Source organism: Eretmochelys imbricata, chromosome 2 (assembly GCF_965152235.1).
Source record: "Eretmochelys imbricata isolate rEreImb1 chromosome 2, rEreImb1.hap1, whole genome shotgun sequence".
In the NCBI taxonomy this organism is placed as follows: Eukaryota; Metazoa; Chordata; order Testudines; family Cheloniidae; genus Eretmochelys; species Eretmochelys imbricata.
Window position 1 is genome coordinate 40,705,249 of NC_135573.1, and position 576,716 is coordinate 41,281,964.

A 576,716-nucleotide genomic window follows, 5' to 3' on the forward strand; every position below is an offset into this window, starting at 1 on the left:
CCAGGGGAAGGTGATCAGGACATTTGGGGCTGGTTGATTGGCATGTGTGTGTGTCCGGGTCCAAGCTGATTCTAAAGCTCAGTGCTGAGGGCACTCACCTGGGATGTGGGTGACCCAGGCTTAAACCCAGGACTGGATTTAAGGACAGGCTACCTGGGCAACTGCCTGGGATGCCAAGCTTTGGGGGGGCAGGGGCCAGGCTCGGGGTGCTGTTTTTGTTGTTAGCGACAAAAGAGACTAGAATGTTTGAAGTAAAATGTTTCAGGTATTCCATATGAGGAGTCATTTTTCACTAACAGCCTAGAACGTTCTAGATCTTTGTAGGGTATTCAAAAGTTTAATGAATGGAGGTGGGGTGGGCACCAAAGATGCAGCACACCTGGGGCATCATTTGATGTAGAGATGGCCCTACTTAAAGCCTCCCTCTGCCTAATTTGGAGCAGGGACATAAAGTCAGGTGCCCCAGAGCCACGTGAGTGCCTGAATTACCAGGCTGCAGGCTCTCCTGTGTACCTGTGGTGGTGGCGGCAGCGGGCAAGGACCATTTCAATCTCTCCAGCTGGAGCTGTGCCACTTCAAATAGATAATTAAATAGTCATTGGAGCAGTGACTTGTGGATCTGGGCCCTAAACCCTATCTCTTTCCTCTGCATTTTACACCTGGCTAGCTTAGGTCTCTCCCCACTTAGCTTGCTGCCTTCTGAGAATCCCTTTCTTAGGCACATAAGTCTCCCCATACAATGCACCAGGAGCTGGGGTGCTTAATTCAGGCAGAGAGTTTCACTGGGTGGCAGGGTGCCTAAGAGTTAGATGTTGCCACTCTCAGCAATGCTAAGTTCCCTTTGTGAATCTAGCTCCTGGTCTTATAACGGAAAGTGTTGAGCAACCTTAACCAATAGGCAGGGCTACATAATTGCCTATAATTGGCTTATTCACTCATTTGAAATATTGTATGTAAAGGGAAAAGATAAGCAGTGAAATCTGGTAGAGGCTTTGTCTCTGATTAACTGGGTTCTGTGTGGCATTTGACTCTATTATTAGCATCCAGCAAATACCTGCAGTATTTGCCATATTCATTAGTGTATGACATGTCACACCACTAACTGCTGGAATAACTGCTTTTCTTTTCTTTTTGGTAGACAGCTGTGCAACATGCACAAATACTATTAATAGTGGACACAACATTTATTCAGCATGCAGGAATAATACTTCCAACATAAAAGAAATAGCTTAAAAAGTTGTCAACACAAATCATTGGCCAAACCGTAAATCTTGTTAATTGGCTTTTGATATGCTACTTAATGCCTTTAAACACACCAACCCGTTAACGAGGCAGATTGCAGTAGTGTTATATGGAGCAATGTTTCTTAACGACCAGTCCTTGGACTGGCGCTGGTCCCTGAGATCTCCCTGACACAGTTTAGGAAGGCAGCAAGCCAGTCCTTGGTATTGAAAAGGTAGAGAAACACTGATATAGAGGGTAGAGTAACCCTTGTCTGAAACTCCTACAATAGCATACTGCCATTTAAAATGGGATCAGATGATCTAAACAAAGAACTAACACAGAGTCGAAATAAAGCACTGCAGAAAGGGTTATAAAATGTAAGATACTGTAATCATAGTTCAACAAATTGTGAGGTTAGCAAATCACAGACACCAGAAGAAAGAACATAGTTCTGATGTTTTCTGCTGGCTGCATTGTAACAATCAAAAGGCTGGAGCCTTTCAGCCATGTGCCTTTAGAACAAGTGAGGGTTAGCTTCTAACAGACAGCCTGGTGCCATAGCACAGAGAACGGACAGAGCCTACAGAAGTCCTGCAAGATACTTACTGTGTTTTAGGTATTGCACTGTGTGTTTGTGCTGTGGTCACTTCCCCTTGGGTGAACCCATGTAAAGTGGATGCACATCAGCCATAAACCCTGCCCTCTGTCCCTCCTGCCAGCTGCCCTGCATAGAGGGCCTCTTTGGCTTTATGACAGCCCCTCTAGGGGCCCTGGCTAGAGGATGCTGGATGAGGCATGGCTGGGGCAAGCCTATAGCCTGGCTATTCTCTAGTACTGCAAACACCCACAGGGGCTGTAGTAGCCAAGGTGCATGGTCATCTCAGTGTTACCCTGTGCTTCCCCTGACTCTCTTTTATACACCTGTTGTCTCTCATCTTAGATTTGGATTGCTGGCTTTTTGGGGCAGGTGCCATCTTTTTGGTGGGTGTCTGTACAACGCCTAGTACAATAGGGTCCTGATCGGGGCTCCTAAGCACTACTTCAATATGCATAATTAATATAGTAAGCTTGGGCAGCCCCAGGGTAGGGGAGAGACAAACCTCCATTCCCTCCATTGATACACTGGGCTCAGTGCAAGTGCAAAGGTGAATTTCCTTCCTGGAATGCTTTCACTTAGAAGCTACCGCTGTCTCGTTATGATCCCATAATCCAATTTATTTTGTTACATGCAGTCTTGATTTACAGTAGATTCAAAGCTGTAATGCAAACATCTCTATACTCATCAGAAATCACACTAGCTTAATGTAGTTGGACTGTGAGGAGGGGAGGAGACGCGGGTCTGGGCTGAAGTGGTATATCAACCTTGGCATTCCACAAGCAGCATTTATACGGAAAAAATCAACTCAGCCTGAGGTGTGCTTCTGCTGGAACAGGCGTAATAAAGACTCAGGCACCATTTTAGCAGTGGCAGGGAGACACAAGTAATGGAGCAGCGATAGTACATAGGTACAAGTGGTTTTATGAGTACCACTACCACCACTAGACCATATAATCAACATTAGTATTTGGTAGAAGGCAAAAGTGAATAGCTAAGAGAGAGAAGCCAGATAGACCATTATGTCATGGCTCTGTCCAAGTGTTACGTAGCACTCACAAGGTACATTTTCCCCTCTACAACTGACAAAGATAATGATAGTATTTCTCCTGCAGGACACCTGCACAAAAGCCAAACTCATAGTGAAATTGTCAGCTAGCCACACACATCCCAGTGCAGTAGGGGTGCATGGAAAAGTACTGTGATCCTAGGCACCCCTGTATCCACACCCTCCATACTACTGCAATAATATTTGTACAAAATATGCTCAGTTCGGCATCATAGGAAAACTAATAACACTAGTTATTGATCTCATTGCCAAATGCATGTGTTAACTTTTTAATGGTAAGTTATAAATTCCCTCTGTATGCTGTCACTAGAACATGTGTCTGACCAGACTGCCTCGCCTAGACAAAGGAGATAAACAGGCCTGCCCTAGACACAGAAATCTGGCTTTACTTCTGTTTATGTATTAGCAGGGAACAAAGCCATCAAGCTAACCCTGAGAGACAGAGAATTAACATGACTCCTGCACCCCGGAGTGACATAGGAGACTGGTTCCCCAAGACACCTTCCCAACTTGTAAGCCAAAGGCAATCCCATGGGGATATAAAGAAGAGAGAGAAACTATCTTTATCCTTAACCTTAGGAGACAAAGAACCCAGGTGATTTGATTTCTGTGATGGATCCTGGCCAGCAAATGCTAGAAAGGAGACTGTGGGTGAGAGAAACCACCTTGAACAAAGACTGGATATTGCTAGATTAAGTTTTTGACTTTTAGATGAATGTGCTCACTTCTATTTGTGTGGCCATCTCTACCTTTATCATTTTGACTTGTCATCACTTAATCCCTGCTCTTTTGCTAATCAACCAATTTTACTTTTACTATAAACCAACTCAGGGCTGTGTTTGAAGGGAAGGGAGCACTTATCCCAATTAAATTAATAAGCTGTGAGGTACTGACTCTTTAATAGAGCAGTGAATTTAATATCTTCTGTGAATGGACAGCTATAGGGGCTACGCAGTGCAAAGAAACACCTCTGAGGAGCTTGGGGGCTGGAGTTCACTGGTTGTTACCTGCAAGGCGAGGTCTGGGCCGGGAGAGCCTTGAGGAGTTTGCTGGTGAGGAAGACAGAGTGGTGTGGCAGGGAACTGACACACAGTCTAATCACCAGCAAAACTCACTCTTGCAGAGGCAGAGGGGTAACACAGTGGCTCACAGCTCTAAGTGTCCCCTGCAGCGTGTGAAAACTACCCAGTACCCTTCTCACTTCTTCTTCAGGTTCAGCTCCCATTCAAAAGTGAGAGCTCATCCCCATCTCCAGAAGTTTGGAGGACCCCAGAAGATGCACAAACTAAGATGCTAAGAGTGTTTAGTGCCTCAGAAAATGCTGTAAAACGAGAATCCGAGTAGAGCTAACAGATGCACAGCCTCTTCTTTTCAAGTTTAGTTATGCCTGGTACTAGACTGTAGATGTCAAGGATTCCATTTGCAATAGGCACAAAGGCTTTGCTTTTCTGTTCCTTCTGAGGAGCACTTCAGCTTGTAAAGACAGACAAAGATACTCTCTTTTTTCCTTGTTGGCTGCAGGATAGCAACACAATGACTGGCATCCCAAAATTACTGGCATTAAGCAGAGGTGTAAGAAAGGAAAACAGAAAGACAGACCAACAGAAAGAAAAAAAGCAAGTGAAAATTTAAACTTTTCTTTCAGAAAAAGATTTGCAGTTATAATCGGTCCAGGTATCTGAATTCCTCTGAAGGCTCTGCACATTTATCATCATGAATGTCAAAATTTCCATTGGCAACCTTCATTAAGTTTCTCAAAGTCAACCATCAACACCCACACATGTTAGCAGACAGCACAGCATAACCAATAATATAGTCAGTAGGTGTAGTAATCATGCTGTAATCTCACTCTTCCCATCACTTTCTATATATATTTGTGAAACAGATATAAAATACATCTAGGAAAGAGTTGGTCTTGCTTCTCTCTGCACATATCATACGAAGATGACTTGTCTCCAAAAGGATCATTCTGAAACAGACAAGTGCACCACCTCTGCTATGTTAGCACTGCTACATCCTCCCTATCATTGCAAGGGTTCCTCCACCCACCCAAACCAACACTTATGAAACTATTAAGTACAATAGTTTGCCACGCAGAACAAGAACACACCTTATTATGGAGCATTTTTCTATAGGTGACTGTGTGAGCACGTACAGACGTGGTCAGTCATGACAATTACGCACAAATGTCAAACCATTCCACAAACTGATGTCCTACTCTGCTGCTAGCTGTCCCTGCGCTCCACCTCTCTCAAAGACCTGGCTTCAGTAGTAACGATGTGTTTCAAAGGAGTAGAAGCACAAGGAGACTAAACACTGAACAGAGTGGCCTAAACAAAGCCTGCATGTTTGTAAGGGGATCCTCTGGAGGTTTTATTTCCATTGGCTTTGGAAGCCTGCACAACGAGATAGAACTACAGAGCTTTCAAACACTCAGACTGATTTTCAGAAGTGGCGAGTGGCCCCCATCCCCTGTTGATTTCAGTGGGAACTGGGAGTTTTCAGCATTCTGCGAGTAATGACTGCTCCTTGCCCACCTTCTGTGCATCTTGAGTAAATGTGTGGCTTCATCTCAACTGCCTCCAGCTAAATGTTATTAAGGCAGAAGTGTTCCTCTGCCCATCCTCAGACACAGCTCAGTTGCCTCGCACTCCCTCCTCAGCTCAGGCTTTCCATTAACTCCATGGTCTGATCCTTGCTCTTGTCTTTAGGCCTGAACTTGCTTCTCCTTCCATATCTGCCAATCAGCACATTGTGTACGCTGCTGCCTCCATTCCACCTCTGCTGAAATTCTCAGCCACACCCAAATCTCTACTCTCAATTCATTACAGTATTCAGCTTAAAACTGTCCTCTCACAGTGTCCCACCTGTTTTCTAGCAGCATGCCTGTCTCACAGAGCTCCCACGTCCCTCCGCGTCTAGCACTGGCCTCCACTCTGCCCCACCATATATTCTTTTCATTCATGTTGCAAGAACCTTCTCCTTTGCAGCTCCTTAACTAGACTAGATGTTCTGTATTGCTCTGCTTTCTCAGTTCACATTTCATCTGAAGATCCCTCTTTTCTTCTTAGGTTATAGATAGTAATTTCTCCCTGCAGCTATTTTTTTTAAATGTAACCTTGTAACTACTACTTACTTGGGAAATAGTTTGTATGAAAAGCTATAATGGGCACAGAAGCAAAGGTTGGAAAGAGGTTTCCATTATAACCTCATTTTCATTCATCATAATTTTATGAAACTGTCACCTTTTGAGCTCAGATTTTCCAGGCCTGGAAGCTGCTTGAAGCTGTATGTTTTTTTTTTGTTTTCTCAGAAAGTTTGAGCAACAGAATTTCAGCCATTATTGGGTGAGAGGAGAGTGGAAAATAAATACTTTCCCCAGTAAAAAAAAAAATCTTTGTAATTCACACCCCAATCAACCCTTCAGCCTAAATTGTAAAGATTTGGACATTGCCATTTGCCATGGAAACAGCCCTCCCTGAGTAACAGTGGGGCCTTGTCTTGGAGGGAAAATGTTGAGATTTGACAGAGTTATGAGCATTTGGAAATCAACTAATGAGCATGTGCAGTAGAATGTTATTGTTTTACTAAATTAATTATGTGCGCAGCTGGTGACTGCATGTGCAACCAATTCAGTTGTGCGCTGAGTCACACAGGCTCCAGAATGGCTGCAAACCGGCCATAGGAAACAAAGATCTAGAGCAAGAGTTATGTCCCATAGCTGGAGTAAGCTCCTGCAGCTTTCTTAGATGTGCAGGACTGTGCTCATCTATAGCTCCGCTCCTGTGGAGTTTAGCATCAATTCCACAGAGCGGAAGGGTTCCATGGCGTGGTTGAAACATTCAGATAAACTGCTGCCCACAGAGTAAGTTCATGTATAGCGATGCTCTGTTGCAGTGTAGGAGCTCCGCCGGAGCTTAGTTTAGCTTCAGGCATAGTGGAGTCTGCTCACATGGAAAATGCTAACTAGTTATACTTCTATATAAGTAATATAGTCAACCAAGGAATCATACAAAATACTACTCTGTATGTGTATTTCTGTGAGACAAAGAGAGAGAGAGAGAGAGAGAGAGAGAGAGAACAATAAATATTGACAGAGGTATGCACATGCAAGAATAATGTCCTCGGGGCAGAGAATGTCTCTTACTATGTAACTGTACAGTGCCGAGCACAATGGGGTCATGATCTTGGCTGGGCCCAGTAGGTGCCAACATCACACAAATAATACATATTAATAATAATATCCTGCTAGATGTGTAGTACCTTGGCATGGGGGAAACATTCAGACACATTCCTCAGGGAGAAGAGAAATTATCTAACAAAACCCACCAAAACTTCCAAATCCATCAATGGGAGTTGCATGGGCTTATGACCATTCAGGACTTGGTGCTGAGTCAATAAAGAGATATTGAATCAATATAGGAATTGCCATATGAGATAAGACCCAGGATCTAGCCAGACCATTCGTCTGTCGCTGATACTGGCTAGAACCAGACCCTTCACAGGAAGGTATAAGAAATGCTGTAGCTGGCTACTATGGAATAATCCGCACCTAGGGAGAAGTCATTTCTAGCCCCCACCAGTTAGAAGTTGACTTATGCACTAAAATGTGAGGGTTTATAATTACCGTAGGGCCTAATGGTTCTGATCGAGGCTAATTTACACACACATAATAAAAAGACAGTCCTGGACCCAACCGCAGAGATTTTACAGTCTACACAAGTGAAGAGATATTATCAGGTGAGTAAAACAGAGAAACGACCCTGTTTATTTTAATAAGTGGAAGTGTCAGATCCCTTCTACATGTTCAATGTTATCTAATGTAACCATGGATGTTCTCATTATCTGTATAAATGTCTCATTATGACAATGAGCTTAGTGTAACTATACAAGAAGAAAATACAAGATACTACACAAGGATCTTAGCCTGTTGGGGAAAAATGTCTGATACAATACCTTCAGATTTGCGAAATAGGATGAGAATGTCTAATAGAGGGAGCATCATCCAAGCTGAAATTTTGACATTTGCTGACTTGATTGCTTACTGATACAAGCTAAACAGACTATTAATGTGGGATTTTGCCATGGAATACAAAAGAAGTATTTAAACCCTGCAGAGACTTACACACGAGTAACTCTATCCATGCATAAAGTTATGCACCTGCGTAATTACTTGCTGGATCAGCAACTAAAACTTGGATTGTATTACTCGGGAATAAAACAGTCCTGGCAAGACTACTAGCATGGGCATATACATCAAATATGCAATACCAAAGTGAACAATATAAGAAATGTATAAAAGACCTGGTGACATAGGAAAGAGAGAAAAATGATGTGGCAAATACAGGGGGAAAGGTCATGAGAAAAACCAAGAAAAGTAAATTGCATTAGCAGAATAATAGAGCATGACCTTACCATTTGGCAAAGAGGTAGAAATCTTAACCCTAGGAGTCCTATTGGTTTGTGGTTGCTGGAAAGTTGGCTAAAAGTGGAGCATTCAGGATTGACTCAGCTCTAGGGTTTCTGCTATAAGCAAACGAACACATGAATACACCTCCCAGCTCACAGTCACTCTCATAATGAACAGTTATAATAAATATTATGTTATTCCTAATATTTTGCTACCCTAGGCAACCACTTATTTCTGTCCTGTGTGATACAGCCCGGAAGAACTACATATTGTAGAATCTCTTTGCTGTTCCAGTTTAGTCAGATTTTATGATCTCAAAAATTGTCATTTGTTTGGGAACAAAATATTCATTGCTCCCTGATGGGGAGCCATAAATTGTCATTAACCAAGCTGAGTATATTTCTTTACTTCCTTGATGAAGAGACAGTGCTTGTACATACTATTGCCGTTGGCTTTTCCAGTTTTATTTGCACTGCCAGTCCCTCGATTAAATAGGAAAAGCCCAGAAGGCTTGATGGTTTTTATTTCCAGGTGATTGATTTTATAGTGTGAGTTTTGATCCAGTTTCCTTGGATCATGAATAGATCCATGTGAGTTCTTCAGCTGGGTGAGCTGGCGTTCGGAGTTACTGCTGGTTCCTATTCCAAGCTCTGCCAGTCAGGTTTTTTTTTCTTCTTTCAGCATTAGGCTTGATTTGAATTGCCAAGAAACAGAAATTGAGGTTGGTTGTTTTTTTTTTTTTTAAGAGGAGAGTAATCGGTTTAGAATGTGTGTTTGTGCCCAACACATTGGATTTTGAAGGAGCAAGCACCTTAGATGTAAAGCCAGAGATACTAGAGGGTAATTCTTGCTTTGAAAGTAGTATTGAGTTAGATTTCATTGTCATGAAAAGCTTTATGCAAATAGGAAGCATTTTTAATTTATTAGGGAACCATAATCCTACTGAGTTTTCTAGGAGATGTTTTTGCTTGAGATTTGAAGAAAATGTTTGCCAGATGCCGAAGGGATAATAAAATGCCTGTGTCAATCATTTTCCTAAATATTCTCTGCATGAAGAAATATCACATGGGAGAAAATTGTATTTACAGTCATGATGAGGGCCTATGAATCAAAGAAATAAATAGAGGGAGGAATGGATACTGACATAAAGATTTGAAATATCTGCCAATTTCAGAACACATCCTGAAAAAAATATCTTTTGATGCTACCAATCAAAACTCAAGGGAGAAACCCTAAATAATTACATGATTTTGGGTTCTGTGCTTTGAGATACAATGAGATTCCATTTCTGAGCAGAAGGGAGATGGGAAATTGTGTTGGGCAACTTGCAATTTGCTCACATGTCTTTAGAAGTAGTTTAACTCCAGTGAACAAGATTGGTTGGGGCTTCAGTCAAACCATGTTGACTTTGGGGGGAGAGTGGGGTTTAAACATGCACTGGTCTCAACATTTCAGAGACTGGGAAGGCTGAATGAGATGGGGCTATGTGTTTTTATCCTATTCTAGATCTCTGTAAGCTAGTTAATATTTCTTAAAGTATGAAAGTTAATTTTATAACCTGACATTCATTTACTAGTTTAGAAATAACCTTGACATAAAGGAAGGTGCCTTTCTTGCTTCCAAATAATCCCTAAGAACTAGTTGACAAGACCCTGCTATGTTCAGTACTAAAAAGTATGCTTCATCAGGTGAGTGTTTGATGTTCTTCCCTCTCCTTTGAAGGCAAAGGTGAAACCTGGCCACCTGAATTGAGATCTATGGCTTAGTTTGATGCTTTTGCAGTTTTTGGGTTGACTCTAAGAGAAAAACATCAGCTTGGTCTCTTGTTTTGCAGAAAAAAATTGAAGAAAATTGAATTAACATCTAATTTCATGAGGATTTTTGGCAGCTATTTGGCCATATAAGTGGAATTCTTCATGGTACTGTTGGACAGTATTCCTGTTCTCTCACTTTTGTGTCAATCATGGCAAAGGCATGTAAAATCAAAACCATAAATAAGCACATTTGAGAGATATTGCAAAATTCAGGTCAAGATTTGCTGTTAGCCAAACTGTCTAAACCCAGACATAAGGGAAATGAACTAAACTGCAGTTAAAAACACACGTATCAGAGGCCTTCCCTTTCACTTTGTCCACATCTTGTGATTACTTTTTAATGAGACTCTTCCCCACAGAACCAAAGATAGCAAGAGCACTGAGCACACGTGAATAAAAGAGAGGCCATCAAAGCATTCAGAGGAACATCTCATCATAACCATGGTAAACCATGGGGAGAGAAACCTTCAGTATTTTAACTTCCATTTTCTAGTCATGGAGTGAACCACATGAATGTTTTGAAAAAGTTAACTGTTTCAAAACAAGGGTAGAAACAGCAAGATAGGTCAATAAATTGAGAGACCTAATCATGCCTAGTACATATTTTATTATAGCTATTTCAGTGGAGACTCCACATTATTATATTTATTTTTAAGCCCTGATCAGGTGCTTGGCACTGTACAAGATAGTCCCGCATCCAGAGAGCTTACCACTTTAAAGGTATAAGGTACCTTAACATCACAAAAGGGACTACACTAGAAGAATCAAAACACAACACAAATTGATCACTGCCCCTATTTATCCACATCGGTCCAAGGGGCAGATTTACTACAAATCCAAAGAATAGTCTGAAGGTCCTGTCACTAGTGTTCCAATGGGTTACAGTTCTTGAAGCTCCCCTCCAAATCCTTGGAAAGTATATGTTGCCTAATATGAGTTCTGATTGAAAGAATTCCAGGCAGTGGTCCTAATACCTCGTGTGCACTGCAATCTAATCATTAACATTGGAAGAGGCATACGACCCATCTTAGCCTGGCCAGAAAACAATGCTAGCTGCATCTGACTGCCTTGAGAGAGAGACAGAGAGTGAGCCAGTGTGTGTTTTCATATGCCTCCCTTCAGACTCATGTGGTACAACCAACATCTGGGGTAAACAAGTATTTTAATGTTTTTATAATCTGTAGTGTAGTGAGGCATTTCCTGGCTCCTTTGAGTAATGGCCACATCTCTGAGGTGATCTATTTTACTGTGTACTGCACGTGCACTGTTATTTCAACAATGCACTCACGGGCTGTAGTGCTGCATAAAAAGGAACTGAGCTGAGGCATTTTTACAACATAAAATATGGCATACTATTAAAATTCCCCTTCTAAATAAAACAGTTTTCAAGCTACATTAAAAATTTTACTGACCTTTGGAGATTTAAAATGTAAATCTACTGGAAAGTCTTTCTGAACCCTTATGAAGCTATAAATAAAGCAAATTATTTGCATATTATTTGCATATTCCCCTACAACGGAGGAGGCCAATTTAACCACTCACGCATTAGGAAGCCATGTCTCTTTTAGCATGTTCATTGCTTGTGGTGCCAAGAGGCAACCATCTATGTATTGACACCTTTCAGTGATGACTAGTTCCAGTTTTATAGTAAACTGACATCTAATGGAAAGGGTTCAATCCTATGAGAAGTGAGGATCAAGCCCCAGGCTGGGATCTATTACTTCTTCAGTACTTTCAGTTTTATTGTGTAACTCAAATGGGACCAAAGCAAGGCTATGTACCACACATTTACTAACCTAACCAATTATTGCAGATGTATCTTAAAAACAAAACCAGGTCAGGATTGCTGAGCCTTTTCTCAGACTATGCCTTCCTCCCACAACATCCAACAACTCAAAACTTACTCATCTGCACCACAGTATTCTTTGGGATGGGTACTCACAGGGCATTTTAAAGGAAATGCTGCTTCCCCCTTGCTCCAGAAGGGATGCAGTGCAAATCTGTGCAAAGGTTTATTAGATATGCTCCTGTCATCTAAGGTTCACCAGTTGTGGCAGGTTACTAAGCACATCTGCTTCCAATACAGGTTGGACACAGCCTTGTAAATCTGTCATGTTCAAAGACAGCTGCTGGTGACTCTTTTGTGGGTTGCCATAATCTACAGGTTGGGAGTCACAGTTTTGGAGGGTGTTTGACTAATATGCTTCCTAAAGAATAAAAGTAGACTCTAAGGCCTGGTCTATGCTACACAGTTAGGTTGATGCAAGGCAGCTTATGTCGACCTAATGATGTCAGTGTACTCACCTACATAATAACTCCTCCTCCACAAGAGGCATAGGGCTTATGTTGGTGTAGTTAGGGCAACAAAGTGTCTGTGTAGACACTGCATTGCTTACATTGGCTGTTGGCTCCCCACTCAGGGAGCCGAGAAATCCAGACAGCTGCCTCCTCCATTCCCCCCACCCCTGCTCGAGTGGGGAGCCAAAAGCCTGGGGACAGCTGGGCTCCTGGTGGGGAGCTGTGTGGAGCTGAGAGCCCTGGCTCTGAGCCCTGGCTCTGAGCCCCGGCTCTGAGCCCCCCACACTGCCCCTCTTCAGTCGGTGGAAGCACTCCTTCCATGTGAGGACGTGCAACACCAACAGAAGGAGGTTAGTGTGGACATCAGCCACCGCAGTAATTACCTAACATAGATTGACTTAGGGACATAGTATAGACATGCCCTAAAACTAGAACTGATTGCAGATTCTATTTTTTCCTCTTTTTTTGAAAACTTTCCTGGACTTTCTTCTTGCTGCACTAATGCCTATTTTCATCTGCTCTCCTTTGGAAAGATTTAGAGACCCTTGATATATTTGCCAACTAATTTACAAGAATTATTGCATTGTAAAAATATTCAGAAAACCTGGATACAATTGATTTTTCTAAGATGACTTACTGGAAAATATATATTTGGTTAACCCTTTAATCCCTTGGGGCACTGTACCCAAAACACTTCCAAATGAGCCCTTTAAAATCACCATATTAGTTTAATAAGAATCACACATTAGGGAGGAGTTTTCTCAGTTTAAGAATACTGATCAATACTTACCCCTGAATAGTAAAGCATGTATATTAGGCCCATAAGGGGGTAAATGAGGAGTTATGGACTACGTTGCTTTCACTATGCAAATAACACAGCTCTCTTTGGTCTTTCTGTCTCACCATCTAGTGCTGTTGAACAGCTGGCCTAATGTTTGGCTGAGGCTGACACACGGATGAGAACTAAAATAAATAAAATAAGACTGAGGTAAGCTTTGTAGGTTGAGGAAGCAACTATAAAATCTGGACAGGGTAACCTCTGCTCCATTTACCGAGGGTGCCTGCCTGCCATTTGTTACCATAGTGCACAAACTGAAGGTGTTGCTGGATCCCTAGCTGCTGTTAAATGATCGTTGCCAGCAGTGCCTAGGAAGGGCCTCCCTCCGCCCCACTCTTGGTTTGACTAAGAGATTGCAGCTGATGCAGATGTTGCTATTATTATTATTAATATTACCGTCGCACTTAGGAGTCCTACTCATGGACTAGGATCCCATTGTGCTAGGCACCATACAAACACAGAACAAAAAGATAGCCCCTCCCCCAAAGAGCTTATAGTCTAAGTGTAAGTATACTACTGTAAATATATTGTGTATACACACCTAATTATTGCAGCATGCTCTGCATGGCACCACCCCTACGGCAGTCTAGAAATTAGATCTAGTACAGAACACATTAACCTGATTATTAAAAATAAGACAATTACCTGCTTTGTAACTGGTGTTCTTCGAGGTGTGTTGCTCATGTCCATTCCATATTAGGTGTGTGTGCTCGCCATATGCACCAGTGCCGGAAATTTTTCCCTCAGTGGTATCCATAGGGGACTGGCTCTGGCGCTCCCTGGAGCGGCGCACACATGCCGTGGTATAAGGGGCGCCGCCAGCTGCCCCCACCCTCAGTTCCCTCTTGCCGGAAACTCCGACGGTGGGGAAGGAGGGCAGGTCATGGAACGGACATGAGCAACACATTTTGAAGAACACCAGTTACGAAACAGGTAACTGTCTTTTCTTCGTCGAGTGCTTGCTCATGTCTATTCCATGTTAGGTGACTCCCAAGCAGTAGCAACGGAGGCAGGTAGAAGTTCATGGATGTGTAGCTTGTAACACAGCTCTGCCAAATCCAGTGTCGTCTCTGGCCTCCCATGAATGTGTGAACGTGTGAACTGAAGACCATGTTGCAGCTCTGTAAATGTCCTGGATGGGGACGTGCATCAGGAATGCCAACTGCACTGTCGTCGAGTGGGCCTTCACCAGAGGTGGCAGTTGGAACTGCGCTAACTCATAACAGGTCCAGATGGAGGAGGTAATCCAGTTGGAGATCCTTTGAGAGGACACCGGAAGGCCCTTCATCCTGTCTGCGTCAACCTGCGAAAGGGCTTGGTACACTCAGTTAAAATGTCAAGGCACGTTGGACATCCAGGGCGTGCAGCTGCCTCTCCTCATTGGTCTTGTGCGGGTTAGGACAGAACACTGGGAGGAAGATGTCCTGGTTGATATGGAAGGAAGACACCACCTTCAGCAGGAAGGCTGGATGGGGTCGCAACTGTACCTTGTCTTTGTAGAAGACCGTGTAAGGTGGTTCTGAGGTCAGGGCTTTAATCTCTTTAATCTCTTTATTTTATTCGTCTAGCTGACGGCACAGGCACAAGGAAGGTGACTTTCCAAGATATGTGGGAAAGGGAACGAGAGCCCAAGAGTTCAAAGGGTGGACCCGTGAGTTTGGAGAGAACCAGACTGAGGTCCCATTGTGGGACAGGATCCCTAACAGGAGGGAAGAGCCTTTCGAGGCCTTTCAGGAACCTGATGGACATCTTGTGCAAGAATACCGATCTACCCTGGATCAGCAGATGAAACACCGAGATGGCAGCTAGATAAACCTTGATAGAAGAGCGGACTAGGCCCTGATTCTTCAGGAGGAGCAGGTATTCCAAGATTGACAGCACAGAGGAGTGTGTCAGGGAGATGCTACGCTCAGATGCCCAGTGGGAGAACCTCGTCCACTTCGCCAGGTAAGTCGCTCTAGTGGAGGGTTTTCTACTTCCCAAAAGGACCTGCTGCACCTCCCTGGAAAAGACTTGCTCCTCTGGGTTCAACCATGCAGCATCCACACTGTGAGGTGGAGGGAGGCGAGGTTGGGATGCAGGAGGCGACCATGGTCCTGTGAGAAAAGGTCCGGGCAGTCAGGCAGCGGCTAGATCCAACAGCATGCCAAACCAATGCTGGTGCAGCCACGCCGGGGTGATCATAATGGCTCGGGCCTTGTCCCTCTTGATTTTTGACAGGACTCTGCTGAAGAGCGGGGGATGGGCGGGAATGAGTACATCAGGTCTCCCGACCAGGACAGGAGAAAGGCGTGCGAGATAGCGCCCTTGCCAAGGCCCTGCAGGGAGCAAAACTGATGACATTTCTTATTCAGGGTGGTGGCATACCAGTCTCTTGAATCCACGGAGGGATGATAGAGGCCAGGGAGACCATGTGGAACCTCAGCTTCTTGAGATACTTGTTGAGGTCTCACAGGTCCAGGATGGGCCTTAGGCCCCCTTTGCCCTTTGGAATCAGAAAGTGATGGGAGTAGAACCTCTTGCCCCTGAGATGTAGAGGGACTTCTTCCATGGTCCCCACCTGCCGCAGGCCTTGTACCTCCTGATGCAGTAGACTCTCATAAGAAGGGTCCCTGAAGAGGGACAGGGAGGGAGGGTAGGATGCGGGGAGCATAGAAAGAAATTGGAGGGTATAGCCCTGCGCCACAGTATTGAGGACCCAACAGTCCAAAGTTATAGATGCCCAGGCTGGGAGGAAAAAAGAAAGGTGGTTGGAGAACCGGAGAGGGGCAGGACCCAGGACAGTGGCTGGAATGTTACCAGGCGCACCCTTAAAACGCCCACTTCAACCCCTGCTGATAGCGGGAAGAGCCAGCCTGTGCTGAGGTAGAGGGCTGCTTGCCCTGATGACGTTTGTAGCCCTTGCCCTTCTTCTGGAAAGGCTCTTGCCTAGGCTGTCTGCACTGCTGATGGGGAGGCTGTGGCTTAAACTGCTTCCTTTGCTGTGCATAGGCCCAGGGTCTTGAGTGTAGTGTGCAAATCCTTCAGCCCGTGTAGCTTATCATCTGTTTTCTCTGCAAACAGAGTTTAGCCATTGAAGGGGAGGTCCTGGATGGACTGTTGAACCTCCACCGACAAACCCGAGGACTGCAGCCACACTGCCCTCCTCGTTGTTATGGCTGAAGCCTTGGTCCGAGCCACAGAATCAGTCGCATCCGAGGCCACCAGCAGTGCCGCCCTCGCCACTCCCTGCCCCTCTTCCAGGATGGCCTGGAACTCTTTTCTCAGGTCCTCTGGGAGGGAATCAACAAATTTGGCCATAAATTGCCAAATATTAAAATCATAGCGGCCCAATAGGGCCTGATGATTCGCCACTCTCAGCTGTAGGCTTGATGACCAATAAACCTTTCTCACAAAAAGGTCCCATTTCTTTGCCTCTTTATTTTTGGGAGTAGCCTCTGGTTGTCCCACCTTTCCTGATCATTGACTGCAGACACCACTAATGAGTTTGGGATAGGGTGGGTATAAAAATATTTATACCCTCTTGCGGGCACATAGTACTTGCGCTCCACACACTTGGAGATTGGGGGTAGCGATGAAGGGGTCTGCCAGAGGGCTTTGATAAACTTTGCCACCCCTTCATGCATTGGCAGTGTGACTCTAGCCAGGGCTGCTGAGCTGAGGATGTTGAAGAGAGTGTCCAAGGGCTCCTCTAGCTCCTCGGTTTCTAGTCCCAAGTTTGAGGCTACCCTCCTCAAAAGCTCTGGATGAGCTTTGTCATCGTCCTGGGGCACTATAGGTGGGGGCCCCATGATGGCCTCATCAGGGGACGAGAAGGACGATGCAGGTCCAGCAGGTGTCACCACCTCTGTGACCTGCTTGGCGGGGCTTTCTTCCCCCATCTGTTGCATCTGGGGGGCTCCAGGCATGGTGGCCTGTCTCAGACGGGCAGGAGACCGTGGGTGAAGACTTGTTGGAGCCTCCCGACACCGATTTATGCCCTTGGGATGGCTGCGGGAACCCCCACGGGTTCCAGGAGTGCCATGGCACAGGTCATGGGCCCTGGGGCCACGATAATCCTGGCAAAAAGAAAAGGAGTACTTGTGGCACTTTAGAGACTAACCAATTTATTTGAGCATAAGCTTTTGTGAGCTACAGCGAGGAAGTGAGCTGTAGCCCATGAAAGCTTATGCTCAAATAAATTGGTTAGTCTCTAAGGTGCCACAAGTACACCTTTTCTTTTTGTGAATACAGACTAACACAGCTGCTACTCTGAAACCTGTCAAGATAATCCTGGCAGTGCTGCAGGGAGGACTGGTGCCCTCAACAGAGGACCTTGACTTGCCTGTAAGGGTTCTTGGTCCAACTCTGAGCCCTGAGATGGAAGGCCGTGTTCCAGAGACCGGAACTGCACCAATGCCGATCAGGCATCCCGGTCCTAACTGTGTCCACCACCATGCTCCAAGTGGGATCCGTACGCGAGCGACAACACACCGCATTGAAATCTTGGTGATGGGCGTTGGCGTCTGGCAGATCTGTGACGGTACCCCTGCGATCTACACCAAACGCTTCCTGACCGGTGCCAAATAGTAGAGCGGGAGCACGACCGACATGCGATGTTGAGCGTCAGCGCTGGTGCGGTGACCTATATCTGTAGGCCAGTGACTGGTACCAAGAGTCCCGATGGAGGTTTTTGCAGGATCAGTGTCGTACTGAAGGGGAGCGGCTACAACACTGCTGGGACTGGGGTCTCAGGGTCGTGCGTGCCTCGCTAAGTCCACACCACACTGCCGACAACTTACGCTTCGAGCCCACAGAGCGATGGCTGGAATCCGGAGACCGGCACTGAGGGCTCCAACTAGTAGGCAGCCCAACGTCCAAGGCGTGTTGGCTCTGAGCGGGCGAGCGCTGATGGGACACTCCTGGAGGTGGCGAGCAGAGCTGCACCGATGGGGACTGAGGGGACGATCCAAGGGCAGGCTTACCCCTTGATTTTGGAGCTGCCATCACCGTTATGGGCGGCACTAGGAAGGACAAGATATCCTGCACCACCTGCAGGGCCTCCGGGATCGACAGCATCTCCAGGTGTCGGATTCCTGTGCCGCTGTCCGGGGTAGCGGGCTCATCCTGGGATGGGCTAACCCGCTTAAACGAAGCTGGGTTACTGATCAGCATAGGCATTTTGCACCAGGTCACAGTTCTTAAACCCCAGGGAGTGGGGCATGCCCCGTCCCAAAGCTAAGTCCCATCTGGTACGTTATAACTAACTAACAACACACTAAGGGAACTAATACTAACTGATATAACGATTTACAACAGAAAGTTTGCAATGGACAGATCTGGAGAAGAAAAGGTTTGCCAAAGCAAAGGAACGTTCCAGCACCGTCACTGAAGGTAAGAAGGAACTGAGGGTGGGGGTAGCTGGTGGTGCCCCTTATACTGCACCATATGGGTGCCACTCCAGGGGGAACCAGAGCTGGTTCCCTAAGGATACCACTGAAGGAAAAACTTCCGGCACCGGTGCATGGGGCAAGCACACACACCTAAGATGGAATGGATGTGAGCAAGCACTTGAAGAAGAATTTATCTTATTGTGAGTGCTTGAAATCAGTGCTCTTGGGTATATATTGGCTTCCTGTTGGTTCTCAGGTGATATCTAGAGTGTTGGTTTTGAGCTACAAAGCCTAAATGGTTTGGGATCTGCCTACTTTGAATTTTCTCTCTCTGCCCTGTCATGCTGCTGTAGCTGAGATCAGCAGAATCATGGAGGCTGGAACAGTCTCAATTTAGAAGTATTCTCCTTGAGGACCCCTCAGACTTTAACACCCACCCCTTCTATCCCCAGATTCAAAATAGCAGATTGCTGAGACTCAGACATCCTGCAAGACCTAGTTACTTGGGCTTTTAGGGAGGATGGGGCTTGATTATGCTAATGATGATGCAGGAGGCATTTTGTTGGGGCCAAGTCTTACTGGTGGGGTAAACTGCAGGTTTTATTTTGATTATATTATTAATATATAATAACTACACTTAGAGAGTGGAATCTGTAGGCTTCTGCACAGATTGGATTTCTAGCCAATAAATGAAGTAGAATAGAGGGCTATTGTTTGAATGCTACTTAAAATAAAAACCGTTTTTGGAATCTTAACATTTCAAAGCACACACACATACACACACACACCCCACCCCACCCCACCCCACCCCTTTGGTAGTTTACTCCCCTCTTAAGATTTTCTTATTGACCTTCTCACTTGTAAATGTTAATAAATCACACACATTATATTGCTATTCAAACCATCACCATCACACATGGGCTATGGATTTCCCACCTCCAAACCAGAGCACAATTGACCATTAACTATGCAGGGTCAGAGGCTTCCACAGGGCAATCACCACATTCTCATCCATGGTGAGTTGTGCACTCGACCTCATTGTCTAGTGTTGCAATGGCTGGGCTTGCTCTGCACAGAGGTACAAAAAAGTCTCCTATATGGAAATTCTGCAGCCACTGAGGTGTGTCCAAAGTAGCGAACAACTTAGTCCCACTAGTCTGTGATCATGGCCGGGATCCAGGAGAGATGTGCCACCTGGTGAACATTATCTTCAAGTATTGCAGTCATCTAGCTACTCCAGAGATTGTGAGTGGGCATAATCATTGCAGCAGACATGGCTGGTCTCCATTTCTTACTCTCTGCTGGTACTACCAGAATATCCTCTGCTGCCTCACAATTGTTTTTCAAACATTCCAGCCAAAAGTTTCTTGCTAAACAAGGAATAAGAACTGTGCATTCATCTTGGCTTCCATTTTGAGAAAGTTACCAAGAAATGGCATGGAAACCCAAGGATTTTAGGGTGCTTCCAAAGGGAATTATGGGAACTTCTCAAAATTTCCTACAAGTCACTGCTTCAGGGAGCTGATCCAGAAACTGTGGGACATTTGCCCAACGGACAGTAACTGCAGTGGAGTAGAACAGGATAAGCATGGACATGTGACAAAACTGCCCCTGAGTCAACTTGGCTAGTGTGGACATAACGTAAAATTGGTATTATATATATATCATTGATTTAATTATCCAGTGTTGACACAGTCTTTATGACTAAGTCACCCTCATGGCGCTGAGGATCTGGAAATCCCAACCACAGCTAATAAAAAAAATTTCTTGGAACTACATAGTATGACAGTATTTTTTTATTTATTTATTTGTTTATTTCACTAACTTTGGCTCAGAGCTTCAAGCACTTTTAACTGATCAGGCTTAAACTACATTTTTTACAGGGAGGCTGAAGTCCTGAAGCATAAATCATAGGCTTAAAGAAAAACAACTGTGTAACAGTGTGAAACCAACTGTATAACAGTATTACAAGATATACAGAACAGGATGCACTTGGACACTACTTTTCTGCTCATTGGCTCACCAGTAACAAGGAATCATAAATCAGAGATAGAGTATGAAAATCAAAGAAAAGCAAGAGGAAGTGTCAAAATGAAAACCTGGCAAGAATTACCAGTATGAAAGAAAGGAAAAAACTCCAGATTTTTAAAAAAAAACGTAGGGGAGATTCAGTGAACCTAAGATCCACTAGCAGAAAAACAAGCAGGAGAAAAGATGAAAAGACCCCCACAAAACAGGTCTATCCAGGCAGGAAAACATACATAGAAGAAACAAATAGGAAGAAATATTCAGCCCTCTAAAAAACAAAGGCCTGGAAACTCTTATCCTAGAAATATTCCACTTGAGGTCTCAAGGTGAAAGTTCATTCAATCCAGCATTACCATGGGTATACCTGATCACCACAGCCACACAGACTGTAATATTTACAGATTTCTTTTATTTATACATTCCCAAATGCTGTAGTAGAGTTCAAAATGACATGGTGAGCACATGAGCCTAGGATTGAAGAATAAAGTTTTTTCCTATGGGGCCATCTAGTGCACAGTTTCTATATAACAGTAAATCTTCAAAATGTCCTGCATGAAACTGTAGTTTTTCAATTTATTCTCATAATGAAGATTGCTTGATCAGATGTCTATAACGCACATGACGTAGAAACAGTTGTAAACAATTTATGACGGAATTCTATGTCACCCTATTGTTCCTCTTAACCCAATATATACCACACAATGTCAGAATTGTAGCTGGGGTGACAAAGTGATGCAGTGTTCTTTAATAAATTACACAAGTGGTGCATACAATACTCAGGTGAACCACCTAAAAAGATACTTTCACCTAACGGGCTACTCAGTGCAGCTGGGTGTATGATTCTTGTCAGTACCAAAAGTAAAATTCTAACAAATCCAAATCTAACCAGTGCTAGAAATGAACTGGTTGGATCTCTGATTAGTCTTATGAAAAATAAACTTCTTTCTACCATCTGAGACTTCCAATAAAATGCAAAGCATTATTGTCTTTAAGTTTAATTCAGTAATGGCTAAATAACTAATGCAATATAATGTTCAGCAGGAACCCTTTAATGTTTGTGAACATAAAATATTTTAAGGCTTCCGAAATTTGTTTTAAATTCCTGCATTTCCATTTTTGACTTAAAATGTAAATGTGTGAATTCATTTCCAAATATAGTCTGTAAAGAGAGGATAGCAGTCACTAAAACATCTCTGTTTGGATTTTCAGTTTTAATCTAAGAATCAACCTCAATAAATGTAATCCAGTATTAGGAGCAGGTACAACTTTACTTCATATGTGAATTAGGGAAAACTCCCACCAGTTGGTAAGTGTGTTTTGTTATGCTGTACATAGGCTACAGTACATTGACTCATAGACTTTAAGGGCAGAAGGAACCACCAGGATCACCTAGTCCAGCTTTCTGCACATTCCAAGCCACAGAACCTTGCTCACCCACTCCTATAATAGGCCCATAACTCTGCTGAGTTACTGACGTCCTTCAAGTTACAGAGAATCCATCATTTACTCTAGTTCAAACCAGCAAGTGACCCTGCTCCACATTGCAGAGAAAGGCAAAAAAACCCTCCAATGTCTCTGTCAATGTGACCTGGGGGAAAATTTCTTCCTGACCCCAAATACGGTGATCAGTTAGACCTTAGTATGTGGTGGAGACCTACCAGCCAGATACCTGGGAAAGAATTCACTGTAGTAATTCGGAGCCATCCCCCTCTAGTGTCCTATCTCTGGGCATTGGAGATATTTGCTATTAGCAGTCATGGATGGACCACATGGCATTGTAGGCAATCTCATCATACCATCACCTCCATAAAGAAATGGTTACTGCAACAGTGGCTCTTCAAGAGGTGATGCAGTGTGTATTCCACTTAGGTGTGTGCATGCCCAGTGCGACGGAGCCAAAGAGTTTGCATAAGAGTATCCGCAGAACTCGCATCTTGTGGCCATGGCCCTGCCCATGGCTATAGGAGACAGCACTGGCATGACCCACCCCTTAATTCCTTTGCACCGAATGCCCATGAGAGGAGACTCCAATGCAGAGGGGATGGAGGAGGGTCTATTTGAAGAAGAAGAAGAAGAAGAAGAAATGGTTATATACAGTAACTATGGTTCTTCGAGATGTGAAGTGGACGTATGTTCCACTTAGGTGATTCCCAAGCAGTGCCCCTTCCAGGAGATCGGGCTTGGAGTCTACCTACATAAGGATCCCAGATCTACTCTTCCAAAGTTTTCATCCTCTCTGGAAGATGCAGTAATGGCGATAATGGCCAAGAAGGTGAAGGCCAAGACTATAACAGGGTTCAAAAAGAATTAGATAAATCATGGAGGATAGGTCCATCAATGACTATTAACCAGGATGGGAAGGGATGGTGTGTCCCTAGTTTCTGTTTGCCAGAAGCTGGGAATGGGCGACTGGGGATGGATCACTTGATGATTACCTGTTCTGTTCATTCCCTCTGGGGCACCTGGCATTGGCCACTGTCAGAAGACAGTATACTGAGCTAGCTGGACCTTTGGTCTGATCCAGAATGGCTGTTCTTGTGTTCATAATGATTCATACATGTATGTATAGATGACCACGTGGCAGCCTTGCAAATATCCAATATGGAAATGGCATGAGGAATGCTATTGGCATTGCTTACACTCTTGTTCAATGAGCTCATATCCACTGAGGAGGCATAGCCAAAGCTTCTCATGTGCAGTCTTAATACAGGATGTTATCCATCTAGAGATGGTCCGTGAACAGACCAATTGACCCATCATGTGGTGTGCATATGACACAAACTGGCAAGGCGAAGTATGAAACGATTCAGTTCTATCCAAATAGAATTCTCGACATCGCTTGACATCCAAAGTATGTAGATGCTGCTCCTTGGAAGATGAATGCGACTTAAGAAAAAATATAGGCAAATATACTGCCTGATTCAAATGAAACTGAGAGACCACTTTAGACAAAAATTGTGGGTATGGTCGTAAAGTTACCCGGCCATCAGCAATTTTGGAGAATTGTGTGTAAGGCGGCCCAGCCATCAGCACCTGCAACTTATGCACTCTCCTTGCAGACGTAATTGCTACCAAGAACGTGGTTCTCTGACACAAGAAGCAGTACTGAGTTTATAATGGCACCAGTGGCACCATGGTGCTGGGCCCACACCCAAAAGAGGTCCCAGACCAGCCCACTCCATTTGTCCTGTGCCCCGAGCCGCCGGGCTCCTCTCTGCCCACCGCCCCTCCTGTGCTTGCTTGCTCCTCTTGGCCAGCTGGCCCAGGGCTTCTCTCCACCCCCTGGCTCCGCTTTCTGGCTCCTTTCCACCCCCTGACGCCTCCCCCCTGCCCACTGCTTGCTCCTCTCAGCCGGCCCGGCCAGCTAAAGGCTCCTCTCCACCCCCATCACCGGCAGGCAGCCGCCAGTTGTCTGCCAGTGACGGGGGGCAGAGAGGAGCCCTCAGCTGCTGCCGGCCACTCCACTCCAGGCCACTGGTGACCGTCAGTTTCGGGTCCCCCGGAGGTGGGGCCCGCCTCTCCCTACCACTCTGCAGAAGCGGCAGGCTGGGTAAGGCGGCAGTTGCCTCCTCCCCGCACAGATGGCCACAAGACCTAGTGCCTGCCTGAGGATGCCCTGCCCAGTCCAGTCTCTAGTCCTGCAAATAAGCACTTGTGGGTTTCCCAGCCAGGCTCCATTAGTGGCTCCCTGACCAACCACAGCTGCTCCCCTACAAACTCCTGCAGAGCTGTGATGTCCGGCAGGTGCAGCCTGTTCAATGTGTGGCTCTGCCCAAGCTTGCCAGGGCTCCCACCCCCAATAGAGGTTGGCCACTCCTTGGCTCAGAACCTTTCCTCTTACCTGGGCAGGGAAGGGGGGCATGCACTGGGGAGGGGCTGAAGGGAGATGTAGTCCCTCGCTTTGCAGGTCCATCACCTTGGGAAGCAAGGGATTGGGCAATGGGGTTTCTGAGCAGTGGAGTGGCTTTGTGGGGAGCTGAGCAGACTTGGAGGAGAGAGATGTTCAGCTGGCAAGGGTCAATGGATGGGACTCCCAGGCTCCCCTGCTGTAACCACTAGACCCCACTCCCCTCCCAGAGCTGGTGAGAGAACCCAGGACTCCTGACTCTGAGTCTCTCCCATCTGTTAAGACTAGATTGCACTGCCTCCCAAAAGATGCAAGTGCCCAAGCGTGCTCCTAAATCACAGAAAATAAGCGTGCAAGGGGAAGGAGCAATGACACTGGTGTGGCTGATCTGTGACCCTAACGCAGGGATTCATTAATTCAGTCCGTCACATGTACAGAGCAGGTCTCATTCTCTTGAACAGGGGCCAGACACACATGCACACACTCTCCAGAACTGGTTGGCCCATCTCTGCACAAAGATCTTTGTCTCGCCCTATCCCCTGATTCACAATGAAATAGCCACCCTACTCCGAGTCAGAGCAACTGGGCCCTCTGCTTCTTCCACCTGCACGGTCGTGAACCACTATTACTTGGTGTGTTACAAACCTGGATTGGCTGGGGTCATGGCTGCGGAGCAAGCGGCACCCATTATGGCCCCTCTCCAGTGCACTCCTTGGACGAGCCAGGTGAAAACACCTGGCCCAGCCACTTTCTGGCTGGATCTTGAAGCTTCGAACCAGGGGGCTGCAATTATGTTAATGACACAGGCCCAGGTGGGTTTAGAGTGTCCCCCTGCCGGAGCCCATGACAGCACATGCTTGCAGAGACACACAGCCATCATCTTCCAAACAAAGCACAATTTATTTTCCCCCAGGGGTATGAAGCACTCAGGAGGGTGGATTAACACAGGGGCTGGAAGAAATGATCCAGCCCTAACTTTTTTCTGCTGAAAAATACTGATTTGGGTTCAAGGTTGGCTTGGGCCTGATTTTTAAGTCTGTGTATTATAGGGGCCCACAAATATGTTTGGAGCCAGGCCCACAAAAAGTTAATCCAGCCCTGACAAGAAGGGCAGGAGACAGGAGGCTAAGGGCTTGAACGGAGGGCCCATTGGACCCATGAGAACTGTGTTTAGGTCCCACCAGGGGACTGAACCTTGGACAAGATGATGTAGATAGAGAAGCCCTTTCAGGAATCTTGTCACCATGGCACTGGAGAAAACGGATTTTTCCTGAACAGGGGGGATGGAATGCGGATACCACTACCAGATGTGCTCTCAATGAACTAAGAGTAAGCCTTGACTTCTGAAGGTGTATCAGATACTCCAAGATGTCCTGGATAAAAGTCTGTGCCATCTGGAGCCCACAGGCCAAGGACCACACTGAAACCTCCTTCACTTTGCTAAGTAAGCCATCCTGGTAGAGGACAGCTGCTGAGCACCTCTCTTCATCTTCATTCAGCCATGCAGCAGCCGCGCTGTGAGGTGCAGGGAGCAGAACATGGGATGCAAAGTGCAGCTGTGATTCAGAGTGAGCAGTTCCGAATGAAGAGAAAGTGGCACAGGAGGTCAAATCGACAGTGTGAGAAGGTCGGAGAATCAGCACTGTCTTGGCCACATCAAGGCAAAGCGAATGAGCTTGGCCCGATGTGCTTTGAGCTTGAGAGGGACCTGAGGAATGATGAGGATAGGGGAAAAGGTGTACAGGAGAGCTGACTGCCAACTGCAGTGGAAGATGTCAGAGAGGGAGCCCAGACTGAGCCTCTCTCCTCCCTCCCACAGAGAGCGGAGCAGGCAACATGTCTGGTTTTCTCTTGTAGCAAACAGGTCAATGGTGGGAATGTCCCACACTGCAAAGGCGATCCAGAGGACACTCATCTTCAGGGGTCACTTGTGACTCAGGGAAAAATAATGGTCTGTGAAATGATTCTGTACCCTGGGCAAGTGGATGGCTATTGGAGTAATATTCTCTTTAATGCAGAAGTGCCACGGATTGATTGCCTCTAGTCAGAGCACGCTGGAGTGTGCTTCCCCCTTGTTCGTTCCCATAGTACCAATATTGTGGTGGTATCATCAGTAAGTATGTGAATCACTGAGTGTCTGATACTGTCTTGAAAGGCGCAACATGCTTTGTAGATGGCCCGAAGCTCCAGTACAGGGTTATAGGGTGAGGCCTCCTGCTCTGACCACAGCTGTACTTTCAGCGACCCCAGTGTACCCCCTCCCCCCCGCCAACCTATCAGGGAGGTGTCAATAACAACTGACTTGGTTGGTGAGGGCCAGGCAAAGGGCAAACTGGCAAACATTCTGTGGACATCCACCATTGCAAGGAGTCTAGGACCAGCAGAGGGAGCTGAACCAATCTGTCCAGAGGATGTAGAGGAGGACAGTACACCATCCTGAGTCACATTTGAAGGGAGCGAAGGTACAACCTTGCAAACTAGACCGCTTACATGCAAGCGGACAGTTCTCCTGGGGGAGTTTTGCACCACTGTGCTTTTGCAGAATTCATGTCCCCCTCCAATTTCTTTGCTTCCCTGCAGAAAAATGATTTTCTGATGGTGAGACAAAGGAAAGCTGCAAGAATGGTCATGCTCCTTACCTCAGCAGCATGGGCACGTCATTTGGGGCACCCAGAGCAGCTGGTGGAAAGGTAAATCACCACAGGGCTGGAGACAGCCCCCACCAGTGGCTCCTACCCTGCACCGGGCTCAGCTGTTAGTCCTGGCTGGGCTGGGGATGACAGGACTTCCTTTTCCCCTTCAAGGAGCAGCTGGGGCTGGGTCAGACCCACCCCCATAAATCTCCTCTGGCCGCAGGAAGCGCCCCACCTGCCCTCCCCTTTTCCTGCCCAAATTGCTCGTCAGCTGCAGGGGAGGGAGGGATCATTGTGCAGGGAGCTGTTCCCCCAACCTCCCAACTCCCGTGCATCCAGACCTCCCATAACCAGGTCCCTCCTTCCAAGACTCACCCCTGCAGCTGAACCCATCCCACTAACCTCCACCCCTGCACCCAGACCACCCCCACTCAACTGCCTGCACTTGAACCCCCATCCTGATGAGTTCCCCCAAACCTCGACCACCCAATGAGCTCTCCACATGTGGACACCCACCCCAATAAGCCCAAACCAGCTGCACCCAGATCCCACCCTACCAAGCCCCATCCCCCACACCCAGACCGCTTTCACTGGACCTCCATTGTCCCTGCACCCGGAACCTCTGCCCCGCCATGAGCCCCTGTGCATCCAGATCCCCACCTCCACCCAGACCCTCCACTGACCTGCTCGCACCCAGATTGCCCCACATGGAACCCTCTCATCCGACACCTGGATCCCTCCACACTTGGATCCCGCCATGCTGAGCCTGCTTGCCCAAACCTGGTGCACCTGGCAGAGAGGGGGATGGCCCCAGGGTGTTTCTGGGGCAGGCCCAGCCCTTGCACTGTGTCAGGGTTGGGTGCAGCCTCATGATCAAGTCCACGTCTTGGGGTGGAGAGTTGCAGGGTGATCTCCCACCACCATACAGCCTGTGGCCTGAGCTCCCCACTGCCATACTGGAGCCTCCCCATCTATTTATTGACAAATAAAATGTGGAGAATTTTAAAAATATTGTGCACAGAATTTTTATATTTTTTGGTGCAGAATTTTTAATTTTCTGGTGTAGAATTCCCTCAGGAATAGGACCTGTGGCCCAACAGTCTCAAACACATTTGAATTGTCATGGACGGCTGAGAGTGCAGACTGAGGCAAAGATGTCAAATTGTCTGAAAACAGTTGGGCAGCAGGAACACTCTTGATGTCATAGAATCTAACAGGGCCCCAATCCACTTGGTTTTTTGGATGGGAGTCACAGTTGATTTTCTGTTGTTTAGAATGAGACCCAGACAGTCAAGCAAGCAAAATATGGTACCGACATGGACAAGAAATTCCTCTCTGGATCTTCCCCTCAGTAACTAGTTGTCAAGGTACTTGGGAACCATAACAGTCCATTAGCAGCCCTCAGTGCTCTCATGGACTGATGGGGAATAGAAGGATGACAACCCCAACTCAGTTACACAAGAGCCTTGGGATCCTGGTGATAAAGGTAGAGCAAGAGCAGAAGGAACAGGTAGGTGGTTTGACTCATCTGTCGCCCAGAATAAGGCAGGAAGCAGCGCTGCAGGTGGAGGCAGTACCATCGGTACTGAGAAAGCCAATGTTGGAAGTGGTGTGACATTACCCAGGGTATAAATGTGGATAGATGGACAGCTGTGTCCCCTCCAACTTGGGATGCCTTCTGCACTTCTTCACTGTGAGAGCAACCACTCCTGGTTCTGCTTACACACAGTCTCTAGCATGTAAATTACTCCCAGTTATAGTGTAGGAGTGTTATAGCTAACCACTCACGAATTACATTACAGAACGACACCAGCAAATTCCCAATCCCAGACCCTCCCTCAGAAATGTGCAACTTGTACTGCCTAGCTCTCTCCTTCTGAACAATGCAAGAAAGTCCATCGTTTCATTAATAAAAAATGATATGCATAAACCCTGTTATCTCAACTGAGGATTCCCAACCACTCTAATCCAAACACACCAGTTTAGATACAGCAGTAAAACAGGTTTATTAATAAAAGAAATAAAACTTAAGTGATTACAAGTAATGAGGCATAAAAGAGTTGGTTACAAAGAAAAAAAATGCAAACTAATACCCAATTTAGCAAGCTAAATAAATTCAGAGCAAAACATTTTCTCACCACATGCTTTTTGCAGTGCTTACAGGATGAAAGCCTCCCAGCCAGGACCCCTCCCCCAGTTCAGTGTTTCTTCAGGTGTTGCGGCTGCTGTGAGCAGAGAGGAATGGAGGAGAGATGTTTTGTGTTGTGTGCTCTGTTTTTATACCTGTCTCTCCTCTTTGAGGATTATCTTTAGCTGGGGTTCAGGTGACAAAGTCTGGGGAACGGGAACTCCCACCTGTTTCTTTGCCAATATGTACATTCTCACTCACACACTTCTTCCTGCCAAAAAATGGCCACTTAACCAAGTCATAGTTCATCTGATTATGTTGACACCTGGCTGAGGCATCAGTTTACTTTTTTGTCTCTGAGGAACTGGTTTGGGCTGCTTCCCCAGAGTTGGAATATGCCTTTGTAACACCACACAGCAGAATCTTAACTTTACATACAATGTTGCCACACACATTTTACCAGAACAACAATGATCAGAGAATTAGGAGTTTTCAAATGATACCTCACAAGGCATACTTTGAACAAAATTTATCATAAAAATGGTAAGCATAGGGGTACAGTCTATCACAAACAGTGCTGGTCCCGACATGAACAACAGTACCGGAGTGACCGACTGTACCAAAGTCAAGGGGAGTGAAAAGCCTCAAAGGAAGCACTGCTGTGCCAAACTTCATTCCTCTGATGCTCAGAAGCTTTCCATCTGATTTCAAGCCTCTACTTATTGATGGCCAGTTTATATCCACTTGTTCCTATGCCAACAACAGACCCTTAACTTATCTTTTCTCCCTCCCTGGTGTTCATCCCTCTGATAAATTTAGAGAGATCAATCAGCCCTCCCCTCAACCTTATTTTTGTTAGGATAAACAAGCCAAGCTCCTTAAGTCTCCTCTTGTAAGGCAGGTTCTCCATTCCTCTGATCATCCTACTAGCCCTTCTCTGCACCTGTTCCAGTTTGAATTAATCCTTCTGAAACATGGGAGACCAGACTTGCACAATATTCCAGATGAGGCCTCACAAGGGCCTTGTATAATGGTAAAACCACTTTCCTATCTCTACTTGAAATACCTCTCCTGATGCATTCTAGGATTCCCTTAGCCTTTTTCACAGCTGTGTCACACTGGCAGCTTATAGTCATACTGTGATCAATCAATACATTCAGGTCTCTCTTTCTTCTGTTGTTCCCAAGTGATACATACCCAGCTTATAGCAAAAAATTCTTGTTAGTCCCTAAATGCATGACCTTGCACTTTGCACTATTCCACCCCGGCCCCACTCCCTCCTAGGGATGGCCCTACATATCGGCAGTACCTCTCATCTTTGTGTCATCTACAAATTTTATTAGCACGCTCCCACATGATTGTCTATCTTACAATTATCAGAACTCCTTAACTCAAGAATGGCTGTCATTTTTAAAGGTGAACTGTAATACCTTAAAAATTCTCTCTCTGTATAAAAATGCTGAAGGGTGTAGTGATGCTCATACTACAAACTTCCCATGCACAACTGCAAGTTCCAGCACATTGCACAAAGACTAACTTCACATTAAAAGGAACCATCAGAAATCCCAAACTAGCAAAAGAAAACAGGTATAAGATACAATTATTTGTCATCGGGGCTAAAGATAAACTGAAGACTAACTTCCAAGAGTCGAGTTCAGGGTTCTATTTCTCTCCTGCAACAGCTGATACCCCCTACACTTACAGCAGCTCTTCAACTATTTAAGGTGTTAATAAAGTTAAATGAAAAAACACAACTCTTTTCTAGGCAGGTGAGTAAAAACTGATTTTCAGCTCTTGTGTTTGAAAGTATATTTACTTATTTTTAAGTGTAACCCATGTATTCTCTTTATAGTGAGCATACTAAGTCAGACCACTGGTCCATCTAGCCTAGTGTTCTGTCTTCCAAGAGTGTCCAGATGCTTCAGAGTGAGTGATCCATCGCATCATGCAGTCCCAGCTTCTCACAGTCAGAGATTTAGACACCGGAGACCATGAGGTTGTGTCCCTGAGCATCTTGGTTACTGGTCATAGATTGATCTATCCTCAATTAACTTCTTTAATTCTTTTTTAACTCAGTTATGCTTCTGGCCTTCACAATATCTCCTGGCACAGAGTGCTACATGTTGACTGTGTGTTGTATGAAGAAACACTTCCTTACGTTTCTTTTAAACCTGCTGTCTATTAATTTCATTGGGTGACCCCTGGTTCTTGTGTGGTGACTGCTAATTTGCATTACTTCACACTAAGTGTAGGATCCTAACTGTCTCATTTCAAGCATTTCAGCACACCTTTAAATGATGTAGTTCAGATTCCTATTTTTAAGGAGTTCTCTTCACACAGTAGGCCAAGTCCACTTTTCTTGATAATAATGAAAAATGTTTATTCTGAAAATGCCTTTTTAATAAGTTTACACTGACCCTGAAAGAAAAAAATTGGAACCTGTATCATCCAAAGCGCTAACACATGCTGCAGTCAGTGTTTCACAGCCTTTAACGTAGAAAGTCATTATTTATGTTCCAATTAAGTACTGAATTCTTTCAATGAAAACAAGTCATCTACACTGTCTATGCTAGAGGTGGTTACAGAACTTTACTCTGCAGCAGCCAGACCTGTTCAGCAGCAAGATTGAATGGGCCTTGAAAAGCTGACTGCTGTATACATAGGCCCAGATGGCATGCATTTACCAGAAGCATGAACTGTAATCAGAGTCCAGCAGCCATATGACCAAAGCTGTTTGAAGTGGAAACACTGTAAAAGTAAAAGATCTTTGATATCATTGGCTTCAACTACATTGGAGCAACAACAAAAAAAATAGTATGCCCTTTAGAAAAACAATCTCAGCATAATGGAAGTATTTCTGGATGCAAAAGCCAACGTATGTTTTAAAACAGAAACTGATATAGACATTCAGAAGAAAAGAAAACATTTGAACTATACAAACATCATAAATGATCAACAGCTTAGTTCATTAACAGGTTAGTTTGATGGAAAATAAACTGCCCATTACAGACATGGGGTACACAGGCATTTCTTGAGACTCGAAGGAATAATTTCTTTGGTAATATCTGTACATTATTTCATTACAAATATGGTGCTTATACCTCAATATTAAGTCTAGCAAATCTGTACTGTAGAGATGCTGGAGTTCTTAACAAAACAAGCCCTTTTTTATCGGCTGGTTGACTGGATAACATATGCAGTAATCCTGTCAAATTAACAAATCCCAGTGCTTCTCCACAGCCAGCAGCTAATGAAAAATCCCCTTGAGTGACAAAACCTAAAAGAACTCTAGAGCAGTGTGAAGTAACATCTGGTAGAGGGTCAGGCCATAAGCCAAGTATTAGTTCTTTCGGCTCCTCAACTGCCTTTGTCTCAAGGGCATCAGAAGCACCACTTTCTAGAGCCTTCTCGTTGTTCTTTTTCTTTTTTCTCTCTTTGAGTTTCAGTATCTTGTGTTTGAATATGTCACTGTGTTTGGGCTCTTGAGGACCACAGAAGAGCTGGTCTTTGTTAAGCTGTAGAAAATCCTCCTGTGTTGGAATGCATATCATGGTATGTAATTCAGGGCTACCTTTTCTTACCAGAGACAAGCTGACCCACACCAGCACCCTTGGGTAGCACTTAAAGAGTGATAAAAGGGCATCTTCAGTCATTTCCTTCTGTCCAAGTTTTGAAACAGGGCGTACCCTCTGACCTTTTCCACAAGTAGGCCGGCACCTGGCTGACAACTGCTTTAATAGCTTTCTGCTCCTGTTTGAAGTTTAAAAGATGCATTAGGGATGCTCAAGTACAATAAAAAAAACCTCAGAAGTATCATTGTAAATTAATTTAAAAAAAACCCCACCATCTTGGACAGCCTTTGTAAAGCTCTCAAAATCTAAAAAACCCACAAAAACACAGGTATAGAACTATTTGCTGAAAACGGCACAATACATTTTAAAAATCAGTTATTTTATCAGCACTTTTGGCTTCAAATTTATTTGAAGCCAGATTTGCTTTTCTTCAGTTTTATCACTATTTTCAAATGCTGCTATGCAAAATTAAACACCCACACCCAAGCACTTCTCTTCATGTGCGTTAGCATGGCTTTATCAGTGTTCTAGAAGTCATGTGAGATCTTCATTCACTCTGTTAGAAACATGAGTAGTGAGAGGAACTGTCCATATCCATGCATTAGAGATGGGAATACAAGTAAATGTATCAAGAGTGATAGAGTTTTTAAACTGGAGCTTTTAAAAAATTAAATTAAAAATTAAATTTAAATGCTTTTTAAATAGTAGCTTTTTTAGGTGCATGTTTCCTTTTCTTTTTAACCATTTACACATTTCTTTAATAAAATATGCCACTTTCTCCCTACCAATGGCTCTCTGGGCCCTCCAAATATCCTTCCCACTGGTGTGGCCCTGTATTGCCTGCCTCCAAAGCAAGTACCAACCCAAACTGTTTACTAAAAGAGGCTCCCCACTACAGTCAGTGACTCCCCATTCAGGAAGGGTAGGAGAATAGCTTACTTCCAATCACAGAAGGTTTTCTCTCTGTCCCCCCTAAGGCAGCTTTTTATCTCACCCTCCCACCTGGATAGAGATCCACCAGGTCAGAATTCACTTCCCATCCCCTCCGGGAGCCGGGGGACTCAATTAGATGGTGGGTCCCCATGGCTTGCCAGTAAGCCATCCCCTCTTTTAACAAGCATGCAGGACAGTAGTTACTGATAAGTCACTCCTACATACCTGAGAACAAAGAAGCCACTACTTGTTGCAGCTCCATCTTCTTTGCATAAATTTTGAATCTCTGTCATTTCTTCCATCATGCCACTCTGAGGATCCTCTATAATCAGTCCAGGTTTGGGCTCACAAGGAACCTGCCTTTGAGTTGCACAGCTCTTACTGTCTGCAGATGAAGTAACCACAGATTCTTCCTGAGCTTTGTTTCTTACTTCCCAGTCCCTGTTTAGTTGCCCCCACGGACAGAGGAAAGGTGCCAGGGTGCCAAGTTTGACATAGTTTGCCCTTTTTGCAGGTGGGCGTCTGAAAGAAAGAAGGAAAGAGAAAAATGTCCCATAACTTGGAAGCAATGAAACAATGTTCATTATAGTGTAGCTCAAGAATAAAGAAAAATTATGATGTTGAAATACCAGATAAAGGAGAATAATCTATTCAGCTAACTTGCAAATTAGAAAAAAATTACGTGCCAGGGCCCCCGTTTACCAAATAACTAAGCATCTCTTTCCTTGTATTTTAAAGATGGGCAGTTAACTCTTTAATCTTCTTAAGCAGGAATTCTGAATCTCTGGAAATTTGACTTCCATACAAAACTGCCATGTATCTGTACTTCTGGAGTGCAAGGGTTCTGCACTGTAACAGGTCTACTTCGTTGGCACTCTTGTGCCTGATGTTACTCAATCTTCTCCCTAGCCTCTCGCCCCCGGCAGCAGGCAAAACATCTGACACTTATTTGCCCAGAGAGTACTTCCGCTTGTATCACATTTCAAGACAGAGAATTAGAATATAAGCATTCATTTACTTGGGAAAATAACTATAATCAAGTGCTTTAATTAAATTGTTGTACTCTCTATAGTTTCTTGCACCCTCTTTAATAGATGATACCAAAATGTCTTGTCACCAATTGTATCCTTCTCCATTTGGCGGACACTGGTTTTCCCCTACAAGTTGCTAATGGAACTTGAAATGTATGGCTTTATTTACTTTGTTGTATTATGCACAATTATATTACAGCTTTTTTCTGAACAGAACTCTGGGAATAGGGTGCATAAAACTAACTAAAACAAACATTTAGGGGAGAGCACTTAGTCTACATCACATGGATTTTTGTTTCTTATTATAGTGGGATTTAAAATACTAAACACCACCCCACCACAAATCACAAGTCTAGAAACTGAACTGAGCAACAGATAATTTTACGGCATATCAAGTTTTGATTAAAGTGGCAAATCAATCAATCATGGAGAAATTAACTTCACCTCTTGAATTTTTCAAGAAGAATGTTTTCTAGTTCTTTGGCAAACTGGATTCCAGCAGGACAGTCTGGGAAATCATTTGGAATGTGAGGTGTTCTTTTATATTCGGAATGTTTCAAACCCTCTTGCAAGCCACCTACTCGTGCGCCTCTATATACCTGTAAGGTAATAACATTAGTATTTTTCTAATGCTCCTAACTGAAGTATCTTGGAGAATCCCTTAGGCGCTACTCTCAGAGTACTGAGCTTCTATCACCTTAGTTTTGAAGATGTGATTAAAGTATGGATATCACATTCTAAAGACTCATTTGAACAAAATGCTAATTTATGCTTTAGTTTAATTCTCAAAAACCATCAACAAATCTAGAGAATGACTTCAAAAATTCTTACTACAAGTATTGGCACAAGTGTTATAATATCTCCGCAAAGCTGTTGTTCAATTACCTTTTATTATACAAAATATCACAATTGTTCCATCCATATGCACAGAACTATATAGCGAACTGCAGATAAGCATAATAAACCATCCTCTTTAAATTATAAGAGCAGAACGTTCCGAACAGCAAGGTAAGAGCATTCAGCACAATTTAAACTTTGCTCTCCTGTTTCAGGTCCCATGAAATCAGAGATCGCCAACCTGTGTTCAGTAAGACCCTCAGCTGGCAGAATGCTGGTGAGGTCAACCTAGGGCTAGGCTATATGGATGGCAGAACCTTTGCAGACTCTCAGAATTTACCTTTTTAAAATTTTGGATTTATTTTATCTTTTAAAGAAATAAATATACACTTAGAAACATGATAGCTGAAAAACTATAAAGCAGCACTGGCCTGCTCACTCTGTTCCCATATAAAGCCTCATTTCATGCTCTGTCAAACATCCATTATTGGTGCAATAACCGAAGTGGACACAATGGTAGGTTATTTTAAATATTTTTAAACACACACCAACTCACTTTCATGACAATATTCATCTGCTCTCTTTAAACTGACATTTTGACCCAGTAGTTGTAAGTGGGTTGCACAAGGACAAGTTTTCCCCAATATGTACATATCAGAGTAAATGAACTTATAACCCATCATATTTGCCTGCAATTTGTAATGAAAGCCACTTACAAAAGGAATCCAGAAAGCCATGCCCCAGCCCTTTGGCAGATAGATATCCCAGCCACTTCCCCATCCTGGTCGATCTTCACCAGCCACTTTCCCTGGCTGTTGAACCAAGAGAATGGGAATCTTGGATTCACGAGGACCCAAGTCAAGCTGTGAGCCAGGTACCAATAGTTCACCTCTCATATGGTTTAAATCCTGAGATGGGATAAAAGCAGTTGGGAAAATGCTCAATAATTTAGTACCCATTTTTCTTTTTTCAAAAAGTTGTTACACACACACACACACAGAGTGATTTCCTTATTATAGGCAGTGAAAGTAGGTAATCTGAATTCCGCACAGGTTATTCTATGTACATTTGAATCTGTCTTCACCTATTGATAAAAACAGTTCATAAACAAATTTAGGATGCTCCTGGGAGCAAGTGTTAATCTCAGCATCCAAACAAAACAAAACAAACAGAATTTACACATCAATGCTTCACACTATTGTATTGCAGAGCAGGTACTGAAACTGAAGGTAATAAAGTAGAAATGCCGACTTCTGAAAAAACCCCATTAGTAAACAAGTTGTGAAAATCTGACTACCAGACAGCTTGCATGAGGGAGAGAAATATTGTACCATAATTTAATATTTAAGGGCTCTTCCCATGAGTGTTTAAATTTTTGCTGTGTAACAGACTAGCTGCTTTCAGACAATTTCTCACTCACTATACCGAGCAACAGCTGAGTTGTATCATTTTTAGGATTCAATAGCTACAAGAAAAAGAAAAGGAGTACTTTTCAATAGCTACAAGAAAAAGGAATCTTTGGTTCCAAGCATTGCTTTATAACCAATTTCACAACCAGTGGCATAAATGTAAATCAAAATGGCACCCAGGAATTCTCAATCATCTCATGCTATAACCTCTTGTTTCTAAAGGTCAAGGACCTAAAGGTATACTTAAGCTCTTTTCAAAAACATGTAAGGCTACAATCTGTAGAGCTATTAAAGCAGAAAGGAAATGTCAACAGAGTAGTTAGCACTCGAGTTTATGACAGCATGCAGAATGTCACTAGGTTCATAATGGTTATCATTCTGTTTTGCCTGTACACAGTTATTTCTATTTGGCTACACAGGTCATGCTTTAGAAGAGCTTTGATTATTTACACAAAGGTAGTCATCTGAAGGAATATGTTGCTGACTTATACAGAAATTAGTCACAAATATTTTCCCATTTCAAAAAGGAGGAGGAGTCCAGAACTTGCAGCCCAGAGGGAGTCGGAGCTAATGTGACTTTAAGCCACCTTTTTGCCCTCCAGATCCTAGGCTGTTCTACAGTCCCCTAGAGTGAGAGCCTAAGTTATGGCAGCCTATCCCCAGCTGCCTGCAGGTTACAGCACTGCCCAGAATCTCCACAGCACTGTGTGCTGCAACCCTGCTTCAGGCACGACCCTCCAGTCTCCAGAATGCCCCTACACCAGGATTTGTGAGGCAAAGCCTTGAAAGGCAGCCATAGAGCTATCTTCCTTAGTTCCTGCACCCTAGGAATCCTTGCCCAACCAGATGTAAGGCTTTTAGAACCTCTGGCCCTTTTACCTGATGTAAAGGCATCAGAGCAAGAGTAAGGCTTCTCACCCAAAATTTTTAGAAAAACCAAGATATTGAATTATTTTATTCTAAACACAAGTCAGCAAAACTATATTTCAAAGCATAAATTAAGTAATGAAAATGCATTACTGTAATGGTTGTGCAAGAAAATTGGATAGGACGACTCCAGTGAACTGAAGAACCAACTCTTCATCTCAGTAACAAATCACTATTAAATTAGGAAGTTGTTGCTTTGTGAATTTCAGGAGAGTTGATTTTTAAACTTCACTATATGGATTGTAGGGGAGGATAAGAAGATGTTTCTTTAGAGTAATCCATGCTGTTAGTTACCTGCTCTGGGATTTTATTTTCAGTAACGTTCTTACAGATAGTCTGGTCCCAGATAAAGCTGTGAGCACATTCCACAGGCACACCGTCCAGAAGCAGCTGCCTAACTTTCTCATTATCTGTAAGAGAGAGAACCTTCATACAAAACCTACATTTCTCAACTTAAGCTACATAAAAGGGAATAGACAATGTGAGCAAAATAATTGGACAGACTATAGCTATGGAAATGGACATAGTACTATGAAAAATCAAATCTTCCAGAAGAACTCAGGTACCTTTTAGTTTGTGCCAACAGCATCCACATGGGGCAGTTACAGCACAGCACTTTGGTGTGTGTGGCATTTCACAGCCCCACAGTCAAGTCCTAAGGCCACTTTAATTCTGAATGCATCCACACAGAGGTTTAATGCAGTTTAACTAATCTGTTTTAAAGTCACACCTTTAGTTAATGGGAATGAGCTTTCATCCCTTTGCAAACAAACCCTTAAGTATTTTAGCTATATTGTCGATTTTTAAATTGGTTTGTAGTTTGTCTGAGAAACCATTTTAGAGAATTGAACAAGTGGTCTCATCAAAAGCAGTTTCATAGCATGAATTAGTAAGTATATGTTGCAAGTTTGGCAAAATGAATCCCACAGATCTGTAGTATATAACCTGTGGCTCTTTATAATTGGTTTGTAGAATCATCCATTAAGTGAAAAAGGCTGAAATTTACTGGGTTTGGGAAATCAGCAGAAGCAACGTTACCATGATGCCTACAAGCTGCTAGGCGTCCCACGTCAGCAAACTTGTATGATAACTGGAGATAATCTTGATAATATTCTAATAACGCATTTTAAAGTTATCAGTACCAAGTCTACCACCACCTGAACACTTAATTTGTTGTTCCCATGCGCCCCTCAGTCTCTCTTTTTAGAGCTCATAGTGGCAAGGACCGTGCCTTTCCAGGTTTGTAGTGTCTAAATAGTTATGGGTGCCACCAGAAACAAATGTAGTATTTTTAGTCTGCCATTGACTTACTGTGACACCTTGGGCAACTCACTCAACTTCCAGAGTAGCAGCCGTGTTAGTCTGTATTCGCAAAGAGAAAAGGAGGACTTGTGGCACCTTAGAGACTAACCAATCTATTTGAGCATAAGCATCCGATGAAGTGAGCTGTAGCTCACGAAAGCTTATGCTCAAATAAATTGGTTAGTCTCTAAGGTGCCACAAGTCCTCCTTCTCTTTTCACTCAACCTTATGTTTCAGTTACTCCCATCTGCAAAATGGGGATAACAATGTTTATGCACCTTTCTAAAGCACCAGATAAAGCAATGTACAAGTGCTGCTATTATTGTTAAATACATAATACATTGCAACCTGTGCACCAGTATTATCCTACAAAAACAAGATGGTCTCAATACCGTAAGGCTATCAATTGTTCTCTGACAAACAAAGCGGACCACTGCTCTAGGTTTTCTATCTACGGCACCAGATCTTAAGATGAAGATCAGTTAAAGGAGCATTCAACATGAACCTTTTTAAATTGCTTAGTTTAAAAAATTCTGATAGAATACACTCAATTTTTGAAGAAATACTTCAAATGTTAATGATTTCCTGCTATTCATACTTATAAGCGTCTTTTCAGTAAAGGAGAAACTGACTATTTAGAAGAAAACTGTAGCACAGCCTATACACAAAATGCTGTCAAATGCACACAATTAAAAACCTTTACTTTTCAGCTATAGTCATTTTAAGGTACTACTTGTAACTATAGGAGTTAAAAAATTCTCAGACAAATGTGATTTTTTTTTTCCAACTTGAGTGTCCCTTGAATACCTATAGAGTTATCAAGAGGATACCCCCAAAGCACCCCTGAAGTTAGGTTTTCATATAATCTTCAGAAGGCAGACGAAAAATAATGATTAGATCTTCCAGAAGTTAGGATTCCTTAAACTTGAGAGCATAAATCTAGAGGATTCTGTTCTAGATGTAAAAAGCTAATATCCACAGGGATTTGAGAAAATGCTTTTACAAATAATTTTAGTAACAGATTCATTTATTTCTTCCATCTGTGCTGATGCTGAAATAGGAATGGTATTCAACTATGATCACATAAGAATGACACAAAGATAAGCAGCTAAATACAAGATTGAACAGATGGTTGAGAACCACTGTGCTAAACTAGGGGTCCAGGGCCCCATGGGGGGGCTGCAAGCAGGTTTCAGGGGGTCCGCCAAACAGGACCAGTGTTAGACCCACTGGAGCCCAGGACAGAAAGCCTAAGCCCTGCTGTGCACAGCTGAATCCCGTGGCTCTGAGCCCTGCTGCCCGTGGCCGAAGCAAAAGCCTGAGCAACTTAGCTTCGCGTGGGCTCCTGTGGCATGGAGCCCCAGGCAACTGCCCTGCTTGCTACCCCTTAACACCAGCCCTGACTTTTATATGCGGAAAACAATTGTTGTGGCACAGGTAGGGCCAGGGAGTTTTTAAAATAGTATATTGGGGAGCCTCAGAAAGAAAAAGGTTGCAAGCCCCTGGTTTAGCATATAGAATTAGTGCACAAAGGACTATTCAAGTGAAGTGGCCCTGTAGTCAGAGGCCAAAAAGGGTATTTAGTGAATTACACTGTTGTAATAAGCCATAAATCCTGTCTCTCTTACCAACAGAAATTGGTCCAATAAAAGATATTACCTCACCCTTGTCTCTCTAATATCCTGGAACTGACATGGCTATAACACTGCATACAAGAATAAGCAGACTGTCTCCCTCCACATCCAGTCTCTCCATTATCTGCCTCTCTCTATATTATCCAAATGTGTCCTAGTTCACCCCTTTGCTCCATTACTGTAACTTTCTCTTCTTTGGCCTCTCCTCTTCAATTGCACAGAGGCAATCTGGCATCAGAGCTCAAGCAGTTACATCCATGCCCTACCCTTGACACTCTTCACAACTTTCTATATTCTACAAGAAGTTAAAGTTTCTCATGTCATTTTCAGGGAGCTATCACTGCTTCTGCCTATGTCTAGAGTTTTAATTCCCTCTACTCCCTCCCTACACGCCTTCCAATCTTCTCCTCACTGTCCCATACCTCTTTCTGCTCCTGGCTTTGTGCAGACTCTCTCATTGTTCCCTATGTTTCGAAGAATCCCATTTGTCTGTCAAATATCCCAAACCCAAATCTCTTCAGCAATGACCTCTTTATAACACTGTCTCCTGAAGGGCTCTCCTTGCAGTTTTGTCTAGAGTTTGTAAGGTCACAGAGGAAAGGACCATGTCTTAATCTATGTTCTTGTAAAGCACTGTGCACACTCAATTCAATGGCACCTGGGCCCTTATGAAAATCCCATCTTAAGTCTTCAGCAATGTGCTCAACATTATATAAGAGCACAAGACATTGTCCTTGTCCCAAGAAAGTCAGTAGACAGGAGATACAGGAAAAAATGATTTCCTTTAATATATTAGCTTTTTTACAGGTGTGTGTGGGTGTATTAAACTTAATTTAGTTTTATAACAAAAAGAGTTGTGGTGCTAGCCAAAGTCAGTCAGCAAAGGAAACAACTGAAGGGAGAAAAGATTTCACATTTACTAGGGACCAACAGTTCAAAAGCTAGGTTCTTCTGGTAAAATGTATGTGCAGAATACAACACGTTTCAGTCAAATCAAAACCTTTACAATGGTCTTAAATTGATGTATTTCACAGGAAGCCAAGTTTCAAGAACAATCTGGCCAGCAGTTGTGCTTCTTGGGCAAGCACAGATGGTAAACCAGGAGCTTTGGGGTTGGCCAAGGGGAAAGGTATTACATTCTGTGGCTCTCTTCAATATCTACTACAGGGCAAAGACTGCTGCTGGAAGAAACAGAATTTTAAAAGGAAACATGGAATCCACTTAATGAGATACAGGATAGCACTCACTCAACAAACCTAGACTTCCCTGGAGTCCATCCCTTTGGGGATCACCCCTTGGGTCCTCTCCTTTTATTGGAATGGTGGCAGAAGTCACCTCTACAGGAAGGAAAGTATCTAAACACAAGTAGTTTTGAAAGGATCAAGTTATTCTTAGTGCATTCACACACATAACTTACAGGGAAGAACAAGTCAAGAGCTATTCAAAACACATTTTGTTGACAAATAAATGGACAGACATGCACCAGACTCGCTTCATAACACAAACACATTCATCCACAAATAAAGGCTAACACAAGAAATGCTACTTATTTACACAATTTACCTTGCAGATACTGCAGAGTCTTTATGAATTCAAAGACTTGCTAAACATGTGAATAAGATCTTCATACGAAGTTAGAGGATCAAAGACTAAAAACAAACATGACTTCTGTCAGGATATCATTTCAAACACTTACAAATATCTCCTCCATTGGGGCTGGAGTTTCCAAGAGAAGACAAAAACACATGTGACAAGTAAAGCAAGTGTTTCCTTACTGTTCAGGTGACACCAGGTGCCATCATAGGCACAAATCAATACCACCATAATATTCCCTAAACAAGGAAGGGTTTGTCAAATCCAAAAAGTTAAAAATATCTGGTAGTAATATAAAGATCAGGACTGAGACACAGATTTGCTCTTACCTATGTGGTTCTAGGACTTGTATTAGACAATTACGGTTTACTTAGGATGCTAAGTTATAGAATGAGAAAATGCATATGCGTGTGGGGCATTCATAACTTTGACCTATATTAAAAGGTCACAGCTTTATTCTCAGCATTGCAAAGTCCTGGAAGGAAAAAAAAGTGTTAAAAAGGTACTACATGCTCCAAATTGTGAATGTTGCTTTGGGAACACTCAAAACACCTTTAGCACAGGATGTTCCACAGTGGGTTTAGCTGAAAAGGGCTCACTGCTTCACCAGTAATAAAATTATAATAGAATTGGGGCTTTTCATGGGTTGCTTCTGTTGAGATGGGCAGAAGAACATTTCTGTTGCCCACTGGTGTTGAGGTACGTATGGGCATGCAGCACTTCTCCATAAAAGGGCCATATTTTTGGAATTTAATGTACTCACCCTGCGCCCATCTACATCATATATCATTTGAAAGCTTATTTTATGTACATTTAGATGAGTTATGACACGGAGCTAACCAGCGAGGCTATAAGCCTGTAGGCGAGGTGAAACGATGGTACCCAAAATAAGAAAGATTCATTTCTTGCAGTTTTAGAAACATTGCAAACATGACTAACTACAGTTTTTACTGTTTAAGTTAATTTCAAACACCTTAATGTGGTGTTTACTGGTCAAAGTTATAAAACAACCATATACTAAAAGATTTTTTAATCTGTTTTCACGGGTAAGTTTTTTTTTCCAGAAATGATGAAGCTCTTTAGCATGTGGCAAAAATGGAAATCAACATTTTTCAGTATACTAACATGAAACGTTTAACAAGTCAGAATATGCAATGTGAAAAAGTACCTCACAAGTTTTAGTTATAGTTTTCAATTGAAATTTGCTGACTAGATCAGTCTCTCACTGAAAGGTTTGCACAATAGTAGATTGCATGTGCACAGTTGTACTGTATAGTGAAGAGATAAGGTACATGAATTCCTAAGGTAGAGTTTCTCCATGTGCAAGCTTCCGTACATACAATGTTGCATCTAGTTTTTGTGGAAAAAGGTTTTAAATTGGTAATTGCCTATAAATGCAGTATGAGCCTTTGAAATATTCTAGAAACTAGCTTTTTAATTCAGTGACATGTATGCACAGGTCAGTATTAGTGACAGAGATGACAATACACAGCTTCACATTATGAATATGCAAAAGCTACGAGGAGAAAAGTGGCCTAACAAAAAGTAGTGAAGACAGAGTCCACAAACAAGTTCTTGCCTCTGAAATGAAGAGGAATGAAGAGCATGTTACAGCTCTTACCAACCAACTCATCAACAACAGGACAAACACATATGACCCTGAAGCACAGCCAGAGGTCCTGTAGGAACATACCTCTGACATACCCATAGTGGTCGTCAACAAGAGTCTCTACTGAAAATAGCAGATGTTGAAGAACAAATGGAGAGATTTGTGAGAGGTATGCTTGATTCTGGTGACATAATTCTTCAGCCCAGTCAAGAAATCTAGCATCAAAACATTTGCTGATATGGCCAAGACCATCAAATTTAACTCTGGCAAGAGAGGGACAATCAGAGCAGCTATCAGTCCAGAAACTGTTTTCTGCAGAGCCCTATTCTTAGGGAGAGGCAGACATGATGTTCTTAGCCACCAAATAGGACCTGTGCCTATGTCCCTCTTCCATGATGATGGAACAATGAGAAGAACAGAGAAAGGTGAATTAGGGCATCCGCTGGAAGCTCAAGCAGAAAGAATTCATGACCTAAGAGCATACAACAAAGACACGACAGCGTACATCAGAAATACCAGGGCTGTCATACAAATGATGGCTGGAGACAAATTCCACACATTTGATGAACTGGCTGCTGAATAGTTGAGGCAGGTCCTAAAAGGATTTGACCAAGCTAATTCTGTAATCCAAGTGATTGACAGATATAACAGTACCTCCATGAAAACCACCGAAAGACAGCACTGGACAGGATTGAATGTTGGATGCAAGAAATACCAGAGGATTGGTGCATGCACTGTGCATCCATGAAAAATGTTTCTAAATGTGGCATCCAACAGGCAGTCACTTATAAATATATGGTTCAAAATGCACCCGAGTGCAGGAGCACACCCAGCACAAACATTCCATCTTGCTTGAGGTTTTTCCAAGGATGAAGGAACAAAGTCCATCACCAGCAGAGGTGTTGCAGAAGCCCAAGACTTGGACAGTACTCAAGAGAAAGTGGACACAAGGATGCTTCTACGTGCTGTATGTGCCAGTATGACTTTTGGGTAATTTGGAATATATCTACACAACAAAGAAAAACCCACAGTTGCCAGTCAACTTGGGCTCATAGGGCTCGGGCTACAGGACTGTTTTACGGCTGTATAGACTTCCAGGCTCGGGCTAGAGCCCAAACTCTGGGACCCTCCCACACTACAGGTCCCACAGCTCTGAAGTCTACACAGCAATGAAACAGCTCTGCGGCCCAAGCTTGAGTCAGTTAGCATAGACCAGCCAGTCTATGCTAGTAGGTGTCTAGTTGCGGTGTAGACATACCCCTAGTGTCAAAGGAACCCTAATACACCTCTACCCCAATATAGCATGACCCTATATGAATTAATTTGGATATAATGTGGTAAAACAGTGCTCCGGTGGATCAAAGCAAGTTTGCTATAATGCCGTTTCATCTATAACACAGTAAGATTTTTTAAAAAGAAAAGGAGTATTTGTGGCACCTTAGAGACTAACCAATTTATTTGAGCATAAGCTTTTGTGAGCTACAGCTCACTTCATTGGATGCATACTTTGGAAAATACAGAAGATGTTTTTATACACACAATCCATGAAAAAATGGGTGTTTGATCACTTAAGATAAGCTATTACCAGCAGGAGAGTAGGGTGGGGGGAGAGAAAACCTTTTGTAGTGATAAACACCCATTTTAAAAACATCTTCTGTATTTTCCACAGTATGCATCCGATGAAGTGAGCTGTAGCTCACGAAAGCTTATGCTCAAATAAATTGGTTAGTCTCTAAGGTGCCACAAGTACTCCTTTTCTTTTTGCGAATACAGACTAACATGGCTGGTACTCTGAAACCTAAGATTTTTTTTGGCTCCCAAGAACAGCGTTATATTGGGATAGAGGTGTAATTAGGTCACCTGATACAAATGTTTTGGTCCTTGCTGTTCACTACTTTCCAAAAATGGAACACAGATAACATGTGGATTGAAACAGGCACCATTATCAGCATAACTGACAAGCATTGCTTCAGATCTGTGCATGCAGTTTGTGACACATTCACTCCTGACTTCTGCAACATACTTCCTGCTGTACACACTAACAGGAGGTGACTATCATCCCTATTTGGTATTGGGGGGAAAATGTGTTAAATGCTGTCAAAACGAAGGGAGTTTACTTCTTCAGAGATCTTCCCAAACTGGAAGAACGCACCAGACAAGCTGCAATTTCTGAAGCAAGGAAGTTGGTACCAATCCTGTATGATCAGAGCATGAAAAAAATAGACCCACAGAGACCTAAACTGCTTGCCCCTTAATTTAGCCATCAAAAAAGGATAAATCACTGGCCAAACTCCCACCATGTGAGGGCAGTTTTGAAGAGCATGTTAAAGCAGCATCTTAGCAAACATTTGGATGTCTCTGCATGCAGGTAAACCAGATCTTCTATCACCATGGATAGAAAAAAAAAAAAAGTGAATGCTGAACTGCTTTCTGTATGCAAGAGCTCAATGATATGTGAGCATCTACAAGATCTTCTTAGTGCCTATACCTGTACAGGCTGCTGCATAATCAGCTGTGTCTGTAGTCAAAACAATCTCCCCTGCACAGAACTGGGTGCATGCCAAGGCAACGAAGATTGTGGTAGCCCACACACTTGCCAGATCAGAAGGATGAACTAGAGGATAATGATGTTACCTGTGCTGCACCATTTCAACAATACCTGTAATAATTTATTAGATTTTGTTTTACCCTTTAGATTGTTTTGGGGTCAAAGAAATCCAATTTTAGGTCTTGAAATAGAGTAATTACGTTAACAGAATTGATTGCAAATATTCAAAGTAGTCATTTTAACATGGCGTTGTTTATCCCTGTTTCCGTGGTGATAGCACCTCTTAACAGCTACACATTATACTTCATCTTAAAGAGGTCACAAGTTTTCAAATGATGTATGACATGCATGTGTGGAGAGAGGGTACATTAAGTCAACTTAATTGGTGTCTGCTGCTCACCTGATATGCACAAAGAATTCTCCACTGAAGGAAACTTCAGATGTGGCAGCAATCATAGGACCACTGTAGATTGTCACTGGTGTGCCCCTACCTGCAAAAGCTTCTGTACAATTAATAGGGTGGGAAAGGGACAGTAATTCTTTCACATTTTTGGCACATGCTTCTGTTTTCAGTGGGCTAAGGGGAATCTAAACGTTAATAAATGTGTTTTGCGACAAGCCAATTAGAGGCAGTGATGTTTTGCCTCCAACTCAAGTTGGTGGCAGAAAAGAGGTTCCAATGTTCACAGCTGGGGAGCTGGTAGAAAAAAAACAAACCTGCTGCATTAAAGATGCTGTGAGTCACCTTCTTTTGCCCTTGCTCCTCAGAAAGGCATTAAAGACAGCCACTTAAACTTCAAAGGTGCTGCTTTCGTTGGTTTGCCATTATTTCTTTAAGTGTATCTTTTGGAATTGCATTTTACCTATACATAATCCTAAATAATCCTAAATACCTTTCAAAAATGGTGGCAAAACCCTTTGTTGGGGAACAAGTATGGAGCCAGTTATGTAGGGTAATTTAAATGCACAAATCAGACATTCGAGACCTGTTAGCAAATGCACTTTTTAGTGTTTGTATTTATCCACACCAATATGGCCTACCAGGTAAAAATATATTAAGGACTTTAAAAAAAAAAAACAACCAAAAACTTCAGTTTATGGTTCATTAGATCAAAAAAACCTCTTTTAAAGTGCCATTGAGTTATATTTCTTACACAGATGCATTCAGAAATTTTCTTGTAGGGTTTCTATTAAAATTAAATTGGAGTTACATATGCAGTCACATTTATACAGCATTAAAGATGTGCATGAAGTCTGGAAGGCAATAAAATAACTGGTCAAGTGAAACACGGCCTAACAGCTAGATGGCATCTCTCTGCCTGTAGCACAATAAGCTTTTCAGAATCCATGCTATCAATTCCAAAGTTTCAGGGAATCCTGTAGGTATCAACAGGAAGAACCCTACTGATTTTGGTGATAACTGGAAAACTCTGATTTACAATAAAACCAGGTGATTGGCCTTTGATATCACAGTCCCACTAGGTGCTTCTGGATGCTGAGGAGAGGAATTAGGGGACCACAGAGTCTCTGGCCTAGGTGGGGTGGAGGATTGAGGACCTTAGAACGGGGGGAGAAGGGAATGGATTCATGGCCCCGGCCTGAGGGGAAGAGGGCATGGGGGCTCAGAAGGTTAGATGTAGAGCTGGTTGTAAGTTTCTGAGGGAATGTTTTTCTGTTGGAAAATGCTGATTTGTCAACGTGGAGATGGTCCATGGGAAGGTGTCTATTTTGACAAATTTTGGACACCAAATTGGCTGGCCTGGCTTCCTGCAAGCCTGCTAGCAAGCTAGCCAGCCAGCCAACCCGGAGCCCCTAGCGCATGCTGCAATGAGCTCAGCCTATAGAAGCAACGAAACATGCCCCTTTCTAATGGTAGCAGTAGTAATAAATAGAAAGGCAAGATCCAAGCCCCAAGGAGAGCATAAACTAACTTAAGTAGAACACAATTGACAATATATGTTGTTTGTGTGCAAACAGAACATATAAGATGCTGTATTTTGATAGGACTGGATTATGTTCTGTATTCTTTTTCATCACACACACATAACATTCTTATTTTGAAGAATTATTAAAGACTTCCCTGAAAGAGGTGGGGAGTCCAGCAACTATAACCCCAAACATGTATTTTCTAAAAAAGAGTGAGTGAGTTCGTGGGAGGATTTGGATTGTCCACAGCAGATACCTCTATTTCAGTAAGAAGCCCAGTTCTTGATAAGGGAGGCCCACCATGGCCCAAAAAAAGGTAGCAAGGAGTACCCATAGGTGCTGCAGAGAAAAGCTCTTCAGCATCTACAGGGTAGGGTTGGCATAGTAGCAATGGCCCCTACAGCTATTTTGGGGTAAGGATCAGCAGCTCCCTCCCTAACCCAATCATAAAATATCAGGGTTAGAAGGGACCTCAGGAGGTCATCTAGTCCAACCCCCTGCTCAGAGCAGGACCAATCCCCAATTTTTGCCCCAGATCCCTAAATGGCCTCCTCAAGGATTGAACTCACAACCCTGGGTTTAGCAGGCCAATGCTCAAACCACTGAGCTATCCCTCCCCCCACGTCTAGCCAACAACTGGTGGAGGAGGCAGGAGGGATACGAGTGACTATTACTTCAGTCTTCAGTTACCCAGACAGAGGAACAGGAATCTCTGGGGTGTCCCTTTCATAGGCACAAAAGGCAAGCAAACAGAGGCTGCAAACAGCCCCTCATATCTGCCTGTCTATGGAGTGTGCTTGTCCCAGTCATTCAGAATGGGGAGCAGGAAAGCAACCACCATTTTCACTGCCTAGCATTGAATATTCCCCATTCCCTCCTTACTGCTACTGGCAGGGCTGCCACTGGTCTCTTCGTCCCTTGCTGGGATGACCTTTCTGTCTTCTCCCAAGAAAAGATGGCTGTATCTGACCACTTTCTCTGTTCCCCAGCCTACTCCCCTTTATTGGCATGAAATTGTTTGTGTGGCTATAGGGCAGGTAGTGAAATCTTTTGAGCATGGTCGGAGAGGGGGAGGGGAGGGAGGAATCAAAAGGGCTTACCAGATACAGCCTACCTTCTCAGCAGATCAAGGACAATCCCCAACAGGGGACAGAGGCCAACTGCATTAAAAAATGGGTGGGAAAAATAAAGCTTGGAGCAAGGAAAGCAGCATCTGTTTTCCTGACTTCCTACGTGACAGTGGCTTTTTTGGGAAGGAGCTGGCTCCCCTACCAGCGAGGTGAAGAGGACTAGGGGCCTTTCTTCTGTCTCCTTTCCAATTTGTGGGTGCTCCTTAATGCTTCACATTATTGCTGGTCCCTGACTCTCCTTCCTGGGCAGGGGTGGGCTCTAGTTCTAGTCTCCCTTACCTTGTAACTGATGAACTTCTCTTCAGAAGTAGGACTGTGTCCCACTGCTCCTGCCATCTGGAGAGCACCCTCTCAGACATTATCAGCAAGATGCAAGACTTATTCCTGGTGACAGGCATGATGGTTGAGTGGCCACTCAGAACAACTAAATCCCTTGCTCTTCCAAACCAATTTTTTGTTAATTGATCCATATTGGGTTATAGCAGACCTGGTTTCACTTTTTAAAATACAGTAAGGGTCAGGGATACAGCAACATATCAAAAAGGGTCGTGAATGAAAAGAAGGTGGACAAAATGGTGCATGAGGTAGACTGTTCCAGGCACACGAGGTAGAAAGGAAGACCAATACAAAGGGGAGGCTTGTGGAATGAAGACAGCAGACACATAGGTAGGAAGGAGTTTTGTACAGCACTGACAGGAGCCAGATGAAGATTGAATTTTCCATGGAAGGTTTGTGGATGGAACAGGTAACAGTCTAAGTGACAGGAAGGGAAGATTGTTTTAGCAATATTCTGGAGGAAGTCCATCAAAGAAAAGATTTCCAAGTCTCTGGGGCCTTATAGGTTTTCCTATTCTCTGCTATTAGCTATAATACTGCTATGTTCCCCTAAGTGGGCAGAACAACCATGGGAATATTTTATTATTCCTTAACTCAAAATGCCTACATATTACTAAACTTATATAGTTCCCATTGTATGCAACTGCATGCACTTTGAGATACTCAGATTAGTCTATTCTGGACTACTGTGTCATCATTTTAATAATCTAATGTATCTGTCTTCACAAATTTATCAAGTTTGCTTTTCCTGTCTGCCTTCACTAACTCCCCTTTCTCAAGTAATAAGCTTTTGCAGTTGAGTTTTAACCTCCAGCATACAGGGAGTTTAAAGTGGAAACACTAGATCTTTTCCTGTACAGATACAAGCAGTGCCACTATGATCAAAGCAGAACAGAAACTGACAGCATTGCATCTTAACTTTTAGCACCTGGTTGGCCTTGCCAGGATTCGAACCTGGATCATCTGTATGGTTAGACAGAGGCTTCCCTTGAGCACAAGACCAGCTTTGGTGCAAATTCCTTCCTTACAACTGCTATCCTTAAAGCTACAAAGTTTTCAAGCAGTTTCTGTTCTTACATGCAGCTAAAAAAGCAAAGGAAGTGTTTGGAATTTGAGTGTCATCAGGAAAGAATGACAACATGCAACACACAGAAGGGTAGACTAAGTGGAAATAACGAAGTGCAGGGGAGAAATTGGATCTCTTACCTTATCCTGTTTTATTATAGTCACAATATTAAGCACTTTACCTTGATATTTTTCTGGATTTGGCATTGCTTTTGACCTCTTTTTTGGCAAATTCACGCGAGGATCCCCAACAGTCAGGCCCAGTATTGTACCTGCTGCAATTTCTGATGGAGAGCTTATCCCTTTAAAACACACAAATGCACATCACTGTGAAACAGACATTACCAACAGGAAAAAACAATGGACTGAAACAGTCTTCTCTGTATTCTTTACTGGATACATTTTTCCCTTGGGATCGGATGCCTTTGCAAGCCTGAGAGGCACCATACAGTTTTATATATATTTTTGAAGAATCACTAATAGTCACCCAGTATTGTGGAGACAACAGTAGCAGTGTTAATTAAAGGTTACATCAAGATTTGTACTTAGTGCAGAAATGAAGTCACTGTTTCACACTTTAATGACTAAATTTATTCTCCAGTTTTGGCATAGTAACTGGAGGACAACTGAATTTTCCATGTGCTGCTTTTTTTTTTTTTTTTTTTTAAATATACAAAAGGCCAATCAACTTTTTCAGAGGAAATAAAAGTCACAAGACTCTTTTCTACAGCAATTAGAAGTATTAGTTGTGTACTGTATCAGTTATTAAATTGTATCATAGTTTGAAGAGTTTCATAGAATATCAGGGTTGGAGGAGACCTCAGGAGGTCATCTAGTCCAACCCCCTGCTCAAAGCAGAACCAATCCCAAATTTTTGCCCCAGATCCCTAAATGGCCCCCTCAAGGATTGAACTCACAACCCTGGGTTTAGCAGGCCAATGCTCAAACCACTGAGCTATCCCTCCCCCTATGTTCTATGTTTCCTTCCTCAAATCCCCTACTATATACCTTGCAACAACTTGAAGATGGCTTCTTGACGTTGATGAAGAGACACCTTCTCAGAATTCTTGCAGTTTTCTACCCACCAATTGTTAAGTTCTGTTTCTGCATCTGCCATCACCTGGAAAACAATGATTTCCTGTGAGGGAGACTAAGTGGCCCTTGAAGTGTTTTGTAGATCCAAATTCAGACTTAATGTATATGTACATCAGATATGGTCACAAAACATACTTTTCCCCCTCCTTAAATTTTGAATGGAAACTCCATTTTTACTGACATCTAAACTGGAAATTGTCATTTAATTCCTATAATACTGCATTTTTCCAGTCTTCCTTCAGCAAAAAAATGGCCAGCTTAATTCTTCGACCCAAAACTGAAGAACTAACAGCCTACAGTGTTTCTCAGCCTTTTTAGGTTAGCAAACCTTTATTCGTGTCAGATTTATGACCCCCTTATGTTTACTATAAAAAAAATGTATGTTAAAAATATGAGAAAAACAGTAAGCCTGTGTGTATGTTTCAAGAAACTACTTGACCTTAAAAGGGTAAGGGTGTGCATGAAAAACAGATTTTTTGCTTTAGATTGTAACACAAATTTTCAATGACTTGCACACCCTTTGATTACCTTTCATGACCTCCTCTAGGGGTGGTAACCTGCTGGTTAAGAAACATTAGTCTACAGTATGCTAGAGTGAACCTCGAATCTGCCTGCCATCTCATGTCAAGGTTCCTTCCCCACTCTGAACTCTAGGGTACAGATGTGGGGACCTGCATGAAAGACCCCCTAAGCTTATTCTTACCAGCTTAGTTAAAAACTTCCTCAAGGTACAAACTTTGCCTTGTCCTTGAACCTTATGCTGCCACCATCAAGCATGTTAAACAAAGAACAGGGAAAAAGAGCCCACTTGGAGACCTCTTCCCCCCGAAAAAATATCCCCCCACGCCCTACACCCCCTTTCCTGGGGAAGGCTTGATAAAAATCCTCACCAATTTGCATAGGTGAACACAGACCCAAACCCTTGGATCTTAAGAACAATGAAAAAGCAATCAGGTTCTTAACTATTCTGAAAATTTGAGTGCTTACTCCAAAGCAATGCAGTTTTGTTGACTTTATTTTTTTTAACTCTTGATTTCTTCAGGAACCCCCAAATCAGACACCTTAATGGAAAGTATACTTTAGTCAAATACAAGTTATTGGGCTCAATACAGGGGTAGTAACTGGATGAAATGTAATGACCTGTGATAGGAGGGAGGTCAGACTAGATAATTTAACAGTCCCTTCTGGTCTTAAAAAGTCTGTAAGTATGAATTATTGGTATTACTATTCTAGTAGTATAGCTTGTGCATCACAAGACAAGTAAATTGCTGATTCCTTACAGTTTGGATAGGAGCAGTTTTCAGTGCTTCTGTAAGGACACAGTGCGAGAGTGGGCCAATCAACCGATATCTGAGAATCTCCATGGTCAAATCACTGAAAAACATAAAAATACAAAAGTGAAACTAAGTGTTCATTCATGCAGTTTGTATGAATGGCACATCAGTCAATAGGATTTTAAATCAGAGATTCTAGCTAATTTCAAGTTCTAAAGTTAATAATTTCTGCTACTACGAACGTACCTGATCACAATGCCAGTAGTTTGTGATGTCCAGCAGTATGACTGAAGTGGAACTCTGGTTCCATCGCCAATGATTTTTTCCACTGGCACAGCTTTTTCTCCTTCATTGTCTTCCCTCTTCCTTTTCTTGCCAACACACATAGCTACATCTGTTTGTTTTTCTTCTTGAAGCAGTGTGACAATTGGTTCAGGAGAACAGGTTTCTACAGGCTCTGAACACTGACAGACTGCTTTTAGCTCAGTCAGTATTTCCTAAGGGGAAAAAAAAATTGATATTGAGTTTGCATTCGCAAAATTAGAGATTTATTTGTAAGATACAGATCTAAGATACAATTTTAGAATTATGTTGTGCTGCTTTACCTTTCCTATACAGGCTAGATTCACAAGAGGTACCTCGCGGCCATTTTACATGTCCAAATCCCAGAATCAGGCCCCACTGGAATTCATAAAGCCCCTGCTCAGCTGCCCTCAAACCCTGTAGGCTCTTAAACCTCACCTGGTGCTGCCTACATTTTTTCAGTGAAAGTTCCCTGGGGACCTACGGTTCTGCCTCTCAGCAAGTGCACTGCAGAGCCACACCAGGCGTCCAGATACCTAAGCTTCATAGCAATACACAAACCGAGAGAAGACAGGTGTTCTTCCACCTAACTTGCCTGCGGGGCCGATCTGGAAGCATGTTCTCTACAACAGCCTGATCCAGTAGGCGAGGTGTGAAGCATACATAAAATGCTGGGTTGGGGGCAAGAAAGACGACAACCACCATCATAATGTTTAGCCCAGTGGTTAGGGTACCGATGTGGGAGACCCCTGGTTCAAGTCTCCTCTCCACCAGAGGGGGAAAAAGGGGATATGAACTGGGATCGGCCACCAAGGTAAGCACCTTAGCCACTGGGCTGTGAGATAGTCTGATGTGGGACTCCCTGTCTCTCTTGTTGAAACTGTTCCAGTCTGGATAAATAAAACCGCTCTTTTTTTCCCTCCGCAGTAAGCATGAGAGCGACTCGACAGACTGGTGGCTAGAACACTCCTTTGAGAGGTGAAAGATCCAGGATCCAGTCCCTCTGCTCCAATGACTTTTTGGACAAAGAATGTGCGCTAATTACAGAATTTTAAGTTATGTAGTTAAATATCAGACCACAAAAAAAATCTACAATAAAGATGTTCCAAGCTCAACTTGTTACAGAGGCGGGGAAAAACAACCACTACTTCAAGCATACAATTAACCACTACATTACGAGATGCTGCAACAAGACAGAGGGAATAGAGAAAATAATTCTAGTAAGAACTTAGTTTTTGTGCAAGATCAGCAACATTTATAATTCGTAATAATAGGGTAGTAATTATAGGGTTTTCAGGACCTGAGTCAAATGTTTAATTAAGAAAGTCAATTTAATTAAGGTTGTTTTTAAACCTCACACTTCAAACAAACAAAAAAACCGAATTTAGTTTGTTTTTATGGCTTCTGTTCAACAGCAAACACATCTATAAGATTAATGTATTATACTTCCCTCAAGTACTACACAATACGAAAATTGAGATTAGAATGTAAATTAAGTCAAACCAAGGAGTTAAAATACAAATTACAATTGATTAACTAAAAAGAAAACAACTTGAGATCAACAATTGGTAAAATCATTGCATGAGCACAGTCAGCAATCAAATCACAAGTTAACATAACACCAATGATTAGACTGACTTAGCCATTTACCTCTATGTAGTTTACTTAGCCGTTTACATTCTCCTTTCTGGAAACAACGGGGTTAAGTTTAGAATATTTATGAACCCAAGATACCACAGATCATTAGAGGTTAAGATTTGCATTGAACCTATACTATGGGCTCACACACACGCAGGTTATTACTATGGCTCATCCACCTCCTCCCCCCCCCCCCCCCGCCACACACACACACTCTACAAACGCTAGGACAAGTCTTTCCTGGCAGGTGTCTCGGAACAGATATTCAAATATCCTGTTGAGGAAATAAAGAATGAAGTTACTTAGAAAAAGGATCTGCTGTCTGGTTTGTTTGCTGTCTGGAGCTTTAAAGTCAGTCAGGAACTGCAGTTTGGGGAACCAGATGATGTCTTCTAGCTCAGGTACCATATTGCTAATGGGCTTTCTCCTCCAGTCAACTGGCTGGTCTGTGATGTTTGCCTACTTCCCTTGGGAGGGAAACTAGAAGTATCAGTCATCTGGTTTTTGTCATGGTGATCTTGGAAGGAACACATTCCTTCCACATTTACCTGGTCCTTTAAGGGTGAAATGCAGGCTTATCCACAGGACCTCCCCAGCAATCTTCTGATTTGAAACACAAAAGTTTCACACCCCAACTGCATTGTCCAATCCTGGTCAAGTGAGGTCAATCTGACCTTTGATCCATTCTTGCAGCCCTTCTGCCTTGGGTACTGGTTCTTTGTCACAGCCACAAGTTCAGATGCTCTCTCAACAGGAAATTACTACACCACCAAAAAGATCCTGACTCCCTTTATTTGAGTCAAGAGCTAGGGCTCCCAAATGGCTTCTTGGCCATTTCCCTGCTCATGACTTATGATCCATTGTTCTTTTGACTTAGAAAAATTGTTCCCTACCTATTCACACATCTCATGCTTACACTTTCTCAAGGCCCAAGACCTCATGACCACAGAAAGAAAGTATAGAACTGTCATCCTGTCCAGGAAACAGTGTGAAAGTTTATTTCACTATCAAAGCTCAAAGCCCAAGCTGCTTCAAAAGCTACTTATTAAATCCCATTAATGTAAACTTACTAAAAAACATAGCAAATGAAAATTTATACGTAATGTCTACATTACTAGAGGCCTCTGTGTCTTACAGGATGCAAGAAGAAACTGGAAATTGTTTTACTTTTTCTGTAGGCCCATGTACCACACTCAGCTTTCCCAAATCCATCAGAAAATTATTGCATTTCAGATTTCCTGAAGAGAAAATTTGAGAGATATAAGAAGCTTAAAGTTCAAACTATGAAGGGGAAAAAAAAAAAAAAAAAAAAAAATCAGATATACCTGCTTAAGGGATGGATGTGTCCAGATCCACAGCTGTCTAGTTTCAGAAGTAATACAAGACCCATCCTGGGGTTTCCAAATGAAAGTAATAGGACCAAGCACCTCCTCAGGGTAGCGATCTGCACGGTAAAGGACCAGAGAGCCCTGGAGCCTTCCAGACAGACAAGGCACGGCTGCAAAAGTTGGTCCTGGGGGGAAAAAGGAAAAAAAAAAAAAAAATACACATAAAAAGATACAGAAACATCTTCCGTTTCAAAACCTTTCTACAAATGGACCACCAGTAAGAAGCTTCAGAGTAACAGCCGTGTTAGTTTGTCTTCGCAAAAAGAAAATGAGTACTTGTGGCACCTTAGAGACTAACCAATTTATTTGAGCATGAGCTTTCGTGAGCTACAGCTCACTTCATCGGATGCATACCGTGGAAACTGCAGAAGACATTATATACACACAGAGACCATGAAACAATACCTCCTCCCACCCCACTGTCCTGCTGGTAATAGCTTATCTAAAGTGATCATCAAGTTGGGCCATTTCCAGCACAAATCCAAGTTTTCTCACCCTCCGCCCCCCCCCCACACACAAAACTCACTCTCCTGCTGGTAATAGCTTATCCAAAGTGACCACTCTCCCTACAATGTGCATGGTAATCAAGGTGGGCCATTTCCAGCACAAATCCAGGCTCTCTCACCCCCCCACCCCCCCCGGAAACACACACACACACACACACTCACTCTCCCACTGGCAATAGCTCATCCAAACTGTCCACTCTCCAAGTTTAAATCCAAGTTTAACCAGACCGTCGGGGGGGGGGGGGGTAGGAAAAAAACAAGGGGAAATAGGCTACCTTGCATAATGACTTAGCCACTCCCAGTCTCTATTTAAGCCTAAATTAATAGTATCCAACCTACTACAGGACAGGCCTAACAAAGAAAATAACAGAACGCCACTAGCTGTCACCTTCAGCCCCCAACTAAAACCCCTCCAACGTATTATTAAGGATCTATAACCTATCCTGAAGGATGACCCAACACTCTCACAAATCTTGGGAGACAGGCCAGTCCTTGCCTACAGACAGCCCCGCAACCTGAAGCAAATACTCACCAACAACCACACACCACACAACAGAACCACTAACCCACGAACCTATCCTTGCAACAAAGCCCGTTGCCAACTGTGCCCACATATCTATTCAGGGGACACCATCACAGGGCCTAATAACATCAGCCACACTATCAGAGGTTCGTTCACCTGCACATCCACCAATGTGATATATGCCATCATGTGCCAGCAATGCCCCTCTGCCATTTACATTGGTCAAACTGGACAGTCTCTACGTAAAAGAATAAATGGACACAAATCAGATGTCAAGAATTATAACATTCATAAACCAGTCGGAGAACACTTCAATCTCTCTGGTCACGCAATCACAGACATGAAGGTCGCTATCTTACAACAAAAAAAAACTTCAAATCCAGACTCCAGCGAGAAACTGCTGAATTGGAATTCATTTGCAAATTGGATACTATTAATTTAGGCTTAAATAGAGACTGGGAGTGGCTAAGTCATTATGCAAGGTAGCCTATTTCCCCTTGTTTTTTCCTACCCCCCCCCCCCCCCCCCCCCAGACGGTCTGGTTAAACTTGGATTTAAACTTGGAGAGTGGTCAGTTTGGATGAGCTATTGCCAGCAGGAGAGTGAGTTTGTGTGTGTGTGTTTCCGGGGTGGGGGGGTGAGAGAGTCTGGATTTGTGCTGGAAATGGCCCACCTTGATTACCATGCACATTGTAGGGAGAGTGGTCACTTTGGATGGGCTATTACCAGCAGGAGAGTGAGTTTGTGTGTGTGGTTTTTTTGGAGGGGGGGCGAGGGAGTGAGAGAACCTGGATTTGTGCAGGAAATGGCCCACCTTGATTATTATACACATTGTGAAGAGAGTGGTCACTTTGGATGGGCTATTACCAGCAGGAGAGAGAGTTTGTGTGTGGGGGGGGGGCGAAGGGTGAGAAAACTTGGATTTGTGCTGGAAGTGGCCCAACTTGATGATCACTTTAGATAAGCTATTACCAGCAGGACAGTGGGGTGGGAGGAGGTATTGTTTCATGGTCTTTGTGTGTATATAATGTCTTCTGCAGTTTCCACGGTATGCATCCGATGAAGTGAGCTGTAGCTCACGAAAGCTCATGCTCAAATAAATTGGTTAGTCTCTAAGGTGCCACAAGTACTCCTTTTCTTTTTTCAGTAAGAAGCTGTAACCCAGAAGACCTGATCCTGGTGAAAAAAAGACATTAAAACTCTCCCCCAACTGACACCTGAGATTCTAACAAAAATCTTGTAAGCTATCCCAGCTCTAGTACCCACTACTTTCCACCAATCATCTCCTCAGAAAGATTTTTCAAGTACTTAATATAACCAGAGCTCTGTAGTAGCTTTGTTATAAGTATTCAGTTTATTCAGACTGTACTGTATTTTTATTGTACTGCATTTTTCTGCACCATGAGTCCAATTTTAGTCTCTATTTTGAAGCCTAGTTTCATTTTAAAATATTTATGGAAGTTTTACCTGTATCTATACTACACATCCGAGCAAGCACCTTCAGAAGCTCTCTCTCTTTTCCATTCAGCTCCAGGCAACAGTAATATGATAAATCCTGAAACAACAGAAGATACTGAAGTTAGAATAGGTTTAAAAACAAACTCTGATAAGGAGATGCTAAATAGATAACTTTCCAAGACTTTGATCAGACACGAGAGCTTAAATAACTTTAATATTAAAGTCAAAGACACATAGTAATTTGAATTTTGCTTGCTCTGTATTGTTTATTTAAAAGTAAAGGTTTGACCTCCTTTGCTAATTGCCAGTTTTGATTCGGCAAGCATTTCTTATGTAAGGCACAGATTGTTGGTCTGAGGTTAGACAGAGGAAACAAATTCAGTAACAATGTTTGCCATTGAGAACACCCTGTTTGAGATGCTGTCTTGGGGATTAGAGTTTCCTAGCTTACATATAGGGAAAAGTATTTGAATACAAAACCTTTTAAGTATAAAGAAAAGGAGTACTTGTGGCACCTTAGAGACTAACAAATTTATTTGAGCATAAGCTTTTATGAGCTACAGCTCACTTCATCGGATGCATGCAGTGGAAAATACAAGGGGGAGATTTTATATACACAACATGAAACAATGGGTGTTACCATACACACTATAAGGAGAGTGATCACGTAAGGTGAGCTATTCCCAGCAGGAGAGAAAAAAAAACCAAAACACCTTTTGTAGTGATAATCAAGGTGGGCCATTTCCAGCAGTTTACAAGAATGTCTGAGGAACAGTGGGGGCGTGGGGAGAAACAAGCATGGGGAAATAGTTTTACTTTGTGTAATGACACATTCATTCCCAGTCTTTATTCAAGCCTAATTTAATGGTGTCCAGCTTGCAAATTAATTCCAATTCAGCAGTCTCTCGTTGGAGTCTGTTTTTGAAGTTTTTTGTTGAAGAATTGCCACTTTTAGGTCTGTAAATCGAGTGACCAGAGATTGATGTGTTCTCCAGCTGGTTTTTGAATGTTATAATTCTTGACGTCTGATTTGTGTCCATTTATTCTTTTACGTAGAGACTGTCCGGTTTGGCCAACGTACATGGCAGAGGGGCATTGCTGGCACATGATGGCATACATCACATTGGTAGATGTGCAGGTGAATGAGCCTCTGATAGTGTGGCTGATGTTATTAGGCCTTATGATGGTGTCTTCAATCTCTCTGGTCACTCGATTAGACCTAAAAGTGGCAATTCTTCAACAAAGAACTTCAAAAACAGACTCCAACAAGAGACTGCTGAATTGGAATTAATTTGCAAACTGGACACCATTAAATTAGGCTTGAATAAAGACTGGGAATGAATGTGTCATTACACAAAGTAAAACTATTTCCCCATGCTTGTTTCTCCCCACCCCGCTACTGTTCCTCACATGTTCTTGTCAACTGCTGGAAATGGCCCACCTTGAGCACCACTACAAAAGGTTTTTTCCTCTCCTGCTGGGAATAGCTCACCTTAACTGATCACTCTCATTATAGTGTGTATGGTAACACCCATTTTCGCATGTTCTGTGTCTATAAAATCTCCCCCCTGTATTTTCCACTGCATGCATCCGATGAAGCGAGCTGTAGCTCAAGAAAGCTTATGCTCAAATAAATTTGTTAGTCTAAGGTGCCACAAATACTCCTTTTCTTTTTGTGGATACAGATTAACACAGTTGCTACTCTGAAACCTTTCAAGTATAGTTAAACATTCCCTGCAAAGGTTTGTTTGCCTCAGTCTCTTTCCACCCAATCATTCTCTACCTCAGACATTTCATAACATCAAAAATTAATAGCTAGTAAATCATTATACATGCTTCCCTTCAAGAGCGCTCTAATGAGACATCTATTATAATTTAAAGGTAAACTGCTTAATTATCTAGGCAAGGTAAGTGAAACTGTTGCAAGCATAATACCTGAAGAAGGCAGTGTTTTGTCATGGCTCGGTAGCAAGCCCTATAGCTCTTAGTTGTGGGTCTGTCTCCTAAGCAGTATCCCCATTTCTTCACCATATGAAATCTCTTTGCATGCCAAATATGTGTTTCCAACCAAATATTCTTCTTCTGCCTGCGATTAAACTCCACCACCAAGTTTACGTGACGCCTTCGAGCTTTTCGACACTTGTTCTTTGAATGCTCTTTTTTCTGATGCACAGCTTTCTCTGCCTGTGTTTTCAGAATGGAAGATATTTTCAGTGGCAAGCTTGAAAGCACAAGTAAGTTTCTATAGAAGAGAATGGCTGTTCTGGATTAGAAGACACTGAACACTGCTAAAACATTTATAGCTTAAACATATGGTATAATTTATTGTTCATAATTAAGATTTTTTTTTAATTTTGGGGAGAGAAATCTCAAATTTACACACTTACAAAAAACCCAAAGCCTGTTATTCTTCACCTAAGAACACTGAGGTTAAAATTTTACAATTTTATCAGCAAAAAATGAGTTTGTTTGCCTGTTGTCCAAATTTCTGCACAAAAATCAAAATATACTACATATTGATAATATAAAGGCTGGAAAGACAGAGGGTGTTGAGAATCAGTCCTCAAGTGCACCAGCAGAGTTGAATAGAGAGTCCTGCACTATTCATGACTGCTGCCAGTGTTTATTACAGCTCACTCTCAGGAAAACCTGCAGACAGGTGAATTTTAGCCTTTGCAAGTAGACACTGGTCTCTTCAGACAAGTGGCTGACAGCTGTTAGCACCCATAATTAATTTTACTGTATATCAGACTACATGAGATGGCAGAGGTAGATTTAAGGATACTGCGTGCCCTCGTCCTTTTCCTAAAGATTTATGACTAGCAGTATACCAATAAGTCATTATCTTTAAGGATAAACTGAAGAGAACCTGAATTGCCAGAGGGGTATCACTGAAGTTTGATACCCAAGTCACTTCATTTGATTAAAAAGACCTGGAACTGAGTTTTTTTCTTTTTGACTCCAGTAGGAGTAAGTCTTAAAGTTTAAGTATCCTAATATATAGGTTAAAGGCATAAGTCACATTAGAGGACACTAAAGGCCACACCATACAGAATAATACAAAATAATAAATTAGTATAAGCATTTGTATTTTGGGAAAAAATTACTTGAAATTATATTCAGAATCTTTGCAGTGACGAGATCTTTTGATTTCAGAACCAGTCATTTTATCAAATACAGATTTGTTTAAGGAAATAATTGATTGCTGTAAAGCAATGGCTGAGGGCTACTATGAGTAAGTATTTCGCTGCCATTTAGTCAGTCACCCTTAAATTACTCAGAATACACATTAGGAATGCTAGGCTCAGCAATAGAAGTAACAACAAATTTAAGGAACCATGCACACACTAAAAGCAGGAAGGGAAAACAGACATAAAACATACTTCAAAAATAACTGAACGATGCAGTTTAGAGACCAGTCATATTTAGATACCAAATGCTATAAGTGAATTGTACCTCTTTTCTGGCAATCTCACGGAGCCGTCTAGGTAGGCGTTTAATATTGTGACTCATGGCTCGTCTTCGCATGTGCCTAGGCAGAGTCTGAAAGACTAATGAATTGGAAGACTTCTGTGTAACTGCCTTCAACATAACACTGATTTCAGCAGCACGGGCTTGAGCAAAGGTAGATGCTGAAATGAAAAAAACATGCAGAGGTGATATAATGGAAACAGAATTAAATAAGAGGCTTGCCTTTTGCTTACTTTGTTTTATAATACAAGCCAATACAAAAGTTTTGCAGCAATAAAGTTTGCAATTTTAAAATTGTGTAACTATGGAATTATAGTATATTGCTGCTATAACTCCCTAATGACTCTTACAATATTAACTTTTGTTTTGTTTAGTAAACTACTCAAATAGTTGTACCCTATTACTGAAATAATTTAAGTTATTTAGGTATTTTGATGCTCTCAGCAGAAACCACACAGTCATGCAGCACATGATTCTAAAAGCCTTGCTGAATATTCTCCTTAGACCACATTTAATTTAACTGAAAATAGAATTTATATAATTTGTTTTGAGTGTTCAAAGCTGAAAAAAAAAACCTATTGGTGGAGATACCATAATTGCTTCCCTTTTGGCCATTGCAGAATGTTTACAAATACATTGACAACAATCATGCCTGGATAACTGACAGAACTGATTTTAAAGTTTACCAATTGATACAGTATTGCCAAATCATGTAAATTAGTACGTTTTATTTGCCCCTTTGATTCCACATAGGAGGGCTTTTCTCCAACTAAAATAGCATTTAATTTATGTGAACATAAGAATGGCCACACTGGGTCAGACCAAAGGTCCACCTAGCCCAGTATCCTGTCTTCCGACAGTGGCCAGTGCCAGGTGCCCCAGAAGGAATGCACAGAGCAGGTAATCATGCACAAAGCCTTGGAAACAAGCAGGGAGAACTGGAGGCCCTGGTGATGTCAAGGAATTATGACGTGATTGGAATAACAGAGACTTGGTGGGATAACTCACATGACTGGAGTACTGTCATGGATGGTTATAAACTGTTCAGGAAAGACAGGCAGGGCAGAAAAGGTGGGGGAGTAGCACTGTATGTAAGGGAGCAGTATGACTGCTCAGAGCTCTGGTACGAAACTGCAGAAAAACCTGAGTGTCTCTGGATTAAGTTTAGAAGTGTGAACAACAGGAGTGATGTAGTGGTGGGAGTCTGCTATAGACCACCGGACCAGGGGGATGAGGTGGATGAGGCTTTCTTCCGGCAGCTCGCGGAAGCTACTAGATCGCATGCCCTGGTTCTCATGGGTGACTTTAATTTTCCTGATATCTGCTGGGAGAGCAATACAGCGGTGCATAGACAATCCAGGAAGTTTTTGGAAAGCATAGGGGACAATTTCCTGGTGCAAGTGCTAGAGGAGCCAACTAGGGGGGGAGCTTTTCTTGAACTGCTGCTCACAAACCGGGAAGAATTAGTAGGGGAAGCGAAAGTGGATGGGAATCTGGGAGGCAGTGACCATGAGTTGGTTGAGTTCAGGATCCTGACACAGGGAAGAAAGGTAAGCAGCAGGATACGGACCCTGGACTTCAGGAAAGCAGACTTCGACTCCCTCAGGGAACGGATGGGTAGGATCCCCTGGGGGACTAACATGAAGGGGAAAGGAGTCCAGGAGAGCTGGCTGTATTTCAAGGAATCCCTGCTGAGATTACAGGGACAAACCATCCCAATGTGACGAAAGAATAGTAAATATGGCAGGCGACCAGCTTGGCTTAACGGTGAAATCCTAGCGGATCTTAAGCATAAAAAAGAAGCTTACAAGAAGTGGAAGGTTTCAGAGTAACAGCCATGTTAGTCTGTCTTCGCAAAAAGAAAAGGAGTACTTGTGGCACCTTAGAGACTAACCAATTTATTTGAGCATGAGCTTTCGTGAGCTACAGCTCACTTCATCGGATGCATACCGTGGAAACTGCAGCAGACTTTATATACACACAGAGAATATGAAACAATACCTCCTCCCACCCCGCTGTCCTGCTGGTAATAGCTTATCTAAAGTGATCATCAAGTTGGGCCATTTCCAGCACAAATCCAGGTTTTCTCACCCTCCACCCCCACCACACAAATTCACTCTCCTGCTGGTGATAGCCCATCCAAAGTGACAACTCTCTACACAATGTGCATGATAATCAAGTTGGGCCATTTCCTGCACAAATCCAGGTTCTCTCACTCCCTCACCCCCCCTCCCAAAAACCACACACACAAACTCACTATCCTGCTGGTAATAGCTAATCCAAAGTGACCACTCTCCCTACAATGTGCATGATAATCAAGGTGGGCCATTTCCAGCACAAATCCAGGTTTTCTCACCCCCCCACCCCCATACACACACAAACTCACTCTCCTGCTGGTAATAGCTCATCCAAACTGACCACTCTCCAAGTTTAAATCCAAGTTAAACCAGAACATCTGGGGGGGGGGGGGGGAGGAAAAAACAAGGGGAAATAGGCTACCTTGCATAATGACTTAGCCACTCCCAGTCTCTATTTAAGCCTAAATTAATAGTATCCAATTTGCAAATGAATTCCAATTCAGCAGTTTCTCGCTGGAGTCTGGATTTGAAGTTTTTTTTTGTTGTAAGATAGCGACCTTCATGTCTGTGATTGCGTGACCAGAGAGATTGAAGTGTTCTCCGACTGGTTTATGAATGTTATAATTCTTGACATCTGATTTGTGTCCATTTATTCTTTTACGTAGAGACTGTCCAGTTTGACCAATGTAAATGGCAGAGGGGCATTGCTGGCACATGATGGCATATATCACATTGGTGGATGTGCAGGTGAACGAACCTCTGATAGTGTGGCTGATGTTATTAGGCCCTGTGATGGTGTCCCCTGAATAGATATGTGGGCACAGTTGGCAACGGGCTTTGTTGCAAGGATAAGTTCCTGGGTTAGTGGTTCTGTTGCGTGGTATGTGGTTGTTGGTGAGTATTTGCTTCAGGTTGCGGGGCTGTCTGTAGGCAAGGACTGGCCTGTCTCCCAAGATTTGTGAGAGTGTTGGGTCATCCTTTAGGATAGGTTGTAGATCCTTAATAATGCGTTGGAGGGGTTTTAGTTGGGGGCTGAAGGTGACGGCTAGTGGCGTTCTGTTATTTTCTTTGTTAGGCCTGTCCTGTAATAGGTAACTTCTGGGAACTCTTCTGGCTCTATCAATCTGTTTCTTTATTTCCGCAGGTGGGTATTGTAGTTGTAAGAAAGCTTGACAGAGATCTTGTAGGTGTTTGTCTCTCTCTGAGGGGTTGGAGCAAATGCGGTTGTATCGCAGAGCTTGGCTGTAGACGATGGATCGTGTGGTATGGTCAGGGTGAAAGCTGGAGGCATGCAGGTAGGAAGAGAGGTCAGTAGGTTTCCAGTATAGGGTGGTGTTTATGTGACCATTGTTTATTAATACTGTAGTGTCCAGGAAGTGGATCTCTTGTGTGGACTGGACCAGGCTGAGGTTGATGGTGGGATGGAAATTGTGGAAATCATGGTAGAATTCCTCAAGGGCTTCTTTTCCATGGGTCCAGATGATGAAGATGTCATCGATATAGCGCAAGTAGAGTAGGGGCGTTAGGGGACGAGAGCTGAGGAAGCGTTGTTCTAAATCAGCCATAAAAATGTTGGCATACTGTGGGGCCATGCGGGTACCCATAGCAGTGCCACTGATCTGAAGGTATACATTGTCCCCAAATGTAAAATAGTTATGGGTAAGGACAAAGTCACAAAGTTCAGCCACCAGGTTAGCCGTGACATTATCGGGGATAGTGTTCTTGACGGCTTGTAGTCCATCTGTGTGTGGAATGTTGGTGTAGAGGGCTTCTACATCCAGAGTGGCCAGGATGGTGTTATCAGGAAGATCACAGATGGATTGAAGTTTCCTCAGGAAGTCAGTGGTGTCTCAAAGGTAGCTGGGAGTGCTGGTAGCGTAGGGCCTGAGGAGGGAGTCTACATAGCCAGACAATCCTGCTGTCAGGGTGCCAATGCCTGAGATGATGGGGTGCCCAGGATTTCCAGGTTTATGGATCTTGGGTAGTAGATAGAATATCCCAGGTCGGGGTTCCAGGGGTGTGTCTGTGCGGATTTGATCTTGTGCTTTTTCAGGAAGTTTCTTGAGCAAATGCTGTAGTTGCTTTTGGTAACTCTCAGTGGGATCATAGGGTAATGGCTTGTAGAAACTCGTGTTGGAGTTTCTACATTGTGTAGAGAGTTGTCACTTTGGATGGGCTATCACCAGCAGGAGAGTGAATTTGCGTGGGGGGGTGGAGGGTGAGAAAACCTGGATTTGTGCTGGAAATGGCCCAACTTGATGATCACTTTAGATAAGCTATTACCAGCAGGACAGTGGGGTGGGAGGAGGTATTGTTTCATGGTCTTTGTGTGTATATAATGTCTTCTGCAGTTTCCACGGTATGCATCCGATGAAGTGAGCTGTAGCTCACGAAAGCTCATGCTCAAATAAATTGGTTAGTCTCTAAGGTGCCACAAGTACTCCTTTTCTTTTTAAGAAGTGGAAGGTTGGACATATGACCAGGGAAGAGTATAAAAATATTGCTCGGGCATGTAGGAATGAAATTAGGAGGGCCAAATCGCACCTGGAGCTGCAGCTAGCGAGAGATGTTAAGAGTAACAAGAAGGGTTTCTTCAGGTATGTTGGCAACAAGAAGAAAGCCAAGGAAAGTGTGGGCCCCTTCATGAATGAGGGAGGCAACCTAGTGACAGAGGATGTGGAAAAAGCTAATGTACTCAATGCTTTTTTTGCCTCTGTCTTCACTAACAAGGTCAGCTCCCAGACTGCTGTGCTGGGCATCACAACATGTGGAATAGATGGCCAGCCCTCTGTGGAGAAAGAGCTGGTTAGGGACTATTTAGAAAAGCTGGACGTGCACAAGTCCATGGGGCCGGACGAGTTGCATCCAAGAGTGCTAAAAGAACTGGCAGCTGTGATTGCAGAGCCATTGGCCTTTATCTTTGAAAACTCGTGGCGAACGGGGGAAGTCCCGGATGACTGGAAAAAGGCTAATGTAGTGCCAATCTTTAAAAAAGGGAAGAAGGAGGATCCTGGGAACTACAGGTCAGTCAGCCTCACCTCAGTCCCTGGAAAAATCATGGAGCAGGTCCTCAAGAAATCAATCCTGAAGCACTTACATGAGAGGAAAGTGATCAGGAACAGTCAGCATGGATTCACCAAGGGAAGGTCATGCCTGACTAATCTAATCGCCTTCTATGATGAGATTACTAGTTCTGTGGATGAAGGGAAAGCAATGGATGTATTGTATCTTGACTTTAGCAAAGCTTTTGACACGGTCTCCCACAGTATTCTTGTCAGCAAGTTAAAGTAGTATGGGCTGGATGAATGCACTATAAGGTGGGTAGAAAGTTGGCTAGATTGTCGGGCTCAACAGGTAGCGATCAATGGCTCCATGTCTAGTTGGCAGCCGGTGTCAAGTGGAGTGCCCCAGTGGTCGGTCCTGGGGCCGGTTTTGTTCAATATCTTCATAAATGATCTGGAGGATGGTGTGGATTGCACTCTCAGCAAATTTGCGGATGATACTAAACTGGGAGGAGTGGTAGACACGCTGGAGGGCAGGGATAGGATACAGAGGGACCTAGACAAATTGGAGGATTGGGCCAAAAGAAATCTGATGAGGTTCACTAAGGATAAGCGCAGGGTCCTGCACTTAGGATGGAAGAACCCAATGTACAGCTACAGACTAGGGACCGAATGGCTAGGCAGCAGTTCTGCAGAAAAGGACCTAGGGATGACAGTGGACGAGAAGCTGGATATGAGTCAGCAGTGTGCCCTTGTTGCCAAGAAGGCCAATGGTATTTTGGGATGTATAAGTAGGGGCATAGCGAGCAGATCGAGGGACGTGATCATCCCCCTCTATTTGACATTGGTGAGGCGTCATCTGGAGTACTGTGTCCAGTTTTGGGCCCCACACTACAAGAAGGATGTGGATAAATTGGAAAGAGTCCAGCGAAGGGCAACAAAAATTATTAGTGGTCTGGAACACATGACTTATGAGGAGAGGCTGAGGGAACTGGGATTGTTTAGTCTGCGGAAGAGAAGAATGAGGGGGGATTTGATAGCTGCTTTCAACTACCTGAGAGGTGGTTCCAGAGAGGATGGTTCTAGACTATTCTCAGTGGTAGAAGAGGACAGGACAAGGAGTAATGGTTTCAAGTTGCAGTGGGGGAGGTTTAGGTTGGATATTAGGAAAAACTTTTTCACTAGGAGGGTGGTGAAACACTGGAATGCGTTGCCTAGGGAGGTGGTGGAATCTCCTTCCTTAGAAGTTTTTAAGGTCAGGCTTGACAAAGCCATGGCTGGGATGATTTTGCTGGGGGTTGGTCCTGCTTTGAGCAGGGGGTTGGACTAGATGACCTCCTGAGGTCCCTTCCAACCCTGATATTCTATGATTGCCCTTCCCATGTACCCCACCTCTGCAGAGTAGGGGAGGGGAGACAGGGCTCAGGACAGAGCAGGAGAGCTTTCAGTGAGTGCCTTAAAGAGACAGCACATGGCATCTCTCGGAAACTTCCCCAGCAGCCAGCACACCCTGTCTCTGTGTCATGCGCACAGACAGTCTTTCACACTCACCTCCCAACACATACTTGTATTATTGTTGTTGTTACTTCTTGGTACTTCCTGCAATTCACGTATATTCTCTGTAATATTATTCTTTCAAAGTGTGTTATTTTTAGTTTTTTGACTGGTCTATGCATATCATTTTTATTTCTCTCTTACTACTCAAAGAATTAAATTGAAGTACGAGTTCTAAAATATCTAACCTGTTTTGGCTGGAGTAATTATCCCTATGGTAACTTTTTAAAAACATATTCTAGCTAGGTTTTTTGTTTCTACTGGTGGTACACATCCGCGCATACCTCAGTGCGCATAACAAAAGTTATTCTGCACATGGATGGAGGAAATTAGAGGGAACACTGCATCATCCCTGCCAATCCTGGTTAATAGCCATTGATGGACCTATCCTCCAGGAATTTATCTAGTTCTTTTTTGAACCCTGTTATAGTCTTGGCCTTCATAACATCTTTTGGCAAAGAGTTCCACAGGTTGACTGTGCATTGCATGAAGAAATATTTATTTTGTTTTAAACCTGCTGCCTCTTAGTTCTTGTTTTATGAGAACTTCCTTATTTACTTCCTCCACGTCAGTCATGATTTTATAGAGCTCTATCATATCCCCTCTTGGACCTCTCTTTTCCATCTGAAAAGTCCCAATCTTATTAATCTCTCCTCATATGGAAGCCGTTCCATACCCCTAATCATTTTTGTTGCCCTTTTCTGAACCTTTTCCAATATATCTTTGAGACAAGGCAACCATATTTGCATGCAGTATTCACAATGTGGGCATAAGACCACCTGGAAACATCCTCAGTCCAAACACTGGCACCCACTTAAGTATGTTATAATCAGAGCCCAAGATTAGGACGACATCCGTATAACACAAGCCATGAGAGGTACAGATCACTGGTGGACAGACCTTAGATTAGTAAGATCAGTTGTGAGCCTTATGTGTAGCTATATGTCACAGTGAAAAATAGGCTACATGTGTAGCTACACGTGTCGGTAAAAGGCTCCTGCTACTGGGGCCTTTCCCTGCTGCTGTGGGGAAAGATTACAGCAGCAGGGAGGAAGCAGGACACTACACTACTAAAAAGAGCAACATAGGATGGGGAAGGTACTGCTTGGATAAGTAGGGTATGCACCCACAGGATTCAGGCATGTTCTTACTCTACGTGCCTAAGCAGTGCCTCGCAATCTACACTGGTTTATATCAGCACTAGAGGCCGTGATGCGTAGTGTATGTCCTCTACATACTGCCAAAAGTGTGCAGTGTAGACATATCTTAAAAATGTAGGTCCACTGACAACATTCATTTTTCTAACCTACAAAAATCCAGAATATGTATGTCTTTGTGACCAAGTACGTTTAAATCCACAATACTGAGGGGAAAAAAAAAAAAAAAAAAAAGTGTGGCTTAACAAAGATTTAGTGTTAGTTTCAATCCAGAAGGGTATTTCTACTGAGGGGAAAAATACCTGATAAAACAGAAGTCCACAAGTGCATACCAAATAAGGTCTCAGTTCTTCCAGATTTTACTATCTATTTTACTTTATAGATTTTTACTATTTAAAAACAAAAAAACATGGACCTGAACTATCAGTCCATGGTAACTTCTAGCAAAAATTTCTCTGGACACTTACCTGTTACGTATTTAGGCATTTCTTGAGAAACATTTTGGCGTCCTCCTCCCCAACCTCCTCTTCCTCTACCTCTCTCACCTCTATTTTGCCCCTTAGAAAAATGTTGTTCTTTCCTGTACGAAGGTCCAGGAGACTGATGTTGAGGTCTCTGCTGCTGATACTCCTGGGAACTATCAGGATGGAGATCTGCTAGCATGTTGAAAGAGAGAAACAGAGGACATGAAAATGCTATTAGACTAGCCTGAATAAACGAGCAAATAAAGTTTTTCTAGCATGTGACTACATTTTTGAAAACGAAAGAGAAAAAGTCATTTTTCTATTCAGATCCAGTTTCCGTAAGTTTATGTGATCCCTTTAAGAAGCAGTATGTTTAAAAAAATTAAGTGAGCTCTGATTATTTTTAAGTTGATTTTAAAGAAGTGCACAAAACCTTGAACAAAGGTGGCCCTAAAAACATAATGCTGTCAGTTCATCTGTTTACAAACACTTAATTTACCTAATTTAGGTGAAGAGAAGTACCACCATTGGTTCAAATGCACTAAACACTGACCGACATACAAAAAGATGACAGTTGGGAAAAATATTTGTATTCAATAAATATTGAATGAACTTCACACATTTCACACCTTGTTTTGTAGTTTGAAAAGAGCTACTTCCCCCATTATGGTGCTGTATTCCACCATGACATGGTCCACACTCAGAAGATAAAGTGACACTAGCAGGCTGATTTCTCATTTTCTTGGCTCGTTTCTTCTCTCTTGCATTAGACATTTCTGGCGAAAAAACAAACAAAAATTAAAAAGGAGACCATCAGCACATGTACTCTTCCACTTGGCATCACAAACCAATACCTCAGGCCTTATCTATGCACACAAATTGTACCACTTCACCTATACACCAGTACAGTTAAGTGGTACAACTTCCCCACATGTTGCTGCAATTCTGTTGTTATAAAGGTGCTTTACAGTAGAATAGCTAATTCTGTAGGTCAGGGGAAAAGCAACAGGCTACACTGGTTTAGCAGAATTCAATTTTTTAAAATATTTCAACAGATAATATCCATGTTAATTTTAAGCATTTTTAATTTTTACCAAGTTTTCAGTTAAACAAAATTATGGGGGGGGGGGGGGTGAGACAATAATGTAATAAAAGTAAATGATGAGATTAAAAAAGTTAAAGCTTTTTAGCTGTTAAAACACAAAACCACCACCATCACAAGTCAAAATAAGCATTCTTAAATCAAATTAATAAATGCTCAATCATTTTTCTAACTTTTGCTATCTATAAATTTCAGTTATCAATGGAAATATTTTTTCTCCATTTGTGTGTGTATGGTAAAATCAACACTTAGTGACATTTACAGATAGAAAACTAATCCTTCCAAGCTTAGCTATAACACACCTTTACACAGAGAAACACATCCACACCAGAAGTTGGACCAATTTAATTATCAAACCCTAGCAGAATAGTTTTGCTGGTACAAAATCAGTGGACACACAAGTCATAAAGGAAACAAATAAATTAAATGGAAAGCTGCAAGTAGATTCCTTAAAACAATCCAGCCACTGCACAAAATATTGACAGGTTTGACTGCATGCTATATAGAAACGGTTTTACAATCTATGCCAATCCGAATCCCAAACTGAACTTCATCTTCTGCTGAAATTGTTGGAGTAAGGCACGAGACGTTTAGCAGATGTGTTTCCCCTGGAGTGAACTTAGTGAAGGGGACGGGGGGGACCACATATAATGCACGTGTCTGACCTTCGCTTCCTGACTCAGCATGTCGGATGCTACAACGCACAGCCTGTGGGGAGGGGGGGGGGAGGAGGAGGAGGAATGACTGCTAGGGAGCCGGCTATTGCCGCATCCCGTCACAGGCTAGCGCTGCAATGCAGGGACAGGACAGCCAAGGCGACCTGAGTCCATACAGCCAGGGCTGGGGTGATGGGCACAGGGCCAGAGCAACCAGGCACCCCAACGAATAGCGGGAGCGCGCGCGCCCCGGGGGGGAGGAGAGCGCGGGGCACCGGCACCGGCCCCGGGGGGGGGGGGAGCGGGGCGGGGCACCGGCCCCCAGGGAGAGCGGGGCGGGGCACCGGCCCGGCGGGCGGGCGACCGGACACCCCCTGGGAGAGCAGGGCACAGCGCTGAGGCCCCCAGGCGGTACCTGGAAGCGGAAGAGTGTAGATGTCCCACGTAGGAGCAGCCTCTGTCCCACCAGGCTCTGCCCCTCTCCCCAGCAGCGGAGCAGCCTCCGGCTACTGCTCTCCCGCCAGCGCTCAGCTCCCCGGCCTTTCAGCCCGCGACAACCACGCCGAACCCGCCGCCGCCGTCGTGAGGACCGCGCAAGCGCATAAGAGCCCTTCAGAAAAGACTACATCCCCCAGCAAGCTCCGCGGGAGGAGGAACTGTCCCCCTCCGGAGACGCATGCGCGGTTCGGTGCCGTACCCCCACGTGGGATTGGGGGTGGAACCCTTATTCTTCGGTAAAAGAGCGAGGCTGTCCCAGCGGGTCCGCAGGGAGCGAAGTGCGGAGCTTCGCGGCGAGTGGCAAGGGGCAGCCATGGCCACCCTGATAAAGCGAATAATCAGCACTTCGAGGGCACCGGCTGTAATGGGCCCCTACAGGTAACGTGCCAGGCTCGTGCGCTCATCTAGCGGGACTCTGCCTCGTAGAGCGATGGCCTGGGTGCTGCAAAGAGAACCACACGGCTAGCCCCGTGACTGCGCTGGGGCGCCAAGTCCATGATCCGCATGGAGCCCGTTTTGGGAGTGGGGCCTGTAGACGAGACAAGGCAGAACGTAGCGGGAGGCCAAAAAAGGGAACAACTTGGAGGAACTTTAAATTTGAGCTGGCAGCTCGTGTGGGCATCGCAGAAGAAGCGAGACTAGGATGGACTTGAAGGAAAAGATGGTTGAGGCTTAGTGAACTGGGATAAAGTGAAAAGAAAAGGAGGACTTGTGGTACCTTAGAGACTAACCAATTTATTTGAGCATCAGCTTTCGTGAACTACAGTAGCTCACGAAAGCTTATGCTCAAATAAATTGGTTAGTCTCTAAGGTGCCACAAGTCCTCCTTTTCTTTTTGCGAATACAGACTAACACGGCTGTTACTCTGAAACCTGGGATAAAGTGAGAATCCCACACGTTGGGAGTTGTGGGGACAGACACGGAGAGGGGGAAATTACAGCGTCTGTGTATTGCAGATATTTTGCAATGAGGAAGTGTCCATAATATTCTTGAAAATTTTAAATGAAGAATTGTCATAGATGTTAGTTGTGTCTGTGGCTGGGTAATGGTGGGTTTGTCAGCCTGCATTATGAAATACTGTTTAAGTTTTCAATCTCTTTTTATTGCAGTGACTAGAAACATTATTATTGGGCAACTCTGTTTCAGTAAATCTTTTTGCGTTTACATAATGTTTTGCAATTGGCTTTGAAGTCTTTAATTGTGTGCTGTCCGAAATAACTGGGTGTTGTACCAGCAGCCCTATGTTCAGTGGCAATCAAAATATGCTGAATTTGCAGAGAATGGAACATAGAGGGCAATGTCTCTAAAGTTAGCCCATCAGCAGATTTCAGCAATACAGCCAGAGAGCAGGTGTGCAGATTTTTAACCTCGCAACTGTAACCAATTTGTAGCTGATTTGTCAAGCAATGGCCAACTGTGACTAAAAATGTGGATTTAATTGACTGTTTTAGATTTTTTTTCATTACTTACATTACTGTTGAATATTAAAGGCACTTCTTTTTAAAGCTCCTAGTCACCAACATTAGAAAACCCATGCACTCTTTAAATAAAGAAAAATAATCCAGGGAGTTCCTAAAAGTCTTCCATGGTCTATGTATTTTTGGAATGACCTATTGAATGCTGAATTCCATGTTGAAGTCCTGTGGCTTTAAATAATCAAAACACTTGATGTGTCCAGTAAAAATTAAAAAGATATCAGCTGTCTTAGTCTAATTTTTGTAAATCTTTAGCTTGGCATTTTATTTGTATCACTAATATCTATGGGATATTTGATCAGAATAGTTATATTTTAGTAACTGCATATTTTATTATAGCTTTTTATTTCTTACCTCATTTTGAATAGGAGGGAGGGAAACAAATTCCAGTTCAGACAATTACAATCCACCAGTCTCAATTCACCTTGATTGATCAATCCTTCAGCCTTCATATAGATTGTGCAGATCACAACACATCTTCCATTCTTCTCTTATCCTGGCCTTCCTTCTCCACGTGTGGCCATGTCTTTTCATGATGAAATCTGCCCATCTCTTTGGAGGTCGGCTGTGGTGCTAGTACCAGTTGGCGACAGCTGCAGTCCATTGTCAGTGAGCCTCACTATATGCCTGGCCCATCACATTTTACTGTACCTGCTTTAAACAACAATGTCCTGCACTCCGCTCTGCTGGTTGATCACTTCATTGGGGACTCGGTCGTGGATTGAAATCCCCAGAATTCTTCTTTCCATTGCCCTCTCCATGATAGACAGTTGCTGCTCCTCTGTCTTCATCAGCATCCAGGTTTCGCTGCCGTACAACATTGCCAGCAGTACTGTTGAGCTGAAGAAGTTGGTGCATATTGCCTTGTTGATTTTTTTTCTTCTTCTTGGAGGATATCCTTGATAGAATTAAATGCGTGCCAACCAGCTTTCTTTCTTTGTGAGAGTTCACCTTCCTGATCATGGCGCATGTTAATTTCTTGGTCCAAATAGACGAATTGTTCAACTTCTTCATTTGTTCTCCCTGGTCTGTTATTTGGGCTTTTGGCAAGGCATCAGACCACATAAATTTAGTTTTGGAGTGGTTCATTTTCAGTCTGACTTGGCTGCTTTTTGTGTTGCATTCTTGCCACATTGTCTGTAGTTTGATAGTATATTCAGCAATCAACATGATACTGTTCGCGAATCTGAGGTGTTTAACTGGTCTCTGTTGATTTCCACCCTTCCAATTCATCTTCCTTTATTACCATTTCGAGGCAGGCTGTGAAGAGTTTCAGTGAAACAGGGTCTCCTTGTTTCACACCTTTTTTTTAACTGGGATGTCAAACAGTTAAATCGTAGTGCAGTCAGAATTTGCTTCCTTTAGTAGTTTGATGTAGTTTGTGTCGATGCTCTGCTCTGCAAGAGCTTTCAACCCTGCATTGATCTCTATGCTGTCAAACGCTTTTTCATAATTGACGAAGGCAAAGCATAAAGGAAATTTGTATTCCCTTGAGCATTCCAGTATTTGGTTTATAGTGGAAAATATGGTCCATTGTGCTGAAATTCCTTTGAAAACTTACCTGCTCTCTCGGCTGCTGCTTGCCCAGACTCTCTGTGAGTCGGTTTGTTGTTTTGGTGAAGAACTTGTGAGAGGAGGCATATTGGACGTTAGTTCTTTAGAACTTCACAATCCCCCTTCTTGTACAGCAAAATGGTGTTGGCCTCCTTACAGCTAGACAGTATCGTCTGTGTTTCCAAGTAATGGCTAAACCTCTGAGCAAGGGTTTCTCAGAGGTCTTGGCCTCCAGGTCTTTTCGGTTGTCAGTCTGTCTCTTCCTGGGGCTTTTTCCTTCCTTCATTTGGTAAACTGCATGTCGAACTTCGCTGATGAGGACTGAGAGTCTAAACTACCCCTTTATTTTCAAAGGGATAAAGTATTCTTCATTTCCTGCCCTAAACTTTTCTGTACAGTGTTTGTGCACTATTAAAAAGCTCCTGTGTTTCACTTCAGTGACTGGTGAGGTGATCTCTATAATAACACTTATAGATCTCAAAACTTCTTAGAAAGGAAAGCATTATCTCCATTTTACAAATGGAAAAACTGAGACAGAGACATAACTTGCCCAAGGTCACAGTGCTAATAGTGGCAGAGAAGAAAATAGAATCCTGGTCTCTTGAGTCATAATTTAACATTATACCCGCTGGTCCAAGCTGCCAGTAACGTATCTCTTACCTAAATCTCGGTGGTGTTGAGACATAACAATGTTTGTAAAAGCGCTTAGGATGGAAAGCAACACTTTCATTATTACGCGCAAGACTTTCAAAAGTGAGTAGGGGGGTTGTTGACAGTAGAAATATATCTTTTAGAAGCTTGAAAGTGACATTCTCTTTGTTACCAAGTTAACTTTTCTCTTTTCAGTAAACACTGACTCTGCCTTTTCTACTACTAAAAATAACTGGTCCTATGATTCTTACACGGTACTTTACTTCCCAAAGAGGTGGTATAGTCTGTTGCCACCTTCCCAGACTGAGTTTTCTACCTCCATAAAATGTTATAAATTAATGGGGGGAAAGGTGAAATATTTCTTCAAGAGGTTTGCTCAAAATAGTTCTGAGTGGTTGGATGGAAACGAGATTTTTCTGGATGAGCTGTAAATATATGTATGACTTACAATTGCAGTCAAGCGGTGCTGATAGACCGGACCATGTATATCGCAGGACAGCTAGGCATGGATCCTTCTAGTGGCCAGCTTGTGCCTGGAGGGGCAAAAGAAGAAGCTAATCAGGTAAGGAGTTTATCCAAAGCCCCCTAGCAATAAACTTAATATTTGAGTGTCTTACTATTTGGCCTGTGTTTAGGCCCTGGAGCTATTCACAGAGAACAGAGGCCCAAACGTGGAGGCTGGAGTATTGAAGACCATCCCACACAGCAATCCAGGAAGCTGGGGGAGGGCTAAAGTAGGGGACAATGCCTCCTCTCTATCGTTGCTTTCTCCCACCCAAATAATGGGAGGGTGGGTAGGAAAATAGTGAGAAATCCTTATTTCCAGCAGGGGTGGAAATGGTGCTTTAAATTTAATTGGACAATTACTGACCGTTCGCAGTGCTGTAGCCCGAAGAAGAGCTCTGTGAAGCTCAAAAGCTTGTCCCTTCCACCAGCAGAAGTTGGTCCAGTAAAAGATATTACCTCACCTACCTTGTTACTCGTTCATTAGATACTTATAACAAAGATTGAGCTTCCAAGCAGACCCCAGGGAGGGGATCTAAGTTAGAATCCTAGTGGCTGGGAAGGGCCAGCTGGCCTACTTGTCAGGGCATTGTCTCTGGACATTGCTGTTGTGCAGTGGGGAGCCCCTCATCTTACATATGTGCCTTTTCCTGAGTTAAATCAAGGAATAAAAATGGAAGCCCTGCTGGAAGTGCAGTCGCTGTGGAAGATGATTCGTAACCTACCTTCCTTTTCACTTGTCTAATGAAAAGGTTGGCTACCATCTGAGGTTGTCTGTTAAAGTTACAGCTTCTCTACATACCAGCACCACAAGATGTAGCTATGAAAGTTTACTCCAATGTCGGTACCTCAAGGCTCTGTTTTTCTTCTCAATAGGCTCTAAAAAATATAGGGGAAATCCTGAAAGCTGCAGACTGCGACTACTGCAATGGTGAGTGCCTACATAAGAATAGTAGAGATGTCCAAGTATTTTATTTAGAGAAGAAAACAAAGTGACCTTTTTTAAGGGAATCTTTTTTTGTTGAATACATAATTGGTGCTTATAGCTGTGTGATACAAAAGAAAATATGATCCTAGACCCAAGGATTTTAAATTGAAAAAGACAAGCCCGTACACCTGGGAAACCCAGGGAAAGATTTTTTTTTATTTTAGGGGTGTGTACACTCAGCTGTCCTTGCCCCAAATTTCTGACTAGTGATGCTACTGTTTTCAGCCCCATCTGCAGGAACACTAGTGTAGAGAGGGCTCCAGATGGCGGCTGGCACTTTAAGCATGCTGTCCTCTAACCCAACTCAGAGCAGGTCTACAGGAACTGGGGTGAGATTCAGAAAGGTATTTAGGTGCCTATTTCCCATAGGCTTCAAGCTGCCTAAACACTTTTTTGTGAATCCGACCCCTGGGGCTTAAAATGCTGTCAACACTAGTGCACTAACCGTGGAGCTGAGCCAGCATTAGCAATGGGAAAGGGGGGAGATCAAAAGGGTAACAAAAAATCATAGTGTAGACAAAGCCTTGAAAAGGCAATGGCTGGAGGTACGGTAACACATTTGTGCTTCGTGGAAGAAATGAGCTTTGCAAAGGAATTTAAGGCTGTGATTTTCAAATCTGCTTTAGGGACACACAGTTCCCATTAATTTCCCTTACATGGCATTGAAAATCTCAGCCTGAAAGCATGAAGTGAGTCTAAACGTGTGTGCCCCTTTGAAAATTCCTGATATTGCACTTAATTAGGAAAAAATCTTATGAAAGCAGTAGTACATGCTGAGTTTCAGGGCACTTCACTGTTTCTAAAACGTCATGATACAGTGTAATAAGTTGGGGTGAGTGGATCTAACTTCATTTTTATGTTGACAATAGATGTCAGTGTTCAGAGTAGGTGAGGTTTATCACTTGAGGTAAAATGAAGTATATGAACTGAATATTAAAGAAATGCACTGGGATTTGCATGCTGCATACAACCCAGCGCTCCATAATATCTGCATTTGTGTAACTCTAGTTGTAAAGACTACTGTGTTGATGGCTGACATGAAGGACTTCAGTGATATTAATGAAATCTACAAGCAGTGTAAGTGGATGTTTTGTTTCCATTTTAGCAGTATCTTGTACAGTTTTATTGCTCACTAAGAGAAAAACTTAATGACAATCTGTTTTGACGTTATTTAAGGTATGGGTTGAAACTGGATAGTCAAAACAAAAAGGAAAGTCACTTATGCATGAACTATGCTTATTTCTAACTTTAATAGGAATATTAGTCATTCAAAAAAAGATGTCTGTTTCCCCGTGACTCAGATGTTCAGATTATTCCTGCTAGCTAAATCTCTGCCTTTCTCACTTTAATGTGCTTTTAATAATCCATATGTGAAAAGGACTATGGATAGGATTCAAATTCCATCCCTATGTTACACAAATCATAGTGCCAGGTGACAGTGTCAGTCATACTGTAGATCCACAAAACTTGGTGTATTAGAAGGGCAGCTTCAGCATTTAACTGACTCTTCTATATTACTTCATCCTTCATTGAGACAGATCTCCCAATTTACATGTCTTCCATGCTTTGAAGAGCCCCCCAGAGGGATTTGGCTTTACCAAAAGTGGGTGAAATTGGAACTGTATATTTACTTTCATATGACAGCCAAAACAGATGGATCAGAATGGAAACTTTCACTCTGGAACCCACTCACATATGTAGTTGATAGGGTGTCTGGTTTTACAGTTCTCTCAGATAAACTGGTAATCCAGAAACAAAATTTAGCACTCACTAACATTGTGGAATTCTAACACTCTGTGCATAATTGTTTTTATAGACTCAACAAGATTTAAAAAAAAATAGCCCTCACATAACACTTTAGACTTTAGCTAATTCTTCTTACAACACCACTCTGAGATGGGCAAATACAATATTGTCTGTGATATAAACTTGTAAAGAGGGGCTCCCTCAGAACAGAATGCTCAGTTCAATGTGGCTGAATAATGAGTATGAAAATTAATTTGGGATGTTCTTGGCTTTCTCTGTCTCAACAACTTAGAATCCATATGAGAGATTGTGTATCCAAAAGGAGGAGATGGGGACCATATATCTTGTACCAAATGAGAACTAGCAATGTTTGAGCATAGCCTAATGGTTTACCAGAGCCCCAAATGGTATGCCTCTTAAACACTGCAAAGCCTAGTAAAAATCAGGTCCTTTGTATTGCTGGACTTGCGGGGCCAAATATGAGCAGACTTTTTACAATTCTACATGCATATCATTGTATTTTCCCTAATATTATGCTGCTGTTGGCAGCCTTCAAATGATTAACTTGTCAGGTTGTCTGGGATTGTGTGTTTATCTGTTGCTATCTTGAAACAATCTGTTGAATTCTTTGGTGTGATGCTGGTTGTTTAGTACAAGTATTACAGATGAAACAGGAACATGGGATCCTGAGTACTTATCTATATAATCCAAATATATGTTGACTCAGTTTTTTAAATCCATGGCAGCTTCTGGCCTCAAGTAACTGTTTTTCTTTCATGGTAGATGTGGTTTCTGAATCTGAAGTAGTCTCTCTTTTGTATGTCAAAATAAAATTCCATGGGCATATGTACAGGATGCAGAATAGTTAAATATCTAGTTGCTCATTACCAGGCTCCCATGTAGCTGTAATTCATTAACACATTTGGTGTTCGCTTTTTCATTGTGACTTCTTAACCTGATTCAGTAATAAGATCTTGTTATCAGCTGCTGATCTTAGAATTAAAACTTACCAGTAAAAGCTGTCTACAACAGCTGAATTTGCATAGTATTATACCTTACTCAGATCTCTTACTCTGTTAGCTAGGTATCCTCAAAGTAGGAGCCTAATCATGACATTCAGTTAAACTGCATGGAGTGCAGGTTAGGGCATACTGTATAAAGGTGGCTGAAAACTTCCCTTTGCTCTCCATTGATCCTTGTGCTGCTCTCTGCAGGACTGGCTCCTATGCTGGGTGAGTTTGTGTGTAATGCAAGGTATCCTTGCAATGCCCCTCCTCCTTTGCTCAGGGCCCCTTTTCCTTGCTCATCTGGATGTAAGAGCCCCCACATCAACTATGTCTCCGGAAGATCACCCGTACACTGTGGTGACCTTTCCTGGGGCAATTAAGCTGGTGTTTAGGGCTATGCTTTGCCAGTGGTATAAACAGTGGCTGCATCGTACCAGAGAAGCTGATCTATATGTTTCTTCTTGATCATGGGGGAAAAAAGTAAATTACTGAGATTATATAACAGGCCAAAAAATCCAGCAATTTTTGTCTCATAGCTGTTAAACTGTAAACATTCTACTGTGTATATGTATCTCTATAGATAATTCTGAACTGTATCTTGTAGGGCAAAGTTAAAACTATTCATTCATTTATTTATCTTTTAAACTGTAGTTTTCAGGAGTAACTTCCCAGCCAGAGCAGCCTACCAGGTTGTTGCTTTGCCAAATGTGAGTGTCAATTGTTCTTCTATAAATATCTATTCTCTCTCTAACTTCTTGCAGCTGGAGGATTTTCATTCCTAGCTAACTTCTCTGAATAGTTTGCTTTTAATGGAGGATTTTTTTATATATAGTTAAAATATGTAATCTCCCTGACTCTCCCCCTGTCTGTAACATTAAAGGGGAGGAAACATCACTCCAGGAATAAGGGATTATTATATGTAGAATGATTAAAAGAAAGCTTTCAGTTTTCATTAACATTGCTGAAGAAATTACTAATAGGAAAAAAAAAAAAAACCTTGGAAAACTACAAGGTTTAATTCTACAAATCTTGATTCATTTTTTTTGTAATGGGTACTATGCTCAATTTAAAAATGTAGGTCTCTCTAAATTCCTATTCTGCTTCAATGTTTTCCCCACAGAATGCACGAGTTGAGATTGAAGCTGTAGCCATCCAGGGACCAATCCAAGAGGCATCAGCATGACTATAAATACAGTACTCTAATACACTACTAATTGTGTCTGAGGCTTAGGCCCTGTTCCTGCAATTGGCTGCCTGTGGGCTCACCCCCTTGGAAGCTCCATGGAAATGCACCTTTGCACAGTCAGTTGCAGGATCTTACATTCTCTAAAACCCCCATCATGTAATGAACTCTGTGCAGGCAGATCCCTGTGCCCATGTGTAGCCCCATTGTCATCAATGGGGCTCTGCGCTGGTTTCAGGGTTTGTCTATACTCATTGCAGGATTGGGGCCTTAGTCTGTAGTGGTGGCTGGGTATTGTCACCTTCCTAAAAGGTTGTTTCAGGTAAGGTTATCCAATAATGAACAAACTCTCAAAATATATGGAAACAGGGAATTGCATTGGTGGTAACATGATAGCATATGCTGTAACCTTTAGAAATCCTGCTAGCACTCTAGATATAAATCATAGACCTGGGTTTTTAATAAATCACTTAATATTTTTATAAATGAGCTGGAGTTCATGCATTTCTAACTATAGAAAACCTGATTCGCTGCAGCACAGAAGTGAAAATACATATTTGGGGATTTGCTGTATGAGCTTTGAACACCTGAAGTGTTTGATTAGATCAAGGGTCTCAAACTCAAATGAGGACAAGTACATTGGCCGGAGGGCTGCATCAGTAGACTCCCCCATTGCCCCTCCCCATCTCTTCCCAGCCCCCATTCCAACCTCTTCCCTGAAATTCCCACCCCAACTCTGCCCCCTCCCTGCCCCCAGGGGGTGCAGGAGGGGTGTGGGGTGTGGCAGGGGGTCCAGGTGCAGGAGGGGTGCGGCAGGGGGCTCAGGGCAGGGGGTCTGGGTGCAGGAGGGGTGTGGCAGGGGGTGGGCTCCAGCCCGGCACACACCAGGACAGGGCAGGCTCCCTGCCCTGACCCTGCGCTGCTCCAGGAAGCGGCTGGAACCTGGGGGAGGGGGGCACAGGGGTCTGCGTTTTGCCCTGGCTGTGCCTCCAGGCACTGACCCCCCCCCAGCTCCCATTGGCCACAGTTCCCTGTTCCCAGCCAATGGGAGCTTAGGGGGAGGTACCTGGAGGCACAGCCAGGGCAACACACAGACCCCTGTGCCCCCCTTCCCCAGGTCCTGGCCACTTCCCGGAGCAGCACAGGGGCGGGGCGGGGCGGGGCAGGGCAGGCAGGCGGGGAGCCTGTCCTTGCCCCTAGTGCACACCAGGCTGGACCGGGCCAGAGCTGCTGTAGGTAAACACTATGGGGGCCACGGGGAGCTGGTGGGCTGCAGAAAATAGCCTCACAGGCTGCATGTTTGAGACCCCTGGATTAGATCCTGGACCTATATCTCTAGATCTGATTTATCTTTGCTTTTGTTGAGTCACTTCTAACACACACGACTTCACGGAAGTGTGAGTAACTCATGTAAATCAGTTGAAAATTAATGTTTTATTTGAATGTTTAATGAAAATTAATGTTTTGTTTAGCACAGCATCAAGTACCTGATGGCCTACAAATATAACTTTGAATTACCTTGTTCATTTTAATTAAAGATAATTAGACACATTCTAGCTTTGGGGAAAATATGTACTATCTAATGGGAATAAACCATAATTGCATGTATTAAATATGGTAGTCTCTCATTTTTGGGAATAAACGTGCTTTTTTCATTTAAAAATAAATGCTTATGTTTCTTGGTATGACAACATGATGTCCTGGGAGGTGTGCTGCCTGCCTCCAATTGTTATGGAAAGGTTGCTGAAGCACATCTGTCCCTCTGACTACTACCCCATGCTGATCATCCACCTGGGCCCTAATGATATTGCCTGGTCTCACTCCAAGCAGATCAGCAGCGACTTCAGGGCTCTGAGAGCTAGGGTGAAGAAGTCAGGGGCACAGGTTCTGTTCTCCTCCATCTCCAAACTGAAGTTAAGTGTACAGGCAGGGACATATGCATCCTGGAGATGAATGCATGACTGCACACATGGTGTTAGTAGGAAGGCTTTTGCTTCATTGACCATGGAATGCTGTTTGAGAAGACAGTCTGCTGAGAAACGATATGGTCCACCTGACCAGGCAGAGGAAGAACATCTTCATGTACTGACTTGCCGACCTAGTGGGGGGGTATAAACTAGGTTGAAAGGGGGCAGGTAACAACAGCCCACAGGTAAGCATAAAAAAAACTACTTTAACATGTCTATAGGTTGGGAGGGATATGGAAAATTATAATAGGGTCATTGGCGCAACAAGAGGGAAATGTGGGGGAGGGGGGTCTGCACAACATCTAAGGTGTGTCTACACAAACGCAAGGAGTATGGGGAATAAATAGGAAGAACTGGCTGGATTAGTACAGAGTTACATTTTATTAAAGTTAATGTTAAAAATGATATAGTACACAGGTTAAGAAAAGAGTGTTTGTACATCTGGGTATAGTGCTTAGATTATCCACAATACAAAGTTTGTTTTTAAAAGTCATAAGATATATATAGTACATACTCAGCAATAACCCCAATTAAGGTGAATAAATTTAATACAGTTTAGCTATTAGAATCTGAATACAGGGGTACATCTCTCATGAAAAGTTATACAGAGCATTGGTTGTAGAAAGCAAATATAGGAATGAGTGTAGATTGTCCCTCAGTAATTGAGCATTTAGGGTAGATTGTCCATTTGGACAATACAATCCATGAGAAAAGTATTTCAGTTACTTTTATGACTTAATTGACAACAGAGAGAGAAATCTCATGAGTGGACTATTGGTATGAAAGGGTAGAGCTTGTTCAAGGGGAAAAAGGGAGGTACTGACTCCATGGGTGCTCCAGGGCTGGAGCACTCCTAGAAAAAATTAATGGGTGCTTAACACCTACTGGCAGCCAGCTCTCCTCTCCCAATGCCTCCCATCCACCAGCAGCCCTGTGATCAACACTCCCCCTCCCTCACAGCACCTCATACCTGCCATGACCAGCTGTTCTGCAGCATGCTGGAGGCAGGGGAAGGAGTGGGGATGGTGTGGCAACAGGTGGAGTGGGAGCTTGGGAAAAGGGGTGCAGGCAGGGTGGAAGCTAGGAGGAAGGGGTTGGGGTGGAATAGGGAGTTGAGCAGCCCCAGGCCTGGAGGAAGCTGGTGCCTGTGTGTTGTATTATACATCAAGAATATGTACACGTATTCAGAGATCCAGAAAGAGGTGAGTGGCAGACCAGTTTAAAGTTGCTGGGTAAAGAGGAAATAAAAGGGAGGTGGGGGGGAAATGGGATTGGTTGAGAGTGGTCATGGTAGGGTCTACTATAGACCACCAACTCTGGAAGAGGATGAGGCATTTCTAGAACATAAATATCCAAAAACACAAGACCTGGTACTAATGGGGGATTTTAACTACCCAGGTATCTGTTGGAAAAGCAATATGGCAAAACAACATTTCCCATAAGTTCTTGGAATGTACTAGGAACAATTTTGTTTCAAAAAGTGGAGAAAGTAGCCAAGGGGACAGCCATTTTGGACTGGATTCTGACCACTAGGAAAAATTGGTTGTAACTCTGAAAGCAGAAGATACTTTAGGTGAAAGTCACCATGAAATGATTTCATGATTCTAAGGAAAGAGTGAGAGCAGCAGAATAAGGACAGTAGACTCCAAAAAAGCAGACTTTAACAAATGCAGAGAACAGGTAAGTAAGGGTTCATGGGCAAAAGAAATCTAACAACTAAAGGAGTCCAAGAGAGCTGGCAGTTTCTCAAGGAGACAGTTTTCAGCTGTGCCTTTAATAATCTCAACGCAAATGAAAGGTAGGAAGAATAGTAAGAGGCCAGTATGGCTCTGGCAACAGCTCTTTAATGACCTGAACATCAGAATGAATCCCACAAGAAGTGGAAATAGACAACTTCCTAAGAGCATGAAAAACAGCACAAGTATGTAAGAAATCAGAAAGGCTTAGGCACAAAGTGAGTTACACCTAGCAAGGGATATAAAACACAGGAAGACTAGGGTCTATAAATACATTAAGAGCAAGAGAAAGATGAAAGAAAGCATAGTCCTCAACTTAATGGGAAGGAGAACTAACAATTGATTACATCAGGAAGGCTGAGGAGTTTAATGCTTGTTTTCTACCATCTTCACTAAAAGGGTTAATGGTGACTAGGTACTCAATACAATTAATATTAAACAACAAGGGGGGAGGAATGCAAGCCAAAAGAGGGAAAGAACCGGCAAAAGTATAAGTCAGATGTATTTAAGACAGCAGGACCTGATGAAACTTACCCTGTGGTATTTAAGGAACTAGTTAAAGCAATCTCAGAACCATTAGCAATTATCTTCAAGAACTCATTGAGAACAGGTGAGGTCCCAACAAAGAGTATTTATCTTTAAAGGGGGAACCAGGGGACCCAGGGAATTACAGACCAGTCAGCATAACTTCAATAAATGGAAAGATACTGGAACAAACAATACTATATCCCAGTGGTTCTCAAACAGAGGGTACATCAACTCATTCGGATGTTTGCCTAGTTTTACAACAGGCTACATAAAAACCACTAGTGAAGTCAGTCCAATCTAAAATTTCATACAGAATATGACTTGTTTATACTCCTCTATATACTATACACTGAAATGTAAGTACAATATTAATATTCCAATTGATTTATTTCATAATTATATGGTAATCCAATCCCAATCACTAGAGGTTTTAAAGAACAGGTTGGACAAACACCTGTCAGGGTTGGTCTAGGTTTACTTAGTCCTGCCTCAGTTCAGAGAGCTGGACTTAATGACCTCTTGAGTTCCCTTCCACCAGTCCTACATTTCTATGAGTCTACGAACATAAAGGCTTTCCAAAGGACAACTGAAAGGAATATGATAGTCCTGAGAAAATGGTAGGTGTAATCAATCTTGTGTAAACAAATGTTTGTCCCATACAATGCTTTGATGGCTATAGGCTCAGATTGAGAAAAAGCTTCCATTCTATCCCATAATGGGTGAAGATGAAAATAATCCTGTATGACAGCAGAGACAACAGGTTCCATGCCTATTTTACTATTATGGCATTACAGCTGTTGAAAGTGCTTTCAACTAAGATCAGCTCTTTAGGAGTGGTGGATTTTTTTTTAAACACCTTTAAATATCCTATTCAGACTGTAACTAGATACTGTCATTAATCCAGTTATGCTGTATCTCTGCACTTTATATCAGTAAAACAAATCATATTGGACTATTGCTTAAAATGTAACCTAGTGTTTGGCTACATTTGTGGTTCACTATGAAAAATGTGCAAGAGACAAAATAACCAAACTTAGCCAATTTTATTGCCTAAAGACAAAAGAGTACAGTACAAAAAGGAGACATACATACTCCTCCTTTCGGGAAGGAATTCTTATCTCATAGCATGTTCACCTTTCACAGTAGGTGTGCTTCCAAGCAACACCTCCAAAACTAGCTATGTTTATAGCAGACCTGTGTACAAGTTAAAAGCACTCTATACATCATCCAAGGCTAAAGTTCACTACTCTGCTTTTTGCCTTGTTTTCTTGGTGTGTCCATGGTGTGTCCCTTAGCTCTTATTTTTGAACACAGCATTCCAAACCAGTTGGACAGTCAAGGCACTACCTACCTTGTGCCAAGGTAGAACACCCATATATTTTGCTGCTGCAGTGAGGTACCTCCAGGTTGCATATAAATACATATAAATATATAAGGTTTAAATGCAAGATGTAGCTGCATGAAAGAATATGCACTTAGAGGCCAGTGATGATGCATGTCAAATCCTTTGTAAGAAATGTGTTAAGTATTTTTATGTATTTGGTGAATTACCATTTTTACAGGAAGTCTGGGAGAAAAAATCCAAATGTTGAAAATAACTTTTTTTTTTAACCCTCAAAAGAGGTTCTAGCTTTGCAGAGCATATTACAAATTTGGGCTCTGACTTTGTATCTCTATAGTAAGAGAAAACTAATTTAAAATAAAGATTTTGATTTACTATTAAAGTAGTTCTTCAAAAAAAGTCAGTCCTGAATGTGTTTAAACATTTTATTTTTAAAATTAAATTACAATATACTTAACATTACCTCATTTTATTTTTAAAGAAGGCAAAAAGAGCATGAACACTTCTATTATGTTTTAATCCAAACTTCTTCAATATGAAAAATGGGTATCATACGCATATGTCATTTTTAGGCATTAATCCAGCAAAGTACATAAACACAGGAGTAGTCATATTGATTTCAATGGGATTATTATTAATGTGCTTAAAGTTGAGCACTTACAGAAGGGCTTTGCTGGTATGGATGCCATAACATGCATAATATTAACAATTCAGTTTGAGATATGCAGTTATTACACATCATTTACCACTTTAACACTAGGTACATTTTTTTTTTTTTAAAGTGCTTAAATGTGATAGATCTGTAGGCTTGGGAGGATTCCATTTTTATTGGTGAATGTCAGTAAAGGTCAATTTCACTGTATACACAGAAACTGAAGGGAAAATATTTCCATCAATGATAATGAACATTTACAGATAGGGCAAAGTAAGAAAAAATGGTACTGGGAACTTCTTAAGAGTTTGATTTTAGGATATTTCCTGTGATGTTGACAATTTGTGTTTTAACAATTATAAAGCTTTAACTTTTTGAATCTCAACATCTACTGTCATTAAATAATTGTCTGAATTTCCTGCAACTGTGAAAATTTAAAAAATAAAAATATAAATGTCAAAATTATATTTAAAAAAAATTAAATTCTGCCAAGCCTACTTATCTAATAAATTAATTTGAAGGTAAAACAAATTTTAAGTAAATTTCTGCTACAATGTGTTCTTTAATATTTCCCCCAAATAGTTAACTTCCCTACAGATTGAACAAAGCAGAAATAAAAATCCGTACACATCATCTAACTTTAATAAAACTACCATCCTTGTCAAAATTACCAACTAATCCTCAACTGAGAGCACCTATATGCTTAGAGCAGTGGTTCTCAAACTGTGGGTTGAGACCCCAAAGTGGATCATTACCCTGTTTTAATGGGGTCGCCAGGGCTGGCGTAGACTTGCTGGGACCTGGGGCTGAAGCCTGAGCGCCACGGCCTGAGGCCCAAGCCTTAGGGCTTCAGCCCTGGGTGGCAGGGCTCAGGTTACAGGCCCCCTGCCTGGGGCTGAAGCCTTCAGGCTTTGGCTTTGCACCCGCTGCCCGGGGTGGTGGGGTTTGGGCTTTGGTCCCTTCACCCAGGCCAGTGGGCTCGGGCAGGCTCAGGCTTCAGTCCCCCGCTCCTGGGGTCGTGTAGTAATTTTTGTTGTCAGAAGTGGGTTGCGGTGCAATGAAGTTTGAGAACCCCTGGTTCAGAGCACCTCACCCTTCTTGATATCAACAGCAACTACCGTATTTATTTGAAAAGACATTATATGAAATATCTGAATCTGGCTAAGCAAACTGCAAAATAGTTGGGTAAGCAGGGGACATTGTCACTGTGTTCCTAACATGGTATGTGCACGCACGCACACAGTGGATAAGGTCCAAACTTAACAATAAAGGACACCCCGGAAGAGGCTAAATGAACAATCTTCCTACCAGATCTTGCTCATGAACATGGCTATTCCTAAGGTTATCCTTGGTGACCTGTCCCTGACTCTCATTCCCTCTGGCATGAAATGATACACAAACCCTTGGTTGGAGCTAGTAGGATCCATTAGATCCGTCTGCCAGCGTGAGTCAATTTTATGCCAATTCCTAGGACCTGACACTAGCTCTTTCTACAAATGTTTCTGAAAATGGCTTTTCAGACTGAATAGACAAAAAAATCTCCTTTAAGGTACACAGGCATTACGCTGTAGGTAGGCCTTGTTAACATACCACACCTGCAAATATGAATGTTAACCTTTAACATGGTGCAATTCCTATTTGATACAAGAACCAATTTCTGTCCTCAGCAACCCCCTTGATTTCACTGTGATTGCAGAGGCATATGTCAGGACATAATTTGGCCCTCTGGGTCTTAGTCGTGCAAAGATGCTTGTAAGGTAACAGAGTATACGTTGGTATCGTACAGAATATTGCATTACTAACACTGGAATGTTAGCGATTGTTTAATTCTGGAGGTAGCGATAGAGTAATTTAGACAGTAAAAATAGTTTTTGTGACAGTTTATTGTTTTCCACATCCAGTCAGAAAAGCTCTTCTGCTTTTAGGATGGCTGGGATGAAGTAATATCGATGCTAGCTGTACTCATGAGGTACACAAGGAAGTGCCTGTCTTTGAGGAAGGCAAGTATTGCTGAGAAAGTGGCAGGCTCAGAATCCTTTTTCTTCCAATTAAAAATTGCTAAATGATTTCAAAAAAGTTGTGTGGTGTGACGTACATGGATGTTTTCACTTGTTTCTTTGAAGCGGCCATTGAGATGCATTTTGTGCCATGGTAATGAGATTGTTTGTGCAGTCTCTAGGTTACCTTAATTAGTTATAAAGTTACATTTAAAAAACTAACGCAGCTCCACTGCTGCTGCTATTACTGCTGGTCTTGCTGATTGGAACGCCTACTGTTAACTACGATTAGTATATTTAAACCCTTTTAAATGTTTAATAATTCTGTGCCAGTATTGGAACTGGATATCAGAAAAAAGTAACGAGGGCCGTTGCTTTGATTTGATTTTAGTCCAACATTAGAGAACGAAGAGAAAGGCCCCAGCAATATCCAACCACAGAAATTTTACAGGGGGGGAAAAAAAAAAACCCACATCCTAGGAATTTTAGCTGTATTTTGTAAAAGCTGCACCATTTTTAAAACAGCAGCATATTCAGCAGAAAATGGAACTGATTACATTTGTTTCATCTACTGAATTGCAAAGAACATAGAACCCCATAAAATAACTGTGACTCGATACAACATGTAGGCTGCAAATAAGGATAATGGGTTCTTCCAACCTAAAATTGGTGTTGTTTCCTATCTTAAAACAGAGTAAATTTCAATAGTCTGAACAGGACGTTAAGAAATAGAAGACTAAGAAATAACACAGTAAACATGACCAATATTAGCTGAAGTGAGAAATTAAAAGGCAATGGATATAAATCTAAATATTAGCACAAACCAAAGCCAACTGGAGTCAGATGTGCACATATAATGCAGACTTTGTCTCTAAGTATTTTAGAAATTGTGTTTATCTTTATCACTTATGTGAAGACCTCCTAAATGGAGCCAATAAGTGCTCACCCATTCTGAAAAACTTCACCTTTCTTTCCTGACTGCAGTCCTCTGACCTCTTATGCCAAAGAGTTTTGCAAACACAATCCCAGCGATAATCAGTAGTGCCTTTCTTCCTGTTCAGTATCAGGACAGATTTATCCTCTATCACAGTGTTTCTCAAACTTGGGACGCCACTCGTTCAGGGAAAGCCCCTGGCAGGCCGGGCCAATTTGTTTACCTGCCACGTCCGCAGGTTCGGTCGATCACAGCTCCCACTGGCCGCGGTTCGCCGCTGCAGGCCAATGGGGGCTGCAGGAAGCGGCGGCTGGTACGTCCCTCGGCCCAAGTTTGGGAAACAGTGCTCTATCACATCCATGAAGTCAGCTGTTTCAAGGCTTGTTTCCACAGGAAGTTTATGTTGAAAGGCTTCATTATTCAGCTTCTGGAGAACTATTTAGCATGTTGTAAACCAAGTAAGAATCCACACAGTATACTTTTTCTTTTTCTTTTTTTTTTTTTTTTTTTTTTTTTTTAAGGTAACACTATCGGGAAAATGTGGCTAGAATGCACATACTTTGAGAGCAAGGAGTTTCCTCAGTTTATATTTTAGAAACTATACAGTGTCTAAATGTAATTTTATTAATAATTTGTATCCGTCTGAGTTTTAGCAATTGCTAAGTTCCTTTTGCGCTTCCATAGGTGTGCTTTCTTCCGCTGCAATAGTTACCAAGTGTATGTTCTACTGCTATCCTATCAGTAACCCCTTTTTTTTTTTTAAAGTCACCAAAAGACATTAGTCATCAGAGGGTGTCACATCCTATGTATTCTTTATCTTCTTGAAAAACTGATTGTTGCATCTAGCCATGTCCTGTTAAATGGGTGCTTTCAGGTCCTATTCCTGTATATATCTATGAACTTGAGCAACTTGATAAACATGAGTAGTCCATGCACTCATTGAAACTACTCACCTGTGTCAGGTTTGAGATCAGGACTGGACCTATGCTTCTGATCTCAACCTAGCACTAACATTGAAAAAATATGCAGTACTATATCTTTTGCATCCTGTATAATGTTAGTTGATACCAATTATAACAGTGTCCCTCAGATTGATTTTAAGTTACTCATTTTAACCTGTAAAACTCTTAAATGAAAATCGAGCAGTTATACTGTTTTATATGACAATTCCTTCCACTCTATTAGCAGTGGATAGAAGGCACTCTATGGCAGATAGGTAAAAAGTTCATACATTTCAATTACTTGTTGAAGTCTTGGCAACTTGACTTCAGGAAAAATACTTAATTTTTTGCTGGTGCCCCTTGTTAATGCTTGTAGTGAAGTCCATAAAAGCTTTTTTAAAATCCTGATATTCCCACCCAAAAGCCATTAGATTAAAGAACGTTCATTTGAACAGCTGATAGGACCAAGAAGAGGAAGTCCAAATAGACCTGACTCTCATTCCTCGTTATTCGTTGCCTCTGAAATAGATATATAAAAAAAAAAAGTTACCTTGTGATGCACTGAATATTAAGATATGTATTAAAGGGAGACTCTCAACTTGAGAACCCCTTTAAATAATACGTTCTGAATAGTTTGCCCCTCTGTTAGTATATTTGGAAGGATCTTTTGGGAGGGCCTGAGAAAACCACTATCCATCCTCAGCAATCCCCACTTCCTCCATCCCCCCTCCTCTTTGCACATGTACCTACTCCATACGTTTTTATGGAAATATGCTTAAAGCTGTGAATATGATGTAACTGAAATATGCTTTATGCAAAAGGTCTCTTGTAAGGTATCATTACAAAGCTTATAATCTACTGAATATATTCCTCCTATTTGTATGTATCATTCTTGTATCTGAAGCTAGAAATATGAAATATAACTCTGAGGTCCTATTGTAATCAGGCAAAGTGTGGGCCATTAATGGTGGTTTGGAAGCTTGATGGCTCCCATTGACTAGGACAATTGGTTGTAAACGATCTGTTTACTTGCAAACCTTCCTGGGTGCGTGCAGGCCAGCCCTGGAAGAATGGAGGCTGGGGTCTCACAGGACATGTGAACGTGTCACCTAATACTCATGTCAGAATCCAGACTCCAGCGAGAAACTGCTGAATTGGAATTCATTTGCAAATTGGATACTATTAATTTAGGCTTAAATAGAGACTGGGAGTGGCTAAGTCATTATGCAAGGTAGCCTATTTCCTCTTGTTTTTTCCTACCCCCCCCCTCCCCCCAGATGTTCTGGTTTAACTTGGATTTAAACTTGGAGAGTGGTCAGTTTGGACGAGCTATTACCAGCAGGAGAGTGAGTCTGTGTGTGTATGGGGGTGGTTTTTGGAGGGGGGTGAGGGAGTGAGAGAACCTGGATTTGTGCAGGAAATGGCCTAACTTCATTATCATGCACATTGTGTAAAGAGTTGTCACTTTGGATGGGCTATCACCAGCAGGAGAGTGAATTTGTGTGGGGGGGTGGAGGGTGAGAAAACCTGGATTTGTGCTGGAAATGGCCTAACCTGACGATTACTTTAGATAAGCTATTACCAGCAGGACAGTGGGGTGGGAGGAGGTATTGTTTCATATTCTCTGTGTATATATAAAGTCTGCTGCAGTTTCCACGGTATACATCTGATGAAGTGAGCTGTAGCTCACGAAAGCTCATGCTCAAATAAATTGGTTAGTCTCTAAGGTGCCACAAGTACTCCTTTTCTTTTTGCGAATACAGACTAACACGGCTGTTACTCTGAAACCTGTCACCCAATACTGGAATCCATCTTAAACCTGGTATTTTTCCCATTTAGAAGGAGAGATGGGGACCCAGAGAGACAAAAGATTCCTGCCTTGTGCGAAAGATATAAAAGGGAGTGGAACAGAACAAAGGTTGTGGCCAATCATGAGAACACCCCTGCTTTCCACCTAAGATGTCTGCTGGAACTAACAAGCACTGTACCAGGGGAAAGGATTAGGCCAAGACTAGGAAGGAGTCTAGTCTGTGAACCATCTCTGAGGGTAAGATTTTACCTGTAATCAGTTTCTTAATGTATTAGGCTTAGACTTGTGTGTTTTTGCTTTATTTTGCTTAGTAACTTACTTTGTTCTGTGTGTTACTACTTGAATCCACTTAAATCCTACTTTTTATACTTAATAAAACTACTTTTGTTTATTAATTAACCCAGAGTAAGTGATTAATACCTGGGGGAGCAAACAGCTGCCATATCTCTCTATCAGTGTTATAGAGGGCGGACAATTTATAAGTTTACCCTGTATAAACTTTATACAGAGTAAAACTGATTTATTTGGGGTTTGGATCCCATAGGAACTGGGTGTCTGGGTGCTGGAGATAGGTGACCTGCTGAGTAGTTTTTGGTTAAAAACTTTGGGGCGTGGACCAGACCTGGGCTGTGTTGCAGCAGGCTAGCGTGTCTGGCTCAACAAGGCATGGTTCTGGAGTCCCAAGCTGGCAGGGAAAATGGGCTCAGAGGTAATTCCAGCATGTCAGGTGACAGTCCCAAGGGGGTCTCTGTGACCGAACCCGTCACACCTACATTCTCAATTTTAGTTGCACTGCTGCTGTTACTAGCAAATACCCTCCTGCAAAGATTGGGAAAGACCATGTATGTGAAAGGTGCTTTCAGATCACTGCATGAGACAGACCATGCAGACCACCATAAACAAACCAATGACACTGGTTAAACACAAATGAGCAGCTCGAGGGAGAGTCGGTGTAGGTATGCTGTTGTGTACCACACCAACCACAATCTGAGTTTGCTATTTTAGATCTCAAAAAAAAAAATTATCCCTATCTTTCTAAAAAACAATTTATTTTTAAAGACATTATAACTATTCATGAAGTTGCTGTCACATATTGGGACTTCATGTTGCTAATGCCTTTGAGACAATGGGATTGGTCATGTACACTGGTGGCTACTCAGGCCAGAGAACTGAAGGCAATTATTAAAAATTAGCAGAGGAACATAGGAATTCACATACTGCATCAGACTCAATGGTCATCTAGTCCAGTATCCTGTCTCTGACATTAGACATTTATATGGCTATAATAAGCCAATCTCTTTTTGAATCTTGCCAAATTCTTGGCCTCAGTGACTTCCTGTGGCAGTGAATTCCACAGTTTAATTACACATTGTATGACAAAGTATTTCCTTTTAGCAGTTTTGAATTTCCCACCTTTTAATTTCATGGAATATTCCCTTGCTTTTGTGTTATGAGACAGGGATAACAGATGTTCTCACTCAAACTTTTCTAGACCATTCATTATTTTATAAACTTTCACCATGTCCCCTCTTATTTGTATCCTAAGCTAACAACCCCTAACTCTTCATACGAGATTTTTCAATGCCCCTGATCATTCCTGTCACCCTTCTCTGAATCCCCTCAGTTCTGCAATATGCTTGTTGAAATGAGGTGACCAGTGCCACACACAGTATTCCAGAGAATGCCACGCCATGCACTGATTCATATAACAGCATTATATTCTTTGTACCATTCACCATCACATTCCTTATGCATCCTAACATATTGTTTGCTTTTTTGACCGCAGCTGCACATTGAGCAGAGGTCTTCGTTGAACTGTCTCCAATGACAATGAGGCTTTGAAAAAGCTAAGAAATGCTATGCTGAAACGAACAGCATGAATGTCAACTTCTGGCCACTTTGTCCAAAAACTTATCCTTAGAGGTGAAATATTTGAAGTAGAAAACATTTCTGGATCTTTAGAGGCAAAGCTGTCATTGACCACAGATGCCATATTCACCAGACTACAGCAGTCACCACTCATATGGTTTCAATGCTTTGGTTTTACACAGTAGCCTAGCTATTAAAAAAAATGAATTGGCATGTTATGGCATTGTACAAACTGACAATGTACTAGATCACATTACACAGGTGTGAAGAGGAAGGGAATGCCCTATGCTGGAAGTTGCCTCCATAATAGCACTTATATATCAAATCTGCAACAAATGGCAATGTTTATGCACATTTACCAAACTTCTTAACCACTACGCTACGCGCCTTTCAGGATTTATCGCTCTTGGTGTAAAGCTCTTTTCATTATCCTGTAACACTGCAATGTACAAGATGAGTTTGTCACAGTAAACTTAACTGAAATAAATCCATGCACATAAATGCTTAAAGCATGATCCAGAACTTGCTGCAGATGTGAGTGACATCTTATTCAGCCCCCAGAGGCTACTCTCTATTGTTTTGAAGGGGGACCAGTAAACACCACATTCCTGGACATTATCACAATAAGTGCTCAACAATACCAGCAGGCAGCAATACGGGAGGACTGGATCAGTGCTATTCTGCATGATCAGATCTAGATTTTAAACCACACTGACATTAACCAGTTTATTATTTAAGGTGCTAGAATTTTCATGTGAATTTAAAATTAAATTATTACATGGTCTCAGTTCTATATAGTGGCAGTCAGACAAGGTAAAACCAGGAGAATAAAAAGGAGAAGCCCTGGCAAAATAGTCCAAACCAGGACATGCAGAATGAGAAAAAAACCTCTGGAAAAATCACAGTAGCAACAATATTACATTTTTAATTTAATTGAGAGAACGAGACCATAGCTCAAATTGAGGCAATCCCGTTTTCTTATCAAAACATCCAGATTTAAGATCTTAAACTGCATTCTGAGAAGTAAACAGAATTGTTTTCCTCCTCTGTGCCTGGAGGACCAAGTGACTTCAGCTTTATGGGAAAGATTAGGCCATGCTAATATTTGTACTTGGAAACGGAAGAAGCTAGGAACCTTGAAAATATAGGTTTTCTGCTCAGAGACAGGATGATCCAGTGGTTAGGGTGCTAACCTAGGAAGCAGGAGATCTGAGTCCAATTTCCTACTGCACTACCTAGTATGTGACCTTGGACAAGTCACTTAGTCTCTCTACTTCAGTTCCTCATCTGTAAAATAGAGATAATGGTATTTCCCTGCCTCACGGGGGTATTGCAAAGAGAGTGTGAGATGTTCAGGTAATACAGTACCAGGGGCATATAAGTACCTTAGATTGATATTGCTTGTACACAAGAGGAAGCTACACTCCCAAACTATCCAATACGCGTTCTTAATTTTGGACACCACCCACAATTTGAGTTTCTCTACACTATCTTACAGATGAACAGTCAATGACCTCATAATAAAGGCTTCAAGAATCACCCTCTTTAAAATAAGAATAATTTATTGTCTAGTGTGCATATGACCATTTTTTCCCCCCACAGTAGTGCAGACAGACTGAGCTATGCATAGAAATACAAACACCGCAAGGTATGCAGAAAAGTAGCAACAGCTCACTTTTTGTTGACAATAAGCTCACCTTTATACTGTGGTGCTAACTATAAAAAACAGCTATTGGAATTTTTCTTCTTTTATTTCACTGTTATACGGATTGGGGACATAAGATAATGGTAATTATACTCCTGAGTCCTCTGGCTCCTTTTGATCATATAGATTTCTGCTTTTAGAGATATTCACTAGCATATTCCTAAGGTCTTAGGGTTTGATCCATCAGCTCTTAAACAAGTAGCTCTTATTCATGTGAGCCCAATCAGAATGATCAGGACTATTCATGTGACTAATAGCTATTTGTGAGTGTAAGAATTTGCAGGAACAGGTCCTAAGAGCCAGATTTTTAAAGGTATTTAAGCACCTAAAGCAGAGGTGGGCAAACTACGGCCCATGGGCCACATCCAACCTGCGGGACCCTCCTGCCCGGCCCCTGAGCGCCTGGCCCGGGATGCTAGCCCCCGGCCCCTCCTCTGCTGTTCCCCCTTCCCCTCCGCGCACCGCGCCATGCTCTGAGCAGCTGGGCAGTGCAGTTGCAGAGCCGCAGCTTGACCCGGTGCTCTGGGTGTGCGGTAAGGGGGTGGGGGAGGGGTTGGATAGAGGGCAGGGGAGTTCGGGGGTTTGGATACGGGTTGGGGGGGTTGGATGGGGCAGGGGTCCTGGGGAGGCAGTCAGGAATGAGGCGTTCGGGGGTGCTCAGGGACAGGGAGCAGGGGGTGGTGGATGGGGCAGGAGTCCCGGGGGGCACCATCAGGGGGCGAGAAGCGGCGGCAGGGGGTAGGATAGGAGGCGGGGGCCAGGCCACACCTGGCTGTTTGGGGGGAGACAGCCTCCCCTAACCGGCCCTCCATACAATTTTGGAAACCCAATGTGGCCCTCAGGCCAAAAAGTTTGCCTGCCCCCGACCTAAAGATACAGACAGGCATGGCGTGGGATTTTCAAAAATCAGTGGGAGTTAGGCACTTAAGTGCTTTTGAAAATCCCATTAGGAACGTATCTGTGTCTTTAGGCACTAAATACCTCTAAAAAACTGGCCCTACGTGACCGGCTTCCATTAAAGTTAATATGGGACCCTCTGTTTAACAGTAAGGGGTAGGAAATACCTCCCATGAAATGCCTGCGCGATGACAGAAATTAAAGATGTATAATTTGAGTGTAAAGTTAAATTCTTCTGGAGTGATGTTCCTATTCCCCTACATTTATTATTTTTCATTTGTTTTTAAACATTCTCTCTTCAGCTCATGCTTTCTACTTACCTACATGATTGCACTGACTCTGGAATTTGCACTTATCCTAGTGTTAGGTTCCTGAATTCAGCTGCTAATAACAAAGAGCAGGCGGATCTAAAATGAAGGATCATCTTGGAAAGGAAATCTCAAGGTTGTGATAATAAACTATTCATAAGAACAAGTCTAGCAAACAGTAACTATGGGATTCATGCTCTTAATGAAACATCTAATTTTCCAGACCTGTGCATTAGAGAGAAAGTCTACCATTTTTGCCAAACAGGGAATGATTTACTGATTATAGGAACATTATACAAATGAGACCTGATAGAATGCACAACTTACGCCTGATTACTACCAAAAAACAAAACAAACAAAAAAACAATGTCTTTTAAGATAACTATGCCTCCTGTGTTAAAATCAGAAGGCAGCAGCTGCAAATTGAGAATGCAATGATAATGAAAGATATGTTCATTAACATTGTACAGCTTTTCTGTCTCTTAAATTATAATACAGATGGTTCTTCACTTCTCTGTCAACATACCTCTCTCTGTTGCTGCTGTAGCATCCACAGCTTCTCCTGTTTCTTTTTCTTCTTTTGTTTCAGTCCCCTCACTTACTAGCTCACTGTGCTTCTCAGTTTCCACTTTTTCTCCCGTCTCACCTGGAAACAGTAACCATGGATATCAAATTAGGATACCCTTAACCAGTATTAAATACCCCAGCTCTTTTCTGCATGGCTGATCTGGTTTTGTCACCCCTGCAATAGCTTTTATAGATACAGCAATAGGTCAACAACCAAATGAATCAATAGATAAGAGACATTCAAATGTAACTTACAATTGTGGAGGTACGTGCATGTTTCACATCCATAAAATGCTCCTGCTTCACTTGTCATTCATAGAACTCTGAGCTGAGGCTTGATTTCATATTTAAACTGATTTTGTTTTCTTATGTAACTGTGATTTTTACTGTAAACTTTTAATATAGATATTGTTATCAAGAGTCAACAACACAAACAGAAAAGAGTGGTAGCGTGCAGTTCCAGTTGAAATAGAAAACTAATGATTTCCCTCACTGTCATCCCTCTTAGTAGTATCAGTGAATTAAGGAAATAAAAAAATATGCTGTAAATAAATAGATGAGCCCAATCATCGCTAAATTCATGGAAAGAACCCTCCTCCCTGTGCGAGCACACACACAAATTAACTGTATGCAGAATAGCACCATTTTGAGACAGACATCAGCAAAACTGTACACAGAGTTTGTCCAAAAAGAAATCCTGCTGTGAGATGAAGGGGAACAACAATGACTAAATGGTCAAAATAACCCCCATATCTGTCCTTCAGACAAATAATCAGTTTCTTGATTGCAAAGATGTCCCAATACAGGGTCCATGCTACATGGATTACTAGACAGTGTTCTGCTTCCAATATCATGCTAGTAAGCTAATAAGGGCCAGTTAATGGAATAATCAAGAAATCAAACTCTTAGAATCATAGAATATCAGGGTTGGAAGGGACCTCAGGAGATCATCTTGTCCAAGCCCCTGCTCAAAGCAGGACCAATCCCCAATTTTTGCCCCAGATCCCTAAATGGCCCCCTCAAGGATTGAACTCACAACCCTGGGTTTAGCAGGCCAATGCTCAAACCACTGAGCTAAACTAACCAAGTCAGCCATATAGCTTTTATGTAACACAAGTATTTTATTTTAGTAATTTAACGGATATGGAGATAAATGACCATCTCATGAAGAAACAGACTCCAAATTCTCTTAAACAACTATATGTAAGAGTGGAGAGCAGCTCCTGTGCCTCAGATATCCCTATGTGAGGTGTACAGGTTCACAACACAGATTCAGGAGAGCCAATACATTTACGGACGGTGATGCTACATATCCAAGTGACTGCATGTGCCATTAAGTTCTGCTTGAAGAAGTGACCTTTCCTCCTCTTCAGCAGGAATGTGCAGTGGGAGAGGCTGTTGGTGGCATGCTCTCCTACAGAGCACATGCCTTATGTGCTTCACCCATCTGTGCTCCCCTAGGGAATGCCTCTCCATAAAGTGTCCAATTCTTTAATGAGTAATTGCCACTTATTGTGAGACACCTGATCCCTAATTTAAGCTACTCCCCTTAGACATGCACCTACTACATGTACACTCAGCCAGTGAGAAACCCAATCCATGCGTGGGATACTCTGCCCTCATGTGTAAACACTCCCTTGAATCTCTGACTCACTGAGCAGCCTTCTCCTGAGATAACTTACCGCATCTTGCACTCCCCCCTTCCATGAGGTCCCCAGGCCCTCAATGCATGTTCCACCTTTGTGATGCACTGCAAATACTCTCTGACATGATTTTCCTCCCCAGATATCTACTTTTCCTCTTCTTTGAGAAACCCTACCCCATGCTCCTCCTTTTCTTACACTCATATCTCCTGTACTTTTCTGCTTGTCCAGCAGCTAGCCCCATAAGATGGCCCTTCTGCCCATTTCCTCCCCCCACAGCTTGTTTCTGTTTTTTTTAATTGGTAGAACACCACCACAATAGAAAGCAGAACTCTGTATTATTAGGCCAAATGCATCCCTGGTGTAACTCCAATAGAATTAGACCAGGTAACGCCAACAGAATTACACCAGGGAGAAATATGCCCTACAGTATAATAACTGAGCATAGCAAAGACTACTTCTGCTACCCTCTCTCAAAGAGGCCCATTGACTCCCTGCAAGGTAAAAGGACTTTCTATGCAGTTAGCTTGATGCCTGTGTTACTTATGCTTCTAGAATAACTGCATCCAGCACTCTATAGGTGCTTTACAAATAAACTATACAGGGAATGACCCTTCCTTTCTATAGCTTGCCGAGATCCCACTCCCCCCACAAGGATAACACTACAATAATATTTACGTCAGCTATATACTAAAATGGATAATATGGCATTTGTGGATATTGAGCAATAATATTTTACAAAGAAACACCCCTCAGCACTTAAATGAGGAGTCTAAGGGATGTTTTATCTAACCAGAAAACACAGAGTATGAAATGAAGTAGCACAGTCAACAACGGATAGTGCTGAGAGGCTTTATTACAGTTATTACAATTTTGACTTCTGCGCATGAGACTTTCCCAACCACATTCTTTCATATAATACAGTGTAAGAACTCTGTGGACTAAATTCTGCCCTCACACACTCATGTGCAGTGTTGATTGAAGTCAACAGGACTTGTACACAAGTCTCTAAAGGCAGAATTTGGCCTCCTGAATCTGCAAAAACACAAATATTACCCTCAATGAGTTGGTCCTCTTCGTTACTTTGTACTTTCCTGATGATTTCTGTTACAGGGCTGACACTTCCCTCTGCCGGTCCCACAGGCAGCGGTATCCCAGTGCCCTCTGCCGGTCCCGCAGGCGGCGGTATCCCAGTGCCCTCTGCCGGTCCCGCAGGCGGCGGTATCCCAGTGCCCCCTGCCACTGGTCCAGCGTCCTCCAGTGGTTCTGCAGCCAGTGGTCGAGTGCCGTCCAGATCCATTCTTTTATAGTTAGAATTAACACATTCTGCTGGTGCTGGAATCAAAACTTCTGACTCCTCTGCTGGAAGATTCTCACTAGGGTTTATCTCCTCAGATGTGAGATCCACCTCCTCCATTGGGTCTAACTTTGTCTGGTCAGGTATAGTTTCATTTTCCTCTGTGGTTGGAAAGTTTTCATCTGAAGTAGCTTTTATTTATTGTAATTAAAAAGAAAAGAGAAAATATGACATTAATGAACAAGTGTTTAAAATAGATCAGTACTAAACCAGGACAGCACTTGTGCAATTACGTCACAACTAGAGTGGGGTGAAATGCTTATGGTGAATAGTAAATTCGCTGAAAAATGCACTTTTCAGGGCACCAAAACTATCTGCCAATTCCGGTCCAATTCAGCCAACAGTTTTGGCCAAAGAAGGAAAAAAATTAGAGCTGTTAATTAATCACAGTTAACACAAGTGATTAACTCAAAACAAATTAACTAGACTTAAAAAATAATTATGATTATATAAAACAAGGTAAAACTTTAGCCCCTACTAGTCCACTTAGTCCTACTTCTTGTTCAGCCAATCTATCAGACAACCAAGCTTGTTCACATTTATGGGAGATAATGCTGCCCGCTTCTTATTTACAATCTCACCTGAAAGTGAGAACAGGCATTGCACATGGCATTGTTGTAGCTGGCGTTGCAAGGTATTTACATGCCACATATGCTAAACATTTGTATTCCCCTTCATGCTTCGACTTGTAGTCTCTAAAGTTTTACATTGTTTTGTTTTTGAGTGCAATTATGTAAAATAAAAAATAATTCCACATTTGTAAATTGCACTTACACAATAAAAAGATTGCACTTGTATGAGGTGAACTGAAAAATACTGTTTTTTCTGTTCCTTTTTTACAGTGCAAATATTTGTAATAAAAATAAATATTAAGTGAGAGCTGTACGCTTTGTATTCTGTGTTATAACTGAAATCAATATATTTGAAAATGTAAAAAAAAATCCAAAAATATTTATAAAAAATTTAAATTGGTATTCTATTTTTTAACAGTGCAATTAAAACTGTGATTAATTGCGACTATTTTTTATAATCTCATGATTAATTGCGATTATTTTAATCATTTGATAGCCCTAAAAAATATATTTTGGAAAATTGGAAGTGTTGTGTCTTGGCCATTTTGAAAAATAATATTTGGACTTTTCATATCAAAAATGTATTTTTATTTTAATATTTAGCTAATTTAAAAACAAAACAAAAGAGAGTGAAAAATACCCAAAAATCTGGAAACAAATAATTTTGGTTTAAACAAACTATTTTATTTGACCCTAAATGATTTTTTTTCAGTTCTCTCATTTGCCTTGAACAAAATCAGGTTTTTTTAAATTTCAGCTCAACCCCTGAACAAATTATTCACTCAGCTCTAGTTACAACCTGTAAGACAGTTTACATTTGTGTATAAAACTTATTCTTTTAATAGATCTGTCATTACTATGAGTAAAGCATATTGAATATGTAAGTGTTGTCTGAGTTAGGCCCATATGATCAGATACTGACCAAGGAAACAATTTCTACAGCAAATATATGCATACAGCCAGTGTACTGAGTGTTAAATCCTACCCTGGGATACACATAGGGTTGCCAGGTGTCCAATTCCAGTTGAAAAAGGACCCTGGTGGCTCTGGTCAGCACAGTCGGCAGCGCAGCAGGGCTAAGGCAGGTGCCCTGCCTGCCCTGGCTCCACGCAGCTCCCGGGAGGAGCCAGCATGTCCAGCTCCTAGGCACAAGGGGACACCGAGTGCCAGCTCCACAATTCCCACTGGCCAGGAACCGCAGCCAATGGGAGCTGTGGGGGTGGCGCCTGCGGGCAGCACACAGAGCCCCCTCACCCCTCTGCCTAAGGAGCCGGACATGGCAGCCGCTTCTGGGAGCCACCTGAGGTAAGTGCCACCCAGAGCCCACACCCCGAACCCCCTCCTGCACCGCAACCCCTCACCCCAGCCCAGAGACCCTCCTGTACCCAAACTCTCTCCCAGAACCCGCACCCCTTCCCACACCCCAACCCCCTGCCTCAGCCCTGAGCCCCTTTCCATACTCTGAACCCCTTGGTCCCAGCCTGGAGCTCCCTCCTGCACCCCAAACCCCTCATCCCCAGCCCCCTGCCCCATTCTGGAGCTCCCTCTCATACCCTGAACCTCTCATTACTGGCCCCACCCCAGAGCCTGCACCCCAAGCCAGAGCCCTCACCCCTGCCCACACCCCAACCCCCAGCCCCAGCCCAGTGAGTGATGGTGGGGGAGAGCGAGCGATGGAGGGAGGGGGGATGGAGTGAGTTGTGGGCGGGGCAAGGGTGCTTGGTTTTGTGCGATAGAAAGTTGGCACACTAGATGCACATAGGTGGCTTCTAATGGTGCTTACAGATGAGGTGCCATGTCTTTCACTTGAAAACGCAAACCACTGAGCTAGATTTTCATATTCAATAGAATTAGCAGCCATTAGGTGGATTCTCCCCTTGATGCAGCTACACAGTTCCTGTTAATGATAGGTTATATGCACGGTAGCAGTAACATGCACACCAGACATATTGAGGCGAGAACATATACCTCAAAGAATGATGGGACACCTGCCTAAATGCTACCATCTAAGCACTGCTAACCTCAGTGAAGACCAGGGCATTGACAGCATACTGTACTTCACATACATGACAAGAAAAAGCGTTTTAATTTCTTAAAATACACAACATTTTTAACACTGAACTACTGTACATATTAGTCTATCTTATAACACAGGCTATACATTCAAATGTACTTCTCTACTAATGTGGAAGGAATCACTGAAATATGGTAAACATAAACTAAACAGTTCTGGCTCCTTCATCTGTGATTGGATTACAGGATAAATAAAGCTATGGGTCTGCTAGCCAGATGAAGTTTAGGAGAAGAAAACAGAACAAAATTGCTTTTATGCATCATATCTATGGGCATTTTATCATAAAGTTGAAAAAGTCACAGAATGAGCCATCAAATTAATACCAATCTACCAGGCCGATTTAATCATCACCTGATTAAATTTGCCAAGACATTGAATTTAACTATCTCACAAAAAGTATTATGATGAAAGAAGCCTTAGGGAGTTCATGGAGGAAATGCGTTAATATAGTAATTGCAAGATTATGACAAACTGCATTTTCTGGTGAAATGATTATTGCGGTGATGAGAGTTGTCAACAGAATTAAGCAATATTTTAAACATGTAGGGGAATGGCTGAAGAATGTAATAAATCTTGTTTTTAATCAGATTATTTGAGTCTGGTTGCTTTTGAGATAAATTCATTGTGGTATATCCTTGAAGGGAAAACAGTTCTCTGTGAGAGGCAGTCAGGGAGAAAACAGTACTTCTCCTGGGGCACTCAGGTGAGGCAGTCCCCTAAAAAGTGCCACCTGCATACTGGCTGAAGTGAGTAGGAGTACAAGGAAAGACAACTGAGGTAGATGAGTGGCAGGAATAAAGGATCGAAAGTGACAACATACATGGAAAAAACCTGCTAAACACAGGGTATCCAAAGGATGCTCTCTCTCATTTGCATAGGAAACTATAATCTGAACCAACGCACTGGGCTACCAATAATGCAATTTTTCTTTATATATGTTAAATGGATCTTGGCAAGGTTCGTAGTCACAAAGTTAGATTGCAGGTTTTAGCTAAATGTATTGAAAGGATTACTGAAGTGTTATCACCATTGATTACATTATGACTTTGTTATATTGCATGGGGTTTACTATTATGATTCACATAAGTTATTAATATTTCAAATGATTGAGAATATTATAAAATACATATTACTATACAGTTGGGCTTTAATAGAATAGCAAAAAGTTTTCTGCTTTATCTTCTCACTGGAAAATCTTCACAGTAATAAATAAAAATAATTTGTGAATTTAAAAAAGTGTGATTGTGAATTAAAAGAAAAACTGCAAATGTTTTAAACAGTATTGTATATTATAAAGAAATATATATACATAAAGCCACAACAGTTTCATGTTTTCATTCAAATGAGCATTGTCAAATATTGAGGTGCACAGTAGTTTGCAAAGTAATTCAAGGTATAGTGGGAAGGATGACATGAAATGAGGGGTTTTAGGTATCTGATTACAAAGAACTATAACAAGCCAAACTCAGTAAGAAGGCATGCACAGATTTCTTAAAGAGTTGTTTTTTTTCCCAGGAGAAGGGGTATTTTCTGGTCATGGCCCCTATTTTCAAAACAAGTGCAACTAATGATTTTCCCATGCCTTTGTGTGTTCAACTTGAGTCAGCTTAAAGGGGTGTAGTTTTCAAGAAGGGGGTGATCACCGCTTTCTGAAGATAAGGCCTTTTTAAAGGGGTCTCAAGTTGGACACCAAAGATGGAGGCATCCAAAATCACTAGTCTCTTTTCAAAATTTGGCTCTTCAGAGTCTGATCCTGCAAACATTAACACACGTGTTAACATGTTACTTATGGGAGTAAAATTACTGGCATGTGTGTTGACAGAATTGAACCCTTAGTTACATTACACTTCAACATAAAATTAGTTTTAACTTTCAAATAGGCAGAAGATTACATTAGGTTACAGAATAAAATCCTCACTAGAACTGTGTGCACTTGACATTTTACACTTACCAGGACACTGTCAGTTCCACATACTGCAGAACCAAAACATAAATTTTGAAAACCTTGATATTATAAAACCTAACATCAACAGAAATATTTCTAAATTTTAAATATTTCAATAGAAACAATTAAAAAATATTCCTAATACTTCCCTGCAAATATTGTAGCAACTTGGTGTTTTACTTGTACCACAAAGTGAAAATAAATGAAAATTAACTAGAAAAAAACATTACATGAAGTAATCTAGTCTCATTGTCAAAGCATAATACAGTGCAAAAGGTGAATAAGCAAATGAAGTGAAAAATACATTAAATTTATCTACCACCTTTCATCCAAGGATCTCAAAGCACTTTACAGACATTAATCCACATATTAATTAATAGAACTTAACCAGAACATGACCAGGAGGTAGCTAAGGACACTCTACATCAGGGATTGGCAACCTTTGGCACGTGGGCCATCAGGGAAAGCCAGTGGTGGGCCTGGACGGTTTGCTTACCTGCAGCGTCCACAGGTTCGGCCGATCGCAGCTCCCACTGGCCGCAGTTCGCCGTCCCTGGCCAATGTGGGCTGTGGGAAGCGGCAGCCAGGACATCCCTCAGCCCACGCCACTTCCCGCAGCCAGGGACGGCGAAGCGCAGCCAGTGGGAGCTGTGATCAGCCGAACCTGCAGACGCTGTAGGTAAACAAACTGTCCCGGCCCGCCAGCGGCTTTCCCTGACAGGCCGCGAGCCAAAGGTTGCCAATCCCTGCTCTACATTTTACAAGTGGAGGAGCTGAGGCACAGAGAAGCTAAGTGGCTTTACCAAGATCACACAATGAGTAATGACAGGTTTCAGAGTAACAGCCGTGTTAGTCTGTATTTGCAAAAAGAAAAGGAGTACTTGTGGCACCTTAGAGACTAACCAACTTATTTGAGCATAAGCTTTTGTGAGCTACAGCTCACTTCATCGGATGCATACTATGGAAAGTATAGAAGATACTATATGGTATGTGGTTGCTGGAGAGTATTTGCTTCAGGTTTGGGGGCTGTCTGTAGGCAAGGACTGGCCTGTCTCCCAAGATTTGTGAGAGTGTTGCGTCATCCTTCAGGATAGGTTGTAGATCCTTAATAATGCGTTGGGGGCAGAAGGTGACGGCTAGTGGCGTTCTGTTATTTTCTTTGTTAGGCAAATACTCTCCAGCAGCCACATACTACACAACAGAACCACTAACCCAGGAACCTATCCTTGCAACAAAGCCCGTTGCCAACTGTGCCCACATATCTGTTCAGGGGACACCATCACAGGGCCTAATAACATCAGCCACGCTATCAGAGGCTCGTTCACCTGCACATCCACCAATGTGATATGTGCCAGCAATGCCCCTCTGCCATGTACATTGGTCAAACTGGACAGTCTCTACGTAAAAGAATAAATGGACACAAATCAGATGTCAAGAATTATAACATTCATAAACCAGTCGGAGAACACTTCAATCTCTCCGGTCACGCGATTACAGACATGAAAGTTGCGATATTACAACAAAAAAACTTCAACAGTCTCTCGCTGGAGCCTGGTTTTGAATTGGAATTCATTTGCAAATTGGATATAATTAACTTAGGCTTGAATAGAGACTGGGAGTGGCTAAGTCATTATGCAAGGTAACCTATTTCCCCTTGTTTTTTCCTACCGCCCCTCCCCCCACCCCCCCCAGACGTTCTTGTTAAATCCTCGATTTGTGCTGGAAATGGCCCACCTTGATTATCATACACATTGTAAGGAGAGTGATCACTTTAGATAAGCTATTACCAGCAGGAGAGTGGGGTGGGGGGAGAGAAAACCTTTTGTAGTGGTAAACACCCATTTTTTCATGCTTTGTGTGTATAAAAAGATCTTCTATACTTTCCACAGTATGCATCCGATGAAGTGAGCTGTAGCCCACGAAAGCTTATGCTCAAATAAATTGGTTAGTCTCCAAGGTGCCACAAGTACTCCTTTTCTTTTTACAATGAGTAAGTGACTGCACAAGGAAAAAGATTCAAGCCTCAGCTCCAAGTCCTCTGCTCCAACCACTAACCCTTGCTTCCTTCTAGTGGCAAGATAAACACAGATCCTTTGCACACAAGGATGCAAAGCCTGTGCTGTAGGAGCCAACACAATTGCCTTCTGCTTGAACAACAGACCCTGTGCTAGTCTACAGCCCTTTACTCAAATTCCAGTTTGTACCTGTTTCCTCTTTTCATATCTAACTGATGACAGGTTTTATATAATGTCCTACGCAAGTGTGGATTTTAAATTAGTATTATGCCATTAAAGTCCATCTTGCTGGGAATTCAGAGGGCATTCCCCTGCTTTCATTCAAAATAGGGTGGACTCTCTAAAATGGAAGAAGTAGGGCCCCAAACATCAGCTTAATATATTCATTCCTTAGAAATATGAATATCTTGTGGCAATCAACACTTAAGATTCCTTATAGTGATAATATATTAAGCCTTTGAAAATATTTATTTTCATTGTTGGAAGAAGATAAAGTTGGAGCTAGAAATGGTAAAAATATTTTGAGTTTAGATAGGCAATTCCCACAAACTTCATACCTCTGTAATAGAGCCATCTGCCAGCAGTTGTATGTTTGTGTTCATTTAGATACTTATTTCAAATACAGTGAAATAGCCACAAACTTTTGCAATTACATTTCAGTTGAATGAAATAAGTTTTTCCATAAACAAATTAACAGAAATCTTTTTGTAAATGTCTTTTTCCTATTAAACTAATTCAGGAAGTAAATAACTTGCATCCTGACTGGTTGGTAAGAATTCCAACCCTGAGTAAGTATTTCAGCATATTTACACAAGTCCGAACTTACTAGCACCATAACATTAGTTTAAGAAGTTAATATGCCTTATAATATATGGTAACAAAACAACAACAACCATCTAAATTGAATGACTGAAATATCTCAGATTCAGTAATTTCAGTCTCCTCTTTTCTGCTCAGAAACAGGAATTTCTTCTATAGAAGCACTAGTATCAAGCCAGCTGCAGAATGAAACTGACAAGGAATTTGGCTTTAGCATATTGAGGAAGTAGGCCAAAACAGCAGGAACAATATAAAATTATTTCATCAAAATTTTCAGGAGGCTCCATTGTACAAAAGTGCGCCAAGTCTGCATTATTCCACCTAGCAATCTCTGTAGTACTATTCCCTTACAAACCTGCTATTAACACTGTACAACAAAACAAATGTTCTAAAATACAACAGCAAAGAATTAACACACATAGAAAACCTTTATTCTACAGCTAGTATTCCTCCAGTCAGGGGAATAACTGTATTCCCCTTATAAGTCCTTATAACAGCACCACGACTAGACCTACTAACACATAGTTGAAGAATGCAGGTAAGGATATCAGTAAAATTAAGTGCAAACAAGCAAGTTTTTAGGTTAACTATGTGCGTATTTTATCCAACCCTATTAGTGTTAGATTATGGCACTTATGCCAGAGGAGACTTATGTAGGGTTGACTTGGAGTCACAAGGCCCCACGAGAAGGACTGGGAAAATTATACTCTCAAGCAGGCACAATTTCTCCCAAACCTATTTCATGGGCATAAGAGAATGTTCATATCTCCTCCATCCATTAGGATGGATGGCTTGGTGATGGTGGTGGGGAAATAGTTCTTTGGCCTGATGGCTCCATTCTCTCTCCTGGCTGATGGCCCCATTTCCTGATTATATCTACCAGAGAGAGCATGGCTGTCTACCACAGCACTCATGTGACCACCATGAAGAGATTCTTCCATTCTTAAGGTACGTGCAGGGGTTCTGCAGCACAGAAACCAACTGGGCTCACAGTTGCATTTGAGTTCCACACTGCACGTGTGCCAAGGCCAGGATTTAGCACAACTGATTTTAAAATGTCTTTGAAATAACTTCTAAAATGAAATTATTAAAATTTTTGTGAGCTAAGTTTATGGAGATGCAATGTGTTAAATCTAGGAATATTTGTTAAAGCACTAAGAAAAGGAGGACTTTTGGCACCTTAGAGACTAACCAATTTATTTGAGCATAAGCTAAAGCACTGGCACTAGATGCAAAGAAATGAACCAATTCTGAAAACCCTTACTCATGGGAGTAGCCCTTGCTCATGTATGTAGTTCCAATGACCGCAAATGGAAGTACTCAGAATAGCAGATAGCTAATGTGAGTAAAGGTGGCAGGATCTGGCCCAGAAAACTAAATAATTTCAAATATGATATCAGAATAACCTCAAAGCTTCAAAAATTATTTGTTTTGAAAGAAAGCTTACATTTAAAATCTTAGAGAAATATTAGAAAATTAAGGATCAGATTCCGGGGTGCAGCTGAACTACAGAGAATGCCGATCAGGGGCACACCTGCTCAGGGCTGCTCTAACTTAACCTGGCTGTAGGCTAAATACTTGCTCCAACAAGTTGAAACTACAACAAGGGATTGGTGTCACACAAGATCTGTGTCACTGGATGATCACCTGCATAGTAGGCTGATCTTCCCCAATTCAGATTCCACCAGCAGTGCAATTCCAAAGGGCAGTACCATACTTGAGAGCCTCGTCCTAACACCTATAGGGTTAGCATTCAGGTTCTTTAAAAATGACAAGCATCCATTGGGACAAATAATACAGTGAAAAGATAAAGTAAGATTTGTATATTTTCTTTGCAGGTAGTGGGAAAGATAGTCTTAAGCAAGCTGAGGAGCCGATCCTACAAAACATTATTCATGTGGCTATTCCATATTCACACAATTAGTTCCTTAGGGCCTGATCCAGCTCAAATAAAGTCAGGGGGTTGCCATTGACTTAAATGGGATAGGAATGGCCCATCGATTTCATAAGGATAAGGATTGCAGGATCAAGTCCTAATATCAGACTATGTCCTGAAATTTATTTTTATGCCTAACTACCACTGGCTTCAAAAGACGTTGTACAAAAGGACTGATAGGATGACTTGTCTCTAACCTGGAAACAAATTAATTAAGAAAGAAAACTCATACCTTATTATCACAGACAAATCATATTTGAAAAACTGCATTCAACTGAAGGCAATGATAGGTGACCCAGGTACATCCATGGGCAGAATTAGGCTCAAAATCAGGTAAAAATTATTACTCAGAGTAAGTATTTTACTCAGTAATTCCCTTAAATACATGTAATGAAGCATATATTTCAAGATGCAAAAATTACCTCTATATTAGCTAATTCAAAAACTCTGAATACTGTTATAGTCATTCACAATTTTATTGATTCTCTACTTTAGAATCAGAAGAAAACACAAGGAAAAAGTATGAATATTTGTATATACTAAAATATACACATTATCTGTTCAACAAATAAAAAATATCAACAGTTTGTCTGTTCATGGTGGGATTTTAAAAAACACCAAGCCACTTAGGATCAAAAGGCCCATTGAAAGTCAGAAAAATACTCCTCATGAAATCAGTGGCCCATTTAAGTCAATGGCAAAACTCTCACTGACTTCATTCAAGAAGGATAAGGCCCAAAAGAATTGCGTAAGCACAGCATATCTGCATGAATGAGATTTTGTAGGCTTGGGTCCTTAACTTGCTTAAGGATATCCTTCCCACTACGTGCATAGGAAATAGAATAATTTCTTACTTCCACCTTTTCACTGTAATATTGGATTATTTGTTCTAGTAGACGCTTGTCATTTTTAAAGAACCTGAATGTTAAACCTGCAGATGTTAGCGACCAGATTCTGCACTACAGTATAGCCATTGGAATTGTACTGTCAGTGAAATCTGACGCAGTGTGGATCAGCCCAGGACATGGGTGATTCTTCAGTGGGGTTGAGCTGGTGGAGGGGCTTCTTAGATAATACCACAGTCAAGGGGATTTGTACCTCTTAGACACTTTTGAAAATCCAGTAATATTTATGCCTGATTCTTCAACCAGCACTCAATCAAAGTTTAAAGTTCTAGTGACATGAGCAGATTGCAGAATTGGGCTCAGATTTTGATGCAACTCTGCTCTCTTTTTGCCAGTGATTTCAGCGGGAGTACAAGGCCTGTTTTTATAAGACAAACTATTGTCAGATAACATTTATGAAAAAGCAGAACATAAGGTAGCATAAATATAAAATATCTGAATGACAAACATAATGATAGGCATTAAGATCAGTGACACTAAGCTGTTATAAAAGTAGTTTTTATAATGAGACAATCATTTCATCATCTAAGGCAATAACTGGTTGTGTTTTATCTAAAGTAATAAATATTCGTCATCTTTCAGAGTTGAGATATACAAACTGCTTGTGACAGTTTTGTTTTTTTTCCCAAAGTTGCTTACAAAATTCTAGGGCCAGTCTTAGTTGATGTGGAAGATGGCTGAAGCTGAAATTTAATTTAAAAAGCTTATCCGTTACATAAACCACACTAACCACCCAATAATAGACAAAGAATTGTGTCTAGACTTGAAGGAGGTCAGGAAATTCTGCCATGGGAATGTATCCCCAGCTTTTCTATGTTATGGAATAACTGCTGATGTGTTGGTTTACCAGCTGCTCCAAAGTAACTTTACTATTGCTTTTCACAAACTTGCAGGTAAGATTAGGTTGGGTTTTGGTTTTGGGGGTTTGTTTTATTTTGTGTTAATTCTCTAATGGAATCTGTTAAGATTTTATCTAATGACTCTTTTGGAGTCTTAAAATTTCTACCTAGAAATAGAAAAATGTCTATTTAAAAAAAAAGTTAATGGTTTTAGGCTAAGACTTTGGATACTAAGTTCCAGCACTTTTTATAATCAGTTTATAAATCTGTGAAAAAAAGAACACAAAACCAGAAATTATGCTGACAAATTTCTAGGGTGGCCAGTGCCTGTCTGAATGATTATTATAGGTGCGTCCTTCACAGTTAACTCTGGGAATGCAGGACAAGTAGTATAATCATTTGATACTAATATGCTTTCTAGTTTGATACTAATATGCTTTCTAGTTTAAAAAGAGATATTCTTCATTCAAGTGCTGGATTTACTTTTTAACTTGAAAGTAGGTTCGCTTAGACCACTGGTTCCTAAACTGGAGTTTGCAAAATATTACAGGGGTTTCTTGGGAAAAAATTCCCTAATGGCGGACAGAGCTGTCCCTAGAGACCCTAGGTAGCAAGGGGCCAGTGGCCCGGAGCCCCTAGACTTTCAAGAGCTAAGCAGATAAAAGCAAGCATATCTATCACACTGAGGAGCTTTAAACTTCAAGATTCCTTATAAGAAATGGAAAGGGAGGTGCATATTTTTTGCTGTTTTAAAAATTAAAGAGGCAACTAGTATTGTTTTTAAAATTATTATGAAGAACAAGTTTAAGCTTTGTTGTAACGTGTTGTTTGCCTGGACTACTCAAGACCTGAATGCTTGTGTAAGAGGAACTCTTTGAGTTGGCTTCTTAAATACCTTCATGCTGTTACACATCTGATACTACTTGATGAAACATACGAGTCTTGTCTTATAACAGGCTTATTCAAAGTGACACAATCTATGAAAGTGAGATCTTGGAAGAGTGTTTTCATTTTCATAATGTAATAAAAATACTGTAATGATAAATAATAATGTCTAATAAATAGGGTGTAATAAGCAAGTCATAAAAACAAATTTTATATTTCCAAGATCACTGCTTTTATAATTTATACTCCGGTAAAGGAGAAAATCCTGGGAAATATTCATTTTTAGGAGAGGGTTTGCGAGACTTGACATTTTAGTGAAAGGGGTTCACAGGTTGTGAAAATTTGGGAACCACTGACTTAGACTGATGTGTTCCTGCAATTCCCCCTTCCTTGTTTGTTGTCATCCTTTGACATGTTATGACTTATTTGGACCACAGTCTTAAAACACTTGTGTACATGACTTTATTCCCCTGAAGAGTCCCATCGAACTCAGCACAGCTTCTTGAGTAAAAGAATTCACATGCACATTTACAGGACCGGGCTACCTAAACTGCTCTGCTGGGCACCGACCATCAGCTTTTGACCTGTTCTGTAAATCACTAAGCCCATCTTTGGGTGCATAAACAGCATTTATTTCTGGATAACTAAGCAAAATGGCAGAATTCCCTCAGCTAGAGATGACACCTGAATCCACCTTTGTAAAGTGCTTGGGGGGGAGGGAGGGAGGGCTGGGATAGAGCAGCTAGCGAAGGACACGGTTTAATAAAATCACAACAGCGATCAAGAACAACAAATAACACCGGTTCCGAGAGAAGCTGACCCCCTTTAGGAGACGGGCAGCAGCGCAGGCCCTTGCAGGATGTCCGGGCTGCCCCTAGCCCGGCTTTGGGGGCCACAGGAAGAGAAGAGCCCCGCTTGGCCGACCCGTGCTCACCACATTTCTGCAGCCCGTTGGTGTCGCTGGGTTTCGCAGCCGGCCGGTTGCTGTCCTCGGTCTGGGTCTGGGTGCTGCTAGAACAGCCCATCGCGCCTCGTGCCCAGCGCCTGGCGAGGCCGCCAGAGGAACCCCGGGTCCGAGCCTGCCGCGTGCCTCCCCCCGCGCAGCCCGCGTGTTTACAGCTCGCGCTGCGTTGCCATACGAACCGCGCCACCAGCCGCCGCTCCGTTTTCCCAGCGCCAGGGCTCGCAGCGGTGCAGAGCGCAGGCGCAGGCCGCCCCGGGGCGTGGCTTGGAAATAGGAGGTGGGTCGGAAGAGACACGAGTGTTCCCGCCTTTTGTCAGCTCTGTGCAGCACCCCCTCTCCTCCCGCGCTGCTGCTGCTGCATCCCTGGCTTGAGGCGGTTTCCGTCCGGATTTACAGTCTGGTTCAATGGCTCTCAGAGCCCCCCACTCTACAGATTCTTCCAGGACCAGCTCTGCTGCTGAACTGTCCAGTGAGGCAGCAGAGAACAAGCGCATCTCGGACAGCAACAGGGAGGCAGGAGCTGGCAGCCCCAGGAAAGCAAAGCCCGTCTGGGAACCCGCTGCCCCACCCCCGCCCTAGGGCGCCCACAATGGTTTCAGCGTTAATAGCAACAGATCCAAGCGCTAGAGCCACAGTCTGGAAACCCAGCCCCACCAACACTGGCCTAGAGCAGGAGGGAAACTACGAGGAAGGGGGGGACCCCTTCTAGTTTCATTATCGGAGTGGTGGGAAATGCGGAAAGTCAAACTTGCCCAGAGCGAGAATGTGAAGAGTAAAGGTTTTTTAAGTGTTTCAGGTTTAATGATCTGATAAGGCCTCTAAGCATCGTTTAAATACAAATAAAATAAAATGATGCACAAAACTTAATTCATTTGGCTTTTGCAAATTTTTCTTTAAAATTTTTCTCAAAAATGTACCAACAGTAAGATGAAAACGTGTGAAATCTTGATTTAAGACAATTTATTCAAGTCTTTTCACTTGCCTTGTACAGTTTTCATTATACTACATGTGTATATATTTTACAATGTACCCGAAGAAGGCTGAGCCTGCAAGCCCTCCATTCACAGCAGTAGTCTTTACTAACCCAAATACTCCTATTCAAATCCCTTTTTGAAGGACTTTGTATGTAGTCTCATACAAAGTGCATCCCAAATCACTTTACTTTTAAATTTACATATAATCATTGACAGATGGTCAGGGAGACAAGATATGCTTTACAATGAGGTGGAAAAGAGCTGGAGAGTAGATTAACTAGACAGACAGAAATTTTGTTCCAGTTGGTTGGAGCTACAGATTACCATAGGGATGAGTGCCATGCTCTAGGAGGTTTCAGAGTAGCAGCCGTGTTAGTCTGTATTCGCAAAAAGAAAAGGAGTACTTGTGGCACCTTAGAGACTAACCAATTTATTTGAGCATAAGCTTTCTTGAGCTACAGCTCACTTCATCGGATACATACTGTGGAAAGGTTTTCTCACCCCCCCCCCCACACACAAACCCACTCTCCTGCTGGTAGTGGGTTTGTGTGTTGGGGGGGAGGGAGGTGTGAGAAAACCTGGATTTGTGCTGGAAATGGCCCAACTTGATTATCATACACATTGTAAGGAGAAAAGGAGTACTTGTGGCACCTTAGAGACTAACCAATTTATTTGAGCATGAGCTTTCGTGAGCTACAGCTCACTTCATCAGATGCATACCGTGGAAACTGCAGCAGACTTTATATATACACAGAGAATATGAAACAATACCTCCTCCCACCCCACTAACACGGCTGTTACTCTGAAACCTGTCATATTGTAAGGAGAGTGATCACTTTAGATAAGCTATTACCAGCAGGAGAGTGGGGTGGGAGGAGGTATTTTTTCATGCTTTGTGTGTATATAAAAAGATCTTCTACACTTTCCACAGTATGCATCCGATGAAGTGAGCTGTAGCTCATGAAAGCTTATGCTCAAATAAATTGGTTAGTTTCTAAGGTGCCACAAGTACTCCTTTTCTTTTTGTAACAATACAGACACACACAAAAATTCCCCCAGGAGTAGAGAGTTAAAGAAATCCCTACGACAACCCAGTTCCTTCTTATCTGCCCCTTCCCCCCAGATCCCAGCTGGAGAGCCAGACACTCACACCCTTTACCCCCCAGAGTCCAGCCATGGGGCCCCCCCGGCCCAGAAACTCCCCCGTCTTGTCCCAGACCCCAGCTGTGGGCCCCCCAGTCCTGACACTCAAGCCCTTTACCCACCAGAGGACAGCTGCGCCCTCCCCAGCCCAGACACACACACCCTGTAACCCCCAGAGACAGCTGGGGGGCCCCCCAGCCCAGACACTCACACCCACTACTGCTCAGAGGACAGCTGCAAACCCCCGGCCTAGACACTCGCAGACCCTACCCTCCTAGAGCCCAGGGATACAGAGGGAGAAACAAACTGATGCTGGGCCCAGGGCTTACATGGAGTTTCCTGTGTGCCACTGCTGCCTCCTTCCTCCGGGGTGTGCTGGGAATTGTAGCTGCTGGAAACCCTCCAGTTCCCTTCCCCTCCCCAGACTTGTCTTCTATTTGCAACCTGGGTTCTGCCGGGTCTAGCAGCCCCTGGTGGTGGCCAACAGCCTTGCAGCCCATTTCTGGGGTGGGTGTGGGGGGAAATTCTGCAAAAATTCTACATTGCGCAGTGGCACAGAATTCCCCCAGGAGTAACATAATAACTTACACTGACGAACAGAGGAGTAGGCTCTTGAACCAAGAGTGGCAAAATTGTATGACAGAATACTGAGGAGGCAGCCATTGTTAGGGGAGAGGACAAGAGGTAAAATTACACAAGAGGACAAGGTCCAGAGTCAATGGAGGGCTTCTCACCCTTTTTCTCACATCTTCTTTGTGAAGTAGGGAAGCACGATTCCCTTGATGCTGAGGCTGCCAGAACAGCACTAGGAGTGCTTAGGGGAACTCATGTTTGAGTGGTCATCGCTACACTCTTTGAGTGAATGCAGCAAAAGCTCCCCTCTCATCCAGCCTATATGGAGTTTCTTCTACAACACCGTTCATTGTGATACCCAAGTGCCCTGCCGTGACAGCTCAGAGGAAAGGGGGTTGGAGAGTAGGGCTCCACATTTGCCCTATCCAGCCCGTTCCCTTTGCACAGGCTAGAGGTCCTTTTGTTCCAGGTTCACAAAAATTAAGACTATGGCTGCCCCAGGTGTGGACCTGCAAAGGGAAAAAGTTGCATACACCCTCTTCACCCTTACTAGAATTTGGGCCTAAATCTATAAACACAAGTGTTAAATACTGCTCACATTTATGTGTGTATGCAACCTCATTGATGTAAAAGGAAGGTGATTTGGCCTAGAGACTATATTTAAGGCAGGATTTTTCCTTCCAATGTTTCAGAGTAACAGCCGTGTTAGTCTGTATTCGCAAAAAGAAAAGGAGGACTTGTGGCACCTTAGAGACTAACCAATTTATTTGAGCATGAGCTTTCGTGAGCTACAGCTCACTTCATCGGATGCATACTGTGGAAACTGAAGAAGTCTGCTGCAGTTTCCACAGTATGCATCCGATGAAGTGAGCTGTAGCTCACGAAAGCTCATGCTCAAATAAATTGGTTAGTCTCTAAGGTGCCACAAGTACTCCTTTTCCTTCCAATGTGAAATATGTATTGCCATATGTCTAGGATCTATAATGACAACTGGATTATCATGTGTCTTGAATATATGAGATGTAAAGTAACACATCAACCTAAACATTTTTACTTCCTCCTGTTCTGTAGCTCATATTCATTTTCACATCTTTTTTTAAATGATACACATACTTACAGTAGATATCTTTGTGACTGTTTCCTAAGCCTGTTAATATTAGGTAGTGGGCAATGTAATGCTAGTAATTCTTTAAGAAGCAATATTGATGTTTGCAGTACATTGTTGTGTAGACATGAAGTATCCAAGGAATTAACTAAAGCACAGGAGCTTGTGCAAACAATTGTTTTACAAAGGTGGGGGGGAACACTTCATTTTATCCCAAAGTGTAAGTCAGGAAATGAAAACAATGACAGAGAAAGGGGAAAAGGATGGGGAGAGCCAGGAGGTGTCAAACAGGAAGCATGAGCAATTGAAAAGGCAGTTTAGGCCGTAGACCCAGCAGGGGAGACCAAACACACCTAACTTAAAAGGAGAAATAAACTCAAAAATAAAAATGAAGATAAGGGGTTCAGAGAGAAGGGGAGGAGAGAAAGGACAACTGAGGAAAAGGATGTGTTGTTTGGAGTTAAAAATTGATAATGAACAATTAGTGCCTTCTGGAAAAATTTAAATCATTCCATTTAGTAAAATGCCATCTGACAAAGTAAAATACATGGTCTGGAGTTTTCATAGCCATTATTTCTAAAGGCTTTACATGGAAACAGATCTTTGCTTCCTTAGACTTCTATCCTGCCAGTATCTGATGATAGAGCAGATTCTTGTGGGGCAACTGGCAGGACTGGGGCCAAAGAGTTCACTGGCTCCAACTGATGCTTTCTTACTTGAGGTCACAATCTGCTGGTTGTGTCATTAATTACATTCACAGAAAAAAACAAATACAGGATTAGGACTTCAAAGGGGCAATAAGCAGCATGAACAGAATTCTTAAGAAGCAAAGACTGATAGTTTATGTGTACTTATGTCCCAATAATAAAGTAATTATATATAAAATATTACATAAGTGGAAGGGCTAGTCCATAAACTAATTTTTAAAGTTTTCCATAAGGTGTCAGCAATTTTTTAAGCTTCTTAGGCCAGAAACTACAGGACCTAACTTGTTTCACTCTTCCTGGAGCTCAGTAGCTAATTGTAATTTTGAACTTTTTGGGCAGTGAGCCTGCTGCAACTTGAGACTTCCTACATTTTGATCTCCTATCCAAGTGTTGTCCCACACTCCCAGGACTCACTAGTCTTTCAAATAAGTCTATGGAAGTAGAGTGATCTTTTCCTCAAGCCACAACTCCTTTTCCTAGATCCTTAGGCTATTCTGTACAGAAAGAACAGGATTGCATAGGCTGGACAGCAAATTGTTTGAGAAAGTGCAGGCCAGATTCTCAATTGGAGTAAATTGGGTGTAGCGCCACTGACATTAATTGGGTGATGCTGATTTACATCATCTGAGGATCTGGCTCCATGAAATCCAACTTTTTTAGGTTGCCTGGGACAGCAAAACCTACAAGCATGGTTGACAGAACATGCTTCTTCATTGCCAAGGAAGGTATCTGAAGAGCTTTTCACTAAGACTAACTACAATTTTTAGAAACCTGTAGATGTACACATTTCCTGATAGAATTTGACACTAGGAAAACGTAGATGTATTTTTTTGGTTGGAGAGCTTTTAACACCACTTCAAACTTGGCATTTATGTAGTACTCAATAAAGAAAAGCCTCCTCTGCAAACCTGGAAATAACTGGTCAAGAAGTAAAGTTCTAAATACTTGAAAACAGTACATGTGCAATATGCTACTTTCCTTGCCACTTTAAGCCTAGCTGCATTTAGTGTGCATATATCCAAATATCCACAAATAGGTATTTAACTTCCTGATTTTCCCTGTATCCTGGCCCTTTCCCTCATCTTTTTTTTTTTTAATCTTTGTAGTCATTGGATGGATGACAGACAAGAAATGTGAATGCTAATTCAGCAAATACGTACATTAGTAGGGTTCCAGACTCTAATGTTCTGAAACAATGAGATATATTTGTTTGCCTGACAATAAGGGGATAGCATAGTGCATGACGCGATGAAAATTGGATGAACATGTTTGCATTTGCTTTAAATGTGATCATTATCAGAAAACACAGCCTGTCACTTTTAATACTCTTAACAAGTGCAAAAGGAAAGTAATGAATGCAGGTGCCCACATGGAGTTCTTATGTAACTGTCTATTAATTCTGGTGGGGAAAATATTCAAAAACATTAACCTCATTCTTCTTGCGTATTTTTCCTTTATCAAAATAAGTCCAACAGCTTTTATAAGATGCTCTAAAAATCAGGCTGGTCACACTGGTAAAATAAAGATCATGGACCATATTTTTTAAAGAGCAGTTTCCATTTCTGAATGCAGAATCCTACCATTTGGGGCTAATTATAACTTCAGGCATAGCCCTGAGCAAGGAGTAGTGTATAAACGGAACAACCCCAGAAGTAGCCCTAGGAGATATTATGACTCAGAGATACACCTCTGAATCACAATGCCTCCCTACTTCAACCTTGCGCCCTGGGTCCTATACCAGATGTAAAACATTATACCTTCTCCTCACACTGGTTCTGCCACCCTGACAAGAAAATCAGCAGGCACATAGCCCCATTTACTCTGTGTGCCTGGACCCAAAGTCTGAATAAATCATGGTAGAGTGGCATTTGGATGTTGGTGTTAAATCCCAGCAGTGGTTCCAGAACAGGTTTTCCAAGTCCCATTTGCAAGTTCCTCCCTCAGCTCAAGGTGACTTGTGCACCACACAGTCTGCCAATCTACCTTCAGGTGAAAGCCAAGGTGGTAGTTACTATCTCCAATGCCCTGAATAGCCTGGCCCAATTTACCTGTGTGATCACCTCTTCCTCGCTGACCCATTGCTATTGGTCCAGTTTTCATGAGAACCCAGTTCACACAGAAATTTACAGAATGGTACATCTCTGATAACATATAGAACATATATATCATTTATATCAAGTATTTGTCACTACAGGTTTACAGTGTTCAATGTAATTCTTTTCTTTCTTCACTAGAGGGAGTTCTTTTCCATTTTTATTATTTTCTCTCTCAGTTGACCATATGCTACCTGTGACAGCACATATAACACTATTTCCATTGTATATGCCTCACATTACTGTTGTGGAATTACGTCATTATTAGGGCTCCGTGTCTGTCACTGAGGTCGTGGAAGTCACGGATTCCATGACTTTCTGCAATCTCCATTACTTCTGCAGCGGCCAGTGTGGCTGACCCCAAGGCCACCCAAGCTGCTTGTTCCAGGACCAGCTGCTCAGGAGGCCCCGGAGACAGCCACACCAGCCACTGCTTGGGCGGGCCCCCAGCAGCAGTCCCTGGGCAGCTGGCCAGAGCAGCCGTGGTCCACTGGCCCCTGACAGCTGGTGCCACTGGCCCAGGGCACCCACCCCTGCGCTCCCCCGGCAAGATTTAGTCATCGCTATTTTTAGTATAAGTCATGGACAGGTCACAGGCCATGAATTTTTGTTTATTCCCCATGACCTGTCCATGACTTTTACTAAAAATACCCATGACTAAATCGTAGCCTTAGTCATTATTACTTTTTAGGAAATATATACGGAGTACCATCTTTACCGTGATTTTCCTATATCACTTTATCATTATTAAAGTAGCATTTAGAAGCTCTGACCAAGATTCGGGGACCATTGTGCAAGATGCTGTACATAACCATTATAGAGAGGGAATAGTAAAAAAACAAACCCATTATTTAGAAGATCTTAATAGAGAAGACAAACGAAAGATGGGAGAAAAGAAACATCATTCCCTTTTACAGATGGGGAGCTGAGGCACTGAGAGTAATACAAGTTTAGATACTCATCCAACTACAATGAACTTCTACTCTTAGATTTCTCAATAAAGTGACATTGCTGTTCAATAAAAGCCTGTGATATCACACATTTTATCCACAGAATCTTCCCCCTCCCCGCTCATCACTCTATCCCCTATTTTAACCCAAAAAGATATATTTCAATTTAAAAAAAAATAAAGGTTATCCTCCCAGTGCATGACTGCACCATACCTACATGAAACTCTTGATTAACATTTCATTAAGATTAGGTAGCAATCATGCAAACATATAGCACATATGATACAGTTCCTTATTATAGTGTATTGCCTACTTTAGATATAAAAATAAAACATATATCCTATTGGTCAAGTAATATTAAATATTAAGACTCCCTTTGGACCCTCCAAATGCATCCCCCATCCCTGTTATAGGTAACTTAGAAATATGTTGACTCTGATATGGCGCCAAATTCAGCTCTTCCTTGACTGGGTTCAACTACCACTGACTTCATGGGGAATTGTGCCCATTTCCACAAACAAAGGCTAAACTTAGCCTCTCTTTTGCACTATAACAAATGAAACTATGATGAGAAAAAATATCAGATACAAAAATGTCAAAATGGGTGAGGAAACTGCTACATATGTATACATAATAAGACTGTAACTAAGGAACATTTATATGGAACTTTTATCTGAATGTATCCCAAAATGCTTCACAGATTGTAAAGATGAAATAGTTCTCCAGGATGATTTTGAGGCAGAGCAATACTCCATTAAATATTCTAAAGTTTCTGGCTGTCTGACTCTTCTCACAGGGCTCCCCAACCACTGATTTGTTAATGTAGCAGCTCTGACTAGTGCTTTCCTTCCCCATATGATTAGTAAAAGTGCATCAACATTTTTAACCACAGAAAAGTAGAAAGGCCTCCAGGTCATCCCTATCTTGATTGAGATCTGGATCAAATTCACTCTCTTCTCGTGGAACATTTTCTTTCCCCCTCCCTGTAGTACTCATTTCCCACTGCTTAATTCTGAGGACGCTTCAGTGCTAGTGCCTATCTACTAACTGTTTGCCACTGGACCCACAGAATCATAGAAACGTAGGGGTGGAATGGACCTTGACAAGTCATCAAATCCAGCCTCTGGCGCTGTGGCAGGACTCAGTAAACCTAGACCATCCCTGACAGGTGGTGTCCAACTTGTTTTTAAAAGCTTCCAATGATCAGGACTCCACAACCCCCTTAAAAGCCTATTCCAGAGCTTAACTACCCCTATAGGTTAGATATTAGGAAAGGCTTTCTAACTAAAAAGAAAAGGAGTACTTGTGGCACCTTAGAGACTAACCAATTTATTTGAGCATGAGCTTTCGTGCGCTACAGCTCACTTCATCGGATGCATACTGTGGAAACTGCAGAAGACGTTATATACACAGAGACCATGAAACAATACCCCCTCCCACCCCACTCTCCTTCTGGTAATAGCTTATCTAAAGTGATCACTCTCCTTACAACGTGTATGATAACCAAGTTGGGCCATTTCCAGCACAAATCCAGGTTTTCTCACCCTTTGCCCCCCCACCCCCCCAACTCACTCTCCTGCTGGTAATAGCTCATCCAAAGTGACCACTCTCCCTACAATGTGCATGAAAATCAAGGTGGGCCATTTCCAGCATAAATCCAAGTTTAACCAGAACGTCGGGGGGGTGAGGGGGTAGGAAACAACAAGGGGAAATAGGCTACCTTGCATAATGACTTAGCCACTCCCAGTCTCTATTCAAGCCTAAGTTAATTATATCCAATTTGCAAATGAATTCCAATTCAGCAGTTTCTCGCTGGAGTCTGGATTTGAAGTTTTTTTGTTTTAAGATAGCGACCTTCATGTCTGTAATTGCGTGACCAGAGAGATTGAAGTGTTCTCCGACTGGTTTATGAATGTTATAATTCTTGACATCTGATTTGTGTCCATTTATTCTTTTACGTAGAGACTGTCCATTGTAAAAAACCTGGATTTGTGCTGGAAATGGCCCACCTTGATTTTCATACACATTGTAAGGAGAGCGGTCACTTTAGATAAGCTATTACCAGTAGGAGAGTGGGGTGGGAGGAGGTATTGTTTCATGGTCTCTGTGTATATAATGTCTTCTGCAGTTTCCACAGTACGCATCCAATGAAATGAGCTGTAGCTCACGAAAGCTTATGCTCAAATAAATTGGTTAGTCTCTAAGGTGCCACAAGTACTCCTTTTCTTTTTGCAAATACAGACTAACACGGCTGTTACTCTGAAACCTTTCTAACTAAGTCACCCTTGCTGCAGATTCAGCCCATTACTTCTTGTCCTACCTTCAGTGGACCTGGAGAACAATTGATCACCGTCCTCTTTATAGAAGCCTGTAACATATTGGAAGCCTATCAGATCCCCCTCAGTCTTCTTTTCACAAGACTAAAAATGTTCAGTTAGTTTTCTTCATAGGTGAGGTTTTAAACCTTTTATTATTTGTGTTACTCTCCTCTGGACTCTTTTCAATTTGACATCTTTCCTAAGTTATGATGCCCAGAATTGGACACTGTACTTCAACTGGGGACTCACTAGAGCAGAGTAGAGTAGGACAATTACTTCCTGTCTTACACACAATACTCCTATTAATACACCCCAAAATCACATTAGCCTTTTTTGTAGCTGCACCACATTGTTGAGTCAAATGCAGTTTTTAGTCCACTATAACCCCTAGATACTTTTCAGCAGTACGACCAAGATAGTTATTCCCCATTTTTTAGCTGAGCATTTAATTTTTCCCTCCTAAATGAAGTACTTTGCATTTGTCTTTATTGAATTTCACCTTGTTGATTTCATGTCAATTCTCCAATTTTTAAGGTCATTTTGAATTTTAAACCTGTCCTCCAAAGTGCTTGAGGCCTACCAAACCCAGGACTGTATTATCTTACCCAGAGAAGCTCTGTGGGGCCAAAGCCTTCTCTTACCTATACCTCTGCCCTCAGCTGAGATGCACCTTTTCCTGGCCACCAAATCTCAACTTCCTCTATTGTGTGGACCCCAGATTTTCAAGAGAGGCCTTCATAGGGTACAAAAGGACAGTGTCTGGTCGGCAGAGACCTGCAGGGGCAGTTAAGCTCCCACTTTTACACAGTAGAGGGATTTTAGTGTTTTTGGGGCCTTCTACAACCTTAAAGTTGCCCTGGTTTAAAAGCTGTTTATATTAGCTTTCTAAAAAAGGGAAGGCTGTAGGGCACTATATATTGTGACTAATGAATTAAGCTTTAACGCTCCTTGGAGTATGGCCAGTATTGTTATTTTCTTCCTATTAAACAGATGGGGAAAATACAGCATGGAGAGAAGTAGTGATTTACCCAAAGTCACAGGATAGGTGACTAGCAGACCTATAACATAATCTAAGAGCCCTGACTCCTGATTCCCCTATTTTTCATAAAATGTTAGCTGGAAAACGTCTCTTTCTTAATTTCATTGCACATGCATTAATGGTCTCTGCAATGTGCTCACTGCTTGCATAAATTAACATAACTGTCTTTATGAATTTGAGGCCCTGATCCTGCAAACACAGGTGTTTAACTTAAACATGCAAAAAGTTCCACTGAAGTCATGTGGGACTACTTGTTTGCTTAAAGTTAAGCACAAAATGTTTGCAGGATTGTCTGGATTAGGAAAAGTGTTCAAGGTTAGGCTGGGTTTAGGACTTGTTAACACTAGAAGGTTTGGCCATTTTAAGAATACCATCACAGTTAAAAGTGGCACCAAAAACCCAGTGTGGTGCAGTTGTACCATTATAAAGTACTTGTACCACTCAATAATAAATAGCTTATTCTGATTTGGGAAGTGGACAGGTCCCACTTCTGGGAAGTGAGGTTGTGGTATGCATGGTTGTGGGGCACCTCACCACTACCTGCCCTAAATGTGATGCAATCTTGTCTGTGCCCACTGTGGACCAACAGTCTCTGGCAGCACAAGCATGGCCTTTCAGGCCTCACTCTCCCTGAACAGGTAGCTGTAGGCATACACCAACCCCCAAGTCCTCAGACTGGTCCCAGCAGCGTCCAGCCACTTATCCACTGAACACACTCAGAAATACCAGGCCTGCTTTTCCCAAAGGAAAAGCTTGCAAGATTCAATTCCCGATCACCTCTCTGCTTAACACCACAGCACTCAGATTGTATTTATAGTGAAAACAAGAATAAGCTTATCAAAGAACAGAGATTCAAGGGATAGTAAGCACATTGAAAACAAAGGGTTACACGTAAAACAAAATCATAACTTGCTTTCTAGAGACTAAACTTAACAGGTTAGCCTCCAGTCTAAAGAAGTTTCTCGCCCAAAGTTCTCACCATTATTTTCAACCAAACCTGACTGAGACCCCTCTTTCATGAAGTAAGCTCACTGTCCTTTTACTTCCTCATTGAAGAGTTCTTGGGTGTCTTCTTTATCCCCCACATATAGCAGAGCAAATATTTGATGTGCACTTCAAGATACGGTTCTCCTCCCCTTCCGTGATTCTTCTCTTACTGGTAGTTTTTTTCTTCAAAACTCTCAAAATCCTTCATTAACATTCAGTACAGACTAGTAATAGGGGACCCTTTGTGAACTATACAATACTTATTTTACATGTGAACAGTCAGCTAGATAAATATTTCTTGTCTGACAGGAAACCTTCACTTTGTCAGTCCTTAGACACAGACTTTATAATAGTGTATATACGTAACTCCTGATACAACATCTGTACATGTGTTTCACAATAATGTAGATGACCAATCTGACACTGGCTTTTATTTGGGAACTCACATGACATTCTTTGGTGAATTAGAATACACGCACCAGACTCAGGAAATTGCTGTAACTTCTATGCCCCTCCGCTGTACCCCCTGCCAGCTGACACCAGGAGATTCCTGGGTCATAGGGAGGTTGAGTTGGAGAGAGCCCACACTGCACAGCTTCCTGCTCCGGCCTGTTAGCTCTTGCTAATGTCATGTAAGGCGCAGCCACATGCAGGCAGGTCCCTCTCCCCTGGATGCCCCCTTCTCCAATCTGGGATGAAGCAAGCCAAATAAAGTGATCTAGCAGGCTGGAGGTAGTCCCCTGGGTTGCCAGTTGCTCATCCCCATTTTAACTGGTTTCTGTAAACAGGGATTTTACACAAAACTGTGCTTGAGAAATTGTTTAAACCATTTTCTAGAACAAAGGAAACTGTGATCACAGGATCCAGGGGAGAAGGGAATGGCAGTGCAAAAATCATCACTAAAGAGCAAGAAACAAAGACAAAAAACAGACAGTTAAAGGGGAGTAGAAATTTCCCTTCTTCATCCCTCTGATGTTGAGAGGGCCTTCCAACTAGGAAACTCTAATGAACTGTTTCAAAGTAGTGGTTCTGTTGTGTGGTTGCACTAACCCAGGAACCTATCCTTGCAACGAAGCCCGTTGCCAACTGTGTCCACATATCTATTCAGGGGACACCATCATAGGGCCTAATCACATCAGCCACACTAACAGAGGCTCGTTCACCTGCACATCTACCAATGTGATAGATGCCATCATGTGCCAGCAATGCCCCTCTGCCATGTACATTGGTCAAACTGGACAGCCTCTACATAAAAGAATAAATGGACACAAATCAGAAGTCAAGAATTATAACATTCAAAAACCAGTCGGAGAACACTTCAATCTCTTTGGTCACTCGATTACAGACCTAAAAGTTGCAATTCTTCAACAAAATGGTTCAGAAACAGACTCCAATAAGAGACAGCTGAATTGGAATTAATTTGCAAACTGGATACATTTAACTTAGGCTTGAATAGAGACTGGGAGTGGATGGGTCATTACACAAAGTAAAACTATTTCCCCTTGTTTATTCCACCCCCCACTGTTCCTCAGAAGTTCTTGTCAACTGCCAGAAATAGCCCACCTTGATTATCACTACAAAAGGTTCTCCTCCCCTCCCTCCCTCCCTCCCCCCTGTTCTTCTGCTGGTAATAGCTCACCTTAAGTGACAGGTTTCAGAGTAGCAGCCCTGTTAGTCTGTATTCGCAAAAAGAAAAGGAGTACTTGTGGCACCTTAGAGACTAACCAATTTATTAGTCTCTAAGGTGCCACAAGTACTCCTTTTCTTTTTGCAAATACAGACTAACACGGCTGGTACTCTGAAACCTTAGAGACTAACAAATTTATTGGAGCATAAGCTTTCATGGGTTACAGCCCACTTCATTGGATGCATAGAATGGAACATATAGTAAGAAGATATATATAGATGCCAACGAGAAACTACTGAGCTTGAATTAATATGCAAACTAGATACCATTAACTTAGGTTTGAACAGAGACTGGGAGTCGCTGTGTCATTACACATATTGACTCTATTTCCCCATGTTAAGTATCCTCACACCTTCTTGTCAACTGTCTAAATGGGCCATATTGATTACCACTACAAAAGTTTTTTTTCCTCCTGCTGATAATAGCTCCTCTTAATTAATTAGCCTCTTACAGTTTGTATGGCAACTTCCACCTTCTTCATATATATATATATATATCTTCTTACTATAAATTCCATTATCTGCATCCAATGAAGCAGGCCGTAACCCATGAAAGCTTATGCTCTAATAAATCTGTTAGTCTCCAAGGTGCCACAAGTACTCCTTTTCTTTTTTCTAATGAGCTCGGCCCCTGCCTCTCTGGGCAATCACAGAACAATCCCAGGTCTGGGCTGAGCCAAGCCAAAGGACCAGGTGTCCACAAAATTACTCCCTCTTTTCCCCCCAGCCAGAGAACAAGCCCCTCACCCTGAGCTACTCTGCCCCACGGAGCCAGCCCCCTTACAGGGAGCCAGCCCTGAAGAAGAAGGGGAAGAAGAAGCTGAAGCTGTTGCTGCTGCCCCCAGCCCCCTTACAGAGCCCTTCCGCCCCAACAGGCCCCGCCTCCCAAACTACTCCCTCCCTTCTCCCAACCAGAAAACCCCGCCGCCTAGTGCCCTCTGGAGTCTGGCGCAGGCGTATTTCAACCCAGAAGGGGCGGAGTTAACTAACGCCTCGCGAGATTTCACGCCGGGCACCAAGGGGAGAATGCGCTGCATTGTGGGAGGTTCTTCCTTTCTTGTTGCCCGGCCATCTTGGAGGCGCGCCTCGGGTGAGCGGGGCTCCGCGGGGTTGGGCAGGGGCGCTGCGGGCCGGCCGGCCGGCCGGCAGGCACTCGGGGCTAACCCTTCCTCCTTGTGTTTCAGCAACCGCCGGACCCGACACGAGGCAGCAACATGGTGGCTGCGAAGAAAACGGTGAGTGAGCGGGGCGGGCCTGGCGCTCACGTGGCGGCGGCAGGATGCTGCGGAGCGGCCCCGGGGCAGCTGCCTGGGGAGTGGTCTCCGGGCTGTCCCGGGGGTAGGGGCTTGGGGGAGGGACCCAAATGAATAAGGGGAGCGGAGCAGGGTGCCCCAAGTCGCTGTGGGAGGCCTCCCCCTGGGCTCCTTCAGCTCGCAGGAGGCGCTGGCGCAGGGCGGTATCGTCCCCTTAGCTGTGTTGGGCTGCCCCTCACCTCGCTCTCCCCTGTGTCTTCCGAGCCCGGGTCGCCTCACGCCCGGCTCTCGCTGTCCGCCCGAGGTTCCCTGGCGTGTCGATCTCCTCCCCCGGGGGCTTTGCTAGCTCTGTGCGGTCGGGATGGGTTATGGCCTCTTTATTTTAGAACAAAGCGTGGGTGAGGGTCAGTGCATTTCGGCGTCTGTTCTCGTATCTTGCTCTACCTTGTGATGAGCATTGCCTTTATTTTTGTACGCTCGAAAGTTCGGGAGTCATGCTGTAAGATGTCCTCTGTAATTACAAAATTCGCTACCTGGTTGCAATATGCATTACAGAAAAGCATTACAGAAAAATCACTTCAGCGCCCTGTTGATAGTGATCACTGTCCTAGTTATATTGCATGAAATGTATGTACGCAGGACAGGGTCTAATGGTCAGACTGCAATTTAAAATGGGGTAACTTGATGCTTCTTTCTAAACCTGGCTTAGCCTTGGTAAATTGAAAAAGGACCTTTAAATGTAGGATCCCACAAATATACTGACACTGAAAAGGGTAGGGTCAGGTTGGAAGTTCAGAACAATACAACATAATTTGTATAGTAGCTTTAAAAATTGTCAGTTAATTTCTCTTTGCATTTAAGAGGTATAAATAAGGGGACTACCTTGAAGTCTGAGGAATGTTGTCATATGATATACAAATTTCTTGTTTTGTTATTGATAAGCTCTTTCTTAACTTCTTGGATATTTAGATATGAGCTACTTCATCTTTTGAACTGTAAATAGTAAAAAGCTTAGTGAACCAAAAGACCTGTTCAGTTAAAGCTCTTTAAAATTGTTCATTCTCTGTGTTAATCTGCATTATTCCATGTATTTTAACTCTGTTACAGAAAAAGTCGCTAGAGTCCATAAACTCAAGGCTTCAACTGGTTATGAAAAGTGGTAAATATGTGCTTGGGTACAAACAGACTCTGAAAATGATTCGGCAGGGCAAAGCCAAGTTGGTCATCCTAGCCAACAACTGTCCTGCTTTGAGGTAGGTACTGTTCTGTTGGAAATTGGACTTCCTGAAAACTGCTTTTAGAAAGAGAGATACTTTATCCACATCTGCTTTATGCTGTGCACAGTGTGAACAGTTTTTAGTACAGTGCACTGAACTGTCCTGTTCTAGTTCTACAATGTTATATTTGCTGCAAAATGATGCTGGATCTCTGGTGCAAGTTGCTTGTGCAAACAATGCAGGACTGAGCCTGTAAAGTGCTTTTAAATTATGCTGCCCAGCTTCTGTACAGCAAAGGAAGCTTATATTAAAGAAAAACTTTCTACACCTGTTATGATTCAAATAATAAGGGTGTAGCAAAGTGGCTGTTATGCAGGTGGAGAAGGAATCCTAAATGGCTTCTGTGCCTCTTCCTCTCCCCTCCCTATTTTGAAACCTCATGCTGTGGGCTGGATCCTGTCTGTCATCAAATAGGGATTTGGTGGCTTTGAAAATAACTTTTTATGAGGAGTTTCAAGATGCAGAAAAGGGATCCAGACCCTGTAGTGGCTGGAGCTATTCGGGTTGCGGGAGGGGGACAGGTTGATGTGAATCTGCATGTAATTTGGATTGCTGGAGGGGACCAGTGGTGGTTGACAAGACCTGCAGCTCATAGAGGCCAAGTGGAAAAGGGGCAAGCTAGGAATGTGAAAGAACTGGACACAATTCACTTTAATGCCTCTGTCACTACCAGAAGCCCAGGTTTCTGGTTCTGTCTGCTTAGCATCTGGCCACCTGCCTTCCCCAGCCCTCATCAGTAAGGCTACATTTTAGTCATGGGCATTTTTAGTAAAAGTCATGGATAAGTCACGGGGAGTAAACAAAAATTCACATCTTCTGACCTGTCCGTGAGTTGTACTATATACCCCTGACCGGAGGAGAGTGACCTGGGGCTCTCTGGGGGGAGCAGCCCGTGACTACTGCTGGTGAGGGGTGGGGCTGGCAGGCTCCCTACCTGGTTCTGTGCAGCTCCCCAGAAGTGGCGATGTCCTTCCCTCAGCTCCTAAGTGGAGGTGTGGCCAGGCAACTCTGCTTCGCCCTGAGCACCAGCTCCGGAGTTCCCATTGGCTGGGAACCATGGCAGTGCCTGCAGGTGGATTAGGAGCTGGAGGAGGGACATGATGCTGTTTCTGTGGAGCCCCACCGAGGTAAGTGCTGCCCAGATTCCTCACCCCTCTTGTACACCAACCCCCAGTCCTGAGCCCCCTTCCACACCCAAACCCCTGCAGCTGCTGGGGGAGGGAGTGCGGTGGTGCGAAACTGCCCCTGCAGCGGCCAGGCCCTGGGCCAGTCGCTGCTGGGGCAGAAGTTAGAGGTCCTGGAAAGTCACGGAATCCATGATGTCTGTGACAAACTTGCAGCCTTACTCATCAGCTACAGGTTCCAGTGACCAACCCATCAACTAGTCCTGTTCACTCCCACTCCCTCTCAGCAGTCTACTTTTGCATCTCCTGTCAGTCCTTTTTCCCTGTACAAAGGAGCCTACCTGCTATTTGAGCAGCTCTTGAGGCCTTTCTTGGAAAAGACATCTGCACTAACCAGAGCTGCCAAACCCCGTTCCTGTCTGTCAGAATCAGACTCCTATATCCGAAAGCTGTGATTGGGAAGCCAGGCTCCCCTTGGGGGAAAGATGGTGACTGCCCCCCAACACACATCTCAAGTGGAAGAATAAAACTAACTTCACTGCTCAATAATCTAAAACTTTGGAAGTGTAGTTAGGATTCAAACTGGTCTAATAATGTCCCATTGAAGGATTCATTTGATGGGAATGAGTGAGTGTACCATTTTCTGATGCATAGTTCCTTAATTCTCAGAAAATCAGAGATTGAGTACTATGCTATGTTGGCAAAGACTGGTGTGCATCACTACAGCGGCAACAATATTGAATTGGGTACAGCATGTGGAAAATACTACAGAGTGTGCACGCTGGCTATCATTGATCCAGGTATGTGTTCTAGCATCTTTTGCTTCTATACGACTCCATCACCACAAAACATTAACTGGATTTACCATTCTGTTTAATACCAGGATACAGGGCCTGGACAGGACTTCCATGACACAGAACATTAAAAACAAAAATACAGCATATTTTCTTTATTGGGCTTGCTTCACCTCAGCAAGATATTTTTCCCACCAGCAATGGGGATCTTTAGAATACTTTGGCCAGTTGATAAGGCTTGGAAATATGATCTCTAATTCAGTTTTTCTTATTGGACATCCAAGCTTGAAAGTGAACAGGATTGCTAAATGCTCTAACCTGGGCTTCTCAAATGGGGAGGTGGGACCCCTTCGGGGGGTCGTGAGCTGTCAGCCTCCAGCCCAAATGCTGCTTTGCCTCCAGCATTTATAATGTTAAATATATAAAAACGTGTTTTTAATTTACCGGGGGGTGGAGGGGTGGGGTTTCACTCAAAGGCTTGCTGTGTGAAAGGGATCACCAGTTAAAAAAAAGTTTGCGAACCCCTGCTCTAACCTTTCTCATTTTAAATGTTTGGCGTCAGCAGTGAACAAAGATAATTACCATTGGCTGGTGGTATCTCTGGGCCTAAAGGCTGACTGTTATAACCTCTAAGATGAACACTCTTAATTAAGCAATTTCTTGTCTGTATTAACCCCAAAGTATCTTTAAACAGTCTAATCCTGCTCTATTTTAGATGGTGCCTTGTTTAGTTGCTGGTTTGTCAGCCACTTTGAATGGCTGCTTAAAGATGGATTTCACTATATTTCTAGATGTATCTCTACTGAGTTGTCCTTGAGTGACCATTTGAATTTTCACTGTAGTTATATCTGCTTATTGTGTGTATGATATGAATACAGTATGATATTTTACACTCAAACTAATTCCAGCAAAATCTAATTTATAACCTGCTGCTTCATGTTTGACTTGTGAATAACTATTTTAATATAGTTACATGCAACACAGCTCTTAAGTCTGTATAGTACCTCTGCTTTTGAGTTGGTATTTCATATACTGCAAATATTGTCACTATCCTGTATTTCAATGATCAGGCTAGTCACTTGCTATATTAAAATTCTGCAATGTATCCTCAGGACTTGCTTGTTTCTCTAGTTCTGTGTTTTTAATGGCTAGTGATGTGTATTTAATTGTCATTTTGTGTTGTACATTAGTATAATTTATATAGAAACAGCTTTGACTTTTTTTTAAAAAGGAAAACATTTCTGAGATTAATAGAGACCATACTCAGAAGTATACTATCCTTCAAAACTATTTGTTGGTGCCAACACTTGAGTTTTTAATTTAATGTGATAGAATTTTCAAAAGCCAAGTTATAACAGATTTCTAAGTGGAAGATATTGGTCATTGTGGAATGGCAAACTTAAAATAGCTTCCAAATAGTTGTCCTGTATTTGTAAATGGATTTTGCTGTAGCCCTTTTCCTGAGATTTGAATATGGCTTATTTTTCCATTTACAGGCGATTCTGACATCATTAGAAGCATGCCAGAGCAGACCACTGAGAAGTAAAAGCTGGAGAGCTGTCATCCTTTCTATAATAAAACTGGTTACAGACTTGTTTTAAAAAAAACCTGTATTTTGTATTAATTTATACTGTTACTAGTTTCGGGCACAAGTGTGCAAATAGAGACTGATTACCATGACTGTGCCTCTTTTTCTGTTAGAAAAGTGTTCTACAAAAAACAGTCTAAAACTTTCCAAAGGCTTTGGATTTGAATAGGGCAAGTAGAATAAGAATCCCTGAAAATCCTAATAGTTTGCTTTATTTTGTGTGGTTAATTCAAGAGGAGTAGGACATAAAACAGCCTAAAAACTTAATCTTAATTTCATTTGATGTAAGTCTGAGGTAGGTAAGCAAAGGGAGTGGTTGAGAGAATTTTGTTTAAACATATATAGAAGGAAGAGGCTTATTTGAACTAAAATTAATTCTTTTTTTAAGATCCAGGAAAGAGATGAGACGAGTTTTTTTTTTTTCCATTCCCAGGGGAGTGTTGGAATTAATTATGTAGGGTATAATTTAACCATAAATCCTTCATTAAATCCAAAGACTGAATGGTATTTATAAAATTGCTCTAAATGTGCCTAAAAAGCCTAAACAAGCAATTTACTACATTTCAGGAGTAACAAAACATAAGCATTTGATCAAGATACTTACAAATGGTCTAGGGAGACATCTCTGGCTTTAGCCCTGTATTGGTCAGCTCCAACTTGGTCAGGTAGGTATTAGCAGTGAATCCTTGAAGAGTTTACTTTTTTTATATATGCTTTTAATAAACGTGATATTACCAATTATCAGACCTTACCTAAGGCCAGATGAAGGAGTTTCTCCTATAGCCTGTTTATTGCACCTGGTACCCAATTAAGAGGTTTTTTTTTTTTGCTTTAGCCCAAACCTTAATGAGAACACTGGTATTTTGAAGGGTCACTGCAAGTTTGACACAACTCTTCTTATGGTTTCATTCTTTTTGGTTTCATTTTTGGGTCTATTCATGCTAATATCCCTACTCAATTGAAAACCCTAGTTCACCCAAATCTAATGTGGGCCTATATTTCTAAAGGGAGAATTCATTTCAGTGTATTAAAATAGCGCTTATAAAATCTAAGCGACAGTGAGATATAGATTTTTTTTTTTTTAAGTGACTTGGCTGAGTGCCGAACTTGAGACATCATAAAGGGACTTCTTTTTTTAGAAAGTACTATGCATCCCATCTGCAGATCCTTTTTTTTAAAGGAGATTTATTCAGATCACTAGTTATGCTTGAAAATGTTGGTCTCTGCTTATGGACAGGGACCATCTTTCTCTGAAGCCCTGATCACTGGTGCTATTTTAATACAAATAAGGAGTATTTAGAAGTGAGAGGTCAGCTCTCTGCAGGCATCTAGTAAAAAGAATACACAATAACAATACAATTTCTCTCATAGGTGGTTTCAGCTTTTCAGCAATGTATCTTTAACAGAGCCATACAAAATACACTTTACTACAATTCTGTGTATTTCCCCTTTTGATGTATGCTGAATCAGTCATTGATTATTAATAAATCTGTTCTGAACTGTAAGAATCTTTGCAAGTGGCATCCATTACAGTCACAATAAAACCTGAAGGAAGTTACTTAGCTAAATCCTGTGATACTGGAAGAATTAACCCCATTGATCTTTGAATCTCTGTATTAGGATCCTCTTTAAGAGGAAGTTTTATTTTAAAAATGATTTTGAAAGTAAAATTTGCCTGTTTAAATTTGCATTATTTAAATTGGACACTACTTAGTGTGTATGCTAGGTGTCACTTAATCCATTACCTGTACTTAAACATTCTGAGATTTAAAGTTCTGGGAAGGTGGGGGAGATTGTGTTCCAGGATCCATCAGCCACCATATTTGTTCAATTATAGGCATATTTGCATTTTTTGTGCATCTATAAACAACTCCCATGAGCACATACTACTATCAAACAACAAACTCTTCATGTATGCTAGGAAGCACGTAAGATGAAACTGCACTCAGTTCCCAGTTCTAGAAAGGGGTGTGTGTGAGCTAAAGGTCAGATTTGAAACCTCTTACTTAACTAAAGCTCTAACAGAAACTCTAAGTTTTCTTTGACCAGTCTGAAAAACTAATGGATCTTTAGCAAAAACCAATATTAGACTGCAAACAATTCTGCATCCAACAGCACGATTACAGAATCCCATCACTCACTGCTTTGGTCTAGTTTCAGAGACTACTGTTGTAACGCGGTCATGTTTTTCTTTACCAGTTAGCATGTTACAAGGGGAGACTTGTTTTAAGAATTTGAGTCCAAAACAGTAAATGCTTTTGAAAATCTATTCATTCTCAAAAATGAATTCTACTTAATTAGATATAAAATAGTTTATACTGCTTTGTAAAGCTGTATACATTCATGCAAGATTTATGTAATTGTTGAGTACCAAAAAAAAAGTTCAGTCTTCAAGCATCTTTTTGGTACTTTCAGCTGCTGTAAGTTGTAAACACGTGCAAAATTTGGAGGTACCAGGAACTGAAAACCTCACTCTTGAGTCTGCGTGGTGGGATGTCACTTAACCCTACAAACTTACTACTGTAATGTTTGCATCCTCACAATGGATGAACTGCTCTTTAACAAGAATGTGCAGAAAAGGCTACTGCCTTTTTTGGAAAGAGCTAGGAAATTACTATTTTGACAAGCTGAAATCAAAAGGGAACATGTATACTGCTTGTCTGTACTTTACCTTCAGAGCATGAAAAAAGGAATATAAAACACTGTCCAAGGAGAGAGGATGGCAGCAAAAACTAAAGGATTGTGGGAGGGAAAGAAAACACCCTTCAGGTTTCTTGGGGATAGAGCTGGTTTTCATCTGTAAAAGTCTCATGTTCTCTTGAGAGAACACTTGCTGTCACAGTTGTGGCCTAAGACATGTAAGATTCACTTGTGACAAAAAGGTGCCAACAGGTGGTAGATTTTTTCAGAGACTGGAAGAGAGGGTGAAATTGCAGTTCAGGAAAGCTATTGCTCAGTTTAAATGTGGGGTTTTGTTGTGGTAAGAAACAAATTCAGTGTCACTTTGAAACTAATCACATTTTTTTGGTTTGACCACAACATTAAATAATTAATTTGCTTAGCTCTGCTGTTGAATTATCCAACAAGAGTAGTATTGTCTAGCCTGAGAGAATCTGCTTCAACGAAAACAGTACCTTCTATATGGCTCTCAAAGTGGAATATTTGAATGTAAGATCACCCTAGGACATTTCTCCCTGAAACATTTAGTGCCCCGTATTCTGCCCTTTAACTGGAGGAAATTTGCTTGTCTCCCACTGTAGACTAGATAGCGTGTGCACACAAGAAAAGACCCTTGACCTGAAGCGTTTACAGTGTGATAGAGTAGAATATAGACTGGGACCAAATAATTGTGAATTCTGTCCACTGACTAGAGTGAGAGGAGATTGTGGGTGTTCTGGATGTAGTAGGCAAATGGCAAACTGTTACTTGAATGCTGCTCAAACACCTGGAATACTGCAAGGAAACTAGTTTGAGTTAGTGCATACATTTGTGATGCAAGTAAAAACCTATTAAGCTAGACTACACATTCCCTCATGTCTAGTTTTCTATAGATGATGTTTTATACTAGGCAAAGGAGAGTATATATGAAACAATTGTTTTATAATCACATTTATGCTGCACACTTAATATTTTTAATACGATGGAGGGGGTGAGAGATGGAGCACAACTAATAAAGCAAAAATGATTTACAGAGTATATTAGAGTCAGATTCCCAGGCCAGAAGAGGGCCATTGTGATCACTAGCCTGACCTGTGTAACACACCAGTAAGTAGTCTAAAAATACCCAAACACACCATGGAGGTTTCCATTTAAAAATAAAAGCATTTTATTAGATTGCATAGCTTATGAATTCAAGTGTTAAATTCTTAGAAATTTTTCTAGTTACTAAATTTTTTTATAAATTCCTTTCAACATTTGTCTTACTGCAATCAATGCAAGAGAACAATATGATGCTGTACCTCAGTATGTAAATATTGGGTCCAAAAATGTCCTTTTCCCTCAGACACAAAAAGATTTGTGCTACCTAGCTTTGTACTGCTTTAAGAAAATAGCTTTGTTGCAACTTGTATGTATAAATATACAGTACAGTGTATACATCTGTTAAGAACTCTTCATCAGTATCTTAGTCTGTTTTCCAGGGCTTCCATTCTCTTAGTTATTTCTTCCAGTATTAATAAGTTAAGGAAAAAGCTATCTGGAATACACAGTAGCATACAAAAACTTGCCAGAAAGTCCTTCAAATATTAATTTGATTCTCAACACACCGAAGGATGTGAAATCCTTTTTAAAATGACAGTAATTTGACAAGCATGTCATGGCAGCCTCTAAAATTGTACACACCTGTATTTGTAACAAATATTGTCTGTTGTATCCAGCACAACGCTGTGTATTTTTTTACTCAGCATTCTGGCATGTAATTGCTACATTTTTCTTTCATTATCATTTAAGTGCCTCCCCCGCCCCACCCTTCATGTCCCCAACGTATTATGGAGGGAAGAGAAAATATAACTGCAGCAGATGCTGCTGGTTGTAGGGGTTTGTAGTCTGTTACTGACGTGCTGTCACTATCCACTCCCCTCAGTCCTTGTATTTCACAGCTCAACCCTATTTCCTCCTTTTCAATGCAGGGCTAGGCAAAGGGAGCCCAATATGGAACTTTACAACTGGGTTTCTTTATCACCCCTAAACATTTTGTTCCCTTACATTTAAATGTACTGTCCACTAGTATTACCAAAAGGACCCATTAACAGGAGTTGCAGGTCACTGCTTATATCTGCTTTGCACTAGCAAGGAACAAAGTTTCACTTCACTTTAAAATGCCAATAGAAGCCCCCTCTTTTTCCAATCACTGTGCTATCTTTAAAAATGTTTCAGCTACTTACCGCTATGAAGCATATATATAAACATACTATTTACACTAGATTAAGATGGAAGACACATGAAGTCCCTAACCCACAAATAGATCTGGTACAGTACAGGAAAACAGGTAATTATGAGTACTGTAGTATTTGAGCACCTCATAATCTTTAGTGTGTGTATCCTCAACACTTATGAAATGCTTTATCCCCATTTTACAGATGGGGAACAGAGAAAATAAGGGCTGGATCCACAAAGGAGACTTTGGGCCCAGCGTGGATTGTTGGATGTTTTTAGGAATACATTGCACAAACACCTGCCAGGACCGGCCTCTGCAGGGGACTGGACTTGAGGACCTCTCAAGGTCCCTTTCAGCCCTCCATTTCTCATTCTTCGCAACACCTAACTAGGTTGTCTGCTGCCTAGTGGAATCCACAGAGGAAGAGTTGTGTGCGTAAGAATGGGATCCATAAAAGCCAGAAAGCTGATCTGGCTGCTGTTTAAGCTAATAAGCAGAAAATTTGTAGAATGGGTGTGGCTTAAGCAAGACTGACTTTCAAAGGGAGTTAGGCACCTAACTCCAGGCTGCAGGGAGTGGCTGTTGCTACTTGGGATTCATAGCTGTGAACCTTTCCCAGAGTTTGTTGCAGGAAAGGGCTGACCTGGCTGAGGCATCTAAGAGGAGACTAAAATAATTAAAATTGAAGCCAGAAGTGGTTTGTGTGTGTAAAATCAGTCATCATCACTGTTCTCTGTAGAATATCCTGACATTTTCATTTGGAAATTATTTTAAGTGACTTGCTGCATGTGGCTATTCCCTGAGCACAGCAGGAGACTTCTCTTCAGTATTCTGAGACAAGAATTTCCTGTTGCCAATAAACACTACTCAAAAATAGTATGATGGAGGACTAAAATTTCAGCAGAAGTAATAGCCAAATCCAGAGAATAGGATTATGGTCTCAAAATCAGTCTCCATTTTTTTTTGCCTCCTCTTATACTCCCTACTCACCTGATCTAAGATGTAGACTTCTCTTGCTATTCAGTGGTTATGAAACATTAGGATGTATATTTATGAATAAAAACTTTGGTCCTTTCATTGAAGGAGCTGTGGATTTGAAGTCATTGTAAGAGCTGTGTAAATAGTAGTAGAGTCTTTTGGGCCCAAGGAGACATCTGAGACTTTGAGTTTTAAGTGCTGGAAATGGCCCAACTTGATGATCACTTTAGATAAGCTATTACCAGCAGGAGAGTGGGGTGGGAGGGGGTATTGTTTCATGGTCTCTGTGTATATAATGTCTTCTGCAGTTTCCACAGTATGCATCCGATGAAGTGAGCTGTAGCTCACGAAAGCTCATGCTCAGATAAATTGGTTCGTCTCTTAAGGTGCCACAAGTCCTCCTTTTCTTTTTGCGAATACAGACTAACACGGCTGTTACTCTGAAACCAGTTTTAAGTGTGTGGCCCTAATTAGCATTTATTGTAACTGTCTTTCCCCCTCTTCCTTCCCCTTATAAATAACTTCCTTTCTACCTGTGATCCAGGAAATAATTATTCAGAAAGGATATATCGCTGGGTTAGTTTTTTTACTTCAGCATTGGCATGGTTCTGGTATGTTATGAGATTTTCACAGTTGCACTGCTCCTTCTTATCTTTTGAAGGGTTTGCTGGAAAAGCAGACAGAAGGCATTCAGAGAAACAGTGACATGTAATCTAAATATACTGAATCTGCAAGAGAATGTAGCTACTAAATGCAAAGTATGTTCAATATTTTCCTGGCACCAAAAAATAGTATAATCACTATCAAAAGATGCACATATCAAATCCCAGTTAAATACTTAGCTGTAATCACCACAGATGAGGATGCACTTAGAGAGGGTACTATGGAGAAACAGGTAGGCAAGGAATGCCACTCTGTGGTGGGCATTGTTTATGAATTTCCAGTCTTGACATGTCTTTCTAACCTGTATAATCAAAGGAGAAGGCTGGAATTGCCTAAAGATTACCTGAGCCATGGTAACTAATTACCTGATCTTGTTGTTGACTGTGAAACACTCTCCTCTTCAAAAAGATACTTGTGATGTACTGCAAAATTGGAACAGGCAAGGAGATCTGTGAGGGCTATGCTGGCTGGTTCAGATCCTGCAGGAAACCCCAAGACAGAACTGTGGTCGTGATTATGTAACACATCTATTGAATTTTGTATGTAACACCTTATTCATTTAAGGCCAGATTCTTCCACTCACCCACTGATCAGCACCTTAATCCAGTGGATTTTAGCGGGACTTCTAATGATGTAAGGTACTACTCAGAGTTTGCATTTTACACAAAGAAGCTGAGCTATTAGATTGTATACTGTAGATAGACTGCTTAAGTGTTGTATTCCAGGCCAGGAGAAGGACTTCAGCTCTGTATTGGTTACTGTTAAGCCTGAGCCTATTAAATAGTAAATGATCATGTAAATAAAAAAATGTGTTAAAGTACATCAACGTATAAGGCTGCTGTGGAAGTTGCAGCATCCTAATAAACTACTATGGGGGATAAGGTGGGAGCATGCAACCATAAGCTTGTTGCAGCAAAGCTCAGAAGACCAAAAAGGGTTTGTGAGGTTTTTTTTGGTATGGATATCCCTCTGGGTGAATGATGAACTTTCTGTAGAGGATGCCGTGAGAAGAATGCTGAGTGGGGAGCCAACTGAGGGGAAAATGGGACACACAGATTTAAAGCATCTAACCTGAAGAATGAGGACCAGTCTTGTGAGGCCTCCCTGTCAGTGGATCCTGATGGGGATCTGACTCTTCCAAAGCTGGCAGAAACAATTTCCAAAAGAGAAAGATATTAATAGAAAAAATGATTTTATTCTTTGCACAGAACAGTAGCTTCCAATGACAGGAAAATGATATTTCTTTCCTGACGATTTTCTGTGAGCAGCTTCCCTCCACATTCATAACACATTGGCAATGGCTCTCCTGAGTGGAATTCAGAGGGGGCTCAGCATTTTTGCTGGAGGCGCCAAGACTAAGCCCTGCCCTTCATCTTAGGCCATCAAAAGAGTTCTTCTAAAGCTAGAAACACTTCAGCAACTGACTACTAATAACTTACAATTATATCAACTAACCTTAAGTCAGTTATATGTCTGTCAACATTTACAGAAAAATTTCAGGTCAAACCCTCCATAGCAGAGTCCAAACTTTGGGCTGTGTGCGCGTGACCCTGGCTTGCCAGTTTGACTCAATCCCCTATGGCCTGCCAGAGTCAGCAATGGTGGCTTGCAGCAGCAGGGCATAACTTGACCTCTGAGGCTCCTGAAAAGCTGCCTATTGCACCTCTTAGATTTGTCTTGATGCTTGAAGGGCTTTCTGCTACTGTGCGGGGGGTACAGGGAGCCAGCTAGAGAGATGCTGCATGGGAGAAACGAGAGGGTTAGAGCCAGTGATTCCTCAATTGAGAGGAGGTTGAGAGGAACTTGCTGGAACAGTCGTTGCTGCACAACAACAATTACAAATTAAACTTATAAATAAAACAAAGTGGTTACGAGAAACTGAGCTGCCAATTTGTTCCATCACTTGGGGCGGAGTTAAAGAGTGGTGCTTAGTCCTGGAGCCTCCAGCAACAACCCTGGGCAGCCTCCCAGTTCCGCAGGTGAGAGGCATTACCTGTTTGTGATGAATGAAGAGAGAAGCTGTGCAGCAGAAAACCAGGAGGTAGATGGACCCAACACTGGAGACAGAGTTTCTAGTTTGGAAACTGCCTCAAAGGGGCAAGATTTACTTATTTTTTGGTTTACCAAATAATGCATTTCTGAAAAGTAAATGAAATTTATGGCGAACAGCACTGCAGCTATCTAAAGGATGTTTGATAGGGAGAGAGATTTATTAGAAGAGTTGCCCGAGAATTTTGGACTTGGAATCTCCCTATGCTTCTGAAATTGTCATCATGTGTTTGCCTACCTAGTACACCTCTACCCCGATATAATGCTGTCCTCGGGAGCCAAAAAATCTTACCGTGTTATAGGTGAAACCGCGTTATATCAAACTTGCTTTGATCCACTGGAGCGCGCAGCCCCACCCCCCTGGAGCGCTGCTTTACCGCGTTATATCTGAATTCGTGTTCTATCGGGTCATGTTATATCGGGGTAGAGGTGTATGCGGGTGGATGAACAGAACTGCTTTTCTACAATCTCAGTATTTTGCATATCAACGGGAGCTAGCAATACGATCCATAGGGGAGAGGCAGAGGATACACAGTCTGGAGGGCCCCCGGTCAGATTCTTTTCCCTGACTCCTCCCAAAGCCCTGCCTAAAAGGAAGAACGTGTTACTTCCTACCAGGCAATCTTGCACAGCAAAGAACGCTCGAGGGTTCCTGGGCTTCATTCTCCTGTTACAGGAAGTGACTTCAGCCATGTATATGAATGAGCACGTAATACTGAGTACCAGCTGTGTGCGAGTGGGTGCAGGGGTGTCATTAGGTCCCTGGTGAACAGGGGTCCATTCTAGCTCAGAATCCCCAGGCCTCTTGAATAGCTGCTATGGGAAGCAGGTCTAGAGTGTGGCTGTTAGTGCCACGGTGGGGGTGGGGGATGATTTTGCAAAGCCAGGTTCTGCGCTCATGGGTCAAAGGACTGGTTTGACGCACAAGCTGGTTGTTTTTCAGTTTCCTTCCTGGGTACATCGAACTATTTTGTTGCTGTTGTGAACGCTGCACAATAGCCATTAAGACTTTTCTTTCTTTCTTTTTTTTTTTTTCTTCTGCTGCTGAGCCCAACCATTGACTTACATAGCGAGACATTAGCAACATTCCCCTACACCGGAGGTTCTCAGACCGTGGCCCGCGGACGACCAGTGGTCCGCAAGCTCCATTCAGGTGGTCCGTGGGTAGTTCCCTCTAAGGTGCGCACCTGGGAAGCCGCACACAAGAGAATGAAGGGCCACCCACCTAATTAGTAGAGCTGCACAGACATGGCTCCACTAATTAGGTGCCTGGACCCTGCAGAAGACACACAAGTAAGGTGAGGTGGTGACCTTGGGGGGAATAGGGAGTAAGTGGGAGGGGGCAGTGGGGTGAGAAGAGGGGGTGGGGGAATTTGGGATGTGCAGGGCTGCAGCGGCCAGAGAAAGGTGACTTTCCCCAGATCCAGAGCTGCGGCTGCCGGGGAGAGACAGCCCTCCTTCCCAGCCCCAGATCAGGGGCTGCCGCAGCGGGGGAGACCTCCCCCCTTCCTAGCCCCAGCTCAGTGGCTGCCGCAGTGGGGGAGGGAGGGAGAGACCCCCCCCTCCTTCCCAGCCCCAGATCAGGGGCTGCTGCGGCTGGGGAGATACTCTGCTTCTTCCCAGCCCCAGCTTGGTGGCTGCCACAGTGGGGGAGAGAGGGAGAGACCCCACTCCTTCCCAGCCCCAGGTAGGGGGCTGCTGTGGTGGCAGGGAGAGAGGGCACATCCATCACATTAGAAAGGTAAGACTACTGATATTAAAATGTGAGTTTTGTCCTTCTATTTGTAGAACAAAAAAATGTTAATTATTAAGGTTTTTTATATAGCGCTTTTATCCAAAGCACTTTACAATAGCTAGCTAACGGTACAAACAACATTTGGAAAGATCATTAAGTGGTCCACTGAGAGCCTCAGCAATTTTCAAGTGGTCCATGAAAAAAAAAAGTTTGAGAACCATTGCCCTACACAATTTTAAACATGACTCATACAGACCAGAAGAGCAATTGTTCTCCCAATGAATCATCATTTGGATTTCCCTCCCCCCCACACCAATATTCCTAATGGAATAGCTCATGTTTAGCCTGGGTGGGATTCACTGATCTAACTGCAGCCTGAAGGAAGGTGGGGAACATTACCAATCCTCCTGGGGTTTAAGTATATATTTTATGCATCATTTATTAAAAACAGAAGAGAAATGGCTGTTCGCTTTTCTTATATCTCAACGGAAGAGGCATGTGGTACCTTCACAGATTTGTTTCTTTAGTTTTTCTCTTATCTCCCCCATGGTACTGAAGTCTTCAGCATAGAAAAGATGTCTGTCTGGTGGCTCAGAAGCAATTTCCAGTAATTCTTCCTCAATTGCTTTTCCTATTCCAACAGCGTAGATAGTTATACCTGGGTGCAAGAGAAATTGCACATTATTACTACTGCAAAATTTTTTAAAAATCCGGAGTTTAAGTGAAAGGAAGATGTATTATTGATTACTTATAGCACCATAAACGTGCATGCCACGTAACTCCAAAGATTGTGTTGGATGAATAATCCTAGTTACACTGAGTAATAGAACATCTGAAATGCTGTAGAAACTCACTGCTTTACTGTTAGTTTTATTAACAAACAATTCTTCAGCCAAAGAAACCATGGATATATGGTTATCACTGAAGATAAATGAATCCCAAAAGAGCGCTGCCTGCAACATACTGAGGGAGAGAGAGCACCTCTGATCAGTTTAGCAGTAACACTGAGAGACTCTGGAGGGACACAGAGCTGGAGGGACACAGGGTCTAGTTCCTTTTTTGCTGAAATGATAGATAGGGTTGATGTAGTAGCAAGGCAGGCAGGGGACAGAATCCTGAAAGAGATCAGTAGTTTGCTGAGAAATAGACTTAAATACATAGTCTTCTGATACAGTCAGTTAGGCAGATTAATCTGGAGCCTTGGAATCTAGGAGTTCTTGGTCATCTAAGAGAAATGCAGAATTTATGCTGGGAGAAGGGACTGAGAGAGAGGAGCCATTTATGGGGCTGGTGAGATTAATGAGTCCTGGGGAAGGGATCCTGGGTGTAAGAGTCTCTCCTGCATTGGGGGTCTGTTTTTTTTGTCAAGGGAGGGAGGGGAAAGGAAGAGAACTGAGAGTAGGAGATCAATTGTTTAAGGGGATTCATGCCGTAGTTAGTCTTAATACATCCTGGTAGCTGGGCTGGGGACAATGGCTCACATTCCTCTCAGACAGATTTTAAACTCACACCACACAAAGCAGAGCACACTTCATATTCCTGTTTTCCAACAGCTGGCAATAATTCTTTGCTTCTGGTTTACACATGATCTGAATATTCATTTCTAGTTACATCACTTCTGCCATTAGAAAATGCACTCATCTTGCACTGACCGCTTTGGAATTTAAAAAAGATTAAAAGTTGGTCCTTGTCCTGTCTGCAAAAGGTTATTGTGAAATGAGTGCAGAACATCTGTTTGGGATCCTAGTCATTTAAAAAAAACAAAACCCACAAAAATTATCCTTTTAAGGACTGAAGCAATTTTTAAGAGAGCTCCAGATGCCAATTACAAAAACTGATTTTTCAACTTCTTGGTTTCAGATAAAAAGTAGGGTGTGGGGTTAGTACATCTGCTTTCCTTTGCTGTTCAGTGATAACATCTATGTACTCACTATGAATAACCACTTTCAACCCTCCACTGGCAATGCAGGAGACTGGATGTGATGACATAGTAAATACACCTCTTCCATCTCCAGTGCCTACATTTTTATTAAGCAGGGTCCTGCTTTCTACCAAGACCTTGGGTGACATTGTGCTAGCCAGGAAAGTAAAACATCCACCATGTTACAGAGGTTGATTTAGTTTAACAAATGGACTGTTCATGCTGAGGTCTGCTGCTTTTTAAAGACTTGGCGTTAACATTCAGTGCCAAATTTCTGCTCAGCAAAACTACATTGCCCCCAGTGGGATTACACTGGGGATGTATTTGGCTCCTGGTGTCTCAGTGAAAGCAATCCACTGCTGAGGTTTCTCACTGAAAGTAAGTGGGGTTGGCTTGTACTTCTCTCCAAATCTTTTACTTGTCAAGGCCTGTAATTCTTCCATACACTGTCCCGAATCCTGCCTACTCACTCCCGTGCATGAAACCATAAGTTATTGGTTTAATTTTCAAAGCTTCAGAAAGAGGCATGGTGTTGACATTTCTTTGTGAATACAAGTTTATTAGCTCTGTTGCTTCCTACTCTGTATTTTTCCAGTTTCTTCCTCATCTCCTTGTACCATCACTTCTTCCCTTTTCTCCTTTGCAGAGTCATATCAGGACACACTCCAAACTGGTTGCACAAATGGGTGCCCCTGCCTGCATTCAGGTGTGCAACAAGGTATCATTGTGTGGATATGTCAAAAAACAAGGTGTGAAGCCTCTCTAAGGTCCTGACAGCTTTATTTGTGCCACAGTCCATCAGCCCAGGTTAGTAGTAGGACTCTTGCAAAACATTTTCTGTTTTACAGGTAAGTCCTTTTTTATTTTGAAAAATTTAGTAGATACTATGTGGGAAAAGTGATTTTTGCCAAGGGTGCCTTACAGAATTGATTTCTGCCACCTTGACCATAGGCTACAGTTTTATGAAAACCCTCCCCCCCCCCCCCAAAAAAAAAAAACAAACAACAACATATTGTAGACCATGTTTACTGTTCAAAATCACCAGTCTTCAATTAAATCTGAATGCGAGTTATCATCTTGCTAGGCCCACCTCTATAACAAACAATGGGTTTCTTTTTCAGCAAGACCAGTGGGATATGGACAATAAAGCAACTGTCACAGGGTCAGCTCACCTCTAGGGCACCTCCTCCCGACCGCTCTGGGGATTAGCTTCTTCCAGGTGCTGCACACACCTCTGACAGTCTCTCCATCCGTCATCCTCTCTCACCATGTGGCCCCTCTCATTGCAGGAGCTGCAGCTTCCTCTTTGTGACTTGGCCCTCTAGCCAGGTCACTATGGTCCTCCCCTTCCAGGGTATCAAAGTCTTTTGGGCCAAACTGTACCAGGCAGTCCACTCTCCCCTGCCTGGTCTGTGCCACTTCCCTGCTGGCTGGTAAGGGAACCCAGGCCCACCCTCTATTCTAGGTTCCAGCTCAGGGACCCTCTAGTCAGCAGCCAAGGACCTTACTGCCTTTTCCCTGGGCCTTTCTGTACCTGGTTTGTTTAGTCTGAAAAAGAGAAGACTAAGAAGGGACATGATAACAGTTTTCAAGTACATAAAAGGCATTACAAGGAGGAGGGAGAAAAATTGTTCTTAACCTCTGAGGATAGGACAAGAAGCAATGGGCTTAAATTGCAGCAAGGGAGGTTTAGGCTGGACATTAGGAAAAACTTCCTAACTGTCAGAGTTGTTAAGCATTGAAATAAATTGCCTAGGGAGGCTGTGGAATCTCCATCATTGGAGATTTTGAAGAGCAGGTTAGACAAACACCTGTCAAGAATGGTCTAGATAATACTTAGTCCTGCCATGAGGACAGGGCACTGGACCAAATGACCTCTTGAGATCCCTTCCAGTCCTATGATTCTGGCCTTTCCCCATCTCCGGGTCTGCCAGATGCACAACTCCCTCCTCTTCCCAGGGAATAACTGGAGACTACTTCCCTGCAGCCCCCAGTTGCTCTTAGCTCGTGGGTTTAATACTGGCCCTTCCTATCCCCATCCAGCTGAGCCTCAACTAACTAATCCTGTTCACTGGCTCCTTCCCCAGGTGAGCCTGGGCCCTTAACTGGATCACCTAGCCACCTTAATCCCTTCTGGTCTTGTGCAGCGTGGGCACCCAATCATAGCAACATATAATTGCTTCCAAGTCTATGCTGTATTTTTAAAAATTATAGCATAAAGCAAAGGCTCTGAAACAACATATTTCTGATATTTTGAGTGCGGTGTTTTATATTAATATTATGTGTTAAAAGGAATATTTAATAAAGCTCCTAATATCTGCGATTCTCCATTTAAATGAAGTACCTTTAGTGGAAACATGCAGGGCACAGTTCAGCATTCAAGCTATACAATGCAACTGCCTTGTGCTGATTTGGTTCTTCAGTACATAGACCCTCTCAGAGGTACTTACTCATTACTTCCTGGGAGTAGTTGCAATGTGGTGCTTTGTGGCAAAGCCCTAGACCAGTGGTTTTCAAACTTTTTTTCTGGCGACTCAGTTGAAGAAAATTGTTGATGCCTGTGACCCAACAGAGCTGGGGATGAGGGGTTTAGGGTGTGGGAGGGGCTCAGGGCTGGGGCAGAGTGTTGAGATGCGGAGGTGAGGGCTGTGGGGTGGGGCCGGGGTTGAGGGGTTCAGGGTGTTGGAGTGGGCTCTGGGCTGGGGCAGGGATATGGGAGGGGATCAGGGCTCTGGGCTGGGGGTGCAGGCTCTGGGGTGGTGCTGGGGATGAGGGGTTTGGGGTGCAGGAAGGGGCTCCAGGTTTGGAGGGGCTCAGACCTGGGGCAGAGGATTGTGGCACGGGGTTGGGGCATGGGCTTACCTCGGGTGTCTCCCGGTCAGCCTGGGGTGTCACCCGCAGCGGGGGTGCAGAGGCAGGCTTCCTGCCTGTTCTGGCATTGCGGACTGCAGTGCACCCCAGAAGCAGCCAGCAGCAGGTCCAGCTCCTAGGCATAGGCACACAAGCAGCTCCATGAGGTTCTTGCCTGCAGGCACCGCCCATTGATTACTGGCCAATGGGAATGCAGAGCCGGTGCTCAGGGCAGGGGCAGAGCACGGAGCCCTGTGGTTCCCCTGTCTAGGAGCTGGACCTGCTGTTGGCCGCTTCTGGGGCACAGTGCGGTGTCAGAACAGGTAGGGACTAGCCTGCCTTAGCTGGGCAGCACTGCTGACAAGACTTTTAATGGCCCGGTAGGTGGTGCTGACCAGTGCTGGGTCGCGACCCGCAGTTTGAAAACCACTGCCCTAGACAGCAAACCAAACGTTTTGGAAAATATAATTCCCTCCAGCAGAGGGCAGTGCTACATGCTCTGACCAGTACATTACAGCAATCTTGTCTCTTCATTAATATATGCTGAAATACTTTTAAAAATAAATAAATATAAACATCCTTAAAATAACAGTGACAAAGAAATACCAGATTACCATTCTGCTTTGCTTTGCTGGCCCACTCAGAGACTTCATCTTGGGCTCGTCCATCTGTAACCACTATAGACACCCTGGGCACTTCTGCTGAAAATGGCCTTGCCCCTTCTGCTTCAGTAAAGCTTCTCTCAAACATTTGTTTCAAGGCAAGTCCAGTCATGGAGCCTTTCCCCATGTAGTTCATTTGGGATACTGCTTTTTTCATGTCTTTGGCTGTGCTGAATTGTCTTAATGTGAACTCTGTGCGGACTTGAGTGGAATACTGCAGCAAACCAACTCGAGCAGCTTTGGGAGAAATCTCAAGAGAATCCAGGATTCCAGAGACAAATTCCTTTACAACTTCAAAATTATCCTCTCCGAGACTTTTTGATCCATCAATCACGAACACCAGATCAATTGGGCCTTCAGTGCATCCTGTATAAATAAAATAAAAGCAAAGATTTTAAAGAGAGGAAAGATTTCTCAGTGTTTAGGGAACTAGCCTGGGACTTGGGTTCAGTTCCCTCCTGAGCAAGTCACTCAATTTGTCTGTGCCTCAGTTCCCCATCTATAAAATGGGGATGATGATACTTCATTACCTCACGGAGCATTATGAGGATAAATACATTATGGATTATAAGGTGTTCAGACAACATGGTGACGAAGGCCATAAAAGTACCTAAGATAAAGGAAATATGATTTCATGGGAGCCCAATAAAGGAGCATGACAAGAACCAGAATAGATTGAAACAACCTCCCCTCACAATCAGATGCTCGTGTTAACAGCTTGAATTCTCATATCCTCTTTTCATCATTTTTTGAAATTCTACAGTGAAAAAATGTGTAAAAGAAAATGGTACAGAACATAGGCCACATTTGGATTTAGGCCTGAGTAACATTTGGATTTAGGCCTAATGAACGTTAGCGTTACTAGATGTCCGAAGCAGCTTTCCGGCTTGGAGGCAAACAGTTATTAGGGTAAGGTTATCCACTTGCCCTAGACTCTGCCCCCACCTTTCAGCATTACTTTCCCAGTGTCATTTCATTGTCCTGAGTACATGTGGAATGAGTAGATGTGTATATGCTGACAAGTCATTAATTATATTTAAATACTATGTTGTGGGCCTAAGCAGAAGTCTGCCTACCAGCTCCTTATCATATGGCTCTTCTTGTGTCCTATTTTCGAGAGACATCTGTTAGCAGTTACGAACGAACTGTAGCAAGACATGTACACTCTAACCTGGGCTCTTCAGTTTGACTTTGTCATAAATATAAAGGGAAGGGTAAACCCCTTTTAAATCCCTCCTGGCCAGGGGAAAGCTCCTCTCACCTGTAAAGGGGTAAGAAGCTAAAGGTAACCTCGCTGGCACCTGACCAAAATGACCAATGAGGAGACAAGATACTTTCAAAAGCTGGGAGGAGGGAGAGAAACAAAGGGTCTGTGTGTCTGTCTATATGCTGGTTTTCTGCTGGGGATAGACCAGGAATGGAGTCTTAGAACTTTTAGTAAGTAATCTAGCTAGGTATGTGTTAGATTATGATTTCTTTAAATGGCTGAGAAAAGAATTGTGCTGAATAGAATAACTATTTCTGTCTGTGTATCTTTTTTGTAACTTAAGGTTTTGCCTAGAGGGGTTTTCTATGTTTTTGAATCTAATTACCCTGTAAGCTATCTACCATCCTGATTTTACAGGGGGGATTTCTTTATTTCTATTTACTTCTATTTTTATTAAAAGTCTTCTTGAAAGAAAACTGAATGCTTTTTTCATTGTTCTCAGATCCAAGGGTTTGGGTCTGTGGTCACCTATGCAAATTGGTGAGGCTTTTTATCCAACATTTCCCAGGAAAGGGGGGGGTGCAAGTGTTGGGAGGATTGTTCATTGTTCTTAAGATCCAAGGGTCTGGGTCTGTAGTCACCTAGGCAAATTGGTGAGGCTTTTTACCAAACCTTGTCCAGGAAGTGGGGTGCAAGGTTTTGGGAAGTATTTTGGGGGGAAAGACGCATCCAAACAGCTCTTCCCCAGTAACTAGTATTAGTTTGGTGGTGGTAGCGGCCAATCCAAGGACAACGGGTGGAATATTTTGTACCTTGGGGAAGTTTTGACCTAAGCTGGTAAAGGTTAGGAGGTTTTTCATGCAGGTCCCCACATCTGTACCCTAGAGTTCAGAGTGGGGGAGGAACCTTGACAGACTTCAAGACCAAGTAACTTATGGCTTCCAGGTTGTAACAGCTAATTGGTCTTTGAAGATATTGGGGTGTCCTCTGAGGTGGAGGAAGGGGACACTGATCCCCTACAAAACACTCTAACCATGTGGAAGGAAGTAGAGGCTCTCTCACATCAATAAGACACCCAAAATTGTATCCTGCTCACTTTCCTGGACTGCCATCTGAGGACGAATAGGTGAAAGATTCTGACCCACAACTAAGCCAAGCCTGAAATCTACATGTGAGAGAGAAAAGACCAGGCTATCCCCGCAAATCAAAAATCTTCAAGTTTCATTTTATCATTTATACAGATACAGGTAGATATCACCTAGAGCTATGTCTACACTACAGACCTTACAGCGTCGTATCTATACCGCTACAGCTGCTCCGCTTTAAGGTCTCCCGTGTAGCCGCTCTACTGCCAGCATAATTAAACCACTCCCAACAAGCGACGGTAGCTACGTCGGCAGGAGAATGTCTCCCGCCAACATAGCACTGTCCACACCAGCATGTTTGTCGGTGAAACTTATGTTGGTCAAGGGTGTTTTTTTTCTCACCCCTGGCCAACAAAGGTTTTACCAACAAAAGTGCTAGTGTAGACAAAGCCTTAGTTCCAAACTAAGGCCTAGTCTACACTTAAAATTGGATGGATCTAGCTATGTTGCTCAGGGCTGCAAAAAATTTCTCACTCTGAGTGCCATGGCTAAGTTGACCTAACCCACCCCCTCAGTGTAGATGCTACCCTCAGAGAGATGGATTAACTGCATTGATGGAAAAACCCTTTCCATCAATGTAGAAAGTGTCTACACTACAGCACTAGCTGCCATAGTGTAGACATACACTAAGACTAATCATGTGAGCTAAAGACATCAAGGCAGTGTGAAAACCTTTCTGTAGAGCAATTTGAGGGTGCTCAAATCACTCCAACACCCATTAGTGTGCATGGGTGTCTATGTGTCACAAACTGCTCCCTGGAGTAGACACTAAATCCCTAAATCTGTTAGTGAGAAAACTGTAGGTTAAATAAGTTATTCTGAAACTGCTATGTGTGGGATTCTAGAAAACATTTTGTATCTGTGCAAGACTGTCAGAAAGATGCAGCCATTGTGTTAACGTGGGGTGGGAAAATAGATTAAATAAACAACAGTGTGATGTAGTTTCTGTGAAGAGTGAAGTTTAATGGGAGAGAGCAGCCAAAGGAGGCCTGGTCTACACTAGATGATTAGGTCGATGTAAGCTGCCTTATGTTGACCTAGCTGTTTCTTCACTTAAATTTGGCTCCTGCTGATGTAAGAGCCTCTCTACACCGATTTAGTAACACCTCCCCGAGCAGTGTAGAGTTAGGGCCATGTAATTAGGTTGACGCGGTGTCAGTGTAGACCCTGTGTTGCTTACATGGACTGTAACTGGCTTTCAGGAGCTGTCCCACAGTGACAATACAATTGATACTAGCACTCCTGGTGAGGACACACCCCACTGACACAGAGCTGAGTGTGCATACACACAAGCAAGTTAATAACTGCTGTGGCTGTTTGCCCATATAAGTTAGGTCGACATAATTTTGTAGTGTAAATATGGCCTATGAAATGATTCTAAGGGCTGTATTTACTTAAAACCAAGGCAAGAACTAGACTTTTAGCTGAATGGCTTAACTTAAAGGGAACAGCTTCTCCCCTTAACCTTCCTGTAGAACACTGAGAGTTGTCTTGTTATAATTAATACAATCACTAATTGTAATTCTCGGCGAGCCAAATAAACTGAACCAGTGACTTTACTGATTATACTTCATTTATAACCTTGATTTAATTATTGCACTGTATTATTGTAAATTAAATTAAGAAAGTTAGGAAAACTATAAGTTAAATTAGCTAGTGACATATTTCATTTAAACATATATTTGCTTTATAACTGTTTGCTTAATGTTTAATACATTTATAAGAGATACACTGGACTGCTTATCTCTCAGAATTTCAGCCAAGACAATTTCGTCGTAGAGGTAAAAGGTGAAGCCATTAAAAAACATTGCTGAGACCATCCTGCATTTTAATTACTTAAAATACCACCTTATTATCGCTACAAAACTAAAAGCAATAAGATGGCAATGACAATGGCCAATCAACATTTTAGTCCTAACTTTATGACATAGAATCATAGAATATCAGGGTTGGAAGGGACCTCAGGAGGTCATCTAGTCCAACCCCCTGCTCAAAGCAGGACCAATCCCCAATTAAATCATCCCAGCCAGGTCTTTGTCAAGCCTGACCTTAAAAACTTCTAAGGAAGGAGATTCTACCACCTCCCTAGGTAACGCATTCCAGTGTTTCACCACCCTCCTAGTGAAAAAGTTTTTCCTAATATCCAATCTAAACCTCCCCCACTGCAACTTGAGACCATTACTCCTTGTCCTGTCATCTTCTACCACTGAGAATAGTCTAGAACCATCCTCTCTGGAACCACCTCTCAGGTAGTTGAAAGCAGCTATCAAATCCCCCCTCATTCTTCTCTTCCGCAGACTAAACAATCCCAGTTCCCTCAGCCTCTCCTCATAAGTCATGTGTTCCAGACCCCTAATCATTTTTGTTGCCCTTCGCTGGACTCTCTCCAATTTTTCCACATCCTTCTTGTAGTGTGGGGCCCAAAACTGGACACAGTACTCCAGATGAGGCCTCACCAATGTCGAATAGAGGGGAATGATCACGTCCCTCGATCTGCTGGCTATGCCCCTACTTATACATCCCAAAATACCATTGGCCTTCTTAGCAACAAGGGCACACTGTTGACTCATATCCAGCTTCTCATCCACTGTCACCCCTAGGTCCTTTTCCGCAGAACTGCTGCCTAGCCATTCGGTCCCTAGTCTGTAGCGGTGCATTGGATTCTTCCGTCCTAAGTGCAGGACCCTGCACTTATCCTTGTTGGACCTCATCAGATTTCTTTTGGCCCAATCCTCCAATTTGTCTAGGTCCCTCTGTATGCTATCCCTACCTGCCACCGTATCTACCACTCCTCCTAGTTTAGTATCATCCGCAAATTTGCTGAGAGTGCAATCCACACCATCCTCCAGATCATTTATGAAGATATTGAACAAAACTGGCCCCAGGACCGACCCTTGGGGCACTCCACTTGATACTGGCTGCCAACTAGACATGGGGGGGACAAAATGGATTTCTAAAAATAAGTACAGATTGAATGTGAGGGTTGGGGAGGTGAAATCTTCATACAATTACTATGTACTGTAAACAATGATATCACCCAGTCATGCCGCACCAGTAATGTTCTATCTAAGGGCAATATTCTGCTCTTCAGATCCACACTCTCTGTGCTTGATTTCTCAGCAAAACTCTCAGTGATTTTCACCAGATAAAGATAAAGATATTGAGTGAAAAATATGCACTGAGGAGGGTTCTGTACTGTGGATAAAAGAACAGAATTTTGCCTTGTGTTTGACGTCAAACACAATTGCCACTGCTTCTGGGATCTTCTAGTAAAGCCATAATTTATAACCATCACTGGGAATGCAGCACAGTAAAAAACAAATGAACAAAACATGAAAACAAAATACTCTTCTCCATCACACTATTATTAGGAAATAGCATTTAGTTTCTATTCCAGTACTGTCTAGCATGCAGTACTGTGACAGGAGCATTGAGGATTAACAGAAACGGGACTGGACTATGCTTGCTGCGTCTTCCTCTTCCTTCTAATAGCTCTCTCCAGCCAAGTCTAGGTTCGTGGGAAAGACTCAGAGAGGGGAGGGAACAGAAGTGGGAAGGTTGATGGCTTTTCTGCTGAGTGGAAGGAGACAAGAAAGAGACAGGAGGTGCCTGTATCCTTCAGTTTAGAGACCCCAGCAGGAATATTTTTGGTATTGTTCTAATTATTTAGTAATAGGATTTTAACTCTCAATCTCTTGGATTTGCGTTAATGCCCAAGCCATCTGATAAGGAACAATAAACTGAGGATTGTACTTTCTGCAAAGGATTAAAAAAAGCTTCAAAATTTTAACGTAAAACCTGTTTCAAGTTTATTCCAAATTCATTAAATCCATTAAACAGAAAACTCATCTAGAGATAAAAATGTACAGGAACAGCTAAAATGAGCAAAAATATTGCCAAGTGTATGTGTTTGGGGGTATATTTTACACACACACACACACATACGCAATTCGTAGGTTAGTAGAAAGCAGCGGATAATACACAGTTTCTGTCACAAAGTAGGATGGGTTCTCCACGTTTCAACAAAGCAGTTATGCTTTACTGTGAGAAAGAAGCACATTTAAAGAATTCCTGGAATTAGTTTGTCTTATAAACAAAACAAAACTTGGTACCAGCATAAACAGTCTGTTCATGTAATCACGGAAAACAACTTCAAAATGCCAAACAATCAGGATACCTTTTAGTTTTACCATACAGTCTACATTGGATTAAAAATGATACAAGCAAGAAGCATTTGGAAAGATTATTTTCTAAAAGGAAGACAAAGCCACACGTTTACTATACAACAGTAGAGGGAACCAGTCAGATCTAAATCACTACTCAGGATCTCCCCCTGGGGCTCAAGAGAAGGGGTCCTTATTTGCTATGTTTTGATTCAAACGTTAAAAAAGGGAACTGACTACACAGGTGAGGTCTCAGCCTGCATTTTCCCCCCTAAATTAACAGTGTCTCTCTCCCACCTTAAAGCAGGCAGAGTACAGAGACATGGAAGTGGAATCAGAAAAAACAGTTTACATTTCTGAAGGAGGGTGTTGCAGGCTGCTTCCTTGAGGTGGGTCAGATCTGTCTTTGCCTACTACCTTTTACAATAAAATTTCTCCCTTCACAAATTATATTTTCCCATTATATTCATCACTTGACCTAAGTTCAAGCTCTAACAATGTGTACCATGCTAATAGTTGGTACAAATGGATGAAATAACTGCCTTTCCTTTAAGAAACATCCCTTATGCCTAGTCCAGTTCAAGGGCAGCTACAGTTCTGAAGAATTTAGTAAATAATAATACCTCACTTTGAAGATGAAGGGCCACAATATGATGATAGGTGTTCTGGGGTGGACTAAGAGTGGGGAGGAGAAGAAGGCACATTTCACAGTAGCCTACACACACAGGAGATAGCCATAATTTTAGCCAAAGGCAGTGAGGAATGTGAGGTGGGCTAATCCTGCTGGCAGTGAACCAGTGGGCCCAGAGGCAAAGCATAGATAGGGATGCTCCTGTATCCCAGCAAGGCCTGTACCTGATGGTTTACCTGTTGCATAGGTGTAGAAAGCCCCCCTGCCACAAGCAAGACACTTAAGCAAGACATTTAGAAGCTTCATCCTGCAAGGTATTGAAAACTCTGACTCCAGTCCAGCAAAACACTTAGAATCATAGATTCCAAGGCCAGAAAGGATCATTGTGATCATCTAGTCTGAGGAGCACAAATAGTTCTATTGGCTTTGTGTGCTTAAAGTTACACATATGGGAGTGTTCATGTACTTAAGTGCTTTGGTTGGATCAGAAGCAGTGCTCAGCACTTTACAGGATTGAGCCCTTAATTTCTCTGTGCCTCAGTTCCTTATTTGTAAAATGGAGATAATAATACACCCTTACTTCACAGGTGTGTTGTGATGCTAAATTAATTAATGTGTTTAGATAGATGTTTCGATAGGTGTTTAGAAAGATTACTGTGAGCAGTGCCAAAGAAAGTCTTGATATGAATGTACTAATTGTCCTGCATTCAGATATGTATTTGTCAGTTTTGCAAGAAATGAATGACCACCCACCATTTGACCTTATTCTGAAGTTTTCCTCTGTGTTGCAAAACTTACTAAAAACAAAATATATTTGTGCTTTCTTTTTTATCTTCCTCTCTCATCTGAAAGTTTAGGTTTTTCTCCCTAATTGCTTGATTAGGGCAGAAACACTGAAGGAACTTTAAGGTAGATCAAATGTTGCCAGCTCCAACCTCATCACTGCTATAACCATGGACAGAAAAAAGAACACCTTTGTTTAGTTAATATTAGGCCAAATCCTCTTGTATTCACTCAGTCAAAATTCTCACTAACTTCTAAGGGAAATGTAACTGAGCAGGGACTGTAGGATTTGCACCTTTATTTCTTTAGGAATTTCAACGTCTCCTCTGACTGCCCCAAATTAACTTTGATTTATAACTTTTACTGGTGTCAAGATCAGTGTGTACTTTCTAGTTACAATTCATAATAGACAATATTCAGATTAGATGGAGATTTTTCTCCCTCCTTTTCTAGGTATTCTAAAGAAAAGGTTTATACAGCGTATTAAACACTAAGCTCTGGTTAGCTGACCATGTGCCCAGTTTAGCTATGCTTTTCATAGTAACAATCACAAACTTAACATAATATGTTAATATCAACTAGTAATAAATCCTGTCTGCAACTTGGCTTAGTTTTTCAAAATACAAATACATACTGGGATATAGCTATGTTTACATTCCAGATGTCATTATCCTGTTCCCTTTCTCCAAGCAATTTAAAATATTTATTATTCTTTACATGTAAATAAAACTTAAAAGCCAACATCCATATATTTTTAGACAGTAATTGATTATTGCAGCCTAACATATCTGTAGGAAAGAGCCAAGAGGTCTTTTGTATATTTTGCAGCATTCTTCCATTGACAGAGGTCACCAAGGCTACTTGCCTATGCTTTATAAGAGACTTCGAAAAAGTGTCTATTTTTTGTCACAGACCCCAGTTTGGGGCCCTACTCACATTACAGGAAAGGGTCTGTAACTTTCTTACCACTATTAAGGCTGATGATCACCTTCAGGATGCAATGCGCAATCACCCTGGTGCATGAAAGAACTGAGGAATGGGGACCTTTGGCTGCCCTTGGCAGTGGGAGTTCCCCATTCCCTCAAACAGAACTTCACTGATCCTAAGTTCTGCTGCCCAAGCAGGGACTAATCCATGACCCATGGTCCTAGGCAATGAGAAGGTTTGGGCAGGTCCATGAGCATTCTATTACCCTTTGGGGGGCAGGTCTCCCAACCTAAGATTAGAATGGACATCTGTCATAAATATAAAGGGAAGGGTAAACACCTTTAAAATCCCACCTGGCCAGAGGAAAAACCCTTTCACCTGTAAAGGGTTAAGAAGCTAGGATAACCTCGCTGGCACCTGACCAACATGACCAATGAGGAGACAAGATACTTTCAAAGCTGGAGGGGGGGAGAAACAAAGGCTCTCTCTGTCTGTGTGATGCTTTTGCCGGGAACAGAAAAGGAATGGAGACTTAGAACTTAGTAAGTAATCTAGCTAGATATGCATTAGATTCTGTTTTGTTTAAATGGCTGATAAAATAAGCTGTGCTGAATGGAACGTATATTCCTGTTTTTGTGTCTTTTTGTAACTTAAGGTTTTGCCTAGAGGGATTCTCTATGTTTTGAATCTGATTACCCTGTAAGGTATTTACCATCCTGATTTTACAGAAGTGATTCTTTTACTTTTCTTCTTCAATTAAAATTCTTCTTTTAAGAACCTGATTGCTTTTTCATTGTTCTTAAGATCCAAGGGTTTGGGTCTGTGTTCACCTATGCAAATTGGTGAGGATTTTTATCAAGCCTTCCCCAGGAAAGGGGGTGTAGGGTTTGGGGAGGATTTTTGGGGGGAAAGACATTTCCAAGTGGGCTCTTTCCCTGTTATATATTTGTTAGACGCTTGGTAGTGGCAGCAATAAAGTCCAAGGGCAAAAGGCAAAATAGTTTGTACCTTGGGGAAGTTTTAACCTAAGCTGGTAAAAATAAGCTTAGCGGGTTTTCATGCAGGTCCCCACATCTGTACCCTAGAGTTCAGAGTGGGGAAGGAAACTTGACAACATCTTTTGTTGCAGAGCCAGACTGGATCATGCAGCTTTGATGGGCTGCACACTGCAGAGGTTTCTAGGGCTTTATATAGTAGTAGAAATGTATATGGTAGTTCATAGAATGGTGGAAGGGAAGGAGGGGGGGGCGGAGTTTCTGTCCCAAACAGCTAACAATCTAATTTAGGAAAACATTAATAAATGGGACAATGGTCAAGGCTTTTCATGTTAGAAGACAGGAAAGTTAAGCCTGACGTTCTTTTAAATCAGGAAATACAACCCTATGGTACATGAACCTAATTAAAGTGCAAGTTCCTTGGCAACTTGATTTTTACTTTTGGCTCTTTTCCTGATTGGAAAGAATGATTGCTATACTCACTGGTTTACAAGGACAGTCATTCTTACTTTCTTAATAGCTTTTGCTTCCAAAATCTTCAGGTTAAGTGGTTCAACCTCAAATTTTATATGATTTTTGAAGAAGGGATGCTGGATCAGTTAATTGTAAAATCAAACAAGCAGTTGCTCAATGAATGAAAAATACAGCAAGGATCAAGTTACTTACTTCTGCACATTTTCCCATCTTCTTGGAGTACAAATCCCTTATGGCATTTGCAGACGTAGGAATGGTCATTATTAATGCAAATATGTTCACAGCCATGATCAACCGTTTTGCAGAGGTCTTTATCTGAGAGAGAGTTAAAATGCTTTTATAAATGGGATTACAAGGACAATCTGCCAGTAAATATCAGATTACTTACTTCTACATGTTTTCCCATCCTCTCTGAGTACAAATCCCTCATGGCACTTGCAGACGTATGAACTGTCAGTATTAACGCAAATATGTTCACAGCCAGGATCAACTGATTTGCAGGGATCCTTAACTGGGAATAGATTAGATATTTAATATTTTATAAATGCAAAAATTACAAGGACAATCTTCCAAGGAAAGGGCACTTAAGATTTTCATTCTCTCATGTAGTAAATATCAGGCTACTTACGTCTGCATGTTTTCCCATCCTTTCTTAGTATGAATCCCTCATGGCACTGGCAGGTGTATGAAATGTCATCATTAACACAAACATGTTCACAGCCATGGTCAATGGACTTACAGAGGTCTTTATCTGAGAATAGTTGAGAGTTGGCTGGTTAGAACTACTTTGCATTTATAAAAGATTAGACGGATATTTCTCAAGTAAGAAAGCAATGAAATTCCTTCTTTTTTGGTCCTCCGAAGACATAAATGTACTACAAAGATCAAGCTACTTACTTCTGCATGTTTTCCCATCCTCTCTTAGCACAAATCCCTCATGGCACTGACAGGTGTATGAATCATCATTATTTACACAAACATGTTCACAACCATGGTTGACTGATTTGCAGACGTTCTTATCTGGGAATAGTTAAAATATTTAATATAGTTTGCTAGTTAAAACATATTTATAAATGCAAAAATTACAAGGACAATCTTCCACAAAGAGAGCAATGAAGTTCCTTCTCTTTTTATCTGATGAAGAAAAAATGTACAGTAAAGACCAAGCTACTTACTTCTGCATGTTTTCCCATCCTCTCTCAGTACAAATCCCTCCTGGCACTTACAGATGTAGGAATTGTCATTATTAACACAAATATGTTCACAGCCATGGTCAAATGACTTGCAGACATCCTTATCTGAGAACAGTTGAGACAGTCTGCTAGTTAAAACACTTCTACAAATACAAACGTTACAAGGATAACCTTCCATTAAAGATCAGACTACTTACTTCTGCAAGTTTTCCCATCCCCCTGCAGTACGAATCCCTTACGGCACTTGCAGATGTAGGAATTGTCCGTATTAACACAAACATGTTCACAACCATGGTCAACTGATTTGCAGAGGTCTTTATCTGAGGATAGTTTAGATATTTAATACATTTTACTAGAGACATTCTTTCAGTAAAAGAGCAACGAAGTTCTTTCTTTGCCTGCTGCACACACAAATGTACGGCAAAAATCAGGTTACTTACTTCTGCATGTTTTCCCATCTTTCCTCAGTGCAAATCCCTCACGGCACTTGCAGATGTATGAATTGTCACTATTAACACAAACATGTTCACAACCATGGTTGACTGATTTGCAGACATTTTTACCTGAGAATAATTTGGACAGAAAAGAAAGTTTGCTCGTTAAAATTTTTATAAATGCAAAGGTTAAAAGTTCTTAGTTTTCCAGTGAAAGAGCCCTGCAGCTCATAATCTTTCAAGTGTTGGCTCAGTGGAATCTGGAAATGCACATCCAACAACCTCTGACTCTTTCATCTTTGTTTTTTAACAAGCAAGCACATCTTTCTCCTCCTCTTAATCCACGGTCTCTTTATTAAGGGGAAAAAATCAGAGAGCACAGTAACTAGGGGCTAGATTTTCAAAGTTGTTTAGGCACCTAAACAGCAGGTAGGCCCCTAGTGGGATTTTCAAAAGTACCTAAGTGTCTAACTCTGACTGAAACCAAGGGGAGTTAGGTGCCTAAATGCCATTGAGGAGCTAGGTGTAGTGCTTTTGAAAATCCCACTAGGTGTCTATGTGAGCACCTAAATACCTTTAAAAAAATCCAGCCCTGGGTCACTGGCCTCTAAGCCCTGGTCTACACTAGGACTTTAGGTCGAATTTAGCAGCGTTAAATCGATGTAAACCTGCACCGGTCCACACAATGAAGCCCTTTATTTCGACTTAAAGGGCTCTTAAAATCGATTTCCTTACTCCACCCCTAACAAGTGGATTAGCGCTTAAATCGACGTTGCCGGCTCGAATTTGGGGTACTGTGGACACAATTCGATGGTATTGGCCTCCGGGAGCTATCCCAGAGTGCTCCATTATGACCACTCTGGACAGCACTCTCAACTCAGATGCACTGGCCAGGTAGAAAGGAAAAGAACCGCGAACTTTTGAATCTCATTTCCTGTTTGGCCAGCGTGGCAAGCTGCAGGTGACCATGCAGAGCTCATCAGCACAGGTGACCATGATGGAGTCCCAGAATCGCAAAAGAGCTCCAGCATGGACCGAACGGGAGGTACGGGATCTGATTGCTGTTTGGGGAGAGGAATCCGTGCTATCAGAACTCCGTTCCAGTTTTCGAAATGCCAAAACCTTTGTCAAAATCTCCCAGGGCATGAAGGACAGAGGCCATAACAGGGACCCGAAGCAGTGCCGCGTGAAACTGAAGGAGCTGAGGCAAGCCTACCAGAAAACCAGAGAGGCAAACAGCCGCTCTGGGTCAGAGCCCCAAACATGCCGCTTCTATGATGAGCTGCATGCCATTTTAGGGGGTTCAGCCACCACTACCCCAGCCGTGTTGTTTGACTCCTTCAATGGAGATGGAGGCAATACGGAAGCAGGTTTTGGGGACGAAGAAGATGATGATGAGGAGGAGGTTGTAGATAGCTCACAGCAAGCAAGCGGAGAAACCGGTTTTCCCGACAGCCAGGAACTGTTTCTCACCCTAGACCTGGAGCCAGTAGCCCCCGAACCCACCCAAGGCTGCCTCCTGGACCCAGCAGGCGGAGAAGGGACCTCTGGTGAGTGTACCTTTTAAAATACTATACATGGTTTAAAAGCAAGCATGTGAAAGGATTACTTTGCCCTGGCATTCGCGGTTCTCCTAGATGTAGTTCTAAAGCCTTTGCAAAAGGTTTCTGGGGAGGGCAGCCTTATTGCGTCCTTCATGGTAGGACACTTTACCACTCCAGGCCGGTAACACTTACTCGGGAATCATTGTAGAACAAAGCATTGCAGTGTATGTTTGCTGGCGTTCGAACAACATCCGTTCTTTATCTCTCTGTGTTATCCTCAGGAGAGTGAGATATAATTCATGGTCACCTGGTTGAAATAGAGTGCTTTTCTTCAGGGGACACTCAGAGGAGCCCATTCCTGCTGGGCTGTTTGCCTGTGGCTAAACAGAAATGTTCCCCGCTGTTAGCCACAGGGAGGGGGGAAGGTTGAGGGGGTAGTCACGCGGTGGGAGGAGGCAAAATGCGACCTTGTAACGAAAGCACATGTGCTATGTATGTAATGTTAACAGCAAGGTTTACCCTGAAAGAGTGTAGCCACTGTTTTATAAAATGTGTCTTTTTAAATACCGCTGTCCCTTTTTTTTTCTCCACCAGCTGCATGTGTTTCAATGATCACAGGATCTTCTCCTTCCCAGAGGCTAGTGAAGCTTAGAACGAAAAAAAAACGCACTCGCGATGAAATGTTCTCCGAGCTCATGCTGTCCTCCCACACTGACAGAGCACAGACGAATGCGTGGAGGCAAATAATGTCAGAGTGCAGGAAAGCACAAAATGACCGGGAGGAGAGGTGGCGGGCTGAAGAGAGTAAGTGGCGGGCTGAAGACAGGGCTGAAGCTCAAATGTGGTGGCAGCGTGATGAGAGGAGGCAGGATTCAATGCTGAGGCTGCTGCAGGATCAAACCAGTATGTTCCAGTGTATGGTTGAGCTGCAGCAAAGGCAGCTGGAGCTCAGACTGCCACTGCAGCCCCTCTGTAACCAACCGCCCTCCTCCCCAAGTTCCATAGCCTCCACACCCAGACGCCCAAGAACGCGGTGGGGGGGCCTCCGGCCAACCAGCCACTCCACCACAGAGGATTGCCCAAAAAAAAGAAGGCTGTCATTCAATAAATTTTAAAGTTGTAAACTTTTAAAGTGCTGTGCTTAAAGTGCTGTGTGGCATTTTCCTTCCCTCCTCCACCATCCCTCCTGGGCTACCTTGGTAGTCATCCCCCTATTTGTGTGATGAATGAATAAAGAATGCATGAATGTGAAGCAACAATGACTTTATTGCCTCTGCAAGCGGTGATTGAAGGGAGGAGGGGCGGGTGGTTAGCTTACAGGGAAGTAGAGTGAACCAAGGGGCGGGGGGCTTCATCAAGGAGAAACAAACAGAACTTTCACACCGTAGCCTGGCCAGTCATGAAACTGGTTTTCAAAGCTTCTCTGATGCGTACCGCGCCCTCCTGTGCTCTTCTAACCGCCCTGGTGTCTGGCTGTGCGTAACCAGCAGCCAGACGATTTGCCTCAACCTCCCACCCTGCCATAAACGTCTCCCCCTTACTCTCACAGATATTGTGGAGCACACAGCAAGCAGTAATAACAGTGGGAATATTGGTTTCGCTGAGGTCTAAGCGAGTCAGTAAACTGCGCCAGCGCGCCTTTAAACATCCAAATGCACATTCTACCACCATTCTGCACTCGCTCAGCCTGTAGTTGAACAGCTCCTGACTACTGTCCAGGCTGCCTGTGTACGGCTTCATGAGCCATGGCATTAAGGGGTAGGCTGGGTCCCCAAGGATACATATAGGCATTTCAACATCCCCAACAGTTATTTTCTGGTCTGGGAATAAAGTCCCTTCCTGCAGCTTTTGAAACAGACCAGAGTTCCTGAAGATGCGAGCATCATGCACCTTTCCCGGCCATCCCACGTTGATGTTGGTGAAACGTCCCTTGTGATCCACCAGAGCTTGCAGCACTATCGAAAAGTACCCCTTGCGGTTTATGTACTCGGCGGCTTGGTGCTCCGGTGCCAAGATAGGGATATGGGTTCCGTCTATAGCCCCACCACAGTTCGGGAATCCCATTGCAGCAAAGCCATCCACTATGACCTGCACATTTCCCAGGGTCACTACCCTTGATATCAGCAGATCTTTGATTGCGTGGGCTACTTGCATCACAGCAGCCCCCACAGTAGATTTGCCCACTCCAAATTGATTCCCAACTGACCGGTAGCTGTCTGGCGTTGCAAGCTTCCACAGGGCTATCGCCACTCGCTTCTCAACTGTGAGGGCTGCTCTCATCTTGGTATTCATGCGCCTCAGGGCAGGGGAAAGCAAGTCACAAAGTTCCATGAAAGTGCCCTTACGCATGCGAAAGTTTCGCAGCCACTGGGAATCGTCCCAGACCTGCAACACTATGCGGTCCCACCAGTCTGTGCTTGTTTCCCGAGCCCAGAATCGGCGTTCCACAGCATGAACCTGCCCCATTAGCACCATGATGCATGCATTGGCAGGGCCCATGCTTTCAGAGAAATCTGTGTCCATGTCCTGATCACTCATGTGACTGCGCTGACGTCGCCTCCTCACCCGGTATCGCTTTGCCAGGTTCTGGTGCTGCATATACTGCTGGATAATGCGTGTGGTGTTTAATGTGCTCCTAATTGCCAAAGTGAGCTGAGCGGCCTCCATGCTTGCCTTGGTATGGCGTCTGCACAGAAAAAAGGCGCGGAACGATTGTCTGCCGTTGCTCTGACGGAGGGAGGGGCGACTGACGACACGGCTTACAGGGTTGGCTTCAGGGAGCTAAAATCAACAAAGGGGGTGTCTTTACATCAAGGAGTATTTCAGGCAGGACTTCACGGAGGGTTCCAATAAGAAATGGTGCACCTAAGTTATCGTTCTTATTGGAACAAGGAGGTTAGCCTGGCCTCTGATTGATACATGGCTAGATTTACCTCGCTGCACCTTCTCTGTGAGTGACTGCAGTGTGACCTAGAAGAATAAGTCCCCTAGATGGGGGGGGGAAGCAAATGAGTACAAAACAAATCTGGTCTATTTCTTGTTTTGATCCACTCCATCTACCTTTTACATCTTTGGCTGGCAGCAGACGGTGCAGAAGGACTGCATGCCATCCACATCTCATGGCTGCTCGGCAGAAGATGGTACAGTACGACTGCTAGCCATCCTCATCTCTTGCCTGCCTGGCAGAAGATGGTACAATACGACTACTAGCAATCCTCATCTATTGCCTGCCTGGCAGAAGATGGTACAGTACGACTGCTAGTAATCCGTATCGCCTGCCTGCTCATCATAAGACGGTTCAATAGGACTGACTGCAGGACTAAAGAGAATGACCTGGTCAAGTCACTCCAAATTTAGTCCCTGCGCCCATGTCTGCCCAGGCGCTCCCAGCCGACGTGGCCAGGAGCACCTCGGACACGACGAGGACGACTACCAGTCGTATTGCACCGTCTGCTGCCAAAAGGCAATGGGTTGCTGCTACTGTTTAGCAATGCCGTACCACGTCTGCCAGCACCCAGGAGACATAGGGTGACGGTTACCTGAGTGGGCTCCATGCTTGCCGTGGTATGGCGTCTGCACAGGTAACTCAGGAAAAAAGGCGCGAAATGATTGTCTGCCCTTGCTTTCACGGAGGGAGGGAGGGAAGGGGGGGCCTGACGATACGTACCCAGAACCACCCGCGACAATGTTTTAGCCCCATCAGAGTGCTCCATTGTGACTGCTCTGGACAGCACTCTCAGATGCCCGATTGTTTACCGTTGCTCTGACGGACGGAGGGGCGACTGACGCTACGGCTTACAGGGTTGGCTTCAGGGAGCTAAAATCAACAAAGGGGGTGTCTTTACATCAAGGAGTATTTCAGGCAGGACTTCACGGAGGGTTCCAATAAGAAATGGTGCACCTAAGTTATCGTTCTTATTGGAACAAGGAGGTTAGCCTGGCCTCTGATTGATACATGGCTAGATTTACCTCGCTGCACCTTCTCTGTGAGTGACTGCAGTGTGACCTAGAAGAATAAGTCCCCTAGATGGGGGGGGGGGGAAGCAAATGAGTACAAAACAAATCTGGTCTATTTCTTGTTTTGATCCACTCCATCTACCTTTTACATCTTTGGCTGGCAGCAGACGGTGCAGAAGGACTGCATGCCATCCACATCTCATGGCTGCTCGGCAGAAGATGGTGCAATAGGACTGCTAGCAGTCCGTATCGCCTGCCCGCTCACCATAAGATGGTTCAATAGGACTGACTGCAGGACTAAAGAGAATGACCTGGTCAAGTCACTCCAAATTTAGTCCCTGCGCCCATGTCTGCCCAGGCGCTCCTGATCGACCTCACAGAGGCGACCAGGAGCACCTCGGACATGACGATGACGGCTACCAGTCGTACTGTACCGTCTGCTACCACAAGGCAAGGGGTTGCTGCTACTGTGTAGCAATGCCGTACCGCGTCTGCCAGCACCCAGGAGACATAGGGTGACGGTTACCTGAGCGGGCTCCATGCTTGCCGTGGTATGGCGTCTGCACAGGTAACTCAGGAAAAAAGGCGCGAAACGATTGTCTGCCCTTGCTTTCACGGAGGGAGGGAGGGAGGGAACGGGGGCCTGACGATATGTACCCAGAACCACCCGCGACAATGTTTTAGCCCCATCAGGCATTGGGATCTCAACCCAGAATTCCAATGGGCAGCGGAGACTGCGGGAACTGTGGGATAGCTACCCACAGTGCAACGCTCCGGAAGTCGACTCTAGCCTCGGTACTGTGGAAGCACTCCGCCGAGTTAATGCACTTAATGCACTTAGAGCATTTTCTGTGGGGACACACACACTCGAATATATAAAACCGATTTCTAAAAAACCGACTTCTATAAATTCGACCTTATTCCGTAGTGTAGACATACCCTAAGGAATAAGCAGATTTTGAACTGTCAAGTTATTTACATTTCAAATCCAGCTTTTCCTGTGAAAACAAGATATTTATCATCATCTTACGATCTTCAAGCAAAAAAACCTGCTGACCAGAACCAGAACACTCAGGCTTTTTCCCTCTGTGGTTAAATAGATATTTGTCTTTTTGTAATAAAATAGGATTACAAAAGTTCAGTTTACATGGTGTTTAAGGTTGGTGTAAATGATCTGTTGTATTATGTGCTGTGATACCCACAGGAAATCGTCAGCTGATAATGGGTAGACAGATGGCCAGTGAGGACTGCTGATATTTCATTTAATTTTAGCTATACCTTATATTTAAAACAAAACAAAAATTAAAAGCTATACAATCATGTACTAAATATATTTGTTATGCTCATTTTCCTTCCCTTTCTCTCTCTCTTTGTTACACTCCCTTGTTTCAGCTTGTTTTAAATTAAAGTCCTGCACAGAGCTTGTCACAGGATCCACTCAACATAGCGTGCCTCCTGCTGGCCATTCTGGGGATTAGCACCTTCCAGCGGCTGCACACACCTCTGGCAGCTTGTTGCACACTCCGTTGCTGCTCTCTCTCCAGGAGCTACAGCTTCCACTTTGTGACTTGGCTCTCCGGTCAGCTCACTGTGCTCTTCCCCTTGTGGGTATCAAAGTCTTTCAGGGCAAACTGTCTCAAGTAGTCCACGCTCCGCTGTCTGGTCTGTGCCACTTCCCCAGTGGCTTTGTGGAAACTGGGGCCTGCCCTCTACTCTGGCTTCCAGTTCAGGGGTCCTCTCATCAGCAGCCAAAGTCTGCACTATCCTATTCCTTGCTGCTTTTCCTAAGCCCTTCTTACCCTTTCTGGCTCTCCCTCCTCTCTGGGTTTGCCAGCCAAAAATCCCTTCTCCCAGGGGGTAACTGTAGGCTGCTTGCCGTTGTGATCCCAAACACACCTCTCTTCTCCCAGGGAATGACTGCAGACTACTTCCCCGCAGGCTCCTCTGTTATCAGCTTCCTGTCTTTATAAACCACACCCAGCTTCTTCCTCCTCAACTGGGCCCCCTCATCCAATCAGGGGATTATTCAGCTGTAGCCTGTCTGGTTAATTAGCCCCCCTCCTCATCTTGGCCTACATTAACCCTTTCAGGGCACGTTTGGGGTGAACACCCCATCACAGAGCTCAATGCCAATGCAGGAGTCTGCTTGCACGTAACTTCTTGCAGGATCTGGGCCTCAGGTTGTATATACTTTAGGGAAGGGAGCATGTCTTTCTATATGTTTGCATAGTTTCGCACAATGGGGCTCCAATGCTGATTGTGGTTTTAATACAAACAGTAAATAATATTATCAATTTATCACTGTAGTACAGTGGTGGGCAACCTGCGGCCCACCGGCTGCATGCAGCCCGTCAAGATAAACGGCTGGTGGGCCGGTGGGCCACCAGACCGTTTGTTTACATTTTCATGGCCACCCGCAGCTCCCAATGGCTGCAGTTCACCTGGCCGCCACTTCCTGCAGCTCCCATTGGCTGGGAACAGCGAACCGCGTCCCCTGGGAGCTATGGGTGGCTGTGCAAATGTAAACAAACGGTCTGGCAGCCCGCCAGCGGATTACCCTGACGGGCTGCGGGCCACAGGTTGCCCACCATTGCTGTAGTATCTGAGTCTTTTAAAAGCTTTCCTAATAACATGCTTTTTAACATCAGATGTGAACCATTTTAACGGATTAGTCCCCAAACAACTGGGAATACAATTACATTACTATACACATTATATCTAGGTGGCTTTTAAAGAAGTAAAGTACAGCGATTGAGCACTAGAGAAGGCTGCAATACTGAAGTAAATTTGGCAATGATTTTTTCAGACTTTCATTTCATTTCATTACAGTCTTGCCCAAATTATGCAATCCCTTTTTAACGTTCTTTGTCACACAAGTGGGGCAAAGAAATGGAAACGCCATTCATATTGTGAGCTCCTTGGTTGCAGTACAAGGAGCGAGGCCGTAGAAATGTTAAATTTTTTTAACCTAGTTTGTGGAGAAAATTACTGTTGCCTGTTGCAAAATACAAATCTGTACTAATGTACCTTTGGTCCCCAGTTTCATCCCAGAGTCCAGCTTCAGGGCTACTCATTTACATCACACATACTGATTTTATACTGTACAGTTGCAGGCAACAAAAGATATGGCACCATGTCACTTGGTCTGATAAAAACTTACGTTTACAAGTTTTCCCATCATCACGAAGCTCATATCCTTCAAAGCACTGACAAGTATAAGATTTTTCACTGTTTACACACAAATGTTCACAACCAGGGTCACTCAGTGCACAATAGTCCACTCCTGAAAATGATATGGAGTTGTAAGAAGAAGTTAAAAATTCATGAATTAGCAGCTGGTTGTCTCTAATACAGCTGCATGATATATCAACAAGCAAATACTGTATTGTTTGAACAATAATTCAGTTCTTTTTCAAAAATAAATATACCTTTCAGAAACATCAAAGGAGTTTTTAGGTATGATTTAGCGTGGTCTCTGTGGGCAGAGGTGAGAAAAAGCTATCTTTCTGTTTGCAATAGCTCAGAAAAGAGAGTCCAGATACTTCAATACTTTTTGATTAACTATAAAGATATTTTGCTAATTATGTCATATAGTAACATACAGTAACAACCACCAGGTATCAAAACAACAGAGGTTTTCTTCTAAACATTCACCTTTCACTGATGATTCAGCATACATACTTGATGTGAAAACATGGAGGTGGGTGAGTCCCAGAACTCTCAGTGTACCTGATCTCATTGACATCAATGGATTTGGGATTAGACCATGTGAGCTTTGATGCTGAACAATAATTAACACAAATCATTTTAATTCAGTTACATTTGTCTTCTTAACTTTCCTACGGATTTTCTTTTCTTTAACATGAGACCTAGTGCTCTCAGAGTTCCATACTCGGCACTCCGTCCAGCTGTGTGTGAGCTCTGCTGCATATGGAGTTCCATTTGCTATAGTTGCTAGATGTCAGAGCAGAAGCCAGTTTATTACTAGGGTGTTCCCAGTATTTATGATAGCAGTCTCTTGATTCAGAAGTGGTATATATTAAACACATCTATTCAGCTGCTCATTTAACAGTTATCTGAAAGACCCAAAAATCTTTTATGATAATCTAAAAAGATTGCCCATGTGATTTTAACAGGGTCAGCTGGAGCTCAGGAGCAGAACAAAGTCTGTTCCCAAACAGATGTGCAGAGAGGGGTAAATCAGCAAGTAGAAGAAATACTCAAGAGGGATCAAATTCAGTGCCCAGAGGAGTCCAGGAGTCACTGTATAGCTTTAATGCTTCTGATGGGAATCCAAGTAATACCTGGAGGAAACTAAATCGCCAGAGTTTAAAAACATCTTTTCTGCTACCAAGGAAATAGGATTTTCCATAGGAAAGTTGATATAATTCTTAAAACAGCAGCTCAGCTTCTTCCCTATATCCACTGGTTCTGCTCGAAGCCGTGGAGCCATCCCTCTCCTCTTTCTGCACAGAAGGCAGGAGTCTGTCCTGGTAGCATTAGTTACCCCTCTTCTGGAGGGGTGGATGGATGGATGGATCTCTGTGGACTTCAGGGGGCAGGAGATGGAGGAGCAAAGGTGTTTCCACTCTCTGATTTGCATTATCTTCCCCTGGATCCTCTCTGTGACTGCAGCTGTGCTGTTGCAGGGGGACCTTGCTAATGGTAGTTTGACTCGCTGAAACTTTGTTGCCCAATGGCAGGGAAAGCAGCAGATTCAGGAGCTGTCCATGCAATCAACAGGCTTGGGGAACTGAGGAGGGGGGAAAGGCAGATAGAGTGGCCACCAAAATCTTTGGTGAGGCCTGCCAAACCCCTCTGACCAGTGGGGATAATTCCAGGAAGAGTCAGCAAGGCAAAATTCACCGAGTTTTCCTTTCTCATTGGCCCCTTCTGCAGATTTTTCCACTGAAGCGGGCAATTACTCTACTAATTCTATTAAACTGGAGTGAATCTTAACACTCATTAGCTATATTAAGAATAGAAACATTGCTAGGGCAAGTTTAATTTCTGATGTATTGAGGCTCCTATGAAGGCTGCATTAGTGACATCTCTACTGAGGACTTGAAGCTCCTGAATAAAGAAGAAAGTCACTTAACAGAATGTGTTCATCCACACGCAGGGCTTCCAGAGCATCATGATTTGTACCTGTATCCACACACACAAGAGGGGTAGAAGATGATGAAAGCAGCAGCACGAAATTTGTGAAGAGGGCCAATGAGCTGGCTGGCATTAGAATAATATCTACAATAGATCACTCACCAAAACCCTCCTCTTCAACAGCAAAGAGGACAGGATAAGAATGCCCAGTAACATCTTCCTCCCTGCCAGCAGGAGAGAAGAACAGACAGCCAGAGATCCTGAGTGAAGGGTAAATGAGACAGAGGCCTTCCCCCACCAAAGAGATTTTAGAACTGCAGCCTGAAGATGGACACTAAGTTGCTGTCTGCAATGCAATCTGCTATCGCTCACTGACCTACCAGCAGAGAGATCCTGGAGCCCAGGAGCTGAAGAGGTATGTATGTGGGGGAAGGCACATGGAGCAAGAGCACTGAAAACAGATTTTCCCAGGAAGCACTTATTTGGTCTCTCAGAATACAGGAACATTTGAGTGCAGATCTCTTAGTGCATGTGGTCTTTGTGGGAAGATACATATTTAATGGAGAGTGAGGATGCACGTTCTTCGGAGGACTTTGTACATACCTGTATTTTGTGGAAGATGGATAGCATAGCCTATGTTGTGTAGGATGCCTGACTAGATGATCATAATGGTCCTTTTTGGCCTTAAAAAATCTATAAATATGTATCTGCAACCAGGAATGAGAGGATTTTTTTTTACATATATGGGGCGTGAAGATACTTGGGGAGCATGGACTCTTGTAAGTATATTTCTATGGTCTGTACAGTTGTTTATTAATAATTCAGCTGGGATTTTCACAGGAACCTGAAGGGAATTAGGTGCCCAAATTTCACTGATTTATGCGCCTAACTTCCTTGGACTCTTTTGAAAACCCCAGCCTTGTAATTTCATTGGCCAGACTTCTATTTCTAATTCCATCTTCCTGTAACTATCCATGCACAGGTGCCAACTTCTAGTTTGCTCTGGGGGTACTCCTCCCCTGCTCCAGCCCGAGAGCCCACTCCACTCCACCCCTACCACATAGGCCTTGCCCTCACCCTGTCTCTTCCCCACCCCTGCTCCACCCCCTCCCCGAGGCCCCCACGTGCCCACCGCCACTCTCTGCCCTCCCCCAAGTCCCTCACTAAGCTGCCAAACAGCTGTTTGGAGGCAGCCACCGAACAGCTGTTAGTCGGTGTGGCCTGACAGCTATTTGGTGATGCCCCTGATTAGCTCATTGGGGGCACCGCCGAACAGCTGTGGCTGCTGGGTGCTGAGTACACACTATTTTTTTCCATGGGTGCTCCAGCCCCACACACCCATGGAGTTCTCCATGAGTACTCAGAATTTGTTCTCATTATTCCATGCATTTTAAAAATGCAGAATTCAAGCACAATTTGAAGATTCGGCGCACTCCTTATATGACAATGTACACACTCAGCAACGGCAGAAAAAACGACTTTCAAACTGAGCTACTTCAAATTTACAGTCTCAGCTGCTCAACTGGAAGCACAGTTTGATGCAGAATAAGCTATTGTCTCTGCTTTTCTTAAAGTTACTAGGAGTTCTTAGTCATTGGATGAGAAGCAAATATATTGTCTTGGATAAAAAGGTGGCTAGGAAACGGAAAGCAAAGAGAAGGATTAAATGGTAAATTTTCATCATGGCAAAAGCTTAGCAGCAGGGTGCCTCAAGGTTGTTTAACATTTTTACTAATTATCTGTAAAAAGGGGGTAGATAGTGAGGTAGCCAAAACTGCAGATTACTTATTTATGTTAGTCAAGACCAGAGAGGCCTGTGAGGAACTTCTGAAAGATCAAAACAAGCTAAGTGAACGGACAATATGATGCCAAATGAAATTCAATGTAGCTAAATGCAAAATAATGAACATTGCAGGAAAAAAAATTGAAGTCCTTAAGTACTTGTACACTTTACAGGATTCTAAATTCACTCAAGAAAGGGACCTGGGCATCACTGTAGATGTCAATACATAGCCGTGGTCTAAAAAGCTAACAAATGTTTCAGTGCATAAGGAATGGGATGCTGAATAATACGGAAACTATTATAATGCTATTATATAAATTAATCGTGTGGCATCATCTGGAATACTGTGTGCAGTACTGGTCATGCCATCTCAAAAAGGCTACTGCAGAACTAAAGGAGATTCAGAAAGGCACAACAAGAAAGATCTCTGGAAAAACTCTCAGATGAAGAGGCACTGAAAAGATTGGGACTGTCACCTTAGAAAGAAGACGAATAAGAGGGAACAAGATTAAATTATATATAAAATAATGAACAGGGTATAGAGAAGACAGATCATGAGCTTCTGTTCTCCCTATCTCATAACACAAGAACAAGGGGACATTAAATAAATTAAAACGTGGAAAGTTAAAAAATCACTAAAAGGAAATACTTTTTCATACAATAAATAATGAAACTGTGAAACTGTCTGCTACTGTCAGTCATTGAGGGCCAGAACCTAACAAGAGTCAAATTATCCAGAGTTGTCACAATTAATGATGATAAAAATGTTTTGGAAGGGATATCAAGCCTCATGTTTTAGAACTTATGTCAATCTCTAACTATTATAGACCAGGATGAGACCTAATGTGGGGGACAGATTACCCCATATCTGTCTACTGCAGGGTTCTCGCATCTTTCTCTGAAGCATTTGGTACTGGCCACTGTCAGAGACAGAATAGAGGACTACATAGACCTTGGGTCTGATGCAGCGTATCAATTCCAATGTTCCTAGTGTTTGTTTGCTTCCCTCCGCTTTCATTCTGATCAAAGAAATAATCAAGAGACTTACGTGTGCAGGTTTTTAGGTCTTCATTAATGATGAATCCTTCAGAACACTGACAGACATATGAATCGCCTGTGTTCAGGCACAGCTGCTCACAGCCATGGTTGTTCTCAGCACAGTGATCCACTCCTAATGGTTTATGTTAGGAATTAAGAAAACACATTAGAGAGTTAAAGACCAAAACCATGACATAGTACTAAGTGCTTCAGAATCTTTGTACATATGATTATCAAGAAAAAAAATCATAAACGTTTGCACTTACATAGCTAACCCATCTAAGGATCCATTTGAGAAACATGAGTTAATTTATCCTTATAACAGCTCAGTGAGGTAGGTATTTATTATCCCTATGTTACAGACAATGAATGTAAGGCATGGAAAAGTGACGACTTGCCCATAATCACAAAGGGAATCTGCAACAGAGTTGGGAATAGAGAACCCAGGAGTCCTAACAGTGTTATGCCTAAACCACGAGGCTATGCTCTCTTTTTCACACACAGAAATCTTTTCTTTGTTCACGACACGTTTTTCTCAGACAGTAAATGTGAGTGTTAGTCATTTATGAGTTTCAATTTATTCCACAACAATTAGAGGATTATGAGTCAATTCTGTTTAAACTGACAGATATAGTAATTTAAAAATATTCTTTTGCTGCTAGGTTCTATCTGCTAAAGCCAAAATATGGGACACTTAAAAACGGAGAGTGTAGGGGACTTAATGTAACCACTTTGCATTTTATTGATTCTGTATTTGTGATGGAAATGGTCTCTATAAAAACCAAATATATGTGTGAATTTGAGTTTAAAGTCTGCCCTGTATGTCCTAACAAGGGACAATTAAGAGGTATGGTTAATAGTTCATAAAGCAAGATATGTGCTTGTGTGAAGGTGCTGTGTAACTCTGCTGATTTTGTAAAAATACAGAGCAAAGCACTTTTTAGCAAGAAAAAATCTTAAAAGCTTTTTATAGCAAGCTTCCCCCTTAACATTTTATAGTGGACATTCTTCACTATTCTTAGTCACATGGGTGAACTTCACCCTAAGTCAACGTGACTGTATTCAGTGTTACCCAATATAAATGTGGTCTATTATGTCTCAATTCCCCAAAGCCTTTAAAGATGCAAAAATTTACTGGATTATCAGAGTCATATCCATAGCCATTTGCTAAGCCTAATAAGGCCTCCTCTATTGTGTAAGATTGAGTTTTTTTTTAAATTATATATAATATATTTACAGAAATCTGTCCCGATTTAACATCATACATAGTTACAAATACTGTTGGCCTGAACAAGTGAAGCTGAGATTGAAGTTTTTACTAGTTACAATAAGTTCCAGTTGGCACATTCTCCTTTTTTCCATAAGTTTACATCATCATAAGTGGAGCTGTGCTTTGGGGCCGTTGTACAAGAGAAATGCAAAACAACCAAAATAAACAAACCACTATCCTATCTGGCAGATTACAGTCTCAGATCACCATCATCTGTTACAAATAAAAGATGCCAATTGTAATATGTATTATTGATATCACTTTTAAAATCTAAACCTTCTAGCTTCTCACACTAAATCTTTCCTTATGTTCTTTTAAGTAACAAAATAATCACAAATTATAGTTGTCACCAGGCTTCTGGAACTATAGTAACTATAAACTTAGGTCAACATGTTTTGATACCTAAATCTGCAAAAATAAAAACTGTAATACTAAAAAAGAGAAAAGGGCCAAGATTTTCAAAAGCGACCAGTAAATTGGGTTGCCTCAAGTGTGGCATGCCCTACTGGTGACACCTCAAAGGGGCCTAATTTTCAGAAAGAGCTAAGCACCTTCCCACCTGAAAATCAAACCACATTGTCTGTCAAGGTTCCTCCCCCACTCTGAACTCTAGGGTACAGATGTGGGGACCTGCATGAAAAACCTCCTAAGCTTATCTTTACCAGCTTAGGTCAAAACTTCCCCAAGGTACAAAATATTCCACCCGTCGTCCTTGGATTGGCCGCTACCACCACCAAACTAATACTGGTTACTGGGGAAGAGCTGTTTGGACGCGTCTTTCCCCCCCAAAATACCTCCCAAAACCTTGCACCCCACTTCCTGGACAAGGTTTGGTAAAAAGCCTCACCAATTTGCCTAGGTGACTACAGACCCAGACCCTTGGATCTTAAGAACAATGAACAATCCTCCCAACACTTGCACCCCCCCTTTTCTGGGAAATGTTGGATAAAAAGCCTCACCAATTTGCATAGGTGACCACAGACCCAAACCCTTGGATCTGAGAACAATGAAAAAGCATTCAGTTTTCTTACAAGAAGACTTTTAATAAAAATAGTAGTAAATAGAAATAAAGAAATCCCCCCTGTAAAATCAGGATGGTAGATACCTTACAGGGTAATTAGATTCAAAAACATAGAGAACCCCTCTAGGCAAAACCTTAAGTTACAAAAAAGATACACAGACAGAAATAGTTATTCTATTCAGCACAGTTCTTTGCTCAGCCATTTAAAGAAACCATAATCCAACACGTACCTAGCTAGATTACTTACTAAAAGTTCTAAGACTCCATTCCTGGTCTATCCCCGACAAAGACAGACTATAGACAGACACACAGACCCTTTGTTTCTCTCCCTCCTCCCAGCTTTTGAAAGTATCTTGTCTCCTCATTGGTCATTTTGGTCAGGTGCCAGCGAGGTTACCTTTAGCTTCTTACCCCTTTACAGGTGAGAGGAGCTTTCCCCTGGCCAGGAGGGATTTCAAAGGGGTTTACCCTTCCCTTTATATTTATGACACGCCCCCCAAATCTCAGCTAGGGTGAAACACTGGCTGGGATTTCTTCCTGGAGCTCTAGGAAAACAGAGTTAATAAGACACATGCATCTCTAAATATACTACCAAGTACATAAAGACTAAGAATATTTTCTACATCTCAAGGACGATTTTAACCAGTTGATTCTGGGAAACTTTCACGGGAGAGTGCATCAGCCACTTTGTCTGAAGCTCCTGAGATGTGTTGGATGTCAAAATCAAAATCTTGGAGAGATAAACTCCACCGAAGAAGTTTTTTGTTAGTTTCTTTGACGGTGTGAAGCCACTTCAGTGCAGCATGGTCGGTTTGCAGGTGGAAACGCTGTCCCCAAACATATGGGCGTAGCTTTTCCAGAGCGTAGACAATGGCGTAACATTCTTTTTCAGTGATTGACCAGTTGCTTTCCCTCCCAGACAGTTTTTTTCTGAGAAACACTACAGGGTGGAATTCTTGATCAGGTCCTTTCTGCATTAAAACTGCTCCCACACCACGCTCGGATGCGTCTGTGGTTACTAGGAACGGTTTGTCAAAGTCTGGGTCCCTTAGTATGGGGTCATGAGACATGAGTGTCGCTTTAAGCTTGTTAAAGGCCTTCTGACACTTTTCGGTCCACTGAACAGCATTTGGCTGTTTCTTTTTGGTTAGGTCTGTCAGTGGGGCGGCGATTTGGCTGTAGTGCGGTACAAATCGTCTGTAATAACCGGCCAAGCCTAAGAAGGATTGAACCTGTTTCTTTGACTTTGGGACAGGCCACTTTTGGATAGCATCCACTTTGGCCTGTAGGGGGCAGATAGTTCCTTGACCCACCTGGTGTCCAAGGTAAGTCACTCTGTTTAGGCCTATTTGACACTTCTTAGCCTTAACAGTTAGTCCTGCCTCCCTTATGCGCTCAAGGACTTTTTGTAGATGTTCCAGGTGGTCTGCCCAGGAATCCGAAAATATGGCCACGTCGTCAAGGTAGGTGACTGCATATTCTCCTAATCCCGCTAGGAGACCATCTACAAGTCTTTGGAAAGTGGCGGGTGCATTTCGCAGCCCGAAAGGGAGTACATTAAATTCATATAGCCCAAGATGTGTGGTGAAGGCTGACCTTTCCTTGGCAGATTCATCTAGCGGTACCTGCCAGTACCCCTTGGTTAAGTCCAAGGTAGAGATGAACTGGGCCCGTCCCAGTTTCTCTAATAGTTCATCTGTGCGTGGCATTGGATAGTTGTCCGGGCGAGTTACAGCATTTAGCTTACGGTAGTCCACGCAAAAACGTATTTCCCCATCTGGTTTGGGAACTAGAACCACTGGAGATGCCCATGCACTTTCAGAGGGGCAGATTACACCCATCTGTAACATATCCTGGATCTCCCGTTCTATAGCAGTTTTAGCTTGAGGAGACACCCGGTAAGGTTGGACTCTAATTGGGTGAGCATTACCTGTGTCAACAGAGTGGTATGCCCGTTCAGTCAGTCCTGGGGTGGCTGAGAACGTTGGCGCGTAGCTAGTGCACAGTTCCTGGATCTGCTGTCGCTGCATACGCCCAAGGGTCATGGAGAGGTTCACCTCTTCCACACCACCAGCACATTTCCCTTCATAGTAGACACCTTCAGGCCACTCAGCGTCGTCTCCTCCCTGGGCTGTAAACTGACAAACCTTTAATTCTCTGGAATAAAAGGGCTTTAGAGAATTAATATGGTACACCTTAGGCTTTCGGTTGGAGGTGGGGAATGCGATGAGATAATTAACAGCTCCCAGGCGCTCCTGGACCGTGAATGGCCCTTCCCACGATGCTTCCATTTTATGGGCCTGGAGCGCCTTTAAGACCATGACCTGGTCTCTTACTTTGAAGGAACGCTCTCTGGCATGTTTATCATACCAGGCTTTTTGCTCTTTTTGAGCATCCTGTAAGTTTTCTCTAGCAAGGGCTAAAGAGGTTCGGAGGGTGTTTTGTAGGTTGGTTACAAAGTCCAGAATGTTAGTTCCTGGAGAAGGTGTAAATCCCTCCCATTGCTGCTTCACCAACTGCAATGGCCCCTTAACCTCACGGCCATATACAAGTTCAAATGGGGAAAACCCTAAACTGGGATGTGGTACAGCTCTGTAGGCAAAGAGCAACTGCTGCAACACTAGGTCCCAATCATTGGACTGCTCATTTACGAATTTACGTATCATGGCCCCCAAAGTTCCATTAAACTTCTCCACCATGCCATTTGTTTGATAGTGGTAAGGAGTGGCAACCAAGTGATTTACCCCATGAGCTTCCCAAAGGTTTTCCATAGTTCCTGCCAGGAAATTAGTCCCTGCATCTGTAAGGATGTCGGAGGGCCAACCTACCCTGGCAAAAATGTCTGCTAGTGCCTGGCATACACTTTTAGCCCTGGTGTTGCTTAGAGCTACTGCTTCCGGCCATCGGGTGGCAAAATCCATGAAAGTCAGTATGTACTGCTTTCCTCTGGCTGTCTTTTTCGGAAAAGGACCCAGAATATCCACAGCTACTCGCTGAAATGGAACTTCAATGATGGGGAGTGGCTGGAGAGGGGCTTTGACCTGGTCTTGGGGTTTTCCCACTCTTTGGCACACCTCACAAGACTGGACATAGGTAGAAACATCCTTGCCCATTCCCTCCCAGTGGAATGACCCCCCCAAACGGTCTTTGGTCCTGTTCACCCCAGCATGGCCACTAGGGTGATCATGGGCTAAGCTCAAGAGCTTGGACCGGTATTTAGTTGGAACTACCAACTGTCTCTGAGGATGCCAGTCTTCCTGGTGTCCACCAGAAAGAGTTTCCTTGTATAAAAGTCCTCTTTCTACAACAAACCTGGATCGATTAGAAGAGCTGAGAGGCGGTGGGTTGCTCCGTGCCGCCGTCCAAGCTCTCTGGAGGCTTTCATCTGCTTCCTGTTCAGTCTGGAACTGTTCCCTTGATGTTGGAGACATCAGTTCCTCATGGGATTGTGGACCTAGGCTTGGTCCCTCTGGAAGCGATATAGGGGATGGAGCTGTTTCTGTTGACTGTGAACCGCTCTCCGCTGGTGCACTATGTTGGGATTCAGGCTCCAGCTGAGCCTCTTGTGTAGGGTTATCGGCTGCTGCCAGTTCAGGTTCGGTGGGGCCCTCTGGTGTTGAGGTTGCAAGTACTGGATTCAGTGCTGACACTGGGTCTGGTGTTGGTTGTTCGGCTGGTTCTGGTTCTGGGACTGGTTCCGTCTGGGTCTCTGGGACTGGATCCACTACTGCTGTTGCAGACATTGGCCTGGGGTCCGGGTCCATCACCTCTGACCGGGTCCTGATAGAAGTTTCCGGAACAGAGTTAGGCCTCACGGCTTGTTTAGCCTGGCTGCGGGTGACCGTTCCCACCCTCTTGGCCTGCTTCACATGATTGGCCAAGTCTTCTCCCAACAGCATGGGGATGGGATAATCATCATAGACTGAAAAAGTCCACGTTCCTGACCAGCCCTTGTACTGGACAGGCAACTGGGCTGCAGGCAAATTGAAAGAGTTGGACTTGAAGGATTGAATCGTCACTTGGATCTCTGGGTTGATTAAATTGGGGTCCACTAAGGAAGCATGGGTAGCTGACACTTGTGCTCCGGTGTCCCTCCACGCGGTGACCTTCTTCTCTCCCACACTCACAGTTTCCCTCTGCTCCAAGGGTATCTGGGAGGTATCTGGGCCTGCGGACCTCTGGTGTGATTCCGGTGCAATGAACTGTAATCTGTTGGGGTTCTTGGGCCAGTTGGCCTTTACATGCCCCAGCTCGTTACATTTAAAACATCGTCCAGCTGACGGGTCACTGGGGCGAGGTGGGTTGCTGGAGAATGGGGTGGTGGGACGATAAGGGGGCTGGAGGGTTCTTTGGGAGGTAGGAGGGGCCTTGGGCGGCCACCGGTAATAGGGTGTGGTCTGGGGTTGTCCCTTCTGGTCTCCGCTCAAACTGCGACCAGTTTTCTTCTTCTCTGCCACCTCCACCCATCTGGCTCCAATCTCTCCTGCCTCGATTACAGTTTTGGGCTTCCCATCTAGGATGTATCTTTCTATTTCCTCAGGAACACCCTCTAAGAATTGTTCCATTTGCATTAGGAAGGGCAAATTTACTGGAGATTCAACACTTGCTCCTGATATCCAGGCATCCCAATGTTTCACAATGTGGTAGGCATGTCGGGTAAATTACATGTCTGGTTTCCACCTTAGGGCTCTGAACCTCCGACGAGACTGCTCGGGTGTTATCCCCATTCTGAATCTCGCCTTGGATTTAAACAGTTCATACTTGTTCATGTGTTCTTTAGGCATTTCAGCTGCCACCTCAGCTATGGGTCCACTGAGCTGCAGCCTCAGCTCTACCATGTATTGGTCAGTAGAGATGTTGTACCCAAGGCAGGCCCTTTCGAAGTTTTCTAGGAAGGCCTCAGTATCATCGCCTGCCTTGTAGGTGGGGAACTTTCTGGGATGGGAAGTGGTACTTGGAGAAGGATTACTAGGGTTTGTTGGGATATTCTGCTGAGCCTTTATCTTCTCCATCTCCTCCACATACTTCCTCTCTTTTTCCTTCTCCTCCAGTTCTTTGTCCCTTGCTTCCATAGCTCTCCTGTGAGCAGCTGCTTGGCGTTGTTCTGCCTCTCTCGCTTGTTCCTTCTTCAGCCGCATGAGTTCTATCTGTCTTTCATGTTCCCTTTGTCTTTCCACAGCCTGAAATCTGGCTAATTCCAGCTTGTGTTGAGCCATGGATTTTGTCATTCTAACCTCTCTGTTTTAACTAACTTTACACCCAAGGTTTAGAAATAAACAAAACTTGGCTGTAAAATTTTGCTGTGCTGGAATAGAATACCTATTCTCTGATAGTGATTGTCAGCCTACAGAAAAAGACAATTCCCTTGTCTCTGCTCTGGGCCCAAATCAAAGCAAAAAACCTCCAACTACTTGGAAACCTGCTTACCAGCAGCCCAAAGGAAAAAAAAATATTCCTTTTCAAACCTGTGCTTCTTGTAAAACAAAAAAGTCAAAATCCTAAAAAAAAAAAAACCTTGCCACTTTTGTCTCCAGGCAAATGGGTAGAACATCCCCCTCCCTATTTACTTTTAGGGGAAAAGAAAAAAATAAACCTCTGGGTTGGAAGACTGTGAATTTCCCTGCAGGAGTTACGTACCCTGCCTCAAGGCAAAGAAAACCTGCAATTCACAAAGATAATCCCCTTTTGTCTCAGCTCTGGCTCCAAAGCAGAGAGAAAACAAGCTGCTTTTCCAGCAGCTCCAAAGGAAAAAAAAATTCCTTTTTAAAATCTGTATTTCTAGTTCAAAAAATCTCAACTGGATCTCAAAATGATTTCAGGTTAATCCCACCACTATGCCACCATGTCAAGGTTCCTCCCCCACTCTGAACTCTAGGGTACAGATGTGGGGACCTGCATGAAAAACCTCCTAAGCTTATCTTTACCAGCTTAGGTCAAAACTTCCCCAAATTACAAAATATTCCACCCTTTGTCCTTGGATTGGCTGCTACCACCACCAAACTAATACTGGTTACTGGGAAACGTAGTTTGGACACGTCTTTCCCCCCAAAATACTTCCCAAAACCTTGCACCCCACTTCCTGGACAAGGTTTGGTAAAAAGCCTCACCAGTTTGCCTAGGTGACTACAGACCCAGACCCTTGGATCTTAAGAACAATGAACAATCCTCCCAACACTTGCACCCCCCTTTTCTGGGAAATGTTGGATAAAAAGCCTCATCAATTTGCATAGGTGACCACAGACCCAAACCCTTGGATCTGAGAACAATGAAAAAGCATTCAGTTTTCTTACAAGAAGACTTTTAATAAAAATAGTAGTAAATAGAAATAAAGAAATCCCCCCTGTAAAATCAGGATGGTAGATACCTTACAGGGTAATTAGATTCAAAAACATAGAGAACCCCTCTAGGCAAAACCTTAAGTTACAAAAGAGATACACAGACAGAAATAGTTATTCTATTCAGCACAGTTCTTTGCTCAGCCATTTAAAGAAATCATAATCTAACACGTACCTAGCTAGATTACTTACTAAAAGTTCTAAGAGTCCATTCCTGGTCTATCCCCGACAAAGACAGACTATAGACAGACACACAGACCCTTTGTTTCTCTCCCTCCTCCCAGCTTTTGAAAGTATCTTGACTCCTCATTGGTCATTTTGGTCAGGTGCCAGCGAGGTTACCTTTAGCTTCTTAACCCTTTACAGGTGAGAGGAGCTTTCCCCTGGCCAAGAGGGATTTCAAAGGGGTTTACCCTTCCCTTTATATTCATGACATTGTCTAATTTACTTATATTACAATGTATCAAAGTTTTTGTGTATGTTGCAGAATCCATCAACATTTTCTTTTGATCTCTGAAGATAATAACTTTCTTAATTATATAAGTCTTTTGGTACATTTTTCCAAATGGCATAAGTTCATCAAGAAAAATTGCAGCTCTCTGCATTTTTAAAGTGCTGCTTTAAATATGCAAAATGGTTCTGGAGAAAACAATATATTTTGACAACTAAAGCAATTGCAAATATACAAGGTTGGCATGATTTTTGGTAGAATATCATTCCTTTAGCAGTATTCTCATTACCATATAGCAAGAGATATGTTTATATCAGATAGACTTCAGAAGAAAAAAAATAACCAGCCTTTGAGATGAAACAATCATTAGTATTAGGCGTGTAACTGTCTAAATATCAGCTAATATTGGATGAATTTTTAACAAGCACTTCAAAGTATGTCAGGCACTCCTGCTAAATAAACAATTCCTGTTATTAGAATGTTATAAGACGATACACTTGTTCTCCACTGGGTGGACATATGCAGGCATTTTACCAACATTACTTCACTGGAGCTGGCTCTTGTTGGACTTTACAGTTACAGCAGTTTACATAGCTCTAAAAGATCTCAGAAGGGCCCCTGGAGAGTTCCCTTGTCCTTTTCAAAACTCAGGCCAATGCAAGAACTAATTGCTGCAGTTTGTGTGAAACACTCACTTCTGCACGTTTTGCTATCAAGGTTTAGGGTGTATCCACTATGACATCTGCACACAAAAGAGTCTTCTGTGTTAACACATTCCTGTTCACAGCCATGTTTACCCAAAGCACAGAAGTTTATTCCTGTGGAGAGAGAGGTTAAAGAATACAAGCTAAGTATGCTGGTTACTGAACAAAACATCATGCTTCTTAAATGTTACTAACTTCCATGTGACTGTTAATAAAACTGTGGGAAGCAGCTGATCTGGTGGCCTATTAGTAAAAATGTGCAAGACTTTGCTTTGATTCCCAAATGCTTTTTTCCCCAGCCATCAGAAGTAACATCAACACTTTGGGGAGGAGGAGTGCCTGGTACTGCTCAACAGTGACACACACAGTTTGGCTTAGAAAAGAGGAAGTAGAAAAGTTGATGGATTGTTTTATTTTATAAGTCTGTTTCATGTGAACCATGAAGTAAAGTGTCTGGGAATGAGAGCCCCCTTCTGAAAATACTACCAAACTGAAGGGCTGATCCAAAGCCCACTGAAGTCACTGAAAAGAATTCCATTGACATTAGTAGGGACATTATCATGTCCATAATTCACAACTGTACTCCTGGTAATAAACATTATGCTTGCAAATGTTTTCAGAATTGGACCCTTTGCTCCTGGTCCTGTAAAGTCCTGAATATAGTCACAATGCTATATAAAATTATAAACATAGCAGCAATCCAGACTGCTGTTAAAAATGATACTGATACATGAAAGCACATACCGAAACGCACATTTTTTGTGAAGATGAAAGACATTTCATCATGTTCCAAAAGAGGCTATTTTCTTAGCTTTACTCTTAGCTTGTGAGAAACATTAATACTACCTCTTGCTCCTGGCTTTCATAGTGCTTAGGTACTAAGAAAAACTAGCTGCTTCATCTGCGTGCAGGTTCTATATATGCCTTAAGAATCTCTCATGATGCATCTGCTTTGATGCAAGCTTGCTGGGTCCCACACCAGAGTAGCTGCGTCATAGAAATCATAGAAATGTAGGACTGGAAGGAACCTCAGTATATCACCTAGTCCCGTCCCCTGCACTGAGGCCTGGTTTACACTACAAAATTTGTCCACCTAGCTGCGCATCTGTCTACACTTAAATTTGTCTCCCACTGATGTAAGTGCCCCTTTATGTGAACATAGTAGCACCAGCTCCCCGAGCAGCATTGAGCCATGGTTGCTGTACGGAGTTCAATGCAGCGCAAGTGTAGACACTGCATTACCTATGTTGACCCTAACTAGTCCTCCAGCAGCTGTCCCACAATGCCCAACGATCTGGTCACAATTGTTAACTCCACTGCCCAGAGGTCACATATACCACAAGCCTCCACTCCTTTAAAACCCCTGTGAATTTTTGAAATGCCTGCTCCTGGTTGTCCTGTTTGGTGAGCACACTTCTATCTGCTCTCCTTTGTTGTGTGCAACTGACCATGCCAGCTACATGCTCCAGCTGCACTGCTGCCTGGAGTAGATGGGAGGTATTGGATCTCCTGGGCCTATGGGGAGACGAGGCTGTGCAGGCCCAGCTCTGAACCAGTTGTAGAAACATCGTCTACATCGAAGAGCAGCTTGCTCTGGGGAGGCAGAAAAAGGGCTACGACAGGGACCAGCAGCAGTGACAGCCATGAAAGTCAAGGAACTGTGGCAGGCATATCAGAAAGCCAGTAAGGCTAACCATCGACCTGGTGCCAAGCCACAGACCTGCTGCTTTTACACAGAGCTACATTCCACCATCCCACACACCAGCATGGATACCTCTGAGGCCCCTGCTGTGAACAGCGAGGAGGAAGAGTGTGGGAGACAGGTGACTGGGGGGGCCAGCGATGCTGTGACCCAGGACCATTTTTTGACTCCACCGCAGTCCAACTAGTCCCTGTAATCAAGCATGGGTGAGCCTGATGTAGGGGAAGGAAACTTGAGTAAGCCTGTAAATTAATTTCCCATTCAAGTGACAGCACCCCCAATTTAGCTGGACACAGCTATCAACTTTTCATTAATTCACTCATACTACAAGAGGTAATGATACAACAAAGAGCTAGCTGCTTTTCGTTCCCCTCTAGAGTTAGGCGGGGGAGGGGGCCATGTGGAGCAGTTTGTTTATATGCACTCTTGAGTCCTCCTGAGAGATAGATGAACCTTCCCTGGAGGTACAAGGCAATCCTCTCCCGAAGGTTTCTAGAGATGGCAGCCTTAGTTTTTCCTCCGCGGTAGGACACGCTCCCATGCCAGTCGGCGATAACTTCAGCAGGCACCATTCAAATACACAGTCTAGCAGCATTCAGACCCAGATGACTTGAAGATGCCAGCAACAGTTGTGCTCTCTGTGCCTTTGCTACCCTCAGGAGTGAGATAGCAGCCAAAGCCACCCCCACCTATTGAAAAGGGTGCCAGTATCCAGTGCCCGTGCCCTATACTCATAGTTTCATGTAACTGAGCAATTCCCTTCTCCTTTCCCTCACCTCTGGCAGCTCATACTCACCATGGCTTGAGCAGAGAGTGGCACCAGGCACAAGCACTCCAAAGCAGAAGTGTCAATAAACTCATTTTGTTTAACACTTTAGGGCAGCAAGGGAAGGAGGGAGTGCTGAATCGGAAGTTTCGCTTTCCATTTCTGCTGTACTGACAATAGTGCCTCTGTGTGTGTTAGCTGCAGCTGTTGCAGCCTTGAGAGGTTCTCCCTCCACACCAGAAGCGGTGCTCCACCATCTGCTGCTGCTCTGTGAATGCCACCAATAACCTTGACCTGGTTCTCGCTATGTCCCACAATAAACTGACCACCGTGTTCCTTGCAGCTCTTCTTGCGGCTCTGTAAATACTGGAGAACTGTGCATCCTGTGCTTGCGGTGCTCATGACAATAGTGCAGAGCTATGCAATCTTCATGCTTCTGCCAGAGACTCCAGGCAGTGACAAGTCCCATGCAGGTTCAGAGGAAATTGAAAATAGGTGCAAAAATTATGGGAGAAAGATGATATTATGGGATGGAGAATAGTACATTATGGGAAGTTGACCCCCGGCTCTCAGTCACCCCTACGCGAGTCGTTTCTGCCCCACCAGGCATTGCCGAAACTACCCAAAAGACAGTGTGCTGAATGGTGGCAGGTTGCACACTGGGATACCTATCCATGGTGCACCTACCCATTGACACAAGCACTCCTGGAGAGTACGTGCAGCGCCGACGCAAGGAGACAAGCATGTACACGCACAAGTGATATACTAACTGCTGCGGCTTTATGCTGACGTAACTTGTGTCAGGAAAACTTTGTAGTATAGACATGGCTTAAGTATTATCCACACCATCCATGATAGTTATATGTCTAACCTGCTCTTAAAAACCTCCAGTGATGTAGATTCCACATCCTCCCTAGAAAATTTGTTCTACACCAAGGTCCACACGTCTCATTTAGGAAGCTGATACAATGGAGGCAGTTTTCGAAGCTTTGTAAGAAACTGGGATGGTGATTTAAAGCAGTGGTTCTCAGCCACGGGTCCAAGGCCCCCTGGGGGGCCACAAGCAGGTTTCAGGGGGGCCGCCAAGCAGGGCCAGCATTAGACTCTCTGGGTAGTAAGCTGAAGCCCCACTGCATGGGGCTGAAGGCCAGGGCCCTGAGCCCTGCCACCTGGGGCTGAAGCCAAAGCCTGAGCAATGTAGCTTCACGCAGCCCCCAGTGGCATGGTGCCAAGGAAACTTCTCTGCTTGCTACCTCCTAACACCAGCTCTGGCTTTTATATGCAGAAAACCAGTTGTTGTGGCACAGGTGGGCCATGAAGTTTTTATAGCATGGGGGGTGTGGGTGTGGGAACTCAGAAAGAAAAAGGATGAGAACCCCTGATGTAAAGAACTCCATCGTGTTTAAAATATAAACGTAAACTGCTTTTAATAACTAAATAATACATCCCCTACTTTCCCAAAATTAGTCAAAGGCATCTGTCCTTGGCTACAACATAAATTTGAAGTATTTAGGCCAAAACCACTTGAGTTACGACAAGCCCAAATAAGAAAATTTCAAAGTAGTAATGAACGACCTGGTTTTGAGCCATCATATGTCCCATAGTACTCCCCAGAATTGCTTCAGAAAAATTGTAATGTGGTGTAAAATCTGGTCTGTGAAATATCAAGGAGTTTGGTTTAGGTTTTGGCAAAGTTATGGGGTGAAGGAAGGGGGCTGAGGTTAAAAATCACCTTACAATAGAAGGTTTGTTTCAGCCTTCACTATGGAAGAGGCTATGATCTTTCTGTAAAGTCAGCCATACAGGTTTTCAGAAGTAAAAGCAGATGAGCTTTATTGCATACTGTAGGACAACTTACTTTTGCAAGTTCTCTTATCTGGATTAAGAGTAAACCCTTGTCGGCACCGACAAAAATAGGAATCATCTTTATTAACACATTCCTGTTGACAGCCATGGGTCTGCAAAGCACAGTAATCTGGTCCTGTAAAAAGAAAAAAATGTGCAGCAATGAGGAACATTGACAAATACATTAAATTAAAACCAATTATCTTGGTTTCTTTCAACGAGCATCTCTCTTTCTGGACATGCTGCTGACACCTTGCCATACTGTCTCAAGCTGTGAAAACAAAATGTTCCATTTTCACACATACTATAATGCAGCATACATATTTTTAATGAGCCCCTGGGGGATAAGTTTTTCATGGGAGGATGTACAGAAATGAGTGTTGGTATTTTTGAGATTTTTGCAGCTAAATACCCATAGATCACACTGAAAATGTATCACATGGTTTTCTAACAAAGTACCTGGTTATACTATTTTACTGCATGCAAGTTAGATATGATTTATAAGAAGAAGTGTATTAGTGTGCTTCTGGGTGCCTCTCACCAGATCAGAGCATTACTTCACCTGCAAAGTCAGTGTCTGAACAACTCAGGTTTGTTTGCTTTGCAGTTCCCTCATTTAAGTTGCTCATGAGATGATAGTCATGAAGGTTCACAGGCAACCATTACCACCAATGTATAAAGTATGTTAGAAAGGGAAGCTCACTGTGCAGTGATCAGTGGGATCTATGCACAATTAGGGCCTGATTCAACACCAGTGAAGTCAATGAGATTTTTGTCATTTACTTCACTTAGAAGCAGCATTTGGCCATAAGGCCCTCACTGGTTTTATATTGGTGTAGCTCCACTGACTTCAGTGGAGATACCACTGATTTATACCAGTCAGAGTTAGCCCCTAACCCTTCATTCCTGGCAAAATTAGATAAGAGGGCAGAGGTTAGTTCCTTAAGATCAAATTTTTAAAGATAGTTAGTCAGGCTGGCTGGAAAACATGAATCCAGGTTGTGAACATTTTTGAGGTTTTGATATGTGGTTTCATGCCTCATTGGAAGAAAACTGAGACCCTTCAAAATTTTTCATGAAAAAAAACACAGAGAGCCTACCCACGGCAGAAGAGCCAATAGTTTGGGCACTTGCCTGGGAGAGACTCAGTTTGATTCACTGCTCTGAATCAGTGGCTCTTAATCTCTCCTTCTAGAGCTCTTCCACTCTGAACCAGGCAGAGCAGGGACTCGAACCCAAGTCTTCCACCTCCCAGAGGAGTGTGCTAACAACTGGAATACAGACTATTCAGGTCATGCTTTTGTCTCAGAAATTCCATCTTGGACCTCAGAAACATTGCCAAGGAACATTTCTTCACAACCAATTTGTTTCCATGAAAAGTTTTGGTTTTTGACAGATCAGCATTTTCGGACAGAAAAATGTTTTGCTGAAAAATTCTTGACTAGTTATTGTTTACGCTCCTAAAGACACAGGTAGGTGCTTAGGTGTTTTTGAAAATCCCAGTAGGTGCCCATCTGCATCTGTAGGTACCCAGATACCTTTAAAAATCTGACCATTAGAGGTGAGTCAAAGGTTACTTAGATAAACTTTGTGGTATAGAGACTGTCTTTTTTATATGTGTTTGTATAAAGCCTTTCACAGTGGGGCCCTGGTATATGATTGAGGCTTAGAATGCAGAAGGCTCCTCTCCTCTCCAGAGGTAGCAGCATGGGGTCCCACGGCATCCCACAGGTAACAAGAGAGGCTCCCCTAAAAAGGAGCAGAATCAGCAACAAGGCAGGAAGACCCCTAATAAGTACTCCAGGAGCCAGGATGTATAAGGTATACCTGCTTGGGCTAGTGTTGGCAAACCCCCAGAGCAGTGTGTCTTCCAGTTAATGTTGAAATGGATGGGGAGTTCACACCTCTCAGTGCTTTTGTTTCAAGCTGTCTTGGTAACACTTATTTAAGTTTCAGGCTTTTCTTTGTGACCATAAGGGGCTAGAAGCTTAATTTTTTTTCTTTTTGTAAATGAAAGCCAAAATGATGATGTAATCAAATGACTCTGGGAGCTTTAGAGCCCTAAGCATGGGCTATAATGCTTATGCCTTAATCTAGTCCTGCACTTATCAAAGCTCAAAAAAAAAAAAAAAAAAAAACACCTTGTTTGACCATTTTGGCTCCATCTTTCTTAACATAGGTTGAATCTTGGCTAGTTTTGCTGCTCTCACTGAGACTTACCTGTCAAGCCAAATTGGTAGAAAATAATGTTAAGAGTTTTAAACTTTGACCATTTAAAAATTAGTTGTTTGAAGCTTTTTCTTGTGTGTTCACACTGACCCAGAGCCAGTGTGATTTAGAACACAGGGGAACTCTGACACACCCTTGCTCTGAATCAATTGAGTCTAATCCCAAGATAATCTGAACAATGTGCTGACTTTAAAGCAACTGCAATTTGCAGTCCATTTTCTTCATGTTTGGTTTGCAAGACACAAAAGAAGTCCAGTTTGCAGAGAAGTGATTTGGTAAGTTTTAAAAGTTATTTATGTTTAAATTCAGCCAGGGCATCCTGAACTGAGCTGATTTAACCAATGCTGTCCTGGCTCAAGTCCATTCTTGCTTGGCTGATGCTTCTTATTCAGCACCCCCTGCCCCACTACATCTAGCCAACCTGTTTTTTTTCAAATTATAGTTTTGGGAAAGTTTTTTGCACTTTAAACTGATTTAAAGTATTTAAAGCATCTTAAACAGGTTAAAATGTTCGAGAGGTGTAGATCTGTTTAAATGCATACAACTAATTTCAGTTAATCCCTATAGCTGATGTAAAGATTTAACTTGCTTTAAGATGTTTATGAAGTTTTGGGGTCTTTGATCAGTTTAAACTGAAAAAAAATCACACATTCTAAAATCCTCAACAATTTTGGGGGAACAATGGATCTGGATAGCTGCCCAAGCAGCAGGAGGCACTTATGCTGTACAAAGAATATTTCAAACTGCATGCTTATGTGGATATATACACACACAAGTATGGAAATATGTACTTCACATAAAATTTGAATAGACCTGCATCTGACACAATCACAGGTTGTCTTAGGGTATGTCTACACTACGAAATTAGGTAGAATTTATAGAAGTCAATTTTTTAGGAAGCGATTTTATACAGTCGATTGTGTGTGTCCCCACTAAGTGCATTAAATTGGCGGAGTGCGACTACAGTACCGTGGCTAGCGTCGACTTTCAGAGTGTTGCACTGTGGGTAGCTATCCCACAGTTCCCGCACTCTCCGCCGCCCATTGGAATTCTCGATTAAGCTCCCAATGCCCGATGAGGCAAAAACATTGTCCCAGGTGATTTTGGGTACATGTCATCAGTCGCCCCTCCCTTAGTGAAAGCAATGGCAGACAATCGTTTTGCGCCTTTTTCCGTGCAGATGCCAAACTGCTTTCAGCAGACGGTGCAGTAGGACTGCTAACCGTCGTCATTGAACCACCGCTTCCGCTGCAACTCTGCTCTGCTGCTCGTCTTGATAGCGAATTTCTCCATGTTGGCTGTCATGGGCTTCCACTGCAACTCTGCTCTCATGAATCCACTGCGCGGGTCCTCTCGTCGTTCTCTATAAATATCTATTCTCATGGCATCCGTCGTCAGCCACCACTTCCACTGCAACTCTGCTCTCCAGCTCACGCCATACCACGGCAAGCATAGAGCCCGCTCAGATCACCGTGGCAGTTATGAGCATTGTAAACACCTTGCACATTATCCTGCAGTATGTTCAGAACCAGAACCTGCAAAAGCAGGCGAGGAGGCAACGGCAACACGGTGACGAGAGTGATGAGGATATGGACACAGACTTCTCTCAAAGTACGGGCCCCAGCAATTTGGACATCCTGATGGCAATGGGGTAGGCTCATGCCACGGAACGCCGATTCTGAGCCCGGGAAACAAGCACAGACTGGTGGGACCGCATAGTGTTGCAGGTCTGGGATGATTCCCAGTGACTGCGAAACTTTCACATGCGTAAGGGCACTTTCATGGAACTTTGTGACTTGTTTTCCCCTGCCCTGAAGTGCAGGAATACCAAGATGAGAGCAGCCCTCACAGTTCACAAGTGAGTGGTGATAGCCCTCTGGAAACTTGCAAAGCCAGACAGCTACTGGTCAGTCGGGAATCAATTTGGAGTGGGCAAATCTACTGTGGGGGCTGCTGTGATCCAAGTAGCCAATGCAATCATTGAGCTGCTGCTATCAAGGGTAGTGCAGGTCTTGGAAATGTGCAGGTCATAGTGGATGGCTTTGCTGCAATGGGATTCCCTAACTGTGGTGGGGTAACAGACAGAACACATAGCCCTATCTTGGGACCAGACTACTTTGGCAGCCAGTACATAAACCGCAAGGGGTACTTTTCAATGGTGCTGAAAGCACTGGTGGATCACAAGGGACATTTCAACGACATCAACATGGGATGGCCGGGAAAGGTACACGACGCTCGCATCTTCAGGAACTCTGGTCTGTTTCAACAGTTGCAGGAAGGGACTTACTTTCCAGACCAGAAAATAACTGTTGGGGATGTTGAAATGCCTATAGTTATCCTTGGGGACCCAGCCTACTCCTTAATGCCATGGCTCATGAAGCCATACACAGGCACCCTGGACAGTAGTCAGGAGCTGTTCAACTATAGGCCGAGCAAGTGCAGAATGGTGGTAGAGTGTGCATTTGGATGTTTAAAAGTGCGCTGGTGCAGCTGACTAAGTCATTTAGACCTCAGCAAAACCAATATTCCCATTGTTATTGCTGCTTGCTGTGTGCTCCACGATATCTGTGAGAGTAAGGGGGAGATGTTTATGGCGGGGTGGGAGGTTGAGGCAAATCACCCGGCCACTGATTACGCGCAGCCAGACACCAGGGCAGTTAGAAGAGCACAGCAGGGCACGCTGCACATCAGAGAAGCTTTGAAAACCAGTTTCATGACTGACCAGGCTACGGTGTGACAGTTCTGTTTGTTTCTTCTTGATGAAAACCCACCCCCTTAGTTCACTCTACTTCCCAGTAAGCCAACCGACCTCCCCCCTTCGATCACCGCTTGCAGAGGCAATAAAGTCATTGTTGTTTCAAATTCATGCATTTTTTATTAATTCATCACATAAATAGGGGGATAACTGCCAAGGTAGCCCAGGAGGGGTGGGGGAGGAGGGAAGGACAAGGCCATACTGCACACTTATTGAATGCCAGCCTTCTGTTGCTTGGGAAGTCCTCTGGGGTGGAGTGGTTGGGTGCCCAGAGGCCCCCCTCCGGTGTTCTTGGGCGTCTGGGTGAGGAGGCTATGGAACTTGGGGAGGAGGGCGGTTGGTTACACAGGTGCTGCAGCGGCGGTCTGTGCTCCTGCTGCCTTTCCTGCAGCTCAACTATACGCCGGAGCTTATCAGTTTGATCCCCCAGTAGCCTCAGCACTGCATCCTGCTTCCTCTCATCATGCTGCCGCCACCTATCATCTTGATCCCACCTCCTGCCCTCGCATTCATTTTGTGCTTTCCTGGACTCTGACATTGCTTGCCTCCATGCATTCTGCTGAACTCTTTCAGTGTGGGAGGACTGCATGAGCTCAGAGAACATTTAATCGCGAGTGCGTTTTTTTCACCTTTTTATCTGCACTAGCCTCTGGGATGGAGATGATGGGGGAGCGTTGAAACATTTGTAGCTGCGGAAGGAAAAAAAGGGAGAGTAGTATTTAAAAAGACACATTTTAGAGAACAATGGGTAGACTCTTTCATGGTGAACCAAGCTGTTAACATTACATAGCATATGTGCTTTCGGTACAAGGTCGCCAACCCCCCCACCCCCAATTCTCAGGGATGATCACCTCACCCCTCCCCTCACTGCATGGCTAACAGCAGGGATGATTTCTTTTCAGCCACAGGCAAACAGCCCAGCAGGAATGGCCACCTCTGAATGTCCCCTTAATAAAATTCCCCTATTTCAACCAGGTGACCGTGAATTATATCACTCTCCTGAGGCTAACACAGAGAGATAAAGAACGATGTTGCTTGAATGCCAGCAAACACTGGGACCATACGCTGCCATGCTTTGTTATGCAATGATTCCAGACTACGTGCTACTGGCCTGGCGTGGTAAAGTGTCCTACCATGGAGGACGGAATAAGGCTGCCCTCCCCAGAAACCTTTTGCAAAGGCTTTGGGAGTACTTCCAGGACAGCTTCATTGAGATGTCCCTGGAGGATTTCTGCTCCATCCCCAGACACGTTAACAGACTTTTCCAGTAGCTATATTGGCCGCGAATGCATCCCAAGTCTTCAGGGCAAATTAATCATTAAACATGCTTGCTTTTACACCATGTATTATATTTACAAAAGTACACTCACCAGAGGTGCCTTCTCCAGCTTCATGGTCCGGGAGCCCGCCTTGGGAGGGTTGGGAGGGTATTGGCTCCAGGATGATAAATGGTTCCTGGCTGTCGGGGAGAACGGTTTCATCCTCCTTCTCCTCATTATCTTCCTCGTCCCCAAAATCCTCATTCCTGTTGCGTGAGACTCCCCCCTTGCAGAAGTCCATGTACAGGGGTGGGGTAGTGGTAGGGGCACCACCTAGAATTGCATGCAGCTCATCATAGAAGCGGCATGTCTGGGGGTCTGACCCGGAGTGGCCGTTTGCCTCTTTGGATTTTTGGTAGGCTTGCCTGAGCTCCTTAAGTTTCACGCAGCACTGCTGCCAGTCCCTGTTATAGCCTCTGTCCTTCATGCCCTTGGAGATTTTTTCAAATATTTTGGCATTTCGTCGTTTGGAATGGAGTTTTGATAGCACAGATTCATCTCCCCATACAGCGATCAGATCCAGTACCTTCCGTTCGGTCCATGCTGGAGCTCTTTTACAGTTCTGCGACTGCATGGTCACCTGTGCTGGTGAGCTCTACATGGTCACCTCTGCTGATGACCTCGTTACAATGGCCAAACAGGAAATGAAATTCAAAAGTTCCCAGTGCTTTTCCTGTGTACCTGACTAGTGCATCTGAGTTGAAAGTGCTGTCCAGAGCGGTCACAATGGAGCACTCTGGGATAGCTCCCGGAGGCCAATACCATTGAATTGCATCCACACTACCCCAAATTCGACCCAGCGATGTCAATTTCAGCACTAATCCCCTCGTCAGGGATAAGTACAGAAATAAATTTTAAGAGCCCTTTAAGTCAACAAAAATGGCTTTGTCGTGTGGATGGGTGCAGAGTTAAATCGATCTAACGCTGCTAAATTCCACCTAAACTCGTAGTGTAGACCCCATGGGCTCAGACACCCATGTGTATCTAGGGTTGTATAAGATGCTTTGTCATATTGCACTGCATTATTTCATAAACTGTATTTGTTCACACTTAAAAATATGGGCTAAATTAATCACTGGTATAAGGAGTGTAACTCTACTGAAATTAATAGAGTTGCACCCACACACACCCACAGCAATTAAGTTTCTTTATCATAATCCATATGTAGAAAGAAACAAAGTTAATGTTGTACATTCAACCTTTCCTTTTACATTTCCTGAATGTGGCATGCTTAGCTATGCAACCTTAACAGTGCCTTAATACGGGGCATTTTGCATTTAATTATTAAACTTGTTTTATAAACAAAGAAAATTTAAGAACTGTGTTGTATAAAATTAAGCTGTTTTTCTGGTCTATTGCACGAGGAAGGAGGACACTCAAAATAAAGGACTCTGGCAATCCAAAGGGATCATGCAACATAAAGGCTTTTGATTTTACTACCTAGGGAGAAGCATGGCCTCATGTTAAGAACTCCTTGTCCCCAGAGAAGGAGAAAACTTCCACTGCTTTTATTTCCTATGGCTCCAGGAGCTAGTCCATCCCTGAGATTCTACTGAATGTCCTCAGCATCTTCAGGAACAGCAATGGGAGAATCACCACTGGAAATTAGGAGGTACAAGGAGAGCAAATTTATCATAGTACTTAAAATTCATTACAACTTACTTCTGCAAGTTCTTCTGTCTGGATTTAGAATAAATCCTTGATGGCAGCTACAGTAGTAGGAGTCATCCGTACTTACACACTCATGTTGACAACCTTGGTTATCCAAAGCACAAAGGTCTACAACTGAAAAAGAAAATAAGAAGAGTACATAAAATTAAGATAAATGGAATCAAATAAAAATATGATTAAATATGTATATTATGGCAGTGGCTAAGGGTCCTGATCAATGTCCAGGGCTCTACAAATAAGGAATTGACATGATCTCTGCTCTGAACAACTTGCAATTTAAGAACTTTAGTGCAATGATTGATGTACCAATTATTAGGGGCTCACTCCTTTCTTTCAGAAGGGATACATTTTGAATGGCTGATCACATTTGTGACTATGTTGGAAGACTCAGTGTGAGATCCCATTCAACTCCACTTTTCTATGTTGATTAGAGAAGGGACACAGAGCAGATTCTAACCTGGGTTACTTGATGTTAAACCAGGGTACTGTCATTGATGCAAGGGATTTAGACCACAGTAACTGAGATCTGAATCTGATTCTCACATTGGTCCCCCCACCAAATACAGTCAGCAGCCCTTTTTTTTCATTGGCTACCTGGAACTTTTGTAACTTTTCAGCATGTCTTCTCAGCTCTTGAAACAGTGCCTTAATCCTACACTCCATACAAGATGCATTTAGCACAGGTTGGGGAGAGGCAATAGTGATTTTACTCTAGTGTTATCTTCTGTCCCTCTGCCCCCAATCCTAGAACCAACTGGGGCTGTGCCAGACCCCAGAATAGCTACTGTAACTTATCCCCAACTGCTTATGGCATCAAGGAGCTGAGCCAGCCTCCAGGAACCACAAGTGTAAAGGGGGGAGCACACCCCCTGCACTGGGGACTGGGACAACAGCTTCACTCACTCTGTGTCACCCCAAGATTCCCATTTGAAAAGCAGCTGTAGCAGAGGCCAGGGTCTGACCTGGATAGTTTACGTTAGATAGAGCCCTTTGTTTGACAGAAAAAGAATGTCATAATTACTCTAGTCACTTACATCAGCATATTTAAAAGACAGAATACAATCAGGCTAAACACCATGCAAGTTTTAAAATAAGAGTTTACACAGATAAGTAAGAGGTTCAAAACAAAAGTGCGTAAGTAGTCAAATGCAAATAAAACTTTAATTCCCTGCAACTTCAGTTGTTTCTTCATTCATCAATTCTTACAATAGATTAAACATAGACCAATCACAAAGCAAGTGTTCTTTCCACAAGACACTGCCTGGCTCGCACTATTCCCATTTTGTCTGATCTAAGTTTTATTTTCTGCTCAGGACAGCAACATGCTCAACTTCACATAGAAATGTGAGGAGTAGGGTCGCCAACTCTGACTGAAGCTATTCCGGGATCTTTTTCCCCCCCACATGATGTAATGTCATTAATTGTACTGTACCTAATAAAATCTCCCGGATTGCTTTCAATAGTCACCAGGAGATCGATGCTGCTTCCGGTAGACTCCCCGCCAATCCGGGAGGGTTGGCAACCCAAACAAGGAGTTAGCTTTCTTGACCCTACCAATAGAACAACTCTGCCCTAGCCGCTGCTAACCCTTTCTGTTACTTTATTTATTCGTTTTTAAACCTCCCAAGTTATATTAGAATTCTCCTTTGAGGAGGGGACATTTTTTTCTTTATATTAATCAATTCTCTTAACCACACCCCAATTGTCTCCACTAATTCAGGCACCCTAGGGTATTTATTCAAGACCCATTTACTCTGGAAGGCAAATAATACATTTATGCACATTAAGGACATTTCTGCTAACACTTAGGGTTATTTGGTTTGAATCCAGACTATTTGGACTGCTCATCATGTATAACCACTTTCTTGGGAAGTATCTTCCTGTTTCCAGACTGAATAGCTTCAGATAAAAATATATTTATTGAAAATGTATGTTAAAGCTACAAAGTTTAACACAATAATCAGCCTTCCCCTGAAACCAGATCCAACCATGTATAAATTTCCAATTGTCCTAAAAAAAAAGTATTTAAATAAATGAATACATCAAAGAATACACACAATTTTCCCAAAGTAAATTTTGCTCTAGTAAAAATGAGCGCATCTGTAAAGGCTCGACTTGTATCTGGTGTTTAATTACACAGTATCAAATTGCTCTGTGATTTCTTCCAGCTCACCCCCTTATCACTGGGATGGCCTATCGGAGCCTCTCCATAGCCTCTCTTCATTCAAATCTCTCATGTAGATCTATTTTTACCATCATGGCTACAAGAAACAGGCCAACAAATCAGAGCAAAGTTGAGGGGAAAATGGAAAAACTCTAGTATTTTTTAAGATGTTTTATCAATGAGTAACATATGAGCAGACATGATTCAGACCACTTTATTCACATTTGGTCCCTCATTCTTCTCTCTCTTAGTTGGTCTGTCTTTTTAGACTGATCTTTTTGGTGAAGGGACTGTGCCTTCCTATGTCTATACAGGAGCATAACTGAAAAATAGGAGCACAACTGAAAAATAAATAATAATAGTTGATACAGGACGTATATTTCTCCAGTTTTCTCACTAAAGGATAGATTGTGCAACCCTTATTGCGGTGAGCACATGCTCACAGGAGCAGTCCTATTGGCTTCTACAAGTGGTTAGCTTGCCAGTTTCTCTAGTGTAAACAAACCTGGGTGACTGACTGTATGTGGCTGACGTGCTCTCTTGCCAATTGCTCTTAGGGGCAAACATCATTGCACTGTTGTAATATTTTTCATATACAAATTAACCACACTAGGCCAGCATTTCTCAAATGCAGCCACCAGGGGCTTTTCTTGTGGCCACAGCCTTCTAAGCAGTGATTGGGGGTGGGGGAAGCAACGGCCCCTTCCCCGGGACTGCCATCAGGGATTGGGCTCTGCCCCCCTCTGGAGCCAGAAACACTAGAGGAGCAGGCAGCCGGTAAGTTCCCCACCTTCCTGGGCCCAGTAGGGCTCGGGCTTCTGGCTTCAGTCCTGGGGTGGCAGGTGGCAGGTTCTGGTCATGGGGCGGCGGGCTCTGGTCCCTGGCCACAGGGCTTCAGCCCGGACCCCAGGCTATGGGCACTGGGCCCAGGCTCGCCACCCCCCCCATCACCGCTGGCCCCCACTGCCTCCCAAGCCCCTCATCCATTGCCCCTGCTACCTCCTTACCCACCTCCCCATCCAGGGCTTAATTTTCCCCCCAGCTTGCTGGGGTTAAGTAAATTTGCTGTGAAAAGTGATATTTGTATGTTTGTTAATATCACTTTTCACTGCCTCCCAGCTAGCTAGCAAGTCTGCTTCTGTGAAAAATGATATTAACAACATACAAAGATCATTTTTCACAGCAGCAGACTTACTAACTAGCAAGTGTAAAACAAAAAAGCAAAAGAAAACAACAGCAAAAGACAAGAACATGCAAAGCACCTAATTTGTGTTTCTATTCTGTTTAGGGTCAGTAAAGAACAGAGACAACTGTACATTATTTTGATTGAGTTTGGAAAAAAAAAACCTTACATAAATAAATTACAATGATTTGGACATGTATATTGGCATATTTATTTGTTTTTACTAAAGTTAATTAAGCATTTAGGGAAAAATTGCCAGAGTGGTCACCAGCAAGAGTTGGTGGCTGCATTCTGAGGCCACCAAAATTTTTATTGTGAGAATCCCTGCTCTAGGCAGGGTTAGACCTGCTGGGCTGTGTTGGTAGTCTCATTATTTATTCTTTTCATCCTCTTTTACGCTACCTACTGGTGGTACTTACTCAGAACAGACATCTTCCAACATGATTTCCGTTAGTAAATGGGATATTTAAATCCTCCACGGAGTAAAATATCCATGGAGTTAAATATCCATGGAAAGACTGAGAAGAATTATAAAAGCAAACCTAGGTGCCTTATATTGAAGCATGACAACCCTTTCTTCGGTACATGGAAAATATGCTAAACAAAGTAAATTAACTAAGTTAGTGTTCCTCAATTAACATCTGAAGAGGTTTGAGATTGTGAGACAGAAGTCCTCGGTGTGACCTAGACCCTGCTTCGGGGGACATTTAACAGAGGGGAAAGAAGAGAAGAAAAGAAGTCTCCATCTAGAATCGGTAGATATATCTGCCTTGTTTGCCAATCAGGATACTGTGTAAGGCCAATATAGTTACTGAGGGTTTATGCTTGGGGAGCTAAGGATTGTAGGAAAAGATGCGTAGTGTGTAACCTTGACTGCTTATGTGATTCTTTCTCAAATAAATGTGCATTAAGCATATTGGTTTCCGAATTCTCACTGGTACCGGTAAAACCTGCCCAGCTGTGGACCATTTAAAGATCCGTTTCAACACCTGGCATCGGTGCAAGCCTGGTGTACATAATCAGCTAAAGTAAAAACATGTTACGCAACCAGAGGGAAAAGGTTAAAGATCTTTTTACCTATTCTTTTTCTTTCTTTTCATTGGTCTATTGGCATTAGAGAAGGTAACTTTTTGGCCAGCACATTTTGACCAATTTGACTGTAAATCTTTAAATACACAGACTTCTCCTTTGATCATGCCTGTTTTGTAATAAATCATTTACCTAGTAAATACTATTCACAAAAATGAATGATACTTTAATATAAACTTATGAAAACGGAGAGTTATAGCTCCTGACTGAATAATGCACATGTTCACATTTACAGGATTTTCCACTAGGGATCAGCATGCATCCTTGATTACATTTGCAGAAGCAGGACATTTTTCATAACAACATATCCATTCTAAAGTCTGAAGTTGCTCAAATCACAGAAGTCAATTCTTGCAGATCCACTGCTAATAGGAATAGCAAGTTAGCCAATCACTCTTTTCTTTGCAAACAAATTAGAATGGCTAATTTATACATAGTTTTAACACTTTATGGAAACATTATTAATGATCATATATTGACCCATGCATATGTATTGTAGGGATTAAAAAAAGTTAAAAGTGAAATCACGTATATGATGAAAAAAAATCTACAAATAAAAGTGTAACTAGGATGCTTTGCATTTAGACTTGAATCTGCCAACACTAGCATCAGGATGAATAGCATGAGTTAGAGGATTTCACCAAAATAAGTATAAGTAAGCAATACTTGAGAGATCAAGTGGATTTAGTTCAGAAGGAGAATGCAAGATATAAGAGGGAATACCAGTCAGAACCAGATCATGCAAATAAATTGGAGTTGAGGATATGAATGCTTTGAACATTACTAAGAGAATTTGGAACTTGATTCTCCGTTTCAAAGGAAGCCAATGCACTAATGGAATGGAATGGGAAAAACATGAAAAATTAAGGATGCAGCTCAGTTCTGGGTAAAACATTACAGACTTTATAGAGAAGTGGTGAGAAGACAACAATTAGAACGTTGAGAGAAGAAATTATATAGAAATGTACTAATGTTTTAATAAGAAAAACATGTACTTTTTGTGTATTAAAGAAAGAATAGGAGCTGCATCAGAATAGAACCTATAAACAATTTCCAATGAAGCAAGTGCGTTCATTTATATTTGTATTGCAGTAGTGCCCCAGGGTCCCAATAAGGATTGAGGCCCCATTGTGCTAGTTACTATAAAAATACAAAGGATGACACAGTCCTTGCCTTGTAGAATTTATAATCCAATTTAAGACAAGATGCTACAAGTAGATGTAACAAACAATAGAGGAAATAGTGAGGGAGGATGAGGACCACAGTCATAATAATAATAGGGGTTTATATAGGTTAGTTAATGTAACCACCTTTCTGATTCAAAGAAACTTAAATTGAATCTTTTATGTGCTTAAATAGATATATATCCATAAGCCCCACTAGCCCTCTGTATTCAGCATTAGTGAGACTGATACTGGAATACTGCATCCAGTTCAGGTGATCACATTTTTAAAAAGATGTTGAAAAACTGGAGAAGTGAAAAGAAGAGCCACAAAAAAGATACCAGGGCTGGAAACAAAATGCCTTACATGGAGAGACTTAGAGAGCTCAATCAGGTTAGTTTATCAAAAAGAAGATTAAGAGGTGACTTAACTATCCCATATAAGTTCCTTGGGCAGAAAATACTGGGTACTAAAGGGCTTTTTAATCCAGCAGAGAAAGACATAATAAGAACAAATGGCTGGAAGCTGAATCCAGACAAATTCAAGTTAGAAATAAGGCATAAATTTGTAATAGTGAGCGTGATTTATCACTGGAACAAACCACGAAGGGAAGTGGTAGATTCTATATCTCTTGATGTCTTCACATCAAGACTGGAGGCCGTTCTGGAGGATATGCTTCAGTCAGACAAGTTATTGGGCTCAACACAGGGGTAACTGGGTGAAATTCTATGGCCTGTTGTATACAGGAAGCCAGCTAGAAAGAATCCAACTTCAGAGGACAAGAACATAAAATGGTACTTGAGTCCTAGGACCTATGGAAAAGCATCAGTTATGTAGCATGAAAAAATTCTGCAGCATTTTGAAACATTGTGAAACAAGCAGATGCATGTCCTCTAAAAAGCCAGACATGGATCTGATCCGCATCTGCTTACGGGTGAGAATGAAACTCATATGCTTTATATCTTAAAAAAGTTTCAAATCCAGGAAAACAAAACAAAACAATGAGCTAAGAAAAATGCTCAGGCAAGTAAGCATTCCCATATTTAAATCATGAGACCAAGAGTAATTGAAACATTTCAAAGGACTAAGCACACAGTTGATTCATCTGCAAAAGGCACATACAACCATAGCTCTCATAAAAAACAAAATGGGAAATGGCATGAAAAATGCCCCGTGGTATGGGCAATTACCTATTTTACATATTGAACTAATATTATCCTGCTTCCTAGGGCATTCTAAGAAATTACTTAAGTGGGCTGTCAAGATGCAGATTACATTGTGTTATGGGGCTTTAAACTGACAAGAATTTAGCTGGAAAGAAGGTACAGCTTTGGGAACTTGTTATTTCTTACAACTTGAGAAGAACTGTGCTGGGACTGTGTGTAGGGGCCTAGGCTCCAATTCAGGAAAGCATTTAGGCGCATGCTTAACTTGAAGTATCTGCTTAAGTCCCATTAATTTCAATGGGACTTAAGCATATGCTTAACTTGGAGCATGTGTTTAAGTGCTTTCGTGAACCAAGGCCCGAAAGCAAAAGGCAAAGAACTAGCACTTATTAGTTCTTCGACAGAAGATACCAGAACAGGACATTCTCCTGAAATATAAGACCAGGAAGGAAGGTTTGTGAGAAGGGAAATAGCCTAAAGAGCTAGATTACCCTAAAACATACTGTGGTATAAGTATGGAAGAAGTGAAGAATGAGTTATTTACAAAGTTTTAAGGACAAGATTATGTTTTGCATTTAATATTTGTTTTCCTGAATTTTCATTCTCTTGCTTTCATCTTGCAGTACCCTGGGCCTATGTTTGTTTCTTTACTGCCAACGGTACGAATTAGAGGCACAGAATGCCCAGTTCCTTTAAGGGAACTAAGCTTAACCAACACATTCTACAGACAAACTTAATTCATAGGCGCAGCTTGACTTCTATATTTTGGGGGCGGCTCCAGTCAGGCCAACGGGGACACGTGCATGGTGGGGGCAGCGGCGTATTAACGCCTAAGCCAGCAAATTTATATATAGCAGCCAGAGGCTGCTTCCCCAGATGCCGGTTCACGCCCTCGGCCCCTGCCCCCATTCCCCACCCCCTCCCTGCCCTTAGTGGTTCCCTTCCCCAAATCCCGTCCCTGCCCCCGCCTCCTCTCCTGAGCGAGCCGCGTTCCCCCTTCTTCCCCCCTCCTTTGCAAAGCTGTTTTGAACACAAGCAACGGCAGGGAGCGGGGAGAAGCAGGACCCGGCGGCACGCTCAGGGGAGGAGGCAGAGTCGGAGCAGAGGTGAGCTGCAGCGGGGCAGGGCCGGGAGCTGCTGGGGGGGCAATTATTTCAGGGCCTAGGGGCGGCAAAATCATTCATCCACCACTGGGGGGGGAAGGGAAAACTCTGTGCCTGCCCACAGGGGCACCATTTCAGACTGGGTTTTTTTGCAGGGGTCAAATTTCACCATGATTCCAGGAGCTACATAACTCAAAACTCTAGGGTTTTTTTTTTTGCAGATAATAACTTAGAAATTATCTGACAGCAGCACTGTATCTAATTCCTATATCAAGCAAGAAAATTAAATATTAGACCTACTCAGCTCTAATATTAACGTGTTCTAACATCCTATGGAAAGTCACTTAAGAGACACTGGTTAGGTTTAAAATTGTAATGTATATTCTTACTCAGATACACTTACTAAAGTCAGAAGTAACCATCATGATCATCTAGTCTGACCTGCACCTTGCAGGCCACAGAACCTCACCTACTCATTCCTGTAATAGACCCCTAAACTCTGACTGAGTTACTGAAGTCCTCTAATCATGGTTTAAAGACTGCAAAAGCGGCAAAGAGTCCTGTGGCACCTTACAGACTAACAGACGTACTGGAGCATGAGCTTTCATAGGTGAATACCCACTTCGTCGGATGCATGTAATGGAAATTTCCACAGGCAGGTATAAATATGCAAGCAAGAATCAGGCTAGGGATAACGAGGTTGGTTCAATCAGAGAGGATGAGGCCCTCTTCTAGCAGCTGAGGTGTGAACACCAAGGGAGGAGAAACTGCTTTTGTAGTTGGCTAGCCAGTCACAGTCTTTGTTTAATCCTGAGCTGATGGTGTAAAATTTGCAAATGAACTGAAGCTCAGCAGTTTCTTTTTGAAGTCTGGTGCTGAAGTTTTTTTGCTGCAGGATGGCTACCTTTAAATCTGCTAGTGTGTGTCCACGGAGGTTGAAGTGTTCTCCTACAGGTTTTTGTATATTGCCATTCCTAATATCTGATTTGTGTCCATTTACCCTTTTACGTAGGGACTGTCTCAGTTTGGCCGATGTACATAGCAGAGGGGCATTGCTGGCACATGATTACGTTGATGCTTAACTTCCTCTCTCTCCCTGGTATTTATAATGCCTCTCTCTCCCTGGTATTTATCCCTCTGATGTATTTACAGAGAGCAATCCTTTCTCCCCTCAGCCTTCTTTTGGTTAGACTAAACAAGCCAAGCTCTTTGAGCCTCCTTTCATAAGGTAGGTTTTCAATTCCTCAGATCCTCCTACTAGCCCTTTTTTGCACCTGTTCCAGTTTGAATTAATCTTTCTTAAACATAGGAGACCAGAACTGCACACAGTATTCTAGATGAGGTCTGACTAGTGCCTCGTATAATGGTACTAACACCTCCCTGTCTCTACTGGAAATATCTCACCTGATGCACCCCAAGACTGTATTAGTCTTCTTCACAACCGCATCACATTGATAGCTCATACTCACCCTGTGATCAACAAATACACCCAGGTCTTTCTTCTTCTCTGTCACTTCCAAATGACAAGTCCCCAGCTTATAGCAAAATTTATTGTTGTTAGTCCCTACATGCATGACCTTGCATTTTGCACTATTAAATTTCACCCCATTTCTATTACACCAGTTTACAAGGTCATCCAGGTCTTCTTGTATGGTATTCCAGTCCTCCTCCTTATTGGAAATACCTCCCAACTTTGTGTCATCTGCAAATTTTATTAGCACACACACACTTTTTTTTCCTAACATCAGTAATAAAAATGTTAAATAAGGTTGCTCCCAAGACTGATCCCTGCGGAACTCCACTAGTAACCTCCCTCCAGCCTGACAGTTCACCATTCAGTATGACCTGTTGCAGTCTCCCCTTTAATCAGTTCCTTATCTAACTTTCAGTTCTCATATTAATCCCCATCTTCTCCAGTTTCACTAATAATTTCTCATGTGGAACTATATCAAATGTCTTACTGACATCCAGATAGATTAGATCTACTGCATTTCTTTTGTCTAAAAAATCAGTTATCTTCTCAAAGAAAGACATTAATAACTTTGTTACTACCTCTTGAATACAATTGAAACAACTGTAGAAAATTAAAAAAATTATTAAAGCTAATGTTAAAAAATTATATTGTACACAGGTTAAGAAAAGAATGGCTGTACATCTGGGTATAGTGTTTAGATTATCCACAAATACAAGTTTGTTTTTAAAGTCATAAGATCCATAAAGTGCATAATCAGCAATAACCCAAATTTACGTGAATAAATTTAAGAATACAGTTTAAATATTAGCATTCAAGTATTCAGGTACATCACTCATGAAAAGTTATACAGAGTTGGTTGTGGAAAGCAAATATAGCAATGAGTGAAAACTGTCCATCAGTAATTGAGAATTTAGGGTAGGTTGTCCATTTAGAAAATACAATCCATCAGGGAAATATTTCAGTTACTTTCCAATTTTGCTTCTCATCGGCACTCCAGCTCATCTCACCTGATATTGCCGATGTTTGGTGATGTGCTCTATGTAGATGTCCCTCGACCACCTGATGGCATCTGACACCATGAGTTGCCGCATCAGCCAAGCATAGCGCTGACGGATTCCACATTCTCTCAACATTCTCTCATTACTGTAGTACCAGGCACCTTAGACTCTGACGATCAGTGTGTGTGTCTGAACCTGGTAACCCTTAGCTCTCCAGGTTTCGGCCAGAGGGGCATATTTCTCCACCTTTCGAGCTCGGGCATCACGGAAGGCAAGGGTCCTATTCTCAAAGGGCACTGTGACGTTCACCATCATGATCTTCTGGTCCTCGTTGGCGATGACGATGTCCAGTTGCAGTTTGCTGTCGGTTCCGAGGATGGCAGAGTTCACGGCCACCTTCCCTATGGGTGGCAGGATGGCTCTGACTAGGCGATTCTGGATGGCATTATGATGCAGCTGCCAAGCTCTGGAATGGGGCTTGCAGCTACACAGGATGTGGGGTAGCGTCTCATTGGCATAGCTGCACTTCCTGCATCGCTCGTCCCGATTCCTGTATCTACAATTACTTTCTATCATTTAGAATCATAGAATATCAGGGTTGGAAGGGACTCAGGAGGTCATCTAGTCCAACCCCCTGCTCAAAGCAGGGCCAATCCCCAATTAAATCATCCCAGCCAGGGCTTTGTCAAGCCTGACCTTAAAAACTTCTAAGGAAGGAGATTCTACCACCTCCCTAGGTAACGCATTCCAGTGTTTCACCACCCTCCTAGTGAAAAAGTTTTTCCTAATATCCAACCTAAACCTCCCCCACTGCAACTTGAGACCATTACTCCTTGTCCTGTCCTCTTCTACCACTGAGAATAGTCTAGAACCATCCTCTCTGGAACCACCTCTCAGGTAGTTGAAAGCAGCTATCAAATCCCCCCTCATTCTTCTCTTCTGCAGACTAAACAATCCCAGTTCTCTCAGCCTCTCCTCATAAGTCATGTGTTCCAGACCCCTAATCATTTTTGTTGCCCTTCGCTGGACTCTCTCCAATTTATCCACATCCTTCTTGTAGTGTGGGGCCCAAAACTGGACACAGTACTCCAGATGAGCCCTCACCAATGTCACAGAATCATAGAATCATAGAATATCAGGGTTGGAAGGGACCCCTGAAGGTCATCTAGTCCAACCCACTGCTCGAAGCAGGACCAATTCCCAGTTAAATCATCCCAGCCAGGGCTTTGTCAAGCCTGACCTTAAAAACCTCTAAGGAAGGAGATTCAACCACCTCCCTAGGTAACGGATTCCAGTGTTTCACCACCCTCTTAGTGAAAAAGTTTTTCCTAATATCCAATCTAAACCTCCCCCACTGCAACTTGAGACCATTACTCCTCGTTCTGTCATCTGCTACCATTGAGAACAGTCTAGAGCCATCCTCTTTGGAACCCCCTTTCAGGTAGTTGAAAGCAGCTATCAAATCCCCCCTCATTCTTCTCTTCTGCAGGCTAAACAATCCCAGCTCCCTCAGCCTCTCCTCATAAGTCATGTGTTCTAGACCCCTAATCACTTTTGTTGCCCTTCGCTGGACTCTCTCCAATTTATCCACATCCTTCTTGTAGTGTGGGGCCCAAAACTGGACACAGTACTCCAGATGAGGCCTCACCAATGTCGAATAGAGGGGAACGATCACGTCCCTCGATCTGCTCGCTATGCCCCTACTTATACATCCCAAAATGCCATTGGCCTTCTTGGCAACAAGGGCACACTGCTGACTCATATCCAGCTTCTCGTCCACTGTCACCCCTAGGTCCTTTTCCGCAGAACTGCTGCCTAGCCATTCGGTCCCTAGTCTGTAGCGGTGCATTGGATTCTTCCATCCTAAGTGCAGGACCCTGCACTTATCCTTATTGAACCTCATCAGATTTCTTTAGGCCCAATCCTCCAATTTGTCTAGGTCGTTCTGTATCCTATCTCTGCCCTCCAGCGTATCTACCACTCCTCCCAGGTTAGTATCATCCGCAAATTTGCTGAGAGTGCAATCCACACCATCCTCCAGATCATTTATGAAGATATTGAACAAAACCGGCCCCAGGACCGACCCTTGGGGCACTCCACTTGATACCGGCTGCCAACTAGACATGGAGCCATTGATCACTACCCGTTGAGCCCGACAATCTAACCAGCTTTCTACCCACCCTATAGTGCATTCATCCAGCCCATACTTCCTTAACTTGCTGACAAGAATACTGTGGGAGACCGTGTCAAAAGCTTTGCTAAAGTCAAGAAACAATACATCCACTGCTTTCCCTTCATCCACAGAACCAGTAATCTCATCATAAAAGGCAATTAGATTAGTCAGGCATGACCTTCCCTTGGTGAATCCATGCTGGCTGTTCCTGATCACTTTCCTCTCATGCAAGTGCTTCAGGATTGATTCTTTGAGGACCTGCTCCATGATTTTTCCAGGGACTGAGGTGAGGCTGACTGGCCTGTAGTTCCCTGGATCCTCCTTCTTCCCTTTTTTAAAGATTGGCACTACATTAGCCTTTTTCCAGTCATCCGGGACTTCCCCCGTTCGCCACGAGTTTTCAAAGATAATGGCCAATGGCTCTGCAATCACAGCCGCCAATTCCTTCAGCACTCTCGGATGCAACTCGTCCGGCCCCATGGACTTGTGCACGCCCAGCTTTTCTAAATAGTCCCTAACCCCTCTATCTCCACAGAGGGCTGGCCATCTCTTCCCCATTTTTTGATGCCCAGCGCAGCAGTCTGGGAGCTGACCTTGTTAGTGAAAACAGAGGCAAAAAAAGCATTGAGTACATTAGCTTTTTCCACATCCTCTGTCACTAGGCTGCCTCCCTCATTCATGAAGGGGCCCACACTTTCCTTGGCTTTCTTCTTGTTGCCAACATACCTGAAGAAGCCCTTCTTGTTACTCTTGACATCTCTTGCTAGCTGCAGCTCCAGGTGCGATTTGGCCCTCCTGATATCATTCCTACATGCCCGAGCAATATTTTTATACTCTTCCCTGGTCATATGTCCAACCTTCCACTTCTTGTAAGCTTCTTTTTTATGTTTAAGATCCGCTAGGATTTCACCATTAAGCCAAGCTGGTCGCCTGCCATATTTACTATTCTTTCGACTCATCGGGATGGTTTGGCCCTGTAACCTCAACAGGGATTCCTTGGAATACAGCCAGTTCTCCTGGACTCCTTTCCCCTTCAAGTTAGTCCCCCAGGGGATCCTGGCCATCCGTTCCCTGAGGGAGTCGAAGTCTGCTTTCCTGAAGTCCAGGGTCCGTATCCTGCTGCTTATCTTTCTTCCCTGCATCAGGATCCTGAACTCAACCAACTCATGGTCACTGCCTCCCAGATTCCCATCCACTTTTGCTTCCCCCACTAATTCTACCCGGTTTGTGAGCAGCAGGTCAAGAAAAGCGCCCCCCCTAGTTGGCTCCTCTAGCACTTGCGCCAGGAAATTGTCCCCTACGCTTTCCAAAAACTTTCTGGATTGTCTATGCACCGCTGTATTGCGCTCCCAGCAGATATCAGGAAAATTAAAGTCACCCATGAGAATCAGGGCATGCGATCTAGTAGCTTCCGTGAGCTGCCGGAAGAAAGCCTCATCTACCTCATCCCCCTGGTCCGGTGGTCTATAGCAGACTCCCACCACTACATCACTCTTGTTGCTCACACTTCTAAACTTAATCCAGAGACACTCAGGTTTTTCTACAGTTTCGTACCGGAGCTCTGAGCAGTCATACTGCTCCCTTACATACAGTGCTACTCCCCCATCTTTTCTGCCCTGCCTGTCCTTCCTGAACAGTTTATAACCATCCATGACAGTACTCCAGTCATGTGAGTTATCCCACCAAGTCTCTGTTATTCAAATCACGTCGAATAGAGGGGGATGATCACGTCCCTCGATCTGCTCGCTATGCCCCTACTTATACATCCCAAAATGCCATTGGCCTTCTTGGCTACAAGGGCACACTGCTGACTCATATCCAGCTTCTCATCCACTGTCATCCCTAGGTCCTTTTCCGCAGAACTGCTGCCTAGCCATTCGGTCCCTAGTCTGTAGCTGTGCATTGGGTTCTTCCGTCCTAAGTGCAGGACCCTGCACTTATCCTTATTGAACCTCATCAGATTTCTTTTGGCCCAATCCTCCAATTTGTCTAGGTCCCTCTGTATCCTATCTCTGCCCTCCAGCGTATCTACCACTCCTCCAGGTTAGTATCATCCGCAAATTTGCTGAGAGTGCAATCCACACCATCCTCCAGATCATTTATGAAGATACTGAACAAAACCGGCCCCAGGACCGACCCCTGGGGCACTCCACTTGACACCAGCTGCCAACTAGACATGGAGCCATTGATCACTACCCGTTGAGCCCGACAATCTAGCCACCTTTCTACCCACCTTATAGTGCATTCATCCAGCCCATACTTCTTTAACTTGCTGACAAGAATACTGTGGAAGACCGTGTCAAAAGCTTTGCTAAAGTCAAGAAACAATACATCCACTGCTTTCCCTTCATCCACAGAACCAGTAATCTCATCATAGAAGGCGATTAGATTAGTCAGGCATGACCTTCCCTTGGTGAATCCATGCTGGCTGTTCCTGATCACTTTCCTCTCATGCAAGTGCTTCAGGATTGATTCTTTGAGGACCTGCTCCATGATTTTTCCGGGGACTGAGGCGAGGCTGACTGGCCTGTAGTTCCCAGGATCCTCCTTCTTCCCTTTTTTAAAGATTGGCACTACATTAGCCTTTTTCCAGTCATCCGGGACTTCCCCCGTTCACCACGAGTTTTCAAAGATAATGGCCAATGGCTCTGCAATCACAGCCGCCAATTCCTTCAGCACTCTCGGATGCAACTCGTCCGGCCCCATGGACTTGTGCACGTCCAGCTTTTCTAAATAGTCCCTAACCACCCCTTTCTCCACAGAGGGCTGGCCATCTATTCCCCATGTTGTGATGCCCAGCACAGCAGTCTGGGAGCTGACCTTGTTAGTGAAGACAGAGGCAAAAAAAGCATTGAGTACATTAGCTTTTTCCACATCCTCTGTCACTAGGTTGCCTCCCTCATTCATGAAGGGGCCCACACTTTCCTTGGCTTTCTTCTTGTTGCCAACATACCTGAAAAAACCCTTCTTGTGACTCTTGACATCTAGGCTTGTTACTCTAGACATTTAGGCTACTTACTTTTTGCAGTTCACTGAGCTTGGAACAGATATTTAACTTTAGGAAACATCCTAACAGCCCTTTCTTATCTTAATCACCTGTTCATCACTCTGTTTATAAACAAAATTCTGACTCCCTGCCTGCCTCAAGGGCATAAACTCCGAGCAGTCTCCTGTCTCCTCTGCAGAACTCTTTATATAGCAGACTACTGCCTCCCTGAGGCTTGCAGTTTGGGGGGGCAATGCCCCCAGTGCCTCACCCAAAATCCACCCATAACTTGATTCTCACACAACAAATCACTACACAGTGATCTTTTAGTGCCACCCCTTGGAAACAGATGTGGAAAACCTCCTCCGCATACCCGGCATGGAAACAGATGTTTCAAGGAATGTCCACCCTCTCCCAGATTTTCCCAGGATCTGACTCCTACCTGAAGAGATAGCAACCCTAGAGTAGTATTACTAGCACTCTGAGAGTAGTGTCTATGCTTTTGGGGGTTTTTTGTGCTACCAGTTTAAATAGTACCATGCAATGCATTGCTGATAACCCACATGGATTCTGAATAGAAAATCAGGTTGATTTCAAAATGCCAGCATAACCCTGTGTGAAATTAGTTGGGGCAATTTTTCACCTTTTTGTTATTTCAGAGTTCATTGAAAAAAAAAAACCCTAACAAAAAATCTATATGCAGTATATTGTGCTTAAAATCTGTGTGAGAAAGGAGAGTTTCCCATCAAGGCTTGTGGCTGTACTGTACATTTATTTGTACTGAAAAAGTAGAAATCTTTCACACTATTTATCCTGACTGCAAAATTTAGTCACAGAAGTCAATGAGATCGGAACAAAATTAATCAGGTGGTTTGTGTCAAACTCTCTCCCCTCCAAAAACCAGCCCTCCAAAACTGAATCTTGTCTCCCACCTCTTTGGCTTGTGTGCCAATGGGAATTTCTAAGATAATACTTACGGATACACTTCTTTCCATCTTCATCGAGCTCATAGCCATCATAACACTGACATACATGGGACCCAGGTGTGTTCACACAGATCTGTTCACAGGCATGTTTCTTCACAGCACACAGGTCCTGGGCTGCAAAAAACCATCACATGAATATGAGACTCCTTCACCTTCTATATTGCATAGGCTTATATATTGAAAATGCTGTTCAGGAAGATATGAATAACTCATCAGAGAATGACACATTCTAAGGAGGAGCACGTTTCCAGGACAAGGTTTGAAAAATTTATGCTCTCAAGAGTGAACACATACTGCTTAAGGGCCTGATCCTACACCCACTGAAGTCAATAGCAAAAGTCCATTTACTTGAATGGGGCAGGATCATGCCCTAGTGGACTGGACGAAAAACAAAAGTTTGGATTTTTTTGTTTGTTTAGGTTTTTGGGGAAAAAAATAGAAATAAGTTCTGCAGGTGTCTGAACTTAATCAATGTTTCATTTATTCATTTTTTTCATTTTTGGGTTTTACATTTTTCCTTCCCCCTCCTCTAACTTTTTTCCTTTTCCCTTTTGCCAGTGGCAAGGGCAAGGTAAAGGAAAAAGGAAACCAATAAAGAGAAAAACCAAAAACTGAGAAAAAGGCCCATATTTTTTGTTTTTCAATTTTGTCAGAAAAAACACAGAAAATTTCTAAAATAAAAAAATCTCACAAAAATTACTTATTTTGAAAAAAGGCTCTGTTTGTTTTTACATTAACATTTCAATAGAAAAATGTAGATCAGCTACACTGCTTAATTTAGTACATTTGCTATATGAACATGATGATCTATATATAGCTCAAGAACAATGTGAGGGAGTAATTTAAATAAACAAGTACAATGTGAAATGAATGCAATATGAACATTGTTTGTTAAAACAGTTATTTTCCAGAAATAGAAAGTTAAACCAGAAACATTAATGCTTTTCAAAGTTTAGGATACTGTTTTGAAAATATTATTCTGTGAAATAACAGTTGGCTTCTCCGCAAAATAACAACACAATGGGTAGCCTGTAAGATAGATAGATATATCTTTATCTTACAGGCTACCCATTGTAATATACAGAGAGAGCGAGAGAGAGAGAGGCATAATCCAAGCACAATGCAGTTACATCATTGCAGTGTTTAATGCAGAATGTCAAGATTGTCCAATGGAAAGCTCCCAAACCTTTCAGTTACAGCCAATTTAATGCTATTTACATATTTACAAATGTATTAGGTCCCTGAGTAAACAGATAAAAACACTTAGCACTTATGTACCAGTAGCACTTTTAATCTTCAAAGCATGTTACAAATATTTATTATTTCTTGAAATGTATAAAATACAACAAAAGGTGCCTATCCTCTGGGCATCTATCTCATAAATTAAAAATCACAAAATAAATATAACCATAGAACCGCCCATAAATATATCCACCTTAACCTTCACCCTCCTGCATAGCTGTTAACAAAGAGGAGAAAAAAGAGAAATATTAACTAATTAATCCTTAGAACACCCTTTGGAGCCCATGCTGGTTAAATTATTTTTCATGAACAATTAATTTGATATATGTTTCTGTCTGTGAAGTGTCACTGTTATTACAGACCTGTTAGTTTTTCAAAATTGTTTGACAAATAATTAATGGAAATAAATCCCGCTCTAAGGATTGCTCTCCAACTATTTATAGCAGGTATTGACTTGATTAGTAAATAGTCAGAATTCACTATTCAAGTTATGTGATTGGTCATGAAAATCATGGGCTTTTTTCCTTTCTGTTCCCTGATAAGATAACACTTATAAACTACTTCTGCTCTCTCAAAATTCAGTTTAGTTCTAAAACATTTTACTTCTTGATTAAACAAATCTTGGTTAGTGGGCCAAAATTCACATCCCTCAAACAGTCATAGGACCAATATTTGCTTGTGCAAATATCTGTGAAACATTAAGGGAAAAAAAGGTGCAAATACTGTTGATTCAATATATGATTCAGATGAGGAAGGTGAGGCATTGAGGTTAGGTGATTTGTCTGAAGACATGGAGAGAATGAGTTCTTGCTTTAGACCCCTGCTCAGACTACAGCTTTCCCTCATTCTGCAACATATTTCAACACAATGTAAAAACAACATAGACAGTAGTCAGTGATTTTATGAACTAACAAGGTACAGTTCTGTCACACAGTGAGCTATGACTTTTCACATCATGCTAGAGAAATCCTGAGAATTTCTGAACAGCCATCACTTTATTGTTAGCTGCTGACATGCAGGAAGATATTTTCTACTCTCTTGATTTCCTTTAAGCTTTACGAAGTATTTTACCTTCTACTGCTGCTTTTGTAAACAGGGCAGCAGAATTCTTGTCGCAGACAAGTTTATATGGATGGTCTCAATATTACAAATGCTGTAGCTGCGATGAATGTGCTTAGCAGTCATAGGACAGCAGAACAAAGGAAAAGGTTCGTGGCATTTGGGAGGACTGTTGCTCAAGAGTGGGTTAGGTGTGACAGGTGCAGTGCATCATTTGAAGGCAGCTGGGTTATGAGAGCTGGCGCATGGAACGTTACAGCTGCCCCAGAGTTGGACACCACCCAAGCACAGGGGGAACAGTGTACTGTTGGAGGCAGTGCACGAGCTGCTGCATCAGCATAGAGGAACAACGCAGAGGTGTCCCCAATGAGACCTACCCCAGGACTGCACCCTGACTGGGAGACATGCAGGATACATAATTACCTCTAGTCAAAGGGAAGGAGTGGACTAAGAGGGGCACCAGTGGGCCAGGTGAACCCATATCTTCTTTTGGATGTGCCCTAGGAGCCAAGATAGGGACTACTCTTGTCGTTTCATTGCAACTGTTAAAGCTAGCATACCTAGCGTATTTGTGACCTGTTCTGCCACCCCTTGTCAATCATATTTTTGTCTGAGCCATGCATTGCAATGAACCCACCAGGAGCTGGAGCCCATAGGGTCCAGCAGCTTATGCACCATTTATGCTTGCCTTTGAGTTGTGGTACACTAGGCATGCTACCAAGTACTGTATCTGAAAAGGGTTGATGTACCACAGTGATCCCACTATATTCCTCCTAAATACACACGAACACACCATGTATTCTTTAAAGCTTGTGCTGTTTTACAAGACACCTCCGTCCTCATGCACTAATCCATGGATTTAAGTTTCTTTGAGAATTTGTTTACAGAGCTCAGTCCTGTATTCCTTACTCAGGCAAAACTCCTGTTTGTTTTAGATTAAGTTTTCCTGAGTAAAGAAGCCAATAGTTTGTATTCTAATTAACTTGTAAATGTGCTCAGCAATCAGAACAGTCCAATGACTGTCCTAGACATTATACTGGTGACAGTGGCTATCCTTCGTTGAAGTGATCTGAGCTTCTGTAGCAGGATGACATATAGGGTTTTATCCCCACTATTGCCATGAGGTTCTGAATAACTTGGAGTGCAGCATTGTGACTCAGAACCCTGATGCCTTGGATTTGCTGGGGTAATCTCTTACATTAAATTGTACTTCATCATCAGCTTTATAAAACTCATTAATATTGACAAAGCAGAAATTCAATATTGTAAAGAATGATTTCTTCTAATACTTTCTGCATTTATTACAATAAACATTCTACTTAGCACTTCAGAATGTGTTTGTATTCAGTTTAAGAAGAGAAATGCAATGCTTTATGTTACATGAAAACGTAATTCCAGGAGGCCAGAGTTTAAGTGATCTTATATAAAAACTACATTAAAAGACTGTTAAACTTGCAGAATCAAGCACTCAAAAGTTAGGAAGTGCCAGAATTAAAAATGTATGTGGAACCATAATTCAGACCCCTTGTGTATATGCATTCTGAGTAGGCTGGCAGAAACAATTTTTATTTTTGCATAATTTCAACAGATAATATTGATGTTTATTTTTAAGCATTTTTAAAAATTATTTTTATGTATTTAAATGTTCACAGTTGCACAAAGTTTTTTTTTGGGGGGGGGGTCAGACAATATTTATTTAATGACAGTATATGTTGAGATTTTAAAAGTTAAAGCTTTTTAACTATTAAAACACAAACTGTTAACATCTCATGTCAAAATATACAAAGTAAACAGCCTTAAATCAGGCTCTAATAAGGTCTCAAGCAGCATTTTTTTTACTTTGCCTATCTGTAAGTTTCAGTTATCATCAATGGAAATATTTTTCCGTCTGTTTGTGTGTGTACAGTGAAATAGACATTTATCAACATTTACCGATAAAAAGTTAGTTCTTCCAAGCCTCGCTGTGAGACAGTCTTTAATTACATGATCATAAACTCTCTTTCCGCAAGATCCCTCCTCATTCAGTGCATGGGAAGCATGCTACTCACTGAACAACTAGCTATTCAATATTTCATTTTATCCTCATTGTTCAGCATGCGGTCCCAATGCCTTATTTACTGCAAACTATCCAAACCTTACTCTGAAGACAGAGTAATTATTTCCTCATGGGCTTTTCTATAGCACTCATCATTATAATATTTGAGTGCTTGACAAACGTTAATCAATTTATCTTCACAGCATCCCTGTGAGGAATGTGGTATTGTTTTCCCATTTTGCAAATTGAAATCATTGCACAGGAAACCGTAATACTGGCATTTTCTTACTTCTGAGGGCTTGAATTTGCAAACAGAACATTCTTTTAATGTAGTTATGTACAATTTTCTAGATTTTAAAAAAACAGAAATTCTATCACATAGAAGAATATTGACTCCCACATGGTTCAAATCAGCAGGCTTGGAACCTTTCGATCTTCAGAACAGACCTCCGGCAGTTGAACTAACCAAGTAAATGGTAGCAGTAGTACGCTCTCATCCTCTATACAGACACTAGTCAACAAAATAATTGTAAGAATTTTTCATATGGGCAAAAGAATGCATTTTTCCCTAATCCTCTGGGTTTGTCTATATGGCAAGTCACTGAGTGGCAAGCCCAGGTGTGAATCTACAGCACACCAGCTTTCTGCACAGTAATATCCTGTATGGACCCTGCTACAGTGGAGTAAAATCTCAGAGTGAGGCTTGATTTACAACTATTTGAAAGTGCAATATGCCAAGCCGCACTCCAGAATTTCACTGCCTTGTACAGTGTCCATGGTAACTTGCCATGCAAACAAGTCCTCTGAGAAATGGCTGGCTATTTTTGCTTAAATTGATCATTTAAGATCTACATGCAGGAGAGAGGTCCTTCTTTCTAATGGGAAATTATTCTGTGAAAACTGTATGTTAATTTAACAGTTTCATGATGAAATGTATCAAATACAGGAGTTAAAAGACAACCATACATACAGGGAAACTACCACCTTTTCCAGTCTGCATTAAAGTCAGTAAAACCTTGCTGACTGCAATTAATTTAAGGGCTCTTAACAGCAGAATGGCACACAATAAAGAAAACAAACGATCACTTCTTCTGATGTACGCCAGTTGCTCTTTGTATCCTCTTCTCCTAACATAACTATTCACCACTTCCCATTTGTTAATTTAAAGAAAGGTGTTAAAATATCTAAGGGTACGTCTTCACTACCTGCCAGCTCGGGGATCTATCAGGGATCAATTTAACACGTCTCGTCTAGACATGATAAATCAATCTCCGAATCAACGCCTATACTCCACCTCGGGAGGAGAAGTAAGCAGAGTCGACGAGGGAGCCACCGCAGTCAACTCACCGCCATGAGGACGGCCAGGTAACTCGAACTAAGATACTTTGACTTCAGCTACGCGAATAGCGTAGTGGAAGTTGCATATCTTAGTTCGAAACCCACCCCCCCCAGTGTAGCCCAGGCCTAAATAAGGAAACTATTTATGCAGGAAAGAATGGAAAACTAAACTTATAAACTTGGATAAATACATCTGGTTCATGTTGATAATTAATTGCCCTAAATGTAAACATGACAGAGGTTTATCTTGCACAGAGGTCATGTAGGGAATGTGTTTTTGTGTGTGTGTGCTTGTGAAAATCAGAGGCCAACAGCAATAGCTAGGTCAGGGTCTGTATAACACACAACTCTACCAATGCACTTAATGCCTGATGTACAACACATCTCTTTCCATATTTGATCTCTCCAGGATGTACAGTGCTGTTTGCCTCAAACTGTTTGACAATGTAAAAATATGTCCAGTAGGGAGTATCCTGAGAGCAGACAACATAATTCATTTCACTTTTGAGTTTAGCTAACTGGAACCAAGTCATCTGATTGACGGATGGATGGACGAATGAATGAATGCATGCATGCAAGCAAGCAAATATGGAAAAAACAAGAAAACACATATTGAAGACAAAGTATGGGAGAATAATGTAAAATTTAATCTTGCATATTTTGAATCACAGCTAGAGAAAGGAAGAACAGGATGAGGAAAAATCAGGCTTTAAAGAATGCTATTGCAGAAACAGCAGTGGAAATGCTATCACATTAAAGGCTGAAGTGCGATGGCCCCTATAGTGATTCGCACACACCACTCCAACTGACAATTTTGAAGTCCCACTAAAGATTGAAAGCAGAGTAGGATATGTGTCTACACAGCATTCTGGAATGAGCCTCCAACCTGGGTCAACAGACTTGGCCAAGGAAGGCTCACACTGCAACTTCAAAGGGCTGTCTACACAGCTATTTTTAGAATGCTAGGGCAAGCCCTGCTCGCCCAGTTCTGTTGACCAGGGCTAGGAGGCTCGCTCCAAAATGCGGTACAGACGTACCCATAGAGCCCAGAATCTGCAATTCCAGTTGAGATTCTGGTGATACATAAGTGTATAACATAACAGGAAACAGCAAGAGCTAATAAAGAAAGGATCTTAACCAAAAATGAATAGCAATTAAATTGAGTTATCAGGTTCAATTTTTTGAGAGGGGGATAACAGTGTGAAAGTGAGAGAAAATAAAATAAAAATGCTGAATTTTTAACAGTTTTCAGGAATTATGATCTATTCTAGAAAGCCGGGGGAGAGGGAATATTTCTTCAAAAATACATTTGTTCAGTGAAAATGAAGAGCTGTGGAAGGAGTGAGAGAATGGATAATTTATCTGATGTGATTGTGACAAAAAATTAGCAAGTCTCAGAAGACTTCCTTTTCTAATCTTCTTTTTTGAGACAGGGAAACTGGGAAAACAGAGTAATTTAAACTACATTTTGGAATTGATGTTCATCAAAAGGAAGAATGGGATAAGCACAAGAATAGGAGTCAGGAGATCTGGATTCAATAGCTATATGCTGGATGAGCTTGAACAAGTAACTTATAAGTTTCAATTTCCCCATGTGTAACATGAGAGTGCAGGGGAAGTAATACAAAGCGTACATGGGTATATTGTGAAGTTTAGTTCATTATATTTGCAAACTAATTTGAGAGTCTTGGATGGAAAAAGCTGTAGAAGTAAAAAGTATTATTCTTAAAGTTTTGTTAAAGTGAAGGGGAGACCCCACAGATGAAATCTCATTGTGAAAGGGTAGTCAAAAAAGCAAACAAAATGATAGGGTGAACAAAGAATGGGTCAAAATAATATAACATTATCTTTAAATAAACACATAATAAACAACATGATAGAGATATTTAAAATGGATAGATGGCGCAGAGAAGGTAAATTAGGCACCCCCAATTTACCCTCTCACATAATATAAGAACAATTTGATATTCAATTAAATCGAAAGGCAACAAATGTAAAACTGATAAAAAGAAATACTGTTTATACAAAGCATAATTAACCAGTGGAACTCATTATTATACAGCATCATGGAAGCCAATTGCTTAGATTTAAAAAATATATTAGCCATTTATGTGAATAACAAGAACATCCACAATTATGTTAGATAAGAAGAATTAAACAGTTTATTGAAAGGATATAAAACCTCATGATTTAGATAGGGGTTAGGAAGAACCTTCCCCTCAAGTTATTTCATAATTGTCCCGAGGGGTTTATTGCACTTTCCGATACTATCTGGTACTAAGACCTGAGACAGGATACCTGATGAGATAGACTGTTGGTTAGAGCTGGTATGGAAATGCTCGTGTTCCTGTCTTGGTTCTTTCCAAGACCCTCTGGCTGTCATACACCAACAAATATAAATACCATTTCACTTTGTTACAGTACAATGCTACAGTTTTTAAAAATCAACTTAAAGCTGACAGGCTTTGGAAGGGCTCACAAGAGCTTTTCCATTTACCAAAAAAAGAGGCAAAACTTTGTCCCATCTAATTTGTTTTGGAGACCTCCAATGGTTTTATGCTCATTTGAGTCCTCTTTTTTCCCCTCACTGAAGATGTGAGAGTTTGCATGTGTCATGGGAATGAGAAAAAAATAAAGAAGTTAGAAAAGATAACTTACTGCTGCAAGTCTTCTGGTCAGCGTTCAGAATGTATCCCTGTTTACATTTGCACATGTAGGAGCCAGGAGTGTTAATACAGAAGTGATCACAACCATGCTCAGTTATACTGCATACATGGGGCACTGAAAAAAGAAACATCAGTCATTACCATGATCAGTTAATGGTGACTATAACTAAAATGAAAATAAATTGCTTGTTAAGGATTATACTATAAAAATCTAGAGGTTCTAAAATTAATTTTCAACAATCAAGACAAACACAGAAATCTTAAATCTCCATTTATTATTGTGAAACATACAACAAAAGCATGATAGTAGTATATATTTATGCCTGAAAGTATTTTGTACTTAAGGTATTTCTGTGCCTTATCGAAATCTATATTATGTTTTTGTGAATGGAGTTAACCATTGTGCAAGTTTTCTACCTTAACAGTTAAAATTTTATGTGGAGTTAATATAAATAAAACATAAATTATAGAAGGGTTATTTTCATACACAGTAAGGCAGATATCTTAAAATGTTGAATACTGTGGATTTTAAATAGATATGGAGCCCAATAAAACAAATATATCACATTAAGCTGGTTCAAGAAATAAAATGACTTTAAATACATTCACTTTTGTGGACTATTTAATTATATGATTGTTGAATGAAGAAAATAACCCTACATCAGACTAATGAAATAGAGTGAGTGGCAGACAAACTGATGAGGAAACTTGCACTATTCAGGTAATACAGTGCTGAATGTCATATAAGCATGCAGCTAGATTAAACTGAGGCCCATTCACCTGTAGTCCAATAAACAGAAACTGAACACGAGTATTTTTTCCCCAGGAAAAGAAGAATACCAGCCTTTCTGAATTAAAAACATATTTTTTACTTTCTCACCAAATTAAATTGCAAGTTAAAAGTAGCAAAATGCAAAAGAGTGGGAAATGAAGAAGGAAAGAGAGCATTTGTCTAGTTCTGCAGTGTTCACTGCTGTTTTATTGGGCTTTTGCTTTCTAGATCAGACTGACTCTGGGCATTAAGAATCCCCTATAATCTTTTCTTTCCACTTGAACATTGCTTATATGTCACTTCTGTTACATATCGTGAAACCCTTCCCACTGAATACCTAGTTACGGATAAGTACACTTTGTGCAGTAGCCAGCTAAGAATTTAAGGAGTCTTCATTGTACTAGATGGATGAACCTCTAAATTTATGGACTATATACATTTAACCTCCATATTTTTAATGGCCCCAAAAGAAACCAGAGAAACAGCTCAGCATGTGGTGTGTGTGGTACTTTTAAAGAAAAAATGTGGTTGAAAAACACATACCCTGCATATAGTCTTTGAAACAGTCTCCAGCATTATGAATTCACAACCAGTGTACAAACCAACACTGTTTCTAACCCTCTAATTAAAATTTTTGGATCTTAATATCATCTGCTGTACTACAACTTTTCAAGTGCTTTCATTTATGTGGATAAGGATCTGCTGGAAGGAACTCCTTGTCTTTTTCTTCATACTCTTCTGAATGTGAAATGTAAGCTCTCTGATGCTTCTCCAAACGCAAGTCTCCTGCTGGCTGTATTCCACTAGCCATAATAATTAAATACTATCTTATTATGACAAAAAAAAACCCTTTTAAATCTGCCAATTGCTAAGCAGAAAATGAAGTCATTTTAATGTCCCAGGCATTAGGGAATCTTCCATTTATAAAGTGAGCAAATGTAGCACAAGATGTATTTATAGACTATTACATCAAAAAACCACACACTACCTTAGAAGAACATCCAAGTTGCAAGAACATTCAAATACTCAGAAGTCAGGAAATACTAAAATTAAGGTTCCCTGTGGGTATGTCTACACTGAAATGTAAGCCCAGGTTTAGACTCAGGCTCAAACCTAAACCCCACTTCCATCTACACACAATTCTGTCTGAGTCAGGCCTGGGTACAGGCCCCCAGGACCCTGCAGTGGGTGGAAGGTTTAAGTCCGGCCCCATGGGGGCTCAGGCCCAAACTCCATCTTCTGCATTGGGATAGAGCTTGGGCCTGGGTCCCCCAGACTTCGGACCTGAGAGTCTCTCAATGCTGTCACACAATTCCATGGGCCAGTGTTCTTTATCCTCTCTATAGCCAGTTGATGCCCAGGAAATGGAAGCAACTCTCTTTGTTCAAGTACAGTAGTTCAGTGTTTAACCCTTCCATTTTATTCTGATCGCTGAGCTGCTGACACATTGAACCTTCTCCTTGTTTGCAATGGCCACCAACCAGAAGTCTTTTGCCAACTGCGCTGCTTCCTGATCACAGGAGCACAGCCAGATTTTGGTGAATCTCTGGTGCAAGGTGAGCAAAAAGTTAAATTTTAGCAAGAGTTCCAGGAATGACCACGTGTCCCAGGAAATAGTGAAGAAGCTGGTAGCACTGGGGATTCACCAGACACATGCCCAGTGCAGGAAGTGGCTCAAGACGGACTGTCGGAAAGCCAGAGATGAGAACCATCTAGGAACTTGCCATCATACAACACAGAGCCACCAGAGCTTCACAACAGCCTGGTCAGCCAGGATGGCGACCTTCTCACCCCTGAATCCAGTATAGGACTAGATGATGCTACCAAAATGACTCTGTTACTGAAACCAGTCCCAAAGGAGGCTTTGATGCTGGAGCAGCTGCAGCACATCCTGGGTCTTTACTCAGAGGAGCTTTTTGATGTCCCCCCAGAGAAGCAGCCCGCCATGGAACTGGCAACAGAAACAGAAGAGGCAGAAGTTGCCCCAGAGCCTGGTAGGTTTCTAGCTCCATGTGTGTTTTTATTAATATAGTAATGGGAGGGATTTCTGGATTATGAACCAATGCAAAAATTACTACCAGCCACAGATGGCTGTGGCTAATGGCAGATTGCATGCCAGCGGCTTAGGAACCCCCCGCTTTGGAATATAAAATGGACACCAGGAAGTACAAACAGTGGAACAAGCATTTAAAAAAAGTTTTAAAAGAAGCTCACACATTCTTACTATAATGTGGAGGGATATTAAAAATATATACCTTATACAGCCTTCCCTGTTACTGTGCCACTCCACCCCTCCCCAATGGTTTAACAAGGCTCATGTAAACAGTGAACCGTATGAGGGGGAGGGAGGTGGAATGTAGTCCACTTACAAAAGTAGTCCATTTAAGCTAAATGTAGCCCATGTAGCCCATGTGTGATGAAAACATTTGTCTAAAATATAGCTGGAGGTTCGTATGCAGTCCAGAAATGTGCCAGGGATGGGTGGAGGTGGCTGTCGAATTCTTGGCCAGTCTGTATTAGCGTGTGTGTTTGCATGCAGTCCTAACAGGCTGCACTGTGTCAAAGTCAGATTCAGGACTCACATAATTTGTCAGACCACTCTGTTTATTAGCAAAGCGCTTTGCCAATGCACCCAGATGTGAGCCCCTCTCTGAGGCTCAAGGTAACTTATTTATACAGCTAAGCCAAAGCCAATTTAACATAAGAGACAAAAGGAAGCAGAAACTGACAAATATACATACATATCTTATTTCCATACTAACGTTTACCAATCTCCTAGCTCAGTAGGAGCTCTAAGTTAATTAGTTTGATGACCCATTGTCTCATACTCCTTAATGTTTCTCTTCCTGACAACTATATTTCAACAAACCCTTCAAGTAGCATTTCTTGAATGAATTATAATTTCAATATAATTCATTCTACTTTCACAATCCCTCCTTTTGGTCAAGCTATGCAATGACCAACAATGACTGGGTTCCACATATCAATCGTTCTTTATCTCTTTGTTCATCAGTGATATTTAAAATCATCAAATTAGCACTCTGGTTTGGGGCAGCTATCTGTGTAGCATGCCGGACACAATTTTGGATACGACAGGAAAGTAACTGAAAACATACAAAAATTATTAGGATTCCAAACAGGAGAGTTAGGGCTCCCTGAAACAACCAGTTTCCTATGCCAGAGAAATTGAAAAGGTTAAGTAGCCACAAGTTACTTAGAACTTGGCTCTTTGTGGGGAAGCACGATCTATTACCTCATTGGTGTTGTCTGGTATATATACACAGCAGTCTTTTCCAATGAGAGGACAAGTCCCTCCTTTTGCCGCCAGCACTATGTCCAATGCCTGACGGTTTTGGAGGGCCATCTGTCGAATTGCCCCTGTTTCTTTGGCCAGGGCTCTTAAACTTTCTCCGGTTTCATTTGCCATTATTTCAACTACTGCTTGTAACCTTAGGAGCCTTTTTGCATGGTGTATTACTCCCCCTAATGGTATTAAGGAACCACCAATGGCCTCTTCCCAGGTTAAGGGGCTTATGTTATTTACATACCATTGGGCATCTGTTAAGTCCCTTCTTTTTCGCCTGAAATTGCACAGGAGTTCTCGAGGGAAGGTTCCTAGCACTCTGAATTGTGGGAAGAGTCAGGCGGGATAACAGATTCCTGACCAATTAGCTGGTAGTGAGGTATAAGCTCTGGTCCCACACACCCAGTGATGGCCTATTAAGGCCGGGAAGGGTCGGTTGCACCCATTTGTCATATAGGTGTTTGCAAAGGAGGAGGAGTATCCCCCAAAGGGTACAGGGTAATTCTCCTTACGAGGAGTGGTGTTGTTTGCATGACTGTAGGGGGAACATGAGATTGATTTCTCTGTTTGAATTCACATCTCCATACCCGGCCCGCCACTTTTTAGTTTTGTTTGAATAATCCCATACACCATTGGCCACAATATGCTAAAGGCAACGGCTTTTCCCCAGATCCAGCTCTGTCCCATTACACACCCAACACCAATGACCTTTTCCCTCCACCACACTTATCCATTTAGATGCATTTATTCCCACCGCTTCCCAAGTGTCATTGCTGTTCCATATTTTGTTAAACGGACGAGGCCCTCCAGTGAGGTCTGGGGACTTGAGTGGGATAGCCAGGACAGGAACACCAGTTTGAGAGTGGGCTGGGATGTGGCTGCAGACCCAGCAATTAGAAATATTAAGGGTCTGAGCTATCCACACCTGCTGCTGGATAAAAGAATCGTCATCGTGGTCTCCCCAGACCGTAAGATACCAGCAGCTGAGGAACAGCGTCTGCTTCTGGCAACGCTTACGAGAGCGTAGATTGTAAGGTATTGCAGACTGTTCCTCTACATCTTCTTCTGGAGTCAAAATTGACTCTGCGTTGTCCTGAGCTGATGATTGGTTCTCTGGGGATGGTGCCTTCTTACACTGTGAAGCATGTATCCACGCTGCGATGACAGATAGTTTAACAGCCATCTGTGTAGTAAGCAGTACCTGATGAGGACCCTTCCACCGGGGCTCCAAGGCATGCTTTCGATGATGGCGCCGTACGTAGATCCAATCACCTGGCTTGAGGTTGTGGCAAGCGTCGGAGGTGGGTTCCGTGGGCCAGGCGACTCGAACCTGTGAATGGAAGTGACTTACAGCTTGCATTAGTCCCTTGCAATACTGAAGGAGCGCACTGTGAGTCAAGTTCAAATCTGGAACGGGAGTAATGGTAGCTGTAAGTCACTTCCAATGCACCCAGATATGTGAGCCCTGAATCTGACTTTGACAACTGAAAGCCATGAGGAGGCAGTAATACATGGGGACGCTAATGCAGCATCCTGATTGCCCCATGAATTTTGACCCAATCTGAATTGCTGAAAGCACCTCTTCCCCCTAGCCCTCTCTCCCCGCAGCAGCACCTGGGCTCGGGGGGAGAGGTGCCTCTCCCCGCAGCGGCAGCTCTGGGGCTGGGGCTCCAGGACAGGCACCCCTCTCCCAGCCCCAGCAGGTCTGGGCTGGGGGAGGGCCGCGCCGCTCCGCTTGCACCTGGGGCCGGGCCACTATACCCCGGCCATGGCTGGGGCAACGCTGCTCCGGCCATGGCTGGGGCCGCTCTGGCTGCGCCACCCCGGCAGGTCCAGGCGCCGTGGCCACAGCAGAGTTGGGGCTGGAGTAGGCCCAGGAGGGGCACCCCAGCCATGGCAGGTTGGGGGCCGGGGGAGGTGCACCCCTTCCCTTACCGGGGTCCTGGAGCGCCTGCATGGCGCTAAATAGGCTGCTGCGCGGCCGTGCGGCTTACAGGGAACTTAGCTGAGCACTATTCTCCAGGCAGTTCATGTACCTGTCACAAATCTGTCCATGGTAGAGCTGTATGAGGAGTGCATAACTCCAATTAACCCCACCCCAGCAGGCATTGTCGGGTGTGTCTTTCTTGTGGGCCAGTGCTCAACCCTCCATCTGAGGCCTTGTTTCTTCCCCTTCTTGGGGCCCCAAGTGAAACAACAAAACAGCCTACAGTCAACAAACAAGGTAATCCACCCTGCCCTCTCCGCTCCTATCCAACCCCACCATGGCAGCTCCTGGACTTTCATTTTAATAATGTATAGCAAAACCTACTGAATCCCCTTAACATTAAATTAAACAAACCTTGGAAAAGACATTAGCTATGCACCTTCCACTTGCATGAATTACAAGTTACGAATACCTCCCCTAAACTTCAATTGTTGATTTGAAAGAATCATTAAAAAATTAAGTCATCCATAGAACTGGAGGGGAAAGTTTTCCTATCCCACAAAAATTTTTGACATTTCAAAAATTTTTCCACTCTTCTTGGAACAAAATGAACACCTTTCAACGTTTTTCATGAAAAGCCAGAGAGAGTGTGCACACCATCCCAGAATAGCCAATAGCTTAGTGGCTAGGGCACAAATAATTATATATTCACTGGGACAGAGAGAGACTGACTCTATAGCCCAGTACAGTAACTCCTCACTTAAAGTCGTCCCGGTTAATGTAGGTTTGTTGCTGATCAATTAGGGAACATGCTCGTTTAAAGTTGTGCAATGCTCCATTATAGCCTTGTTTGGCAGCTGCCTGCTTTTTCCACTGCTTCCAGGAAGAGCAGCCTGTTGCAGATAGCTGGTGGGGGCTTGGAACCTGGGTGGACCAGCAGCCTCCCTATCAGCTCCCCGATCCCCTAAGTTCCCTGTGTGGCAGCCGCCCAGCAGGCTATCAATTGCCCACAGTTCAGCTGTCCCTTCCCCCACTGCCATGTGCTGCTCCTGCCCTCTGCTTTGGAGCTGCTCCCCAGAGCCTCCTGCTTGCTTTGCAGGGGCGGGGGGGAGGGGGAGAAGAAGGGTGCTAATGTCAGGGTGTCCCCCTCTCCCCCTGCTGTTGCCCCCCACTACTTTACCACATCTCCACAGAGCGGGGGGAACACGACAGGGCTCAGGACAGAGGGAGCTTGCTGGCAGCACTGCTGTCTCAACTTGCTGATTTACTTTAAAAGGGAATGTACTGAGAGTGGGGTCAGCGTACTTAAAGGGGAAATGCGTGTCTCTCTCTCACACACACGGTTTGTGTGTCTGTCTCTCTCTGCCATGCTGTCTCCCCTCCCTCCATTTGTGCTGCCTTGTAGAGTGTGAGGCTACATTAACAACAATGTGTTAACCCTTGAGGGCTCAGCCAAGTGCTAGGTCATCATTTAGCAGTAAGGCATTCCCCGGGAAATATCCGACCCTCTTCCACCCTCTGACTTCACCACCTCAACCAAACTTCACAATCATTATTGCTGTGTACAGTATCAAATTGTTTGTTTCAAACTTATACTGTATATTATATAACATAGTCTTCTGCCTCGTGAAAAAATTTCCCTGGAACCTAAACCCCCCTATTTACATTAATTCTTATGGGGAAATTGGATTTGCTTAACATCATTTTGCTTAAAGTAGCATTTTTCAGGAACATAACTACAATGTTAAGCGAGGAGTTACTGTAGTTAGAGCACTCACTAGGTTCATGTTCCCACTCCAATGAACATTTATTTACACAAAGTGGAACAGCTCTAACAGGGGAGCGAGACCCAGTCCCGAACAGCCAAAGCCTCGTGGCTAGAGCACTACTAACCCTAACCACCAAGCTATTGGCTATTTTGGGGTGGGTGGAAGTCTCTCTTTTGTTTTGAATAGAAAGTTTTATCGAAACTGACCCTTTCTCACCAAAAATTTTGATTTTGAGAAATTGGCATTTCTGACCAAAAAACTGTTTTGTCGAAAAATTCCCAACCAGCTTTATTCATCCTGTGGCCTAATACTCTATCACAGTGGTTCTCAACCTTTCCAGACAAATGTTCCCCTTTCAGGAGTGTGATTTGTCCTGCCTACCCACTAGTTACACCTCAGTTAAAAACCTCACTTAAAACCTATTTGCTTACAAAATCAGACAAAAATTAAATGTGTCACAGCACAGTATTTCTGAAAAATTGTTTACTTTCTCATTTTTACCATATTATTATAAAATAAATCAAATGGAATATAAACATGATTATATTTCAGGGTATAGTATATAGAGGTGTGCAAACAGGTCATTGTATGAAATTTTAGTTTGTACTGACTTTGCTAGTGCTTTTTATGTAGCCTGTTGTAAAACCAGGCAAATATCTAGATGTACTCCCTGGGAGACCTCTGTGTACCCCCAAGGGTATGCGTACCACTGGTTGACAACCACTGATCTACCATACCTTTAAAGAGACATGGGCTCAAGTACCAGCCTTAGCTGCTCAAACCCTGAGCCAAGAAGTGCTGTGGAGGCATTCCCTGAGCACAGGGAGTGCCTTTTAGCAAGCAAAGGCAATCCCGCTCATCCTCCACATCTCTTCCTCTGGAAGGAGGGCATCTGTACACCAGGGCATGTATGCTGAGGAATTAGAAGCAAACTACAAACAAGGCTTGTATTGTTTACTTGACACCTACTACTCTGAGAAGTAAGTTACTAACCAAAGTAAAACACACTTGTGCTGGCCCCACCTCCATACAATTTAAAGGAATAATAATAATAATTTTAAAAAAAAAACAGTTGTGTACTATTTACTCTTCACTCTGTTTAAACGTAATGTTGTCAATTTGCTTTTTATTTATTTTAATGTAACTCTCTACCATGGCTGATAATATAGCAGAAAAAAATGGTCAAATATATTATCTGATGAATTTCAGTAGGTTGTGATATCACTGCTTCCACTGGAGCAATGTTACAATATGGAGTGGTTCTGGAAATGGCAGCTTCTCCTCACTGCCCTACCCATATGCATCACCCCTATTCTGGGGGGATCACTTCTAGGTGTGAAAGGGCATTTTGGTCTCCCCACCCATTCATTCTGTGGAGTCTCCACTGAAAATGCCAGCAAGAACACAAATTGTGATGGCTCACGTGAGGCAGATGCATGTTCACTTGGACATGGGTTCCATACAATTCTGAACACACTAATTTGTATTAACATCTTCCAAAGCAGTCTCTATGCATCAGGGTAAAGTAAAATAGAAAAATGTATTTTAACATGTGGATTAGAACAGATCTTCTGCATTAATCTTAATATATTAGATATGTCATAGGACTTTTTAAAAACCTGTCTAAATTCATAATTACCTGATATAAAACTGTGACCAAGGGACCTCTTGGTGCCCATTAGCAGAAGGAACAGGGGTGCAGAGGGTTACAGGGATCCCTTTGGTCTACAGAATAGTTTATCAAAGGGTGTCATGTAAGGTCTCTACTGAAAGTCTGTATCACTGATCATCCTAATCATTGAGAAATGTATGCAGGGAAATGTGTGAGATATATATCTATATCTATCTATCTATCTATATAAATAAAAGTTAGGGTCTGAATTGGGACTGGTCACCAGAATGTGATAAACAAGTTTTGTTCAGCCAGGACATGCTTATCCACCTGTCTGGATATATGTAAATTGAGTATTGTATAATTCACAATGAACGTCTATTTACAGCCTGAGCAAAACACTACTCAAGTGCACAAAATGCTAATCAAGATATTACAGGGGAAGGTTCTCTACAGGAACAAACAAGCAGCAAGGGTTACTCTGTTTACAAATATAAAACAATGGATCATCATGAACTATATCTGGGAGAGCGGGGGGGGGGGGGGAAGGGAGGGGAACAGGCTGCCAGCTGTCGTGTCTTATGAATGGAGGACCACAGCCAGTCTGATTGTTTAACCCTGGCAGAGAAACTTTGGGCAAGCTATCCTTTATGAGACAGGAGAATGACTTGTTAGTTAAGTTCAGGCTCGAGAAAGCATATTATGATTTTATTTTATATATAAGCATTTGTATCTATTAAGTCTGTTTGCTTCTTCTTGAAACTCTGTTCTTTGTTAAATAAATTCATACTTATTTTCAGTATAAACAAATCTAAGTGCTGTGAGTTGAGTGGAGCCATGATGCGGAGGTGAAACTGGTAAACTAGTGTGAATATTCCTTTGGGAGTAGCAGATGTGTGAATGTTGTGACTGTCTAGTGCAGGGGCGGGCAAACTGCGGGCCGGATCCGACCCCTCAGGGCTTTGGATCCGGCCTGCAGAATTGCCCCCCGTGGCGCCATGGGCCCTGCGCCGCTCTCAGAAGCGGCCGGCACCACGTCCCTAGGGCCCCGGGATGGGGGGAGAGCAGAGGGCTTTGTGCATTGCCCTTGCCTCCAGGCACTGCCCCCCACAGCTCCCATTGGCCAGGAACAGGGAACTGCAGCCAATGGGAGCTTCGGGGGAGGTACCTGGAGGCGTGGCAAGGGCAACACTCGGAGCCCTGTGCCTCCCCACCCAGGGGCCATGCAGGTACATGGTGCCATATGCTTCCCAGAGCGGCGCCACGTGGGGCCAGGGCAGACATGCAGGGAGCCTGCCCTGGCCCCGTTGTGCACCGCTGCCTCCCCGGAGCCCGAACCCCTCCTGCACCCCGCCCCCCAACTCCCTGCCCTGAGCCCCCTGCCGCAGTCCGCACCCCTCCTGCACCCCAACCCCCTGCCCTGAGCCCCCTCATACATCCCGCACCCCTCCTCTGCCCCAATCCCTTGCCCTGAGTTCGTTCCTGCACACCGCACTCCCTCCCACACCCCCTCCCACACTCCAACCCCCTGCCCCGACCCTGTATACAATTTCCCCACCCAGATGTGTCCCTCAGCCCAAAAAGTTTGCCCACCCCTGGTCTAGTGGCACAGGGGCTGGACATTCCAGGGGAATGCTCAGAGTGCATGGCCTATTGCTTACCTGCAGAGGAACTGCGGAGCCTGCAAAGGGAATGTTTGTGTGGCCTGTGGCTGGTGGAGTTGGGGAGATGACCCCTGTCAGACACAGACAAGGCTTCCTCATGCTAAGGGCGGGTTTTAATGAGGTGCCTCACAACCCCGGGTACCCCCAGGAAGGATCACAAAAGCCATTTGCCTATTGCAAAGTAGTGTACATGAGCAAAGATTACTTTTAACTTTATTGCATGAATGAACAATACTGCAGTAATGGCTGTTCATAAGTTTTGTACTCAAAAAGGACTGTAGATGAAACAAAAGTACTACTTAGTTTTCATGTCTCATTTCTAATATTAAGGCACATGCAGAGATATTTCTTTGCACAGTGTCAATATTTAAGAATTTGGAAGGGTTCTATATATACTGCCTGAACTCTGTATTTTGGTTATAGCCAAGAGAACATTGTGACCCTAACAGCAGCCCAGTACAAGAGGGCGAGGGGCTCATTGGTATCAGGTAGTAAGCTTCAAATGGCATGACCAGTTCAGCATACCCCCAGTTCACAAAGGTCATAAACTGTATCTGATATGTGTCATGTAAGGTGTCACTGGAAAACTAATAACACTGATCAGTAATATTCTTGCATGGTGTATGTACAGTAAATGCCCAAGGAACCATACAAATGTGAAGGGAGTGGGTAAACAGGTTTCTCCAAGATAAAGGACAAGCTGATGCCTCCAGCCAGGTGTCATCAGAGTCATTTGGCAATCACATGGCAAGGACTCATTTGCATCGCAACGGGAAGAACAGAAACATTTGCATTTTTGCAAACACCAATGGTGAAAGAAACCAGCATTTCCTTCCTTCATCACCAGATTCCACATCTCCTTCCCCACGGCTTGAATTAACCTTATTTTGTGTGTGGGGGTGGGGTGGGGGGGGAACCTTCAGAAGAATCCATTTCACAAGGTCACTGGACTCTGAAAGAGAGGGGCAAAGAACCCAAGTTACCTTTAAAAGGAACAGAACTCTCTGGAGTTTGTGGAAGATCCTAGCCAGAGGGGTGGTCAGCCATCTTGCTGGAAGGTACTGTGGTAAGAATCTGACCTTGAACTAAAACTACAATTTTGTTAAATCTTAATCTCTAGGAAGCGTTTTTCACTTTTATTTGCTTGTAACCATTTCTAACTCTCTGCTTCATACCTGAATTCATTTATAATCCTATCTCCTTTTGGTAATAAACTTTTTACTTTTAATCTAAACCAACCCAGTGCTGTTTGAATTGAAGTGATTGTTAACTCCAGTTAAATTGATAAGCTGTGCATTTTGTCCCTGTAGCGGAGCAAACAAACCTCTGATTGGTCCAGGAAAGGACTGCACATTGCAGAGCCTGCGGTTTTGGGAAAATTCAGGACTGTGGGGTGTTGGGGTCATCTTGCAAGGTGTACATAAAATCTGGTGGATACGAATGTGAGACTCGGGTGTAACAAGCAGGCTGCTGGAATCAGTGTTGCAGACCCAGAGGTACTTATCTTGCAGACACTCAGTGCATGCTAATAAGATGACTGGGAGTGTCCAGATAAGGGAGCTACAGCAGCAGAGCAATTCAAGGCACCCAGGGTTACAGGACAGGCAATGGCACAATCCCTCCCTGGTTTGGACTGTACCCAGAATCTGACAACCGTGAGGCTTACAAATTTAAAGATCAGTACTAAATGAAAAATATTTTAAAAATATAAATCAAATTACTTATCTGACATTTAAGTAGCAAAGGATGGCAAATTATGCTAAAATAATAATAATAAATAATAAATGGTAAAAGAAGGGTGTGTGTATTTCACTAATTGCATATTTCCACTAGGAATTAAATCACATTTTTATAGGTCCAACAGCAGAATTGGCTCTCTCCCTCCCAGTTATGTCTGCTATGCTAAGTGTCTTTTGGATAAATCTCTTTTATTGGTGTATACATTTTATATGAATTAGGCTCCAATGTTTTCTAGTTTAGTTAGCTTTCTGCTTAGCTTTTATGTTGCACCACAAAACCTAAGTAATTTTTCTTTGATGTTTTTGCATGCTTGTTTTTCACTTTGAATGTTTTCACCCAGGCTTTCAAATCCACAAATAGTTGTCTTACCGCACAGTTTAGTCTGGAATGCAGAGGTTAGCGTTTCAATCTGACTGAAATCAGCCACCAAAAAGACATGCTCTTCATGAGGTTCACTTCCAATGGACTTCAAGGTGTTCATATCCACTCTTCCTACACCAATGGCAAAAATCAGGATGCCTGAGTTCCGGGCTTTAGCTGCAACCTCTGCCACAGGATCCTGTGGTCTCCCATCTGTCACTATCATGATAATTCTGGGCACATTCTGGCTCAGTGGCCGCGCCCCTTCCGATTCTGAAAATGCAATGTTCAGTGCATACTGAATAGCCAGCCCAGTCATGGTGCCAGTGGCCAGGTGCATCATTCTTTTCACTGCTCGTTCCACATCATGTTTCCTCCTGAACGTCTTCAATGAAAACTCATGTTTGACTGTGCTGCCATACTGAAGGAGGCCTACTCTGGTGACGTCAGGACTGATGTCTAGGAACTGCAAGATGGTTAAAATGAATTCCTTCACTTTTTCAAAGTCGTAAGGACGTACACTGCGAGAGCTGTCGATGATGAAGACGAGATCAAGACGTTTGCGGTTGCAAGCATTCTCTGGAAGAGGGGAAAAAACAAAGGCTATTTGACTAGAATTCTAAAATACAAAGCAGATCAGGCTGGCCCAAAGATTCAACTGTGCTGTCAAAACAATGAGCTACTATGTATCTCAAGGGAAAGCAAAGTCCAACCATGGACCAAATACTACTTTTCTACAATTCAGCTGCTCTTCAGTGCAAAGGGGTGATCTCCACAGAGTACAATTTCCATGGCATGCGTGCGCTTGCACACATGTGCACACACACTTTCTAGTGACATTCTGGTCATTTCTGTCCCTCACTGCACTTTCTTTTCCTTCTCTTGTACCTCCTTTCCTGCTCCTCTGGCTTTTTCAGTGCCTGTTATTCCCTCTTCCCTTCTCTCTTCCTCCTCCTCCTCATCCTTCCCCTACATTTTCTCTCTCTTCTTCTCATCATCTTCAATGCTTTTTCAGTCCCTCTTTTGTTCCAACAATTCCTCTTTTCTCCTTTCTCCTCCACTTTCCCTAATTCAATTTTCTCTCTCTTTAAGCTGTCTCATTAATGTTTTAATCTTTCTCTATTCCCATTACCTTTCAGCACTTTTTACCACTGTCAGGAGGGAAAGAGGAGAAAGAAGGAGTTGGCATAGGTATTTATCATATAGTCTTTAATTGCATGGTCACATACTATTTTTTCCACTGGATCCCTACTTCATTCAGTGCACAGGATGGGCAATGCTCACTGAATGAGCAGCTATTCAATATTTTGTTTTGCCCTCATTGTTCAAATTGTGGCCCTATGACTGACTTACTGCACACTATTCAAACCCTGCTCTGAAGACAGAATTATTACTTTCCTCATGGGCTTTTCTATGGAACTCATCACTAAAGTATCTGATTGCTTCACATACATTAATTAATTATTTTTATCTGTGATGAATGGTGGTATTATTATCCCTATTTACAGAGGGGGGAACTGAGACACAGAGTGTTTAAAGGTTAAAACTGTCTCCTAGTTTTGTGTGTCCAATCTGAGATGCAGTGGGCCTGATTTTTCAGAGAAGTTGGCATACATAGTGCTGTACACATTCAAACACAACTCTCAGTGACTTCAGTGGCAGCTGGGAATAGTCAGCACTTCCGCCAATAATACCTCAGGCTCTCAAATTGGGCACACAGAAAATAAGGAACACGTAATGTGTAGCCAACTGTGTAAAGTAAAGTAACTTGCCTACCATCACACAGGAAAATTGGAATCAAATTTTCCATGGTGGAATTCAATGGTATTAACTTTGGGACCACCTTTTTCTCTTCCTGTAGTCCCTTGGTCTCATTCACTACACACCTTTCAACTTCAGCCACTAATCGGGCAGGATTGTATAGACAATAGCCTACTTCGCTATCCAGATCACCATCTATCTTGTGCTCCAAATGAGGCAGGAGTCTTATGAAAAATGTAGTATGTGATCACGTCAATCAAGATTGTATAATACATATGCACAAGTAGGGTAGCCACTTGCAGATTCCTGGGATACTGAAGGTTCCAGGACTTCCAAGAATGGCATGACCCTCCCCCGCACTGGCGTCACCTTCCACGAACAGTGCATGTGAGGTTACGCTGCACAAAAAGTGTCCCCACTGGCGTGACCTCGCATGCACGCTGCGTGTGAGGTTATTCCACATGGAGGGTACCATCTTTAAGTGCATGCTGCTCTGTCCCACTAGTGTGACCTCAAACACCTTGTGGGTGAGGTCATGCTGCTTGGTGGGCACCATGTTTAGGTACATGTCCCCCCACCAGTGTCACCTCGCACACATGGTGTGTTCAAGGTCATGCCAGAGGGGGTGGAGCAGCAGGCTCTTAAAAATGGCATTCCCCGTGCAATATCAGAGAAAACCACATCAGGTTTTGTTCCAGTGCCGGACGCAGGACAAACCACCCCAAAAGAGGACTGTCTGGCTCAAAGCCAGACAAGTGATCTCCCTACACACAAGGGAGCTGATTTAAAGTTAAATCGGTGCAACTTCTGTGTGTAGACAAGCCCTTGTTTAAGTTCTCTTGTGAACAGCTGAAAAAATACATGTTTCTGCCAATGAGAAGGAAAGGAAAGGATCCGTTTCCATTCACTAAATCAGAGGCCTTTTCACAGGCAACCAAAAACATTTGTAGGTATAGAATAGAAATGCTTTTTTGCTGACCATAAAGTAACTGCATGGACTTCAATAGCACAGGTATAGGTGTGAGGTTTTTTTTGTAGGAGTGGTGGGTGAAATTCTGTGGCCTGCGTTGTGCAGGAGGTCAGACTAGATCATCATAATGGTCCCTTCTAACCTAAATATCTATGAATCTATTCCTGTGGAATCTACAGTACAGCTTTATTCATAAGCAGACGAATAAGCAAGAGCCACATAGTCTTGCAAAATCAAAGGATGTGGAACATAAGCCAAAATGAGCAGAAATGGAATTCCAGTTGTAGTGGGATACAGGCTTGCTGGCATATTAACCAATTTTCCATCTCATTATCTTACTGCTCTATCTAATTATTACTTGTTTTAGCTAAAGCAAAATAAAACAAACACAACACAGGTGTGATGTGGGGTAATTTGTAGGAGTGCATGCAAAAGGGAAGAAAGCCAGCCACTGAAGAAGGGCTAAAGCTGCTTCTCTGGAAAGCTGGTGTTAAAACTAGCTAATCACCAGTAAGGACAGGACAAAACTGGAACCTCACACCCGAATCCCTTTGTGTTTCACAAAGAATTTTCAATTTAAATCTAAGGATTTGGACTCACCTCAATGGCTCCGGTTCCCTAATTCCCCACGTGGGGGTTCAGATGCAGATCTCTGTGTAGAGAATCTTGCACAGTATCTGCACAACAGTACTGGACTGTGCTATAGAGCACTGAATGGATTGATAGTAAGGGATAGATTCCACTAGTGATACAATACATCAGTATGATTTTCATCAGTAAAATTCTTATCTATGGTAACCTCAGCTACTTGACAATAAGACAATAGTTTCTTTGTGGATTTAAATCTTTGTCTTCAAATGAATATTTTTTAAAAAGATCAACAATTAGATTGTTTAAAGGTGCAATTTTGATGGGTTGGTGGCTATTGTGTGACAGCTTTGACATTATTAATGCTTATGTAACTGAGCTCAGTTCAGTGAAAAATAAAACTTTAATCATTGTATCACATATAATTGATTAATTGAGGAAAAGAATGGTTTTTTGGGGTGAGTAGACTACCAGCGTGAGAACAATTCTTTTCCATTTACATTTAAACTTTTGCAAGACTTCTGACCTTTTTGCTTGGCACTTCCTCATTTCCTTGATTTTGCAAATTTTAATTTCTCACTTGCCCTATGTACTTTCTCCTTAATTTTGGGAGCTTATCCACTTATTCACGGAGCAGATAAGCAATTCACAATTTTGGCAAACAACTCCAGACCTGATAGTAATCACCTTCAGTAGTTCATATGAGAAGCGGCACATTCCTAGGCTCTAGAAATGGGAAAGACCTATTCCGTCATCTAGTCCAACTCCTGGCCAAAGCAGATTTCGGTATCGTCAGCCCCAGAAGTCCAAAAATCATGAATCACATCCCTCCAAAATGATGAGACTGGCCCAAAAAACATGACATAAAGAAGAAAAGTTAATACCAGTTTTTGCAAAAAGAAAAGGAGTACTTGTGGCACCTTAGAGACTAACCAATTTATTTGAGCATAAGCTTTCGTGAGCTACAGCTCACTTCATTGGATGCATAAAGTGGAAAGTACAGTGAGGAGATTTTATATACACACAGACCATGAAAAAATATACACTGTAAGGAGAGTGATCACTTAAGATGACCTATTACCAGCAGGAGAGTGGGGTGGGGGGGAGAGAAAACCTTTTGAAGTGATAATCAAGGTGGGCCATTTCCAGCACATTTCCAGGAGTTAACAAGAACGTCTGAGGAACGGGGGTGGGGGAGGCTGTCTGTAGGCCCAACCTGAAGCAAATACTCACCAGCAACCACACACCACACAACAGAACCACTAACCCAGGAACCTATCCTTGCAACAAAGCCCGTTGCCAACTGTGCCCACATATCTATTCAGGGGACACCATCATAGGGCCTAATCACATCAGCCACACTATCAGAGGCTCATTCACCTGCACATCTACAAATGTAATAGATGCCATCATGTGCCAGCAATGCCCCTCTGCCATGTACATTGGGCAAACTGGACAGTCTCTACGTAAAAGAATAAATGGACACAAATCAGACGTCAAGAATTATAACATTCATAAACCAGTCGGAGAACACTTCAATCTCTCTGGTCACTCGATTTCTGATCTCAAAGTGACTATTCTTCAACAAAAAAAATTTGAAAACAGATTCCAACGAGAGACTGCTGAATTGGAATTAATTTGCAAATTGGATACAATTAACTTAGGCTTGAATAGAGACTCGGAGTGGTTGAGTCATTATACTAAGTGAAACTATTTCCCCTTGTTTATTCCTCCCCCGCCCCCCACTGTTCCTCAGACGTTCTTGTTAACTCCTGGAAATATGCTGGAAATGGCCCATCTTGATTATCACTTCAAAAGGTTTTCTCTCCCTCCACCCCACCCTCCTGCTGGTAATAGCTCATCTTAAGTGATCACTCTCCTTACAATGTATATTTTTTCATGGTCTGTGTGTATATAAAATCTCCTCACTGTACTTTCCACTTTATGCATCCGATGAAGTGAGCTGTAGCTCACGAAAGCTTATGCTCAAATAAATTGGTTAGTCTCTAATGTGCCACAAGTACTCCTTTTCTTTTTGCGAATACAGACTAACACGGCTGCTACTCTGAAACCTACCAGTTTTTGGTTTCTTTTGATTTTTAAACTCCCTCTGCCCACCTCCAGGGGGAGTGTGACAATTACAGTGCTGCAACTCTCCCAAATGTACAGAATAAGGTGATTTTGGCTCTCATTGAAAGGATCCAACTGAGATCAAATTACACAGATTTGTATAAAATGCTGCTATACAGTTGGCGACTACGTGGTCACCAAAAGCTTTGGGGGCCCAATAATATCACCAGCAACACACAAAGTCTATTTAAGAACGAGTTAGACAAACAGCTGTCAGGGAGGGTCTAGGTATACTTGGTCCTGGACTAGATAAGTTATTGAGGTCCCTTCCAGCCCTGTATTTCCATGATTCTAGCTTCTCTGCAAACCTCCAAAATCTAATTAAGTAATTCTATGTCTGCTCCATCTCCCCATTCCCCAGCCCTGCAATTAATTATACACACCCAGCCCCCACATCAGTTTTGACCTCCCAGCCCCATATTGATTCTGCTCCCCACCCCAGCCCCTTGCCCCATAAGACACCTCTGCACATTTGGCAGCTGTGGGGGTTCTTCAACCCCTCCCCAGCTTGGGGCAGCAGCTGCAGCAGGGTCTTCTTCCCCTCTCTATCCAAGTGCAGGGAGGGAGGTCAGTTTCAAGTGTTCTTCACTCCTGCTCCCCCTTCACAGGTCTCCTGTGGCAGGGATAGAGAGTGGAGAGGAAGGAGGGATGAGACAGAGCAGAGTGACCAACTTTTCACAGAAGGGGAGGAGGAAAGTGCCACCCTGAGCTGCTGGGCTTTCTTCTCCTTCCTCCCGTCTTCTGAAAATGTTATTGGCTGCTCCATCTCCCCCTTCACCACCCCAAAACTCACCTCTGCTCCTGAGAGAAGTGGGAAGCCTTGATTAGCTACTGTTCCACAGGAGATAGGAAAATGGGGAAGGCAGCTAATCAGAGAACGGTTTCTCCTGGGCAGGGCTGAAAATCCATGAGCACTGGACCTTCTGGGGAGACTGGTTCCAGTCAGGGCTAAAACCATGTTATTAAATTGAAGAGCTGGCTAAACTGAGATTTAATGTATATTTACTAGTTTGCCAAGCAGTGGGACTTCCACTAATGCCCCTAGGAGATGTAGGCTAACAGATCTCATTATCAGGAAGAATTCTCTGATATTTAGTCTACATTTTTCTCACATATTATTCCTAATTATACCCATTATACTAAATAATGCTCCTCTCCCTTCATGCTATTTACAGCCAAGATTTTGAAAAGTGACTAGTAGTTTTGGGTACCCAACCAGAGACTTCATTAAAAGGGCCTTGTTTTCCTAAGATGTGTTTGCAATACTTTCTGAAAATCAGGCCCCACTATGGTGTCTCCTGTTAGGCTCCCAAAAACGGTCATCAAAAATCATTAGTCACTTGTGAAAACTTTGACCTACACCAATATGAACCTCCTTAGGTGTTTCTTAATCAAGTTATTTATCTTTAGCCTTCACCAAAGGCTCTTAAGCAAAGTAAGCAATCATGCGATAAGAGGGAAGGTCCTCTCATGGATCAGTAACTGGTTAAAACACAGAAAACAAAAAGTAAGAATAAATGGGCAGTTTTCACAATGGAAAGAGGCAAATAATGGGGTTTGTCAAGGATCTATACTGGGACCAGTGCTGTTCAACATATTCATAAATTATCTGGAAAAAAGGTAAACAGTGAGGTGACAATGTTTGCAGACAATACAAAATTACTCAAGATAATTAAGTCCAAAGCTGACGGCAAAGAGTGAAAAAAGGATCTTACAAAACCAGGTGACTGGGCAACAAAATGACAGATGAAATTCAATGTTGAAAAATGCAAAGTAATGCACATTGGAAAACATAATTCTACTATCCCAAAATGATAGTTTCTAAATTAGCTGTTACCACTCAAGAACGAGATCTTCGAGTCATTTTGGATAGGACTCTGAAAACATCCACTCGTGCAGCAGCAACCAAAAAGGCTAACAGAATGTTAGGAACCATTAGAAAAGGGATAGATAAGAAGACAGAAGATATGCCACTATATAAATCCATGGTACGCCCACACCTTGAATACTGGGTGCAGTTCTGATCATCCCATCCCTGAAAAGATGATTGGGGGTATGGAACAGCTTCCACCAAAGGAGAGATTAAAAAGACAGGGACTTTTCTGTTTGGAAAAGAGATGACTAAAATGGAATATAATAGAGGTCTATACATTCATGAATGGAGTGGAGAAAGTGAATAAGGAAGTGGTATTTACCCCTTCACATAACACAAGAACCAGGGCTCACCCGATTAAATTAATAGGCAGCAGATCTAAAACAAAAGGAAGTACTACACAACACACAGTCAACCTGTGGAACTCGTTGCCAGGGGATGTTGTGAAGGCCAAAACTGTAACTGGGTTAAAAAAAGAATTAGATAAGTTCATGGAGAACAAAGCCATTTCTCTTTCTCTAGTTTCCCACATCTCTTCCCCTTCTTCTTCTTCTTCTTCGTTTTTTTAATAAGACATAGAAATTTAGGGCTGGAAGAGACCTCAAGAGGTTATCTAGTCCAGTGGTTCTCAACCTTTTCTCTGCAATGGCACATCTTGAGCTCCAGGGGCTCTTCCCCTTGCGCTCAGCTGCAGGAGGGGGAAGAGGAGGGGCAGAGGAGCCAACCGATTGCTCACAAAGGACAGGAAGGGGCAAGAGCTCTGAGATTAAGCTCTGATTGATTGCTGCGCTCCTGGAGGAGGCAGGGCCATGGGACAGATGGCCAATCAGAAGGCAGCTTACCCCCCTTGTTCTCACATGTACTTTAAAAAAAAATTCTGCAGCACACCTGTTCGGCTGTGATGGCACATCAGTTGGGAAACACTGATCTAGTCCATTCCCCATGCTGAGGCAGGATTAAATTTCTTTTTGTTTCTTCTCTCTCTCTCTCAATATTTTCCTCTTCTCCTCTTATTCTTGACACCTCCCTTGTAGAACAATGGAAACCTTACCAAGCTTGTCTCAAAAAGGGTTCACTAATTCATCGTGTGCCAAAAATAGTTCTTAGGCACTGACATTCATAAAGGTTTGAGTTCTGATTTTCTTCTGCTATGAAAACAGACAAAGCTTGGGTTTGACAAGCTCTCACATATTCACGCATATTTGCATAAGATTTCTTAGCCCTGGTCTACACTACGAGTTTAGGTCGAATTTAGCAGCATTAGATCGATTTAACCCTGCACACATCCACACGACGAAGCCATTTTTGTCGACTTAAAGGGCTCTTAAAATCGATTTCTGTACTCCTCCCCGATAAGGGGATTAGCACTGAAATCTACATCCCCAGGTTGAATTTGGGGTAGCATGGACGCAATTCAACGGTATTGGCCTCCGTGAGCTATCCCAGAGTGCTCCATTGTGACTGGTCTGGACAGCACTTTCAACTCGGATGCACTAGTCAGGTACTCAGGAAAAGCACCGGGAACTTTTGATTTTATTTCCTGTTTGGCCAGCATGGCGAGCTCATCAGCACAGGTGACCATGCAGTCCCAGAATCGCAAAAGAGCTCCAGCATGGACAGAACGGGAGGTATTAGATCTGATCACTGTGTGGCGAGATGAATCCATGCTATCAGAACTCCGTTCCAAAAGACGAAATGCCAAAATGTTTGAAAAAATCTCCAAGGGCATGATGGACAGAGGGTACAACAGGGACCCGCAGCAGTGTCGTGTGAAAATTAAGGAGCTCAGGCAAGTCTACCAAAGAACCAAAGAGGCAAATGACCGCTCCAGGTCAGAGGAGGATAGTGCACAGCAGGCAAGAGGAGAAACCATTCTTCCCAACAGCCAGGAACTATTTATCACCCTGGAGCCAATACCCTCCCAACCCTCCCAAGGCGAGCTCCCGGACCACAAAGCCGGAGAAGGCACCTCTGGTGAATGTACCTTTGTAAATATAATACATGGTTTAAAAGCAAGCGTGTTTCATGGTTAATTTGCCCTGAAGACTTGGGATGCATTTGCGGCCAGTACAGCTACTGAAAATGTCTGTTTACGTGTCTGGGGATGGAGTGGAAATCCTCCAAAGACATCTTCATGAAGCTGTCCTGGAGGTACTCCCAAAGCCTTTGCAAAAGGTTTCTGGGGAGGGCAGCCTTATTCCGTCCTCCATGGTAGGATACTTTACCATGCCAGGCCAGTAGCACATAGTCTGGAATCATTGCATAACAAAGCATGGCAGCGTATGGTCCCGGTGTTTGCTGGCATTCAAGCAACATCTGTTCTTTATCTCTCTGTGTTATCCTCAGGAAAGTGATCATCCCAGAGAATTGGGTGGGGGAGAATTGGTTAACATGAAAACCGCAGCCCCTCCTTTTAAATGGCAAACCCAATGGGTGCTTGATATGGGAAAGGAGGGCGCTGCTGTTTGAAACCATTCCCACATGTTATAAAGGTTAAGGAAGCCGAAAGACTGTGGCTTACCATGGCTGCCTGCAAGCCAAATTCTGTTGCCTGGCCCTGCGTGTGTGATCTCTCACACCAAACCAACAGACTCTCAATATAAGAGGCAAAATGCGACCTTGTACCGAAAGCACATGTGCTATGTAATGTTAACAGCTTGGTTCCCCGTGAAAGAGTTTACTCATTGTTCTCTGAAATGTGTCTTTTTAAATACTACTCTCCCTTTTTTTCCTCCCACAGCTGCAAATGTTTCAATGCTGCCCCTATCATCTCCGTCCCAGAGGCTAGCGCAGATAAGAAGGCGAAAAAAATGCACTCACGATGAAATGTTCTCTGAGCTCATGCAGTCCTCCCGCACTGAAAGAGCTCAGCAGAATGCATGCAGGCAAATAATGTCAGAGTCCAGGAAAGCAGAAAATGAACGTGAGGACAGGAGGGAAGAGTGAGACGAGAGGAGGCAGGATGCAATGCTGAGGCTACTGGGGGATCAAACTGATATGCTCTGGCATCTGGTGGAGCTGTAGGAAAGGCAGCAGGAGCACAGACCACTGCTGCAGCCCCTGTGTAACCGTCCACCCTCCTCCCCAAGTTCCACAGCCTCCTCACCCAGATACACAAGAACGCTGTGGGGGGGCCTCCGGGCACCCAACCACTCCACCCCAGCGGACTGCCCAAGCAACAGAAGGCTGGCATTCAATAAGTTTTGAAGTGCAGTGTGGCCTTGTCCTTCCTTCCTCCTCTCATCCACCACTCCACCCGGTGCTTCCCTCCTCCCGGGCTACCTTGGCAGTTATCCCCCTATTTGTGTGATGAATTAATAAAGAATGCATGATTTTGAAACAACAATGACTTTATTGCCTTTGCAGTGATTGAAATGAAGAGGGTGGTTGGCTTACAGGGAAGTAGAGTGAACCAAGGGGGTGGGTTTTCATCAAGGAGAAAAAATAGAACTGTCACACCATAGCCTGGCCAGTCATGAAACTGGTTTTCAAAGCTTCTCTGATGCGCAGCGCGCCCTGTTGTGCTCTTCTAATCACCCTGGTGTCTGGCTGCACGTAATCAGTGGCCAGGCGATTTACCTCAACCTCCCACCCTTCCACAAATGTCTCCCCCTTACTCTCAGATATTGTGGAGCACACAGCAAGCAGCAATAACAATGGGAATATTGGTTTAGCTGAGGTTTAACCAAGTCAGTAAACTACACCAGCGTGCTTTTAAACATCCAAATGCACATTCTACCACCATTCTGCACTTTCTCAGCTTATAGCTGAACAGCTCCTTATGATTGTCCAGAGTGCTTGTGTATGGCTTCATGAGCCATGGCATTAAGGGGTAGGCTGGGTCCCCAAGGATAACTATTGGCATTTCAACATCCCCAACAGATCTTTTCTGGTCTGGAAAGTAAGTCCCTTCCTACAGCTGTTGAAATAGACCAGAGTTCCTGAAGATGCAAGCGTCATGTACCTTTCCCAGCCATCCCACGTTGATGTCGGTGAAATGTCCCTTGTGATCCACCAGTGTTTGCAGCACCATTGAAAAGTACTCCTTGCGGTTTATGTACTGGCTGCCAAGGTGCTCCGGTGCCAAGATAGGGATATAGGTTCCGTCTATCGCCCCACCACAGTTAGGGAATCCCATTGCAGCAAAGCCATCCACTATGACCTGCACATTTCCCAGAGTCACTACCCTTGTTAGCAGCAGCACAGTGATTGCGTTGGCTACTTGGATCACAGCAGCCCCCACAGTAGATTTGCCCACTCCAAATTGATTCCCGACTGACCGGTAGCTGTCTGGCGTTGCAAACTTCCAGAGGGCTATCGCCACTCGCTTGTGAACTGTGAGGGCTGCTCTCATCTTTGTATTCTTGTGCTTCAGGGCAGGGGAAAGGAAGTCACAAAGTTCCATGAAAGTGCCCTTACGCATGCGAAAGTTTCACAGCCACCAGGAATCATCCCAGACCTGCAACACTATGCGGTCCCACCAGTCTGTGCTTGTTTCCCAGGCCCAGAATCAGCGTTCCACGGCATGAGCCTGCCCCATTGTCACCAGGATGTCCAAATTGCCAGGGCCCGTGCTTTGAGAGAAGTCTGTGTCCATGTCCTCATCACTCTCGTCACCGTGCTGCCGTCGCCTCCTCGCCTGCTTTTGCAGGTTCTGGTTCTGTACGTACTGCAGGATAATGCGCGAGTGTTTACAATGCTCATAACTCTCACGGTGATCTGAGCAGGCTCCATGTTTGCCGTGGTATGGCATCTGCAGGAAAGCAGAGGTGCAGCAGAAGCGGTGGAGGACGATGGTTAGCACCGCACACATTTCCCGAGAAAGAACACACGTACCTGGGAGCTCAAGACAGACAACATGGAGAAATTCGCTATTGAGACAATAGCAGCAGAGCAGAGTTGCAGCGGTAGCAGTGTATGACAACTGTTAGCAGTCCTACTGCACTGTCTGCTGCCAGCAGCACCCAGAACACAACAGTGGCAGTGGCGGTAAGCTGAGCTGAGCGGGCTGCAAGCTTGCCGTGGTATGGCGTCTGTGTGGAAAAAAGGCGCGAAACGATTGTCTGCCATTGCTTTCACGGAGGGAGGGGTGACTGACGACATGTACCCAAAACCACCCGCAACAATGTTTTTGCCCTACCAGGCATTGGGGGTTTAACCCAGAATTCCAATGGGCGGCGGAGACTGCGGGAACTGTGGGATAACTACCCACAGTGCACCGCTCCGTAAGTCGATGCTAGCCACGGTAGTGAGGACACACTCTGCCGACTTAATGCGCTCAGTGTGGACATACGCAATCAACTATAAAATCAATTTATAAAAATCGACTTCTATAATATCGACCTAATTTCGTAGACATACCCTTAGTTTGTCAGGAGTAGGTCTGGCCTCCTGGCCATAATAGCAGAGAACTTATGGCTTTTACTTAATAAACAATACGCAAACTTGAAATTCACTAGCAAGGAGAGCCTCACTTTATTCACAGAGATTCAAGATAAAAAATGCTTGCCAAAAGCTTCAATAGGAAGTAGATACACATAAATAAATAAATCCAGGGAAGTGCAAAAGCTTTGCAAAGGCACATCAAACTTGAACCTACACTGCAAGCTCTTCAAGGCAATTACTGTCCCCTCTTTTCCGTTTGGAAAGTACTTACCGCATTTTGTGGTTATCATCAAAAATAAATACATATGAATAATTCTGAGTGTTTTTTTTGCACAGCCTTTCTCCATCCTTCATTTTCTTTTCTCTCCCTCCTCCCTTCTCAATCTCCTCCTCCATTCCTTATTGTAAAGTCATTCAGCAGGGTGACTTGGAGAAAAGCTTTCTCTCATATTTTACAGCCTCCAGTCACTTCTTCATTCTCTCTGTGCCAAAACCTTCCATCATGTTCCAGCAGGGATCCTATACAGTCTCTTCCATTTCCTTCCATACACAAATGCTCCATTACCAATCACTGTGGTAGATCATTACATTGTTCCTTTCTTTACCTCTTCCTTCCTGCTTTTTCTGTATTCACCCGTACCCAAGCACCATGGTTATGATTAATAGCATTAGTTAGTACCTCCCCTCCCAGAGCACCAAAGAAAGAAATGAGTTCAAATAGTTCTTTAATTTCCTACTCAGGTATGGAGTATTGGAATGAAGCACAAACATCTTGCCATCTACATGGATCATAGGGACACAGATTCTGATGCCCTAGAGTTCCTCAGTTGTCCTCACTTGTTTCAGCTGTTCTCAGCTAGGTATGAACATTACTTGTGCTCCCAACTCAGAACAGATGATACACGTAAGGGACTAAGAATCAATTTCCTGAGCAACCACAGGGAAGTGCTATTGTGCAGGACCAAAACTAGTGCTACTTTCAATTCAGTTCCTCTGCACAGTTTTGGGGCATTTTCCCCTCTTTGCTTCCTTCCCCTCCTGCCCATGTAATAAACCATAACAAAAACATGAACATAAAATAATGTGTGTGTATATAGAGAGGATTCTTAATTTCTTTCTTCTCACAGGCCTGAAACTTCTATGTGGCCTACTTCTCAGCCTTCGTATGGCATTATACTGGGGACATGGAAATGATTATAGCTGAGAAGGGCCAGGTTTAAAAAGTAAATAGCTTTTGGAAGACTTGTGTGGAAAATTCAACAAAAAACAATATAAAACTTTAATGAGTTTGTACTGTTCTCTCAGAATACCACATTAAAATATTTTAAAAGGTATCTAACAATCTTCTTTAAAATGTGAATTTCTGACTCTGTATACCAATGAAAGTTTCCTATACATTGTAAGCTGTCAGTCATCTCAACATCAATCATTAAAGGGATGACTTGTATCCAGAGGGAACACATTCTCACATTTCAGGAGTTGTCTTTTCTGGTTGCCATAAATTCGTTTGGAAACAATACCATAAGCTAATGCCACATAGCTTGCAAATAAATAAAGTGCATGCTACATCACACTACCTGGGACAATATATTTGTACCACTACTTCACCAATAGCTAAATAAATAGATAGGGCCCCAGAGTTTTCAAAGCAATTTTCTCCACTCTTTGCTCACAAGACCACTTTTCTGCTTTCCCACCCTTCCTTGTAAAGTGAAGCAGTTTCTCAGAGTCCCCTGAAAAATGCTACTCACAGTATTTTCACAATGATTTTGCACATCTGCAGTTTTTTAATTGGTAAATTGAAGTGCTCAGACTGGAGCCAGGAATGCTACATTTCTGGATGTTTCATGATCTTTTTTGGCCGACCTTCCCCGACAGGGAAAATATGCATAGCAGGTTTAGTATTCTGTATGAACGGACACACACACACACACACACAAAGTGGAGTTTTTAATTTTATAGTGTGATTCGTTTTCAAAGCAAACTGTGTTCCAAACAGATATAGTACATAACAGTAGTTTGGTGGTTGTGTTTTTTCAAACAAGCAGTTTCAAGTAGAGTAGGGGTCGGCAATCTTCGGCACATGGCCCATCAGGGTCATCTGCTGGCGGGAAGCGAGACAGTTTTTTTATATTGACCGTCCACAGGCACGGCCCCCCGCAACTCCCAGTGGCCACGGTTCACTGTTCAAGACCAATGGGAGCTGCAGGAAGTGGCAGCCAGCACATCCCTGTGGCCTGCGCTGCTTCCCACAGCTCCCATTGGCCAGGAACAGCGAACCACGGCCACTGGGAGCTGCGGGGGTCGTGCTTGTGGACGGTCAATGTAAACAAAATGTCTTGTGGCCCACCAGCGTATTATCCTGATGGGCTGCATGCCGAAGGTTGCCGACTCCTGAAGTAGAGAATGCACAATTTAAGAAAAATGAAAACTTTTTGCAGTTTGGTACACGATTTATAGTATTGTCTCTAGAAACAGATGTTCCTTTAGTGAATTACAATCTCTATTTAAATAAAGATAGCTAGAGAAATATTAAAATTTGAATATTAGAAAATGTAGAAAGACATCCAACATATGCAATAAATTTCAATTGGTATTCTATTGTTTAACAGTGTGGTTAAAACTATGATTAATCGCAATTACTTTTTTTTTTGCGATTAATCTTTTTAAAAAAAGAAAAGGAGTAGTTGTGGCACCTTAGAGACTAACCAATTTATTTGAGCATAAGCTTTCGTGAGCTATAGCTCACTTCGTCGGATGCATACTGTGGAAAGTGTAGAAGATCTTTTTATACACACAAAGCATGAAAAAATGGGTGTTTACCACTACAAAAGGTTTTCTCTCCCCCCACCCCACTCTCCTGCTGGTAATAGCTTATCTAAAGTGATCACTCTCCTTACAATGTGTATGATAATCAAGGTGGGCCATTTCCAGCACAAATCCAGGGTTTAACAAGAACGTCTGGGGGGGCGGGGGGGGGGGGGAGGGAGGAAAAAACAAGGGCCTATTTCCCCTTGTTTTTTCCTCCCCCCCCCCAGACGTTCTTGTTAAACCCTGGATTTGTGCTGGAAATGGCCCACCTTGATTATCATACACATTGTAAGGAGAGTGATCACTTTAGATAAGCTATTACCAGCAGGAGAGTGGGGTGGGGGGAGAGAAAACCTTTTGTAGTGGTAAACACCCATTTTTTCATGCTTTGTGTGTATAAAAAGATCTTCTACACTTTCCACAGTATGCATCCGATGAAGTGAGCTGTAGCTCACGAAAGCTTATGCTCAAATAAATTGGTTAGTCTCTAAGGTGCCACAAGTACTCCTTTTCTTTTTGCAAATACAGACTAACACGGCTGTTACTCTGAAACCTAATTTTTTTTAGTTAATTGCGTGAGTTAACTGGAATTAATTGACAGCCCTAGTCCAAAGCAGACCAAAATCCCAGATCCAAACACTCTTGATCTGTGGGGGATTCAGATTAGAGCTTTGAAATTTAGGCCCATCTCTACTTAGAACACAAACCATCACTGGCAAACAAAAGTTGAAAGTCAGCAAGAACAGAACTTGTTCATTAGAAGTGAGAGTTTGGGTAAAGTAGGGCAGTTCAATATTACTGTTTCAAATCCAGCCCAGGTAAGTAGCGATCAAAGCTATTACCATCTGATAACGCTCAGTGGTCCACGTTAACAGAGTTTGCTGGTCTGAGTCCAGCCCCTAGTGGATAAGTGGACCATAATATCACCACCACAACTGGCAACCTTGTTAGCGGTCTCAACAGAAACATGAAGGATTGAATGGGAATGGAGACTGAACTGCTCTCACCCCTAGAGCGGGTGCCTCCATGTCAGGTGGGTGTCACAACAGCAAGGCATGTGGAAAGCCTCCCTGTCACTGTCTTTTTTGTCCTGTCTGTGGATAGACTAATTTAATCCAGGGATATTAATCTGACATCTTTTGTAAGCAAAATATTCACACACACAACACACACACACACACACAAGTGTAAAAACGAGATGGGATAGAATGGATTTTTAGAATAATCTTGTGTTGCTTGATTGCCTAGAGTGAATGAATCACAAATGTAGTAATCACTCCACATGCATCATATTACTTCCATTCATGTTATTAAGGAAACCACATGTAAATCATTATGTCTTTAGTTGCAAAATATTATTCAACACAGACATGCAAATTTGACTAACAGCTGTTTTTACTGGACAGAGTCCAAGTGCATTTCTTTTTTTAGGCTGTGTGTGTGTGTGTGTGTGTGTGTTTCAGTCCCATGCAGTTTCAGGTAACTTCTAGCAGTTTAAATTCCATTGCTACACATATCACTGGACGAAATGTTCCCTAAATGAACATTTCCCTCATTTATATACTTATGCTCAGAAACAGATAGATATATAATTTATATTCCTAAGAAACACGATTGTCATTATCCTGACTGCCACTGGATTGCAAATCTCATTCAATTACCCAAATGCATTCAGACTATAGCTCCCAGAAATTAATATGCTCATGTCATGCTCATGCAATACACACAGACTTTACCAGAGCAGATATCTATCAAGAAAACAAACTGCTTTCTCTGAAAAAATGTCAATTTGTTGTTTTGTAGAATAAAAGGTAACAATGGAGTATTTATACAGCTGTTAGTTGGTCCTCTCAGTCTGGTTGCAGAGGTCCTCTGTATTTTGGTTATATTGTTCTTTACCTTTCCGTATATGAAATTAACTAGTTTATTCTGATGGGACGTTTTGCCCCTTGAACTGTATAGTCAAATCTGCTTCCATACGGTGTATTATAAATAATCTATTTCACTTTAGTTTCCTAAAAACAATATTACACTATCTATTAAAATTCTCACTGGGCTGACTCCTAACTACTTTAAAGATCACTTCACAGCTACATGCATCAGGACCAGTGATGCTGTTGGTGCCTGTTACAGCTGCATAGGGTATGTAGAGAGCATAACACACCAAGTCTTCTCTCCTTTACAACTGCTTCTTTATTAACTTACAAAATGGCCTCCAGGGACCAGGCAAAATTCCCCACTCCAGAATACATGTTTATGGACTATCCTATAATAACTATCCTGAACCCCCAGGATACAACTTCCCTCCCCCTCCAAGTTCAACAAAAGTTCCTTGATAGGAAAATCAACAGCTCAGTATAACAACTGGAACTCTAACTAGAGGTGCAGAGAAGACTACCTGACCTCGTGTGGAAAAAAGGGAAAAGGGGATTATTCTGTCCCAAGTCACTCTGCCCCCTTCTTCCCCCGCAACACTCTATCTACAGGTCCAAGTGAACAGGGGGTTTGTGTTGTCTTGTGCAGAGGTGGCGGACTAAAGCAGATATTCCCAGCATAGCCAGGAGAGGAGGAAATTCCACAAGCACCCAAGTACTAAGAGATCCACTCCAGTACCTGCTCCAACAGGAGCAGATTATTTACTTCTCCTAATTCTGAACTTGGATGAATCATAGGAACAGTAGCCTCCACTGATCCACCACTCGAGTCCATTTAACCTGACTTGGGTTCCTTGCCTCCTCCTCAGGCAAACCTATATGCCATCTGATGAGGGAATGTCCTACAGCAACCTAACAGGAAACCAGGTCTGTAACTTTTACTGTCATACCAGGCAGCCACTTGGGCATTCCCACAAAACTGCAAATCTAAACAAGTGCTCTAGGAGAGAAAAAGCAAGTGACCTGTTGATGGTCATGATTGTGTTTCATATTTTCTTCTAGTGTTCGCAGTCTTTTTCCCAAAACACCACTTCCAAAATAAATCACTTTCTTGGCCATTACAACATACTTTGAGCACTTGAGTTGCAACCCGACTTCCCTTAACCTTTGTAGGACTTCGTCTAGGTTCCATAGATGCTCCACTTCTGTCTCTCCTGTCATGAGAACATCATTTAGGTATACCATCTTTGGCTGGTGCAATCCAGCCAATAATCCTTCCATAATTCTTTGGAAGATAGCATAAACAGAGGAAATCCCAAACGCAAAGCAGGTGTACCTATAGAGTCCTTTATGCGTATTGATAGTGACCACATTCTGCGAGTCTTCATCCAGGACTATTGGTAAGTATGCGACATATCTAGCTTGGTAAGGCTCTTCTATGCGATGAAAGGGTACTACTCCAAGCAGGTAGCCTGGTTTGCAGTTTGTTTGTAATCATAGCATAGATGTTTGAAGCCAACAGCTTTTACTACTGGCACTTCCAGAATAGCCCATTCAGAGAATTTCACTGGACAGATAATCCCTGAAGTTCCTCTTCTACCCTGGCTTGTAGATCATAAGGAACAGGGCAGACCTTACAAAACTGAGGGCGTGCTGTGGGATCTACATGTATTTTCACCCTGAGATCCTGGAGTTCTCTCAGCTCCTCTCTTTTCAACAGGTCATTGATTGATCCTGCACTCATGTGATACAAAGGTCCCAGGAGTCTTTTTCCAGCCACCTTTCAAGGCAGAGAGCCAATTCCAACCAAAAAGATTTGGCCCTTCCCCAGCTACTACAAAGAAAGGGAGACGAGCCCTCTGGGGCCCATACCTCACTTTGACTTCCATTCTCCCCAGTACAGGAATTTTCCCCCCATTGAAGAACTTGAATAGAGCTCAGGTACAGACAAAATCAAGCTGGTGAATGCATCAGCAATAACTTTCTCATTCTCTTGCCCCAACTCTGTAGCCACTACCCCTTTGTCAAGCTCCATTTTCACATTCTGCCAATTAAATGGAGCTTGACTATGATTGGTTCCTTATAAGAATCCGTCTGATTCAAGAAAGCATACACCTTGTCTCTTCTTCCAGTTCAGGGTCCCCAGCTGATGCTATTTTCCTGCAGAGACTATGGACAGATAGTGAGGGTGAAACCATTTGCACTTGATATGATCTTTGGTTTCCTGGTTGCACCACTGCAGGTTTGTGCCAGAATTTATCCTGTTCTGTTAATGGTTGTATATGCATTTTGTCATCTGGCTCCAGATCTGGCATCTCTCTTGCACATCTGTTGTAATAAAACACTTGTCTTTTTTGTTGGTTTCTCTGTAGTTCGCCAAGTGAAGCATCTGGATACCCAGGATCAAACAACATTCAGCTTGTCAGCAAGAGTGTCTTCATTCTCCAGCTCATCAGTCTTTAGGCTGGACTAGAATTTGGCCCTGGAGAGGGAATATTCCTGTAATCTAGTACAGTAACGCCTCACTTAAAGTTGTTCTGGTTAACGTTCTTTCATTGTTATGTTGCTGATCAATTTGGGAACATGCTCGTTTAAAGTTATGCAATATTCCCTTATAACGTCGTTTGGCAGCCACCTGCTTTGTCCACTGCTTGCAGGAAGAGCAGCTCGTTGGAGCTAGTGGTGGGGGCTTGGAACCAGCGAGGACCAGCAGCCCCCCATCAGCTCCCCGTTCCCTGTGCGGCAGCTGCCCAGCAGGCTATCTGCCAGCATTTCAGCTGTCCCTCCCCTCACTGCCATGTGTTGCTTCTGCCCTCTGCCTTGGAGCTGCTCCCTGAGCCTCCTGCTTGCTGTGCAGGGGAAGGGAGAAGAGAGGGGCTAATGTCAGGGTGTCCCCCTCCACCCTACTCCTGCCCCCTGCTTACCCCTTCTCCATATAGAGCTGGGTGGGGACAGGACAGGGCTCAGGATGGACAGAACTTGCTGGCTACAGCTGGTGTCTCAACTTCCTGATTTTTTTAAAGGCAATGTATTTTAGAATGGGTCAGCGTACTTAAAGGGCAATACGCATCTCTCTCTCCCCCACACACAGGGTGTGTGTGTCTGTCTCTCTCTGCCATGCTGTCTCCCCTCCCTCCATTTGTGCTGTCTTGTAGAGTGCGAGGCTACATTAACAACAATGTGTTAACCCTTGAGGGCTCAGCCGAATGCTAGTTCATCATTTAACAGTAAGGCATTCCCTGGGAAATATCCCACCTTCTTCCATACCCCGGTGCTTTGACCATATCGCGGTGAAGATGCGTGATCAAAATCTCAGTCCTTACTGAAATTCTGAAACTCTCCTGAAGCAAACCGTGGTCCACTATCAGAACCCACAATATCCAGTATCCCATACTGTGCAAAGTGTGCTTTTATCTTCCACATGACTGATCTGGACCCTGTGTCTGATAAAGTCTATCTCCCAGAAATTAGAAAAATAGTCTACAATGATCATGTATCCTTTGTCTCCAAAGTAAACAAATCCACTCCCACCTTTGCCAATGGTTGTTTTGGAACTTCATGTTGCCACAGGGTCTCTTTTGGCTGACAGCCTTCCTACGACCTGCATACATCACACTTTTTCTTGAATGTCTGTGTAACCCCTTGGGGTTTAGAGAGCATGGCCCCTTTAAATCTTTTTCCTATAGGGGAGGGGGAGGAGTGAGAGAAAGGAGGGGAACTTGGGGGTGTGGCTCTGTAGTCCAGGGAGGGGGGGCCCTGGACAAAGTGAAGGAGAGAGAGAACCTGCCTGAAGCCTGGGAAGGACAGGGCGGCCGATTGATCGGGGACATCCCAGGACAGGAGCCAGGAGGAGCACTGTGCCAGGGAGGAACTGCCCAAGAAGGACAGGCAAGAGCTGGACCTAGTATCACTGCTGCCCAGAGCTGCATGGGGCTGTGAGTACTGGGGCTTGTGACTCTTCATTGGGAATAAGGAGGGAGGCTGCCAGTTAGTTAAGTGGGGAGGTGGTCGCTCTGCATGGCTTTGCAGAGAGCGGTAGAAGAGGGCACCTGAGGGGTTTGTTGGGGAAAGTTCACTGGCGCCGAAGATGACCAGAAGCACCCAAGACTCACCATTGAACTGAAACTCTGCTAAGGACTCCTGAACTCTGCGTGCAGACACATTGCTGGGTGTCTGCCCTTTCAGACTGTGCTACCACTGGGAGTGTGGGGCCTTGGTTTGGATGCAAGCCTGTTCTACTGCTCCCCCTACATTTCCCCTTGTTGTTTTTCTCCTCTCATCCCTCTATAAATAAATATCTCCCTTTGTTATATCCATTGTACTTTTCCTGTGGGTGGGTGTGTTCACTCTGGGGTGGAAGGAATTTTTCCCGCTGCATTCCTGCAAACGCTGTCTCTTGGGCAGAGCTGCCTGCAGAGCAGACTCCATTTTGGCCACGAGGGTGCTAAAGTTACATCTGTAAGTGCTCATTCATTCCTGCCCAGTATCATAATTTCTCTGGCTCACTTTAAGCCACCTTCAATTCTCAGATGTGACAAATGAACTTTGTGCATAATCTCTTTCCTAAAAGCTGATGAAATAACTGCTCTTCCTCCCCAGAATATAACGCCATTCTGTACGTACAACTCGCCTCTTGTCTGAAAGAATGGTGTTCTCTCTTTAGGTACTCTGTCTTTTGTTGCTGGCTATCCCTGTAGGATCATGAGTTTCAATGTCTGCAGCATTCTGTCTTGCTCCGTAATGAAAATTATTTATGGAGACCTAGAAAGGTAGACATTATTACCATTTGTGACCGGGCCTGATGTGGGTCATGGCTGAGAATGCCAAATTCAGAACAGACTGATAAAAACAGGGCAGTCACACCCCAAAACTGTTGGTTATTCTAACATTAGAGTTCACCAAGTCAGTAACAAAAGTGAGCTCCTGTATCACCACATTGGTTAACAAGAAGCAAAAACACAGTCTCCTTAGGCAATCCAGCCCCTATCACCACCCAGACATCTGGTCTTTATGATGCAAGGTTACTAAAAACCAGATTAATTATACATAATTATACATATACATTAATTACACCTCTAATCCCAAAGGTACAGCCACTCCTCAGATCAATATATATACTTTAGATCTTACCAAATACCACACTGTAGCCAATTCCTTTAGTAAAACTATAACTAAATATTTATGAAAAGAAAAGAAAAGAAAAGAAAAGAAAAGAAAAGAAAAGAAAAGAAAAGAAAAGAAAGAGTTATTAAAAGGTTAAAGGAATCATATACATTACAAGTGATTTCAGAGTCTGTAGATCAGGTTCATAGCAGTGATGGTAAATCTGCTATCTTGCAAAAAGGCCCTCTGGATTATCCAAAGGGATTGGCGGTCATCAGTCCTTTGTTCAAAGCTTCCTTATGTTAGAAAATCACAGTCCAGAGGTGAGGAGCAGGACTGAAGACAAAGTAGTAATGTCACAGTCTCCTTCTATATATTCAGCTCAAGTGCATGGAAAGTTATTGGCAAAAGATGGAGTCTTAGATCACGTGTCCTTATCACATGCCCTTACATGACTTGCTGAACCATTGCCTCAGTGCTGTCTGAAACATCTCCAGGAGGGGCTCACTGGGTGAGCTGATTGTCTTTAATGGGACATCAAGCAGGCTGGCTAGCCTTGATGCAAATCTGTCTTGGGGCATTACCCAAGAAAACAACGTTTGAGATACAAACACATATAAAATATTCATAACTTTATATACAAAGATGACATATGGATTTAAACAGGATAATAATATTTAGCAGTCTATAATTTTTCCATTGATACCTTACATGACATACTTTGTACAAAATTTATTGCAATTTTGTAACCATGGTGACTGTATTAGTGTAAGTTGTAATCTTCCTTTTTATCACCATTGACTGTGATAGGCAGAATTAATGTACTTAAAATAAATGTCCTGCCAATCCTTTTTTCATGATTCCCTCTACACCTATCAAAAATTTCTTTAAAAAATTTTAAAAAGCTATTCAGAGATTCCTATGGTCACATCAGAAACCAAATATCAAAATGTATTGGCTGAAACATCCAGTTGAGATGGGAGGCCAGGCATTACCAGACTCCAACAGATGCTATAAACCAGTACAAATTAGACCAGTACAGGAATGGATTTCTAACAGAGAGAATCCATCACGGATACAGATAAAACAGAAACTAGCAAACCCAATCTCATTATATAATACTATGTTGCACTTGTATCCCCAAATTCTGGTAACCATGAAATATCACCCATTACTTAAAAGTGCACTTACTAATTGGGTGTAGATGAAGCACTTGACCTAACAAAAGGAGCAGATCTCAGTAATATCCAAGATAAAAAATAACAGTGCTTTCAAACCCAAGATGAATAAGGAAATTTTTAGATGTTGGGGCAAATGTCGCTATGATAAGTGGTAGGATTTCTTTAGGGATGGACAATCCTAAAAACAAACAAATACAGCGGATGTATTTAAAAGAGAGAGAAAATGTGCAACCCGGGTTTATGTGCAACCTGAGAAAACACTTTCAGAGAAGAAAGGAACCAACAAAACTATCTGTATTAGGAAATTTGATACATAGGTTTGAAGTGTCAGCAATCAAGGTTATATCTAGAATGTATAACCTCATGACTATGTTTTTAAAGGACAATCTGAATGAAGCTATTAAGTCAAGGAGTGCAGATTGTAAATATGAAAGTAAAAGTAAAAGAATGGAATGGGATAATTCAGATGATAAATATTGGCTTTACTACTAACCAAATAGTGCAAGTTCAGTACTTTTTAGTTTACCAAACATATGTTCATCTACCTCTATATAATAAAACATATTATATTGCCTCAGATATTTGTATGAAATGCAAAACAGCCAGGCCCTCTTTCATATACATGATATGGGACTTCTGGATGATACAAAAATTTTGGAAAACCATCCTGAGAGAAATAATAATATATTAGAGATGAAACCCTGTTCAAGTTCTAAGACATTTCTGTTAGGGCCGGTTAAAAAGTTTCCTATTGCAAATAAGCAAACTATTCCTATTCTTGCTCTTTATAGCAAAAGGAACAATCTTAAATATGTTGACCCAGGCAACAATTCCTAGCATAGGTCACTGGAAAAAACTATTAATAGACTATATTGTTATGGAAGACTTAACACATTTTGTGAGAATAGTGCCAGACAAACTCACAAAAAGTGGATAAAAGTAACCGTGTACTTCACATAGGAAAACAATATACTAGAAATACTGAAATCTTTGAGATGCTTTGATATAGACACAGTAATCATATACTTATAGGATAGTCAAAAAGAATATATGAAGAGGATAATCCCTCCTTCCCCTTAGTTTTCCTTTCTTTCTATTTCCGTGAGACTCCCCCGTATCCTTAGAAAACATTCAATTCCCCCCTTCCCCCAGAAAGACAAAAATTAATATGAATGATCACACCCACCCACCATGTTACGGGTGTATTTAAATAATATTGGGGAAAAAAGGGGGCGGAAATGGTAACAATATAACAGGATATGGTCAACATATAATAGGTTGCTTCATGCTGTTAACTCTGTATTAAGATATGAATGTAATTGTAATGTCTTCCTGTCAATGGCTGAAAATATCAATACATAAAATCTCAACCCTCCTGTGATGGGGTGTACTTGTCCTGCATTACAGCGGAAGGGGTTAAGGCAGCACTCTTAGCAGGAGAAGCCATGTCCCCCTCGATCCTGCTGGACATGCTCCAGCTGCTGCTGCAATATAAAAGGGAGCAGCATAGCTCAGTCTGGGCTGACTGTGGAGGAGGAAGGATGCACCTTGCTGGCTCCAGCCGAAGAGCAGCCGGGATCCTGGACCACAGGAGCAGGAGACACCGAGGCCCAGGCAGGCGCCCAGGTATCTGCAGATGCCCCAGGGAGATTGCAGTCATTTCCCGAGTAGCCCAGAGACTCCAAAGACACCCCAACTTCAACTGCAGGAGTCAAAGTAGGAAATAGCCCAGGGAAGGACTAGCCAGTGTCCCTGCAGCAGTCGGTGTGTTGTGGGCAGATTATCAGCCACTTTAGTGGTGAACCCATTGACCAGAGCCCTGGGCTGGGACTCAGTGGAGCAGGGAGGGCCTGGGTCCCCCTACCCCGGCTGCCGCCTTTTGGGTAGGGTGACCAGATGACAAGAACAAAATATCGGGACACATGGGGGGGCAGCCACAGGCTCAACCCCCACCAGGGCCGGCTCTAAGTTTTTTGCCGCCCCAAGCAACAACAACAAAAAAGCCGGAGTGCCGCCGAAGCAAAATATCTGGACAAATGGCATCCCGACTGTACATCGGTCGGGACGCGGGACAAACAACTAAATATTGAGACAGTCCCAATTTTATCAGGATGTCTGGTCACCCTTTTCGGGGGGCGGCCCATCAACCCGCCTCCTACTGACTCTGGCCATTGAGCCATGCTGCCCTGCAGCCCAGGGGAGTCCTACTAACTCTGGCCATTGGGCTGTGCTGTCCTGCAGCCTAGGGGAGTCCTACTGACACCAGTCCTTAGGCCACGCAGCCCTGAGGCTGAGGGCACCCATACTGACTTTAACTGCAAGGCTACCAAGCCCTTATCCCACCCCCAGGGTGATGGGATGTACTTGCCCCGCACCACCTCCCCTCAAAAAGAAAAGAAAAGAAGGCCATGCTAAGCAGTTTTCTGGACCAAATGCAAGATGAGGGAGAATCGGGACCATGTTTTCTTGTGTCTCTCTTCATGGGATGGGGCTCTGTTCATCATGCTACAATACTTATACATTATAATTACAAGTTCCATGAGCCATCCTACCTTCCTCCCCTCAGCCTACAAGGTCTTACATGACTATATAGATATATCTCATAGCTTAAACATCAAGAGAGACATTCATATACATAACCAATAACACTTTTTATAGCAACAACCACTTTTCTGAAGTTAGGTCATTGTAAATATTTCACTATATTATATATACACAAACACACGCATGCATACACACACATCTATTCTTAATCAGCTCAGTTTTAATAACTTACTGTATATTTGCTACAATTACTGTGTTGTAAGAAACTTTAAAGAAAAAGTGCTATGAAGGAAGTGAATTGGAACTGAAGTGTTTTGATAGCTAGGAATACAGGATAACTTTATGGTGGGGGAAAAAGCTTGAAATTAAACCAACTTATAGTAGTCCAGCATGCCTGGATCAGTTTCCTCAGAGTGAATTCCAATAACATCATTGCTACTCAGCCTTTGCAAACAAAATTTATTTCAGATCTTTAAAAGGAAAATATTATTATTATTAATAATTTTTAAAGAGAAGTGGAGCAAAGTAAGCAGCCACAAAACAAAACAAAACAAAAATACTCTGAAATGTAGGAGAAAGATTGGGGTGAACCAAAAAACAAGTTAAACACCAGGGGTCATTCCTTCTAAAACCCTCCTTAAACTCACTCATATCCTGGATCATCAGAAGAACATTCATGCTTTACACAATTACAAGTATTTTCTTATGATGGCTATGTGACAGCATTTTATACTTACTATTTTTCATTAAGTCTAGATATTTATCAACCTCTGAAAATGGCAGCGATAAGGAACAACAGAGATTAAAACCCAACCAAACATGTTTCACTGAGCCAGACTCCTAAGCACGATTTTCTCTGAAGTCATAAAAGATAAAATAGCAACCTTAAATAACAGCTAATGTTTCCCATGCAGTCAGCCTAAGAGAGCTTAATCCTTCAATAAATAAACCATCATTTTCAACAAGATAGTGCATCAGTAGAATATACAAGGATTCTAATAGTCCAAGAAGATTCTCATTTCATTATGTGGGGTTTTTTAGATTTTTTTTTTTTAATATTTGTGTTTGTATATTTTAATTCCTGTAAAAAGCACCTAATACTGTAAGGATAAGTTCTTTACACAAATCAAATTATTTAAGTAAATACATTTCTTCCTCCTTTCAAATCTCAGAGCAATTTTGTGGGCTATGCTTCTTCAGGAAACTCTGGTTCACTATGCCATTTGGCATGGGCAAGATACAAATTATAGCAGCTCCTGTTCAGGGAACTTTTACAAGGCATTAATTAATGAAGGAAATGCAAGGCATTTTCTGGTCTAGCCCATGAATATACATGAAAGTTGGAATCAGACCCTTTGGTTCCTACATCACATTACAATTAATTGAGTACCCCACCCATAGCTCTGTGACCATATAACATATTGTCATTTATTTCAGGGTTTAACGAACTGCTGTTTCTCTAAATTCACGTAATAGTTTCTAGATTTCAAAGAAGCCCTGCTTTTCGATCCATACAAGTAAGATTCAGACAGTACTAAAGTTTTATCTAGTATAAAATATGGGTGTTTCTTTGGTGTTCATAAATTAGACACATTTTGGAAAGCACAAATCAGAGCTAACAAGAAACAATCCCAACAAGAAATAGTCTATAGTCCATAACCCAAGGTGGCTCATTGGAGAATATCTCCACTCTGACAAAACTCAGGTGCTCCTTTCTCTTCTGCCACTCCAGCGCACAACCAAACTCAACACCTACTTCTTCCTCATGCTTCCAAACACTTCTTCTAAGTGTCCACTCACATCCCCTTGGTTCTTTAAGGTCATGCTACATGGTGAACCCAGGAAGGATAAATGGGGATGTGTGTGTTGGGGGTAATGAGGGATTTAGGTTGGAGCTAAAGGCTGCCTAGTGGAAAGACAGGCTGGCAGCATAAAAAACTGAAGTAGATAATAGATCTGAGCAATTCCATCAGCTAAATTTGGTGAAATTCAGTTAGGTTATCATGAATTAAAGGAATAAATATATGTTTAATTCTGAAGTTTCAGAAGTGACCTATATCCACAATATCACCATCATGCATGGGAGGGAGGGGTTGGAGTTTCTGAATGTATAGTTAATGGAACTCAAAGGGGGAAAAATGGCAAAATTTCAGAATGAACAGTTTAAAATGTTTCTTTTGCAAAAGGGAACACTGAAAAAAATCACATAGAAAAATTAGTTGTCCTCCGAAGAATTACTGTACCAAATCTGGAGCCTAAATTCACTAATAAAGTATAAAATATAAGGATTTTAGTCCTATTTTAACAGAGAATCAAAATGCAACCTTAATTATAAAGTCAATTCTAATATGGCATATTTCAATTCATCCACTCAGTTAAATTAGATTGTGAGTAATTGAACATGACCCTAACTAATTCATGACTTCCAAAAAGCTGACCAGAACACTATCTTATGAAGTGGGATCCATGATCAATGAAAATGTACTGGGCAGCTCTATAGAGTCCAGCCACTAGCTAAATGTTCGTCTCCTCCACAGCTTCCCAGCACAGCAGGGGAAATCTCTACCCGTTTGAAGAAAATCAACATGATGCAAATGAAGGGATTATCTCTGAGTGTCTAAATAGGAGACAATAAGGTCCATTGTCATCAGCTGTTGATTACATTTGGTACAAATTCCCTCATCCCAGCACACACGCCCAGCTAGAACTTGCTAAAAAGTGCAGTGGTCAGACAGCTGTGACAGGACCTCACATAAACATCCTCTCTCTAAACAGGTGAGACAGGGTCTCTCTCCAATGCAATAGTCCCATATCACACATTTATTTGGAGAAAACACACACCAGTTAGAAATAAATTACATTGGTCTAGCACAGGGATGGCCAACCTGAGCCTGAGAAGGAGCCAGAATTTACCAATGTACATTGCCAAAGAGCCACAGTAATACGTCATCAGCTCTCCATCAGCTCCCGCCCCGGCTCCCAGCGCCTCCCACCCACCGACAGCCCCACTGATCAGCACCTCCCCCTCCCCATCCCCGCACCTCCCGATCAGCTGTTTGGTGGCGTGCAGGAGGCTCGGGGGAGGAGCAAGGGCATGGCAGGCTCAGGGGAGGGGACGGGAAGGGGTGGAGTGGGGGCAGGGCCTGTGGCCGAGCAGTGAGCATCCCCCAGCACATTGGAAAGTTGCTGCCTGTAGCTCCAGCCCCGGAGTCGGTGCCAAAACAAGGAGCCACATATTAACTTCTGAAGAGCCGCATGTGGCTCGAGAGCCACAGGCTGGCCACCACGGTCTAGCAGATTGATAGCAAACTCCTTCTCCCAACAACAAACACATTGACCAAAATCTCTCTCATTCCCCCCTGCAGATGGCAGACTCCCTTTTACTATAATTATCCCAGCCAACATCAGGCCAATAAGCCATGCATGTATAGTTTGTGTGTGAGGTAGGCTTATTACAACTCACCAAGTAAAGTACCTTGTGGGATAGCACCATTTCTTTGGCTTGAAAATGTTGGTGGAAGATGTCTCTCCCTGGCGGAGGCACTGAAAAGTAGAGTTTGTCCAAACAGCAGTAGGAAGCATGTAATCATTTTCTTCATTTTCGTGAAGAAAAAGCAAGATGAACAATCAGAGGCGCAAAACTGTGACAAAGAAAAGAAATGAAATGAACTCTCTGATTAACCAAACAATGTGTACTTATGCTGTGCTCATGGCAGACACCCTACCCTCCCTTCCCCCCTTCCACCACATACAAACACCCAGACACACTGGTTTAGAATGTCTCTCATATCCATCAAAGATGGGTCTACATAATTAAGTGATCCTGGTTAGCAGACTACAGCTTGGCCTTTATGAGGCTGGTATAAATAGATGACCTTCATAGTTGACATTGTTAACAGATCTACTGCTAGGTCATTCACAAGAAGCAAATAGATGGAAGTCTAGAAAAGGGACTTTCATTCTGTGATCCTACCACTTACTATAAGAAGGTTTGAAACAGCTAAAAACAAAACAAAAACAAAAAACCCCACTCTGTTCAAAACCCTGAACTTTCAGTGGGTGGAGTGTATTTTCTAAAAATAACTTGTCACCTTATACCAGCTAGTGCTAGTAAACTCTCAAAAAATATGCTCGTGAAGAGTTGTTATGGATTTGGTGGAAGGAAGACAGACACCCACACACGTATGAATTTCAGGAAAATAGCTATATTGGCTGCACCTTTCATACTTCACTTCTCGACTCCTTTTCTCGTTTACACAGGGCCAAAGGTTCCTGAGATTTTTTGCCACTACTTCTGGTCCATGGCACAGATTTGAAGATCACAGAGTTCCAGTCTTTTTCTCTTCAAACTTCCTGTTGACAGAGTCTTTCCATAGTATTCTCAGTCTTCCATGTCCTTTCTTGCTGTCCTCTTCCTGATCATTCTTTTCCCATTCTTATCACATGTACAGCCCGCTCCAAACATGCCCTCTCCAGCCTATGACAGAGTCACAAGTTCCTCTTCCCCATGCACTCATTCTCCTCAGAATATTATTTTCTACTACCTGTATCTTCTTTTCTTCCATCTCCGTAAGACCCACCATTTCCAAACCATAGAGCAGGCACGGGCAAACAACTCAGCATACATTTTTCCTTTCAGTTTGTTACTTACTTGCCAGTCCCACAGAACTCCTGCCATCTTTTTCACTGCCACCCATGTGCATTGATTCCTCTTTTCAATTCTCCAGATCTCTCTCCGATGGCACTAAGTACACAAATTCTGTCTTCTGATTCAACTTCTCTCCTGAAACTTCAAATCAGAAGCTCTTCTTCCACCTCCTTTACTTGCATAATTTCAGTATTCTTTGTAATTACCTTCAAACCATGGCCTTAAAACACAGACATCTGCTCTTATACCTTATTTACCAGTTAATTTTTGCTGTCAGCCAAAAGGGCCAAGTCATCACCGTACATAAGTTTTCCCTGCATCTCCAGAGGCTTGGTTCTCCTGCTCATTAACACCATAACTAGGATGAAGAGAAGCAAATCAGTACACTGCCTTGTCTCAATCACACTGTCACCTCAAAACTGTCTGAAATTCCATACATTGTCATCACCTGAGTCCTGGATCCTTGATACAGCTCCTCTATCACCACCAGTTCTTGAAGTCCTCCTACCATCTCTCTCAATGCCCCAAACACCAACTCCTCCAGAATCAAGCCATACCCTTTCTCAAGATCAACAAATGCTACATAGCAGTTATGCCCTCCATTTACACTACTTTCAAACTTCTGTCTCATTGCAAATATTGAGTCTGTAGTACTCCTTCCCTTCCTAAAGCCATGTTGCTCCTCCCCTATATTGTCCTTCACCTTGCACCTCAGCCTTGCTTCCAAAACTCTCTCAAGGACTTTGAGAGGCTGACGTAACAGGGTGATGTCCCAATAGGTGGTTGAATCATTTGCATCACCCTGACCCTTCCAAAGAGGCACAATCAATCCTGTTCTCCAGTCACATGGTATTCTAGCTTGAATCCAGCAAACAAATAATAATCCATGAAGCCACTTTATTCTAGTAACTCCAACTGCCTTGATCATATCATCAGTTCTCATCTTCACCAGCTGGTTTACCATTTTTCGCCATATTCAATGCTTCTTCTACCTCTTCTAGAGAGATCAATACCTTTTGATGCTTCCCCATAATTGTCAATGATGCTTGCTCGTGTAACTTTCTCTTCTCATTTAACAGCTTCCATGTTGCTGTCACCTCTGTAGGGTTAATCACCACACAGTTCCCATCCTACACACACAGATTTATTCATATCTTGTGTTTCATGATTCCTTTTTGTTTTTTTTGCCAACCTATAACCAATTTCCTGCCATCATCTTCCACCAACTTTCTTTTTAATTCCTCTTCAGCCTTCATTCTTGCCTTAGCAACTGCTTTTTTAACCTCTTTTTGCCAGTATGTATGCATTTTTTTAATTGTCTGATTATCACAACCTGCTTCCTAAAACTCTTGGAATAATTCTTGGCTGCACCTTTATGAACATAAAATCCATCTGTAATGCCCAAGAAACATGAAGGTAGGCCTTGTAAGCTAAATTTGAGGCCATTCTACCCTTTCCTAAATGGTTGACAAGGGATTCCAAATATCCAGCCGCAAGGTTCCATCATGGTGCGACCGGCACCCTAGAGGTCATCCAGATAAATTTTTAATGCCTACCTGTACAAAACAGCAAATCGTTCATGCTGAGATTGTACAACTATTAAGCCTTCATCAGTCCTGACTGGTTAACTTTTTCCCTGAAGGGGACTGAGTTCTCCTACCTCCCAAGTGCCAATGAGAAACCATGTACCTCTATCCACTCACAATCCAAATTTCAACCTAATCATTTTGCAAGGACTACCTGACACAATATACCACTATGCCCTGTCCTACTTGGCACCAAAAGGAGGTGGGGGGGAAATTCTGATCACTCTAGTCTGGCTTCTGGAAACTTCTGCTACTGCTACTCAGCCTGATCTTCTTTGACTCTAATCAACACCATTCCATTTCCTGATATTCCATATTGCCCCCAAAATAGATTATGTTTGGTCATCCACAGTTCCCTTACATGGCACTGATAAGGAGCATAAGCTGGTTCCAGTGCATACCCTCATTGCTTTCCTACATGATCCTGACTGTACCCTATTTGAATCCCAGCCCTCCCCATTTTTAGCCAACCACCTCCAAATCCAGAACATGATGCTGTGGTCAATGGTTCTTACAACGTGAGGGGCACCCAGTTCAGAAAGCACAAGGAAAGAAGTTTAGAGGTGAGGTAATACATCCCAGGAATCACCCCCCAACACCAACTGCTGGCTACCCATACTTCACGACCACGGAGCCTTGCCTCGATAGCTGGCATGGTGATATCAGTGCAGAAAAAATGGGTTTAGTTTACTCAAGAGGCGGCTATATGAGGAAAGAGACCTATGAAAAATGGCAAGGATCTGGTAATGGGTAAGGAGAGGTCTCATCCACATGGAGGAACAAGCTGGCAAATTTCACAGGCAACATTAAATCTCATAAGCAATTTTTAATGGCAATTATCATCTAAACAATGCTTTATAAGATGCTAGAAATGTTTTATTTAGTACACAATCCCAAACCTGACATGCAGAATCATATAGGGCTCCAGTCCTATCCCAGGAGCTAGCAAACTAAGGGTCCCAATTCTGTGAGGCTTAGAGTAAGTATTGGGAATCAATGGATGTTCAGCAGCCATCACAGGAGATGCACAGTACCATATAGGATAGGGTGCTAAATCTGTCCCTCTGAAGATGAGACCCAGCAATGTGGTTATTCATGTAATGGCCCATCATCCACTCATGATCTGTCCTCGTGTCCCTGTCCACTCCACGGCAACCAGTCTCAGCCTCTGACCAGCAGCCATGCAACAGGCCTTAGAAGCAGTGGATCTCTCTACTGGGGCTGGGTTGTTTCGGTGTCTGCCCCAACTCTCCCTCAACTGCTTTCATACCAGGTCCCTAATGCAGAGAATGGGGTGCAAATGTGGCCCCTTTTTTTAGTAGCAGCAGAATTTGGGGCCTTGCAGGCCAGTTTTCGCTCTGAAGTAGAGATCAGTGAGGCAGACTCAGGTATTTCCTTACTGTAATTTGTTTCCTTGAACAGGGATGAGACAAATTTACTCTTGGCACAATGCTATTCAATATCTTTTATTAGTGGCCTGGAAAAAATATAAAATCATTGTTGTTAAAGTTTACAGATGACAAAAATTGTTGGAGTGATAAATAATGACAGGTCAGCTCTATAGAGCTGTCTGTATTATATGGTAAACTGGGCTCACTCAAACATGCAAGGAGATGTTTGTAGGAACCAAGAACATAGGTAACACTTATAGGATGATGGACTATTGTTTGGAAAGCACTGACTCAAAAGGACTTAGGAACTTTTGAAAATTGGAGCCTAAGTGCCATTGAAAGTCAATGGGATTTAGGCTTCTAGATGCATAAGTGACTTTTGAAAATAGGACTTAGGTGCTTTTGAAAATTTTGTCTTAGGGATCATGGTGGATAACTATCTAAACATGAGCTAACAGTGTGATGTGATGCTAAAGGAAGCAAATGTGATCTTCAGATGCATAAGCAGGGAAATATTGAGTAGAAGTAGGGAGATTCTCTATCAATTGAAATCTTTAAATGAAGACTACATATATTTCTAAAAGATATGCTATCACTAAACCAGGAGTTATGGACTCAATGCAAGATTCACTTGGTGGGCCTGTGCTATGCAGGAGGTCAGACAAGATGATCATAATAATCCCTTCTGGTTTTAAAAATCTATGAATACAGCACAGAAGCAACAATCTCTTTCAGAAATTTAAGAAAAGGAACTTCTCCCCGTTCCCGGAAGCAGCTATCTTGCACCTCTATCACTCTCCAGGGCCTCAGCTGTCTCACTGATCCAGCCCATGAGTTATCTGGGAAATCTCTGGTTGAAGGCTCTGGATGTCTACATGGCCTGAAAATGTGAGCCTGGGCATAATCTCCTTGTTTACAGCTGCTCTGACACATAAGGAAACCTTAGCACTTCAGCTAAGGATAATGCTTTAACCCACACAATACACTTCACGATTCTCTTGGTGCAGTTACTGCATGGTATCTTTAGCTCCTTCTACGGGGAGCTTCAACTTGAATGCTTAAAAATCAGTGGGCTGTGCAAACCATTAGAAGTAGTGGACATCTTTATTTGGGCTGTGGAGTTCTGATACCTACCCCAGCTCTGCTTCAACTGTTCTCATAGCATGTCCTCTCTGCTGAGAATGGAGTGTGAGGGAAGAGCTCCAGACTGACCACAGAGATCCTGGAACAGCAGCTACGAACCCTACAGCATGCCAGATTGGTCACATGACCAATAGAGAAGTTGTGGCTAATATGCTACAACCTAAGCTCCAATGAAACAGCTGGGATATTCTGAGAGTGAGGGTCAGCTGAAGACAGGACTGTGTTTTTCCAGTGGCTCTAGCTGATACTATTGGAGCTTATAGGGAGTTATTCCTTCACTACTTCCTCACCTCCTGCACCTTAGGGGACACCAGCAAGGCACTCAGAGACCTCTGCAGGAAGCAGACCTTCCTTTCTCCCTGCATTGCTGCTTCAGTACAGGAGCCAGCCAAGGTATCAGTATCAGAAAATCCCCTTTAGAAAGGCAAAAGGAACTCTCTGCAGGACAGAAAATGTAGAGATTTCAAGGCATCTTTCCCACAACTGCTCTTATGGTTACTATAGAAACTGGGCAAGCTAATAAGGAGGTGAGTTTATACACAGCAACGAAAGTGGGGTATGAAGCTGAACCCCCAGTGGTGTAATGTGTCCCTCCTCCCCCTTCAGCCCAAACAATCTGGGAGACTGGGCCAACCACAAGGCACACCCAGTTTACCCATTTCCCATTGCACCCTCTAATGGGGAGTCTTGGAGACAGTGGCATACCACACCCCTCCCAGCTGAATCACTGATTTTTTTTGCAGTCGGGACAGGTCAAAGGAAACCACTGCTTTCTGTTTTCTTCCTTTGCTTCGGGCAAACTCAGCCCAGCTGTAGGGCTGGACTAGCATAAATGATCACTACAGGAGGCTCACAAATAATATGAGCAATCAAACATTTTCTCATAATTCAGGAGAGTAACACAGAGCAACTGTTCCACTAGTTTTGTGACAGTACTGAATCCCCATATTCCTAGTTTTGACACTTGGTAGCTATATTGAATTAACTGGATTTTATAGTGTAGTTTCTCAGAAACAACATGAGCAATCACACAAAAAATTATTTTATTTGTAGCAATTTTTAAGAATTTAAATTTTATTAAGGACATTTTAAATAGTCTAACACAGAGGGGGGCAAACTACGGCCCGCGGGACCATCCTGCCTGGCCCTTGAGCTCCCGGCCAGGGAAGCTAGCCCCTGGCCCCTCCCCTGCTGTCCCTCCTCCCCCTCCGCCACGCCGCCCACGCAGCGCTCTAGGCGGCGGGGCTGCGCGCTCCTGCAGGCAGCGGAGCAGTGTGTCTGGCTCTGGTCGGGTGGTGCGGCTCCCAGACATGCTGCTCTGAGCAGCATGGTAAGGGGGCCGGGGCAAGGGGTCCCCAGGGACAGCCAGGGGACAGGGAGCAGGGGGTGGTTGGATAGGTGTGGGAGTCCCGGGGGGGGCCTGTCAGGGGGAGGTTGGATGGGGCAGAAGTTCTGGGAGGGCAGTCAGGGGACGGGGAACAGGGGGGGTTGGAAAGGCATGAGAGTCCCGGGGGGCGGTGGTGTGGATAGGGGGTGGGGCAGTCAGGGGACAGGGAGCAGGGGTGTGTGGATAGAGACCGGGGGTCCCGGGAAGGGGAATCAGGGGACAAGGAGCCGGGGGGGTTGGATGGGTCGAGGGTTCTGAGGGGGGCAGTCAGGGGGGCGGGAAGTGGGAGGGGGCAGAGGCTAGGCTGTTTGGGGAGGCACAGCCTTCCCTATCCGGCCCTCCATATAGTTTTACAATCCCAGCGTCGCCCTCGGGCCAAAAAGTTTGCCCACCCCGATCTAACACACACAAAAATCATAAACATAGCTAAGCATGTAAACAGGTACACATCTGAATACATTGCCTGTTGTGATATCGTGCATGCAGCTCAGTCAGACCTACACTAAATATCTGTTCAGTTTGTATGAGCTGATTACAGTTAATTTTAAACTATCATGTGGTAAAAGAAAAACTTGGAAAGTTTTTAGAACCTCTTAACTCTTAGTTCTCTCCTTTAAATCCTTACTAATAGTTTTTGACTTACCAATATCTGCTAACCCATTAATATTTTATTTGTATGTTATAGTAATTTGAGTGTAGCTCATAGTTAGAGCTCAAGATCGCCACCAGCTTAGTCACTGAAAAACAATTATAAGATCCGTAAGTTGTATAGAGTTCGGCAAAAAAAATCCTCAGTGATCCTTTATCAGCACTAGGGATGTAAATATCATTTAAAAAGATAACCATTTAAACTATTAAAATTATATCGGTTAACCCATTAAAGGGAGAGGGGCCCCAGCTACCTGGTTTGTCCCAATGCAGCATCCACAGATGCTCCATGCCACCCCAGCAGCAGCTTCCCTTCTCTTCACTGACCAGTGCGCTGTCCACCTCCTTAGCCGAACCACTTCCAGTGGCACAAGGGGAGGCTGGGGACTACTTAACTCCCCGACAGAGCCTGCAGCCTAAACACACTCTCCCTGACCTGCTGGCCAGCCCCTGCGAAGCTCCCAGGGCCAGCCCGCGGCTGCAGGCAGCCCAGGGCTCAGGTCGGGCTGATGCGGTCCGGCGCAGGAGAACCGGTTTGAGACCTGCGATTAACAGTTAGGGTAGGTTAACGGTAAGACTAATACTTACCAGTTAACCGTTTAATATTTTACATCCCTAATCAGAACCTACTAAAACTTTTACCATCTTTACTTTTTACTGTTGATGTAAAAGGATTATTTAGTTTTCTTATCTTACCATTTTTGACAAACAAGATATATTAAGAAAAAAGTAAAATGAAAATAAAAAACCTTTTTGAATCAGAAGACCAACATATTCCTTACACACAGCATATTATAACATACTCAACATTTCAGCTTCCACATTGCCATGTCATTGTGCTACATAAATATCATAGTAACACTTTCTTGCTCACACTCACTCAATTTAATTATCTAATCAACTTAGTGAAAGTGTTAAGTATATTTTCTTTAAGAATACATTTCAAGTTATATTTTATATCACTTCATTTTCTACATCTCTAATGAAATAAGAAACAATAATATAGCATCTGTTAGTTGTTTCTAATGCACCCATCTCTGTGATATCTGGCCCTGTTAATATCACTGTGACTAATATTGACAACATTATTCAAAGCAACTAATGATAATTTCAAGAATTTCAGAAATTTACCATAATAAAAGTTTACAGTGATCTTGGAAAGCAGTACACCCACAGAATGGTTCACTCTTCACAATTTCCACTGAGCAGGATTTACCAAAGGGGATTCTTATTTTATGACAGCATCAACCACCCTGTTAGTGATTTTTCTTCAGCTGCTGTTTGGACAATAGATCTTTTCATTAAACTTGTTCTTTTGGGGCAGATACATCTGCACTCTCTGGTTATGGGTTTGTGCTAGACATCGGAGTTTCAAAATTACCAGAATAGTAGCACTGTGGTACTGGGAAATTTAGTTTTGTCTACTCTGAAAAGGCACTATATTCGTAAAGTGCATATTATGTGATATATAATACAAGTTGGCTGTTCAGTTTTGTCTCCTAACATACAGCTGCTTAGTTAAAAACTAAAAGCTCTATTAAAAAAAAAATACAGGCATGCTATCTTCTCCATACCGACCCCAATGCTGCTAAGTCAGGTTGAAGAAAGGGTGAAATGAACACCATCATCTGCCTAAAACAGAATGTTCAGGATATGAAGTAGTGCATTCCAGATACTCCTTACTTATAATGAAAACAAAGTTTAATTGTGAGCATGGCTTATCAATGAGAACAATCTGTCATTAGTGGTCTGATTATATGTGAAATAGTGGCAGTTGGTGTTTTCTCCTCACCTGAGTAGCATGTACCAATCATACTAAATTATTTATATCTGATTAGTCTTCCTCTAGTTTGTATAAAATGCCTAAAATACACCTTACTATTATATTCTTGGGCCTCAATCCTGCACACACTTAAGCATGCATTATACTTTACTCATGAGTAGTCCTACTGAAGTCAGTGGAACTACTTACAGAAGTAGTTAAGCATGTACATATTTGCAGGATTAGGGCATAGAATAGTATGTAAAATAGTAACATAGAAGTAAGTCAGATTTAGTTTGAATACCATTTTATTTAAATATATATATACACACACACACACACACACACACACATACACACAGACACACCATTATTTATAAAGCCAAATTTTAAAAATCTAGATTTTAAAACACACATTTGAAGGAAATAGTATAGAATATGATTAAAGCTGTTTTCAGTTTCAAACATTTCAATGTTCATAGAAAAATCATATGCATGTCTCACCATTATTAGAGTTCCTTATCCCTAGATGTGTTGGGATTTGTTAAGACTATGCCTTCTATCTTAGTGCCCCTTATTAGGACAGGCATACCAAACCACATATGATTTTTTTTCCAATCGCTCAAGCTAAACAGAGTCACGCCTGTTCACTTCTTGAATGGTGGCCTAAGAAGAAAAGCCAAATGCTTCAGAAAGTGCTTTGTAAATCAGGAGGTTGCATTCTTCCCCTCTGAGTTAACACTAACCTAATGTCCAGCATCATGTTAGGGGTCAGTATGATACTGAAATGCTGTCTTCTAAAACTGAGATTCTGACCATTTGTGGTCACTGAAGATCCCACAACAATTTTCATGAGGCTAGAGAGTATCAACAACTGGCCAATTTCCAGATTAACTAAATATATTCTACTTAATTTATATTCCCCTGCCATTTCAATAGGCTACAGTGTTCTTCAGAGCTGTATTTTGTCTTGTCAAAACAGTTCTTATGTTTTACCCCAGAGGTGGCCATGATTCAGCAATGAGCCATTTGTAAAGAGTTTAAGGCTAATATATAACTGTAAGATATCATATATACTTTTGCACAACTATTAAACAAACAGTTATTGTGAGGTCAAATTTGCCCCCAAATTTACATCAGTAAGTAGTAGTATTAAAAACAAGTTTTTTACAAAACCTAAGACCAACGTAAATGTTAAATGTTACATAACATGCTGAAGTATGTGAATGGCCCCATAAAACTGGGAGCTTAGTCTTACACAATTCATAGTCATATTGAATATAGGACAGGATACGGAATCACTTCACCCACCACTGAAATGTAGCTATCTGTGTGGGGCAGGAGTGTCAGTTAGTTGTTTGACAGCACAAAAAAATGAAGAAATACACTCATGTGCTTTCTTCGGCAAAATACATTCCTCTCCACCTCAGTCCCCAATAGTAAACAACACAGTTGACACTAGAAATTTAAAAAATCTGTGACTACTCAGGACTTCATAGTTGTCATAATGCTCTGACATGCTGTACACCATGACCACTCAGAACTTTACAGCAAAAACTGGGGACATAACTCAGATTCTCCTACTCCAAAAGCATAGGCCCCTACCATCTGAGTTCAAAGGAGAATCTCTTTTAGATACAGTATAGTGCTTGTTTCAGAGTAGCAGCCATGTTAGTCTGTATCCGCAAAAAGAAAAGGAGTACTTGTGGCACCTTAGAGACTAACAAATTTATTGGAGCATCAGCTTTCATGAGCTACAGCTCACTCACGAAAGCTGATGCTCAAATAAATTTGTTAATCTCTAAGGTGCCACAAGTCCTCCTTTTCTTTTTGAGTATAGTGCTTATAATACACAGTTGAGCTGTTCTGAGACTATGCAGGAGAAAGCAGTGAGGCTCAAACACATTAGCTCTTTCATTACATACAAAATACAGTCATAAATATAACACAGAGGTTGCTAATGGTGTTTTCACATTTATGGGGGATTCAGTGTGACTATTTTTTACTGCCCTATAGTACCTAAAGATAGTAGCAAGGATCTGGTTGTCTATAAGAGAGGCAGGGCTGGTAGAGTCCTTGCTTGAAAGAGCTAAGAACCAGTGAATCTTCTTGACTCCTCTATACAAAGGTTTGACAGAATGTGTGGGTTTCTTTTATTTATAATTTTAATTGATAATCTCAATGTTTATTTTTCAGCATTCTTTTCTGTTTTTATTGATATACGTGTTCACAATTGCCCAAAAGTATTGGTTTTAAGCATTTTTTCTATTTTTATCCATTTAAATTTTCACAGTTGTGGGAAACTATGGGCAGGGATCAGATGCTGGGGGAAGCAGCTAGTTATTTAATGACAGTAGAGGCTGAGATTCAAAAAGCTAAAGCTTTATAACCACTACCCAAATTGTCAACATCACAAGTCAAAATATACACTGTAAATATCCTTAAATCCAGCTCTAAGAAGTTCTCAAGCAGCACTTTCCTTTCTTCGCCTCTCTGTACATTTCGCGTATCCTCAATGGAACGATTATGTCACCAGTTGGTGTATGCACCGAAACAAGCTAACGCTGCCAAGCCTAGCTAAGCATCTCAAACCCCAGCGCTAGCCATGGGTAGTGGCTGTAGACTTCAGACCGGGGGCTAGATCTCCAGAACTGTCCCAATCCCCGCCAGGTCAGGAGCTCTTTGGTTCCAGCCCTGCCCTGGCCCCGAGCCAGCCACACTTGTACGCCCTGCCCGCCGGGGAAGGGCGGAGGGACCCGCAGGTTCCCGCGCAGCCGGGCTCTACCCGCGGGGCTTCGGGCTGCCGGAGTGGAGCCGGGCGGGCGGGCAGGCAGCGGGGCAGGGACGGCGCTTACCTGCGGCGCTGGCCCGGCGGGTGCAGCCCGCGAGCCTCGGCAGGCTGAGGGCGAGAGCCGGCGAGCGCCCTCGGGGGAGCCCGGCAGGCCGGGGAAGAGCCGCCCGCCCGGCCGCCCCAGCCCTGTGGGCGGGGGCCGGGGCGGCTCTGCTCCGCGCGCACGCGGGGGGCGCTGGGCTGGCTGGGGCGGGGGGAGACGCGCCGGCGGGTGCCCCGCTCGGAAGCTGAGCTGGGGGGGGGGGGCGGCGCCCGGTTTCGAAGCTAGACTCGGCTCATCTCCTCCCGGGCCCCCCGCTCGCCGCGGCGGAAGGGCCCCAACGCCCCTGTGCCGGCCGGGGGAGGAAGCCAGGGGTCACTGGCCCTTCCCCCACCGCCACTCTCTCTGAGCGCCCCCCGAGACACGCGTGAGGCCGCCTGAGGCCCGGCCGAACGTGCTCCCGGAGCCAGCCCCTCCGCGGGGGCGGGGAGAGCCCCTGGGCCCGCCGCCCCTGCAAGGGGGCTCCGGAATCCCCTGCGCGACCCCGGGCTCGCGTTGCTGCCTGCTCGGCTCCTGGAAGATGCCGCCCGCCCCCCAGCTATCGAGGGTCTCAGACCTGGCTCTGCTGAGGAGCGTGCTCGCTTCAGAGCAGAGGGTGGGGGGAGTTCCTGGCGCTGCTCCTTGCGATCCCAGCAAGGGAGAGGCGATTTGGTTTTCCCGGGCACCAGAAGTTCAGTCCAGGATCAGCAGCATCCTTCTTCTCCCAGCATCTGATCTGAGCGTCAGCCGTTGGCACCAGGCCGGCACAGTTAGTGATTCCTTGCCAGGGAAATCCACCAAAGGAAACGCTGGGAAATGGAAATCCCATTCCCCACACGAAGCACCTCCAGGGCCAAAGCAAACCGTCCCCAGGGGAATCATGCGGTCGTCCTGCCCTCAGACGTGGTTTCTCTGTCTGCATGGAAGCTGGGGGAGTTTCTGTAGGGGAAGCAGATTACAGACCTAGTAAAAGTAAAGGGACCAGATAGGGGGTAATGATTGTTTATTAGTTAACACTGGAGTGAAGCCTGCTAAATAATAAATTGCTTAGATGGAAAAAGCTGGACATGGGTTTTATAGCAACAGCTACAACTCGGTTATGCAAGAAAAGACTTGAGTCACTACCTTTGTTAGTCCAAATAACTTGTGATTTCTTCCTTCTGGCAAACAGCGGGGGTAAGGGGCTCAAGTCCAACTGGCAATAGGGCAAGGTAGCCCTTCTACCACTGCCAGGTTGGAAGCCTGAAGCAGAGCGCTGCAAGTTTAGGTTACAGAAAGCACATATATGAATTGTTGAATTCAAACACTTAGAAAAATTGTCTGTACTTTCAACAGTTACTTAAGGTTAAGCACATGTATTTTTAGTCATAAAAGCTACTTTCAGTGAAAGAGCTGTGGGAGAAACAACTCTGTAAGGTATGCAAAGGAAATGGATCCTAAGTACATCACTCTGCACGCAGGAACTACAACTGGGAGACTGTAATATGAAAACATGAAAAGAAATATCTTTCTTTCAAAGGGGGCTGTTGTGATGGACCCAGTAACAAATGACAGGAGCAAATAGAACAGAAAAGACAAGACCCTGATCTATAGAAATGGGGCACAAACCATCTGTAAGTCTCAAACTGAAGAGGAGATCTAGATCACTGGGTCTTTAGTCCTTCCTCTATCCACAGGGAACAACAAAATAAAAGTGAATATTTAAAGTAATAGTTGATCGATCTCATCACTTTAAAAATAAATTCTGAACAGTTACTATTGAATTCTGTTTCATTACCGTCAGTATTTATTTACACCAGTATTTTCCCAGGAATTGAAATTGGGGAGCAAAGGAGTTGGAATTTACAGGAGAGGTGATGGTTGAGGGGTGAGAACATGAGGGTGAAGGTGGGATGTATGACACCATAGTAAAAACTGAAAAATGTTTCAGGACTATTTCATTAGATTTAACTCACGTTTTAAAATAATCATACAAATTAAAGTTGGATACTCAAGCCTTCTATGAAGCACTGCATCTACATTCTTGTTGATTTGCTGTAATTTTTCACAGCTCTGTTCATGAACTTTTCAAATGTAGTGCATTCATGTTTGGTGACTTCTTGTGTGTCCAGTACTTCCACTCCTTCAATTGATATGCTAATTAGTTCATTGGCATGATCAGGCAGAAGGCAATTTCCTTCAGAACACAAAATTCTATTCCAGGATGAAAAACGAACACTCAGCTATAGCTGTTGTGACTGGAAGTAGCAAGAAATGAATTCCTACTTCTTTCATCCCAGGAAACAGCACAAAGATCGGGTCAAGCCTCTAGTGATGATAAAAAAGAAGATGAAGTCAAGTCTTCATTCATTCATTCGTTGTATGATATTGCACTCTGTGTTCAAATTCTCTAGTCTGTCCTGATCACATGGCAGCTCCATTGCTGATAGTGCCTCACTCCACTCAACTGTCACTGCTGTAGATTTATAAGAATCAAGTCTGTGTACTTTTTCAGCTGGTTTAACAAACACTTCTTGTTCTCTTTGCTTAAGGATTCGATATAAGTGCCTTCATTAAGTCAACTTCTGGACTGAAGTCCTTGATTCTTCCAGTATATTTTCAATGGATAGCTCTCTGATCCAAGTGTAGCGTCCATTGCTGGACAAACATCTACTACTGTTGTTACAGATGCCTTGATGGCATTGTTTAATGACCCAAGTGGTTTCAATACTAGACTTACATGAGAGAGAATGGCGATTATCTTCTCTGAATGTAGTAGCAAAAGTAGTCCACCGGCTGCACTACTTAGATCTATTCCATCTTGGTAGATACTTTCCAAAGCCATTAATAACAGCTGCAGTAATTTTAAGACAACATCCAAGGATCACTCATGAGAAAGCCAGCAGGTTTTCCCAGGTTGGACTAATTTGAACTTCAGTCCCAGAGTATCTTTTATTTTTTCCACGACATTCAGGTTTTTTGGACTCTTGTTCGAAAAAAAAACCCCAAAGACATTAAATTTATGGCTTTTTTAAGGTCTTTTGAAGATTCTGCAGTTAGTATTAGTGCTAGTTGAATAGATCATAGAATCACAGGACTAGAAGGGACCTTGAGAGGTCTTCTAGTCCAGAGGTTCTCAACCTTTTTCTTTCTGAGCCCCTCCCCCGCCCCCACCTCCAACATGCTATAAAAACTCCATGGCCCAGCTGTGCCACAACTGTTTTTCTGAGTATAAAAGCTAGGGCCAGTGTTAGGTGGTAGCAAGCAGTGCAATTGCCTGGGGCCCCACACCATAGGGTGCACCGTGAAACTAAGTTGTTCAGGCTTCAGCTGCAGCCCCGGGGGCAGGACTTCAGCTTTCTGCCTTGGGCCCTAGCAAATCTAATGCCAGCCATGTTTGTCAGACCCCCTGAAACCTGCTTGCAGCCCCCCAGGGGACCCCGGACCCCTGGTTGAGAACCACTGTTCTAGTCCAGTCCCCTGAACTTAAGGCAGGACTAAGTATTATTCTAGAGTATCCCTGAGATGCGATTGTCTAATCTGCTCTTAAAAAACTTCCAATGACATAGAATCCACAACCTCCCTAGGCAATTTATTCCAGTGCTTAACTACCCTGACAGGAAGTTTTTCCTAAAGTCCAACCTAAACCTCCCTTGCTGCAATTTAAGACTATTGCTTTTTGTGCTATCATCAGAGGTTAACAAGAACAATTTTTCTCCCTCTTCCTTGTAACAACGTTTTATGTACTTGAACTGTTGTGTCACCACTCAGTCTTCTCTTCTTCAGGCTAAACAAACCCAAATCTTTTCCCTCAAAGGTCATGTTTTTTAGACCTTTAATCATTTTTGTTGCTCTCCTCTGGACTTTCTCCATTTGTCCACATGTTTTCTGAAATGTGGCACTCAGAACTGGACACAATACTCCAGCTGAGGCTGTATTACCGCAGAGTAGAGAAGAATTACTTCTTGTGTCTTGCTTACAACACTCCTGCAAATACATCCCAGAATGATATCTGCTTTTTTTTGCAAGTGTTCCACTCTTGACTCATATTTAGCTTGTGATCCTCTATGCCTCCCAGATCCCTTTCCGCAGTACTCCTTCCTAGGCAGTCATTTTCCATTTTGTATGTGTGCAATTGATTATTGCTTTCTAAATGGAGTACTTTTCATTTATCCTTATTGAATTTCATCCTATCGTCCAAAGCACTTGCAGCTTGGTATTGTCTGCAAGCTTTATCAGTGTACTCTCTGTGCCATTATCTATCTAAATCATTGATGAAGATATTGAACAGAACTAGACCTAGGACCAATTCCTGCAGGATCCCACTCAATATGCCCTTCCAGCTTGACTGTGAACCATTGATACCTACCTCTCTGGGAATGGTTTTCCAACCAGTTATGCACCGACCTTATACTAGTTCCATCTAGGTTCTATTTCCCTAGTTTGGTTTGAGAAGGTCATGCGAGACCGTATCAAAAGCCTTAATAAAGTCAAGATATACCACATCTACAGCTTCCACCCATCCACAAGGCTTATTATCCTATCAAAGAAAGCCATTAGGTTGATTTGACATGATTTGTTCTTGACAAATCCATGCCTACTGTTACTTATCACTTTATCATCATCTAGATGTTTGCAAATTGATTGCTTAATTATTTGCTCCATTATCTTTATGGGTACTTAAGTTAAAATGGCCTCTGCAGTGTGTATAGGAGAGATTATGTTTTTCTCAGAGAAAAGTGCGTCTTCCAGAGAAGTTTGCAGCTCCATCAAATGCACAAGTGGCCATCTGTTTGGTGTCCAATTTACAAGCATTTAACTCGTCTAAGATGCGGGCTGTCACAGATGCAGCCGATGTGTCTTCTATAACCTGAACATCTAGAAATGCATCTACTGGCCTACCACTGACATCAAAATAATGTTTGCATTGACTTAATACTTTACGTCCATTTGCATCAGTGCATTCATCAGCCATGTATGTGAATTTTTTGAATCTGGTGAGAGAGTTCTTCACTTTTTTGACTGTGGAGTCTTTCACTGTTGCACCACATGCTTCTAACCAGTCAGCTGAGTTTTTTGCAGAAAGATAGTGACCACTTGCTTATCTTGTTTGGAACCAATGTCCAACTTCAGGGATAACAAGTGACAATGCACTTAACATAGGTCTCCAGTTTGTAGTGTGTGGTATCTCTTGCTTAAATAGTATGTTGCTACAGCCATGTTTAGTGCATAAACTTGTGTCTCCAGCATTCTTAACAGCCTCAATAAGTACTTCTAAAATTGGCTTTGCCAGTGCCTGGCTTATAAAGCTTTCTGTATGTTGATGCAGTCCAGAGGTTTGGTGTTTTGCAGTCTTTTCATATAGTTTGTCAGCACTGGCTTTGCTGATGGGTCTGGCAAACCAAGCTCCTCCAGTTTTACCAGTTGAAGCAGTGGGAAGCTTTCCTTCTTCGTAAGTTTTTTTTGCAAGAGATGCACTAGTAGTTATCTCTTGGAACTTCAAAAAAATGGGGAAAAAGTTTGACCAACAAACATCAGGAATTACCTTTAAGTTGTGGAGCAACTGTTTCTTCCATAGGTAGCTGTATTTGTGCTTTGGGGTGTTCAGCTGTAGATACACCACTAGAACCTTCAGATAACATGTTGATATATTCTTGGTAAGCATAGAAGTTTGACTTCTATATTTGGGGGGGCAGTGCCCAGCGGGGCTAGGGCCAGCTCTGCACAGTGGGGCCCAAGAAGGGAGCGCTACCTCTACTCCCTGATTAACTTCTGCAGGCTACCCAGCCTGTTGGGGTTGGGGGGAGGGCCACAACCAAAAATTATAAATCAAAGGTGGGGATGGGGCTCAGCTCAAAAAGTTTGAAAACTGCTCAGGGTGCAGGCAGGGGTGTAGCTCAGGATAAAGGGAAGGTGTAGCTAGGGGCTGTGTGCAGACAGGGGTGCAGCTTAGGGTGCAGGGAGGAGGTAACTAGGACCTGTGTGCCAGGGAAGGGTGCCCTCACTCACAGTTGCTGCTCCCTGAAGGTTCTGCCAGGCTTAGAGCCAGGTCCCCCCACCTGAGCGTCTCTTACCAGCTGGGCCTGTGTGGTAATCGCCACTGACTGTTGCTGCTGTAGACCAAGCTCCTTGATCGGAATCAGCATTCAAAAACTAGACTTGTTACTTACTGACAAACAGAGAAATACCATCAAGTTGAGGGGAGGCCTCACATCGCTTGTCTAGCAAGACTACACTCGTCCTTTAGGACCTGGTCCATTGCTTATTTAAATTAAAGAGTTTGCATTGGCATCAATGGACATTAGATGCAAATGTATAATGCCTTTAAAAAAACTTAACATTAGTTCCTTCAAGCTATGATGAGATTTCCGAACAGATATGGTGATTTAAAAAACAATAACAAGGATGCTTTTTATTATTTTTTCCCTGCTGAGAGAGTTTTGGTCATGAATATTAGTTGTTCATGGGGGTTAAAAACTAATGTCATTTAAGGACGGCATGATACAAACTATAACGGATGTCACTTTTTCCATGCTTGATAATGCCTTCACTAATATCAACTGGGACACATCTTTCAGAGTAAGCAATAAGAATATAACTTTTAAAAAACAAATTCGATAATGCTGTTCTTTTATTACTGAGCTGATGGATGTATAGCACATCCTACATCTCATCATCCTAGTTTAAGAACTTACCTTTGGCTACTCCCAGAGCTTCCCTTCTACTTCCCTCTACGCCCAATCCCCCCCTCTGAACTCAAAATTATTTTGCTATTTTTGATCGTTTATTCCAGTTAATCCATCCTTTGTGTAAAGAAGTTCTTTCTGAGTTTGCTTACGTGACTGATAACGCTTACTCAGCATTTTACACTCTTTTAAAATGTAGCTTCAGCAAAGGAATGAGGGCGAAAGACTTTAAAAAACCATATGGTTCTCACAAATGGCATTTCCATTCCTTACAGTTTATAATTAGCTAAATATATTATTTAGTGTTAATTACTACATTTCCATATTTATAGATATCTAGTGCATTGGTAAATATATCTAGTCAGGATTCAGGCAAGCCATAGAGAGCCATAGAGTGGTTTATGATCACTATCCAGATTGCCAAGGAGACATTTCATGTTTATTGGTGAAACAAGTTTGAGAGATGATTTGAACAGGGGCTGGATTTCAATTAAATCAGTGATTTCAATATAATGAATGCCGTGAACTCTTCTGGAGATTGTACGTTACCTATTTTCATGCAGAACAAATGTATTGGGAAATGTCACCATGTTAAAATCATTCACAGAACTTCACTGGTGCTGTGAAAACTGAACATTATGTACTTTTCCTAGGTAATTTGAAAGTGGTGCATTCCCACTTTAGAATCCACTGAAATAATTTCACCTCGGACCAGAAGGAATGGTAGAAAATATTTCCACATAGGCCTTTAGTGACCTATAATATCTAATGATGTTGCACAGAATTCTTTAAATAAATGAGTTTTTAAAAGATTAAATTACAGCAAAACTTAAATTATGCTGATTTAGAACCAAAACCTGCTAGCTGTGCAGGCAAATAGTCAATCCAATGTTTTCCCTTGGTGCTTCAATAGGACAAGATTGGCCCTTATGTGTTATGGTTCAGTGTCTGAGCATTGTCCTTGACCAGGGCTAGTGTGCTGCTAGGTTTTATTTTTTTACTGAGATTAATTGGCTATATTGCTTCTTTAATGGAAAGAGTAATATTATGATGTTACAAGGGCCTACCAAAGAAATTTATTTTGTTATTTTATACTTGGTTACTTCTGTAAACATAGAAAAGTTATTAAAATTTATCTGCTTTTAATTAACAAATAGGAACATAATTTGTTAAAAATGTATACATGAACGATGTCTATCGACTATAGCCACTTGATGAACATAGCCTCTTTCCCTATAGCTGTTATAAGTTATTTAGTGCTAGTATAATACTCATGTATAGAACTGAAATAATTTAATGGAACACTGCAGGTATCAACTGCAGCGCACACAGGCAGGACTCAAACTTCCCACCAACTCCTCTCCCCCCATCAGATACAAGACAACTTAACACTAAGATAAAGATACAGCATCATCTATTGGTGACAGGACAGTCTACCATGATCATTACCAGTTTCACTCCTCTAGCTGAGTAAGAATTTAAAACAGTAACTAAAATTTTAATATTGTTGTAACTCATAGGAATCCAGGAAGTCTGCCATCCGCAAAAGTTTCCTGGTTGTTCTGCCTGTTTGAGTCCTATATTCAGTCATGGAGACATGATTCATAGTTGGATCTAGGCTATCAGTGAATACAAGGTCCACGTCCTACCGGTTAGGCCTATCTGTTGTGGACAGACTACCTGTTGAAGACTTTAGGATAGTGAGATCTCAAGGACACCCCGACAATTCTTCACAACCAGTCCCCCACCACAGGCCACAGAAACCTGCCGAGGTACCTCCAAATCCTGCTCTGCAAGCTTTTAGGATGGTTATTGAGCATCCTCGGTATTTACATTCTCCTTTCTTTCAATGAATCAGTTCAGTTCTCTGTGCACTGCAAAGGAGTGAACTCTCACTTTTTGCATCAGTGAAGATAAATGGTTTATTTTCTTCATTAGTGTGTAAGGTCCCCTCCAAAAATGAGTAAGTTTGGAATTTTTTCCAGCCTGCTTTTTCCGGTTGAATATCTGCAACATCTCTCCTTGACTGGGCACAGAATTCTCCTTTTTCCTGGCATCTTGTGCTTGGCATGTGATTTTTCAGCTCTTTTGTTTCTCCACCTTCTGGAATGCTGTCATCAGATCACTTACATAAGACTCTGCTGTGTCAAAAACCTGGGTAGGTTCAAGGAGGTTTACTGTGTCTTACTGCCTGAACCTCAGATCATAGGAAAGCATGGTTTTGTGGAGTCCAATTATAATCTCATAAGGAGAATAATGAATAGTTGAGTGCCAGCTGCTCTTATATGCAAACACAACAAAAAGTGTCTCAGCATCCCAGTCTCGTTGGTCTTCACTGACTTAGACTCCAAGCATGGAACCAATGGTGCCGTTTACTGTCTCTACTCCCTCATTTCTCACAAGATGGGCAACACTGGTCCTCATCTTAGTTTTCTGGAATTGTTGGCAAACCTCACGTAATAAGTGATTCAAATTCCTTCTTCTGATTGCTGCAGATGCAGGTTGGTGGGCTGAATGCAACACTACATATTTCATCAATGCTTTTGAAACTGTCTCTGTCCTTCTATCTGTTAAAAACTGCACCATCATGTATTCTAAGGAGGAGTCAAACACTACCAGCAAATACAAGTTTCCAGATGGAATTTCTGGTCGTGTGTCTTTCAAGTCAAGCAGAATGAACTCCCAGTCCCATGACCTACTAGCATGGGGCATTTCTCCTAAAGGATTTCTGCCTCTCCTTGCTGCTGCTTTCCTTTCTTGACAGATAAGATAGAAAAGCCCACAGTCCTTTACAGCTGCAGCCACGCCTAGCCAAAAATATCTATCAGATACCTGGCTCGATGTCTTTTTATACCACAGGTGACCTGCTGCTTCATTATCACGAAGACACTCCAGCACTGTTCTCCCTAAGCTTCCGGGCATGACAATCCTGTTCCTGCCAGATGTTGTCGCAAGACCAGGTTGAGTCTATTCTCACTGCCCTCACACAGGTGAGGGCATCTGCCACCACATTTTGCTTTCCAGGTTTATAGTGAACTGTGAATGTATATTCAGAGACTTTGTGAATCCACCTCCACAGGCACCCTTCTGGGTTGTAATAGTTTCTTCTAGAACACCGAAGATTTGTCGGAACATTGCAAGTAACAACTCTGGCACAAGCAGGGAGGACACGAACTTCCTACTACTACTCCCCCTACACTCCTCCCCCTGGATCAGATACAACAACAAAACACTAAGACTAAGCACTATCTATTGGTGGAAGTGCAGTTAGCGGTTATCATTACACTAATTAAATGTGCCAGACTGAAAGCAGAAGCCCTACAGCTATCCACAGAATAGCTACAACATTGCCCTCAAATGAAGACTGATTGGAGAACCACTTTGAGATGACAGAGTATTTCAGTCTCCATATGCCCACTGTGGCCCTGTGGCACTCTGTACCTCAAGGCAGCACCTTGAAACCCCCATATTCACCCATCATATAATTATGATATAGTTCATACAAAGCATGTCATGTAAGATAGCATATGAAAGGGCATGATCTCCTGATATCCATTGTTCTGTCCAAATATGTATATCATTAGTGAGTATGAAGTTGAGATTTTGCTGTCTGGTTGTAAGTTTTAGAGTCTGTACTGCTAGGTGGTGGTCCACTCCCAGGAGGGTGTTAAGTGACCATTAATTATCAGGGGAGTTGTAAACATGGGATTTACAATACTGTAAGAGGGCTGCACAACCCTCACACAATGGGGGATTGCTCAGCCCTGTGACTCAGCAAAGCCCACCAGGATGTGTCTGGGCTAGTATTTTCCAGGCACATGGACTGAGGGTATAAAATAAGGGACAGTGGCATCGTGCCTTGACCTTTCTCCTCCCCCACTTACGCTGGAAGCAACAAGAACACTGAGAAGGCAAAGACTTGAACTGAGAACTGTAACATCCAGTGGGGTGAGAAAACTGCTTATTCCAAATACTGCCTAGCATAATAAGGTTTAAAATTTAGACTGTGCACTTACCTTTTTTTCTTTGGTAACTATCTCCGACCTTTTGTGCCTACCACTTATAATCAATCTTTCTGTAGGTAATAAATTTGTTCTGTATTTTACCTAAAATAGAGTATTTTGGTTGAAGTGCTTGGGAAATCTCAGCTCAGGTTACAAAGGCTAGAGTGTGTCCACTCCACACCAAGAGAGAGGCAGACTGGATTAAAAAACTTACACTGGTAAGGCTTCTGACTAGGGCACGACTGTACAGTTCTGGGGTGCAAGGCTGGGGAGATGCGGGGAGGAGGGGAATTGGCTGGAGCCTCTCTCGGTGTGATTTGTGAGTGGCTCAGGGAGCATTCATGCAAACTAGCTGAGCGTGGGGCTCCACATGCTGTTGTGCTGAGTGATAACAGCGTCTGGAGGGATTTGCTGCTTCTCACTAGCAAAGCATTGTGAAAGAAAGCCCAGGCTAAAGAGTTATGTGGGCACAATGCTACCCCAGTTCCAGGTTGCACCACGGGGATATCATCAAAGCCCCCAATCCAGAATTCATTCCTGTTTGAACTAGAACATATCTTTTAGAAAAAGATCTGATCTTCATTAAAAAATTTCCAGCGATAGCGATTCCATGACAACCTTTGGTAAATTGTTCCAATCATTAGTTACCCTCATCATTAACAATTTGCACCTTATTTCTAGGCTGAATTGATCTGACATTGGATCTTGTTATACCTTTGTTTGCTAGATTACAGTGCCTTCAACTATCAAATTTCTGTTCCACATGTTGGTATTTATAGATCAGGCTACGATTTAGTCATGGAAGTCATGGCAGTCACAGATTCCGTGACTTTACTGGACCTCTGTGACTTCTAGGGCTTCGAGAGGCAGAGGTAGGATTGTGCACCCCTGCCCTGCAACTGGGGTGGCTGGAACTAGGACCCTGCAGCCCCAGCCCTGCAGCTTCCACCGGGGCCACATGCCCCAGCCCCATGGCTTCCACCTGGGGCTGCGGCCGGGGCTGCGCACTCCAGCTCTGTGGCTTTCACCAGGGGTTGCAGCTGGGGCCACATGCCCTGGCACCGTGGCTTCCACCTGGGGATGAAGCTGGGGCTGCGGCCTCTAGCCCCGTGGCGTCCTGGGCTTGGTAGGGGCTGCAGCCAGGGCAATGCGCCCCAGCCCCACAGCTTTCCTAGGGACTGCAACTGGTGCTGCGCACCCCTGCCCAGCAGCTGCACTAGGGGCCATATGCCCCCCTCGGGACTTCCCAGGGTCTCCCTCTACCCCAGCTGCAGCCAGCTCTGGAGTGGGGGCTGTGCGCCCCCCATGGCAGCTGGCGTAGGGCTCGGCCTTTCAGTCCCTGTCCCCCACCCCCATGGGACTCCATTCATTCCCCCTACATAGCCTGCCCCCAGGTTATTTTTAGTAAAAGTCACAAACAAGTCATAGATTCTGTGAATTTTTATCGCCCATCTGTGACTTTTACTAAAAATAACTCTGATAAAACCTTAGCCTTACTTAATCTTAGACTGTGATCAAGTCATCCCTCAACCTTCTCATTGATAAGCTAAATAGATTGAACTCCTTGTGTCTAACTCTATAAGGCATATTTTCTAACCTTTTAATCATTCTTGTCACTCTTCTCTGAACCCTCTCCAATTTATCAGAATCCTTTTTGAATTGTGGATACCAGAACTAGTCACAATATTCCAGTAGCATTCACACCAGTGCCAAATAAAAGAGGTCACATAACCTCTCTACTCTTTCTTGAGCTGCCCATTTTATAAATCCAAGGATCGCATTAGCCCTTTTGAACATAGTATTTTACTGGGAGCTCATGTTCACTTGATTATCCCCTGTGACTCAAGTCTTTCTCAGAGTCACCACATCCCAAGATAGCATCCCTGTCACAGGCTGTACCTGTAGGTCGCCCCTGTGAGGTAAGGATGGGCACCTCTCTCATTCCCTCTAACCATCACCCTACACTGGGCTTAGATCCTCCCTTTTAAGGAGCTGCCCATCTCCAGATGCAAGAGGCCTCACAGGTGTGCCAGGCTGGGGCTCAGTGAGCCCAGAGGAGCTCTTTAACCCCTTCCTGATGAAGGTGGGAGCTGTCCATATTCTGTAAATATGGCCGACCTTTGTTCCTAGATATTTACATTTGGCCATACTAGGAACAGCAGAGTGAGCCTGGACTGTTTTGGAGACTGCGGCTTTATTCTGTTTCTTTTTTCATCATGGACTGTCCAAAGTTGGAAAATCAGAAACTCAGGTTGGAATGATGATGTTTGAGGATACTGACACCCTAGCAAGGAAAATATTAGCTAAAATAAATGGTTGAAATATAAAAGATCTTCAGACTGACATTAAAGCATCTTGGAAAATAACATCCACTGTCACGACAGTGCAGACAGAACACACTTCAGGAATGAAAATCAATACAGATGAGACTAAGATAAATCCACTCTGCAAGATGTGCTGCTTTTGAATGTAATATTGTAAGGAACGTGATGCTCTTAAGATTTGACACCTTGGATCAAGCCCTTACAGAGGACCTTGTAAAAGTTGCCAAATTCATTTTTGAGTTTCATGGGTTGATATGATTATTGAAGGACAAGATAACGACAACAACTTCTTAGCTTTCATTCAACATAATTAAGATGCTACTGTTGAGGAAAACATGCTCTTCTGTAAAGTGCTACCTAGCCCACGACTGGCGCATGTCTATTTAACATATTTGTTGAAGCTACCAAATATTTTCAAATCAATTGGGAAAAATGTATTGCTTTATGCAGTGATGGTGCCAAAGCAATGACTAGCAAGAACAGCGGTCTTATTGCAAGATTAAAAACCAATATGCCACATTTAATTTGGACCCATTGCTTTTCACATGGACAAGCAATTGTTGCAAAAGGAATGCCTTCTGAGTTGCATCAGGTGCTTGGTGAGTCTGTAAAAGTTGTGAATTTCATAAAAAGCTGGCTTCTATCAGCTCGCCTGTTTGCAGTTTTATGTGATGAAATGGGAACACTTTATAAAAGTCTTCTCTTGTACACTGAAGTGAGGTGGCTCTCATGAGGAAAAATATTAAGCGGACTTTTTGAATTGCGAGCTGAAGTACTTACGTTCCTACGGGAACAGGGGTCTCCTTTTGCTAAATCGTTCAGTGACCCATCGTGGCTTCTTCAGTTAGTTTACTTAGCAGACACCTTCAGTCATCTGAATGAGTTGAATATGAGTTTTCAAGGATGACACAAAAACATAATGGTATTGGGAGACAAAGTGAGAGCCTTTGGAAAGAAGTTTGGAACCTGGTCTGCTTGGCTTCAGAGTGGAAACTTTGAATCATTTCCTCTGAGTTGTGAGTTCATGAAATCGATTGCCAATGGACAAGAAGTGGACATTGAACAATTAAAAAAACATTATGATTGAACATATACTTACATTTAAGCAGCTCCAGGATTATTTCCTGCCTGACGACGTAGAACTTGGCAAGAGGTGGATAATTAATCCAGTCAACAAAAGAGTAGTCGAGTCTGCCAAACTTACAGGAAGCCTGCAAGACAAACTGATAGAGCTTTTATCTGATAAAATGCTCCAGTGTTCATTTCCTTCAGAAGACATGTGCACGTTTTGGATGGCACAGAAGCATGAGTATCCCAAACTTGTAACTGAAGCTTTGAAAGTTTCAATCCTTTTCGCAGTGTCATACTTATTAGAATTGGGCTTCTCATCGATAGTTGCAATAAAAACAAAGAAATGAAATAAATTATCTGTGGAGAATGTCCTGCTCAGTGTTTCTTCAATTCAACCCAACATAAAAAAATTAGCTGGTACAAAACAAGCACAAGTGTCTCATTGAAGGACTCTGTAAAACTCAATCTGTAAAAAAGTGAATCTATAGTTTGTTTCTATGCAAAAATAAACTTTCATTTGGCACAAATGTTTTTTTCTTACTTTTACTTATTTATGTATGTTTGAAATATTAGTTTATTAATGCTGGTGGGCCAGTATTATTCATAATTTACTTGATGATATTTAAGGTAGGGGGTCACAAATTTTCAAGTCTTAGTATGGGGAGGGGAGTCACAGTTTTGTTTTGTTTTTTTAATATAGAGGGAGTTGCAAGCACAAAAAAGGTTGAGAAACACCAATTTAGTCCACTAAAATTGGAAGAATAGCAATGTGAGCCTTGAAACTTCTGTTATTAGAGACCAAAAATAAGATCATAGACAAAAAATAAATTCCTGCTATTTCAAAAACAAATCTGAATCAAGCATGCATTCTATTATCTGTGATAAGCACAAACAACACAGAAAGGTCAGCTGTCTGAAAGATGAAGCCAAAATTGACATATAATGATGGATGAATTCAGATGTCATAAGCACAGCTCTTTGATCAGAGATCATATCTCAACTCAAAACATCCCATACTGTGATTCAATCCAATCATATGACCTCTGGGTGTGAAGCCTAACTCTCCCAAAGGCATTCTTCCCCTTCCCAAACACCAGCTCTTATAGCCCTTCCTCTGACAACCTGTGGAAGGAGATGGGTGAGCTGATCTGAGGTTAACCCTTTTTTCTTTATTGGCAACCAGGTAGTGCCCCATGATCCAGTCATATGAGGGCTATGGATATGTATCAACACACAAAACTTTTGGTTACGTGAAATCCAAACACTTTTGAGCAGGGGGGGAAGGGGAGGTAATTTCCAGCTTGAGAAGGGATACCCATGCTAGCTTTGATTGAGCGACGGTATGAGCAGTAAGAGGGGTTAAGTGCCTAAGTATGAGCCCATCCGAGATGCTAGGTCCTTACTTGGGTGGCTAATTCCTTGTGCCGCTGCGCTTAATTCTTCTATTTTTAGCATGCTAGCTTGATCAAAGCTAACGCGGGTATGTCTTCTTAAGCTGGAAATTACACCTTCCAATTCCAGTATAGACGCATCCTTAGATTCTCATAGTTACAACCGTTTAGTGTCCATTTTAATGTTTTGCAGGACTACTTTGTTCCTGAACTGTTTGCACTGCTTATGGTGAAGAAGTTATCCCTTTTTCAGGCAAGCAGTTAGACAAAATTTGAAGTTCTTCAGGTTGTTTCGATTAGGAGAAGAAATTGAGGATGCAGTTAGGTATATTTGATGGAATCCTGTTTATTTACAAAGAACGTACCAAGTCCTGTTTCTCTGAAAACAGAAGGAATCAAACTACAAGAGATATCTTCTTTGTTTGAATGTTTCAAGCCTCTTTTAGCCAGCACTCAGCCCGAAAGTTCTCTCTCTCTCTGTTTTTCTCAGGCCCATGCTCCCAGTGCTTGTTCAGATTGTTTCCTTGACTTTTTGCTGCTTTTCTGGTCTCTCTCCTACTTCTTTCTCACTTACACGTACATACCCCCGTCCAAACAAACCTCTCCCACCAAGAAATACTCAGTGAACCCCCACCCACCTACACAGTTCTAATTTATTTTTGGTAGTGATATGTGGCTGTGTTTTGGGTGGAGTCTCCTATTGTTCCTTACATTTATCCTGAATGACAGGTGGCTGTTACACTCATCAGTTGAAATATAAAATATATTTTATAACACTTTGTATGTTCAAAGGCATGCTATAGATATTAATTTAGATGGCATTTACTACTGTCAATAGTAAAATTTGAATTACATGCTGAGGTGAAAACAATCAGGAGATAACCAGCAACTACAGTTTGTTGTATGTTTTGAAACACTAGCAAAAATTAGTATGAAAACTTTGAAACCAGACCACATCCTCAGATGACATTTTGGCTCAAGAACCTCGGATTAAACATCCATAGCTCATTTGATTTTTTTTTTAAATTGTAAATTGCAACTTATTTTTTAAAAACAACAAATTGCTACATCAGCTACTCTAACAATTTCACTGGAAGTGTTCAATGCCTCTTATTTAGTTGCTCTCTGTTTAGCAAAGGCAAAACACCCACACATAATAGCAGGAAATTTAAATTTATCTGTGCCACAGATAAAGTTAATATCTTCTTTAAACAAAGGAAATGAAAGCCATTCCATTTTCAAATGGTACCGTGGTGAGCAGAATTCACAAACTGGCAGAAGACAAATAAGAGTAACTAATTGTCCAGTTTTATCCCCCCATAGATTTCCCACTATAGCTACCACAGTTCAGTTCAGTTCAGTGGGTAGTAGCCAAAGTGAGAGCCCCTAATGTAGATAAGGGCTGCCATCCACTGATACTTTAACCATGGTGCTGTCTAGTCCTGTCTGAACGTGGTTAGATGACATGATGCTAAAGTACTGACAAATGCCTGGAGCTCTGGCTACAATAGCACTTGTACCATTGTTACCCCTGGGGAAGCTGAACCATAAACTCACGGTAGTGACTTTGGAAATTTTAAAGGGAAAATGGATGTAGAAATCTAGAAGCTTGCCCCGTCCCTTGAGTTTCTGGTTTTGGAGTGTAGTGGGAAGAAATCTCAGGGCAGGTCTACACTACTCCTTAAGTCTATCTAACTTGCGTCACTCAGGTGTGTGAAAAAGGCCCCCCAGAGCAATGCAAGTTACAGTGACGTAAGAGTTGTCCACACCAGCACTATGTCAGTGGGAGAGGCTCTCCTGCCAACATAGCTTCTGCCTCTTGCTGTGGTGGAATAATTATGCTGACGGAAGAGTGTCTTCACTGGACATGCTACAGCTGCACTGATGTGCTTCTAGAGTAGACCTGCCCTCAGAAAAGGCAGGTCTGGGGCCTTGATGCCTGCTGCAAGCAGGAGGTAGGCTAACAGAAGTGGCTGGACTGATAGCAATACCTACCCTGGAAGCATAAGAAGAAGAAGAAAACCACTTCTTAGATTTATTAGCAGGATAAAATGGATTTAGGTTTCCCCGTCCATGCTGGAACAGAATCTTATTCCTGGCTAAATTCTAAAAGTTTTGCTCAAGGGGCTTTGCTATAAAGAAGAGCCATGACAAACTTGATGGCAAATCCCCCCTTCGTCCAAAGCCAGGAAAGGAACCAAAGAACAAGTCTGGTGGCTGTGGTAGACTCTAAATAAATAAATAAAATGATTGCCTTTTCCTATTGGCTAATTAGATTTTTGTATTACATTAGCCAACACATTGTTCTTAAATATTTGGCACACCAGAGCAGTACCATACTTCTGTAACTAACTTTCTTCAAAGCACAGCTAATACTGGAAATCTAGTGGGACACAGAACAGCAATAAGATGGTAGCCTGACAAAACTTTGTTGCACCCTGACAGGCGCTTCTCTCTCTCTATTGCTATGGAAGCCAAATATCCAGAGTCTCAGACTGATATGACAGTGCCACAGAAAATGTGGCAAATATCCAGAGTCTCAGACTGATATGACAGTGCCACTCTGCATTGCTATAATCAGAGAGCTCAACGCAATGAGTATCTATAGGTCTTAAAGTTGTGTGTCTGCCAGTTCCCCTATTCCTGAACACTTAGAACCAAAGTGGTAGCTAGGAAACCTCTCAAATGGCTGCAAATGCTCCATGCTGCGATCTCTCTTTTCCGAGGGGGCTCTGAGAGTAACTTTGCAGTGCCCACCCTCACTTGCTCATATACAACTCCTCCCATAGGCCAGTGAGGAGACTGACTCATATCTTTACCATGCTTACCCATCTCCCACATGACAAGCCAAAATCACTGTGCCCTAGTCTCATGCCTCTTAGGGTATGTTTACACTGCAAGTGGAGGTCCGATTGTAGCATGTATAGGCGTACCCAAGATAGCTTTAATGTAACTAGCATGGGGAACAGTAGAGAAAATGTAACAGCACAGGCTTCAACAGGGGCTAGCCATGTGAGTAGAAGCCCACTGTGGACCCTGGGTACATCACGCAGGTTGTTAGCCCAGGCCATGACCTAGGTATATACTCAGGTTGTTAGCCCACACCATGCTGTTGTGCTAGTGATTGAAACAATGCCTTCCCATTCTACATCTCCACCTTCATTTCCAGTACAGGACATACTCTTACATAACCCAGCCCTGGTTATGCTGTTTTGCTGTTTGAAAGGTCTGGATACAGTGAAGAAAAAAAAATCTCCAACTGCTTTACATTGCACTTTGCTTGCTCATTTAAAATAAGCAGCTGTTCTGACTAATTGTCCAGTATCAAATGTATGTTTGTAGAACAGTCTTTTGCTTTGAAGTAACTTTATATTCATTGGATGGGTGACAAAGTTCTTTGCTCCTGCTGCTTCAATATCCTATTCTGCAGGAGATAGATATGGGCTTGTAGGCAGAAGGTCAGAGATCTGGCTTCCACATTCAGCTGAGTTATTCATCTGAAAACTTGGCCAGGTTGCAGAACCACTGTAGGTCAAATCCCTGGATGCGGAGACATCTTTATAAATACCACTCTCTGTCCCTGAGAGAACATTAAGCCTGATTTATCAGAGCCAATCCTCCATTTACAGTTAGGGATGCTATTTTTGGTTCTCCGAGCTGTGAGCTGAAACAGTGTTGCTGTAAGCTGAAACTTTAGGTGTAGAATCTTTGCAGGGAAAGCTATTACAGTATACACGATTGCAAATCCAGCCTCTAATAAAAATGTAAATATGATTTCAAATAGATCTCCTTAGAAATAGGGATACTATGCTCTGAGTCTTCCAGCAACCTTGACCACCAGGCTGGAGTTTAACCAACTCTTCTTTAGATATGGAGGGCAGAGGTCTGCTGGGTCTCAGGCAATCTTACAATAGGTGAGACCAAAGTGTCATCTACTTCAAGTTCTGGGATACAGCTGATAATTTGCTTAAGACTAGAAGATAGAACTTACATATGTTTGCTCTGGTCTGACTGTGGCACAGGAGAAAGGAACCATGAAAATTAATTTCCTTTATTCTTATAACACTGATTCTTATGAATGTAAAAATATTAGTCTCTTTGTGCCATCCAATGAGATTAACGAACCTTCCCTCACCCGTTCTATCATCACCACTTCATCGCTTGTCTTCTGCTCCTACTCATAACCATTCCCCCACATCGTGCACTTAGAAAAGACCTTATTTTAACATTGGCAAAACACCTTAACAGTTCCTGGGCACTGCACCAGCCTGGCATTCTCTAGACAATAGATCTGTGGTTAGGAATATGTTCTAGAGGCATATATTAATTAGAGCATTTTGGTTATATTTACAAACCAGAGATTTTCCTAAAGGAATATCAATTTGAACAGTGCATCACTCAAAACTGTGGTTGTTAATAACTGTTGCAATATGTTAGAAGCACTGAGATGCATCAAAAGCACATGTACTTACCAGATCACCACCAAAGTTTTTCTGCTCACCCTCTACAGGGCAATATCTTTGTATGTGGGAGAATACTATTTCCTATAGTTCTTATGTAAATACAGCAGTAATAACAGAGCTGCAGTTGAGTAAGAGAAAATTGGGGGTTTAGATTCAGTAGCTGTTGAGTTTAAGAAGCCTGCAAAATTCTATGGTTGACATGAAAAGATTCATAAAGTTTCAGCCAAGTATATCTTTACACATCTGGTAAAACCAAGGCCCAGATCCTTAGCTGGTAGATCTGGACCTGTATGTCTGACTTGAGTGCACCTTTTTAATATGTTTCATTCCAGTCTTTGATGATCTGGCAATTATTAATAATGATCCCACATAATATAGAACTAATATAAAAAATAAAATGAGATGCAACCTGGAAAAATAATATGCTGATGTCTGCGGGGGAGCGGGAGGGGGAGAGGAGGAGGACAGGAACCAACAGAAACAAAATGTATACATGGATGAGATACCTGGGAGAAAAGTACTGCTAAGAAAAACCTACAGCAAACTAGATATGAATTTATACAATGTAATGGTAAAAAAACAAAACAAAAGCCACCACCTGGCTATGGAAGTATCATGGAACAGACCAGAGATGGCAGTCCTCCTTTATTTGGCACTTTGGAGACCAAACTCAGAAAACATTTCTGGATGCTAACAAAATAAGTCTGTTCCATCTCTAATTTCCATTGCTCTGTAAGAAATATTCTGAGTAATTTATTCCTAATAACTATTCTTTTCTGCATTTGTACATGGCCAGAAGAAGGAAGATGTGGTTATTGACTGCATGAAACAGAAGTTGTAGTTTTTATTTATTTACACAGAAAACCTGTCACATTTGATTGACAATACTAGATTTGTGTGGATGTTATGTTTGTGAAGAGATGCAAAAGAAATTGCCATAGGCACAAGGAAACATCCCTTTTATTAGAGAGAGGCTAGCTAATATACATAGTAGATTCAATGAGAAGTATATACAATCGGCTTATTGTCAAACAGATGAATGATTAAAAATTCTTCAAAATCAGTCAAGAATTAAAAGAAAGTGAACAGCCAGGAGGATCAGAAGTCCAGGCAGCCCACCTCAAAAATAAATTCAGTTCTGGAATGTAAATGGTTATGAGGCCTACGCTGGAAAACACTAGAGTTACCCTGCAGAAAACAATGGGATTTTTCTATATATCAGTATGAGCAACTGGTCCAATCAAGGTATTGCCTGGTCTGATCTTAGAGTGATTGAACCATGAAACAAAACAACAAGGGCTAGACTGGGATCTGCTCTTGCATAAGTGTGTGGAAGGGTCATTTTAAAAAGCCTTTCCCTCATTTCATGGCCTGCACAAGGACAGATCACAATAGCGGTCTCTGAACAGGGACTAGTTTGGTCGTTGTTCAGAAAAAGGCAGGGAGGAGGCAGGACCATAGACCTGCCCACACTCTGCATGGGCCTGCAGAGTGGAGACAGTGCACTGAAATCTACATTGTCCTAATGAACAGTGCAGTGTGAGCACTCCAGGTCAGCTTCAGAAGAGATCATGCTTCTTGAAGGACAATTTCTCCTGAGGCTCCCCCAGGGGTGGTGCAGCTCCACAAGGTCCCTTTGCATAAGGCTTTGCACCCCAACATGTGCTGACATCCAAAAAGCAACAGAGATGACACTTGAGAAGAGATGAGAGGTAGAAACATGTCCATTCATATAGTATAGATGATCTTTAACAATTTTTAAAAATAGAACTCTCAACAAAAAAGTTACATGTGCAAGAGGCACTTTTTGGAGAAAAGAGTACCTCACACAAACATACATAGCTGGATCAGCACAGATGGGGGAGTCCCACTAGAATGAATTCTAATGCAAACAGTTGTCATACAAAGGAGTCCCATATTCCCATATGATGCAGATGCTGCATCCTTTTGATACATATAGGTATTCATGAGAGATTTCTGAAAATGTTAGGAGAAATTACATGCATGTTTTTCCCATAGGCTGGGAGAATTTATCCCCATACTGGTATAACTTAATTCACAGTCCAAAACTTTGCTCTATTTACGGGCACACTCCCATAGAAACTTTCACACTTTGGATACCAAGGAGGCATCTTCAGTTACCAAGCCATGTGATTTTAAAAGCACAGGTATTTTTTGAGGTTGCTAAAAGGGGAAGTTCGGCTGTATAGGCAGGAAGGGAGTATCAGCAGAACGGTGGCAGCAATGTTTACTTATTTATTTTGAAGTGAAAAGAAGAGTGGCTGTAGGGGACAGAGCAGGTATACGTTAGACCATGGACCTGACTTGCCACAGTTTTGGGAGCTAAGCAACCTTGCTTTCCCATGCTTATTCCCCCCCACTAAATGTTTGTGATTAACCTGGTTAGTGAGAACACTATACCGTACTCCTGTTCCTTTAGAGACCATTTGCTTCAGCACAATATTTTATTAGCTTTTTTGGAGTAAAGCGGAATGTCACTTTTTTGGGACTGACAAACTACATTTTGTCCTATACATTCTAAAGGTGGAAAATGGGCATTTCAGAAACTTGCTTCTACTGATCTGGAAGATTTGTAGATAAAAAAGGAAATGTACACCTGCTTTATACACAAAAGTTCTAAATTCTTTAGCATTGCATGTCAAAATGAGGTGAATAAAAGCTACTGAATGATTCTTGTCATCTTAACACTAACCCCCCCTCCCAAAAAAAGGTTCCTGAAACCAATTCAACACACTGTTTCAGTTGAAGCACATTATTAAAATTATCTACAGCATTTTGAACACAAAATCTACATTTCAAAATTTCAGCTAAACAGCAACACATAAATCTTAGAGTTACATCCTGGAAGTGAAATAAACTATTGCTCAAATGTTTGAGAAGTAAAGCTATTGTTCTTAGGTACACTTCACGTTCTTGCTTATGCTGACACATAAGGTGGTGGTGGGTCTTTACTAGCTGCATTTGCAGGATCTTCATAAGGTGGCAACAGCACCTGAGGAAAAGGGAAAAAAAATAATCATTTCTTTACGTCAGCTGGCTAAAATTATAAGACAGGAATTTAGGACCTTGTTCTGCAAAATAATTAAATGACTAAATAAAATAAAAACTGTCTCAAGATTAGCAGTTAGCAAATAAAATGTTATTAGTGAAATACACAGGCCATTGCAATTTTATTGTGTGTTTCCATTATGAAGTGCACCTGAATTTCTTGTAATTTCTTACAATCTCTAATCACAACCCTAAACATGACAGCCCCAGAAGATGATTTTGACCATTAATTTACTGACTAAATTTGCACAGGATCCGTGACTGATTATATAGTAGCTGTACAGTAAAACTTCAAAGTGCTCTACTGCTATTGGAGATAGGCAGACTAGAGAGAAAATAATAATACTTAAATGAGAAATGTCTGCATATTTCCTAAAATATACCAGTATATGGATATTGTGTTTGGTCCATTTACAGAGTTATTGGATGTAGATTGAGTCCATGGTGTAATTCCCAGATGTTGCCCACATGACCTCCCAGTCATGATCTGATCTTGAAATGTAACGCTGAACAGCTAAATACACATAAGGGGACATCCTGACCACACGGAAGTCAATGAGAATTTTACCATCGGCTTCAACGGGGCCAGAATTTCACCCTTATTCTTAAGGAAGTCAATAACTTGCTTTCCTAAAGAGAAACAAGTGTTCTTTTCCATTTAGGACCTGGTCAAAAGCACACTGAAATCAATGGGTCTCTTCACTGACTTCAATAAACTTTGAACCAGACCTTCACAGAACAATTCCAAGAATGATTCATGATGTAATCAGGGTCTAAATGAATGCTTCCCTGACAGATAGCTGGGAGGGGAAGAGACTATGGGTGTGTTTATGTAAATACAGGTTGCTCCTGCTCTGTTTACATATTCATCATTTATAGCTGTGTCAAAGGATAAACTTTGGCTAGTGTTGGGTACTAATGACCTTAGTACTGAATGCAGGGATAGTGAAATATGGTTACCAATGTTGTAATTATTATAGCAATACAGGAGAGTAGGACTGTGCTTACCCTGTCCCAAATGAGGGGGGGGGTGCACCCTCAATTGAAAGAATGTCATTAACCAGGGGCTTGAATGTCAGAGCCCTGTGAAAGTAAGGGGGGGGAACAGGAGTTCTAGTCAGGAGGCTACATGCCCCCCCTCCCCACCTCTCTAGACTGGCTTAAACTGTTCTTCCCCACTGTTTGAAGAACAGGGCTAAATAGGCTTCATTAGGAGCCTCTTGTTACTTTAATTGCTTGATCAGAGCTGAAACCAGTTGTAGTAGGACTGTGTTTCTGCCTTGCCTGCTAAGAGCTACAATCACTGAGAGCTGAAATCACTTGAGATGAGGCAGTGTTTCTGCCCAGCCTGCAAAAGGGCAGAAAATCACTGAGAGACTGATGTGCAGAGGTCACAGAAGAGAAGCAGAAGTGACTGACAGCCAGCAGGGCGGCGCCAGAGAGGCGCGATGAAAGCAGTGAGCAGGTGGCTGGTGAGGGGCCAGCAGAGTGAATAAGATACCTCTTTACTCTCCACCCAGGGTGGGTGGTGAACTCTGCAGATGCACCTCTGAACTCTGGGTCTGCACCAACCGAGGACAACAACAGAGAAGGATCAGGCATGTGAAAGGGACTTTTGGGTTGCTGGACTTAAGAACCTGAGGAGAAAAGGGCATTGACCATTCTACTTCGGAGGTGGGTCTTTTACCCATAGTTTATGTTTATGAACCCTGTTTGCAGTGTTTTCCCAAATTAACTCCAAGTTAGTTCCCTCCTTTCATTAAAAGTTTCTTTTCTACACTCAGACTCTATGCTTGCGAGTGGGGAAATATTGCCTCTCAGAGGTGCCCGGGGGTGGTGTGTAATTTTCCCAGGTTACTGGGTGGGGGCTCGAGCCGGTTCTGTGTTGTATCGATGGAAAGGAACCCCTAGATATTGAACATGGCCCTGGTTGCTGCTGGCTCCACCTGGCAGAAGGGTTACAATATTATACATATGCGAGCTTACACACTTCTATATCTGTGTGTGCTTCTATGCACATTTGCTGAATTAGAAAACAGACACAGTAGGATTTTCAGTCCTGCATCTAAAAGAGACTCAGAGTGCTTTAAAATTCTAACACATTTGACAAGGACATGACTCCAGGGTTATTAATGCCATGGGTCTGTGCTTGTGAGTGCAATATCCCATATACTGTTCCAAACAAGCACAAGTTCTCAAAAGCTTTGCATTAATCAAAAAAGCATTTAATAGTTTATGTCTGCTTTAAAATGTACAGCTAAATATAGTGGAATACATGTGTACTGAAATGATATAAAACAAATAGGACATTAGATAAATGTTATGATAAAGTCAGATTTATGTCTTAGTATAATATAACCACTAAACCACAAACCATAATTCACTCAAAACCTGGTGGTCTCTTCAGACCTCTCAACAAAGTTTTAATAGCAGATTCTATAGGGAGGTCTCCTATTTCTAAAGATGTCATTATTTCCCCAATTATACTACAGAACATTTACTAGTATATTACGAATTATTATTAGTCGTAATTAAAAGTAATTAAAACTAAACTACAACTGAAACCAGAAGTGAACCCAGGACATTTTTATGATGTATGAGCCTTGCTTTTGTATTGTATTTGTTCTCATACTGGCTAAGTCTCAAAATGCTGTCATTTGCAATGGGGCTCTCAATCACAAGGGCGAAAGATACAGTGATGCAATGTCCTGCATGGAATCAAATAAGCAGAAAGGAAGAAAGGCCTCCCAGTTATGCTGTTGCCCAAGCCCTATGCTCTTATGCAATTCAACCCTGTGGACCCCTGTCTTATGCAGGAACTGAGAAATCCCCGAAGATTTTAGGAGGCCTTCCCTGCCCTAGGAGGTCACCCACAATGATCCTATTTGGAGGAGTCCTCAACTAGCCTCTAGTGCTGCGGACTAGATCCTTTTAAGGTTTGCAGGGTGTGTAGGTTTGGGAGCCCCCAAAGAGTCTCCTAAGGTTCCACGAGTGGGGAGGCTATAGTCTTAAGGCTCCTCTGGAACTTAACTGCATGCAAAAAGTTATGCATGTAAAGTCACCATAAATGATCTAACTAATCATTGCTAATATGTATGGGCCTAACCTTGATGCTCCTGAAATCTTTCACAGGTTTTTTACTAAGTTATACGGAGAACCCCAAAGCCCTAGTGCGATTGTTGGGGATTTTAAAAAGGTGCTCGATCCCTTTGTGGACAAATCTCAGCCCCAGGGTCATAAGTCAACCAAAAGTAGAACGGCTTTGGAGTTGCAAATTAAAGATCTGGGATTATGTGAAACCTAAGTTTTATACTTCCAGCGGGCAGGCACTATTCATACTTCTTTCCACAAAATGGGTCCTATTCCCAAATAGATTTCTTTTTTTGATCTCCAAAAACTTGGTAAATTCTGTACTTGACTCCTCAATTAATACAATTGCATTCTCTGATCATGCCCCATGATTCTTCAAACAGCAAGAGACGGGTGAGAAACAGCCAGGTAGATGTAGATTTAATTCTTCACTTTTATTAGATCTTCATTTCAAAACTTTTTTTGAAAAAGAAATTTGACATGTTTCTGGAGACAAATTAACTGCAACATCTTCTAGCAGGCCATTGTGGGAGACACTCAAAATCTATTTGAGGGGTGCAATTAGAAGTTTCATGTTTGCCAAGAAAAGGGAATGTGAAGAAAATATGACAGCCCTTGAGAAAAAAGTAAAAAGCTTTATTTGTATTGTGCAACAGCCCCTTCTCCACATTTGCTGCGATCCCTAATTAATTTGAGATATATACTCAATAAGCTGCACTGGGGGCACAGGCTGAATTTTCCCTATTTTGATTCAGGCAGGATTTCTGAATTGGGTGAAAAAGCTGACAAGTTGCTGGCATAGCACCTAAGACAAAAGACCTCTGCATAAAGAGTCGTGGCCATCTGTGATAAACATGGTAAATTATGTATATCACCTAAAGATATTAATAAAGAGTTCTTTAATTTATATAAAAGATCTGTACCAATAGGACCAGGGCCAGCCCACAACATTTTGGTACCTGAGGCGGGGAGCTCAAATGATGCCCCCATGCCCCCTTGCTTGAGCCAAAACTTTGAAAGGTCTCAATTCTGCCTTCTTCCTGTTCTACTCCTCTCCTACCTACCCCAATAAAGGAGAACTAACAACTTAAAATGCCTGTTCACAAATTTTAAGTAACACTTAACTTTCAAATGCCTGTACAGCAAATGTAACTTTTCTTGTCTGCATAGTAAACACTGGCATTTTTATCTGTTTGAATAATCAAAGTGGTGCTTTCCGTGCCTTCTTGGTTACAAAGATTTGAACTGCTTCCTGAAGGTCCACAGTCTGGGCCAGCTCATGCTCTATTGAGATGGTTGTAAGGCCGACCAGCCTCTCCTGTGCCATTGTGGAGCGTAGATGTGTTTTTATTAACTTCATCTTGGAGTAGCTGCATTCTCCACTGGCAACTGTTACAGGAAGTGTTAGAAGTATGCGGAGAGCAACAAAAGCATTTGGAAAGAGGGTGGTCATCTTATTTGTGCACATATATTCCAGAAGAGCCTTTGGAGTTGATCCTGCTGAAATGTATCTGAGAAGGCTTTCAGTTCATCACCTAAATCACTCGCATCAATATCGCGCATGTCATCATGTGTCAATACTGTCTCTAGTGCCCTGCATTGTCTCTAGTTTAGGTCTTCTTCGGATATCGTGAGGAGTTTTGGAATATCATACAACAAATATACTGCTGTGTTCCTTGAGCTGCATGAAACGTTCAACTGACTGCATTGCACAATCTAGCACCTGGTTAAAGAATTCAATTTTGAATTGTTGTTTGGGGTCTCTTATGGGATTATCCGTGCCTCGTAATCAAACTGTCATCTACTTCTTCGGTGACTCTTGTAGTCTTGAATGGGTGGGAAAATAGCTTCAGTGTGAAGTTCCTCTGCCAACTTCTGTGCACTCTTCAGAAAGTTTTGAAATCCCTCATCTGACAGGTAAGACTTTGCTTTGTCCAGTTGTTCCATTGCTCCAGATATATCAAGGTCAACACCTTGGAGTCTCTTGCTTACAACATTTATTTCAAACAGTATGTCATGCCACAACACTAAGCCACACAGAAATTTGAAGTTATGTATGTTTCTTGTTATTCCATTTCCCTCTGCCACTGTTCTCCCATGAACAGTTCCTGTCATAGCATTATCCTCCACAATGGCAACATCTATCTTCCCAATTTGGTGTTTGATATGCTTTATCGCCTCCACTCGACCTTCCCATCGTGTGGCACTCAGTGGTTTCAGTGTCAGAGAGGATGTTCCCAGATGTTGTTTCAAAATTTGCCATCGATGAGTTAATGCAGAAAAAAATACATAGATGCTTTGAATTACATTAAAAAATTCAGCAGCCTCACTAGAAGCTGATGCTGCATCACTGACCACCAAGTTCAATGAATGAGAACTGCATGGGACAAAAAAAGCTCGAGGGTTTAACTCTTGGATCCGTGTCTGCACTCCTCTGTTCTTTCCTCTCATGTTGGCACCATTATCGTAGCCCTGACCTCTCATGTCAGCTATCACAATTCCCGTATCTTCCAGCTTTTTAAGAAGCACATTTGTCATACCAGCTCCTGTAGTATCATCAATGTCAATAAATTCTAGAAAATGCTCTCTGACAGTCACCATTGAAGGGACATTTTCACTTGGTTCTGTTGTTGTTACAAAATGCACCATTAAAGTCATTTGTGTGCAATCCAGAACAACAGAGTAATATCTCGCTGACTTCAGATCTGCCACAAACTTCTGTTTGACTTTTGTTGCCAGGAACTGTATGATCTCATTTTGAATTGTTTTTCCAAGGTAGTGGTGTGTGTACATTTCTTGGGTGGTGACTCTTAGATGCTCTTGGAGTACAGCATCAGACTCAGCCATCAGTTGCACAATTTTAAGGAAGCTTCCATTGTTTGGCACATACAGCTGATCTGAAGTGCCATGCAGCGCTGGGTTTTGGGTAGCAAGCATTCTCACAATGGCAATGAGCCTTTTCAGAACATTTTGCCAGTAAAGAGACTCTGATGCAATCTTCTGTTGATGCTGATCATCTATGGTGGCCTTTAACCTTAGTCTCATCTCAAGCTCTTTCCAACTATGGAATGCTCTCTGGTGATTTGCTGCCTTCTCAAGGCATGCCAGATTTCTAGCCAGATTTTTCCAGTCCTTTGTTCCTGTAGCACCCAATGTGGCTGGAATATTAGACTGGAAGAGTTTGCAACAAAAACAGTATGCAGCATTCTGGGTTTTTGAGTACAGAAGCCATGGGCTCTCCACTTTGTCACCATTGGGGATTTCACGCCAGTAATGTGTTGGATGGAAACTTCTATTTTCATTGTCTTTGGGGAACATGAAGTTTTTCCACTTGCTGTGGCCCATGCAGCACAAGGAAATCCCTCAGGCTACTGCTCACGTGGGTCCAGAGTCCTGGATCATCTAGACTTAAGGAACTAAACTCAGCAGCAGCTGTTTCTTGTGCCTCCACCACGCACTTTCCTGAAGAAAAGTGTAGATCAGAGATGTGCATGGTTACATCCATCTGAGATGGAGATATGGATGCCGCAGTAGCTGCCAGGTCACCTGCACTCTGACTAACTGGAAGATCAGGCATCTCCTCACCACTCACATCCTCACTGGGGTCGGAAGGCTCACCAGGAACATTTATGTCTATGTATCACAGGAGAGCTCCTTCCTGCTTAGATAGAAAAGCTTCCTTTGTTTGCTTGCTTTTTCTGAATGCTGCCCCAGAGGGGCGTTTTCTTCTGTCACTCATGGCTGCTGTTCTGTGCCAGCTATAGTAGCTCTCAACACTCAATTGAGGGGGGCAAATAAGCAGGCCGGTGGCAGGGCCTGAATGAGGGAAGATATCAGCATCTTAAGGGCCTAACTGGCTCCTACTACTTCAGTTGACTGCCTGTTCTCCTCAAGTGGGTTCAGGGAAGTAGCAGGAAATAGGAAGCTCCCTGAGAAGCTGGTCTTAATCAGTCCAGGCTCCTGGGGGTGCTAGAGAGATACATAAGAGGCTGCTCCTCCTCCTATCTCTCCCTGCAGCTCCTGCTGCTTTCTGTTATTCCCTCTTACCTTTTCGCCTGCCTGCCATGTCTCTTGTGCCCTCCTTCCTCCAGCCCAGCACTCCACCATCTCTGTGCATCTAGAGCATAGAGAATACATATGCACCAGCAGCAGACACAATTTTCTACTCTCTGGGTCCCAGTGGTGCCTCTACCGCCTGGCACCTGAGGCAGCCGCCTCAGTTTGCCTCGTGGTAAGGCCAGCCCTGAATAGGACACAAACCCCTGCACGGACGCTTTGTATTCATTTTTCAAAAATATTACATTACCACGTACTGCAGTCAAGAGTAGAAACCTTAATGTGCCCCTAATGGAGGATGAGTTAACTGAGGCGATTAAGAATATAAAAGTTGGGAAGGCCCACGGGAACAGATGGCTTCCCTGCCAAATTCAATAGACGTTCCTTGACCTCCTGTCTGAAAAGATGCTTAAAATGTTTAATAAGTCACTCCTAGAAGGCAGTCCTCCCAGGCCTTAGGCCCGGTCTACACTACGAGTTTAGGTAGAATTTAGCAGCGTTACCTCGATTTAACCATGCACCCGTCCACACGACGAAGCCCTTTTTTTCCCAACTTAAGGGGCTCTTAAAATTGATTTCTTTACTCCACCCCCGACGAGGGGATTAGCGCTGAAATCGGCCTTGCCGGGTCGAATTTGGGGTAGCATGGATGCAATTTGACGGTATTGGCCTCCGGTAACTATCCCAGAGTGCTCCATTGTGACCGCTCTGGACAGCACTCTCAACTCAGATGCACTGGCCAGGTAGACAGGAAAAGGCCCGTGAACTTTTGAATCTCATTTCCTGTTTGGCCAGCGTGGCGAGCTCACCTGCACAGGTCACCATGCAGAGCCCATCAACACAGGAAACCATGCAGTCTCAGAATCGCCGAAGAGCTCCAGCATGGACCGAATGGGAGGTACGGGATCTGATCGCTATATAGGGGAGACGAATCCGTGCTGGCAGAACTCCGTTTGAAAAGACGAAATGCCAAAATACTTGAAAAAAATCTCCAATGGCATGAAGGACAGAGGCTATAACAGGGACCCTCAGCACTGCTGTGTGAAAATTAAAGTAGCTCAGGCAAGCCTACCAAAAAACCGGACAGGCAAACGGCCGCTCCAGTTCAGAGCCCCAGACATGCCGCTTCTATGATCAGCTGCATGCCATTCTAGGGGGTGCAGCCACCACTACCCCAACCCTGTGCTTTGACTTCGTCCAAGGAGTGGGAGGCAACACGGAAGCGGGTTTTGGGGGCGAGGAAGATGATGATGAGGAGGTTGTAGATAGCTCACAGCAAGGAAGCTGAGAAACTGGTTTCCCCAACAGCCAGGATCTGTTTATCACCCTGGACCTGGAGCCAGTACCCCCCAAACTCACCCAAGGCGGGCTCCTGGACCCTGAAGGCAACAAAGCATTGCAGTGTATGGTCCCGGTGTTTGCTAGCATTCAAACAACATCCATTCTTTATCGCTCTGTGTTACCCTCAGGAGAGTGATATCATTCAGGGTCACCTGATTGAAATAGGGGAATTTTATTAAGGGGACATTCAGAGGTGCCTGTTCCTGCTGGACTGTTTGCCTGTGGCTGAAAAGAAATCCTCCCCACTGTTAGCTATGCGGAGGGGGGGAGAGGTGAAGCCATCATCCCAGAGAATTGTGTGTGTGTGTGGGGTTAGTTGAGTTTCTGCTGCACGTTAACTCGGAAACCACAGCCCCTCCTTTTAAATTGCCAACCCATTTTAAATGGACAACCCAATGGGTGCTTGGTATGGGTAATGAGGGCGCTGCTGCTTGAAACCATTCCCACATGTTATGAAAGTTAAAGAAGCCAAAAGACTGTGGCTTACCATGGCTGCCTGCAAGCCGAATTCTGTTGTCCGGCTCTACATGAGTGATCTCTCACACGAAACCAGCATACCCTCAATAAGAGGCAAAATGCGACCTTGTAATGAAAGCACGTCCTATGTAATGTTAACAGCAAGGTTTACTGTGAAAGAGTGTTCTATAAAATGTTTCTCCTTCCCAGAGGCTAGCGAAGATTAGAAGGCAAAAAAAACACTCTTGCAATGAAATGTTCTCTGACTTCATGCTGTCCTCCCACACTGACAGAGCACAGCAAAATACGTGGAGGCAGACAATCTCAGATTGCAGGAAAGCACAATATGAAAGCTAGGAGAGGTGGGGGGCTGAAGATGGTAGGTGGCGTCAGCTTGATGAAAGAAGGCAGGAGTCAATGCTGAGGCTGCTGGAGGATCAAACTCTCATGCTCCGGCATATGGTTGAGCTACAGGAAGGGCAGCAGGACCACAGACCACCACTACAGCCCCTGTGTAACCAACCACCCTCCTCCCAAAGTTCCATAGCCTCCTCACCGAGATGCCCAAGAACGTGGTGGGGGGGCCTCTGGCCATTCAGCCACTTCACCCCAGAGGATTGCCCAAGCAACAGAAGGCTGGCATTCAATAAGTTTTAAAGTGCTGTGTGGCCTTGTCCTTCCCCCTCCACCACCCCTCCCGGGCTACCTTGGCAGTTATCCCCTTATTTGTGTGATGAATAAATAAAGAATGCATGAATGTGAAGAAACAATGACTTTATTGCCTCTGCAAGTGGTGATCGAATGGGGGAAGGGAAGGGTGCCTAGCTTACAGGAAAGTAGAGTGAACCAAAGGGCAAGGGGTTTCATCAAGGAGAAAAACAACTTTCACACTGTAGCCTGGCCAGTCATGACACTGGTTTTCAAAGCTTCTCTGATGCGCAGCACGCCCTCCTGTACTCTTCTGACCGCTCTGGTGTCTGGCTGTGCGTAATCAGTGGCCAGGCGATTTGCCTCAACCTCCTACCCCGCCATACACATCTCCCCCTTACTCTCACAGATATTGTGGAGTGCACAGCAAGCACTAACAACAATTGGAATATTGGTTTTGCTGAGGTCTAAACGACTCAGTAAACTGCGCCAGCGAGCTTTTAAATGCCCAAATGCACATTCTATCACCATTCTGCACTTGCTCAGCCTATAGTTGAACAGCTCCTGACCACTGCCCAGGCTGCCTGTGTATGGCTGCATGAGCCATGGCATTAAGGGGTAGGCTGGGTCCCCAAGGTTAACTATAGGCATTTCAACATCCCCAATGGTTATTTTCTGGTCTGGAAAGTAAGACCTTTCCTGCAGCTCTTGAAATAGACCAGAGTTCCTGATGACGCGAGCGTCATGTACCTTTCCCGGCCATCCCTCGTTGATGTTGGTGAAACGTCCGTTGCGATCCACCAGTGCTTTCAGCACCATTGAAAAGTACCCCTTGCGGTTTAGGTACTCGCTGCCTTCGTGCTCCGGTGCCAAGATAGAGATATGGGTTCTGTCTATAGCCCCAACACAGTTAGGGAATCCCATTGTAGCAAAGCCATCCACTATGACCTTCACATATCCCAGAGTCACTACCCTTGATAGTAGCAGCTCAGTGATTGCACTGGCTACTTGGATCACAGCAGCCCCCACAGTAAATTTGCGCACTCCAAATTGATTCCTGACTGACCGGTAGCTGTCTGGTGTTGCAAGCTTCCATAGGGCTACTGCCACTCGCTTCTCAACTGTGAGGGCTGCTCTTATCTTGGTATTCTTGCGGTTCAGGGCAGGGGGAAAGCAAGTCACAGAGTTCCATGAAAGTGCCCTTATGCATGCGAAAGTTTCGCAAGCACTGGGAATTGTCCCAGACCTGCAACGCTATGCAGTCCCACCAGTCTGTGCTTGTTTCCCCGGCCCAGAATCGGCATTCCACGCCATGAACCTGCCCAATTGACACCATGATGTGCACGTTGCAGGGGCCCGTACTTTGTGAGAAGTCTATGTCCTTGTCCTCATCACTCTCGTCATTGCGCTGCAGTTGCCTCCTTGCCTGGTTTTGCTTTTGTTGCAGGTTATGGTTCTGCATATCCTGCTGGATAATGCGTGCAGTGTTCATAGTGCTCATAATTGCCGCGGTGATCTGAGCAGGCTCCATGTTCCCAGTGCTATGGCATCTGCGCTGAAAAAAGGCGCAAAACGATTGTCTGCCGTTGCTCTGATGGAGGGAGCAGCGACTGACAACATGGCTTACAAGGTTGGCTTACAGGGAATTAAAATCAACGAAGGGGGTGGCTTTGCAACAAGGAAAAACAGAATGGCCCGCTCAAGGAGAGAACTCAAAACTCTGGGTTTAGCAGGCCATTGATTTCATGGGCGGGGGGAGGGAGAAAATGAATACAAAACAAATCTGGTCTATTTCTTGTTTTGATCCACTTTATCTTTATACATCTTAGGCTGGCAGCAGACGGTGCAGTACGACTGCTGGCCATCGTCGTCTCCTGGCTGCTCACAAGAAGATGGTGCAGTACGACTGCCAGCAGGACTCAATCTCCATGAGATGAAACTTAAAAAGGGAAATAACCTAGCTGAGTCACTCCCATGTCTGCCCAGGCACGCCTGACCGACCTCACCGAGGTCGGCTAAAAGAGCACCCAGGAGTACGACGATGATGGCTACCAGTCAAGGTACTATCTGCTGCCAAAAGGCAATGAGCTGCTGCTGTGTAGCAATGCAGTACCGCGTCTGCCAGCACCCAGAAGACATATGCTGACAGTGAGCTGAGCAGGCTCCATGCTTGCCATGGCATGGCATGGCATCTGCACGGGTAACCCAGGAAAAAAGGCGTGAAACAATTGTCTGCCGTTGCTTTCACGGAGGGAGCGAAGGAAGGCGGGGGCTTGATATATACCCAGAACCACCCGCAACAATGTTTTTGCCCCATCAGGCATTGGGATTACAACCCAGAATTAAAATGGGTGGTGGAGACTGCGGGAACTGTGGGATAGCTACCCACAGTGCAATGCTCCGGAAGTCGACGGTTGCCTCGGTACTGTGGACACACGCCCCCGACTAAATGCACTTAGAGCATTTATGTGGGGAGACACACAATCGACTGTATAAAAAAAGCTTTCTTAATTCTACAAATTCAACCTAATTTCGTAGTGCAGACATACCCTTAATAACAGTTATTTCTAAACCAGGAAGAAATGCCACACTGTGGTCCAATTCCAGGCAAATTACACTTATTAACAGTGAAGTCAAAATACTAGCAAAAATTCTGGCAATGAAATTGGAGAATGTTTTGGGTTCTATCATACACTCAAACCACATTGGGTTTGTCAGAGGCCGTCATGGCTCTGATAACCTTTGACAACTTACCGATATTACAGCAGTGAAATATAATGACCCTAAGGCACAGAAAATATTAGCCTTAGATGCAGGAAAGGCTTTTGATAGAGTGGGTTGGAGATATGCATTTTATATCCTACACAAATCTGGATTTGTACCCTTATTTAGTTCCTGGATCTAACTATTACATTCTCACCCAATCTCTTCAATCACAGCCACCAATGTGACCTCAAATATGTTCAGCTTCTTCGGGGGTACTCGGGAAAGGAGCTCGCTGTCTCCATTACTTTTTGGTTTGGCTCATGAGCTCTGGCAATAGCTAAAAGGGGTCATTCAGGTATCCGAGACATACAGCTTGGTTCCATGGAGTACAAATTACTGTTGTATGCAGACGATGCCCTTTTGTTCAAAGCAAGCACTGCCCACCTAGCGAGGATGGGAAAACGCTAGCCAGCCACGCATGCAACTGTACTGTCACCCCCAACATGGACGTGTTGCGGCTACCCCCAAACCAGAAATCACAGCAGCAGACTGTAGTAGGTAGTTAGATGGTCGCCTGACACCTAGACTGAGGACAGAAGTGCAATTCAGCAGCTACTATTGCGACCCACTCTTTAGGATCCCCTCTTCTCACCCTGCATGGGGAAAGGGCTAGAAAAGGTGCCCCTAAACCTAGGCTGCCTCATACACTCCTCGCTGGATTACCGTGTCCACTGGGATCACTGTCTGCGGTTGAAGCTACACAAAGATAGTGAATTTTGCTACAAGGAATGTTCGCACCCTGATGGATAATATATGGCCGCAAAGAAAAACTGCTATCACCACAGAACTTGAGATATAACATCGACGTCGCTTCCCTCAGTGAGACAAGGTGCCCAGATGAAGGTCAATTGAGAAAAGAAGGTGGAGACTACATCTTTTTCTGGAAAGGAAAATCTGCAGAGGACAGGCGCATTCATTGTGTCGGTTTTGCGAATAGGAATAGGTTTGTCAGTCAGCTTACAGAATTTCCTGTCGGAATCAATGAACATCTCATGACTCTTCGTCTTGAGCTCAGCAACAACCAGTCTGCTGCTGTCAGTGCATATGCCCAATCCTTGATTCTACCGAGGATATCAAGGAACAATTCTATATAGATCTTGACAGAGTCTTGATCAACATTCCCAACGAGGATAAGATCATTCTCCTTGGAGATTTTAACGCTAGTGTCGGGCGGGAGTCAGATCTCTGGAACGACACTATCGGAAAAGGAGTAGGAAAGGCTAACTCCAACAGCATCCTCCTCCTGAGCAAATGCGTAGAACATGGCCTAGTCATCACAAACACCCTCTTTAGACAAAGTGAGAAGTATAAGACCACCTGGAGACATCCTCGCTCCAGGCCTTGACACCTTCTTGACTACGTTATTGTTAGAGCTCGAGACCAGAAAGATGTCCGCATCACGAGGGCCACGCATGGAACTGATGACTGTTGGACGGACCATTGCCTTGTTAGATCAATCATGAATTTGCAGATCACCTCAAGGCACTGCAAGAAGGCAAAATCAGTACAAAAGAAATTCAGTGTCAAGTCCCTTGAAGATATAGTGACTTGGGAGAAAATTCAGCAGCGTCTCCAAGAGAAGTTTGCTGCTATGCCTACAGCTGGTGATAATGAAAATCTCTGGAAGGGATTAAAGACTGCCATTCTCTTGGCATGTGCCGAGTCCACCGGCTATGTCACCCACCATCACCAAGACTGGTTTGATGAGAATGATGCAGAGATTCAGGGCCTGCTTGCCCAGAAAAGGAAAGCTCATTGCATGTGGCAAAACGACATATCACACCAGCAGAAAAAAAGTCTTACAAGCAACTCAAGGCTGAAGCCCAAAGAAAAATCTGTGACATCAAAAATAAGTGATGATGAAAAAAGGCCAACGAGATTGAGCTTTATGCTGATAAACATGACATGAGGAGTTTCTTTCAGGCAATAAGGGCCATTTATGGCCCATGCTCCCATGGACCCACACCATTCCGAGCCCAAGACGGGTCAACATATTTTAAGGACAGTGAAACCATCAAAGCCAGATGGAAGGAGCATTTTGAGTTACTCCTGAACCGTGAGTCAACCATCTCTGATGCCACTATCAAATCTATACCTCAATGACATGAAAGAGAATCTCTTGCTGACCTCCACAACCTCGAAAAAGTAACATGAGCCATTATACAAACTAAGAACAAGGCAGCAGGGCCAGATGGCATACTAGCTGAAGTCTACAAGTTTGGAGGTGAAGAACTGGTAGGAAAGCTCCACAAACTTTTCTTCATATCTGGTATAATGAGAAGATTCCAGAAGACTTGAGAAACGCTAACACTGTTACAATCATTAAGAAAGGAGATAAGCTGGAGCATGAAAACTATCAAAGCATTGCCTTTTTATCTACAGCAGGGAAAATTCTTGCCTGTATCCTCTTAAACCGATTACCTTCCCCTTGTTGAATAAATATTGCCAGAATCTCAGTGCGGTTTTATACCATCCCGAGGGTATAATATAGAATGGATGGGTGGCTCTTTAATCTTCAGTTTGAAGTCCCAAGTTTTCATGGCATACATTACTGATCTTCAGTATGCTGATGATTGTGTCATCCTAGCGCACACTAAGAATGACCTTCAGTCCATACTGGATTTTCTTGCACAAGCTTACCAAAACCTAGGACGCTCACTCAATATTGAGAAGACTAAAGTGCTCTATCAACCTGTCTCAGGCCTTGCACATGACCCACCACAAATCACCATCAAGGGTCAAACTTTTGAGACAGTTGAGCACTTTTGCCACCTCGGTAGCCCACTTTCTCACAATGCAAAAACTGAAAGTGAGATCCAGCACAGAATCTAGTGTGCAAGTGCTTCCTTTGGGAAATTGTTCTGACGCATTTTCACAGACCTTGACCTACAGCAGGACACCAAGATCCAGGTCTATAAGACAATTGTTGTTCCTATACTCCTCTATGGATGCGAAACCTGAATAACCTATCGACAGCACCTCAAGAGTTTGGAGAGGTATCACCAACGATGTCTCCAGAAGGTTGTTCATGTCAAGTGGCAAGACTGCCGGTGTTAGTGTGGCATCCTCGCTGAAGCCAATGTCACCAGCATTGAAGCAATGATTCTCATGCACCAACTTCGCTGGGCTGGACATTGTGTGCGGATGCCAGTCTCTCGCCTCCCAAAACAAGCCCTCTACTCTTAGCTCACCGATGGTCAGAGATTCCGTGGTGGTCAGAGGAAATGCTACAAAGACACACTGAAAGCGTATCATAAGAAAACTGATGTGGAGATCACAAGCTGGAAAGAGCAACCTACCAACCAACCCCAATGGCGCCCCATCCTCCATCAGGCAGTGGCCTGCTTCAAGGAGAAGCGCCTTGCTCTCGAAGCTGGAGAGAGAGAGAGAGAGAGGAGGAAGGAAAAAGAAATAACTTTCTCCCAGCAGGCCACTGGCCTGCCACAAAATGTCTGTACCTACTGCAGGCGGATTTGTGGTTCCAGGATTGGACTCCTGAGTCATCTCAGGACCCATATGTAAATCCATGGTAGAGATCATCCTTGAATTGAGGGATTGCCAATCAGTCAGTCAATGCCCATTACTATCATTGAAAAATTTCTAGCTCCTATAGCCCCGGGACAGTTTGGGCTCTCAGACCAACAAAATTACTATTATGTTTTTATCATGTCACAGATCTCAAATCGTTTCTAGCATGCACCTTTATCCCTGCAACTGTGGAAACTGAATGGGTATTAATGCATCCAATTCTCCCTGTGGGTCTGATCAGTTACTCTTTTTGTCCAATGGAGAAAAATAAGGGGCCTACAGTGGTGGCTGTGCAAAGGTTCTGGGCTACCCCAGCTAACAGGGAACAATTTTATCCTCACCACCATGCAAAAGCACCTATCTGGGATAACCCAGACTTGCGAATTGGTGAAAACCCTATAATTTAGAAGAATTGGAGAAGAAACGGCTGAGCAACGGCATCATATGGATTTCCCAATAGTGAAGGATGAGGGCTTTGTCTCTTTTCTAACATTAAATCAACTATATGACCTAACACCCTCAGCGGAGTGGCAGAACTTACAACTGAAACCTGTGCTAAAATATAAATTTGGTCCAGAGACCCCAAAGCTATCTGGAACCTTGGAAATGCTTCATAAACTCCCCAGGCACATGTCCACTATGTATGCCTAATAAAGAGGAACTCCATTGGTCCGGAGTTCTTTGTGAAAATGTGAGGAGGAGAGTTAATATAGCACTTAAAAGAACCCCAATGGCACAGCATATTATGGAATGATAAAAATGCTTCCGTGGATCTCAGGCTATGCCTTAAACAGCAAAAGTCTATTCAAAATGTATTGGACGCCACAAAGGTTGTGCAAGACAGGGGCCTTTTCCTCTGATGTTTGTTGGCGCTGTAATAAAGAAAAAGGAACCGATACATCTGCTGTAGGGTCTGTCCGACAGCCAGGCAACTATGGAAAGAGGTGGACACAAGAGTGAAATACAGTAACTCCTCACTTAATGTCCTCCCGCTTAACGTTGTTTCGAAGTTACGTCTCTGCTCCATTAGGCAACATGCTTGTTTAAAATTGTGCAATGCTCCCTTATAAGGTTGTTTAGCTGCCTGCTCTGTCCACTGCTTGTAAGATTCTGTGGAAGAGCAACGACTTTACAAGGGAGCATTGCACAAGTTCCTCTTCTCCGCCTCCTCCCCCGCCCTCCCAGCACTTCCCCCACCACCAAACAGCTGTTTGGCAGCACTCAGGACTTTCTGGGAGGCAGGGGGAGGAGCAGGGAAGGGTCACGTCTCCATTCCTCCCCCTCCCTCCCAGAAAGTCCTACGTGGCGCCAAACAGCTGTTTGGCGGTAGGGAAGCGCTGGGAGGGAGGGAGAGGAGCGGGGGACATGGCGTGCTCCGGAGAAGAGGTGGAGTGCGGGTGGGAAAAGAATCATAGAATATCAGGGTTGGAAGGGACCTCAGGAGGTCATCTAGTGCAACCCCCTGCTCAAAGCAGGACCAATCCCCAATTAAATCATCCCAGCCAGGGCTTTGTCAAGCCTGACCTTAAAAATACCTAAGGAAGGAGATTCCACCACCTCCCTAGGTAACGCATTCCAGTGTTTCACCACCCTCCTAGTGAAAAAGTTTTTCCTAATATCCAACCTAAACCTCCCCCACTGCAACTTGAGACCATTACCCCTTGTTCTGTCATCTGCTACCACTGAGAACAGTCTAGATCCATCCTCTTTGGAACCCCATTTCAGGTAGTTGAAAGCAGATATCAAATCCCCCCTCATCCAGAGGTGGGCCTGGAGTGGAGAGGGGATGGGAAGAGGCGGGCCTGGAGCATCCCCCGGCAAAGTCGGCGCCTGTTCTTCTGGGGGGGGGGGGGGGGCGGGGGAAGCTGCCGCTGCGCAAGGTGCTTCCTAGCATCCTTGCCTGCAGCGGGCTGTGCCTGTCTGGGGTAAGCCAGGGGCACCTCCCAACCACAGTACAGTACTGTACAGTATATAATGCCTTTTGTCAGCCCCCAAATGTTTTCCTTGGAACCTAAACCCCCCACATTTACATTAAATCTTATGGGAAAATTGGATTTGTTTAACATCCTTTCACTTAAAGTTGCATTTTTCAGGAACATAACTACAATGTTAAGTGAGGAGTTACTGTAGTATTTGGCTTCAGCAATTAAATCTCATCTGAAAATTATATCCTAGATTACGTACCTAATATGCTGGGTTTAACGCCACCACAAAGACTTTGGTTCTTGAGGGCTGCAATGATTAACAGTGCATGATTTTACAAAAATGAAGGAGTAGGCATACGCCCAGAATAGAGCACTGGTATTCGGGTCCATCTGAGTTAGCACCGAAAGAAAGAATAGCTTATCAATGTAGAGAGAAATTACATGAATTTGAAGAAATGTAGATGCTGTTTCTTGGTACATTTGGATAAAGAACAGTGAGATAGTTCAAATAATGCCAGAATTGCATTCTGCCTGACCTTTCTGCTTTTTCCCTATCCCCTCCTTCCTTTTTTTGCCTATTTGTGTATATCTTTTTTATTATTAACCCCACCCTAACATGTTACATCTGTGTGATACTGTCCGATTTAGTATGGTCTGTTCTTGTAGCTTTGACAAGCTGTATTGTATTGGATAGGCTATGTATTGGATTGCAATTGTATTGGATAGGTGGTATCTGATGTGTGGTATCTGATGATATATATAATCTGTAAGTTGTTAAGCTTTATGTATTTTTTGTTGTTTATGAAAATTAATACAAAATGAATCACAAAAAGTTATGCATGTTCATGGACTAGAGTTAATTTATTATCAGAAGTTATTTATCTAAACTGTAACTGGTGAGTTGTTGTATCTATGATGAGTTTACAAGGTTATTCCCTTCATAGATTGATTATTCAGAAATCCTGATCTTGCATACCGCTGATGTGAACAAGGTAGGAAGCTTTACAAATTTAGTAGGTCTAGAATGAGGAGGATGTAAAATTATGAGTGTCCAACTGGTAAACAAACAGACAAGGAAAATATAGACAGGACTGTCACAGTTTCAAGGCAACTGCACCTGTATTCCTCACCCCTCAATCCCCTGAGGGAACCCACTTAAGTTTTCTGGCTTCCAGCTGTCACCTCTTTTGGGTAAAGACCTGAATCTTTCCGTTTTGACTGGGAGTTTTAAGGCTGCACAGCTCCCTGCCTTACACGGATATCTCCAACAAGCCAATCTACCTAAAGGCCAGCATGTGTGCTTTGTTCTCTCTCCAAGGGCTCTGACCAGCATACTGCCACCAGCTCCAAGTTTCCACACAGCTCTTTCTAAGCAAGCACATTTATTCTTAAGGTAAATGTATTATATTTTTTCTTGAATGCCAACACTTAATAGATTTAAACATGGGCTAAACATACCAGGAGTAAGCCATCAATCTCATGGGGCCTTAGTAGACCTAAGTATTTCCAGCCCTTCCCCAGGGATTGGGACCCCCATTGGACAGAATGTCCTGTCCATTTTGCTGGATCAGAAAGGCGGCCACAAGCCAGTTCAAGCTCACCCTTTTAAACCAAAAGTCCTTTCTTTGTTTCTTAGTCTCTGGAAAACCCAGCCTGAGCCAGTATATGCACACTTCTCCAGGGGGTGGAACTTCTCTGGACTTGTTTAGTCTCAGTGAATGGCCTTAATCACCCCCTCCCCCCAACTGCTTTTTAGTTCCTGTACGAGTTATGGCAACTCTTCCCCATGGGGCAGAAAAGTCAGACATAAACCATTCATAACCATAATTCAATATTACAATATCACAAGGATGTTAAGTATCAGAGGATGTTATGCATTAATGACAAATAAGAATGAGGATGATGGACAACACCTGGAGGAAAGCAATAAAAGCCAGAATAGCTGGGTCACTTGGGGTTTAAGGATAACTTCATTACATTTCCTCATTTACAGTACTACACAAAAAATTCTTTATATTACTTTAACTGTTTTGCTACCAGTCACTTCAGCAGGTTATGGTGCTGTTTGAAACAAAATATCAATAAGCTCCACTTAAAGTTCTGAGTATCCATCATCAACTACTCTAATGTTACAAACCTAACAATTTTGTAGCTTTGCAATAAATAAAAAAACCCACACCCCAACCAATGAAATTGTCCAAATAGGGTAATTATAAATTAAGGTTAGAATTCATCATTCTCTCCACAAAGCCTACTTAACATTTTAAGGCACAATGATAATAATAAATAATGCTACCAATAATAATTTAATAATTATAGACTTATGATGGAGACAGAAATTCAACCTAAACTATGGGGAGGCTTTCACCGCCCATAATAATTGAGGAAAAGCTGAAAGATTAAGTCTATTTCAGTCAAAGGGGACAATAGTGCAGTATTTAACTATTTATAGAATAAATTACAAGATCTCAAAAAAAAAGAGGGGGTCAGATTCTGGTCGTTAGAATTAAAACTAATGGATTTACACCAGTGTAGCTGAGAGCTGAATCTAGCCCATAAATATTGGTTTCTTACTTTTGTGTTAACCTTAAATTCTGATCCATTTTAATGGAAACGGATAAATGCCTTGGACACAAAACTGTACTGTTACTCAAGAAATTCCTTATGACCCCTAGAGGCTGTTATACAAGAAGCTGGATTTACTTCACTCATCAATGAATTCAGCTACTGGAGAAACAGATGGAATCTCACCACTCACAGCTGGTCTACACTGCAAAGTTAAGTTGGCTTAACTATATCACTCAGGATTGTGAAAAAGCTGACCTCCATCCCTGTGTAGACACAGTCAGGTGAATTAAAGATTTCCTCTGGTAACCTATCCATCACCTCTCAGAGAGGTAGATTTATTACAACCACAGAAGAACCCCTTTCATTGCTGTAGTAAGTGTCTACACTACAGCTATACACAGTAGCATGTCTAGTGTAGACATATCCTTAGTATTACACCATTTGAGCATCTAATAGAATAGATATTTCCTACCGGGGACCATGAAGGACAGAAGAAATATGTGCACAGTTTAGTGTGATTCTGAGATTGTAAGATCCTTGGGGCAGGGACCAACTTTTCCTTCTGTTTGTACAGTGCCTAGCACAATGGGGTCCTAGCCATGACTAGGCTTCTTAGGCACTATGGTAACATAAATAAATGAATAAACAAACACACACCTCCTTCAATCATGCACCCAGAATAAACATTTAGACCACTGATTTACTCTGTGCCCTCCTTGGGCAAGTAATTTACTTGCTCTTTGTTTATCTGTGAAGTGAATAGAATGCCTACTTATCTCTCAGGGAAGAACTGGATCTGAATTCATGTTTGTAAAGTGCTTTGACACCCTTATATGAAAGATAAGTGTAAATGCAAAGTAGAATCCCATTTTAATGAACCCTGCCTCTCCCTGTTGGTGGACCAATACATGAGTTTAGAAGATTGGAGTTCTGAAGGTTCCAACCTGCGGAGTTCTTAATATCCACAGGAATGAAGCTCCTCACTTCCTGAAAAAATGCCTAAAGGAGCTCCACATGGATTTAGCTTTAGCCTGTGGAGCTCTTAACATCTGCATGGTTGACACTAATGGCAATATTTTGAAAAGAGCCCATCACATTCGGTGCTTACTGAAGTGCCTAGATGGGAGCTGAGCTCTGGCCCCCATTGCGGGTGCTGAATCATTTTGAAAACTCTGGCCTAAATTCCTGCAAAACTTCTAAGATAAGAAGCTTCAGTCCAGCAAAATGTAGGAGCCGCACAGGACTGACACTTGAAAACTTCTAATTGCCAAGCTTCTGATTATCCGAACTCATGTCACCCTAGTTATTTGGGTAACTTGGATTCTACTGTATTATATAAATAGCCTTGGCAGTCTTAAATTTTAAAACTGTCCATCAATGTCAATTTCAGCTGACACACTGGTATTTTTTTTTTACTGATTTCAATCGGTAAGAGTTTGCATCTTTACTCCTGGGGGAATTCTGCACCACTGCACAAGTGCATAATTCATGTGCAGTGTGTAGTTTTTCCCCCCGCAGAAAATAACGTCTTGCCGGAAAGTTTCCGCAGTTAAGCCTTTTGGCTACAGGGGCTGCTGTGAAGCTAGAACAGAGCAGCCACTCCTGGGCCTTTCCCAGCTGTGATAGGGAAGAGAAGAGGCTGCCATCCTGAAAGCAGTGCCCTGCTGGTGGTCCAGGTCAGGAAACAGAGGATATGAGGGGGAGGGGAGACACAAACACTGTGGGGCACATGGGGCTAAGTCACAGACAGGGGTTCATAAGGGCTAGTGGGGGAGGACAGACTGGGGCAGGGGCTGAATTGGAGTGGAGGCACAGGGCCACGTGGGGAAGGGGGGGTGGCTGTGTGGGGGTACAGAGACTCATAGGGATGGGGGAGGGGGTGCAGGGACACATGGGGACAGAGGAAGATATGCTTGACTGAACAGGAAAGGCTAGGGGTCAGCCAGAGTCTGCATGGGGGAAGCTCCCTAATAATCCCTCTCCACCCCCAAAAAAAGCCTGTTCCATATTTCTTCCACCCACATCCAACAACCCTCCATGTTCACTCCCAGGCTCCTTCCCTCTCCCTCAGCTCCTTCGTTACCCCTGATTTCCCCATGTCTTTGCTCTGCTTCTGAGGGGGGCGGGAAATATGGTTCTATATTGTAGTTTAAATGAATTACTCCAAGTTTCATATTTATATGCCTAGCAAGGAAACTATTTGCCAAAAAACATTTCTTGAATCTTTTTCATTGTCTGTATTGTTGCAGACATACTTGTTGACAGGTATTTTAAAATAAATTACCAAAATAATTGAAACTGGTGAGATTATATAGTGTTATTTTGACAAATAAAATATGCAGAATTTTGTAGAATTTTTAATATTATGCACAGAATTTTTAATTTTTTGGCACAGAATTCCCCCAGGAATACACTTTGCACTTCCAGGGATCAGGTGTCACTGGCCCTGTGGCCCTGCAGGGAGCCCTCTGCAGCCCTACTGACACAGGAGGGAGGAAGCAGGTCCTGAAAGGAGGGCTACAGAGGGCTCTATGTGCGGCGTCAGGGCCAGTGACACCCAATCCCTTCAGGCATAAGGCATTGGGGGAGGCTATGGTCCTGGTGGGGCAGAGCAAAGACTTCTGGCCAGAATGGCAAGGAGGAGGAGGACAAGCCCCTGGCCACAGGGGAGGCCACTCCACTGCTGAATGGCTCCTGTGGCTGTGCAGGGAGTCTCTGCAGCCCCTCTGTCATGGATTTGCTCTCTCTCACTCACCAATTGGCAGTGCTGGGGATCTCTGCTCTGCCCTGCCAGGACTACAGTCTTCCTGGTGGCTGCAGGATCAGGTGTTACCAGCCCTGGGGCCATGCATGGAGTGAGTGTGCAGGGCCGCAAAAGTAGAGCTGCAGAGGGCTCCCTCACTCCTGGGATATCCAGTCTCTGTAGGCATAAGGTACTGTGTGGGAGTGAGGCTCCAGGCCTGGCCTGGCAGAGCAGAGACTCCTGGCAAGGGCTATGAGGAGTCGTCATCCCCTGCCATGGAGGAGGCCAACCCAGTGCTGTATGACTCCATCCCCATGCAAGAGCCATTCGGCAGGGGTATGGCCTCCCCCACAGCAAAGGGCCTCTGCTCTGCCTGGCCAAGACTGCAGCCTTCCCCATACCTTGTGCCTCACAGCCATGCAAGGAGCTCTCTGCAGCTTCACTGTGACAGCCCCCTTGCTCACTTACCAGCCAGAAGCGTGGGTGCCATCCCCAGGCAGGAACTGTTCAGCAGTCTGGTGACTTCCTCCACAGCAGGGTGGGGCTCATCCTCCTTACAGTCCTGGCCAAGGGTCCCTGCTCTGTTGAGCCAGGACAGCTGCAGCCTCCTTTGCACCCTGTAGCCCTGGGGTCTTGGGCCCCTTAGCCGGACAGGGAGCCCTGCTGTTAGCATTGCCCCCCACACATGTAAAAAACAAAAAGCTACAAATAAAAAAAATTAATCGATAAGAAGTGTCAAAGTTAGAAAAAAAAATCAAATTCTGCCAAGCCTATATAGAAACCTTTTATAAACACAAACCACATCACACAGTATTTCTTCCCAGGAAGGCTGCAATTACAACATTAGTTCCTTATTAGCTATATTGTGTATTAACTAACAAGAACCATATGCTATTTCCTACTTTTCCACTCCTTAGATAACTCAACAATTTCTTGGGGATGCTAGATGACTTCCTTAAGATTGTTTCTATTCAGACATCTCTGCAAACACTAAGGCAAATGTTTATTATTCAAACATTTTAGTATTAATCTTGGCTTTCGACATGTCTACTTGGGGATTGCACCATTCCAAGGATCCTCCCACATCTATGGAACTGTTTCCACATTTACCTGAACTTCCAGTAGAACACATTCCTTCTCCACCACATATGCTTACTCTTACATTACTGCATTTACTCCCTAATGAACATAAGGCCCCAATTCTCTTCAGTTTACAGTTAATTTTTAAAGCACAAGTGGTGCTCTATCCAACTGTGGGTAAGCTTAATAAAGTAAACCAGCTGTAAAGTAAACCAATTCATATAATGAAGAAATGTTTAATGAATGACTTTATTCTTGCATCATTAAAAGATCTTTCTACTGACTTCAGTAGTCTTTGCATCAGGACCTAAGTGCATTGAATGGTAAAAGGTGCATTGAACCAGAAAAGCTTATTTAGATTTGGACTGTTTTGGCACGCAATAATGGCATGCCATCATCTTGAACCTTTCATCTGTTGAGAAAGTCAGCCATAAATTCCCCTTGCCTGGAATAAGTTTGTCACACAGTTGGATTTTTTTTAAACAGATTAAATCATAAGACCAATACCAAGGTTTATAATAAAATAATTAAAACTAATTTTGACAAGTGAAATTAATTGAAGTGAAACAAAACACTCAGCCTTAAGTTCCAGGAGTCTGCCTAAAAACCTGACCCGGACTCCATTCCCAATACAGTTTATTCTGGGACTACAGGTTGAACCTCTCTAGCCCAGCACCCTTGGGACCTGACCAGTCCCAAACCAGAGAATTTGCTGAACCATGGGAGGTCAATGCAGAGTGCTGGAGTGTCTCCACAGGCGTGGGAAGTAGGGGTGCAGGGGGTGCTGCAGCACCCCAGGCTTTGCACCCAGCGTGGCCCCCCACCCAGGGGCCCCGCTGCCACCCAGAGTACTGGCCGCCGGCCCCTCGCCCGGGGTCCTCCCCCTCCCTCCTGGAGCTTGAATGCTGTGAATCAGCTGTTTGCCACGCTCCAGAAGCGCTGGGAGGGAGGAGGAGGAGTTAGTAGAGACACAGGGGGAAGGGGGCCAGAGGGGGGAGCTTGGTGCCGGTGGATGCTCAACACCCACTGATTTTTCCCTGTGAGTGCTCTGGCCCCGAAGCACCCACGGAGTCGGTGCTTATGCCGGACAAGAGATGTTGCCGGACCAGGGAGTGCCGGATTAGAGAGGTTCAACCTATAGTCTAATGAATGTTTTGCATTTGAACAACTGTGTGCTCTGGAATCAACCTCCCTTAACGGAATGTATTCCTTCCTGAGGAATTTGGGAGGAGTGCATCCTTGAACTCAACTAGTAGGAAGATGATCTCTTATTTATGAGCCATCTATATCTGAAGGAACATTTCAATTGTGCGGTAATCCCTGACTTTACTGCTGAAGAATCCACTGAGCAGCTGCGAACTAATTTTAGAGTGTCTCAGTAAACACATCTACCTTAGAGTTTCTGAGTAAAAATATAAGCTACAGGACACAAATCTTAGTAAATACACTACTTAAATGATGGGAGTTGACCAGTGTAGTGCAGTCAAGTGATGATGAGCATGGAATTGGGAGTTGTGACTTATGTTTTAATCCTAGCCCTGCCACTGACGCACTGTATGACTTTGGCAAGTCACCTGACGATGCCTCACCTTACCCATCTGTAAAACAGGTACATTATTTCCCTACATAAAATTATGTTTGTAAAGTACTTTGGGATGAAGTGTGCAAATGATTATTAACCAAGATAGACACCAAATTCTGGAAACATATTTACAAGCTGAACATAATTTTGTAGCATACTCTGTATATACTTACAAATTTTAAGCTTCACCCCAAACATTACAAATTATAGATTATTATTTTAGTAATTACTTTTACACCTCAGATAGTCAAACAAGCTACAGTAATGTTTAATCAGGGCCAGGTAGCCCTGTGCAGATGTGCTGGGAAGTGGGAGAGAAGGAGGGCAGAAGCAGCTTCAACTCCTTACAGCCAATGTAGCAGCCTGCTTCCTGCTATTGCTCTTACCTAAAATGGGTGGGGAGCTATGAAGTGAGCAGGCCTGGCCAATCACAGAGAGGGACACATGCTGTATGCATGACAAGGGTAGTGGAGCTGCTGCTGCTCCCTGGTAGCCTTAAGAGGAATTCTCAGCCAGCCTGAATTTCAATAGGGGACCTCTGGCTGAAAGGGCCAGAACCTAGCACTTTCTATGGAGTTTTCAACTGCACCCTAGTAAAGAATACTTATATATCTGTAGCATGCAATTACAGTGTGACAGTAATGGGAATTTTCTGTACTATTTTTTATGAATGATATGACTGGGCTTACCTATTTAGCTTGGTATGGCTGCCCATTGGGTACAGAAGAGCTAAATGCTTCCCCTAGGACAGAGCAGGAGACTTGAGGTGTTTTGGGTCCCACAGCTGTCTGGGGTGGCATGAATTAACCTCCAAGGGCTGGCTGGAATCAATACATATCAATGGAGGATCTGGAAAGACCAGTGGAACCCCAATGACTGAACGTTAACACGTCAAGAGGCTCTAGCAGGCTGAACATGAGAACACAGCATGGTTTTGCTGTGGAAGAACAATGGACAGAGGTGTTATGAACTGTACTCAGAGACACTGGGCTCTCACTTGAGGCTGGGAGACAAAGGGACAGAGAGGAAAACTCAAGACTGGCCCTACAGCAACATAGTTTGGTAGAGCTCTGACTTTGGCCAGTCTGAACACCATCTTAACTTTTGCTTCTGTACGTCAACCTAAAGACTTCCCAAGTTTGTATTCCACTTGACTATTGAAACTACCTGTGTTTTGAAAAGGCTGCCTGCAGATACTTTCTGAGGTTCCTTGATCCCTAAAGAAGTAAAAGTCTCTGAACAGGAATCTACTGCAGTTCAACTCACTGGGCAGGTCTCACGGTGAGAAACAGGAGTGCTGTAGTCTGAAGGTTCTTTCTCAGATGTGTTGAGGCCGCACGGACTGCTCTTATGGAAAAAAGTGTGACCCCTTTGGGGTCTGGCACACTGAAGTAGTGCTTCCAGGAGACTGTTTAAAGGCCAAGGCTTACCACAGACCCTTTAAATCCATGACAGGGTTACTACTTCCCACCTTGCTTGTGTCTGGAACTTGTTCACTTTGCTAATTCAGGATGAAATTCACTCTTTAGCAGAGAGCCAGCACTGAGCCTATGCACTACTTGAGCTCTAATCTAAGGATTTAAGTGGTGCATAGTGTTTGCACTAACCCCTCTACACAAGGGTTACTTTCACCTTCAGTCATTTGCCATTTCAGTGACAGATTAACCAGCTACCCCTTCATTTTAACTTGCAGCACTGCCAAATGCGTTTTAGAGGTTCCTCATAGTTTGATCAATCAATATACAGGTTTTATTAATCACATTTATTTCTCTGCCCTCATGTCATTTACTTAGACAGAACTAATGGAGTTTCCTTCCACAGCTGTGGTGGTAGGAGCCACTAGCTGTAACATAAACTATATTCAGCCAAACACTGCAATAAATGAAGCAGCTAGCCCAGGAATGGCTCTGAAGGGAAGATCATGGTATTGACCACCTGCTTAACTTAAAACTGTCCCAATAGTCCTCTCATAATATTGTGTTCTTGACTACACATTTTTAAGACCACCCAGGGATGATTAGACATTACAGCAGGACCATGAGCAGCTATATCACAAATAAAAACCTCTTAACAATTGATTCACTTTATGTATAGGGAAGGCAGAGAATTTTGCTCACTCTGCTATTTTTCCCCAGACATGTTTGCCAATGCATTCTTTAATTCATTGCCAAACCAGTCCTTTAAAGGTCTTTCAAGAGGGTAGGGCCCTCCAACGTGATTCAAGTTAGGCATCCAAAACCTAAGACACCCAAAATCATTAGTCACTTTTGAAAATGTAAGCTATAAATTGTAAGAGTCTTGAGAGAAGACTGTGTTTTTAGCACTGCACACCCTCACCTTTTAATAAATAACTTTGAAAGACTCGATAAAGTCTATGACACAGACTGGAGTTCCTAAGAAACAGGAACTGACTGGAAAATATAGGAACTTTTAAGGCTCTATCTATTGCTTGATACTTCAGGAAACTGCAAACTTCAGGACACTGATCCTTCTAGGGAGAGACCCAAACATGCACACAAATTTTATACTATATACAAAGAAGGGATATGAACCTTACCAGCTTTTTGGGAAAAGGGTACTTTTCACATATAGAGAAGGAATGGGGAAAATAAGCTTATTTTGGAGAGGGGAGCATCCACTAAAATGTGCTGTCTGAGGTAAAACTGGGAAAAGTGATGGAGAATATTTCTCTTCTCACTATATTGGACCTAAACCAGTGTGTGACTATTACAAACGTGTGCATAGAACTCCATAGCTAATTTGGCAACACAGACTCACTTCTTGACTACCAAGTATAAACCAGGAGTGACTGAACAGAAAAGGGAGTAGATGTACAGGGTGGCGAGCATGCTACACCAGAGAGGCTAAAATGTTAGTGACACAGAAATGAGCACAGTAACAAGTCTAAAGGACCTGATATAAGTCAAGACATCTAAAGAGGGGGCAGCTTTTTAGTTTATTTAAAAGGTTGTAGGGCCTACCTAAGTGAGGTCGCATGCAGGCATGTTTTGTACCATTTATTGTTGGCTTAATTTGACTTCCTTGCAGTTTCCTAAATATACTTTTCTTTATTTAACACCCTTTTAGTCTTGAATTATTTGGGGATTAATTCACTGGGGCTCATTCCAAGGAGAGGTAAACTATCTTCTGGCCTCTTAGAAGTCATGCCCAGTCAGGTTTTAGGCCTAAGACACTGAATGGGGGGGAGGGAGGGGCGGAAAAAGAGAGGGGGTTTGTCTACCCCCATCTGGTGCTGGTGGACGAGGTCAGTCCAAAGCCTGGGAAAGGCCTGAAAGTTGGACAAGAGAGGAATTGGAGGGGGCCAAGATAATCATAAGAATAATGACTTTAGCAACTCCACACAATCAGTCAAACTGCTTATGTACTGCTGCCCTAGGTATAACAGATCTTTTTGTTGTTCCACAAGTGTTTCCTGGACATAAACCATTTGTTGCGCAACATACTGCACACTTTGCATCCGCTCCTCTCCTCCCCCAAAAATTGGAATGACCTTATCTGAGTGTGCCTTGGGCCTATAGCAAGGGGAGGGCTCCAAGAGCAGGCATGTTAAAAACTCATTACAGACAGAGCAGCTTTCCTTCTAAGGAGCTTAAGAGAAATCTTTAAAGGAAATTCTTTTTATTCAAAACAGAACCACCTCATTTCCTAGTAAACCCACTATGGGCCTGAGGCTTCACTTCAGAGCTACCTTACATTTGTTAAAGTGAAATGTTCCTCTGTGCTCTGTTCAAAGAGGAATTTGTTTGAACAGTCTGGCTGAACCTCATTGTTTAAGTACCATTTGGTTAAGCATTTCACGATATGGTATCTGTCAAACAAATTCCAGGGAGCCTCCCTCACTACACAGACAGGAAGCCTCCCAATGTTTATATGCACACACTTCCATTAGAAATCACATGGGAATGATTGCAGATGGAATAACTGGAAGCAGCATGGCTCAGAGATCATTTATAACCAAAGGGAATGAAAAATTAGGCCTCCCTGATGCAAAATATTCTGTGCCAAGGCACATTAATGCATATTATTTATTTTTGACAATGATCACCATTTATTCATACTACTAACCATTTCTAGAACTGCAAGAGATTAGTTTTAAGAAAATAGCATAAGATTTATGAATTTCTGTCACAACAGACATGAAGTTCCATGAAGTAAACATAATTTATTCAGCATTCCAGGCACATGCATAAGCATATATATTACAAGGACACTGCCACATTTAGGGTCAGATTATGGCTACTCAAGTAGAAGAAAGTTTCCTGCACTAATTTTATTTCTTCCCCCCCATGTGCACCTGGACAGAAGTCAGCCACAATAATGGAGCAATTACACTCTGCATGCAAAGGAGTGGAGCGACAGGGAAGGCTAGTGCAATCTGAGGTGAATCATACCTTGGCCAGGGTCTCACTCCACTTCTTTGCTCTCAGTGCTGCATTACCACCTGGTACTGAGGGAGCGCGCGCTTTAAAATGGAGTGTTCTGTCAGGGGTCACAGTATTCACCAAACACGTTTATCAGCTGGTCCAGTGTTCAGGGCATTATTCCTGGCAACACTGTCCCTTCTTGTCCTTTTTTCCCCAGTGAGATAGTAAAAAAAGCTTTACCCTCATTTTCTCATATTTTTCCCCATAGTCAGTTCTGTACACAATCTCAATTGTTCTTGCTACTGCTTCCAAGCTTCTGCAAGGTTTTTTTGTCTCAAAACCCAGCACCCCCGGTAATCAAAGTCCCTCCATGATCACTGTTTTGTTTCGTTTCTAGATGCTGCTTTTTTTGCCTGTTAGTCACACTCTTTCTTGCTGTAGATATCACCACACTGACCGCTGCTTGAACCCAGTTGTACTGTTTTGGGTAGAGACCTAAGTTCCCTCTAAGCCACACAGCAGCCTATTAAGTGCCGCACAGGTGCTCAGGGCTGCAGTGGGGAGAGATGCCTTTCCCCCAGCCCCAGACCTGCCGAATCTGGGGGAGAGGCGCCTATCCTGCGGCCTCAGACCCAGAGCTGCTGCTCCAGCAGCGAGAGAGGCCTCTCCCCTCCAGCCCAGGTGCTTCTGCAGGGAGTCCTCTCTCCCTGTCATAGTCCCAGGGCAGCCTGCACCCCAAACTCCTCATCCCCAGCTCCAACCTAGAGCCCGCACCCCCAGCCAGAGCCCTCACCCACCCCCCGCACCTCAATCCTCTGTCCCAGCCCTGAGGCCCTCATACCTGGCCCAACTTCAGAGCCCGCACCCCCAGCCAGAGCCCTCACCCCACTGCACCCCAACCCTCTGCCCTAGCCCTAAACCCTGCACCCCCAGCCTGAGCCCCCTCCCACACTCCGAACCCTTCAGCCCCATCCCTGCCACATGAATTTTGTTCTGTCTCACACATCACATCCATACTGGTGCACATAAAATTCATTCAGCACATGCATGGGAAAAATTAGAGGGAACACTGGTAGCGACTGCTAATTATGTCAATTCTGGGCAAATATCCACTAAGGCCTAGGAATGAGACTTTTAGGGTCATTTTCATTTGTAACTGGAATCATTCTATTTACATTTTACCGTAATGTCAAATTTGGATCAGAAGATAGAAACTATTCACGGGAAACCTACAATAGAAATTTTTTTTAAAAAACAGACAGACATTCTCCTGCACTTTTTGCAACCCAAAGATTGTCAAATTAACTCAGTCCATGAAAACCTGAAAGTGATTCTATCTATTTTCATTAAACAAGAATGTAAGAGTGTATTCTGTATTTTGTCTACTTTTGTTTCACTTTATGCTACTCTCAGGGACACCACAAGAAGGCAGTAGAAATGGTGGAGAAGTGCACAATTAGAAGACTAGAGCGTGGACTTCAATACTACCCTTGATGATGTAGCAACAAGATGACTGAACAATCTAAATATTGACTTGTGATGCATTTGAAAAGTTTAAATGAGATAAAATCAAAAAATAGAATAAAAACAGTAGCGACAAGTAAATTACATCTTTCATATCCTTTGATTTCAGTAATCTAAAGTGTCACAACACCGGAAAAGAAAAATATAGTATTTGTAAAGTGGCAGTGATCCTTTAAATCATCTTTTTTCTGACAGGGCTTGTTTGTTACCCAATGATAGAAGCAGTTCTATGGTCTTAGCAAAACGAGTGAAGATTTCAGTCTGATTCCTAGTGTCCGTACAACAAAACCATTGACAACGTGCATCCTGGTTGGTAGGCTCAGCAGAGTTGCCATGGCTAAAATGGGCATAAAGATTAAACTGCCTTCCCCCACATGCTCTGCCCAGGTCAGGTTTAAGTCATTTTGGCATTACCTTGTAGGGGGAAAAAAAAAACAACAACTTTGGACTTGGTGCACCTGAAATCCTATAACCCCATACCTATGTCTCTGACCACACTTGATATCATACAGTAAGAAAGGATAGGAATGACATTGGTCATAACTTGGATGGGAGACTAAAGGAAAATGTTGCTGTTGGTGATTCAATACAGGACACTGTTTCTCTGAGTCTGTTCTAAACTAATGCTCAGCATGATGTTAAGGAGAAGTTTGCAACTGGAGGCCTTCTGTAGGGTATAACAAAGCCAAAAAAACCCAGTTACTTACTTTCTCGTAACTGTTGTTCTTCAAGATGTGTTGTTCACGTCATTCCACATTAGGTGTGCACGCCATGTGCACGACCGTCGGAAATTTTTTCCCTTAGCGGCTCCCGGCGGGCTGGCAGGCCCCCCGAGTGGTGCCACTGCGCCCCGCATATATACCCCCGCCGGCCTGACCCCCTCCAGTTCCTTCTTGCTGGCGACTCCGACAGAGAGGTAGGAGGGTGGGTGGTGGAATGGACGTGAACACCACATCTCAAAGAACAACAGTTATGAGAAAGTAACCGTTTTTTCTTCGAGTGCTTGTTCACGTCCATTCCACATTAGGATAATTACAAGCTTACTTCTGGAGGAGGGTAGGAGTCACGGAACAACTGCTCGGAGGACCGCTCTGCCAACTGCTATGTCTCTCTGGCCTGCTGGTTGACCGCATAGTAGGTTGTGAAGGTGTGCACTGAGGACCAGGTGGCTGCTCTGCAGATCTCCTGGATTGGGACCTGTGCCAGGAACACTGTGGAAGTCACCTGCGCCCTGGTCAAGTGGGCCATGACCGCCGGGGCCAGAACACCTGCGAGCTCATAGCATGCCTGGATGCTGCTCGTAATCCAAGACTAAATCTGCTGCGCCGACACTGGGAGGCCTTTTAACCTCTCTGCCACAGCCACAAACAGCTGCGTGGATTTGCGAAAGGGCTTGGTGCACTCCAAATAGAACGCCAGCGCTCGACACACATCCAAGGTTTGCAAGCTGCAGTGACTCGGGTCTGTATGGGTTTTCGGGAAGAACACCGGCAGACAAATGTCCTGGCCCAGATGGAATTGGGACACCACCTTAGGGAGGAACTTGGGGTGCAGCCAGAGCTGCATGTTGTCCTTGTGAAATACTGTGTATGGTGGCTCAGAGGTGAGGGCCCTCAGTTCGGACACCCTTCTGGCCGAGGTAATGGCAACCAGAAATGCCACCTTCCAGGAAAGGTGGAGGAGAGAACAGGTAGCGAGGGGCTCGAAAGGGGGTCCCATGAGTTTAGAAAGAACCACGTTAAGGTTCCATGGAGGGACTGGGAGGTGGGAGTACAGGAACACCCTCTCCAACCCTTTAAGGAACCGCCCCACCATTGGGTGGGAAAACACCAAGCCCCCCCGAGAACCCCAGATGGAAGGCGGAGATGGCCTCCAGGTGCACTTTGAGTGAGGACGGGGCTGGCCCTTGCTGCTTGAGGTGCAGGAGGTACTCCAGAATGGCCTGCACCGGGGCCTGGCCCGGCCACACCGGTCAGGGTTCACACCAACACGAGAACCTTTTCCACTTGGCCATATAGGCCACTCAGGTAGAGGGCTTTCTACTGCCAAGCAGAATCTGCTGCACAGGAAGGGAGCACTAGCTCTCCAGGGCATTTAGCCACAGAGCCTCCATGCCGTCAGGTGCAGTGACTGCAGGTCGGGGTGGAGAAGCCGCCCGCTGTCCTGCGTAATGAGGTCCTGGTGTAGGGACAGGACTACTGGGGCCTCCACCGACAGCTCTAGGCCCGATGTGTACCAGTGTTGGCAGGCCCAGGCTGGGGCGATGAGGATCACCACCGCCCAGTCCCTGGGCACCTTGAGCAGGACCTTGTGCACCAAGGGGAGTGGAGGGAAGGCATACACCAAGCCCCCTCTCCATGGGATAGCAAACGCGTCCGTGACTGAGCCCGGGCTGCGGCCCTGGAACAAGCAGAACCGCGGGCACTGGGCGTTGGCCCTGGTGGCAAACAGATCTACCCGGGGAAGCCCCCACCTGTGGAAGAGCGAAAGCACGACATCCGCCCTGAGCGTCCACTCGTGCATGCGGTACGACCTGCTGAGGGAGTCCGCCAGCTCGTTCCGCACCCCCGGGAGATAGGATGCCTCGAGATGAATCGCATGGGTTGTGCAAAGGTCCCAAAAGAGGAGAGCCTTGCAACAGAGTGGTGTGGAACGAGCCCCACCCTGCTTGTTTACATAAAACATGGCACTAGTGTTGTCTGTCAGAACTGTCACGCGGTGACCACTCAGAGTGGCTTGAAAGGTCTGGTAGGCGAGACGAACCGCTCCTTCACGTTGATATGGAGCGACTGCTCTGCTCCGGACCACAACCCCTGCGTCATAAGGTCCCACAGGTGAGCCCCCCATCCCTGGTCTGACGCATCTGTCACCAGCGTCAGGTCCGGAAGCGGGGCAGCAAAGGGGATGCCTTCGCAAACCACAGGCTGGGACTGCCACCACAGCAGGGAGTCCAGCACATCCCTTGGGGCTGTCACTGCCAAGTCCAGGGGATCCCTGCCTGGGCGGTACACCCGAGCGAGGCACGCCTGCAGAGTCCTGAGTCTCAGACTGGCATGCCTGACCACGTGCGTGCATGCCGCCATGTGGCCCAGCAGCCGCAGGCAGCACCTGACCGTTGTCATTGGAAACTGGAGCAGGGAGGCCACTGCTTGTTGGATAGCCCGGAATCGGGAGACCGGAAGGCTTGTCCTGGCCTGCACCGTGTCCAGGACCGCCCCTATGAATTCCACTCTCTGAGCGGGTATGAGTGTGGACTTGGGGACGTTGACCAGGAGCCCCAGCTCGCGGAACAATCCCAGGGCTACCTCCACATGGCCCTGCACCTCCGCCTCAGATCAGCCCACTAGGAGCCAGTCGTCAAGGTACGGGTACACCCAGATTCCCTGCCTCTGTAAGAAGGCCACCATCACTGCCATGCACTTCGTGAACACCCTTGGGGCCATGGCTAGACTGAATGGGAGAACTGCATACTGATAATGTTCTCAGCCCACAGCGAAGCATAGGAACTGCCGATGTGCTGGGAAAATGGCGATATGAAAGTACGCGTCCTTCATGTCGAGGGCGGTGTACCAGTCCCCGGATCCAGGGAAGGGATGATGGTGCCCAGAGACACCATGCGAAACCTGGCCTTGACCAGGAATTTGTTGAGCCTGCGTAGGTCTAGGATTGGGCAAAGGACCCCTTTGGCCTTGGGGATGAGGAAGTACCGGGAGTAAAACCCTTTTCCCCTTAGGCCGTGAGGCACCGCCTCTACTGCCCCCACCCGTAGCAGCGAGCGGACTTCCTCCTCTAGGAGATGCATGTGAGATGGGTTCCTGAAGAGGGATGGGGAAGTGGGGTGGGAGGGGGGTAGGGAGGCAAACTGCAGCGAGTACCCGTTCCGCACCGTGCGTAAGACCCAACGATCCGACGTAATGGTGGACCATGCAGCGGAGAAACGGGACAGGCGGTTCAGGAAACAAAGGGACGGATCCGGTGACTGGTCTGGTACGCTGTCCTTCAGCGCACCTTCTAAAGCCTGGCTTAGTGGCCGGCTGGGGTTTGTGCTGGCCTTGGCTCTGGCCCGACGCATTATTGTTGTTACTGTTGCGCCGTCGCCTGTTATCCCTGCCTTGCCTACAGTTAGGCTCATGCCTATGGCGAGGCTGGTACTGGCGTTGAGGGGGAGGCTGCGGCTTAAAGGGCTTCCTTTGGGTTGCCGGGGTGTGCATACCCAGCGACTTGAGCATAGCCCGCGAGTCCTTGAGGCTATGCAGCCTCGTGTCTGTCTGGTCCGAGAAGAGCCCGGACCCTTCGAAGGGGAGGTCCTGGAGTGTATTCTGGACCTTGGGGGGCAGGCCTGACTCCTGGAGCCATGCCGAGCGCCTCATGACCACCCCAACAAGATTGTTCTAGCGTTGCGTCTGCTGAATCCAGGGAGGTCAGGAGAGAGGTCTTGGCTACTACCTTGCCCTCGTCCACCAGGGCCATGAACTCCTGTTTGGAACCTTGCGGGAGGTTGTCCTTAAACTTCCCCACCACTGCCCAAGAGTTGAAATTGTGCCTGCTGAGGATGGCCTGCTGGTTAGCAATCCTCAGCTGAAGGTCCCCAGATGAATACACCTTTCTACCAAAAAGGTCCAGAGGTTTCGCCTCCTTGGCCTTAGGGGCCGAGGCCTGCTGTCCATGGTGCTCCCTTTCGTTCACCGCCGAAACCACTAGGGAGCATGGACTCGGGTGGCAGAATAGGAACTCATAGCCCCTAGATGGGGCAAAGTATTTACGCTCCACTCCTTTAGCCGTTGGAGCGCTGGAGGCCGGGGTCTGCCATATAGTTAGACTGAATGGTCTTAATGAGCGGGAGCGCTATTCTGGATGGACCTTCGGGGCTCACAATGTCCACCATGGGGTCCTCCTGCTCAACCGTCTCCTGGGCCTGCAACCCCAAATTTTGGGCAACTCTGCACAGCAGTTCCTGGTGGGCTCTACGGTCTATTGGCGGAAGGCCGGATACTTCTGTACCTGCCACCGCCTCATCGAGGGAAGAGGAGGAGGTTAGCTGCTGCTCGACCCCCTCTGGTTGGTCCTCCTGCTCCCCATCTCCCATGGTAGGGGCCCCCGGCTCAGGCTGGGGCGGGAGTCCATGGGACGGCACCGGGCCCGGTGCTGGACTCTCCGGTGTATGCTGGGGGGATGCTGGAGGCCTGGACACTGTTGCCTCCTGCACTGTCTGGTGTCGGTGCAGGGACCGGGACCGCTGTACCGAGTAACTTGCCCTGGACAGGGCCCCTTGGCGCTCCTGAGAGGCCCAGGGAGTCCAGAAGGGCAAATGGCCTGGCGGCCCCCATTGAGGTTGCCAGCTCCCCTGAGGGTCCCTGCTGTCCGGGCCCTGGTGCGGGTAGCTACAGCGGCTGGAGCCGGCGCCAGACTGCGGTGACGCCGACCACAAAGGCCATAGCAGTGCCAATGATCTGTGCTGGTGGGAGACCGAGCCGCTCCTGGCTGAGTGGGACCGGGAGCGGTACCGGCACTGGGACCGGTGCCAGCGTTCCCTGGACTGGGACCATCTGCGGGAGACCTCTGGCAAAGGCCGTCTCAACTCCTCCCAGTGCTGGTCTCTGGGCGGTGCCGGAGAGTGGTGTGCCCTTCCTGGCGCTTCTTCACGTCGACCCGGTGCCGCAACCTCCTTCTGGGCCACTGACAAGTGCGAGTCTGTGGAGCTGGAGCTCGACCAGGACCAACTCTGGGAGCGGTGCCGGGACAGTGTCTTTGAGCGGCACACCACTGCCAGCTTACCCTTGACGGCGCCCAAGGCATGGGCACTGGAGGGTTCTCCCCACACGGGAGGGAGCTTGCCGCCGACAGCTCGATGAGGTCCTTTGTGGCCTCCAAGGTGCCAGGCATAGAGGGCTGATCCGTTAGGCCCTTGAGCCCATCGTCCGCACTGAGCTCACTTAAGTCGGGGCTTGTGCCGCCGGGACCGCCTGTGTCAGCGCCGGTTCTGCGGCCTTCCCGCTCTTGGCGGCGCTCGGGGCCTTGGGAGGCGCCGGCCTCCTGTGCGGGGAACGACCGTGCCTTCCTTCAGGCTGCACCAGGGGCCGCACTGGGGAGGACGATCGGTGCCGGGGCCTAGCCTGGCGCTCCAGGGCTGACAGTTCACCGTGCTTCGCCGGTGCCGGGTCTCCCGACAGCTCCGGGGCACTACGCACCGAGGAAGTCTGAGCCGGCGTTGGGCTCTCCGGGCCTGGTGGCTGCAATGCGGCCTCCATCAACAGCCGCTTTAGGCGAAAGTCTCTTTCTTTCCTTGTCTTTGGGTTAAATGCCTTGCAAACCTTTCAGTTTGATGTCCATCCCCCAGGCAACGTAGACACGAGTCCTGGGGGTCACTAACTGGCATAGGTTTGCGGCACGTGGTGCAAGCCTTGAAGCCATGGGCCTGCAGCATGCCTGGAGCTGGAGGCCTCCAAGCACCTAATCACTTAAGTGTTCATAATCTATATGTAAACGAACTGATAACAGCTACTCTAAAGGCTAAGGGACTGCTCTTCTGGGAGAGAGAGAGAGATTGTTCCAGCGCCGCCACCAACAGCAAGAAGGAACTGGAGGGGGTCGGGCTGGCGGGGGTATATATGCGGGGCACAGTGGCGCCACTCGGGGGACCCGCCGAGAGCCGCTAAGGGGAAAAGTTTCCGATGCTCATGCACACGGTGCGCGCACACCTAATGTGGAATGGACGTGAACAAGCACTTGAAGAAGAACCTTGAATACTGTACTGGTCATTAAAGATCTCAGAAGACCTGATCCAAAGCTCAGTGAAGTCAATGGGACTCTTTCTAATGAATTTAGTCGTCTTTGGATCAGACCCATAGTGCTTTCTGTGTTAGCTCTGGTGTCATGAACAAATTCTAAATGAGCAACTGTAGTCTTCAAATGGAAATACAGAAGGTAGCCAGAGTGTGAAGAAGGCATACTCTACTTTCTGTCCTAAACTATGTAGAGTTTAAGGTTTGGATCTTCCATCCCCAGGAATGGTTGCATTTCAGTGGCAAGTAAAGAAAGATCTGCTCCTACTGAATTTAATGACAAAACTACCAAAGACTGCAGAAAACTAGACAGAGGCCAAACTGCCCTCTTTGTCTATCGAGGTGGATAGGGAAAAAAATCTGTGGTTTAATCAATCTTTCCATTGTATAAATCCCTGTGGGACTTTGGATCCAAAATGAAGGGGGAAAGTGGGGCATTGCTGTAGAGGGCTGAGAAGCAGCAGAGAGACAGCGGACCCTCTGCAGGTGGCCCTGGCTTTGTGGGGGGGAAGGGGAGTGGGAGGGGCCAGGGAAGGGGACAAATAGAATCTGTGGTTTGCAGGGACCAAGTCCAGTTCACGGGACAAACTCCAATTCTTGTGGAATGATGAAAAACTGCGCAAGAGCAGATCTATAGAAGTTTTAGCTATTATACATGAATAACCTGAAAAGAGGACAATATGGCCCAAGAAAAGAGTAACTGTCTGATTAACAGACAACATTGTATGTATGTGAGACAGTATCTATATATTCATGCACCAGTTCTTTAAAAAAAAGAAACACTTACCCTTTTGGAAACCCCATTATACTTATATAAAAGTCATGGTTAGCTATGGCCAAATTTGACATCACATGGCCCCACTGGAGTTTCTTGATAAAATGTGTAAGGATCTAAATCCCATTTAGAAGAGAGATTCACTACTTCACAGTTTATTTTCAATGACAGCAGGACTGTGGATGAAGCTTCCATCTCATTAGCTACAGTGAAATTTAAGAGTTAACAATAAACAAAATGAGATGCTCTAAGTGTTCAAGACCATAATTGGGACCTTAGACATTTTGCTCTGAACAACACTAACTTGAGACATTGTCCAGGTTGGCAGAGGAGATGGATTAATTCAGCCTGCAAAATTTGTTTCCATTACACTGCCTTGAATTTCCTACCTGATGTAGGATACTGCTCTTTTGTCTACAATGTGCTCAACGGAGGTAAAAGGGAAAAAATAAGTCCAAGACTGCAGATATGGAAACAATATGCCCCAATGTGTGCATCTGGCACATCCCATTCATTGTGCGTGATGAAAAGGAAGTTCATTTGTACCAGCTGGCAAAGCTTGTAAAGGTACGGATTTAAACATTTTTTATTAGGTGAGGAAAATTAGACAAATGTAACTGTACTGAAAACAGAGCTTGAGGAATTGTCATTTTCCTAATCTGCTTTGTATCTGATATTTAACTGTGCATATGCACCTTTCCAGTGCTAAACCAATGTATGCCAAAAAATCAATGAATAATTTGATTTGTACATTTGGGGGTCATATTCTGGTTTTGGTGACCCCACATCCAATCATAGCCTTTAGCTGGATTTGAATTCAGAAGAGAGTGTATTTTAAAAGGGACTTATGACCAGAGTTGGTTTGAACAGGGTTTATAGGCACTTCAGCCAGTGAGTATCTATGGATCCCTATTGTCTCCCACATCTTGGCATCTCACCTTGATATGGATGGAATAACTGTCTTCCCCAGGAAGTACTCAAGAACATTGTCATTAAATGGAAATATATGTCATTAAACTGCAAGTCTCAGACATATTTTTCCAGAATTCAGAGAAGGCAAAATATTTTCTGAAATCTTTGGTCCAAGTCTTAGAGGACAGATAAAGATCAGGATAAATTTATGGGTAATTTACCCATTTCTATCAATGAGACATCTAAAAACTCAGTTTTGCCCATATTTGAACTGGTTAGAACAAACTATACTCCTTTGTCTCAATCTTTCTTACTCTCTATAAAATATAAACCTTTTTTAAAATGGTAAGCATAATAAAAAGCAATCATGACAACTGTAGGTCCAGCACAATACTTTCTCTCCTTTTTGATGATTTATTCTTCTATACTAAGGGATATTTTAACACTGGGGACATTCCAGAAGCCGGAAGAAAGCAATTGTTGTGCCAGTATTTAAAGAAGGTTAAATGGGATGAGGCTGGTAATTATAGGTCTGTCAGTCTGACAATGATCCCGGGCAAGCTAATGACACTACTGATACAGGACTCAATTAATAAAGAATTAACGTAGGGTAATATAATTAATGCCAATCAACCTGGGTTCATGGAAAATAGGTTCTGTCAAACTAACCTGATATTTTTTTTGATGAGATTACAAGTTTGATAAAAATAGCAGTGTTGATGCAATATACTTAGACTTCTATAAAGCTTTTCAGAGGATACCACAAGACATTTTGATTAAAAAATTAGGAAGATAAAAATTAACATTGTTGTTTGCAGTACTGTAGCCATATTGGTCCCAGGATACAAGAGACAACGTAGGTGACTTAATATGTAGTTCGAAAACTGGGTGCAAGGAGTAGGGGACGCTGCAATCCTGGCCTGGCAGACCAGAGACTCCCACAAGGCTGCAAGGACAAGAACAAGCTCCGCACTACAGGGGAGGTCACCCTGCTTCTAAATGTTTGGTCCTCAAACAGGTGCCTCCCCCCGGGACCAGGGCTCAATCTCCTCCTCATGGCCCTGGCCAGGAGTCTCTACCCTGCCCTGCGAGGGCCACAGCCTTCCCCACACCCTGCATCTGCAGGGATCCAGTGTCCCTGGCCCTGCAGCTGTGAGGGAGCTGTGACACAGAGGCCCATTGGTGGTTCACAACCCTGGGTCAGCAAGCCTGACAAACTCACTACACCCAACACATTGCTGTACTAGTGTTTATCCAAAAAGTGTCTTGTAAGGTATCAAATGAAAGCCGGTGACACACTTGTCACTAATACCACAGCGAAATATATGTATTAACACTACATGAAGAATTATGGACACTTTACATTCTTAAAACCATAATATCAGTAACCAAACACAGGAAGAAACAGGTTTTCTTCCAGACAGGAGGGAAGGTAGTTCTCTCCCTGACTCTAATCAATCCCATGACTGAAGCACCTAAGATTTCAACCGTACTGATGTATGAAATGTACATTAAATTACAACTTCGCTTGTTGACATGATTTACATTTTTATCCTGCTTTCACGGCAGATTCAGAACGTGCTGTTTTCTTGTCCTTTTCCCTTGAGAAGTTATCGGTAAATCATTTCAGTAGAAAAAGGTAGCACTGGAAACTGAACTCCTCTGTTTCCCGGGGCCAGCGATGAAGCAGATGCAATGTTATATTAAGCCTGTGTGACTAGAGTTTCAATGTTAATTCAGTTTGGAGAAGAATCTTGCAACCAAGACTTTCAATATGGTGAATTATACATTTTGCAGCATTTTAAGCTGAGTTACAACTACCTAAGGACTTCATAACAGCTATCAATTTTTTTCCCATGCAGAGCTTCTTGTTTTACTCAATGTAGGTTCCAAATGCATTCCTCCCACTTTCATTTAGCTTTCAATAAACCCATAACTGAATGTTCAAAATTCAGTGTTGTCAACTCATGATTTTATCTGGGTCTTGCAATATTGAGGTGTTTTGTTTTTGTTTTTGTTTTTTTAAGTCCTAGGTCTTGAAGACAATGAATTATGTGAGAATCTCAGCTTCCGTTTTAGATAAATAGTAAGGTTCAAGTCCTCATGGCTGCACAAGAAAGCTTGAAAAATATAACTCAAGTTCATCCTAAAGGTTCTGAAACCAAAAGACAACCCCTCAGCCCCAACTTTATTTCATTTCATTTTATTTTATTTTATTTTTAAGTCTCACTATATTTAAACCACTCAGTTTTGGGAGCCTGTATTATGATCTTTGAATATTTGAGGTTGGCAATATTGAAATTTCATTAGCTGGATTTGCCCTCCCTTCCACCCATGCAAGGCCAACAGGCCAAACTCATCCTGGTGTAATTCCAAGGATTAAATTGCAATCCCACTTCACTTAAAAGTCTGTGGAGTTACATCAGAGATTACTTTGACCTATTGACCTCAGTGGGATAGCTTAGGTGTAACAAAGCAGAATTGGGTTCCAGGTGTGCAGTATCACCACAAAAATGTCATACTATGCGGAATCAGCAGTGTCAAGTTACCCATTTTTTTTTGCACATTGTAAACACAACTGAATGAACACACAGCACGGAGTGCTTCATATCTTATAAATGTAACACTAAATTATTGCAGAAAGAACTGACAACTTCCTGTCCTTTATAGTCCAGACTTGTCTGCTTATTTATTTCAACATAGTCTTCATTTTACTCAGTGTTCTTACAATTCAAACACAATAGCCAAGTCATACAAATGTTATACCTAATTCTCAGTTGCTGAGCACCAAATGACAACTATAGCATATTGTAGTGGTGTAGATACACACATACACACACAGATCACTAGGAGCTATGTATCAAACACTCTTCTCAACAGACTGATCTGCTTCACCACGAGTTGGAAATTGGATACAAGGACGTTGATAACATGTGTTTAGTGGACAAAGACGATAATTGAGAATTTTGCGTTAAAGGTTAAGAAGCTGTCAGTAACACTGACGAATGGTAAAACAAAACATTAAGAGACATGCTTACCGCAGTGTCATTGGTTGCAATGTACACCAGCACATCAGAGTTGTTTCTACTATTAATGTACCGGTAACAGTTCCATACGCAGCTAATCAGATAACCCTGCAAAGAGAATGTGCTTGTTATTACGTAAAGAAAATAGGAAATTATATATATATATTTTTTAATGAAAATCCCTGAACTCTGATTGGCTAAAAATGGTCCTCAGCCGATCAGAACACAGGATATACATAATTGCTAAACTTTACATGAGAAAAAGGAAAGGAAACAAAAGACCACAAAAAAAGTTAAAATCATATGTTAAAAAAAATCAATAAAATGTTACTTTTGCTTTAAAAATATTTTAACTACTTCTGTCTTTATTGTGTCCCTCTTCCACACACTCTTTACATCTCTTGTGGGGTTGTAAGTGGTCATTTCACAAGAACTCTAATTTTTTTTCACGATGCATTTAAAATTATATTGGAAGAGTTCTTATTCAGAATCTGGCCCAAATTAGTTAACCTTTATTACTGAAAATATTAAGTTGTTATAATATTACAGATTAAACAATATACTTCATTTAACAGATTAACAGTTTCTATGCGGTTTCAATTATTATTCTTACATATATTTATATATTTTTCAGTATAATAAAAGCCTAATATTAACTCACTAATAATTGTATCCTGATCTAATAAGCTTCCTGCTTTTGCCCTTGGAGTTTATGAAGACGAGAATATGATCACTGCCTTGTAAAGAAGCAGCAGCCTCCTGTTATTTAAATAAAGCAAAACAAAAGATGCTCTAGAGATATCAAAGTATATACTGAGGAATTTGATCTTTCTGATGATTAAATACTAAGTACTTCAGTAGCTGTGCATGGTTTAACTGTAGGTTTTATGGTTTCAGAATTCAGATACTATGGTGATGAGTGCTGTATAAGACTCTATACAGAACACAGAATAGGAGTTTTGTAAAGCTATAAAAACTTAAGAGCTGACATACTGGTTCAGAGCAATAATCCATCTAACCCAGTATATGGTCTCCAACAATGGCCAGTACCAGAGCTACTGGGAGTGTGTGGAGAACAGGGCAAACTTGGGGTAATCCACCACGTTCCACTCCCACCCGCTGGCAGTCAGAAGATTAGGGCTGCCCCGAGCATGGGTTTGCATCCCTGACCATCTTGGCTAATAGCCATTGATAGACCGGTCCTCCATGAACTTATCTAAGTTGTTCGTTTGTTTTTTTTAAAATGGTGTTATACTTTTGGCCATCACAACATCCCATGGCAATGAGTTCCACAGGTTAACTGTACTTTGTGTGAAAAAGTACTCCCTTTTGTTTGTATCAAATCTGCTGTCTATTAGTTTCATTGCATGACCCATACTTTTTGTATTGTGGGAAAGGGTAAATAATTCTCTGATCATAAATGGTATGGGGAAAAGTGATTTTATAGACCTCTAAACACTTATTCTTGTTTATAAAAAAGTGTTGTCTGTACAGGCTATTCATTTGGAACTCTATTTTTTAATTCCTGCTGTCAAAATCCAAATTCACAGATATCCTCTCTTGATTCCATAATGTCAAACAATACACTACTTTTTCACAGATGACAAAGTTTTTTGGAGTTTTAAGCAAAGCTGGTTTTGACTTGGTGAATAAAAATGTGTTTAAAATTACAGTATATGTTTGATACTATTCTGTAGGGTGTTAATCACTTAAGTCAGCTCTGCTAATTTTTACTTGTTTAAAGCAGGAGCTGTTTCTCAGGCTGATGGGAGTGCCGTAATTAAAGGGGTCACCAGCTAGCATACAGCAAGCAATTGGCTACTGGAATGTTAACCCACACTCATTTGAGAATATAAACAGCTGGCGCATTTTACTGGCCCAGAGATTTGGACACACACATTCTTGGCCAGCTCAGCATTAGTAATGGAAATTCATTTTGCCCAGAGTACACTGAAAGTCCAGCAACTTTCCTTTAGATTTGTTCTTAAGAACTCATTTAATATTTATGCTGACACATCATCAGACGGAGTCACTGACCTATTTACTAATTCTTCCTCCCCTTGCCCCCTGAAAAAAAAACCTGGACTGAGCTTTCAAACAGAGCTTTAGGAAATGTCACTGGACAGCATAGTGAATCAAAACATTAGTCTCATCTCTGGAGATCCATGTCAAAGGAATTCAATGATCTCAATTTAGCCCATCCTTACTGGTATTTATACACATCACACACCAAACTGCACACATGCATGCACACCCATTCAGTAGGAATGGTAACCTTTCCTCACAAGAGGCGCAAGAGTCAAGTCACATGGGTATGGCAAGATAGTTCTTCCCATGCACCTTTATCCTGAATGTGGAAACTTGCACATTGCCTGATGATCTCCATTTCAAGAACACTAAAATTCATTAAATTCCATCCTAATAAACTTTAATAAACCCCCACATTAATTTCTATTTGCTAAGCAACACAGATCACAGTAATACCATGGTACTAGGCAGCATAAAAGATTAGCAATTCCTGTTTCTTAGCTGTTTCAGTGCCATAGGAAGAAATACAACAGACTCAATGGGTACCTATACACAGCCCAGGGCAGAAAGTCTCAGAGCCTGGGTTGACTGACCTGGGTTTGAGCTATGGTGCTAGAGACAGTTGTGTGGTAATTGGGGTTCAGGCTGGAGCTCAGGCTCTGAAGCCCATACTGTTCCCTAGGCTTCAGAGCCCAAGCCCAAATGTCTACACAGCTATTTTCAGTGGTGTAGTGTGAGTCCCACAAACCTGAGTTTGTCAACCGGGCTCTGAGATTCGCTGCAATGGGCAGCCAGTCACTGTGAAGATGTACCCTGAAAGGGCCATTTCACATGGGTCTATGCAAATACAATCTGCACTTACATCTATCTTGTGAGTACAATACAAATACACATTTTCAGACAGTAAGGGTGGCCAAACACTCCATAACCAGAAAACCACAAATCAAAGCTGTGCTGACTGCCAAGGATTAATATGATCCAGTGGTTGGGTTTTACAAGATTTCAGTCGCATTTGACATGAAAAAGGGCTTGATCTGTTGGCCCAAAAATGCCTACATAATTAAAATTTGAATTTATCTTTAATGAAAGTAACTTCCCATGCTTTAGAGAGGCTCTGCACACCTCGCAGTACACCCAGAAATGTCTGTGGGCTAGCGAACTCAGCAATTAGAAATCTCATTAAACCTCTTCCTGCAAGTCCTGTCAAACCCCTGCCCCCAGAGTTAGGGTGACCAGATGTCCTGATTTTATAGGGACAGTCCCAATTTTTGGGTCTTTTTCTTATATAGGCTCCTATTACCCCTCACCCCCGTCCCGATTTTTCACATTTGCTCTCTCGTCACCCTCCCTAGAGTTCTCCTAGGGTACAAAGATATAGAGAACAGTTTCATATCAGGGCACAGGGATGTATACATGTAACTTACAGGAATACTCCCTAGTGCTGAGATCAGCTTATTCTAATTTTTGCACATTTTGCAGAATATCTTTTCTGTTGCCTCATTTGCAAAAAAAGAAAACTAGAGCCCAGGCAGCTGAAGAGCACTCAGTGCATCATAGGAAGAGGGGCTGCAAAGGTGGTTTTCTGCTACCTTTGTGCTCACCTGGCTCAGTAGTACACCAAGCCAGCCCCCCAGTGGAAGTTAAAGCAGTCTGAATGATTTTCCCATAGGGTTCATCATGGCAGCTGGAGATTGCCAGGAAGCCATGGCCACACACTCTAAGCCAGCTGAAGGGAAGAGTGTGCTTTAGAAGCCATGATTCTATGCCATGAGAGATTCCCTCCATACTCGGATGAGTGTGCCAGCTTTAAATAATAGTAATGTGCAGAGCAACCCAAACGCAGGCGAGAATCTGGGCTTGGGTCTTCATGCAGGATACAGTGGTATTTTGTTGCTGTAGCACACTCAAATGTCAAAACTAATGTTTAATCATTAACGTATAAATACTAGAGCCAGGTGAAACTTTCGGCTGAAACTTTCTTTGGTGAACGGTTTCAATTAAACTGCTCCCACCCTCCACCAAAAAAAAAAAATCAAAAGTTTCACTGTGGCATTTTTGAAATGTCAGCTTTAGATGTGAAACTTTTGTTTCCAAATTTCTTTCAACTTCATTTAGAGGTTTTTAAAAAGCTCAGAATCGAAACAAAATGTTTCATTTCATGTTGAATGGTATGTTTAATTTGACTCTAAATCCATTTTTTCCCCCAATTTTTCAGAACTGCCAGCAAACAGGGGAAAAAAAAAAAAAGTCAGATATTAGCACAGCTCTAATAAATACACCTATGGTGCTGGATGCTTTCCCTTGGCTAGATGGGAAACTCCTATATTTTGTGATGTCTAAAGCCTGGTCTGCACTACAGACTTATAGTTGTATAACTACGTTGCTCAGGGATGCGAAAAATCCACATCCCAAGCGACGTTATACCGACCTGACCCACCCCACGTAGACAGCGCTATGTCGACAAGAGAGCTTCTTGGGGAGGTGGATTAACTACACCGACGGGAACAGCTCTCCCATTGGCATAGGAGCATATTCACTTACGTGCTACAATGGCATAGCCGCATCAGTGAGCCTGTGCCAATGCAGCGCTTCAAGTGTCGATTTGCCCTAAAGCTGGTTCTCTGTTTGGAGAGATTAAGCATCTGAAGTCGTACAGTTCTGGTGAAAACTGAAAGCCAAAAAGACCATTGCTTTGGGGTTGTTGGGTTGCTGTCAAATCCATGCTAGTTGTATGTCCCACTGGTCATTCAGCCTTGTTAAGTCAACAAAATACTGTTGTTCTGCAGAGAAAGGGGAGGGCTATTCCAAAGACATTCCATATATAGAAGACGAACTTTATACACGTGCTCACCTTGAAAGCCAGAATGATGCTTATAAAGAGTAGAATAATCACAATTAGACAAGTCGGATTTACTGCCATAATCTCTTCCTTGTAGGGAAAGTTAGCAGGCTGCAGAAACAAAAACATAAATAAAACATTATAAATCTCTTGAAAGATTAGGGAGCCATTCCCCAGGCTCTTTAATTAACAGCTTATGAGAAGCCAGTTAAATCTGATAGCTCTTCTTTGGACCTGTATTTTAGTTTCTGGCACATCTGGATACAATAAGAATTATAACTATAGTGATGTCTTCATACCTCAGAAGACAGGACAATTCAATGTAACATGCACATCTTAGTGAAGAGAAAACTGGAGGGCTGTTTTAGGTTTGGGGTTTCTTTGGCCTTATAACTAACCCAAAGGAGAATGGACAGAACTTTGGGAAGTTTAGAGAATGCCAGTGATGGCAGACTGTCAAAGTCAGAGCAAGGTTTGCAAAGAATAAATCTCACACTGATAGCACCTATTCACTATACCTCAGTTTCCTCATCCATACAATCAGATAACACTCTTCCTACTTCATAGGAAAACTGCTGTTAATGAATAAAATCTTACATTTGAAAGGCACTTTAAGATCATGGACAAAAGAAGTTAGAGTATTTTTATTATCTGCTGCATTGTTTTAAAATAAAAAAACTGGAAAGCATCAAATTATTCTGAAGCATTGCAATGTGCAATTTGCAACTGCAGTTGGAGTAAGTCTCTACTTATAAATGAAATCGTTCTTTACAAAAGAACTTCACTCAGAGGACTTCAATGTAAATCTCTTCTTGTACACAACAGTTTTGAATACTCTTCTATTTACATTTTAATTAGCCCTGTTCTTCCCCGAGGCATTAAATGAACCAAACTGTTCTGTCAATTAATCTGGATTTACACCAGCGTAACTCCTTGTTGTTACTCAGACCAGAATTTAGCCCCGTGTCTAAGGAATTTCTCTTTTTTTGTCAGCTGTTTGTGAGAAGTTTCTTTATTTAGAATGTCCATGAAATGTTTGTAATGCTTAAGATCATCAGATGGTACAACAGATTGGAAATAAGTGCTACAGAAATATATTTTCAACTCCTTGGGAGATGTGTTTTTATTCTTTCATAGAATTTCGTAACTAATGTTTTGATCACTTTATTTTCATTATAAAATTTCCTGCTTCTTGCAGAAGTCTAACTAAATCTAAAATTAACTGATTCATTGCCTGCAGAAGAATTTACTTAACAATATGCTATTTCACACAATATCCTTATCGCAAACACAATGAAAGTACAGTAGAACCTCAGAGTTATGAACACCAGTTACAAACTGACTGATCAACCACACACCTAATTTGGAACTGGGAGTACACAATCAGGCAGCAGGGACAAAAAAAGTATAGAGTACAGCACTGTATTAAGCATAAATGACTAAAAAATAAAGGGAAAGTTTAAAAAAAAGATTTGACAAGGTAAGAAAACTTCCTGTGATTATTTCATTTAAATTATCGGTAAATTGGTTAAAACTGGCATTTTGCTTCTGCATAGTAAAGTTTCAAAGCTGTATTCAGTTACTGTTCAGTTGTAAACTTTTGAAAGAACAGCCATAATGTTTTGTTCAGAGTTACTAACATTTCAGAGTTAGGAACAACCTCCATTCCCGAGGTGTTCGTAACTCTGAGATTCTACTGTAGTTACTCAAAAAGAAAAGGAGTACTTGTGGCATCTTAGAGACTAACCAATTTATTTGAGCATAAGCTTTCGTGAGCTGTAGCTGTAGCTCACGAAAGCTTATACTCAAATAAATTGGTTAGTCTCTAAGGTGCCACAAGTACTCCTTTTCTTTTTGCGAACACAGACTAACACGGCTGTTACTCTGAAACCTGTAGTTACTCGGAGACCCAAAAGGAGCTAGAAGTGTGTTGATAAGAAACCTGATGAAAAACAAAGAAACCTTACCCAAAAATAAATAAATAAATAAAATAATGCAGAAACTTAAAAGATTTCATTCCATGGTATGTACTTCAGAACTACAACTGTGGGGTCTTGTACTTTGTTAGATACTCTAACCCTTATTGGCTGCTGAAGACAGACTTATAAACAGTTACAATAAAATTTCCTGAATATAATTTCTTCACCACTGAACTTGTACTAAAAACAAAACAAAAAGTAGAATCAATTTGTAACTGGAATGAAGACTCAGACCGAGGACACTTCTGTCATGTTAGACTCTCTGATATCAGAGAACCTCTGTCACAGTTATGAAATTGGATATGTGTCAAGTCCATATTTTGTTCAAACCCAAATGGCATATTTCCAGAATTCAGCTGGGCTGGAATTTGTTACTCTGAAGGAAAGAGAGAGGGTGGGGAGGTGGGAAAAAGGAAACGACCAATAAAGTTCCTACTTGTTTAAAGAGCAGGAACATCTGCTAGAGCCATGAACCATTAGCTAGCCAAGTTCAACAGCAGCAGGTGCTATTCATCAGGTCCAAGCTTGTCTACAAGTTTCAGTCAATAGAAATTTCAGATTCTATGGAAATAACAGAACAAGCTACAATAAGCGTCAATATGTATAAAATAGATGATTTTTTGAAGAGTTGAATCTAATGGGAATGCTACAGAATGAGTCAGGATAATTTCTTCTCAGATGACATTTTTCCCTACTGTTTTGACTATAAAGCCTCAGGATGGACTTCCGTAGGTCTCCTTCCACGTGGGCTACTACGCCTCATTCAGGTAAATTTGAGCTCTATGGCAGCAGTACTGTGTAGTCAGCTCTTTTTCAACACCTCCCGATTAGTGTGAAAGCTCAAGCAATGTCCCCACTTGGTAGTCCCACATGCTCCCTATGACGAAAAGGTTATTTGAAGGATGACCGATAAGACAAGATCAACAGGTCAACCTGGGAGAAAAATATTGTGTTGCAACAAGACTACAGATAGCATCAAGGTCTCCATGTACAGAAGGCAGGTATGGGGAGAGAGATATTTGTATGTTGAACAGCATTATTCTCAGCTAGAATGAGGTCACTGATAAGGCATGTTATACAGGTGATACAGTTAAAGACTGAATTAATATGTGAAATAAGACCAGAGGGCCATATTTTTATGCACAGTATGGAGACAGAAAGCAGAAACACAATGAGACTCAAAAGAAATTCAGCCTATCACTTTGACTAATGTTACCTTTCCTGTTGTCCACACTGGGATTTTACCATTACCAGTTCCTTACCACCACAGTGCGATTTGCACTGGCAGGGTAAGCCATACATATGCAATACATATCCACACTAGGGCTTTCTAGTGGTGCAGCTACACCAGTAATTGAAAACCCAGTACAGAAAAGGCCTGGGAGATAAGTTTCAGAATAAGAGCTTGGTGGGTGCACAATTGATAGGGGTAGAACTCCGGTGGGGGAAAATGTCAACTGTTATACAAGGTTTGACTGGTCTGTGGCAAAAATTAGTTCACAAGTGAGTTCGCAGCTAGATATTCTATTTGTGCATTAATTAAAACGTGGCCTGTGAGAAGTGTTTGCATGTTAAAAGCATAATGAATGTTTTATTTATATAGCACTGTGGGCATTGATAGTTCTGTATAAAGAATAGTTATAATAATAAACTCAGCTTTGGCATGTGTAAGCAGTACTCCCTTTAAGGATGAGGAAGTTAGGTGATAAGCGTATTTTAAGAACTAATGACTTAAAATTTATTTTATAAACTACAATTGCAACAACCTCCCTTCCATCTCCCCCAAATCCCTTACATAGCCAAACTTTTATATTTGCCCCTAATTTTATAACTCAAGAACTCCATGTTTAAATATGGAGTCAATTCTTCTTGAACAGCTATAAACCTTGAAGTATAAAAATCCATTAGAATTTAACAGCAAAAACCCAGGTGTTTTATAGGGTTTTTTTTAAAGTTGTGCAATGAATTCAATAGATAATTACATCCCTACTTTAGAATTCTATAGGATGACTAAAAAAAATCTATTTTCTATTTGATTTAAAGGTTTTTAAGAGTAAATTCTATCTATTGTTTTCATCCCTATTATACCCTATAGGCCCTGGTCTACACTAGGACTTTAGGTCGAATTTAGCAGCGTTAAATCCATGTAAACCTGCACCCGTCCACACGAAGAAGCCCTTTATTTCGACTTAAAGGGCTCTTAAAATCGATTTCCTTACTCCACCCCTGACAAAGTGGATTAGCGCTTAAATCGGCCTTGCCGGGTCGAATTTGGGGTACTGTGGACACAATTTGACGGTATTGGCCTCCGGGAGCTATCCCAGAGTGCTCCATTGTGACCGCTCTGGACAGCGCTCTCAACTCAGATGCGCTGGCCAGGTAGACAGGAAAAGAACCTCGAACTGAATCTCATTTCCTGTTTGGCCAGCGTGGCAAGCTGCAGGTGACCATGCAGAGCTCATCAGCAGAGGTGACCATGATGGAGTCCCAGAATCACAAAAGAGCTCCAGCATGGACTGAACGGGAGGTACGGGATCTGATCGCTGTATGGGGAGAGGAATCCGTGCTATCAGAACTCCGTTCCAGAAATGCCAAAACCTTGTCAAAATCTCCCAGGGCATGAAGGACAGAGGCCATAACAGGGACCCGAAGCTTAAGGAACTGAGGCAAGCCTACCAGAAAACCAGAGAGGTGAACGGCCTCTCCGGGTCAGAGCCCCAAACATGCCACTTCTATGATGAGCTGCATGCCATTTTAGGGGGTTCAGCCACCACTACCCCAGCCGTGTTGTTTGACTCCTTCAATGGAGATGGAGGCAACACGGAAGCAGGTTTTGGGGACGAAGAAGATGATGATGATGAGGTTGTAGATAGCTCACAGCAAGCAAGCAGAGAAACCGGTTTTCCTGACAGCCAGGAACTGTTTCTCACCCTGGACCTGGAGCCAGTACCCCCCGAACCCACCCAAGGCTGCCTCCTGGACCCGGCAGGCAGAGAAGGGATCTCCGATGAGTGTACCTTTTAAAATACTATACATGGTTTAAAAGCAAGCATGTGAAAGGATTAATTTGCCCTGGCATTCACGGCTCTCCTGTATGTACTCCCAAAGCCTTTGCAAAAGGTTTCTGGGGAGGGCAGCCTTATTGCGTCCTTCATGGCAGGACACTTTACCACTCCAGGCCAGTAACACGTACTCGGGAATCATTGTAGAACAAAGCATTGCAGTGTATGTTTGCTAGCGTTCAAACAACATCCGTTCTTTATCTCTCTGTGTTATCCTCAGGAGAGTGAGATATCATTCATGGTCACCTGGTTGAAATAGGGTGCTTTTCTTCAGGGGACACTCAGAGGAGCCCATTCCTGCTGGGCTGTTTGTCTGTGGCTGAACAGAAATGTTCCCCGCTGTGAGCCATGGGGAGGGGGAAGGGTTGAGGGGGTAGCCACGCTGCGGGGGGGGGATGGAGGGGGAGGCAAAATGGGAGCTTGTAAGGAAGGCACATGTGCTATGTATGTAATGTTAACAGCAAGGTTTACCCTGAAAAAGAGTGCAGCCACTGTTTTATACAATGTGTCTTTTTAAATACTGCTGTCCCTCTTTTTTTCTCCACCAGCTGCATGTGTTTCAATGATCACAGGATCTTCTCCTTCCCAGAGGCTAGTGAAGATTAGAAAGAAAAAAAACGCACTCGTGATGAAATGTTCTCTGAGCTCATGCTGTCCTCCCACACTGACAGAGCACAGACGAATGCATGGAGGCAAATAATGTCAGAGTGCAGGAAAGCACAAAATGACCGGGAGGAGAGGTGGCGGGCTAAAGAGAGTAAGTGGTGGGCTGAAGACAGGGCTGAAGCTCAAATGTGGCGGCAGCATGATGAGAGGAGGCAGGATTCAATGCTGAGGCTGCTGGAGGATCAAACCAGTATGTTCCAGTGTATGGTTGAGCTGCAGCAAAGGCAGCTGGAGCACAGACTGCCACTACAGCCCCTGTGTAACCAACCGCCCTCCTCCCCAAGTTCCATAGCCTCCTCACCCAGACGCCCAAGAATGCGGTGGGGGAGCCACTGGCCAACCAGCCACTCCGCCACAGAGGATTGCCCAAAAAAAAAGAAGGCTGGCATTCAATAAATTTTAAAGTTGTAAACTTTAAGTGCTGTGTGGCATTTTCCTTCCCTTCTCCACCACCCCTCCTGGGCTACCTTGGTAGTCATCTCCCCTATTTGTGTGATGAATGAATAAAGAACGCATGAGTGTGAAGCAACAATGACTTTATTGCCTCTGCAAGCGGTGATCGAAGGGAGGAGGGGAGGGTGCTTAGCTTACAGTGAAGTAGAGTGAACCAAGGGGCGGGGGGTTTCATCAAGGAGAAACAAACAGAACTTTCACACCATAGCCTGGCCAGTCACGAAACTGGTTTTCAAAGCTTCTCTGATCCGTACCGCGCCCTCCTGTGCTCTTCTAACCGCCCTGGTGTCTGGCTGTGCGTAACCAGCAGCCAGGTGATTTGCCTCAACCTCCCACCCTGCCATAAACGTCTCCCCCTTACTCTCACAGATATTGTGGAGCGCACAGCAAGCAGTAATAACAGTGGGAATATTGGTTTCGCTGAGGTTTAAGCGAGTCAGTAAACTGTGCCAGCGCGCCTTTAAACATCCAAATGCACATTCTACCACCATTCTGCACTTGCTCAGCCTGTAGTTGAACAGCTCCTGACTACTGTCAAGGCTGCCTGTGTACGGCTTCATGAGCCATGCCATTAAGGGGTAGGCTGGGTCCCCAAGGATAACTATAGGCATTTCAACATCCCCAATGGTTATTTTCTGGTCTGGGAATAAAGTCCCTTCCTGCAGCTTTTGAAACAGACCAGAGTTCCTGAAGATGCGAGCGTCATGTACCTTTCCCGGCCATCCCACGTTGATATTGGTGAAACGTCCCTTGTGATCCACCAGAGCTTGCAGCACTATTGAAAAGTACCCCTTGCGGTTTATGTACTCACCAGGTTGGTGCTCCGGTGCCAAGATAGGGATATGGGTTCTGTCTATGGCCCCACCACAGTTAGGGAATCCCATTGCAGCAAAGCCATCCACTATGACCTGCACATTTCCCAGGGTCACTACCCTTGATATCAGCAGATCTTTGATTGCGTGGGCTACTTGCATCACAGCAGCCCCCACACTAGATTTGCCCACTCCAAATTGACTCCCAACTGACCGGTAGCTGTCTAGCGTTGCAAGCTTCCAGAGGGCTATCACCACTCGCTTCTCAACTGTGAGGGCTGCTCTCATCTTGGTATTCATGAGCTTCAGAACAGGGGAAAGCAAGTCACAAAGTTCCATTGAAATGCCCTTACGCATGCTAAAGTTTCGCAGCCACTGAGAATCGTCCCAGACCTGCAACACTATACGGTCCCACCAGTCTGTGCTTGTTTCCTGAGCCCAGTATCAGCATTCCACAGCATGAACCTGCCCCATTAGCACCATGATGCATGCATTGGCAGGGCCCATGCTTTCAGAGAAATCTGTGTCCATGTCCTGATCACTCACGCGACCGCGCTGACGTCGCCTCCTCGCCCGGTATCGCTCTGCCAGGTTCTGTGCTGCATATACTGCTGGATAATGCGTGTGGTGTTTAATGTGCTCCTAATTGCCAAAGCGAGCTGAGCGGCCTCCATGCTTGCCTTGGTATGGCGTCTGCACAGAAAAAAGGCACGGAACAATTGTCTGCCGTTGCTCTGACGGAGGGAGGGGCGACTGACGACATGGCTTACAGGGAATTAAAATCAACAAAGGGGGTGGCTTTACATCAAAGAGTATTTCAGGCAGGACTTCACGGAGGGTTCCAATAAGAAATGGTGCACCTAAGTAATTGTTCTCATTGGAACAAGGTTGGTCTGGCCTCTGATTGATACACGGCTAGATTTACCTCGCTGCACCTTCTCTGTGAGTGACTGCAGTGTGATCTAGAGGAATGAGTCCCCTAGACGGGGGCGGGGGGGGAAGCAAATGAGTACAAAACAAGTCTGATCTATTTCTTGTTTTGATCCACTCCATCTATCTTTGGCTGGCAGCAGACGGTGCAGAAAGACTGCATGCCATCCACATCTCAGGGCTGCTCGGCAGAAGATGGTACAATACGACCGTAGCCATCCTCATCTCTTGCCTGCCCGGCAGAAGATGATGCAATAGGACTGCTAGCAATCCATATCGCCTGCCTGCTCACCGTAAGATGGTTCAATAGGACTGACTGCAGGACTAAAGAGAATGACTTGATCAAGTCACTCCAAATTTAGTCCCTGCGCCCATGTCTGCCCAGGCGCTCCTAGCCGACGTGGCCAGGAACACCTCGGACATGACGATGACAGCTATCAGTCCTATTGCACTGTCTGCTGCCACAAGGCAATGGGTGGCTGCTACTGTGTAGCAATGCAGTACCGCGTCTGCCAGCACCCAGGAGACATACAGTGACAGTGAGCTGAGCGGGCTCCATGCTTGCCGTGATATGGCGTCTGCACAGGTAACTCAGGGAAAAAAAAGGCGCGAAACGATTGTCTGCCCTTGCTTTCATGGAGAGAGGGAGGGAACAGGGGCCTGACGATATGTACCCAGAACCACCCGCGACAATGTTTTAGCCCCATCAGGCATTGGGATCTCAACCCAGAATTCCAGTGGGCAGCGGAGACTGCAGGAACTGTGGGATAGCTACCCACAGTGCAACGCTCCGGAAGTCGACTCTAGCCTCAGTACTGTGGAAGCACTCTGCTGAGTTAATGCACTTAATGCACTTAGAGCATTTTCTGTGGGGACACACACACTCGAATATATAAAACAGATTTCTAAAAAACCGACTTCTATAAATTCGACCTAATTTCGTAGTGTAGACATACCCTAGGACTTTCCTGTAAAGATTTATAATAAAAGCTGACAGCCTTAACTGAAGTGTCACAAAGCAACACCATTCAGATACACAGTGAAACTATTTTACACACTTGATTTGAAATGTACCATTAAATTAGCTGATGAGCTTTACCATTTTTATACATTAGTAAAAACCAAGCTTACATATGTTGTTTTCAGAATAGCATGTTTCCATGCCTGTGGCTTAATTTATTACATATACTGTATGAGATGATAAAATTAAACTCTTAATCTTTTAAGGTTTTAGAAAGTACATGTATCAAAGCTTTAGTGAGGATAAAGAAAAGGAGTATGCTTTAAGTCAAACTACTTTAAATAATTACTATTACAAGAAATAGGGTGCTGTTTGTTTTAAAAGTCAATACAAGTACAAATTTAATATCAATTAAAATAGTCTCTATTAAATAATTACAGTTCTAATGATCAGGGTGTCTAATGTAGGTTAGAACCATCAGTTTAGGGCTGACCACCACCATAGAACATTTAAAATCATTAGATTTGTGGTTAGATTAACTGCTTATTTTACATAATTCTTTGTGCTGTGATGTTCTTGCAATTTATGGAACATTTTAAAGGATATATTTGTGTGCAAGTACACATGAATGACAACAGGTTTCCAAAGGTACCCAAACTGCTAAAAAGCAACATTCAGTGCAGGTTGACATCAGAAAATTGCAAAGTACATGTGGAAACAATGTCACATGTTTCAAATACATGGTGATGTTAACAAAGGACCCACTTCTGTCACCTCCTATGTCGAATGGTGCCTCATTCCATGGAAATTATTTGGAGCAATTATATAGTAAGGTCCAATTCAATGTGCATAAGGCTGGCAGATCTATGCCCAACGCAAGCAGATTTAACAATCCTGCATGTTCAGACAGAAGCAAGGAAAGAGGTGAAGCTCAGATGGGCTGGTTTTTGATCTACCAGTGACCACAAGCAGCAGAGAATTAGGAGTGCTATTTTAATAATGTCCTTGGGTTATTGCTAAAAATTCTATTAGCAGATGCGTACATTTTTCCAGATGTTTATTACTAAAGTTTCTTCAAGGATTGTCCCTGAAAGAGCTCTGTTCCACAGAGCGTTACTCCCCCACCCCTTTACAGTGACACCACAGTGACAAGCGCCATAAAAATGCCTAGAAGTAAATATACAAACCCTAGTCCTTCACCCTTCTTCCACCCTGAGGTCTTCCCAGGCTTTGGCCAAAGGGATCTGGACAAGATCCATTCTGGGCTTATTTATAAGTTATCTTGAGGGACAATTCTTAGGGTACCCAGAACTGTGAGTCACCTTGTTATTCCTCCCCCGTCTCTGATGAGAGGGAGACTTGCTTGTGCTTAACTGGGTGTCAGATCCCTGACACCACCAGCGTATTAGCCACCCAAGCACTCTCCTCTGGGCTATGCCAGCCCTTACTTTGTCTTGCAGGTTAAAAACAGGTGCACCCTAATCCCCAAACCCTTTGAAATGTTCCGCTGTGATATCCAACCCCTTCTTCCCCGAACACTGAAAGGAATACCAGTTCTGCTGCCAGTGGTCAGGATCAGCTCCTAGCTTAATATCATAGCACTTATCTGTTGATACTGAAAACAAGGATAAGTTTATTACCAAAGATTCAGGGCTAATGGAAACAAAATGTTACATGTAAAACAAAAGCGAAACAGTCTTGTAGAGACTAAACTTAACAGGCTAAACTCCTGCCTAAAGAAGTTTCTCACCCCAAATGTCCTTTGTGGCATTTCAACTAAGCCTGGTTGCGATTCCGTTTTCATAGCTGTAATTGCACTGCCCAACTACTGGATAAAGGACTGTTTTTCTTGCTTTCTACTTATATTCCCCAAAGTTCATGGTCTCTACCTCAGTCAGGATAACCCCCTCTCCAGTGTGCTGCCTCCCTGTTGATTTCACATCCACCAGTTGAGCTTGTATGTACATGGGGCTTCCACTGTGTCGACCGAGAGGCAGGTGAAAAAACACATCTTTTTTCTAACAGAAGGCCTGTTCGTTAATTCTGCCTTGATAAAATCTTCAGGAGCATATTTTCAGTATAAATACGCAACTTCTTATATATTATCTGTTCATACTTTCACAGCAATACTAACTATCAGCGTGACCCTGGTTTTCATTTAAGACCTCACATGGCATTTTTTGGTGAACCAGAATGTACATACCAGAATCAGGATATTCTTGGAACCCCTTTGCCAGTTGGCATTAAAGGGCTGGTTCTTAAGGTCAGGCTATTACTAAACTTTCTCCTGAGGGTTGTCCATCTCCCTGAAAGAGCTGTGGTCCTAGCAGCATCACTCCCCACATTTACAATGACACCACAGTGATAAACGCCATAAAGATGCCTAGAAGTAAATACACAAAGTCTAATCCAGGTGTTCTCAAACTGGGGGTCGCACAGTTATTACATGGGGGGCGCGAGCTGTCAGCTGTCACCCCAAACCTTGCTTTGCATCCATCATTTATAATGGTGTTAAATATATTTTAAAAGTGTTTTTAAAAGTGGGGGTCGTGCAGTTATTACATGGGGAGGGGGTGTCGGGGTCGCACTCAGAGGCTAGCTATGTGAAAGGGGTCACCACTACAAAAATTTGAGAACCACTGGTCTAATCCTTCACCCTCCTCCCACCCTGAGGTCTACCCAGGCTTTTGGACAAAGGCACCTGGCCAAGATCCCTTCAGGGCTTATTTATCAATTATGTTGAGGGATCACACTGTGCAGCATGACTCACACTCTCACCACCAGGAGACAAAGGTATTACTTACAGTTTTATTCTAACCATAATGCTAAAAAATACAAAATTTGTCTAGTAAAAATATGAAGGAGAACAAAAACCTTCGATAAGGTAACCTTCACCTCTCCCTTTTGCTTCTGCATGGTCAGATAGGATTATTTAATCCATTCAGTTTGGGCACAAATCTGCCAGCCTTACATACACTGGAGTACTTGCTTAGTAAAGTTCAGTTATTTTCAGTGAAACTGCTCACAGAATTAGGTGCAACTACAAATCAGCATTTCCCATTGATAATACCTACCATTAACAACACAATGTAATGTTTGAGCCAGAACCTGTTTTAAAGACTTTGTATCCACCTTTTCTAAATAATTGCATCAATATTTTGCCAGCAGGTCCATCAGCTAAAAACTGGTCCATGATCTTCCTTGCAAAGAGCAGACAATGTTAACAACTAGAGTGGAGTTACTTTCAGAATCCTATTGCTGTGCCTGTATGCTTTGTGGGAGTGCTCAAGAGAGCACAGTATGCCAGTAATCTGCTACTCGCACTGATACCCTGATCATCTTCAGAGTCCTGATATTGGTTTATATAGCCCATAGACTAGACCCCTGCTATGTCACGGTTTCTCCTTCTGACACTGCAAAGGCAATAACTGTCTAGCACACTAGGTTTAACAGAGCCCCAATATAAACCTGAGGTAGCCGGAAGTTAAATCTCCTCAACCGCAGACCAAAGCTCTCAGAGGAGATCAGGAAGTATTCAGTTCTTCCCATTTTCAGGTCACACTGTAAGACTCACCGCTTTGCCACAGCATACCCTAGAGAGCCAGAGTAGGAAAAAATGCAGCTGTGTTCAGGAAGCAGCCAATGATTAGACCAAGAGCAGGAGGGAGACGTTGTCTGTCCTCCTTGATGGTTCTTATTGCGTTTCTATCCTTGTATGACACATGGGCACTATATAGGTGCTTTAGAAATGAAGAGTAGACTACAGAAAGCAGGTTGCTGCTTCTACCAAGGCAGCCCACTGTGCAGTTCAAACTGCAGAAATGCTTCTGATGGCAGGCCAAGGGGACTCAAAGTGACTGGAAAACCAATATTGTGGGGAAATTGTTCAGCCCAGCTCCCGTGTGGCTACGGACAGTGTAGCGGAATGCTTAAACTGTATTATACTGTTCAACCACTAAGAGGCACTGTAAACTACCTTGTTTATGCATTAAAGCATCTTATTATGCACACATCTGGTGTGTGTGTCACTCAGAAACAAGCTCTGTAGCCAGTCCATAGCTGGTACAGGAACATGACAGTCTCAAAAGCAAACTAGTGCCAGAGGAGAACTGAAATAGAAGGAAAACAGCAACAAAGGATGCAAACAGAAGGAACAAGAATAAAGCAACAAAGGTTGCAGAATCTCATCAACATGCCACTCTTCAATGCCCCACAGAACTTCAGCTTTGACAAACCTTCACAGTGGACAGATTGGAAGCAGTATTTTGCAAGGTTTCACATTGCAAACAAACTCCACAAGGAAACTGGAGACATACAGATATCTTCTTTAATTTATGTGATGGAGAAGCAAACGAAGCATATCTTTAAACCCTTTGACTTTACCAAAGATAGTCACAACGATGACTATGAAAGGGTTTTGGCTATGTTTGATGCATACTATATATCTCAGAGAAATGTGTTTATGAAAGAGCACGTTTTCACCAGAGAATTCAAGAACCAGTGGACATGTTGAATATTTTTATAAGAGCTCTGCCGCATACATTGGCTGAAACTGATTTGGGGATTGCAAAACATGAAAGTAGAAACAGGGTGGTTACTGGGAGAACAGATAAAAATCTTTCACAACAGCTACAACTGAAGACAGACCTAACCCTCACCACCTCTACACAGAAAGCAAAGCAATCTGAACCAGTCAAACCACAAACCAAAGGCAGGAGCAAGTTAAAAAACCTTAAGCTAGCTTCAATGCTATAAACAGATACTTGAGTGTTAGAAGTCATTGTCATAAAAGCCACTGAGGCAAGGAGAGAGAACTCCCAGATACCAAGGGAAAAATTCCCCCATGCATACACAAGGTGTGGAAAAAGTCAGATCCCAAGAGATGATGCATGTTCAGCCAGAAGAAAAAGGTGTAATAAATGCACAAAATACGGATATTTTGAAGCTGTTTGCAGCACCAAAGTGGCAGGGAATTGACTCTATTACAGACAGTCAAGAACCATTTTTCTGGGATCTAGCACTTGTGAGGACACAGATCCTGCCTAGAGAATGAAATTTAGTATTCACGGCAAAACAATTCACTTTAAAATTGACTCAGGCACTGATATCAGAGTCATCTCAGAAGGGATTTACAATCACCTTCAACTCCTCCCACAGCTGTAGTCACCTGACAGCTCTGACTAGCCCTGGAGGTATTCTCAACTGCATGGACCTGTTCACCACAGATACAACTTACAAAGACAAAAAGCTATGTATTCAGAGTGTATGTGATCAAAGGACCACAGACCAACAAGCTTCTCATCCACAGGGTGACAGCCATGTTGGGCCTAGTGCGAAAGGTGAAAGAACTCAATGGAATATTTACTGAAATTGGACTTTTGAAAGGAGATCCAGTACAAAAAACCTTAAGAGACAATGGTGAACTATATAGCCTACATACCCGTCACAGGATTTCTATCCCATTACTTCATAAAGTGGAAATGGAGTTAAAGAGAATAGAGATGATTGGCATAATCAAGAAAATCTTTGAGCCAACAGCACAGTGTGCCCCAATGGTACCAGTTATAAATAAAAATGGGAAAATATGAATCTGTGTGGATCTTAGAAGACTTAATGAAACAGTTGTGAGAAAAATATAGCCTCCCAACACAGGATGACTTTCTCCCCAGAGCAAAAGGAGCTACAATATATTTTAAGATGGATTTGCAGATTCTGGTAAATTCCTTTAGCCAAAGAAAGTGCTAAACTGACTACATTTATCACATCTTTCGGGAGATTTTACTTTTGAAACTACCTTTTGGGATTACCAGTTCTCCTGAAATTTTCCGAAGAAAAATGGTGGAATTGTTAACGAACACAAGTGGAGTTGTAGTTTTCATGGATGATATTCTGACACATGGATGTTCCAAGGAAGAATGCAACACAATCCTCAAAGTCCTAAGTCTAATCATTCAGTCTGGACTGAAAATAACCAAGGAAAAAACTGATTTTTAACTTACCCCAAATTGAGATTTTGGGACAGACACAAAAAAAAATCAGGCCTAGTCCTGAAAAAGTAAAAGCAATTTGAGAATTGAATGCACCAGTTAATGTACCAGAATGGAGACGTGTCCTGGGGATAGTAAATTACCTTGGTCAATACCTACAGGACCATTCTTCAGTGACAGAACTACTGAATGAATTGTTAAAGTCCAACTCATCTTGCCTATGGGGACCAAGATTACTTCACTGCCTTCAAAAAGGTAAGATAAATGATCTCAACAGCTCCAGTTCTCAACTACTATGTTGTGAACAAACCCGCAACGGTCAGTGCAGAGGCATGTAGCTATGACCTAGGTGGTGTACTGCTGCAACAGCATGGCTCTCAGTGAAAGCCAACTGCATTTTGCTTACACTTACACACGCACACAAAAAAAACCCCACTATGCACAGATAGAAAAAGGGAGTGCCTGGCAAGCATGTGGACATGTCAGAACTTTGACAAATCTCTATGTGGACTGAATTGGCTTTTTACTGATAAGATGCTTGTAACCCTCATCAACTAAAAAAACTCAGCTCAAGATCTATTGATAAGGTTAATGTGCTTTAACCCAATTGCTAAATACGTTCCTGAGAAAAAAGTGGTAGTAGAAGACTGCCATGGAGCCCTTATTCACTCTCAACTACCCGTGAGCTCAAAGATGACAAAAGTATATGTGGATGCATAGAGACCAGTGTCAGAAGAGAGACTACTCCATCTACAAAAAGCAACATCAACTGACATGCAACTTCATGAAGTTCAAAATTACATTATAGCCAGCTGGCCCAAGTATCTAAATGACACTAAGGAAGTTACAAGAGTATTTTGCAGTGTGTGGACAATTACGTGAGTCAAATGGGCTCATGATTAAAGGCAACTGGAGCCTAATTCTAAATGAAATGGGAGGAGAAATCCTAAATTTCATCCATGAAGGATATCAAGAATTAACTAAATACTGTGAACAGGCCAGTCAAGTCAGTGTAGAGGCTGGGTATCATCAAGGACAAAGAATGAAGTATATATGTGTGAATGTTGCAGGGCTAAAAGATCAACACAAAGAATCTTTAATAACACCACTACCAGAGAGACCTTGGAAGAGGCTAACTACAGATTTGTGAATTCAGAGGACACCATTATCTAGTCATCGTGGACTAGTCTTGCAGGTATATAGAAATAATGTACTTGAAAGACATAACATGGCACAGTGTTATCAAGAAACTGAAGTGCACTTTTGCTCACTCTGGTATTTCAGAACAACTAGTGATGGAAAATTCACTGCAGCAAAATGTAAGTCATTCCAAACAAATATAATTTTAATCATTTTACTAGTAGCCCACATTACCCACAAGAGGCTGAGAGAGCTGTACAGACAGCCAAGAAAATCTTACATCAGGAAAATCCATTCTTTACCCTTCTGAGTTAGAGATCAACGCCAATAGAAGCTACTGGATCAGGGCCGGCCTACAACATTTTGGCTCCTGAGGCGGGGAGCTCAAATGACAGCCCCATGCCCCCTTGCTTGAGCCAAAACTTTGAAAGGTCTCAATTCTGCCTTCTTCCTGTTCTACTCCTCTCATGGTACTGCTCTGCTACCTACCCCAATAAAGGAGAACTAACAACTTAAAATGCCTGTTCACAAATTTTAAGTAACACTTAACTTTCAAATGCCTGTACAGCAAACGTAACTTTTCTTCTCTGCATAGTAAACACTGGCATTTTTATCTGTTTGAATAATCAAAGTGGTGCTTTCCGTGCCTTCTTGGTTACAAAGATTTGAACTGCTTCCTGAAGGTCCACAGTCTGGGCCACCTCATGCTCTATTGAGATGGTTGCAAGGCCGACCAGCCTCTCCTGTGTCATTGTGGAGCGTAGATGTGTTTTTATTAACTTCATCTTGGAGCAGCTGCATTCTCCACTGGCAACTGTTACAGGAAGTGTTAGAAGTGGTGCAAATGGTGTTCTCGTCCATCCTCCCCGTGGAAGGAAAAGGCCGGGGCAGGGACCGTCGAATCGTGGAAGTCAACGAATGGCTACGCAGGTGGTGTCGGAGAGAAGGCTTTGGATTCTTTGACCATGGGATGGTGTTCCATGAAGGAGGAGTGCTGGGCAGAGACGGGCTCCATCTTACGAAGAGAGGGAAGAGCATCTTTGCGAGCAGGCTGGCTAACCTAGTGAGGAGGGCTTTAAACTAGGTTTACCGGGGGTAGGAGACCAAAGCCCTGAGGTAAGTGGGCAAGCGGGATACCAGGAGAAAGCACAGGCAGGAACGTCTGTGAGGGGAGGGCTCCTACCTCATACTGAGAATGAGGGGCGATCAGCAGGTTATCTCAAGTGCCTATATACAAATGCACAAAGCCTTGGAAACAAGCAGGGAGAACTGGAGGTCCTGGTGAAGTCAAGGAATTATGACGTGATTGGAATAACAGAGACTTGGTGGGGTAACTCACATGACTGGAGTACTGTCATGGATGGTTATAAACTGTTCAGGAAGGACAGGCAAGGCAGAAAAGGTGGGGGAGTAGCACCATATGTAAGGGAGCAGTATGACTGCTCAGAGCTCTGGTATGAAACTGCAGAAAAACCTGAGTGTCTCTGGATTAAGTTTAGAAGTGTGAGCAACAAGAGTGATGTAGTGGTGGGAGTCTGCTATAGACCACCAGACCAGGGGGATGAGGTGGATGAGGCTTTCTTCCGGCAACTCGCAGAAGCTACTAGATCGCACGCCCTGGTTCTCATGGGTGACTTTAATTTTCCTGATATCTGCTGGGAGAGCAATACAGCGGTGCACAGACAATCCAGGAAGTTTTTGGAAAATGTAGGGGACAATTTCCTGGTGCAAGTGCTGGAGGATCCAACTAGGGGGGAGAGCTTTTCTTGACCTGCTGCTCACAAACCGGGAAGAATTAGTAGGGGAAGCAAAAGTGGATGGGAATCTGGGAGGCAGTGACCATGAGTTGGTCGAGTTCAGGATCCTGACACAGGGAAGAAAGGTAAGCAGCAGAATATGGACCCTGGACTTCAGAAAAGCAGACTTCGACTCCCTCAGGGAACTGATGGGTAGGATCCCCTGGGGGAATAACGTGAGGGGGAAAGGAGTCCAGGAGAGCTGGCTGTATTTCAAAGAATCCCTATTGAGGTTACAGGGACAAACCATCCCGATGTGTCGAAAGAATAGTAAATATGGCAGGCGACCACCTTGGCTTAACAGTGAAATCCTTGCGGATCTTAAACATAAAAAAGAAGCTTACAAGAAGTGGAAGATTGGACATATGACCAGGGAAGAGTATAAAAATATTGCTCGGGCATGTAGGAATGAAATCAGGAGGGCCAAATCGCACCTGGAGCTGCAGCTAGCAAGAGATGTTAAGAGTAACAAGAAGGGTTTCTTCAGGTATGTTGGCAACAAGAAGAAAGCCAAGGAAAGTGTGGGCCCCTTCCCGAATGAGGGAGGCAACCTAGTGACAGAGGATGTGGAAAAAGTTAATGTATTCAATGCTTTTTGTGTCTCTGTCTTCATGAACAAGGTCAGCTCCCAGACTGCTGCGCTGGGCAACACAGCATGGGGAGCATGGGTGGCCAGCACTCTGTGGAGAAAGAAGTGGTTAGGGACTATTTAGAAAAGCTGGACGTGCACAAGTCCATGGGGCCGAATACGTTGCACCTGAGAGTGCTAAAGGAGTTGGCGGCTGTGATTACAGAGCCATTGGCCTTTATCTTTGAAAACTCATGGCGATCGGGGGAAGTCCCAGACGACTGGAAAAAGGCTAATGTAGTGCCCATCTTTAAAAAAGGGAAGGAGGAGGATCCTGGGAACTACAGGCTAGTCAGCCTCACCTCAGTCCCCGGAAAAATCATGGAGCATGTCCTCAAGGAATCAATCCTGAAGCACTTACACGAGAGGAAAGTGATCAGGAACAGTCAGCATGGATTCACCAAGGGAAGGTCATGCCTGACTAATCTAATCACCTTCTATGATGAAATTACTGGTTCTGTGGATGAAGGGAAAACAGTGGATGTATTGTTTCTTGACTTTAGCAAAGCTTTTGACACGGTCTCCCACAGTATTCTTGTCAGCAAGTTAAAGAAGTATGGGCTGGATGAATGCATTATAAGGTGGGTAGAAAGTTGGCTAGATTGTCGGGCTCAACGGGTAGTGATCAATGGCTCCATGTCTAGTTGGCAGCCGGTATCAAGTGGAGTGCCCCAAGGGTCGGTCCTGGGGCCGGTTTTGTTCAATATCTTCATGAATGATCTGGAGGATGGTGTGGATTGTACTCTCAGCAAATTTGCGGATGATACTAAACTAGGAGGAGTGGTAGATACGGTGGCAGGTAGGGATAGGATACAGAGGGACCTAGACAAATTGGAGGATTGGGCCAAAAGAAATCTGATGAGGTTCAACAAGGATAAGTGCAGGGTCCTGCACTTACGACGGAAGAATCCAATGCACAGCTACAGACTAGGGACCGAATGGCTAGGCAGCAGTTCTGCGGAAAAGGACCTAGGGGTTGACAGTGGACGAGAAGCTGGATATGAGTCAGCAGTGTGCCCTTGTTGCCAAGAAGGCCAATGGCATTTTGGGATATATAAGTAGGGGCATAGCCAGCAGATCGAGGGACGTGATCATTCCCCTCTATTCGACATTGGTGAGGCCTCATCTGGAGTACTGTGTCCAGTTTTGGGCCCCACACTACAAGAAGCATGTGGAAAAATTGGAGAGAGTCCAGCAAAGGGCAACAAAAATGATTAGGGGTCTGGAACACATGACTTATGAGGAGAGGCTGAGGGAACTGGGATTGTTTAGTCTGCATAACAGAAGAATGAGGGGGGATTTGATAGCTGCTTTCAACTACCTGAGAGGTAGTTCCAAACAGGATGGTTCTAGACTATTCTCAGTGGTAGAAGATGACAGGACAAGGAGTTATGGTCTCAAGTTACAGTGGGGGAGGTTTAGGTTGGATATTAGGAAAAACTTTTTCACTAGGAGGGTGGTGAAACACTGGAATGCGTTACCTAGGGAGGTGGTGGAATCTCCTTCCTTAGAAGTTTTTAAGGTCAGGCTTGACAAAGCCCTGGCTGGGATGATTTAATTGGGGATTGGTCCTGCTTTGAGCAGGGGTTTGGACTAGATGACCTCCTGAGGTCCCTTCCAACCCTGATATTCTATGATTCTATGAAGTATGCAGAGAGCAACAAAAGAATTTGGAAAGAGGGTGGTCATCTTATTTGTGCACATATATTCCAGAAGAGCCTTTGGAGTTGATCCTGCTGAAATGTATCTTGAGAAGGCTTTCAGTTCATCACCTAAATCACTCGCATCAATATCGTGCATGTCATCATGTGTCAACACTGTCTCTAGTGCCCTGCATTGTCTCTAGTGTAGGTCTTCTTCGGATATCGTGAGTAGTTTTAGAATATCATACAACATACCAAATATACTGCTGTGTTCCTTGAGCTACATGAAACGTTCAACTGACCGCATTGCACAATCTAGCACCTGGTTAAAGAATTCAATTTTGAATTGTTGTTTGGAGTCTCTTATGGGATTATCCGTGCCTCGTAATCAAACTGTCGTCTACTTCTTCGGTGACTCTTGTAGTCTTGAATGGGTGGGAAAATAGCTTCAGTGTGAAGTTCCTCTGCCAACTTCTGTGCACTCTTCAGAACGTTTTGAAATCCCTCATCTGACCGGTAAGACTGTAGGTATGACTTTGCTTTATTCAGTTGTTCCATTGCTCCAGATAACACTTTGGAGTCTCTTGCTTACAACATTTATTTCAAACAGTATGTCATGCCACAACACTAAGCCACATAAATTTGAAGTTATGTATGTTTCTGGTGATTCCATTTCCCTCTGCCACTGTTCTCTCATGAACAGTTCCTGTCATAGCATTATCCTCCACAATGGCAACTATGGCATCATCTATCTTCCCAATTTGGTTGTTTGATCGGCTTTATCGTCTCCACTCGACCTTCCCATTGTGTGGCATTCAGTGGTTTCAGTATCAGAGAGGATGTTCCCAGATGTTGCTTCAAAAATTTGCCATCGATGAATTGATGCAGAGAAAAATACATAGATGCTTTGAATTACATTAAAAAAATTCAGCAGCCTCACTAGACGCAGGTGTGCAGTCCAGAATATCCTTGCTGACTTCAGATCTGCCACAACCTTCTGTTTGACTTTTGTTGCCAGTAACTGTATGTGTGACAGGCTGGATCACAGAAACCCCCTTGGGGCTGCCAACTGATGTGCCAAGACTATTTCTGCCCCTGCTTTCCCTGCCCTCCCAGCTTGGGACTTCAGTGCCCTGCCTGGTTTGAGCCAGACCCAGTGGCCTGCTGCAAACCCAGACCCAGTCTGAACCACATCCCCTAACAGCTGTAGGCATAAACTGAAAGCAGCTTAAGTAGTGTTCCTGTCTAACACTCAGATGCCCAACTCCCAATGGGGTCCAAACCCCAAATAAGTCCGTTTTACCCTGTATAAAGCCTATACAGGGTAAACTCATAAATTGCTCACCCTCTGTAACACTGATAAAGAGGTATGCACAGCTGTTTGCGCCCCCAAGTATTAATACATACTCTGGGTTAAATAATACGTAAGAAGTGATTTTATTAAATACAGAAAGTAGGATTTAAGTGGTTCCAAGTAATAGGACACAGAACGTGAATTACCAAGCAAAATAAAATAGAATATGCAAGTCTATGTTTAATACCATAAGAAAACTGAATACCGATAAAACCTCACCCACAGGGGAATTCCAGTAAGCTTCCTTTTTATAGATTAGTCTCCTTCTAGTCTGGGTCCAGCAATCACTCACACCCCCCGTAGTTACTGTCCTTTGTTCCAGTTTCTTTTGGGTATCCTTGGGGGTGGAGAGGCTATCACTTGAGCCACTGAAGACAAAATGGAGGGGTCTCCCAGGGGTTTAAATAGACTCTCTCTTGTAGGTGGATACCCCCCTCCTCTCTCCTATGCAAAGTCCAGCTCCAAGATGGAGTTTTGGACTCACCTGGGCAAGTCACATGTCCATGCATGATTCAGTTTTTACAGGCACCAGCCACTGTTCACATGCTACTTTGAATGTCCTCATGTAGACTTCTTATGTGGATTGGAACCTTTCAAGATCCATTGTTCGTTAAGTGCTTCTTGACTAGGTACTTAATTTACACATTCCTTTCTCAAGAAACTGACCAAATGCTTTACTAAGGCTACTTAAAAAGCAAGCAAGTACACGGCCAATATTCATAACTTCGAATACAAAAATGATACATCCAGACAAACAGGATTAATAGATTCAGTAGAATCTTTAAAGAGATATGTTACATGGCATATGTAGCATAAAACATATTCCAGTTATGTCATATATACATTCATAAGCATATTTCCATAAAGCCTTATGGGGTGCACTGTCACAGTATGATCTCATTTCGAATGGTTTTTCCCAAGGTAGTGGTGTGTGTACATTTCTTGGGTGGTGACTCTTCTTAGATGCTCCTGGAGTACAGCATCAAACTCCGCCATCAGCTCCACAATTTTAAGGAAGTTTCCATGGTTTGGCACATACAGCTGATCTGAAGTGCCACGCAGTGCTAGGTTTTGGGTAGCAAGCATTCTCACAATGGCAATGAGCCTTTTCAGAACATTTTGCCAGTAAAGAGATTCTGATGCAATCTTCTCTTGATGCTGATCATCTATGGTGGCCTTTAACCTTTAGTCTCATCTCAAGCTCTTTCCAACTATGGAATGCTCTCTGGTGATTTGCTGCCTTCTCAAGGCATGCCAGATTTCTAGCCAGATTTTTCCAGTCCTTTGTTCCTGTAGCACCCAATGTGGCTGGAATATTAGACTGGAAGAGTTTGCAACAAAAACAGTATGCAGCATTCTGGGTTTTTGAGTACAGAAGCCATGGCCTCTCCACTTTGTCACCATTGGGGATTTCACGCCAGTAATGTGTTGGATGGAAACTTCTATTTTCATTGTCTCTGGGGAACATGAAGTTTTTCCACTTGCTGTGGCCCATGCAGTACAAGGAAGTCTCTCAGGCTACTGCTCAAGTGGGTCCACAGTCCTGGATCATCTAGACTTAAGGAACTAAACTCAGCGGCAGCTGTTTCTTGCGCCTCCACCACGCTCTTCTCTGATCTACACTTTTCTTCAGGAATGTGCATGGTTACATCCATTTGAGATGGAGATATGGATGCTGCAGTAGCTGCCGGGTCACCTGCACTCTGACTAACTGGAAGATCAGGCATCTCCTCACCACCTACATCCTCACTGGGGCTGGAAGGCTCACCATGAACATGTGTGTCTGTATATCTCAGGAGACCTCCTTCCTGCTTAGATAGAAAAGCTTCCTTTGCTTGCTTGCTTTTTCTGAATGCTGCCCCAGAGGGGCATTTTCTTCTGTCACTCATGACTGCTGTTCTGTGCCATCTATAATGGCTCTCAACACTCAATTGAAGGGGACAAATAAGCAGGGTGGTAGCAGGGCCTGAGTGAGGGAAGATATCAGCATCTTAAGGGCCTAACTGGCTCCTACTACTTCAGTTGACTGCCTGTTCTTCTCAAGTGGGTTCAGGGAAGCAGCAGGAAATAGGAAACTCCCTGAGAAGCTGGTGTTAATCAGTCCAGGCTCCTGGGGGTGCTAGAGAAGTACGTAAGAGGCTGCTCCTCCTCCTATCTCTCCCTGCAACTCCTGCTGCTTTCTGCTATACATTCTCACCTTTTCTCCTGCCTGCCTATGTCTCTTGTACCCTCCTTCCTCCAGCCCAGCACTCCACCATCTCTGTGCATCTAGAGCAGAGAGAATACATATGCACCAGCAGCAGACAATTTTCTACACTCTGGGTCCTAGTGGTGCCCCCCAGAGTCTGGGTCCTAGTGGTGCCTCCCAGAGTCTGGCATCTAAGGCAGCCACCTCAGTTCGCCTCATGGTAAGGCCAGCCTTTTACTGGATATAGTCCAGCACATAGGTGCTGGCTTTTTCCTTTGTCCAGGGATGCTCAGGCCCAGGCGCAGGCCCTGCCCCCACTCCATCTCTTCCCCCAAACCCTTACCCCTGCCTCTTCCCACCCCGCCTCTTTCTGCCCCCTCCCCCAAGCATGCCCCATCCCACTCCTGCTTTTACAACAGACATCGCTTAGTTAGCAAACTGCCGGGTCTAGAACCCGGTAACTGTGTGTGTGTGTCAAATTGGACAAAGAAAAAGGAAGGACAACTCCAGCTGTCATGGAGAAAAAGAATTCATTGTCCATATCGTATGCAGCTGAGACTAACAGCAGAGAATTCAACAGAAACAGCTGATAGCTACAGTTTGTTCCTCAGAAAGAACAATTAGAGCCAACTCTAAAGATGGTGGATCAGAATAAGACGACTCAAAGATTCCAAACCAACCACAGCCTGTTGTAAATAATGGACAGCCAGATAATCAAGTTATGTGGTCAAGTCATATAATTAGAAAGCTAGTATGATTCAGAGACACTTAACAGACAAAGAGAGCATGAGAGTGTAAATGGTAGGGATGTAAAACTTAAGCGGAGATGTGACGCAATGCTAAGCTGTATTATACTGTTCAGCCACTAGGTGGCAGTGTGTAAAAATACCTTACTTAAGCTAACCTCAGCCAAACCTGACAGTGGTTAAGGATCTTACGATGAACACATGTGGTATCTTACTAAGGATACGTCTACACTATGAAATTAGGTTGAATTTATAGAAGTCGATTTTTATAGAAGCGATTGTATACAGTCGATTGTGTCCCCCCCACTAAGCGCATTAAGTCGGTGGAGTGCATCCACAGTACCGTGGCTAGCGTCGACTTTTGGAGCATTGCATTGTGGGTAGCTATCCCACAGTCTCTGCCGCCCACTGGAATTCTGGGTTAAGCTCCCAACGCCTGATGGGGCAAAAACATTGTTGCAGGTGGTTTTGGGTACGCATCATCAGCCGCCCCTCCCTCCGTGAAAGCAACGGCAGACAATCATTTTGCGCTTTTTTCCCCCCATGCGGACACCATATGGCTTTCAGCAGACGGTGTGGTAGGACTGCTAACCGTCATCATCCAGTGATTCCGCTGCAACTCTGCTCTGCTGCTATTGTCTCAATGGTGAATTTCTCCATGTTGTCTGTTATGGGGTCCCGGGTATGTGTGTTTCTCGGGAAATGTGCTCTGTGCTAACCGTCATCCTCCAATGCTTCTGCTGCAACTCTGCTCTCATGAACCCACCTCGCAGGTCCTCTCATCATTCTCTATAAATATCTATTCTCGTGGCATCTGTCGTCAACCACCACTTCCGCTCCAACTCTGCTCTCCTGCAGACACCATACCACGGCAAGCATGGAGATCACCGCAGCAGTTATCCTGCAGTACGTGCAGAACCAGAACCCGCAAAAGCAAGTGAGGAGGTGACAGCAGTGCGGTGACAAGAGTGATGAGAACATGGACACAGACTTCTCTCAAAGTACAGGCCCCAGCAATTTGGGCATCCTCGTGGCAATAGGGCATGCTCATGCCGTGAAACACAGATTCTGGGCCCGGGAAACAAGCAGATTGGTGGGACCGCATAGTGTTGCGGGTCTGGGATGATTCCCAGTGGCTGCGAAACTTTCACATGCGTAAGGGCACTTTCATGGAACTTTGTGACTTGCTTTCCCCTGCCCTGAAGCACAAGAATACAAAGATGAGAGCAGCCCTCACAGTTCACAAGCGAGTGGTGATAGCCCTCTGGAAGCTTGCAATGCCAGACAGCTACCAGTCAGTTGGGAATCAATTTGGAGTGGGCAAATCTACTGTGGAGGCTGCTGTGATCCAAGTAGCCAGTGCAATCACTGAGCTGCTGCTATCAAGGGTAGTGACTCTGGGAAATGTGCAGGTCATAGTGGATGGCTTTGCTACAATGGGATTCCCTAACTGTGGTGGGGTAATAGACGGAACCCATATCCCTATCTTGGCACCGGAGCACCTTGGCAGCCAGTACATAAACTGCAAGGAGTACTTTTCAATGGTGCTGCAAGCTCTGGTGGATCACAAGGGACATTTCGCCGACATCAACGTGGGATGGCCGGGAAAAGGTACATGATGTTCGCATCTTCAGGAACTCTGGTCTGGTTCAACAGCTGCAGGAAGGGACTTACTTTCCAGACCAGAATATAACCATTGGGGATGTTGAAATGCCTATAGTTATCCAGCCTACCCCTTAATGCCATGGCTCATGAAGCCATACACAAGCACCCTGGACAGTAGTAAAGAGCAGTTCAGCTATAGGCTGAGCAAGTGCAGAATGGTGGTAGAATGTGCATTTGGACATTTAAAAGCATGCTGGCACAATTTACTGACTCGGTTAGACCTCAGCAAAACCAATATTCCCATTGTTATTGCTGCTTGCTGTGTGCTCCACAATATCTGTGAGAGTAAGGGGGAGATGTTTATAGTGGGGTGGGAGGTTGAGGCAAATCACCTGGCTGCTTATTACGCGCAGCCAGACACCAGAGCAGTCAGAAGAGCACAGCAGGGCATGCTGCGCATCAGAGAAGCTTTGAAAACCAGTTTCATGACTGCCAAGCTACGGTGTGAAAGTTCTGTTTGTTTCTCCTTGATGGAGCCCCCCGGGGGTTCACTCTACTTTCCTGTAAGCTAAGCACCCTCCCCTCCCCTCCCCTCGCCTTCGATCACCGCTTGCAGAGGCAATAAAATCATTGTTGTTTCAAATTCATGCATTCTTTATTAATTCATCACACAAATAGGGGGATAACCGCCAATGTAGCCCAGGAGGGATGGGGTGGTGGAGGAAGGGAGGAGGAAAGGACAAGGCCACACTGCACTTCAAAAAACTTATTGAATGCCAGCCTTCTGTTGCTTGGGCAGTCCTCTGGGGTGGAGTGATTGGGTGCCTGGAGCCCCCTCCCCCGTTCTTGGGCATCTGGTGAAGAGGCTATGGAACTTGGAGAGGAGGGAGGGCGGTTATACAGGGGCTGCAGTGGCGGTCAGTGCTCCTGCTGCCTTTCCTGCAGCTCAACCATATGCTGGAGCTTATCAGTTTGATCCTCCGGTAGCCCCAGCATTGCATCCTGCCTCCTCTCATCACACTACCACCGCCTCTCCTCTTGCTCATCCCTCCTATCCTCGCGTTCATTTCCCGCTTTCCTGGACTCTGACATTGTTTGCCTCCACGCATTCTACTGAGCTCTTTCAGTGAGGGAGGACTGCATGAGATCAGAGAACACTTCATTGTGAGAGTGTTTTTTTCGCCTTCTTATCTGCGCTAGCCTCTGGGACGGAGATAAGGGGAGCGTTTGCAGCTGCAGGAGGAAAAAAAGGGAGAGTAGTATTTAAAAAGACATTTTAGAGAACAATGGGTAGACTTTCACAGTGAATCAAGCTGTTAACGCTACATAGCACATGTGCTCTTGGTACAAGGTCACATTTTGTCTCTTATATTGAGGGCCTGCTGGTTTGGTGTGAGAGATCACACACGCAGGGCCAGGCAACAGAATTCGGCTTGCAGGCAGCCATGGTAAGCCACAGTTTTTTGGCTTCTTCAACCTTCATAACATGTGGGAATGGTTTCAAACAGCAGCGCCCTCATTTCATATACCAAGCACCCACATACCTCATTTCCCATACCCCCCCCCCCCACATACACACACCCAATTCTCTGGGATGATTGCTTCAACCCTCCCCCCACCGCGTAGCTAATGGCGGGGATGATTTCTTTTCAGCCACAGGCAAACAGCCCAGCAGGAATGGCCACCTCTGAATGTCCCCTTAATAAAATTCCCCTATTTCAACCAGGTGACCGTGAATTATATCACTCTCCTGAGGATAACACAGAGAGATAAAGAACAGATGTTGTTTGAATGCCAGCAAACACTGGGACCATACGCTGCCATGCTTTGTTATGCAATGATTCCAGACTACGTGCTACTGGCCTGGCATGGTAAAGTGTCCTTCTACCATGGAGGACGGAATAAGGCTCCCTCCCCAGAAACCTTTTGCAAAGGCTTTGGGAGTACCTCCATGAAGCTCTCCTGAGGATTTCCTCTCCATCCCCAGACACGTTAACAGACTTTTCCAGTAGCTGTACTAGCCACGAATGCATCCCAAGTCTTCAGGGCAAATCAATCATTAAACACGCTTGCTTTTAAACCATGCATTATATTTACAAAGGTACACTCACCAGAGGCGCCTTCTCTGGCTTCATGTTCCGTGAACCTGGGTTGGGAGGGTATTGGCTCCAGGGTGATAAACAGTTCCTGGCTATCGGGGAAAACTGTTTCATCCTCCGCCTCATCTTCCTCATCCCCAAAATCCTCATCCCTTGTTGCATGAGACTCCCCCCTTGCAGGAGTCCACGTACAGGGGTCGGGTAGTGGTAGGGGCATCCCCTAGAATTGCATGCAGCTCATCATAGAAGTGGCATGTCTGGGGCTCTGACCCGGAGTTGCCGTTTGCCTCTTTGGTAGGCTTGCCTGAGCTCCTTAATTTTTTACGCAGCACGGCTGCGGGTCCCTGTTGTAGCCTCTGTCCATCATGCCCCTGGAGATTTTTTCAAATATTTTGATACTTCGTCTTTTGGAACACAGTTCTGATAGCACGGATTCGACTCCCCATACAGCGATCAGATCCAGTGTCTCCCGTTCGGTCTGTGCTGGAGCTCTTTTGCGATTCTGGGACTGCATGGTCACCTGTGCTGATGAGCTCGCCACGCTGGCCAAACAGAAAATGAAATTCAAAAGTTCACGGGGCTTTTCCTGTGTACCTGGCTAGTGCTTCTGAGTTGAAAGTGCTGTCCAGAGTGGTCACAATGGAGCACTCTGGGATAGCTCCCGGAGGCCAACACTGTCGAATTGCATCCACACTACCCCAAATTCAACCCAGCGAGGTTGCTTTTAGCGCTAAGTCGACAAAAATGGCTTCGTCATGTGGACGGGTGCAGGGCTAAATCGATCTAACTATGCTAAATTCGACCTAAACTCATAGTGTACACCAGGGCTAAGAAGCAAACTCTGTACGCAGTCTATATCTAGTGCAGGAATATGACAGACAACCTAATTCTCATTTATATTAAGGTACCTGTTCTCTGCTCTGGCTATGTAAAGGGACCTTAAAGTGAGCATGAATTCACTGCCACTTTAAGGTCACCCTTTATGCTGCCAGAGCAGTTATGAGAGAGGCCTTACTGTAAATGAGAATCAGGCTGAGAATATTTGTCAAACTGAATGCAACCTAAAAAACAAGCACTGTCCACAGGTAATGGCACAGAGGGGGATGCCAGGGAAGAATCCCACAAACCAGCTACAAACTTTGGACCTCCTCTGAGGGAAGTGGCAACTTGGAGCCTTAAGAACCTCACAGGAGTGGGTCCTGTGCACCTGCAGGTTCCACACCTTTCAATTCACCAGAGCAATACAAATAAAGGTACAGCCACTGAATGTAGTCTGTCAGGCTGCATGACTGCTTGATTAAAAAATGATGTAGCTTTTTTTTTTATCCTATCACTTTTATCCATAGTCAGACCTGTAGCCAGTCAAGCAAGAGAGAGATGAAGTTCTTGTGGCTGGGAGGTGAAATAAAGGTAGGAATTGCCACACTGTATAACACCCATCATCCATCTAGTACAGTATTGTCTCTCCAAGAGCAGCACTAGATGCTTTAGGAGGGGAGGGAGTCTGAGGATTCTCTCCAAAATTTTTTTTTTAAAATATTAGTGTCATTTCCAAGAATGTAGACAAATAAATCCTTTTGTAACTAAAAGGTGATGAAAATAGCAAAAGCATATGTATGTTCCCTGCTAGTTTTCTGGAATTCTGTAAGAGAATACTTTGCCAGCATGGCAAATTACATCTCTAATACTACTAAGCACACACCAAGACCACAGGGTTTTGCACAAAAACAGATATGAAAATATTCAGAGACAAAAATCAACACTAATAAAAAAACAGATTAAACAAGCTATTTCCACTCCCTACGCATGGGAAGCTGGGGCTCCTATGCCCCTTCTCCTAACCATGTTTGCCAAGCCCTCTCAATCCACACACACACACACTACAAAAATCACATCCCCAATAGTTTTAAAAGACAAACATATCGCATATACCAGCATTGTTTGTAACACTTTGGCATCCATTTTTCCGTAAAATAACCTATACAATTAATAGCTTTGTCTCTCTTAAATCGAAGAGGGGGAGCATAGAAGTTCTCTTTCCTTCTCTCTTTGACAGTCTTTTTTCTCAATCATTAGGGCTCTCTCCAGGTACTTCCCCTCCATTGCATCTGTGGTTTGGATTATTTTTTCTTCTATCATACATGCACTGACTTAAATTTTTCCAAGCTGAATCTTATTTTGTTATTTCCCACCCACGTTTGTAATCTATTTGTCGTTTACTTATTCTTCTGCCTTCACATCCAAGTGTAATTTCATCTGTGAATTTCTTTAAAATGGCCTGTACTCCTGCATTCAGATCACTACAGAGGATATTTAGGAGAGCAAGATTCCTGTGATAGCCCACTCTCATTGACTTGATAGAATGCCACCTACCACGACTTGGTACATTAGTGTTCATCATTACTCTGCCTGCTGCTTCTCATTACTCTTTATTTATAGTTCTCTAGCTAGTTTTCCATCCAATGACAGAATTCATATCCAAGCCAATTTGAATTCAATTTTTCCAGGTAAATTTTGTGAGACAGCTGCAAACTAAGTTTCCGCTCAGTACTCTAACTCTGTCTCAACCCTGACCTGGAGGGGCCAACTCTTGGGGTGTGGATAGGTCAGCCCATTCAAGGCTCGTCATCACAAGAAAACATTAGGGTTTGAGAAGCACATTGGCTCATATGATGCTGGCTGATTGGCTGTCTTGCATAGATCAGGGCAAACAGTGTTCAGCCAGTTAAATTTTGCAATAACATTTTCTAGTAACAAACTCTCTGCCCCTGGACTTTCTCCTGAGACACCTAACAATGAAGGTGCCAAATGGAATAGTTGCTTTTTGTGATGCAAACTCTTGCCCACTAGAATCTGGGCTGAAACCACCAAGTCCATTCACACAGGCAACCAAATAGTCATGAAATAATAACCGAGCTGGGCTGATTTCAGCCAATGATTCTGAATCCAATATCAATCCTCTAAGCATCTGCTTCTCTCAATATACTCCTTCTCCAACATAAAATAATGCTAATGATGTTTAGGAACATAATGACACAAGGTGCCCCTTCCAGTCCTGTAACCTTTCGGTGGCTAGAGCTTACTTCACTGCCCTTCTCCTAGTGCAGGGGTTCTCAAACTGGGGGTCGGGACCCCTCAGGGGGTCATGAGGTAATTACATTGGGGGTGGGTTGCAAGCCGTCAGCTTCCACCCCAAACCTGGCTTTGCCGCCAGCATTTATAATGGTGTTAAACATATATAAAAAAAGTGTTTTTAATTTATAAGGGGGAGGGGGGGTGTCACAGTCAGAGGCTTGCTATGTGAAAGGGGCCACCGGTACAAAAATTTGAGAACCAGTGTCCTAGTGCTTAAACAGAACTCCAATAGAAAAGTACATGGTGACTCAGAATTCAGTAATTGAGGGTTTTCAGCAAAGATTGCACAAGGTCAACCTCCCCACAATCAAGTCCAAAAAGAACAAAAAGGAATGAATTTAAGAATTAAGTACCAACTTCATAAGATCTTACAATGATAATAAATAAATAAATAAATAAATAAGAGGCTTAATTTCTATTACAGAACCAGGCTACTTTGTCATCCACAAACATTATCTTCACAGTTATATATAAATATAAACAAAAGAAACAGTAAATCTAAAGACAGGTTTCAGAGTAGCAGCCATGTTAGTCTGTATCTGCAAAAAGAAAAGGAGGACTTGTAGCACCTTAGAGACTAACAAATTTTGTTTGAGCATAAGCTTTTGTGAGCTACAGCTCACTTCATCGGATGTTTTTCCACTGAATGCTTCCGATGAAGTGAGCTGTAGCTCACGAAAGCTTATTCTCAAACAAAATTTGTTAGTCTCTAAGGTGCCACAAGTCCTCCTTTTTTTTAGTAAATCTAAAGAGGTTAACCCACACAAACACAGTGAGAAGTAACTCAGAGTTCCAAAAACTTATTCATAGATTCACAGATATTTAGGTCAGAAGGGACCATTATGATCATCTAGTCTGACCTCCTGCACAACGCAGGCCACAGAATCTCACCCACCACTCCTCCGAAAAACCTCTCACCTATGTCTGAGCTATTGAAGTCCTCAAATCGTGGTTTAAAGACTTCAAGGAGCAGAGAATCCTCCAGCAAGTGACCCGTGCCCTATGCTACAGAGGAAGGCGAAAAACCTCCAGGGCCTCTTCCAATCTGCCCTGGAGGAAAATTCCTTCCCGACCCCAAATATGGCAATCAGCTAAACCCTGAGCATATGGGCAAGATTCACCAGCCAGATACTACAGAAAATTCTTTCCTGGGTAACTCAGATCCCATCCCATCTAATATCCCATCACAGGCCATTGGGCCTATTTACCATGAATATTTAATTACCAAAATCATGTTATCCCATCATACCATCTCCTCCATAAACTTATCGAGTTTAATCTTAAAGCCAGATAGATCTTTTGCCCCCACTGCTTCCCTTGGAAGGCTATTCCAAAACTTCACTCCTCTGATGGTTAGAAACCTTTGTCTAATTTCAAGTCTAAACTTCCTGGTGGCCAGTTTATATCCATTTGTTGTTGTATCCACATTGGTACTGAGCTTAAATAATTCCTCTCCCTCTCCGGTATTTATCCCTCTGACATATTAGATTGAGTTCCCCCCAAATTAGTCTTTATTCACCAACTCTGTACAGTCTGCTGCGTCAAAAGCACTGCAACAATATCTCTCCTCTTGCTTGCAGAAATCTCCAACTGGAATTCATGAAGACTTTTTCTCCTCATCTGCTGGACTGTGGAACTATTCAATTAGCTAGTCAGCTAACTAATTAACCCACCAATCAGTATTAAGTATATATATGAAAAGCCCTGTTACAAGAAAAATACAAAACTGAGTCTAGCAAAATATAGATGACCCTTTCCCCATCATCACAGTTAAATATTTATATATATAAAAAAAGAGTTGGTGAACTATATCAGTGAAAACAATTTAACTAAGACAATTTGGATAAAATCAAACAACATTCAAGGTATACAATTAAAATGAAAGAAGTTAGAGGAAATTGGGAGGGAAAATATTCTATAACACTGCCAGTGCTTCTTTGCATTAGAAAGTTAACCGACAGCTGCAAAATGATTCAAAGTTAGAGAAAATCTGCTTTTCTTCTCCCAACCCACGCAGGTCACATATCCTTTTATTAAGCAGCTACCATGGTGTCTAGGAGTCCAGCTATAGGGAACCTACTGAGCATGCCCAAAACTACCATACCCTCCAGAAACTTCTGGGTGAGGAATGGTAATTGTGCATCAGCCTAACAACGAACCAGACACCACTCATTCCTCTCACCCACTTATCTCTGTAAGAGATCTAGAGAGATCTCCCTATTTGGCTTGTGGCTTCCATCATCAAATCCAGTCACCTGCTATTGCAGGCGACCCTGCCTTTTAATCACGTTCACACTTATATAGCCCTGTAAAACTTCAAGACAGTATACAAATATGTTAACTAATTAGTCCTTCCAACATTCCTGTGAGGTAATTAAATGAGCAGAGGCAGTGCTAGCCCATTTTGACCCACCCCCAAACACATAATAAAAAGCAAACAAGGGGTTCCCTTGAGCTGCTTGGGGCTCTAAGCAATTGTTTAGTCTGCTTATGCCTAGCAGCGGCTCTGTAAATGAGTACCCCATTTTACAGATTGGCAAAGTAAAGCTGAGAGGGAGCATGACTTGCCAAAAACTGTCCTGGAAGTCAGTGGAAAAGCCTTGGATTAGAATGCAGGATGAAATGTGTTTCCAAAGTTTTCTCTAGATCATGAAAATGACGGTTCACTTCAAGTGATTTACCAGCTGTCGTAGATAGTCTTGAATTGTGTTTGGATAAACGAGCACACTGATGGCAACCAGCGTGTTGAGGGCGAAGTCAAAGATCTGGTAACAGAAGAAAGGGATGATCCAGGCTGCATGTTGCTATAAAAATATAAAAAAAGAACAGTTGCAGGTTAAAGCATAAAACTATTATTTCCTTATGTTTCAAAAATCCATAGTGGAACTAACAATGCAATGAAATACTCTTTAACTGTGTTTCCCAGGGGGAAGATTACTTGTTAAATCTGCTAAAAATTATGATATGCAGCCAAAGATGCTGGGCAGCAAAACTGAGATAAATTAAAGTGTATGAGTCTACTGAGAACTTATAGAGGAACAGGTTTAAAAATAATAATTAAAAAAAAAAAAATCAATCACACAGTACTGACTTGGCTTCCTAAAATACCAAACTTTTGAGTGGGATTAATATAAATACATTCTTTGAGACAAATCCCAGTCCCAGGGAAGTAAATGGGAAAAAAGTCCATTCACTTTTATAAAAACCAAGATTTGGCCATTTCCATTTAAAGTTTGCCCATATTGTACCAAAAGATCTCACATTTGAAACTGCAGACAATGAATACAGTTAGACAATCTCAGGCTATGTCTACGTTAGCACTTTTGTCGGTAAAACTTTTGTCGGTCAAAAAAGTGTGAAAAAAACCACACCCCTGACCAACAAAAGTTTCACTGACAAAAGCACCGGTGTGAATAGCGGTATGTCGGTGAGAGATGCTCTCCTGCCAACATAGCTACCACCACTCGTTAGGGGAGCTCTCCTGCTGGCATAGGGCAGCTACAGGGGGAGACCTTACAGTGGCACAGCTGCAGCGGTACACCTGAGCCACTGTGAGTTCCGTGGTGTAGAGACAGCCTTCGTCTTGCATTCCCCCAATCAGCATGGCATCACTTGACACAATCAGATCTCAACAAACGTAAAGGTTTCCTATAATCTCATAGGATAAATGAAATTGCTATATAAATCTTACAACAAACAAAAAATGTTAGGAGACAGGGTTTTAAATTTCTGCTTCTTAGGAGTTTCATAGGCAGAATGATTTAGGTGGATGAAGATCAACTTTTTGTTTAATCGTATCGATTACCTTATATGCTCCATATGTAGCCATCGCACAGATCAGAATCATAAGGAGAGAAATTGCAGTGGCAATGCACATATCTGAAATAGATAAATTAGAGTGATTGCAGGTAAATACGCAGCTCTGTGTTGCTATTTTGCCAACTGTCTAATGCAGCATTTCCCACAGTGGACAAAAGACTAGGTGGGAAGGCAGGTGGTGCTGACACACCATTCCATTGTCTCAGGCTATTTTTTTTTTTTTTAAAAAAGCACGTCTTTAGCTAGGGGTGTCAAATGTATAGCCTTCTGGCAGGATCCTGCCCACAGAACAATTTCATCCAGCCCAAGGACTTCCCATGAATCTTTGGGCTTTTTCTGCACAATCCAGAGTCCATTTCGTGATGTGGCAGACCAAGTGCCAGCTCTTTTCAAGGCTTTAGGCGTTGGCCAAGCACTAACACATTCATTGCTGGAAACCAGTCTGTTTCACCTGTGTGTTGGTAGGGTTAAGATAGGTACTAGACTTATAACAAAGTGTTTAGTGTTAGACTTTATGAAATGCATGTAAATTGCTGCATACATTAATTTCACTTATATCTTTATCACTTGCTATAAAGGTAATATTTATGTTTTTGCTTTATAACTGTAAAAAAAAAGTTTGCTCTGAAACTGTGCACCCAGTCAGGAGGGTGCGTCTCCTGCCCATGAAGAAGGCTATCAAAACACTAAAGGGACCACTGTGGGACATCACAAAGAACTTTGTTAATTACACCCTAGAGCCCATGAAGAGACTATGTGCAAAAGGGCTCGTCCCATCAGCCTGAATTCTGGAAGAAGGAAATAAAAATAGCTGACAAGAAAATTTTTCATCTCTTTGGCTGTTTGGACTCTCTCAGGGCTCAAGCTACGAAACAGAAGCAGAGATCTCCAGGGTCAACCTGGGTTATCCCTAATAGACATTCAGAGCTGACAGATTACGATCACTGTCACCTTTTAAAACCATAGACTAAGTCATTTGTGTACATATGCTTGCCTGCTTTAACCTTGTAATAACTAATAAATTGTAATAAATAATAATTTATGACCTAGTTAATAAATCTTTAACTCATTTATTACAGGACTGGCTACAAGTATTGTCTTTGGTGAGAGATGTAAGGTACTAATTGACCTGGGGTAAGTGACTGGTTTCTTGGGCCTGGAAGCAACCCGAGTATCTTGTGATCTTTGGTATACAGCAACCATCTATCACTAAGTCCAACTTTCCTGGGTGGCAAGCAAGAGGCTCAAGTGGACTGTCTGTGACTCCATGGTAAGACTGTTATAGTGCTTTAGGAAGTCACACTTGTTACTGGGTTGGTGAAATTTAACTATAGAACATACAACCAGTTCGGGGTCTCTGCCCTGTTTCTTGACAGTACACCCTGAGGTTGGCATTCCTGTTTGTAAGCAGAAAGAAAAGGAGTCCTTGTGGCACCTTAGAGACTAACCAATTTATTTGAGCATGAGCTTTCGTGAGCTACAGCTCACTTCATCAGATGCATACCGTGGAAACTGCAGCAGACTTTATATATACACAGAGAATATGAAACAATACCTCCTCCCACCCCACTGTCCTGCTGGTAATAGCTTATCTAAAGTAATCTTCAGGTTAGGCCATTTCCAGCACAAATCCAGGTTTTCTCACCCTCCACCCCCCCCACACAAATTCGCTCTCCTGCTGGTGATAGCCCATCCAAAGTGACAACTCTTTACACAATGTGCATGATAATCAAGTTAGGCCATTTCCTGCACAAATCCAGGTTCTCTCACTCCCTCACCCCCCTCCAAAAACCCACCCCCATACACACACAAACTCACTCTCCTGCTGGTAATAGCTCATCCAAACTGACCACTCTCCAAGTTTAAATCCAAGTTAAACCAGAACATCTGGGGGGGGGGGGGTAGGAAAAAACAAGAGGAAATAGGCTACCTTGCATAATGACTTAGCCACTCCCAGTCTCTATTTAAGCCTAAATTAATAGTATCCAATTTGCAAATGAATTCCAATTCAGCAGTTTCTCGCTGGAGTCTGGATTTGAAGTTTTTTTGTTTTAAGATAGCGACCTTCATGTCTGTGATTGCGTGACCAGAGAGATTGAAGTGTTCTCCGACTGGTTTATGAATGTTATAATTCTTGACATCTGATTTGTGTCCATTTATTCTTTTACGTAGAGACTGTCCAGTTTGACCAATGTACATGGCAGAGGGGCATTGCTGGCACATGATGGCATAAATCACATTGGTGGATGTGCAGGTGAACGAACCTCTGATAGTGTGGCTGATGTTATTAGGCCCTGTGATGGTGTCCCCTGAATAGATATGTGGGCACAATTGGCAACGGGCTTTGTTGCAAGGATAAGTTCCTGGGTTAGTGGTTCTGTTGTGTGGTATGTGGTTGTTGGTGAGTATTTGCTTCAGGTTGCGGGGCTGTCTGTAGGCAAGGACTGGCCTGTCTCCCAAGATTTGAGAGAGTGTTGGGTCATCCTTTAGGAGAGGTTGTAGATCCTTAATAATGCGTTGGAGGGGTTTTAGTTGGGGGCTGAAGGTGACGGCTAGTGGCGTTCTGTTATTTTCTTTGTTAGGCCTGTCCTGTAATAGGTAACTTCTGGGAACTCTTCTGGCTCTATCAATCTGTTTCTTTACTTCCGCAGGTGGGTATTGTAGTTGTAAGAAAGCTTGACAGAGATCTTGTAGGTGTTTGTCTCTGTCTGAGGGGTTGGAGCAAATGCGGTTGTATCGCAGAGCTTGGCTGTAGACGATGGATCGTGTGGTGTGGTCAGGGTGAAAGCTGGAGGCATGCAGGTAGGAATAGCGGTCAGTAGGTTTCCAGTATAGGGTGGTGTTTATGTGACCATTGTTTATTAGCACTGTAGTGTCCAGGAAGTGGATCTCTTGTGTGGACTGGACCAGGCTGAGGTTGGTGGTGGGATTTGTGCAGGAAATGGCCTAACTTGATTATCATGCACATTGTGTAAAGAGTTGTCACTTTGGATGGGCTATCACCAGCAGGAGAGCGAATTTGTGTGTGGGGGGTGGAGGGTGAGAAAACCTGGATTTGTGCTGGAAATGGCCTAACCTGAAGATTACTTAAGATAAGCTATTACCAGCAGGACAGTGGGGTGGGAGGAGGTATTGTTTCATATTCTCTGTGTATATATAAAGTCTGCTGCAGTTTCCACGGTATGCATCTGATGAAGTGAGCTGTAGCTCACGAAAGCTCATGCTCAAATAAATTGGTTAGTCTCTAAGGTGCCACAAGTACTCCTTTTCTTTTTGCGAATACAGACTAACACGGCTGTTACTCTGAAACCTGTTTGTAAGCCACTCCAGACAGCATGACGACACATGCTACAGGAGTGCGACTTGGAGAGCACCAGTGCGCTCTAACTCCCCTGTGTAGACCCTCCTAGTATACATTGATGTAGACCTCTTTCTGACAGGACTATGTCAATGTGCCCTAAGGAACATTTTGTGTGTGCCAGCAGGGTCCACACAGAGGACTTAGAGCACAACACACTGGTGCGTTCTACAGATCACACCCCATAGTCCAGACTCTGGCACAGCAATCATGCCAAGCCTCGCATGCAGATTAAGAACCACTTGGTCTGTTTAAGAGGCACTAGAGAGGCATAAGTCTGACAGAAAAAAGGTATTTGTCCAGGCGAGGGAAAATGGCACTGAAAAATGCTGGAGAGCAGATATCCCAGCCTGGCTAGCTGAAGAAAAGGAAATATCAATAAATAAAAGGGTGAATGTAAGTACTTACCAACATGGTTTTTAATTTCTATTTCAATTATTTTTCCTGAATGTGTCCAAAGTCAAGTGGCAGACCTGCCACATGAAATGAGTTTGACACCTCTGCTGTAGATATTATGGTTGCTAAAAGAGCCTTCCCAATGTGAAATGTGCATAGCCCATCCCATGATGGACAATGTACACATTAAAATACATAGGCCTTTAACGTATAGTGATGTTACAGAGAGGATGTGATCGATTTCATTTTCCTGAAGTGGAGGCTCAGCTTTCAAGAGTTGGGGGAACACTTGTTTAGCGAAGTATATTTTGCCTATGTTGAGGCACTAGCTAGTCTAAGAGCAATCAGCTCGTGACAAATGGAATCAAACTCAAACTGATTCCCCTCGGGCCAGGATTTTACCCAAGGAATTCAGATTCTGTTTTGCAACTCAAAGAAAGGATAGCCAGGCTAACACTGGTCTTGAAAAGAAATCAAAATGAATACACAGCTACCATCTTCTCTGTTTTTGTCATAATGAATACACCAAAACTCAAAAGGTCGGTGGCAACTTAAAGAAAAAGCACTTTATAAAACCAAGCAGAAGAGCCAGAGGCATCTTATAGCAGAAACAACAACTTTAAAAACCCTCATTCATAACAAAATCACCACACAAACTAAGATGTCGATGTATCTGATACACCTGTTATGAACAGCAGAAGTTTGGGAAGAAACTACCCCCAAAAAAACCTGTGTTTGTGTGTGCGCACGCAAAGGAAAAGGCGGCACAAGTAGAATTGTTAGAAACTTGACATATTTTAAGGTTTTGATGGGAGTTGCAAGAGGATATCGGTCTTTTGCTTCCCTAATCCCAGACATTTTGATTCACTTTTTCACTTGCCCACCTTTAATACAGAAAGTTTAAATGTAAGATGGGGAATGTGTGGACATCGCATCCATTTTTCTGAGGCACTAGCAAACATTGGAAAGAAAGGAGAGGGAATAGGATATGCAGAGAACCCAACACCTAGAGATCTTGACTCATCCATGGGGTACATTTTATTTATAGAGATGCTGATTAACTCAAGAAGAAAAAAGCACCCATCAAAACACAGCTATGTTAAGCAGGAACCACAACCCTGCATTCCTCCTTTTGCCGTTACCTTTGCTCATTTACACAAACTGCTCAGTACCATGACAGTGAATACATCACTTTAAAACTAAAAATGACTTTGAGCAAACTTGGTATGAGTACACTAACTAAAGAAAGGGATTGGTTTAGACTTCGTGGCATTAGTGCTCCTCACCTGTGCTGATCAAAGAAGAATTAGATCAGTCGCAGACTTTTGTTATTGAAATTCTTCAGTCTGGGTCCAGCAGTGTCCATGTCCCAGGACAAGCTCTTACCCATCCCCTGCCCATTCACTTTATCCATTTTCAATTCTGTTGCAGGAAGGTCCAATGACCAGAGGTCAAGGTGTGGTCGTACAGTTTCTGCCAGCCTAGTCATCCCAGTGGGTGCCCCGGCTGCAGCCTTAAACTGCCCCCTCAGCACATGCTCAGATTGCTCCCCCAGAGGTGGACCCAATCCTACACATTCTATTGGGTCCTGACTCAAGGCCCTAAGGGTTTATCAAAACATCTGGCCCAGTTATTGAGCTACCCCAAATTATGTTTTCCCCTGGGTCACTTCCTACCAGTCTGGAGCTCCTCAGTTTCGGGCAAGACGGCCGCTGGCTTAGGAGGATAATCCTTGGTGTCTCAGCCTCCTGTTCAATCTCTTTTAGCTCCCAAAGAATGGAGAATCCAAATCCTAGAGCAACCTTCACAAAGTTGCTGCCACTTCTGACACAGCTCTCAGCATCAGCCTTGCTTCCTGGTGCAGCAAACAGCACCTTCCCCTTCTCGGGACAACCAGGGTCCTTTTAAACTGTCCCTATGCTCGGAGCATGCCCTGCACCTGTTGAGGGGTGGAGTCATCCTTGTCCAGTATTGCTCTACTCCCAGCCCTGGTTCATTGTGGGGCCTGTAGACCCCATCACAAAGACCAATCACTCATTCATTGTTTTGAGCAGAAATTGTTTTTAGTTTTAATTTATGACTGACATAGCACTGTGATAGGACTTGTTCTACTAGTGACATCAGTGTCATTTCAATGCCAGAATCTCAGAAACTGCTATAAAATGTGACACTTCTGCTTTGATCTGATGTGCTTGCGCTCTCTCTCTAGCTACATCAAGCCCTAGTTGGCTCATTCAGGCTCTTTTTTATTCAAAAGCCCATCAGCACTTTTGAGTTGTCAGCTTAAATTAATTAGAACTGAAACTAGATATTTAGCATACTAACAAGTACCCTTGAGTGCTCTTTCATAGTAACTAATCATGCAATGCATTCTATTGTGTTAGTGATTATCAGCTGAGATGTACTGCTACTGTTTCTGTGTCATATTTATTATTGCCTAAAGTAGATTTTTGAAGCACTTTTTTATACAAGCAGTAAGAGACCCAATCAGTGCATTTTAAACTAAACCTCCTTAATTTTTGAAGTTAGATCGTATTTTTCTGATTGTCTTTACTTCCTGCTTTAGGGAGAAGACACAGCTGATGTTATTGAGGACTGCTGGCACATATTCAGCCTAATTCATCCAGAGAGTCTGCAACTTGATCAGCCCTGGGAATGAGACCAGGAGTGGAAATGAGAAAGAAAATTGGAGGACAGCACCTGCAGGAAGCAAAGGCAGGCGCTCCCCCTAAGACTGGAGCTTCCTTCAGGGTCCTGAATGCAGTAATCATCCCACTTGCTCTCCTGGTCTTACTACCTATCTCACTCACAGGATTGCTTACCCTGAAGATGGGTGAAAAGGTCTGAGAGTGGCAGACAGTGCTACAGGTGTAGGAAACAAGGAGAAGTAAATAGATGATGGCAGGTAACATGGAAAATTTCAAGTCCTTGAGCTTGGATCCAACACAGGCACTGAGAACTTTAATCTACTGTCTCTTCACCTGCTGGAGTCCTAGACCTCATCCCTGGCTCACAGCTAAGGGTGACTCCTGACATCAAAAGCAGTATCCCTTTCTTCCAAGCTCTCAGGGTGAACTGTGTGCATCTCCTGCACGGCTGCTCTCTATCATGACAGACCCACTGCTTGGAAGTTGCCCAACGTTATGCACAGAGCATCACTGAAAGAAGGAAGAAAAAATAGTGAGAGAACATGAAGGATAGGGATGTTTTTTTTTCTTTAAACCAAGTCTGGTTATTTACTTCAGCTAATATTACTATTTTGAAGCCATTTAAACAGTTTTCTGCTGTTCTCATCTTAACTTAGACATGTAAACATTTTGGGGCAGAGACATGGGTGAAGTCATGGCCTCACTGAAATCAATGGCAAAATTCCCATTTACTTCTATTGAGCCTGGATTTCACCCTCCATCTTCACTGACTTCGTAAAGTATCATGTACATATATGGCACTGTATAAGTAACAAATACATAAATAAATAACAGTTATAAATAAAAACAACAGACAATACTAGTAACCTGACATGAGAAGCAACACAGCTGTTGCACTATTAACATGTCAGGGTCATGGTCTATGGAAATAGACAAACTGAGCAGGAGTCTCAAGTTAAGCCAATAAAACCCTCTGGAATTTCAGGTTTATTTACAGTTATTTCCATTCCCTGTATGCAGCGTATCAGACTTTAAAAACCCAAACAAGTACACAGGGCAGCTCTCACCTCTCCAGCTGATCTAGTTTGCATATTCTTATCTATTCACAGGGTCCCTAAAAATAGGGGTGCTTCTCTCGAGGGCTCAGTCTACTGAACCCAGCAGTGCCAATGTCAAGGGCAAATAGGAGGCTTCAAGTTTTCCCTCAGGCACCTTTAGCTCAGGGATGTGTGTGAGAGGTACAGACTGCCAAGTTACGTGCTCTGGTACCTTCCCAGCATGCCTGCCTTGGCAGTTCCTTTGCCATTATGTCCCTTTCCTGTCTCCAAAATGGAAAGGAGAAACATCACCCTCAATTAGCCACGAAAACCCCACCTTCCCCCCCATTCACTTCAGACCCTTGAGAACGCAATAGTCCTTCACAATCCTGCAGTTTATAAATGTTTCCTCTATTCATTGGGAGCACCTATGTCATACTGATGTTTATAAAGTTAGAACGTTTGAAGAAACTGTGTCCTGAGTGCGATGGGAATTTTCTCAACTACTGTTAATGCAAGTCTGAAAGTGCTCCATAAGCCACACTTACTCCCACCTACAAATACAAAAAGATACAATCCTAGCCTCATTGACTTTAATGACAACTCTCCCTGACTTCAACAGAGCCAGGATTTCATCCATCATGACTAATCGTGGACAGGTTTGTGTCTACCTGAAACTTTAAGGCCTGATTTTCAGTGACTTGGCTTCTGTTTTGGGAGGCGTGGAACAACAATTTTGCACCCACAACTTGTGCCTGCAATAGAATGTGGTCTCAAATACTAATAATTAGAAGTCTATTATACTTCTACCTAGAATTCATTGCCAGCAAAAAAAAACAACCACCAACCACAACCAACAACAACCACCACCCACCACCCAAACACCCCACCCAAGTAGGCAATGATTTTGGAATGCAAAATTTTACTCAAAAAAAACAGGTTGGTTGAAACCCAACAGAACATAAGGCCCTAAAAAACATGACAATTGATTAATTTTGTAGTTTTCAAACATATTATGTATTGTGCATGTTTTGCATATGAAACATGCAAAAAATATATAAAACATTTCTTTTGAACAAGACCAGTAAAAAAGGGCAAGGTGTGATGAGAATATTAATGTGAACATTTGCCTGCGTACTTTATCTCAAACAGAAAATACCAAGGTTTAAACAATCCTAGTCATAAATTTAAAAAACCCTCTCTCTGAACAGAGATTGAAAGTAATTTGAATAGCAAATTAATTAAATTAGCCGTCTGTACTTCATAAATCATGAAAATCAAGCAAGCAAATGATCAGAATGAAAGGAGAATTCTCAAGGTCCATTTGTAATTAGGAACCATTTCACTTTCAGTTATTCTCAAATGGATGTGAGGTTACTCAGACTACAAGCCATCCTTTACTCTTTTAGACTTCATCTCTGAAGGCCACAGAGAAAACAGGATTTTCAAATCAAGATAGAAATCCCAAATGTAGTTGGTCTGACAGCTACAGTATTACAAAACAGAATTATTATTTTAAAGCCTCCAGCACTGGCAGACCTCTAATGTCAGCTATATAAAACCCACACTGATAGCAATCATTGCAAGGTTAATCTCCAAGAATTAGGACAGGACAGTCAGTTTTAGTATGTCAGTTTCAGCTAGGTTCCATTTGAATCTGTTATAGCCCTGATTATCTTACACCCAATCATATAAAAAGATTGATAGATAAGATTTTTTCCAGTCAAAACACATTAAAAAAGTAATAAGCCCCATATATTTAAATTTTTGGCGTATGAACCTTAAAGAATGTGTGAAAATAAACATCATTTTGATATGCCATTTGAAGTGACACAATAGAGGCTCTGATGCAAGCTCTCTAATTTTCACATTCAGAGACACTGAAGTCAATGGGAAAATTCCTGTGGAATTCAACCAGAGCAATGCAAGGGCCTAGGCCTTTTACTATAAGCACTTGTGTTACAATATATACACATTGTCCCATCTGCTTAGTGTATGGAAACAGCTTCCTCCATATTCCAGTGAAGTGTTTAGTGTAATAGTCAATCACTTAGATCCAGAATAGTGTTTTATGAATCAGCAGGAAAGTAGCTACAGAAATATGGATACATAGATCTTAGTTTTAAAACTAATCACTTAAGCTAAGAAGATTTCCTATCAAATATTTAAAAATTAATTTTTAAAAACTCACAAATATTAATGGAGGGGAAAAAGTGTTTTCCCCCATGTGACAGGGTATATCAGATCCTCTGAGGCCCCCTGCTAGAGGCCTGGTGGCCCTGCCACACCCCGCCCCAGAAAAGGGCAGTGGAGAGGGTCCTCTAAGCTGCCTAGAGTAGCTGTGTGGGACACAGCCAACCAGGGCCCAGAAGATCAGTATAAAAAGAACTACAGGGCCAGAGTAAGTTCCAGTTCCTTGCTAGAGCTGGAGTATCATGGATGGTGTGTGGCTGGCTGAGGGAGCTGCAGGACCTCCAACCAGGTACTGCTGCCAGAAACCAGGGAGAGCAAGAAGGATCTCTGAGCTGGTTGCGGGGACTTGATCAGGACAAGGTCCTGAGGTAAAGGTGAAGATGGCGCAGTACCACAGGGAAGTGGCCCAGGGAATTAGAGGAGCAGTGCAACTTAGATAAAGGGACACAGTGGACAGCTGCTATCTACAGGGTCCCTGGGCTGGGATCCAGAGTAGTGAGAGGTCCCAGATTCCCCCCAATGCCCTTTAGCCACTGGGGGAAGTGGCCTGGACATTGAGGCATTGCAGAGGGGGAACTGAACTACAGCGGTCCAACCGGAGAGCTGCAGCCAGAAAGGCCCTAAGAGGGCGAAGACTGTCACCAGGGAGGGAGCACTGCTCTATCCCGGAGCAGGGACCACTTGTGGGAGATGTTACAGAGGGCACTGAGAGACACCCTTGTTGAACTTGTACCCTGGATGGGGTTTTGCTGTCATCACACAGCGTGAGACTCAGCTGGAAGGCTGAGTCACTGAAGACACATGACAAAGGGGGTGTGCGCAGGTACATGTACTTGGCCAAGGGGATGCTCGCAAAAGGTGAGTGAACCCTGTCACACCCCATAAGAGGATAGAAGGTTTTGGTAAAAGAAATGGATCTGGATCTGTGCGGGATCATGGGCCTCAAACCTGCACCTGTGGGTAGCCCAGCAGTACTCAGACCAATGCTCTAGCATGCAAAGGGCCCCACCTATAAAGTTCCTGACAGAGTGAAATGTCCAGTCCCACCAATTAGCTGGGAAGCTCTACTTAAACCAGAAAGCATCACAGGAAGTTGTCTGAGAAACTAGAGAAATCCTTGGCTGGTTGCTATTACAGACCCTGCGTACTTGCCAGACTCTGAGTCCTGCCTTTCTGCCTGTGCCTGGTTCCTGTCCTCCTTATCCCAGACCCCTATATTCCTGGTTCCTGCCACGCTCCAGCTCCCTGTTTCTGTGCCCTTCCCCAACCCCTGGCTTGGCATCTAACTCTGTCTCCAGCTCTGATCTTTGGCTTGGCACCTGACTCTGACCCCAGCTCTGGTCCCAGGTGCCTCACTCTAACCATTAGGCATGACCACCCACACCCAGTCCCTACAGCTTGCTCATACCACTATCAACTTCCAAGTCAGCCCACCAGAGGTTGGATCCAGTGGTATTTGCCATACCCTGCAAGTGCAGGTAGATAACTGAGCATTGCTGGTGCAGAACATGCAGCTGGCCACTGAGGATCAGGCATTGTGGGAGCAAGACCATCAACGTCACATGGAAAACGCTGTGAGCCTGTCTGGCTGTGCTGTCACCTGAGCTGGGACCTGCTATCCATCTGCCAAAGTGTTCTGATGGGAGCCACTCCAAATTTCGAGGCTTCATGAAACCATGCTGGCCCTTGTTTTTGCTTCAACCACAAATGTTCGCTCCTGGCCATACCAAGTTAGGCTTGGTAGTCAGCCTGACGACAGGGGAGGTGTTGAACTGGGTCTCTCTCCTGTTGGAGGCCAACAGTCCAGTTCTATCTAACTAGGATGCCATGCCTTCTAGGGGGCAATATCCACAGTCTTCGATGACCCCAACCACGCCCCCCCACTGAAACTCCACAGGGGTTGGGCACAGACACCTTCTACACAGCTCACTTCCAGCAGCTCGGATTGGACATGGAATGGAATGAGGGGGCCCAGTTGTGTCAGTTTCGATGGAGCTTGCAGGACAAGGTTAAGGATGAACTTGAGACCCTAGCGTGTCTGGACATCTTCACAGATCTTGTTATCCATATGGACAATCACCTACATGAATGACAGGAAGAAATGAGAGGGGTGTCACAACTGCTTCACCAGCTGCAGACAGACCTGACCCACCAGCATTTCGCCCCTGGAGAGACAGCATGCTGGCAAAGCCTTAATACATGTTACTACTATGGGGAGCCGGGCCACGCTATCTCCAGTTGCCCCCAAGGAACCCAGGAAACAGTCCAGGGCTGGTGAAGGGGGGCTAGCCTGGGCATCCCAACAGAGTATCCCCCTAAAACCCAAACTGAGGTCCCCATGGAAGCACACGCTGGCTCCCATTGACTGGTACTACACCTGCAAGTACCAGTCAAGTTATGAATTCTGGAGCCTCTCCAACCACCCTCTCTGCAGCAGACCTTTAGCGACTCTCATGCAGTAGACACCTTTAACAATGCAGAAGCAGCCTGGACACTACAGATTCCTCTGTGGCCCAAGGCCATTCCAGACCTGGTAGAGACCATCGACGAGCCGCTGTTATCCTCCACACCAGTGGCCACAGGAACTGTTCCTCTCAAAGTAACTAACCAAGGGCATCAAATGACCCTACAGTTCAGTGCCAGCCATTCCCTGCACTTCCCTCTGATCCTGGGTATCCTGTGGTTGTCCCGCCACAACCCCCTTATCAGCTGGTGCAAACTAAAAATTGAATCTCTCTCAGAATTCTGCCCCCAGCACTGCTTGCCCCCAAAGGTCACACGGGGTAGCTGGCCCAGCAAAGCTGCTGGCTAATTCTGGTCCTTGACTTCATCCAAATACAGTGACTACAAATGTCTTTGAAAAAAAGAACACAAACACCTTGCCCCTGCACAGGGACTATGATTGCCCAATCGAGCTATAACCAGGGGTCAACACTCCGTTTGAGTGGATATATGCCATGTCAGAGCCCAAACCAGCCAAGCTGCGTACCTACTTTCAGGAGAACCTAGCCCAGGACTTTATTCATAAATTCTCTTTGCCTGTGGAGGCGCCAGTCTTCCCTGTTATAAAAGGATGGAAGCCTCTGACTACATGTGGACTATCGGACCCTACATCAGGGCAGTAACAGAAACAGAGACCCATTATCACTAACCTCTGAGCCAATGGATCACATGAGCACCATCTGAGTATCCACAAAACTAGACCTCCAGAGGGCATACAACTTAGTACATGTTAGAGTTGGAGACAATGGAAGACAGCCTTTCAAACATATTATGGTCACTTCAAATATCTCATGATGCCATTTGGTTTGATGAATGTACCCACAACATTCCAGCAATTTATTAATGAGGTATTCTAGGACATTCTGGGCCAATACATAGTAGCAAAACTGGATGATGTACTTATTCGGACAGTGCCGAACAAAATATGCACATCCGTTCCATCCTGAAGCAGCTATGCCAACAAGGCCTCTATGCTAAGCTAGAAAAATGTGCCTTTGATCAGTTCTCCATAGGATGAACCCGAGGAATTTTATCTCCTGCCGGTATCGAAATGGACCTGTGCAAGGTAAACGTAGTCCTTGAGTAGGTGGCGTCATGGAACGTTTGCAAACTAAGTCTTCTGAGGTTTGTAAACTTCTATCGGTAGTTCATCCCAAAGTTCTCGGAGCAGACTGCCCCTTTTGCTGCCATGCTCTGCAAAACCACCAAGTTCCTCTGCTCTCCCTAGGCATATCAGGCCTTCAAGAATTAAAACTGACATTTTCCACCATTCCCATATTGGTCCACCCCAACACCTCACACATCTATCACTGAAGTGGAGACTTCCAGCTGGGAAATCAGAGTGCTATCCCCAAAGCATGGTGCTCAACAACTGCTACATTTGTGTGCCTTCTCTTCCAGGAAAAACACACCTGAAGAACAAATTAAGACCACCTTGTTGCCACTGCCTAGAAGTGTCCCAGTATCCTGTCCAGGTATATACCAATAAGAACCTTGAATATCTGTGTAAGGCAAAGGCCCTTAACCAGCAACAACTTCAATGGGCCTTATTCTTTTTGCTCTTTGGTTTCACAATCTCCTATCATCCAGGAACCAAATATAGCACAGCTAATGCTTTGTCCAGGAAGGGTGAATATTACATTGGCCTAAAGGACTCTAAACCTAAGGACTAAAAATATTTGTATCCTCAAGCCTCGTAACTTTCTGACTGTGGCTCCCTGCCAAGATCCGTTCATTATACAATCAGCCTCAGAACACAAGATCCCTGTAGTCAAACAGGAAGCCATAATTAGGGAACCCCAATGTCCAAGATGGGGTAACTTACATAAAAGGCATATGTTCCTCCCCGGGCTTCCAAGAACTACAACCCTACAAGTATGTCATGACCTCTCCCCCTTCCCCCGTGGCAGGACATTTTGGCTCCTTTAAAACTCAGTCCCTCGTCTCTTCTGGTGGCCTCACGTGCAGGCTACAGTTCAGGCTTACATGGCCTCTTGCAAAGTATGTGCCCGCTCCAAGGAGTCACGCAATAAATCCCTCGGACTCCTGCATTCCCTTTAGACTCCATCAGGCCCTTGGACAGTCATCACCTTAGATTTTGTAGAAGAACTACCTAAGTCCAATGGGTTCACAAACTACCCTCATCTCAAGAAATTCCCTGGCACTGGGTGGACAAAGTTGTCCACCACTATGGCCTTCCAGAGTAAATAGTTTCTGACTGTGGTGCACAATTTATCTACTGCTTTTGGAAAGAAGCTTTCCGGACGTTTGCATCTGCTTCTGCCTCTTCTCCTTTGCCCTCAGACAAACTGTCAAGAGGAGAGAACCAAGATGATCCTGGAATGCTATCTTCGATGCTTCATAAACGTCCACCAGAACAATTGATTCTTGCTTCTATATCAGGCAGAGTTTGTATACAATAACTCATAACATGCATCTACACGGCAAAGCCCTTTTCTCTTGAACTATGGGTTCGACCTTGGTTTTCCCTGGAGCTACCCACCACTTCCCACAACCACCAACCCTGGACTGGATATAACAGATGCATCGAACCCAAGACGACTTGAAAGTTTACTTGGAGGATGTCAAGAAGAGCTACAAACTATATGTGGACTACCGACGACAGGAGGGGCCGGCCCTTTCAGTAGGCCAGAAGGCATGGCTCTCAACAAAAAACCTGCATGTGAAGAGGCCATATGAATTGATGTTCCTTGGCTCCTACTGAGTTTGCTGGCAAATTAGCCCAATCACTTTTGAATTCTGTTCACCCCGTTCTCTCTGCATATACCCAGTTATTGATATATCACTCCTGAAGTCCTGCATTCAGGACCCATTCCCCTCACCGCTCCCACCCACCACCACCCTGCTGTTACATGTTCAAGACCATGATGAGTATATTGTCCATGAAATCCTTGATGCCAGAATCAGATGGGATAGACTCTGGTATTTTGTGAGCTGGGAAGGCTACAGTCCTTAAGAATGCTCCTGGGAACTGGCAGAGAATGTCCATGTTGCTGACCTGGTAAATGCCTTCCATGAAAGCCACCCTGAAAAACCTAGCCCACTACTTCCCTGAGGGGGAGGTGATGTGAGGGATCATGGGCCTCAAACCCAGGCCCACAGTTCCCCAGGCCGTGCTCAGACCATGGCCACCACTCAGCACCTCACATGAATGGCTGAAGGGGGCCAGCAGAGCTCTAGCTTGCAAATGGCCCCATCCATGAAGCTCCTCATTTGGGGAGATGTCCAGCCCCACCACTTAGCTGAGAAGCTGTACTTAAACCAGAAAGAGCCACAGAAAGTTGTCCGAACAACTAGAGGATTTCTTGGCTGGCTGCTACTATGGACCTTTCCTGACTCCAGAGCCCTGGCTTCCTGCCTCCCACTCCGTTCCTGGTTCCTGTCCTCCTTATCCCAGACCCGTCTGTTCAGCTTTCCTGCCTCGCTCCAGGTCCCTGTTCCTGTTCCCTACCTCTGCTTCTGCCTCTGGCTCTAATCTTTGATGTGGCACCTGACCCTGAATGCGATCCCAGGCTCCTGATTCTAACCATTAGGCATGACCACCCATGCCCCAGTCCCTACAGGATCCTGAATTCAATGGAAGTTTTGCCATAACGTTCAGTGGGAGAAAGAAAGTCCTAAGTTACCACGAATCAATGAATTTTGTGCCATTTATTAGCCATGAGAGAGATACTGAAAGTTTCTGAGAAAAGACAAGGACTCCTGCTTCTGTAGTTCCATGCAAATGTATTATAAATATAATAATCTCAGAACCAATACTATTCATATCCTTATTTACTTTTTTTTTTTTTTTAGTGCTAATGAACGTGCTGATTTGCAGCTCTGTTGACTCTAGTCCTCCCTCTGTTCACCTCAGAACGGCTACATCACAGCCAAAGGTAGTGTAGGCTTTTCCACACACCCTGTTAATAAGCCACACCACTATTCTGGAGGGATCTCTGCTAGATGTGAAGGGGTAGCTGGTCTCTGTACCCATTCAGTTAACAGGCAATTGGATGAGACTACTGAAAATATAAACAATCAGTTCCAGTGTGGTGGTGGTTTTGTGCCGTAGATATGCCTTTTGCAATAAAAGCCAAACTGCTAGGATACTGTAGTGAAGCAATGTTTAGGAGACATAACCATTACCAGACTGCCTAAAAAATACTACTGCTTCAGAAACAGAAATGAAATACTGATAATTAAATGCTATATACTTACTGGCATCATCCATAAATTCAAATTCGCCCCCTAAATCAGCACTTGGTAAGTGGTACTGATCAGGATCAGTCAGGGCACTCAGCAGGATCAGCAGTACCACTGAATTGATGATCTACAGAAAGGAGAAAGGGAAAGGTCAGGATGTGTAATTTCTTAGTGAAAATACCATAGAGTGGGATATGCTAACTGCTGCAGAGACAGTGTTCCTACTGTGAAATGCATTTAATTGCCACTATAAATGCCTTCTCCCCATTTGAATAGATTGTATAGTTTTTCTTTGTACCAGAGCCCCAAATTACAGGATAATGACACAAAACCCCATCAACCCCTTTTCCATTTGCCTCCCCGTTCCTTTAAAAAAAAGGAAAGAAAGAAACAAGTCACCCCTGACAAGGCCACTCCATCTACCTCACTGATCCTGTTCTTTTGGATTATAAAACATGGTAATAATCTATTTATAGTTCATTCAGTTCCTGGAATTACAATTATTTTTAAAATCCTAACTGAGATTCTTATAACTGAACAGTCTCCAGTCACAAATTACTAATCTGGATAATGATAATAAGATGGAGTTGATGAGTGATGAGATCTCTTCCTGGCAAATTGCTAGGTGGCCGTAGATGTGTTTGTCCACTGAAAGAGGCTAAATGAGGCTAACATTCAAGCAGATTCGCACTGGCTGCTAAAGCAGAAGCCTTAGGAGGAGCCCAGGGCAAGGACACATTGTGATATTTGCTGCTGCATACGCTTCTGTCCCATGTGACTTTGAGAGATCAGTTCATGTATGCTGAAGAGTTCTGTGAACAGTAACACTTAAACTAGGTGTAATAACACAAGGCCAACCTAAGCAAAGGGAGGAAGAAATGGTTGTATGCAGGGTATGAAACATGAAGTATTAGAGAACTAAAAAGACTACCAAGGGCCAGATTGTCATACCTTTACATGTGATGAACAGAGCCTTAGACACCACTTTAAAGTGAGGGGAGAAAGTGAGTAAGAGCATCACAGCCTGGCCCCCAAATGAAGAGTGTAAAAAATTATAAGACAGAGAAAGCATGATTCTTTTCTACTACTAAGGAGACAAATGGTCAATGACCTACTTTTTTTAAACTTAGTTATTTTAACAGTATAATGGAATTCACATATTTGCTTCATGCTCTCTCACAGAAGGGTAGAGAACAGATGATAGAAACAAATATATACCACTCAAGAGGAGAAAAAAATACAGAAGAATTTAAGATGCATGTGGTACGCTATTAAAAGTATGAAAGCATCATCCTTTTGTATGGATGTATTGAAAGATTTTTGGAATACTGTTAGAGAGCACTCTTTTCTCCATTTGGAAACATTCAGATTTCACATATGGTGGAACAACCCTTTGTGACTCCCTAACACAGCACAGTAGGTACCAATCAATGCATGGTTAATTGCCTAATCAAAAGTCTATTTAACTCAGTGAGAATCTTTCCATTGACTCCAATGAGCTTTGAATCAGGTGCAAAGATTAGATTTGGTCTGATACTGAAATTTAATATACTTGTCTAATAACTGATTTTTGCAATACCTTCCAAAAAACACGTGTGATGAGTTGGACCCCCCTTTCCAGGGTCCCACTGAATCCACCTGTTCAACCAGCCTGGGCTCCCTCACTCTGTCCTGCTGTGCACACAGAGGTAGGGACACACCCAGCTGCAGAATCACACAGTCTGCAATCAGCTCTGTGTGGGAAGATTCAGCTAGGGGAATTGTCCAGAACTCTGGTGCACACACCCTCTGGAGTGTAAACCCAAAATTATATTGTCTTGTGCTATAGAGAGAGCTATACAGCATAAGCCAGTGGTTCTCAAACTATTGTACTGGTGACCCCTTTCACATAGCAAGCCTCTATGTGAAACCCCCCTCTTTTAAATGAAAAACACTTCTTTACATATTTAACACCACTATAAATGCTGGAGGCAACGTGGGGTTCGGGGTGGAGGCTGACAGCTTGCAACCTCCCCATGTAATAACGTCCCGGCCCCCAGTTTGAGAACCCCTGGCATAAGCTCATGAAATTCACTCCCTCCCTCAATGTGGAGGAAGATATGCACAACTTCTCCCCCCCCCCCCCATTATTAATTGCACAAACTGTTTTAGAATAAACAAAAACAAGTTTATTAACTACAAAAGATAAATTTTTTTACTGGCTACAAATAATTCCTCACCCTAAATGTTGTTTCAAGCAGGTTGCAGAGTTTCTTGAAGGTAAACTGCACTGCTTGCAGCATAAATCTCCAGGGATTCCTTTCACAGGCTGACCTTTCTCACCAAGGCTCAGCCCCTGCTGCTGCTGCCGCCGCCACCACCCCCTTCCCCAAGCTTAGTTCCTTTGTTTCTTCAGGTGTTTACAGCAGTCTTCTTCTTGGGCAGGAAGGCAGTGGAGAAGAGCCCAGATTAACTCACTCCCCGGCCTTAAATAGGATTTACAGATGGTGGGAATCCTTTGTTTCCCAGTTTTGACCCCCTTCCCATGGAAAAGTATCAGTATTTCAGGATGGTATTCTGTACCAGGTAACATTATCACATGACCCTGCAGTGTCAAAACAGCATCCCAGGAAACTTCTCAGGAAGGAGGGATATTAGTATCTTCAAAGTCCTATTGTCCTTACTAATGGCCCTTCCAGGCTGATTGCATACTGTCTGGCGGGCATTCCCCAAGTGTACACACAGTTGTAATTGTTATACAGTCAATATTCCTAACTTCAGATACAGGAGTGGTACCTCCATACAAATTGGATAATTAATTACATTCAGTAAATCATAACCTTTCCAATGATACCTCACATGACCCATCTTGCATAAAACATCTTAGTTATCCCATATTCATATCATAACAATATTTCTAGGAAGAATATGGGGCATAATGTCACAACATGATCTAGTAAAAGAGTAAGAGAAGATTACACCACTTCGCTGGATTGGTAAACACAAGGCTGGTAATGAGCATGTGGAGAGAAATCCTCATCCCATGAAGGCCAACAGGAATTTTGTCATTCACCTCCGTGGGGCCAGGATTTCACCCGAGGTGTTTCATACTGTCCAGCTAATGCATAGTGTAATGAACAACAAAAATACTTAGATAGCATTTTTTCCCCAAACTGCTTCACAAACATTAAGTAACTAAGCCTCATGTTACTCCTGCGAGGCATATTATCCTCATTTTAAATATGGAGAAAGAGATATAGAAAGGTTATGTGATATGTTTGAAGTCAAAGCAAGTCAGTGTTAGGAACTAGGCTTAGAACCCAAGTCTCTGACTATGAGGCCAGTGCTTTAGCAATTAGACTACACTGCTTCTTATGAATACAGCTCTACCCAGCAACTGCTGGGAAGAAGGTAGGAAGATGGGGAGACAGGTTTAAGGGGCCAAATTCAGCCCTCTTTGCTTTTGTCTCCAAAATGCCATAGGGAGACCACTGAATATATAGACCATTCCCCTAAATCTACATCCTGCCATGGCACACTCCTTTGTGGCTCTGGATGACTTGCACAGTATGAATTAGGTGAGTTTTTGAGGAGTGGGGAACAAAAGGTGGGCTCTGCTAAGCTGCCCATCCTGCACTGGCAGAAGGGGTGGCCTTGATTTGACTCCAGCTAATTTAGAGTAATGAAAACTTTGCCCCTTAACCATATGGTTAGACAGCCAGATACTAGGATACAATTGCAATGGATACCCTAGAAATACCTTAGACTAATTAGATAGAAAGATGAGATAGAAGACAGTCAAAACAATTACAGATCTTATCAAATACACTGATGTAAGAAAGAGATTGTACCTTCTTAACTGAAGGATCTGGCTATTGAGAGTCCTCTCGCTAAACTCGAATATACCCTTCTACAAAACCTGGGAAAACAGACAGGCATTGCAACTTATCCGAATGTAATACAGAAGTGGGAGCTGTCACAGCAAAGGGAAGCAAGTCTCAGAATAAAGGTCCTATCACTAAAAATGCCCCACCACCAGCCCGCTCCCATTTAAACCAGGCAGCAATTAGCTCAATGACCTCCGCCAATATCAGACAGCTTTGTACCACACAAGGAGAAAGGTGGTGTTAGCCAGGACCAAAACACCCTATGGCCTTATAGGTCAAAACTAAAGCTTCTAAATGAAGTTGCAAAGCACCTATTTAGACACTTATATGGCCATCATCACCATAGTATCTGAGGCCTAGATATTTAAATGGATTTCTGTGTTGCTCCAGTGAGTGCCTTGGAAGCCAAGGCAAGCAACCAGAAGGCAGTGCTGATCTGAGTGCATATATACTGTGTTAGTGGTGTGAAGCAACATTAGGAACTGTACTGTGCACAGGCTGAATGGTCTGAATAGATGTAGCCCTATGTAGACCACATTACAGCAACCCACTCTCAAGGAAATGACATGTAGATAACTGTAGGGAACCCACAACTTTAATAAAAAGCTTATATCCTCTTACCCATGTGCAGATGGGGAAAAACAACCCACCCCCCAAAAAATCTTGACCACTGCTGTTAGCTGGCCATCCAGATACAGCTAGAGATCCAACAGATGTGACACCCGAGTTGTGATACAGGAAAATGAACAACTGGCACACTCCCACAACCGGAGAACTAAAATAATCTCTGCCATCTCTTCCACTTGTTTCTCCTCATGCAGAAGAGGAGGAGCCAAAGAATGGAAATGTTACAAAGTGCCTTTGGGGAAGATAGCAATTTCCCCAGCATTTCCTCATAAAAAGAGAAAAGAATTGATCTTCAATCCATGCAGGGCTCCATAGGCAGGTCCACAACACCCATGGTCAACGGAATCAAAGGACAGATCTAAAAGAATCAGAACAGACATCATCTATTGCCAGAAGGAGATTATTAACTAGTGCAATCCCCCCTAACATAAAAAGGGCCAAACCTCAAACTGAGAAGGACTGAAACCATCTGAGGAATCCAGATATTACTATAGCTACCTCACCACAACCTCCTCAATAATCTTTCCTAAATATGGGAAATTTTAGACACAGAGACAACTGGAGAGTTTGTCAGTTCCTATATGGTTTCTTACGTGGGGGGTCCAGTAATCACTTATAGCAAGCTACTTGCCTTCCAAAGAGAGGACAGTCAACTCTAAAAACATCCTCAACATCTTCCTGCTAGATTTCTCTAACCAGAGAAAAACACATTCTAATGCAGAGGCCACAGCTCTAACCAAGTCCAGCTCCTCTCATGTCTCAGGGAGTGACACCATCTAAAATTCAAACAGAGAAAGCTGGTTTTCTCCTCCTCCTCCATAGATGATACTGCAACCATGGAAGCAGACATCTTGGCCTAAACCCAACTGATCTTATCTGCAGAGAAACTTGAGAACTCCTCAGATCAAGAAACATTCAGTGCCGTTACTAGCTCTTGGGAGCAGGGGCATCATTTTGTTGTATGCAGAGCTAGTAAAAAACAGTATAGTATTTAACAACATTTTTGAAAAACAAAATTTTCACCAAAAAAATCAAAATGACATGATTTTTTTCTTTTGTAATGAAAAAATTCAAAATGAATTAAATGAAAAATTTTGTTTCCAATTGACAAATTTCATTTTGTTTTTTTGAAAACTGAAAAATTGTTTTTCAATTTAAAGTTTTTAAGTTTGCTTCTCACCTCCTTTCTAAAATAATCTCCCCCACGCTTTTTCCCCCCACCACTTTCTCTCCCTCGTTTCCTTCTCCACCCCCTTGTTTCCAGTGCAGTACTGAGAGTTCTAACCAAACAAAATATCTCAATAAGAGGTTATAACCTGAGAAAAGGAAGGAATGTAAGCACAGGAGAGAGGGGAGGAAAAAACCACCAAAAATTTTAGCTTGAAACTAAACATTTTTAATTTCCAAAAAAAACCCAAAAACCACAAATGAAATTTTTCATTTAAAAACAAACTGAAAAATTTAGTTTCACTTGTTTCAAAAAAATTTTCATTGAAAATATGAAAACTTTCAAACAAAACAAAAATGTTAATGGAAAGATTTTGTTTACATCAAAAAGGCATTTTTCAACAAAAAAGGTTTGATTAAAAGAGTTTTGACTACTTATAGTTATATATCTGTGAGCACAATAAGGATCTGATAGGGATCTCAACGCATTACAAATAAACTATAAGAAGAATCAGGGTTAACCAGTTTGTGCATGACTGATGCAATTCTGCAAAATGGAAGCTTATGGAGCTTCTACGATGGAAGTTAAATAAGCCAAAATTTTCTTCACTTCCTCACAGACCCTGCATGTTGATTTTACAAACTCTTTGTTGCAATCAGACTTGATATAGGAGTTCTCTCACTGATGAGCTATTTGTCATAGTTCATCCATGACCCATGGTGACTAGGAAGAGTTACACTGGGAAAAACGGTGTTTAGGAACCGTTGTATCAACAGGTGAGGACAAAAAGACTATGACAATGACATACCAGACCACTGATATAATTGCCTGTTGGCTGCATAGAATTCTTCCCCAGTCATTGGAAACTAGTTTCCATCAGCCTCTGAGGGGAGACCATTAAAACATGTCTTTGGTCCTGATAGGAACGGAGCACCCCTACCTCAAAACCAAAAGAGCTAACTAATGATCAGCCCATGAGTTAAACACTGAAAGCCATGAATATTAAAATAATTGTCTAGGATTATAATGGCTAAATAACCCTCTTCATACACACTCCTCCACCAGGTTTAGTCAATACTGAAACATTCATATAGCAAAATAAATCACTTTTAAATATGGGAATACTTATGTCCGATATTGTTTATGTTCACTTCCAGTTCCAGCCCCTACAATTGTTCCCACAAACCCTCATTTAATACAAATGTACTGATAAAGGAATTCAGGAGAGGAAATCTTGGTTCAATGTATACTCTAAGCATTAAGTTAAAATTACTAGATCTAATACACAAAATGTCTTTCCATCTTTCTGTTAAATGCTTTGGGGGTCTCTCCCCTTATATGTCTAAGTCCCACTGACATGGCTAATGGGAATTGCTTACACATAAGGAGAGAAGTAACGAGCCCTGTATGCTTGCAGTGCCATTTTTATGCTTGAACCCACGTGTACAATAACCTACTGTACATACTGTATTCTTGTTTTCAAATCTGATATGTAGTTGTATTTTTCCCAAGGAGATTAAATTGGAGGGTGATAAAGATATAGCAGTTGTTACAAAAGTCTGGAGGAAAAAACAAAACTGCTTCCCCCCCTCTCCCCAAGGGTGATCTATGCCTTAGATAAACTATATAAATGACAGGCGGATTTAGGAATAAATATTTCAGTAGAAGAATGGAGCAGATATGGCCAATAGCCAGTGGCCTACAAGTTAGTCAAGGAAGTCAAAGTGAAAATGCTGAAATACAGCCCAACACACAGCATGTAAAAAAACGTGAGATTGTTTGGCTACTTTTTCTTATTCAGACATTTTCTGGCATTATTAAAAAAAAGAAACCAATAGTTAATTCTTTTTAATATAAATATAGATTTGCTTATCTTTGATCAGAAACTCATTATCAGATATGCTAACCAAAGAAATTCTATGCACAACTTAGGTTTGAAGAGTAAAAGTAATGATTAACAATGTACTGTCAATAGCCAGAAAGTGATATTGCTCCAGAAAGACTTATAATTGGGAAAGCTTGAGTTCAGAGGTGGGTGAAATTATTTGCAGAAATAGTTTGTCAAAAAAATGCAGTTTTAGCAGACCTAGAGCTTTTTGGGAATTTGACTAAAATTCACTAAATAATTTCAGCCGAAACTTTTTCCCCCTCCCACGCTGGATTCACACCAGGACTTAGGCACCATTCACAAAACAGCCAGAGGAAAGGACGGAGGTACCTATTAAGTCATTTTCACTCACTGTCTCTGGCCCAATAACTATTCAAGTTATTTTACACAAAGTGGAACAGCTTCAACTGGAGAGACGGAGATCCACCCCAGAACATCCCCTAGCCCAGAGGTTAGAGTGCTCTATTGCAATAGGGGAAATGCAAGTTCAAATCCCTACTCTGTATCATGCAGAGGGAGGAACTGAACCCAGATCTCCCACATCCTAGGTGAATTCCCTAATCACAGGGCTAAGGTTATAAAGGAGCTGCTACCTTCTGCTCTGGGTGCTTTATGAATCTACTTTCCTTGCCTTTGCTTTTTATTTTAAAAATGCTCAGAAATGAAAGAAAACATTTTGTTTCACATTGAACAAAATATTTTGTCAACTTTTTTGATTTGCCAAATTTCTTCAGAATTTTCGGCTCAACCTAAACCGAATTCTTTTCCTCCCAGAACTGCCAGTGAACTGAAAAGTCAGTTATTTGCCCACCACTAGTTGAGTTGCCTGTCAGACTTTATTCCAACAGTGGGTAAACAGGAAGTTTTAGGACATGCAAAAAATCACCCTGCCTTCAGGAACAAGGTATGAATACCGACACACCCCCAGTTCAAATATCTGAACCTCCAGGACTATATAAAAAAAGGACTCCTTGGATTTTGTGTCACCTTTCTTGTTCCTCGCTATTCTATGTACAGTTTTATGTTGTTTCAATATATATGAACCTTATCAAATAAGATATTAATTGAGATGATAAAATTCCAGTGGAAGATGGGATCAATTCCAGGGATCAGAAAGAAATAGTAAAGATACCAATAGAGGCACAAACTTCATCTATTAACACCTAAGTAAACAAGCAAAGGATCATGACACACACTATTAGCATGAAATAGATTAAAAGGGGATGATTTGTAGTCCAAGACTGTTAACTGTATCCATCTCCATATGCAAAACAAAATATGTCTGATTCTGATGAGGTTATATAAAGTATGTTAAGCCAGTGGCTCTCAACATTTCTAGACTACTGTACGCCTTTTGGGAGTCTGATTTGTCTTGAGTGCCCCCAAGTTTCACCTCACTTAAAATCTACTTGCTTGCAAAATCAGGCATAAAAATACAAAAGTGTCACAGCACACAGCTAAGATACAGCCCTGTGATTGTGCATAATGGAAAATTAAGGCATAGCACTAAGAATCAGGAAAAGTGTATTGTATTCCTGACGCTACCACAGACTCACCTCATGAGCTGGAGCAAGTGACGTAGGCCCTGATTCAGCAGTCTCTCTCTATTCAGCAAAGCACATAAGCACATCCTTAACTTTGAGCATGTACTTAAGCCACCAGAGATTCACTTAAGCACTTGCTTAAAAATGTTTTATTAAACTGGGGGTTTATACTCTTGCCTCACCTTCCCTACCAAATGGGGATTCTTCCTTGCCTCAGAAGGGTGTTGCGAGTTATGCAGGTACTACAGTGATGAGCACCTAAGTATATAAAAAATAAACTACATTAATCTGGGTGGAGGAGGCAGGTAGAAAACTACGTAACAGTAATCTTGATTTTAGCTTTCACGTTATAATCCACATAGAATCTTTTTTAAGTATTTTTTTTAAAAAAGCATCTATAAAAGGGCATAATTACATAAGACACTCCTGGAGTTCAGGAAATCTTAGAATGCTGTGCCTCATACAATACTAATCTTCCAGACGAAAGAAGATATTTATGAATGAAGATGGTTCTGGCTGAGCAATGATTAATAGTGAAATACTATTTGAATTCTCTGTGTCAGACAAACCATTGTGCTTTGGGGGGGGAGGCACAGCTCAGTGGTTTGAGCATTGGCCTGCTAAACCCAGGGTTGTGAGTTCAATCCTTGAGGGGGCCATTTAGGGATCTGGGGCAAAAAAAAAAATTGGGGATTGTGCCTGCTCTGAGCAGGGGGTTGGACTAGATGATCTCCTGAGGTTCCTTCCAACTCTGGTAGTCTATGTTCTGAACATTACTTTTTTTTAAAAGGAAGCAAAATTATTTTATACATAATAATAGCTAACATAACCCAAAGGGCTTAATTTAGCATCTATCCATAGTAATTGTTGAAATGAGCTTCCCTATACAGAAACATTTTAATAAAGCTGAGGACATTTTCAGGCAAACAAAAAAACTGAGTTAAGATGTTATGATGGAAAATATCTATAGAATAGTTAAGAACTGATTGAACTACACTTTTGAACTCTAGTTCTTTCTAAAAAGAAAAAACCCCAAAAAAAACTAATTAAAAAGTCCAATCATAGTTTATAACACCTTGATATTCAAAGTTATTGTGACACTTGGAGAAAGTCAGAAAACACAACCATACAGATCACCTGAACTATCTTAATTCTGTCCCCGCTCTCTCTACCCTTCCACCCCACACGTTCTGTGCAGCTTTTGGCACAGAAGGTTTTAATAAGAATTTGAAAGAGGGCAGTTTGTACATTGAGAGGACACCTGATCACTTCAGCAGAACAGTGCTTTTAATTTCAAGTTTGATTTATATACTCTTTGGCTCCTTCACGGAATTAACAATGGGTCAGGAGACCTAAAGTTCTTTATCCTTTACAGGTAGAATTTTAGGTACATTCTTTGTCACTAGAAGGGGAAAGGAGAACGAAGTAATTTCATATTCTGATTCAAGTGAAAGCAAGAGGCCATTTTAGTTCTTGAACCAACCTAATTGTTGCGGGGTGCTCACCAACTGTCTGACTCTCGTCACAGAAACTATGGCAACAAAGAAGAGTAATTTAAGGGTCATGAGAGGACATGGAACCTGGGGGTGGGAAGCTGGCTAAAGTAGCAATGGACTAGAGTTAAGTAGGAGGTGGGAACAAGATAGGTCATTAAGCACTATCTGATAGTGTCAAGAAGCATCAAACCCTTCCTCTGGGATTTTTTTCTTTGGCAGGGAGAAATATGCATCCATGTTATCAACTGAGTTAGTGAAGGAGAAGGGGGCTTGTCAGCACACCAGACAACAGGGAATAAGACAGTAGGAAGAGAAAGGGTCTGGCTAACAGTCTCACTTTCGAGGGGGTTGAGGTTAACATTTTCAGAAAGTGATCAGAGGACTAAAGTGAGGTAGAAGGCCTGACCTTTGGTGTTAGGGGAGAGTGGAAGCCTTCCATAGACCTACAAAGTAATTATTATTAGCCACAATAACAAATTTGTTTCAGTTTGGTGGAGGAAGGAGAATTGAAGAGCTAGCTAGTACTATGCTTCTAAGACATTTTACTATTAGAGAAACCAGGTCCAGCAAGATTACCTCTCCCTCTGAGAAAGATGGACTCAGAGGATTTTCCTATGTTTTCCACTGAGGTTTATGCAATCAAAATAGGTTTGTCAGAACTAATGGGAGGTGGACGGCTCAGAGATAATAGGTATATCAGAGAATGTGTCACTCAACGGTTGAAAGTTCCGGGAAAAGCAGCCGCAATATAACCCATATGTTGACTGACTGTCAGAGTAGATATTTCTTGTTGTTCTCTCTCTGTATACAGGCCATCTGGTTCATGCTGAATAAAACATATATCCTCTTTGGACCAAAGTAGCTGGAGCTGCTGTTCAGGACTGACTACACAGCAAGGCAGACATGGTAGTGATATACAAACTAATGAACTATATACAGAAGGTAGACCAGGTCCTCTTACTTAGGGCTCATCTAGATGAACAGTTAGTACATGGCACACAAATGTGCTGTAGCTTTACACCCCAGCTTGCCATGCACTAACTGTTCATCTAAACCAGCCCATATGCACTCTCACAAAAAAGAATAAGGTAAACAGAAAGGCAGTAATTTAAAGATGGATTAAAAGGGAAACCCTTTTCCTCCATGACACAGTTAGTCTGTCAAACTCATCATCACAAGATACCACTGAAGCCAAGGGCTTAGCACAGTGGTTTTCAAACTGTGGGGCATGCCCCCCCTAGGGGGGGCATTGAGGAATGGTCAGGGGGACAAGCAATGATGCCAGGAAGCTCAGTCTTCAGCCCCACATGGTAGGGCTCAACGAGAGAGTGCCACATCCACCCCAACTCCCCTCTTTTTGTTTGGGTCAGGGGAGACACAACCAAAAATTGTAACACAAAGGAGTTGGAGGGGGTTAGCTCAAAAAGTTTGAAAGCCACTAGCTTAGTAGGATTCAAAAAAAGATTAGCTATATACATGGATAAACTATACATTTAGTTACATTACATAGCATTTTTTAAAGGCCATATTAACGCTCATGCTTGAGGCCATATGCCAACCTTTAACTAACAGGGAGTTTGGACAAGACTTTCCCCATACACAAGTTATTCTATACTTCTCCACTATGTGGTTGCTTACAGCATCTGGTTCTGGCCACTGTCTAAGATAACATATTGGACTAGATAGAACATTACTCTGATCAGATGTGGCCATTCTTATGGGACAGGGGATTTGGAGAAAACACTGGAAACTGGAATTCTTGTCGCTTAAGACAAATTGTTAAGAATTGCCAGATTGTTACTTCAACTTGTCAACAGTGTGATGACAGCAAATAGTCCAGCAGATTCAAACTGGCATATTAGCGGTGCAGAAAATATTTTAGTTATTCTTCAAATACATCTCAACTTTGATTATTATAATGACACTAAGTATTGAACTTTAAGTCTATGCCGAATAAACTGATAAACTGTAAATCTAGCATGATTTACAACCACTCTTCTTTGCAAAGGACTCTGCTGTTGCCTGTTGGCAGCCTTTTAGGAGGACCTGAAGTCCAACCCACAACAGACCTGTCTCAAATGAAAAACAGAAATTACGGAATTTGTACAAGAAAGTTTAGATGGATGCAACGTGCAAGGTGCACACTAAGTATCTTTCTGCCTCCCTTGGGATATCAGTTTAATTTGATAAGTATGACAGTTAAGCATACTGTTAATCCTTTACAGTTTGATAAATAGAATATTCATATGTAAATGTATTAATGGGTTCTGTGTTACTTTTTTTTTTTTAAACTGTACTTGGAAAGAGCTGTACCTGTACTTTGCCAGGGACCTGAAAATTACCACTGATGGATGGCTGCTACCGAGAATCTATACAGTTGACTGGGATCTGAGAAATATAATCCATTCTATTATGTAGTGTGTGTTCACATTAGAATATTGTTCTGACAAGCTAGTATTCCTGTTTAAAGATATCTAATCAAAGAGACTTCATAAAGTTAGACAGAGAAGCCAGCTATATAGAGAATTGATATCTATTAAATCCACATTCAACATGAGTTAGTTGTTTAAGTGGAGAATGATGAATGGTTTGATTCTCCCATCGCAGTTCTCAGCTTCCAAAAATGGATTGATGAATCCTACAAGTGATTCTTAAATAAGCATGATAAAAACATGTAAGGTGAATTTTTACTCTCAGTCTTTCAGTAGAAAGATGTTAATGAGAGACAAACACAGACTGAGGGTAGGGTATAACCTTATGTGATAAAAAAACTTGATCCATTTGAGACAGACCATAAAAGATGCAAAAGCATTCAAAGAAAACTAGGCTTCCCACTAATCTGAACACACTTCACAACATAAGGAAGGCACTTTATGACACTTTCTTTTGTTCAAAGCTACTGGAAACAAAGTTTGCTTTGCAATAGAAATAAAATTACAGGGAAAAGATTAATTGCAAAATTCAGTTATAAGGTATACAGAATTTAAAATCTGTTCCCTCATTCATACCAAGACCTGAAAGTGCTTTGCAGACTTCAACATACTGTTCAGCAAACACACTCCTGTCCTCCAACACCTATTCTATTTCAATCCTGACACCTCTTTTCAGCAAAGGCTGCCAACTGTGGTGTTTTTGTGATGCGAACAAATGAGTTAGACCAAACAGGGATGAACAGAGACCAAGTTCATTTCAGGAAAAGTTGCAAAACTTGTAACAAAGGCCCTTAAGTTGTCACAGAACATGTACAACACAGTTAGTGGAAGTGTGTTATTACTGTGGTGTCCTTCCCCAACTCTGTTCTGGAGTGACTGGTGATCACAGAATCATAGGACCGGAAGGGACCTTGAGAGGTCATCTAGTCCAGTCCCCTGAACACATGGCATGACTAAAAATTACCTAGACCATCCCTGACAGGTGTTTGCCTAACCTGCTCTTAAAAATCTCCCATGATGGAGATTCCACAACTTCCCTGGGCAATTTATTCCAGTGCTTAACCACCCTGGCAGTTAAGAAGTTTTTTCCTAATGTCCAACCTAAACTGCCCTTGCTGCAATTTAAGCCCATTCTTCTTGTCCTATCCTCAGAGGTTAAGGAGGATATTTTTTCACCCTCCTCCTTGTAACAATGTTTTACGTACTTGAAAACTGTTATGTCCCCCCTCAGTCTTTTCTTCTCCAGCCTAAACCCATTTTTTTCCCAATCTTCCCCCATAAGTCATGTCTTCTAGACCTTTAGCATTTTTGTTGCTCTCCTCTGGACTTTCTTCGATTTTCCATATCTTTCCTGAAATGCAGTGCCCAGAACTGGACACAATACTCCAGTTGAGGCCTAATCAGTATGGAATAGAGCAGAAGAATTACTTCTCGTGTTTTGCTTACAACGCTCCTGCTAATACATCCCAGAACGATGTTTCCTGCTTTTTTTTTCCCCACAACAGTGTTACATGAGTTAACTATTCATATTTAGCTTGTGATCTGCTATGACCCCAAGATCCCTTTCTGCAGTACTCTTCCTAGGCAGTCATTTCCCATTTTATATGTGTGCAACTGTCTGTTCCTGCCTAAATGGAGTACTTTGCATTTGTCCTTACTGAATTTCATCCTATTTTCTTCAGGCCATTTCTCCAGTTTGCCCAGATCACTTTGAATTTTAATCTTACCTGCCAAAGCACTTGCAATCCCTCCCAGCTTGGTATCATCTGCAAACTTGTTAAGTGTACTCTCTGTGCCATTATCTAAATCATTGATGAACATATTGAACAGAACCGGACCCAGAACTAATCCCTGCTGGACCCCACTCAATATGCCCTTCCAGCTTGATTGTGAATCACTGATACCTACTCTTTGGGAACAGTTTTCCAACCAGTTATGTACCCACCTTACAACCTAGATGGAGCTACTATATTTCCCAAGTTTGTTTATACGCAGATCATGCAAGAAAATATCAAAAACCTTACTAAAGTCAAGATATACCAAATCTACCGCTTCCCTGCTATCCACAAGGCTTGTTGCCCTGTTAAAGAAAGCTATTAGGTTGCTTTGATGTGATTTGTTCCTTGACAAATCCATGCTGACTCTTACTTATCACCTTCTTATCTTCTAGATATTTGCAGATCGATTGCTTAATTATTTGCTCCATTATCTCTCCAAGTACTGAAGTTAAACTGACTGGTCTGTAACTCCGCAGGTTGTCTTTATTTCCCTTTTTATAGATGGGCACTATATTTGCCCTTTTCCAGTCCTCTGGAATCTCTCCCACCTTCTTTGGCAAGAGTGAGTAGTTGTCCATATATCAAATCCATCAGCATTTCTAAACCATCCATCACACTATCATGTACGTGTCATTCAGTCCTTAGCCTCTCTGCTATGACTGAGGACAAACAGTGCCAACTAGCATAATATGTGATTACGGGGTTTGTGATGTGGACACATAGTAGCTGTTTGAAGATCATCAACTAATTTCACAGAAGGCCACTGAAAGATCACTGCTTGTCTGGGCTTGACTCAAACTGGCATCAGGGAAAAGAAAAGTGTGGTATTCTACCACCAGTCCTTGGGTTTTCCATTCCTAGGACTTCTGGTTTATTCAACAATTTCATTCTGATCATTTTTATATTATTTGAAGTCTTTAGAAAAAGTTGCTTTTTCCTCTTACATCTATCGGAATCCCAAGAACATGTGTTTAAAGTAATGCATGCATCAGAAATCAGGGTGGTGGATGGGACAGCTAAATTTTCTGTCTGAGAAAGTCTGAGCTATGGCTTTTTGCACCAAAATTTAATTCCCTACCTTGGCTTTTTTCTTATTTACACTATGCATTATTACTCCAGTGAGACACACGCACACAAAGTTTGACATTAAACCATGTAAACCTTATTAATCCAAGAATATGCATCAATTATTTTATACAATCAAAAAAGATATGCAATCCCTATGAAAGCCCTGTGACATGCCAGTGGTACCACTATTGGTAGGAAAGAAGCCTATCCTAGCATCATTGGGCAACCCGCTGTACTAAATGAACTATATAAGGAAACTGAGCACAGCAGACTGTATGGTACAGTAGCTGAACCTGATAATCCTTAACTTGGTAAATGACAAACCCACATTAATCTGACAGACCCTAGGCCAGCTGCAATTACCTTGGAGCTGAAACACGCAACTTTGCAAAAATAAAAATTTCTGCAGAGCCAAATTTCAACTGAAAACTTGTGTCCTGAGTATTTAAAAATGGTTGAAAATATCCCCTGATAAAACAAGAACTTGTTCAATAAAAACCAGAAGCAAAATGGAAGAGAGCTCTCGGGCTTGAAAATGTTACCAAAAGCCCTCTTTTAGCTAGAGGACTAACCCCGCTGTAGCCATAAGAAAAATAGGAGACCGATGGCAGGGACCAGAGCAGTGCACTAGTTAGAAGCCCCGCGTGTTCCTTCCCCACAACTTGCTGGGAAGGGGGGCACTGTTCACCTGCCAGCAAAGCACTGCCTCTGGACCCTGCCAGGGTTCCTAAATGTCTGATCAAATTGGAGCACCCTCCTTCTATTGCTGTGAGTGAGAAGGAGCTTGGCTCTGACCTCTATCCCCCTACTCCTGGCTTCCAGGTTAAATGGGAGCTTTCAAGCATTGAAGCTCAGGGTGCAGCAATGAATCCAACCCCAGATACTTGCCAGCACTCACCCACTTACCAGAAGGAGTTCTCGCTTTGCCAGTAGCCAGGCCAATTACAAGCCTTGCCAGGCCAAACTTAGAACACATGCGTGACCTGGAGAAATAATTAAAGAGTCTAATTTAAACTTCCAGGATCTTTGCAGTCATAATATGGCTCAGGAAACAAAATGAGGAACAGAAAGAAATACTGTAAACTACACTCTTTTGGTATTTCACAAACTCCATACGTCAGGATGAGACACCAACTGTGTTTTGCCCGATGTCAGTATCGCCAATGGCAAATTTACAAAGCTTAATGTGTTAATCTCTGGTTCACCATCAAATGCAGATCAACAGCAACCTTTAATCAGAACCTCTAAACATACTTCACTTGATTAATATAATACATTGACTCCTTGCTATAAGTGAGGTCAAGATTATTATACAAGATCTTACATTTTTATGTAAAACAAATGTAAATATCCATGTGTTATACTCTAAACCCATCTTTGTCTCCCTCACAAGTATGTGTAAACTTTGTCACTCTCATAATCAACCATCTGTTTTCTCATAAAAAGGATCAAACTATTCAAAATAATCCCAATGGTTTTACTACAGATTTAAAAGGCCTCTTTTTGAAAATGGAAACTTTTAAGATTATTCATTGGTAGAAGTTTAAAAATCAACAATTATATAAAAGTCTGTGTCTCACCATGCTTATTAAAAGGTAACCTGGAGCTTTGTTACATCAGTAATCCTTTTTGATGACCCATACAGAGTTTAAAAAAATCATGGCTTGACATTTTGGAGATGTTTGCACATGAGTAGATGAGAGGGTCAGAGCTGAAAAACAACACTGAAATCCTTGCAGTATATTACAGGCTAACTTTCAGTCCCCCATTTCCTTAAGAGGTTGTAGAGTCATCACCAACATTTAAAAAAATATATTTATTTTTTAATAGTGAGAGCTGGTTAGGATTAACAAAATCAATTTCCACTATGACAGCTCCTATGTTCAAATTTAGCACAGCACATGTGCTAACCTGGTTATTTGCTCTAAAAATTGAAAACATGTTTGGGGAAATTGTACCAAAGAATGCCTGGGGACGTTTTTAAACTGTCCTTGCATACGTTCAACCTACTTCACTACGATTATTCTCAGACTGTCAGGGCCTGCTCCTGTCACCTCTGACTCAGTAACCAGTATCTCCCTGGCAAGCAATGTCATTGACTGTATAGTCTCAATTCTTGTAGAGTTGAACCTCATTTTGTGGGTAGTTGCCTTGATTAGGTACTATCCAGCTTGAGTTAAGAGAAGCAGAATCTGACCCTAAGTGACAAGTCTCAGCCCTGGTGTCCCTGTGGTTTTCTTAAGTCTTTCTACTGGAGGGCAATTCATGAAGCAAGTAATGAATTATTGTATTTTAAACTATTTCTCTACAGTGCTAATAGGTAGGCCTAGGTGTACTCACTTAATTCTCTTTTTCAAAAAAACATACATCAGGAAAACGGAACTCTGCATTCACAGAAAAACAAGCAAACCCCATGGATTGAGGGCCTTTGTGGATTTTCCAGTTTTCTGAAGAATCTAGTGTTCATTTTGTAAATTATGTTTTTAGCAGGAGAGATTATTATAAAGTTGCTTAAATGTACACAGAATTTTAAAGACAAATATTTAGTCATTGTGACTATCACAATTACAATTAGGATGAAAGACAAATACCGTCAGGCCAAATCATGACCCATGGATCTGCCTGTGGAGCACATCACACACTGAATGGGGAATTAGCCACCTCTATGGCTCCATTCCACTCTTCCCAAGATCATGCAGAGGGCTCACCTTGGGTTTTGGGCTACCATACACTAGGGAGAGCCAGCCACTTGGTGGGCCCAAACTGCTTCCAGTCCTGTGAACTTTCCTCAGAGAAAAGTAATATAGCCCCAGGCTCTCTTAGCTTATCCACAGGCTCCCTCTGGGGTGAAGAGACTGCCTTAGGGGAGTTGTTGGAGGCAGCTGTGACCGGGGGGAGGGGGGTGGACCTAACAGTGAGGCTCTCTTGGCATCATACCGCCAAGAAGTAGGAAGAAATACTGGATCTTCACAGCTGGCAGAGCATCCACAGGGACTGCCTTTGTGTCCTGCAAATCTCAGAGGGCCAGACAGCTCATTCAGCAAGGGCAAAGAAACCCCAACACCACAGTATGAGGGGAAACTCCATGGGCAACCCTTACTGAGGCTCCCTCCCATGGATCTGATTACAGAAGGCAGGAATCCAGCCCTTTATCATCACACAATAGTTATCAAAAGAAGCTTATAAAAACTGAGAGAAGCTGGAGGGCCAGCCTAGAATCCACTTTCTTGATATAAAATATGGAAATCTTGTGGTTTGTAACAAACACATTACCCCCCCCTCACCCCCATACTGCATTCACTATGCACCTAGAACTCTCATGAACTAGCACTGGGTGCTGTTATTCCCCATTTTCTAATACAGCACAACTGACTTTATTGTGGTCGTTGCTTATATAAAGCATAGCCCCCCATTTTACAAGTTTTAAATATATTTATTTATTTGTATTTAAGAAAAACTAATTCTATTGACATTTTCATTTTGGAATCTCCTATCTGTTTTTCACAAAAGTCTCTTTCATCCTGCAAACCTTCACCAGTGTGAGTAGTTCCATCAAAGTTAACAGGACTACTCATAAGTAAAAATTTGCCAAGTAAGACCTGCAGGATCAGGCCATAGCTGCTTGAAAGGTTCTCCAGCGCAGGATATAGCTTCAATATTGATCATATCTATCTGAACTCCTTGCTGTAATATTGTTATGATTTAAATACAATCAAATTCTTAAGCTATGAGGACAACAGTACTCTTTAAATAGATATTTAAGTGCAGGATCACTCATGCTATTTTTCTACTGGACTTGAAAAATGGAGAGAGAATGAAAGTGACATGATACACTCCCAAAGAAAATATTTTGCATCTATCCCGGCTTTGATTTCTATCCCATTGACTTCAATGGGGAGTGCTCCGCTTAAAAATCAATGGGACAATGTGGCCGTTGTGAGAAGTACCTTGTTTTGCCTTCCAACTACAAAAATATTAGTGCCATTAAAATTCAGAACATTAGCATTGTGCTTTGCTGTGAAAAAAATTGATGCTGAACTAGACTGAACTGCCTCAAGCTTCCTACTAGTGATAAACTGCAATAAAATCAAGAATCAAAATATGAATTTTCAATCTTAACAAGTCTCTCTCCCAAATAACAGATTCAAGTACAAGTATGCAAAGCTACAAACTCAGAGATTTGTTCTATGTTCTTATGCCATGTCCCTCACTGTGGTAGTTGTGCTACTTAATAGCTAGCTTTTCACAAAATACTATAGATTTTTTAAAAAAATTATATTCTCCTTTTACATTTTCCTCTTAGAACCCCTGTTCAAAAATGGAACAGACCTATGGCAAGCGCCACACCTGCAGGAAAAAGAAAAGGCTGATGCTGAATTGTTGGACAGCTCCCTTCAACACAGTGAAGCAACCACATTAAAGAAAGCTTTGGGGTGGGGTCAAAAGGAGACCAGGAATGAGAATTCATTAGTGTTATAGCTACATAGAGGGGCATGGCATATACAGGATAGCAAAAAGGTGGGATGGGGGAGGGAAACACATGTCTCTTATCCCTTTAGAATCTATGTTTCAGTATAAACTTTTTTTTTTTTTAAATCAAGACCTAAAACACTTAAGCACACACTTAACTCCACTGAATTTAAAATTAAACACATGCTTAATATTTTTGTCTTGTGGCTTGATCCTGTTCCAATTCGACGCAATGGAAAAATTCTCACTGTCTTGAATGGTGCAGGATCAAGCCTTCGTGATTACATAAACATCCCTCACTATGCATCTAGGTAATGGAAAATCCTTCAGAGAGAATGGCAGTACATTTGACTCTGTTTTAGTTATTTAAAAAAAACAAGGAACAGTCAGATTACTGATAGCTTGCATTAATAATTGCTGTTACGGAGCTTTGCAAAGAGAGGATATTATTACTGATTAATCAACATTAACTGGACAACTAGGACTCGTACAAGCATAATTTCTTAACTTTTTAAAATGCTAAGATAATTTCAAAATAGAAATCTATTGGTTTCAGTCCCAATGCAGTTTCGGACAGCTCATGGTCTTAATTTAATTAGGAATAATTACCCAGAAGTCATTTTCTCATAGTCCCCATTTCATTTTTAATTTATCATACTTGCAGCTAGTTTGCACACATGATAAATGTTGATTGAAGATTATATTTGACCTCATATTTCATGTCTGATATTACAGGAGAAATTTAAAGCCACCATGTAATGCAAAAAAACTAAAACAAACGTCCGAATTGAACTGGTTGCTGACATTATGAATAGCCGTTACTCCCTTCACCTCTGCTCAGATAGCCAAACAACCATCCTCACTTAATTACAAAAGATAATGTTTGCACTGAACACCCCAACTCCTCCCACAAGTCTTTCCCCCTCTTAGCACATGATTCAGTCCTGGAAATAACATGTACTCAGAATTATTAATCAAATAGAATCTATTCAACATCAGCCTAATACACCGTGCTGTCAGGAAGTTTTTCTGATATTCATCCCACTATATTTAACCACTCCACTCCCTGCAAGTTACCTTTTACATTAAAGTACCTAGTTTCTACCTATACAGCATATTGTTTTACCAGAAGGAAATTGAGACACAGCTGCAGAAACATAGAAGGACTGTCTTTTTGTTCTGGGTTTGTATAGTACTAAGCACAATGGGACTCTGGTCCATGACAGTAACACAAATAATAGTTCTCTGATCCATCATATTCTAATTTGTGAAGGCAACGTTACATATATGTTTCATTGCTAATCCTATTACATTAAACTGTGTTAAGTATTCTGTGCTACATTGCGTGCATGTTGGGAGTGTGCACAGACACTGCCCCTTCCCACATGTGACAGTAATATCCTCTGTATTTCACAAATGCGAAATAACACAAAATAAGATGAAAAAGAACCAACTACATAAAATGAAAAACTCTCCCAGCAGCAGCAGCTCCTGTCCAGCGGGGCTGGGCCTGGCTCCTCACTGCAGGCTCACAGATTTGCAGAACCACTCACATTTGGCCTGCCCTCCCCTCTCCAGTCATGATGAAGGGGGTGGCCAGGCCACTTCTGAATGACACTGCAACCTCACGTGACAGGTAGCTACACCCAGAGCGGGGCCCAGCCCTGTGGGACAGAAGCTGCCACTGTGAAGTGGTCTCATGCTGCAAAGCTCCCCCCCCCCCTCCACCAGGGACTCCCACCCTGCCAAGGAAAGGGGATAGGGAAGGGGTCCCTGGGTCTAATGGGGGGGCTTGGGCTCAGTGAGGGAGGGGGCAACTTAAGGGAGGTAAGAGTGCCCAGTAAGGGGTTCCTGGGGAAACAGAGAAGGGTGTGGGGTGGGGCCTACAAAAGGAAGCAGTAGGGGTTGGGAAGATCCATGGTGTTCCATGAGTGGGATGGAGAAGTAGGGATTATCTGGGGGCTACAGAACAAGGTACATTTCAAGGGGGGGAACCTAAGTAGCTGTCTGGGTGGGTAATTGTGGTGGGGGTTGTTAAACAACTCAATGCGTGGAATAATACATTATACTTAATAAAATGATGTAGCATAGATAAGCTGGATTTATACACTGTTTCCATTTATATACCGTCATCTGGTATATTTTATTAATTTAAATGTAATAAAGAGAAATAAAACATTTTAATGGATTAAACAAAATAATGACCCAAAAATAAAATGAAAAATTATTAAAAAGAATGCCAGAGGCTCTAGCAATATCTATATAACAAAATGCTTTGATCATGCCACTTTAATTACATCACCTGCACTCTGCTCACTAAACTCTCTGCCCATGGTGCTTCCAGTATCCCAAACTGCTAAGCAGCTTCAAGCAGCCAAAGAAAATGTACCACAGAAATGTATCCTTCCGTCCATCACCTTCCCAAATGTGAAATTTTGGAGGCTGAAATTATCCCAGCTCAAGGCTCATGATACTCCATGAATCAAAAATGTTATTTTAAGAGCTTTTCAAAGTGTATTAGTTATTTCTCTCTCTCTCTCTCTCCCTCAGAGATCTGTACAATTGCACTCAGGATATTAAGGCAGCCTGCCTTTACAGGTCAGGGATATTAAAAACAGTGACAGCAAAAACATTTTTACAGCTCTCTGAAATATTTCCACAGCCATTTTCCATAAAATATTGTCCTGCAGAGTGCACAGTGATGTGGGAAATAACATTTTTTGGTGTTTATTTGAGATAACCTACCTAATTCACATGTGACTTTGCTATTCATGAATAATACAACTGTCTCAAAATCAGGCAGATAAAACCTACCATCATCTGTTTATAAATATACCCACCATTCTAACCATTACAAAGTCTCAGTTGATATCCTGAGATACAAAAAGCTTTTCATACATGAGCGTGCATACCTGTGTCTTTTCAACCAGGTTAGCGGATTACTTAAGAAATACAGCCCTGATTTATTTAATACTTTGTCTCTGTATATTTGCTAGTTGTAAATTTCTTCCTGAACTCTTATCCACATTCATCAAGAATTTCTATTACATTTACAGCCTTCCAACTTTAATTTAAAATGATCTACAACCATATGGCATGTATGTATGTGTATGGGCAATCCGCTCTCCATGAGTGTCATGATTTAATTATCAGTTTGAATAACTCAAAAATTCATGTTGAAGGATATTTGTGCAAAGAGTGGAGAAGAAACTAAAGAGAGATATAATACAAGTTAAGGAATGTTTTATAGACAAAAAAGAAAAGAAAACATTTTAACAGCATACAAATGATGATTTTGTGAGTTTTAAGAAGAATTAGTTAATTTGAAACTACATTTTCCCTAACTACATTTCAAGAAAATATAAAATTAAAACTAAAGTTGTTGCTGAAAAGAGTTGCCAAACAAGTTTTACTCACTGAGAAGATTAGATAATACAGGCTGTGATTCAGCAAACCACTCGAGTACCTGTCTAACTTTAAGCACAGGCCTATAACTAATTGAAGTCAATGGGACTTGAGCACATGCTTAAAATTAGAAATGTATTTAAATGCTTTTCTGAATGGGGATGGACTTAAGCATATGCTTAGGTGCTTTGCCGAACGAGGGCAATAGTATGGAGATATTTTAATTGAGACAATGTGTAAGAAATACTGACAAGTATATACTTATTCAGATGTAGGTTTAACTGTTGCATTTAGTTCCCATTTCTTACCTAAAATGTTCTTTTAAAAAATTATTTGAAAGCCAAAATGTCTTTCACCTAGCTTTTCTTGAGCCAAGATAGATAGAGAGGCTTCACCCAACCCTGCACACGGAAGACAGACTGAGTTAATAAAGCCACACCTCCTGGAAGACATGCTCAAAAGCTTTTATGACATGAAATTAAAACACATGACCACAATGAAAAAGGAACTCTCCTTCAGCACTATAAATATCCCAGATATCATGGTACATGCCTGCAAATGATTTCATTTAACTATATTAAGTTACAGTAAAAGCAATAAATAGCTAAATCAATGCATAATTTACTCAGCAGTGTAACGTGTGAGTTATAGGATGCGGACCCTTTTATATAACTTCTAACAGATCAATGTCAACTTAGCCTTCTAATTACTCTGATGAATTTATTTAACAAGATGCCCTACATCAACTACAGCCTTGCAATTTCCACTTTTTTCCAAAGGAAATTTCAGGGGTTAGTAAATAAGCCTGGGTCTAATCTGCAATACCATTTATCAAAAAAACAATGGATAGCCTTGGAATCACATTCAGACTCTGGTCTCTTGTATTAAGAGCTGGAGAAGACTAAACATGGCATGAAATATATCAGCACAGTCTGAAGCAATGAACAAGATTTCTTTATTATAACGACATGTTTGCAAATCCTGCAATGTCAGCACTGACCTCTGCATAGCTGATTTCCCTGCATTGCTACCCAAGGAGTGGAGACATGATAGTCAGAAAGTGGTGGATTCATGCCTCTAGTGCAGTTTGCCTCACTAATTTCCTATAAAAGCAGTAGGGATGAAGAACCTTTTCCAGAATACAACACTCATGTATTTTTTTAATTTATTTATCAAACATACAAAAAGTCCAAGTACTCAATTATTTGGCAAATAAAGAACTGCAATACTAATGACTATAAAAACCTTCCACATCCCTCATGTGAACACTAACCATGGATGTCAGAAAGATTTCCAGCCTAACACCAGTATATGTTTAATATATACCATCAATAAAATAAACCTTGATTTGGCTAACGTTGTAATTTACCATTTGCTACCCCTACATTCAACGTTGGTTTTGGAAATTTATTTAAAAATGTGCAAGTGTAGGGTTTTTTAACTATCATAATTTCATTGCAAAGCAGGGCTACTTTTGGTTTAATGTTATTCTAGTCATTAGTTTAGTGCTATGTGACCACTCACCCCAGCCTCAAATTAAAACAGGGAATCACTTAAATGCCAATTTAATATGCAACATTTAAAAGTGCACATTTTTTCATGTCCTGAACTTTGTTTATTTTCTAACTTAGGGAGCATCTAAATGCTATTCTCTGAGTTCATTATGGTCTGTCGAGGAAGGAAACTGCTTGCAGATTTACAGATTGTGGCAGCCTGGAGGGAATTACTGTATTTTATAAGGATTATGTTGCTAATAATACAACCCTTTAGAGGCTTTATCTCCAGAAATAGCCACTCTCCTGAAAAGCAGCATTAGCAGCTGAAATCAGTATTCCACACCAGCTACCAGCAACAATCAAAGATGCAGAACAATAATTATAAAAGGTAAAGTATGAAAGCACTGGAAATAAATATGGACTGAGGTAGGAGATTAGGGATTCTTATTATTTGTGTTACAGCAGTGCTCACAATGAACAAGGTCCTTTCTGGACATTTTGAAGCAGACCTCCTCATTGAAGTCACTGCTTAAAAATCAGTAACAAGATGTAACCCAGAAAGACACACAATCCCTAGCCCAAACTAGAGTTTAAAATCTAAGAAACAAACAACAAATGAAAGGATGGGGGAGAGGAAACCCACACAATGAAGAATTTGTAAATTTTAAATGATCGGTTATCCCCATCTAGCCCTCTGTCAAGCCATTAATGGTTAGCAGATTATGACACTATAACAGTTTATTTTGATAGTCAATGGAATCACCCTCCATTTCAATATAATGGAAATTATTTTATACAAATATTGACTGCCTCACAGGGGAACAGCAGTTAGGTTTTCTCTTTGGACGGTGTTTTTCTGGAAACTTGCGTGTTATGCTGTCCAAAGCAAAAGGTTGTTGGTAGTAGGCACAATTTCAGGAGCTATTTTTACATGAAAATGACATTTATTTATTTTACTGATATTTCCGCTAGACAGCATCATGCGTTGTTGTATTAGCATGCACTGACATCTTTGAGCTCACTTCCTCTCTCACCTACACCATCAGAACCCATTGGCTTCAATGGAGTTACTCCTGCTTTACACCAGTGTAACTGAGAAGAGAATCAGGCCCAAATGCACATTGTCTATTCAAAGCGTAAAAAGGGGCTTTGACTTGCCACCCTCCAAGAAGTCTCGGACCAAAGGAAAGCCAATAAGTTTGAGACATTGAGGGACTTCGTGAACGCCCTTTTCCAAGCCACCACAATGACCACACTGCCTAGCTTTTCCATAGGTACTCCCATTGGACGCTGGTGAAAACCCCAGCATGACAAAAAGAAAAAATCTGGGCCCTGACAATTTTTGGCCCCAGTCCCCCCAAATTCTACTGTCTAAACAGAGCTCCTATCAAATCGAGCTGCTTGTTTTGCACCAAATCCCCCACGCCCTGATGCATCCTGCCACAACAGCACTGCAAAAACCTCTATCTGGCCCCTGGATCAGCTAATTTTTGTCCCTTACTCTGAAAATTCCCTGGCTAAACAGAGAACCTATTCAGCGTCTCCAGCGACACAAACATTGGGATCTGGATCCTGCCAGGTTCTGGAATTTGAGGTGCTGGGGCCCAGAACTGGCAGGGTCTAACTTTCAACCATGCCCCCCTCCCAGACCCAAGTGATGGCCCCTTTCACATGCGCCATAGAGGACAAGGGCCCAAGTCCAGCTTTAGCTGTTCGACTTCTAACACCGCGGACTCTTGGGACAAACCTAGGGGAAGGCAGCGCATTTTCACAGGGGTCTCCTGTCGTCCCTCCCTCTTCCTCCTCTCCACACCCCCCGCGCCCCGTTTCTCCTCGGAGCGTCTCCTGCACCCCCCAAGAGAGCAAGCGCCCGGGGCCCATTCCCAAGACGCCCACGCCAGGCCAGCCCGACCCTCGGGAGGGGGAGGGGGCGGGGGCCGCTCCCGCCGCCGGGCACCCACCCCCACGCCAGCCCCTGGGGGGCTCTACATGGCCGCTCCCCGCCGGCCGGCTTCGCTCACCAGGTACCAGACGCCGAGGATGATGGTCCCGGTGCGCACATGGCAGCACAGGCAGCAGCTGTTGGAGTAGAACCGAGCCCACGGGGAGCTCATCGTCCTCATCGCCTCGCGGCCGCCCTGCGCTCAGCTCCGCTTCCCGCTGGGGCCGCCCGAGGGTGCCGGGGCGCAGCGAGCGGCGCCGGCTGGGGCTTCTGTGGGGCCGGGGCGCAGCGCGAGCACTGCGGCGGCTGAATGGCGAGCGCGGGAGGGAGGGACCCCACGTGGGCAGCGCGCGCGCCATCAGCTGGGCCTCCCCTCCCCCTCCCGCCCCCCAGTTCCATGACGTCACCAAATCTCGAGCCCTGGGAGAGAGGCAGAGACCCATCGGGCCGCGCGCGCGCGCCCCAGGCGGGGGTTGGGGGGGCGTTTCCCACGTGGATCAAGCGGGCACGGCACGTGCCGGTGCAGTGACAGCTATTGCTCCGTGTAGGAATGTGCCGCCGCTACTTATCGATACGCACAGCGTGTAGGAAACTGCTGTTGTAGCAAACTGCGGCCTGATGTAGCGAATGCCTACCGCTAGCAGTTTCTTGCACTGTAGTGTATGTGAAATTGCTACATGTAGAAATGTTCTATCTGTAGCCGTTAGCACTACATCCAGATTGTAAAAAACCGCTTTTGTAACGTTTCAGAGAGGCAGCCCTGTTAGTCTGTATCCGCAGAAAGAAAAGGAGGACTTGTGGCACCTTAGAGATGAACAAATTTATTTGAGCATAAGCTTTCGTGAGCTACAGCTCACTTCATGGGATGCATTCAGTGGAAAATATAGTGGGGAGATTTTATATGTATAGAGAACATGAAACAATGGGTGTTACCATACACACTGTAACGAGAGTGATCACGTAAGATGAGCTATTACCAGTAGGAGAGCGGGGGGGGAGGGGGACCTTTTGTAGTGATAATTAAGGTAGGCCATTTCCAGCAGTTGACAAGAACGTCTGAGGAACAGTGGGGGGTGGGAGGGGGAAATAAACATGGAAAAATAGTTTTACTTTGTGTAATGACCCATCCATTCCCAGTCTTTATTCGAGAGCTGAGGAAGCGTTGTTCTAATTCAGCCATAAAAATGTTGGCATACTGTGGGGCCATGCAGGTACCCATAGCAGTGCTGCTGAAGTGAAGAAACAGATCGACAGAGCCAGAAGAGTATCCAGAAGTTACGTACTACAGGACAGGCTCAACAAAGAAAATAACAGAACGCCACTAGCCATCACCTTCAGCCCCCAACTAAAACCTCTCCAACGCATCATCAAGGATCTACAACCTATCCTGAAGGATGACCCATCACTCTCACAGATCTTGGGAGACAGGCTAGTCCTTGCTTTCAGACAACCTGAAGCAAATACTCACCAGCAACCACACACCACACAACAAAAACACTAACCCAGGAACCTATCCTTGCAACAAAGCCCGTTGCCAACTGTGTCCACATATCTATTCAGGGGACACCATCATAGGGCCTAATCACATCAGCCACACTATCAGAGGCTCAGTACACCGTAAGTAGCACATTCCTACTCAGAACAGTATCCAACATTCCAACGGCCATTGACTCCTGTCTCTCTCTCTCTCTCCTTATACCTGCCATTCAATTGCTGTGACAGCTCAAAGCGCCAGGCCAGAGGACGTGACCAAAGCCCTCAGTGATGCTCCCCAGCAAGTCATCTGCCTTGAAAAAATACATTGTATGAAGTCAGTGTAACAACAGAGAAACCGGTGCAGTGTCCAGCGTAACAGAGAGCAAGTGTGAAAAATTGGACAAAGCCCTGGCTGGAATGATCTGGAGGATGGCATGGATTGCACCTTCAGCAAGTTTGCAGATGACACTAACCTGGGAGGAGAGGTAGATACGCTGGAGGGTAGGGATAGGATACAGAGGGACCTAGACAAATTAGAGGATTGGGCCAAAAGAAATCTGATGAGGTTCAACAAGGACAAGTGCAGAGTCCTGCACTTAGAACAGAAGAATCCGATGCACCACTACAGACTAGGGACCGAATGGCTAGGCAGCAGTTCTGCAGAAAAGGACCTAGGGGTTACAGTGGACGAGAAGCTGGATATGAGTCAACAGTTTGCCCTTGTTGCCAAAAAGGCCAATGGCATTTTGGGATGTATAAGTAGGAGCATTGCCAGCAGATTGAGGGACTGATCGTTCCCCTCTATTCAACATTGGTGAGGCCTCATCTGGAGTACTGTGTCCAGTTTTGGGCCCCACACTACAAGAAGGATGTGAAAAAATTGGAAAACGTCCAGTGGAGGGCAACAAAAATGATTAGGGGACTGGAGCACGTGACTTACGAGGAGAGGCTGAGGGAATTGGGATTGTTTAGTCTGCGGAAGAGAAGAATGAGGGGGGATTTAATAGCTGCTTTCAACTACCTGAAAGGAGGTTCCAAAGAGGATGGATCTACACCAGTGGTCCCCAATCTTTCTGTTGGAATAGCACATTCCTATTCCCAGAAGACTGTGGCGACGCCAGACACGGCGACGCCAGACACCCCGCCGCCGAAATGCCACTGAGAAGCGGCAGTGGAAAGAAGCGCTGCCACTGAAATGCCACCGAGAAACAGCAATGCTTCTCGGCGGCATTTCAGCAGGCACTTCTTTGCCAGCCGCACTTGGCGGCAGCATTTCGCCAGTGCGGTGTCCTGCGGGCGCACACAACTGCCCTGGCGGCCTCCATTGCACCCACAGGCACCGCTTTGGGGACCCCTGATCTAGACTGTTCTCAGTGGTAGCAGATGACAGAACGAGGAGTAATGGTCTCAAGTTGCAGTGGGGGAGGTTTAGGTTGGATATTAGGAAAAACTTTTTCACTAGGAGGGTGGTGAAGCACTGGAATGCGTTGCCTAGGGAGGTGGTGGAATCTCCTTCCTTTGAAGTTTTTAAGGTCAGGCTTGACAAAGCCCTGGCTGGGATGATTTAGTTGGGGATTAGTCCTGCTTTGAGCAGGGGGTTGGACTAGATGACCTCCTGAGGTTCCTTCCAACCCTGATATTCCATGATTCTATGATTCTACTGGGGGAAGATCCAGGACTGGGGGTGTGCTCTTATCCTGCAGTATAACAAAGGCTGGTGAGAGCAATGGAGTAGCTGACAGGCTGCAGTTACACACAGACAGTCTGCATATGGCTTGCATGGTGGAAGGTTGTTTGTGAGCAGCCCAGGTGGGAGCTACTTCAGCAAGGCATTGTAAGGCACCCAAGGTTGCAGGGCAGGGGTGATGCAGACCCCTACTACTCTGGATTGTGCCTGGATATGTTAAATAGTTGTGTTCCTGTACATACTTAATTGATGGGGAATATTCCATAAAAGTACACACACAAGCTGATCCTTTACACACTGCAACAAGATTAAGTTTATTTAAGTTTTTATGATGATGCATTGAATTTTCACAGGCATTTAAGTACTGGCAAAAACAGAGGATTAGTGATACACTACCACAATTTATTTCAGTTTCTTAAAGGAAGCACTCAATCTTTGAGATACAGGCATATTTGTATTATTGTGTGAAATAAGAATATATATAAGCCAGCTATCCCTATTTTGCAAGGCATGGCCTTGGTTTTAGAAAAAATATTTAGCGTTTCATGCTGAGAGAGAGAAAGAGATTCTCCAGAAGTTTTTATTGGTGCAGTATATTTTGCTGAAGTTGAAAAGTGCATTAATCTTCACAGTACTCAGCTGTTGTCAGATATAAGAGTACCATAATACCGCTGAACTTTCGTGTGATAAAAAGCTAATTCAGAATCCAATTTTTATGGTTTGAGTCCATTTTGCCCTAATAACATTATATTTCTAAATTTCAGTGCTTTTATAATATATGCAGTATTTTGCACTTCTGTAGCAACCTTTATCCATGGATCCCAAATGCCTGACACTACAAAGCCCCTCCTCTATAGATGAGGGGTATTATTCTAATTTTGTAGACACAGATAATAAATGAGAGCAAAGCAATATCAAAGCAGGAATAGAATTCAGAATTCCTGATTCCCATTCCTATTCCAACTAGATTACTAGTATTTGTTTTACAAGAGTGCTTAGAGGCCCCACATGAGAGTCCTGTTGTACTAAGTGCTGTGCATACATGTAAGTAAGAGATAGTTCCTCTGAGGATTTAAATCCACAGAACCAAGGAAATATTATTCAATCCGTTTTACAGATGGGCAATTGAGACACTAAGTGATTTGTCCATGGTAACACAGGACGTCTCAGGCAGAGCTAGAAATTGAACCCAGTTCTCCTGATTCCTAGTCCATGCACTGAGTATAGTTATATAGTAAGTAAATGATAAAGGGGTAAGGAACTGATAGCAGAAACACAAGAGACTTACAGGGCTAGACCTATAAGAATAACTTAAGTAGCATATAAGCATAATTATAATGCCTTACAGCCTGAATAGGAATAGTTGCTCAATAAGTTAGCATAAGTAAGTAAACTAACAGTGACCTGAAGTCACAAGATGGCATAAGGCTTTGTTTATCGTTTTGTAATAATCACCAGTGTTGCAAATTGCTGGTAGGTAATCACAAGATGCTAGTTTATAACAGCTTGGGATATTTTTAGTTAGGGACCACAAGAATGCCATGGTAACTAATTGATATATGTGCTAATAAGCTTGAGGTAAAAAGATTAATAACTTATGGGAGAAGGGCACAGAACTACAAATAAGGAGAAGGGGCTGAAACCGCTATTGAATATGTATTAGGCAGAGTGGCATTAGCACAACACATTATAAAAGTCTGGGAAGATGTCAGGATGACAACCATTGGTGAAGGTGAGGGGGAAGGTGATAACTAACTAACAAACACTTCAGGTTGTTGTGCAAGGAGTGGTATAAGTACATGGATGTTCAGCTCATTCTGTGTTCTCTCTACCTGCCTTGCTGTACTGGAGTGTTTGTGACTTTTCTGTGTTAATATAACTATTATAAATATTGTGTTATTTTCCTAAGTGTGAGTGTAGCAACAATGCACACTGGGCCTCCTAACTGAACAGTAATTCTGATAATACTGGACTTGGTCTTGGGACAAGAATCTACCAAATTTCAGAGTGCTAACAAGGGAAACTAAATAGTTATATGATCAATATATAATCAATAGATCAGGTAAAACAATGCTATAGCTCTCTCTAGACCATGGTTCTGCCCCAGATTTTCTGTTGCCTTTCTCCATACCTGAAAAAAAATTAAGAAATACTATAGTATTTTACTGTAATGATTAAAGATCCCACCTTATAAAAGTATTACCATTGTATTGGTGCCATCATTGCAGAGTACTGAATTAGTTTCAAATAAAGGGCTGCAAAACGGTACAGTAATTTGAGGTAGTTCACAGGTAGGTTCTAGTCAGCATGCCTCATTTATTGTATTCATATGTCAGCATACAAATAATTACAGGCAGTCTCAGGATTTCTCATTTGAGCCTATGGTTTCCTGTTCAGACATTAGTGACTCTAAAATGAGTGAGATAAGGCAAATCTGTAAGTTAAATACTTTCAATGTTTCTTCCAGTTTGTACAACAGTTACTCACTGACAGACTACTACAGTGAAAATAGATCTTCAATTATAGTAAAATATTGTAAAACAGGAATATGGGATTCAATGGATCAGGATTTTCCAAATCTGAATTTTTAAATCTATGAATGTTTATTCTCTCATGCTACCCTTGCCCCCATCCCACAACTCAGAGTATAGAGGAGGCTGAAATTGTCTTTACTGTACTAACTCACACACAGACTAAAGTTAGCCTCCTAGTATAGGACCTTTGTATTCACACCCCAAATTTACATTTCTAAACTTTTACGTGAGAGAAAGATTAAAACTTATTCACTCAGAGCTGTATCATGCCAGAGAGAGGATAATGAACATATCTTTACATTACGCATTTTTAGCCCGACCCTAAAATACTTTCTTTATTGCTATCAGTCTTGTCTGGGAACCAAATTCACACATGTCAAACTGAAAGGTACCTAGGTATTTCCAGATGCAAATTACCTTGGCCTACATCTTTACTGCATATATCTGTACAGGATAGGGACTTTCAAATAAAAAGCAAGCTTGGCACAGAGAACTGCTATCTAACTTTAATTTCTGCTTGTACATCCACTATGGTCAACTTCTTTAAATATAGTTCTCCATAAATAATTAGGGACTTTTACATGATCTCTGTGTTTTTAGCCTGTTCTAGTCCAGCATTCTTGGCACTAATTGTCTTACTATGAATAAATATTTATTTGCATATGCAAATATGACTTTTCCAAGAAATGGACCTAAAATATATATTTGAGTAATGTGAGCCTTTCTTATTGATCTACATGCCAAACACAAACAAGTGAGAGACAAAAAAAAATCCAGTTTCTCTGCCTTGCATTATTTTCTCTAGCTAATTCGTTGTAAATTTCTATCTTAGCTGTATATGAAAGAAAAAAACTAACTGAACTATTCTGCATGCTCAGTGATCTCCACCAAAGGGCTTTAATTTGAAAATCCTATTTACAACAAACAATAAAAAGTATAGTGGAAGGAAACATTAAAGGTGAATTCTATACTTCATCTAAGCATGCTTCATTAAAACATGTCTTCCCATTCAAAAAGGTTGACAGGAAATGTCAACCTTGTTTCAGGAGACATTAAGATTCAGAGGCGTTAACTTTCTGGTTTCCCCGGGGGTACTTGACCCCCACTCACACCCACTCCATCCCTTCCCCCAAGCCCCCGCACCCCCGCCTCTTTCCATCCCCACTCTGCCCCATCTCTGCTTCTTCCCGCCCCACTCCGTCCCCTCTCCTGAGCGTGCCCCACCTTCACTCCACCTCTTTCTGTTCCCACTCCTTCCCCTCCCTCCAGCGCCTCTTGCACTGAACAGTTGATCACCGACAGGTGGGAGATGGTTGGGGGGAGGGGGAAGAACTGATTGGCAGGGCCACCAGTGGGTGCTGAGCACCCACTATTTTTTTCCTGTGGGTGCTCTAGTCCTGGAGCATCCTCAGAGTCGGTGCCTATTTAACGTCTGAATTTCAGCCCTAATTTAGAACCAATTCCAACCATCCATTCAACTAAAACCAGTAAGTATTTTTCAAGGATCTTGCTGATTCTTTCCATTTGGCTTTTTGACTGCAGATAGTAGGCAGAGGACAGGTGCACGTGAACTTCTAATAAATATAGGGCCTCGTGCCAGAAACAGGCAGTCCCTGGTGATATGATCTGGGATGTCATGAAGATGGAATACATTATTTATCCAGAGCTGGGTGGCTTCATCTACAGAGGGTAAACTTATGGAGGCAATAAAGTGAGCTATCTTAGAAAAGAGACAGTTACTCACCTTGTGCAGTAACTGAGGTTTTTCGAGATTTGTGTCCCTCCTTCATTCGGGACTTGGCAGAGCTGGAGGTACCTGGAGTGTCAAAGGTGCTCATCTGAGCATTTGTTGGCATCAGGGGTAGTGACCTGGCAGGAGACCACCATTGTTTCTGCAGTGCTATTTGCAGAGACGTGTGCCTTCTTCCTCGGTCTTTTAGAGGAAGGCATGTCTCCTTTCCCTGAGGGGGGTGCCCGGAGAGGTGGTCCATTGGTCGGTCTCTGGTTGGAGAGATTTCTCCATTAGGATCATTTTCAGTCAGAAATCCCAGCCATGCTGGGCTCTTGCCTTCAGGCTGCTACAGTGGGCACATTTCTGTGGTATATGCATTTTCACTGAGGCAGCAGCCACACGATGAGTGCCTGTCAGAAACAGGTATTGCATCATGGCAGGAGCCGCATCGCTTAAAGCCTGGGGAGCCAGGCATCTTTAACGGTTAACCAACCCTGCTGTGGGGAAACTACGGGGCGGGGAAACCAGGACTAAAAACTAACACGAAAAAGAACTTTCTAACCGATTAACTAACTATTTAAACTACTATTTCTAAAGGTATGGGAAAAGTGGTAAACACTGCCGCAGAGCTCCGTCTTCAGCTGAGGACAGTTGAGAAGGAACTGGAGGGCTCAGATCGTGTGCGCTAGATGCAGCACCAACAGCACCACAAGACACCTACAACGCACATGTGACCCGTGTGGACACTGCTACCATAAATCTCTGATCGACGGTGCCAGGACGCACTGACACCTGGAGTGGAGCACCCACAGGGACAGCACTCGAAGAAAAAAGTGATCTTTTCATGGTTTCATGACCACTCACTGTCATGATGGTCATGAAGCCACTGGATTCTGGTAGTTCCACCACAAAGTCCAAGGAAATGGCTTCCCAAGGCCAAAGTGGGGTGTCCAGAGGTAGGAGGTGATCACAGAGTTTCTGGCAAAGGATTTTGGTGCAGGCACACACCTTACAGGAAGCTACAAAGATTTTTATCATGGGGCACATTCAAGGCCATGAGAAGAAATGGTAAATTAATCATTGGGATTTATATCACCCTAAGTGTCCTGCCAAGGTTTTCTGCGTTCTTCATAGTCACAGTACTTGGGGGGGAAGTTCCATAGTTCCCCCGGTGGGTGATTCAGTGCGGGCAACTACCCCTACTTCTTGGCTCTGGATGCAATGCTCCTGGGTCCCTGGCCATGCTGTCAGCAGAATTCTGATGGGAACTTGACTTTCTGCTCTCATCAGTGAATGAGGGGGTCATGAAGGGTCAGTCGGGAGATACCGAGGATGAGAGGAAAATGTGGGGAATGGATTGCACTGAATTGTATTAATTCTTCTTGCTCCTCAATAATGGCCTCCAGAGGGACAGACTCCTCTACAACTGGACCTGAGGACAGTGGGGAGCCGTTAGTACTTTCGAATGTGTTGGGCATGACCCTGAGTAGGAGGGGAATTTGTTGGGCCCAAGCTGTAGATGCATCCATGAAATTGCCCATTGCTCCTGAGTTGATGAGTGCCTGTTGGAGGGGAATCTGTCAGGGGTATCCCAGGATGTGCAGCTGGATTGGAATTTGCAAATGAGAAGGGGCTTGGGATGCTACTCAGTAATGACTAGGGTACGGGGAAGTTCTCTTCTCCTAAGGCCCATGCCAGTTCCCCCTGCCATGCCTGCAAGCTCTTCGGCATTTGTATTGGGCAGGCTGAGATGACATAGCCAGGTTCACCACAGTAGAAATACAAGTGGCACTGACAGCACCATTCCTTTTCTTCAGTTGTGAATTGTTGATGAGCCAGATCAGCTTGCGTAGGTTCAGCAGGCAATACAGAAGCTGAGATCATGGTAAGCGGGTAGGGAGGCTGCAGGCATAATCCTTTCTCCTCCCTCATTCCCACAACTGATTATCTGTGTGGATTGTAAGGTCCACAAAGGTGGCTAGGCCTGTAGGCATCTCTATGAGGGACAGTTCCTTTTTGATTTCATCCTGTAAGCCCCATCAGAACTGGTACAGCTGTGCTGCTGTGTTCTATGCTGTATTCGCAGTGAGGCAGTGGAAGTATTACTAGAGATTTTCACCTGCTTTAGGATCCTGTATACATTGCAGCACCCTGGATAGAGATCCTGACAGTTAACGTGGTGGGGGGAGAAAAGTGAGAAACACCATGAACAATTCACCTCTCTCAATTAGCATTACAAAGGTAGTGGTAGCATCAGAGTGCTTTAGTTTGCAGAAAACAGTAGTTAATTCTAGACCAGATGCTTTAAATAAGCTATAAATAATGATAGTTTAGAGCTAAAAATCCAAAATGGTGGACACACTGATTCTCTATTAGAAGATATCAAAGATGGGAGGACACAGACTGAACTGACCAATAGCAGATAAGAGAAAGGGGTGAAACAAAGTTCCAAAGTCATGACCCAACTCACTCCAGAATACCTGAAGGGAGGGGTAGGAGGAGCTGCCGCCTGAGCCACAGGCAAAGCTGATTGGCTGGACAGTTGCCACCCATGTAAGGAGGATCAGAAGAGGCTATGCTAATCCAAGCCTGAAAGGTCAACCAATCAGAGGCAGCCAGAAACTGAATATAAGGAGGCTTTGACAGGCTAGTGTGTGGGAGTGATCAGGTGAAAGTCAACCAGACAGAGAGAAGAAAAGATCAGAGCAAAGGCAGAAAGAGCACAAGGACCTGAGACAAGGCAGAGGAATTGGTGAAGGAGTGTAAGTCTAATTTCCTTTCTATCTTAAAAGACTGCTTGTGTGTCTGCTAATAAATCTGGATGTCTGCGATTGAGTGTGGTCCACCCCACCCATTCTGTGATTGTCTGGCCAACACTCAGAGTATCAGCATTAAGAGGTAGATGTTTTTCTTAACATGTAGCTGTTACAGAGTCCCCAAGCAATGCTCTGGAACTGCTCCCTATGAAGCCAGTCAGGACTCTGGGGAAGCCTCCTCTCTGTGAGCAGACTGTCTTCAGGGCAAAAAGCTCCTACAGCTTCCACCTTCCTGGGTCTGACCTCAGAGTATTCAGCATTCTCTGCCCCTCTGTGCACTTCCCACAGCGAGTCCACCCGGGGGAGTCCTGGGGAAGCCAGAGGGTCCTGCACCCCAATTTTGCAGTCAGATGTGACTCTTAGCCAGCCAATAAAGCAGAGGTTTATTAGATGACAGGAACACTGTCTAAAACAGAGTTGTAGGTAGAGAGACCAGGACCCCTCAGCAGGGTCCATTCTGGGGGGCAGTGAGCCAAACAACCATGTCTGCACTTCATGCCACATCCCCAGCCAGCTGCAAACTCCCTCTAGATTTTGTCCCTTTCCTGGGCCAGGAGGTCACCTGATTCCTTTGTTCTCCAACCCTTTAGCTATCACCTTGCAGGGGGGAAGGGCCCAGGCGATCAGTTGCCAGGAGACAGTGTTGGTCATTTATGTACACTAGCCCTTTGCTCTGCAACAATTACACCTCCTTATCCCACCACCTAGAGACTTACGAAATGCATAGGGGAAAGTGAGGCACCCTTACAGTATTCGGAGGAAACATTAAGAACAGTCCCACTTTGTCACAGTAATGTTTTCTTATTTCTATGTATAGAGTTCTGTGGGGTCTATCATTGTGGACTGTAACAGCATATCGAAAGCTCAGTGTGTGTATCTTAAGTAGTTGATGATCTGTCTCCGATTCTATTATGCTATGTTGCTTATGGTTTGGTTTTTTTTAGTGTTACATTGTAATACTGTTTGGTATTTGTGTATGGGGAATTTATATGTTACATTGTAACAAGCCTAATGTTATATCAGTGAAGGCCTTATGCACATGTATAAAAGGCTCAGTGTGTACCAATATTGCAACATTGTAGCAACTATATGACTGATGTCTATTCTACTAAACTGCTTTAATGTATAATCTCTAAAGACAATATTGTGTCTTACTATCTATTATACACTATCATGCTTTATTTCCTGCTTTATTAAATATGCTGTACCTGCCTATTTATCTTCAATAAACAAGATTCTGTTTTTGAAGAATAACTACTTGTTTGTCAATCCTTTGAGTGGAGGGCTGTACCTGTTCCCTCCCAGGGGTTAGCAGGATTAGCCTGCTCTGGGGAGTCCTCTGCGGGTTGGAGACAAACCCCTGGTAATATCCTGGAAATTCCTGTAGGGCGGGCCATCACCTTTTACCCATTTGGGCTGACTAAACTGGCAATCAATTTATGGTTATAGGCAAGCCAGCATTGGAGTGTCTTGGGCCCAAACTGTAGGGTAACAGAAGTGTGCTGCGCAGAAGGCCACTGTGCCTTGCCCCTGCTGGAGTCCCCTCAGGGCAGTCTTTGCAGCTTGTGCTCTGTGCAGGTCTTCGAAGAGGATGGATGGGTTGATTGAAGAAAAGCTTCCCAATCTGACAGCACTGAGCTCTGGCCTTCCAGCAAGGGGGATGCCCAGTATAATGCATCTCCTGTCAGCAGGCTGATTACCAGGGCCACCTTGGCCTGGTCAGAGGCGCAGAAACAGAAGGTGACATTGGCTCATGAAGACCTGGAACTGCTGGTGGTTCCCGTCAAACCACTGAGGCAAGGGCATTGCAGACTGTTCGCAGCATGGTATTCTCAATGTTGAGCTGCCTCATTTGCTCCTGCAGACGCTGTTTGTCCAAGGTCAGCTGCACAACTTGGGCCTGCAGTGTTTGATTATCCACCTGAATGACCATTTGGGAGAGTCTGCTGCTTCTAGTGACTGCACTGGTGCTGCTAGATCCATCCTTCTCACACCAGGCTCAGCCCCTCAAGGTAACTGTGGTCCGAACAAGCTGTCTTGGCCAAGTTGTAGGTGTCCAGACTTAGTAGTCAAAGCCAGAATCCACAGTCACAAGACAGGAGTCAACTGAGTCAGGATACCAGAAGATCAGAGCAGGAGACAAACTGGAGGTCAGAGCCACAAATCAGATGCCAGAAGTCATGTAGGGTCAGGATGCAAAGAAATCAAGCCACAGGAAAAGGAAGCACACAGTCCAGGAAAGGGTGGATCCCAGTTGTTCAGACAGCTTCCTGTTCCTGCTGCTGGCTTAATTAGGTTCAGCAGGCCCATCAGCTGCTCCAGGACTCTACCAATAGGACTGCAGGCATGGAGCCTCGAACCGGGGTAGGCTTCCTGGGTCCCAAGTAAGCATGCATTAGCAGGCTACCAGATGGAGGGTTGGACCATGGCTGCTCCTATAAACCTTGCAGACTAAGGTTCATGGGTTGTGACATTAGGACACTCTTTCTGAACTCTGCTTAAATATGGTTATGACTTGCAAACTGTATTTAAAGCAAGTTAATCTCTGGCTACATAGCACTTTATCATGCTGAAACATGGCTTTGAATGACATATTTACATGGTTAATACAGTGAGGCTTTTAAAAAAAATTTCTATAAATTGTTACCTTTTAAATGATTATTGCATTGCTTGGAGCATTGCTCTGCTACAGCAAATAACCAACATGCAATATAGTTTTATTATTGCCACATCTCACAATGGATTCCAAGGTCAGTAATTCCCTGGCTCTGTACCAAAAATCTCAAGGTGAGAATAACATTTTCTCTGAACTCTGAGAGAGGATCTGTAAGCAGCTCATGCCAGAGTTACCACAATGAAACAGCTCAGTACTTCCTGACCTATGAACACCACAGCCAGATAGACACAATGAAGTCCACATATAACTGATATGTCAAATTCTCACATTTCAGCAGCCAACATTGAAGGATATAATAAAATGAGGGGATTTTCTAGTTCTCTCTTCTCCTTTTGAAAAAGATGTCAGGAGAAGTGATTTGTTCTTCATCTCTCACCATACTCTTTGGGCTGGTTATTATTCCTGAGTAGCCTACCTCACTGAAGTTAATGGGATTACTCTCCTGATTAAGGATACTGGTGTGACTGAGTTTGCTCTGAAACCTGATTACAGATTTCCTTCACTGGTGGCAAACTGCATGTTGGATGCCCCAGCAGCCTCCTACTCTTTGTGTAATCTGGTTTTTAAACCCACCAGACTGAAAAGCCTATTTTAATAATATATCACTCTACTCGTTTAAAAAGCATAAAACTAAATAACTCAGGCCCCAGGTGTTCTCTACCATGGAAATACCAATTGTCTAGGAAAGACAACTATTGGAAACTCCTAGAGTTCACCTTACTGTTTCCTTCCCAGTCTTCCTTGACTGGGGAGATGTTTAACTTTGCTCTCAGGGTGTGACTCATAAATCCTACTGAGCCCTAAAATGTTTTATGGAGATCCTTTCTCCTTGCAGCCCCACCCACTGGGACAGTTTCAAAACTGTAGATGAGAAGAACCCATCTGTGTTACATTTACTAGAACCCGCAACAATAGTTTTAGTCAGCACCTAATTATTTGCCAGGCAGCAGACTTGCAGTCTCGAAACATGTACTGGGAGTGATCCTTCAGGGTCAGGCACAGTTGATTCTCTTATTGACTTTTATTCCTGGAGTATTTTGCCTCTTGAAGTTGGTAACCTGTTATTATAAATGAAGACTGGCTGACACATTGTCATTTGAAAAAATTCTAGGGGTGCGGAAGAGCAATTGTTACTTTTAGTAGCTGAATTTTGCAGAAGGTAGAGTCTCCACTATATAATTAAGTGTATGGCTCTATATCTTACTCCAAACTGCTGCTATCCATGGTATGACTTTCCTTAGCTCATCTGCATACCCTTTGTTCTTTCCTCATGTAACTTGTTGTCTCCACTGAGGATTTGCTCTGATTACAGCCATTGGTGTAGCTGAAGTGGTGAAAAGCCCTGATGTGGTTAGGCAAAGTCAGTATTTTCAGCAATGTGGCTTATCCCTGCTTGAAACAGTTGACCAGTGGTTAAAGCCCTAGCCTGTAGTCAGGAGACCTGTATTCTATTCCCAGATTTGCCACTGATGTGCTGTTTGACCTTGCCCCAGTCACTTCATGCTTCTATGTCTTGGTCCCCTCCCACTTTTTTTCAGTCTCCTTCATTCAGTGTGTAAACTCTGCAGAGCAGTGCTGCCTCTTAGGGTATGTCTACATAGCAATGTAAGCCTGGGCTCAAGCCTAACTCTCCTTGTGTCCACACACCAATTGCATTAATCTAGGACTTGAACCTAGGGTTCCAGGTCCCTGGAGGGTTTGAGCCCATGTTAAGCTGGGATTTAGGGTCCAAGCCTATTGCTTCTCTGTGTCCATGCCATCCCCCCTTGACACAGGTCCCAGAAGTCCTCCACATGTATCCCAGAGTTCACTGGAGCAACTTCCTTAGTCCTCTCTATGCCCACAATCTGTGGTGCAGTCTATTGCGCTGCATTGCAAATAGAAGCGTGCGCTGTCAGGATGGTGCATAGGAGCCAATCCCAAAATCTCTCTGTAGCCGTGGCTCCGGCTCCAGCTCCTCCTCACTGCTGCACAGAGCTTGCCCAGAGCTGGGAGTAAAGCTGACAGGTGGGAGGCAGCTCCCAGCTGCCAGGATGATGGGAGTCATCTCTTCCCTGGCTGTGCTGAGCCAGGAGCTCTGCCTTTCCCTGCAAGGCAGCTGATTGGTCTCACTCTGCTCTCTGTTCCTTGCTCCCAGGCATGGACAGTGGGTATCACAGGTCTCCCCAAACAGCCCTGCCCACACTCCACCCTGATGCCCCCTCCTGCTTGCTACTTCTCCCTTGGCCCCAGTCCAGGCAGGCTGCTCTTCTTCCTGGAAGCAGGCTGGGGCTAAGGTGGGCCAGGCTGTGGCCACAACATGGGTTGGCTGAGGCCGCCCAGTGCTGCGGGGCCCTGGGCACTGGGGCCATGCTGCCCAGTGCTCCAGGCCTGGGGGTGCTGGGGCCGCCTGGCACGCTGGGGCTGGGGCTGCAGCTCAGGGGAAAGAGGGCTGGGCTCGGGGCTCCGGCGGGGGAGAGTGCAGGTCCTTGGCCAGAAGGGGTTGTCTCTGAAACCTACATTTTATGTCAAATTTCCAGCCAAACAAAAATAAATAAAAAACCAACCAAACAAAACCCCTTCATTGAACAGCCCGTTTTAAAAATTAAGAACTGCAAAGTTTCATTTTAATAGTTTGACAGCCCGGGAGACTGATGTCCTAATTATCCTCACAACAGGTGCACATGGGCATTTACCTGCCAATGTGATTCAGCCCAGAGCTGGAGAGCCCAATTCTGACATTAGATGGTAGTTCAGTATAAAGCCTTCTCAAACAGCTGTCATTTTACTGAGAGAGCCCCAAAGGAGCTAATTATGCAGTTCACGCGCTCATGTGCTCTTTATGGGCAGCTGTGTCCCATCCATAGGAACAGGGTGGCTGTAGTGTTTTTCCACACTGTAATGTCTGGATAGGGGTAGAGTGTAGATGCTGTGGAGAAAGGGCTAAGCACTCTGGGATACGGTTACTTTGACTTGGGTCTGTGAACTGCAGTGTGGATGCCAGAGCCTAGGGCTGAGCACAGATCAGAAAGTTCTTATTCTAGGGTTAAAATACAGTGTAGATGCACAAACCCAGGGATCCCTGAGATGGGTCAGATGACTTAAGTTCCACTAACCCTTGGCTTGTATTGCTGTGTAGGCATACCCTTAGTATGTGTGTTTCCTGCACCTAGCACAATGGCACCCTGATCTCAGTTGGGGTTCTAGATGCTATGGAATACATAAAACAAAGTACTCCCAACACTGGAATTTCTAATATAAACACGTAAAGACATGATGTAAGAGGGAGGGGGAGAGAGGCAATACAGCAACACAGAGAGGGGGAGAAAGGCAACAGATGTTAATTACAAAACAACTAGTTAATCCTAGTTGTAACCCCTTGGGGTTTAGAGAGCATGGCCCCTTTAAATCTTTTTCCTATTGGGGAGGGGGAGCAGTGAGAGAAAGGAGGGAAACTTTGGGGTGTGGCTCTGGAGTCCGGGGAGAGAAGGGCTGCAGCCGGAGGCCTTGGACAAAGTGAAGGAGAGAGAACCTGCCTGAAGCCTGGGAAGGACAGGGCGGCCGATGGGGACACCCCTGGACAGGAGCCAGGAGGAGCACTGAGCCAGGGAGGAATTGCCAAAGAAGGACAGGCTGGAGCTGGACCCAGTATCACTGCTGCCCAGAGCTGCATGGGGCTGTGAGTACTGGGGCTTGTGACTCTGCATTGGGAATAAGTGGGGAGGCTGCTAGTTAGTTAAGTGGGGAGGTGGTTGCTCTGTGTGGCTTTGCAGAGAGCGGTAGAAGAGGGCACCGAAGGGGTTTGTTGGGTAAGTTCACTGGAGCCAAAGACGACCAGGAGCACCCAAGACTCACCATTGAACTGGAACTCTGCTCAGGACTCCTGAACTCTGCATGCAGACACATTGCTGGGTGTCTGCCCTTTCAGACTGTGCTACCACTGGGAGTGTGGGGCCTTGGTTTGGATGCAAGCCTGTTCTACTGCTCCCCCTACATTTCCCCTTGTTGTTTTTCTCCTTTCATCCCTCTGTAAATAAATATCTCCCACTGTTATATCCATTGTACTTTTCCTGTGGGTGGGTGTGTTCACTCTGGGGGGTTTGGAACAGGTGACCCTGGGGTGGAAGGAATTTTTCCTGCAGCATTTCTGAGCGTGCCGTCTCTTGGGCAGAGCTGCCTGCAGAGCAGACTCCATCTTGGCCGCGAGGGCGCTAAAGTTACACTAGCAAAATCCTTGTAGTCCTTAGTCACAAGCTTGTAATAGTAAGCTAGACTGATAGTGATAACAGTGTCTGCTAGCAAATGAACCCTCAGTTCCTGCTCTGTAGATGGAACCCAGACCAGGGCTAATAGCAGATATATTTTCCTCTGGGGCTAAATCATGGAGTTACCACAACCCTGGAGTGTAGTTGCCTTGCCCCGCTAGCAGACTAGCTCCTGGGACTTACAGAGGGAGTCCCTGGTTTCCTCTGCTTCCAGGGCTGGCAGGGTAAAGAAATAAGGTGTACCAGCCCTTCCCCTGGCACAGCTTTCTTCCTCCACCATACTGGCTCAGCTGCCCTGACTTCTCAGAGCTATGACTCCCATATGCTGCCTGCCTGTCTGTACTGGGGGATGTATCAGCCACACCAGGTGTTCTCTTAGTCCTGTAGCCTGCAATGCAGGTAGCAATTTATGGCTCTGCAAGGGTGTGTACACTACAGGTAATGGTTTCTCCCTCACTGAGCACTTGAGCTACATCTCTTATGGATTCTTTACTTAGTTTGTAATGAAACAAGGAAGTAATTTCTGATGTTAACAGCCTATAAAGCTAACTATCAAGTTTGCTTAGTCTTTGAAACCCTTTATGGCATATCAGGAAAAGAAGACAGGAATACAAGGTCAAAAGCAGCAAGTGACAAAGCTTCCAGCTCTGGTGCAAGAGAAGATTGAAGTCTTTATTTTGTATCTTCATATTCTCTTCCTCCCCTCCTGTGAAGAAATTGATTGGGCCACTAATCCTGCTCTTCTGAATATAGAAATAGAAGAAGCTCTTGGCTTCTGTCCACTATAAGCCAATTCACCTCTGACGCTTCCTTCTACAATCCCTTATGCCAGAAGAAAGATTGATGACAAATAAAATGTCTAATTTTTCATCCCTCACATTTTAAAATATACAGCAAGCTGTGCTAATACATTCTGTTATAATTCTACTGAAAACACATTTTATTGGCAGCTCTTATCCAAGTCCATTATAAACATTATTTCCACAATATATCATAATGTATAACTTGGTAACACATGCATTGTTTTAATTAACAATGTGTTCTGCCTCTTGGGATGGATCATAGAGAATCATAGAAGATTAGGGTTGGAAGAGATCTCAGGGGGTCATCTAGTCCAACCCCCTGCTCAAAGCAGGACCAACAGCAACTAAATAATCCCAGCCAGGGTTTTGTCAAACCAGGCCTTAAAAACCTCTAAGGATGGAGATTCCACCACCTCTCTAAGTAACCCATTTGAGTGCTTCACTACCCTCCTAGTGAAATAGTGTTTCCTAATATCCAAACTAGACCTCCTCCCACTGCAACTTGAGACTATTGCTCCTTGTTCTATCATCTGCCATCACTGAAAATAGCTGATCTCCATCCTCTTTGGAACCTTCCTTTCAGGTAATTTAAGGCTGCTATAAAATCCCACCTTACTCTTCTCTTCTGCAGACTAAACAAGCCCAGTTCCTCAGCCTCTCCTCATAAGTCATGTGCCCCAGCCCCTGATCAGTTTTGCTGGACTCTCTCCAATTTGTCCACATCCTTTCTGCAGTGGGGACCTAAAACTGGACGCATACTCCAGATGTGGCCTCACCAACACCGAATAATCACTTCCTTCGATCTGCTGGCAATGCTCCTACTAATGCAGTCCAATATGCAGTTAGCCTTCTTGGTGACAAGGTCACACTGCTGACTCATGTCCAGCTTCTCGTCCACTGTAATCCCCAGGTCCTTTTCTGCAGAACTGCTGCTTAGCCATTCGGTCCCTAGTCTGTAGTGGTGCATGGGATTCTTCCATCCTAAGTGCAGGACTCTGCACTTGTCCTTGTTGAACCTTATCAGATTTCTTTTGGCCCAATCCTCCAATTTGTCTAGGTCCCTCTGTATCCTATCCCTACCCTCACGCATATCTACCTCTCCCCAAATTTAGCGTCATCTGCGAACTTGCTGAGGATGCAATCCATCCCATCATCCAGATCATTAATGAAGATGTTGAACAAAACCGGCCCGAGGACTGACCCCTGGGGCACGCCGCTTGATACCGGCTGCCAACTAGACATCGAGCCATTGATCACTACCTGTTGAGTGCGACAATCTAGCCAGCTTTCTATCCACCTTATAGTCTATTCTTCCAATCCATACTTCTTCCTAAATAAAAACCATATTGGTCACAACATGGCCTCTTGAGATGTGACTCTGACAAGACCAGGTTGGTGTTATGGTTTCCTGTAGCCACTGTTCAAGTAGACAGTGTTGAGGAAGGTAATTGGCTTTGCAGAGCAGCTCAGGAAGGGCCATTCCATACAAAGGGGCAGCCCAGAAGGAAGCAGAGGGCGGCTTTGAGAGGAGCACATCAGCAGGATGTCAAGGCTGACATGAGCAGAATACCAAGGAAGTAAGTAACACAAGTGTATGAGAGTAGGGAGGGACAATTCTATAGGGATTTTAGGGCAATTATAAGAAGCTTGAATTTGAGACTGTGGAGAAGGGAATGTTCTCAGAGCAATTCAAAGTGAGAGGAGGTGGCAAGAAAGAAAGTCTTAGTGACTGCATGTTGGATGGAGTGAGGAGGGTACACTGTAGGGGTTAAGGGGGTCAGAAAAAGGAAGTTGCAGTAGTCAGGGGAGGGAAGTTATGAGGGCCTGGACAACAGTGCCCCTGACCAATGTTAGTTTGTCATGTTCATTTTTCTCATCCTCCCTTCAAGAACATCCTCCAATAATTTCCTCAGTAGCAGTCAAAACGGAGTACAGCTCAGATTAAACATGTATATTGAAACTTGAAGATCACAGCAACACCTTTAAAGCTAGCACTGTAAACTTGAGTAGTGTTAGAAAGTAAGATAGGTGAAAGTTCCCTTTTCCACACAGGAAAGATGTTCTCTCAATACATCTTTGTGACTTTGAAGAGTGACGTCCCCTCCTATTTGAGGTTAGTCTGATATCTCAATCCGTTTTGATTTACCTGGTCTGTAAGGTGACAACGTAAGTTACAATATACAGTAGCATTTAAGACTGTGGCCAAATTCAGCCTTGGGATAAGCAAGCGCATCCCTCTCTTCCCCCAAAGAGGCCCAATTTCACACCACTGTACCCCTGATTTGTAAATGGAGATCAAATGTGGGCTCAACAGGATTTGCACCTTTTTATGCTAAGACTGAATTTAATTCTTCCTTATTTTATGAAGCACTATTTAATATGCCATAGAACTGAGACATGAGCAAGGTGCAATGAAACTGAATTGTATATTGTGTGCGCCTATTACACCAGTGTCATGGGTGCACTGTGAAAGTTGTATCATAACAGTTCAATTCTATTTTTTCATGTTTTGCTATTTCATTATTAGGTTCTTTTGTATAAAGCTACCTAAGGTATGCTGTACTCTGGCCCCCAGCGCCATCCACTTGCGTGCAAACTCCTTTCTCATAATATAAAGATCATGACCATCCTGATTCTTGGTTCCTAAAAGTCAGAGTTGTTCATAGGTGGTGAGCTTGGTCAAGGTATTTCTACTTCCTCTCTACCCTTGGTGTCTTTAATGCTCATTGCAATAGTGTCAAGCCACATATGGCCTTACGACTTGCAAGAGGTTGCCAGTAAAGGATGCTGACTTTTCTTCACTGCTTTTTAGGTAAGATGCTAATGCTTGCACGCACACACACACTTGTACATCTCACTTTGTGTAAAATTGTGGAGTAGGGCAGAAGCTTGCCACAAGACAAAGCAGATGTTTTCCCAGAGCTCCTGTTTTGGAGCTTTTCTTATTAGCATGCCCATGATTCTTCCCGTTTTTAAAATCACAGAACATTGTCTCTGTGGTGGATTGACCAGGAGATACATGGATGTAAGGCAGAGTACCTGTATCCAAGACAGAAATGTGTTTTCTCAGGCAGGCATCATCATCCCAAAATTGGACAGCACTGCCAACCACTTCTCCTATCATACAAGATTTCGTTCTTCACTTGTCTCAACTCTAATGACAGAGTGGCAGAGATTCCCCCTCAGAATATGCAGGGAGAAGGAACCATCTCAGAACTCACTATGTTAGAAGGTAGACTACACATGAATGCGTGGAGATACCAGACCCTAAAATACAGGCAGAGCAGAGAGGTGAGTGGCTGAACAGCTTGTGCTTCCCTAAGAGAATACGGGTGAGTTTAGCAGCAGTGCAGCATAATGAATACACACACACACACACCCCCACACCCCCACACAAAACAACCCCCCCCCCACCTCCTAAACACCCCCATGTGTGTTCTTTAAATTAGATTTTTCAGGTCCATACCTCAAAACTGAGAACATAAAACAGTAACAGCTCAAACACACATTTATCAGGTGCTTAGTAGAGAGGAGAAATAGATATGAGATACTTCCTTGTGAAAGAAAATTTGGATGGGTCAATCTCTTGGAGCCTTTATGTTGCATTAGGTGTTAGTGGAAGAGATCTGGCTTGCTAAAGGGATGGTCTTTAAGGACACTAAATCATAACCCAGCAGGGTGTATCTGTGCTAACCAATTCTTAGCAATGGAAATCTGTTATTGCACAAAATGTAGCACATGCTATCATGTTTCCATGTTATGGCTTATGCTGCCAAGGCATAGTTTGCTTCTGGCTAGTTAGCTTTTTTGCTTGCTAACTTTCTACCTCCATATATCACAGCTTACATGATATGCACAACTTTTTGCCTCACATTTGCCCTACCGACGATTCATATTCTGCTGCCATGACTGAAGTCAGGGAAATGTAGTAATCATGATACAGTAAAAGTCTCCCACATACAGTCATGAACACTGTCACTTTGTAAACCTTTGAGTTACATGCCTCTTCTTTGGCCAGGAAAGAGCATTTTTTGGTCATTGTAGCTGGTGCAAACTGAAATTCTTTGATAAAGTGACAAAAACACGAAACAGTGAAAGTGGCTATTGTGTGTGTATACTGAGAAGTGTTATACTGCTTTCCACCCTCCCGGCTGGGGACAAAGCCTCTCTTTATGTAAGCAGATGAGGCGGAGGAAACCACAATGCTGTTGCTATTGTAAGTGGCTTCTAGGCAAATTGACACATGGCCCCTACTTTTCCACAGTAGTGTCATTTCATCCGACAGACAGATACATACTCCTTTTGTGTAGAAACTCCCACAACAAGAATGGATCCATGGGTGGGGGAGGGACAGGAAGCAGAGGCCGAAGAATGGAAGCTTTTTCCTCTCCAAACAGCCCTAGCACGTAGCCAGCATGAGGTGGGTGGGTGGGTTCCAGGTACCAGACTTTTCTCCTGAGTAAACTGGCCTACAGCATCCATGACCTAAAGACGGGCTATGTGGCTCCTACAGCCACAGATCGCCCATTATTTGCTGAAGGCTTAGAAACAAGGCTTTGTTTCTAGGACAGTGAAACAACAACCATCTCTGGTGGCAAAAGGAAGAGGGAACCAGTGTAAAAGCACAGGAAAATACAAATGAGCAATCAGCAGTTTCTCCACTTCACCCAGAGGTTGGAGGATTGACCAGGTTGCAAAGGCCCCCTTTGAGAATTGTTTGCAGGAGGGATGGGAGAAGAAAAGGAGGAACGGGTCAGCAGGCTTCCATCTACCAATGCACATAGAATCATAGAATATCAGGGTTGGAAGGGACCTCAGGAGGTCATCTAGTCCAACCCCCTGCTCAAGAGCAGGACCCATCCCCAATTAAATCATCCCAGCCAGGGCTTTGTCAAGCCTGACCTTAAAAACTTCTAAGGAAGGAGATTCCACCACCTCCCTAGGCAACGCATTCTAGTGTTTCACCACCCTCCTAGTGAAAAAGTTTTTCCTAATATCCAACCTAAACCTCCCCCACTGCAACTTGAGACCATTACTCCTTATCCTGTCCTCTTCCACCACTGAGAATAGTCTAGAACCATCCTCTCTGGAACTACCTCTCAGGTAGTTGAAAGCAGCTATCAAATCCCTCCTCATTCTTCTCTTCCGCAGACTAAACAATCCCAGTTCCCTCAGCCTCTCCTCATAAGTCATGTGTTCCAGACCCCTAATCGTTTTTGTTGCCCTTCGCTGGACTCTCTCCAATTTATCCACATCCTTCTTGTAGTGTGGGGCCCAAAACTGGACACAGTACTCCAGATGAGGCCTCACCAATGTCGAATAGAGGGGGACGATCACATCCCTCGATCTGCTCGCTATGCCCCTACTTATACATCCCAAAATGCCATTGGCCTTCTTGGCAACAAGGGCACACTGCTGACTCATATCCAGCTTCTCGTCCACTGTCACCCCTAGGTCCTTTTCCGCAGAACTGCTGCCTAGCCATTTGGTCCCTAGTCTGTAGCTGTGCATTGGGTTCTTCCGTCCTAAGTGCAGGACCCTGCACTTATCCTTATTGAACATCTCACCACAGGCGTTGCTTGTTACATTCTGGCCCGCCAAGGTGTGTTTCACTTGGCCTCTCTTTTTTTATGGCACGTAGCCAGATGCAAATCCATGCCAGACGTTAGGCTTTCACCACTTTCTTGCAAGCAGTGGTAGCAGAAGTAGCTAAGACAAGTTTCACACACAGGTTAGAGAGGGGTGTGTGTGCACGCATGTGCATTGGGAATGGCTTTGCCCAGCAGTCCTGATTTAGCACTGTCCCCCAGCTGCCACAGACCAAACCCTCTGCCCTGGACTTGTGGCCCTGAGAAACTTATCACAGATCTAAAGAAATGGACTATCCTGATGGTGTAAAATTCCAGGACACGTCATTGCCCATGCAAGCAAGTTGTACTTGCTGGGGAAACCTAATGAATTTTGGACAAATTGACAATGTTCCTTTAAACACCCTTCAAGGAATTCAAAGGTTTTCACAAAATCTAAAAATGTTTTCGTAAGTGTAATTTCAATGAAAACTGTTTAGACTAACATTTACTGGTAATGTTTGCAACACACTAGAAAAGGTTAAACTTCTGTTTTCACTATCCACTCTGAGTGAACTGTATAAAGTAAATGACAAATGATGAAAAGTAAAGTTGTTTTTAAAAAAATCTGTTACGTTTTAGTACTCTCAGTATTAAAGAAAGCTTTAAAAATATGCTTTAAGTGGAGAGTTCCTTTAAATGCAATAAATTAAATACATACAATACTGTGGTTGAGATTTTAACTTCCTTTAATGAAGTAAGTTTTAATGAAAAAATTATTCAGTGTGCAATTTCAAAATCTGCTTCACATATTGATGATTGCACATGGCGCAAGACTATTTAAGAAAAACTCTTACTTAGACCTGTGGTTTGTGTTAAGTCAAACTCAAAGTGCACAGTTGGAAGAGAAGTTTAAATATTCAGCTTCCTACCACTATCACTTCAATTAAAGGCTGAGAAAGCTTTGAATCTACATGTCTGGGTCCCCCAAGAAAGACCTCAGGCAAAAAAGGAAGAAAATATTCAATATTAATGTTGCCAGATTTTTTTTAAAAAGAAAACTAACTAGTCTAGATTCTGTGCTTGTGCAAATCAATATTCAAAGCAACTTGCCCTACAAAATAGACTTTAATGGGACCAAGATTTCATCCATTTTTATTAAGAGGCTTTTCTGTCCATTTCTTATTGGAATGCAAAATGTCTTAAGGTATATTCTGATATAATAAGTGTTTAATTCTTACGATAGTTTCTAGAACTGTCTGGTAGTCAGAAAAGGGAAACTGCAATGTGGTATTAAGATATTCCAATAATCAAGTCTATAGTCCAAAGTTGTGTAAATATCCTCAACCATTTTAAATACAGACATACAAATACATACTTCTTAATGTAGGTTCTCTTGGTCCAATAATACCAGTCAAGATGCCTGGTAATACAATTTCCTAGTAGCAGGTGGAGAAAATGTAAAGGGATGGTTTCCCAAAGTTTTGCTTTTTAATATGAACTGCCCTAGCTGAATAAATGCTTTTGAAAGCTGTCAAACAGGGAAAACCATCAAAAGGAAGAAAAAAAAAACCCTCAAAAAATGAAAATTCTAAAGTAAAAGGCTAGAAGCCAGACACACAAACTTGAATACATTCATCATCCAAGCTGCTCACACTAAAACCATGAGAAAGCAACATATGAAACAATTTTTAAATAAAATATTAAAATAAACACCTTTGACCACAGAGGGTGCTCCCAACTAACCGCATTCTGCATCATCAGAACAAACCTGATATCTGGATTAGCTTAAGGGAAATAAGTGTGACCCATATCCAAGTAAGCCAGTCCAGACCCCAGGGAACTGCCCTAGAAGTACATAAGGCCAGAACAGACATAGGGTACATAAAATGAGCATTGGACAACTGTGTGCAGGATCTGCCTACCACAGCATCTGCTGTGAGATATATAAAAGTTGGAGCAACAGAAGGAAAAAAACACATGCAAAGCCAGATAGCAGCTCGAGTTTTCGAGAAGCCTTCTTTCTGCCCATGAAGGTAGCCGCTGCCCTGGTACAGAGCATGCTGGTGAACATAAGAAGGGCCACACTGGGTCAGACCAAATGTTCATCTAGCTCGGTATCTTGTTCCCCGATAGTGGCCAATACCAGGTGCCCCACAGGGAATGAACTGAACAGGTAATCATCAAGTGATCCATCCTGTCGCCCATTCCCAGCCTCTGGCAAACAGAGGCTAGGGACGCCATTGATGGACCTATTCTCCATGAATTTATCTAGTTCTTTTTTGAACCCTGTTATAGTCTTGGCCTTAACATCCTCTGGCAAGGAGTTCCACAGGTTGACCGTGCGTTGTGTGAAGAAATACTTCCTTTTGTCTGTTTAGAACCTGCTGCCTGGGTATAGTCTTGGCAACATAGGCATCCCTTTTGGAATCTCAGATCTGATTATAGAAACTATAAAAGTCTTCCAGCTCTTTTAGAAAACCAGTATTTTCATTCAAATGCATAGCCCTCTCATGTTTAGTGTGGATTAATATCTGTTTTGTTTCTGGGAGAAAGAAGATGGTTCCTTTTAGCTAGACAGAAGGCAAACACTTACGGGAGGTATAGTCTTCACCAGGTGGTCTAGTAAGTTAAGTACCTGCAGGGAGAAGGGGCTCTACGGGGTACCTGTAAACTGCAACTGGGACCAAGCCTCCTAGTGCAGGCAGACACACTCACACTAGCACCGTTTGAGCTAGCATGCTAACACCAGCGGTAGACATGGTGGCTTGTGCAGCAGCTCAAGGGCTCATGCTCCTCCCCCACTCCTGCCAACTGAGTCCGAGTTTGGGTAGCTAACCCAAGCCTCTGCTGGAACCACAATGTCCACACACTATTTTTAATGCACTAGCTTGAGCCCTGCTAGCATGAGTGTCTGCCTGGGCTGGGAGGCTCACTCCCAGCAGCACTGTAGACATACTTTAACTGTTCAACTCACGTGGTTGAGGAGATGGCCACTAAAAGATCATTTTAGGATGAGATCTTTCCAGTATCTAGTGTAAGGACTGAAAAGGAGAAACCATGAAAACATTCAGCATAAGGTAAGGCATGCAAGGAGCTATAAGTCTGGTTTGAGATTGTCAACTTTAAGAAACTGGGATAATTCTTCAGTGGTACTCAGCCAGAGGGATGTTTTTACTCATCAGATGGCCACAGCTTGAACCTACAGGCAACTAGCAAACTTCTTGCCTATTTTGGAGGTAGGTTAGGAACTTCAAGATTAAACAAATACAAGAGTCTTTGTGCAGTAGGCCCCCAAAACACCTGAAAGCACTTCAGCACAAATAGTAAACTTATCACATGTATAGCATAGTGCATATTTCCTACTCCAAAATAATATTCTCCCCCCCAAAGCTGTAGGGGATGTAGCATTAGGTGACAAAAGCTCTAGGGGGAATGCTGGCCACAGGAAAACAGATCCTGCCTGAGGAAGATGGATGGGATAAACTGAGGGTCAGGTTTATGAGAACTACATAGAGATGTCTCCTGGACCATTTTGGAACATTCAGAGCAATCTTTATCCTTTGCTGTGGGTGTTTTCTGGAGGACCTTCTCTATTCATCAGATGGAAATGGCATATGCCTGTTTGATGTCACACTGGTGAAGGCATGGACAACCAGACAGAGCAATGACCTGGGTGACCATTACATCACTTGCACCTACATTTCCCATCATTATCAAGGAAGCTCACTACGTGACACAGTCCCCACTCCTAAGTCACTCTAGCTGAGGCTCAGACTGTCCAGACCCTTGTGTTCAATAGCTCTGTAATTATAGCAAAATGACAGACACTGCATCACAAGACTGGTGATGGGTGCTCAAGAATGTAGCCTAGTTCCCAGTTACAGCAGCACATAAGATGGGATCGCTCACTTCTGGCTGCCTTTATAACCCAGCATGAGCTTCCAGGAAGGACCAAACTGCATTGACAATTTGGGTGATACCTGCAAATGATTTAGCTTGTATTAGCTAGCTGTCTAGATATGGATGGTCATAAGTGCTGCCCTTTGGATAGAAGCATAAAACAATTTGATAGCCCACTGACAACTTTAAACTGACAGAGTGCCACAGTGACCCCCAAATCCACTGCCCTGAACAGCTGTCTGCTCCTGTGCTGTTCTCTATTGGCACCTTAAGAGGATTGACACACTCTTCCAGTCAACAGAAGCATATGGGAATCATGGTGCCCAAGTAACACAGCCACTTGCAAGATTAGAACTTTGAAATGGGAAGGAACAAATATAATTGCACCAAGGAAAATTTCATGGAGTAGCTAAGTGAAACATTCAGCAGCAAAGTCTGACCAAGGGAGTCCATGCCTGGGCAAACACCTGGAACCCCTTTAGGTCCTAGCTTCCCTTAAGAGTTCGATGTGAATGGCTGAGTCCTTACTGAACTGTACCTTCTACCCCAGCATGTGCTGAAAGTGACATACTGAGTAAATTTAGGGTAAGAGACTACTGGCTACAGTTGCTTGAGCTGCACAAATTCTCATGAGATTGCCAGAGAGTTTTGATCCATAATTGAGCCATGAGTAGCAAAAACACTAGTTAGCTGAAACGGCTTTGTTTTGTTTTAAAAGATTTCAGAACACTGTACATCGTTATACTAGAAGTTTAGCCTGAAACACTGAACATATCCTGGTTCCACTGGAGAAGCAAAAGTACTTCAATTCACTAGAAAAAATAGGCTTAGTACAATGGGGAAATACTTAAAAACTGAAGTTGTCAACAGGTATGTAAGTTGAGAGGCAGACCCTTTATATGGCTAGGCGATCTTCGTTAAAATGAGTTATAATGCCAGCAAGTATAGCTATGATTGAACATGAGCAGGTTTAAAGTGAACTGGCAGACTGACCAGAAATTGGGTTTTGGGCGTTCTGTGCTTGTGCAAATCAATATTCTGTGCCTGTTAAAGTCCACAGCAAAGTTCTTGTTGACTTCTAAAGGGCCAGGTTTCCACCGGCGGTGTTTAGGCCAAATGGCATCTGGTGTTTCTGAATAGAAACTAGACTAGGATAATATTCAGAAGACTGCCACTGAAAAAGGATTTATTTTTTCCACTGTATGAGTGTGTTCACAACAGGAAATAAAAATCAAGGAGAACTGCTGGACTTAGTGTTCTGTTAACAGAGAGAGGCTCTAGCAACATCCAGGGAGCCACATGCTGTCTGTCATTTTCCCAAGGTTCCTTCAGCTCCAGGCCACTAAAAGAAGTGGGAACTCCACTTGGACAGTAATCACTGCCTCTAGAAGGTAGCAAGAAAAATAGGTGAATGACACCGTACAGAAAGTTCAAGGGACTCGCAAGTGAACCCTTAACTAATATTGACTAAATCTACAGCTCAAAAACTGAAAATCAGAACTTCACAGCTCAAATGGAGGTGCAAATTATTCACCTGCATGAAGACAGGAACTCAGCTGGTATGAACTGTTGGGCTAATCCATGTTGTACAGTGATCATCAAAGTTTTGTTTTCCTATCTTAATCATACCGTCCACTCTCTAGACTGGTATATCTGGACTGAAGAGAAAATTAAAAAACCCAACAAACAAACTGTCCTCTTGACAGTAGTATGCAAATTAGGATGTGGAATATAAATGAAACTTGAATACATGACTACAAGAATTCCAAAGATCTTTTACATTACCTTATTTAACTGGGAACCTTCTGAGTAATTTAATTACTTACATTTACATTAGCCATAAAGCAGTTTACTAACTTTGAAAGTCTCACTTAGTCATGCATTCACTCAAGACCTATTCCTCAGATCAGGCTTCTAGATGGGAACTATTAGTAAAATGGCAGCTTTCAATGAGAAAATTCCAAGAGAGAAAATTCTGTGATAGAAATAGTGATACTAATGGCATTTCTATAAACAGTTTTGAAAACTCATTTTTAATGTATACATTCTTCAGTAAATATTTTCATAATGTTTTTCTACTGTAAGTTTTCTTTTAAGTTTATGAAAGGAGATATCAGAAATACAGTTTTCATCCACCTTGAACCAACTTGCAGGTTACTAGCTTTGTAACAAAGCACTAGGAATTCTGTACATTTTCCCAAAAGAAAAACAAAAGAAATTAAACCATGCAACAACTATCCATTTATACTTCACAACCACAATTTCTGTAAAGTTGTGTATATAAACAATTTGGGAACTATTACAAAGAACAATATATTAGATTCAATTATGAAAACATTCCATGCATTCAGCAAAACGAGAATCTTAATTTCTTTAAACTGTATTGTTTCCTCTTTCCGCTCCAGGTGTACAGTTTATCATTAAGACTATCTATTACTTGGGTAGAAAGAAAGCACTAAGATATTTTAAAATCTCCATTCATAGACAAATTGCATTAATTTCATCTTCCTTTGGGGCCATTTTTGTCAAATAAAATCAGTGTCCAATTTTCCAAGACAATCAATCCATATACTTTCTAGTGAAAAAATGACTAGGAGTGCTGCTAACTGGATGGCATTCTGAAGGGAATACTGGGCAGGAGAAAATTACTGTGCATAAATTAGGAACAGCAGTTGAGCAGCAAGTCTGCTTTATTTGCAAAAAGTTTTATTAATATGTCAAGTGATTCAAGGACTTATTTGGCAACCCTAAGCAGTCAACTCCCTCTGTCAAGAGAGAGAAAAAATATAACACTTAAGTCATCTAATTTTTAAAGCTTTTTGGGGGAACACATCATTACTTAAGGTCCTCAGACCCCTCCTCAGAATGCCACTTCTAGCCAAGACGACTAGAAGACCATGCAAAACAGACTGGAAACCATGCAAAACAATTTTGGACATTCACTATAAACCTAAATTTAAAATAGGTAAAGTATTTGTCACACTTACTAAAAAAAAGCAAGCAAAATGGAAATGTTATTTACAACAAGCAATAGCACTTTACATGATTTCATTTAACATTCCCTTTTTAAAAATCCCTGTGGAAAACTGTATTTCAGTTCAGTTTACATGGAATCCTAGATAGGCATCAAGGCTTAAGCGTTACTCCCTTCCAGTAAATAAAACATTATCATCAATTTGCTCAATTTATTTTAAACAAATCAACTTAGAAATGTCATTGAATTAAACAAAACTTTTGAACATAAACATATTTGCCATGTTCTTGACATAGGTATTGATACCTGTATAAGTTAGTATTCATTTATTAGGAAAGCTGTCAATTAGTAAGGCATGTCTTCAGTACAATTAAAATCAGCTTGTTTCTTTAGCTATTCTTGTCTTGCAAGTAAATACTATCAAACTGCAGTCCTGTATAAGATAATATTGGATGGCTGATCAGTACCATTGGTTACAGCTTCATTTTTTTGCCACACAAAAACCAACAAAGTCAATCACATGAAATAAATCATGGCTCTTTACCAGAATTCAGTAAGTGATGTTAATTATGGTCCTTATCAAACACAAGTTTGGAAAGGCTATTTACAGTGTACATGGCTGAGCATGCACATTTATAGATACAAAGAAACCTGCCAGTTTGATAGGATGCAATTACAGTGCCTGAAAATGACGACAGTTCTCAAACACCATTTTAATCAACAGTTTCAATTGGGAAATATTCTTTATTTTACAACTGCTACACTTGCATGGAATTTCTTATAAAAACACTAACCCCTTCAAGAAGTCTAGATGCATATTCTACATACTAGAGGTTAAGGCAGTAAAAAAAAAAATGTATTCCTGATAACTGGTGGTCTTGACAATGTCAATTAAAGCTGTCTGTAGCCATTCTTTCATCAAATCCTTAAAGTCCTGTACAGTTAGTGAATGAAAACAGCTGATCTTGCTTTTAAAAAAAATTAGCAAAGGGAAAGGTAATTACTAAAATAAGGGGAATGGAAAATATGAATTAATTTTATTTTAAGAGTTTAAAAATGATCAGGGATGAGTTTTAAATGAGTCTGAAACTACCAACCAACCAACCAAAGAAGACTATAAAGGATAAAGTAGAAAACAATATAAGTGATTTTCTGCACATTGCCACATTCTTAATTAAAATATATTGTTACTTTGAACAATTCAAGTAATGTAATAGAGGCTATCAAAAATAACTTCATGAACCATACTCAAGTTTCAGCAATCACATTCTCAGCCTTTTAGCCCACCAATTTTTATTTTCTTTAACTTCTTATAATAAACCATGAAGGTTGAACTGTACAAATGGATTTTTATTTAATTATTTTATTTGCACTTGTGATTCCTTTAATAGTTAGCATGCTTGGCTAACCAGCATATTGTAAAAATATGGCAGATTATGTATTTAATCAAAGCACTTTGATTTAGGCATGAAGCAAAATCAAATGGTAGACATTCTGAGTTTCTTATGCATCATTCAAAAGATGCAAGAAACACCACTTGTTTTATAGACAACTATTTTACAGACAACCCTTTCTTAAAAAAAATCAATACTTTATTCCCAGCTGTAGATGAGACAGGGCATAATCTGTTGTAAACAGGGCACTGTGTTGTAAAACCAGGTGTTTATTTATTCATTTTTTTAAAGATCTTTCCCTTACAGTGGAAAAAAAAGGACTCTTCAAAGCATCTTCCAGCATTGTAGCATTTTCTGCTGCTCTCTATCACAATTTCCTTTGATTCCTTTTTAAAGATGGTCGTGTTCACAGCAGTTTTGTTTTAAAAATCAGTTGAAATATATAAAATTCTGTACATGTTCACAAATTATTGCATAAACAGCATAATCTTCATGACAGCATTTCACCAACACACGTCCATCTCAGGAAATTCACGTTTCCCTTCTTGCTTTTTTCTTCTTTTTAACTTGTTTTGGGGACTCCCAGCTATCTTCAGACTTGGCTAAAAAAGTTTGACAAACAAAAAACAAAATGAAACCCACCATAAAGGTTCAGGACATTTATGCACAATTCACTTCAAAATTTTTCAATTCAGTACATTTCACATTAATACAAGATGAAGTTATGCAGAAATATAGCATGTACTGTTCAAGAAGTTTTTGCAAAGTTGTACTTGCCACGCAGGGCAGGAGTAGAATTTGATCAGCCATGCAAAAGACAACCTAAATTTAAAATAGTCTATTGCTTAAATTCCTCTCACATGATGCACTCTGGTTTTGTACTTTAACACATTTAGGAATCTTTCAAATTATTACACAACAGTAATCTTTTCAGCCCTTTTGTAGTTAAGTTAGGATTCTCTAAATTTTTAGTACTCAAGTGACAGTGGTCTAGTGTACAAGCTTGTTCTTTTCTAGACACTTTAAATACCCAAATCCACTCTCCCCCTCTGCATCGGTTGTATCCATCTGTCGGCTCCCCTCATATACTTACATTGTAAGCTCCTTGAGGTAGGCACCATCTTTTTGTTACGTATGAGTACAGTACCCAGTGGAACAGGTTTCTGATCCCTGGTTTGGGGCCACTAGGTACTAATTAGCACAATGCAAACAAAAACCATACCATCACCAATAGTTCAGGCTGAGGTCCATATGACAGAAAGCCATATGCCACATCCACCTGCCCAGTACCCAGCTACTCCCATGTTATCACTTGCTCTTTCATGACTACTACAATTCACTGAAACATTCTGAACTACAATCTATCACTGATAAAATAAATACTCAAATTTGCTCAATCCAAAGGAAAAAAATATTCAACTGTTAATGTTTTTCAACAAGGCTGGTCCTTAAACACTATAGTGACTGGCCCCTTCCAAATTCCAAAACAGAAAAGATAATCAAGACTCATAGCACTTCTTAGAGTTAGTAAGAAGACAGGTAGGTGTTCTACAGGCTTTTCATACAAGTCTGCCAAAGCACCTTAGTCATAACACGAATCTCCAGTTCTGACTTTAGTAAGCAAAATTTACCAAGTATGCTGAATTGTTCATATTCCACAGCACGATACAAGTGTCCAGTAGGGACTCAAAATAGTAAACACCAGTTTCATTTGTGATACAAAAAAGATTTGAATCCAGGTTTCCATACAGTGAAAGGCTAATGCATTTGCCAAATACACATCTTCCTTCTCTCTTCCCCGCATCCAGCAGATGGTTAAATATTACTCCAGTTATTAAGCATGTAAATTTAACAGAAAAAGTCAGTATGATCTTCATACTGGGTGTTACTTACTTTGTGGAGGAGGCACACTGTTTTGCTTAATATTGGGACTGGAAACATCTGTCTCTTGTAGCATCTGTGGCACTTGGGAAGAGATCTTGTCAGAATCACTCTCTGATACAATTACAGATGGCTCAGTAGAAACAGCAAGTGGAGGAGTCTCCTCAAGCTATTTTGAAACAAATATTTTTTGGATTAATTTGGTAAAGTATAGATTATATAACATTAAGAATGGTTTAAGCACTGGCATTTCTGGTTGAATACTTACATGTCTTTTGAAAGGATAGTACTGAAAAAAATTTAAACTACGATCAATGTCTTGTCAAATTTTACCAACAGAGTCATAAGATCACTGCTGCCCTCTAGTGACAAAACTGAATTAGTCTGAATAGAAGTTTAAGGGGATACTAGGCCATTTCATTTCTCTAGTCAAAGTAACTGGGGTGAGCAGAAAAGAAAAATAACCCAAAAGAAAGAATTTGATCTAGTTTTTAGGAATGTGTTTATTACAGCTGCTTAGTGCACTGTGAAATATTGCATACTTTTTATTTCATAGTAATACAATTGATCATTTAAGCAAGACCATGCATAACTCCAGTACTGCATGGTTTATAAGATCACATTCTACAGTAATCAGAAAAAGAAAAGGAGTACTTGTGGCACCTTAGAGACTAACCAATTTATTTGAGCATGAGCTTTCGTGAGCTACAGCTCACTTCATCAGATGCATACCGTGGAAACTGCAGAAGACATTATATACACAGAGACCATGAAACAATACCTCCTCCCACCCCACTCTCCTGCTGGTAATAGCTTATCTAAAGTGATCATCAAGTTGGGCCATTTCCAGCACAAATCCAGGTTTTCTCACCCTCCGCCCCCCCCCACAAACTCACTCTCCTGCTGGTAATAGCCCATCCAAAGTGACCACTCTCTTTAAAATGTGTATGATAATCAAGGTGGGCCATTTCCAGCACAAATCCAGGTTTTCTCACCCCCCCACCCCTCTCCAAAAACGGGGGTGTGAGAAAACCTGGATTTGTGCTGGAAATGGCCCACCTTGATGATCACTTTAGATAAGCTATTACCAGAAGGAGAGTGGGGTGGGAGGAGGTATTGTTTCATGGTCTCTGTGTATATAATGTCTTCTGCAGTTTCCACAGTATGCATCCGATGAAGTGAGCTGTAGCTCACGAAAGCTCATGCTCAAATAAATTGGTTAGTTTCTAAGGTGCCACAAGTACTCCTTTTCTTTTTGCGAATACAGACTAACACGGCTGTTACTCTGAAACCAGTAATCAGAAAGTGTGTCTAGTTATTAATGTTGCTTAAGTATTCACAATACCATGTCTGTACAGTCATATACTACTAGTAGTACTATAGCATTATATACTTGCAAAATTTGTAAGATTTTAATGGTGACCACTGTATAACGGCCTGATAAAAAGATACTTTATAGCATTATCCCATTAGCTACATTATAGTATTTCAAAGAAGCAAATTCAATTACTGCATGCTGTTTTGGAGATCACTGAACAGGTGATAAGAAGGAACTGAGCGGGGTAGGAGCGTCTCTACCATTTATATCTGCACACAGTGGTGCACGGTGGCAGGGGGAGCACTGCGTGCACAGACACCAAGAGTGGAATGAACATGTGCAATCACTCGAAGGAGAATAATTACACTAGTGCCTGATCTGACTTAATACGTAACCAGTAGCACTGGGATTTTCTGAAACTCACCACTACTCAGTTTCCAAGGGTGTGTATATATGAATTCCCATTAGTGACTAGGATCGATTCCAGGGGCTTTTCGCACCAGGTCCTACCCACTACATGATGCTGGTAATGTCAGCAGCGGGAGGGGAAGGTGCTCAAACCCTGCTCTCTCCTGCTGTTGGGGCACTCAGGAAGCACACCTTATGTTACAGTTTTCTATCTTACTTTTGCTTTTCTAATTTTATGGGCATTTACTCAATACTGACTACCAAAGGAGACCTTCTTCACTGTTTCAGAAACTTTTTTTCAGAAATTTTCATCTTGAAGCAAAAGAATATGAGGAGTTGCTCTGTACCTATCAAATCTTCAGAGATGGCCAAGAAAATTGAAAATGCAAGGAGGCTTATCTCTTGCATTGTCAACCCTGGAAAATTACACTATGATAGAACCTCACCCTGAGGACTCTTGGTGACTAAAATTATATTAGACAACTTGGCACTCATGGACGGCTGTGTTTAATTCTGTTCAGTTGACTCAGTGCTAGCTCTAGGCTACCTAGCTGTAACTTCAAGGGAAAAATAGTTATAGAAAAGAATTACGTTCTTAAATTTGTGTATACAGGCCTGTTCCTGCAATCTTATACAGGCAGGCAGACTGTTTCCCACGTGGAACCCATATACAATGGGGCTCCATGAAGGCATATGGGCCTACCTGCACAGATCTAATTGAAGGTTCAGAGCAATAGGCGCAACTTAAGTCTCCAGACAATTGTGTGCACCAATCAACCCATATAAGGGTTCCATGTGGGACACAGTCTGCCTGTCTGATACATTCATATCAAAACTAGAGTTGACTTCTTTTAAAAAATGAAGAATGAGCAATGAACAAAATCGGCTGAAAACAGTCACATTCTGACAAGGTTATCAATTTATAGGAGAAAATGAAAGACTAAAATCTTTAGAGTTTTAATTAAATAAAATTTTTTTTTAGTGCACTGGTCTTAGTTTTGTGAAAAAAAATTGTGAAATCCTGTAGTAAGAGAATTCTAAACTTCTAATATGGATACGCTTTGGGGAAAAAATGTATTAGTTTTTTTTAAGTACCTCTGAACCCTGCTTTCCAGATCTGAATCTAGAAATCTTTTGTATCTCAATTAAATTCTCAAATTATTCCAGTCTTCTCTACTAAATTACTTGCAACTCTGGACTCAAACACAGAAACATGAGCAAATCATAGTGCATATAAAATTAAATGGCAAATAGAAAAGAGGTCAAAATTTTCCAGAAAAAAAAGTCACTGACTTACAAAGTTTTTTAGTTCTTCAGGCAGAGTTTCAATCATTCAATTATGTGTCAGTTCTGTTTCAGGCAAAATAGACTAAATGACCTTTTAATGGTAAAATCATCTTTTAACCTGCATATTTACCATTCAAGATGTATTTAGAAAAAAATCACATAAAAGGATAATATTTTAGGTAGCTCTAGTGCCTGAATATAATTTTCAGAATATTTTTTACATTAAAATATAAATCAGATTCTTTATAAAAATCTTACTATATCTGTTTCCTTTGGCTATCTGTGATCTTTGCTACAAAGTTACTCTAATAACTATTTGAAATATAGACCTTGTTATCTGTGGTAAATCGAGGACATGTTTTAAAAAAAAATTCTAATTTTACATGCCACAGTTGAAACCTAAGCTAAACATCATATACCCATACAAGAAATTGTACCACACAAACAGCAGTTTCAGTGACTTTTAGTTTTAGCCATTACATAGCTACAAGAATCTTTTACCCACAGAAACTGACAAAACCAACAGTACTACATAGTTTTAGTGGACTTAACTTTTAAATAATAATTTCATTTACATGTAACACAATTTTGTAAACTGTGCCAGATGTTTTCAGTTTATATATAAATGCTATCTACACTGAACATTATTCCAGCCTATTACCAGAAGCAGAGATCCTGTTCTAGAGGATGAGCATCATTCAATGACAATATCTAAAGATCCAGCTGCTTGGAGAAAAAGAGGAGGGGGGGAGAAAAAAAAAGTCTGCCTCCTTTCTCCTCTCTTCCCCCACAACCAAAAGATCTCTCGCTGTTTCGGAGAGATGAAACTGGCTGCCAGAGCATCTATGGACTTAGATGACAAACAGTGCTTTTCACACCTGTTACATGCAACTTCCATATGCAATTTTCCTCCAATTTTTTAATTCTTGAGATGGGAGTGCATTTTAAGATTGATTATGTAACAGATACAAGATTAAATTCCCTGAAAGTACAGATTTAAAAAATGAATCTTATGTGTTTCAGTTACTTCCCCACATCAAATCTGCTCAGTTTACAAGTCTAAAGATGTTTTTTCAATCTACCAATACTGAACTCAGCCTGGAATCTGAAGGGCCAACATAGCTCACGGAGAGCCAGAATAATAAAGATTTTGTAACCGAAATGTAACAATTCTGTTAATGTGGATGCCAGAATAAAATATAATCCAGGTCTCACTCCCATTCTTATATCAGGTCTGATTTATTACTTTGTAAACCCCAGTTAATGCGAGCATATTTTATTCAGTTATACACTTACTTAAACAGTAAACACAGGGTAAAGGTCTACTGAGTCAGCAGACCTGCCCTTTAAATTAAGGAGGCAGAAGTGCACGATTCAACATTCCAAACCTATTTCATATTTGAAAGCACATAGCCTGAAGTGATGGTAATGTTAAGGATGTAGACAAGTTAACAAAATGTTTCAATGCAGTTTTTCATCTTGAGTATTTCAAAATAGGAACAAAAAAAATTTATTTTTTTTTTAAACTAATTCATACCTCAGCTGGTTCACTAGTGCTTATGGTCTTCAAAGAAAAAGTTATTTCCTGTTGTGGTTGACCTTTTGCAGTATCCTCCTGAAATTCCTCTCCAACCTCTCTATCCAGGTCTTCAGCATCCTACAGAAAAAAGAAGGGAATGAGCCAACAGCTGCAGAAGAATTCCATTTATCCTTTTCCTGTTAAGTCTTGGTTCTGTTGAGATACTACCTCAAGTAGGTGGCATGAGTGATGTTGAGAGTAAACATGTAAAGGAAGTATTAGATTAATACAACTGGACATGCAGTATAGGCCAGGATTATTACAAATAGTTTTGTGCTACATTCTAGAAACTATCTATTGAGGTAAGACAAATCAGTGATGTCCTGAAGGCAGTGACCTATACATGTCAATTACTTATCACAAACAAAATAATTAAGTGTGTTTTAAATTATGAAGCACTTCAAATGTACGTACGAAGTGAGTGTGAAATTTAAAGTGAAGTTCTATTCTGAAAAGCAGTTGTGGGAAAAATGCCATTTGGGGTTTGATATTTGTTAATTACATGCTCAGTTTACAAGTAAAAAGACGTTTCTAACTATGAGCCCTGCGGACTAAACCTAAACTCAGTTTATTTCATACGTCAATACTATTAATGAAGGTTTTGCAGAAAAAGCTAGGCCCTCAGTGATATATATGCAACTTCACTGTCTTCAAATCAGGTCTACAGAGAAATCTTTCTATTCTATTTTAGGTGTTTGTACAGCCCCAACCATCACAGTATCTGAGCACCTCAATCTTTAATGTACTTATCCTCACATCCCCTCTGTAAATTAAGAAAGTACTTTTAGCCCCATTTTGCAGATGGGGAACTGAGACAGAGAGGCCTAGTGATTTGCTGAAGGTCACACACAGTCTGTGGCAGAGCAGGAAATTGAACCCAAGTGTCCCAAGACCAAAGCTATGCCCTAACCACTGGACGATCCCTTCTCCACACACTCCCTTCGGCATGCACAGGTGGAACCGATCAGACCGTAACAATTCTGCTGATGAACGAGGAGGAATAGAATTCATCTCTCTCATTTTTAGTTAACAGACATCAAAGGCAGTGGAAAAAATCCCCAAAACTTACTTTTGGTCACTCAAATCAGCAGATATGACTGACCACACTGGAAGTATATCCACTGAGTAAGAAGTTCCCATCTGTACACAATCACTTTTCAGATGAGAAAAATCATTGTCAGGCCTACTTTAGTGTTCTGGATTTAAACTGAAAACTAGTTTGTCCTACCATAATAGCAGTCTAACCTTACAACAGGCTCTCATATTGACAGTTCTATATGCACCCGTCAAGCAAGAGATTTAAGCAATTTAGGTTTTTTAATCCGGTTTATAAACTCTGTGGATGGTAAGAAGTTACTCACCTTTTGTATATTTAGGCTGATACTAATCCAAAAAAGATAGCCTTCTTAAACAGAGAATCAGAACTAACAGTATTAAACAAGGACTTTATGAAACATATCTGGAGATGCAAAATTAGATGAAATTAGAGTGTAGATAGCACTTGATTCCTTGGATAGGAATCAATCTGACAGGATAATTGACAGGTAGGTTACATGCAACTATAGTACCTGGAATTCAGAATATATTGCCTCTGCAGATCCCTGTTGGAGGAGTTGTTTCTTGCAAGCCACAGGCCATTATACAGAAGAGACAGAAATCCAGAAACACTGAGTGTGGAATTTGAACATTCCAAGCTCTGCTCCTTTAGAACCCTCATTTCTTCTTTACTGCAAGTAAGACACTGCAAATCTACATTGCCTCTCCCTCTCTCCAAATGCATTAGTTACAAATCCCAGTTACTGGTTAAATCTCTTCATGAAACTGCCTCTGCAGAGTCTCACTGTAAGTGTCTGGCAAATAGTACCAGTCTCAAGGAACAAGACCAATTAAAAAAAAAAAAAAAAAAGACTGAAGGACCACTTTCCCCCCAAAACATCCAGTAATGACTCCAGATTTGAGACAGTAATGATTTGTAAAAAGTCTATAGTGAACTGTGAAAGACAGCCCTACATTTGATACACATTTGAGCACAAGCAGCTAAAGTAGTTACTCTCCCAGTAGAATGAGCTCACCCTGTCTGGGAACACTAGTAGCACTAGATAGAGGTGAAACTCTTGTGTTATCTTTGCAAATACTACAAACTATTGAGGTGACCTAAGGAACGCTTACTCCTGCCCAGGTAGTAACTAACATCTTGTTCAGACCTAGCTTGCGGAGATCGAGCATAGCTTCTCCTAGGAAGTTATGATTCCTGAAGACTTAGAATTTCATACAAAAATTAAGCTAAATCACGACCTTAGGTAAGAGTTTTACCACCATATCATTATGGTATAAAAGACAGTCTGCCAAAATAACTTCCATTTCACTCATTGTACCTATATTTAAGAAAGGGAAAAAAATGATCTGGGAAAAACAGACTCTTTAGTTTGACCTCAACTGTATCATAGAATCATAGGAAGGGACTGTGAGAGGTCATCTAGTCCAGTCCCCTGCACTCATGGCAGGACTAAGTATTATCTAGACAATCCCTAGATGTTTGTAAGGTCTTAGAACAAATTTTGAAAGAGTAAAGACGGAGATAAATGGTAACTGGGATAAAATACAACATGGTTTTACAAGAAGTAGATCATGCTAAATCAACCTTATCTCTTTCTTTGAGAAGATAACCAATTTTCTAGACAAAGGAAATGCAGTAGATTTAATCTACCTGGATTTCAATAAAGCATTTTATACAGTTCCACATGGGAAATTATTAAATTGGGATGATGGTGATTAATGAGAACTGAAAGGTGTGTAACAAACTGGTTAAAGGGGAGACTACCACAGGTCATGCTGAAAGGTGAATTACCAGGCTGGATGGAAATTACTAGTGGAGTTCCTCAGGGATCGGTCTTGGGACAATCTTATTTAACGTTTTCATTAATGACCTTGGCACAAAGAGTGGGAGTGTGCTAATAAAATTTGCAGATGACCAAGTTGGGAAGTATTGCCAATATGAAGGAAGACTGGCATATCATACAGGAAGACCTGGATGAACTTGAAAACTGGAGTAACAGAAATGGAGCAAAATGAAATTTAATAGTGCAAAGTCATGCACTTAGGGACTAACAACAAGAATTTTTGCTATAAATTGGGGACATATCAGATGGAAGCAACAGAGGAGGAACAAGACATGGGTGTACTGGTCGACCACAGGATGACTATGAGCTGCCAGTGTAATGCGGCAGTGAAAAAGGCTAATGCAATCCTAGGATGCATCAGGAGAGGTATTTCCACTAGAGATAGGAAAGTGTTATTACCATTATACAAGATCCTGGTGAGACCTCATCTGCAATACTGTGTGCAATTCTGGTGTACAATGTTTCAGAAAGATGAATTCAAAGTGGAACAGGTGCAGAGAAGGGCTACTAGGATGATCAGAGGAATGCAGAACCTGTCTTACACATTGAGATTCAAAGAACTTGGCTTGTTTAGCCTAACAAAATGAAGGCTGAGGGGAGATTGCTTTCTATAAATACAGAGGGACAAACACCAGGGATGGAGAGGAGTTATTTAAGTGCCAATATTAGCACAAGAACAAACTGGCAATCAAGTTTAGGTTTGAAATCAGACAAATGTTCTAACCATTAGAGGACTGGAGCTCTGAAACAGCCTTACAAGTGGAGTAGTGGGGGCAAAAAGCCTAACTTGTTTCAAGACTTAGCTTTACAGAGGGGATGGCATGATGAGGTGGCCTATAAACAGATATGGCCCATCCATGACTGCTCTTAGGAAATCTCTCCCGTGGCTGAAGATAGAGCCCTTCCCCATCTTGTGTCCTGAGTTACTACAGAGAATTCTTTACCAGGTGTCTGGCTGGTGGGCCTAGCCCACATGCTCAGGGTCTGATTGCCATGTTTAGGATCAGGAAGAAATTTTTCCCGACATCAGATTGACTGAGACTCTGGAGAATTTTTTGCCTTCCTCTGCAGCATGGGTCAGTTACTGATCTAAATTAGAGTAAATTGTGGTTCTCTGTAACTTGAAGTCTTTAAATCAAGCTTCAGGGACTTCAGTAGCTCAGCCAGAGATTATGGTCTTATTACAGGAATGGGTAAGTAGGATTCTGTGGCCTGCAATATACAGGAGGTCAGAGAAGATGATTATGATGGTCCCGTCTGGACTTAAAGTCTGAGTGTTATTCTGCTATGTAATACAATGTCCAAGCAGTCTCTTCTGAAAGACAGGATTCCTGCTGCAGAGGAAAAAACAACAATGATTGCTAGATGCACCCTTAGTGAAAATCAGAAACCTTATTTTACTGAGGATGATAAATAGTTCAGGATAAGCAAAACTGAACTGGTTTGGGAAGAACACCCACATTTTCCCTCATGTTTCATGACTTCTCTGTTGATCAATAATTAAATATTTGATGTTGAATGAATCTGATGATTCAAAAAATTGAATCATGTTCACCAAAAGAGTCAGGAAGCTATTTATAACTGGCATTAATCAGTCAAGTATTTGAAGAATCATGTTAATTGACAAGCAGAAACAGAATGTAATTCAAAAGTACTGAAAAATCAAGTGCATCTTTTAAAATTAATCAAGGATTTTGCCCCAGATAGATCAGTAATACATGTTCTTATTTTATTTTACCTGTGCAGGAGAGCTAGCTTCTTCACCTTGCTTCTTTTTCTTCTTCTTCTTCTTTTTGGATTTGCCACTAGTACAGCTCTGGTGAGTTGGCTCTGCTTTTTCTCTCTCATCATCTGAAGCCTGAGTATTAGAAGTACAAGACTGAGTCCAAAGAAAGTATAATTTCTCACTGCTTTTCGCTGACCTTCTAAAGATGGTATGCATGTCAATCCTTTGTATCGTTTGTATTTAAATTCTTAAAGCTGCAAATGGCCAGATACACTGAACTGGTAAAATTAAGAGTATTTTGGTTACAGAAAACATTATTTTCATGCTATTTAGCAAATACTGTCAGCAGCAACTTGAATAGCAAATGGCCAAGATAATGACATGTTTGCTTTGCATAATCAAAACACCAAAGTCATGCTAGGCACAAGAGCTTTGCTCTCAATACTAGCGTAATAGCTTGAAATTTTTAGTCTACACTTCTAGCCCTTCCTTTGTAAAATTACTCCAGAGTATAGAGGTAGAGCCAGTGCTATGATAAGCTATATTAAAGATACTTTGAAAAAAATTTCATCCACCTGAAACTGTATGGGAGGGCCGAGGAGCAAAATGCAAGCACTGAGAAAATGTTCATTTCAAGGAATTGCTGTCCCATACCAATTCTAATTTGGGCAATCAAGAGTGAAACACTCCATTACTGAAAACATTAAATGTTCTCCTTCTTGACTGTTGCGCTTTTACATTTGTAACAATAATGGCACCGCTATACATGTTCAATGAAAAGTCAATGCAAAGTGGGAATGAAATTGTTTATTGCTACCATGCACTACAATAATCCAAAAAAAGGTAGTAAAAAATAAGGTAGGTTATCTACCTTCTGAATATCAGATAATGGTTCCTCAGGCTGTGGAACAGAAGAAGCCTTTTCTTCATCTACCCAGTTCCCCCACTCTTCTGCTGGTGCATTCCAATCAGAGCTGGGATCAGCAGAAGAAAGACCATCTACAAAAGGTTAAAAATAATGACAATTTCAGGAAAACCTATTTACTCTACAATATGATTGACAGTTTTCAGAAAAATGCCAAAAGCACTTCAAAAGTCAATCCTGTGATAAACGCTACATTTTCTTGCTGTTAAGATATTAAAAATAATAAAAATGAGTATTCGTACTGTTACAGATTTATTTAATGAGTGGAAGAGGCTTGATGAGCGCTTAAGACAGAAAACCAAATAGAATACATTTATTTGTAATTGGTCACATAGCTTCCATTTAAACAGTGAAACTGTTGATAAAGCAACTGAATTGCCAGCTGGTCAGTCATACAGTATCAGAAAACAAGACCTAATTGCTTTGAGATCCTCCAATGGAATGCATAACAGAAGGACCAATTTAAATATTTAAAATATTACAATATTTTAAATTTCTAAAGTGATTTTTTTTCCTAGATGGGCAATACGGTTACTTCAATAACAGTACAACATACTAAAAGTCCACAAAGATGTAAATTTCTGGAGAATTAATTTTCTTGGCCAAAATTGCTATCAGTACAAATTCTTTAGAACTGCACCCACATTTACTGAGTAATTAAAATCTTGGAAGAAAGATACTTTATTACATAAATTGGTACAAAAAGGATATTAGTTTTCATTTTCAACAGTTAGCCCAGTGCTTCAAACCATGGTATGAGCAGTCAAGATACCGCTTTGTAAACAGACTGGTATATAAATGCATTCTGTTGATTTGATGTCAATCTTGAACTTAAAAGTTAAATTTACTGAATTTTTGCATACTGTATTTTTCTTCAAGTTTTGCAGGTCTTTGCTCCATTTTTCCACTAGCTTGTTTACCTCACTGAGGACTGTGCAAATATGTTGTCATTGATGAATTTGACCAATTTAATAAGTCAATTCATATTTCATAGACTAGAAATACTGATTAGAGGGAATTATGAAGAAAGGTGGAAATACTTTTGTACAGAGTGACAGCAAAGTTGGTTTCAAAGATAACATCTTATGCCATATACCATAAATATGAGAGGAGACTAAAGAAATTAAGGTAAAGGGAGAACAAACAGGAAAAAACAAACCAACTTGTTTACCAATGATGAATTGTCTGAATTCAGAATATTTATAATTCGCATCCCTTTCATCCATACATTGACTGCTCCAATCCTTTAAAATACTGCCAAAACTGAATTCCTTCCCACCTTGGGGTGAAGTTAGTGTACAAGCTAGTAAGACAGACTGATATGGTCCAATTATAGCCTAACATCTAAAATCCTTAGCAAAATACTGGCTTCTCACTTGAAGGTCCCAAAGTTGTCCATTCTTTTCTATTCAATCTGATTCTGGAGCTACCCCTGCATCTAAGTACTACTTTTATTTGTATTCAACCTGAAACAGGGGTTAATGTACACAAATATGTACGCTTTACATGTTTCCCACTTCTCTCACATTTGTGCTTCAGTTACTTGATATCCATGACATCTTTAAACTATGTAAGCATAAACATTCTCAGAGGCTCAGCGTGCTCAGGAATTTGAACAATACCCTTTATAATACAGACAAGTGATTGACCCTAAGATGATTCTAAGAGCTATAAGAAATAAGTTTGTATTATTAAAATCGGATGAAAAAAAGACTGATTGCTGGACCAGTTGTGTCAAATTGGTTATACAGAATCTACACTATTTTCCATATATTATTTCCTTGCTGCTCTTAAAGATACTATCTTTCTACAAGTAATTTAGTAATTGTTTAATAAATAATACAGTAGTATAGTTGACAGGATAAAACTTACTAGCCAGTAACATTATAGGTACTGTTTCCTAGACTAATCAGCCAATGGATATGCACTAGATTGATATGGAAAGTTATCTGCTTGGATTTGACCCTGGAAATAAACATGCATAAATATTACGCAGCTTAATGTGAAAAAAATCTGAAGCTAGACAGTAAGCTTTCTTTACTAGTATTAATAGTAGGGACTAAGATTTAAATCTGCAGTTATATTAATATTTTATACTCTTCACATTTGGAAAGACTTATCTGTGTTGAGGAACTACAAAATCATATTTCAAATTTACAAGAAAAATTCGAGAGTTGATGATGAAACAGCGTTATATACCAGTTCTTAAATGATTTCAGAGGTATTCACTCTGGGGGACATTTATATAGTCAATAATTGTGTGCTTTTACTATTAGATGGTTCACAGAAAACAGGCTGAATTCAAATGTCTTCCAATACTCAATAAAGCATACAGTGTGCTATGACCAATACGTAAACTGAGCTCAGAGGCTTGTTATGTACTCGTGCTGAAGTATGAACCCACTTTATTGGATCCCATAGAAGTATCTCTGTAATATCAAGCCAGTACAGTTCACTATGGGATTCAATTACTTAAAACTATTGCTAGTAAAAACCAGATACAGTTTTCTTCCATATCTGATACATATAAATTTCCTTAACCAAGTGTTTTAGTTTAAAAATAACTATTTGAGGACTATTTTATATTTACATATCATTAAAACTATGAATTTCAGCTGTAAGTTTCCCCGATATCTGTGCCTTAAATTTACATTTAATATTACAGAAATGAAAGATATAAAGCAAAAGCATCAGAATATAAAACCAGAAGCCAGTTGATGTAAATGTTCAGGCTGTGGCTGAAAAAAAGCAGAGAATTTTAAATCACAAGAATTTTAGAGGAACATACTTAACCCAGACCATTCATCATCAACATGGGGCTGACTGCGGCTTAAATCCCACTGAAAATCAGAAGTACCAGGCTGAGTAACTGGTTCATTGCTGGATCCTGAAAGAGAGCAGAAGGAATACACTTATGAAAACTTTGAAATTTTTGTTAGCTTATAAACTTAGGTCTGTGGTGCTGAATTCTCTTATTTAAAAATAAGAGGAAGTAACAAGGTGAGGTAAGGAGAATCCAGCAAACAAAAGAAAACTTTTATCAGAGAATTCTGAGTGAGCAGGAAATCTGCTCTCTCTCCTCCTCCTGTGCATATTTTAAGTCAGAAGGAGCAAGAGCAATTATCAGGATTTCAAAACTCATTAGATTCACTATAACATTTCTTGCAATTTGAAGTTCTGCATTCAGAAGGACAGACATAAAAAGTCTTCTGGAAGTTCTCTCTATGCAGCAATCTGGCCTGCTAGTCCAGCAGAAACATACTGAACTATGGTACCAAATTTAATCTCTTTTTCAAGCCAAGAGAGGGGAACACTGCAGAGTGCACACAACATTCAGTCACAGAGTGCCTCTAAAATGAGGCATATTCAGAGGGAAGAACAGGAACTTAGAGATCCCAGTAAAAGGAGGGGGAAAAAAAAAAAAGTAAAATAAAAGGATAGAAATACTGAAACAAAAAGACACAAAATGAAGGGGTCACAGGCTATGGGGAAAGAGATAAACACTGACTACACAACATTCCACTGAACCTTGTTTATTGTTGATTATGTATTGAGGGTATAACAATCAGATTCTTATGAAATTCTGCAATTCTGCTTTTCTGAAGATATTTATAGCAGTGGTTCTCAAACTGGGGTCCACGGAGGGTACCCCAAGGGATCTGAGAGTCATGTCCAGGGCCGCTGGCCCCACTGATCAACTCCTCCCCCACCCTCCCAGCACCTCCTGTACACTGTTCCGTGGCTTTCCGGAGGCACTTGGAGAGAAGGGGAGGAGTGGGGATGGGCCACGCTTGGGGGAGGGGCTCCTGGATCTTAACTCTACTAGTTCTTAAGGTTTAAAGGTTTCACCATTGATTGCAATGTAGCAGGACAGAGTAAGAGCAATCATCACTGCTGGCTGTTATATGCAATACCCTGCTGAGTACAGATGCTGTCCCCCAAGTGTTACAGTCAGCTGTCTTGATTGTGCAGGAGGCAAAGTTCCCAAGATAAATCAATACTGGTGGAGCATTGAAAGAATGCTAGCAAAGTTTTCCAGCACCCAGAAGAGACAGTAGGTGGCAGTGCTCTGACGGGTCTGAGAAATCTATGAATCCTTTTAATCATTTCATTCCTTCATGGTCCACTAGGATAAAAGGATTGCCTGAACTTCTCTCAACGTGTTCAAAAAACTTTGCAGCTACATCAAATCTCATGCTTCAGGGCTTCAGCCAATTGTCTGCAGAGATTGGGAAGGAATTTTTTCCTGATGCACAACTGGCTGGGTTTATTCTGCTCTGGTTCTCCCCCCACATCTTTCTCTAAAGCAGAGATTGGCCAGAATGGGGGATGACACACCAGATTGGGGAGATCAGTGCTTTGAGGTGGTACAGAGAATCTTGTTCATTAGATGCCTGACTGATATGTCTTGCTCACACAATCAGGGTCAAACTGATTCATTTCGGACCCAAAAATCTGGCAATTTCTCCCCAAGTGAGATTGGCAGGGACCTGGAGGGGCTTTACGGCTTCCTCTACAGCATGGAACATTGATCACCTTCTAATCTCATGTAATTAATTTCCTACCATAGCTGGGACTTTAGGAGAGATTTAAATCCCCGTACTGTTGCAATGCCTAATCTCTGTCTGTGGCACACAACAGTTTAGTCTACTGAGAATGGATGTTTTAGTCCAACTACACTCACTGGGCTCAATATAGGAGTATTTGTGGGAAATTTAATATTTCGTGACGTCAGACTAGATCTAAAGGTACTTTCTGGCCTTAAATTCTATGAAATTAGATAGTGGAGCACCTAACTCAGGTGTTGGAGTGCCAAAATACTAGGTGTAAAGAATACGGTGAAGAAGCACTGAGGCACACACAATACTGCCAGATAAGAGACATATCTAGGTGTAAACACACCAAAGTACAGCAGAACCCCATTTATCCGATTTAATTGAAACCAAGGCTAGAATCAAAAATTCAGATAATCCAGAGAATGCGAGGCTGCAGCACCGTCTACCAGCCGTGGGAAAGATCACCCACTTCTGGACCTGTGTGCACTGGTTGTTCAGTTAATACGAAGAGCCATATAATGGAGGTCAGACAATCAGTGGAATAGTGGGGGGGAGGGAGGGGGAGTGCCACAGAAAAGGCAGAAACACTAGAAAAAAAGAAACAGCTGAGATGCATCACAGAACTTGCACAAACACTTAATGCAACGGCTTCACAAAAAGTTTAGGTAAATATGTCAAACTGACTGGAGGAATGGGTAAATAAATATGCAACAAAGGAACTCAGAACTGGAATGAGAAAAGTGCAGTCTCCAACATGTCGCTTCTGCTTTGCTGACAGTAGTCTTCTAGGAGCTGATGCAGTGTTTAGAAAGCAGTATTTATACTTGGCAGAGGTAGCATACAAGAGTTATTAGGAGGTCTAGCTTGTAATCCTCTCTGCTACTGCACCTTTCAACGGTAGAAAATACCTTAAGAGTTAAGGGAGATATTCCAGTCTCACACTAAGGAGCTAAGACATAGGATTTACAATCCTACATATATGGCATCTTTAGGGAATTATGTTTATGCTCTATCAGAAGTCTGAAATTTACATCTGCAGCAATGGCCAAGTGTTCCTAAACACAGATTGTCGCCTCAGTGTCTTTTCCAGATCCTTCCTGATCTGCTTATCATTCATCAGAAACAATCTCATATTTAGTCTAGCTTTGGGGTTTTTATTTATCATTTTGGAGAATGCGGTATTTATTCTAATTGCATAACACTTACATGTATAATACATAAAAACCAATTCTATGCTTAAAGATGTGGCAAGTTTTCTCTACAATTTAGGCTTAGTCTACACTAGCAATTTACATCAGTATAACTACGTTGCTCAGGGATGAGGAAAATCCACACCCCCTGAGCAACACAGTAATACTGACCTAACTCTCGACGTAGACAGTGCTATGTTGATGGGAGGGTTTCTCCTGTTGACATAGTTTCTGCGTCTTGGGGAGGCGGATTATCTGTGCCGATGAGAGAAGCCCTCCCATTGGCATACGTAGTGCCTTCATTGAAGCACTATAGCAGCGCAACTGCAGCCGTACTGCTGCAGCCTTTTAAGTGTAGACAAGCCCTCAGTCTTGAGAGCCACAAACTATAACCATTTCTGAAGAATGATTATTGCCAAAAAAAGGGTGTCTAATTTAAGTATAGTTACATGCTCTATTTCCACTTGTAGAAAAAGCTTTGAAAAGCTTAACATACCAGAAATTGCAGGATTTAGTCCTAAGGAAGTGAAAGAAGCAGAATTTTGTTCAGAGGCCTTGATCCTTCCATCTACATTCCAGGCAGCTGAAAAAAAAAAAATGAAGAGCTTGATAACGTCACACTTTATTTTGCCATGTTGAAGGCATCTAAAATCAGTTGTCTAAAGCTGTAGGAATAGGGTCAAAAAAATCAGAAGAAATTCCAACCACAAGACAAAGTCCCATCCTAGTAAGATATTACCTGTGGCTTTACGTTTACTCTTGCTTACTGAGTACTATAAGACTAAGTGGGGGAGACAATATTTTTTAATTGAACCCGCTTCTGCTGGTGAAAGACAAGCTTTCAAGCTACACAATGCTCCTCTTCAGGCCTGGGGAAGGTACTCAGGGCAGGTCTATGCTTAAAATGCCTCAGTGGCTCAGCTTCTCCCATCAGCGTACTTAATCCACCTCTGCGAGACACCAGCAACATAGTTATACTGATTTAAGTTTCGCCATGGCCTCCAGGTCACAGGTAAATACAAGGTGGAAAAGATTGTTTAGCATGATAACATATTCTAAGGCAGTGGTTCTCAACCAGGGGTCCGGGGCCTCTTAGGGAGCTGCAAGCAGGTTTCAGGGGGTCAGCCAAGGATGGCAGGCATTAGAATTGCTAGGGCCCAGGGCAGAAAGCCAAAGCACTGCCACACAGGACTGCAGCCCAGGGTCCCGAGCCTCGCCAACTGGGTCTGAAGCCGAAGCCTAAGCAACAGCTTTGTGGTGCTCCCTGTGGCATGGGGCCCTGGGTAATTGCCAGGCTGCTATCCCTTAATGCCAGCCCTGGCTTTTATATGCAGAAAAAGAGGAGTTGTGGCACAGCTGGGCCGTGGAGTTTTTACTAGCATGTTGGGGGGAGCCTCAGAAAGAAAATGGTTGAGAACCTCTGTTGTAAGGAACAATTGAAGGTGAAATGGCCCGTTAATTCCTCTGCAATCATAGAACAAAAGCAGGGAGAGTTAGGGGTTACAGATAGTTGTAATAATCCAGTGTCTTTATTGAGACCATGTTTTTAATGTCCAGCAAAATTATGAATTTAAGCTCCCAGGTTCATCTTCCGAAGGGCAGATATACACTTAAAATGCTGTATTAGAAGCTCTTCCATCAACATAGTGCTCGCTACGCAGGGGGTTAGGTCAGTATAACTATGTCACTTATCCACCCCCAAGCGACAGTTATACCAATGTAAGTCTGTAGTATACACCTGGCCAAAGTTGTTGTGCAGGTTTCCTTTGAGGACAAGGTCTGAGATGTCAGATATGGAGTGATCGTTTTATGAAAAGTGTTAGTCTACAGTGACGAGATGTTTGTGTCCTATTTTTCTGTATGAGTTCATTTGAGAGCTTAGTGATTGTCTGGTTTCACCCACATAGTTGTTACTGGGGCATTTAATGCACTGGATGAGGTACACCACATGTGATAGGCATGTGTAGGACCCATAGATCTTGAAAGATGTTGTGTTGGGAGGTGTTAATCATCGTAGCAGTGGAAATATGTCTGCAGGTTTTGCATCTGTTATGGCAGAGTCTGGTGCTGTTTTGTGTTGGCAGGGTCTGTTCTGTGGGGATTCTGATTATGAGTTTGGCAAGGATACGGGGGTTGTTTGAACACCAGAAAGGGGGGCTTAGGAAAGCTCTCTCTTTCAGGATGTTGTCCTCACTGAGTTTGGGTTGCAACTGTTTAACTATACCCTATATAGGTTCCAGTGTAGGGTGGTAGGTGACAATTAGAGGCATGGGGTGTTTCTGTATTGAAGCATTATCTCACAGTCAATGCTGAGGCCCTAAACTTGCACCTCGCTCCGTCAGCTTGCAATATCCAGCCAATTTTGAGAGGCTTGGTCCCCCGGGCCTTCCAAATTTAGACTTTTCTAATAAATGCTTTTGCCATAGAGTTGCGCACTGGTGCTGAATTACCTACAGTGTTTATTTCTTAGAAAAAAGTCTTCAATATTTACCTCAAATATAAGCCTCAACAAATCCCAATAAAGACAAACATTTAATGACCATTAGTAAACAAATGTTTACATAACTGAAATTGGAATTTCTTTGTGATCAAGTTGAAAATGCCTTGGATTCGGAATTCATTAGACACCGCTTTAAAAAATATGAATGGCTAAAAAATAAAAAAAAAAAAAAATATCCACAAGGCTCTCAACCAAGTACTTTTACATTTTTACACTACAGATTTTTAGTTCTACTTTGGGGTAGGGTAGGCAGTTTTCTACATGACTGTAGGGAAAAACACATTTCCCCATAATTAACAACCTGTAACAAATTAAATTTGTTACAAATATAAAATATAGCAGTTCAAAGCAGCTGAACTAGATTATTTTCCTAAAATACCAGGACTCAATCAACATTAACCATGAAAATAACTGTATACTAAACAACAACAAGATTAAAAACATAATTGTGATTTTGTAAGAATCCTAACATTGTTTTACCTTTACTAAAAGGTGCAAGAATGCTCGCATGGAGCAATACTTACCAATGGTAGGGAACAAACTACGCTCTCCCCAGGACCTGCTCACAAGGGATACACTCCAATCTTTTCCATTTCCACTAGCATCTCCAGTGTCCTGACCCCAAGCAGATGTCTCAGTCTTCCTCTTCCCTGCTGTAGTTGATGGAACAGATGTCCATTTCTCCTCACCTGCACTGATCTCTGAGGAGATTTTTCCAGACTTCTCATTCCAATTTCCTCCATTTACAGTAGGGCTTTCATTCAACCCTGAAGAAACTTAAAAAATAAAAACATGATAAAAAAGTAACCGGATGAAGAGTTAAAATATTACTTGAAAATAAAAAAATCAAGTTCATTATTGAATTTTGGTCAGGAACAACTAAATATTAGATACCAGAATCATATGTAGTTGCAAGACTGTTTTAACACAAGTTATGAATTGTTACAATAAATCTCTTAGCCTCTAAAAGAGGTGAACTTGTTAAGGCTGAAATGTCTAAAGTTAGATCTACAGAACCACTCATGTTTCAAATGTTAACACTTCTATCATGTGTCCCTCACCTCTGCCTTTATGCTCCACTCCTGTGAAGAAAAACTGTTTTAACACTCTGCCTTTCTCCTGTAATGTTAGAGGACAGGATTCTATTTTTTTGCCCTTTTTTCCCCTCCCCCATTCATGGTTAGCGGGCCTCCAGTATATCCTTTTTTGCTCCATGCCCTTCTTTTGCTCCACTTTCTTCCTAGCGGCGGTGGCTAAACACTGCTCTCTCCAAAGTCAGTCAATATCATTCTTTCAGGCAGCTTTTGGGGGACAAGAGACAGCAGTGCATAGTTCTCCTAACAGGCCTAGGTGTAGAACTCTGATCCCAATATAGCAGCGTGTTGTGATATTTACATATTGCAATAAGCAAAAATGGCACTTTACAACAAAGTATGCTAAACAAATGAGAATCCTGGGTATTAAGCGTTTAGATTCTAGCAAGGTTAGTAGCAAATCTATGAACCGGCCCAATTCTTGAGTATTTAAATACTCTTGCATGCTCATAAGAATGAAACCAGTAAAGCAGAACATCCTAACCTGTACGTATACAACTGAAAAGGAACTATATTCTGGATATAGTTTGTCAGAGACACAGCTCTTGTCTGACAGCAGAAAAATGAACTTTTTAAACAATGCTGCAACACTGTTTGGGATGAAAAGAACACAAAGAAATGAGAGGAGGGAGTACTGATGTCAGGAACCACCGCAGGAGCCAGGAGGGACATAAAGAAGAGAGCCAAAATAGGACATTGAGGCAGCTTCTCTACATGGGACATGGAAGAGGGGCAGCTACTCTGTCTCTCGGTCCTCTGGTTCTGATGAGTAGTGCCCCTTCACTCTCATAGCTGGAGAAACAGGAGGCAACATCAGAAGGCTGTGCCTCCCTTTCTGTACTCTTCTCTCCCTTAAAGGGCTGCTACTTCCTGCCCACTATTTCTTCTCCCTCATGCATTAAAAAAGGGGACCTCTAGCCCTGTCAAGAGCTGTGTCTCTGACAAAAAAACAAACATGTCATCTCCCTTGCCCCTTCCACCAGGGATGCAGCAATTGAGAGAGCTGTGAGAAGCCCCTTCTGGCAGTTCAGAGCTAGGATGGGATGGAGGAAGGTTTCCATTTTATTCAGCAAGTAAGCTGAGTGAAAAAATCCCATATGAAGCGTCGGGAGCTTTCCAAATTGAAAAGGGCAAATAAGTATTGGCCTCATCAAATCTGAAAACTTAGGGACAAATATTTCATGTTCTTCCCCTTAAACTTTGTTTTCTTCCCTGTCTAGTACAGCATAAAAATATCCACAGTCTAATACCCTAGCCCTGAAGATGACCACAGTCACTACTGCAACAGGCTGCCCTTCTGGAAAGCTATGGGTGCCAAGAAGGTGGACAGTAATGCATATAGTACAAGAACCTTAATCAAATAATCTCCTTATCCCATATATATCTTCTTCTCTAGCAGTGCTGCACAGCAGCAGCAGCAGCTTGCTTGTGAAGCAAAGCTCTGAAGGATTGACAGCAACAGAACTGCTTTCTGCTGGATGACATCTCTTATAATTCAACATAATGTTGACCTGCCAGACTGCATGGACTATATGTGGTCACAGTTACATCCTCCAGCTAGCTTCACATTCTCCTGTAAATGTAGTCAGTTATACTACAGACTTAAATAGTTACCATCTGGATTAGATAATGCCAAACAGTTTCCCAAATGTTCTTCGATCAGCTTCTCTTACCAGAAAGACTAACTATATAAAATCTTATGTTTGAGTGTTTAGGCTTAATTTGAGCCTAATTTTCAGAGAGTTGGGCTAAAATTATAGTAATTCCATGCACCAACAGGTATTTGCATGTGCAAAATCTACATATGCCCACTATTGTGGTATTTAGGTGCCAAATGACCTATTTGTGCCAAACTGCATATCAGATTTCCTTAGAATCAGGACCGGTGTCTCTAACTCAAAGCAAATATGTTGAGGCTTATATTTTATTTATTTACTTTAGGAAACTTGTTAACTCATTAACTTGAGAAAGTGAACACTGTTAAGGCTGCTCTGGACAGTCCCCAAATATTGTTCCAAGACACGCATGTTTGTGGTTTACTCAGTAGTAATTTTTATACCAGGTATAAACAGCGTAAAAATTCTAGGAACAGTACGGCAATATTATTAGAGTAACTAGGGGTAAAGAGTCTGTATAGCCAATGTACTGTTATTGAGAAATAACTGTACAATGATTATGCAAATCAGACACCCACAACTGAAGAGCAAGCAATTGCATAACTGAGAAAAAAGTTCTAAATCATGAACTGCACAGCATCCTGCACTCTGACCAGTTGGAGTTCTAGTTCTGTATTAGGAAACTATTACTCAAAATTAACAAGTTAGCATGCACACTAGTCATAAATCCTTTTACCTTGCTGAATTGTTGAATCTCCCTTTGCAGATTTAGAGCTGCTAACTTGAACATTCAGAATTGTATCACCTGATTAAAGAGAAAGTCTTTACAAACCATTGTACATCTCATTACATGCATCTATAGTAAGTATTCATTACCAAGGGTCAAATTTTACTTCAGAGGATCAGCACTTTAACGATCATTAACAGGCAAAAAATATTTACATCCTAAACCGAAGGAGAAATTTGCAAATACAGCAAATTTTCAGACACTATATTAAAACCAAAAATACGGGCATTTGATTTATAGCCAGTTTAGATACCTCAATTTAAATCAAGGAACCCTAATTGGCTTTTAATTCAGTTTAAGAAAGAGTTAATTTGAAAGGAGCCCAGCTATTTTTCCAGTGCTCATGAGCACCATGACCAGATGGAAGAGGTCATTTCATTGCAAACACCTCTCCTAGCCTCTTCTAGATATTACTACAAAAGGAAACCGCTGTTTCTACCTCTTACCTAACCCAGGCAGCTCTGTAGATGCAGCTGAACTCCTTTCAAATTAACCTGGTGCAAGGTGACATCTGAGAACTGATGGTGCACAACACACTGCCATGGTCCCTGCTCAGATTAATGACTACTGTAATCTATGTCCATAAAGATCACAATACAGTTACAGTCAACATTTCTTGAAGTTGCTTGGTTGCCTTACTTCCTACATGCCTGCAGTGACAAAGGGAAAACAACTGACATAGTACTCAAGGGCAATGACAGTGCATTCAGTCAGGACAGAAACAAGCTCTGACCAAAGAAGAAAAGGATCTGAGGCATCAACGATTTAAGGAGTCGAAGTCAGAATGTGAATGTAATGTAGCAAAGCACTAGAGAGCAGCTAGGCTCAAGCTTTCTGCTGCTATGGCACAACACTTGATGCATTGTTTTGTTTAATTAGGCACTCAGGTGCATCAACAGGTACCAGACTGCCTAGAGGAAATCTGTTATCTAGTCGTCTAACAAAATGGTGTGTTTCTGCTCTTCTTGTGGGGCTGGGGAAACTGATGAAGCTGTGGTACCATCAGTTATACAAACAATGCCCAAAGTGGAACTGGTATGGTGGTGGAAGGGGGGGGGGGGGGGGGGAAGGAGTTTGTTTCAGTTTAATAGGAAACTGACTGACCAGGAAGGGAAAGGAAGGGTGAGAAGAGGTTTGCTATAAAACCATTGGGATCTGTCAAAAATAAAAAAAAACCAAAACAAAAAAACAAAACAAAACAGGGATGATCTGTGAAACAAGAAAAATCTTCCCCAACACAGTCAGAAAAGAACATGGATAGTGGTGGGAAGGTACCTGACTGAGGGACGCTTCATAGGTTCCAAGAGGCACAAGGCTTTACAGTTCTCACCTGCTCCAGCTGAAAGCATGGACCCAAGTATCTTCTGTTAAATGCTGTTCTTTTAGCTTTTTTCCTCCACCCTTGATTCCTTAAATCCACACAAAGTATTACAACTTCCAGTTCCAATATCCTTTACATAGATATATCCTCCTCCTATTATAATGCATTTCTAAAGTGAACACTGTTTACTTTTCAAGTGTTCTTTCTTTCTACAACATCATACCTTTATTTTTTCTGGGACCAAGTGGAAAAGATGGTGCAGGTATTAGTTGTTCAGTGGCTACTGTAACTGCATTTTCCATCCCAGGGAGATTTGGTTCTATTGGACCAGCATCAGTCAGTACCTTGTCACGCTTACGCTGCTGCCTTTTCTCACGGTTACTGATTTTAGTTTCCCAAGCTCCTAAAATATTCCCATAAATAAAAATGGCATTAAGTGAGTAATACAATGGTAAAAGAATAACCCAACTAAAATGTAACTAGGAACCAAGTTTAATTTTTTAAGAGTTAGTAAAAGGATAGATTGAAACCAATAGGTAAAGGTGAGAACAAGGGTAGAGTGACTGAACTTTACATGTAAGAGTTTAAACGGCATGCTTGAAGAGTCAGTATGTCCTTTTTCCGGATGCGAAAATAGTAGTATTTTGTTTTTACAACCACTCAACCATATGAGCCACAACACTTCAGGTAGAATAAAAATGTAGGTTGATTGCCTCAGATGAACAATTTTAGTATTTGTCAACCCTTATAATCCAACATTCACAGATCAAATTGCCAAACTCCAGTTCTGAAGCTACTTTTCTTAACTTTTCTGTTCCAGAAATCCTGGATTTTCAAATATTCAGCATGCAAACACTGTTAATCTAAGAACATTTCACCAGGTAGTAACCACTACATGACCACATATCCGATTTAAGATTATGACATCAACTAATTAATTTTGTTATGATATATTTAAGCAAGTAAATCTTAGATAGCATGTGAGACATTTTAGCCTAGTGCATTGCCTTATCAATGATGTTCTTAGTACCTTCATCTGCTTCTTTTCCATCAAGACGTGACAGGTCCTGAACTGTTTTAGCATCTCCCTTTGATTTCTTTTTATTCTTTTTTGACTAAAATAAAAAAGCAATAATTCAGCCTTATGTTAAAGAAACTAAATGTTTCTATTACAGGTATTAAGAAAATATTGTTATAAATTGTAAGAATTAAAAGATATTTACAGATTAGAAATGGAAAATCTACTTTGCAAGATTAACCTATTGGTTAGTTCCAAAGTAGTGGCTTTTAGGAAACATTTCTTCTGTATGAAGGGGGAGGGGGGGACGTTTTTTTTGCTCTATTTTTTAATATTTAAATAGAGCAAAAAATCCCCAAACCATTGCTGACAAAATCTGTGAATGACAGACTGGAGGAATGGCAAGTGAGGATAGGCCAGTCATACAGAGCAATCTGGACTGCTTGATAGGCTGGACCCATTAAAACAAAATGCATTTTAATACAGTTAAATGCAAAGTTTTACACCTAGAAACAAGGACTGCAGGCCATACCTACAAAATGGGGGGCTGTATCCTGGAACACAATGATTTAGGGGTCACAGAGCATAAGCAACTCAAAATGGGCTCCCAGTGCAACACGGTGACCAAAAGGTCTAACACATTCCTCAGATAAACACACAAGGAAATAGTAAGCAGAAGCAGAAAAGTGATTTTACTTCTGTATATGGCATTAGTGAGTCAGATACTGGAATACAGCGTGCAGGTCTTCTGTCCACATTTTAAAAAAGATGTTGAAAAATTGGACAATGCAGGAAGGAAGCACAAAAACGATTCAAGGGCTGGAGAAAATGCTTTACAGTGAGAGACTTAAAGAGCACAGTGATTAGTTGGTCAAAAGAAGACAGAGGTCATTTGATTACGTCTAAGTACCTTCACTGGGAGAAAATGACAAGTACTAAAGGGCTCTGTAATCACATAGAGAAACACATAACAGGAACCAACTGCTGGAAGCTGAAGCCAGACAAATTCAAATTAGAAAGCAGTCACAATTTTTTTAAACACTTACTCCTGGGGTCATTCTGCAAAATAAAAATTCTGCACACAATATTTTAAAATTCTGCAAATTTTATTTTTCAAAACACTACATAATCACACCAGTTTCAATTACTTTGGGAATTTATTTCAAAATACCTGTCAGCAAGTATGTCTGTAACAATACAGACATACACAAAAATTCCCCCAGGAATAGATTTAAAGAAACCCCTATGACAACCCAGTTCCTGCTTCTCTGCCTCCTCCCCCCACACAGCCCAGCCGGAAGGGCAGACACCCACAACTCCTCCCTCCCAGGGCCCAGCCACTGTGCTCCCCCAGCCAATACACCCAAAACCCCCTTCCCTCCAGAGTCCAGCCATGGGCCTCCCCTTGCCCAGATACACACACACCCCTTCCCCCCCAGAGCCCAGGTATCCAGAGGGAGAAAGAAAACTACATGCAAGCCTGTCTCCTTCCCTCAGGGCATGCTGGGAACTGAAGCTGCCAGGAACGCTCTAGCTCCCTCCCTCTCTCCCTAGCAGTGTCTTCTATGTGCAAGGAAGTTTTTGGAAAATGTAGGGGACAATTTCCTGGTGCAAGTGCTGGAGGAACCAACTAGGGGCAGAGCTCTTCTTGACCTGCTGCTCACAAACCGGGAAGAATTAGTAGGGGAAGCAAAAGTGGATGGGAACCTGGGAGGCAGTGACCATGAGATGGTCGAGTTCAGGATCCTGACACAAGGAAGAAAGGAAAGCAGCAGAATACGGACCCTGGACTTCAGAAAACCAGACTTTGACTCCCTCAGGGAACTGATGGGCAAGATCCCCTGGGAGAACAACATGAGGGGGAAAGGAGTCCAGGAGAGCTGGCTGTATTTTAAAGAATCCTTATTGAGGTTACAGGGACAAGCCATCCCAATGTGTAGAAAAAATAGTAAATATGGCAGGCGACCAGCTTGGCTTAACAGTGAAATCCTTGCTGATCTTAAATACAAAAAAGAAGCTTACAAGAAGTGGAAGATTGGACAAATGACCAGGGATGAGTATAAAAATATTGCTCAGGCATGCAGGAGTGAAATCAGGAAGGCCAACTCACACCTGGAGTTGCAGCTAGCAAGAGATGTTAAGAGTAACAAGAAGGGTTTCTTCAGGTATGTTGGCAACAAGAAGAGAGTCAAGGAAAGTGTGGGCCCCTTACTGAATGAGGGAAGCAACCTAGTGACAAAGGGTGTGGAAAAAACTAATGTATTCAATGCTTTTTTTGCCTCTGTCTTCACGAACAAGGTCAGCTCCCAGACTACTGCACTGGGCAGCACAGCATGGGGAGGAGGTGACCAGCCCTCTGTGGAGAAAGAAGTGGTTTGGGACTATTTAGAAAAGCTGGACGTTCACAAGTCCATGGGGCCGGATGAGCTGCATTGAAGAGTGCTAAAGGAGTTGGCAGATGTGATTGCAGAGCCATTGGCCATTATCTTTGAAAACTCATGGCGATCGGGGGAAGTCCCGGACGACTGGAAAAAGGCTAATGTAGTGCCCATCTTTAAAAAAGGGAAGGAGGAAGATCCTGGGAACTACAGGCCAGTCAGCCTCACCTCAGTCCCTGGAAAAATCATGGAGCAGGTCCTCAAGGAATCAATTCCGAAACACGTAGAGGAGAGGAAAGTGATCAGGAACAGTCAGCATGGATTCACCAAGGGCAAGTCATGCCTGACTAATCTAATTGCCTTCTATGAAGAGATAACTGGTTCTGTGGATGAAGGGAAAACAGTGGACGTGTTTTTCCTTGACTTTAGCAAAGCTTTTGACATGGTCTCCCACAGTATTCTTGCCAGCAAGTTAAAGTAGTATGGGTTGGATGAATGGAATATAAGGTGGATAGAAAGTTGGCTAGATTGTCGGGCTCAACGGGTAGTGATCAATGGCTCCATGTCTACTTGGCAGCTGGTATCAAGTGGAGTGCCCCAAGGGTCGGTCCTGGGGCCGGTTTTGTTCAATATCTTCATAAATGATCTGGAGGATGGTGTGGATTGCACCCTCAGCAAGTTTGTAGATGACACTAACCTGGGAGGAGAGGTAGATACGCTGGAGGGTAGGGATAGGATACTGAAGGACCTAGACAAATCAGAGGATTGGGCCAAAAGAAATCTGATGAGGTTCAACAAGGACAAGTACAGAGTCCTGCACTTAGGACGGAAGAATCTGATGCACCGCTACAGACTAGGGACCGAAGGGCTAGGCAGCAGTTCTGCAGAAAAGGACCTAGGGGTTACAGTGGACAAGAAGCTGGATATGAGTCAACAGTGTGCCCTTGTTGCCAAGAAGGTCAACGGCATTTTGGGATGTACAAGTAGGGGCATTGCCAGCAGATCGAGGGACGTGATCGTTCCCCTCTATTTGACACTGGTGAGGCCTCATCTGGAGTACTGTGTCCAGTTTTGGGCCGCACACTACAAGAAGGATGTGGAAAAATTGGAAAGAGTCCAGCGGAGGGCAACAAAAATGATTAGGGGACTGGAACACATGACTTACGAGGAGAGGCTGAGGGAACTGGGGATGTTTAGTCTGTGGAAGAGAAGAATGAGGGGGGATTTGATAGCTGCTTTCAACTACCTGAAAGGGGGTTCCAAAGAGGATGGCTCTAGACTATTCTCAGTGGTAGAAGAGGACAAGGAGTAATGGTCTCAAGTTGCAGTGGGGGAGATTTAGGTTGGATATTAGGAAAAACTTTTTCACTAGGAGGGTGGTGAAACACTGGAATGCGTTAACTAGGGAGGTGGTAGAATCTCCTTCCTTAGAAGTTTTTAAGGTCAGGCTTGACAAAGCCCTGGCTGGGATGATTTAGTTGGGGATCGGTCCTGCTTTGAGCAGGGGGTTGGACTAGATGACCTCCTGAGATCCCTTCCAACCCTGATATGCTATGATTCTATGATTCAAGCTGGGTTCTGCGGGGTCCAGCGCCCCCTAGTGGTGACCAACAGCACTGCAGTCCATTTCTGTGGGAGAAAGGAAATTCTGCGCACACATTAATTTCTCCAACATTCTGCATTGCACAGTGGCACAGAATTCCCCCAAGAGTAAACACTGTACAAACTACCAAGGCAAACACATTCTTCATCTTTTGTAGTCTTCCAATTGAGACTTTTTGGAACATGCATTAGCTAAATACCTGTGTTGAGCCAGATAATTTAAACTGGATGAAATTTTATGGCCTGCGATATACAAAAGTCAGATTACATCATTGAATGGTCCCTTTTTGCCTCAGACTATATAAATCTATGCAAAGAAACACCTTGAGTTAACTGATGCATTCCACCAGGGAAGCCCTAAACTTCCAGTGTTATCAGAGCAAAGACGTAATGGGTCCAGAAAGTAAATTATATATAGGCTTGGTAGAACTAGATTTTTATTTTTTGTAATTTCAACCATATAGATTTTTTTAATTTTTAATAATTTTTATTTTTACAGTTGTGGAAAATTAAGGAGGGTAGTATTGGGATTAGGACAGCACTGACAGTGGGGCTACAAAGGGCTCTCAGCATGGCTGAGAGGCCCAGGACACCTGGGTGCGAGATGCAAGGGAGGCTGCAGTCCTGGCTGGAGGAGCAGACCCCTAGCCAGGCCTGCAACGAGGATGATGAGCCCCTGGTCACAGAGGAGATCACCTCACTGCTGTACAGTTCCTGCCTGGGGATGGCTCTCTCACTTCTGGCTGAGTGACTGAGTGAGCAGGGCCATGACAGCAGAGCTGCAGAGGGCTCCCTCCAACTGCCCCCACACCTTGGGCCTACAGGGACCAGATGTCACTGGCTCTGTGGACATGCAAGGAGCCCTCTGCAGCCCTTCTGTCATGGCCGCTCCCTCACTCCCATGACAGTGAGGTTGTAGAGGGCTCTCCGCATTGTCACAGGATCAGTGACACCCAATCTCTGCAGAGATAAGGTGCAAGAAAAGCTACAATCCTGGTGGAGCAGAGAAGGGACCCTTTGCACTCCCAGCTGGTGAGAGCAGGGATGTGACAGCAGACATGCAGAAGGCTCTCTATGCTGCCACAGGACCACAAGCACCCAATCCCTGCAGGCACAAGGTGTGGGGAAGGCTCTGGTGTAGCAGAGTGGAGGAAGAAGAGGATGAACCCCCTACCACGGGGAAGGCCACCCTGCTGCTGAATGGCTCTATCCCTGGGCAGGAGCCATTGATCAAAAAGGTGGCCTCCCCACAGCCAGAGGCTGCTCCTCCTCCTCCTGGCAGCCTTGGCCGGGGTCTCTGCTCTGCTAGCACCAGAGCCTTCCCCTCACCTTGGGGTGGCAGGGATCCAATGTCCCTAGCAATACAGGGAACCCTCGGTAGCTCCACTGTCATGGCCCTACTCCCTCACTTCTGTGACTGCAGGGCTCCCTACATGGCTGCCGACACCTGATCCCTGCAGACGCTAGGTGAGGGAGTAGGGGGGAGCTGCACTCACACCAACTGTTACTGATTGGGTTTTTTTCATCCATTTCAATGTAAGCTGAAATTGACATTAACTGACATCTGTGGATTTAAATAGAGTCCTGCCAAGTCTAACTAGAAGTAAGGCTGCAAGTTTGTCACTGAGGTCACAGAAGTCACAGATTCTGTGACTTTCTGTTACCTCTATGGTTTCTTCAGTGGTTGGTGCGCCTGGCCTGGGGGCAGCTAAAGCAGCCCATGCCAGGCCCATTGGCTGCTGCTGCGGCCATCTCGGGCCACTGCACCCTCCTCCCGCAGCAGCAGCAGGAGTTTGGGTGTGAGAGGGGGTTGGAGCACAGTACGGGGTGAGGCGGGCTCTGGGCAGCGCTTACCTAGGGGGCTCCTCAGATGCAGGAACATCCCCCTCGCTCAGCTCCTAGCCGGAGGTGTGGCCAGGCAGCTCTGCGCGCTGCCTGTGTGAAGGCACCGCCCCCACAGCTCTCATTGGCCATGGTTCCTGGCCAATGGGAGCTGTGAAACAGAGCTGCCTGGCCATGCCTCTGTCTAGGAGCTGAGCTGGGGGGGATGTCCCCACTTCCGGGGAGGCACGGAGCCAGGTATGTAGCCTGTTGGCCCCAGCAAACCCCCACCCTCCCACCCAGCACCAGCAGGAGTCCCGGGCCGCACGCCACCACCCACACAGCACCAGTGCGGGTCCCAGGCCGCGCATGCCCAGGCTGCTCCCCCACCAAGATTTAGTCCAGGGCATACAGTAGAAGTCATGGACAAGTCACGGGAAGTGAATTTTTGTTTATTGACCGTGACCTGTCCATGACGTTTACTAAAAATACCCGACTAAAATAAAGCCTTAACTATAAGGCAGAAGGATCACTTGTTCAGTAACTGGCCACCAAGCACTGAGTATGGGAGGGCTACTGACTCCTCTCCATATCTTCCCTCCCCCAGCAAAAGAACAAGGGTAAGTTTCAAACATTTCTTTTTCCTTGCATTTGCTTCTGTAATAAACTAAATTAGGTATAGAGAAAAATAACCCAGCTGGGTTAGGGGACTAGTTCCTACACAACTGAGAATACTGTACATATTCTTAAACTACTATTTAAGTGAAAAACTACTATTTTATAAGAAAGCATATAACTAAGGATAAAAAAGGGTAGTTAATGTTAAAAAGTTACAACTTGTTGCATCTGACAGAAGGGGGATCTTTCAAAAATTTCCAACTTTGAAAAGGAATTTTTTTTTAACCAAAAAAAATAAACTTTTGAAAAACTTTGACTAGCCAGTTCTAGTGAGCACCAATAGGTGTTCCAAAAACAAAAAAAAAGGGAGTAAACAGACTATAAACCAATTCCCCTTAACTGCTCAACTTCTACTGCTGGCTCTTGTGAGATCATTATTTCAGAAGTTCTCTAGACATCAAAATCTTCCAGGCAAAAAAGGACTTAAACACTTAAAAAAACGCTTTTTTCTGCTTTGCTTTAACAGTCCCCCCCATTCCATCTCTACAGTCATCCCCCCACACCTCCAAAAGAGGACACAAACCCAACTGCCCCCTGCTTGACCCATGACCTTCAAAATACAGCATGAAAAGTTAAATGACAAACATTAATAATAAAAAGGCCTACATGGTCACAAGAACTCCACCAAGTTGCAGTGGGGGAGGTTCAGGTTGGATATTAGGAAAAACTTTTTCACTAGGAGGGTGGTGAAACACTGGAATGCATTACCTAGGGAGGTGGTGGAATATCCTTCCTTAGATATTTTTAAGGTCAGGCTTGACAAAGCCCTGGCTGGGATGATTTAGTTGGGGATTGGTCCTGCTTTGAGCAGGGGGCTGGACTAGATGACCTCTTGAGGTCCCTTCCAACCCTGATATTCTATGATTCTATGAACTTGCATACAAATTCTACAATTCCATTAAAAAAAACTGATTAGAGTATTAGAAATCCAAATTTTACATCCAGCTTTTCTATGAAAAAGTCACATTAAATGTTTTTATAGAGCCTTACAAATAGGGAATTTATGTTGCTGTACACAAGGATTTAATAAATAAATCAGAAGTTTATCATCTTTGCTTTCCTAATATCAATTACTGGAACATGGTACATATCTACTTTTTCCACACCTGCCAAGCTCAGTCAAGGTTTCTAACATCAGTCACCATCTCAATTATATCACTGACTAAAACAGTCAGGAGGTGCATGACTGTGCAAAATACAGGTTTTATTCATTCTAAATGATCACCTTCTCTGCACAGAAGGCTGCCAATCTTGGCTCTACCATCAGCTGTACTATACATTAAGAACTTGGCAGATTAGCAAAAAACCTTAAAAATCAAGCAGATGTGTGGGCCTCTATACAGAGGAAAATAAAGAATGTAAAAATAAGCTTTCCTTCCCCACCATAAGTACTGATTCAAGAGGATACATTTTTTCCAAGCTTGCAAATAAAACTAGCTATGAAGTTTTAAGGAGTTTTCCATTTGCTCTAGTTTGTCACTTTCCAGTGAATGGCAGACATGTATGGCAAATTAAGTTGAATCACTTATTTTTTGCTCTTGTGTAATTGAACAAGGTAGAGAAGAAGAATGAAGAGGGAAGTGGCAAAATTGAAGACAGTACACATGCATCTTCAGTACAAGACCATACTGGAGATGCTAGCAGTGATGAGAAGCAGAAAACTGTAACCATTTTCAAGGAATAAGTGAGGTTCATGGCCCCTGAAGAGAAAGACAGCAAAGAATCTCAGAAACACAAGAGGCACACCAATACAAAAAAAAAAAAAAAAATCGATGTACGCCATGTCTTTTTAGATATGGAACACACACTTAACTTGTAGTCTCAGTTTACTTCTCTAAGCCGAACAAAGAAAGAGCACTCTCGCAGGGCCCTGGGAGATTCTACTCAGTGCACTCAAGCTATTAATAATGCAATGCATATGGAAAGAGGGTGATTTCCCAGAGTGACTAACAAAGCTGCAAAAAGAAAAGGAGGACTTGTGGCACCTCAGAGACTAACAAATTTATTTGAGCATAAGCTTTCTTGAGCTACAGCTCACTTCCTCACTAAGTTTAAAAAGAGGCTTGGAGCGGTTTTTAATTGACACTGAAGGGCACCAATTTACACCCAGACTTCATATTTATATCCACTTCAAAATGTATTTTCTTTTAATTTAAATAAGCTGTTTTAGATTTTATTTAAATTATAACTTTCTTTTTTAAATATAAACCTGTTTAAAATGAAATATTAATTTGCTACAAAATATGTTAAGGCCTAAAATTATTACAATCTCTTAAAACATTTAAATAATAAATGTGCTGATTCCATGAGCCTCAATCATAAACTGAGTTAAAGGCTGCTTTTCTATATAAATAATTGATCGGGGAAAAACTGACTTTTGAAGTCAAGCTTTATAAATATGGCATAGTGGATCATGTACTGTATTAAGGGCCTGATCCTGTCGGGGAGGGGATCCAGAGGCTGCGGTATTGAGTGCAACAGACTGGCAAAGTCATCACAGGGGATGGGACCTGCCTCTGACTCCAGGAGACACCATCACATATCTCATCATGATCATCTACTGAGCTCATCTGGGTGGCCCTATAGTCCTATTTATAGCTTCTCCTTACCTGAGCTCTGATTGGCTCAGCTCTCAAATTACAATTATTTAGGACTCCAGCCACCTTGGAAACTTACTCTCCAGCTTACAGAAAAGCACTAATCTGCACAGGAACTACCAGCCCTTGTTTCTGGATGGTTCTGGACACTTCAACTAAATGGCCTTGTTCCGTTTCCTTGCAGGTGTATACAGAGATATATACAAACAGAAATCCATTAATTTCTCAACTGCCTCCCTCTTTCTTTAAATAAAATACTACAATGCAAAAGGCATGTGAGTTACATGAGCAGAAGTCATGGATTGCTGTTAGTTCTTGTGTTTTCCTGGAAGTAGAGATAGGGGGTGGAAGTGGAGTTATGTAACAAAGGAGGAGTTGAGTGTTCGACCAGAAAGGAGTAACACTGGTGGTCAAAGCAGGACACTGTGAAAAGAACGAAGGACATTCTTCTGACTGCAGCCGCTAGTGTTGATTTCAAGACCTGAGAATTGGAGGGGAAAAACTGCCATGGCTGCAGGTCGTAAAAAGGACCCTATTTGGGAATATTTTCAAGAAATTCCTGTACCTCTGGATAAAAAATAAACATGTCTAATGTAAACTGCGAAACAAAAAAATGCAAGTCCTGGTTGTAAGAATGAATGTCATTATGACAAATGCTCCTCAAAGGCAATGACTTTGAAGAGGATATGGACATGTCTGAACAATCTGGATCAACTGGTTAGTACATTTATTTTTGCACCATTCTTAAGGACTGCCTACCATTTCTTACTATGCTAGTAAATGATAACTTAGATTGTCATAAATTTGTATTTTGGATGTAATAGAATAAAATTCAAGTGTAGACCTTTCTCACAGACAAGCTGCAAACGTAGCAAAGATGAGAAGAAATCTAGAAGAAGAAAACAAAGGCAACCTGAAAACTTACAACATATGGATTCAATGCTCATTTGACTAAAATACAACTCCAGGAATAAAGGAAAACATTGAAATTGCAGAATACTTCTGTAACAACCACTTTGCTTCAGTTTCACTAGAGAGAGAAGAAGGATCCAAACTAATTCTACCCAAGACATGCACTTGAATTCAGTGGTTGACCATTCTGAGCCATTTATTAAGAACTGGTCTATTCTGATAATTTGCAAAGAGAATTGTGACAAAATAAATGGAACTATACCAGCCAAAGTGGTCCTAATCAGACTAAAGGGAAATGTAGAAGATATGCTGAATATACAGAAACTTATTTCCACATTATTTGGCAAACTGCAGAAAGATTGCTGCGGTATTGTTGAGGCTGCTGAAATTTGGAAAGAACTTTGAGGCAGTGAAGAAATACCCAACAACAAAATTAAATTGCAAGCAGTAAAGAAACAGATGGATCAAGCACTTACTCCACCTCATGTTTTGCTAATATTCTCAACCCAAAGTACCAAGTAGATGTCTAACTGCTGAAGAAGATGCTGCTATGACATGGGCATCTAAATTACCCATCAATCATGCCAACCATAATACATTTCAGGGCTGGAAGGTGAACCATTCAAGCAGTACACATTTGTTGATGTTTAAAAGCAAGTCACACCACTGAATTGGTGGAAGTCACTAGCTAAGCACCTGGAACAAGAATTTGTTGATGTGCAAAACCAGTTTTTGACAGCACGGTCCTCTCTTCTGAAGGCACAAATATAATATTTTCTTCATTTGGACTAATTCATTCAAAGTTGATAAACCAATTGAGAGTTGAAAAAGCAGGAAAACTTGTCTCTCTTCCAGCCTATGAATAAAAATGAGGGAGGGAGGGATGAGATCTACTAGTCTGAAAAATATGAAGAGCAGCCTAAGGGCAGGTCTTCACTACCCGCTGGATCGGCGGGTAGTGATCGATCTATCGGGAATCGATTTATCGTGTCTCGTCTTGACACGATAAATCAATCCCCAAATGCGCTCCCCGTCGACTCCGGAACTCCAGCTCGCGAAAGGCGGAAGCGGAGTCGACAGGGGAGCGGAAGCGGTTGACTCGACGCTGTCCTCACGCCAGGTAAGTCGACCTAAGATACGCAGTCTTCTGCTACGCTATTCGCGAATCTGAAGTTGAGTATCTTAGGTCGACCCCCCCCTAGTGTGGACCAGGGCTATGTAATTTAGGAGGCTGTCTTCTCATTTTCGGTAGACTTAGGTGAGTAGGAAACTAAGCTCCAGTCCCTTTCACTGAGGCATATTTGCTTAAATTAAATGTATATAGTTATAGCATACCCCTCCAGTAGCAAAAAGATGTACCAAACCTTGTGTAAAAGCTCTATTTAGTTGTAAATTAACATGTTTTAATGGTTATATTAACCAGTAATAATACACCTCTCTCAGAAAGTAAGAGAAGTACAAATGGGAAAATTGATTAAAATTATTTAAATAATCGAGGCTTTTCACTTTGTGATTTACTTCAAGGCGCCCTACTAGATTCTCTCCTTGTATTTACCCAAAATGATCGGACTACATTACTCTAATAAAAACAGCCATTTAGTGGCATAGAATTACTTGGAACTGCAGTTTAGGCTTGGTATTGTTTTGTGAGGGAGGGAAGGAGAAAAATGAGCGAGATAAACACATTTGTTTCTTCGCTTAAAAAAAGAACGTTATCTTTACTTCCAAATACAAACACCTATGATACACTTTAGAATTCAGGCTTCCATTTAATATTGGAACATTTCTTGTAATTCAAATGCAGAATTAACTAATACTACAAGAGTTTCCAATAACTTATTTACTCAATTAAGCTATAAAACCATTAATAGCTGGGAAATTAATCAGGACCAGATATTTGGTTTTTTTTAATCAAATAGTTTCTTATGTTCAACAACTTTTCAGTAATAGTTACAGTTAACCATTTATGCTGTTTAATATATCTTCTGCTAGTACACAATGAATCCCCAACAGTATCATGAGAACAGTTTTAGCCTGGTAACTTTGTTGTCTACCACAGAAAGATTTTAAAAATTCCCTGTATGAATGAGTACGCTTTTATGAAAGCTAAAACCAAAACCAATGTGACAATCATTTCCAAATCAGAGAATCGCTGCACGGCAATTTACTTGACATATTATAATTTCAACCAGCAGATGTAACTTGTATTTTCAATTACATAAAGTTGTGAGCAAAAGAGCCAAGATAAAGTCAGTTTTGGTCATATGCCTATTTTAATCAGATAAATAAAAAAGTTGTCTGGTGAACTGAGGGTATATTTGCTCAGTGATTTATGGTACGTTAAATCAGTTTAACATGCAAGCGTAGGATTTGGCCTTAAAACAGTACTCCCTCAGCTGTTAGATGATACAATAATGGTAAGTTATTTGAAAGATTACATTGATCACCTTTTGAGCACCTACAGAGAGTACACACAATGGAATACTAATTTGGCCTTGTTATCATGTACAAGAGCTGCTATTCAGTATTTTAAATTCGTTCATTTTAAAAGGAAGTGCAAACATTTAATTCTTGATGTGGGATCTTAGTATCTTTAAAGCTGTCTTTCAAAAAAAATTAGCAGTTGGAAAACTTACTATTTTTGTAAAATTTAAATTGGATAGGAATGGAATCCAATCCTGGCTGAGACCTTCACGTAATACAAATATATAAAAATTAGTCTCATCAAGTAGTTTACTATAGTTTCAAAGCCATAAATAACCTTCTCGTTCTTCTTTTCTGCATCCAGTGGCTGCTTTGGATTTTCTCTTCGAGCCGTCTGAATTATTTCATCCTCAGACACTTCAAGAACAGGCCGTCCATTAGGCTGCATATGTAATCAAAAATTTAAATCAGATTAAATCTGAGAGGGCAGGTGAAGCAAACCACAGAATGTAAGTTACATAATTACAAAGATAGTATGAGAGGTTTTCTTTGAAGCCAACTGTAGTTCTATGCACTATGGGGAAAGAACCCAAATGCTAGCTTAATTACCTTTTAATGTAAAGCAATTTAATTTTATATTTTCAAAGCTTATTTTCAAAATTTCTGAAGTCTGCTACTGTGGTTGTATATACTATATGGAGTCAAGAAACAAGTACACGAACTAGTAAATATTCTAAATGCAGCTGGATAAAAATCAGACTAGTAGTTTCTACAGCTAGTCTGTTGAATAGCAACTGTCTTGCATATTGTAAACAAGCAGATTAAGAGTGAAGGAAAGCCTTGACATTTATAGTAATATCTATACCACACTGTAACCAATTATGTAGTGGAATATTATACAGCTTTACTATTTTTAATGTAAACAAACATGAAGTAAAAGTGGTGGACACCTGAAGTATTTTATCAATCTTTATATCGAGGGATAATATATAATTGCTCCTAGACAACAAAATGTGCATCTGTAAAACTTTCAGGAACTTTAGGTCTGATCTAAACAACTGTAGCTTGGATTCCAAATAAGTTTTGCTAAACATTACAATTTTTAAAAAAATTCTTCCTGATGAGGTTTAGGATTGTGTATATTGATAGCAATTACTTTAATACACATAAGTGAATGGGCATGTGCATTTGTTTTCTCACATGTATAGACACAGAAGTATACGTAGAGTTCATGTGAGCAACTGCACAAGTACTCAGTTGGAGCAGTGTCCTCTGCAGCATCTCACTGTAATGCAATAATTGCATAAGTACAGCAAACTATTTTCCAGTTAAGCCTCTGGAGCACGAGCCACAATTCTGTTTTGCCAAATGTATTGGGGGAGGGAGGAAGAAGGGGAGAGAGAAAATGGAGAAGTGTTTTCCCCTCAAACCAGTGACTACTTTTCAAAACATCAACTTGGTCAGACACCAAGTTCTTAAAACTACAAGTTGCAAATGTAGTGGGTTACCTATTTAAATTAAAAACAAAAATAAACCACACATACACACATGGATATGTACGCTATTAAAAATCTGAAGCTGGGTGAAATTTTTAAGACATTATTCACTGAAAAAAGCAGTTTTGGTCAACCCAAAACCATTCTCAAAATGTGACTCAAATAAATCATTTCAGCCAATGTTTCTGAAGGAGGGCCCCTCATGAACCAGTCACAAGATGGTAAGAGGAGAAGAAGGTGCACATATAACTTTAGGCCTATTAGTTATGGCACTCACCTAGGATGTGAGAGACCTGGGTTTTAATTACCGTTTTTGTCACATTTATGTGGAGAAGGGATTTGAATTTGGATCTCCCACCTTACAGGAGAGCGCCCTAGCAACCAGGCTATGGGATATTCTGGGTCTCTCTCAAGCTTTCCTGTTGAAGTTGCTCCACTGTGTATACATAATTAAATAGTCATTGGAAAAGGCTCATGAACTTGGGTCTCCCACCTCCAAGGTAAGTACCCTAATCTCTAGGCTATAGGAATCTCACATTCTGACCTGGCGACTATTCAAGTATTTTATGCAAAGCAGAACAGCTTCAACTTGAGAAAGAGAGACCTATACCAGAATAACTCATGGCCGAACAGCTAGCACTCGCCTGCAAATTCAAATTTCTTGTCCACATCAGACAGAGGGAAGAAATGAACCCCAGTTCACAAGTGATTTCCCTAACCACTGTGCTAAAGGTTATAAGGCGACACCACTTCCTGCTTCCAGCCAGTTTGGGAATCTAGTCTTATTTATTTTGCTTTCAGGTGGGGAAAAAAAGCCCAGAACTAAACAACCATTTTGTTTTTGTTGACCCAAATGTTTTCTTTGACTTGAAATGAATTGTGTGTCTACTTTTTTGATGTGCTCAAATTTTTTGGATTCAGTTCAACCTGAACTAATTTTTTTTTTTTTTTTTAAATATTTTGGAACTGCCAGTGAACTGAAAAAAAATCTGTAATTTGCAAGGCTCCACTTAAATCTGGATTATTTAAAAAAACACTCCGAAATAAAGACCTCTGCACTTTTATTTAAAGTATTTCTGCAGTACCCCTTACCTTTTTTCCCCACTCTTCTGACAGTCTTCAGTCAGACTGTTATTCCTAAGTGCTGTATTAGTACAAAGTAGTAATAAAGGACATTCTTGCTTCCACTTCGACCCAGAGACTTATTATAATTATTAGCCTACACCAACCTCCTTCTCCCTCCTATAGAGCACAGAGAGAAAAAAGGGGCATGAAGGTTTAAAACAAACAAAAGGAAGTTCATGCAACAGTCAACTTGTGGAACTAGTTGCCAGGGGATGTTGTGAAGGCCAAAACTATAACAATTAAAAAAAAAATGAGGTAAGTTCATGGAGGACAGGTCCATCAATGGCTATTAGCCAAGATGGTCAGGAACGCAACCCCATGCTCTGGGTGTCCCTAAGCCTTTGACTGCCTGATGCTGGGACTGGACAACAGGGGATAGATCATTTGATGATTGCCCTGGTCTTTTCATTCTCTTTGAAGCATCTGGCATTGGCCACTGTTGGAAGACAAGATACTGGGCTAGATGAACCATTGGTCTAACCCAATAGGGCCATTCTTATGAAGATTTCATCGCCTGCCTATATATCATTTAAGTTACGTTTCCATGATGTGTTTAGTCTGCATGGCATCTTATTTAAACTCATCTCCATGGGATAGGTTCAGAGTAGCAGCCGTGCTAGTCTGTATTCGCAAAAAGAAAAGGAGTACTTATGGCACTTAGAGACTAAATAAGTCTCTAAGGTGCCACAAGTACTCCTTTTCTCCATGGGATAGGAGCTGCATCTTCATTTTTATTTGATAGTACCAAATATATTCTTGACTGAATTTATATTTTCTTCTACAGGATACAATTTTAACTAAGAATTAAAAATCATGTTTAATATTAATCTCAAGCACTAGAACTAAAGTTGTTGCATTTAATTTTAGAATAGGTCAACTGTATGTTAAATGGTATACTACTTTAATACCCACTGACAGATTCAACAAGAAACATTTGATAGATGGAAGAACTGCTACTTATTAGCACTTAGTATATCTAGCCCTTACGCTGCCTTCATAACTATTCTAAGGCCAGGTCTGCATTACAAACTTACACTGATATAACTGCGTCATTCAGGTTGTGAAAATCCACACTTCTGATCGACATAGTTATACAGTCCTAACCACTGGTGTGAACAGAGCTATGTTGATGGGAGAGCTTCTCCCATTGACAAAACTACTGCCTCTTGTGGAGGTGGATTAACCATGCCGATGAGAGTTCTCCCATCAGTATAGTAGCATCCTCACTAAAGCGCTGCAGCTGCACTGTTGTAGCTGTTTAAGTGTAGACCTGCCTCTTCAGTGACTTGACTTAGCAGATACATACTCTTCAGATTTTCATTCGTTATGCATCGTCTATTTGGAAAGCCAAAAATATAGAACTGCTGTCCATTGTAACTGATTTAATGCCCAAGAGTGAACACACACTGTCTGCACACAGGACGTGCTGCCAACTGTTGAGTGTGCATTTTTTGTGGGACCTGAAGTGACATGAGTGAAAAGTGCTATTCTGCCTTATGGTGGCTTAAAGACTATGCTATCCTGCCTTCCTCTTCCTCTCAATTTTCAACGGTCAGCTGAACAATTTTAGGGAACTTCAGGATTTAAACAAAAATTCTGAAAAAATGTTACTAGAAGTGTACAGCCTTAACTGCAAATGGAGAGGTGGAATTCTGGATTCAAATTATCTTTAAAAATAGTTGTAATTTTTCACATTTAAATACATCCTGAAAACAATTTTTTTTAAATTATTTTCAGTTCTGAGATAGTCACTACTAAAACTCAAACTCAGCCCTGTATCATAACAATTAAGTTTTCAAATTGCAGAACCTTTTCCAAGTCTCAAATTGATTGTTTTAGAACAAGACTAGGAGTTGATCCAACCTCACTTATGAAAGATTACTCCATTTGATCCTTTATTTAAATAGTAAAAAGTATCAAAATCTGCTATGTTACAGTATTCTTACACAGAACCCATGACACTTTCCATAGCATAGAACAGTGGTTCCCTATTATTGTTTTTAAACTAAAGGCAACCCATCAACTGCATTGTCTTTTTTTGAGTCCCACCCAGGATCCAAATTCAAGGGGGAGCAAACGCCAGAGACCAGCATCATCCTCAGCCTCCCAAGGGGACACCAACCACCAGCAGCTGCGGCGAGGCAGCCGCGTCGCTGCGGGGAGAAGCTGCTCTGAGGCCTGCTCCGACCAGCCCGGGGCAGGGGGTTAACGGTAAGACTAACGCTTACTGGTTAATTGTTTAATAGTTTACATCCCTACCGTCAATATAATAAAACCACCTCAACGAGTAGCAGTAGCTATGTTGGCGGGAGAAGCTCTCCCATTGACAGTGTCACGCAAATGAGCGCTTATGCCAGCGAAATTTATGTCACTCAGAGGCGTGGTTTTTTTCATACCCCATGTCATAATTATAAAGGGAAGAGTAAACACCTTTAAATCCCTCCTGGCCAGAGGAAAAACCCTTTCGCCATGTCAGGGCTCCTTCCCCACTCTGAACTCTAGGGTACAGATGTGGGGACCTGCATGAAAAACCCCCTAAGCTTATTTTTATCAGCTTAGGTTAAAACTTCCCCAAGGTATCCTAGCTTCTTAACCCTTTACAGGTGAAAGGGTTTTTCCTCTGGCCAGGAGGGATTTAAAAGGTGTTTACCCTTCCTTTTATATTTATGACGTCTCTAGAACAACGTAAGTTTTGCCAACATTGGCGGCAATGTAGACATGGCCTTAGGCTTAGTCCTGCAGGGGACAGTAGCCACTGCTGTGGGACAAGCTCATTATCCAAATATCCCCACTCTCCCCCAAGGCCTCCCCTCTGCACCAGGCCCATGACACATCTAGAACCTTCCCACAAGCAGAACATGCAGCATTGTTTCGTATACTTAGCTAAACAAACCCATCCATCCACCTAGGGTTGGTACATGGTCAAACCACAGGACTATGGTATACTCTGGTGTGGTGGTCTCTAACTATTCTACAATGTATAAATAATTAAACTTTAAAAAGGGATAACAGTGAATAGTCATGATAAATGCCTATGAAGTGCCACCATGAATGATTATCACCTGGTGACCTAGGATGTGGGGGAGACAAGCTGAAGTCCCTGCTCCAATGACCAATTATTTATACAAAGTGGAATTGCTTCTGGAGGAGGAACAGAGACCCACACCAATATATTCCACAGCCCAGTAGTTTGGGCACTCTCCTGAGATGGGGGAGACTTGTGTTCAACATCAGACAGAGGGGGAATTCCACATCACAGGCGAGTACCTTAATCACTGGGCACTGATGAAGGTGACACTACTACTAATTCCTCATCCTCCAGCTGATTTGTGAATCTAACCTTTTAAAAAGAATAAAAAAATCCCTTTTGGGTTGAACAGAATGTGTTTCATTTGGCCTGAATTTTTTTTTTCTTTTTCAATTTTCTGAAATTTTTTTGCATTTGATTCAAACTGAATTTTTTTTTTCAAAACTGCCTGTGAACTGAAAAAGTCAGTTATTAGCCCAGCTTTGTCCACTGGAGAAAAGAGTTTAAAATTGAAGGCTATGGGAAAGTGAGTAACACTCCCCTTGCACCAGCTAGAAAGCAGAGCAGTGTTAGCAAAGAACCCCACCGAACCTTGTAGGAGCCAGGAGGCTCTGGGATTGGAGGTGAAAAAAAATAAGTCTTAAGAGGAGATAAAGAGAATGCTTGTGCTCCCTGCCAGCAGCAAGAGAAGGCATGTGCTTCACGATTATTACTCATCTGGTAAGCAGAGGAGACTAAAGAAAGTCTCACAAGCAAGACCTAGGGACAGCACACCTTGGTAATAATCCCTATAGACTCCTCTTTCAAGCACCTGGCAGAGGCAGAGATTGACTTCTCCACTGGATGTTGACTCCAAACAGTGAGCTATCCCCATCTTTTGAATCAATCTATGGCTAGTAAGTTTGGTCCTCTGGCTAGTAGCAAAGGTATTACTGGAGATTACTACTGTCATAATCAAATATACTCACTAAACAGTTTTGGCTATTTGACTAACTAACATTAATTTATATTAGAAACTTTAGATTGGATATTATTTGACTAGCATACTGGCAAGTAGTACACAACTGTTTTATTCCTTTAAGTTGCAATGAGTATAGCCGTAGTGGTGTTCTTTACTCTACGTACGGGTGGTAAGCGTCAGGTAAATTTTTCAAGCCCTGCATGCAGTAATACATGAAAGTTGAAGGTTACCTGCCACAGTGAAAGCTCAGTAATTAAACAGAATATTAAATTTTATATATTTATTTTTAACTAGACATTGGTAGTTTTCATCTCATACAAACATATATGTCCACATAGCGTTGTATTCACATTTTGATCAGTTTATTTTTAAAATGATACTACAGCTTAAAATATTTAACCTTATTTAAAATTTGACAACACTGGAAGGATTAACAAACTACTGGGACAGAGCCTGATAATTTTTTTTCATGAGAAATAGGGTTAACTGGATTAGATGCATAATAAAGAACAGCATAGTTAATTACATGTATCATTGTGTGTGTATATATTTATGGATTCAGTATGTATATTTTCTTTTACAAAAGATTTGTGTTCATCGGGAATTAAAAATAATAGAAGTAATTTTTAAAGACGACAATACACTTATTAAAAACTCAAGTACTTTGGTGGAAGGATGTGTGTTTAAGTTAGTAAGTGGGCTTGGTCCCTTTTGTTTCTTGATGAAGAAGGCCTCAAACGTCTGTTAATTATTTTTGCTTTTATTTTTCTTAGATATATAAAGAATGCTAAGTCTATTCTTTCCTGATTGCTGGGGAACATCCTGGAGGACTCAGATGTGTGTGCCTTCACTGAATAAGCAGGATTTTGAATCTTTAACAAATATACCCGCTCTCTAAAATGGTAATTAATCAAAGTTTTAAACAGTCTGAATAAAATACCCTCCCCTTCCAGTTTCTCAGCTTTCACTCTATGGATTCTGAAAAGGTAATAATTTCACTGGTTCTTGGTCACCATAGAGTTTTCCAGGAGTGAAGACTTTAATTTCCAATTATAAAAAAAGGAGGAATACCCACTTAGCCATTCTTCTTCACAAAGCAAAGAACCAGAAAAAGGTATAAGCCCAGTTTCTTTCCACTTTGCAGATCAGTTAAACTCTCACTTATTTAGATCTTATGAGAGGCAACTGAAAGGCAAGTTTATAACAGGTCAAATGACATCTACTCCACTTTCTTCCATCCTATGTCAGCAAAAACAGTATTAAAACTATTTAGCCAAAGCAGAAAGCTACAGACCAACCGGTCCAGGACCCAAACCTCCGACAAGAAAGGAAGAGCTTTAGAAGGGTGTGCAGTAACTTGATGCATGAGATTAGTTTGCTCACTAGCTGAAAGTACAGCAAAGCAAGCAATATCAAAAACAAGGTGGATGAGGTAATATCTTTTATTGGACTAACTTCTGATGGAGAGAGAAGCTTTCAAGCCCCAGAGAGCTCTTCTTCAGGTCTGGGAAAGATGTCACTTAAAACTGCCTTCACGAAACAAGGACGCTCCACCAGAGAAGTAGATCGCTTCAAGGAACACACCACACCAATACCCCAAGAGAACTTGCTTCAATACAAAAATAAAACCTCCTCCAACCACACACCCCTAGTTGTTACCTACCACCTCAAAATAGAACCCATGTGGTGTATCATCAAACTACAACCCAAACTTGATGGGGACCGCATCCTGAAAGAAATCTTTCCTGAACCCCCACTTTTGGCTTTCAGACAATCCCGCACCCCCATCATCATCATCAGAAGCAAACTCTCCAGAAACCAGGACACACCAACTCAAAGCAACACCAGAAGACCTATCTCCACTGCTACAATGATCAATACACCTTTCAAGATCCATGGATTCTACACATCCCTATCACAACATGTTGTATACCTCATCCAGTGCACTAAATGCCCCAACAATTACATGGGTGAATCCAGATAATCATTATGCTCTCAAATGAACTTGCACAGGAAAATGACAAGACAAAAATCACCTGTAGGTGAAAAATTACTATGTTTGACTTATCAGTCCCCATCCTCAAGGGAAATCTGCACAATACTTTCACAAGACAAGCCCGGGAGCTTAAATTCATAACTCTGCTAGACACTAAAAATCGTGGATTGAACAGACACACTGGATTAATGGTTTATTACAACAATCTGTAACCCACTAACCCCATCTTTTTGTCCTCTGACTGAGATGTTAACTGGCCACTCAACCCTGAATGGTGCTTTAGAATATGAGCTACCTATTTATATCAAACAATCTGTTCTACCTTGCATTTACCTGTGAAACTCTGAGTACCTTTCCCAGACCTGAAGAACTGTGTGTGACTTGAAAACTTGTCTTTCTTGCCAACAGAAGTTGGTCCAATAAAAGATATTACCTCACCCTCTTTGTCACTAATATCCTGGGATGGACATGGCTACAGCTATGCTACGATATCAAGAACAGACAGTTACCTACACATTGTGATATTTAAAGACTGAAAAAATACAATGGAATTTTAAAGTGGTTTCTTAAGAAACAGCTTTACTTACTTGAGATTATCCTTAGTGCACTTATCACACCCACCAAGTCTCCCTCATTTAGGAAAAAGAAAAAGGAGTACTCATGGCACCTTAGAGAGACTAACAAATTTATTTGAGCATAAGCTTTCGTGAGCTACAGCTCACTTCATCGGATGCTGTAGCTCACGAAAGCTTATGCACAAATTTGTTAGTCTCTAAGATGCCACAAGTACTCCTTTTTCTTTTTGCAAATACAGACTAACACGGCTGCTACTCTGAAACCTGTCATTATGCAAGGCACTGAATTTAGCTGTATGGAGTGGAAATCTATCAGCTTCTTGAAAACATCGGATGCATTCTGTACGAGTTTTTTCAAGAAGTTGATAGATTTCCACTCCATACAGCTAAATTCAGTGCCTTGCATAATGACAGGTTTCAGAGTAGCAGCCGTGTTAGTCTGTATTTGCAAAAAGAAAAAGGAGTACTTGTGGCATCTTAGAGACTAACAAATTTGTGCATAAGCTTTCGTGAGCTACAGCATCCGATGAAGTGAGCTGTAGCTCAGAAAAAGCTTATGCTGAAATATATTTGTTAGTCTTTAAGGTGCCACAAGTACTCCTTTCCTCATTTAGAAATCGCTTTTAGATTATTAAAGTGTGATCCTCTATGGATTATCGATTTTGCTCCATCTTTTCAATGAGACATGCAAAATTTTGAGTTGTCAGCTCAATCTCAAAGTCTGTTGCTTATTGCTACTGTTTACAGTACTTGTTCACTTGTCTGGACTCTGTAATAAACTTAAAAAAATCTAAGCTTCTTGAGTGAAGAGGGGTAAACCTTTAACTTCTGTAGAGTTAAAGCTTTATTAAATTAAAAAGTAATTAAATCTCAAGACCTCAGGGTTTCTTAAAAAGATTCCTAAAGATGAACGAAAGCTGTCCCATCTCCCTGCAAAAAGCTTCAATGCATTTACTGCTACTCAAAGCTTTCCAAGTAGCAAAGCAACTGACAAGAAATCGGCATTCTCACATGAGCTATTCATAATCCAAAGAAACATGCAAATACCAAATCCGTTTCACCCTGCAGCTACTTAGCAAACCTACAGCACTAGGACTACTTGCCCCTGGACTTCACCAGCATCCCCCTCTCACACCAGCGTCCACCTTGCAGCACGATGGTAAGTTTTTCAAACTCTCGATATAAACAAAACATCTAAAACAAGAATGTTGTGGCAGTTTTACTTTAATCTGAAACACACTGCTCAAATTACGGATCATGCTTCTTTCCACCTCCAAATGCCACTGTGAAGCCAGCGGCCCCCCCCTCCCCCGCGTCAGTGAGCCCCCTCACGGGGCCCCCTCCCCCGTCAGTAAGACCTCTCCCCCCTCCACCCCTTCGCTCACCCTGGCCGCTCCTTTCTCCACAAGTCTCTTCTTGTTCCGTTTCTTCTGCTCCTCAGCCTTCAGCAGCAGCGCGGCCGGAGCCGCCTTGTTGGGGACGCCGCCGCCTGTCAGGCCCAGGGCTGCCGCCTCGTCGTCTTCTTCCCGGCCAGCCAGGCTCCGCGGCTGCTTCCTGCGGGAGCCCGTTGCGCAAACCACGGCCCAGAGCAGCCCCAGCAGCAGCAGCAGCCCCAGGGCGGCCGTGGCGAGCAGCACGAGCCAGCTCGGGAGGCCCTGCGGCTCGAGGCCCAGCTCCAGACCCAGCTCTGTGCGCAGCAGGCCCAGCCCGACCGACAGCGCGTCCCGCACCCGGGCCGACACCTCCTCGGCCTGCTGGGCCAGCGCCTCCTGCCAGCTCCGCGCAGCCATCGCTGCTCCCACCCCGGAGGGGCCGAAACCGAGCGCGGGGCGAGCGCTCAAGCCGAGCGCATCTCCCGCTGCCGGGCCCGCACGGGCAGAGCCGGGACCCGCAGCCGGGCCGCCCGCTGCGGCTGAGGGCAGGACGGAGTCGCTGGGAGCGGCCCGCTCAGCTCCGCGGCGTCTCGCTCTATCCCCGCCCCCGGCTCGAGTGCAACGTCACCTCTCAGGCTCCGCTGAACGTCGGCGGACGGCGGCCGCGCAACGTCCCGCCGCACGCGGGGCGCACGGTGACGTAGGGGCGGGGAAGTGGCGCGTGCACCCTCCTCAGGTCTGGCCTAGAGGGGAGTTACGGGCGCGTGCGCTGTTACTCTCTCCCCCTCCCCGTCGCCAGGGCTCCAGCCGCTCCCTCCCTAGAGCTGTCAATCTACGCCCCCCCCAGCGGGGCGGAGCGAGTCACCAGCTCCACGTGGCACGGAGAGCTCTGGCTGCCGTCTGCCCCATGCTACTAGGGAGCGCGAGCCCCGGCTGGTGCGGGGGCCCGGGGCGTGACCACGAGCCACTGAAGCATTTTCTTCCCGAGGTGCGCTAGGAGGGGCTAGCATTGAGTTACACATTGACAGGGTGGGACACCCCAATAGCCCCTTGCTTAGAATCAATCATAGAATATCAGGGTTGGAAGGGACCCCTGAAGGTCATCTAGTCCAACCCCCTGCTCGAAGCAGGACCAATTCCCAGTTAAATCATCCCAGCCAGGGCTTTGTCAAGCCTGACCTTAAAAACTTCCAAGGAAGGAGATTCCACCACCTCCCTAGGCAACGCATCCCAGTGTTTCACCACCCTCTTAGTGAAAAAGTTTTTCCTAATATCCAATCTAAACCTCCCCCACTGCAACTTGAGACCATTACTCCTCGTTCTGTCATCTGCTACCATTGAGAACAGTCTAGAGCCATCCTCTTTGGAACCCCCTTTCAGGTAGTTGAAAGCAGCTATCAAATCCCCCCTCATTCTTCTCTTCCGCAGGCTAAACAATCCCAGCTCCCTCAGCCTCTCCTCATAAGTCATGTGTTCTAGACCCCTAATCATTTTTGTTGCCCTTCGCTGGACTCTCTCCAATTTATCCACATCCTTCTTGTAGTGTGGGGCCCAAAACTGGACACAGTACTCCAGATGAGGCCTCACCAATGTCGAATAGAGGGGGACGATCACGTCCCTCGATCTGCTCGCTATGCCCCTACTTATACATCCCAAAATGCCATTGGCCTTCTTGGCAACAAGGGCACGCTGCTGACTCATATCCAGCTTCTCGTCCACTGTCACCCCTAGGTCCTTTTCTGCAGAACTGCTGCCTAGCCATTCGGTCCCTAGTCTGTAGCGGTACATTGGATTCTTCCGTCCTAAGTGCAGGACCCTGCACTTATCCTTATTGAACCTCATCAGATTTCTTTTGGCCCAATCCTCCAATTTGTCTAGGTCCTTCTGTATCCTATCCCTCCCCTCCAGCGTATCTACCACTCCTCCCAGTTTAGTATCGTCCGCAAATTTGCTGAGAGTGCAATCCACACCATCCTCCAGATCATTTATGAAGATATTGAACAAAACCGGCCCCAGGACTGACCCCTGGGGCACTCCACTTGACACCGGCTGCCAACTAGACATGGAGCCATTGATCACTACCCGTTGAGCCCGACAATCTAGCCAGCTTTCTACCCACCCTATAGTGCATTCATCCAGCCCATACTTCCTTAACTTGCTGACAAGAATACTGTGGGAGACCGTGTCAAAAGCTTTGCTAAAGTCAAGAAACAATACATCCACTGCTTTCCCTTCATCCACAGAACCAGTAATCTCATGATAAAAGGCGATTAGATTAGTCAGGCATGACCTTCCCTTGGTGAATCCATGCTGGCTGTTCCTGATCACTTTCCTCTCATGCAAGTACTTCAAGATTGATTCTTTGAGGACCTGCTCCATGATTTTTCCAGGGACTGAGGTGAGGCTGACTGGCCTGTAGTTCCCAGGATCCTCCTTCTTCCCTTTTTTAAAGATTGGCACTACATTAGCCTTTTTCCAGTCATCCGGGACTTCCCCGGTTTGCCACGAGTTTTCAAAGATAATGGCCAATGGCTCTGCAATCACAGCCGCCAATTCCTTCAGCACTCTCGGATGCAACTCGTCCGGCCCCATGGACTTGTGCACGTCCAGCTTTTCTAAATAGTCCCTAACCACCTCTATCTCCACAGAGGGCTGGCCATCTCTTCCCCATTTTGTGATGCCCAGCGTAGCAGTCTGGGAGCTGACCTTGTTAGTGAAAACAGAGGCAAAAAAAGCATTGAGTACATTAGCTTTTTCCACATCCTCTGTCACTAGGTTGCCTCCCTCATTCAGTAAGGGGCCCACACTTTCCTTGGCTTTCTTCTTGTTGCCAACATACCTGAAGAAACCCTTCTTGTTACTCTTGACATCTCTCGCTAGCTGCAGCTCCAGGTGCGATTTGGCCCTCCTGATTTCATTCCTACATGCCCGAGCAATATTTTTATACTTTTTCCTGGTCATATGTCCAACCTTCCACTTCTTGTAAGCTTCTTTTTTATGTTTAAGATCCGCTAGGATTTCACCGTTAAGCCAAGCTGGTCGCCTGCCATATTTACTATTCTTTCGACTCATTGGGATGGTTTGTCCCTGTAACCTCAACAGGGATTCCTTGAAATACAGCCAGCTCTCCTGGACTCCTTTCCCCTTCAAGTTAGTCCCCCAGGGGATCCTGGCCATCCGTTCCCTGAGGGAGTCGAAGTCTGCTTTCCTGAAGTCCAGGGTCCGTATCCTGCTGCTTACCTTTCTTCCCTGCGTCAGGATCCTGAACTCAACCAACTCATGGTCACTGCCTCCCAGATTCCCATCCACTTTTGCTTCCCCCACTAATTCTACCTGGTTTGTGAGCAGCAGGTCAAGAAAAGCGCCCCCCCTAGTTGGCTCCTCTAGCACTTGCACCAGGAAATTGTCCCCTACGCTTTCCAAAAACTTCCTGGATTGTCTATGCACCGCAGTATTGCTTTCCCAGCAGATATCAGGAAAATTAAAGTCACCCATGAGAATCAGGGCATGCGATCTAGTAGCTTCCGTGAGCTGCCGGAAGAAAGCCTCATCTACCTCATCCCCCTGGTCCGGGGCACTGCGCTTGCTCGAGAGGGAAGCGCAGTGCCCCGCAGACTCTCAGCAGCCCCTCCCGTCTGTTGTGGGGGCCAGGATGTATCCCTCCTTTTTTTGAGGGGGCTCTTCCATTGGTCCTCCTCCTGCCACAATCTTTGCTAACTGTCTGCTGCCCTTGACTGTGAGCCTACAACTCCCACAGAGTTTGGCCTTAAATGTTAAATTGCCTTTGTTTTAATCAAAAACTGCAAAAATATTTTTTGCTGAAGTAAGGTGGGCTATGTCTAGTCTGTCAGTAATATCCCTCCATATAAATTCAACTCAAATCAAAAGTTCTTATAGACCACTGCTCTTCATTATGAAGAATTTTTGTGCCTGAATGAATGACATGGTCAGATTGCCAGTATGGGCAGTACCAGCTTATATATTATGCTGGCAAGTGGCTAGAGATCATCATTGCCCATCATGCTGCAAAGAATATATGTATATTAGTGAGCTAACAGTACTGTACTTGTAATCTCTATTTCAGTTTGCAACTTGTCAAACTCCATTTGACTGAGGAAGAGATGGCACAACTTGAAGAACATGGAAAAATTCAGTCACTACCTCACAGATTTTAAGAATTTTTTTTTTAGTAGTTCTGTGTATTCTATTCTGTTGATAATCTTAAAGACAGTAGGCCAAATTCTGCTTTCAGACACAAGTACACACAGAACTCAGGATAACAGCTGTGGGAGTTTTGTGTGTAGAGCTTGATTCTCCACTGCCTTGCATCTTGTGTAGTTAATTACACCTGAGCAAAGTCACCGTAGTAACCATGTCATCCCCGTCCCCCCCAGCTGAATTTGGTGTATAGACGGGACCTTGGGAAAATCTGTTGTAATTGTAAAATAAAACAGACAAATCAGGCTTTGCTTGATTAGTTTTTCATCTTGAACACTGCATGCAGATGTGATCACTCCATCTCAAAAAGATATATTGGCATTGGAAAAGGTTCAGAAAAGGGCAACAAAAATATGAGGGGTATGAAACAGCTTCCATATGAAAATAATAAGATTGGAACTTTTCAGTTTGGAAAAGAGACGACCAAGTGGAGATACGGAGGCCTATAAAATCATGACTGGTGTGGAGAAAGTAAATAAGGAAGTGTTATTTACTCCTCATAACATATGAGCTAGGGGTCACCAAATGAAATTAATGGGCAGCAGGTTTAAAACAAACAAAAGGAAGTATTTCTTCAAACAACACACAGTCAACCTGTGGAACTCTTTGCCAGAGGATGTTGTGAAGGCCAAGATTATAACAAGGTTCAAAAAAGAACGAGATACGTTCATGGAGGATAAGTCCATCAATGGCTGTTAGCCAGGATGGATCAAAATGGTGTCCCTAGCCTCTGTTTGCCAGAAGCTGGGAATGGGCGACGGGATGGATCACTTGATGATTACCTGTTCTATTCATTCCCTCTGGGGCACCTGACATTGGGCACTATCAGGATACTGAGCTAGTTGGACCTTTGGTCTGACCCAGTATGTCCGTTCTTATGGTCTTAGTCATTTCACACTGTACTTTTGAAAGCTATAGTGGATACTTCTAAATCTCTTGAATTTTGTGAGACACACTCTAGACCATCGTTACTTTTAAGGGTTAGATCAGCAGCTCTGTTTTAAGTGCTGGGGTGGGTTTCTTTACACCTTAAATGTATTTGTGCATGATGCTTTTTTAGTTTAAAAGTAACATCATATATATGTTTTCACTTAGTAGGACATCTAATTAATTACTAAGTGCCAGATTTTCAACAGGACTCAGCACCCACAATCGGCCAAATTTGTCAAACAAGGTCATCATGTCAGGTGCTAAACTCTTTTGAAAATCTGGCCCTTATTTTTGTGCCTAAATTGAGTTTTTGAAAATCTGACCCCAGTTGTGAGTGCTAGACACTTGAGAAATCTGACTCTCAGGTGTCAAGTTCATACAGAATTTTAACCCTCAGATCCTAACTCCTGGCTTTGCTGTGCTTCCAAAGCCAGTTGCATTCCACGGTCTATGGGCCAGATTCTTTTCTGATGAAATTCTTCCAAAGTCAATGAGTCTACACCACAGATTAATTTGGCCCACTGTTTCCATCTTGTATCTTTATTTATCAATGGTTTTCATAACTACAGTCATCACATCCTACCTGCAGTCATCTCATCATGTTTTTATTAAAAATGCATTGGGTACATCAGTAGTCAAGAAATTAGGGCATAATACAAACAAACTTTTCATTTATTTTAATAGTATAATTACAGCTCAGATGACATTGAATACTGATGTCTCTGCTTTTATATTGTGAATACAAAAAACTCTTTCATTTGCAAATATTTATTGGCAATAAAAGTTCTGGCAGTATTTTTTTGTGAAATATCTTGCTCCATGTTACCAACTCTAGACCGGCAGCCAAGTGCTGCTTCATTATCTGTAATTTACTTTAATTTACAGATTGCCAAGAGAGTTCACGGTGATCACAAGCAGAAAAATGGGGCTTTTTACCAGTAACTATTTAACATAGTTTTGGTAAGCTTTTACGAGTAAATGTTGATTTAATTGAAAATGAGAAAGCTTGGCGGTATATAGCCCCTGGGTGCTTTAGAATACACTGTGCACATCTAATGAAAGGCTTTGGTATGAATACTATAGTGTTCATTATAGACCCAATTCAGCCACCGTTAACATGATGAGTAGGACCTTACTCTGTGAGTAGTTCCATTGATTAAGGTGCTACTCTGTGAGTGTAAAGGTGGCAGAATTGGGCCCTATATGTGAAAATGACCAGCCAACAATGGTGGAATTTGTGAATCAACTTGCAGAAGTGACAAATATTTTAAATACAAAACAAACAATGTAATTACTTGAGAAAAGTATTTTCTTTGAATCTAGGGTTACCATTCAGGCAATAACAATGTACATACTTTTCAAAACACAAACTACAGTGTACTCCCTTTATAAGAGTCACATCTGTCCTGGATGATTTGATTCTTATAAGTGGTTGATTTTTACAAGCAGAGTATTTTATTAGTATAGGAATGATTTTGTCCCAGTGGTTTTGTTGACTATATGCGATTGATTCTTATTTTAGTGTTTCTTATAAATGGAGTCCCCTTAATATCAGAGCTAGTTATTAGTACTATTATAATAAACTAGCATATGAAGGAAAACTGCAAGAACTCAGGCCAAGGCCAAATTCCAAAATAACTGATTGAACCCTGAGGAGGACCAGAGCTATCTAAAAGCAGCACTGTGGCACCACCAAGCAGCACTGATGATAACAGCACAGTTCTGGGAAATAGATTTGTCCAGATCTAGATTCGAGGGGATAAAAAGGTGTGTTTTAAAACCACGTTAGCTGCCTTAGCTAGCCAACCCTATTTGAAGAGTGTCTTTGTTCAGTTCTCTTAAATTGACAAAACAATAAATTAAGCAAAAATCAAAATAGGAGATTTTTATTCCAAAACACAAAGCCTTCCACCATAACAACAAAAGGTGTGAATTAAAACTGAGATTGTTATTTCAGTCCAAGTCTGTGTCATTCAGCCTTACAGGTGGAATGAGTACATCAGAACTCCAGATACTATATTGGTTATCCATTGAATACCAAATCTAATGTAATATTCTCATACTATTCTTCAAAGCTGTTAATAGGCTTGACCCGAGCTATTTCAAGGACTCTGGCCCAGATCTTCAAATGGATTTGGCACCTAAACTCCCATTAAAATCATTGTAAGTTAGGTGCCTAGATATCTTTGAGGATTTGGGCCTCTCTCTCTTTCTGCTAACACGATCTCCCATGTCAATTGCATTTTTCAGGGAAAATGGAAATGTCCCCTGGAAATCTCACCTCTTCAATATAGTATTCCCCAGGGCATGCAGCAGAAGAAAATAGGACTGCGCATTCCAAAATAGAAGCAGGTGATTAAAGTAAAGAGCAGGATTGAAACATGGAATATCGTGAACATATTTCTTTGCTCCCTCTTCTGTCATCTCTCCTCTCCCTGTCGACGTTCTCTGTTTCACCATGATTATTATCAAACAACCCCTCAGATATCTTTTCACAATTTACTGTTCCCTCTTCCAAGGCTGCAGGTGCTCCCCTGGAAACAGAACTGGTGCACCAGGAGTTGTGGCAAAATTCCTGGGGGACTGCACATCTGGCAAGGAGCTCAGTGCCACTGGTTGCAGGGAGTCTGTTGCTATGTGGATCCTCTGATACCCATTTCATGAGGAGGTGGGTTCATCACAAGAGTGCATGGCTACCTCAGCCAGTAGACTGATGTAGCCTTATCACAGCAGCACTGCAGTTGCTCTATGGGCTGGGGGGGGAAGGTGCCTTCCCATTTTCTCCCCTTCATATCTGCTATTCAGGCTGGATACGGGAAAGATTTGTGCCTTAAATGTAGCTCTTGCTCAGCTAGTAATATATTTGTGAGAGAATGCCTCCTGCCATCTTTTCCTGTCTAAAACAGTGTCGAGGCCACAGAGCCTCTGCCAGCATAGCTAGCAGTAGATGCAGCATATGCCAACAGAACAAGGAGTTCTGCCAGTATAGGAACACCACCCCTTCTAATGACATTAACTAGGCAGACCGAAGCCCTCTTTTGTTGGCATACCTGCCAAGTTTTGTGCAGCCTATGTGTGAAATTATATACATTTAATTGATTAATTAGCATATAATCAAAAACGTCATCTTCCAAAGATTATGGGTGCTGGTGAAAGGCATTGTCTAGAAAGCCATGGTGAATTAAGTTCTCTTTATCTACACAGCAGCAGAGGCCAAGTTTTCCATATAATCTGCCCAGTCATCATACCTCAGTCCTGATCTATGGGGGCCTTCCTCTCAGAATAACAGGGACAGTTCAGTCTCTATTGCCTTATGCAGTTCTTGGCCTCTCTGTTGAGTCTACCATTAAGTGCAAAGTGAAGTTGTGAGTTTGGAATGGTGGAGCTAGAACACAGTCCCATTAAACTCATCTCAGATAGGAGCCACCAAATATCAATCAGAGGGGGCAATTTTTAATCCCTTCTGAAATGAGCTGGATTAAAACCAATAACCTACAGATGAGAGGCTCCATATTTGATTAGCAATTTTCTGAGGCATCCACTCCCCTAGTAAGGGGTAATATAAGATTTATTTCTTAAAATTTTCCAACTAGCTCAGCTGAAAAGATTGTGCAGAGGAGGAAGTGGGGAGGGGGCTGTACAGGATTGCACTGATGAGGAGAAAGGGAAAGGACCTTGAGAGATGATGCAGAGGAGTGGACCACAAGGATGAGGAAGAGAAGGATCCATGAGGGATTGTATGGAGGGGGAAGTCACAAAGGGTTGTGTGGGGCCACAACAAGGGGTCGTGCAGAGGAAGATGATTAGGGGCCATGAGGGACATTGCAGAGGAAAGATTATGAGGGAACATGCAGAGATGAAGGGGCCATGAGAGATCACATGGGGGAAGACAAGGGGCCATGAGAGATTGTGTGGAGGAAGAAAGAGCCCCTTCTTCATGATGGATCATTTGGAGAAAGAGAAGGAAGGAACCATGAGGGACTGCATGGAGGAAGGAACAGGAGGGACCATGAGGGACCCTGCAGAGAAGGAGCCATTATGACAGTGTGCATGGAAAAAGGAGGAAGAGCATCCACAAGGGATGGCCCAGGGGAAGAAGAGGAGGAGGGATGACTAGCGGTCAAGCAGAGGAAGGATTACAAAGGAACGCACAGAGGAAGAGGGGCCACAGGAGTTCATGCAGAGGTGGGAAAAAAGGACCATGCTGAGGAAGAAGAGTGATTGGGAGAGGTTGTGTGGAGGTGGAAGAGGAGGGATTGTGCCGAGGAAGAGGAATGACTGCACCAAGGAAGAAGGGTTATCATGAGTAGCCACCCCTTTGAAGAGGTGCTCAAGAGGATTGTGCTCTGAATACATAAAGTGCTACAAAATGGGAAGTACTTTGAAAAACTGTGTGTAATCCTGCATGTCTCAAATTGGGCATTTATAATTATTTGACATTTTTGGTAATTTTGGCTTCACTGTGCTTTTGTACCCTATCTGTAAAAAGGGAATAATACCACTTAGCCATGTGTCCAAGTTATTTTTGAGACCCACTGGCTCTAGCACCTACAAGGCCAAACTGCTGAAGCTCCTATAGTGCTTGCCTCTAAATCACGGTACACCTGGCACATTAGTGGCACTGTGAGGTTTTGGGGTACGGTGTAGCCCCAATAATTACATTAGCATTAGAACAACAACACACAAGTCCCAAAACAGGGAGAGACAAAACAAGCTTCTCCCTAAAACAGAGAGTCACAATTCAGCCCACTTTACTCAAGGCTGTCTGACTGCAAAACTGACTCTGATTGCATACTTCCCAGCAAAGTCCCCTAGTCTGCAAGGAGGACCAGGAAACCCCATAGCATTTGAAGTGATATCTCTTCAGTTTTAATTCCGTTTTCCATACATCATATTATTGACTAGCTCAAGTCACACTGGAAGTTTGTGGTAGAATCTGGAAAACAGCCCACTTGCTCTTCTTAGGCAGTTATGTGCCTTGACTATACATTATTTCTTACCAAAGCTATTTTAGTTAACCTACAAGCTGATGCTCTATCAGTACAAGCATGTTGTTTGCTATCATGAAGGTCCTGCTTTGAATCAGAGCACTCCTATACAAAACAGTCAAACTGCACAAAGTTTAAAAATAGCTGAAAAAAAATCTGAAATTTTAGAGACTGAAAAAAATATTAGTAGCACATATTTAGCACTTTACAGCTTCCAAAAGCTGTACAAACATTAAGCACTTAATTACATTAAAAAAAATAAAAATCAAAGGAGCTAATTCCACACCCTACTGACTCAAAACACACCTGATGAGCACCAACTGGAATGATACAAGGTGTAAAGAAAGCACAGCAATGTTCTACACAACATTGCAGCATTTATATGTACATGAGGTTTCATGAAACCAGGACATTTTAGTGGCTTATACCATTGAATTTAATAGAGTTAATGAATATTCTGAATTTCTTCTGCTTTTTTTTTTTAAAGTCCCTTAGCAATTCAGCACAATATTAAATGTTGTAAACCAAAGAGGAACACTGTGAGTATCTGTTTTACTAGGTACCATTTATGGAGAGTATCCTTCACTACTAACCACTACTCCATTTTTAGCCATGTTTAAAAGATGCACATTCTGGTTTCTGCATTAATATCATCCTGCCAGATTCCATCCAGATGTGTGCAGATGTTCACTGGGGAATTCTGGATGAAGACTGAAGAGAATACTATAAACAGTATACCAGTACTGTCTGTGAGTGTTATGGTAATGGGGGAGCAGGCAGCTGCTGATTAAAAAATTCTTACAGGAGAACAAGATGCTGTTAAAATCAAAGGTGACACAATTGTTGCAGATGCCAAAATCCCATTGGCACACACGTTCTTTCTGGTTCTGAGGTTTGGATAATCCTCTAAGATGTTTTCCATTTATGCAGAATGTTTTATACTGAAGCTTCTCAAAAACTATATTCATATAAACCCCACTGAAATACTGTCACCTTTGGGCAGGAGGTAGATGGCACTTGCACAGTGATTGAAAGTTGAAATTTAGGAGAAGGCAATGGTTCAGTCACCTTCAGAACACCCTGGATACAAGTGACATAATCAGACTGCCTCACTTTGGAAGCTGGACATTTTTCCCTTGCTCCTGATTGGTCCTCCTCCTAACTGTGCTTCTACTACATAATTCTCATTTATCTGCTCCCTTCTATCCATCCCTCCCACCTCTCTCAACTCCCACCATCCCTCCCACTTATATACATCCTCCTGTTCCTTCCTTTTCCTAATCCTGTGCTCCCATTAACTCATTCGCGACACTTTCCCCATAAGCCCATCCTCCATATAATATATATGAGAACAAAAAGAACAAACTGTAAAATAACATGTAATTAACGTGATGTTTGCCAGTTTTCATCCTGATCGCTCTGCTTGTATGTTGAAAGAAAAGGAGTACTTGTGGCACCTTAGAGACTAATAAATTTATGTGAGAATAAGCTTTCGTGAGCTACAGCTCACTTCATCGGATGCATTCAGTGGAAAATACAGTGGGGAGATTTATATACATAGAGAACATGAAACAATGGGTGTTACCATACATACTGTAACGAGAACGATCACTTAAGGTGAGCTATTACCAGCAGGAGAGCGGGGGGGTGGGGAGGAACCTTTTGTAGCGATAATCAAGTCATTACCCTCTGATCCCACTGAGGGTTACCAAAAGAAACTACACCATTTCCTCAAGAAATTCCCTGAAAAAGCACAAGAACAAATCCACACAGACACATCCCTGGAACCCCAACCTGGGGTATTCTATCTGCTACCCAAGATCCATAAACCTGGAAATCCTGGACGCCCCATCATCTCAGGGATTGGCACCCTGACAGCAGGATTGTCTGGCTATGCAGACTCCCTCCTCAGGGCCTACGCTACCAGCACTCCCAGCTATCTTCGAGACACCACTGACTTCCTGAGGAAACTACAATCCATTGGTGATCTTCCTGAAAACACCATCCTGGCCACTATGGATGTAGAAGCCCTCTACACCAACATTTCACACAAAGATGGACTACAAGCCGTCAGGAACAGTATTGCTGATAATGTCACGGCAAACCTGGTGGCTGAACTTTGTGACTTTGTCCTCACCCATAACTATTTCACATTTGGGGACAATGTATACCTTCAAATCAGCAGCACTGCTATGGGTATCCACATGGCCCCACAGTATGCCAACATTTTTATGGCTGACTTAGAACAACGCTTCCTCAGCTCTCGTCCCCTCATGCCCCTACTCTACTTGCGCTACATTGATGACATCTTCATCATCTGGACCCATGGAAAAGAAGCCCTTGAGGAATTCCACCATGATTTCAACAATTTCCATCCCACCATCAACCTCAGACTGGACCAGTCCACACAAGAGATCCACTTCCTGGACACTACGGTGCTAATAAGTGATAGTCACATAAACACCACCCTATACCGGAAACCTACTGACCGCTATTCCTACCTACATGCCTCCAGTTTTCATCCAGACCACACCACACGATCCATTGTCTACAGACAAGCTCTACGATATAACCGCATTTGCTCCAACCCCTCAGACAGAGACAAACACCTACAAGATCTCTATCAAGCATTCTTACAACTACAATACCCACCTGCTGAAGTGAAGGAACAGATTGACAGAGCCAGAAGAGTACCCAGAAGTCACCTACTACAGACAGGCCCAACAAAGAAAATAATAGAACGCCACTAGACATCACCTTCAGCCCCCAACTAAAACCTCTCCAATGCATCATCAAGGATCTACAACCTATCCTGAAGGAGGACCCATCACTCTGACAGATCTTGGGAGACAGGTCAGACCTTGCTTACAGACAGCCCCCCCAGCCTGAAGCAAATACTCACCAGCAACCACACAACAGAACCACTAACCCAGGAACCTATCCTTGCAACAAAGCCCGTTGCCAACTGTGTCCACATATCTATTCAGGAGGCACCATCATAGGGCCTAATCACATCAGCCACACTATCAGAGGCTCGTTCACCTGCACATCTACCAATGTGATAGATGCCATCATGTGCCAGCAATGCCCCTCTGCCACGTACATTGGTCAAACTGGACAGTCTCTATGTAAAAGACTAAATGGACACAAATCAGATGTCAAGAATTATAACATTCAAAAACCAGTTGGAGAACACTTCAATCTCTCTGGTCACTCGATTACAGACCTAAAAGGTTGCAATTCTTCAACAAAAATCTTCAAAAACAGACTCCAAGGAGAAACTGCTGAATTGGAATTAATTTGCAAACTGGATACAATTAACTTAGGCCTGAATAGAGACTGGGAGTGGATGGGTCATTACACAAAGTAAAACTATTTCCCCATGTTTATTCCCCTCCTACGCTCCATTGTTCCTCAGACGTTCTTGTCAACTGCTGGAAATGGCCCACCTTGATCATTACTACAAAAGGTTTTTTCCCTCCGCTCTCCTGCTGGTAATAGCTCACCTTAAGTGATCACTCTCTTGTTACAGTGTGTATGGTAACACCCATTGTTTAATGTTCTCTATGTATATAAATCTCCCCACTGTATTTTCCACCGAATGCATCCGATGAAGTGAGCTGTACCTCACGAAAGCTTATGCTCAAATAAATTTGTTAGTTTCTAAGGTGCCACAAGTACTCCTTTTCTTTTTGCAAATAAGACTAACACAGCTGCTACTCTGAAACTTGTATGTTGAATCACTCTTCTCTACCTTCTTCTGTCTTGTCTATATTGTAACCATTGTAGGGCAATGACTGTCTTTTTCCTCTGTGTGTCTTATCATTGGTTTGTTCTGTGTCCAGCACAATAGGGTTGTGATCTCTTTGGGCACTACTGTAATATTGTTACTACTACTAATGAGAATTATAAAGACCTAAAAATTCAGCTGGAGCTGCCCTTTTGGTTAGAGTAAGTGTGAAAGGTTGCTTCCTATGCTACAGGTCTTGAATGTGGATTGTCCCAGAAAGCGATGAAAGACATGAGATAATGAAAGAAAATGTTATCTTGTTTACAGCTGTGTTTTGGCTCTGTCCTAGATAGAATCAAATCCTGACTGTCTGCCAAGGAAATCCTGGCACAGTTCTGACTCTGTGGAACAGCCTGTATAATCAGATAACTATCCAAACCTCAGAGTTATAGGAGACATAGAAGCAGCTTTTGAAATTGCTTTCTCCAAAGGACTGCTAGAACGGGAACAGTTAATGCTCAGGAAAGAAGAGGAAAAGAGGGTTACAGTATCAGAGGAAATCAAATTTGGGGGAGATTATGAAAAATCAAGTGGATTCAGGGACCTGTAACCACAGACAATTTGCAGAACCTTGCCACTGATCCTCCTATTTCACTATGCTGCTATGACCAGCCATGTGGCTAGTGCTTGTGGTCTATTAGAGTACTGGATAAGTTTCAGAGTAACAGCTGTGTTAGTCTGTACTCGCAAAAAGAAAAGGAGTACTTGTGGCACCTTAGAGACTAACCAATTTATTTGAGCATGAGCTTTCGTGAGCTCACTGAGCTGTAGCTCACGCTCAAATAAATTGGTTAGTGAGCTGTAGCTCACGAAAGCTCATGCTCAAATAAATTGGTTAGTCTCTAAGGTGCCACAAGTACTCCTTTTCTTTTTGCGAGTACTGGATAAGACATCAAGCAATACTAGATGGCACTGTGTGGTAGAGCTTGGAAAGCCAGGAGGAGCTGCCTAAAGACATTTTTGCACAATCAGATGTGAGATTTTCAAAAGAAAGGCACTACAGTTGGCTGGTTGCAGCAGGGAACTTGGGCAGATCTCTGTTCCTTTTTCATTAGCATATTATAGTGAGGCTTTAGCAAATAGGAATTCCAAAGTGGTGCTCAGCTGATGAGAGTATCAGGTGCTACCAGGATGTCAACAGATGCTTCTAGTGCTCCTGAATGCTGGGGCAGGCCTGGGGAGGCATCTGGAGGACATAATTAAATGGAGGACACTCCACTATGGTGCCAAGAAGCCAGTATCTGGGGAAGGGAGCTCAGGCCAGAGTGAGGGAGAAGTGTCATTCTCCCAGGAGGAGACTCCAGTAGTGCTCCAGTCCAGCCAGAGGTCATCTGCAGCGTAGGGGGACTGGCCTGCTACAACAGCCTCATTAGCCATCAGATGAATATGCAGCAGGTGTGTGCTTTTACTCTGGTTTCACAAGGCTGACAATCTAGGAATTGTGTATCCTCATCCTGTCAACTTAGTCTTAAATAAAATTCACTTTAGCCTCACACCCCTTTGTGTAGCTCCTCCCACTAGCCCTGTTTCCTCCAAATTGTTGGATGTTCCCCAGAGCAGCCTTTGCTGCACTGAGCGGGTTCCAAAGAGAAAAGTGGGTGAGCACCCAACCACTTTGGTGTATGCTCAGATGTTCTAACGCCACAACACCTCTATTATTTGTACTGCAATAGCATCTAGGAGCCCTAGTCATGGACAAACACAGACTCTGCCCCACAGAGCTTACTATTTCTGTAATAAATCCTGTTATGATTCTCCCAACCCCTATTTAGTTTGAAAATCCACATTGGATGCCTAACCCTTGGCCATATCCAGAATGCACAAAAATTGGTATCGCAGCAGAGTGTATACAGCCTCCATACCCCAACCTATGTTTATGTCAGCTTTCTGAAAATCTTCATGGTGCAAGAATGCCCCTTAGGAGCCTAACTTTCTATTTATACACCTATGCAACTGGGAAAATTCTGGCTCCCTTGTTTACATCCTAGGCTGAGAAAGAAATGGGATTTTTTAAAAAAGGGAAAAGGTCCACCCAGAGCCTAGGAATTTAAACAGTTCTGAAAGGAGAAGCTTGAAGAGTTGCTGAAAGGGGAAGTAGTGTTCAGAAGAAAAGTGTCACAATCTCACTGAGTCCAGGATGGGGTTGTACATTGGCATGTGTATGTGAACTGAGGCTGGAGCATCTAAGAAACTGAGATGTTGAGAGACAAGAGAAAGCTCAAAGTGAGTCCCAAAGATTTTCTTGAACTCATTTATTTAAATATGTAGCCAGCCTGAAAGAGGTATGGAGATTAAAAGAATAAATATACACCACCAAAATGAGGTATATTTCCATTACTTGGACTGACTGACAGTAAGTAGGCAAAATGAAACCATTGTGTGACCCTAAAATAAAATTAAAAGAGCACTTTAAATGTTTCAAGGTTTGTTTTTATATTTAGTTCCGTTATGCCTGACACCAGTTAGCAGCAGCACACAACACAACAGAGACTGAAAGAGCAGTGATTGCACAGCACTCTATTTCCTCTGGGCACTAGGCAGTTATACCACAAAACCCTGCTTCCACTCACATGAGCCCAAGACATGAACAGACCGTGGCAGCGTGAAAAGATTACAGAAAAAGGCTCAGTGTTTAGGAGGAGGTTGAAAACAGATGTTTTCAACCACTCAGGAAAAGTTTGGTGTCTGCCACCAGAGAGCAATGCAGGCCTTCACGTGTACACATCACCAGCTTAGTTCAAAAGAACATTTTGTCTACCACTGAGACTGAATAAAGTGGATTTGAGAGAGAAATGAAGGAATAACCCAATCTCAAAAACAGTGCAGATTAGTTCTAGAAGAGTTACTAAGAAAGTCTATTAAAATTCTACCCAGATATACATGAAATATTTCCAAAACTTGACCCTATATTTGTTTCATGTTGTCAGTTGGACTCATCTTAATAGAGCATGAACATGTAAAGGATCTTACAGAGATTGTCAATGTAATTTTTTGGGGGATGCCAAATTAGTATAAATTTAAAACCCACCCATTTACAATGCCATGCAGCTGAATATAAAATTCTTTTAGTCAGATTTTTATTGTAGGTTTGTTTCTGCTCTTATTAAAGTTCATAGGAGTTTCACCACTGTCTTCAGTGGAAACAGTATAAAGCCTCTTATATTGTCTACTTGTTAGTTCTTCTCCTCCCCCCCCCCATTTTCATAAAGTGGTGGCAGCCAGTCTACAGTTAATATTGCCACTCCTATTATAAGTCTGATTAGGAAAATTAAAAAATAAAGGGCTATTAGGCTGAAAATAATTAGAGTATCTCTGGAATCAATGTAGAATTTTCCCATCAAGTTACAGGTACACAGGCCCTCTCAGAGGTCCAGAGAGGCCCAGGCCACTTCTAGCTTTTGAGGCTCCTAGCCATAATAAAAATAAAAAATGACGACACATGAAAACAAAATAAGGTATCAAAAAAAGTGAGATAATTTGAATATTTTTTATTTAACAAATGCTTTTCTAGACTTTCTGTACAAATGCACTAATTACTGGGGAAAAAAATCTAGTTTTTGTGCAATGTCACAGTTGATATTAAGCATGGCGAGCCCATTCAAACGCTCTTGTCCCATAGTTGAATGGTGATAGTTCTTTACCCTTTCAGCATGTTGAAGGCGTGTCTTTCATCCAATGCTAAGGTGGGAGAACCATACTATGGAAGGCCTCATATTAGCTGAGCAGGTGGGTAAATAATGGTATATCACAACGTACATGGCAAGAATCCACACTAAGATTTCAAGGCTGTGAACCACATGCATGGGGAGGTGGGAATCGACAAAGGTCTCTGGAGTGTAGATGGGAATAAAAAGGGCTACATCATGACATTAGAATGGGGTAAATAATGCTGCATTGTGAAATAGGGGCATCCAAAGGCCTCAAAACTATGGATGGAGGCATAAAAATCCCAAAGCCTTTGTCTCACCATATATTTAGCGATCACCAAAAGACAAAGGGAAAAAAACTGGAAGAGGAGGGGAGAGAATAGGTCATACCAGGGGGAGAAGTGATTGAACACTGAGAGACAAGGAAGAGATGAATGGGACTCCCATGGGGTGTGGGGGGATGACAGTTTGGGGTTTCCATGTTTCCCCCTTTGATCAGAACAGCAGAGAGTCTCCCGTGTGCTTGTGGGGGTTGCATTTCCCTGGGAGCTGCCTCTATGGGTAGAGGTAGTGGGGATTTCCCCAGCTCCTCTGGCTGCAGGAGTTCCCCATCCCAGCACCCCCCTCCCCTCTTTCCATCTATGTTCTCCCAATCTCTGATGTGCTGCAGGTTGCAGCCCATGTCCTCGCAGCTCAGGCTCAGGGCGGTAGGACTCAGCCGGGAGTGGGTATTCCAGCCCAGCTTGGGGCTGGAGGAGACACAGCAGGAAGTGGTGTTCCCTGTCTTCCTTTCCACCTAGCCCCAGCCAGGCAAGGGAGGATGCAGGGGGAGCCCATCACTTGTGGGAGGGAGAAGCCCTGGGCAGCAGTGATGAAAACAACAAGCAGAAGAAGAAAAGGGGGTAGCTGCTGCTGTTCCCTCACTGGCTGATCCCCTCAGCAACTCATCTAAGCAGCCTTGCCACAAGTACATGCACCCCGGCCAGCAGAGCAGAGGGCACAGCAGCTAACTCATCTTGCCCTAGCATCATGAGATTTTTCCAGGGATCACCAAATTGGCCAGGACCACTGGGCCCATACGTTAGTCAGCCACTGCATAAGTGTGGATGTGAGGCATAAGGGCCATCTATATTCCCCCTTGGCAATCTCCCCTTCCATTTCCTGGGAAAGACAGATTGAGAGAGAAAGAAAGAGAGATTCACACTCTCACACACCCCTCCCCACCCTGCCCCCGATGAAATCTTCCTGATTAAAATTTTGTGGAAACCAATATGTCTCCATGAAACATTTTGGTTTCAACAAAACAACATGTTTCACTGAAATCAAATGTTCCAATCAGCTCTGTTCACTAAACAGCTTCCAACTTTGGCAACAAATGAAGCAGGGTCCTACATACAACAATCTCCTTCACAACACAGCCTTGATTCATCCCCAGAGCAAATCCGTCCTGTGCTCCATGGAAAAAATAGAGTCTAATCATGTAATTAAAGACTGTCTCATAAGGCATACTCACAAGGGGGCCAAATTAAGACTGCATAGGCAACTTGTTTATCTACTTGAGGAGTGAACTCTTCCCACTTCAAAGCCTATATAAAGATGAATACAGAAATCTACATATGTGCTACATGGCCAAATTAACATGATTTTCTTTCATACTGGGTTTACACTTGTGTAACTCCTTTGGTTTCAATTAACTTACTCTTAATTTACAATAGTATAAATCAAGATACGCAAGTGCGGCCCCTTCATTGTTGTTAGCATTGGTTTTAGCATATAATTGCATCATTGGTAGAGGCGGACTGTTCTGTCAAAATCCTAGAACACTATACAATTTTGGGGGTTAGGAGCAAAGCTCTTCTTGCAGTGTGGCCTAATCCATAGCATACTGGAGTGGGACTCAGGAGACCTGGGTGCTGGTCTCACCTCTGCTATTTGCCTGCTCAGTGAGCTTGTGTAAGTCAACTCTGTGTGCCTTAATATTTCCATCTGTATAATGGGGCTGATGATCATGACCTGCTTTGAGATCTCCTGATGAAAAGTGCTATTTAGGAGCTAAGTGTCATTATTATAGGGGATCTCTTTGTTACCTCAGAGGATAAGTTTTTCAGTGGTAAAAGCTCCTTTTTTAGAGCTATGATCATTATCTGAAGATAGGAATCTTTTAAGAGATTCCTTCAAAATCTTGGAAGTTCAGACTTCTTGGAAACTGGTTTTTTGGAGGGCTGGTTGGCCAAAACACCACACTGACATTGATGCTAGAATATGTACTTCCAGCAGATGGCAGATATTGCTTATCCAATAAAATCCTATCATTCAATTTATAATTCAATCACAGAGCCCGAAACAGCAATACAAACAAGAACTAACCAGCTGAATAACAATACTGAGTAATGTGTTTGCCATAAATCAGAATTAGTATTATTAAAATTGCCTTATTTCTTTATACAATTTGGTAGCTGACAAAATATTAGATGCATGGTTTCCTATAAAAAGGCTTTTCTGGAAAAATACTTTGAATGATGTGAAGTGATATAGCTGATTAAAAACAAGGAGTTCTTTTCTTACTGGAAATGTGTTCAAGGCATCTGTGGAGTAACATTTCCTAGGATTGAATCACAGTAATTGCTAATGATAATGTCAATTAATGAATCTGAATTCTTCCAGACAAGAAATGAACTAAGCATTTTATCAGGGAGACCAGTTTATACAAATCTGACTACTATATAACAAACTTAAAATCCTGATGTACTTTACAGTAAATCTTGCACTCTAGTCTGTTTTTATTGTAATTAGTCTTAAATTGGACTCATTGAACTAAACTTGTTCCTAGTGTAACTCCACTGAAGTCAATGGAGTAACACTAGGGATAGGATGACCATATTTCTCAAAGAGAAAATGGGACATCCCCAGCTACTTCCCAGAGTGTCATCATCTACCCCATGCGAGGTTTTTGCCCCTGGCTGGAACCCTGCCCCCCCCCCACCCAGTGAGGTTATTGCCTGCAGCTAGAACCCTACCGGAGGGGACCCCTCGGGATGCTCGGTAAAATCTGTTTCTGACTTGTTTTTATGTAATGTCCATGTTGGATTTGTAAAAGAACAGTTAAGCCTCCATATTGGACACTCTTCTCAGAGGATTTAGTGTCCTTCCAGCCTTTTTCAAATCAAGGCAGGAAAGGCTAGGGCAGTTAAGTCATGTGACAGCCGTAATCTGCCTAGTAACCACAAGTTATTTAAGTGTGGTGCACCCCTTACTTAGGGCTGTCCATCGGAGTGGCAGCCAGTGTCCCACAAGATCAGCCAAGCTGCTAGAAGAGCCCTAGAGGGATCAGGACTTGTAGGACTTTGGACCCTTGGTCCCATTAACAGTCACTTGTACGCAACCACTACATCACATTAGTTGTGCGCATACACACAGCGGACTACAAGGTCAAGCAGAGACTATGAGGGCAAGCACAGAAGACCTATCTGAGAGGAGAAGACCTGCCCAAAGGACCTATCCAGAGGGAGAAGAACACCTAGTTTCCAAGTTCCTGTCCAGTGTTCAGCACGCTGACTATGACCATTGTCCCTGTCAGTATCTCGAGTCCTTGTCATTGTGTCCTTGTCATCGGATATGGTATTGTAATACCCACTGTGGTTTTCCTCTGTTTTACACCCATAGTTTAAGGGGTTTAAGGGCTCTGAGCTTCACGCTCTGGTACCTGTTAACAGCAGAGTGTGTTTGCTTAATTTTTATCATCACCTGAAGGGGTCCTTGCCTAGCTTGTTCACTAGTTGCATAATAAAATGTGCTCTGTGTTACACCTTATTCTGTCTATTTTAATAGCTCACCTGATGATAGATGCAGGAGGAGGTAGGATGTGCAGACAGCCCATCTTCTGATTTGTGCAGGCCATAGTTACATATGTTTTGGGCTAACAAGGGGGGTGTCGGCCCATGGCTAGACCCCTGATGCCTCCCCTCCCCAGCTCTGCCACCCCTGCTGTCAGAGGCTGGTATCTCTGCTTGTGCCCCCTGCTGTCTTCCTCTATACTGCAACCCACTTTTTTGACGAAGGTGGGCATTTGTCCTGTTTGCTCTTGCCAACTGATCAAGTCAGCAAGAGCAAACAGGACAAATGCCTCCTTTTGAAAACAAAAAACGTTGGGACAGCCAGGACAGGGCTTAAAAAAGGGACTGTCCCAGCCAAAATGGGAAGTATGGTCACCCAAATCAGGGATTATTTGTCCCTTCTTTGTAAGAAGTGTGAAATGTAATAACTGGAATATAGACCTGATTTCACTGTTATTAGCTTGATTTCAGTGTTATTATGTCTACATTTGAAGAAAAGAAGTTGAGAGAAATTTTGTAGTTGTGGATAGTGGAGACAGAGGGAGGAATAGGGATTGCTTCCTGAACAGCCAGAGACAAGGTGGATAAAGTAATGTTTTATTGGACCAACTCTCTCACCAACAAAAGTTGGTCCAATAAAAACCTATTACCTCATCCAGCTTGTCCTAATATCCTGGAACCAACATGGCTACAACAACACTGTATACAAATATATACACACAGTTCTATTCAGATCTCAACTCACACCTGGAAAGGCCATCTTTTTTAGGGATTGCATCAGATTCAATTTTCATAACAACCTCTGACATCTTCTCAGCAGAAACTTCCTAGTTTCTGTGGGGTGAGATTGTGATGTCTAGGACTTTTGTTCATTAGGAATTCAGTTGAGAAGACCAAAATTACCCTCGCTTGGGGTCTTCAAGATGACATGCAAAGGAAAACAAACTGGGGTTTGGGCTCCCCCCCCCAATTCTGGTGTGTATAAAGTCTATTTTAAAAGCATTTTAAAAGTTTTTTACATTAATAATAATTTAGTTTGTGTGTGCTCTGGAACACTCTTTGCATAACCAGAAAACCAGTAGGATCAGAGCAGCACCTGATTAAATGAGATGAGAAGTGGCTTCCCCCCCGCCCCGCCTCGGTTAACACTTATGTGACTAAAATGCTCTACAAACAACTAGAGAAACAAATCTCTTAAGGTAAAGATCCCTTTCAGTTAAGGTGTGAATGCTCACAATTTAGGAAGTTGCCCGGTAAAGCCACATAAAACCAGATTGCACTTCCCTGGTGTTTCTAATGTAAAATAAAAACAACCATGCAGAAATCCATCCCCAATCAATGTCCAGGCCTTCCTTCAAAAGGATTTTTTTTTCCCCCCACAAACCCAATTTTCCTCTCCAAATCCCCTTTAAGCTGTACTTCAGCATTAGCCTGAATGGCGCACTAACTTCTATTCATTTCAAAGGAAGGTTAACCCATGTACAGGCTGCAGAACTTGGCCCTACAGGAAGGAGTTTCCCATTAGGTAAATGCAAAAGCAGCCATTTAGAATTTAGATAGTTAATCATAAATCTGATTAACTGAGATAATGATTTCCAACAGAAAATTTGTTAACACTGAACCAAGTCCAGCTTTCACACCAATGTGAAATATATAACATGGTGTATTTAATTGTGCTTCCATCAGTAACATTGTACTGTCAGACTTTGAGGATGAATAATCATGAGAAAGGTATTTCTAAGTCACATATGCAATGTGTTACTTATGCCACTATATATGAGATGCTATAATATGGACCACTGTTATATCACATTGGAATTACACCCCTAGAATTTAGCCCAGTAATGTTGGCTCAGTCCTGAACTCCTTACTGAGGCTTGAATCCTGCTATGCGTTGATCCTTCAGCTCTCAGGCTTCAGTAGGAGGGCTCAGCACCTCCAGAAGGGGCCCCAGTCCTTACAGGCAGAACTCACACAATAGTGCAGAAGGATGAAGTAAGGATTTAGGGCTTGGCCTAAAACTGACAAAACACATTGTATGGACAATGTATTTTAAATCCAGTGTAACACTGACTGAAGAAAAAGGATGGTCCAGTGATTGTTAGCTGGAGAGACAGGTTCAGTTCCCTACTGTGCTACAGGCTTCCTATGCAAGTTTGAGCAAGTCACTTAGCTTCTCTGTGCCTTAGTTCCCCATCTCTAAATTGGAGTAATAGCACTTCCCTATCTCATTGGGGTATTGTGAGCATAAATAGATTAAAGCCTGTGAGATGCCCAGGTACTGAAGTAATGAGGACCTTACAAAGCTAGACAGTCTGAAGACTGAACACTTTTCCTTGGTTACTTCTGTGTTTTTTTAAATCAAAGCCCAATAGCTGAAACACAGTATGTCAACAATTAATTTGTACTGCAACTTCAATTGATGCTTAAATCCACTCTAGGTGTAAACGCAGCTGGTGGAAACAGTGAAAATAGCTTTGCGAATGTTATTGTCCAGGATTGCTGAGGCTGTTTTCTATGCTCATCTCCAAGGGCCTTCACAACTCTGCACCTTCATACTCTGCCACCCCTGTCTGGGATGCCTTATCCCTCCTCCTCCTGCTCTGCCAATGGTGTTAGCCATGGCTGTCCACTTTTTTTATACATGGAATGCCTTCCCACACTGATCCACAAGGCCAGGACTCTCTTCAAATTCTCTCAAGACCCACTGTGATGTTTCACTCCATATTCTTTCTGAAAATATGCTTATGATATGAATACGACATAACTGAGATGTTCTTTATGCAAGATGGCTCATGTAAGGTATCATTGGAAAGGTTATGATTTACTGAATGTGTTTATCCAATTTGTATGCATTTATCATTTTTGTGTCTGAAGCTGGGAATATTGACCATGTCTCTGTGTGTGCAATAGCAACCTCTCAGAGATAGCCCTACACAATGGGAACTGTTTGACCCAGGTCAGATAGCTCTATACAATGGGATCTATTTGACGTAGGTCACAGCAAAAAAAGCTTTCCAGCAAGTGTGGGGAAAGACATAAAAGAGGGACAATGACAACAGGAAGGGGCCTCACTCTCCCCACCACAACACACCTGAAAACACCTGAGGAATAAAGACAGCTCTCGGCAGACAGTAGGAGGTTCATACATTCAGTCTCCAGCTGCAACTTGACTTCATCCTTGGAGTTCTCTGCCACTCCTGACATTTTCAATTTTCTTTACATTAACTTGGAGGACTCAAGACTGATCCAAAACTGCTTTTACTCTTCTAGATCTTCCTAATCAATTTGCCCACATTGACACTAATCTATTGGCTTGTATCACAACTTGATTCACCTTACTAACCAACTACCAAATCTCAATCACTAGGTCACCAGCGTTCATCCTCTTATTCATGTCTCCTTCACTGACCCCCTTGCCTCCACAATCTACTCCCCCTTCACCATCTTCTTGTCTCTCTTTACCCTTCTGACTTCTTGACTCTTATCCTCCAAGTTCTGCTCAAACAAAAAGGAACGGAGAAATAAAATAAAATGTAGTAATTTTGTTTTTATGTCACAATTACAGGCTTGATGCTCTGTGTATGTATTATCTGTCTGTATAAAGAAAGTATTAATTGGATTTAGTGAAAGCAAATGTTCTGGATTTAAATATTAGAAACTGTTGGACCTTTTAAAATATTTTGAGCAACTGCTATTGACTTGATCCACCTTCTTCTACACTTACAACATATGTAAAATATGATGAAAGGACTTGTATTCTTCTTGTATATTAATGTCTCAATACAAATATATGTAAAAGAATGCTAATATTAGCAGACTATCAAAAGCATGCATTACAACCCAAAGCAACACATGGTCATGTCTGTGTAGTCCTTAATTAGTCATTCTCTTCCATATTATTTCTAGATTTAGGCCCTGAACCTGCAAACACACATGCGAGTAACTTTACACAGGGGAATAGTTCCATTGAATGTTGTGATTGTAACCGCAATAAGACTACTCCCTGTGTAAGTGGCTGCAGGACTGGGGACTGAGGTGTCAGTGGGACGACTCACAATGTATAAAGTTAAACACATGTATAAGTCTGCAGGATCAGGGCCTTAAACTGTAAGCTCTTCAGGGCAAGGCATGTGTGTTCTAATAAAAATATAATCTGTGACACTTGTCATGGAGCTGCTATCAAGGTTATGTTTTCCTTGTAAAAATACATTTCTCTCTGATATTTTCCATTAAATCATGCCATAACCCCTGGATATGCTTTCAAAAATCAGCCAACCTACCTATTGGCAGACTAGACAGCTGCCGAAGGTGGCAGATTTTTGGCTGACTGCCTAGGATGGCAGATTTGACCCAGCAACCCCTCCATCATGACAGAGGGGCAGCCAGGCCAAATTTGAGTGGCATTCTGAGCTTGCATATCTCAATGGCATTCACTAAATTTGGCCTGGCTGTCCTTCTGTCATGGCCAGGCCACATCTGCCATCCCTAGACCCATGAAGAAGGGGGAAGCACATTGAAGTTTTGCCTACAACAGCAAAACATCTTGAGTGGCCTCTGCCCACACTGAAGTCCACTGCCAATTCTTTACAGAATGGCAGCTGGCATGGAGGGGTTTGTGCTAAAGGGAGAAGACAAGAATTTGAGTTTAAGAAATATGTGGGAGGACCTAATGCTACCTCCACATACTTACTGTAAGGACTGGTTTCTCTTTGTTCCAGGAGCTATGAGCTCATGTCTCAATGCGGGAAAACAGATGTTTAGATGAAAAGAGAAAAAAAAAAAAACAGAAGCAGGAATACATCCAAGTTCCTTTGGCTAGTATTCAGGTGTTCCATCAGCTGAGCTGATGGATCACATGGAGAGACAGATTCTTTTTGCAGCTAGATGCTACTCCTAAATCTGTAAACAACAACAAAACAAAATTAGTTCCCTACCATATTCTTTGATTGTTTTGGACTATGCTTAGTTATATTATTCTTCAGTTGGATTATTATGAGAAGGGTAGGTTTCAGAGTGGTAGCCGTGTTAGTCTGTATCAGCAGAAAGAATGAGGAGTACTTGTGGCACCTTAGAGACTAACAAATTTATTTGAGCATAAGCTTTTGTGGGCTAAAACCCACTTCATCAGATGCATGCAGTGGAAAATACAGTAGGCAGATATATACTGTGGCAAAATACCTTGTTCACCTCAGTAGGCTCAGGTTTTAGAGTAACAGCCGTGTTAGTCTGTATTCACAAAAAGAAAAAGGAGTACTTGTGGCACCTTAGAGACTAACCAGTTTATTTGAGCATGAGCTTTTATGAGCTACAGCTCACTTCATCGGATGCATACTGTGGAAACTGCAGCAGACTTTATATACACACACAGAGATCATAAAACAATACCTCCTCCCACCCCACTGTCCTGCTGGTAATAGCTTATCTAAAGTGATCATCAAGTTGGGCCATTTCCAGCACAAATCCAGGTTTTCTCACCCTCTACATACAAACTCACTCTCCTGCTGGTAATAGCTCATTCCTTTTTAGCCTTGGAGGCTCAGGTTTGGGGCAAGGCAAATCCTTATAGGTGGCACAGGATCCTGCTACTCCTCTCCTCAATCAATCCCTTGTGCTTGTTTTCCTTCCCTTCTAGGGAGCGAGGGCAGCCTCCCTACTGGGAAGGTCTGGTATCTTGCTGCAAACAGCCTACTAGCAACTCCCTCACTCTCCCCCTCCTCCCCTCCCCAGGGTTTAAAAAGGTCCCAAGTAGTTGGAGTCAGCTGAACCTAATTGGTTCCCTAGCAACCCCTTTTCCAGCTGAACCTTATTGCCCAGTGGTTCTCTCTCCTCAGTGGATAGGGAGGGGCCTTTTAATCCCCTGGGACTAATTACTACCCCCCTTTTGTAGCTGTTTGTCCTGGGTTTACCACAATATATACACAGAGAACATGAAAAAAATGGGTGTTGCCATACACACTATAATGAGAGTGATCAATTAAGGTGGGCTATTATCAGCAGGAGAAAAACCTTTTGTAGTGATAATCAGGATGGCCCATTTCCAATAGTTACACAAAGTAAAACTATTTCCCCATGTTTATTCCCCCCCACACACGCCCTGTTACTCTCACCTTCTTGTCAACTCATTATAGTGTGTATGGCAACATGCATTGTTTCATGTTCTCTGTGTGTATTTACATCTTCCTACTGTATTTTCCACTGCATGCATCTAAGGAAGTGGGTTTTAGTCCACAAAAGCTTATACTCAAATAAATGTGTAAGTCTCTAAGGTGCCACAAGTACCCCTTGTTCTTTTTATGAGAAAGGTAGAAGTTGATGACAATTAAAGAGGACTGTATCCTTTTACTATAGAGTAGGAGGTTGTGAATACTGTCAAATGACAATGGTAAAGAACTGAAGACTTTCTTGTAAGAGAACAAGGAACTTTAGTAGAATAAGGAAGACAATATTACCACTGAAACTACACTGTTTCTCTTTTGCTTCTGAATCAATTTTAAATTTATCAACACTATTGCAAATCTTGACACTAAGGGCCTGATTCTTCATTGTCGTGTACCTTGGGTAGTAATTTCTGTCTGTGTAAAGCGGTAGCATTTTGCACTCACTTTGCACAAGTGTCAATGACTACTCAAGGCAGTGGTGATTCAGGTCTCTTCATGAATGCTGTATCTGTACACAGATGCCAGGAAATTGATCTGGACACAGCTGTGAATGAGGACGGACAGCAATGGATTTTAAGAGACAGGCCCTAATTTTATTGTACTTAACACAGGGGAGGGGGGCTACACCCAGACTCTCATGTACCAGGCATTTTAAGTGGTTCCAGTGCAGAGGTTATAGGAATCCTATGATATAACCCATAATTTGCAGTAGACTCGCCTCAGCCCTTAGGACTCAGCTCACTCTTCTGAATGGTTTTGCTCCCCCCCCCCCCAAGGGGGACTGAGGGTACAGAAAGGGGGACCTCAGCCTCTGAAGGTCACAAGGTTTCCCCCAGCGCATGGGCAAAAGGCCTATCAGCAAAATCCTAAGTGTTTTTACCTCTGGGAACTGTCACTTTTAGCCTTTTAACTGCACAGGAGACTGGCCTCAAGTTGCAACAGCTAACATCCCTACCAAGTACTAACACTAATTACTAAATCCTCTTCCTATTTAACCGACCTGTGCCTTCAGGATGCTGAATGGAAGGCAAAAACCCACTGCCAATTTGGTCTCAATGGGAAGAAAACATTCCTTCCTGACCCCATTAGAGGGCTTATTCCTTCACCCGCTCACTTCCCTGGTCCTTCTCGCATGAACAAAGAGCAACAATACCCAAAGTCCAAAGGTGCAAACAATTAGATGTTTATTGGAGTGGACTTCCAGCAAGCAATGATTCCAATTTCCTTCCTTAGTGTCCCCCTTCCCAGCTCTGACACCACAGAGCCTTGCTGTGTCCTTGTTCCCATTTCCTGTTCCCATTCCCCCCCTTAGTGAAACATGATTCCAATTCCCCCACCCCAATTTCCTGTTCCCAGTCACCCCCTTACTTCCTGATTGACTGCAGACTATATAGTGAAACTTAAGTTCTCCTTAGCTATACCTTAACCAATCATTTTACTGAAATTTAACTAACCAATCCTAACATATTGTAACAAGATTATCTAACCAATTATATCCCACCACCTTAATTGGTTTACACCCAACAAAATTAATTATACAGCAGACAGAAACAATCACAGAACCAGACAGAGATTTTTTTGGACGAACAATAGGGAAGTGGAGACTACAGTGATAGAACAACACAGAAATGAGGATTTTACACCCCAGCTATTGATAAGTGAGTTCTTGCCAGACAGGATGCTATCAAACTAAGTTTTCTTTAAATCTTTTAGGCTCTTCCCTTTCTTTGGAGGTGATAGATCGGATAACCTTTCAAACATCCCCAAATTGCCTTATTTCAATGTGGCTAGTTTAGAATGTGAGGATGTGACCATTCGCTTCCCAGCTTATGGCTGCCTCTGCTGCTTAGCCAAAGGCCTTAGCCTAAGAACAAGGCTTGAGACCAGGGGTCGGCAACCTATGGCATGCGTGCCAAAGATGGAACGCGTGCCGATTTTTAATGGCACGCTGCTGCCTGCCAGGTCCCAGCCACCGGCCCTGCTCAGCCTGCTGCCGAATCCAGCCTGGGACCCTGGCAGGCAGCAGCAAGCCATTCAAAATCCTGCCTGCCCCGGCCTCCTCTTCTTCGTGCGCCCCGGCTGCTGCTGCAGGGCAGGCAAGCTCCCCCCTCCCCCGCCTCTTCCCCCAGCGTACTGGGTTCCTGCCCCTCCCCCCCCGCCACCGATCAGCTGATGGCCCTTGCGAGGGAGGGGGAGAAGGGGAGCCGCAGCGCGCTTGCTGCTCCGGGGAGGAGGCGGAGAAGAGGTGGGGACAGGGCCTTGGGGAAGGGGTGTGGAATCAGGGCATATCCCCTCCAGCCCCCTGCTGTGAGCTGCTCTGGGCAGGGGGCTGGGAGCACCCCCACACCCCCGACCCCTACACCCCACACACACATCCCAGCCCCCTGCCTTGACCCCTGCACCCACTTCACACACACCCCAGCCTCCTGCCCTGACCCCTGCACCCCCTCACAACCCCAGCCCTGACTCCAGTACCCCCCACACATACCCAGCCCCCCCACACCTCATGCCCTGACTCTGGCACCCCCCTTACATGCCCCCAGCCCCCTGCCATGACTCCTGCACCCCCCACACATACCCAGCCCCCTCACACCCCATGTCCTGACTCTTGTACCCCCCACATTTTCACCCCCACTCTGAGCACCAAACTGGAGCTCCTGCAACCCCCCTCCCCCACATTCCCACCTGCACCGCTCGCACCAAATGGGAGCTGCCCAGGTAGGCACTCCACACCCAAACTCCAACCCTGAGCCCCCTCCCTCATTCTAGCTCCTGCCTAGATCCTACACCCCAACCCCCAGCCTGCTCCTTCACCCCCAGCCCTGTGCTCTGTGCACTCCCACCCTCAGCTCAGTGCAGAGAGAGAGGAAGAGAATGGGCTAGAACCAGGGAGAAGGTAGGTACCCACTCTATGTGGGCAGGGCCAGGATCCCAGACTGGTAGCCGGCTGAGCGGGGCCAGCAGCCGGAACCCTGGCAGGCAGGAGTTGGTGAACTGAACTGAGCCGCTCAGCCCACTGCCAGTCTGGGGTCCTGGCAGCCAGCCCTACTCAGCCAGCTGCCGGTCTCGGGTTCTGGCTTCCAGCCCCTTGCCAGCCAGGGTCCTGGCCGCAGGCCCCGCTCACCCTGCTGCCGGCTTAGGTGAATGGAACCCCAGGCTGGCAGTGGGCTGAGCAGGCCGGTGGCATAAGATCCGCATTTTAATTTAATTTTAAATGAAGCTTCTTAAACATTTTGAAAACCTTGTTTACTTTACATACGACAATGGTTTAGTTATATAATATATAGACTTAGAGAGAGAGACCTTCTAAAAAACATTACTATGTATTACTGGCATGCAAAACCTTAAATTAAAGTGAATAAATGAAGACTCAGCACACCACTTCTGAAAGGTTGCTGACCCCACCTTAGACAATCATAGTGAGAGAAGGCCCTTACACAGGCAGACAATGAATTTGATTCTTTCTTTTTTACCTCTATAACTAGCTAAGTGATAAGAATACACCTACATTGTTAATGTATAAGCCTTGCAGACAGGTCTGAATATCTATATCCTGACAACCCCCTAAATAGGTGATTGGTTAGATCCACAGCATCTGCAAAACATAACTCTGGACATATAGTTTCAGAGACAGGGGCAAATAGCTGAAATGGAGCAAGAAGAGGCTCCTCAGGATCAAGATTGGGGTTTAAATTAATGAAATGGGAGAGCGAGGGACCAATCAGCTAACCACCTTGTCTGGCTGGTCAATGGATGGGTAGAGCTTCCAGAGGAAACGAGCAACCTCTGCATGCCCCTGTGTGTGCTCTCCTCCTCTCTCCTTTCCACTGGAGGTGCCCCAGTCACTGCAGGTCCCATCAAGTTTCCCAGCTGTGGAGGCGGGTGGGTTGCATAGGCATTACTACTCACGAATGGGATCTCTCCCTAGTTCTTTTGCTTCAGAAGACATGCTTTTTGTTTACATTTGCTGCATGTGTTTCTGCCAGGTGGCCGGACCTCATCTGGTCTGAGATCTCCTGTGCTGCATCTGCCACATTTCTCCCCAGAGAACTCCATGCTCTTAAGGAGGCCTTTTCATGGCCCTTTTCTCTTTCCCATGGATAGTTTTTCTTTTCTACTTCTTGCATCATGCCTCCCCCACTTTCTTGCAGGGTGACTTGCGTGTTTACTTTCTCCAGCCGTTGTGACAGTTGCACTACCTGTTCCAGAGTTACCTGAGATATTAACAGTAATTTTTCTCAAAATTCCTTGTTTTAAATCTCAACTTCTAGATGAGCCCTTAAGCTTTCATCCTTATTGACACCAACGGCACAATGGGTTGCTTGTTCATAAAGGGCCCTTTGAAAGACTTCCATGCTTTCTCTGGCCCTCACTCTGCATCCTTCGTCCATTTGTGGGAATGATATACACCACATTTCGCAGAATGATGTATTCGTTATTCTTCTCTCCTTCCTCAGCGAAGGCAAATGGTTTATAAATATTTTCATCTTCACTCTCCATTGAATAAATGAATCAGCTGGCCTGTGCTTTACCACTCTGTGTGCCATGCTTCATGGCAGTTTAGAATCCAGTGCCACAGGCCTTCCTCTCAGGCCATCCTAAGAACCTATCAAACTGAAAGTCCCCTTAAGGACTGCAAGTTGGTGTTTTCTGTTCTCCTTATATATGCTCGCTCAAAATGAGTCAGTGTCTGACACAACATCATGTGGTAGTGGTAAAAAAAAAATCACAGAAAGTCACTTCCTTGTGGCTTTATTTGAATATAAAAGACAGTATTATCCCTATAGTTGCTCTGTCTTGTCTTTACTGTAGAGCTCCTGACCTGACCCTTCCCTAAACCACTCCTGCCCAGCTTCTTGCTGCAGTTTTAAAGAAACAGTCTGGATAGCCACATCATAGAAGTAAGGACTGGAAGGGACGTTGAGAGGTCATCTAGCCCAGTTCCCTGCACTCAAGACAGCAATATGTAATAACTAGATGATTCCTGACAGGTTTTTGTCTAATCTGTTCTTAAAAACCTCCACAACCCTCGAAGGCAATTTGTTCCAGTGCTTAACTAACCTGACAGTTAGGAAATTTTTCCTAATGTCCAACCTAAACCTCCCTTGCTGAAATTTAAGCCCATTGCTTCTTGTCCTATCCTCAGAGGTTAAAGAGAACATTTTTTCACCCTCCTCCTTGTAACAACCTTTTATGTTCTGGAAAACTATTATCATGTTCCCCCTCAGTCTTCTCTTCTCCAGACTAAACAAACCCAGTTTTTTTAATCTTTCCTCATAGGTCATGTTTTCTAGACCTTTAATCATTTTGGTTGCTCTCCTCTGGACTTTCTCCAACTTGTCCACATCTTTCCTGAAATGTTGCACCCAGAACTGGACGCAATACACCAGTTGAGGCTTAATCAGTGAAGAGTAGAGCGGAAGAATTACTTCTTTTGTCTTGCTTACAACACTCCTGCTAGTGCATCCCAGAATGATATTTGCTTTTTCTGCGATAGTGTTACACTGTTGACTCATATTTAGCTTGTGACGTACTCCTTCCTAGGCAGTCATTTCCCATTTTGTATGTGTGCAATTGATTGTCCCTTCCTAAGTGGATACTTTGCATTTGTCCTTATAGAATTTATTCCTGTTTACTTCACACCCTTTCTCCAGTTTGTCCAGATCATTTTGAATTTTAATCTTATCCTCCAAATCACTTGCAACCCCTCCCAGCTTGGTATTGTCTGCAAACTTTACAAGTGTACTCTCTATGCCATTATCTATCTAAATCATTGATGAAGTTATTGAACAGAACCGGACCCAGGACCAATCCCTGTGGGATCCCACTGGATATACCCTTCCAGCTTGACTGTGAACCACTGATAACTACTCTCTGGGTATACACCCACCTTATAGTAGCTCCATCTAAGTTCTATTTCCCTAGTTTGTTTATGAGAAGGTCATGCGAGACCGTATCAAAAGCCTTACTAAGGTCAAGATATGTGGCATCTACTGCTTCTCCCCATCCACAAGGCTTTTTACCCTGTCAAAGAAAGGTATTAGGTTAGTTCGACATGATTTGTTCTTGACAAATCCATGTTGACTATTACCTATCATCGTATTATCTTCTAGGTGTTTACAAATTGATTACTTGATTATTTGCTCCATTATCTTTCCGGGTTATTGAAGTTAAGCTGACCGGTCTGTAAGTCCCCAGCTTGTTCTTATTCCCCTTTTCATAGATTGGCACTATATTTGCTTTCTTCCAGTCCTCTGGAATCTCTCCCAACGTCCATGAGTTTTCAAAGAGAATCACTAATGGCTCAGATATCTTCTTAGTCAGCTCTTTGAGTATTCTAGGATATATTTCATCAGGTCCTGCCAACACACAGACATCTAACTTGTCAAAGTAATTTTTACATAAGAACAAAAGAATGTCCATACTGGGTCAGACCAAAGGTCCATCTAGCGCAGTATCCTGTCTTCTGACAGTGGCCAATGACAGGTGCCCCAAAAGAAATGAACAGAACAGGTAATCATCAAGTGATCCATCCCCTGTGGCCCATTCCCAGCTTCTGGCAAACAGAACTTAACTTTAACTTGTTCTTTCTCTATTTTAGCCTCAGAACCTACATCACTTTCACTGGTATTCACTGTGTTAGATGTCCAATCGCAACTAACCTTTTTGGTGAAAACTGAAACAAAAACGTCATTTAGCACTTCTGTCATTTACACATTTTCTGTTATTGTCTTTTCCCCCTCACTGAGTGACACGCTTACCCCATCTTTGGTCTTCCTCTTGCTTCTAATGTATTTGTAGAATGTTTTTTTGCTAGCTTTTATGTCTCTAGCTAGTTTAATCTCATTTTGTGGCTTGGCATTTCTAATTTTGTCCCTGCATGCTTGTGTTGTTTGTTTAAATTCATCTTTTGTAATTTGACTTAATTTCCACTTTTTGTAGGACTCTTTTTTGAGTTTCATATAACTGAAGATCTCCTGGTTAAGCCATACTTCCTATCTTTCCTACACAGTGGGATAGTTTGCTTGTGCCCTTAATAATGCCTCTTTGAAAAACTGCCAACTCTCTCAAACTGTTTTTCCCCTTTGACTTGCTTCCCATGGATTCTTACCTACCAGCTCCCTGAGTTTGCTAAAATCTGCCTTCTTGAAATCCATTATCTTTATTCTCCTGTTTTTCCTCCTTCCATTCCTTAGAATCATGAATTCATCACTTCATGCTCACTTTCACCTAAGCTGCCTTCCACTGTCAGCCAGTTCCTCCCTATTTGTCAAAATTAAATCTAGAACAGCCTCTCCCCTAGATGCTTTCTCTACCTTCTGAAATAAACAATGTCTCCAATGAATTCCAAGAACTTGATGGATAATCTGTGCCCCGCTGTGTTATTTTCCCAACAGATGTCTGGGTATTTGAAGTCCCCCATCACCACCAAGTCCCGTGCTTTGGATGATTTTGTTAGTGGTTTGAAAAAAAAGTGTCATCCACCTCTTCTTCCTGGTTATCTATGTTGATAAATATCTTTTTAGTTGGATCAGAAGTATAAGTTAAAGGTGTCGTTTGAGGCTGAACGGTGATCCCATAATATTAATGCAATGTATTTCTGATGATTTTTTTAAATTATGCAGATAACAATTTATGTTATTTGCATAATTTAAAAAAATTGAACAAAAATAATTCATGGAAGTGGGACAGCATGAGAACTGACACAGAGGGTAAGTCTACACAGCCTGTGGCAGTCAGCCTCCCAGCCCTGCTCAACATACTTGTGGTAGCAGGGCTCATGCTAGTGCTCTAAAAATAACTGCATAGCCAGCACTTTGAAGTCATGGCTGAGGCTAGAGCTTGGGCTCGGAAGGTCATCCCCCTCCCTAGGCTTCAGAGCCTGAGCTCCAGCCGGAGCCATAACTTCAAAATGCTGTTTACACAGCTATTTTTACAGTACTAGCGTGAGCCTCACTGACCCAAGTTTGTCAGCTGGGGCAGGGATGCTCACTTTCACTGGCTGTGTAGACTTACCCACAAAGACTTAATACCCAAGCCAATCTACTGAGCCCCATAAAAGCGGGCAGTGTGGTCTCATTGGTAAAGCAGTAGCTTGGGAGGCAGGAGACCAGCATTCTGTCCCTAGCTCAGCCACTGACCTTGGGAGAGTATATCACTTTGTGTAATTATTTCATATCACCCTTTGTCAGTCTTGTCTACTTGAAACATAAGCTCTCTGGGGCAGGGACTACCCCCTACTATGTGTTTATAGAGTGCCTAGCACAGGGAGGCATCAAACTTGGTTGTGGCCTCTAGTTACTCCTGTAATAAAAATAAATATACTCAGATTAAACATCAGAGTATATCGTCCTTTGGAATGTTTGGTTAGAGGATAGTATTAAAGGAATCAGTTATATCACAGTCGTTCCATTTTTTGGAGGATTTTGCACAACAAAATGCACTGAGTGTCTTGAAAAATATTTTTCTTCAGAATATAAGGGACTATTTAGTATCTGTGGTACCTTAACATTTACTTACAGTACGTGGCACTGAGCCACTAAGATGACGAATGCCTGAGAAATACATACAATAGCATAATAATTATATAATAATCTGATCCACAGTCATCCCGAGCTAGCAGGTTGCCAAGACATATTTGCAGCATCACATTATCTCTTTCATTTCTTTGGAATTATTAAGTCATTTCTGCCCAAGACAATTCTTACTGAACTTAAATTGAAATGGAAACAAATACGGCAGGAAGAAGTAAAAGGCAACCAGGGAAAAGAATGATGTATAGCCCTCATCAATCGACTAGAGAAATAAGATTAAGGGCTAGATCCTCAGCTGTGCTGAGCTCATGTTCAACACAACTGGGGGGAGGGAGAGGAGAGGTGGCTCTAAGCCATGTTTCTGTTTCCTGAACCTGAGGCAGAAATAGCTCCCAGAATAACTTATAGTTAACAGGCCAGCCCTGGCTGCTCCCACCCTAGCATGCAGCTCCCCACCTCCCATGTCAAGAAAGGGGCAGAAAGGCATAGCTGTCTTTGTGCTATTACTATCCAAGGATTCCCGTGTTCCGGGAGACTCCTCAGCTGCCTGCTTGAGGTAGTTTGAAGAGCACCTTGCACCACTGGCTCCATGCAACAGGTACTTAGTGAGGTCCAAGGATCTGGTAATTCTTGTAATTTTAAATTATTTTGCATACATTTCTTAGACTCCATCAAATCTTTTCAACAAAAGGCAGTTGCCCAATGACAAATTTTGAAGATGTAGGGTGAAATCCTGGGTACACTGAATTCTATGGGAATTGTTTCCTTGATTTCTGTGGCCAGGATTTCACCAATGATCCAAAGTAGAGGGACTTAGGGCTAGATTTTTAAAGCTAGGTAAGCACCTAAAGATGCAGATAGGCATGTAGTGGAATTTTCAAAAGCACCTAAGCTGGTATCTGAGTTAGGCGCCTAGGCGCTTTTGAAAAATCTTACCAGGCACCTACTTGAATGTTTACCTTTAAATATCTGGTCCTGTGATGAGTGTATTTGACCTTTGTGGCTCCGTGGGGTGGGGGACATGGTCCTACTACACCCTGTCCCAGGAAGGAGCAAGTGGGCAGGAACAGATCAATGAAGGTGAGTCCTGCAAGTTTGCTTAGGAAAAAACTCTCCGGAGCAGACATTCTGGAAACCACAGAGACCTGGTCCTCCAAGGGCTAGGCCAGTCAGGACTGTGTTGGTCCAGATAAAAGGAGGAGCCTGGACTTAGCAGGTCAATTCCTGGCTGGGCCCAGAGAAGTGAAGGTGGGTGCTGCTTTCTGGCCACAGAAGCATTTATGACTGGTTGCACTTACACTGGGCTTGCAGAGAAAAAAAACCCTGTAGAGGGTGGCCCTGAGATGGGGCTGGAGATAAAACAGACCCAGGGAAGTAGCAGCAGTGAAGGATTGAGGTGAGCATTATGTGGCTGCTGTGTACAAGGGCCCTGGTTGGACCCTGGAGTAGTGGGTGAGCCTAGGTTCCCCCACAAGTAAAGTGTCAACCTAGGGTTGCCAGGCATCTGGTTTTCAATCAGAATGCCCAGTCAAAAAGGGACGCTTTTTGATGGTCATGTCAAAGTCAGTTGGCAGTGCTTCAGGGCTAAGGCAGGCTAGTCCCTACCTGTCCTGGCACTGTGCTGAACTGTGCCCCAGAAGTGAGCAGCAGGTCTGGCTCCTAGGCCGGGGGGTGATGGGGCTCTGCATGCTGCCCCCGCTCTCAGCACTGGCTCCACACTCCCACTGGCTGGGAACCACAGCCAATGGGAGTTGCGGGGGGGCAGTGCCTGCAGGCAAGAGCATTGCACAGAGCTGCTTCCAGGGCATAGTGTGGAATCAGGACAGGCAGGGAGCCTGCCTTAGCCCCACTAAGCCACCTGAGGTAAGCCCATGCCCCAACTCTGAGCCTCTGCCCCAACCCTGAGCCCCTCAAACCTGGAGCCCCCTCCTGCACCCCAATCCCCTCATCCCTGGCCTCACCCCAATCCCCTGTCCCAGCCCAGTGAAAGTGAGTGAGGGTGGGGGAGAGCGAGCCACTGTGGGAGGGGAAATGTAGTGGGTGGGGCCTTGGGGAAGGGGCAGGGCCTCAGGGAAGGTGTGGGGTTTTGTGTGATTAGGAATTTGGCAACCCTATGTCAACCCTGAGAAGGGGATAGAGTTTATCTGGGAGCCCAAACAAAGGGCTGAATTTAAAGGATCTAGAGCTGGGGCTGAAGACCGTAGTGAGGCTGAATAGACTATTGAACATTGTCAAGTTTGAGCCCAAATTTAGTCCTATTACTTTAATGTGCATTAGACAGATGGTAGTCATTTATTAAAACAAAACAAAACAAACAAAAAAGCAATAGTCCCCAGTATTGCAGACCCTAAAGACACTGCAATGTTCATACTTCTTCAGAGGCTCTGTAGCAAAGATTAACTAACAAACTCTATCCCATCACAGAGAGTTTGAAAGAAAGCAATACCCCCTCATTTTGTGGATTTTACAAATGGCCATCTCATCCTGGTATAATTCCTGGAGGTTATCCCAGGAATTAAGTTGGCCCAGAGTTTTATAATTCCTATGCTGACTGTGGAGCATCAGGTAGCAGACAGTTAACTAACAAACACCCACAATCCAGATAGAATCTACTTTTTACAGCATGAGTAAGGGTTTAAATTCTGCAATCCTCCCACAGTTGCAGTTACAAGGAGGTTGGCCTGAATGAGTGCAGCACTGTGCATGTACAGAAAGGATTCTGCTCCCAACTGCATTAAATTTTACCACTAAACCACCTCCCTACAAAATCTTCCCCATCAAGAATATCTAAAACCCAACAGCAAATAGATCACAGTAAGCCAAGTTTCCTATAAGCAGGAGCACCAGAGACTCCACAAGGTTTACTGCCAACCTGGGACCTGCTCGAATGCTATGGTGTTGGACACCTGGAAGATAGAAAGGTGTTCTCTGTCTCTCCAACAGGCCCCTGCATTCCCTCTCCTAGCTCAGATGTTTTCAGGAGGGTGCTTGAAATTGAAATAGGGCAGGAATGGCCGTTGGAGGAAAGGAAGAGGGGCCAGCATGGCAGAAGGGTCACCACTGGCCTCCCAGGTGTGGGGGAACAACATCAGTCTATTTGCCAGATTTTCATGACCAAGGGCTGAGGTGCCCAAAAGCAACACACAGCAAACCCAAGGCTCTGTTCAAGTGGGTTTTGAGGTTTGATGCAAATATTTTGCCTTGCTTCAATAGACACCAGAGCCTCCGGCACAAGGCTGTATTGTGCAACTCTTGCCTCTCCATGTGGATACTTAAGAGTGAGGAAGTGTATTTATGTAGGGTATTGGTTTAAAAATAACCAACTTGCAGCATCAGACATTCATTTTACTTTGTGTTTCAGATTGCATTATTTTGTTTGGCTTTATAAGGTAATTAGAGGAGTAGGATGTTCCTACTGGAATACAACAAATGTGCTGTGTTACAGCTCTGTAAAAGCTCCATGGATGCTTGCCATGCTCACAATGTAAAATTATGGGTGTCATGGATGGATTTAGTAAAAGTGACTATTAATCAAGAGGCATGGTCCTCAGGGTACTGGAGGATTAACTAACCCCATGGCTGGGGATAGACATCTTGCTGCCTTAGGCATCACCATCACTTGCTTTCATTGGGGAGGAGGGTGTTGGCCAGGCCAAAGCCACCTTACTGCAGTGGCTCCTCGCCTTGTCCGCTGCTGGGGATGGGGAGGAAGTGCCTGTAAAGAGTCTGACCCCCACATCCCCATTAAAACTGTGCTTGGATTGAGCTCCTGGCCACAGTTGATCATGGGATATGGAGACAGGAAGAGGGTAGAAGTGGGAGGAAAGCCTTAAAGGGGCTGGCGCAGCTTCCTGCTGGTTGTCGGAATCCCAACAAGGGCAGTCAGGGCCCAGGGTCAGAGCAGGGGCAAACCTGAGGCTGGAAGTAGTGGAGGAGTTCATAGTTTCCAGGCCAGGGTCGACCCCAAGGGTCTGGGTCCAAGTTAGGAGGCAAAGTCCAGGCCAAGCCAAGGTCAAAGTCAGGAACTCAGGGGCAAGAACTGTCATGGCAGCTATGGAAGATCCACACTGTTGCCTAGACGATTCCTGGAATGCCCGTTGGGTTTATATAGGGCAGGTAACCAATCAGGAACCATGAGGCTGCTATCCGTCAAACCCCTGAGGCAGAACTTCCCATGGCCACAGTGGGTCATGTGAGGTGGAGCACAAGCTTATTGCAGCCGCTGCTGGGTGGCAGCCTGGAGATGCCAGCTGCCTGATAGCTCTTTAGGCCTGTGTTATAGATGGGGGGGGGGCCTTATGGTGGTGTGGGGACAGTGAACTGGACCCTTTAAAATCACTAGCACTGTGGGTGCTTATTGCTGTCATATTTATCTTACCTGATACATCTCCTCCTCACCACTGCCTAGGGTGACCAGACGTCTCGATATGATCGGGACAGTCCTGATTTTAGAAGATTTGTCCTGTGTCCTGACCTTACATCGGTCGGGACACCCTTTGTCCCAATATCGGGATGGTCTGGACCACAGCTGCAGCACCACGCTCACCGCTTCCTGGGACAGCTCCCGGCGCCCGCCCACCGGCAGGAGCGCCGCTTGCTGCAGGGGTGGGGCTTGCAGGCACCGGGAATGGGCAGAGAGCCCTCGACCCCCACACCCAACCCGACCCGACCTGACCCGCGACCCTAGGAGCCAGAGGAACCTGCCTGCTGGATGCTTCCCGGGATGGGAGCCGCCCCAGGTAAGCACTGCCAGGACTCCCCACCTCGCCCCCAGCAGGTCCCTCTGGCTCTTAGGGTAGGGGGGCTCTGCGTGCTGCCGGCACCTGCAAGCCCTGCTCCGCGGCTCCGGCAGCTCCCATTGGTGCTTTCCCCAGCCAATGGGAGCCACGGAGCTCGCACTTGTGGTGGGCGCAGCACGTGGAGAGTCTGGAGTCTCCCCTCGCCGCTCTCATCCTAGGAGCCAGAGACCTCCCAGCAGGACTGGTGAGTGCGGCCAGGGAAGGGGGCAGGGTGTGATGGTGAGTGTCTGGGAGGTGAGAGGAGGGCGCTGGGTAGTGGGGGAGGTTTGTGTGTTTTGGGGTGCTAGGCAGTGGGGTTGGGGGGTGCTGGGCAGTGGGGGAGTTCTGTGTGTGTCAGGGCACTGGGGGTCTGCGTGTGGCATTTCGTAGTTGTGATGGTGGGGCTATGGGGAAGGGCACTGGAAGGGAGGGAGGGGAAATCTGTGTGTATTGGGAAACTAGCGAGTGGGGGGGTTCTGTGTGGGGTGCTGGGCAGCTGTGGTGGGGCTGTGGGCAGGGGGGCGCTGGGCAGGGGTGTGTGTGTGCACAGCACTGTGCATTTGTGGTGGAAGGGTTGTGGGGGGGCTCTGGGCATAGTGGATCCAGGGGGCGCTGGGCAGGGGAGCTGTGTGGTGCAGCATGAGCCCAGCCCCATGTTCCCCCTCTTAGGGCTCCAGTCGGGGCTGCGCACCTGTGTCTGTCTCTCCCTCAGGTGGTGTCGGAGAGAAGGCTTTGGATTCTTTGACCATGGGATGGTGTTCCATGAAGGAGGAGTGCTGGGCAGAGACGGGCTCCATCTTACGAAGAGAGGGAAGAGCATCTTTGCCAGCAGGCTGGCTAACCTAGTGAGGAGGGCTTTAAACTAGGTTCACCGGGGGAAGGAGACCAAAGCCCTGAGGTAAGTGGGAAAGAGGGATACCGGGAGGAAGCACAGGCAGAAATGTCTGTGAGGGGAGGGCTCCTGCCTCATACTGGGAATGAGGGGCGATCAACAGGTTATCTCAAGTGCTTATATACGAATGCACAAAGCCTTGGAAACAAGCAGGGAGAACTGGAGGTCCTGGTGATGTCAAGGAACTATGATGTGATTGGAATCACAGAGACTTGGTGGGATAACTCACATGACTGGAGTACTGTCATGGATGGTTATAAACTGTTCAGGAAGGACAGGCAGGGCAGAAAAGGTGGGGGAGTAGCACTGTATGTAAGGGAGCAGTATGACTGCTCAGAGCTCCGGTACGAAACTGTAGAAAAACCTGAGTGTCTCTGGATTAAGTTTAGAAGTGTGTGCAACAAGAGTGATGTAATGGTGGGAGTCTGCTATAGACCACCAGACCAGGGGGGTGAGGTAGATGAGGCTTTCTTCCGGCAGCTCACGGAAGCTACTAGATCGCATGCCCTGATTCTCATGGGTGACTTTAATTTTCCTGATATCTGCTGGGAAAGCAATACTGCGGTGCATAGACAATCCAGGAAGTTTTTGGAAAGCGTAGGGGACAATTTCCTGGTGCAAGTGCTAGAGGAGCCAACTAGGGGGGGCGCTTTTCTTGACCTGCTGCTCACAAACCGGGTAGAATTAGTGGGGGAAGCAAAAGTGGATGGGAATCTGGGAGGCAGTGACCATGAGTTGGTTGAGTTCAGGATCCTGACGCAGGGAAGAAAGGTAAGCAGCAGGATACGGACCCTGGACTTCAGGAAAGCAGACTTCGACTCCCTCAGGGAACGGATGGCCAGGATCCCCTAGGGGACTAACTTGAAGGGGAAAGGAGTCCAGGAGAGCTGGCTGTATTTCAAGGAATCCCTGTTGAGGTTACAGGGACAAACCATCCCAATGAGTCGAAAGAATAGTAAATATGGCAGGCGACCAGCTTGGCTTAACGGTGAAATCCTAGCGGATCTTAAACATAAAAAAGAAGCTTACAAGAAGTGGAAGGTTGGACATATGACCAGGGAAAAGTATAAAAATATTGCTCGGGCATGTAGGAATGAAATCAGGAGGGCCAAATCGCACCTGGAGCTGCAGCTAGCGAGAGATGTCAAGAGTAACAAGAAGGGTTTCTTCAGGTATGTTGGCAACAAGAAGAAAGCCAAGGAAAGTGTGGGCCCCTTACTGAATGAGGGAGGCAACCTAGTGACAGAGGATGTGGAAAAAGCTAATGTACTCAATGCTTTTTTTGCCTCTGTTTTCACTAACAAGGTCAGCTCCCAGACTGCTACGCTGGGCATCACAAAATGGGGAAGAGATGGCCAGCCCTCTGTGGAGATAGAGGTGGTTAGGGACTATTTAGAAAAGCTGGACGTGCACAAGTCCATGGGGCCGGACGAGTTGCATCCGAGAGTGCTGAAGGAATTGGCGGCTGTGATTGCAGAGCCATTGGCCATTATCTTTGAAAACTCGTGGCGAACCGGGGAAGTCCCGGATGACTGGAAAAAGGCTAATGTAGTGCCAATCTTTAAAAAAGGGAAGAAGGAGGATCCTGGGAACTACAGGCCAGTCAGCCTCACCTCAGTCCCTGGAAAAATCATGGAGCAGGTCCTCAAAGAATCAATCTTGAAGTACTTGCATGAGAGGAAAGTGATCAGGAACAGCCAGCATGGATTCACCAAGGGAAGGTCATGCCTGACTAATCTAATCGCCTTTTATCATGAGATTACTGGTTCTGTGGATGAAGGGAAAGCAGTGGATGTATTGTTTCTTGACTTTAGCAAAGCTTTTGACACGGTCTCCCACAGTATTCTTGTCAGCAAGTTAAGGAAGTATGGGCTGGATGAATGCACTATAGGGTGGGTAGAAAGCTGGCTAGATTGTCGGGCTCAACGGGTAGTGATCAATGGCTCCATGTCTAGTTGGCAGCCGGTGTCAAGTGGAGTGCCCCAGGGGTCGGTCCTGGGGCCGGTTTTGTTCAATATCTTCATAAATGATCTGGAGGATGGTGTGGATTGCACTCTCAGCAAATTTGCGGACGATACTGAACTGGGAGGAGTGGTAGATACGCTGGAGGGGAGGGATAGGATACAGAAGGACCTAGACAAATTGGAGGATTGGGCCAAAAGAAATCTGATGAGGTTCAGTAAGGATAAGTGCAGGGTCCTGCACTTAGGACGGAAGAATCCAATGCACCGCTACAGACTAGGGACCGAATGGCTAGGCAGCAGTTCTGCGGAAAAGGACCTAGGGGTGACAATGGACGAGAAGCTGGATATGAGTCAGCAGTGTGCCCTTGTTGCCAAGAAGGCCAATGGCATTTTGGGATGTATAAGTAGGGGCATAGCGAGCAGATCGAGGGACGTGATCGTCCCCCTCTATTCGACATTGGTGAGTCCTCATCTGGAGTACTGTGTCCAGTTTTGGGCCCCACACTACAAGAAGGATGTGGATAAATTGGAGAGAGTCCAGCGAAGGGCAACAAAAATGATTAGGGGTCTAGAACACATGACTTATGAGGAGAGGCTGAGGGAGCTGGGATTGTTTAGCCTGCAGAAGAGAAGAATGAGGGGGGATTTGATAGCTGCTTTCAACTACCTGAAAGGGGGTTCCAAAGAGGATGGCTCTAGACTGTTCTCAATGGTAGCAGATGACAGAACAAGGAGTAATGGCCTCAAGTTGCAGTGGGGGAGGTTTAGATTGGATATTAGGAAAAACTTTTTCACTAAGAGGGTGGTGAAACACTGGAATGCGTTGCCTAGGGAGGTGGTGGAATCTCCTTCCTTGGAAGTTTTTAAGGTCAGGCTTGACAAAGCCCTGGCTGGGATGATTTAACTGGGAATTGGTCCTGCTTTGAGCAGGGGGTTGGACTAGATGACCTTCAGGGGTCCCTTCCAACCCTGATATTCTATGATTCTATGATTCTCCCCCACCCCGCCCCGCTCTCCCAGTGTGTCCTGATATTTCATTCTTGTGATCTGGTCACCCTACCATCACATGCCCTTCTATCCCCCAGCAGCCCATGAGCAGTTTGAATAGCCTGCAACTTTTCATTTGATCTCACAGCCTCATGAATGGTCTAAGAGTCTGAACTTGAAATCAGTGAGTGCACCCAACTCCCCTTGACTGCAACAGTAGTTGAGTCCTCAGCATCCGGCAGGACTGAGCCTTGGGACAATGTCTACCAATATGCAACTATAGCTCCAACAACGTGATCTGCAGCAGTTAAAACAATAATGTGAAGAAAGACAGAGGTTTAGAAGAAAAGCACCGGTCTCTGCCCGGCCTCTAACTTGCTGCCCGCAGTTCATTGCAGGCACAAAATGAGGGGCTGTTTTACAAATGTTTGCCCCTAAAGTAAGTCATTTTTTTTTAATAAATCCAATTCATAGTTCAATTACCCACCTCTAAAGTTTACTTTGTAATACTGAGCAACAAGTCTGCTTTCATCTATCAGCTATGTCTTCTCCTCAAAAAGGTGCATTTTAATTTTTTATCTTAATTTAGTTTCACCTGAGCTAACTTACCATGTGTAGGGAAGCTTCATAGTGTGGCAGCCACTGGAAACAGAACTAACCACCACATTTATTTTCTTTAGACCCAGCCTCTGCAGCCACCTTAAACAAAATAGTGTGCAGAACAGGCTCTGAAGTTGCAGAAGTGGAAGGTCAACATCTGATTTCCAGAAGCTTGTGATCTCTACAGAAACCTGCCTGTGCTTCCAGATCTTTTATATTCTGCCAAGTTGAATGTAGTTACATGGGCTTTATGGAAATAATCATGTGAGCTGTTCCTGTTGAGATACTGTATCAAGAATGCTTAATTGCAAGATGGATGTTTAACGAGTGAAAATTTCATCTAGTACAGAAAACACTTTGTGTAAGGCTGATCTGAGCTGTGTTGTACTGTTTCATGTTATGGAGTATGATTATTGTAAGCTGCAGAACCACTGAGAGACAAAGCACAATAATCCTCAATAAATAGAAGCAGTCTTAGAGTTTTGATAGCAAGGGTACACTGTATCTTTAGCCTTCAAGGTTTATGGAATAGGTTCCATCCACCACAACAAATGTTGACTGCTTAAAATAGAATGCAGCCTTCATTCAGTCTCTCAAATCTCCCTCAGATTATCCCTTTTCTTTCAGGTTAGGATTTCCCTGCTCTGCACCAATGGGAAATGTGACTCTTCTCACCTTAGAATTGCTATAAGTGGCTCCCCTATTTTAGCTCACATTAAAATTCATATTAACACCACCTCAGGGTAATACCCCCACTCTTCTTTATTCTCTAGAACAGTGGTTCTCAACCAAGGGAATTGTACCCCCGACAGTATGCAAAGGTCTCCCAGGGGGGAGATCAACTCATCTAGATATTTGCCTCGTTTTATAACAGGCTACATAAAAAGCACTAGCAAAGTCAGTACAAACTAAAATTTCACACAATTACTTGTTTGTACTTCTCTATATACTATACGCTGAAATGTAAGTGAAATATTTATATTTGAATTGATTTATTTGTTACTTTCTCATTTTTACCATGTAATTAAGCAATTTTTCAGTAATAGTGTTCTGTGAGACTGTTTTGTATTTTTATGTCTGATTTTGTAAGCAAGAAGTTTTTAAGTGAGGTGAAACTTGGGGTATGTAGGACAAATCAGACTCCTGAAAGGGGCACATTAGCCTGGAAAGGTTGAGAGCCACTGATCTAGAAGAGTACACTAGTACAGTGCTCAGAGCTGCAATGGGGCTGAGTACCTGCAGCTCCCATTAGCTCCCAGAGGGTTGGGGGGTGCTCAGCACCTCTTGAAAATCAGGTCATGGGTGTGCTTGAACAGATAATGATTCATGTATCCACATGAGAAATGCGATCTGATGTTCTCCTCACAGCTGTGAGGCAAACCCACAGCCAGACCAGGGCTGCTCACTTAGCTACATGACTCAGCCCTCCCCAAAAAGCATATCACCTGCCTTCTGGTGGAGGATAGCACCCTTCTCACAGATGCGCAGAAGAGCCAGGGACTTCTACGCCAGCCTCTTCTGCCTGGATACAACTGATGCAGACACATGTAGGGTCCTCTGGGATGAGCTCCCTATGGTCAGCATGGGTGACCAGGACTGACTAGAGCTGCCTCTCACTATGACTGAGGAGTAAGGGGGGTCATGAGGTAAAAAGTTTGCGGACCACTGCCTTAGGCTGTGGAGAAGGGGGCAGCTTTAAATGTGGGAGGACTTTCACTCGCCCATCCCCGGTGCTTCAATCTGTATTCCAACTTATTCCTCTAGTGAAGCCTGCAGTAATTCATCCTTCAGGCATGCTGTGGCAACCCATCTCTGGGCTAAGGCAGGCTCCCTTCCTGAAGTGGCTCTGCACAGCTCCCGGAAGCAGTGGCATGTCCCTCCTCCAGCTCCTGGGAACCGCAGCCAATGGAAGCAGTGTCTGTGGACGAGCTAGCGCACAGAGCTGTCTGACTGCGCCTCTGCATAGGAGCTGTAGAGGGGACATGCTGCTGCTTCTGGGAGCTGTTTGAGGGAAGCGCTGCCTGGAGCCTGCATCACGAACCCTTCCCACACTCCAACCCCCTGCTCCAAGCTTGATCCCCCTCCCTCAGTCCCTGCCCCGGAGCACCCTCCTGCACCCTAAACCCTTCATCTGCAGGTCCCCCCCCAGAGTCTGCACCCCCAACCAGAGCCCTCACACACACCCCCACCCTGAACCCCTCAGCTCCAGCCCTAAGCCCCCTCCTGCACCCCAAATCCCTCATCCCTGGCCACACACCAGAGCCCGCACCCCCAGCTGGAGCCCTCACCGGCCCGCACCCTCTGCCCCAGCCCGGAGCCCCCTCCTGCGCCCTGAACTCCTCATTTCTGGCTCCACCCCAGAGCTTGCACCCCCCAGGCAGAGCCCTCACCCCCTTCTGCACCCCAACCCCCTGAGCCAGCCTGGTGAAAATGAGTGAGTGAGTGAGGGTGGGGAGAGTAAGCGACAGAAGGAAGGGGGATGGAATGAGTGTGGGTGGGGCAAAGTTGTTCGGTTTTGTGTGAGTAGAAAGTTGGTAACCCTAGGACTGACTCCAACCCGGCTTCCACTTTCAGCGTGCATCCAGACTATGATCCTGATTTGGCTTGTCCACAGAGTTTGACCCCTGTTCTGACCCACAGCCTGTCCTTAGATCCTGCTTTCAGCACTGCCTTGGCCTCGTCCTGACTCTATGTGGAGCTTAAACTCTTGGTACCTGTTCTCAACCACCAAACCAACCACCAGGCCTGGCTGCCTAAAACTTCCCTGGGTCAACCTGATTGCATTCCAGGGAGACTCATCCTGAGGGAGAACAAGTGGCCAGGGAATTTCAATTGACATCTCCTGATACCATCTTAAGTTGCTTCCCTAACTTGAGTTTTCCAAGGCTGGAGAGAGGCATTTTATGCTTAGAAACCTTTTGCCTGAGGTTGCAGAGGGATGCACTGGCTCAGCATTCCCCCAGCTTCCCTGATAGCACCGCCCACTTCTTGGCCTATGTGGATGTTCTGTGGCCATAGCTAGTTGTAGTTGCTTTCCATTGCCATAACATCTGTTCCTAGCAAGACTTCATGCTGCAGAAGCTTTGAATTAACCTTGGAAGAAGCTGGCATAAATCTGGGCTGAATGTAAGCTGGAATTCCTTAAAAAAGGAAAAATTTCAATAAATTAAAATGCCTTAAAATACGCTATTAAATGTCACATACTATAAACAGTAGATGATCTACTACACTTCATTTCTGGACTCACAGAAGTGTCCCAAAATCACAATATAGTTTGTTTGAACTACTGAATAAGTTCTTATTGTTCATGTAACTCTTCAGCCAGGTGGAGCCAGCAGCAACCAGGGCTGGGTTCAGTATCTAGGGGTTCCTTTTCAACAATACAACATAAAACTGGCTCGAGCCCCCATCCAGTGACCTGGAACAATTAAACACCATGTCCTGGGCACCTCTAAGAGGCAATACTTCCCCTCTCACGAGCACGGAGTCTGAGTGTAGCAAAAACTTTTAATAAAAGGAGGGAAGTAATTCAGCATTAATTTGGGAAAACACTGCAACTAGCGTTCATAAACATAAACCATGAGCAAAAGACCCAACCCCAAGTAAGTTGGGCAGTGTCCTTTTCCCCTCAGGTTCTTAAGTCCAGCAACCCAAAAGTCCCTTTAACGTGCCCATCCCTTCTTTGCACCCCAGTCATAGTTGCTGTCCTTGGCCAGTGCAGCCCCAGAGTTCAGAGGTTCATCCACAGAGTTCACCTCCCACCCTGTGTAGAGGGTACAGGCACCTTACATGCTCCACTCCTCGCGCACTTGCTCGTCACCTCAATGGCCGATTGCCACACCTCTCTGCAGGGCTCTGCTCTGGCCCTCTCCACCAGCCTCCCTTGCCTCTGCACCAACCTCCCTGCTGGCCGCTTGCCATGCCTTTCCACCAGCCACCTGGGTGGCCACTCACTAAGATGTCTTCAAGGCCCCCCACTTAACGCAGCTCTCAGTGATTTCAGCTCTCAGTAGGGGAGCCTCACTGCTGGTGCACATTGGGTAGTCTCTTGCAATAGAGATACTGTCCCAATGTAGGTCTAATACTTAGGCCTAGGTATCAGTGATTTTAGCTCTGCAGCATGTAACAAGACTCTCAGTTGAATCTAAATTAGCTTTTTTATTATATCATGAAGAGGATGGGTATGGGTCAAATGATATCTATGACTCTTGAATAGGATCCATGGTACCCGCACCGCACCGCACCGAACCGAACCGCACCGCACCGCACCGCACCGCACCCCACTCCACTCCACTCCACTCCACTCCTCTCATTGGGCTTTGGAACCCATATCCCCTGCCTAGCGAGTGCCATTCAGTTGAGGGTGAGTCCCTCCATCAGGGTATGCCAGATACATTTCTGCTGCCCTCAGTTCACGCAACAAGGATAACAACTCTTTATTACTCTGGCCCCAACAACAAGGAGACTGGAGATCCAACACCAGCCATAAGTGATCATTTGGGCAAGCAATTCCATCATGCTGAGCACCTAGGCAGGGTGAGAGTGTCCGTGCAAACGAGATCAGCTCCTGAAGTCTTTTCCCACAGCTTACCACTAGATGTCAGGGGAGAGCTCATTCAGACTCTACTTACATTAACATCTTTCCAACTTAAATATGATGTATGCAACCATTTTATAGGCCTGCTCTAGTTGCTATAGCTTCCACTAACTCTCTGTTTTGCCATCTTCCTGCCATTCTGCCTCTATTCCATTAGCAATCTACATAGGATTTTCTAGCACAGTTTTGTATCAGTTGAAATCTAGAGAACTGGATAATTTAAGAAGGACTTAAATAAATTCCTTATCTGGCAATGTACTGAAAATATCTTGATTCCTAACACAGCAAATATGCTGTGGAGTTCACTTTTCATTTAAAAAAGCAGGCAACCAAAGTACCAGGATGTGGGAAGTCTTAAAGACTAATGTGTACATTTATGCAGATACAGTCTTCTGGGAGCCAGCATGTTTTTATCATAAAAGAATCCTTCGAGGAATTTTAACGAGGAGTTAATTGAGGAATTTATTCTGAAACTTTAAACTATGTGTAAATTCCTGAGGGTCAAATTAAGTCGAAGGTAAATAATGTTCAGAATGATGTTTAGTCAAGGCAACCTAACAGCTAGAGACATTGAAATCCAGCTTAGAGAACATTTCTGATCCAACTAGAGACTTCCTTAAGGAGACCAGACAGATGCCATATGCTGATGATAAAACATCTTTCACAACTTGACATTTGGAGCCTGTGCAAAAGATCAGTCATTTTATCTTTTCTAAGGTTGCCACCTTTAAAATAAATGGCCAGCAATTATGAGGTGGAAAAAGAGGAATAAGCAGTAGTTATGTGTTGTCATCAATGATGAAAGACCCATAACCAGATGTTTTGCTTTACATGCAGGGATGTTCTGGATAAAAGAAACTGTGAGGCTAGGCACTGCTGTTTGGAGGATACTTTAAAGCATATTTTCTTATACACTATTAGAATATTCCTCCCCTTAGATATGGGACCATATTCAGGGTTCCCTACTCTAAATAGAAAAGGAGTACTTGTGGCACCTTAGAGACTAACCAATTTATTTGTGAATAAGCTTTCGTGAGCTACAGCATCCGATGAAGTGAGCTGTAGCTCATGAAAGCTTATTCACAAATAAATTGGTTAATCTTTAAGGTGCCACAAGTACTCCTTTTCTTTTTGCGAATACAGACTAACACGGCTGTTACTCTGAAACCTACTCTAAATAGGGGCAGTGGGTAGCTCTGTCTAAATTGTTCTTTGTGTTTTCCAAAAAATGGTGCCTTTTAGGGAATTTTCTTAAGTATCTTTCCTGCTGGGTCATATTTTACTTAAGACTTAGAACCATCCACTACATATTCTGTCAGAAATACCAATAATGGGGGGAAGGGGGAGAAGGAGAGAGCAGGAGAAACAGCATTCCTCTTTTCCCCTCATTTGCCTGAATTTCCTTGTCATCTCTTGGAAGATGTTGGTAATATACATTGCCTCAGGCCCCACAGCTGAACATTGTGTTTAAACATTTAAAGAGAATTACTGTCATTTAAACTTATATGCAAATTATATCTTCACTAACCAGGCAAAACATTTTCTAACACTATCGGATTCACAGAAGCTCATTGAGCAAGCCAAAAGTTAAGCAAGATTGTTCAGTGCTGATGATCAAGTTACATATTGAGTTGGAAGAAAGTATTCAGCAGAGTACCTCATCGATCAATGTTAGGTCTGAATTTATTTATATCCCCATTAATAATTTGGAAGAGAGATTAAATATAGCATAATATTTTAAAAGAGTACATTATTATGCAACCTGTAGAGAAGAAAAACACAGAGACCTAGAGAGGTTAGAAATGTATTGCTTATATGTATTTTTTTTAAATCCACAATAGAATATTTTGTTCCTCTTCTTATACTGCTGAGGTTCTACATATGTTTATTTGACTTGTACATATGTAGAACATAATGCTTCGCCTGCATTGCTAGGGACTCATTATTTTATTAATCTTTTTACAATACCTAGAAATGTGTTATTCACACCAGAGGAACACATAAGATTCCTGCTCAGAAGAGTTTAGACAATTTAAGAGCCAGTCCTGCGAATGTACATGAATAACCTAACTTGTGAGCAGTTCCATAGAACTCAGAGTACATGTTTACAGGGATAGGCCCTAATTTTAGACACAACACAATGAGATGGTGACTGTAGTGAGGAGACATGGCCTCCCTCAGAGGCAGATGTGGAGGAAATACTGCAAGCCGCCTGGTGGGTGGAACCAGGAGGGCCATGCCCCACACACTGGAAGCAGAGGGGCGGGACAGGAAGAGGAAGTATAAAAGGCTGGCCCAGCAGCTCACTTGAGAGAGAGTTGCTGAAGGAGACAGGTGCTCCATCCCCACTGATGGAGTGGTAAGCTGAGGAGAACCACTGGTGCCCCAAGGACCTGCACGAGCTTCCGGAGAACCCTGCCAGTCCCGATGCTGAGAAGCTGCTACTGCTTCCCTTGGTGGTGTATCCTGGGGATACTGAGGACACAGGTACACCCGAGGGGGAGAGTAGGAAGCAGCCCAAGGGAGCCAGACTACTGTCTGGCTGTGGTGCCGCTGGAAACATGGCTAGCGTGTTGCAGGTGGATTTCCTGCTGACCCAGTGGTAGACTACTCTGCCACTATTAGGGTCCTGGGCTGGGATGTGGTGGAGTTGGGTGGGCCTGTGTCCCCCTACACCCTGCCACCCCACCATTGGGGTGGCAGCATTCCTCCTCCTTAGGCCAGGAGGACTGTGTTCCTCAGTCACCCCTGCTGGAGCCCCATAGATGGTGCTTGGTGCTCACCCCTGCCAGAGCCCCATAGACAGTGTTTGGTGCTACAGCTCTGTGTGACTACAAGCCAGAGCCCTGACTAATTGAGATATGGTGAATTCCCCCTTCCTTTGTTTTTGAGAAGTAATCTCACAGATCAGACTGTGAGGAGGTGTGGCCTCCTCAGAGCAGACATGGGACAGCCAGGCCAACAGTAGAAGAAGAAGCATGGAACGACAGTGGTTGGTATGCAGTCAGATTAGACAGGTACTTGCCTTGAGGTTCTGCTACAAGTAATATGAATAATGAGTTCCTTTTTTTAGGGCCCAATCCTGCACCCACTTTTGCATGTGAGTAACTTGATACATGTGGGAAGTCCCATTATAATTCAATATGTAAACTCATTGCAAAAAATTACAGATGCAAGTCTTGCCATCTCTTGTGGGCTCATTAATCTTCATCTGTTTTTTACAGCACTGAAAACTGTTGATGGTCAATAAATATTAATATCAGAAATATACACAGGAAATAAGAGTGGGAGACTTAGTACCATAGACATTAAGGTTAGAAGGGACCATTATGATCATCTAGTCTGACCTCCTGCACAACACAGGCCACAGAATCTCACCCACCCACTCCTGCAAATAACCTCTCACCTATGTCTGGGCTATTGAAGTCCTCAAATCGTGGTTTAAAGACTTCAAGGAGCAGAGAATCCTCCAGCAAGTGACCTGTGCCCCATGCTACAGAGGAAGGCAAGAAAGCTCCAGGGCCTCTTCCAATCTGCCCTGGAGAAAAATTCCTTCCTGACGCCAAATATGGCGATCCGCTGAACCCTGAGCATATGGGCAAGATTCACCAGCCAGATACCTAGGAAAGAATTTTCTGTAGTAACTCAGATCCCATCCCATCACAGGCCATTGGGCCTACTTACCATGAATATTTAAAGATCAATTACCAAAATCATGCTATCACATCATACCATCTCCTCCATAAACTTATCGAGTTTAATCTTAAAGCCAGATAGATCTTTTGCCCCCACTGCTTCACTTGGAAGGCTATTCCAAAACTTCACTCTGATGGTTAGAAACCTTCATCTAATTTCAAGTCTAAACTTCCCAATGACTAGTTTTATATCCATTTATTCTTGTGTCCACATTGGTACTGAGCTTAAATAATTCCTCTCCCTCTCCAGTATTTATCCCTCTGATATAATTATAGAGAGCAATCATATCTCCCCTCAACCTTCTTTTAGTTAGGCTAAACAAGCCAAGCTCCTTGAGTCTCCTTTCATAAGACAGGTTTTCCATTCCTCGGATCATCCTAGTAGCCCTTCTCTGTACCTGTTCCAGTTTGAATTCATCCTTCTTAAATGTGGGAGACCAGAACTGCACACAGTATTCCAGAGGAGGTCTCACCAGTGCCTTGTATAACAGTACTAAAACCTCCTTATCTCTACTAGAAATACCTCACCTGGTGCATCCCAAGACCGTATTAGCTTTTTTCATGGCCAAATCACATTGGCGGCTCATAGTCATCCTATGATCAACCAATACTCCAAGGTCCTTTTCCTCCTCCGTTACTTCTAATTGATGCATCCCCAGCTTATAACTGAAATTCTTGTTGTTAATCCCTAAATACATAACCTTACACTTCTCACTATTAAATTTCATCCTATTACTATTACTCCAGTTTACAATGTCTTCCTATATGATTTCCCAGTCCTTCTCTAAATTGGCAATACCTCCAGGCTTTGTATCATCCACAAACTTTATTAGCACACTCCCATTTTTGTGCCAAGGCCAGTAATAAAAAGATTGGTCCCAAAACTGATTCCTGAGGAACTCCACTGGTAACCTCCCTCCAGCCTGACAGTGTGATTTGAACTGAAGCACAAACTAATATGTGGAGGGGGGATTAATCCAGAATATGGGAAGGGGCAACCTGGAAGAGAGTAATGCTGGAAGAGACCACAGGGTAACAGTGGACAGCAAATTACACACTGACAAGCAATACAAAATGATAGAGAAAAGTGCAGTGCACCCTAGAGCTGCATAAAATAGAGGCTCCTTTCACAGTTGTACCTCAGTACAGCACTCGGCACTGGTCAGACCACACCTAGAATACTGTCTTCCGTTCTGGGAGCTTCTATATAAAAAGACAAACAGAAGAGAGCACTAAGAGCAACAAAAATGATCAAGGGACAGCAGGATTAAAGGAAACTTGGGTCTGATTTTCAGAAATCCTGAGCACTTGACAATTACAACTGGTGATAAAATGTGGATTTTTTTACCCCACAGAAATACTAGATTTTGAAAAACCAAATACCTCAAATTTGAAAGTTTTTGGCAGAAAGTTTTTGCTTTCCTGATTTTTATTTTCATCATTCTTCTTAAAGAAGAAAGGCAGATGCTTTCTGTAAATATTTTTATTTAGCTGAAAACCCATTTTTCTAATGGTTGAAAGTTTCAACTGTAAATGTTTCAGCTGCTCCGGTAACAACTTCAGCTGAAGCCAATTGGGAGCTGCAGATGCTCAGTGTCTCAAACTCAGGTCCTACACAGCTGGAGCTTGCTATATGAGACCTGTCATAAATATAAAGGGAAGGGTAAACACCTTTAAAATCCCTCCTGGCCAGAGGAGAAGCCCTTTCTTCTGTAAAGGGTTAAGAAGCTAGGATAACCTCGTTGGCACCTGACCAAAATGACCAATGACAAGATACTTTCAAAGCTGCGGGGGGGGAACAAAGGGTCTAGGTCTGTCTGTGTGATGCTTTTCCCAGGGACAAAACAGGAATGGAGTCTTAGAACTTAATAAGTAAGATAGCTAGATATGCGTTAGATTATAATTTCTTTAAATGGCTGAGAAAATAAGCTGTGCTGAATGGAATGGATATTCCTGTCTTTTTGTAACTTAAGGTTTTGCCTAGAGGGAGTCTCTATGTTTTGAATCTAATTACCCTGTAAGGTATCTACCATCCTGATTTTACAGAGGTGATTCTTTTTACTTCAGTTTCTTACAAGAAGAATTTTAATAGAATATTTTTTTCATTGTTAAGATCCAAGGGTTTGGGTCTGTGGTCACCTATGCAGATTGGTGAGGATTTTTATCAAACCTTCCCCAGGAAGGGGGGGTGCAAGGTTTTGGTGAGGATTTTGGGGGGGAAAGATGTTTCCAAACAACTTTCCCAATAATAAACCTGGTTAGACTTTTGGTGGTGGCAGCAAAAGTCCAAGGGTAAAAGGTAAAATAGTTTGTACCTTGGGGAAGTTTTAACCTAACTTGGTAAAAGTAAGCTTAGGAGGTTTTCATGCTGGTCCCCACATCTGTACCCTAGAGTTCAGAGTGGGGAAGGAACCTTGACAAGACCTAAGAGGGCAGGAAATAACGTTCTACAAGGACCTGATAAGTGATAATATAAAGTGGGGAAAGGAACTGTTTAAGGCAGTTCAAGAGGGAATTTATTGTTACTAGGAGTAATGGGATGAAATTGAGCAATCTCTCACCTCTTTTGATAAGATAAACAGGAGTCTTGACTACTGGATCGAGCATGAGCCTGGGGACAGAAAAACCTGATTTACAGACTTGATTCTGTGGGTGACTGGCTATGTGGCCTTGACCAAATCACTTAATCTCTTATATAATCAGTTTCTCTGTCTCTAACTTGTTTCCTCATCTATAATACTTGCCTGCCTACTTCAAAAAGGTGTGGGGACAATTAGCTATTTAATGGGTGTACACTGTTTAGAATGTGTTAAGCACTGTGCAAATACTAAATATTTCAGTCTCCACGGCTAGTCAGTCCTCTGCCTCAGTGGGTAGTATTTGTTACAGTGGTTTGTGGTATGGTTGCCTAATTACAATCTGGATAGGAAACAGTACAGACACTGAATACTTGGGGAAAGGGGGACTCTCTACCCTGAAACTTGGCATGACAGACTGATCCTCTTTGGTCAGAGGCTTAAATTTGTCTCAAGCTCAAGTTTTTTGGCCTGATTAACATTATGTAATGGTCTTAGTCCAGTTCCAAGTAGACTGAAGCCCAAATCCCCAAAACATCAGCATGTTTAGAACAGGAGGAAGCTGCTGCAGCCTTCTCTACCACTTATACAAATCTTTCTGTCCTATTTCTTGTGTAATTGGAGATCTTGTCCATGGGTAGTCAATAGGCAGACCACAGGGCAAATCTGGACTGCCAGATGCTTTTGAATGGACCCCCAAATCTTTTTATTTACTTATCATTATTTTGTATCTTCTCTAGAGTCTGGACCTTGACTATCCCTCGACCAGGAAATTTGGATCTTGACAAAAAATTGACTACCCTTGTTGTAGGCTCTTCCTCTGACTCTCAGAGCAGGCAGGAGTAGGTGCTGCAGGGAAAGCAGTCCTGAGCAGGGAGAACCCAGTTGTATGGACCACTTCCTGTTCCTGTGCTTGGTCCTTAGCTTCTATGTAACCCAGTCAGAACCCTCTGTTTCACCAATCAGATCTCAGGACTGGAGTCCTCAGGAAGGTGTTAGCAGGTCACTGGTGGCAGGTTGGGACTGTCTGGCTTTTAAGAGACCTGTGGATGTGAGTTCAAGACCCCTTTCTTCATGGGGTGCCCTTAGGGTGATTCCAATGGAATGCTTGCACAAGTGTGGGGGCATGTATAGGTTCCCAGGTGCACTCCTCAGGACATTACCCCTCCCTCTCAATAAGGTACCAGAGCCTCTAACTTATGTTTAGAGTCCAGAATCTCATGAGCCATGTATTCTTTGTGGCCCTCTCCCTGTACTGGTGGTGGAGGTGGCTGGGCCCTGTGAGAGGGTTTTCTGTGTAAGGTTTCAAAAGTGATGCATGAAATACTGGGTGACTCTTCAGAGAGCCAGGTAGTGGAAGTTCACATCCTGTTACAGGATCTCAAAAGGGCCAAAGAACCATGAAGTCCAGCTTGTGAGTAGGTATGTCGATGTAGAGAGCCATATCTTTTGTCCCACTGTGTAGGTGGGGCCTTGCTGTTGATGCTGGTCTACATATCTCATATAGTCTGCTCTTTACTGCCCCTTCCCCCCAGGTAGGGTTCCCAGTTTTGGTTGGATATATTCCTGAATGTTTCATAATATCATCTTTAATTAAAGATAAATCTTTACTTCCTGGACACTGCAGACAATCCTGGACGGTTGGCAACCTTAACCCCAGGTGCTTCTTCAGGGCCTGACAAATCTGCTGCATGAGATGTGAGGCAGCCAGGTTGGGAGAAGACGTGGGTGGAATCAGGGGTGGTACCCATAGTTAGTAAAATAGAAGTTTTGACCTGTAGATTCATGGCCTGTGTTTGTTGTAGACAAACCCCACATAAGGGAAAAGTGAAGACCAGTCATCCTTAAGAATTTGGTTGGCCCTTACCATCTGACCATTGAACTGGGGATGGTAAGCAGAGGAAAGACTTTTGTGTTGACTCCCAGCAGGTGCAAGGTTTTGTGCCAGAATCAAGCTGTGAAATGAGACCCTCCATTGCAGCAACTAGCAGCAAAGAACTAGTAAGTGATTGACTTGTAGCATGTTTTTAATGTTATGACTTGTTTTTGATTTCTGATACATGAACTCCATTCTCAGTAAGACACTGAGATGAGTTAATTGCTGTAGTTGGAAAGATGTTGTGAATGATCCTTCCTGGGGCTGGTTTAATTAAAACACCTGTTTTCTACTTTAACTTTTTCATGTTTGTTGTGTGTTCCTGCTAGGAAAATGCTTATGAAAGAAGAGGTTCCTTTCTTTGGACCAGTTCCAATGCAGTGGAGTAAAACTGCAAAGCAATGTCTGGAAGTTCTGGGTACCAGTCCCACTGCTCATTAATGAGTTTAGAGTTCCTGGGTTCTACTTGTAAAATGCACAGTTCAAAAATGTGCTTGCATGTTACTAGAAACAGAAGTTTTTGTACTGCTAGAAAATGCTTGGAACAACCTTGTTTCCCCTTGTTTTGGTGGAAACTAGGATCTTATTTGTAGGGAGTCCTACACACAGATCAGATAGAACTGAAACTCAATAGTGTGTGTACCAGCACTTCTCTGGTGACCCTATCAGAGTCTACAAAACATAACTTTGTTTTTAAAACAAACAACCCAATTTATGTCCTTTAAGGTTGCAAGAATAACTTTCCAAACATGAGATTTATTGCCATGTTTGGAAATAGTGCGGCTTTAACAGAAAGGTTGATAGTTGACTTATGGAGGTTGAGTCTCTTTAAGCATATTTTGGATTCCAATTTTTTATGTGAAATGTCTATTTAAAAAAAAAATTGGCCTGGAGTCCATTTCTTTCAGCTTGTCTCCATCTTTCCTTCCCAGAAGCAGTACTAGTAAGCTTCTTATAACTGTGTTACAGGCTTTCTAATCAATGTTATTGGAGATTTCACCAGTTTGGGTGATTTCAAAATATCTTTGTTTCCTTTAAGCTAAGACTAGTTGGTCTTTAAGCAATAAATTATTCACCCTCAGCAGCCTCTGCCTTACTTTCACACTGTTCACATAGGATAACTGAGGTTGAGAAATGCCAACTCCCAAATCAGTTGGCAAATATCCGTTTCTAAAGGAGCTAATTTAAAGGCAGATCAGATAATTTAAGCAGTCATTCCATACACATGCTTTGGATGAGAGAAATAGATTTATTTTTCTGGAGGCTGCTTAGCTCTTGCATCCTTGCACTCTGATTTCCAATATGAACAAAGTATCTCAATATCAGAGGCTCAAGCTCTCAGTCAGCATGGATTGGTGAACACCTGGTCCATGTTACAACTGGCCATGTCTGCAATAATCCTATTAAACCACTGGACTCATCCAGGCAGGGAGACAAAGACCCCAACCAAAAGCATCCATTGAATCTCCTCAACTAGAGAAAGGAAGAGTTCTAAAAGCATTCTTTTACACAAACATGTTTGGATATTGTCATATGTATTCATATAGTCATGGACCTGTGACCCTACCTATGCCTTTATATGTAGATGAAACATACCATCCTGAAGTTTCCTAAATATCAGTACAGAACTGTATCCATAACTGCCACACAGATATGCTTACACAAAGAGCATCCCTAGATATTAAGCTTGTCAACAGAAAATGTCACTAGGTCGCTGGCTTGAAGGTGCTGCAAGAAAGGCAAAAAACCCACCCATCTCTGGTCCACTGCTAACTGGCCTATAGGAATAAAAATTCCTTCTGACCCCCCAAATAGGCTATCAGCTAGACCCTCCTGTCAGGCTGGGTTCCCATTCCTAGTTTGGAGTGGGTAGGGCGGGGCTGCTGGAATGGTGCCATAAGAAGCTCCACATGGTCCCCACTCTATGTTAAATCCTGGGAGCTCAGGAATGATAACCAATGAGCAGCCCTCCCCCACAGCTAGCCAACAGGGGCAAGAGACATGGGAAGGAGCTACCTATTGTCCCTTAGCAAGTGTCCCCTCTCTTGCGGCTGGGACTGTGCCCCCTTACCACTGCCCCCATCAAATTTCCCCACCCACTGAGGCATCTGGGTGGCATTTCTATTCATAACAATACAACCATCAGTATTCTGACACAGTAATGAGAAATTCTTGGTTGGTCCAGCTTAATCATAAACGTGGAGGCAAAGGCAATACTTAGTTCAGTTATCCTCCTCCTCTTCCTCTTTTTCACCACCATCTTTATTTTGATCTTTTATTTTTTGGCCAGAGATTTCTTGCTAAATTACCTCCATGTGGTTTCTCTGGCTGCCAGATTGCTTTTATTTTCATATTTCCCATCTTGTCTCTGCCACCCTTATTGTTCTTTGAATCAAATTCAGTGTTCAGATGTTTGAGAATCTTTTCACCTTCTTTTACGGTAAAAATGGTAAGATTTCAGTTTTATGGGAGCAGCACAGTTTAAGAGGAATTCCCCACCAATATTGGATGTCGGCTTTGGAGGTAGATCATTTGGTACCATTTTAGATCTCTCCCATTTTTCAATCTTAGGGTTGACAGATCCTGGTAAATTTCTATACTCTAAACTTTGATTATTAGAGGACCTCTGGATTTTCATGTTTGTTCTAATAATTTGGTCCTTGTGAGCACAGTAACAAAGAGGAAGGCCTACGTCTCTAGGGTACAAAGGAAAAAAGAGCATAACAAGCTGTGTCAGTTTGCACTGGCCAAGAATTTTTTGACAAAATGTTTTTGTAGGAAAATGCCAATTCGTTGAAACCAAAATTTTGAAAGAAGGGGATAGTTTTAATGAATGTTCCATTTTGAAAAGTTTTCAAAACATTCAAGATATCCTGTTCTGAACTTTTTCATCAAAAAATTTCATTGTTGTGGGGTCAAAACAGAATATTGTTGTGAAGTGAGTTTGTTTACAGTAACACAAAGTTGAAATCAAACCAAAATGTTTTAACTGACCCAGTCAACATTTGCAGGGGTGGGGAGGTGAAGGACTTTTGGTTCATGAAAGTTTGAGATTGCCTTTTTGTCCCTATTCAAGATGGGAAAAAATTTCATGGAGGACATGAAAAGAATTTCCCACCCAATTTTAGTATTAATCTTTACCAAACTTTTTTTGTTTTTTTAAACTAGAGCTCCCACAGAAGTCACAGGGTTCCCTTTTTCTGCCCTCCTCTCCTGGGGCACATTTTATTCTTAAATTGTTTTATTAGTCATCTACTTTGAGCTCCAGCTCATTCTCTTTTCTGTCTGCACATGTCTGCATGTTCATTCAAGTCTGCTTTCATTTTAGTGACTAGAGGTCTGATCCCTCTCCCCTATAGTTCAATGACAAAATTCCTATTAACTTCAATGGGGTAAGAGGGAGCCGTTGGTCATCTGCTACTTCTACATTTTTAAGCTTTTTAATTGCTGCCTGAATGTCAGGCTTCATGGATTTTTAACTCCGACAACTTCCTTGATGTCAGCTTTCGTGGAAGGGATACACTTGCTTTTATTTTGCCTACTGGTTGCTTACTCTGAATCAGAATCAATAACTGTATGGGGAGAAAGAACCCTGGGTAATATAACGAGCAACTCCTCCAACCTGTGGTTTAAATAGTGGAAGATCTTGTGCAGCACTTGTTTAATATGTTGTTGTTTCTGGCTTTTATTTATTTTTTATGGATTTTTCCCTCTTTGAAAAGAAGGGAAGAATGAGTCCATTGTTAGTAACTTCTCTTCTGAAACAAGTTATGCTTTTTTTCTGGATTGAATTCAGTTTGTGGAAGGTAAGGTAGACAAAGGAAGATATTTGTCCCTTTGCCTCTTTTAAGAGCAGTGAGCCTCCATGAGGATGAGAGAGCAGCCTTCACAGGCCTTTAAAACAGCTTCCTTGTTTCTTAACACTTTATTTTATTTTTTATTTTATTTTTTTGGTCTCTTTTCCTTCATCTTCTTTCCCATCCTTTGCTGGAGATGCATTTTTCCTGCCCCCCCATCATATGACTCTTGTACTCAATCCCTCCACTTGGGGTGGTGGGGTAAACCAGGCACATGTGAGGCAGCTAACCCTGTGAGGAAAAGATACAGAACTTTTGTAAAGAAAGTATAAGATTGTTTTGGACTAGACTAGCTACATTTCCAACCTTAATTCCCTTTTAACTTAGTGTTTTTGTGTGGGAGTTGGGCAATCCCCCCAGGACATGTTGTTTTGAAGCATAGAAACAACAGTTTCAGCATTTACAGCTCATTTGCTCTTTTTCTGAGAGGTTTACAGGAATTGATCCAACAAAAGCCACTGCACTTTTAAGAAAAAGTAATTGCCATTCCATATGTGAGTTATTCCCATGCCTTATTCTACCTTCCAACATTGAGGTCTCTCTTGCTAATATGCTCTTCAGCTAGTACAGCTGAATGCATCAGCCACTGAGTCAGTTCCTGTTGATTTATAGTACCATGTCAACACAGGCAGAGGTTTTTTCCTAAAAGTTTGGTCAATGGTCAAAAAGCACTGAAAGAAAATAGTTATTGCATGTTCGTACTGTCCTCCTCCATCGGCAGAGCACATCCACACTTTGGGTAGTGGCATCGACAGTGAGAGCAATGCACTGTGGTTAGTTATCCACAGTTCAGCTCTCCACCTTCTACTGCTAGGTCTTGTGGGAAGGCAGAGTGGATCACTGCACATCATGGGTGGAGGCTCAATGTCCCATGATGCATTCCATGTGCTTCCGACTTCATGGCGTTTTTCGATGTCACTTGTTTTATGCCTGCCCTACCATCTCTGTCTGAAAGAATGAATCCTACACTACTCGCCAATGCTCTGCTAGCTGTCAGTAGCACATTGAGAACTGTAGTGCAGTTTATCATGAAGTTCCTAACTCAACTGGATTCACAGTTGCCTGATGTACTGTCTGCCATGGATAGGAGCAACATTAGATTATTTTTGGCATTCATAGAACAGTTGCACATGGTGGACTGTCGCTTTTGGGCTTTGGAAACTAGCACGGATTGCATCATTATGCAGGTTTGGGATAATGAGCAGTGGCTGCACAACTTCTGGATGCGGAAAGCCACCTTCCTGGAACTGTGTGCGGAGCTCGCCCCAGACCTGTGGCTCAAGGACACCCAAATGAGAGCTGCCCTCTCAAAGGAGAACCACGTGGCAATCGCAGTGTGGAAGCTGGCAATTCCAGACTGCTACCAGTCGGTTGCAAATCAGTTTGGAGTTGGGAAGTCAACTGTTAAGGCTGCATTAATGCAAGTGTGAAGGGCCATTAATTGCATCTTGCTATGAAGGACCGTGACTCTTGGCAATGTATGTGAAATAGTGGATGGCTTTGCAGAAATGGGTTTCCCTAACTGCAGAGGGGCAATAGATGGCACTTATATTCCAATTTTGGCACCTGACCATCTTGCGACAGAGTACATCAATAGGAAGAGGGTATTTCTCCATGGCATTGCCGGCGCTTGTGGATCACCACAGACGTTTCATTAACATCAGTGCGGGGTGGTCTCGAAAGGTGCGTAATGTGTGCAGCTTGCTGTACAGGCTGATGTTCCTGAAGATACAGGTGGGGGGCTTTCTTTCCAGACCAGAAGATTACAGTAGGGGATGTTGAAATGCCCATAGTGATCTTGGGTGACCTGGCATACTCCTTAATGCCATGGCTCATGAAGCTTTACCTGGGAAACCTGGATAGCAGTAAGGAATGGTTCACCAATAGGCTGAGCACGTGCAGGATGACTGTGAAATGTGCGTTTGGCAGATTAGAGGTGCGCTGGTGGTGCCTTTATGACAGGTTAGACCTCAATGAGGATAATATTCCCATGGTCATAGCCATGTGTTGTATGTTGCACAATATTTGTGAAGGTCAGGCAGGGTGAAAAGTTTGTTTAGGGGTGGATTGATGGGCAGAACACCTGGCTGCTGCTTTTGAGCAGCCAGTTACCAGGATTATTAGAGGGGCACAAAGGGGGGCAATTTGAATCAGGGAGGCTTTGAGGCAACACTTTGAAGATGAGAACCAGTAATGTATGTTGCTATGCTTGAGGCTGCAATGCTTAATGAAATTGAGCTTTGCAAGGAAGCACTTGTGATTTGTGTGGCCAAGGATTCAATGTAAGCAAATGATTAAACTGCTTGTTTATATGTTCCTGCCATCTGCTATCACAATTTGCAGGAGACAAAGATTGCTTATCATTCAAAAAACTTTCCTTTTATTGCACAAAAACCCCCACCACTTCCCACAAAAATGCTTGCAGGGAGAGGGGGTACCAGGGGAGGGCTGACTTGCAGAGCTATGCATAAGTCCAGCTATAATTTGAAAAGATGTCCATGGGGGTGGAGTGACCAGGAAAGTTAGTCCGAGAAAGCGGAAAGGAATGCACGGGTGGAGTTTGAGGAGGGCATAGGAAGGAGTTCTGAATTTGCTGAAGGGGAGGGCAGGCATGTAACTGCTCAGTCTGGAGTGTTATGAGGGACTTCGCCATCTCAGTTTGCTGCTCCACAGCTTTAATCATGCTCTCAGTTGCATCCCTAACAAAGGCCACTATTTTTATTTATTTATTTATTTCATTTTTTAATGTCCTGCCTTTCCATTTTCCTCCACTGTCTGACCTCTCTTTTCTGCATCTGAGTATTGCAGCACCTCCCGGAACATGTCTTGTGTGTGCCATCGCATGTGCTTTCTTATCTGGCAGAGGCGCTGTGCCGGTATAGAGTGGGTGCCTTTTGAAGGCCACATCTGCAGGAGCACAAGAAACAGTACACAGAGGTATGATTGTTAAATACATGTACAGCATTGAAACATGACAGTAAAATACACCTTTGGTAACATGCCAAACACTTTTGCACTGACCCTTGGCAAGCACGTGAATAGCCCAAGCACGGTGAGTTTACCCTAGAGCGGGGGGCATTGTATGTGGGGAGAAAAGCAATATGAAAGGGTCCTGGTGTGGTCAACTAGGGATAATATTCTAAAGTTTCCCACCCTTTTCCACATGTGGGTGTCATTGTAGCAGATCTCTCGCTCCTGAAGGTAAGCAAGGAAGCAAGGGTGCATCTAATACATGCTTGCGGCTTCCACCCCGGTCCCTATGCTGCTCACTTGTGTGCCGCTTTGGTCCCTGCACAAGTGATTGCAGAATGGCGAGGGAAAGTTTCCTTCTAAGAGGGAAGGAATGCAGCAGCTCTGCCAAGGAACCTTTGGCAGATGATTGCCAAGTACCTCCAGGAAAGTTTCCTAGAGACCTCTCTGGAGGATTCCTGTGAAATCTCAGTGTGCACCAACACCCTGTTCCACTTGTACTGATTAGCTGCACAGGGAAATGTCCAGCACACAAACACAGTGAGCCTGGCACATTTCTATGCCCTCAACCCACCTCCACAGTTCACAAAGCAAAACCACTTATCAAGGGTCTCCTCTCCTGCTTCTTGCTCATCAGAGTACGGCTGCCAAGACTGGCTAGACACCTCCAGAGTGGAGAACAGCTCCTGACTAGATGCATCACTGGGCGACCCCACTGTGGGCCCCACATCATTGTCTAACTCCACCTCTTCATCAATGACTTCGTCCTCAGGGTTAGGTGCACTTTCCGCTGGCTTCAGCCCTGCTGAAGTATCCCCGGGGCTCTTGGTGGTGGAGGTGGGGTCGCTGCCGAGGATGGCATCCAACTCCTTATAAAAATGGCAGATCTGTGCTGCAGCACCGGAGCAATGGTTTTCCTCCCTTGCCTTCTGGTACCTGTGCCTCAGCTCCTTCATCTTTGCTCTGCACTGCAGTGTGTCTTGATCATAGTTCTTTTAGCACTGCTTTGAGAAATCTGCCCATTGGTATCGAAATTCCTATGACTGGGACTGCACAGCCTCCTCTCCCCAAATACTGAGCAGATCCACGTTGGTCCAAGCGGGAGAGCGTTTGCCACGTGGAGCTCTCATGATCATGTGGGAAGATGCGATGTGAGCTCTCCACACTGAGCAAACAGGAAGTGGAATTTCAAAAATTCCTGGGGCTTTAAATGGGGGAGGGGTGCAAGGTTGCCTACCTGGCTGAAGCGCAGCAGAATTGGAACTGCTGATCACAGTGGTCAGGATGGGCATTGTGGTACACCTTCTGGAGGCCAATTATAGCGATTAAATCAAGTGCGGTGTCTACACCGGCACTTTGGTGACAAGTTGCAGCGGGGGAGGTCTAGGTTGGCTATTAGGAAAAACTTTTTCACTAGGAGGGTGGTGAAATACTGGAATGCGTTACCTAGGGAAGTGGTGGAATCTCCTTCCTTAGAAGTTTTTAAGGTCAGGCTTGACAAAGACCTGGCTGGGATGATTTAGTTGGGGATTGGTCCTGCTTTGAGCAGGGGGTTGGACTAGATGACCTCCTGAGGTCCCTTCCAACCCCGATATTCTGTGATTCTATGATTCACCCGGTAGGGTTGCCAACTATCTAATCACGAAGACCATTGCCCTGCCCCGCCCCTTCCATGAGGCCCCGTCCCTGATCCATCAGTCCCCCCTCCCTCTGTCACTTGCTCTCCCACACCCTCACTCACTTTCACCAGGCTGGGACAGGGAGTTTGGGTGTGGGAGGGGGTGCAGGCTCTGGGAGGGGGTGTGGGGTTGGACTCTGGGAGGGAGTTTGGGTGCGGGGTGCACGCTTTAGGCTGGGGCAGGGGGTTGGGATGCAGAAGGGGGCCAAGGGTGCAGCACTTACCTTGGGTGGCTCCTGAAAGCAACGGGCACATCCCTTTTGCAGCAGCTCCTAGGTAGGGGGCCCAGGAGGTCTCCACGCACTGCTGCCCACAGGCACTACCCCTGCAGCTCCCGCTGGTCGCAGTTCCCTGCCAATGGGAGCTGTGGAGTCAGTGCTGAGGGCAAGGGCAGCATGCAGAGACCGCCCCCCCTCCAGGGGCTGCAGGGACGGTGCCGGACACATCTGGATGTGGTGTGGAGCACAAGCGAGGGCAGGCAGGAAGCCTGCTTTAGCCCCTCTATGCTGCCGCTGGTCACGGTGGTGGCCGGGGACTCCTGGGCCCTTTTAAATTGCCCTCTTTTACCTCTTTCCCCCCCTCAGCAGGCCTGATTTCACCTAAAGGGAACTTCTCTTACAAGCTCTATATCTTACTCTACTGAAGTATCACTGGGAAACATCTCATAGGAGATCTCAGTCCATGAACCTTCAGGATCTCTCTGGCTCATTGGTCCACGGGATTGCCATAATGAAATACCTGCTGCAAGATCTTATACCACTGATCTGCATTGAGACTGCTAGAAACTTTTGGTGGCAGATTCCATACTCTTTGACTGCAAGAACATAACAGGAAATATCTTTTATGAGACCTCTGTAATTGGCCCGAGTGATTCTTCCTTGATATTTTTCCAGTACCATCAGTCTGTAGGATTTCTTCTCAGATATGTATAAATACAGATTAAATCAGACACTTGGAACAAGCAAGTGACACTGGCCTAATGGAATTGGGATCTGCGAATAAAATAATTATAATACTTTGCACATATCCCAAAGCACCATATCATTAATGAACCCTCGCCTCACAACGCACCTCTGAGGTAAACACGTTTTCTAATGGCTTGTCTACGTGGGAAGTTATGCACAACAAGCTGGTGCACTGTAGAGTCACATTTTGGCTTACTGCATGCTAACTTGCCATATAGACAAGCCCTAACAACTCCATAACTACCTAGTACTTCAGGGTTGTTGCTATGCTGTTCACCATGGCCACTCACAACTGCATTGAAGCAAAGGGGATAAATAGAACTGATCCTCCTACTCCAAAACCAGAGTGGAGCTCTAAAGAAACTCCTCCAGCTGTTAACAGTGTAATATCTCTGACACACAGTTGAATCTGATTCTATACATGAGAAGTCAGTGGTCTCTCATATGCTCCGTTCATTATATTTTCTCATTTTGCAGATAAGAACTCCCATTTATTTCAGTGGGAGTTAGGTGCCTAGGCCTCTATCTTTAAGCACCTATATCACTTTAGAAGTCTGATTTTAAGTGACTTGCCCAAGATCACGCAGGAAGTCTGTGGAGGAGCAAAGATTAGAACTCAAGAGCCTTGACTTTATCACAAAGCTACGTTTCTTCCTATGGGGCACACCTACACTAGAAAAACTACTACCTATATTACAGCAGCGTCCACGAACAGTTCAGGTTTTCGTGACA

General features: G+C 43.1%; 7 protein-coding genes and 1 non-coding gene across 11 annotated transcripts; 3 read left to right on the forward strand and 5 right to left on the reverse strand.

Moving 5' to 3' along the window:
- Window positions 1-29,115: 29,115 nt before the first annotated feature.
- Window positions 29,116-73,295, reverse strand: POP1 (POP1 ribonuclease P/MRP subunit). 2 transcript variants are annotated; one of them, XM_077809952.1, is made up of 16 exons: window positions 73,193-73,295; window positions 71,649-71,795; window positions 71,023-71,211; window positions 62,750-62,925; window positions 61,229-61,477; window positions 59,303-59,390; window positions 56,744-56,931; window positions 53,724-53,974; window positions 53,484-53,577; window positions 52,117-52,228; window positions 51,291-51,410; window positions 38,260-38,375; window positions 36,346-36,537; window positions 35,237-35,391; window positions 33,987-34,283; window positions 29,116-33,006 (listed from the first exon to the last, which is right to left on the reverse strand). In XM_077809952.1, exons 2-16 carry the CDS (start codon window positions 71,791-71,793, stop codon window positions 32,352-32,354), a joined length of 3,027 nt encoding a protein of 1,008 aa, XP_077666078.1. In that variant the 5' UTR covers window positions 71,794-71,795; window positions 73,193-73,295; the 3' UTR covers window positions 29,116-32,351. The 2 variants fall into 2 exon arrangements, with proteins under 2 accessions (XP_077666078.1, XP_077666079.1); XM_077809953.1 differs by having other exon boundaries at window positions 71,023-71,208; window positions 73,193-73,294.
- Window positions 73,296-73,324: 29 nt separating this feature from the next.
- Window positions 73,325-96,668, forward strand: RIDA (reactive intermediate imine deaminase A). 3 transcript variants are annotated; one of them, XM_077809955.1, is made up of 6 exons: window positions 73,325-73,653; window positions 77,412-77,517; window positions 78,336-78,390; window positions 79,456-79,524; window positions 81,852-81,907; window positions 82,321-83,454. In XM_077809955.1, the coding sequence occupies exons 1-6, from the start codon at window positions 73,454-73,456 to the stop codon at window positions 82,381-82,383; spliced, it is 549 nt and encodes a 182-aa protein (XP_077666081.1). In that variant the 5' UTR covers window positions 73,325-73,453; the 3' UTR covers window positions 82,384-83,454. The 3 variants fall into 3 exon arrangements, 2 of the variants coding, with proteins under 2 accessions (XP_077666081.1, XP_077666082.1); XR_013345081.1 differs by lacking the exons at window positions 79,456-79,524; window positions 81,852-81,907; window positions 82,321-83,454 and adding exons at window positions 94,320-94,527; window positions 96,077-96,668; XM_077809956.1 differs by lacking the exons at window positions 79,456-79,524; window positions 81,852-81,907; window positions 82,321-83,454 and adding an exon at window positions 94,320-94,654.
- On the reverse strand, window positions 87,639-115,759 carry ERICH5 (glutamate rich 5). Its single transcript, XM_077809954.1, has 4 exons — window positions 115,561-115,759; window positions 102,336-102,767; window positions 99,596-99,715; window positions 87,639-92,999 (listed from the first exon to the last, which is right to left on the reverse strand). Exons 1-4 carry the CDS (start codon window positions 115,649-115,651, stop codon window positions 92,977-92,979), a joined length of 666 nt encoding a protein of 221 aa, XP_077666080.1. The 5' UTR covers window positions 115,652-115,759; the 3' UTR covers window positions 87,639-92,976.
- Window positions 115,760-130,161: 14,402 nt separating this feature from the next.
- RPL30 (ribosomal protein L30) lies at window positions 130,162-135,220 on the forward strand. The gene is made up of 5 exons (XM_077809957.1): window positions 130,162-130,255; window positions 130,350-130,400; window positions 131,526-131,671; window positions 133,489-133,619; window positions 135,110-135,220. Exons 2-5 carry the CDS (start codon window positions 130,380-130,382, stop codon window positions 135,157-135,159), a joined length of 348 nt encoding a protein of 115 aa, XP_077666083.1. The 5' UTR covers window positions 130,162-130,255; window positions 130,350-130,379; the 3' UTR covers window positions 135,160-135,220.
- On the forward strand, window positions 134,646-134,773 carry LOC144261719 (small nucleolar RNA SNORA72). The gene has a single exon (XR_013345413.1). It is a non-coding gene; the product is annotated as a small nucleolar RNA SNORA72 (small nucleolar RNA).
- Window positions 135,221-139,316: 4,096 nt separating the features above from the next.
- MATN2 (matrilin 2) lies at window positions 139,317-267,135 on the reverse strand. Its single transcript, XM_077808671.1, has 23 exons — window positions 267,115-267,135; window positions 266,034-266,211; window positions 236,360-236,929; window positions 223,195-223,317; window positions 214,854-214,976; window positions 198,369-198,491; window positions 190,417-190,539; window positions 186,082-186,204; window positions 176,320-176,442; window positions 171,549-171,671; window positions 162,894-163,016; window positions 162,651-162,773; window positions 162,436-162,558; window positions 162,158-162,280; window positions 161,889-162,011; window positions 161,649-161,771; window positions 161,453-161,575; window positions 150,888-151,301; window positions 146,008-146,160; window positions 142,790-142,861; window positions 142,084-142,197; window positions 141,624-141,722; window positions 139,317-139,369 (listed from the first exon to the last, which is right to left on the reverse strand). Exons 1-23 carry the CDS (start codon window positions 267,133-267,135, stop codon window positions 139,317-139,319), a joined length of 3,396 nt encoding a protein of 1,131 aa, XP_077664797.1.
- Window positions 267,136-300,861: 33,726 nt separating this feature from the next.
- On the reverse strand, window positions 300,862-427,750 carry LAPTM4B (lysosomal protein transmembrane 4 beta). Its single transcript, XM_077808921.1, has 7 exons — window positions 427,649-427,750; window positions 400,405-400,516; window positions 384,036-384,109; window positions 382,912-383,034; window positions 349,059-349,157; window positions 344,192-344,287; window positions 300,862-300,936 (listed from the first exon to the last, which is right to left on the reverse strand). The coding sequence occupies exons 1-7, from the start codon at window positions 427,748-427,750 to the stop codon at window positions 300,862-300,864; spliced, it is 681 nt and encodes a 226-aa protein (XP_077665047.1).
- Window positions 427,751-457,022: 29,272 nt separating this feature from the next.
- Window positions 457,023-509,145, reverse strand: MTDH (metadherin). Its single transcript, XM_077809958.1, has 13 exons — window positions 508,461-509,145; window positions 498,232-498,336; window positions 485,495-485,579; window positions 484,688-484,867; window positions 483,093-483,161; window positions 480,171-480,422; window positions 477,643-477,729; window positions 474,189-474,287; window positions 471,347-471,474; window positions 470,488-470,607; window positions 465,808-465,927; window positions 461,270-461,426; window positions 457,023-459,978 (listed from the first exon to the last, which is right to left on the reverse strand). The coding sequence occupies exons 1-13, from the start codon at window positions 508,863-508,865 to the stop codon at window positions 459,908-459,910; spliced, it is 1,878 nt and encodes a 625-aa protein (XP_077666084.1). The 5' UTR covers window positions 508,866-509,145; the 3' UTR covers window positions 457,023-459,907.
- Between the last annotated feature and the right edge of the window lie 67,571 nt (window positions 509,146-576,716).

Coding starts and splice junctions, on each gene's coding strand:
- POP1 (XM_077809952.1), bottom strand. CDS start 71,793: ATGTCTAATGCAAGAGAGAAGAAACGAGCCAAGAAAATGAGAAATCAG. Junction 51,411..52,116: donor CATCTTCAAGTTGTTGCAAG/GTATATAGTAGG, acceptor TGTGTTTTAAAG/GGATAAGCTCTCCATCAGAA. Junction 34,284..35,236: donor CTTCTTGAAAAATTCAAGAG/GTGAAGTTAATT, acceptor TCTTTCTTTCAG/ACGCCCACCTGCAAAAAGGG.
- RIDA (XM_077809955.1), top strand. CDS start 73,454: ATGCGCGGTTCGGTGCCGTACCCCCACGTGGGATTGGGGGTGGAACCC. Junction 77,518..78,335: donor CAAAAGAAGAAGCTAATCAG/GTAAGGAGTTTA, acceptor TCTTCTCAATAG/GCTCTAAAAAATATAGGGGA. Junction 78,391..79,455: donor AGACTGCGACTACTGCAATG/GTGAGTGCCTAC, acceptor GTGTAACTCTAG/TTGTAAAGACTACTGTGTTG.
- ERICH5 (XM_077809954.1), bottom strand. CDS start 115,651: ATGGGCTGTTCTAGCAGCACCCAGACCCAGACCGAGGACAGCAACCGG. Junction 102,768..115,560: donor CAACGGGCTGCAGAAATGTG/GTGAGCACGGGT, acceptor AATAAATAAAAG/CTACTTCAGATGAAAACTTT. Junction 99,716..102,335: donor AGAGGACCAACTCATTGAGG/GTAATATTTGTG, acceptor TACTGTTTCCAG/GTGAGACGGGAGAAAAAGTG.
- RPL30 (XM_077809957.1), top strand. CDS start 130,380: ATGGTGGCTGCGAAGAAAACG. Junction 130,401..131,525: donor TGGTGGCTGCGAAGAAAACG/GTGAGTGAGCGG, acceptor ACTCTGTTACAG/AAAAAGTCGCTAGAGTCCAT. Junction 131,672..133,488: donor AACAACTGTCCTGCTTTGAG/GTAGGTACTGTT, acceptor CTTAATTCTCAG/AAAATCAGAGATTGAGTACT.
- MATN2 (XM_077808671.1), bottom strand. CDS start 267,135: ATGGAAGAAAAGAAGATACAG. Junction 171,672..176,319: donor AGACCTAAAAACCTGCACAC/GTAAGTCTCTTG, acceptor TATCATTTTCAG/GAGTGGACTATTGTGCACTG. Junction 162,012..162,157: donor GGATGGGAAAACATGCAGAA/GTAAGTAGCTTG, acceptor AACTATTCTCAG/ATAAAGACCTCTGTAAGTCC.
- LAPTM4B (XM_077808921.1), bottom strand. CDS start 427,750: ATGAGGACGATGAGCTCCCCGTGGGCTCGGTTCTACTCCAACAGCTGC. Junction 383,035..384,035: donor CTACATATGGAGCATATAAG/GTAATCGATACG, acceptor ATATTTTTATAG/CAACATGCAGCCTGGATCAT. Junction 344,288..349,058: donor GCATCATTCTGGCTTTCAAG/GTGAGCACGTGT, acceptor TTCTCTTTGCAG/GGTTATCTGATTAGCTGCGT.
- MTDH (XM_077809958.1), bottom strand. CDS start 508,865: ATGGCTGCGCGGAGCTGGCAGGAGGCGCTGGCCCAGCAGGCCGAGGAG. Junction 465,928..470,487: donor AAGCTAGCTCTCCTGCACAG/GTAAAATAAAAT, acceptor TTTTTTCTGTAG/GATGCTGAAGACCTGGATAG. Junction 461,427..465,807: donor GCACTAGTGAACCAGCTGAG/GTATGAATTAGT, acceptor GTTTCAAAATAG/CTTGAGGAGACTCCTCCACT.